General features: G+C 40.9%; 3 protein-coding genes across 5 annotated transcripts; 2 read left to right on the forward strand and 1 right to left on the reverse strand.

The window, feature by feature from the left end:
- Nucleotides 1–8,468: 8,468 nt before the first annotated feature.
- Nucleotides 8,469–53,467, forward strand: LOC135989821 (mucin-5AC-like). The gene is made up of 34 exons (XM_065636884.1): nt 8,469–8,541; nt 13,333–13,386; nt 13,796–14,057; nt 14,426–14,540; nt 15,169–15,259; nt 16,104–16,213; nt 16,446–16,662; nt 17,597–17,722; nt 18,202–18,319; nt 19,138–19,276; nt 20,321–20,431; nt 21,001–21,070; nt 21,871–22,008; nt 22,093–22,257; nt 22,748–22,842; nt 23,630–23,756; nt 24,498–24,753; nt 24,857–24,909; nt 25,298–25,398; nt 26,230–26,381; nt 26,816–26,954; nt 27,051–27,164; nt 27,697–27,876; nt 29,601–29,840; nt 30,566–30,722; nt 31,012–31,140; nt 31,509–31,635; nt 32,339–32,382; nt 32,470–32,674; nt 33,279–43,189; nt 43,277–48,238; nt 50,837–50,871; nt 51,717–51,813; nt 53,352–53,467. The coding sequence occupies exons 1-34, from the start codon at nt 8,469–8,471 to the stop codon at nt 53,465–53,467; spliced, it is 19,029 nt and encodes a 6,342-aa protein (XP_065492956.1).
- Nucleotides 53,468–64,521: 11,054 nt separating this feature from the next.
- TOLLIP (toll interacting protein) lies at nt 64,522–93,860 on the reverse strand. Of its 3 annotated transcripts, none has more exons than XM_065636973.1 (7): nt 93,731–93,860; nt 83,233–83,382; nt 80,386–80,568; nt 79,150–79,302; nt 77,679–77,769; nt 73,787–73,807; nt 64,522–67,966 (listed from the first exon to the last, which is right to left on the reverse strand). In XM_065636973.1, exons 1-7 carry the CDS (start codon nt 93,761–93,763, stop codon nt 67,752–67,754), a joined length of 846 nt encoding a protein of 281 aa, XP_065493045.1. In that variant the 5' UTR covers nt 93,764–93,860; the 3' UTR covers nt 64,522–67,751. The 3 variants fall into 3 exon arrangements, with proteins under 3 accessions (XP_065493045.1, XP_065493047.1, XP_065493046.1); XM_065636975.1 differs by having other exon boundaries at nt 93,689–93,761; XM_065636974.1 differs by lacking the exon at nt 73,787–73,807.
- A 50,201-nt stretch (nt 93,861–144,061) lies between these two features.
- BRSK2 (BR serine/threonine kinase 2) lies at nt 144,062–463,188 on the forward strand. Its single transcript, XM_065635714.1, has 19 exons — nt 144,062–144,155; nt 304,925–305,019; nt 356,928–357,013; nt 371,258–371,398; nt 382,032–382,148; nt 392,133–392,166; nt 393,038–393,106; nt 395,913–396,059; nt 403,751–403,782; nt 409,182–409,346; nt 410,068–410,165; nt 415,163–415,313; nt 428,846–428,906; nt 434,100–434,307; nt 435,414–435,462; nt 440,146–440,269; nt 442,012–442,192; nt 442,852–442,941; nt 463,013–463,188. The coding sequence occupies exons 1-19, from the start codon at nt 144,062–144,064 to the stop codon at nt 463,186–463,188; spliced, it is 2,118 nt and encodes a 705-aa protein (XP_065491786.1).
- The last annotated feature ends 13,562 nt before the right edge of the window (nt 463,189–476,750 follow it).

Below are 476,750 nucleotides of genomic sequence, written 5' to 3' on the forward strand. Positions count from 1 at the left end.
TAACAAGGAGGGTGTCAGCCTCTTCTCCCATGTAGCAAGTAATAGGACAATAGGAAATGGCCTCAAGTTGCACCAGGGAAGGTTCAGACTGGATATTAGGAAAAATTTCTTCCCTGAAAGGGCTGTCAAGCATTAGAACTACCCAGGCAAGTGGTTGAGTCACCATCCCTGGAGGTGTTTAAAAGATGCACAGATGAAGTACTTGGGGACATAGTTTAGACTAGGTTAACGCTTGGACTTGATTGTCTTAAAGGTCTTTTCCAACCTAAATGCTTCTATAAACAGAAATATCCAGTTTTTGTTTCCTAAGTACTTTGAATGAGTTGCACATGGTTTGAAACTCAGTTCAACTGCTTTATCTACTCCAGCAGTGGCAGGCAGCACTTTGCTGTTCCATAATTCTTGCTTGATCTTAAAATAAAGGATGCTGCTGCAGTCTGTGGACTAGGCTCCTGCCTAGCTTGTTTGTCTGATTAGACTGGGGCAAGAGATATAACAGCAAATTCGCATGTATTCTTTGCCTCTCAATCTGTTTTCTGGCTTCAGAAGATACTCAGCAGATGCTGTACTCACCACCAGGCTGGACTGTGTTTTGAATGTCTAGTCCTTCCTAGTGTTTTGACAGATAACTTACAGAAAGCATGGTAACAGTGTAGTATAGCCACAGCTACACAGCCTCTTTCCTCTATAGATACGGCAGCCCTTGTGATGTCTTATGTATAGGACAATGACTAGGGATTCAGAAAACCCTGCTTTTAGGAAGCATTTGATGAAATATGACTATACGTAGAAAAAGGAATTAAACTAGAACACTGATTCTCTGTCCCTGAGCAGACAAAAGTGCACTTAACAATCTCATGGTGATATTTGAACATAAAAGAGGAGATCTGAAATTGAAATAGGAATGAGTAAGGAAAAGAAAGACTGAAAAAGAATTAGTAGGAAGGGGAAAAGGCTTACAGGTGCTCCTGCAACGCCTAGGCGTGCTACGAGAAAGCAAGGAGGTCTTTTTCCCTCCAAAAATTTCAAGCCACAAATATATTATCTATAAAAGGTGTGTTTTCAGTTCATGTATCCAAGAATTTGGAGAAATAATAGATCATATGCCACAAAAAAAATGTTTGATTTCTAGAATTGTCAAAACTTTCAAAAGTAATTAAATTCATGATGGATAACCTTGCACAAAAAGGGCAAAGACATTTTGGAGCCAGGTCATTCACTGACCTAGCTCACTGTGGGATCATAAGAGTGCCAAGGCTGAAGCAAGGGAGGGACTGTGCATGTGTAGCCAGTGCATGGCAAAAGGAGATAGCAGCAGCTCTGCTTTACATGGATTTTAACTTCTTGGCAACCACATCTTAACTAATGGGGTAAAACGAGATATCTCAGAGGAGAGCAGCAGTAGGAACCATTGTGATTGTCTGCACAGACCACTAGCATCAGCCACCACAAAACGAATGGACTCTGCTGCATACTTGGTAGCCCACAACAAAACTATCTACGTTGAGCTTTTATTTGCAGATTGGGGTATTCCAGGAGTTAGTTTGAGTAAAACTTTTCTCAACTTGTAGGTTTGTCTCATATTCTCCATTGGTGATAGAGAGGGAAAGAGGGGGCAGAAGAGCCATGAACTGAAAACTGAATTGTTTCATTGTTGTCTTACTGCTCAGGATGGATGACAGGTATCTTCTGTTAAACTGAAGAATAGGGCAGATACGGAGATAAGGGAAGATAGGCTTGACTCCTTCAGCAGAAGTTCAGCTGAGCCTCTAAACTCAGCATCGCAGACAGCAGTTAAACTTAAAGCCTGGTCCTGACGTACAGTCTTCAGACTGAACTTAAAGTTACCTACCAATATGGGCATAAACTTAGCCTGTCAAGCGCTGAGAGAAAACTAAACAGTTTTCCATGGAACAGATGCAGAAATGACTCATCCAGTACCACTCAGAAACACTGAAAATACAAGGAAAAATACACCAAAATGCATTCAGCATCAGATTCTGAAGTAGGCAAAGAAATGCAAATGAAAACTTGAGTATAATTTGGGGGGGGGGGGGGGCGGCGAGTAAAAATAAATAATCTAAATGTGGGTCTACATGCAATTACTGGGGCAGGAGAAATAATTATGCTAAGCTTGTAGAGGAGAAAAACAGAGGAAAAAATGAACCATATCTACGTCTCCCACTAAGGATTCAAAAGACCATATTTGGCTCACGTATGTTATTAGTGTCCCACATAACAAGCTGTTTATGAAATGAAGAAAAGATCCACAGGCAAGGCAAAAGCACAATAACATATAGGACAGTGAATGCCAAAAATATAACAAAGCATCAGTGGCGACATCAGTCCAGAAAGGCATACTCAGCACTATGCAGAAGAGGAAAACAAAACTGAAAACCAGCCAAAGAAACCAAATGAGAGCTATAAACACCATCCTAACACTGTGAGGACCAAGCAAATACTGAAGGTGAAAAATCTACCACCTGAGTTTTCACACAGCATGTACAATGGAAAAGTTATGCTTTCATCTGAATTAAGTGCATGATGAACCTAAAGACATTAAATCTGGTAAAAGTAATTCACCACATACCTATATAGATTTTCCCAACTTAAAAAATATCACCCAACAATCAAAATACTGAGATAAGACAGCTTTCTGACAGCAAAGCTATTAAATTTTTATCCAGATATTTCTAAATTATGGCAGTTAGATTTAAAAAATTATCCAGCCACTACAGCTGAGTGCTCATAGAATGTCCTGAGTTGGAAGGGACCCACAAGGATCATCGAGTCCAACTCCTGTCCCTGCATATGACAACCCCACAGTTCACACCATGTGTCTGAGAGCGTTGTCCAGTCTCTTCTTGAACACTGTCAGGCTTGGGGCTGTGACACCTCCCTGGGGAGCCTGTTCCAGGGCTCCACCACCCTCTGGGTGAAGAACTTTTTCTTAATGTGCAACCTAAACCTCCCCTGGTACATCTTCCTACCATTCCCTTGGGTTCTGTCATTGGTCACCAGAGAGAAGATTTCGGCACCTACCCTTCTTCCTCCCCTTGTGAGGAAGCTGTAGCTGCCATGAGGTCTCCTCTTAGTTTCCTCTTCTCCAGGCTCACATAGTTAACCATGCTCATGTAATTAAACACAAAAGCAAGAACCACAATGAGAAAGAAGGTGTTGAGCTTACCTGGGTTATATACTGGCTATGTATTAATAGAAGTCAAGCCAGCTGTGCACTTAAGAAGATCTGTCACATTTGAAAACCACAACACGAATGACCACATATCATTAATTCAATTAGAGATGCAAAGAAGTCATTGTTGCTAAGATATTAGACTTGAGTTTAATCTACTTTTCTTACATCTTTCCTCCTCCTCAGTTAAGGTGAGCAGAGCAAGAGCTCTTGCCTAACGACCGCTCAATACCACTTACAGGCTCCTCTGCCAAATCCTTTAAAACAGAATCTAAAAAAGGGAAGCCAGCACAACTGTGCACTTCAGCTGTCACTCTGTAGTTAAGAAACTATGAGTAATGTATCTCACAAATGAGGCAAGTTACTTCATTTTTTCTAACCTTCTCTACTCTTAACTCTCACTTGTTTTCCATTTAGACTATGTCCACAGCCAGAGTTTTCTTCCACATTCCATCGTACCTTGCATAACCAGTTCTAAAGTTACTGTAACAAACAAAAAGGTGATAACAACCATATACAACACACAGGTCATCTACCATTCACTGTAAGGATTTAACACTCTCTCCACAGTCCTTTCACTGTGAGGCTGTGTGCAGCTTTGTTTTCCATGGAGAAACCTCTCTGAGATTTCTCAGGTGCTGTGACATGTTACACTAAACAGAAGACAGACTCCATCATCTATTCTAAGAACCAGGGAATGGAGCCTATGGCCAGAGTATGTCTACCATTTTCTTCCACAGTGGCAGTGCACATATTTATTAGGGAGAAGTTAACAGGCCACTGAAAAAAATGTGGAGAGCGAACATCAATCCATGGGTAGGGCTGGAAAGCAAAACCCTGGTGAGTCACCTGGAGACTGATGGAAGGAAAGAATGATTGAGGCTATCAGAGAAAGGTGAGAAAAGCAAGAGCAGGACAAGCCAAGGAGAGCAGCTAAACCTCTACAGATCTAGTTAGAAGGAGTGTACCAGATCCTCTGCTTAAGATAATGCCAACTTGGTTTACACTAATTGCACACTGTCATTACTTTATATTACTTTCCACACCACAATAAATATTCTGTTCTCTGACCAACCCAATTATTCATTCATTTTCCCAGTTCACATGGCAAGCAAGGACTTCACAGATCTGAGGCACAATGCAGCTTTAGCTGTGTGCCAACTAGCTCTGGTTTATCGGGATGTGAGGAGGTAGAAGTTCTCAACACTAGTGGAGTTGTAATCTGAATACAGAAGGCAGATGAATTCTTAATTAATTCTTAATACTACCACTTCCTAACCTCTGAATGGTTGCCTTTGCTACCCTCATATTATATGCTCTACTTTCAGGATTTAGTTATAGTATATATGATACCCGCATTTTACCTGGCATTTAAAGTTTTACATTAAGTTGGTACAATCAATGTCTCAAATTTTATCCCTATTTCTATGAGAACAAAAAAAAGGAAATAAAAGAAGAAATAGAGAAATCATATCCATTGTCAGAATCATGGCTCAAATAATACATATATTGGATTTACTCTTACAAGAGGTACTTTTAGTGACCAATCCATTGGTATAGATTTTTGATACAAGATCAAAATAAGAGTCAGAAGAATTTTTGCCAGCCAGATCTTTGGCTATTGCTATTAATTTCCAATTTATCTTTTATAAAGTGAGCTGGTGCATATCAACTCTACAGATCTATCTTAAATAAATTTCCATGTTATTTGACACTGAGATGTCAAGATAAGTTTCTGAGTTTCACAAAGCATTAAAACAGAGAAAAACAGACAAAAATGCAGGAAAGAAACAAAAATGCTTTCAACACCTCTGAACATTCCCTCCTGCAAACAAAAGTGCTTTGTTTTAGTGCCAGGCAATACCAAAACTGTTGTCCCTTAGTGAATTCCTGATGTACACTAACAATAAAGACAGCTGCTTAACTCTCTGGTTTTGAAATGTTTCAAAACTTGCTTCTGAGGTTTCTTTCCCCTCACACAACAGAAGAGGAGAGTTTGTTCCTCCCTACCTACGTAGGTAGACTCTTTTCACTGTACCATCTGGGAAAATCAAAAGTCCTCCAACAACTTCTTTTTAATCTACAAGAACCACTTAGAGTAACCACCCACATGACCAATGAATATGTTTACTTAAACCCTTCTGGTTTTTGTGATACTCTCATCTATAGATATAATGTCTCCAGCTACCAGTAAATTTCATGGCCTGATAACTTTTGAAATTTCATAAGACACCTAACACAGTGACCTGAATTTCTTCTGTACCTGTTTTGTTATTACCAATTTCACTCACTCCTTGTGATGGAGAGGGAGGAAGAGAAAAGGCCTGTATGGCTGGATAAGCTGAACACTGGAACATCATTTGAATGTCACTACTAACTGGAGATCAAAAATTTCAGACTGAGCAGTAGCAATCATAACAACTCCAGAATATGGAAAGTTTTGAGAAGAATATCTGAGCAATATCTTGGAATGAACACCTTCAAATACAGCTAGGACAACCTTCCCAACAGCTATGTAATACTGTGCACTGGTAAATGCTTAGTGAAGTAGCATATTCATTTGACATGCATTGCTCTAGTCACAAAGAGTCATAGAGTGAAAACTAAACACTGTCTTAAAAGAAAGAACAGTTTGATATTAGCACTCTGATTAGAAACAACTCCAGTAAAAGAGACAGGGCAAAGGGAAAAGTCTCGACACCTCTGGTACACCTGGTCCTCCTAGGTACAGACACTCTCCTCACCTTCACCAAACAAGTATCAAAAGTACTAATTGCCCCATCAGAAAACTCCTCCCTTTATCGGTAGTCCCTTGGTCTAGTATACCCAATGGGAAAGAAGAAACTCTCTCCAAATGTTTTAAGGTAACACGAGAAGATCCTGGTATTCTGTTATTCCCCACATGCAGCGATGGGTATAACCAAGAAGGGAAGCAAGCTCTGCTACTTCTGACCCTCACATTTAGCCCATTGCTAAAAGTCTATGCATGATAGTTACTGAAAGCCTAGATTGTTGGGTTGCTTGTTTAATTTCTTAAGTGTGTATTTATTTAATAGCTAAATGGTCACATAAACAAGATATCATTCACTTTTTCTGTCTACAGATGAATTTATATTCATTATGAGTACTGGTACTGGCACAGAATAAAACATTATTCTATGGGCAGGGAATTCAGTCTTTTCTTTTCTCCTGATCTGCTGAAGCATGAAGATATAGATCTAGGGTGTGGAAACAGGTTACTACTGATTATGAAAGTGTAACTTCACTAAACATCCTGGATATTTTGAGACAGAACACATTTTATGCTATAGCAGGCCAATATATTGACCTTAGTACTCCAACCTTGCTACAGCAAGCTACCACTTATTTCAGTCCAAAAATCAAATCCAGATAACATCTCATAAAGGAACTCTCTCACATTTATTTTATAATACTAAATGAGTGAGGATCTAATATATTTAGGGCTAAATGAAAGTGGAAATAGGGGATGAACTGAAATAAATTGAAAACAAATGACACAAATCAGTTCAGTAACACCTGAATGGAATATTGTATTATACCATTATATTCTTTTATGGAAATATTTTTAAATGTATAATTTTGATAAGAACCCAAGGGAATTAGGCATCCAGCTGTGACCACATTTTACAATTAGAACACCTTCTCAATTGTTTTCCTTCCCCTGCTTCAGCAGAAATGACAAACATCAGTAGAAACTGCTGAACTGAATCTTACCAGACATGCAGAAGAACATACTGTTCCATTTTACACAAAGAAAGTCCTTACTGCAACTCTACACATCCTAGCACACATCTTTTCTTTTTTTTGTTCCTTCTCCTGTGTCTCCCCTACTCCAATTACATCTCCCATATGCTTCTTGCTACATCCCCCACTGAGCAGCAGTTCTCGTTCCATTTCTTATGATGAAGATTTTTGGATCCATCAGCTACCTTCATTCTTGACAAGAGGCTGAAGAAGAAGATGAGAACTGAGGGCAAGTGTTATGTGTATACCAAGAGCTGGACTGTGCATCATTTTTGCCAAACCTAGCAGTTTAAAAAGAATGATTTCACTAACTTTGAACATTTTTGTCCATTTTTTACCATATTGAAGTAAGGTCTATTGACAGAGCAACTCATCTTACGTATCTCTAATGCCAAGCTAAATAAGAAGGATAAAGTGATACGAAGTAGCAACACTGTCTGTGTTTGTTGAAGTATACATTCATTCCTGCTTTTGAAATGGTGAACTAGCAGAAATGCAAAAAGCCAGTATTCAGGAAGAAAAAAAAAGTATATTAAACATTTACTGGCCAGCCTTAAAGGCCTGATTCATCACCTGTTTCTCTAATTTGTAGTACTTATAACTCCATGGACATGAATGAAATTGCACAGGAATGATACTGAAATGATCTGATCATGGTCGCAGGCCATAATCAATCTAACATTTTTCCTCCTACAAAACTAGTGTAAGGCTGCCTGACTGTCTGAAATTGCTCCTGACATTTTCTACGAGAAGGCAAAATCAGATTATGCAGACAATTCAGAAGTAGATTTCAAGGTTTAAGCCCATCTCTACAAATTGCAGGATACAGTCTAGCTGAAGCTGGCTTAATGTTCCTCAGATAGGTGCCTAATGCATGTCTGTGTCACTCAGAAGGGTTTCCATGGCATACACTCAGAGTGAGCATGTGATAGTGCAGAACCTTTCAAGGTTATTAGTCTGTTCTTTTGACAAGATTAGCTGCCCCAAAAGGCGTGGAGTGACTTCCTAATGCAGGGTCCCCACATAAGAAATACTCCACAACTCCTCAGACTTCAGAAATCGGGGTGTTGTGGGTTTTTTTGCCAAGGAGGTGCCTGACATCCGTCACAGTATTGAAAAACTTAAAATAGCTACTTGAATGTGATCTGCGTAACTGTAAAGAAATACCAAATTAAATTTGTTCCAGGACCTGTTATTTGTGGAGGAGGAGCTGTGTTTTATTTGAAATCGTATTTCTTTATTAGACTGAACCTTAACATAATATAAGTACGTAGATGTATATACTCCTCCCAAAATGCAAATAACATTGGCCAGTTTCTGAGGAAGAAAGAGCATCCTCTGTTTACCTGTTCATTTGCTAAAATCCCCCAAACCCCACCTTTCTAGACTCTCTGAATCAATCTGGGACTGATGCCAAAGTCACCTGTTATATAAGACCAACAGAGCACAGGTGAACTAGTCCTCCCGACCAACTTTAGACCCAACATCCTTGTGCCAGACTCCACTCAAGATGGGGTTTGGCAGGAGGATATGGGGACCAGAATGGGCTTTCCTGTTAGTAGTTTGCTATATCCATCAGATAGGTAAGAAGCTCTCTTTTTTTATTTGGAAAAGTAATAATACTCTGTTTGATCTAGTAATATATTTTAAACAACTATACTCATTTCATTGTTTCACTTAACAGATGATTGCATTTAAACAAGATTTCTCTATATATATTTTTTCAATTTTTATTAAACATTTAATGTCTGTCTATTAACTGGACTGATTTAATTTAATATTGCCTCAAATTACTGCATATAACTACATTTGGAAGGTAGCCCTGAAGAACAAATCAAAAAGAATGATTCTTCATGTCTTAAAACGTCAGTTTTTCAGTTTCACTTAGGCCTTACAAAAGCATTTTATTCCTGTTGCATTTTCCATTAAGATTGGTTATGAATGTTATTTTTTAATGAAATTTAAACCACTACGTTTTCCATTTGCTAGATCAGACCACTGGTCAATCTTTTCTAGTACCTTGTCACCTACCAAGAGTTAATACCAGATTTCTCAAGATTTCTTGAAACTTCTTTTGCAAAAGAGACTAGAAGGGAATATTCACATGACAATGACTTTCAGCTATTAATTGTGCATTGATAACACCCTATGCAAAATATTTATATAAATTACTGATACTGAGCACGAGCAGGACTGGGAGATATATCTGACACATGCAATCCATCATTTTGTATGTTTTTTTTTCTTCCTGTCAATATTATATCCATCAGGGCTTGTCTTGGCAGTTTTTATCAATATGAGTAGCCCTATTAAGTCAATGGGACCACTCAAATAGAAATTACTTGCATGAGTACAAGCTTGCTGAGGCAGTCCCGTTCATGTACAGTAACTACTGTCCTGTCAGCTAACATTCTTAAATCTTCAGATTGCCTATGTAAATTTATCTTGTATATAATTTTCAAAACATTGACAAGTGCAAATATAATATTAAGCTACTTCATAGTTTGTGAAATAAACACTAAAATACTGGCAAGTCGATTTAAGCACAAAATACAACAGTCAGAGTACAGGCTTACATTTAGAGTTACACAGTGTCAGTTAAAAGCATGTTCAGCCATTCATTGAACAAGGAAGTTATTTGTACTGTGCAGCGCTAATCTGATAAATTGCTTTGAAAAATGAGTAGTGGTTAGACAGTGCCCAGCAAACTCCTCTCTATTTGGATTGCACTCTGTGGTAAGTATTTTCAGATGTCCTGAGAGACTAAATATTGGCCCACTCCCATGCCATCTCCACATTCTGTGCCTGATTTTATGTTTTGGGTCAAATATTAACTTTTATAAATTGATTGTAACGATAATTGCATATGCAGAATGGCAGCTGGATATAGACTTAACAAGGTTCATCCAGAAATATTCTTAATAATTAGGTCTGTTCCCATATTAGCAAATAGTAAATTATCTTTACTATTCTTACAGCTGAAAGACTCTTATTTTTATAGTGGTCAACAACATGGCATTAAGCAACTGCTAAATAAACTAACACAGCAAGAATTTCCTTGGGAATTATGTATTTGCTAAGTAAACAAAAGCCCCTGTTGTTTCCTTGAGAAAAATTAACAGATCAAAATACATGTAAATACTATCTTGCTCTGTTACAAAGGTTATCATGCTAGAATAAACAAACTTTCTGTGATTCTTTGCCTGCTGAGATTCCTATGGATGTGTTGGGTGAGAGCAAATTCTGGCCTATTATTAAGACTTACAGAGGCATTGGTCTCACCCGATCGGTATCAATTAGAATGATATGAATGCATTTACCTCATGATATTGCCTATGATACTGAAAGATGAACAGGAAATGGAAGAAGGTTAAACTCTGTCCTAAGTTACTTCTTCATACATCACTAGTGGTCACACACGAAGTTAAATGAGAAAATAATTAAAAGCTTAGGTCTGAAAGAAACTGCAGACACTGCAGCAACTTCTAGATGTGCTGCACAGAATCGTCTCCTCCAAAGCCAGCAGTCTCTTGGAGACCTCTTTGGGAGTGGGGGCTTGAATCCCTTCAGACAGGCATCCTTCAGCTCTGGGATCAAGTACTCAATCTGCTTACACGGTGAGCACAGGCAGAAGTTACATTAGAAAAATAATTTTTAAAATAAGTTGCTCCTGATCCAGCTATTTTTAAGGCAAAGGTAGTTATCCAGCTTTCATGGAGATACCTGGGCTGAGGTTCTTAAGCGGAGGCAATGCTCAGCAAGGAATGTAAGCGCCAAAGGGGACTGGGGTTTATGGCACACCCCTGACTTCAACATTTCCCCCTCTTCCACCATTGTGGCTCCTTGTTCAGAGAGATGGGTGTTATAGATCCAGTTCTGAGTCAGCGAACTCTTTCCACCTTTGTATAAGGAAAAAGAGGGCTTAATTTAGGACTAAAATACATAGGCAGTTCCTCTTTGAGAGATTGTCTAGACCCTTAAGAGTGCTCATTCACACGATCCTGATCAGGATTCGGATACAAATCATTTCATCACCTAAATCGTTTCAGGATTTAGACTTGGCAGGTTGTAGGTACATGTAGGTCAACATGTTCCAAACACGGTTGTCACATGCTGACTGTATCCAGTCCTTCACAAAATAAAGTTGTAGCCATTTTTCTTTTACAGGAAATGCCTGTCATATTTACTTACTTAGAGCACCAACCTAGGTGCTCAAGGTCGGTCTTTTTCTAGGCATGAAAGTGTTCTGGTCAGTATTTGTCATCTCTCAAAAGTCTTTGACAATACCTCCTCTGGTATGGTATTGCTGGGCCTAAAAACTGGCATTGCTGGAACTAAAACCTGATGGAGTGATAATAAAGAGAAAGAGAACTCATCTGGAAGGCAGTTCATGTAGTTGATCCAGTAAGCATTTAACTGGAGGTACACAAACAACCCTTGAAGCAAGGCACAAAAACAGGACAGTTTTGATGTAGCTGAGTGCCCTAATCATGTGGTCACATGATGATGGCTTATTTTTCCCTCCTTTGCCACTGCTCCACTGTTTTTGGCACCGTGGCTCAGCTTCAGGTAGGGTAGCAAGAACCTCTGGTCAAATAGACTTAATATGACGCTTCAGGTTTGCTGCAGTGAAGATGCGAGTTTGAACCACCTCAGAGTGAGAAAAGGAGTAGCACAGGAAACGTGGTTCTTTTGGTTATTTCTCCTGAGTTATGGCTTAGGCTATGAGCCCTTGCATTATCACACAGAGGTACCTTCTTGCATCCAGCTATAACACAAATCTAGATCCCTGATTGAGGCTTTAGATCTGCTCCAGAAGAAAAGGCCCTATGCTTAGGCACTAAAGAAACAGTCATATAAATATCTGCAGCCATTACTGGATGAACGCCTAAGTCTCTTGTTTCTTTTAACCAGTTCTGTGCCTTTTCTTTTTATTACCTAGGTACTACACAGCAGTTTTAATAAATGACTCTCTTACGTCTAGTGAATTCTTCCTATGTTTCACATATTAGTGACATTTAGTGCAGCAGTGAAATAAGGGCTGTGATCCAGTCACTAGAATCCCTTGTAGTGAGTTTTAAGGGAAACAAAGAAAACAAATACACTTGAAATATTATTTGGATTTCAAAGTCTCTGTATTTGTAATTGAAAGTCTCTTTCTATAATTACATTTTACCTTTGGCAGAGGGGGGAGACTGTTTCATTTTTTCTGATGTGATAAAGGACTCTTCCCTTTTTCTTACAGAGATGTATCTTGGTCCTCTGATCCTACCCAAATGCTTTGCTTTAAAAGTTCCCTTACAGGAAACTGTACTTCATACGTTTTTTACAATTTCTTCACAGGAGCCCAGACTGAAGTCCAACAGGAAACAGAAAGCAAATTCACTGAGGTTGCTCAGCAGGAACAAAATAGTATGTTTGTTTATACTGTGTATTCGTATTCATATTAGTATTGGTATTTATTTGATACCTCTCTACTAAGTAATAAAAATACCTAAAAACCTCCTTAGCATATTGACAGTAATGTCAAATAAAGATAAATGTATATTAACAAGCCTCTTTCTATATAAGAATAATAATACCTTTATTAGATACCAATTACTAAACACACACAATATGGTTATATTTGTATAATACTAACTAAGAAAACAGATGTGTGTTTGTAGAGGATGTATGCATACGTGAATGAATATGTATATACAAAATCAAAGTGAAATATACATGCAGGATGTTTGATTCCTTATAAACAAGGAAATGAGACCACTTTGGCAAGTTGTAAAGTCAGCGGTTCATGTTGGGAAATCAAAATGGCAAGCAAACTTCATTGTTTTTTACTATGTAATGATTTGTGTTCATCCTATACAATGGATTTGTGGTCATTTCTAAAAGTTTCAGTCCCTTAACAGAAAAAGGCTAAACGGAGAGGAAAGGAGATAGTTAAAGTTTTTATTCCCTTCTTAGAAAGACGAGATGTAATGAGAAGACAACTATGCTTTTGTACCAGCAACAGGCTAATTTAATACAGCTTAACCCTTTGTATTGCTCAGTGTGTCTGAAGCACTCCAATATGGAAAGCTGTGAATTACTGCCCCTCCTAATACAATACAGAGTTTCACAAAAGGATTAAAATGTAAAGGTAGAAAATGTAGATCATCACAGTCAAAAGCAATTTCTTATGATTTAAGTATCCAGATTTTGAATTTTAATACACACTTTTAGCTGATCCGTGGCCTGTGTAAAACAAAACAGGCTTAACATTGTTTCATCAGATTTGGCATATGAACTTTCTAGTCCTTTCTAGGTCAATTTTAGGTGCAAATTTTGGTATTGTTTTACTAGTTTTTGTTTTCGTTCTTACTTTTTTTCTGTTACAGTTTCATCTAAGGTCAACATTATCCAGCCAATGTCGACAAATCCAATAATAACACGTAAGTAAAGGAAATGAAATATATTCAATAAGTTCTCATTTTTAGGGGATGTAGAGAGAGAAATCTAATACAAATAGGGAAAACCACTGGTAAGTGAATAGATTATTAAGAGGAAAAGGAGGGTGGTTATGAAACATGATATTGAACTGGTAGCTGAAATGTGGACAAGTAATAAAGCTCTAGCTGAAAAGAAGTATAGCCATTTATAGGGCTATATAAGATGAGTAACAGATCTGAGTGAAGAATGAATACACAGGTTTTTTAACGGATAGGTGGACAGAAAACAACAAATTAAGGTAGGGTAGGCAGGCAAAAACTATTCAATGACAAAATGAAGCCTTGGACAAGCTGACTTTCACCATGGCTGGGAATTGTAGGTAATTTTTTAATAGCTAGTTTTAATTCACAGCTTCCAATCCTGCTCACAATGGCCGCGTGTGCAGCACGTGGGGCAACTTCCACTTCAAGACCTTTGATGGAGACATATTCTCCTTCCCTGGGCTCTGTAATTATGTTTTTGCATCCCATTGCAACGCTCCCTATGAGGATTTCAACATCCAGCTTAGGCGCATAGTGGTCGAAAATGCTCCAACAATCAACCACATCACCATGAAAATTGAAGGAGTAGCTGCTGAACTAACGAAGGATGTTATAATGATCAACAGCAACAGGTAAGTTTATTTGTAACACTCGTTTTGTAACCACAGATCTCTTTTTTCAAACTTGCAAAGTACTTTGGTGTATTGAGGAGAACACCACAAATAGTGAAAAAGTTGCCATTAATTCCTTTCATAGTAAATCAATCCTTTCCTCAAAATTATCTCAAAAATAAAACTTGAATGAAAAATCCTGAGAAGTGGGATCCAAATTCAGATCCATTTTTGATGACATTGGACCACCTTATTTTTCAATCGCTTTTCTTTCCACACGACTGTATTATTTTAGAATCCCTACAGATGCTGGACACAAGCCATTTCTTTTTTTCTTTATCAAATATCTGCAGAAGAAAATACTTAGCGTTCTTTCTGCCTTTTCGCAGAGTTCAACTGCCATACAGCCAATCTGGAATAACTATAGAGAAAAGCAGCATTTATGTGAAAGTTGCCAGCAAAATCGGCATTGTGTTAATGTGGAATGAAGATGACAGTATCTTGGTAAGAACTGCTCCTGGACCTGTCTACGACTTCAGAGAGCAGAGTTAATCTTTGATTAGGCCAGTCCCTGTCTCCTTATGGGGTTATTATTGCCATCCCATCACATACTGTTGAGCAATTCTTTCTTAATAAAGATGGGTTTGCATCCAGCTAGTTCTAAAGACAATTACATGGATTTACTTCTAGTGGATAGCAGCCATCTGCTTAAAATAGGGTGAAAAATTGCTTTAATTATATCATTAAAATATTGGCATTGTTATAGGGCCTGCTTAGCCCTTCAAATATGATTTTCTAGCAGAATTTCACTCTCTTAAGACTCCATTTTTGCTGTGGATTTTATTTGCTTTCTGAAGAATTAATAGAGAGAGAGAGGCTGAGAGTGATATAGATATTGCAGTGAAAATTTAAGTCTGCATCAACAGCATCAATAGCTTGGAATCTGTATTGTAAATCAAATCCAAGCCAACTCTTCATGCTATCCCCGAAGTTCGAATTATATTGCTAAATAAAATTACAGAGATCTGATGAAAAATACTTAGAGGCAGCAGGTGCAGATGCTCTTAGTGGTCTTGAATATATTTTAGAATATTTATACTAACTTCTGTCAACTTACTGTCTATCATTTTAGCTGGAATTGAATGAGAAATATGCCAATCAGACCTGTGGACTTTGTGGGGACTTCAATGGCATTCCAATTTACAATGAGTTCTATTCAAACAGTAAGTTTTTAAAGAATAAAAATTGGTTTGTGGAGTCTGAACATGCTTTTTTATGTTCTTTTAACTCTAACATCATCAGTGTTCCTCTTTCCTATCCTGGTAAACGATTTACCCAGAAAATATGATTCAATCTCCGTTGAAAAATATGTATGTAGTACAGAAATCAGATAATGTGATTTAATACTTGAAGTATAAATATAGTACCTGTGCTAATGACTGATTGAATACTTCTTGTATGCCATGGCTTTATTTACCTAATCAGCTAACCCCATAAAAATGAGACAGATTTTCACTAATAACATAAATAAATATAGAAATCTATCCAATAAAACAAAATGCAATTGTATTGTCTAGTCAGTGCATTTATTGTGTCAGTTCTGTCTTAAAATTGGTGTACCCACATTTGCCTGCTGAGCTGCATAATCTTTACAAGATCTTATCTTCATGTTTCTATCTATTACCACCTTAGGCTTTTTCCTAAACCATGTCTCACAGCAGTCTCCATTGTCCAAATCCCTGTTTAGATTCTTTACTCTCTTCCGTGCATGGGCTCACTATAATCTGAAAACAATTTGTTATTTTTCTGGTAAAAATCTTAGTTTGAATCTAGATGTAATAGGCTGAGAATTGTTTTCAATGTTTACTTTTTTCAGGGTGCTGTGCAAGGTAAATTGAAACAGTGATTATAGTCCTTCCTTTGGAAAGGATGATGATCAAATTTAAAGACTTGAGGGAACTAGCTGCCTTGGCCAGCCTTGAGCAGAATTCTTGAGAGGAGAAAAAGATAACAGGCAGTGCATTCAACAAAAAACCCAACCGTCATTATCAAACTTCTTTTGTACAGATATTAAGATGACAGTCTTGCAGTTTGGGAATATGCAGAAAATGGATGGGCCAACAGAACACTGTGAAGACCCCACGTCTACCCTGCCAGAAAATTGCACTGATAATTCTGTAAGGCTCATTTCACTATTCTTTTATTTTTCTTTCGAATTTATCTGTACCCTTCTACAGCTTCAGATGGGTCAATAGGAAAAGCCCTTGGTGATAGCAACTTAAAGAGATCCCTCTTTCTAATAAGATAAGATTCTATCAAAGAACACTTATACAAAGTAACAATACCAAAAAATTGCTCCTTTCTATTTTCTGGAAGCTATTTACTTTTTTTTTTTTTTCTTCTCCCAAGGATGACATATGCCAGAAAACACTGACCAGCTCTGCATTTGCAGAGTGTAATGATCTAGTTGATGTTACAGAGTACATTATGGCTTGCCAACATGACTTGTGCCGCTCTGAAGAGTCTAAAAATGCCTCGTGTATCTGTGACACCTTTGCTGAATACTCCCGGCAGTGTGCTCATGCTGGTGGGCATCCTCTGAACTGGAGAACCTCAAAACTGTGCCGTAAGTATCACTGGAGATAACCTTACTTTATGCTCAGTAAGTAACAAACAACATGCTCTCGAATGATACTGAGGAAACACAAGAAAAAAAAAGATTGTGTTCTCCAGATAGTTCTGTTCTACAAGTTCCAGCATGAAGACTTCAGCAAAAGAGCTAAGGGTTTTAATGCAAACTGGATTAAACACTATGACACACATACATACATCGATACTCTAATTGAGAGTCAAAGTGGTATTTAATTAAATGGGACAGTAAAGGAAGCAAATAAAGAGAAAGAAGGAGAAAGAATGAGGCATGCATGCTTGCTTGCTTGCATTCCTGTTTCCTGTTCTCACGGCAGCTACAGCACTTTTTAATTCTCAGTTATTAACTAATTGGGTCTTCACAGGTATTTGGCTGGTTTATCTCTTCTTGGTAGCAAGGAGTTTGCATCATTGTAATCTTCACAATGATTTGCACTGAATTAAACACATACTAGATTATGAGGTGTGGCTGTTGATACTGTCATCAGCATTTGCTCCAAAACAAAACCCTATGAGGTACTATTTGTCCTTACAATAGTATCTGAAAAATGCAAATATACTAAAGCTTTAGAAACTTAAGCCTTACATTTCTCTAGCAACACAGGTGTTCATGATAAGCATACCTTCAGTAGAAACACAGGCCTTGCTGACTTTGTGGGGTCATTACCTTGCTGTCCCCAGAAATCCGGTCATTAAGCCAGTTCAGCACCAGACAGTCACAGAAAGCATACCTCAACTGTCAAATATAGATCTTAGTGACTAAATTTGCAAATTTTGAGAGCTGGCAGTGGATCTGCAGTTTAGTATGTTTTTACATCTAGCTGAAATACTTAAATGAGTATAAATATTTTCATATGCAATGAACTAGAAATACTTTTGACTGAAAAAATTTCTCTCCTTTAAAATTTCAGCCAAAGAGTGTTCTTACAACATGCAGTATCAGGAGTGCAGCTCCCCCTGTGCTGACACATGCACCAATCTGGAACGATCTCAGTTTTGTGAAGAACACTGTATGGATGGTTGTTTCTGCCCCCCAGGCAAGTTCTTACGTACTCACAACTCTGATCTCAAAGAACAACAACAGCTTACCTGTATGATTTTGGCAGGTTCCATGGGGCTTAAGCCTCCTGTATTTGGATTTTTCACACCTGCAAGCGACAAGCATTTGTCATGTTTCAGCTAGGAAAAGATATTTGAATCAATTGCTAATACATGTGCAATATTCAGAAAGCAGGAAAGCAGAATAGCAAACAGACCAAAAGCAATCTCTCAACAAGACATTTGTGCTGCAGTAAGTCCCTAAGTTGGTGGAATTTAAGAATATGAAGGTTGAATCCTTTACTGTACAAACTGGCATAGTCCTACTGTGCTCAGCATAGGCATGTCCATTCACGACAGCAGTAGATCTGTCTCTAAGATGATATTTTGGATTTACAACAAACAAAATAGTGTATAGGAAATGTCTCTTTAATTGATCAAGGTTTTGTGGTTTGTTTGTTTTTTTTTTTTAATCTAGGGACTGTATTTGATGACATCAACAACTCTGGCTGCATTCCCCATGAGCAGTGCTCCTGTATTTACAATGGCAACACCTACGCTACAGGAGCTTCTTTTTCAGACCAGTGCCATTCCTGGTAATATTTGTTACTTTTCTAACTTACTAACTAACTCCTCTCATATATTTAACGAGTTTAATGGTTTATTATAAGCAATTGCATCATTGTTAATTGATATGTGTATTTAGCCGATGGCTACAGTTCCAAAATATCCCTAAAGAACATTCTTTGTTTTATTTAGCAACAGCCTTAACTAGCTTTGCACTCCTACTCAAGATGATCAAAGGAAGGATTTACAATGTTTAGATTTCTCACCAGTCAATTAAAACGCTTCCTCTTTGTCTATGTTGTTCAAACATTTGGACTTCTTTAAGTGCAATGAAATTGCAGTCATTTACGTATTTGCAAATATTTATCTTCTCTGGAGAAAGCAAGGGATGACACAATACAACCTTGATTTCACAATTATAAATCCTGTACCTGTGCACTATCACATGGCCTTAGAAAACAGGTATGCTCTGTATCAGGAGTAGATGTGGGGTTACATTTCTGTTAGTTGCTGATACATTTGTATAAGAAAATGGAAAGTATTTTTTCATTGCGTTTTATGCTAGCTGCAGAAAACAAGTAATGACTCATCTAATACTTGTTGCTAGAGAGTTCATGTGTTCAAAGAAGGAAAAGAATTAAATAAGCAAAGTGAATGCATACCAGAGTCACTCCTTTTATACATTTTTGCAACAATTTGGAAAGTCTTAAAACTAGATTTACTGTGTGTCAAACTATAGCTCGAAGGGAAAAAAGGTAGCAAAATAGCTGAACCTCATGTCACCGTAATTCCTTTTACTCTGGACCACAGTTACTGATTTCAGCTAACTTTATTTCCTCTCTTCCAGTACGTGTAATGGAGGCCAGTGGAGTTGCCAAGACATGTCATGCCCAGGAACATGTTCAGTAGAGGGAGGTTCACACATTTCCACATATGACAAGAAACATTACGATCATCATGGCGACTGCACTTATGTCCTTTCTAAGGTGGGAATCAGATATTACTAGGTCATAAAGCCTTATACTTTTCTACAAAGAAAAAGTGAACTCAATCAACACTTCCGAAACTTACCTCTTTTGACATACAGATGCTAAATTGCCTCTCAGTCAGATGTTTACTAGAACATATGCTGCCATTCAAACGACAAGCGTCAGTTAACTGTTAGGATGTCATGCAGGAGTATTAATATATAGTGTTTCCTGGGAAATTTCCAATTCTGAGATGTAGTAACTGCTGAAGAGCATGGCGTTTACTTAGTCTTCATTCTTCAGTGTGATTAATCCAGCTTTCTTACTGAGTTGCATACTTTTTGTCATGTTACTCTATTATATGGTATTGGGCCAAATGGTACAAGTCTCAAAAATTGCACTAACAACTCTGAAAAAAAAAGTCGAATTTATAAGACTAATATTTTTATTTTATTTCTGGGAAGTTTAAATACAGAATATCAGTTTGAGTCAATTGATGTATTTCATTTCAGTTTTGAACATTTTAAACAGATTAAAAAATAAGTCAAAACCCAGAAAAATTTAAAGTTAACAGTAATAAAAATATTTAATTATAGCAATGTGCAATGAAAGGTTTTGATCTTTTTGAGACTTTCTGCTTGTTCTTTGCTTTCTTTTTTCCCTGTCTGCACAATTCAGTAAAATAAAATAAAATTTTTAAAAAGCTGTGTGTTACTGTTCTCCTGAAATATGTTTTATCTAAAATTATTGTCTAACATTGATACCAGCTACAAAAAGATGAGAGATACAGTAGAACTGAATCAAACATTAGAAGTTGGCAACAATAAAAACTCCAAATACGGATATAATCAATAAAGTGCTAAACCAGATTCTAATTCCCTCATTGTTTGTGATCATTACAAAAGGCAAAATGGAATCTTAGGCCAAACAAGGCCTGTGATTTGGGAGAGTCTGGATCTTCTCTAGAAACAGAAATATTTTTTCAGAGTGGAGAGAAAATTTTATAGGGAAAGCTTCTGTAATTAGCCTTTCATGAAATAACTGTTGGCATTTTTTTTTCAGCACTGTAAAGATGAAACATTCGCCATCCTGGTAGAACTACGCAAATGTGGCCTAACAGACACTGAGACATGCTTAAAGACAGTGACCCTCAACATGAATAAAAGACAAACTGTAAGAATGCCAAATAAGCATGGGAAACAACAATTTAAAATATTGGGAGCAAAGAGACTAGGCCCTAATCAGTCAGGGAACTGCATTTCTCCCTCTTGTGGTCAGCATATGTGATAAGTACATGCTATTTTTAATCAAGTGAAAACAAATATAGATTTTGTTATGAAAATCAGATCAGCCATAAATTTGGAAAAAAAATTTGGAAAAAATTGTACTCACAAAGCAGAAAAAAAGCTATTATCTCCACCAATTAGATGGAAAAAACATGAGATTTTTGATTAAAAACTACCACAGTAAGGTATGTAATTCATTACAAAGATATGTTCAAAGAAACCAAGATGACCTGATTCCCTAAGGGGTTGAGAATGTCTCTTTAAAAATCATTATTTTATGGCAGGGAAAATTACTAAAGTGTACTAAGTGGAAAGATGGAGGAGTGAAATCACAAAAAAACCTACCCTTTTTATGTAATATCTTTTTAATTAATATCACTGGAGTCATCATCATTATTACTCTTTGGACTATAGTTATCCTTCACACAGTTGCCTCTCGTTCCTTTTTCTCATCAGCTCATTGAGGTCAAACCTGATGGTGGTGTGTTTGTGAACTCAATCTACACCCAGCTGCCCATCTCAGCAGGTATTATTTTCTCTAACAGTCTGTAAGCAATAAAAATAGAACTCCACAACTGCTTATTTTCTTAAACTATGGAAAATAAAAGGATTGCGAGTTGTTCAGAACCTGCATAGTCACACCTCGGTTCTCTCTTGGATATTTCCTGAGTCATACAAGTGCTTTTGAACTAGAAGTGGGAAGTTTGGTGTCATAAAGAAATGGGAGACAGTACAATTATTGGCAATAGTTCAAACAGAAGCAAACAGCATTTACACTCTCCTGATTTGATCACTGTAAGCTTTACTTCCTTCTCACTGCCCAAAATTGAACACAGACATCTCCTTTTTTTTTTTTTACTTACCACATCTGTGCTCATACTTCCTCAGACAGATATTAGATTTTTGCTCTCTGTCTCAACAACTAATAATTCTATGTGATTTCTCTGACCTCCAGATCTGCTTAGTTTCCCTCTCCAGCAGGTTGAGAGCTCCTATGTATGCTGTACAAGCTTAGAAACAAAAATAGAAGTATTCTTTTTAAGGCTCAGTGCCATACGATTTTTCCTTCTCATTCTCTTAGAAAGAATAATCACTAAGTGCTTAATGTTGAGACAGCAAATAACTTTGTTAATAACTCGGTAGCTACAATCAAACTCTGAACTGTAAATTTTTATTTCTATTTCTGATTTATTTTCATAAATATTGGATTGATTTCACTTAAGAATTTGCAACAATTGCAATAGAAATGCAAGAATAGTATAATGACGCACTATTTCCAGCATTTGACCTTACTTAGAAAGTGATCATTCTGTTTTTCATCTGTAGCTAATGTCACTGTGTTCAGACCTTCATCATTCTTCATCATCATGCAGACAAACTTTGGTGTCCTCCTTGAAATCCAAATCATACCCATTATGCAAGTGTTCGTGCGACTGGACCCTATTTTCAAAGACCAGACCTGTGGTAAGTAAATGAAATATAAGAACATCTTGCTTAATGTCTTTTGTCTAGTATGAGCAGTATAAACTTTTCACTGCTTTTCAACAGGTCTCTGTGGAAATTTCAATAATATCCAAACTGATGACTTCAAGGCCATAAGTGGAATAATTGAAGGAACAGCAACAGCATTTGCAAATACATGGAGAACTCAGGCTTCATGCCATAATATCCAGAACAGTTTTGAGAACCCTTGTGCACTCAGCATTGATAATGGTATGTGCTACTTAGAAATTTTTTTAGGTTTTTTTTGCTCGTCCCTAAGGAAGATACATCCATTGGAAAGCAAAGATAAGCGAACAAAGACTTATATAACTGGTAAAAACATACATCTGAAATCAAAAACAAATATTCAAAATGCACTAGGGATAAGTAATGAAGTAAAGGAAGAGTCATAGAAACAGAACTGAAGGGAACTGTATTGGTCATTGAAAACAGAGAGCATGTCTAAGGTGACAACTTGGTGTCAGAGGAGTGAACTGCAGGAGTATCTTTGAAAATCTTTTATTCATCCCCTTCAATAAGTCCTCTTCTTTGGCTTTAGGAACCTTAGCCCACAAGCTGAGGGGAAAAAAAAAAAAAAAGGCAGGAGAAGGAGAGATTTTATGTCATTTCAGAACTGGCTTAATGGACCAGAGCAGTGTGGTTTTGTGATTAATGAAATACAAAGAGTAATGTGTATTTGTATTGTTTGTTCTGTTCACAGAAAAATATGCTCAGCATTGGTGTGGACTACTAACTGACAGCAAAGGACCTTTTGCTGATTGTCACCATGCAGTGAATCCCTCAGTTCACCACACGGTACTTTGTTAGACTGTTTTTCCCTTTAGAAACAATAGAAATAAGATCATTACAACTAGCTACCAGAAAAGGACTGTTGCAGACACGTCTTAACACAATACCTGTATTTTCATTTCTGTACTGCAGCACTTCCTTCTTTAAACACGTGTTTCTGTTTGTGTTGTAACATCTTATTTCACTTGTCAGTCTTGGCTTCAGGATCCTGACTTACTTGCAAATGAAAAGGCAGCTATTTACTCCTGAATGGTTATCCACATATAGTAGGAAGCGTATGTAAAGACATGTTAAATGCTTGTTTGAACATCAGTGAATGGTTGTCTCATCAGCCTCTTATCTCATTAAGAATTACTTAGCATAGAAAGAGCATTAGCTAATTATCACTGTTCTGCTATCACTGTGTTGCCAATCTTCTCACTATGAATCATGCAGGTATGGACACTGGTGAAACGATGTGTCTAAAGTGAATAGAGCTTTGTATGCTATTGTGCAGCATATTCATATAGAAGGTTCAAACAAACACGAAGCTGTTAAATGCATAACAGACTTTAAGACCACTATTTCCCAATAATAACTATAGAAATCGACTGAATTTGCATTACTTTCATTCTCCCCTGCCAGGAAAACTACACAAACATTGGAAAGTGATAAAGCTATGTTAGTGTTGTCTACAAGTGAGCATATCTGAAGAAGGATTAGTGCCTAAGACCAGAAAGATAACATTCTTTTTTTTTTTTTTACAATGACAATATTATCAGCACTGAGAATTTCTTTTGCTCTGCATTCTTAGAACTGCATGTTTGACACATGTAACTGTGAAAATAGTGAAGACTGCCTGTGTGCAGCCCTGTCTTCCTATGTGAGAGCTTGTGCTGCAAAAGGAATCCAGCTGAGTGGATGGAGGACTGATGTCTGCTGTGAGTACTCTTAACTATGTCCTTTCCTAAGAAAACACATCAATATAAACTGTTGATCAGAGATTATGTTATACTGATTTCTAGACAAATATAGTAAGTGTTGAGGAAGGGATTTTGTCAAGTACAATCCTGGAAGTAATTCTCTTCTGTTTCCTTAGAATCAATCCATTGCTAGCAAGAGTGAATACAAATAGATGGGAAACAGCTTGCTTAAGAAAGAGACTGCTGTTAGGGAGGTGCTGCTATCTGTTTCTTTGCAACTTTGAATTTCACTACAGCTTTATGTATCATGAGTTACTGTAGAGAAAATGTGACATATTAGAATAACAGTGCTAATAATACTAATGAGAACACTTACTAGTGAATGGTTTCTGAAGCTGCATGTGGGGTTCCACTGATCCAGTAGGTCTGTTTTTAGCATATCAAAAGATGTTCAGGGAGATGTCTTGCCTTGTACTTCAACTTACAAGTCTTGGCAATGAATGGCAGGGCCAAATGGAGGCTTCTATACAAAATTTACTTTGAAAAAATATTTTCTTCTTTCATACATCACTTCTCCACATGTAGAATAGCTTTTCAGGTCTATGGAAGTATTCAGAAAGACATTTACATGAAAGATGGAACATAAGCAAACACGTACAGTATTGTTTACATGTTATTTCTACTGCCTATGGTTACTTTTTTCCCCACCAGAAATTACCATCTGGAACTAACAAATGTATTCTTTTTTCCTCTCTCAAGCAAAATACACCACCTCATGTCCCAAATCCCTAAGCTACAGCTATACCATCTCTTCCTGCCAACCCACTTGTCGGTCTCTGAGTGAGCCTGATGTCACGTGCAACATTAAGTTTGTCCCAGTTGATGGCTGCACCTGCATAAATGGAACCTATATGGATGAAAGTGGCAAATGTGTGCCTGATAATGAATGCCCCTGCTACTTCAGAGGCTCTCCCATACCATTTGGAGAAGTTATCCATGAAAATGAGCTTGTATGGTAAGCAAATCTTTTGCAAAACACTCAAGCAATAGGATATGTACTTCCTCATTAAAATCTGCTCTATTTAGACTGGTCTCACTCATTTTTCCCTCCCTTTCAGCACTTGCACCCAGGGAAGACTGGATTGTATTGGAGCACCCAATCCAACTACAGGTAAAAAAAAATCTTCCACTTATCTTTTCCTCTGTGCCAGGTGTGAGACAGAAATAGCTGATAGAATTGATTTTTCATAATGGATTTTTAAATAATTGAAGTATTTCTCATTTAGTTATAGTGCAACAGTTATCATAAAAGGCAGGAATGAACCAAGATTCATTATAAGACCTCTTTTTCACGAATATTTTTTTCTGAAATACTGTGGGGTTTTTTCTGTGAATTCAGTGCTCTGAAGTGAATCTATTTAGCAGATTGAATAGGGACAGCAACCCACAATAACTGAAATACGTAATTTCAAAAAAAGTTCTAGATGGTTTAAATGGCTACAGATGTGGGATAAACCCTGTGCCATTTCTTACTGCTCTGACTTCTTTCCTTTGTCTAGTCTGCGAATATCCCATGGTCTACTTCGACTGTAAAAACATCACTGTAGGAACAACGGGAGCAGAATGTCAAAAAAGTTGCCAGACTCTGGATCTGCAGTGTGTAAGTATGACATGTTTGGATGGAATGGTGCTTCCAGGTTTTATCAGAGCTCTTCGTGCTAAAGCAATTATCGATTTGATCTACTCCAAATCTACAACACAGATACTTTATTCTTGTAGCAAAAGCCTAAAACCATGTTATAAAGCATTAACGATGGGACCCTTAGACCAAAATAAAATAAAGTAACATCCAATTTAATTCATAAGATTAGTGTCTACCTTTCTTCAGCTACTGCAGGCAACTAATTAGTAGTGAAAATATATAGGGCTCTGCCACAGTTTTTACTTCTTCAGGAGAAAATTACTGGTTATAAACTGGCTAGGAGAAATCATTCTTTCTCATATGCTGCATTTTTTAACTTCTTGCACATTTCATTTTATTGCTCCATCTAGGTACATAGTAGCCACACGCCAAATAAGTACCATATGAGAGATAGAGATTTCAATGTAATTCAACCAAACTGAAAAAATATTACTTATTTTGTTTTTAAAGCTCCATTCAATCACAAATCACCCACTACAACATGCAAGACATCTTCACCTAATACAGAGCAAGACTTAAGATTAATGTATTTCAAATTTCACAGACTCCAGCAGAGCAATCAGGATTGACATACGTAAAACATTCGCCTTTAACAGATTTATATTATATTAAATCAATGGCTAATAACTTCCTTTTTGTTCCATTGTCCTACAAGTACGTTGTAGTCCTCTCCCATTGAAGCTGGGTAGCAATAAGACTATATAAAGATATTGTATGAGAATTTAATCTTTCTTTTTTCCATTGTGATTATTTCTTTCTGAAATAATATCTTCCTCTTTACCTTTCCAGTATAGCACACAATGTATATCTGGCTGCGTGTGCCCAGCTGGGCTTGTGTTAGACAGGAACGGTGATTGTATTCCTGAAGAGGAATGTCCATGTATTCACAATGAAGCCATGTATCAGCCTGGGGAAAAGATCAGCGTTGATTGTAACACCTGGTAAATATTTCCTTGAAGTAGCAATCCTGGTTCCATCATTTGCCTTTCAAAAGATCTTAAACAGTACAGCAGTGAGGAAAACCTTGGATTGCATATTTCATCAACTGATGAATGTTTTAGTTTCAGATTAAACAGTGTGAGCAAGATCCCTTCTGATGTAGGCAGATGACCAAAACACCAAATGGGAGGAAATTTGGGGGGCTACAGTATTCATTAAGTATTATAATATTTTGTAGTTAATGCACTCAGAGTAACAGAACAGAACTTTGCTTTAATTCTTTACATGAAAAATGTAAAAGACTATTTTAACTCCAGAATCAATATAACATTTATCAGGGGCAGGCAAGTTGCCAAAAAAATATTGAGTTGTTGGGATATGTTCACACAAACCAGCGAGTTGTTTTATAATTAAAATATTTTATTCTCATTCCTAGTGTGTGCAAGAATAGGAAGTGGGAATGCACCGAAGACCAATGTTTGGGCACTTGTGCTGTTTATGGAGATGGTCATTATAACACCTTTGATGACAAAAGGTTCAGCTTCAATGGAAACTGTGAATACACACTAGTCCAGGTACTGATAATTAGCAATAGTAAATGAGACATAACCTTGATCATGTCTACAAAATAATAATATATAATATATTTTAAAATTATATTCTCTACCCAGGACCACTGTGGGAAGAGTGGCACAGCCAATGGGACCTTCAGGGTTATCACTGAAAATATTCCCTGTGGCAGCACCGGGACAACTTGCTCAAAATCTATCAAAGTTTTCTTAGAGGTAAGAAGGTTTTGCATATAAACTGGTTTTATTCTGTATCTGTTTAGGGTTTAGGAGAAGCCTAGATATCCGTTGCTTCAAGGAAGTTGGAAAAATATTTTAAAATGCAAAACAACTTGTAAGTTAAGCTTAAATCAGATTCGACTGAAATATTTGGTAGAGCTTCCCAGCTTTCTGTCTTTTCCATTTCCCACCCTATCTTATACCACTCTTGGGCAAACTACAGATCTACAAGAATATTGTCTTTAGTAGAAATTCAGATTATCATGTCAGAAGATTGTTTTATTCTGTGCAATGTAGCTCCTCCATGACTACAAAACCATTCTTTTTTGACTTACACCATTTAAAACACCTTTTTACCACAATTCAAGGAACCTGAGTTTTGAACTATATAGTTTTGATTTATCACATTTGGATTATTTGTTTTCATTATATAAACTATTTGTAGTGCGCTTAAATGCAGAAAAACATGTTCAAGAACACAGCTGCAGCTATTGAGTTTATTTTTAATGACCTTTTCCTCCTGTTTCAGGGCTATGAACTGATACTTAGTGAGGAGCATGTCAGTGTCATAAAGAGGGGACAAAATGACGAGGTGCCATACACAGTCCGCTATATGGGTATGTACTTGGTAACCGAGACCACAAGCGGACTGATCCTCATGTGGGACAAGAAAACCAGCATCTTCATCAAGCTCAGCCCTGATTTTAAGGTGCGGAACTAGCAATTAAATGGCAGTTTACAGTCCAGATTTGGACAGGGTGTGAATTTTATTGAAACCCTGCCAAGATCCCAAACAGGTGATGTCTCTATCATTCCTGCAGGACATCCTATGTGGTTTTTCATTCCTCTGGTGCCTCAGGAAGCCATGCCATCATCCTGATGCTGTTCTGAGCTCTGAAGGCAGCTTTCTGTGCCTATTTGGCCTGACAGAACTTGAGTTGGCAAACCACTTTTTTGGACTTTGTTAAAATTACCCACTGAACCTTGGTAAAAATTATCAGACCTTATTAAAATTACAGAACTACATGTATAGAAATTAATTGAGTCATCTTGATATGGAAAGTAAACCAATGTTGCTAGTTCTCATTGACACACAAATCAAATTATCATACTTCAAGAAAAAGGAAGTGAAATATTATGAGTGAAATTCTCTAGTAAAATGCTACCATGTATTTTTCAAGCATATATCTACACAGGTGATAAAGAAAACATATTCCTGTTGTCATATGCCTTCACTTAGCTTATAATATATAAGTACTAAATACTGTAGTAAATGAGGAATTTCCTATACCACAGTGACATTTCAATTAGTTATATAAATTAAGTGTAATTTAGAACTAGATATACAAATTTATTTCAGTATCATAGGTTCTTTTGCTACCTTACCCACTGGCACTTTATAAAAATAGTAGGAATGTGGAAAGTATGCACATTAGATTAATAGAGGAAGCATAGCATCTGTTGTATTATATATACATAAACTTCTTATCACAGTTTTAAAGAACCATAAATTCAGACTGACAGATATTTCTGGATGTGCAAGGAAAATGTCATTTCTCTTTAAACCTGTGAGGAGTCATAACAGTAAAGACTTAATGAATAGACTATGTGGCTGGACTGGTAGTATTTATGCAGCTTTGTAAGGCTGTTTTTCATATGTACCTCTATTGTATGAGACAAGGCTTAAATGAAAAGCTTAGTTGGTTAACTGTGAGTCCTCATTTCCTTGTTAAAGACATACCTCAAAGACAGAAGTTTACAAAGATGGTTTTATTGTTCAGATTTAAAAGAAGAAAAGTCAACAGCAGCTTCCTTCTAAGCTTAGTAGTCATGTTCTGTTGCTAAGGAAACAAAGGGTGAATATGTTCAGGAATGTTAGAATGGAATGGCACCATTCTAGGGCAACAAAGATGATTAAGGGAGTGGAGCATCTCCCTTACGAGAAAAGGCTGAGGGAGCTGGGTCTCTTTAGCTTGAAGAAGAGGAGACTGAGGGGTGACCTCATTAATGTTTATAAATATATAAAGGGTGGGTGTCACGAGGATGGAGCCAGGTTCTTCTCAGTGACAACCAACAGTAAGACAAGGGGTAATGTGTTCAAGCTGGAACACAAGAGATTCCACTCTAAATTTGAGAAGAAACTTCTTCTCAGTGAGGGTGATGGAACACTGGAACAGGCTGCCCAGGGAGGTTGTGGAGTGTTCTTCTCTGGAGACATTCAAAACCCACCTGGACGCCTTCCTGTGTAACCTCACCTAGGTGTTCCTGCTCTGGCAGGGGGATTGGACTAGACGATCTTCTGAGGTCCCTTCCAGTCCCTAACATTCTGTGATTCTGTGATTCTAAGAGCTGAATTTCAAGTATTCTTTCAGTCTCAGATGTTCTTTCAAATTTTCTCACCTCCTTTATTATTTTATTTACTTCTTTTTGCAGGGCCAGACCTGTGGCCTCTGTGGAAATTATGATGGCAATGGCATCAATGACTTTACTACAAGGAGTCAGTCTGTGGTGGAGAATGTCCTAGAGTTTGGAAACAGCTGGAAAGTATCCTCTACTTGTCCTGATGCTGACAGCATACAGGACCCATGTTCTACCAACCTTTATCGAAAGTCTTGGTCAGAGAAGCAGTGTAGCATCATCAACAGTGATGTCTTTGCTGCCTGTCACTCTCAGGTATTACTAGGGCAGAAGCTTGCTGTGTGAAGATTAGGTCTGTGTATTATTGAAGCTGGTAGCCTCATACATTTTAACATGCATGCCTAACTCATTAGCATGTTTCACTTTGAATTGTGCCACAAAAACTTCAATATGAATCCTGCTCAATGGAACCGATTTACAGTCCCTACCTGTAAGAAATAAAAGGACATTTAGTTCATATGAAATACTGACCTATTATGAAAGAATAATAATTATATAATTACTACGTATTCTCTTGTAGTGCGACAAATTAAAATTCTTATATTCCATGTACAGAATACAAGCTCAATGAAACAATAACATAGTAATGAAGTATCAGCATAGCCTTTATCTGACACTAAGTACATACCAAACAATGCAGGGTTAACTCTGTGCTCTTCCTATTACCTCAGTTCTTTCCACTGGCAGAGACCTTCATTTTCAAGTGCAGTTGCCTAATATTTCTTGAGAACATGAATCTTAGCTTCCAGTAGGACAGAAGTCTGGGTGTCTAAAAATCTGTCAGTATGTGATTTGGATATATCATCTGGCACCATCTCGGGTGTTAAACAGTGTATATCTGAAAAAAAAAAAAAAAAAAAAAAAAAAATTACTGATGTCTTTCTTCTGAGATATTACAATTTTAGGAAAAATACTCTAGCAAAGCTAAGAGAGAATTTAGAAGGCAGGATGTATAATATTACATTTCTCTTTAATAACAGGTTGAACCAGCAAAATATTACCAAGCATGTGTGACAGATGCTTGTGCATGTGACACTGGAGGAGACTGTGATTGCTTTTGTACAGCAGTAGCTGCCTATGCTCAAGCATGTAGTGAAGTTGGTGTCTGCATAGCCTGGAGGACTCCATCAATCTGTCGTGAGTTTTATGTCATAAACATTTATACTGAGAGTGTAGTTAAATATACAGTGTCTTGCTGATGTCCTTGAACACAGACTCTGGGTATCTTACATATGTGCATTATAATGTCGCAGTGTAGACTTTTCACACTGAGCTGTATTGATGGTCACACAATTTCATCTATTCATTCACGGTTTTCAAGACTGTTCAAGCAGCATTGCAGGGATATGATGAACAGACATGAGCCAAAAAAAAAAGCTCTTTTTTTTTTTTCCTGAACATATCTGAATTTATTTTTTCTGCTTAGCACTGTTCTGTGATTACTACAATCAACAAGGGAAATGTGAATGGCACTACAAGCCTTGTGGAGCCTCCTGTATGAAGACCTGTAGGAACCCCAGTGGAAAATGCCTCCACAATTTGCCAGGTTTAGAAGGTAAAAAGAGCTGAAAGTACCTTAAAGTGGGTACATTTTATTATATTTTTAATGGTCTCTAATTGAGAGTATTTCCCCCATCAGCTGCATTTGCACCATTAAGCTTTCTTCAACACCATTCCATCCACATGAATGGAGGCAGAGTATGAAAACTGGAGTCAAAACCAGCTCTAGGACTAAGTTTTTGTGGGTGGGCTCTGCTGATGCTAGTACTCTGCATTATTTCCTACAATTATTGGGAAAAAAAAAGTAGCAAAAATTATGGATATTAAAAACATGACCTGCAAACACATTCCACACAAATACAACTTTCATTGCCTGTATCTCATCCTCACTTTTCTTACCTTCTTACCTTTTCCTTCTTTCAGGCTGCTACCCTAATTGCCCACCAGAGATGCCGTATTTTCATGAGGATCAGATGAAGTGCGTTAGTCTCTGTGACTGTTATGATAATGAAGATGGAAAGATATATAGACGAGACGAATGTCACTTATGGTGAGACTTAATATATCAGCCTAATCGTGTTACAAGGAAAAACGATCAAAATGCCAGTGAGAAATTGCATGCTCCTAATACATGATAGGACTAGTTTATGCTGCCTCTCTAAAAATAATGCCTTATTATCTAATGCCATTTTTTTTCACTACAGTAGTAGTAGTAAGTTTTTATGTGATTTTATGTTCAGTTGAATTTGTTCCTGATCATATTGTAAATTCTCAGCATAAAGATACAAGAACAGTAAGTCCTTTATGATCAGGCTTTCTCTATTTCCCATTCCTATGGCAGGAAAAATACTGTTCCAGGTGCATAGATACCTAATAGGGGCCAATTCCAAGGATTTTATTACATTCTTATACTATTGGTAGTATTTAGACTCTTTCCCTTCTTAGGCTGCTTTTTAGTATATAAACATCCCAAGTGCAAGGAAAGTGATAAGAAGGAAAGAAGGAAAGTCTTCCTTAAGAATTCTACCTGTAGCTTCGCATAATATTTAGCTTCACTTCTATTTATAAGTTTGGATTAAATATAAGAAAATATTCTGGAAAACAATTGCAAAATAGAAGCCAATGTCAACTGGACACTCAAGGAATAAACACAAAGTGTCCTGTCTTTTGATGCTAGTGTCTGGCAGAAAGATGACTAATAAAATGAACTCATAATTAAAAATACGTGGGTTTTTTTTTGTTTTCTTTTTCAGTGAATGCACATCAGAAGGTTTACAGTGCAAGTTTGATGATAAAGGTAAGAAAACTAGAAAGAATTGTTAAGAAAATGAAATAATGGATATTATCTTTTCATGCCTGACAATAAACTTCTTCTAAATTACAGCATGCCATTGCATTTACGAAGGGAAGAGCTATAAATACGGTGAACTCATCTACAACACCACAGATGGAACTGGATGGTGTTTCAGTGCAACTTGTGACATCAATGGAACAATAAACAGAAATATCTTTCCATGTGGCATCACTCCATCAATCCCCTTTACATTTTCTACAAGTCAGCCCACAACTACTGCTTCAGGTACGCACGCATGAATACTCTTTAAAATTACTGAAAACTCTCTGGAAGGGACTGAAAATTGACTGAAAGGGAGTGAGGGCCTTTTCATCTGTTAATGGCATATAATTTTACTTGAAACTGTTGACTTCTCCTGGAGCTGCCAGTTCATCTGGGAGTTTCTGTTGCTAAAGATGACCACAATCAAGGATGTAGAAATGATTAAAGCATTTGTTACAAACTCAGTCTCCACCGTATCACCAGGGTTTTTCCAGGGGAAAAAAATAATAGAGCTGATTAATCACTGCATCCTGGAGAATAATATCAAGGAGAATAAAACCTCCTCTTATTTATAACATAGCAATTGTGAAATCATGGTATCCTATGTATTGACATTCTATACAAAAGATATCATATCAGCTATATTTAACTATATTTTCTAAATTTAAAAAAAACCAAGTTCATTAAAAGTCAAACAGTGCATTAACATATATAACATTACATGCAACATCAAAATGTATGGAAGATGAAAAATTTTTCCAGGCACTTCCATTAATACGAACAGATAAGACTTATATTTCCTTCTTTTAAATACAGACATATTTCCTTCTTTTAAATACAGAAATGACAACTACAACATCACTGACAACCGTATGTGTGACAAATATTTGTGCATGGTCAGAATGGTATGATAGCACACAACCTGAAAACAAAGACGACAGTGGAGATTATGAAACATTTGAAAACCTCAGAGCTAAAGGATACAGTGTGTGTAAAAACCCAAATGCTGTTCAATGCAGAGCCAAAGAGTATCCAGATAAAGAAATAATAAATCTTAACCAAACGATACAATGTAACCAAACCACAGGATTGATATGCAAGAACAAAGACCAACAATCTAAGCACTGCTACAATTATGAAATCAGAATATACTGCTGCAGCTACGTACCATGTTCAGAAGCACAAACTACATCACCAACAGAATTCACAACCATTCCTGTAACAGTAGAAACAAAGACAAAAACAACAACTCAAAAAACCGAACCACAAAAAAACGAAGTATCGACGACACCAAACAGCACGGAAAAAACTACTTCTCTGATTAAAACTACGGTTTCAGCAAAGACATCACAAGTCTTAACAACACACTACCAGACCACGTCACCTCCTCCAGAAGTCTCCACCATGCTGACCCAAACACCACAAGCACCCATTACTACCTCCACCCTCACCCAGTCAACAAGGACAAAAACCACTGCCAACATGGTTATGGAGAGCACCACTACACCTCCAACAGAAGAAACAACCGCCATCACACCCACACCAACAGTGTCCACCTCAACACCCACCGTCACTAACAGCACAACCAGCACCACAGACAACTGCCAGCTTCTCTGTGAATGGACTCAGTGGTTTGACTTGGATTCCCCTAGCCCTGGTAGACAAAATGGAGACGTCGAGACGTTTGCAAAAATCCGCGCCGCTGGTTACGCACTGTGCAATGAGCCACAAGACATCAACTGCCGTGCTAAAGATTACCCTCAATGGAGTCAGGAACAACTGGGACAGACATTTGAGTGCAGCCTTCAAAACGGACTTGTGTGCAGAAATGAGGATCAGATCGCAAAGTACCCCATGTGCTTCGACTATGAGATCCGGGTGCGGTGCTGTGAATATAAAATCTGCGAGACAACAACAACAAGCCCAGGCACCAGTACAGCCTCCTCCACCCAGGTCTCTTCTGCAAAAACTTCCACCACGGCAACCCAATCACCAACATCATCGACCGTTGCCTCCACCCTCACGCAGTCATCACTGACAACCACCACTGGCACCACAGTCGTGTCTAGTACCACTGGTCCTCCAACACAAAGCACAACCATCATCACAAGCACCACCAGGACCAGCACCACTAAGACCTCTCCCCCTCCAACACCAAGCACAGCCGTCATCACATCCACACCACGAGCACCCACTTCAGCCAGTAGCACTGCCAGCACCTCCAGGACCACCATAGGAAGCACCACAACATCCACAGAAACATCCACTCCAACAGAAACCTCCTCTGTGGCAACCCAGACCCCAACATCACCCACTACTGCCCCCACACTACCCCAGTCATCACTGACAACCACCACTGGCACCACAGTTGTCTCCAGTACCAGTGCCTCGACAACACAAGGCACAACCATCCTCACACCCACACCAAGAGTGTCCACCTCAGCCACTACCACTGTCAGCACCTCCAGGACCACCACAGGAAGCACCACATCATCCACAGCAACATCTGCTTCAACACAAACCTCCACTGTAGCAACCCAGACTCCAACATCATCCACTACTGCCTCCACCCTCTCCCAGTCACCACTGACAACCACCACCGCCACCACGGTTGTGTCCAGTACCACTGGTCCTCCAACACAAAGCACAACCATCATCACAAGCACCAGCAGCACCACCACCACCAAGACAACTCCCCCTCCAACACAAAGCACAACTGTCATCACATCCACACCACGAGCGTCCACTTCAGCCAGTAGCACTGCCAGCACCTCCAGGACCACCACAGGAAGCACCACATCATCCACAGCAACATCTGCTTCAACACAAACCTCCACTATACCAACCCAGACTTCAACATCACCCACTACTGCCTCCACCCTCTCCCAGACAACAGTGACAACCACCACTGGCACCAGATTTGTCTCCAGTACCAGTGTCCCAACAACACAAAGAACAACCATCATCACAACTACCAGCAGCACCACCACCACCAAGACCTCTCCCCCTCCAACAGAAAGCACAACCACCATCACACCCACACCAACAGTGTCCACCTCAACACCCACCGTCACTAACAGCACAACCAGCACCACAGACAACTGCCAGCTGCTCTGTGAATGGACTCAGTGGTTTGACTTGGATTCCCCTAGCCCTGGTAGGCAAAATGGAGACGTCGAGACGTTTGCAAAAATCCGCGCCGCTGGTTACGCACTGTGCGACGAGCCACAAGACATCAACTGCCGTGCTAAAGATTACCCTCAATGGAGTCAGGAACAACTGGGACAGACATTTGAGTGCAGCCTTCAAAACGGACTTGTGTGCAGAAATGAGGATCAGATCGCAAAGTACCCCATGTGCTTCGACTATGAGATCCGGGTGCGGTGCTGTGAATATAAAATCTGCGAGACAACAACAACAAGCCCAGGCACCACTACAGCCTCCTCCACCCAGGTCTCTTCTCCAAAAACTTCCACCACGGCAACCCAATCACCAACATCATCGACCGTTGCCTCCACCCTCACGCAGTCATCACTGACAACCACCACTGGCACCACAGTCGTGTCTAGTACCACTGGTCCTCCAACACAAAGCACAACCATCATCACAAGCACCAACAGGACCAGCACCACTAAGACCTCTCCCCCTCCAACACCAAGCACAGCCGTCATCACATCCACACCACGAGCACCCACTTCAGCCAGTAGCACTGCCAGCACCTCCAGGACCACCATAGGAAGCACCACAACATCCACAGAAACATCCACTCCAACAGAAACCTCCTCTGTGGCAACCCAGACCCCAACATCACCCACTACTGCCCCCACACTACCCCAGTCATCACTGACAACCACCACTGGCACCACAGTTGTCTCCAGTACCAGTGCCTCGACAACACAAGGCACAACCATCCTCACACCCACACCAAGAGTGTCCACCTCAGCCACTACCACTGTCAGCACCTCCAGGACCACCACAGGAAGCACCACATCATCCACAGCAACGTCTGCTTCAACACAAACCTCCACTGTAGCAACCCAGAATCCAACATCATCCACTACTGCCTCCACCCTCTCCCAGTCACCACTGACAACCACCACCGCCACCACGGTTGTGTCCAGTACCACTGGTCCTCCAACACAAAGCACAACCATCATCACAAGCACCAGCAGCACCACCACCACCAAGACCACTCCCCCTCCAACACAAAGCACAACCGTCATCACATCCACACCACGAGCGTCCACTTCAGCCAGTAGCACTGCCAGCACCTCCAAGACCACCACAGGAAGCACCACATCATCCACAGCAACATCTGCTTCAACACAAACCTCCACTGTACCAACCCAGACTCCAACATCACCCACTACTGCCTCCACCCTCTCCCAGACAACAGTGACAACCACCACTGGCACCAGATTTGTCTCCAGTACCAGTGTCCCAACAACACAAAGAACAACCATCATCACAACTACCAGCAGCACCACCACCACCAAGACCTCTCCCCCTCCAACAGAAAGCACAACCACCATCACACCCACACCAACAGTGTCCACCTCAACACCCACCGTCACTAACAGCATAACCAGCACCACAGACAACTGCCAGCTGCTCTGTGAATGGACTCAGTGGTTTGACTTGGATTCCCCTAGCCCTGGTAGACAAAATGGAGACGTCGAGACGTTTGCAAAAATCCGCGCCGCTGGTTACGCACTGTGCGACGAGCCACAAGACATCAACTGCCGTGCTAAAGATTACCCTCAATGGAGTCAGGAACAACTGGGACAGACATTTGAGTGCAGCCTTCAAAACGGACTTGTGTGCAGAAATGAGGATCAGATCGCAAAGTACCCCATGTGCTTCGACTATGAGATCCGGGTGCGGTGCTGTGAATATAAAATCTGCGAGACAACAACAACAAGCCCAGGCACCACTACAGCCTCCTCCACCCAGGTCTCTTCTCCAAAAATTTCCACCACGGCAACCCAGACTCCAACATCATCCACTACTGCCTCCACCCTCTCCCAGTCACCACTGACAACCACCACCGCCACCACAGTCGTGTCCAGTACCACTGGTCCTCCAACACAAAGCACAACCATCATCACAAGCACCACCAGGACCAGCACCACTAAGACCTCTCCCCCTCCAACACCAAGCACAGCCGTCATCACATCCACACCACGAGCACCCACTTCAGCCAGTAGCACTGCCAGCACCTCCAGGACCACCATAGGAAGCACCACAACATCCACAGAAACATCCACTCCAACAGAAACCTCCTCTGTGGCAACCCAGACCCCAACATCACCCACTACTGCCCCCACACTACCCCAGTCATCACTGACAACCACCACTGGCACCACAGTTGTCTCCAGTACCAGTGCCTCGACAACACAAGGCACAACCATCCTCACACCCACACCAAGAGTGTCCACCTCAGCCACTACCACTGCCAGCACCTCCAGGACCACCACAGGAAGCACCACATCATCCACAGCAACGTCTGCTTCAACACAAACCTCCACTGTACCAACCCAGACTCCAACATCACCCACTACTGCCTCCACCCTCTCCCAGACAACAGTGACAACCACCACTGGCACCAGATTTGTCTCCAGTACCAGTGTCCCAACAACACAAAGAACAACCATCATCACAACTACCAGCAGCACCACCACCACCAAGACCTCTCCCCCTCCAACAGAAAGCACAACCACCATCACACCCACATCAACATTGTCCACCTCAACACCCACCGTCACTAACAGCACAACCAGCACCACAGACAACTGCCAGCTGCTCTGTGAATGGACTCAGTGGTTTGACTTGGATTCCCCTAGCCCTGGTAGACAAAATGGAGACGTCGAGACGTTTGCAAAAATCCGCGCCGCTGGTTACGCACTGTGCGACGAGCCACAAGACATCAACTGCCGTGCTAAAGATTACCCTCAATGGAGTCAGGAACAACTGGGACAGACATTTGAGTGCAGCCTTCAAAACGGACTTGTGTGCAGAAATGAGGATCAGATCGCAAAGTACCCCATGTGCTTCGACTATGAGATCCGGGTGCGGTGCTGTGAATATAAAATCTGCGAGACAACAACAACAAGCCCAGGCACCAGTACAGCCTCCTCCACCCAGGTCTCTTCTGCAAAAACTTCCACCACGGCAACCCAATCACCAACATCATCGACCGTTGCCTCCACCCTCACGCAGTCATCACTGACAACCACCACTGGCACCACAGTCGTGTCTAGTACCACTGGTCCTCCAACACAAAGCACAACCATCATCACAAGCACCAACAGGACCAGCACCACTAAGACCTCTCCCCCTCCAACACCAAGCACAGCCGTCATCACATCCACACCACGAGCACCCACTTCAGCCAGTAGCACTGCCAGCACCTCCAGGACCACCATAGGAAGCACCACAACATCCACAGAAACATCCACTCCAACAGAAACCTCCTCTGTGGCAACCCAGACCCCAACATCACCCACTACTGCCCCCACACTACCCCAGTCATCACTGACAACCACCACTGGCACCACAGTTGTCTCCAGTACCAGTGCCTCGACAACACAAGGCACAACCATCCTCACACCCACACCAAGAGTGTCCACCTCAGCCACTACCACTGTCAGCACCTCCAGGACCACCACAGGAAGCACCACATCATCCACAGCAACATCTGCTTCAACACAAACCTCCACTGTAGCAACCCAGACTCCAACATCATCCACTACTGCCTCCACCCTCTCCCAGTCACCACTGACAACCACCACCGCCACCACGGTTGTGTCCAGTACCACTGGTCCTCCAACACAAAGCACAACCATCATCACAAGCACCAGCAGCACCACCACCACCAAGACAACTCCCCCTCCAACACAAAGCACAACTGTCATCACATCCACACCACGAGCGTCCACTTCAGCCAGTAGCACTGCCAGCACCTCCAGGACCACCACAGGAAGCACCACATCATCCACAGCAACATCTGCTTCAACACAAACCTCCACTATACCAACCCAGACTTCAACATCACCCACTACTGCCTCCACCCTCTCCCAGACAACAGTGACAACCACCACTGGCACCAGATTTGTCTCCAGTACCAGTGTCCCAACAACACAAAGAACAACCATCATCACAACTACCAGCAGCACCACCACCACCAAGACCTCTCCCCCTCCAACAGAAAGCACAACCACCATCACACCCACACCAACAGTGTCCACCTCAACACCCACTGTCACTAACAGCACAACCAGCACCACAGACAACTGCCAGCTGCTCTGTGCATGGACTCAGTGGTTTGACTTGGATTCCCCTAGCCCTGGTAGGCAAAATGGAGACGTCGAGACGTTTGCAAAAATCCGCGCCGCTGGTTACGCACTGTGCGACGAGCCACAAGACATCAACTGCCGTGCTAAAGATTACCCTCAATGGAGTCAGGAACAACTGGGACAGACATTTGAGTGCAGCCTTCAAAACGGACTTGTGTGCAGAAATGAGGATCAGATCGCAAAGTACCCCATGTGCTTCGACTATGAGATCCGGGTGCGGTGCTGTGAATATAAAATCTGCGAGACAACAACAACAAGCCCAGGCACCACTACAGCCTCCTCCACCCAGGTCTCTTCTCCAAAAACTTCCACCACGGCAACCCAATCACCAACATCATCGACCGTTGCCTCCACCCTCACGCAGTCATCACTGACAACCACCACTGGCACCACAGTCGTGTCTAGTACCACTGGTCCTCCAACACAAAGCACAACCATCATCACAAGCACCAACAGGACCAGCACCACTAAGACCTCTCCCCCTCCAACACCAAGCACAGCCGTCATCACATCCACACCACGAGCACCCACTTCAGCCAGTAGCACTGCCAGCACCTCCAGGACCACCATAGGAAGCACCACAACATCCACAGAAACATCCACTCCAACAGAAACCTCCTCTGTGGCAACCCAGACCCCAACATCACCCACTACTGCCCCCACACTACCCCAGTCATCACTGACAACCACCACTGGCACCACAGTTGTCTCCAGTACCAGTGCCTCGACAACACAAGGCACAACCATCCTCACACCCACACCAAGAGTGTCCACCTCAGCCACTACCACTGTCAGCACCTCCAGGACCACCACAGGAAGCACCACATCATCCACAGCAACGTCTGCTTCAACACAAACCTCCACTGTAGCAACCCAGAATCCAACATCATCCACTACTGCCTCCACCCTCTCCCAGTCACCACTGACAACCACCACCGCCACCACGGTTGTGTCCAGTACCACTGGTCCTCCAACACAAAGCACAACCATCATCACAAGCACCAGCAGCACCACCACCACCAAGACCACTCCCCCTCCAACACAAAGCACAACCGTCATCACATCCACACCACGAGCGTCCACTTCAGCCAGTAGCACTGCCAGCACCTCCAAGACCACCACAGGAAGCACCACATCATCCACAGCAACATCTGCTTCAACACAAACCTCCACTGTACCAACCCAGACTCCAACATCACCCACTACTGCCTCCACCCTCTCCCAGACAACAGTGACAACCACCACTGGCACCAGATTTGTCTCCAGTACCAGTGTCCCAACAACACAAAGAACAACCATCATCACAACTACCAGCAGCACCACCACCACCAAGACCTCTCCCCCTCCAACAGAAAGCACAACCACCATCACACCCACACCAACAGTGTCCACCTCAACACCCACCGTCACTAACAGCACAACCAGCACCACAGACAACTGCCAGCTGCTCTGTGAATGGACTCAGTGGTTTGACTTGGATTCCCCTAGCCCTGGTAGACAAAATGGAGACGTCGAGACGTTTGCAAAAATCCGCGCCGCTGGTTACGCACTGTGCGACGAGCCACAAGACATCAACTGCCGTGCTAAAGATTACCCTCAATGGAGTCAGGAACAACTGGGACAGACATTTGAGTGCAGCCTTCAAAACGGACTTGTGTGCAGAAATGAGGATCAGATCGCAAAGTACCCCATGTGCTTCGACTATGAGATCCGGGTGCGGTGCTGTGAATATAAAATCTGCGAGACAACAACAACAAGCCCAGGCACCACTACAGCCTCCTCCACCCAGGTCTCTTCTCCAAAAACTTCCACCACGGCAACCCAATCACCAACATCATCGACCGTTGCCTCCACCCTCACGCAGTCATCACTGACAACCACCACTGGCACCACAGTCGTGTCTAGTACCACTGGTCCTCCAACACAAAGCACAACCATCATCACAAGCACCACCAGGACCAGCACCACTAAGACCTCTCCCCCTCCAACACCAAGCACAGCCGTCATCACATCCACACCACGAGCACCCACTTCAGCCAGTAGCACTGCCAGCACCTCCAGGACCACCATAGGAAGCACCACAACATCCACAGAAACATCCACTCCAACAGAAACCTCCTCTGTGGCAACCCAGACCCCAACATCACCCACTACTGCCCCCACACTACCCCAGTCATCACTGACAACCACCACTGGCACCACAGTTGTCTCCAGTACCAGTGCCTCGACAACACAAGGCACAACCATCCTCACACCCACACCAAGAGTGTCCACCTCAGCCACTACCACTGTCAGCACCTCCAGGACCACCACAGGAAGCACCACATCATCCACAGCAACGTCTGCTTCAACACAAACCTCCACTGTAGCAACCCAGACTCCAACATCATCCACTACTGCCTCCACCCTCTCCCAGTCACCACTGACAACCACCACCGCCACCACGGTTGTGTCCAGTACCACTGGTCCTCCAACACAAAGCACAACCATCATCACAAGCACCAGCAGCACCACCACCACCAAGACCACTCCCCATCCAACACAAAGCACAACCGTCATCACATACACACCACGAGCGTCCACTTCAGCCAGTAGCACTGCCAGCACCTCCAAGACCACCACAGGAAGCACCACATCATCCACAGCAACGTCTGCTTCAACACAAACCTCCACTGTACCAACCCAGACTCCAACATCACCCACTACTGCCTCCACCCTCTCCCAGACAACAGTGACAACCACCACTGGCACCAGATTTGTCTCCAGTACCAGTGTCCCAACAACACAAAGAACCACCATCATCACAAGCACCAGCAGCACCACCACCACCAAGACCTCTCCCCCTCCAACAGAAAGCACAACCACCATCACACCCACACCAACAGTGTCCACCTCAACACCCACCATCACTAACAGCATAACCAGCACCACAGACAACTGCCAGCTGCTCTGTGAATGGACTCAGTGGTTTGACTTGGATTCCCCTAGCCCTGGTAGACAAAATGGAGACGTCGAGACGTTTGCAAAAATCCGCGCCGCTGGTTACGCACTGTGCGACGAGCCACAAGACATCAACTGCCGTGCTAAAGATTACCCTCAATGGAGTCAGGAACAACTGGGACAGACATTTGAGTGCAGCCTTCAAAACGGACTTGTGTGCAGAAATGAGGATCAGATCGCAAAGTACCCCATGTGCTTCGACTATGAGATCCGGGTGCGGTGCTGTGAATATAAAATCTGCGAGACAACAACAACAAGCCCAGGCACCACTACAGCCTCCTCCACCCAGGTCTCTTCTCCAAAAACTTCCACCACGGCAACCCAGACTCCAACATCATCCACTACTGCCTCCACCCTCTCCCAGTCACCACTGACAACCACCACCGCCACCACAGTCATGTCCAGTACCACTGGTCCTCCAACACAAAGCACAACCATCATCACAAGCACCACCAGGACCAGCACCACTAAGACCTCTCCCCCTCCAACACCAAGCACAGCCGTCATCACATCCACACCACGAGCACCCACTTCAGCCAGTAGCACTGCCAGCACCTCCAGGACCACCATAGGAAGCACCACAACATCCACAGAAACATCCACTCCAACAGAAACCTCCTCTGTGGCAACCCAGACCCCAACATCACCCACTACTGCCCCCACACTACCCCAGTCATCACTGACAACCACCACTGGCACCACAGTTGTCTCCAGTACCAGTGCCTCGACAACACAAGGCACAACCATCCTCACACCCACACCAAGAGTGTCCACCTCAGCCACTACCACTGCCAGCACCTCCAGGACCACCACAGGAAGCACCACATCATCCACAGCAACGTCTGCTTCAACACAAACCTCCACTGTACCAACCCAGACTCCAACATCACCCACTACTGCCTCCACCCTCTCCCAGACAACAGTGACAACCACCACTGGCACCAGATTTGTCCCCAGTACCAGTGTCCCAACAACACAAAGAACAACCATCATCACAAGCACCAGCAGCACCACCACCACCAAGACCTCTCCCCCTCCAACAGAAAGCACAACCACCATCACACCCACACCAACAGTGTCCACCTCAACACCCACCGTCACTAACAGCACAACCAGCACCACAGACAACTGCCAGCTGCTCTGTGAATGGACTCAGTGGTTTGACTTGGATTCCCCTAGCCCTGGTAGACAAAATGGAGACGTCGAGACGTTTGCAAAAATCCGCGCCGCTGGTTACGCACTGTGCGACGAGCCACAAGACATCAACTGCCGTGCTAAAGATTACCCTCAATGGAGTCAGGAACAACTGGGACAGACATTTGAGTGCAGCCTTCAAAACGGACTTGTGTGCAGAAATGAGGATCAGATCGCAAAGTACCCCATGTGCTTCGACTATGAGATCCGGGTGCGGTGCTGTGAATATAAAATCTGCGAGACAACAACAACAAGCCCAGGCACCAGTACAGCCTCCTCCACCCAGGTCTCTTCTCCAAAAACTTCCACCACGGCAACCCAATCACCAACATCATCGACCGTTGCCTCCACCCTCACGCAGTCATCACTGACAACCACCACTGGCACCACAGTCGTGTCTAGTACCACTGGTCCTCCAACACAAAGCACAACCATCATCACAAGCACCACCAGGACCAGCACCACTAAGACCTCTCCCCCTCCAACACCAAGCACAGCCGTCATCACATCCACACCACGAGCACCCACTTCAGCCAGTAGCACTGCCAGCACCTCCAGGACCACCATAGGAAGCACCACAACATCCACAGAAACATCCACTCCAACAGAAACCTCCTCTGTGGCAACCCAGACCCCAACATCACCCACTACTGCCCCCACACTACCCCAGTCATCACTGACAACCACCACTGGCACCACAGTTGTCTCCAGTACCAGTGCCTCGACAACACAAGGCACAACCATCCTCACACCCACACCAAGAGTGTCCACCTCAGCCACTACCACTGTCAGCACCTCCAGGACCACCACAGGAAGCACCACATCATCCACAGCAACGTCTGCTTCAACACAAACCTCCACTGTAGCAACCCAGAATCCAACATCATCCACTACTGCCTCCACCCTCTCCCAGTCACCACTGACAACCACCACCGCCACCACGGTTGTGTCCAGTACCACTGGTCCTCCAACACAAAGCACAACCATCATCACAAGCACCAGCAGCACCACCACCACCAAGACCACTCCCCCTCCAACACAAAGCACAACTGTCATCACATCCACACCACAAGCGTCCACTTCAGCCAGTAGCACTGCCAGCACCTCCAAGACCACCACAGGAAGCACCACATCATCCACAGCAACATCTGCTTCAACACAAACCTCCACTGTACCAACCCAGACTCCAACATCACCCACTACTGCCTCCACCCTCTCCCAGACAACAGTGACAACCACCACTGGCACCAGATTTGTCTCCAGTACCAGTGTCCCAACAACACAAAGAACAACCATCATCACAACTACCAGCAGCACCACCACCACCAAGACCTCTCCCCCTCCAACAGAAAGCACAACCACCATCACACCCACACCAACAGTGTCCACCTCAACACCCACCGTCACTAACAGCATAACCAGCACCACAGACAACTGCCAGCTGCTCTGTGAATGGACTCAGTGGTTTGACTTGGATTCCCCTAGCCCTGGTAGACAAAATGGAGACGTCGAGACGTTTGCAAAAATCCGCGCCACTGGTTACGCACTGTGCGACGAGCCACAAGACATCAACTGCCGTGCTAAAGATTACCCTCAATGGAGTCAGGAACAACTGGGACAGACATTTGAGTGCAGCCTTCAAAACGGACTTGTGTGCAGAAATGAGGATCAGATCGCAAAGTACCCCATGTGCTTCGACTATGAGATCCGGGTGCGGTGCTGTGAATATAAAATCTGCGAGACAACAACAACAAGCCCAGGCACCACTACAGCCTCCTCCACCCAGGTCTCTTCTCCAAAAACTTCCACCACGGCAACCCAGACTCCAACATCATCCACTACTGCCTCCACCCTCTCCCAGTCACCACTGACAACCACCACCGCCACCACAGTCGTGTCCAGTACCACTGGTCCTCCAACACAAAGCACAACCATCATCACAAGCACCACCAGGACCAGCACCACTAAGACCTCTCCCCCTCCAACACCAAGCACAGCCGTCATCACATCCACACCACGAGCACCCACTTCAGCCAGTAGCACTGCCAGCACCTCCAGGACCACCATAGGAAGCACCACAACATCCACAGAAACATCCACTCCAACAGAAACCTCCTCTGTGGCAACCCAGACCCCAACATCACCCACTACTGCCCCCACACTACCCCAGTCATCACTGACAACCACCACTGGCACCACAGTTGTCTCCAGTACCAGTGCCTCGACAACACAAGGCACAACCATCCTCACACCCACACCAAGAGTGTCCACCTCAGCCACTACCACTGCCAGCACCTCCAGGACCACCACAGGAAGCACCACATCATCCACAGCAACGTCTGCTTCAACACAAACCTCCACTGTAGCAACCCAGACTCCAACATCATCCACTACTGCCTCCACCCTCTCCCAGTCACCACTGACAACCACCACCGCCACCACGGTTGTGTCCAGTACCACTGGTCCTCCAACACAAAGCACAACCATCATCACAAGCACCAGCAGCACCACCACCACCAAGACCACTCCCCCTCCAACACAAAGCACAGCCGTCATCACATCCACACCACGAGCACCCACTTCAGCCAGTAGCACTGCCAGCACCTCCAGGACCACCATAGGAAGCACCACAACATCCACAGAAACATCCACTCCAACAGAAACCTCCTCTGTGGCAACCCAGACCCCAACATCACCCACTACTGCCCCCACACTACCCCAGTCATCACTGACAACCACCACTGGCACCACAGTTGTCTCCAGTACCAGTGCCTCGACAACACAAGGCACAACCATCCTCACACCCACACCAAGAGTGTCCACCTCAGCCACTACCACTGCCAGCACCTCCAGGACCACCACAGGAAGCACCACATCATCCACAGCAACGTCTGCTTCAACACAAACCTCCACTGTACCAACCCAGACTCCAACATCACCCACTACTGCCTCCACCCTCTCCCAGACAACAGTGACAACCACCACTGGCACCAGATTTGTCTCCAGTACCAGTGTCCCAACAACACAAAGAACAACCATCATCACAACTACCAGCGGCACCACCACCACCAAGACCTCTCCCCCTCCAACAGAAAGCACAACCACCATCACACCCACACCAACAGTGTCCACCTCAACACCCACCGTCACTAACAGCATAACCAGCACCACAGACAACTGCCAGCTGCTCTGTGAATGGACTCAGTGGTTTGACTTGGATTCCCCTAGCCCTGGTAGACAAAATGGAGACGTCGAGACGTTTGCAAAAATCCGCGCCGCTGGTTACGCACTGTGCGACGAGCCACAAGACATCAACTGCCGTGCTAAAGATTACCCTCAATGGAGTCAGGAACAACTGGGACAGACATTTGAGTGCAGCCTTCAAAACGGACTTGTGTGCAGAAATGAGGATCAGATCGCAAAGTACCCCATGTGCTTCGACTATGAGATCCGGGTGCGGTGCTGTGAATATAAAATCTGCGAGACAACAACAACAAGCCCAGGCACCAGTACAGCCTCCTCCACCCAGGTCTCTTCTCCAAAAACTTCCACCACGGCAACCCAATCACCAACATCATCGACCGTTGCCTCCACCCTCACGCAATCATCACTGACAACCACCACTGGCACCACAGTTGTCTCCAGTACCAGTGCCTCAACAACACAAGGCACAACCATCCTCACACCCACACCAGAAGTGTCCACCTCAGCCACTAGCACTGCCAGCACCTCCAGGACCACCACAGGAAGCACCACTTCCACAGCAATGTCTGCTTCAACAGAAACCTCCACTGTAGCAACCCAGACTCCAACATCACCCACTACTGCCTCCACCCTCTCCCAGACAACAGTGACAGCCACCACTAGCACCACAGTTGTGTCCAGTACCACTGGTCCTCCAACAAAAGGAACAACCACCATCACAACGACCACCAGGCTCAGCACCCCCAAGACCTCTCCCCCTCCAACACAAAGCACAACCATCATCGCATCCACACCAATAGTGCTTACCTCTGCCAGTAGCACTGCCAGCACCTCCAGGACCACAGCAGGAAGTACCACGACATCCAGAGACACATCTACTGCAGAAGAAATCTCCACTTTAACAACCCAGGTTCCTATACTACCCACTACCTCCAGCCTCCCTCTGTCAGGAACTACAAGCACCATGGCTGATACAGATATTATTCCAACATCTGTTTCTTCTACTGGACGAAGTACAGCCACCAGTTTTTTTCCCACAAATATCACTACCACTAGCAGGCCAGGTATGTCATTGTCTACCTCTGCAAAGGTTAGAAACAGATATTTTGGTAGAACAACATTGCTATCACTGTTTTCTGTGACTTCTTCCAGTATTATCCCTATTTCTTCCAACAGATAAACCACGTTTTCATCTATTTGTCCCTCTTCTACTAGTATCTCTGCTGGACAAGCAGTAGGTCAAACAGTTTAATGCAACAAATATGTTGGCTCAATTTGCTGGAATGTTGAACAGTCCTCTCTAGTAGCTTAAAATTACGAGATCAAATTCATGTGCTGTGAACTAACGCATGTTTTGTCTTTAACAGTATCTACAGCTGGTACATCACAATCAAGTCATGTTACAACAAGCACTTCTGTAATCACCAGTTCTTCCCCCAGCACGCCTGTCACAACAGAAGCAAGTACCTATGTTACATCAAGCAGAACAACTCTATGTTTTTGTCACGTGTCTGGTAATTATTTTTCTCCTGGTGAGTGTCTTATTTTATGGTTATAAACATTTTCATAAGCCATATGAACCCTTAATATTCTATTAAAGTAAAAATAACTACTCAAAATCATCTAAACATAGACATTTTTATACATGAACACAGTCAATATTTTTACAATATTTTCTTTTTTTCTTTTGTTTTCCCTAAGCATTTTGATTGGTCTTCTAATTTCTCCTCCAACTTTCCTCTACAGGAGAAGTGGTATACAACAAAACAGATGGGGCTGGCTGTATTTTTTACGCACTTTGCAGCAAGGAATGTGAAATTCACCCATTCCAGGGGCCATGTCCTTTGACAACTCCTTTCGCTTCAGTTACTACAACACAAGCTGTCTCATCCTCAACCACAACAATATCCCCCACAACTTCAGTAGAAAGAATGTGTTCTGATGTCAGTCCTCCACGAAAGGTGGTTTCTCTCATTATTTTCTAATATATCACCATTGCAAAAACCAGCCCAATTTCTGTCCTCTAGTAGCCAATTCAAATCAACTTGTAACAAAGTTGTTCGTGTTACAAATGACCTGATAGTGCACAATTCTTCACTCTGGCATTACCAGGCTTTTAAGTAATCTGGAGATGGAAAAGCTCACTAATACCAAGCCAGGGACTTTTTAAACAAAAGCCATTTAAATGCCATAGAAATAAGTAGACCAGCAACAAAAGTGTCAAAATCTCATTTTTTCTACACAGAAGAAAATTCTGAGGTTGTTCTCAACTTGCCTCCTCTTAAGACCTGAAATCATATGCTAAGAGAACTCTAATGTGAACTTCCTACCATTTTTGAGAGTCTATCTCATCTTGAAACAGAACAACTAGGGTGAGAGAGCACTTAAGAATAAACCATTTACATGTTTTTAGCCTGGAGAGAACTGGACAAGTGAATGCCAGCAGTGTTCCTGTGACCCCCTCACTGCTACTGTACGATGCCAGAAGCTCACATGCCAGAGACCAGTTTGTGACGTAGGATTTGTTTCTGTTGCTGTAGTACCACAAAAAGATCCATGTTGTCCTGAATATGAATGTGGTAAGTATTAAAAATACATATATAAATACCAGACTACAAATTTTGGCAAATTACATTTGCCCTTCTGTTAGTATCTAAGAGTGTATTACAACAACAGCAAAACCTCCTTTAAATTGTTCTGGCTCAGTTAACATGCATCAGTTTTTGGCTAAATATGCAGTAGAAGCTTATTTAAAAACAAAATGTTATTTTCAGTGAACTTTGCTGAGAGAATTGGAACAAGCAGGAGAGCACTATCTCTGTATCTGTAATCATAAAGATTATTAATGCATGTTATTCAATGTTGTTACTGTAACACTGGAGTACATTAACATTAGTCTAACTGCAGCTAAATTAAGATGCATAAACATAAGAACGAGCCAGCAGAAAGCTTAAGAGTTAACTACAAAAGCAAGTAACACAAAACGATAATACAAAGTGAATTGTAATCAGTATCTGAACTGTCAATGTATGAAAAATAATTATTATACTTAGACCTTTGTTGAATGCTCATGAAAATTAAAAAATCTAACAGCTATATATGTTTATTTGTATATATAATTTTTTATTTACATATATTTTTATACATATATTTATACAAAATAATAAAAAGGTAGCCTGAAACAGGAAGGTCAAAACAAAGGAACAGTGAAGTCTGAAGTGGCTCTGTGAAAGATCTGAATGGGATCTGTCGTCATGTCAAATTATTTATGTGACCACAGCACAAAAACCTTTTTTCCACTCAATCTTCCATCCATGTTCTGAGAGGTCATAAAGAATCAATAACAAAGGCATGTTTGAAGATTACTGGACTTCTGGGGTTCAAAGAGGAAACAATTCGTTTAATTTGAAGTGAACCTGATACTAAAAGGGCAAAAACCTGATTTTCCATGCATAGCTCAAGTTTGAAGTTCCTCCTTAAGTTTTCTAGCTGATTTCAAAGATAAAACTTTACATCAAGATACACAAAATATGAGATCTAAGCATGTAGGGGGGACTGAATTCACGTTTTCCAAAATCTCTGTGTTACTTATAGAACCTGATAACATCTTCTCAGGAAGTCTCATAATTTTACTCTGGCAATGTTTTGCTCTTGTTTTTCAGAACCTGTCTGTCTGGTTAATGGTACAATGTACAAGGTGAGAATGTTATAGTGGTATGTTGCTGGAAGAGAAACGCACACCCTTTCTACCAGAATAAGCCTTTGAAAAAGTTCTTTTCCCAGTACATGTTTTTTGATCTCTAGCCCTTAACTGGAAGGGTTTTTGTTTTGTTTTTTTTTCCTAATGTCAAAACCAAAATTGTCACGGAAGAGTTCCTCAAGATGTAGCATAAAACAGGATGGTTTTTAGTGAGGTACTTTCTTTTTAAGCAATCTCCCACTGTGGAATTAATGAATTTTTCAAATGAGCTGATGAATTGCCCGAACTCAACCACTCTTTGAAATAAGCCCAGAGAACCTACAAAACTAAATCTAGGATTTTTGCTTTAATTGATACCTAACTCTTTTGCTAAAATTGGTACTTAGGTCGTTTAGTCAAAATTTAAACATTAGCACTGAAGCCTTTTGGGGACTTAAATCCATGTCAAAATTTGTATCTCTGCTTATGTATCTGTGTATGTATCCACTTGATCACCTTTTGTAAATTAGAATTGGTTTACAACCACTGAACATGACTTAACAGGGAAAAAAATCTTACATGGAGCACTGAAAAGCTGGTAAAATAATGAGGCAGTACAAACCAGTCTTACCTGCATGTTATTAATCTACTTTTCTCTTTTTTATTCCTTTATTTAGTTTCCTCCTAATGTGTGCTTTCTTGCAAGGCATAAAGCCAAACAACTTTATGTTCAAAGAGAGTTGAACAACTCAGTCACACTTGCATTTTAGCCATCTTAATGGTTCTCAGCAACGCTTTCAACCCTCCCTATACATTTTCTAGAAACTGTTGCCATTTGATTTTTTTTTTTTTCTGTCTTCCAGGTTGGAACGTCAATAATCAATTCGTGTATGAACTGTACCTGCTCTTCTCAGAATGGTACAGAGACCCAGGCAGATATGCACTGTGAAAGAGTTGCATGTAACACATCTTGTCCACTGGTGAGTTCAGGTTCTCCAGGCTGCCCAGTCAGCCCTCAATTACAGGAAGACTAAAATTCTCCATCACCAACTCAACGTACTTTCTCTTTCATCTCCTTGCAAGTAGGGTTATGAATACAGGACTACGGATGGAGAGTGCTGTGGGAAGTGTAAAGAAATAGCTTGCACAATCAAACTAAGTAATGGCACTGTTCGTGTGCTCAATGTAAGTATTCATTTCATTTTCAGATCTATTAGCGATATAGGTTAGAACAGCTAAGAGTCAATTCATGTCCCTTACTAGTAAAAATTCAGTAATTAATACCGAAATTACACCAAAAACAGCACACCAGTTTTCTCAGTTGAACACTTGGAATAACATATTCTTTATATGTGTGGTTAAGTGGGCAATGGTTTTCAATTTGTGGTCTGAGTGTTCAGATCCAGGGTTTACACTTTCAAGCTAGCCACAGTTTGCAAAATTCCACTTTTGCCACTTGAAAGAAGTCAAGAAGCATCTGAGAATCTTCGAGGTGAGAGAATTGAATTATCTCAGAGATTTTTGAAGTAATCATACCATACCTGATCACAAAGAAAATAAAAATTGTTTGCTTTTCTTACAAAATCTTAGGTTGATGAGGTCCTGCCACTCGATCATTGCAGCCAATACAGATGTGAAAATATTGAAGATCAATTTGTTGCAGTCCAAACTAAAAAAATATGCCCCGAGTACAACCCAGGAGAGTGTGATCCTGTAAGTTTTAATCAATTCTTCATCTGTGGAATCCAGACTAAAAGAACAAGGGGGGGCAAGGAAGAATACAACAAATCACTTTCACCAAAGTTGCAGGAATGTCTGAAGAATCAAATTAATCTTGCTGTAACATCAGTAATAAGAAAAGCTTAGTACTTTTACATGAGGCTACAAGGATTCAAGACTTCTATGGTGGAGACTGTAAGTCATCCATCCTTCCATTCAGTGTTCAACACAGAGGAGCTTTCTGTCCAGTATCAGTAAACTCATATTCTTACTTATGATTGTCATCTGTGCATTAATACAAATCCTCCTTCTTTACTTTTGCAAAGGATGAAGCAGAGACTACTCCCGATGGGTGCTGCAAAATATGTAAATGTAAGTAATGCTGTGTTAATGTTTTCTGCTTGAAGAGCACTGTATTCAACTTCTATCTTCAAGTGAATGGAAGGATTCTTCACTCCCCCAGTCTTCACTTATTTATTAAGACTTTGTGCTTTCCTATGTATTCAAAAGGAAAAAAGGAATTTTGCTTTTCTGATACTGAATACCACAACCCAAACCACCAATGCTCAAGCCTCTGCATTATCTTCCAAAAACACTGTACAGCTCAGACAAAAGAATAACCTAAAAACTCCAGATACATTACATAGTACTCCCCATACACTGTCATACACTGCAGATTCTCAATAATCAGACATTACGCACTTTGAAATTGTTTTAGCATTCACTTAGTTCTGAACTAGAGATTTGAAGCGTACTTTTTTCCTCCTCTTTTTATGCAGCTACAAAATGCAAACCTTACAGCAAAAACATTGTGATCCGCCACGGTGACTGTGAATCCTCTGAATTTGTTGAGCTGGCATATTGTGAAGGAACTTGTCCTGGCTCCTCAGTGTAAGTTCCAAAAAACTTGATTTAGCATCTCTTTGGCTACATTTATACATCACATATTCTGGTCTCCCAAGTTTATCGGTAACCCAGGGGTACTGCGTATATATTCTCTTGAGCTGGAAGACAGGGAGCAGAATGAAGCCCCCATAATTGAAGGGGAAAAGGTTGCTGACTTGCTACACCACTTAGACACACACAAGGCTATGGGGCCAGATGGGATCCACTGAGGGGTACTGAGGGAGCTGGCGGAGGTGCTCACCAAACCACTTTCAATCATTTATCATCAGTCCTGGCTAAATGAGGAGGTCCCGGTTGACTGGAGGTTAGCAAATGTGATGCCCATCGACAAGGAGGGCTGAAATGAGGATCCAGGGAACTACAGACCTGTCAGTCTGTCCTCAGTGCTGAGGAAGGTTATGGAGCAGATCACCTTCAGCGTCAGTCATCACATGGCATGTACAGGACAACCAAGTGATCAGGCCCAGTCAGCATGGGTTTATGAAAGGCAGGTCCTGCTTGACCAACCTGATCTCTTTCTATGACAAGGTAACCGCTTAATGGATGAGGAAAAGGCTGTTTCCTCATGGTGTTTACCTGGACTTTAGTAAAGCCTTTGACACTGTATCCCACAGCATTCTCCTGGAGAAACTGGCTGCTCATGGCTTGGATGGGTGGACTCTTCACTGGGTAAAGAACTAGCTGGATGGCCAGGCCCAAAGAGTTGTGGTGAATAGAGTGAAATCCAGCTGGTGGTCAGTCACAAGTGATATTTCCCAGAGCTCAGTATTGGGGCTAGTTCTGTTTAATATCTTTGTTAATGATCTGGATGAGGGGATTGAGTACACCCTCAGTAAGTCTGCAGAACACATCAAGTTGGGTGCGAGTGTTGATCTGCTGGAGAGTAGGAAGGCTCTACAGAGGGGACAGGTTGGATCGATGGGCTGAGGCCAGTTGTATGAGGCTCAACAAGGCCAAGTACCAGGTTCTGCATTTGGGTCGCAACAACCCCAGGTAGCGCTACAGACTTGGGGAAGAGTGTCTGGAAAGCTGCCTGGTAGGAAAGGATCTGGGGGTGTTGACTGACAGCTGGCTGAATATGAACCAGCAGTGTGCCCAGATGGTCAAAAAGGCCAACAGCATCCTGGTTTGTATCAGAAATAGTGTGGCCAGCAGGACCGGGGCAGTGATCGTCCCCCTGCACTCAGCACTGATGAAGCTGTACCTCAAATAATGTGTTTAGTTTTGGGCGCCTCATTACAAGAAAGACATTGAGGTGCTGGAGTGTGTTCAAAGAAAAGCAATGAAGCTGATGAAGGGGCTAGAGAACAAGCCTTATGAGGAGCAGTGGAGGGCTATGGGGTGGTTTAGTTTGGAGAAAAGGAGGCTCAGGGGAGACCTTATTGCTCTCTTCGGCTATCTGAAAGGGGGATGTAGCAAGGTGGGTGTTGGTCTCTTCTCCTAAGTACCAAGTGATTGGACAAGAGGAAATGGCTTCAAGTTTTATCAGATGTTTAGATTGGATATTAGAACAAAATTCTTCAACAAAACAGTTGTCAGGCAGTGGAACCAGCTGCCCAGGGAAGTGGTTGAGTCACCATTCCTGGAGGTTTTTAAAAGATGTGTAGATTCTGATGCTTAGGGACATGGTTTAGAGGCAGACTTGGCATTGCTAGGTTTACAATTGGACTTCACTGTCTTAAGGGTCTTTTCCAAGCTACCTGATTCTATGATCACAGAATAGCAACACAGTTAATGTGTTTATAAGACTCCACTGAATGGAATCAGACTCATTGGAAGCAACAACAGTCTCACTGTTGAAGAGGCAGGTAATTAAAAATCACACTCCTAAGTGTGTGTGGGAGAGAGGAAGAGAGGATGTTAAAAAAAAAAATACTCCAAAATCTCCCAACAAACCCCAAAAGAAAAGCCACTGGGGGATTTCTCTGTGTCATTTTTTAATGAGAATATATATCTTATTTTCCTGGCGGATCACAGGTACTCTCTTGAAGCAAACCAGATGCAACGTGAGTGTAGTTGCTGCCAGGAATACAGTAGCCAAACAAGAGAAGTGACCTTGACTTGCCAAAATGGAACGAGCATAAATTATAATTATGTCTATGTGGAACAATGCCAGTGTATGAATGCATGCACATCAGAAACCTCTGCTGCACATGGCTCCCAAGTGGAAAACTCTGCAACGTATGGTTCCCAAAGCAAACTCATCAGAAGAAAGAGATGATAATTCAAAAAAGAAAAAGCAGAGACCCTAGTGAAGCTGGAATCACATCTTCCCCAGAAGAACTTGTGCTCCTTCTTCAACAAATCCTACTTCAGTTTCTCTTTTCATCTTTTCTCATTTCTTACTTATAAAAAAAAAAAAATAAAAGTCAAATAATTGAATCTTGGAGTTCGTCGTTGTTTGTTGGGATTTTTTTGCCTTTTTCTTTTGAAGTGAGACAATATTCAAGGGTAAAAATAGATGACTGTGTAAAATATCTTTGTGTAAATTATAGAAATATGCAAATATGTTTCCATTTGATCACAAAGCTGACATATTGGAAAGAAAGGTTTAAAGGGTCTCTGAGGGGTCTCTGAAAAAACAAAACCAGAAAACATTGTAGCTACATTGCACTTAAGTCTTGTGCCTAGATAAGGCTTTATTTCATATCATTTTTATGGATGTAGTAGTCCTACCAGTCATTCACAATAACAGGGATATGACTCTTCTCTTGTTCGTTTGGTTCTTATTTGATCAATAAAACTTTCAGCATTTTTCAGTTTTGGTGACTGTTTGATAGCCATCTTTGTTATCTAAATGACAGAGTCAAATCAGGGAGTTTTCTAACTCAGATTGGCACATTTTCTAGCAGCCTTTGGAAATGAAGACACTCACAAACCATTTTCCTGGAAGAGGTTGAATTCCCTCCCCAGGCTTAAAGAGCTCTGCTCACTGGTATAAAAGGTATAGAGATTAAAAAAAAAACCCCTCTCATTTGCTTACTGTATTCCAGTTGCCAAGATGATGAGATAACAGGCAAGCTGCAGTTTGTTTTCCTTGTAATTAGTGGAGAAGTCCAGAAGACAAGTATTAAAAAAAAAAAAAAAGAGGGAAAAACTTTATTCATTCCTACCATTTCATGTTGCAGGTCAAATGGTGTCTGACTGTAGAAATCAGTACTTGCTGCTTCTGTTGAAGGAAAAAAAACTATATATGAATGAAAGCCCTGTTTAGCTGAAGAATACTAAGGTGTCAATGAACTTACTATACTAAGCCAGAAAATTCTCTTGCCCATAACTTTAATACCACAAATAAGTTCAGGATATGTTGTTGAACTGTGCATTTGTTTCCTGTGCTGTCTGGAAGATTTTGAATAGATTTATACTACTAAGAAAATTGGCTGCCCTTTCCCAGAGTAGTTTGCCTGAACTGTTCGGAGCATTTATCTTATCAGTAGCTGTTACAGCACAAAGCCTGAAATCTGGCCTGAAGGCTTAGCTGAAAAATAAAGCAGGAACTGTTTGATCAAATAATGGCACATTTTATACATGCTTATTTAAAAGTGAAATTCAATCCCCGAATGAAATCAGAAGAGGCCTATTTATCAGCCTTACTGGCAGGACCTGGTGTCATATCAGAATTAACCAGTGGGGAGAAGTGGGCAGGTTTGTAAGCTTTGCATTTTACTGCTGAGCTCCACATCTTGGTTAGCCATGGTTTGCCTATCCCGCAGCAGGTATGCAGGCTCCAGGCAGGGTTTCTAGCTATGACAGTGGAGCAGACAGCTGTACCACTCCCTATAGCTTCTCTGACCCAGTAATAAGCCACTTTTCTTTGGAAACTTGGGCTGAAGCCAGACCATCTGTGCACCCCCAATTTATGATTTCATCACTGCACCCTCAGACCCTGAACACCAGGTATCGCTATGAGGAGACATTCAGATGGTCCTGAACAGAGTGACCAGTGGGTCAAGAAGTTTAGCATCTTCAACATAGCTTCCCAGGTTTCTGGCTTCCTGAGAGTTTAGCACTTTGCGCATAGCACCATGAGAACAGACCACACCTGACAGGAACTAGAACGGTACCACAGTGAAAAAAGAGGATGTAGAACCGCACCTCAGTGAAAAACCAGCACTGCTGGCTGTAGGAAGGGTTCCCACATGAGAGGTATTTAGGTATGCCAGCCTGGTGAGGCCTGGCATTATTATCTAGAGCTACCAGTATTAATGCAAGGTAGACAAAATGACGCCACAAAGCCAATAGGTCAGGTTGCAAAGTTCTAAAACCCAGTGCGACTTAGCTAACATATAACGAACATCTGTGAACACTTCTAAAGCTGGCTTTGAGTTCAGACAGAACCCAATGAAATCTGCATGCTTTTCCCTCTGTGCTGGTTTGACTGAAAATGAGTTAATTCTCTTCATGCAGTTAGAAACCTTTCTTTTTCATAGTTAGCACATAGTTAGCACTCATTATTTGGACTTAGCTTGAGAACAAGAGAGAACACCCCAGCACAGAGCTAATGTTTTTAATTGCACTGGTCTGAGAGCCGTGGACACTCTGAAAAAAATCTGCACCATAATGCAGCATTTAGAAGGGATAATATTGATTAGTGGGGTTTTTTTGAGTCTGGGATTTTGTTGTTGTCTGTGTTTTGGGGCGGGGGGGGAAGGGAGATGACAACTTTGTGGTTTGTTTTGTTTGTTATTTGTTTTCCTTTGGTTTTGTTTTGTTGGGGGGTGTGTTATGGTTTTGGCTTTTTGTTTGTCCTTCTTTCTTGAAAACCAGCCCACTTCAAAATGCTAGAAACCACTTAATTTTCTCTGTTCTCCTTAAAGTACAGCTTCCTTTTTTTTTTTTTTTTCCTTTTTTTCCTCTTTTTTTTTTTCTTTTTCTTTTTTTTTTTTTTTTCCCCCCCTCTCTTAAGGGAAATCTATTTCTGTACTTTTCTCTCAAGCCTGCACAGATGAAAACCCAGGGGATTTGTACTTAAAGTAAACAGGATTCAGGAGGAGACAAACATGTAGATTTCTCTTTGGAGCAAATGCTAAGCTAGCATTACAAGTCCAAAGAACCTCTAGTAATTACTTTAAAGCAGAGAAATTAGTTAAATAGGAAAACATAACTAGTAACTTATTGTATATCAAACAAATGTATGTTAAAATATATCTAGCTATTGTGTACTGTATCAAGCTTTTTAGAACTTGAAATTACAAAATGCGTGTATACCTTAATTTTATAGCAAAATTTCCAAATATGTTGAATGTACAATCACAGCAGTAAAGTAGTTCTAGTTATAGAACTACAGATTAAGAAATAATATTTAAAACAAGAAACAGTATAAAATATAAAATGAATCTTGTGCTCTCTCTCATCATTTCCATGGGGCACCAAATTAATCACAAAGTGCTGCCTTTTCATCCTATGATATTTACCATAATCCAATATGCTGCTTCACTAAAAATTACCACAGAAAAGCACTTATCTACATCAGGAAATAGAACACTCATTTTTTTATATCACTAACTAGTCTATTACAGGGACTACTGCATTAGGGAATGTTATGTAGTAGTATGCATATATAGGGAGAAATTACCCAGTTAGTGCACTTTATTTAGGTGTCAACATAATGCTTTGTAAACAAATCTGTCAACAATACTGAGAATCTCAAGCAGCTCATTGAACAAAATGTCCCATTGTAAATAAAACTGTGAGCTGACACAGGCAGGACACAGGAACAACCACAAAACCACATATGAACTACAAAGAGGAAATTTATTTTCATTACCTCATGAACCAGGGGATCTCCAAAGCAGCAGCCAGGCAGAGGCACACAAGCGGAGATGCAGGCACCATGGAACTCTGCCCGTGCTACAGAGTTTTTTTGAACCTGCTGTTTTTGCCTGTATATCAGGGATTCAAACAGGCGTAGTTTTCCACTGTGCTTTATCTTCCCTACAGCAGAACAGGAATCTCGAGCACGTTTGATAGGGTGCCTCTGACTATCATAGGCCTGTGTTATCTAAACACAGAGGTTCTACTTGTCAGGCATACAAGACTACACAACAATTAGTATGATGTGTTTTTCTACACCCCAGCTGCAAGTCACTTGAGTTTGTTTACTATCCTCCTCACCAATCTTCTGTTATATTCCCACAAATGCCATTTACAGGTTTTGTTGTCTGATGATCTAAAGTGATGATCTAAGTGGATCTAAGTGGAACTGTGATACTTAACCACAGGAAATACGTTTTTTAAGTTTTAAATTCACATCTGTAATACATAGCCAGAGTTCATCAGTTGGAGGACAGAATTTAATATCGCTGAACATACTAAATCAGGTAAGATATCCATAGAATATTCACATGCAGGGCCATTAACCTCCCAACCCAAATTAATGACCTACGCTTCCACTAGGCTTTCCAAAACAGAAAATACCAACAACATTTTATCAGGTGGAGGACTGAAAAATAGCCCAATAGTCTAAAAGTAATTTGAAAGATTAGACAAAACTAATTACCGTGTAAACTAGAAAATAACAGATCCAAATTATCTTGGTTAATAAAGAACAGTAGGTCCCTATTTCTCAATTTTTCCCTAAGTCTTAAGCTTATTTTGAAAAACATTTATAAAAACATTAAAGAGCACTGGCCCTAAAACTGAGCCCTGCGGAGCCCCACTGGTGACTGACATCCTGACGCAATCCCATTTACTGTAACTCTTTGGGCCCAACCTGTCAGCCAGTTGCTCACACAATGCATTATGCGCTTTTCTAGTTGTATGTTGGATGTTTTGTCCAGAAGGATACACAAAGTATCAAAAGCTTTACTAAAAGTCAAACCCACCACATCTACTAGCTTCACTTTGTCAACTAGATGTGCGACCTTGTCATAAGAGGAAATTAAGTTAATTAAGTAGGACTTTCCCCTCAGGAAGCCACGTTGGCTGTGATCAATGACTGGATTGTTTCTCAAGTGTTTTTCAATAACTCACAGAATAACTTTCTCCATAATTCTACCTGGCACTAAAGTGAGACTAACAGGCCTGTAATTACCAGGATCTTCCTCCTTTATCTTCTTGAAAACTGGGACAACATTTGCCAGCTTCAACTCAACTGGGACCTCTTCAGACTCCCAAGACCATTGAAACATAAAGGAGTGTGGTTCCGCGATAACATCAGACAGATCTTTCACTACCTTGGGATTAATCCCATCGGGCCCAGTAGATTTACATGCATCCAGCTGGAGCAGCAAGTCTTGAACAAGTTCAGTCGGTTGGGAGTTTATCATCTTTCCAGTCACAGTCTTACAGCACAGGGCTCATCATCGGTGTTAAAGACAGAGGCGAAGAAGGCATTAAACATCTCCACTTTGTCTACATCCCTATTCCTGATGTGTCCAACCTCATCAAGCAACAGACCAATGTTATCATCTCTGACCCTCCTCCTTTCGCTGTTAACATATTCTAAAAAGTCTTGCTGTCCTTCGCAGTGATGAACAGCTTGAACTCTTAACCGAGCTTTGACCACGTGAATTTTATCCTTACAGTGGCATCTCTCTAGTCCTCTCATGTTGCCTGTCCTTGCTTCCAATGTCAATACACTCTCCTTTTCTGCCTAAGTTATAGAAGATGATTCCTGCTCAGCCAAGCTGGCCTTCTGCTTCACTTGTTTGACTTCCAATACTTTAGAATTGCCTGCTCCCACGCTCTTAAGAGATGGCCCTTAAAAAGTGACCAGCATTTGTGGACCCCAGTATCTTCAAAAGCAGATTCCCAGGGGGATTTTACTAAGTATCACAGAACAGTTTGGCTTGGAAGGGACCTTTAAAGCTTATATAGTCCAACCCCCTGCAATGAACAGGGATATCTTCAACTAGATCAGGCTGCTCAAAGCCCCATTAAGTAGCTACTTCAGCAGCCAAAAGTCTGTTCTTCCCATATCCAGGGTCAAAGTTTTGCTCATAGTTTTTGTCCTATTGCAAATAACTTGAAACTCGACTACTTTGTGGTCACTGCAACCAAGGCAGCCACCAACCACCTTTTCACCCATGAGACCCTCTCTATTTACAAACAACAAATCTAGGAGGGCACCTTAACTTATTGACGCATGTACTAAGGAATCTTCAATGTGCTTCAGGAACTTCCTGGATCTGTTTGTGTCTGCTATATGATATTCTCAGTTGACATCCGGGAAGTTAAGATCACCCATAAGGACAGGGGCATTTGATCTAGAGATACCCTGCAAATCCTTGTAGAATAATTCATTGGTGTTGTCATCCTGGCTGGGTGGTCAATGGTAGACTCCCATAACAACATCTGCTTTATTTGCTTTCCCCTTCATCCTTACCCAGACGCTTTCAACCACATTGTCACTAACAGTGAGTGCAATACAAGCTAACTCCTCCCTCCAACACAGTGCCAACCCCCTGCCCCACCTGCCCTGCCTATCCCTCCCACGGAGCCTGTAGCCATCCATCACAGCACACGAGTCACAGGACACACCCCATAGGTTTTGCATAAGCCAATGATGTCACAGCTCTGGGACTGGGTCAAGCCTTCTAGCTCCTCTTGTTTATTCCTCATGCTGCACAGTTTAGTATAGGACATTTCAAATGTGCTCCAGTCTACTCACCACATCACGGAGCAGAACTTGCTGGCACACCTGCCCTCAAACATTAGCACGCTGCCCCCAGGTATGCCTGGTTTTATCACCTTCCCCCTTCAAATCTCCTTTGAAGCTCTTTCAGTGAGCCCTTCCAACTCCTGCACAAATACCCTTTTCCCCCTTTGAAACAGGTGTGCCTCATCTATTGCCAGCAGGCCTGGTGTCGCATAGATTGACCCACGATCAAAAAATCGGGGAGTTTGCCAGTGACACCAGAGACAGCTATCTGCTGGGTTCTCCTGTTTCTTCCGCCTTTCTCTGCAACTCAAAGGATAGAAGAGTACACTACTTGTGCTCCTGATTCTTCAGTCATCCCAAGGCCCTGAAGTCTCTTTTGATTGCCCCTGAACTTCTTACTGTAACTTCATTGCTGCTGACATAAAAAAGCAATAATGGATACTGCACCGGGGCCACATCAGGGTAGGAAGTTTCCAACTTAACCTTGGTGACACCTCCAATCTAGATAGCCCATCGTCATTGTTTGGTTCCATTTGCAGAGCCTTGTACCTATTATGCAAGGGCACCTGGGAAGGTGAGTTAGTCACAGAGGAGATGCACCTGCTGCACCAGACAGGAACCTTTCACCATTTCCTCCCACTATGTATACTTTTATAATTACTTAGCAATTCACTTTTAAAAGAGCATTATGCATTAAGCATTTCAAATCAACCTGAATGCTCCACATTAAGCTGATTACTATTACAGAAATTATGCATTTTAAAGCGGAAAAACTTTGTCCCGTGACACAGTGACAAGCTCCTGAATCTAATCCATAAAGAAACATGGGCATGGAAGATAAGTTCAACACACTTTTTCACTCACTGTAGTTATTTTACAATAGGAGATAACTTTAAAATAAATTTAATCATCCTTCATTCCCTTCCAATTATAAATACATTAAAATTATAAAGGTAGTCCATTTGTATCTAGTCTGCTTCGCATTCCAGATTAGCATACTTAATATTTTAAAAACACGTTGAATCCTTTGAATACTCCATAAAGCATCACTTTCATAGTTCTCCCACACATCGAAATACAGACATAGCTAAGATCGATTTCAATCGACTTGCTTTCCACATATTCACTTTTCCCATCTATATGCAATACCATAAGTGTAGTCTATTCGTTCTTACAAAATTAATTATGCTTTTTGGCAAGATAGTGAAGAAAATCCTTCTAAACTGCAGTATGAATATAGATCAACTTTGGTTTCTAAACAAGCTTCCTGAAGATCTAGAAGAGAAAGCTGAAGTCTTCAGTAGGCTACAACTTAAAACTGCAACAGAGAAAACTGTTAATATAGGTTTTCATTTTTCCTCCTTATTCTAAGAAAACACATATTTGCATTTCTTCCTAGAGGTCCTACCCTTATTGAGGTACTTAAACGTTTTAATAATTCAAAATACACTGATTTCTCTTTATATATCCACACATCATGACTGGTTGATTAGCATTGAAATGAAAAAGCTAATAAACATTTGTTTGAGTAAAGTAATTGTAACTTATCTCATCTCTCACAGTACACTGGAGAAACATGGAAGTAAACTGCAAGCTTTAGAACATAAATTAGGATAGAAATTGACACTGAAGGGCCCAAAGAAAGCACAATTTGAATATAAGTTTGTTTCACAATAGGTACTAAGCACATTAAGGAAACAAATAACGGAAAATTTGGTTCTGAAAGATTCCTCTCAACTATAATTTTTTCAAAAATTAATTCCTGATTAAAAAAACAACACACTATACACTGGACAGTAAACCCCAAAAATGTTAGCTTGATAATACACTAATACTACAGACTCGCAGTTGATTAATCATCACTGAGCTGAGCATAGCAATGCTGTTAAATGAGAAAAAGGGTGGCTTTGTAGGCAATGACTGAATTAAAGAGAGATCCTGTGTAAACCAAATCTTTAAAATTCATTAATTACATATTAGCAGATAAAGCCAGCTGTTATTTTAGCTAAAATTGCACATAACAAGGTCTATTTAATAACTCTTTACTTGGAGACCACTCTCACCTACAGAGTTCTCAATTCCCTCACACCGCAGAACATTTCCTACATCCCACACACTGTTCCTCTCTCCTCCTTTGCCCAACATCATCCTTTGAACAATGCAACTACTGCCTCATTCTGTCTTCTAGACCTGCAGTACTATAACATTTTCTTGAGAAAGTAGCACCTAGAAGAGTTAGAAAAGAAATCTAGAGATGAACGCTTAAAAAGCTTTTGAGTGTGTACTGTACTAGTCCCATCAGATAATCATATTAAGAACCAGTGTTACTTGTTAATTAACGTGCAACACTGAATAAAAGACAGTAACTGATACTTGAATTCTAGATCAGTCTACAAAGATTCAAATTGTGGTGCTCTCCAGAGACATAAAACACTTTCATTTAGATGATACATTTATTAAATTAGAATGAAAAAGTTAATGTACTTTAGAGTGCAAGAAACACATTTGGACACCGGAACTCAATACAGAGAAACAATGTCTTCAGAATTATTACAGCAAAAAACATCCTCTGTACAGTATTACACATCAACCAAACAAGCAATAACATTTTTAAGGGAAAAAACAAAACAAAACACATTCAGTACCATTAGCAGATGCAAAGAGCAGTAGAGAAGAAGGTAGCAAGGATCTAGCTAGACAAAAAATGTTCCTACCTTTAGCAAGTTTAGGTTACTAGCAGGACTCAAACTAGTACTAAGAACACTAACTTTTAGCAGATGCCAGTCTTATATAGCTGGTTTTGGCTCCAAGCTGCTTGAAGCTGTTGAGTAGAAGAGCAGCAAACACAGTATTATCCCATTATCATTTTGTCAAAAGCTACAATCATAATAAGTGAGAATTTCTTTGTTTTAAATCAAGAAACGACTTTCAGTTCCAATACCTAAATTTCACAGACCCTAGAATAACTACACACTCCCTGCCTTTTTTGATTTTTCTCCAATTCAAAACTGGCAATGAACAGTTTGATTGAGAGGATATGTATGCTGAAAAGTTGAGCAGGCTTACGATGAGTGTTTCGTTCTTTTTAACTAAAGTAGACTGTCTTGACATAAGAGTTTCAGCTATAATGCTCAATTAAATCAAGACCAAAAAAATCCCAAATCAATATTTAAGTATATTGCAACATGCTGAAATCCATCTACTGGCCATACTGCTCCTACATATCCCACCTTCAACTCATACATCTACCCTGTTTTGCATAACATTTGCCTAGAAAAAACAAATGAAAAAATTCTAAGAACAGGAGCCTCCCTCAGAGGCCCAGAGTTTAGTTTATGAATAAACCTGGCTAACCGTGTATTTGCACTTATCCCTCCTGGTGGTTAGGATTGAAAGGTGTTTATTTGGGGCTTGAAATTGAGCTGTGATAGGATGCAATACGATTTACCCGCCATTAAGTTGAACCATGACCACTTGCTTTTATAAAAAGCTGTACTATGGATCCCAATGTTTTAATATAAAAATGTAAATACGTACATTTTCCCTGAATTATTCCATCCCTAGCAATCCATGTTATCTTTGTAAAAGTTAGAGGAAGGGAATCTTCCTGGAAATATCTAAGCATTAAATCCTTACCAAGATTTATCATTTTGGGTAACGATGTCACAAATCACTGTGCTATAAATACCAAATGCCTCTACACCCACCCAGTCACAAAGTTTACCATGAATGTAGGGAAGGGGCAAGACTAGTCTCTTGAAGAACACCCGTTTTATTTTAGAAAACAAAAATGTGGTGACTCCACAACTAAAGCACATGGAAACTATAGCCTTGAATCTCATTATTGAAAAGCCAGCTGAAGGATATATAAAGACACTTATGCTTTCAACAGTAAATTTAAAGATGCTAAGAAATTCACAACAAAACTTAAAATCATGCATTATGAAAAGACAGCTTTAAAAGGTTAGAAACTGGGATGATTTCTGGTGCTGTATTTTAAAAGTTTCAGTCTGATTTTTAAAAAAATTCATGCTCTACTGCCAGTGCTACCTAAAGGCTTCTTGAATGTAGGTGGTGGGGAAGGGGAGGGAATAAAATCAGTTTTTCAGTAGATAGAGAAAATATTTTAAGCATGGGACATGAAACAAAGCATGGGGAAGAAGAGAATATGGGTCCCTTTTCCCTATTCAAAACCCGGCTTTAATGTTCTCATGAATCACTCAAGAGCCCAGATTTCAAGTGTACATTCATTCCAAGTCTTGAAAATATAAAGGTCTATGGCTATTGTAGAAAGTACTTGAAATCAAGCATTAGAAAGATAAAACAGCAACATTGCACATTCCTGGAAAAATAAATTGGTGCATACTATTTAAAGTGCATTACTTTACCATCTACAAAAACAGACACCGCAGAAATTTATCCAACAGGCATAACCGGTGCATACTGTAATATTCTGCAGCTCCAAAACGAACTGTTATCTGAAAAAAATAACACTAACAATAAACACAAGGAACCTGCAGCCTCCTCTGAGGATCAGACCAACTCAGATATGTTAAATTTTCTCACGGAAAGAATTTCTTTCCATCTGCATCAAATAATAATAAATTGACTACAGCAACCGTAGTCGAATGAGTCACTGAGCAACTCATAATGCCATTCGAAGATTCTGAAGCTACTTTTCATGCTTATTTCAGATTACAGGAAAAAATACAACAGTTTTTCCACTAATACAAAATGGTAATTTTGCTGAACTACAAGTTTAAAGACAGAAGCCTTATAACCAGATCACAGATTTCTGCTTCTTTTAATTCTTTACAGTTTTAGTAATTTCCCAGGAATAAATATCTTTCCTTCTGCTCTTATCTGAGTAGTAGTTAGCGTGCAATTAACTGTGGGAGTACATTAGAGCTCAGTCCTGTTCTCTGCTGCAGCAATACATACTGTACAAGTTAAAAGTTTTGTTAAGATTTTACAGATACATAACAATACTATATGGGAGGATAAAGCCCCCAAAACACACCAGATAACATATTGCTTTGGTGCCCGCTGAATAGATTCAATATAAGATGCTTGTTACAAATACCAACAGCACAGCTTAAGAAATTTAGCTTATTAAATCAAAAATCTTCAATCAGAAACAACTGAATATATCACAGCAGTAACTAAAAACCACTGGACAAGGTAAGAGTCTTTCTTTTAATTTCTGGCAGAAATAGGCTGCTTGATGAAACCTTAATACTTTAACAAATCAGTTATATTTAAAGAATAAACCCTCCATGGAATTTCTTTTTTTCAGTCTAATAAACAGTAGTAAATCCTGTACTGCATAGAGTTACTTTTTAAGAATAAGTTTATGAAAAGAGAGAAAGAAAAAAAAAGCAGCATTACTCCCCACTCCATTAGAATATAGCCACACAGGGCACAGCTGATAGTAAAGATGCTTCAATGCTATATTGTAGGACATAAGCTAAACTGAGTATGTACAGATTGAGAAAGAAAATGAAAAAGATCCAAATGTCCAAGAAAGGGGGGGGGCGGGGGGAAAGTATAATCTTTCACAGAGGATGTGCTAACAGAAAGCTGTTGGGAATTTCTTCCTCTAGCTAAATCCCTGGCTTGGCAAGTAAAAGTAAGTGGCATCGAGGACAGGGACTATGCAGGAAGTGGGGATCTATGATTCTTCAGTCATCTGAAGCAAGGAGTTGATAGCTGCATCCTTGTTCCCCCTCTGAGCTTCTAGCACTGAGCGGATTACTTCCCTGTCCATGTTAGGAAACATGTCCTGGATAGATTTCATGTCCTCTTCGTTACACAGGTGCTGAGGATTGACGGCAGGAGGTGGTATTGCCACTGGTACCACGCCTGGATTACAGACTGCAGGCATCCCTGCAGGCAAAAAAAACAGAAGAAAAAACAACAAACAAAGAAAACACAACCATACATGAGTGGAGAGGAAAAAAAAAAAAAGCCAATTATTTTGAAGAAAGTGGCTCATGACTCTCCCCAACTCAGCAACTTCAGCATTTTTTTAAATGTGCATTCCAGAAAAAAAAAGATTATACCTAGAGTGTTGCAATCAGAATATATTTTTCTGGAACAGGTTTTCCACCAAAGTTATGTTCAGAAGTGGTAAACTACAGCAACACGTACAGCTCAAAATTAGGTACAACTTGCATTAACCAAGTTTAGACATGAATCACTAGGTGCACCACAGAAAGGTGCGTGTTCTTTTTTTCTCCCTGCTCCTATCATGTTTTAGTTCATAGTGTATTTATAGTGTGATGAAAAAGATGGTTTTACATCAGCAATATACATAACAGATATTTAGAAATTCAAGAAATGCAACTTCCATTGCATTCAAAAGAAAGCAAAGTACTTAGGTCCACTCAGAGACTGGACCACACTCATAAGCAAATTTAAAGCAAACTTTTTTTCCCTGGTTTAATGTTCCATCCAGTTCAGCCTGCAAAGTCACAATTTGGCAAAAGACCAATTCCTCTTGTGCCTATAGGGGTACACACTGTTTTGCCCCACTCCTCTGCCAGAGGACAAAATTAATCTGACATTTTTCATTAATTCCTTGTATGTCTGTGTAAAATTAAAGCACTGACAGTTTATAAAGACAGTTTTAGAAAATGAGTTTTCTAATTCCTGTTAAAAGCAATTACTAGACAGAAGTCCCTTTTCATCACTTGACATTTTTAGCATTTAATTAAGCTTTTTTTTTCTCTGAGAAAACTATCATTTGTTTTTACAAAACTGAAACCAGCTATAGTACACATCTAAAATCTTTTATTATCACTTCTGAAAATGGTGCGTTTCGCTTCTTCTCCAAGTAGTTCCAGACCCCTGATTATCTTAGTCCCACACCTTTGTGTGTTACTTTTCCACTTTTGCTGTATTGTTTCCAAGGTAGGGCAAGGAAAGCTACCTGCATCTAGATGCAAACACGGCACTGCTTCATACAGCAGCATGATAAAGTTTTTTTATTTGTTCTCTATTTGCTTTCAAGCATTTTATGCACCGTTTCAAACATTATTCATCTGGTATTTTCACAGAATAGTCTATAGTAGTTCAAGGATCCTTATGTGTAGTAATGACTAACCCAAGAAATCATCACCAAATATGTATTCGTTAATATTTTTCTTTACACATAATACTTTAATGCCAGCCTTAATATGTGATTTTATTTCCCACTTCCCATGAGATCATTATGCAATCTGCTGCAGTCAGGGAGGCTTAGAAAACTGCTAAGATCTTTTGTTTGGACTACTTGTCTATTAGTCCCCTTCCCTCAATTAGTTTTTTTTAAAAAATTTGATGCACCCCACCAAATCTATCCATTAGAGGATAACTCATCGTTTATTTTTATCTGTTCATGAGCTTTCCAAAGTAGTTAAACCACAAGAGGACCTTTATCATATCAGAATATCATGTGACAGGAAGAGTCCTTAGCAAATAACATTTTCAAAATGCAGCTAACAAGGTGATATACACAGATCACATCATTCTTACCCACATACTCATATACCTATAACCTGTAAGGTATAAACTTTCCCTACATAACGTCACCTCCTCCAAAAGTTTACCTAGTTAGCTAGCTGTTTTAAATCATCTCGTTCTAATCTCTGCAAGTTTTAATCAGTTTATGCAACAGGAAAAACAGTTGCTTCAGAACTGTTCTTAAAAAAAAAAAATCAGTTTGCTATCCTCCAGTCCTCTGAAAGCAAATCTAATTAAGCAATAGGTTACATTCTGCATGTGGTAAAAAAAAAAAAAAATCCAAAATACAAGACTGGGAATAAATGTTATCTTACCTGCATTTTCTTACTGATCACCTTAACAATTGTTGTTAAAATTTAAAATTACAATCTTAGGCTCCTTCTCATTAAAAAAAGCACTCATTCCTAACAAAGACAAAAACAAACACCTTCTTCCTCCTGCCATTATGGTCTCCCGTTCCAACTGCATTATTTTGTACTCACTTCCATATTTGTATCTTTACACTCAATTACCTGAATGATTCTGGGTTATCTGCTGCTTTAAAATAAATAGTTCTCAATTCCTTACACGTTTGCTCTTCAAAAGCTTTGTTACGCAACCATATAACCAGTTTAGATTTAGATACAATTTAATTCTCTCACACCCCCTCATCTGGGCAGACCTACCAATTTTTGGCAGAAACCTACTTTATCATTTTACTGCAGAGATTTTTTTAGGATTCCCCGAGTGCTGCCTTTTTTGTTTGTTTGTTTTGTTTGTTTGTTTACTATGAGTAGGTAACAACTTTTTTTTACACAGGTTTTAGTTCCCGTTTAGCTTGCTTTCTTGTGACCTTAATTACTTCTCTTTACGTTAAACGAAGACTGAACTATTTGCATCATTACAAAATATGATACTTTTTAAACCAGATTTCATATATTACTCCAGAGTAAATAAAAAGCTGCTTCTCTTCTATTGAGGTCTGACTAACTGCTCAAAAAGCAAAATAACATAAAGCAGATCTACAACTGACATAATTTTCAAGTGCCTCCTTGCAGCTTCAACTCTGAGCATAACGACTAAAGTACTGAACTGATCAAACATATTGCAACTATATCATTCTACTACTATTCAGACTTAAGATCTCCTAAAAAAAAGGGCAAAGAGCAATTTCAATACTTACTTTGTCTCTTCTAGATTTTCTTTAGCCTGTCACTATTTCACCAGAAATGCCTATGCTTACTCTAACTTGTACAGATATTTTAGCATCTCAGTGATAACCTTTTTTTCTATCAGCTTTAAAAATGCTATATTAAAATTCACCTTGAAGGTTGTATCAGCTAAACCCACCTTAACTTACATCAACTGTGGCTGGCAAGGTCCTGTAATTGAATACAGTTTGACTGCGTGCATTATAAACATTTTTCCTAATGTACTCTTTGCTATTTCTTTCCTCACCTTGGACTTCTGCCCTATATGAAGGGATGCATTATTGAATTATAATTACCTCCACACTTATCAATGGCCTCCAATTTTGATTCTAAAATTCCCCTTGTAATCATCTTAAGTTTTATTAGAATCAAAAAAGGAAACTAGATGCTTTAAAAGTTCGTGCTGGCAGAAATGTCCCTCTCGCCATAAATTTATTACCTATACACTGGAACCATATCTCTGCCTAGTCATCTGCATCACACCACTACCAAGGATATATAAATTGCCTCTTCCATGACAACCTAACTTTAGCTCTAGAGCTTCTTATGCCATCTGGATCATGGTCCCTGGAATTCTGTCTGGCACTACGTGCTCAAACATATGGCAAATCGGACCATGAGTGCACCCTACAGGCAAACCACTGCGCAGTCCTCACCAACACTGCAAATACACTTTATCCACTAATCATATCCAACAGCATTTCAGACTGCCTCTTCTTTGGCTTCAACAAGCCTCAACTCATTCCTCCTGCTTCCTACAAGAGGTGAGCAAAGATGTATGGCCTCAAAAACTAAAAGTTGCAAGAACTGAGCAATAGAAGTTCTACTTCTAACACAAGCTTCCTAATATTCTTCAGTAAGTCATCAGCACCCTAAGATTGTCCAATTATCAGCCCAAATTGTGTACGAACTGTCCATAAGAGAGGTCTGTTTAAAATATTAATCCAAGTGAAACATGAGGCTCAGTTCTCATGTACCACAGTATCCTACAGTTCACCAATTAAGTTTCGATGTCTTGTCAGTGTCCAAAAAAAAAAAAAAAAAAATCAAGACCACCACACAGTTTTTCTTACTGCTTCATCACAAGCTAATTATGAAGCCAGACAGCCAGACATCTGCACAAGCAGTATTCAAGAAGTATTTTCAATCTAAATATTCAGTTTTAGAGACAAGAAATTTGATAGTGTTTTTCACTAATGATTTTCAAAATCAATTTTCTCAGCTCTTACAGTTCTAGAATTAGTTTATGCTGTCTACAGCTATACTGTATGCAAATGGAAGTTAGTATCACAGGCACTTTTAATAAACACCTCTATGATAAATGCTTACTTTTAACGAAACTCAACATTCAAGTTATACAAATACCAATGTAAAGAGTTCCTTGGTTTTTTGTTTTGTTCTGCACTCAGGCTGAAAGTATCCATATCTTCTGATGTACAAAGCAGTAAGCAAGACATAAGCAAAAACTTAGAGAACTACACACTACAATTTAGCAAATATACGTATATATATGCAGTCATTAGAGAAAGTTATAATAAACTTCAAAATTATCAAAGTTCCATAAAAAGCTGGTTTACATATTAAACACCTTATTTCACTAACAGGTAAAAACTGAAACTAAACCACAGCAGAATCCACTATCAATGGAACCGCACGCTCCTGTATTGCTCCCATATCTCAGGTAAGTGTTAGGAAAACGGAGCACTGTTTTCCAATTCAGTGAAATGGCAATGGTAAACACGCTGGCATAAGCAGTGACATTCCAATACACGAAACGAGTACGTACAATAGCAAGTCAATTGCTATAAGCAGCAATGGAAGCATCAAAGCAGAATTAACTTTTTCTAACTGCACACAAGGCATTACACACTTTTTATTGTGTTTTCTTGTTCAGTCAAGTGCTCTATATTTAATTTCTTAACTCATTATTATTCTGTCCCATACAGACCCTTTCAGGGTAAACTCAGGAAACTTCCCAGCATGAATTCTCTCATTTAAAGGTGGAAATCAGTATCACCTTTTAAAAAAATACACAAATAGGTCTTAATATTTGCTTCAGGAAAAAAAAGAGCTAAAATATGCATGCCATGATCTCATTTCTTTTAAATGTTGCTTCTTTGCAAACTACTACAAAAGTGAAGCTTAGGGACCCACAAAGAAATTCTACAATTCCACTGCTCTGAATAAACTAAATACGTTGCAACAACCATATCAGTTTTATTTACAGTATCTTTCTGAAATTCAGAGCATCAAGAATGACATTTTATCTCACAAGGAATAATTCTAGAATTTTCTGAACATCCTTGATTGAAGATCAGCGCTTTTATGAGAGTTAAGAATGTCACAACATCTTTGCACAATTCAAAAATCAAAGGTGTCATAGTAGTCTAATTGAAGGAAAAATTATTTCCTGTCACATAATTTGCCTTTAGAGTTCTAGTAGCATGTTTAACTTGACATGGATCTAAAACAGATGTGCATGAAAGATACAAACAGATGAAAAAAGGTGTTATCTTTTTTTCAAAAAGCCTTATTTGAAGACTAACAGAAGGCAATTGGCAGGCTGTCTTCTCGATGTCATTGCACAACTGAGTTCTTCACTTTGAAGTTTACAAAACTCATGACATTACCTGCTTCTCCCCAAGCCTTGCAGTAGCAGAACAACTGCAAGATTCAAGTTTCTTTTCTAGGAAACCAGTACTATCACCTAGAATAGCTCACTAACATACAACAGTTTCAGAAGAATATTAACATCATATCTTATCCATCAACACCATTACTACCAATTACTTTAAGCATCATAGCTTGAATCAAAGTAGATGCCTTTAAAGACTTTTCAAGTGGTTAGAGGGGCTTTGCAAATTTCCAGGAGGTGCATTAAATTATTCTACTGTGACATCCAAGTGGCAATACCTTGTGATACAGTCTTCTGTAATAAAGCTGTTCAGATGAATTCATGCAAAGGCTCTTGAGTCAATGAGCATGAGAGTGAGAAAAGAACTTGGAAACTTACCCAGAGCAAAGTACTCAAGCCCTAAAGACAGGTGAAAATGAAGGGGCAAGGGGAAAGGAATAAGACATGGGAAAGAAATATTAATCTATTTTTAAAAGGAAACGAATCATTTAGCTTCCAAAGGTGAAAGTTGGATAAAACTGATAAAATTGGGTAAAAACTAAACTGCCCAATATTAAAAACTAAATGCTGCTAGGATTCAGTCTCCCAACTAATTTGCTCCAGCACTCTGACCAAGATTCCTAAATGTGCTATTTTTACAGAAGTGACAATTAGAGGAGATGTTTTCAAAATAAGTAAGCCACTAGGTGTTTGCAGCAAGCATTATATTTTAAAGCCCACAAAGACAACATAAATCCATGGTTTTCTGAACAAATGCCAAAAAAATCACAAGTTAGTTCATGAAACTCAATACAGACACCTAAAGGAGTAACGTACATATACACAAAACTTTGCCTCAATGAAAAATAATGTTCTGGAGTCTGACAGGGCCCTGAAACACATAGGGTTTTGACCTACTCTTTACACAGGTGTTTATAAGTTATGTACAAATTGATTTCCTACTTATCCCATCAATACTTGCTGATAAGAAATATAGCTCACTTACTGAAGTAACTTTTTTAAGCTTACTGTCTTTGATACACTAGCAAGAAGATCAGCTTGGACTGTAAGCATCTACTATACCACAATATTCTACAAGTAATCTTTAGAAAATGAAACAGGAGGAGACGGTAGATAAACTCAACTTTTAGAACAGCAATAGGATTCACAAGTTCAAATTTTCCCAACCCCAATCCGTAAACATATCTATGGCAACTATAGTTTGTAGCAACTAGCACTATTGTCAGAAGTTTTTAGTTTTTAAAACTCTGGGAATTAATTAACATGGTGCAAGAATATTCTATGGCCATTTCAATGAAATATGGGGAAAACAGCGTTAGTTGTGTTGGCATTTCAAGCTTCATCTGCTTACCACAGTGACTAGCTGCTTGCTACTAGTATTTACCTCAGCGTGTATGATAAGATAAACATGAGAGAAATGAGTTGCTTTGACCTTAATTGGAAGGTTAGTTTTGCACAGAATTTTTTTATCACAGAAAACACAGCTTGGCCTTCGTGACACAACTACATTTGACTTAACACCATCTCTCTTTACAGCACAATTATTTTGGACAGTTAACAAGTAACTGTTAAACTGTCTGGATAAGCATTTTAGTCCACCCACTGTATTTCCATCATAGATAAGACTTAGATTCTAACAGTCTTGCCCAAGAGCAGAGCCTCCTCTATTTCAGATGTAATAAACTATTCAGTGCTGCTCTTCCACTCGTCCAAAGGACACAAATAGAACTTGCTTATAGACTACACTCGTTTAACTGGATAGTAAAAAAACCTGAACTAAGAAGATGGGAAGAGGGTAAATATATTCCTGTGGAGCATATTGATGTGCTACCATTGCCTTTCTTGAAGTAGTATCAAAAAGAGGAAAAAACCCTGGACAGCGTTCCAAAGAAAGTATACAAACAGAGTTTCCCCAGAAGATACAATCAATCTAGCTGGGCAGGGAAGGCCAGTAGTTTGCATGCACCTTTCTGAAAGAGTTCACAGAATCCAGGAGGAAGACCTAGTTCAGTGTACAGAAAACATTCTGACAAGTCTCCATGCCTTCCAAGACACATTATTGGTTCCTTTTATAATTTGAAATTATTTTTATTAAGCCATACAATCAAATGTATGTAACAGTAGGAGTATTCTGAAGTCAAGTCACTTTCAAAGTCCAAACTTAACCATACATCTAATTATTAAGAGTGGGTCATTGATTAGCAAATAGGCAAAAGCTCTAAAACTCACAATGCTTTGAGAAATTTTGATGGTGCCCACAGAAATTCTACAACAGCAGAGACAAATCATGGTAATGTTTTAAAAAAAAAAAAAAAATCAAAAATAGGTCAAAGATGGCTTGTAATATGTTTGGTATAAGGTCAAGAAAGTACATTCGAGCTTTCCCAGAACAAAGGAAAAGTTCAAATTGAGGGGTAGGACTTTGTGACACCTTAAAAATACAAGTAATAGAATCTGGAAGATTTTTTTACTACAGAAGATTACCATAGCAGTAATTAAAACAAACATGATGGACCTTTGCAGAAGGGCAATGCTCAACATACGGCTCAACAAAATAGTTACATAAAGTCAAATTATCATATGCTAAAATGGTAGGCATTACTATAATTTGTCCAAGTAGATCTAATAATTATTACTGAAAATATTCTCAAGATAAATACAGAATTTACAGAACACCAAGATATACCACTCTGTCTGTTTTTCAACTTCAAAGGTCTAGTATCACTTTCATCTGTTCAGTTCTATGTCTAGTTTCAATTATACCTGAAACTAGTCTCTTTTTCATTTCTACTGTTTGTATTCTGGCTGGCACAGTAATTTTACAACACAAATATTCTCATTTTGACCTGCTCAAGAAATTCTACAGCAACTTCTATGACATTGCCATATGTACCACGCTTGCTACTGTTTTGCTTTTAACCATACACAAGATAACTATGTTCGACGTTCACTAACTGCTTCAGTATATACGGATACGATGAAATTATAAGCAAAACACATATGGCATCTAATTCAAACACACAAAATCTACACAGAAGTCTGGATTACAACAATGGAATCACACTTCAGGATGCACACAAAGTCAAAACTAGTTCATTGAAAAAGGAAGCAAGACTTAAATCCTGAGAATTAAGCTATAGAGATAAAAGCACTTTAAATGAAACAGACTGCATGCTTTCATCATGGAATAAAGTATGTAACTAGACTTTTCCATGTTTTGCTATAACTGTACTCTATAAAAATGAAACAGGAGGTATCATTCTTCCAGTTACACCCTCAGTCTTCTCTTGAGGAGGTTTGATTTTATAGAGAATGAAATTTTATTCAATTGGGAATTGAATCTTTAAAAAAAATAATATATTGCTCTCTTGTGTCATCCCTTAACACTGCAATTGTGTCCCACACACTCTATCACTCTCACACCTGTATGCAAAGAAATTGAAAATATATAAATTTCTATCTTATTTTCCCTAAAAAAGTGCACATATTACTGAATAAATGTCCATACAACAAACTGGAGCTTTTTAGAGCTGTAAGTGAAACATGCGAACAACCCAATTGAACTTTTACTTATCAGTTATCTAAGTAGGGCAAATTCAAGCGTATTTACATAGTTTAAACTTTTCATCTTTGATACAAAAATTAGAAAACCTAAGTTTACAAAACTTTGCACAGTTCAAGAGAACTGACAAAACCTGCTTTAGCTCTTCTTGATATATTTACGTAACTATCTCAGAGCTCCCTAACGTTTTTCATTCACTGTGCTACACACTTCACATGCTGTGTAGCATGTTTCAAAAGCATCTTCAAAGACCACAGAAGAGTCAATCCCTTAGCAGGCTATGTAAGCTGCAGTTGTGACAACACAAGTCATTCAGTGCATTTTCTGAAATCTGAGGAGTTTCACTCATGGATTGCCATCCTTTAAATAAGCACACATTAGAGTACAACCCGCTATATATTTATTCAGTGACCTAAGTCTAAAATAAATATTCAAAAAGAGAAGTTTTCGAGCTACTTGTTTTAACTTGACAGTCATCTGAATCCATTTAATCAAACCCACACAGCTCCCTTAAACAGGGTACAAGACTGAAAACAGACTACACTTAGTTCAGTCACTCTTCCCAAAAACGTATCACAGGAAAAATGGTTAAGGACAAAATAATGTATAGCTTCTTTTACATTCTGAAAAACAGGAGAAATTTGGTAGTTATTTCTGCAAAACCCTTCACCTGAAAGTGTTAAGAGTCTTCAAGTAGAGAAAACATACCTGCTATAGGCACATATCCAACTCCTTGCTGATATACAGTGGGCATCAGGACCACTGGCTGGGGCTGCATCATCATGGCAGCTGGCAAAGACTTCGCACAAAACCAAAAGATTAGAACAGAGTAAACTACTCAAGAAATAGAAAAAAAAAAACCCTAAACCAGCAATTAAAACAGTATTTGCAAACAAACCGTCACATTGCAAATCCATGTTCAATATTACAATATGACTATATTAAGTGCTGATTTATATATTAAGCAAAATCTCAGGTAAATTAACTAAACTACCATCCTTTTAAATGGCAATTAACTTGCCCATAAATCAATACAAATACATCATGTCAAACTAGTCTTTTGCAACAATTTGATAAATTTTTGTCACTGAAATTTTGTTACTGAAGACAAACCCGTATTCTAAAATACAGGTTTGATCAGCTTCCACGCCTTATTCTTACTAAATATACAACATATTCACTGTTACTGAAATCTTAGTACAAACCTGAATTTTATTAGAAGCAGTATACTGCTCCTAGAAGCAAATTTTAGTTCAAATCTATTTTTTAGGTAAACCAGTACTTTAAACAAAATATCAGTTTAACTCCATTCCCTTTTACTACCAAAATTCTTGTTCAGTTTGATCCTGGAAAAAATTAAAAGGTCAGGTTCTATGTACACTACATTCATGGGTAGACAGTTTTAAAGATTAATTACAAACTCATTTATCCTAGGGCTAACAGAACAACTGTTCAGATGTGGGGCAGAATGTGAATTTCAAACAGCAGGGAATATCTGTTCCCAGTTGTGCACTCAACAGCAACTTGGAACTTTTGATGATGGACAAGCATAGGAGGAGGCATTCAGGGCTGCACATGCTATCCAACAGCTTTTTAAGGCAAAAGTGACAGATGAAAGAATAGTCCATGAGCTGCTACATGGACCAGTGTAAGTCAGCAGTTCATGACCAGGAACACCAAATGAACAAGAATGGAAGTAAAAAAAACAGACATCAGAAAGAGCATTCAAACTATCCAAGAAAGACCTAAGACAGAGAGGACTTTCCATTATTTTTGCTTTTAAGTTGAAAAGAATTTCTAAAGATTAGGGGGGAAAAATAAGTTATTGTTAAGGTTCCACTAAGCTTTTTTAAATTATTATTATTAATTTAGAAATTACAATGGACCATTTGACTGAGGATTTATTTTTTATATTTCTATTAGCACAGGAATAAGCTGAATTTTTGTAATTGCAAAACCAGATAAATAAATATCTATTTACCACCTCACCAAAAAATATTTACTGTCTTAACCAATATTTTTGACTGCTATTCCCAAAATTAAGTATCATTATTTTAAATGCAAACACGCAAAAACACCCGGTAAGGTACAATGAAACTACTTCTACTTCAATCTAGAATATCACCCTCCGTTACCCAAGAAGCTTCTGTCCCTTCCTCCCACCCCAAACTTGGCTTACCGTGTACGACATAACCAGATTAATCATTCCTTCTTTGTCATCACCCTGCCTTCCGCTCAGGCTATACCATTCATCCTCCACATTTCCTTGTTTCAGAGACTCAGGAATTGTAATGTGTGTCCAAGCAATGCGGTCATCCATTGAAAAGGCCCGCTGGAATATAATTTAAAAACAGTTTCAAGTTAAGTGCCCTGAAAAAAACCCAAAATCTTAAAATTATTTTTACCTAACACTTCCTTCAGTTTTATGCTATTTCATTTTGCCAATTTTAAGTTATTCCTTTTGAAGCTACTGAAGTGTCGGGAAATATTTTAGCCACCTCCTTTCCAACAAAGATGAACAATGCTTTAAGTGGCATTATAGACTGATTGCAGATATTTAATAATAACAAATCAAAAACCTGAAGCAGAACACTTCCAGAAATACATGTTAATATCAGCATAGTCTAAGTCTAGTGACACAATATTAGAGGCCATTAATTTAAATGTAAACAGCTTCTGTTTACACTACTAACCTAGGCTGTGAACTCCAGTAATTCAAGAGCAGACACAAGTACTGACCTGACACCCTGTTGCAGCAATGAAATGGACACTTCAACCAATCCACTAAACCCACAAAATAGCATACAAAAGCCCCACTTGTGTAATGACTACACAGCTGCTGCAGTGTCAAGTTTTACTACACACAGTAAGAGAGGCAGCAAAAAAATGCAAACTACAGACTTTAGCCTCAGTTGTAGCCTCTTAGTTTCTGTGAATAAATCCTAGGGACTACACAGAGTCTATATTTGACTATTTCAGTCTCAGCATTTCCAAGCATGGGAAAGCTTCCAAGCTCCTCCTGGGTTAGAACAACACTGAATAACTTCTGAGTAAAACAGTATTGTATAAACAGGCTATTTTTACTAGGGACAGAATATAAGGCTGCAGGGCATTTTGATTGCAAAGAAGAGCTCAAACACCACTCAGACACTTTTTCTTCTCTTCCTTTGCAGGGAGCCCTGCTAATGCCTCTTAATCAGCTACCAAAGGAAAAGTAATAGCTCTGACATTCTTGGGAGGAACGAAGCCTTATGCATTGCTGCTCTTGGGATTCTGAAAAAGCTTCGTCACCTCCCAGAGAGAGTACAGCTAAGAAACAGCTTTTGGTAACACAATCATTTTTTGCAAAACTTCACCCAAACCTCAGTCCAAATAGGAGACAGGGAGTCACGGGGAAATACATAGCAATTCTGACCTCATCAAATATCTCTAGATAAAAAGAGTCCACACCCGGGGGAACAGTGCACTGAATAACTTTGTTCCAGCGGGGGTTCTTGGCTCCATTATGTGCTGTTGGAGTTTCATACACAGCATAACCCAACCGTATTCGACAATATGGATCCATGCGGGTCATTCCATAGTTCTTTGCCAATTTTGCCTGGAAAGAAAAGAAAGCCTATAAGTGTATTATATTTACATTAACTTGAGAAATAAATTACTATTAGTTCACAAAGAGGATCAAATATTGAACGAAAGGCTAGATTTGATTATGAGGTAGACAGGAAGGAAAAAAGAGAAAAAAAAAAAAAAAGGCATTCAGATCAAAATATAAGCCAGCAATACCATTAAATGGCTGGGAGGCCTTGGAATGGGAACCTCGTTTTAACCCATCTGTTGCTGAAAATACACATCTTCACCATAGCTAAAATAAGTTACTTCATACCAAACCAAAAGATACATGATTACAAGGAAATAATAACAAGTTTAATTTTTGCCTAAGTATCTGCTTTCCAATATACAATCATGAACTTAATGTGACAGGAAGCCTGTCCTCTTTCACTGAAGTTCTTTTAAAGAATGAAAAACAAATCCAGTAGCTTCAAGAATATCACACAATACAAAACCACAAACTGCAAAAGCAGTTCAACTGAGGTAAAATCTAGTAAATCATACTTTTCAAAGTTATTAGAAAACTCAGTTCAGTGTGTGCATTCAGTATTACTTATTTCAGTGTGTAACTTAATTTCTACATTACAATATAAACAGATGCCGTACAGAATCAGAAGATATCCAACATACTTTTGCTGTAACATGAGAGGAATAGGACAAAACAAGTTGATGACAGTCCTGAAGACAACACTGAGTACAGTTGCATAGCTATGCCAAAGTAGAAATTGGACTTTTTGGACATGCTGTTCCTCTGACCTGTACTAAGCAGCCTATAGTTCTTTTCTTAGTAAGACAACTGACAAAACACAGCGCTTAGGATGCCTCCCACCTACAGGACATTTAAAGAACTGGAACAGTTGAGACTTGCATAAGATTTAGTCATAATGTCTGCAGATCTAGCCTTGGACGTCCTTTTCTCCTTCAAGGCACATGCTGTTTCAGTAACTCATACATTAGAGCTGGTGAGGTCTCAAACTGTTTCTTGTAAATGTAGGCTTAACAATTAAAGTAGAAAAGTTGGCACATAAATTATGTACTCTCTAGACTCTGAAGTCCTGATATTAAGCAGTTTATCATAAAATTTTGCTAAAGAGCATATAAATTGTCTGTCTAGTAATTTAAGATGACACAATTAACTGTGCCTAGACAAACTCATCACCACTCCTATATATCTCCAAGAAAAAGAGAGCAGTAAATTACCTTCCCAAAAACATTTTCTGATCTTCCACCGGTTTATTAATAACAGAACTAAGGCATGCTGCTCTATGTACTTTAGCAGCACGTATTTAAATACAAAAGACTTCAACTAGCTTTTCGTGTTTCACAGGTTAACTATGCCATGTTAAGTCTCCTATCCAGAATGCCACTTGTCTCAACATGCAGCCAGATTCCCACAGCATTCCTGCATAAACTCCCAGACAGGTATAGAAGACTATCTCTTGGGTCACCAGAGGGTTGTACTGCCATTCAGAGGAACCTTGACAGGCTGGAGAAGTGCGCAGACAGGAATCTCAAAGTTTAGCAAATGAAAATGCAACGTTCTGCCCTGAGAAGGAATAACCACATGTATCACTACAGGCTGTAGGCCAGTTGGCTGGAGGGCAGCTTTGCAGAGAAGGATGTGGGGGTCTTGGTGGACACCAAGTTGGAAATAAGCCAGCAATGCACCCTTGCAGCAACGAAGACAGACAGCATCCTGGGCTGCATAAGGGAAAGCACAGCTAGCAGGCCACGGAAAATGATCCCTTCTACTCAGCACTGGGGAGACCGTATCTGGACTACTGTTCTCTTTAGCTCTGGGTTGCCCAGTAGGAGACATGGTCATACTTGAACAAGTCCAGCAAAGGGCCACTAACACAATTAAGTGTTTCACAGAATGGCTGAGGTTGGATGGGACCTCTAGAGATTATCTAGTCCAAGCTCCCCACTCAAAGCAGGGTCAAATTCTCAGGCAAGTTCTGAGTATCTCCCTGGATAGAAGCTCCACAACCCTTTTTGGCAACCTGTTCTGATGTTTGACAACTCTCACGGTAAGAAAGTTTTTCACATACTTATATAGAGTTTGCTGTGTTTCAACTTGTGCTCCCTGCATCCCTTATCTTTCCTCTAGACAGCACTGGAAAGAGCCAAGCTGTCTTCTTCACAGATCATGATACCTGATGGCAGGGACTACTCATTGGTAAGATTTCCCCAAAGGCTGTTGCTCAGCTCTCTCAGTCTTTTCTTGTATGTAACATCCTCCTTAATCCTTGATTAAGGGACTGGCCTAGGGCGGGGATAAGGGGTGGGATGAGGTTTGGACTAAATAAACTCCAGAGGTCCCCTCTAACCTCAACTATCCTGCGATTCTATAAGAAGTGGTTACTTTCAGACATGGCATCAAGAACAGCCATTAGGTTTTATTCTTCAAGCAACATAAATATTTTTTCTTGTATGCACAAGCACCTAAAAATAAACAAGGACTGAACCTGATAAAGACCAGTGTCAGCTCCGTCAGCTCCAAAAACTTTAAAAATTATTCATTCCCTATATACAAGTAATTCAACAACTCAAATCCCAACACAAAATCTTCTTTGCAGCCATTGTTTCAATAAGATTAGTGGTATTAATTAATTACATTTCCTTAATTGTATAGAGATGGTACCATTTATACCTGTACTACAGTAATGCTGAGTCTGCCTACTGTACCCATTGGTCCTCCATACTGTAGCTGCTGCGCTGCCTGGGCATCCAGCTGGATTTGCTGTTGCTGCTGGGTTGGGGTAATGCGAAGAAAATCTTGAGGAAGCTCACCAACATATACCTTCAAAAAGAAAAGAAAAAAACCCTTCAAACTTCAGTCTTCCACTTGCATAATAAAAATGGAGAAGAATATAAATCAAAGAAAAGCTTAGCAAAAATTGGAATTTAGTCAGGTTCTGACAGCACAAAGAAAGAACTAATTAAACGACAAAACTGCCAGTCATGTAGAGAATGTTCTCATACTCATTTCCAAAACCACTAATTTCCAACATCTGCCTCTGAAAAAAGAAGGATGTACAGAGCCAAGGCTGCTCTGCAACTAAATATTTTAGTCCATACAGAAGTCAGAGCTACCAAGGTTTTATATACCATTCACATAAGACATCTGATGGCACCCAGCGCTTTCACGTATTCACCACTCATGTTGCATCCAACCATTCCTGTGACAAGATACAGCACACTGCTTTCATTTGAAATGGTCACTTTCATAGTCACATTCAAGACAGATCATAAAGACAATGTTTCCTATGAACCAAATCCTTCAACATAACTAAGAATCCTTCAACATAACAAAAATGTCCTAATGGTTTTCCAATGTTAAACACAGCCAGCCTGCAACTAACCTCGAGGACAATTAGGGGACAAAAATATCACCGTACTCAATAATGGAGGAATTCGAACACTGGCCTGGCATAAGAACGAACCATGACAAAAAAATTCAAAGTAGACCAATACTAGAGGAACTTTGTCACATGTGCCAATACGCATCAGCAGCCAACCACGTATTTTCTCTAAGTTTAATGGTAAAAGGGAAAGTTTCTACTTATTACTTGTCAGTTTTATTACTGTTAATTCAATAGCTCAGGTTGTTTCTAGGTTTTAAATGCTCAGTGAACATTATGAATAAGACATCTAGATAGATTAAAATAACATGAAAATAATCATCATACTATAGTAATAAACTTTAAAAGGCAAATAAAGTGGCATAGAAAATTTATAATTAAGCTGTACTCATTTATGTTGTCTATAGAGTTGCTTACATATTTAATACAGAACTTTCCACCACAACAAGACATAAAAATAGTGCAATTTCTTATGTTGCAATCCTGGGCAAGATTACTCAACTGTATATCCGGCAGATGCATGCCGACAGAACATAATTTAGGATAACAGGCCTCTAGGACATAGCTTTTGAAGATTAGACAGCACTTGCATGTAAAGATTGCATCTTGAAGACAGAAGTTGCAGCTCTTGCTAAATCACATTTTGTATTACTATTGGTATCTGAGAGCCTCTGACTCCTGTCAACAATAGGTGTTACATGGCAGAAAGGAAGTTGATCAAAAAAGCTAGGGAGGAAATACTGAATGCCTGCTGCTACGCTATTGGGAGGGAATCAGTTTTGCTTACAAGCATCTCAAAATTTTACAGTTAAGATCCTAAGTACCTTAAGTTTTAACAAGTGAGGGGGAAAATGGAGGCAGAGAAGGAGAAGACTAAAGTAAAAGATAGTGCTAATATTAAAAGAAAGCTCATTTAAGTTAGGCTGGAAATTAGACAGGGTCTTGTAACAACCTTCTCATTAGAATGCACGTTATAAAAAGGAGTTGGTTTTAAAATAAAACATAATCCATTCAGGAGAGATTTGAAGTGGCACCAGAATTAGCAAGGTGATGGCACTTACAACACAGCAAGTGCCCTTCAAGCCCTGACCTCCAGGAAGTTTCAAATCTGTTGTTATTAGCATCTCCTTAGAGATGTCTATTCTTAAATAGACACCATAAAGAATTCCCATAGCCAGAAGTGCTGCTGAAGAAACTTACTTTCTTTTTATGACCATGTTACCCACCCAGTTCACCAAAGTAAGTCTGTCAATGTGATCTTTTTGGATTTCAGTAAAGACTTTGCTACTGTCTCTCACAAGATGTCCAGCACACAGCTGGATAAACACACAATGCAGTGGGTGAGCAACTGGCTGACGGGCCAGGCTCAAAGGGTTCTAGTAAACGGGGTTATGTCGGGCTGGCGACCAGTCACTAGCGGGGTTCCGCAGGGATGCCTCCTTAGGGCCAGCACTCTTCAAGAAATGAGTTAGACACAGGGCTTAGGGGAATACTAAGTAAGTTCGCCAATGACACTAAATTGGGAGGAGCTCTGCAGAAAGGCCCTGCAGAGGAATCTAAACCAATTAGAGAACTGGGCAATCACCAACCGCATCAAGTTCAATAAGGGCAAGTGCTGGATTTTGCACCTGGGACAAGGCAACCCTGACTGTGCATACAGACTAGGGGACAAGATGCTGGAAAGCAGCTCTGCAGAGAGGGATCTGGGGGTTCTGGTTGACAGCAAGTTGGACATGAGCCAACAGTGTGCCCTGGCAGCCAAGAGGGCAACCGTGTCCTGGGGTGCATCAAGCACAGCATTGCCAGTCAGGTGAGGGAGGTGATTGTCCCGCTCTGCTCTGCACTGGTGCAGCCTCACCTGGAGCCCTGTGTGCAGTTCCGGGCACCACAGGATAAAAAGGATATAAAGCTACTGGAGGGTATCCAGAAGAGGGCTACAAAGCTGGTGAAGGGTTTGGAGGGGAAGCCGTATGAAGAGCGGCTAAAGTCACTTGGTTTGTTCAGCCTGGAGAAGAAGAGACTGAGACAAGACCTGATCGCAGTCTACAGTTTCCTCACAAGGGGAGGAGGAAAAGTAAGGTGCTGATCTCTTTTCTCTGGCAACCAATGACAGAGCCCAAGGGAATGGTAGGACGATGTTCCAGGGGAGGTTTAGGCTGGACATTAGGAAAAAGTTTTTCACCCAGAGGGTGGTGGAGCACTGGGACAGGCTCCCTAAGGAGCCTGTCAGTATTCAAGATGAGACAGGACAACGCTCTCAGACACATGGTGTGAACTGTGGGGTTGTCATATGCAGGGACAGGAGTTGGACTCGATGATCTTTGTGGGTCCCTTCCAACTCGGGACATTCTATGGTGGCTGCAGCCCTGAAATTACGTTCCCATATATGCAAGCTCCCTCTGTCAACTTCTTAGAAAACAGGACAGCATATTTTGTCTCCATCATCTTAAAAGGGACATTCAAAAGCTTAATTCATTCACAAGTGAGAAGTTTAAAATAAAATTTAAAAGGTGAAAGATATTAAGTCACCCAAATGCTGTTCCCAAATAAAATATACAATCTAGTCTCCGTAATGAAGTCCAACAAGGACAAACAAAATCTCTAAGGGAGACCAAAGGTTTCTTACAGCATCTAAGCCAATTTTAAGTCATTCAGTTATCTCACACAAGGCTACATTCTTATCCTGGAACTGCAGAGCAGACATACACAGAAACTGAAAACAGCTAGTGTCACTCAAAAGATCTGAGTGGTAAACCTCTCCAAAAGGAAGAGTGGGGAAGAGGAGATGCATACGCACCCATCTTAAATGTGCAGCTCTGAGATCTGGTACACAAGTCCTGGTGATATATTCAGTAAAATACCTACCTAGGAGAGATGCTCACTGAGGCAAATACACTACTCAGTTTTTATGCTAATTATCTGTTGATTCCATATTGATGGAGACAAATCAGTAGCATGCAATCTTTTTATCTATAAAGGAAACAGCCTAATTTATGTCCCCCTAAAAGTGTCTAAAAGCCAGCACATAACTGACACCTCCAACCCTGAATCAAAGACAAAAAGTTGACATAACCAGAATTCAACCACAGTTTTTGGTTTTAAAGCAAGGAGACCACAAGTGACAAGCTTGTATCAGTGATCCTACTCAACACCTGCTTTAAAACAAATGCAATTGCCTCTACTACAACAACATTTAAGGAAGAATGTGAAATGCAAACCTGCTCTGCCATTAACTGTAGAACAAAAAATTAATTCAACTTAACATTTGAATTTTACTAGAACTATCTTTTCAAGCAAGACAGCAACATGATAATGCTATGAGAGCTAAAATTCAGAAGACAAACGTAGAGCAGGCATTCATAAAAAAATAAGCGTGCCTTGTAATTACTTCCTAACAAATTTGATTGACAGCAATGCATATCAAAAATTGCCCTTCTTATCTGCTAAAAAACACCGAAGAACTAGTTTTGAGGATCTTCAAAGTGAAATGCTGTGGGTATAAAAATTTCATCTCAATTTCTTCAAACTGAAGGTAGTGTGATGTTCTACCACTATTTGAATGAATTTAGGACTGAGCTGTCTCAGTCCCACCTTCCTGTTCCTTTTCACACCCTTTTCTTATGCAACATTAAGTGGCACCAAGGCAATTGTAAAGTACACTAGTGCAGAGGGCTGATCAGAAGAAAATTAAACAAGGGTTGGGGCAAAGGGAAGAGGAGGAGAAGTCATCAGGGCCCTTGCCTCGCTAACTGATCATGTGAGTACTGGTACCTACATAAGGGAGGGAAAGGGAATGCAGAGCCAAGAACGACCACAAATGCCTTGACTTAAGAAACCATATGCCAAGACAAGACACATTCAGGGAACCTTAACTAAGGTTTCCACACTAGCAATTACCAAGAAACTCTGACATCACGTTTTAAAGAAGTTTCATGTTAAAGAGCTTTAAACACATAGCTACTCAAAACAGTTCTAACCACTCTCCTTTGAATGGTTTTACCGTTTTTAAAGAAGGAATAGATGAGTGAATGAGAGAGAATTCCAAACTGTTAGTCTGCACACTAATGAAAAAGTTGGGACCAGACAGGATGCATACAGAGGTCCTGAAAGAGCTAGCTGGTATTTTTTCAAGACTACTCTCTATCATCTTTGAAAGGTCATAGAGATCAAAGGAAGTCCTCTATAGCTGTCAAAAGACAAATCTCACAATCAGCTTTCAAAAGTGCAAGAAAGATGACATGAGGAATCACAGTCAGGTCAGCTTCACTTCGGTTGCTAAGAAATAGAGCAAGTCCTTCTGCAAGCCATTTCTAGACACACAAAGGAAAAACCAAAGACTAGGAATAGCCGGCCTTTACCAAGGCTTTAAAAGAAAGAAAGAAAACAAAACCAAAAAGAACCCACAACAGCACAAAAGCCCCTAATGAGCCCATCTGCCTTCTATAATAGAATAAAATTATTAAAATCTCCAAATAAGGAAAGAGCAGTAGGAATCAAAGCTGGGTCATTACAATCCAAATAGGTGAACCACTGGATGGACAAAACACTGGCTGGATCACTGAGTCCAGAGTCCAGACACTGGAGGTTTGTTAAAAGCAAAGTTTCTCAGAGTACTGAGACTAACTTATATGTGTCTAATATTTTTCCTTTTCACTAACTAGAGGTGAAGACAGAATGTACCCTGATCAGTTTTGAGGATGACACCACATCTGGAGTGGAATGACTGGTGTGGAATGACTGGTATACTTGAGGACCGGACCAACAACCAGAGAGATGCAAGAATTCACTGCCAGGAATCTTATGAAATTCATCAAGTGCAAAGTCCTGTACTTTGGACAGAAAAATCCCTGGCATCAGTACAGACTAGAGAACAACTGGCAAGGCTGCAGCTCTACAGAAAAAACACATGCAGGTCCTGGTGGAGAGCAAGCTAAACATGAATGAGCAGAGCACTCTCACAACAATGAAGCCTAACAGCATACTACACTGGATCAACAAAAGCCTAGCCAGTAGGCTGAAGAACACAATTGTTTTTCTTTACTTGGCACTCATTAGACCACATCTGGAATATCGCAACCCATTTGAGGCTCAGCAGTCCATGAAAAATTATAAACTTGAGTGAGCCCAGCAAAGATCCACCAAGATGGACCATGAAAAGGGCTGTGGCACAAGACTTGTGAGGATACACTGAAGATTTGTGTAGAGTAGAAGAAATTTAGAATGCACCTCGTAGCAACTTTCCAGTATCTATGAGGAGATCAGAAAACAGAGCCAAGTTGTCACTTGAGATGCAAGGCAAGAAGAAAGGAGACCTCAATTGTCAAACTGAAACAGGGGAGGTTTGACAGGAAATAAGGAGGGGGAAAAAAAAAAAAAATCACCACAGGGATGACCGCAGATAGGAAAAAATTGCCTAGGAAGACCGCAAAAACTCTCACCTTAGAGATGAGACAGAGTCCTGAGGAACCTGGTCTGAATTAAAAATCGACCATGTTTTTAGCAAGAGGCTGGCCCCCTGACATCCCTTCTAGCCTGAACTGTAGACACATCCCCAGCTAAACTCCTGTAGCATTGTAGTCAAAGGCTCTACTTCAGAACTTCAATTTAGAGATGGATAAAGGAAAGAATATAAGAGTAATTAAGTTTATTACATTTACAGATTTTTGCCCCTCCCCTCCTTTTTTTAATGTCACAAAAACAAAAAGCATTGTGGACCTCAAGGTACCAGATTTTCTTCTGCCATTGTCATTATTTTTTCCTGTTGCCAGAAATTTCCCCATCTACTTTGTCACTTCATCGCTTTTGTATGTCTACCTGTAAAGGCTTTATGATTCTATAGTCATCACCTTAATAGCACTTTTCCTTTCCCCCAAGTACACCACCTATATTTAGTCTTGATTAAGTATTTTCCCAGCACATCTACACTTCTCCAAGACATTGCCATTTAAATATTTGCAAAATACATTCCACAGTGCAAAAGCACAACTGTTAATAAAGAAAAAAAAAGTTTGGTTTTATTCCAGAAGAAAAAAAGATTCCCTTCTTCACTTCCTGCTAAGTATGGCAGGAACTATTGTATACACACATGAGTTAAAAATTAAAGATAGAATGAGTGTCCATAGTCATCTCAAATTCACGAAGCATTTAGAGCATATTTGAGCTACACAGATTTAGTCTGCATTCAATGTAACAGAGTAATAACATCAGAAAAAGCCACAGAAACAGCTCAAAATAAGGAAACCCACAAATTCATGTTGGGATTAGCATTAAGGAGAAGGATAACTCCCATCAATTCCAGGGACATCTGATTTTTTTTTTTTTACTCTATAACTAGACATAGCAATACAGATCTTTCTTTCCTCCAAGTCTTGTTTGAAAGAAAATGCCATTGGATGCCACAGAAAATAAGCCCCTTAGTGCCTAAAGGTACACCTCTTATCTGTTAAGAGAGCAAGAGCTTCAAAGCATTATCAGTGCTGCCCTCAACAGCTTCTGTCAAAGGAACATGCTCCAGAGAGCAGATCACACCACTTAAAAATTAATTCACATTTTGCTTAGAAACGCTCAATGACATCTCACTCCCTCAACTTTTTAAACTACTTCTGAAATCCAAATTAATTGCAACAATGTGTCTTTATGAAATTTCCACCTTCACAGATCAGGATTTTATACTACATATATCCACATGCTAATAAGAACGAAAAAAAAATCTAAAAATACTAAATTATATCCAGAATTATCAATACAATTATTTTGACCACGGAACTTTTTATGCTGTCACAGAGCAGTTTTGAATACAATGTATCAGTACTGGACAACATAAACAGGAATTGCTTCTTTGTCAACTTTGTTCAGAAAAAGATATCAAAGTTTTGAAGAGTCTCAAGACAAAACTTCAAATAAAATCAGAAACAAGACTCACATAGTTAAATGACAGTGTTAGGACAAGAAAATAGAAGTAATCATAAATATAGCCTGTCCGTTAGAAAATTTCTAGTCAGAGTAGTGATTATTAGAGAAATTAGAAGAAGAAATAGATATAATCGTAGCTTGGTACTTGATCTGATTTTGGAGGTGCTGACACATTTGCCAGCATGGTGAATAACCACAGAGATTAATTTTAGGTGTGCTTGCATCAATCTGCTTATTAATACCTCTCACTTGGAAAAGGTATCACTTAGCAGCCCTTACATATCCAGCTCTAGTTTAGCAGGTTTTTTTTCTCAAAAGATGACAAGGTGACAACACACTAACTCTATAACATCCTGAAAACAGCCAGAAAAATCTATATTCTAGCAAAATATTTACTAGTAACAGACAGGATGAATTCCAGTTCTTTTTCATATGAAAAACTAAACAGCAATCAGAAATTTTAATTACTCACCAAACAAGGATCGTCACAAACTAGAAAGCACAGGTATAAGAACAAGACTAGCAACAGTATAGTAGCATAGTTTATTTTCTTACCAACATGAAACAACCTTGAACATTTTCTTGCCTGTTCAAACACAAAGACAGAACTGTTCTCTGCAGCGCTAAAGAGAAAATGTTTCCCAATCCTTTAGCACCATTTAGTGGCTACTCATTTGTAATGCAGCTGTATATATGGAAAGAAGTAGAATTCTGTATTCTTCTCTAGAAAGAATTAAGAAACACTGGCATGTACCACATAAACATCCTCACCTGTGAATGGCAGCTTAATATTGCATAATTTATTCATTCATTTTGAAAACATTCAAATCTCTACAGCAGTTAAGACAAGGAAGAAAAGCATGCACAACAACATTAGGAACACATAAGAAAAAATATTTTTTAAAAGAAAAGACAAAACCCAAACAAACAGAAAGCCAAAATTGTACAAGATAAATCACCATACACCTTTCCATTTGCCAGGCTTCAATCAATTTTAAGCAACAAAAGATTGCCAAGAGACTACACAGGAGTACCTGGGTAATTCTAAAATAAGACATCTAGAAGAATAATATTCTAAGCATTGAGATGCAGTTCCTTTAAAACATTTTAAAAAGACTAGGCGGTTATAATATTCAAACATCTGCAAGATTATAGGCATGTCGAAGAACGCTCTCACTAAAATCTTATCTCAACCCAGAAAGGGGATTTCACCAAGCTAAAACAGGCAGATATTGGAAATACTCCACTCAATACCAACAAGGTGTTTAGCACCACAAGCAAATAAAACTTATCTCAAAAAGAAATGCCACTGCATTTCAGGGATAGAAATACTTGCACAATTTTATCTCTCCACAAATTAGGACTGAAATCAGGCCTACTGTTCAGCTTTAGTCAAATCACTTAGGTTGTTGCAAATTCCTTCTATACCTTTTCTCAAATAAACTCCCTCAACCTCCGCAACGTTCTCCAAACATAAACTAAAGGATAACTATAAGTGAAGTTACTTTTAAACAAAATCTGACAGTTTTTCAGGTATTTATATTACTTCTAACTTTTTTGAGTCAAACCTGTCACATACTGACAGAATTCTATTTGGTTGTATTCACACTATCAACTCTTCAAACACCAAGCCTTTGGGGACAGCAACTACCTAATTCACCACAGATTCAACCAGAACAGCAGCCATTGTCTTTTCATGACACCATAATGAGACAATAAAAAACCTCATTCACTTTTTCACCTTAGTTCTCCACTTAAAACTTTTATTCCAACAACAGAACCATCATCGCAATCCGTTGTAAAAGGAATATATTCTGGAAGACTAGACAAATAATCCATTTTAAGGAATTAAATTGATGATCATACAGTATTACTATCATGACATAACAACAGACAGCAATGCAGTTTTTCAAGATCAGCAGTTTAATAATTCACTCCTCTCGTCTTGCACAGACAGATTAAAAAGTAGCTGTTTCTAGGAAATAAAATACAGCAGTTTAAATTGATTGTTTACGAAAAATCTTACTTCACTTGCAGAGCAACACAGTATTGTCAATTACTATTACCGCCTTCTAGACAAGAGGGACAAGAACAGCACACCAATCGAGAGCTGATGCTATACCGCAGTTACACACCACACACTAGAACATCCCAGTGCAGGGCAAGATTATTCCACGGCAAAACTAGACAGTGACACATCCCCAATAAATTATCAACACTAATTCCGAGATGATTGTTACATTGGTTTTAAGACTGCTCAATTCCTTCCTCCTCCAACACACATGCCCAAATACCACCACTGGATGTGTCTTTCAGCACGTTTCGCGTTCCAGCTTTAAAGTAGCAATTCCAGAGACAGCCACCTGAATCTGCCCTGCCCAACCATGAAAACACAAAGCTCTACTCTGCTTTGAAGAGGAAGAGGTTTAGCGTCGGTTTAGTTTCAGCCGTTCGCTCCTTTGGGAGGCTCTTAGCCGAAGAACGGGCAGAACAGCCTCTTCAAGCCCTACAGGCAGATAGGAGGGACTTTTCCCTCCCCTCTCCCAAAGCCGCTTCGCAAGGCAGAGAACCGGGAGAAGGGGCAGACTTTCCTTCCCCCGCCCCCTTCCCCAGTATCACGGTAGTCTGAAGAAGAGAAGTCTCTCCTCTCCCCTCTGCCACGAGCCGCAAGCGGGGGAAGAAGAGCTAAGAAGGGTGAGTCACCCTCTCACCAAGGCCCACTGGCACTAGCCGGGCCGAGGGGGAGAGGGACAGAAGCCGAAGCTCAGAAGGGTCCAAGCTGGGCCTCACCAGCCCGACGCGCTGCAGTCGCAAGAACTAACAGAAGACAACCTCCAGAAGCTCCGCCGCTGACCTTCACCCGGCCGCACTCACCGGGCCCCGCTGAGTAGTGACGGTGGTCGCCATAGCGCCTCCCTCGGGCCGAGACCCCGCCGTCCGCCCCGCCAGGCCGCCGCCCTCGCTACCGTTACTGCTCCAACAGCCGCCGCTAACCGTCACTCAGCGCGAGCCTCCCAGTCACCTGACCCCGGCCCCGCCCCCAGCGCCCGCCGTGCCTGCAGCAACGTCTCCTTCCCCCGCCCCTTCTGGCGGTTTCCAAAGCCGCGCCGTGCGCATGCGCCAATGGAAGAGAGAAAAGGGGGGGGGGGCAGGACGGCGGCGACGCCTTCTTGCGCACGCGCCTGTCGACACACTTGTGGGGGAGCGAGAGGGAGGGGGCAGAGTGCCTCTTGCGCATGCGCCCTTCTGCTCTGCGGTGCCGCAACGGAGCGGAGCGCTGCGCGGGGGCGCCGCGGCCGCAAGGGGGCGCCGCGGCCGCGGGGAGGAGCAGGGGCGGGGCCTCGGGCACCTTCCCCGCCCGCGGGGAGAGCAAGGGGGCAGGGGTTTTGCGTCGGAGTCCGTGGAGTGGTTCCCCACAGGGTTTTCTGCCGGTGGGTGCGATGTGTGTAAGGAGGTGACTTTGTGCCTCGCCCAGCCTGGTCTCCGCAAAGCTGGACCCGTGTTAGTGGATTTCCAAAGCGGAGACCGACCTTCAGCTTGTTGAGCAAGTGCAGCCCTTTGCAGAAGAACAAAAGCGGCTTTAACATTCATCTGAGTGCTGCTTTGGGAGATGAAATCTGATCATTTCAAAGCCTATTTAAATAACATAACTGCTTCCTGTTGTTAGGATCTGCTGCACGGATTTAGCCCTTAATTAAAATTCTAGCACAGATTTCGGCAGCTGGAAATAGAACAGTGCAATTAGGAACGCTCCAAATATAGCAGCAGCTTTTTTTATCATGCTGCCCTAGCATCCACTTTGAGTGATAACAGCCTCATCTTTTTACTTGTGTCTTGATATTCAGAAAAATGAGTACTACAGAACATAATTGATTGGGAGCCATTGAATGCACATAGTTGATGCCAGCTGTAAGTCATCCAGCCAGCTGAAGAGAAAGGCTGTAATGTTCCCTCTTACCCTTATCAGCTGTTCCTCTGCTGGAAGCAGGATTGAGGTCAATCTACAAAACGAAGAAGTAAATCATCCTTCCCTTGTTCCTACCACTAAAAAAGAAGCCAAACTGGAAAATATGTGGATTTTTTTGCAGGAAAAAGGGATTAAGTTTCTTGGAAGAAGCTAAAGGAGCTAGGATTTTTTCATTGCCTTTTATATAGGCCTTTCAACAGAGATAGTTCAGTATATGAAGGGGCAATGCAATTTAAAATTAAACTGAGTGATTAAGAACATTCAGAATCTTACCGTGTCCGATATGTGCCTTGTCTGTACAAAGCTTGTGTACTGATGTATTAGTTTATAAACATGCTAGCCAGATGTAGGCTTTTTCAGGGAACTCCCCATTTCTTCATCCTATATATACATATAACCGAGTTTCAATGATTAAATGATAGAAGTTTCTTGAGCCAACATGGTTAAAACAGTAAGAAGGGGCAGAGATTTTGAGTGGGAGTCCATGGAGCAATTCCCCACAGGGTTTTCTGCTAGTGGGTGTGATGTGTGTAAGGAAGTGACTTTGTGCCTTACTCCATAGAGGTGAGGGAAGATGATCAGTGCTTTTCTCCATAATTACAATCTTGACATTATGAGGGCAGGTTGGGGGGGAAAGAGTGTTAACAAGCCTCATTGCTATTCTTACATCTGTAACCACATGAGCTAGGAAATTAGTTTTAGGTAAGTCATGGGCAGTTTACTTACCATGGATTTCATTCTAAGGCCTGGTCTAATCACAACAACTTCGGATAGATTAGACATGAGAAAACATTATCGTCTCTATAAAATGTATATCAATGGAAAAAGTAGTAATGTTAACTCAGAGATTCTTGAGATTTGTTTTCCTCATACAGAAATACACAGCGACTGGAGTGAACATGGTACATTTCTAACAGCATCGCCATTTTCTAACTGCATCTTTTATTCTCCTGTTTTATTTTTATTTCCAGGAAACCCACATAGAATCTAATAACTTCTTGCTAATTGCCATTTTTAATGTATGTAGTAAAGGATCTGTTGTTAAACAAAGCCCCACTCTCCCTAGGGTAAATTGATATCTGAAGGTGGCCTCGAAACTCTACAAAAATACTGGCTTTGCCATCTGGTGGTCATGCATAAGAACAGCAAGTAGCTTTCTACCTGGAGAGACAGGTGTTTTTGTTTCCCCAAGTGCGACATCACCACAAATAGGGAGCACTGGTGCAAAAACATTAGGCGAAGCATCTGATGTCAATGTGGTAATTAAAGTGGGAATGTAAGCCATGGGAAGGGTGAGAGAACAAAAGTCATAAACCCCTGTTATTTGCAACATATGGGCATCATTAAAAAAAAAAAGGTTGAAAGGTAATTAAAGAAGCTATAGTCGTAATAAATAACATTTATCTTGTGATAAAAATTTAGATGTCAGTTTCTCCTGTATCATTCTTTCATTCTGATTCCCAGTCTCTTCTCTCTTCTTCCCAGTTCTTCATCTCTCTCTCAGAATCTCTCCTAGCCAAATCTGCCCCTTTTTTCCCATCGCCCTCTCTGTTCTTTCCTAAATGCTTCTACCCCATTTGCTTCTCCTCTCCATTCTCTCTTTTGCTTTGACACTCTGATTCATGTCCTACATTTCTCTATTTAACTTTCCTTCCCACAGATTTGTCATAAGCCCCGTATTCCCTGAAATTTCACCTGGAGCTTTCTGTTCACATTTTTTATAACCTCATCTCTTTTCTCCCAGCTACCGCCTGGGTCAGAGGCAGTGCATGTTTCTGAGCTCTCTGAGCTGCTTCCTCAATACCAGGCCAAATGCCAAAGATGACTGTTACCTTTGATTAAATCTTTGTCTCATGGGGTCACTCATATGGTTTATCTTCTGTAGCCAATTGCCTATTTTTATGAAATTTCTAAGAGCTTATTATCTCTGAAGACATTAAGTAAGAATTGGTTGAAACTGGACAGCAGGTTGGAGATTGTGTAGAGACAAACAAATGTATGTCCACATAGTGTGGTTGCTTGAAATTTATCAAATAGGCATTGCTCCCTGGGCTGGCTCCAGAATCTGAGAGTGTGGATACCACCTATGCTTTTCTTCATAGAAACAGAAGCTGACTTGAAGTTAACAGCACTCAAGGATGACAGTGGAGAAGACCAAAGGGATCCACTGCCATATCCAGCCCATACCAGAGTGGAAGTGCAGAAAAAGGAAAAGGATGTTGCAGGCTTCCAGCTACAGAAAAGCCCTTGGAGTCCTAGTGTGCCAAGCACAACGGTTCAGCATATATGTGGCCTTGTATAGGTGCTGTACACAGCACCAAACACACAACAATAGAGTGCAATGCTAATCGTCTGTTTATGGTACCAGCTCAAGCTTGGTGATGTACAACAGAGCCGAAACAGGAACACCGAAGTCCCAGATGGCATTCAGACTGGCTGTAACAAGCAGTAATTTCGACTTCAATAGCATGCAAGGTACTCACAGTGCACTGCAAACTTTAATTAATCCTCACAGGCCAGTTGGGATGCAGAAAGATTACATCCTTCGTCACAAAGGAAAGATAGCTCCAGCGTGAAACACGGCAACTCTGTAGCAGCATGCAACATTACCCAGGAATTTCAGCCAGGATGCATACTGCACTGAAACTACAAGGGAATTAATTGATAGGCTGAAAGGAGAAAGAATTAAATACAAACTGTAGCTCAAAATCAGCACTGCATCCCTCCCAACACCAGGCCATGAAACAGAGATGTTAAACAGCAGGCAACTTACCACCATTGCAACCACTGCATAATTTCGTACCCCAGCATTATAGCTACTGATTGAGCTAGATGAATATTGGCAAAAGTGGTGTTCAAGCAATTGCGGGGGATTCTAGCAGAAAAGCCAAGAGCACTGCCGAGCAGCTAATAAGTGGCTGTTCTTCAGTCATGCTGCACTCAAAATAGCTTTCCAACAGAGGGAAAGCAAATTCTATTGGCTTCAACACCTGGTTGAGCAACCTAATAAGGACAAAATTGAAAGTTAGAGCTGAATCATTATTTATTTTATAACTACATCTTCATCATGCAGTTGATTCCAAAATGGGAGTTATTTCATTTCAAATCGAGCTCGTGTCAGGTTTTTCTGTAGGCTCATTCAGCACAGAGGTGAGGAGAAGGTTCTTTGAAAACAATTTCAGACAGCAGCTGCTTCAGAGGAGGAGAGCAATCTATAACCACAGGAAGATTTTTTTCCCTTTTCTCCAGTTCTGCCATGCTTTTCCCAAATTGTATTTCTTAAGTGTATTTTTAATACACCAGGAAAATTGTAGTGGTGCGAAGACTGTATTTAGTGTTATTTGGGTAACATGTTCATTTCCAGACAGCTCTTCGAAAGAGATGAGAAAACAGTTATGAGAGCAAGATGTCTCTGTCCTGTCCATAACAGACACAGAAAACAGCTTGTTCCTCTCATTGAAATTACCTTTTATATATTTGAAAACTGCTATTGTTTTACCTCTTCGTTTTCTCTGAAGTTTAGCTATTCAGATGAATGTCAGTCTAAACTTAACCCAATTCCTTCAGCCTTTCCTTACAAGTGTACTTTTATGAAGGCAGACAATTTTTATGTTCCTCTACTTTTTCCCAATAGGTCCATACTTTCCTTGAAGTATCCAAAATTGGACACAGCACCCCAGCTGGGGCACAGACAGATCCAAGGAGAGCTGAAGAGTTACTAAGTGTTTTGTAGGTGATAACACTGTCTATAAATTGCAATAAGGGTTTACCTTTTTTAGAGTAGCATAATATTGTTTACTTCTGTTCAGCCTATGATCTGTGTTAATATTCAAATCTTTTTCTGCCATGCTGTTACTTAGCTTGTCCTCTCTTGCCTCATGTTTTTGTGGTTCATTATTCTTGCCTAAGTGTGGTGACTTGTTTGTTTTTATTGAGTTGCATCCTCTCTAATCCTGAAATTGTTCTACAGTGTATACCTATTATGTTTGATTGGCAAAAATACCTACCCACAGTAATTGTGAATAAAACAATATGTTTATTTAAAAAGAATCTGCTCTCTTGTCTAGAGAATGAAATCTTCACATCCATTTTTATTGAATCAGATTATCCTTTTTTATCTACATTATTTTTCAAATAGGAGAATTTCCTGCTGCCTCCTTTTTAAAAAGACTGAATTCAGAAGTCATTGGTTGAAAATAAAGGCTAAGGCAACTTAGAGTTTGGCATTCTAGTCTCACAGAAGGAGGACATGCAGCATTCTCAGTTACAATATTTGTACCTAGTACCATGACAGTCTGTGAGTAGATATTGTAGGAATCCTGTTCATGTGTTGTACAATTTTCCATGTATTTGTTTCACTTTTTGTTTCATCTTTTCATTCTCCTTTCCTTTCCTTTCCTCTCCCTTCCCTTTCCTTTCCTTTTTTTTTCTCACAAAAGAAAATAAATATGCAGAAAAATGAAGGTATTCATTTTGTCTGCTCACCAAACTTCCCCTCACCAAATAAATTCAGACATGGAAGTAGAGAAATGATGAAAGATAAGAGTGAAATGACACAGGAAGAAGCAACAATTTCCTTCACGAAGTTAAGGATATTATTTTAAAGTGTAATGCTAACAAGCCCAGATTTCTTCCAAATACTTCATACTCAATTTGTTCATACATCTCCCACTTGATCTAATAGTTTGCATAGACACAAGTAGTGCAAATGTGAATCTCTGCTCAACATAACAAACATTTCCCCCTGGTTCAGGTAGAGTATAATTCCCTACACTCACAGTAATGGGTAGAAATTCTTTTTCTCCTGCTCGATCTCCAGGCAAGCAAACGTTGCTCTTCTACTTACCCAAGTTCATTATAGAAATCTTTGCCTAAATGCAGCAAGACAGTTTTTGTCCTTTGTAATTTAGCTAATTTGTTGCTCCACCTTGGTAACAAGATATACATGCAAATCAATATGCTATCTCTCCTCTCTCCAACTGCTGTTTTTTATAGAATAAGGACCAATTTTTTGTGTATGTAAAAGGATTGAAGGGAGAAGGAATTCTGCAAGTTAAATGTCCAATTTTATAGATATTAGTTTTTATAATTAACAGTGAATATTATGAGGACTCTACAATAATGGTGGCTTTCAATTGTGATATTTATCAGGTTCTTTCTCTGGTTGGCTCTCCCTCTATGTCTCCGTATTTGGTGCCTAAGTGCCTGCAAGGAAATAATTATTTTCTGTTAGATGCTTAATCACAAACCTTGCAAGGAAATTTGCTGTTTTCCAAACAGTGCAGAACTACATTACTACATTGGCATGCTAGATACACTTGTCAGCTCTAAAGTCCCATCTTCTTAAAAGTCTCTAGCCTATATTCCCTTTGGAAAAGATTAATTTCAAATAATACAATAGCCTGATTCACTATTTCCATCTTTCCTCCAGAGCCTTTCTTGCTGAATGTGACGGGTTATAGGGAAGAGCATAAGTTGCACAGAAATACGCTTGGTGCCTGCAGTGAAAGGATTCTTACACATACTGTCTCTGGTTTCTTTGTGGTCAGATCCTCAGCCTCCTTTGAAGTCAGCACCAATGTACAAAGAGGGTTTGGAGCTCTGTCCAGGGAGGGACAGTGGATTTGCTTCTCTACAGAGCTGCCTGTGATGGGTTGACCTTGGCTGGATGCCTGGTGCCCACCAAGCCACTCTATCACTCCCCTCCTCAGTAGGACTGGGGGAAAAAAGTAAGACAGAAAAAAACTTGTGGGTCAAGATAAAGAGAGTTTAATAAAGCAAAAGCAAAGGCTGCATGCACAAGCAAAGGAAAACAACAGATTTATTTTCTGCTTCCCACCGGCAGGTGATGTCCAGCCACTTCCCAGGAAGTAGGGCTTCAGTACACATAGCAGTTGCTCCCAAAGACACACATCTTATTAATGAATGCCCCCTTCTTCCTTTCTTTCTTTTAGCTTTTATTGCTGAGCAGACGTCATATGGTATGGAATATCCCTTTGGTCAGTTTGGGTCAGCTGTCCTGGCTATGTCCCCTCCCATGATCTTCCCCACCCCCAGCCTACAGGTGAGGGAGGAATGGTTGGAGAGACAGCCTTGATGCTGTCCAAGCACTGCTCAGCAGCAGCCAAAACACTGGTGTGTTATCAACACCTTTCTAGCTACCAATACAAAGCACAGCACTATGTGGGCTGCTATGGGGAAAATTAACTCCATCCCAGCTTGACCCCATACACCGCTTTACCTCAGCCTCAGGGAGCTGCAGGAGTGCAGGACCTCTGAAAAGACAGCACATTTGGCCCCTTTTTAGCAGGTTTCTTCCCACAACCTCAGAGTTGTTAGGGTACTAGAGACAGTGCTGAGGAAAAGCAATTAGATGCTGAGTCATCTGTAGCTTCACAGTTCTCAGGCATCTGGATGGATGAATCTATATCTGTAGTTAAATATTTCAAGAATTTCCTGAATCCTACTTCTGTTCACTGATCATTAGGTGTTACCATACAAGGTGTCACCTTAGTGTTCAGTCACACAAGTATCTGAGTGAAGAAGAAAAATAATTTTCCTCCTTACAAGGGAGACTTCTAATGAGGTATTGGTCTTGCATTTAAAGCTAATTGCTTTAAACACAATGGCAATATTCATCTTGTTAGACTTGCTGAAGATCTAAATTCAGTTTCCATAGGCTCTATGATCTCAATAAGTAAATTGATCTCACCACACTGCCTGTCCATTCCCAAACAAGGCAAAATCAACATACCTGTTGTGTGTTACAGTTCTGCATGCTGAAGGTCAGGATCTCTGTGTCAATAAACACGCACAGAAATGTTTAGCACCAAAGGTCATTTTGGTCAAGGCCTTCAGCACTTATTGCAATATGTAATACACATACTGTAATTTACAGGAAGATATTACAAACCCAATATTTAAAGACTGTACTTCATTCCTTTCTATCTTCTGGCAGACTGGAGAAGAACTTAGAAAAATGAAAGTGCGATTTAAGATACAGGACATGTGGGCGGTGTAATCACTGGTGCCACACAGGAGCTGCTAACAGGCTCCCTACTTACAATTAAGAGGCTGTGTTTCCCCTGTGGCTAAAGGATACATGCAGCACACCAGAGGACCAAAGACCAAGCTGGCTGTACAGCACACCACAAGCCTGCACCTTCTCAGGTTGGCTGTTCTGTAGATGACTAACTTCTTGACATACAATGGTCTTCTAGTTGGGATAATTGCAGAAGTAAGTGTGCATATAAACCCTCATGAGACTTCATGTACACCTCAAGTTGTCTGTAAGAACGCACTTGGAAAGAATGAGTGCCAGAAAAAGTAATGAATCAAATCAGAGTGAAAACGAAATAAGGCAGGTAAGAAGAGCTAGTTTTTATCATCTTTGTATGTAAAGTTTTCAGATTAAGAAATTTGCTGCTTACAAGGAGTGAATTGCTGCTGTAGGTGTGATTTTAACTGAAGTTCTAAAAAACGGTAAAGAAAGCAAAAGTTTGTACAACACACAGATATAACGTATCTGCGTAACACATATGCTCACATGCCTGTTTCAAGACACTTCTTGCTCAGCTTCCCTTCTGCTGCTTATAGCATTGTGTAGCACTTTCTGGCATAGGTGATATCTTCAGCCAAAAGGTGTTGTCACCTGACTGTAATTGTACAGATTTCCCGTGCGCGGATTCAGCCCTACAGCTACATTCAAAACATGACAAATGTGCAAATTAAAAATATGACTTTGCGCTTTTTTCATGATAACCAAGTACTTTTTTTTTTTCTAAAATAAAGATGGGAAAGACAGAAACATCATAGGATTATCTGAGCCTTCTATACATCATTTATAAAGACTGCAACTTGTAGAAAGGACAGTGCTACATATGGGATTTTTTGCCTCATTCTGGTTCTTTATCCTTGATTTAACAGAAAAGCCTTATTTTTATATGACCTGTAAATACTGGTAGTGAAAGAGTATATCAAAAAGAGAGAGATTTGTTTTCTCTCTGTGTAGAATTCACCACATATTTGTGTGTTATATGAAGTAGTAATTTTATCCTGTAAATCCATTTGCAAGCTGTAATGCTGCCATTGGCTCCTACAGAAGCCTCTAAAGTTTTATATGAGCCAGCCTAAGATTTCGTGTGTGTTATGCATACGGGACAGCAGCTGAAGCTGTTTAAGACCTCTTGAAAAATGAGGGCAACAAAGCTACCCACCCCATTGCAGAGCTATCTTGTGTGACTTGTCTCAGGAACCCCTGCCTTTGTGACCATGTTTCCTTTTTAACTTTGACCGCACTGGACATTTGTTTTTGTCATGGCTTTCCCTGTGGTATTGGGCAACAAGAATTAAGTAACATCAGTCTGGCTTTGCACAGCTGCAATTGTCAATGAATTGCCAGGTAATACAATTCAGACTACCTTGGCATAAATACCCCCTTACAGGCAGTTCACCTCTCATTATTAGTATCATCCAACAACAATAGTACTTAAAGGTCTCTATTTAGATTGGGTCCTAATTGTACCAGACATTATCTCTGATTAAACGATTTTTATGTGTACATAAATGGTTCTGACTGATGTTGTTGATCCAGGGTAAGAGATCCCTGCCCTCGGCCTTTGCCTCAACACCTTCTCTTTTGCCCCCTCCACTTTGCTCTTTCAACTATTTATCTTATCATTCCCTCCCTCAGTTCTGTTAAATTATTCTAGTTTAAAGCAAACAAACCAACAAATGCTCTCAAGTATGAAGAGAAACACAGTATTTAATATTACTGCCTCATTATTCTGTTGGGGAACTGAGATATGGAGAGATTAAGTGACTTGCCAGAGGAAAAGGAGGAAGGATGCAGGGAGAAAATTTAGTTCATCTGAGTCACAGCTCAGCATCTTAAATAGAAACCTTCTTTGTTCTGACTTCACCTTACCTCTGAGCATTGCCCGATCTCTTTATGCTCAAACCTTCCACTTCCAGACTGTATCTCTTCTGTTTTCAAAGGATGACTTGTCACACAGGACAGACATGAAGGAGATTAAGGGGTTGTTCTAGCCTTTTCATCTCTGCAATTTTTCTCCACTGCCACTGCTACAAGCTACAGTGAAAATGATGTCCCGGAATCACACCTTTCCCTTCACTGCCTAAGATTTTTTCCCTGTATCATGTTTGTTCAGTGTAATATTTGTTTGCTAGCTTCTTCCTGGCAAGCTTCATCTACCTGCTTTGTGCATAAATGTCGGGGATAATTCTGAAGGCTCAGCATGACTACCAGCTGGCCAGCTGCATGTTGGTCTTTAGGATTTAACTTTCCATCCACAGAATGGCATGTATTTACTTATTTGTATTTTAAAAGTTCCTGTGCCTATTGTTGCTAGATGCACAAACAAAAGCTTTTACCCAAATTTAAATATGCATGGTCTGGATTAATGTCTGTTAATGAAAGCCCTGCTTAACCAACCTCAATTAACATATTAAACTCTCCCACATCTTTACATTCACAGAATCGCAGAATCACAGAATGGATGGGGTTGGAAGGGACCTCTGGAGATCATCTAGTCCAACCCACCTGCTAAAGCAGGTTCACCAGAGCAGATTGCACAGGAATGGGTCCAGGTGGGTTTTGAATGTCTCCAGAGAAGAAGACTGCACAACCTTTCTGGGCAGCCTGTTCCAGGGCTCTGTCACCCTCAAAGTAAAGAAGTTTCTCCTCATATTAAGATGGAACCTCCTGTGCTTCAGGCTGTGCCCGTTGTCCCTCACCCTATCGTTGGGCACCACTGAAAAGAGTCTGGTCCCATCCTCTTAACACCCACCCTTGAGATAATTATAAGCATAAATAAGGTCCCCCCTCAGCCTTCTCTTCTCCAGGCTGAACAGACTCAGCTCTTTCAGTCTGTCCTCATAAGAAAGGTGCTCTAGGCCCCTAATTACCTTCGTAGCCCACTGCTGGACTCTCTCCAGTAATTTCTTGTCCTTCTTAAACTGGGGAGCCCAGAACTGGATGCAGTACTCCAGATGTGGCCTCACCAGGGCAGAGTAGGGGGAGGATAACTTCCCTTGACCTGCTGGTCACAGTCTTCCTAATGCACTCCAGGATACCACTGGCCTTCCTGGCCACAAGAGCACATTGCTGGCTCATGGCCAACCTGTTGTCCACCAGGACTCCCAAGTCCTCCGCAATGCTGCTTTCCAGCAGGTCTGCCCCTAACCTGTACTGGTGGCTGGTGTTATTCCTCCCCAAGTACAGGACCCTACAATTGCCCTTGTTGAATTTCATCAGGTTCTTCTCTGCCCAGTCCTCCAGCCTGTCCAGGTCTCGCTGAACGGCAGCACAGCCTTCTGGTACATCAACTCTTCCTCCCCAGTTTGGTATCATCAGCAAACTTGCTGAGGGTGCACTCAGTCTCTACATCAGGTCATTGATGAACAGGTTAAACAAGACTGGACCCAGTACTGACCCCTGGGGAACCCCACTAGCTACAGGCCTCCAACTGGACTCTGCACCATTGATCTCAACCCTCTGAGCTCTGCCATCCAACCAGTTCATGATCCATCTCACCTTGCACTCATCCAACCCACAGTTCCTAAACTTACCTATCAGTATGTTGTGGGACACAGTGTCAAAAGCCTTGCTAAAGTCAAGGTAGACAACATCCACTTCTCTGCCCTCGTCTACCCAGCCAGTCATGCCATCATAGAAGGCTACCAGGTTGGTCAAACATGATTTCCCCTTGGTGAATCCGTGCTGACTACTCCTGATAACCTTCTTTTTCTCCGTATGCATGGAGATAACGTCCAGAATAAGTTGTTCCATTACCAGAGATGGAGATGAGGCTGGCTGGCCTGTAGTTTTCTGGGTCATCCTTCTTGCTCTTTTTGAAGACTGGCATGACATTGGCTTTCTTTCAGTCCTCAGGCACCCATCCTGTTCTCTAGGACCTTTCAAAGATGATGGAGAGCGGCTTAGCAGTAACATCTGCCACCTCTCTCAGCACTCACAGGTGCATCCCATCAGGCCCCATGGAATTGTGCGTGTCCAGTTTGCCTAAATGATCTCTAACCTGATTCTCCTCAATGAAGGGAAAGTCTTTCTTTTGCCAGACTTTCTCTCCTACCTCCAGGGCCTGGGATTCCTGAAGGCCAGTCTTAGCAGTAAAGACAGAAGCGAAGGCGGCATTCAGTAACTCTGCCTTCTCTGTATCTTCCATCACCAGGGCATGCACCTCACTCAGCAGCAGACCCACATTTTCCCTAACCTTCCTTTTGCTGCTGATGTACTTGAAGAAGCCCTTCTTGTTGTCCTTGACATCCCTAGCCATACTTAATTCCAGTTGGAGCCTGGCCTTCCTCACTGCATCCCTGCATACTTTAACAGCCATGTTATATTCCTCCCAGGTGGTCTGTCCCTTTTTCCATGTTACATAAACATCCTTCTTTCACCTGAGTTTTGACAGGACCTTCTTACTCATCCATGCTGGGCTCCCTTACTTCATGTCTTGCTCATAGGAATCAGTCTTGAGCTTAGAGGAAGTGATATTTGAATATTAACCAGCTCTCTTGGACCCCTCTACCTTCTAGAGCCCTAACCCATGGGATTCTTCCAAGTAAGACCTTTGAAGGGGCCAAAGTTCACCCTGCTGAAGTCCATGGATGTAATCCTGCTTGTAGCCCTGCTTCCTCCATGCAGGATCCTGAACTCCACCAACTCAGGATCACTGCAGCCAAGGCTGCTCCCAACTGTCTCATCTCCAACCAGTCCTTCTTGGTTTCTTAGGGCAAGGTCCAGCAGCACACCTCTCCTTGTAGGCTCCTCCACCACCTGTGTCAAGAAGTTATCATCAATGATCTGTAGGAACCTCCTGGACTGTGTGTGCTAAATGTAACTGAAAAAAATTTGTGTTTTAAGCAAAGCAAGAGAGACGCCCAGAAGTTTGCATTCAGCAGACATGTACGGTAAGGAGGAGGATGCCCAAGATTTGTTTTCATTCACTACTGCCAAAAGTTCAGCTTCCTCAGCTAATTATTCTAGTTGTCCTTCCACCTTCACGGTGCAATTCCTCTGAACTTCTCTAAGTTTGTCAAGTTCTTCTAATATATTCTTTAACTGGCAGGCTCAGAGCTTTTCTTGCTCAGTTTTTCCTTCAATTCCAGTTTGATTTGCAAGCATTCCAAATGACCGTCATATTCAAACATATTCCTCACTTCTAATATATCTAGCTTTTGATACCCTTTATTATCCCAAAATGCAGAAATCTGGCAGGACATTTCCATGCTCTTTGCCTTCAGTTATTTATTGATTTCATCCAAATTTTTATTCTGCAGTTCTAATTGTTTGATTTTGTTTTCTTTGTCTTTCTGTGTGTCCCTGGCATCATCCACATCCCTGTGTAGGTCTCCTACTAATGTCCTCAAACAGCTTGCACTGGCCTTCAGTCACCTGTACCCATCCTTCAAATCTTCACTTTCAGTAAATTCTGATTTTCAATATCCAGCTCTGATACTGTTTCTCTGAGGTGCCGTCTTTGATTTTCTAAGTTTTCATTTATCAAAAATAGTTTGTTAATCTGAGAGGTTTTCATGTTGGAGGGAGAAAGCATGGCCAAGGTGGCAGGACACTACTGTGCTCTGAGAGCTTCCAGCCTGCCCAAGCGTGACATAGTGAGGATGCTGCAATCCCATGGCTCCCAACTGCCTGCTCCCACTGGGCAGACATGGCTTGGGAGATGTTGTGATAAAAATATCAGAAGATGTTACTAAGAAAATTAAGAGCTTTAGTGTCTTCATTAGAATTTAGTTAAGAGTTAAACAGTGAGCAAAAGTAGATAATTTTTCAAAACAGTTAAGTATTAACTGGAAGTGTGAAAGGCATCGTGCTAGGACTGCTGCTTTTGGTATATTTACTGAAGGAATGTTCAGAGAACTGTTATGAACAGTTTAGTGACCTCATTTTTAGATTACATAGCATTCTGTAGTATCATGAAAACTAAGATGTCTTTTAAATAAAAGACATCTAGACAGATGATGTAATGACAAGTGCATGTTAGAGCAATTCCAGCTGAACTGTACACCAGATTCTTAGATAACAGGGAGGCAAACATGGAAACCATGGTGGATAGATCAGTAAAACAACAGTCCCCATACCATTAGCTGCAGCAGGGAGAATTCATACTGGATAAAAAAAATGATAGGGGGAACAAAGACATAAGGGGGCATTGTTGCAGCAGAGCTCCTTTACCCCTTCCTCCTTGGCTCTCCCACACATCTCCTGCTCCTATCCAGGGCAATTCTTCTCCTTGGTTTTCTCTAGCCTGAGCCTGTGTTAGTATACCCTTTTCTCTTGGTTGGCATCATATTGTATCTATATCTGTACTGCAGCTGATTTAAAGTTAAGGAGCAGCCTAGAATAGCTGTATACAGCACTGTCATTGCTATTCTCACACTAGTCCCATTCTCACAAGCTCTAGTCTAGGACAAGTAAAGTGGGCTGTATAGGGCTGTCTATCCTATTCTTCAGTGGAGATCTGTGGCACCTTTGGAACATCCATGTGTTGGAATAATTAATGAGGTTTCCCAGTCCAACTCATCAACCTTCATATTTTCTTCAGTGTGTGTCAGCACTTCTTTTGCTTTGCTACTGAGTGTCCTTTGTGGGATAGAGCCCACAGCTTCCATTAACTCAGCACACTTTCACACCAAATCCTTAACGTGGTGTGTTGTGCCTCTCCCAGCACTCAACTGTACTGCTCCTGTTTGGCATGACTTGTAACAGGCTGTGCGCATCCCTATGCCAAATGTCTCATTCTCCATTCTCAATGGCTGAAATACACCAGTGACACCAAAGATACTGGTTTTGTCACAGTCTGTAATGCTATGGAAAAGAAACGGAGAAGGAAAAGCAAGCATTCATGAGATGAAGCCTGGGCAGGATTTTATTCAGCTGCAATATACCTTCTTGTCTGAGTGAATTTAGGTGAGCTGTATTAATACTAAGCTTTTTTCATCCCTCTTTTTTCTTCTGGTTTTTAGAAATGTTAGGAGGAAATATTTTAGAAAAATTAGGAGGTGTATGGCACTGCAGAACAAGGAACATGACTTTCCAAAGCATCTTCACTGTCTCTGCTGATTCTCCTTCACTACTGTTACATATTCCCTTCCTTCTGGATGAGTTATTCTTCCATTTTATGCTGTTCTAGCATGAAATTACAAAGCCCCATGCTACAAATTATATTTCTGTAGAGATACCAGGTGTATCAAGAAAGGCAATTCCAAATGGCCTCAAAAACTGCCCTTTTTAAATGTCTCTTGAATGGGAGCATCCACTAATCTTGTAGGGAAAAGAGCAGGAGGAGGAGCAAGAAATATTGTGGTATGTTTCGCATTGTGAAGTTTGAGCTTGTTAGCCTCATTTTCAGTGTGTGAAGTCTGTATTGTTTTTAATAAGTTTAAGACATGCAGCAGCTCTGCATATAGAGCAACTGACTTTTATTAAAATATCCTTGAACAATGTCCCTTTAAAACACACTTCACTAAGAAAAAAAAAAAGAGAAGAGAGGAGATTCAGAAATATGTAGTGAATTTCTATGGAAGGAAAACCTTGTCAGGAGAATATGAGGTTATGTCCCAACCTATTTTAACCCATACAGGATTCCTTCATCAGAGCTAACGTTCACTACAGCTGCACTCCACCAGCTGCAGGAAACCCAAGGGAGACTAAGGAGAGTGATAATCACTGAAAAACCCTGCTGATGACTTTTCCTGTGGCTTCAGGCTATGTCTTGAAGACTCCATGTGGCTGTTTCAGAAGAGCAGCCTCCCTGTCTGTGTGTGGTGGTCTAACCCCAGCTGGCAACTAAGCACCATGCAGCTGCTCATTCACTCCTCTCACAGTGGGATGGGGAAGAGAATTGGAAGAGTAAAAGTGAGAAAAATCGTGGGTTGAGATAAAGACAGTTTAATAAGTAGAGCAAAAGCTACATGTGCAAGCAAAGCAAAACAAGGAATCCATTCACTACTTCTCATCAGCAGGCAGGTGTTCAGTCATCTCCAGGGGCACACGGCTCCATCATGCGTGACAGTTGCTTCAGAAGACAAACACTGTAAATCTGAACATCTCCCTTTCTTTCTTCTTCCTGCAGCTTTACATGCTGAGCATGATGTCATATGGTCTGGAATATCCCTTTGGTTAGTTGAGATCAGCTGTCCCATCTGTGTCCCCTCCCCACCTTCTTGTGCAGTCCCCAGCCTACTTGCTGGTGGGGTGGTGTGAGAAGCAGAAAAGGCCTTGACTCTGTGAGCACTGCTGAGCAATAATAAAAACATCCCTGTATTATGAATACTGTTTTCAGCACAAGTCCAAAACATAGCCCCATACTAGCTACCGTAAAGAAAATTAACTACTCCAGCCAAAACCAGCGCACTGCGTTGTTTATTGATGCAGGAGAGAAAAATGAACTCCTGTAGACAACAGTGTGGGAATATTAAAATTTGAGGAGGATAAAAAGCTTGTGGCAGTTGCACTTCGCCCCCCACGCCCTGAGAACTGGTGTGGCAGTTGCACTGGAAATTGTCCATTCCCCCCCGCGCCCGCACTCAGAACTGGGGCCTTCAATGGGCAGCTAATGGCTCTTTTTGTGGAGACCCAGAGTCGGTGGGCATGGTCGTCAGCAGAGGAGGGGCCAAGAGCGCCGTCTAAGGTAACTTCCCTGGATTGGGAGCGCCTCACCTCCGTGCTTAGGTGAGTGATAAATTACTGAACATATGCTTTAATAAGTCCTCACCTGGGACAGACGAGTGCGAAGTTCCGGCCGCAATAGGCTAGTGTTCCTCTTTGTGGGCAAATGGGACAGAGAGGGCTCCGGGTTTGTTTGTTTGTTTGTTTTGTGAGTGCGTGTATGCACACTGTGGATCCTCATTATTCTTATTTTCGCTGCATCCCAAATAATCTCCTAACCTGATACCCGAACCTATATCTTATGTTACGGAGTGCTAGCTAGTTGTATAAACCCCGTTTCTAATCAGTTTATCGGCGGTGCTTTTCCGGCCAGAATAAAGTTTAATTTTGGACCTTGTAGTCCACCTAAGCTTATTTGGGGGTGCCTCCGTGACAAAGGTTCAGCCTTCAAAACCAAAAGAAGGTACTCCTTAGACCACCGTGGCTTCTCATAAAACTGGAAAAGAGATATCTACATTCGACATCAATTCATCTATTTGTCCAAAGTTATAACTTTCTGTTTGAAAGGAAGTTGGAAAGCCACAGAGTTACACCAGAGCTAAACTGGACCTACTGAATTTAAGGGAGTATTCAGAAGGTTTGGGGGAAAGGAGGAATAAAATGCACAAAAGAAAAAAGCCGCATTGAACAACACAGAAATACTCCACATTAGGTGAAATCATAAAGTCCTTATATATTTTAAACTCATTACTTATTCAACAAAATGACTGTTTATGTCAAAAGGAAGCTAGTGAAGGAAGGAAACAAAAATTTGGTGCAAAGTTAATTTCATGCTCCCCTTGCTTTGGACTCATAACCACCAAATTAACTTTGTGCTAATCAAGGGGTTAGAAAACATTATAGATACGGATGATTTCTGCTGATTATGGTAAAGAAAAAAGTATTTATGACAGTCAGACAATACAGCAATGCATTTCTCCTAAAATAATAAGCTTTACAACATTTCAAGCTTTTCATGCACAAAAGAAAGCCCTGAGAAACCTTTTCTTTCTCTTCACTCTCCAGACCCCTGTCTCCGCTACTGCCCCCTACTACAGTGCTTCACCACTTCCATTCAGAGAACAGCAGGAGGGAGAATCAAACAGAAAATCATGTTGTTCTGCTTTCCCTTTTATCATATTCGACACTTGACCCAAGCAATCAGAAAGCAATTAAAAGCTTCTGTTTCAACTCCCCATCCTGTTCAAATTCTTGCTCTCATTTTGTTTGTCTGAAACTTTGCTCCTTTAAAAGCTTGCCAGTGTGTGTAAATGTGTGTGTGTGTGTACTTACAGACATATGTATGCCCTTGTTCTTTCAGTCAAGTAATATTACTAAATGTCTTTTCATTTCTAACAGGGTTCAGTCATCTTTGTAATAAACACGTCTTTTGACAAAATTCTCAACCTTAATGCTTTTCAAAATGTCTCTAATGATTTCTAATTTACTGACATTTTCCCTGAGCCCCTTATCAATTTAACTATTCAAATTGCTAACACTGTTAATAATTCCTTTGTCTCCAGCAGCCCCACTGCAGACCTTGAAATCCCTCCGCTGCCTCTGCAGATAAGAACACATCTGGCTGTGCATCCACACCATGCTGGATCAGAGTATTTATTAGCCTGGCACCCGAGTCTCATCACCATGCAGTATGATGATTAATGGCTTCATTTTCACCATTGCTATCCAGAAGGGCCTCTCATGGGGCCATTTCCTCCCCTCACTTCTATCTTACAGTGGTGTGATTCCACTTATTTCAGCACATGGAGAATAGCACAACCACAAGGGTCTGTATTTCTAAGGGTTTGTGGGGAAGATTTTGAGAAATATTTGGAGCCACATGCCAAATTGCCTTCCATGCCTTTAAAATAGTCCAGATGTCTGTACTTCGGGGGAGATCTGAAGGAGAAGCAGATGCAGGCTGACCTGTCTTCAGACAAAAGCCCAAATTTTCAAAATGGCCTGATTCGTGCTCTGCTGGGACTTGAGGACTGAAGATACTGAAACAAGCTAGGCATGACCTTGCTGCACTGTGCTAGTTGCTCTTACCCTGTGGTATATAAAAAGCATTTGGATTTGGAAATGGATCATTTGTCAGAGGTTCTTCAGGCCTTGGAGTGTTTTGCACTCTGGCTTTCTAGGCAAACCTCCCATGCAGAGGCAGCTTGTTAGGTGGCTCACCTCAAAATTTCCTGGACAGACATGTTCATATCTATGGTGGTACACATGCAGCTAGAAAGTGATATGTGACAGTTTCCTAAACCAGATTCTCCTGCTTTTACATGCAGAACAAAGAGATGGAGTGCCTCTGCTGACAATTCCACAGCCCATGAAAATAACCAAACTCAGGTGTGGACCAAATGGTCTGCAGCAGATAGCCAGGAGAGCGGTTGTGAAGTAGCAGTGCTCGAGGGGAGAATCCGTTCAGAAGGGCAGCCTGGTAATTAGAGCATGAGGAACTTGGCAAAGATTTCTAGACTCTATGTCTTAACCACAAGCTTCCTGTTAATCAAGTTACTTAAACCTTCTGAGTCTTGGTTTCTTTGTTTGTGAATTTGCAGTTCAGATACCCATCCTGGGGCAATGTAATTAGCTTATGTTTACAAAATGCTTTGTAATACTGCAAGGGATGTTACTGGCTACAGGCAAGGAGTGTTTTTTGTATAGGACCGCATGCACCAGTTTCTCAGTCTGTCTTGGTAGCTACATGTTCTGTAAAACTGGGGTAATAAAAATTACTAAGCAGCTTGAATTAGTGGTCTTAATGTCTCTGGAGTTACAGATAACTGTGAAAAGTTGTCCACAGAAAACAGAAGCCTGCCTCTCTGAACAGTGTTTTCTCCTTGAAAAACAATTTTGCTTCCATGAAAAACAAGCTTAGAAACAAATCTAGGAAAATAATGGCAGAATTAAGTTTCACATCTCCACTCAAGTAGCTTTCTGAGGAAGACAAAAAACATTATTTTGTAGCCCTGATGACTTTCCGTGAGGACTCCAAAGTTCATAATGAGGCCCTAAACTAAAGTCCCTTCATGCAACTAAATTAATCCATTCCCATGTAACACTTTGAAACATATTATATAGGAATAATTGGAGCAGACACAAATTATGAACTCCAGGCCTATATCAAAATCTAATAAAGTCATTAAGGAAAAAAAAGTTAGTAGAGGCAGCCACACCTTCAACATCTGATAAGCAGGCTTCTGAGCTGTGAAGGAGTTGATAGTTGTGGGACAAAGAGTGCCACTGAGCAATTCTGATGTATTTAACTTCTTTGCAAAGCCAACGCTATCAATAAGCCTAGCCAGTGCAGCAGAACATTAGGGACAGCTAATTGTCCAGTAAAGATGTATGGGTGTTGCCACACAGGAGATTTGCTGCTTGGCCTGAGGCAACAGAGCCCTTAGAACTGCCAGCCCTGCCTCTCTGCATCTTTCAGGCTCAGGTGCTGCTGACACTTTGTTGCTGAGATGATCTGTTTCCCCAGATGTATTAATTTGTAATATTAAAAACAACTTCTGCATGCATAAAGGCTGAGTGAAGAGGGAGGCATTCTTCTCTGTTGTTCCATTGTCTCTGGAGATTCCTCATAGCCACAGTGCCTTTTCAAACAAGTTTAGAGCAACATGTTTGAACATTAGTTGGAATCTTATCCTCACGATATAAGGAATCAGTCAACCTAGAAGATGTAAATGTATTAGAAAACATAAGATCAGGGTTTAAAGCTCTTGATGTTGTCATTGCATTAGCACAAAATCTAGATTTGTATCCCTTACTCTGCCAATAGAAAGGAGAAAAGGCACATTCCCTACAACTCCATATTGGCCATACTCAGATTGTTTTTCTAAAGACATGAACAAATACAATCATAGAATCATTTAGGTTGGAAAAAGACTCTTAAGATCATTGAGTCCAACCTTAAACCTAGAACTGCCAAGTTCACCACTAAACCATGTCCTTAAGCACCACAGCTACATGGCTTTTAAATATCTTGGAGATCGTGAGCCAACCACTTCCCTGGGCAGCCTGTTCCAATGCCTGACAACCCTTTCAGTGAAAAAAAATTTCCTAATATCCAATATAAACCTCCCCTGGTGCAATTTGAAGTTGTTTCCCTCTGTCCTATCACTTGCTACTTGGGAAAAGAGACCAACACCCATCTCTCTACAACCTCCTTTCAGGTAGTTGTTAAGAGCAATACGGTCTCCTCCTTTTCTCCAGGCTAAACAACTGCAGTTCCCTCAGCTGCTCCTCATAAGACTTGTTCTCTAGACTGTTCACCAGCTTCATTGTCCTTCTCTGAACTCACTCCAGCACCTCAATGTCTTTCCTGTAGTGAGGGGCCCAAAACTGAAAACAGTATTCAAGGTGCAGCCTCACCAGCACTGAGTACAGGGGGACGATCATGCCCCTAGTCCTGCTGGCCACATTACTTCCAATACAAGCCAGGATGCTGTTGGCCTACTTGGTCACCTGGGCACACTGCTGGCTCATGTTCAGTCGGCTGTTGACCAAAACTCCCAGATCCTTTTCCACCAGGCAGCTTTCCAGCCACTCTTCCCTGAGCCTGTAGCGCTGCCTGGAGTTGTTGTGACCCAAGTGCAGGACCTGGCAGGACCTCATACAATTGGCCTTGGCCCATTGATCCAGCCTGTCCACATCACCCTGTAGACCCTTCCTACCCTCCAGCAGATCAACATTCCTGCCCAACTTGGTGTCATCTCCGAACTTATTGGGAGTCCACTCAATCCCCTTGTCCAGATCATTGATAAAGAGATTAAAGAGAACTGGCCCAAATACTGAGCGCTGAGGAACACCACTTGTGACCAGCCACCAACTGGATTTATTTCCATTCACCACTACTCTTTGGGCCTGGCCATCCAGCCAGTTCTTTACCTAGCCAAGAGTATGCCCATCCAAGCCATGAGCAGCCAGTTTCTCCCGGAGAATGCTGTGGAAAATGGTTCAAAGGCTTTACTGAAGTCCAGGTAAAAAACAGCCACAGCCTTTCCCTCATCCACTAAGTGGATATATCTTGTCATAGAAAGAGATCAGGCTGGTCGAGCAGGACCTGCCTTTCATAAACCCATGCTGACTGGGCCTGATCGCTTGGTTGTCCTGTACATGCCATGTGATGGCACTGAAGATGATCTGCTCCATAGCCTTCTCCAGCACAGAGGTCAGGCTGAGAGGCCTGTGGTTCTCTGCATCCTCCTTCCGGCCCTTCTTATAGATGGGTGTCACGTTCGTGAACTTCCAGACAACTGGGACCTCCCCGGTGAGCCAGGACTCTTGATAAATGATTGGAAGTGGCTTGGTGAACACCTCTGCCAGCTCCCTTGGTACCCTTGAGTGAATCCCTTCTGGCTCCGTAGACCTGTGTGTGTCGAAGTGGTGTAGCAGGTCACCAACCATTTCCCCCTGGATCATGGGGGCTTCATTCTGCTCCCTGTCCCTGTCTTCCAGCTCAGGGAGATGGGTGCCCCAAGAACAACTGGTCTTACTATTAAAGACTGAGGCAAAGAAGGTATTAAGTATCTCAGCCTTTTCCTCCTTCTTCCTAACTATGTTTCCTCCTGCATCCAATAAAGGATGGAGGATAAAGGATAAATGGATCATTAGCCCTCCTTTCATTGTTAATGCATTTATAGAAACTTTTTATTGTCTTTTAATGACAGTAGCCAGATTGTGTTCTAGTTGGGCTTTGGCCCTTCTCATTTTCTGCCTGCATAACCTCACAATATCCTTGTAGTCCTCCTGAGGTGTCTGTCTCTTCTTCCAAAGGTCATAAACTCTCTATTTTTTCCTGAGTTCTAGCTAAAGCGTTCTGTTCAGCCAGGCTAGTCTTCTTCTCTGCTGGCTAATCTTTTGGCACATAGGGACAGCATGCACCTGTGCACTCAAGGTTTTCTTCTTGAAGAATGTTGAGCCTTCCTGGACTCCTTTGCCCTTCAGGACTGCCTCCCCAGGGACTTTGTCAACCAGGCCCCTAAAAAGGTCAAAGTCCGCCCTCCAGAAGTCTAAGGTGGCTGACCCTGCTCCTTCTCTGAGAATCAACAACTCTATCATTTCGTGATCACTGTGCTCAAGACTGTCTCCAACCATCACATCACCCACAAGTCCCTCTCTGTTCGCAAATGACAGGTCCAACGAGGCACCTTCCCTAGTTGACTCATTCACCAGCTGTGTCAGGAAGTTGTCTTCCACAAACTCCAGGAACCTCCTAGACTGTTTCCTCTCTGCTCTACTGTATTTCCAGCAGACATCTGGTAAGCTGAAGTCCCTCACAAGAACAAGGGTTAGCAATCATGACACTTCTCCCAGCTGCTTATAGAGTATTTCCCCTGTCTCTTCATTCTGGTTGTGTGGTCTATAACAGACTCCCACCATGATATCTGCCTTGTTGACCTTTCCCCTGATTCTTACCCATAAACACTCAACCCTTTCATCACCATTGTCAAGCTCTAGACAGTCAAAAGTCTCCTTAACTCCAGTTGTGTGAGACATCCCACCACTTTTCTGTGATTGCAATTACAACGTAATTTTACATCTGCACAATGGCTTCCGTCTCCTCCTGTTTGTTGCCCATGCCATGTGCGTTGTGTAGATGCACTTCAGCTGGGCTATTGATTTTGTCAGCTCTTTTGGGAGAGAAGCCCTGATTCATATGTGATTGTTTCAGATGCTTCCGTGGTTTCTAACACATCAATAACTCCTATGTCTTTGCTGCTACATAGATCTCTATCCTCTGCCTCCACTGAGATGGCTAGGGTGCTGCACACATTAGTAGAGGCACATTTCATATGTGCTCCAGTGTACTCACCACATCACAGAGCAGACCGAAGGACTTTGCTAGCACACCTGCCCTCAAACATTGGCACGCTGCCCCCAGGCACACCTGGTTTTATCCATTTCCCCCTTCAAATCTCCTTTGAAGCTCTTTCAATGAGCCCTGCCAACTCCTGCACAAAGACCTTTTTCCCCCTTTGAGACAGGTGTGCCTCACCTATTGCCAGCAGGCCTGGTGTCATGTAGACAGACCCATGATCAAAAACCCAAAAGTTTGCCAGTGACACCAGTCTCGGAGCCAGTTATTGATCTGCGGGGTCCTCTCATTTCTTCCACCATTCCTCGCAGCTCAAAGGATAGAAGAGAACACTACTTGTGCTCCTGATCCCTTAACCAGTTATCTCAAGGCCCTGAAGTCTCTTTTGATTGCCTCTGGGCTTCTTGTTGCAACTTCATTGCTGCCTACATGGAAAAGCAGTAATGGATACCACACCAAGACCACATCAGGGTAGAAAGTTTCCTCATCACATCTTTAACCTGGGCCCCAGGGAGGGAGCAGACTTCCCTAACAAGTGTGCCTGGTCCACAGATTGGACCTTCTGTTCCCCTCAGAAGAGACTCTCCTATGCCAATAACTTGTCTTTTTTTTCTTTATGGAAGTGGTTTTGACACAGTGCACAGGCCAGCTTAACCTTTGTGACATCTCCAACCTAGACAGCCCATTGTCATAGTCATTGTTCGGTTCCATTTGCAGAGCCTCGTACCTGGAAAGGGCACCTGGGAAGGTAGGTTAGTCACAGAGGAGATGTAGCTGCTGCACCAGGCAGGAACTTGTTGCCATTGTCCACAGTCCCTTAAGTCACTGCATGAATACATAGGGAGTATATATTTCTACCTATTAAGATCAAAAAGGTAGGGAATTGAAGGATCAGGCCTCCAGTGGGTGTAAGCTACTCCACAAAAGGGAGAAAGCAGCTTACTTCTCTAAGAAATGGAGGGGAGATCGTAAGGTGTTCAGAAATCAGGCCATGATGCATAAATGCAGGTAGGTGATTGAGTTGAGTGGGTTGCCCAAATGCCCTTGTGGATCTTAGCATATTTATGCATAAAAGCTATTAGGAAAGGCTGAGGGAACTGGGTTTTTTTCAGTCTTAAGGAGAAAAGGCAAAGAGGAGATCTTCTGGCTATCTGCAACAACCTAATGGGAGAGTGTAAAAAAGAAATGCTCCCCATTCTTAAACTGGGGGGCAACCACCCTGTTGTGGGGTGGTAAAAGGAGATAGACATTAGGTTACTGACTCCCAGCCACTCGAGGTTTATCTGAAAGAAGGCTGCACCTCTGTCTTCCTTTTTCTGACAGCCATTCCTTGCAGACATTGGGAAAATACTTGTTAATCTTCCTCCATTTGATTTCTATACTTCTGGAGAATTGGAGAATTTTAAAACCACAAGAGGGGCCTTTTGATCAGTTCACTTTCCCTTACAGGGTATTTTCTCAATTCCTTTTTACCTTTGAGACCTCGCGCACTCAAGCTATTTGCAATGTCTGCTTTACACTACATTCAGCTCAACCGATTAGGTATTTCAGGCTTCACAGCTCTTTGCCCATATCCTGACTCAGGAGCCCAGATCTTAAAACACAGTCCTCAATATTATGACTGCAAGCAGGAATTACCTACAACTTTTTCTTATTCTGTCTGTGGTCTATCTCTTGTCTTCATTCTCTTCATACTACTTAAAATAACCTTGCTTTTTCCATCTGTAAAATAGGACTAATAAGAACAACTTTTAAAAGTGGATTCCATTTTGACATAAACAATCAGAAGGGTCCTTGTCATGATTAAGCATCCTGAGCTATAAACATGCTTCTGCCTGCACATGCCAGACAAATAACTAACATGCTTCTGCCTGCACATGCCAGACAAATAACTAACAAATACAGTATAAGATTCTGTAGGATCTGTTTCCCTTAGAGACCACTTTGATTATGTGAAACACCATTGTGTAAACTTCAATGAAAGGGGAGAGCACCACTTCCATTGCATGTGACAGAAGTGAAAATGTGGACTTGCAGTTTAACAAGGCCAGTCTACAGAGGAAACTGAAGTAATTCTAAATTAACATAACTAATTAGCATCCTTAGATAACATAATTGCTATGCAGAACTTCCCAGTTTTAGTTAGCATTCTGTATTAACTACTATGTAATTATTAAGGCACCATACTCAGCACCAGCACCTTAATTATCTTCAGTATTGCTCCAGCCTCAAGCTTGAGTGCTGATGATTAATAAACCACAATTATTTACATTGTAATTGTGGCATTTTAATTAAACTGAATATGCACTTGATTTGCTTTTTGCCACAGTGTTAATTTTTTAAATTAAGGTCAGATCTTTTCATCAAGCTTTTTTTTAATCCCTAATTGCAAGTTAGATAGACTGATCTCTTGTCATCTTAAGACAACATTGTGACTGTTGGGGACAAATTGGTCTTGGTGTAACAAAATAGCCTCATTGCTTTGGAGTTACGTAATCCCAGTGCTAATAGACAATACCTTGGTATGTTATTTCCATTATTTTTAAGTAACTTCACTGTAAGTAAGTCCTGTTTAATTTTCTTTTAGAATTAGTCTTCGCAAGGATCAGTTTGTTATTACTTACATTATGACAATACTTAGAAGGTCCTGTTGACAACAAAGAATTTACAGACCAACAAGACCTAAAGTGAAAGGGGAAATGTTGGCTTACAAAAGTAAAATGATCTGCTCGTTGTCACCTAATATGTCACTGTCAGAGCCAGGAATAGAGTTAAGGCCCCCCAGCTCTTATTTCTGTGCTTTGCCTGCTCAGTCACATTGCTTCTCATGTTAGCAAGTTTACAAATGCCAAATGCATGGAGGCAGAGGCTTAGTCCCTATTTTCACAACAGGGTTCCTGGCCTTAGTAATAATTAGATCTTTTTATGCATTTTTGTAACTCCTCTGACTTCAGAGGATTTCTTTCTGATTTACACTAGTATAAGACTGATCAGGTCCAGGATTACTAGCTTTCCTCAGAGTGCCTGAACACAGTGAGGTTTGCTTATATAGAGGAAGAATGATTTTCCTGCTATTACTCAGAGAAATTTATTATGAATTTGCAGCAAGTTCTGCCCCAGTTTTTGCCCTCTGAGAGACTCCCAGTGCTAGCCATTAGAAACTTTATAGGTGGGCTTCAGTTTCTTTTTATATACCCAGAACATAACTCAAAACATCAATGTGTTTGCCTTGGGGAAGAATAGGAAGGAGAATTACCTAGTCCATTTCAGGGATTAGTCTTACTTGTGCTTGCTTTATTACTATATCTTCCAAGTTACAGGACTGTAAGCCCACAGGTGAAATGGCTGAACAGTGGATGAAAAGCCAGGTTTTTGGGAGCACAGTGAGAGAGGATGTGTCAGAAGAACCGAGTGAAAGCCATGATACAGGAAATGAAGACTGGAAAACATCCAGAGGGGAAAAAAATACCCGTCACCTTAAGAAAGAAATAGGTTATGGAAAGCAGGATGCTTTGGGCTGGTCTACTTAAAACAGAAGCAAGGAATTAGCAGACCTCGGAACTAAAGAAGGCTGTGTAGGAAGCAAACCTGGAAGCTGAGAAGGAAGAAGAGAAGAAAATTGCAGATCCACTTAAATGTGATCTAATCTCTGACCTGGGCAAATCCAAGATCTCTGTCTGCCCAGCCCAGTACAACAGTGAAATGATTGACTGTCAAGAAAGGGAAAAGCAATTGCCTGTCTATAGAGATAGTGCAGATATTTCTGGAGTTGTATGTCAAATACTTGATGAAACTTTAACAGGTAAGGAAGATTTCAGTCTATAGGGACAGAAAGTCTATGTCCACTATGCAGATTCATAAATATGTATCCATCTTTTCTAGCTTTTACAGAGGTCTACTAAAAAGTTAACCCCCAAATTTTTCCCCATGTGAGACAAAAGTACATCACTAAAGTAAAAAAAAAAAAAAAAAAAAAGCAAAACCAGATCAACAGGTAACAAGAAAGATAAAAAGCCTTTTGTGAGAAAGGTCTCATTAGCCTTTCCATCCACTTTCAAATTCCCCTTCTACATTGGAAAATCCCCTTTTTTAAAAGATGTAATTAACAATAATTGTGGGGCTGGATGCTTTTGTCATTTGGTTCTTCTGCTGCTGTAACTTCTGTGAAGCAGCTATGGACTTACTTAAGCAAAAGAAGAGTCATAAAGCCCCCTACTCTAGGGATCACTTACCTATTGTTTTTGTTGCAGATCTCTTAATCTCTGGAGATTATTCTTCAGTTACTTAAGCATCCTGGTTGAATTTCAGGACAATGTAATAATGAGCGGGTGAGGACAGGGGATTTCTAGGCATTAAGAGAAGCACTTTCATTTTGTCCTGAAGCAGGCATATAAAGTTAAGGATGGCAGCTTGATTCCTGAAGCTATTGGAGGCTTTGAGAATGACAGTACTTGCCAATTTAGTGAGAAGATAACAGAGCTGATTTCCACGAGCTAAAGACTGAGCTAGATTCTCTAGTGCTGCATAGCCATCACAAAAATGTCCTATATGATGGCCTCATTAGCTTGGAAAGATGTGAGCTGAATTCTACTGCTTACATAAAACAGAAGGATACTAAAGCTTTTCTCAGTCAGATTTATTATCAATATTCTCATCTGTATCTAGTGAGAAGTGTGGTGTGACTTTTTCTTTCAGGGGTAATCCCTGCCAGAGTAATCCCTACTTCTATCACTTCAAGATTACTTAGTTGCATTACACTTTACCTTAACACCCCTGGGAAACTCAAGCGGAGGAACAATTCTATGACCAATTTTCAAAGAAGCATCATGACAAAATTATTATTACACCGATATTTTTGAATCTGTAGCAGCTGCCACTAGGTTTCTAAATGGAGTTTAAAATAGTAGGATCAACCTGTAAATCCCTAAATTTATGGGATATGGTTACCAAAGGGACAGCCTCTTGATTCCTTCGCAACTGTCCTGGCTGAGATTTCTAAGGGTAGTTCAGTGGGAATTCTCTGGCTATAAATCAAAGAGGTCACAGAGACAACGCTTTTCACAAGGATAGGGTAAGGACTGGAGATAATTGGATGAAATCTGTATTTTGTAAAAGAAAAAGGAATTGGTTAGTGCAATTTTACTACAAATTACATATATCTGTAGTTCATAGGGTAGGAATGAACAGCAGGGCATGAGTCTCCTCTGCACAGCGGCTTTCATGAACTTATATCCATTTAATTATTGCTATGTACTTAGTGCTTTTGAGGCAAGAGGCAGAGTAATGCTCTTCTGGGGCAAAGAACTGTCACCTGAAAAATTGCTGTTTAGTTTCAGTGGCTCTAGATCAGACCTATTAAAAGGAACAGCCATAGAAAAGCCCTTACAAGAAATCCAAGATAGTTAAATGTTGGCAACTGCTGTATAGAAAAATAATATTTTCATAAAGCAGTCAGAGTTACGGAAGTGTGATCTCCGTGCAATGAATTAGATAAATCTTTAATGCTTTGCATAATTGTTCAGTATTTTTCTATTACTTTAATTTAAAGAGCTTTTTATGATGACTGCTTACACCTCTACATGATGTCTTTCATATACTGTTTGGGATGTAATATACTTCTGATTTTTAAAAACGAAAAAAAAATTAATTAAAACCAAAAATAAATTATCCCATTACATGGTTGAGCATATTCTCCTTCTACTTCACAGAGTTTCTTCAGAAGGAGCACCGAAAAGGTCTCAAGATCCATATTTCATTAAATAAGTCAATACAAAGCTAGTCATACTAAAAATGCATGCAATAGTAAGCCACATTCACTTGAGTATGAACAATATTAGATTTTTATGCAAACCATGATCAATCGGAGAAGTACACACAGTCCCATTTATTTTATGCCCAATTGCTTTTGCTACAGTTTCCTTCTTCATCGATTCTTTTTTGGTGAATTCACAGGGAAAATAGGAAAGAAAATAAGCAGCCCCTGCCCCTCCACAGTACTTTACTTGTGGTTCTTTAATTCAGCTCAATTTATGTTTATTTTAGTTAGATCTTTCCTAGTTTTCACTGACTTACGGTTCCTATTGTCTCGGCAGCACAGCAACCCTGTTGCATCTTTCTTCCCCAGTTAGCCACAGAGAGCATCAATCCCAGCCACTGCCTCCCTGCCCATTCAGGAGCCCTCAGAGTGTGTGAGGAAAGTCAGGAGTTGAGTATTCCTGGGCCAGGTTCTCACTGTCAGCACAAACCTAAATGAGGCATAAATCAACACATCCATTTCAAAGGATGTTGTATACCAATTCTAGCAGAGATTTGGCCCCTTTTTGGCAATGCAGCTATTGGATAGCATATGAAGTAACTGGGGAATTAAGGAGTCTGTCTGGTTTTTTTAACTTTTATAAGTAATTCCTCTGGGCTCTTTACAACTTAATACCAATTCTTCCATGCTTTTTATATATGCCAGTTTGAATTTCATGGCTGTTTCTTGGTTCTAGGTGATATTCCCGCATTGCCAAGGCTGGAAGGTGAGTAGCAAACGAAGCTGGGGATGCTAAGAAGAGGACAGCATGGGCTCATGCTTAAGGTAATCATTGATACCCTGGGAAACTGTGTTCTTTCCCTGCCACTGTGAGAGTCCTCAGATAACATGCTGCAAGATAAGAAGTCACATATTTGACATGGGTTCATTAATTGCTTCCTGCTTTTAAGCATCTGATCAGATGTGCTAAGAATTTGCAGCTAAAATTAGCATCAATGAAAGCTATTTAATTTATAATGCCCAACACAAAAGTGCATAAACAATCTGCATCTAAATCACCCTGTCTCAATTTCCATCTGGAAAAATGTGAATAAAAATGACTAATGTAAGAAGAATGTTGTGCGGAAAGAATGATGAAGTACTGACATACTACAGTGATCACTGACATAGGAAAACCCACAAATAAATTAATAATTGTCTTTTTATAGGGATTTAATTAATATTGAGTAAATAAGTAAAATCTGACAACCAAACAGTTATTAATGATAATGTAATTAATTTTTGTTAAATGAAATTAAAAACTCTAGCACTAAAAGAGGTATGCTCACCAGAAAAAATAAAATCCTGGCGTGAAATAGTGTCGCACTACAATCAGCTTAAACTCGGGAACTTCCCAGATTTAAAGGTGTCCGTCTTTGCAATCTTAGTGATGAAGCTATTATTATTCATATAAAAAATGGCAAACCACTGCTGGATACAATTCCAAAACATTTTTAAAAAAAAAAAAAAAAAGGAATCAGCCTCTCTGCAGTATGTAAAAAGATTCCATGTATCATCCCCAAACTTACAGCATATAAATTCTGAGTGAATTTTCTGATAACTTACAAGTAAATCCATTAAGTATATTAAGTTAAATTAATTAAAACAGCATCCTAACAGAGATCTGCCGTCTGTGAACTGGACTTGAATGACCTTCCTGACAAATAACACAGACGCATCCAACTTTTCACATAGCAAAAAATCACCAAAATCCCCTCTTCGAAGACTTTAAATGGAGGTTAGCAATTGTTATGATTTTTTAGGTTAGTGACAAGCTTAAGTCAAGTTAGCATGAGTCAGCATTTGTAGAGATCAAGGAAAGGAAAATGAAGAAGGGGTCTGAATGTCTTAGTCTGATCTGGGAAAAGCAACTCTAAAACTGTTAGCTGGAGTGAAGACTCATAAGAATAATGAACTGGCAGTTTAAATTATGATTAGGCTGAATAGCGTCTGCCAGGAGGACACAGAAAGCTCTGTCACTAGGGAAGAAAAACAAAATTACAGCCTAAGAGACTGACAGCTCCTCATGCCAATATCCTCATATTCTCTTTTCTATATCCCCAGAAGACTTGGGAGCAATGAAGGCTTCCTCAAAGCATGCTGAAGGAGGAAAAACCTAGGTTAACCATTATTTCTGAATTGAATGCCCCAAGAGTACCATCTAAGTAGTGTCCTTGTCTGGAAATTGCTTTAAGCAAGCACTCCAACTGCTTAATTCTAAGCTTGCACTTAAATGCGTGACTGAATTAGTGCCTATGAATTGGTGGAACCTGAGCACTTTCTCATCCTCAAAATTTTTGTCTAACTTCACCCTTCTCAGGCTGTTGTTGCTTAAGATGCATTTAGGCAAAAGAACACCGAAGACAACTACAGAGGCTGTAGAAAAAGTCCATGTGCTGGCAGTCTCAAATAACACTTTCTTGTTATTTGGGGTTTTGGAGAAGGTTTTTTGCATAACATGTTTTTGCATATGGTTTCATGTTGACAGCTGCAGGGGAGAAGTAGGGCTGTTCTTCCTCTTCATCGCTGACTTGTTGGCCACAGCTCTGCCCACAAGTGATGGTGCAGTACGAGAACTTTACTGACAGGCACCTAGCAGCAGCTACATTGAAAAGAATGACAATATCCCCGTGTGTCTCTCAGTTTAACTCCCTACAAGCCAGTTTTGGTACCAGTTTACAGGCAGGAGCCACAAAAATGGAGGCCTCAGTGCTTGTCTCCTTTCTGCCATCAGAAATCAGTGGAAATACAGTGCTGTTAAGTTACTAATGAAGTGACACGGATGGTTTTACAGACAAGTTCTAAACCACAAGGTAAGTCAGAATTCCCTTTAAGTAGCAGCAGTGGCTGCATTAGTTTATAGAGATGTAAGGTTTAATTCCTCAGTTTGTATACAAACACTAAATCAATGGGATACCTGGGTATGCAAAACTCACTCAAGTCGATTATCTCTATTGGGTATTAGATTAGACTCTGCCTGCAAGACAAATTGCATATGTGCTGACTGAAACCAAAACTGAGGCTACTGTGAAAGGTACTTTGAAATCTAAGGCACCACAAAACTAAAGAATGAGTTTACATAAGAAAGGCAAAATGATGAAAAGAATTGTCATTAAGCACTGTGTTGATAAAGATAACCTCTCCCATTATTTGATTGGCATCTGTCTACTTGTGCTTGCGATGCTATTCTACCTCTGTTCCTAAATCATGTTGAAATATAAGACTTCCATATTTTTTAACTTTTCTAAAACATGTTGTGTGAGCAACTGGGGATGAAGAAAAGGTGACTATTGCCAGGCAACTGATTCATTAGCTACCCCAATTTGCCTCTAGTTATGTCCTTTTAAGTAGTCCATCCTCACTGAACTTAAACTCCCATAAAGCAACACCACCACCTACAGCTCAAACATCAGACTCGCCACCATATGCTAACCGACCTTTTTGTCCTGAGCTAAAACCATGTCAGACCTAAGAGTAACAGATCACTTCTTCTGAAAATATACAGTATCACTTTTATTTTCATTATCCAAAATTAAAGGTTGGTTTGGAAAAACAAAAAAAAGAAACACCTCAGTGCAACTCTTTTAAAAGAAAGAGTCTTCTCTATGTCTTCATCCTGCACTCTGACTTCTGCAGTACAGGACTCCCATGAAATGCCTTTATGAATTGTAAGTAAGAATGTTTTAGTTCCAGAGCAATCCAAGTTCCTCAGAAACTGACGTTTCTTTATTTCTATGGAAAAAAAATACCTTTATCAGCCATGGGAGCCCATGAGGTGAAAGTTATGGAGAAAGACTTCTTTTTCTACTACTGGAAATGGATACCACAACATAAAAATCATTTTACTGCAATCATTTTCCAGTGATTATTTCTTTGATTCTTTGTCCCATGTTGCCAACCACACTGTGGCTTTGGCAGGCTGAAAGGGATATTTCCCCCACAATTTCACAAAGGTGGGTACCAGGCTGCATTGCACAGTTGAGGGAACCATGGTCTCCACAGTGACAGTGATAAAGTTAAAATCTTGTTATTTGCAGACAACAGGAATTGAAGGGAAGTGAGAGAGACCACAGATGCTATTATGTCCCATGGCCTTTACCCATTCCTCCCCAAAGTAGTGAAGCCAATTTTTTAGCAGCTTTTGACTCCTTGTCTGACCTAGAAAGCTATGTTAGTGCTTTTCTGTACCAGTATAGTCTGGCTGTTAGAGGGAACCACAAAAGCTTCAATATAGAAAAGGCCAGTGATTACTTGAATTTACTGTCTGTAACCTTGGCTGTGCCTGTTTATGCACCATGTTTTCTATTGTCACCAGATGTACAGTTATGCAGAATAACGCATACAAATTGTTCTTAAGATGCAATCCTAAGCCACTCATGGAACTGTTTATAGCTTTCAGCACCAAGATATTGGTTTATAGCTTTGGCATTAGTCCAGTCAAGAAAGCTCTGTTCAAGTCTTTTGTAGTGTGTTTTCACATGATTAACCAATTCATGATCAAAGGAGGCTTAAATGTGCAGTTTAAGTATTCCAGAGAGCTGCAGGTAATAGCTATTAAAATTTTTAAAAATGAGGAAAACAAGTGTGTGTCAATTTACTGGCAGCTTTGCTTAAACAGAAAGCTAAAAGTTCACTAGACAGGGGAGTTTATTTTAGTGAAAAGGCACAGAAAGCTTAATAAAATTTCACTTCAAATAATATGATCCATAAGGTCAGTGGCGCTAATACTAATTTACACTAGCTGAAGATCTGAGCTTGTCTGTTCATACTTCCAGACCTCTACAGTATTCATGCCATACTATATATCACACTAATACTTAAAGGAGTTAGAACTGCTAATAGAAAATGATTACTGCCAATGCTGAAAAGTGATTGACAGTTAGTTATGATTAGATGCAGCCATGGACATCTGCTGTGCAAACACCTAAGCAATCAACAGACAAGACCCAGAAGAATTTTGAAGATGCCATTCACAGGGGCTTCATTCTCTGAGGAGCCACAGATGTAAGCAAAGAGAACTTTGTGGCCTGTTTTAGCATTAGAGTTATTACCTCTAATTCCAATTTACCCGTCCTACCCCTGTAGGCTAGGAGAACCCACATGTGTGTAATGGATCTGTTCACATGCATGCAGGCTTCAATTCTGCCAGACAAAAGGTATTTGTGGGGTGGATCCCAATAGTATCAGTTGCAAAACCCGTCTGCAATCTGAGATCACGACCCCCTACCCCAGCTGTGTTTAGTAGAAGCCCTTTTAACTTTGCCACGTTGACCACTAGAGGGTAGTAACATACATTTGCACTAGGTGCCTTAGGAATAGGTGAATGGAGTAAAATGTGAGAGAAGATAAAAAGGAAATCTGGTGTACAGAGAGGAGCGGCCAGACCTCACCAATTTAAGTGTGTTGTGCCCTCCATACATATGTCACTGTACAGACAACCATTCACTACTGTGAATCTGCAAGACCAAAAATTATTGGCCAGCCAGGAGAACTATCTATGAAATTCCATACTTGAAGTTAGTCATGTGTATATTTGTTTTCAAGACCTTGCCTTAGACAATACAGAACACAAAGGTAACATGCTACATTATTTTCCACAGTGGTATGAGTAGCTAGGAATAACTTAAATACATTGTACTGTTACTAATGCTGGCAGAGCCACCAGCATGATTTCTGCATGAGTGAGCAAGAAGTTTTTGACTTGTAATTATCCAAATCTTTACAGGTGAGATAGAAATTTTTAAGTGATCTTGGTAATCAAACATCTGACTTAGGTTCACATAGAACTGAGATGCTGTCAAAAAGCTATCCATGAGTCTGCCATATATAAACAGGTATGATTTGCAGAAGGATCTCTCAAACAGCAGGATTCGGTATAGTTTGTCCATAGACCTAAATCTTTTCTTGTCTTTATATATATATTATTCTCATCTGGCTTACTCTGCGGGTCTCTGTTCCTGTTTACGTCACCTAGAGCTCTACCCAGAATGCCTATGAGTAACAAATATCTGCAACTGTTGTTAATGATAGCACAATTTTTACTATAATGGCAACAAGAACAGTATCTTGACCCTTTTGGTTCTCGACTCTTCATGATTCTCTGTTTTAGAAGCAAAATTTTTTCTACTTGTCTCCTTAGAGGTAGTCAGCTTGAGTTCACATCATTAATAATCAGATGGACTTCATGACACATACTAAGTCACTAAGCTTTAGCAGAAAGTTTTTTTTGTTTGGGGGTTTTTTGTTTTGGTTTGGTTTTGCTTTTCAGTGTCCCAAGATTTCATGGCTTTTGGCAAGAAATAAGATTTTAAAAAGGTGCCTGGTGGCTGCTAGATTGGTACTCCAAAGTTGTTCTCAACCCTGTTTCAGTTGTAGACTTCTCAAATGATGCTGGGTAAAGTATTTTATCTTTCTGTACCAACAAGTCTATCTCTGTGAACTGGGGAGAGTCATCACTGGGAGATTGTCACATACTTACATCTGACCAATACTTCTTAAGATACAGATCTTATTCAGGTTTGGACTTCTACATCAAATTGTAGCATAAAATTTAATAATCTGTAAATGCTAATGTGAACAACATAGGTGCAGCAGGAATTCTCCTTTTTAAAAGTGTTCTTTTTTGTAAAAATGTCCACCAGAATGGAAACAGTGTTAAGGCCATGTCTTGACTTTACCACCACTGATGTTTGTTTACTTGATACATTTTTTTAAAGTCTAGTCTCAGGAACTGGTCTTCAGACTTTTAGGAGACATACAACATTATTCCCATCTAAGTTCATTAGAGGTATTTTGCTTACTTCTACAATTCCAGTTCAGGCTGTTTCACTAGTATTTCTTTCCACATAAGCTGTCTGTTCTTCATTTTAGGTATTTTTTTTTTTTTCTTAATAGAAGTGGACGAATGGAAAACCCAATGAAATACCTCTTCTATGGCCTCTCTCATCCTGTGCCTTGGAAGTTCTGGGACTTCTAATGTCAGTCTCTGTGATTTATCTGCTGAGGTGAAGTTGTTCTGACCTGCAATAACAAAGTACATCATTGTTGGCTTGCATGTTATAAAAATGATGCACAATACTCACATCTAAAAGTCAAAATAAACCTTTTACACAGCTCTTTGTCAGTTCTACAAATGGCTGCAGTTAATCGATGCTATAAAACTTTCCTTCAGGCACTGATATTCAGCCTTCACACTGGGAAATGCAGTTTGAATCTGACATTTTAAATACCAGTGGTATTATCTAATGAAATAACTTGGGGTTTGAAAATTCCCATCTGTAAAAAAGCACAAAACTGCTGTTGAGTTAGAATATTTAAAAACATCTTTTGGAGCACTGGGGAAAAAAATACATTGTACAGACACTATCAGTTTGTTCTCTTCTCCTGCAGACACTTCTAACTCAACCAGGGGTCTACTGTCCCATCACTTTATCCATGTAATTTTCATCAAATGAAATGGAGCTATGTGTATGAGCTGATGAGGGCATACATTGAATTCAAAGTTCTTTTTTTCTTTGTTAATAAGTGTCATGCAAGTCTTGCCACAAGGGAAGCCCTTGAGACTTTTTTCCTACCTTGCCACAACGAATATTGTAGATTTAGCAAACAGTTTTTGATTTCTCCAGAATATTTTTTTTTTCATTTTGTATTTTACAGATCAGCCATTCTGAAATCACCTAGCTCCATCTCAGAAGATGTGCAAAGAAAAGAGGCAAAGGAAAGGAAAGTCTCCCAGGTGATGACAAACTGTGGAAATTCCATAGGCTTTTATCTGATTGTTTAATAGTGAATCATTGCCTAGACATTTTCTTACTCAGATTTAGGTGTATAAAGAGTAAAGATGGCATTTGGAATTTTGCTCTTATGAAGCTCTCAAAAAACCCATCATATCTATTGAGGCCATTTTCTTAGCATTTCCTGAAATTCTGGACACACAGAAAAGGATAACATAGAGGAAGTATGTAAAAAGATAATGGTGGGAAAGGCAGAGAAAAAATCAAAGCCTTCTGGGACTTTCCTCCTATAGTACATGCTGTACTGTATCCGAGGCAAGCCCATGCCTAGAAGGCACAATCCATTCTTAAGTGTATGTGACCTGCTAATCACAGTGAAAAAAAAGCAGGTGATCTGATGTACTGCTTTTCTAAGAGAAAAACTTTTGACTTGGCAGGAGAAACTTGAAGAAGGCATCCATGCTAACGTGTGCGCTGCTACTCCGATGGGGTTCATGGACTATTCTTCAAAGCAGTTGTGTCCCAGCTTTTCAGCAAAACTATTGAAAAAGTCAGTGCAAACCGACCACATTAAAAAGAAATGATCCTTCAGTCCTGCTGTTGGAGTATTTGTTGTTCTCATTTCTAGGTAGGCAAAAAAACCTAAATAATATGCAAAGAATGCATTCCTGATATTAATACAACCTTTCAAGAATCTCAGATTTTTCAAGGATCCTTTCCAAGGATCTTCAAGTATACCATAAAGAGCAGGTGAGTTGGAAATATTTTCTGAAAAGAAATGAAACAAAAAGGAAGCTAAGAGCAGTAATGGGATTTGAGACATCTCAGTTTTGGGCTGCCTACTTTTAGCTAATTTTAATAGGACTGATGTTTAGGAGGGCAGAGGCTCTGCAACTTTTGGTAACAGCCTCTGCCAGCGGAGTGGCAAATATCTGTGACACATAAACTCACTAGTTAGTTTGGCAATTCTTGGTCAGAGCAACTTGCCCAAGCTCATGCAGTAAATCAAAAGCAAAACTCGTGTAACAGGACAGAGTCCTATTTTCCAAAGTTTGTTTATTCAACCAGTTCTTAACACTTTCTTCCTGTTCCAGCTGAATAATTTAATCACTACAATGCTATAGTTTGTTTCAGCTTTTTGTATTGCCAGCAGGTAGGGATTTAAAAAGCACTTCACTGTTCACCTTTCAGCCATCCTCCTAACTTTCATCTGCGTATTGTTTTATTTTGCTAGAGGCTTTCCCAACAGGCTGGCGTTTTCTCTGAAAAGCTGGATCACCTATGCAGCTAGGAACTCTGACCCTCTGGTGCTTGAATGGTTCTACAGAAACTTCAGAACTTCCTTTACCTTTGAAAAAAAAAAAAATAAAGCCATTAAACATAGATTTTACAGAGTCTGAAATCCCCTCCTACAATTCTTTGCTCTTTGTGGAGGCAGCAAACATGCTTCAGCCTTCAGTATTCTGGACTGCCCTGTTTGATACCTCCCAGATTTTGGAGCTGGATTTTTCAGTTTTTGATAAATACGAATTGTACTTTTATGTTAGCAGCATTAGCATAGCTCAGTTGTCTAAATATTGTTCTAGTATCTAGTAATACAAATAAAATCTCAGCACTGGTGAGGCTGCACCTTGAATACTGTTTTCAGTTTTGGGCCCCTCACTACAAGAAAGACATTGAGGTGCTGCAAGTGAGTTCAGAGAAGGGCAACAAAGCTGGTGAAGGGTCTGGAGAACAAGTCTTACGAGGAGTAGCTGAGGGAACTCGGGCTGTTTAATCTGGAGAAAAGGAGGCTGAGGGGAGACCTTATCACTGTCAGCATGGAGGGTGTTGGGCTCTTTTCCCAAGTAACAAGTGATAGGACAAGAGGAAATGGCCTCAAGTTGCACCTGGGGAGGTTTAGATTGGATATTAGGAAAAAAATCGTCACCGAAGGGTTTTCAGGCATCTGGAGGTATTTTAAAGGTGTGTAGATGAGGTTCTTAGGGACATGGTTTAAAGGTGAACTTGGCAGTGCTAGGTAATGTTTGGACCCTGTGATCTTAGGGTCTTTTCCAACCAAAACGATTCTATGATTCTACGATATTTTTCTAATATCTAATAAATATTCCATCTAGTATCTGGTGCTCCCATTCTGAACATGTTTGGGCCTCTTTGTTACTAAGCAGAAAGGCTCTGAAGAAAATTCAGTTACTGAGGAAGGTGTTAGTATTTCAGTGTATGTTGTTTGTTAGTACGTTGATCTTTTTTTTTTCTGATTGAATAAATGATTGTTGTAGTTAGGAAATACATTTTAAGGGAAATTATGTTGGGTTTTGTTTGTGATTTAAACCCAGTATTTTGGCAAGTATAAGCAACCGCCTGCACAAATTAATAGACCTTAGTATGAAAATCTTCAGAATTGCATCTCCTTTCTTGCCTGCGCAACTGGTAGTAGAAGAATTCTATAGCTGTTTTCCTTTTGCTGCGCAATATCCTGTTGACCCCTCAAATTGTTCATCAGTTCTTTACTTTCTTCCATCAGATGAAACTCTTCCTATTGCCTTATGCTTGATTTCGCTGTCAGGTGTGCTGGGTGTTGCCAACCTACACCTGCCTTGTTGTTTTCATCCCAACTACTGTCCTAAGTCAGGAACTACCTCATGTGACCTGTCTTCCTTAGAAGCTTATCTTTTGCACTTGCCACTGCTATGTGTGGTAATTTGATGAATAGATATAGATCTGCTCACTGGTGCGTAATGGTTCTTGGCTCCTTTGTTGTCTCTGCCTGTTGCTTAGCTTGGCACTCTTTTTTATCGTTTTTGAGTAATGTCTGTTGTTTCCTGTGAATAAAAAGGCTAAAGTCACCCTTCTTCACCTCATCAATCTCTTTGCTCATGTTTTACCCAATACCTGAGATAGTGCATTTTTATGTAGCATGGAACCCTTTATCATTTTGCAACTGCCATCAGTAGCTGGCATGTCTTCACCTCTAACTGTGCCTTCCAGTATTTTGTGGGAACCAAGGCTGGATGTCCTCTTCTCAAATTCCCAGTCAGTGCTACATCGCTACAAATCTGTGCACTTTTCTATTTCCCACTATGTGTCAAATGCCAGTATGCCTTGTCTTCCAAGAGATATGGCACACCTCCAGATCACAATTCCTGTCTGAGGGTCATTTCTATAATTCTCCCTGCAGCAGGAATGCCAGGCTAGTGTAACCAAGAAACCAAGTACTTCTTCTAGTTAAAAGACAAATTATCCAACAGCATAAGACAGCAAAGACATTGAGGTGTTGGAGAGAGTTCAGAGAAGGGCAACAAAGCTGATGAAGGGTCTGGAGCACAAGTCTTATGAGAAGCAGCTGAGGGAACTGGGCTTGTTTAGCCTGGAGAAAAGGAGGTTGAGGGGAGACCTTATTGCTGTCTACAACTACCTGAAAGGAGGTTGTAGTATGGAGGGTGTTGATCTCTTCTCCCAAGTAGCAAGAGATAGGACAACAGGAAATGACCTCAAATTGTGCCAGGAAAGGTTCAGATTGGATATTAGGAAACATTTCTTTAGGGAAAGGGTTGTGAAGCAGTGGAACAGGCTGCCCAGGGAAGTGGTGAAGTCATCATCCATGGAGCTGTTTAAAAGATGTATAGATGAGGCTCTTAGGGACATGGTTTTGGACTCCATGATCTTAAGGGTCTCTTCCAACCAAAATGATTCTAAGATTCCATAACATATACAATGTTGAGTTGTGTGATAAAAGCCCATGAAGGCACTTGGCGAGACGAAAACAGGATAAATAATACCCTGCTGGCCTACTCCCAGGCCCATCACAGGGGGCATTAGCACAGTCCCAGATGAGCACAGGACCACAGGGGATGGCAGGAACCCACATCAAGGACTCTCCGCTCAGCTTTCAGGATAAAGGGATGACTGCCTAGGAGGGGGAAGCATGAAAGGGAAAAGCACTTCCGGATTGCACAGGACTAATTATGGGATGTTTAGGGGAGGAATCTAAGGTGGAGAAAGGGAGAGGTTTAGGTGATTTGAGGAGGGACAGGAATGGTGAAATAGAAGGATAAGTGAGTAAAAAGGTCTGATAGTCAGAATGGCTGCCTGGCTATGCCCTGTGCCTTATCAGTGCAATCTGTCCTGTGTTCTTATTAAACTCTTTTCTAAATATTTCCTGGGTGAGGAGTCTTTATTCTATGTGCAGATGTGTAAGAGAGTGTGAGTCCAGCAGCTGGAGACAGCCCACAGGCTGGACGGCCTGCGTGTCTGTGATGTGGGGACTGATCGTGTGTGTGTATGTGTGTGTGTGTGATCACTAGCGAGGATCAAGCCAGACCAGTTGGTGAGTAGTTGAAGTGACCTGGGAGCAAGGGAGTGAGGGGGTCTCTAAGGGACAGTTCCGGGTGTGAGAGCACCTGTGCATCTCTAGGGCTGAGAGCACAGGGGAGTAGGCGGGAGGGGAGAGGAGAAGCAGGGCTGTGGCCGCGCTGTCTTGTATGTGCAGGTGCCAGTACCTGAGCAGACTGGGATCCAGGGGCCAGCTACTCGACAGACTGACTGTATGAGTCCAGTTGCTGGAGGCATCCCCCTTGTGCATATATACATATATTCTCAATAATGGACTTCCATCCTGCTCAGCCAGAGAGTGGATAAAGATAAGGGCACCAGTGCTGCCTATATTCACAAGTGCTCCAAGTGTCTGTCTAGAAATTGTGTGTCCAGACATGTAGACGTAGTAGATATGTAGTGTATATGGGTATACATAGCATCATAGAATCACAGAATCATTTTGGTTGGAAGAGACAGTCAAGACCACAGAGTCCAGCCCTTAACCTAACACTGGCACCAAAACATGTCCCTAAGAAACTCATCTACACATCTTTTAAACACCTCCAGGGATGGGGACTCAACCACTTCCCTGGGACGTCTGTTCCAAAGACTGAAAACCCCTTTCGGGAAGAAATTTTTTCTAATATCCAATCTAAACCTCTCCTAGTGCACTTGAGGCCATTTTCTCTTGTCCTATCACTTCCTACTTGGGAGAAGAGGCCAACATCCTCCATGCTACAAACTCCTTTCAGGTAGTTGTAGACAGTAATAAGGTCTCCTCTCAGCCTCCTTTTCTCCAGATTAAACAACCCCAGTTCCCTCAGCTACTCCTCATAAGACTTGTTCTCCAGACCCTTCACCAGCTTTGTTGCCCTTCTCTGAACTCACTTGCAGCACCTCAATGTCTTTCTTGTAGTGAGGGGCCCAAAACTGAAAACAGTATTCAAGGTGCAGCCTCACCAGTACCGAGTACAAGGGGAACACTCACTGTCCTAGTGCTGCTGGCCACATTACTTCCAATACAAGCCAGGATGCTGTTGGCCTACTTGGTCACCTGGGCACACTGCTGGCTCATGTTCAGTCGGCTGTTGACCAAAACTCCCAGATCCTTTTCCACCAGGCAGCTTTCCAGCCACTCTTCCCTGAGCCTGTAGCGCTGCCTGGAGTTGTTGTGACCCAAGTGCAGGACCTGGCACTTGGCCTTGTTCAACCTCATACAATTGGCCTTGGCCTATTGATCCAGATGGTCCAGATCCCTCTGTATGGCCTTCCTACCCTCCAGCAGATCAACACTCCTGCCCAACTTGGTGTCATCTCTGAACTTATTGGGAGTCCACTCAATCCCCTTGTCCAGATCATTGATAAAGAGATTAAAGAGAAGTGGCCTCAATACTGAACCCTGAGGAACATCACTAGTGACCAGACATGAACTGGATTTATTTCCATTCACCACCACTCTTTGGGCCTGACCATCCAGCCAGTTCTTTACCTTGCCAAGAGTACGCTCGTCCAAGCCATGAGCAGCTGGTTTCTCCAGGAGAATGCTGTGGGAAATGGTTCAAAGGCTTTACTGAAGTCCAGGTAAACAATATTTACAGCCCTTCCCTCACCCACTAAGTGGGTCGCCTTGTCATAGAAAGAGACCAGGTTGGTCGAACAGGACCTGCCTTTCATAAACGCATGCTGACTGGGCCTGATCGCTTGGTTGTTTTTTATGTGCCGTGTGATGACACTGAAGATGATCTGCTCCATAGCCTTCCCAAGCACCGAGGTCAGGCTGAGAGGCCTGTAGTTCCCTGGATCCTCCTTCCGGCCCTTCTTATAGATGGGCATCATATTTGCTGACTTCCAGTCAAGTGAGTCTTCTCTGGTTAGCCAGAATTGCTGATAAATAAATGAAAGTGGCTTCATGAGCCTCTGCCAGCACCCTCAGTACCCTTGAGTGGGTCCCAGCTGGCCGCAGGGACTTGTGTGTGTCTAAGTGGTGTAGCAGGTCACCAACCATTTCCCCCTGGATTATGGGGGCTTCATTCTGCTCCCTGTCTCTGTCTTCCCGCTCAGTGGGCTGCGTACCTGGAGCAGAACCATCTTACTGTTAAAGACTGAGGGAAAGAAGGCATTTACTTACCTCAGCTTTTTCCTCATCCTCTGTCACTATGTTTCCGCCTGCATCCACCACAGCTGTATATGTGCGCTGTGTGTGTATCTCTGCTGGCTATACATCTTCAGCCTTGCTAATGGTCAGACGTGGGCATATGGAGCAGCAACAGTCTCACCTCCCTCAGCCTGTTGGATCAAGGATGATGTATTTTCCTCTAACGTACACATATTGCATTGCTCCAGTTCATTTGTGCATTGCTGTCAGCCCAATAGATACATTCCCTGGTTTATCTCATGAGTATCCCTATGTGCACACATGAAACGTGCATCCATCCATGCATCCATACCTAGTTGTATAGTAAATCCTGATCCCTTTTTCATCAAAACCTTATGTTGCACATATAGCTAAAACTACTGTGTATGTTTAACTCAAACTGCATGTCTTACTCTCTTTGGTAAAAGATCCCCTGTGGTCTAGAGAATTAATATTTTTACTTGTTCATTTTGGTCAAAACCTTTTAGGCTACTTGAAATCTCTGCAGAGAAATGCAGGGATATTCTAGAAGGTTGACTAAATGTTGCACTGAATGATCTGTGATAAAATCTAGAAAATGTGCTTTATTTAGTGCAATTGACATCATACAACTTCACTGCATATTATTAGAGTGCCAATGAAACATTGATGATAGCTGCTAATACGTGCGCTATGGTCACTTCTTTATGATATAGTCCACCAGCTTGTGATCAGGCCACACACAGTATTTTGTGGCAGAAGCCGAATGGGTGGAATTGCCCTACAACAGAAAGGCACAGCCAAAAAGTGTGTTTCTGTTTTCACATATCTATTTTCAACATCTTAACCACCAAATGCTCTGGTCTCTCAGCTCTACTGTTTCTAGGCTTCCTGAGCAGTCACCTTCCAGTTGGAACTGCTTTATCCAGCTGCAGGATTTCAAGAATGGTGCCTCACTCATAATTTTCTTCATTTTTGAGGTTCTTGAGTATTGATCAATGGATGGTACTTCTCTCAAGGACTCACTGTCTTCTGGGAAGTATGCACATAATATGAAGAGAAAGCTGGCCATCTGTCATGGTGTCAAGTTTTTAAGGGAAGAGAAAAACAAGCTCACAGAGAAAGAAATCTGTTGAGGACTACAGCATACACAGAAATGACATCTGGCTCAGGAAGTCCCTGAGCTGAAAACAATTGGATCCTGAGAGAATACTGCAGGGAAGAATCATACACACTTGCCCTGGACTTATTCTTCCCTAAGTTTGTGTTTAGAGGCACCATTGGAGACACGTTATTAGGGTAGGTGAACATGTGATCTGACTAACCCAAGACAGACATGCTTTTGGTCTCTAGTACCTCAAAGACAGGTCAGTTACCACATATCTATCTTCATCCTGAAGCATCTAATTGCTTCCAAGTTTGGTTTCCATCAAGACCCAGTCAAAAGCTTCACACATTGTACCTATGAATGTATCTGCATAGAGCATTCATATTTTTATGGAATAAAAAGCTCAGTGTATGAAAAAAAACTTCACACAGGTTTTCACATTGCCTTATTAAGCTGGAAAGATCTTTTTATTTATTAATAGTTTAACAGTTCTGTGAGGCACCAGTAATAACAGAACAAGGCTTGAGAAAAGGACATTAATATTTCCAAAGGAATAAAGACAGTCTCCAGTCCAGAGGAAGTAATACCGTGGAAGCAGTTATCTGTTTTGTTATTAAACATTTTACAAGCCCTTATCTTAACCTGGCTCAAAAAAAAGATGATATGTAGATGATGAGCTAATAGTTCATTTTTCTGTGTGAAAACCTCCAAAGTGTCTGTCTAACTACTATCATGGTATGCCTCTGCTGAGCAATGTGGACCAGTTTAGGAGCTGCTAAAGTGGAAGTCTTTGTGGAATCACTGTCTTCCAGTAACCAATATTAACTAGTTCAAGTTCCTTAGCACTTGGTGGCTAGTAGAAAAAGTGTCTGAACGCTGAGGATGTTCCAAGAATTTGAAACACCATCCACCTACTGAAATCCCTTTATTTCTTTTCTTAGGGTCTACCTGGGCTTCTTAGGAAGATGGTAAATATGTAATGCAAAGGGGACAAATTCTCCATTTTAGACTGTTAGCATCTGTTTGGAGATGTTGCAGATTGATATCATTATTCTTAATACAGGTATTATCATTTTGCCTAAATGTCCCTCAAATATCTGGCTCAGTTTATTATGGAGTATTTATACAATGAGGTTAATTCCCAAAATACTGTATTCCCAACACCACTTATCAAAGGAGTGTCACGTATTCATAGGTATGTGGATGGAACATGTAATTCAGGATGTGATAATGGATCCTGACATTGTGAATGCTCAATATTTTTATCTTTAGTATGTCCTTATAATTGGTATTAGCTATTAGGTTATCCTAATTGGAGACAAATTCCTAGTTTATGTGAAATTCTTCTTACCCTGAGACCACTATTGATTCATTCTATGCTAAATACACAAGTTTATTGGTCTCTTTTCCTGGAAGCCTTACAGTTCCTTTTAAAAATTTTTATTATTAACTCCACAAATACATGCAACTGAATAAGTGGAAAATATTTAATAAAATGTCCTCATAGACCTGTTTTTTTCTCTAGCTTCTTGCATAATTTCATGATCCATCTTGACCCTTAAGATCCTCATGGGAATAAGAAGAAAGGTATTGGCAAGCATCTAAGAAAACAAATGAGCATAAGGACTTTCGTTTAGACATAAGCTAGTGTCAATGGGAGTGGGTGAAAAATGTAAAAAAATGCAAACAATTTTGCTCTGATTTCTTTCATAAGTATGATAAAACTGAGCAAAATTCTAGATCATTACTTTTTTATTCACTTCTTACTCAAGGAAAACTTTTGCTGGCATCTGTGTTGAGTCCTTGAGTGGTGTAATTTCAGAGATTTAGTCCTTTAATGAGAACAACAAAAGAAAAATAATTAATGGGGAAAGAAGTAAAAATACTGAAGATGGTGCCAATACCATAACTATACACTTAAGTTTATACTGCCTGTTCATTTTAGCACAAGATGATACAGAATAAGGTCAGGGGAAATCATCCCGTATGCATCCCCAAAGATATCTGATACATCCAATGACAGTAGAGCCCTGTTTATTCAAACTACTTTTGGAACATCAAAACATTTGGATAAACAGGGCTTCAGATAATTGAGGGAGTTATTGTATAAGTAATTCATACCAGGGGGACATAACCTAGATTCAAAGGAGTGAGTTTCAGATCAAAGGGGTACAGATAAATGGGATTTTGCTCTATATGAACAAGTAAAATAAGCAACATTTGATTATTCAGGAATCAATAAGTGTCCAAACACTTTTTTTTCAGACAGACTTTAGGACGAAAGGTCAAAATTGTTGCAACAGGCAATACAGAAGAATATTCCTATAGAATCAAAATATTATAACAAATAACTAAAAATGTAAAGGTGTGTTTGTTTGTTTTTAAACTCGTTGATCTTCCAGTCAGGATCATACGAACTTTACCAAGTTTTTTGATCTTATTACAGCTGTGACACTGACACATATTTTGTGGCAGAAGGTGGGGATTTCTAACATTTGTGGTCTGTAACTAATTTTCCTCAATGCCCAATGGAAGCAAACTGTAAAACACACAAGTAGGGGCTTGGATGGACAATACTGTCTGATTGCTCATCTTTCTATTAATATCATGACCCAGATACAGTTTATGTATATACAGACATCATAATCACCTATTAAATGTCCTTTAAAATACAAATCTTGGAATTTAAAAAGATGCTAAATGTAAAGATCTGTGCTGATATTCACCCCCTGCATTGTTAATATGTGGATAATTTACTAATTTAAACTTTTTTTTTTTCCGTTTTCTGAAAGTCATGCTCACATTCCTGAAATTCAGTATTGCCCCTTACTGTCTGTGTAGGGACGTCTTCGTAGTGGGGGTGGCAGGGGAGAAGACAGACACAACATTTAAAGCAGAGTGAAAAGTGTGAAAACACGACACATTTCGGTTCCCCCCACGCGTGATTTCTGCGGTGCGGAGAGCGGCCAGGGCAGCACCGCTCCCGCCGCGGAGCCGCACACACCCCAACGGACCCATCCCGTGTGGAAGGTGCCTTGTGCCTCAAGTTTCAGACATGTTTTCAACCGTGTCGCAAGGTCTACCAGGCCGTCCTGTTGAATCCGTCCTGACGTTTCTGGTCGTCGTGGTCGGGATTTTGAGCGCTGGGGTCAGCCAGCGCTGCCAGGTCCGCGCCCTGCGCCACACCTGGAGCAGGTCGGGCTGGTGCCACGGGCACGCTGCGCCTCCGCCGCCCGTTCAGCCGTCGGTCCTAACAGCCTTCACTGCGCATCGCCACAGCAGGACCCCACGCAGTCCTCCCTCCCCGCCAGCCTCAGCCCCAGACCGCCCCCCCCACACACACTTTTGCCCAGAAGACCGGTGCCGCGCCGACGCCATGTCACCGTGGCTGCCAGCAGGGCCCGCTGCCTCCTCTCGTCTCCCCGCTCCGGTCCCGCGGCTCCGCCGGGGTGTGCAGGGCGGAGGGGAGGGGTGCATGGCGTGGGGAAGTGCAGCCCCGGTTGCTGGCATCGGTGTCCCCACCTGCCTTTCCTCCCTCCTCGGTGAGGGACCGCGGGCTCAGGTGCGTGGGGCGGCGCACCGGGGCTCTGAGGGGGAGCGAGGATTAAAAAGCAGCTGTTGGGAGTGCGGTGAGGTGGGGGAAGAGCAATGCTTGATGAAAGATTTGGGGGAGGGAGCTTGGAGAAATGGCAGTTTGGAGTTGAGTTGAGTAGGAGTGGCAAGGAAACCTCTGTGGGGACAGAGGGTGCCGCTGCCAAAAGGTAGAGACAGCCCTCGGCACAGGAGGCTCAATGGGAGGTCACACAGGGTGAGCAAGGTCCGAAGTGAGTGAGGTCTGAAGGGAAGCGGAGGGATGGGGACAGTTTTGGGTATTTTGGAGTTTGCTGGCAGTTTGCTGTAGTGGCACTGTCTGGAAGTGAGTAAAGATGAACCATAAAGAGCAAAGCAGGCGAAGATCAAAGCAAGTGGTGTGGTTTTGTTTCCCAGGGAGATAGGCGGATACCTTCTAATTGCTTTAAGCTTTCAGTCCACTGGCCTGGTTTCCTCCCACCTCATCTTGTTACTCCTCTGCAACCTGTTGGGTAGAGTTGTGTTGCTGGTGATGTAGATAAAGAGCCAATTTCTAGTTTTATTCCAATTTACATCAGCAGTTGCTGTCTGTAGATATAGTTATTATAAAAGCTAAATTCCCCTCATGAAAACAAAGCAAAACCAAGACAAGAAACAAAACTGGAAATAGTCTTTTCTCTCAATGAGCAACAGATAATGATAAGGTTTGTCCAAGTTTTGCCCTCTACTTACTCTCCCTTACTTTTGCAGGCTTGTCAAGGCTTCCCTTTCTGGCTGAAGAATCATTGCTGTGTGTTGCATCACAGTTGCAATTTGATAAGAGTATCTCGACCAGTTTTCTGTCTGGAGTGGAGAAGGTAAAAATGGACCTTGTGTGTGATGATGGTTTCGGCTTGATAGTCCTGGAGTCTGGCTGGAACTGTTGTATGGTCCCGAATCCAGAAAATACGCAGGCTTGCACCTAACTTGAATCATATCTGCACAATCCACCTCCTTCAGCTCTGAAGGTTAAACATAGGCAGGTTCAGCTGGACAGCAGTTGGACAAAAACAGTGAAAGTTTTCTTATGCTGCTAGTATGGGACCTGTGGATCTGGGAATCAGTTCCTGTTGCCATCTAATCCCTGGATTTTCTGTTGTATTTCTAATTAAGATAGTGGCTATGCCATTTTTAATCTTCATCTAAGGACCTGAAGTCTATTTGCTCATATTAAACCCAAAAGCAGGTCTGTCAGTTCAGTGGTTACAGTATTAGCTCTTTTTTTCCCCCTCTTTTTTTTTTGCTTTGTCTCACTCCCACAAAGGCTCTCTCTAAAGGGTAAAACTCACAGAAGCTGTAGCTCCTCCAGAATCAAACAGAATCAGTGAATTTCTCAGGCTCATTTTCAGAGTAGTGGTTTTTGTTTTTTCTTTCCTGTTTCCTGCCACAATGTCAGCCTTTCTTTAACACTCTGTAAGTACAGCTGTGTAGTGGAGTATAATTCAGAGAAATAAAAAGTGCGTGTTTGGGTCTTAATATAAACATTAAAATACATTTAATTGTGCCTTATCAGTAAGCTGATAAACTTAGGTGTTTGCTGTTGCCATTGATGATGATGCTCTGTAGCAGGCAAAGGCAGCAACTGCTGCTGATGGAAAAGAAAAGGTAGTGGAAGGAGGAGGGGAGAAGGAGGTGGGAGACGGCGGGATTGGCTGCTTTCAATGTCAATCGCAGCAGCTCTTCCGCTGCTCTGGCTCTGGCTCTCCCTTGAACAGCTCCCAGAGAGAACAAGGCGTGCGGAGCTCAGATCACCAGCATCATGCTCCTTGGGCTTGGATCGTAGATTCCCCTCTTTGAACATTAAAATAACCCCGTCGTCCATCAGCGTGCCAGGCAGACCCAGCGAGAAAACACGCATGTGAGAGAGAGAGGAAAGAAAGAGGAGGAAGAGAAAAATCTGCAACCAAGTGGACTAAAGCAAAAAGAAAGATTGCTTTGCTTGCACAGCTGCAAAGTGGGAATTTAAAGAACTGCAGAGAGAGAAATTCCAGCTCATCAGCACATACACATTGCAGAATTACAGATCCAGGTAGAAATGACATCAACAGGGAAAGAAGGCAGCGGAGCTCAACATGCACAATATGTTGGACCCTATCGTTTGGAGAAAACCCTAGGAAAAGGACAGACAGGTTGGTTCTTTTGCAGCAGCACCGGCGCTAGGGGGAAGGTGCTGTAGCAGCCAGTGAGCTGTTGGGGCTGGTATATTTGAGGGTTCAGGTTTTCCTATTTGCTGTTTTAGTGGATATAATATTCATAGGGGATTTTTGCCTTTATTTTTTTTTTATTTTAGTTTTCATTTTAATTATTTACTTCCCTTTTATTTTTTTTAACAAACAAACAAAAAAGCTGGGATGCTTTATGTTCATTACTCCTGCTAATGGGTGTTGTTCTGATGACAGCAAGAGTGCCTGCAGAGGAAAAAAAAAATAGGTGATCTGCTGGTGGTGAATTTTCACATCAATTTCTTCACTGCCCTACTTAGGAGCATTTTCTTTTTAATCAAATTATACTGAAATGAAAGGTTCACAGCGTGTAGTACCAAGGAGGTGATGGTGGTGGTAGTGGGGGAGTCACCAGCAGTATTTCATGACATCATGATTGAAAAGGGTGTAGTCCTTAAGGTGCAGTTGGGGGGGTGGAAATATGTACAGTATGTCTGTGGCAGTGACTGCTGTGGGTATTTAGCAAATATGGATGGATGGGCTGATGGGTTTTGTGGGTAGAGTATGAAATAAAAGAAAAATAGAGCATCAGTAGCAGAATTCATTCTCGTTATACTGTGTTTTTGTAGGAGGGACTGGGGGGGGAGGGGAGGTTATTTAATTATTTTTCTTAAAGCTTGTTTATGAAACTCGCCCCCAGCAGATTTTCCAGAATGGAACAATGGTAAGAAATATTAAAAAGAGGAAACCGAGTGGAGGGAATTAGCAAAGAGCAGGTGCGTTTACCCTACATGACATAATTAGATCGCCTAAATGCGTCCAAGATCTGGACTTACTGTTGCTTGCTTGGATAGCATATTCACTTCAAGGGCAGGGAAGCATTAATTGGAAGAAAAACCCTTAAAAAGAAGCCCAAATGTCTTCCTTATTTAATTTTGTTTTCTTTTTTAGTAACAGCAATGGTTTCTGGTTAGGAGCCCCCCAAAAGTGGATCGAAAGTCAAGATTATAATTTAAGGAAGGAGGAAGATCAGCCATAGGGGGGCTTCTTTGGGCATGTGGGTGTTAAGTGTTGTTCATTATGGTGGGACAATAAAACATGATGCATTGTGGTGTATTTTTTTTTTTTTTTTTATAACCCAGCCGAGCTTTGCCCATCTGTTGTCTAAAGGATTTAATAGGCGTTTCCATCCCCAGCTGCTGCCTCTGCTCTGCCTGCTTCCTCACTGCCCTGCGTGGCAGCAGCTCTGCAGTCCGCAATTTTCTTAGGGACACAGTCAAAATCCAGATCTTTCTCTGTAAGAAGCAATGCTCTTCTGAGATGATTGATTATAAACCCCCCCCCCCCATCCTTCCCCTCCTCTTCACAACCCCATAGCAACCGTTCAGAGACATGGATGAAGATGACATTGTCTTCTAGTGAAAGTGACTTTTATTTATATTTAATTTTTTTTCCAAATCTCTTCAGTGTATCAGCTGATAAAGGTAGCTGGCTCTCTGTCACTGTTTTGGTTACCACCTTTATTCTTTGCATAGCTCAATAAGCCCTTACTTCTGCAGCTTAATTTTTACTAAAACCTGTTCTGATGATGATAATGAAAATGCCAAAAAAATTGCTGGGTATTGGCAATAAAACTACCCTATTTCTGCTGGTAATCCTTTCCTGGATAGTCCAGGTGATCAAAGAGACAGCTGTAGATGACAAATTCATTTTTGTCTTCATCACCATTTCCATTTTTCTCTCTCACCTTCTCGGCACCCCTCCCTCCCCTTTTAAATATAATTGTGTCTGGGGTTCTTGAAAATACAGCTGCATTAACCTTTTGCTCCATGTCTCATAGCCTGAAGTTGTGGCCCTAAAGGGTTATCTACAGCTTTGGTTATTTTTTTCTTCTGCTAATCTTCCTATCTTCCTCCTAAGTGATTAGAGACGTGGGGGTGGAGGGGGAAGAGGATGTATTTAGAGGCTTGCTGCTGTTGGCCTCTGCAGTTATTCAACCAGCTGGACAAGGGTGAAAGTTTCCTTTTGCAGTTTTACCATATAACTGATCCTTATAGATAAGTCTCTGCTGTTTGCACACATGAATGCACATCAAATGCACAATGCAGGGTGTCATAGAACCTGAAAGTGGGGGGGCGGGGGAGAAGAGGAAGAGAAATCTTAAAAGTAGTTGATGTCAGTCTATGTCTTCCTTCCTATATCTGCCCTTGATTAATGGAATAATGCACTAAGGTGAATTCTAACTTGATATTAAACATACATGGCTAAACATGGAAGATGCCTTCTGGTCTTCTCGCATTTTCTGTGCTAATCACATTTGGGAGCATGCAGAATGGCATGAACAGTGTGTGGTACGCAGCTAGTCCTTATCCTGCTTGTTTTGGAGGGTAAGCTGGCAACCTGCAGCATTTTAGGGAGAGGACAACAAGCGCAGTGTGAGGGCCTGATTCCCCATACTATGTTGTCGTCGTCTGTAACTTTGAATTTGGGTTGCAGTGGCATATGGCTGAAGAAAGTAGTGGTTATAATAATTCCTTTAGTGCTTGGCTTTAAAGCTTGGAAGATTACGAGGTAATGGCTTGGAATCTTTTTTTTTTTTCCAAGGGGATGGGGAGAAGCAAGAAATAAAATCTGGCACAATGTAATGATGAATGGAAAGAAAGCATAAGTTGTGTTGCAAAATCCTATCCATTTTGCAGTGATCTTCATATCCATAATTTTTTATTTTTGAATAAAAAGTTATTCACTCTATAAAGTTATTTCAGATAGTCAGGTCTAGCTTTGCTTCCAGATACATTTGTATAATATTAATGTATTAATCATTCTTACCTGCTTTTACTGAGGTTAAAAGAAGGGGGTTTTGGGAAGGAGCGTGGGTTCATAGTTCAGGGCAGACTTAGAAAGGGTGTCATGGAGGGACAACTTAATGATAAGTAGAACTCTCACTTGCCACCTTAATAGCTGAAAAAAAAGCATTTACCAACAGCAGCTTACTGGTCCCTGCAAATTGGTCCAGTTGCCCCGTCTGTGACATGAGTGGAACTTGGTGATATCTGCTTGTGGATGGGCAAAACTGACAGGAAAAAGCCTTCAGTTCAAATTGGTGGGTAACAACCGTTGTTGAAAGCATTGATAAGAATTTAAATTCGGGTATGCGAAATGTGTCCTGGACGGCCTTCTGTGCTGGTGTGTCAAGCTTGCTGAGGGTGACGGATGCCACAAAGAGAGGATTAGGGCCTCTTAGTTGGAGAAGTTGGAAAAGGGCTACAGGAGACAGTGCTGGAAAATGTCTGTGCTTAGCTCTTTGCTGGTAATGACAATGATAGAGGAACTAAGGGAAAATATTTTTAGTAATGTAGCATATAAATTTACCATATAACTTGAATACTGTAGTAAGAGGTTTTGTAAGAGATTGAATTCAGAACATCTTTCGTTTACTGCAGCTGGAGAAATTGCTCATGGAATGTATTTTTGAATGATTTTGCAAGAAACAGCATAATCTTAATTATTGTACTCAAAAATTATTTTACAGAACTGTCAGCGTAAAAGATCCTTACTACATATATGCAGGTGTATGAGGAAAGGTTGGTTTACATAAGTTTCATTGATACATTCTTCTACAGTTAATTATAGGAGGTTTTCATTGTAATTAACTGTAATGAGCAAAGGATGTGTGTAATATTACAATAACACATGTGGAAACAGTGTGCCTTGAGAAACCTCAGTCATACCTGATTGTGAAGCACTGTTTTAGTTTTAGATCAAAGAGAAGCTTTTCTCCCTTTGCCATTAATTCTGTGTGAAATCAGCTTCATGTGTATTCTTTGCTTTATTTTTTGTTTTAAATTCCACAAGTATCTTTGTTCATATGTTTCTTTTGGCCTCATTAACCCCTATTTCACCCTTGAAACTCTGAAGAGTAATTCAGATTGACTGTAGTGAATATTTATTAATGAGTGTACAGATGAGGAACTGAAGTATTTCTTTTGAAGGGCTTCAGTGTTTCAGGAGGTTTTCTTGTGTTTTCATTTGACAGTCACTGTATAGGCTTCAGCATAATTGTTTGCTATGGCACGAATTCAGTGTCCAGTTGAAATTTCCAAAACACTGCTTTGTCTACAAGCAATAAGACATTGACTCTTAAGTGGGAGTTACCTTACTCAATTTGAGATAAACTTGATGAAAAATTTAATGTTGCTGATCCATTTTGTTTTGTTCCTTTCATTCTGTTTTAAGCCTAGTTTTGCAGACATTCAATACAAAGAATCCTGCTTGAAAATAACTCTACTTCAATGTTCGCAAAAGGTGTAGGAGGTCCCTTTTCTGCATTGTATACCGTATAACTTACAGCTATTTTGGTGTATAACATGTTAATTATAGATGAGCCATCAATGAGGTGTTCAGCAGTATGCTATTGGGTTATGAGAGAACAGAAGTAATTAAATTTGAGTCCTAGCAAATTTAATGGCCTTTTATTCAGTGAGGGCTTAAACAGGATGTTTCTTTACAGCCTTCACCACCTGTTTCCATGACACCAGCAGAAACTGAAATGTGTTAATTTTTTTATTTGTTTCTGTCAAATTTGGTTGAAATTGAAAGCTTCAGATCTATTCAAGGAGTGTTTGGTAGACCATGTGATCTCAGAAGTCTGATTTCCTTAGGTGAGTAGGCTAAACAAAGTGTATCCTTTTAATTCATACTTCTATAATTTATTTTTCTACTCAGTGTACTGGATGTAGAGAGAATGTAAAGAGTACAGCTTTATTCCATTTAGCTGTCTAGATTAATATGTTGTTATAGAGGTGTAAATCATTGTAGTACCCCCAAGGCCTTTTTAAACAAACAAACAACAAACTAGTATATATTCTATTAATGTTTTCATATATATGTTTTACTTTCCTTAAAAAGGTTCCTTTCAAAACAGTGAACTGTACCCTTTGTCATGGTAGTCCGTGAAGACTTAAATGGTTAATTAGTAATCGTAGAAATAAAATATTGGAAGCAGTAGAGGTCATAAGAATGAAATTTTGCCAAGAAAGGCTATGTCATAGTGACTTAGACTTAAAGGATTTTCAAGTAATAATTTGGTCTTTCTTACCTTTATATACCTTTGACCTGATTGTTCAAAAGTACTGTTTGCCTGCATTACTGACTGAAATAAACTGGTATTACCTTGCTGCATGTCTGAACTGCAAAGTCCAGATATCCCTTTTATGACTTTCACTCTCTTTTGTTTGTTTTTTTTTTTTAAAAGCAAATTCCTGTTTGCTCACTACAGAGAAAATGATTTGTAGCTTCCATTCTTCTGCAAACTTTGTAGAGGCATACCATTAGTCTTTTACCCGATATTGCTAGCAAAATTATTATGAACTTGTTGAAACAGGAGCAGGCTCTGAATGTTTTTCTTCATAAAGCACAGTAAGCTTTCTCACCCAAGCGTAGTTAAAATGCAGATACTGTCAAATTAGTAGGACAACATTACTACTTATATGCCTATGTTTCCATAGCGGGAGCTATGGAAGCAGTGATTTCACGGAGTTCTTGCACTGCTCAAATGCTTTTCTTTCGGTCACCGCTCTGATGTCATTTTGTGCCGCTACAGTGGGAAGGATGGCATTAGCATCATGGGAGAGGTTGAAGAAATTAATAAAGCTTCTCAATAGAATTTACCTCTTGAGAGGAATTCTTTCTGATCTCAAGAAAACCTATGACTCATGAGAAGAGCAAATGTAGCTTTTTAAGTGTGTTCTTACAATTTCTTTTGCAAATTAAATGGCGGAGCCAGTGTATGTTTTGTATTCTCCAACATTGCAATATTTTTCAGTGTACCATAAAATTACTCCATAAATTATATTTTGGGAAGTCTTTAACATTGTATATTTTAAAGAGTTAAACAGTAATAGCAATGGCGATAATACATGCTGATATCCACCTCAAAATTAGTAGGTAGGTAGTATAGAACAAATGTAGGTGGTGAAAGAATTCCAGCTTTCAGATGAAATTTGAAAGAAATGAGAAATTTGGAAGTAATGCCCTCTGAAGTAAGAGACATTGCATGAGAAATATATTATGCACGTAGGAGAACAGTCAGAATAAGATGAGGTGAAAGCCTAGGTATAGATTTCCATGAAGGCAGAGTGAAGATGGAGACGAATGCTCAAAGAGTGTTCCACTTGGTGTGATGAAATACCGTAAATTGCCCTTGTGAAGTCAGTCAGTGTTTCAAGTTGAACTGACTTCAGCAAGAAGATCATCAAGCTCATGATAAATAGGTAAGAGTGGATTTTTTGTTTGTTTGTAGTGGAATGTTCTATTAGGAAGTATCCCAAAGAAATGTTCTGGTTTTGTTTTAAACAGACTCAAGATGTTTAACAATTCTAGTCAATAATGCTTGTTTGTTCTACTTATGGAAAATGAGGAGATTAGTCCATTTTAGGTTCATTCATAAACAGTACTGGTTTTCTACGAAACATATATACTGATCTATACAGCAACATGAATAATTTGTTGTAAATAGTGTTCTTAATGAATTTGAACTATCTTCATCTGAAGTGTCTGTAAGTGCAGAGTGATGTCCCTTAAGTTCTTGTTTGTTGCAGATTTTCCAGGAAACAACTATTTTTATCTCCTTTCCTCAGCTGTCTTTACCTCACTTATGGATTGGTTGCACTTAATCAATATTCAAAGATTTGAATTGTACTCCTGAATGTAGTCTGGATATGTTACATAAGAGTATTATACTCTACTCGGTTCTGCGAGCACTTCCAACATGAATGCTTGCAATTGAAACCTGAAAATTTGGTTTTCCTGGACAGTTTGGACATGATTGCCATGAGCACCCCTGCCTGGAAGATATGAAGTTTTCCGGAAAGTTTTTTTTAAAAGGCACACAAATGTGAACAAATCAAACTTAATTAATTTCGAACGCCTACTTTTAGAACATATTAATAGTGTTCATCCAGTTCCATTTGACTTATTCTAGATTTAATTTTGAATAGGTATATAATAATTTTATTAATTCCTTTAATTCTGTTTACAGACCAGAAAAATTACTGATAAAATTATGGTAAAAAATCCACCCAGAAGACTTTTATTGCTTCATAGCTTTTTAAAATTGGGTTTAAATGGAACGGAGGAAATTGTATTGGTTCCTTTCATAAAAGGGTATTACTTGCTATTGATGTAGCTGCAAGCATTTTTTTCTTGAATGCGTCATTTGTGGCAGAGATGCCTATGAGATCGCCATTGCCCTGTGGACTATATAAACAGGAATGTACTGTTTCTTTTGCACTGACCTTGGGATACAGTTTTTAAAGGATAATAAATGGAAGTGTGTCATGAGACTGAGGATAAAGAGCAATATGGATAAAGAAGGTAAATGATGGTGTTTATATTTGAACAAATCCAGGTACATTCTCTTGCAAATGGTACTGTTGCCTTCATAGCAGTGCAGAATAACCCTCAGGCTGATGCAGGTAGCTGATGGATAGTTACTCAGTGCTGGAGTGGATAGAATAAATGTTTTTAATTTGGGGTGGTGGAAGGAGCGAGGTTAGACTGGAAGGGACCATTCCTTGTATAGTTTACCACTGATAACAGGCTGCTCTTCAGTTTCTTATCCAGCATTCACCCATTGATAATTAGTGATTTAATAATTAAGGAGTTTGGAAAAAAGGTAGATAATTTACCAGTAACTGACAAAAAGTGATTATTGTGGATAAAAGCTTTGCACCAAGTTTTGCAACATCATCTGTCAGTAAATGAGTTAATGCAGAGTGCAGGGGAGAATTGAGGAGAGAAACCAGCATCAAGTGGCTTAGGGTATGCAAGTACCAAGTACTATCTTTTTTTTCTCTTTTTTGTCTTAGTGTTTCAACCCTATGTGGGAATTACAGGCATGATAATATTTCCAGTGAAGTGCTTAACTTTAAAAAATTAAAAAAAAAAAAAGGAATACTGTTTTCAGGCATCCATTTAGTAAGTGCTCTTCTGGCTGCCTGCTTCTACTTACAAAACAGCACACTCTCTCTATATCCTAAGGCTCTTGCAATTTTGATTTGCTGTCTTTTGCAGTATATGCCTAATGTAGGAGAAAAAAAAAATCAGTGTGACAATGTATTTTTTTAATAATGTCTGCCTTACATACATATTAACGAGCTCTCCTTTTGCAGTGTCATTCCTCTGTGTGTTCAGTGTTACATGCCGTAAGCTGACTGCAATTGTCATTTAGCTATTAAAAACACTATTGACTGGAACAGAAATAATGGAGGAGCTGGTTTCTGGGAGAGGCAAACTGGTCTGGACCAAAGATGTGCTAATTTTCTACTGTCTGTCTAAAGCCTACTCTTAGAATTGTAAGTTTCAGTCTCCCAAAGGTTGAACAGCCGTCCTGCAGCTGCAGATGAGAATGTACCAGGTCTTCATACTGACCCAGCAAAGAACATTGATGGAATTGCTTGGCTTTTTATCTTCTTTCACTCTTTTTCTTAATTATTTTATGTGTGGCTAGTAATACAGATTTCTACACAGATGCTCTTCTTGGAAAAGTAATTGTTTTTATTGCTTTGGTCCAGGATAAGTTACACCATAGCCTAGGTTCATAATGTTGGCTCATCCACCCTATGGTAGTATAATCTACAAAGAAGAGAGACCAGAAATAACATATTTGCAGCTAACCATGAGCTGATGGTGTATGGTTCACTTTTTTTTTTTAAAACTCTTTTTTTAAGTGTCCTGTTCTGATAAAGTTAGAGCTAAGTGAGCATAAGGCTTTGCTAAGACTACTGTTTTATTGTATTTGAATGAAAACACATATTTTATTAGGAAAAGAAGATTTCATATTCCAAACCCTTGTGGTATGAAATGAACTGTGTGGGGTGTTTATAAACATTTCTCACATCTTTTGCTCACTGTTTGCCAGCTGAGGGTTGCGTTACTCATCACGCCAGCCATTTGCCCTGGGTTAAGTTTCATTCAGTGACTGTGAATTCCTTTCAATAACTGTGACCTGTCCCTAAGATCAAGGAATGGATTTGACTGTCAGATTTTTTTACCTTACTAGTATCTCTTCACTTCTCTGAGTATTCTGTTCTAAAGTGCTCATCTTATTTTCGGGTTGTAAATGATGGGATAGCTTGGCTGTCTGGTCTACCGTTTTACTTTTCAACTTCTGGTCAACTGGTTTTTGGTTCGGTATTTTTGTTAGGTTGTTGTTGGTTTTTGTTTTGTTTTAATTTTTAAACTTTGAGGTTACTTTGCCTCTTCAAGCTGGAAACTGGTTCAAAGATTGGCATCCTAATCTAGAGGATGCTAGACAGTATTTGGTTCGTTCTACAGCTGCAATCTCCTACAGCAAATTAATGAGGACCTTAGGAGGGTATCTTCAGAAGGCTTTTGAGGATGTTACAGTTGCAAGACTGAGACCCTTAATCATTTCAGCCCTATTTAAATAGGTTGATGATTACTGCCAGAAAAGCTGGTAGAAATACTCTAAGCAAGAAAATAGCCTATATCTAAATAAGCATATATGATTGTTAGAGATTTTCTTTTTAACTGTATGGTCACAGTAGACTGAAAAATAAAGTACTTCTAGGGTTTTCTCCCACTTCTTGTACAGATGCATTGTCTTTGGGAAGTTAACAGTTTTCTCTTACCTATGTTTTGTCATCCACATTTCATGTGCGTTGCCTAGGTTGTGAACTGAGAGGAAAGATAATGTGTTACATTGTCTGTATATAATCTCTGAGGCACTACTCTTAGTTGAGCCTTTGTGTTTGTATAGGAAGTTGCATTTAAATATAAGAAGAAGCTTTTCCACTTTGAGGGTGGGCTGAACCTGGCACAGGTAGCTTAGAGATGTTGGGAAGTCTCCATTCTTGCGTATTTTCAAAAACAGACTAGACACAGCCTTGGGCAGCCCGCTGTAGTTGACTCTGCTTTGACCAAGGGTAGTGGACTGGATGTTCTCCAGAGATCAGTTCCAACCTCAACTCTTCTGCTATTCTGTGTTATCCTGTGCAATTGAACCATAACTTTTTCAGTGAACAGTGAAACTAAGGAACTCTGTTTCCTCGACTTTTGTACCCTATATCGCCCTCTTCCTTCTGCTCGCTCTCGGTGTCTGTTGTCTCTTTGGCTGGGTGATGACAGTCTTTGTGTGTGGCTCATTTGGAACCATCTCTGCTGCCTGTCCATGTTTTTCTTTCTCTTGGAATACCTTAAGGATTAAATCACAATTATTCTTTCCATTGTGGGAGCAATAGTTTGAATATCTTTTTTTTTTTTTTTCCCCAGACACTGAGCACTTTCCATGAAATGTGTGGAATGTTAGAGGCTTCCCTTAATCTTTCAAACTTGCTAATTATTCTGTGGTGTTATGGGAGTATTGCAGACAGACAGCCTTCATGTTTAAATTTTGTTAAATGTCCTTAAGAAATCACGCTAAAGCAAAGCTGTTCTACACAGCACAGCTTCTCTAATCTGCATTTGGTTTTGAAGGCCATGAGATGCTACTATGGCAGACTGGCATTGCTGGAATACAGCTACTCTTCAGATGTTGCCCTCACCTTGGTTAAGACTCTTATACCAAAGTTAAGAGGAGAAAGTGGTGCTAAACCACATTGTGATTCCCCAGTGCTGGAGGAATCCCCAGCCAGCTTGGTAAGCTGGATTCCTGCCTACTTTGTGCTGCTGGAGCAGTGCAAATCAGGGAGGATGGAGTCTAGAATTTGGTCGTTTTCTGTTGGCAAGCTGAGCTCAGTGATTGGGGAGTATGCGAGGGAGGAAGGGAGCTCTCTCTGTATCCTCCATGTATCCATTTTGGTACAGTGGCAGTATTTGAAGTAGCCCTTTCCTGCAGAAGGCTGAGAGGAAGACTAAGAGCTGCTTGTCTGTTTGCAATGCCCGTCTGTACAAAAAATCGTGACCAAAGACAAAGCCAAGTATTATATTAGAACTTGGCAATGGCACAAGCGCTAAAGCCCTATTAAACACGGGCATTTGTTTTGTTGAAAAGACATGGCTATGAGTGGCACTGCTTTTAAGATTCCTTATACTTTTTGAGCACCAGGCTTAAACAGTTTTTCTTTAACTTTTGAAACTGGTTAAATCTATGCTTTTTTCCAAACTTCCCATTCCTATAAATCAGTAAAGCTTGATTAAAATCAGTAATCATTGATGACGAAGAAAGATTTGTGCTAGTGTTTCTGGGTTTTGTCCTGTGCTGCTTTTCTTCTGGGTCTGTGGTTTATTTCATTGGTCATATTTGTGAAATTGCATCTGTTTTTCTTCTGGTTGTTTCCTGATTGTGCTGAAGACATTACTTAGTCAAATTCCCCACTCATTTACATCTGTGCAGTCCCAGTGACTTCAAGGCCTTGCTCAAGTTCATCTGAGAGGGGAGTTTGACCTACGAGTAAGCTTCTCATTGATGGCAGCAAAGGCAGACCTCTGGCAGTGTTCTAGTTCAGAGCAGCCAAGGAATACATCTCCTCTGCATTGAATATTCAAGCAAATTAGAGCACATAGTTGAATGATACTGTAAGCAAATTGAATTCAAACTGAAAATACAGGCCCAGCATTTTACAAATTACTTCCACTCTTAAAGCAGAAGTCTGTCTGCTCAACTGACAGACAATTTAAGGCAAGCAAATGTTTTAATACTTTTAGCAGTAATTCTTTTTTAGTATTCCGCACACGCATATACTGAAATCACCTGGCCAGTTTGCATTAAGCTTCAGGATGTATGAAATGTCTTTATCATTACTGCATCTTTGCTGGGGAAGGCAACAGCCAGACTACTAGCATGCTTGGGACAATTGCCATGCTTTTACCAGGTGGCTCTTCCTGCTCAGAGGAAATGCTGCAAAAATAGGCATGGTTTCTGGATCTGTGTCATAATGCTGTCATCACCATTATTGCCACCATTGAATCAGGTTAGTTACAGCCCAGAGCCTCTTTTGCTCCCCCTATGCTTAATTATTCTCAGTGTTTTGGCAACTTTTGCTCTGCAAAACCAGATCATCTCTGGACTGCTTCTCAAGAATTCATTAAAAGATTGATTAGAATAGCAAACTTAACATCATACTTACTGTTCACGTGTATACTTCTCTACTGCAAGTTTCTGAAGAGTCTGCCAGAGGAGAGAAACCCATGTGTCTTAGGCGTTTTCCTCCTCATTGAAATGGTGGGAATGGAAAACATGGCACGGCAAAGGATCTTGATCAAAGCGTATGTCTACCTTGCAGTCAGAGGTGGATCTCTAGCACTGGCAGGTAACACTATTATCTCCTGGCACAAGCAGCAGTGAAAACAGGGCAGTGCAGGCTGTGTGAGAGTTGAAGTATACCAGAGCACCTAACAACCTTACCCTGTGTAGAAGTCCAGTCTTCTTATCTTTACCCGATTATTTACTTGTACCAGCTGTGCCTTTGTTTTGCTCTCTTGATAAACCCTGCATCAGCTACAATTCAATGTGGTATGTCAGATGTGGATGAGCATGGATATACATAATGCACTGTACACTTTGTGTATGTACAACTTCATTTCAGGGTTGGATTTTTTGTGTACACAAAACACCAACCTGGTACTTCATCCTGTAGAGTTCTAATTCTTCTGTAATCTCAAAATCTGTTGGATTAAAAGGTGCTCAGCTTCTCAAAGGACTGGGTCCCTGTTTGTATTCTTACGGTCTCTGAAATGCTACGGAGTCCTAGCTGGGTCATTTCTTGGGGGAAGAGTAATAGAGACGTGTACAAAACAGGCTCAATTCATGCCATTGTGCAGTCATGAGGCAGATTATTCAGAAACAGTAACTGCATAGTCTTCACTGACCCTAAGAGGCTCAGCCATTGATTTGGGGTGGAGCCTTTGGCAAGTTAATTTATCTTTTTTTTTTTTTTTTTTTTTTTTTTTTTCATGATGCCATGCTGTAAAACTGAGATAATGCTTGACTTCCCTTTTGGGACTGACTGGATTAGCTAGCTAGTATTGATAACTTCTTCAGAAATAAAAAGCATCATGGAAAGGCCTGGGATAACCCTACTGTTTAGGCCTAGTGACTTTTTTTTTTTTAAATTTGCTGGTGTTCATTTTTGCTAACTTCATTTTGTTTAATGTACTTCTGTGGATTTTCATCTCCTGAGGACAGACTGGTCCATACAGCCTGGTCTGTCCAGGTGATGATACCTTTTTATGCTGCATTTGTCTTCCATAGATTCTCCTTCAGATTATTGTAATATAAATGCTGAAATCTCTGTGGCTACAACTGAAAACTAAAGTTGTTTTATCTATCTAATAAAACAGAAAAATTGCTTTGACGTTCCCATTTTGACGATTTATGGCTGTGCTGACTTTTGTTGCTTCTTTCCTTAGGGACATTTGTCCCTGGTCTCTCAAACAAAATGTCACTGAGTAAAACTATGTTTGTGTGATGCTGTGTGTTCTACTTACAGAAGATTTAGAACTTGGTCACTTTTATTTATGCTCCTGTGGAGCTGGTAGGATTATACTGCAGTGTTAAAATGCAGCAGTTTCATTTTCCTGCAGGCAGCAGCCCTCTGGTGGTGTGGCGTTTTTTTTTTCTTCGTTTTTTTTAAGTTATCTCTGGAAATTCTGACAGACTGACATAGAAGCCTTTAAAAATGCCACCCATTAAGCTGCCACATAGTCCCATATCTCCTCTCTCTTTCCAATCCTTGGTGCATCACCACCCCCACCTAAATTTGGAAGTGGAATGTGAAAGGCAAAGCAAGGTTAATACATGCACACAGCTGATAATACCAATGGTCTTATTTGGCAAAATGATATTTACCAAATGCTATTTGAGTAAGTTTCAGCTTCGAGAACTATTGCCTGGAAAGGGCATAGGTCAGAGTAAAGTGGGTGGTGAGGCTAATGGGTTATTCTGAAGACTGGATGAATTGTTAAGAATGTAGGCATTTCTGAGGAGGCTGCTGATGAACTTCAAAATTGAAATATCAAAGAATTTTTTAAAGGGATGACCTTAGTAATCTGCTATATGGATGTTAATGATAGTTATAGATAGTTGCAAGTTGCTGCCTCGGAAAAATATTTTGACTAATAGGGAAGGAGAATCTTCTCATCAGTTCCCTAGGAGTGAATTTTACCATTTTGTTAGTATGAGATTTAGCTATCACTTGAGTCCTACTTAACACCTACATTGAAGTATTAAGCTGTATACTGGGAGGTAAAAATGGAAGTTCAGAAAGTAGATAAAATATTACTCCTTATTGTTTGTGAGATGGTAAGCCAGAGTTACGTGCAAATGTTTTTTTAAATTATTAAGGCTGTGCCAGGGATGCATTTGGCTTGTTCCTTTTCCAAGACTACAGTAAATGTCAAAATCATGCTGTATCTGCAAGTGCGTTACTGGATAAATACTCTGTAGGAAGACATACAATTTTGTTATGATTGAAGCCTGAAGTTGTACTAAAAAAAAATAGAAAATAAGAGGGCAGAAAAACAAACAAACAAGCTTTTTGATAGCTGAAGCTGCACAGAAGTAATAATTTCTGCAGTTTCAGGTTTTAAGGCAAGTAATTCTAGTTAAAATTAGTTGGGTTTAAATGCACTGATTTTTTTGACTGATGTTTGAAACCCATAGTGTGTCTGTAAAGAGAAATGAAAGCTACTGAGTAGGTTTGTGTGTTTGTTTTATTTGTTTGTTTTAAATAAGGCTAATGGGATTGGTAAATAGAAAGCATTAAGATACAGAATAAATGTAGTGTATGAACACTTCTCAGTATTTGGTTGAATTTCATACTGTGGACAGCAGATAATAATAAATTTGTGACCTTACTGGATAATGCATTAGGTCACTTGTGATATAACTGCTAACAATTATCAAAAGACATTTATGCCAGCTGAGACACATGATGCAAAAGAATTGTTTCAGCCATCCTACTTTTGGGGGCTGTCAATCTTGACTATTTTTGCCAGGTTTGCCTCCATTATGAAGGCTGTCCAGCCTAATGCATGTGTCACTTGCGCAGTTTGGGCTCATGCAAAGTTTAGAGTCCATGCAAAGAACTCTCCATGCACGTAGTTTATATATTAAAGGGATAATGTCAACTTGTGACTTAATTCTTGCAGTTAACATAGGGTGAAAAGGAAGTAGAATGAAAGCGGAAAGCTAGAAAGAAGAAAATTCCATCCCCTTGCTGCAGTTACCTTGTTGCTGATCTAGAAGGTGTAAGCTTACTTGAGATATTCCCACTTTTAATTGTAAAAAAATAAATTTGGGACTCAATCCACTGAACTGAGTAGAGATATGTTGGCATAAAAATAAGATGAACAAAGGGGAGATCTGACATCTTTAAATGTTAAAAAATTAGAGCTTTTGTAACCTTAGAGCTATCTTCTGAAACGTTAAAAAATGGAGAATCATAGTAAAGGTCAAGGCATCACTAGTTCTTGAATAATCCACAGTCTCCAAAACATTATTTTATTTTTGTTTATTCAGATTCTTGTTTGTGATTTAAAACACACAACATCGTAACACACGCTGTAGTAGGTTGCTGGCCATTTTTGGAGGCAGAATAAAAATGGGTTATCACCTGCTCAGGCATGGCTTAGAAAAAAAAAATTTAAAAAGGGCAGGCAGACCTCGGGCCCTTTGTATCCTTTTTCCTAAATGTGCTTGTCAAATTGGAGCTGAGAGGCCTAAGCAAAACAACTTTCTCCCATTCAGTGGAGAGGGTTACAAACTTCTAAACTAAATCCATAAAAACTTTAACAATGCAAAAGCCAGCGTAAGAGAATTCACTTCTTAAAAAAAATGAATTTGCCCTGTCTCTACATAGAAACAGTGATGAGTCAATGCTGTATGAACAAAGTGGCATATAGTTTTGTGGAGATTACTACTGTCTTCCAGTAAGATGACATCACCAGTTTTAAATGAGAATTTTCAGTTTGTTCTTTGCATATTCTTTTATGCTGATATAATACATCATGAGTGAAACACATCCTGATGTAGAAGGCAAATGCTATGCCACTTCAAACCAATTTCAACTGCCTACCTTTTTTTTTTTTTCTTTCTTTTTTTTTTTTTTTAATGGAAAATGTAGTTACTGGAGTGGGGATGCAGTGAGTCATCTTTCAACTAGAGACGCAAAATGCGCCCCCCCCGCCCCCGTTGATTATTCTAAATACTTTTTCTAGTGAAATTCTCACATTATGTTTATTTTCAGCCTAAAAATAAATTCAGGTGGTTTATGTCCACTGCTGGAGGTAAGGTGTTGAACTTGGTGAGGCTTTTGGTTTGATCCCAGTGTAGCTGTACATGTATACTAGAAGGAATTAAATCCCCAAGACTTTATTCCCTTATTGTAACAGAGAAGCAGTTTCTATTATAGTGTCGATAACTTGTCACAAATGCACATTTTCTGTTATCTCCTAACCTGCAGCATACTGAGACTTGAAAGGAAAGATTTTAAATTCATTTTCCTGCTTACTGGCTCTATTTTTGTTCTTGGGTGCATTTGGTGATGTGGCCTTTGCGATTTTTGCCATCCTAGTGTTTGTCCTGCTGTGAAGGTGAAATAGCACATCTATGCAACATGTTTTGGCAGTTGTGTAATGTAAGCCAGTTCATATGCAAAATAGTATATAAATATCAGATTTATATTGTCACATTGGTGTCCTGGAGTTCCTTGGTTTACTGTGGTTATAACAGGCTGTTTTACATGAGAGTCTAAACTTCTCCCTGGTCATCAGATTTGTACCATTTGTCTTTTGTTAAGAGATTGTTTTACATGAAAATTTTCATATAACGATGGGTCACATTTTTGTTCTTGCTACACGTGTTTGTTTGTTTCTCTTTTCCTGTTGCAACTCCAGTGCTTCAGTGACATTTACTTGGATTTACAGCAGTTTGACACAGCAGTATAATGTCCTACTGTGGACCTTATTGTCTTCTATGCGTTCATGTAAGAGTCACCATACCAAAGTCAGCAAATGTGTGCTGCCAGAAAGCTGTTCAATGAAAATATTTTGTAGTTGCTGCTCCTGGACTAAACAACTGCAGCAAAGACTGGACCATAAGCTTTAAAGTGTATAGATAGAAATAGTAGTCGAGTACAATTTGATTATAAGCTGTACCAAAAAAACCCCTGATGGATTCAGTTATTGTCAACATTATTTGAAAGGACATATACTGCTGAAGAAGCATTTAGTAATTGAAATGTAAGTGGATGACTAAGAAGCAATACATATGCAGCAGCGGGTTTTGTTGGTTTTGTTGTTGGTATGTTTTGGTTTGGTTTGGTTTTTTTTCCCCCAGTTTTGTGTTTCCAAAAAAACCCCCATCTCTGACTCTCACAGTAACAACTATTGACAGTATTGGAAGTAACTTTTTGGTTTTCTTATTCCTCTAATACTTTATTAAATCTTTATTCTCTGGTATTCAGCAGGTCAGTAGTATAGGATCATCTTACTGCTCACCCTTTGATTTTTTCACTCCTTCCCTGTGGCAGCTTTCCCTGCTGGATGCATCTGGATTTAGCTTAATTCTCAACCTCGCCAGCAGCACTGTAAAATCGAACTGTAGCATTTGAAAAAAAAAAAAACCCTGATCTATTGAAAAACAAGCTGGAGCAATCCAGACTTGGATTTCAAAGGGAATAGAAAGATCTTGATCCATGCTGCTGTTGCAAGCTCAGCACCATGGCGTGTGGTTGACTTGTAAGCTCACTCGCCATTATAAAAAAAAAAATGAAGGGTATTCAGTGTAATTACAGGCTGTAAAAGTGAGGTATGTGAGATCCACAGGCAAATTGGTGCTTTCCTTATGCTGCTGTAAAAATGGCATGATGGTTCTGAGGCTATCGAATCTTTCTTTAGGTTACACTGCTGCACAAACCCCCACAATTTAGCCATGCATCCCTCCAGAGACAATCTAAATTTGTATCCCATCACCTTAATGTGAGTTGATTTCTTTTATCCAGTGTAACTGAAAGGTCAGGTTCTGTGAGTATGGGCTAGATCCTCAACTGGTGCTATTTACTTAAGAGCCTTGGACTTGATGCTGCTGGACTATCTTACCCTGGTTATGGATTTGACCTTCTATACTAAAGGCAGAGGCTATAAACTTGGGAAAGAGTCTACATGTTGGATTCTCTCTTTTCAAACATTGCTACTTGAGGGAAATACAAAACCACACTCATTGTGAAAGGTTTTGGTATCTACAGTTTTAGATATCACATGCTTTCTGCAAAGAGGTGTGTATTTGTTTCTGTCTCTGAAAAAGCCTTTCAACTGTCTTTACCTTTTTCTTTACTTTCTTTTTGTAAGTAAATGATCTCTGAATTTATAGCAACTGTATTTCTATGTTGATATAATAGCCGCAGCTTGGATATTGCCTCTTCTAAACTATCCACAGGTACTTAAAATTCTCTTAGAAAATTGACCTTTGGGCTTAAAATTCTTATGTGACTTCTAGTCCAGAAATTACTTTTTTCTCTCTCAAGAGATCTTGATAAAAATCTATATGACTAGGTTTATTTTATCTGACTGTTGGCAGCAGGAGGTTGTAAGGAAGGGGAGGTCACTAGTTCAATTCCTTACTGGCATTAAATCCTTGAGAAAATAGGGATAATTCATCATTTGAGGTTTACTATGTTGTTTCCCAGTACTTGAATTGCTCCACATCGGATGTCATAATTTTTGTACTTCCTTTTATTTTCATTAGAAGGCCTAGAAATTGTTAATTTTGCATTAATACCTGTTGATAAATAGTCATGTAGGTGAAACATTCACAGTTAAATACAGATACTGTTAGTTATAGATCAAATTGAAAATCTGACTTCTAAACATTTTTTAATTTCAGGAGAATGCTGTAAGAAAAGTGTTTTTTATTCCAGAACTGAGCACAACTGCATACTTTTCATCCGAGTAAGATGCAAAACTGTAAGAGAGCTTATGGTCCAGTCTTTGCTGCAGTTGCTTAGTTTCAGATCAGTTTTGGATGTTGTCCAAAATCTCCTGCCATTTGGCACTGTCAAGCCCAAACGTCAGCCTAGTTCAACTTTGTATATGGCTACACTGCACTTAACTAGCTAGGCAAGAAGGAGGGCTCCAAACTGCTGTGATGGATGAGTCAGGCTGATACCTTAATCATTTGTTGATTTGAAAATATCTTGGTTATCTCTACACTATCTGTTTTAGACAGATTAGTTCTTGATGGGCACAACAAGAATGTTATGATAGAACAGCGGTTTTTGAATCAGACCAGTGTCCAGTGTTCTCTCTTGGTACGGTATGGTGTGGGAGATATTTGTTCAGTGGACAGTTTTAGAAATGTTGCAGCATCACACTTCAGAATTACTAACAGTAGGGTTATTTTTTTGTCCCCAGTATCTCTTGGTTAGTAATTGCCTTCTAGTCAAATATGTTCAAAGCTTATCTTTTGGTTGTTTTTTGTTCTAATATAGGCATATGAATCTATTCCCAACATCCATTTGTATTTCAGATACATGTGACTCTGTACTGTACAAACCCTCAAATGAATGAAAAGGAGCATCAAAATCCTTTTCTCATTTTATTTCCTTCTGTTTAAAACTTTTTTCCCTTTTACTTTCTCAACACACATCCTGTTATTAAGAAAAGGGCCTTCTTGATAAATCATCTTTATACCTTTCATCATCCCGCGTTTAGCATTATTTAGTACATCTCTTTTTCACTCAGGTCTTCAAAACTGGCAATCTGTATACTTTCATTCTACCCTGATATGATCCTCACGCACTCATCATTTTTGCTGTTTGTCTCTTAATGTTACCTATTTCTGCTATGCATTTTTATGTCATTATTCAAACTGAGGATGTATCATTGATTTATACATTGGCATTATATCATTCTCAAGTATAATTTTTGATCTCATTGTTCAATGTTTTGTTGTCAGTTTTGATTACCTCTGCACATCGAATTGATATTTTTATTATGCTGTCTGAAGTAGTGGTCTTTTCTTGAATGACTTAACTTGAGAGTCAGAGATGTATATTACTAGTTCACATTATTCTTTCTATTGTGCATTTGTTGACACTGAATTTCATCTACAGTCATGCTGTCCACCCACCAAACTTTGATATTTCATTGTTTTAAGTGCTTAAATGGGACTTAAGTAATACATTGGTCTTGTGCTAGCCTACTCTGCAAGGGTAAATATTCACCCCTTATGAACTGATGCATCCTGTCACATTAATCAAGGATGTAGTGTGTATTTCCTAGGGCAATATAAAGCATCAGATTTCCGTATTAACCCCTTCAGAACTGAATTGAGTGTTGATGACATATCTAGAATGTGCACCACAAACTTGTTGTGTTATGATCTATAGTTCTGGTGATCTATCCTAGTGCGACCATAGGGGAAATACAGAAGTAGCAATCTGCTGGATACTTGAGACATCCTGATATTGAAAAGGTCACAACTAGGGTATCCAGGTGTTGAAAGATTTGTGGGGTTATTCTGTCACTCCTATTTGTAAGAAAGCTCTTTTTTTTTTTTTTTTTTTTTTTTTTTTTTCAAAGTAAGCCTGTAAGGATTCCCTTGAAGCCTAAAATATTAAGTGGAATTTTGAAGAAGTGACTGATTTATGATGATCTACCTGTTTTATTAAAATGAAAATCCATTTCTTCTTTGCTGTTTCATGAAAAATTTTCTAGGTAGGTGAGCAAATGTCTGGACTCAAGCTTAGGAGGTTTGATTTCTTTAGTTATCTTGTTTCTTCAAACTTCTGTTTTGTCACTTATAATGTTCATAATGTTCCTTACACAAACTACTTAGAGTTGCAGACTTGGTATTCTATAAAAGCTAGACAATTTTTTTGAGGTGTAACCTATCATAAAATATAACAGGGTTTGCTGATGTCTGATTTGCCTTTCTATAGGTCATCAAAAATATCAACTAATTGACAGACTGGATAAAACATCTCTCCTACAGATCCTCCAAATGAGAGGGGAAATTATAAAGCTATGAAGATGATTCTTAGTCCTACTTCCCCAAAATACCCTAACAAAATAAAACTGCAGTATAAGGGGTGTAAAAATGTGAACAGATGAAAGCGTTGTTTTTTGGTTTTGTTTTTTTGTGTGTGTGGTTTTTTTGTTTGTTTTGTTTTGTTTTCCATCCCTGCAAGCTTATTATTACTTTGGTGCTTCTGGTTTGGGAAGAGAACTTGATGGGTTCAGTGATCACTGATTGCTCTAAAATTGGCAAACTGTGCCCAGCTGTTCAGTGGATGCTTGTCTGATCATGGAAATCCTGCTTATGAAGTAGAGTAGGGAGACAAAGAGAGGAACATGCTGGTATCTTAGTGGATTTAGTTTTACACAGTAGCATCTGCTAAACACACAGTGACTTTTACTTAGCAATTTAGACTAAACCCCATAATTATTTAATGAGCAACCTCCCTCTTTCTCTCCCATTTATTTTGTTCCCCACCCACTAAAAGTGCTGGCTTGAGGATCTGTGTAAGGCATGGCTTAGTCTGTTTACCCACTGCCCACCTTGGGTATTGCGTACATTGTTTTGATTTATTTATAAGTCTTTATTTTTTAATCTTTGTGAAATTGCAGTGGGGGGAGGAGGAGAAAGAGGACCTTTAAATGACACACCACAGCTCCTATCAACTAATGAGAGATGCCTTTTGACATGACATTTTAGGGACTTCAAGGCTCTTGATAATAATATTTGTGGTTTGGGAATGACCTTGCATATCAGAAGGTCTTCGCCTATCCTGCATGTCACCGTGAGTTAAACATTCTGGTGAAACAGCACAAAACCAGTAAGTGCTATGTCTCAGGCTTCCACAGCCTCTTTATCCCCTTGTCATGTTTAGTAAGAAAATAAAAATGGATGTATCTTTCTAGAGAATAGGGAAAAATTGTTGCTGAAAGGAAAGAGCTGTTTGTGTATAGTCTGCAGGCTATGCTGTTACTTGACTCAGTCATGGGCAGTATATGGAAAAAGAACTGCAAAAAGTCTGGTATGAAGCCAGTTCAGAACTTTGCAAACAAACTTCTAGGCTCATTACATTACTCATGTCTTAAACTATTCTGGTTAAACTAAGTTTGTCTTACTTACAGGTACCTTTTTATATTAACTTTTATTTATGATGTTAGATGGGGAGCCTAGTGGAAGTTGCATTTCAGTTTCCAAAATCAACATTTCTCCAGCTTACTAAACAGCTCATGCTCATTTACACCAACATCACAGTGAGTTACTGAGAGGGAATGAATGTGTCATCAGAACTGAGAATTATGATTTAGATTTAGCAGTGGAGAACAGCAACATCTGTACTACATGCAAATGCTCAGGAATACTATTTTGTATCTAGAAATTTAGGTTGGAAAAACAAGATCTAAAGGGGTTGGTGTTTCAAACGATACATTCACTTATAATGAGGTTGTGATATAACTTATTGTAGTTATTATCCAGTGTTGCACTGTGAAGCTTTGTCCTGATCATGCTTCAGCTTTGGGGTGAGTTCCCACTGATGTGAACTCCTTATCAGAGGCTTGAAGCCAATCTGTTGTCACCACACTGACTGAAATACTGTTCTTCATTACATATCAGAGTTGGACCTCCAGAATTTCCAAGGATTGAAAAAGCTGTAACTTCTAGAGAATGCCTCCCAGCTTCACTTGGGTGCCATACAGGAACCTGGCTGGTGAAGTGGAAACAGGCCGCTGTAAAGCCTGTATTCAGAAAATGAGCTCAGGAGAAGAAATATTAAAGTAGCACCCAAACCTGATTTTATTTTTTTATTTTTATGCGAGGTTTGCATCTTAGCTGAAGTGTAGCCATTACTAATGAAACCTTTCCTGCATGTCATGTTGGACCTACTGGTTCTACCCCTAAGACTTACAGAAGCCGTGAATCAGAAAGACTTCCAGGGTTTCACCGCTCCTTTTTCTTCTTTAGTGAGAATAGGGAGAGGGTCTAAAGCATTATCAGAACACTTCATGTGCTGCTGGATTTCATGTGAAGTAGTCTGATTTCAATTCTCTTTAGACAACAGGAAATTCCCCATGGTAGTGAGAAGTCTCTGCGTCCAGTAGTGGTGTCCGAATACTGGAGGTGGCTACTGTACAGGCCTTGCTATTCACTTTGGCCCAATATTATACATTGTAGAATGAAAAAGTATGCTCAAGCAGAGCTCTACCATGCCAGTCATTCACTAATACAAGGTCCCCCAGAGATTCAGTGATGTATGTGAGAACAACTCCTGCTCTCACGTTATCAAAGTTTGATTATCACAGGAAGGGAGCTGTAGTTGACTTCTCTGTGTGGCTTTTCCTCTCTAAGTAGAAGTAAGCTGCAACAGAGAAGTGTCCTTCAAGACAGACACTTGTGTAGTTTAAATGATGATGATCTGTTTTTCCAAGAAAAGTTGTGCTGTCTCCTTTTGTGGTAGGGAAGGTTGACTGAATCAGCCATTTTGTTTAAGAATAACCCTTCTCTTGCAAACAGCTTGTTTATGATGATACAAAATAGGATTTTTTTTTTTTTTTTCCTAGAAGTTTCCCCTCCATTCTTTTCTGTACGTTGTCATGTGTTGGGAAATTATTTTGCATCTTTCCTGTGCGCCCCCCCCCCCCACTTCTCACTGAAGTCAGGTGAGTGAGGATTTAGTCACACAATAAAGTAATAAAGTAATAAACTAGTAGAGAAGCCATAAACCATGTATTTATCTGATGTAAGTTTAGTGTAGCTCTATTGAATCCAGTGTTGATTTAAACTTTCTGGTGATCTGATCAGCTATAGCACAAGTTCTTACTTATCATTCTGCTATGCACATCTCTATTGTTTAGCGTTATGATCTGAAGAAGGAAGTGGCTATGACAACTAATATTTTACAATGGTGAAAAATACATGGAGTCTAGTTGAGAATGCTAGGTATTGCCATCTCAATGTGAGAAATTCTGTCAGATTGAGAAATGATGGATTTGGCATCTCTGTCTTTGTAGATCTTATCTATGAGTGTATTGTCTGCGAACTATAGCAGAAGCCATACTGACAGTTACAGTAGAATATGTCCTGCTGCTTGGCTTCTTTAGGTTTGGGATTTGATGACAACATGAGAGAAAGCATAAGTTTCAAAATACCTCACCAGCTGCCATTTACAAATGCTGATAGGTGAGACTCTGCTGACCAGTTTACTGTTTTAAACTAATGTGGTTTGGTGTACAGTATGTGCTTACAGTGCTGGAGTGGATGCTCCTTCCACAGAGGAGAGTTCATATAGAAAGAACTTTCTGGGAAGGATAGTTCTGCTCTTCATTTTCCTTACACTAGTTTTTAAAGGCTTATAGCTGATAAATAACTTTGTTGGAGTCTTTGGTTACATCTAAATATTTTTTTCTTTATGTTTCGTACTACTATAGTTTATTTATACTTTATTTACTCTTTCTAGTTAATTATCTTTTTGTTGCATAAATAATACTCAGATTCCTGCATAGTCCATCTTCCATCTTACTTCATGGTGTTGTGAGTCTGGTGGAGCCATTGGAATGTCTCTTCCAATCTGACAGTTAACCCTCTATGAGGGTTTATTGGTATGCCTTCTTTCTTTAGAAATACTGTAGGACAAAACACAGGCTTGTTGCTCATGTTGGCTCTGAAGTCTGAAGCAACTGCAAAACTTATAATTACATCTAGTTCTTGAATTGAGACCATTATTGCTTCCTACAGTGGTAGCATTTATTTATTATCATGGCAGGGGCTGGTGGAAGGCAGGTTGACTTTTTTTTTTTCACTTAAGTTTAAATGATGAAGGAAGTCTTATGAAGATTCCTAAAAATCAAGCCACTCTCCCATCCAGTTTGGATAGCCAGGGGACAGATTCTGCCTTCCTCTATATATGTCACAGTTCAGGAGCAATAGCTATTTTGAAAACAAAGCAAATATGTGACAAAAATTACGTGAGACTGAGAAGTCATGATTCCAGTGGTACATGTGGACTTGCTTATATTTTTGCCATTCTGGGCAACTTTATTTTTGCGCCTCTCTAGATAGGAGCAAGCAATGTTGAAATTATAATATTAAAGTGTATTACGGCCCTGGGGCCAATTGTCCCCTTTGCTGTATGTATATAGCCCTTTCTGAAGTAGGAGATATTTGGAATTCTGGGAATATCAGAAACTGAACAATGGGACACCTGTTTTTAACATGGCTAGAGAACAGCTCTGTTATGTGATTATAGTAAAATTCCTATCACCTTTATGCAATGTATAGAAAGGTCATAGCAAATCACATTGTAACATGGACACGTGATTGTCATTGTAAAGGATGATCTCTGGCACAGGCTGATGGTGTAAGTCATTACTTCTTCATTTCCCACATCATTCTTGAACACTTATCGTTTTCTCAGCTGTTCAAACAGCAGAGATCTAGAACCAATTCATTAAGCAGAGATAATCATCAGATGTTTATTGTTACTGTTTTCATATTCTGTGAATACTTTGGGAGCCACCCTCTTTTGGGGAGCTTCATCCTGGCTGAGCAGTTGCTACCCTGACAAACCCACATTCTGAATATTAAACTTCATGGATATTAAGTACTGCTGGAGGCCAAAAAAAGTAATTTAAAAATATATGTATTTTTTATACTTGCAAAACATATATATATATACCAACACCTTACATATTGATGCCCTCCTCTACTAAATATTTCCATAATACAAATAACTGAGAATTTTAAACTAACTTTCTTCACCGACTCCTTTCATATATTTTGAAACAAGAGTGTCTGTACTCTGAAAAATGCATTAGAAAATTGCATGTGTATGGAAAATCATTTTTTGTGTCTTCGTCATACTGCAGGTATTATCATAAAACTTCTATTGTAAAACATTATTCAGTAATAATTGTTTCTGAATTGCAACAGCTATTCTGAGTGCCCAGCAGAACACAAATTTTTTTTCACCATTTTTTACAATGTACCCTTTAGTCAGACTTTTTGTTTCTGTTTTTCAGTCCGTGTTGAATACATTTAGAACATTCATACCAATTGTATACTCATACTTGTGTTACCCTGTATATTTAGGTCAGTTTTAAACCATACAATTTATGGATTCTTAGCACAGTGACAGATTGCACTGCATTTGTTCAGCTCCCAGTTCTCCAGTGATATTCTTGATCCTGAGGAATTAAGCCGCCTGTATAATTTTTTCCACAGGAGCCCCATGTGAGAGCAGGAAATCCTTGTTGCTGCAAACAAAAGGAGCTGTCCAGCATTTCCCAAGCTGAATATATTGAAACAATGAGAAACTTGAAGTGGCTCTTAATGTTGTCTTTCAATCCTTTAAAAGCTTCTCATCTATGAAATATTTTTCTATATATTAGGGCTTGTGTGTTTATATATTCGTATATTTCTATATGTTGAGAGAAACTGCCGATAGTCACAAAGACAAATACTGTTTGTAGCCCAATTCTAGCAGTTGCAGTGTGAAAGCAATCCAAGCTTTAAACTTCTGAATATCCTTATGAAACCTCCTAAAACTTCTGAGTTTGTGAAAGGGTACAAAATGAAGAAAATTGGTTTTAACAGCAGTGATAAACTTTAATGCATCTAGGTATTCAGACTAAATAATAAAGAATTGTGTCTAAATTATGGCACAACTGAGGATATCAGTAAGGGTGGAAGGAAAGGAGAAGAGGGGCGTACTACTCAAATTATTGATTTACTTGGTATCAAAAAACATCTTAAAAATTTCAAAATTAATGAGACATAAAATCATCTCCCTCCTTTGCAGTTGATTCTTATCAGCCAGTTATAAAAGAGCTATCACAGGAGAAGAGAGCGTATCATTAGCTGTTAGTTCAGAATGACTCTGCAAAACAGTCCGTAAAGGTCTACTGACATCTTTCTGACAATCTCCTAAAGGTCTCAAAGCTGCTGGTTGCTGCAGTATATCAGGCTGTCATCAGACCTGGATCTGAGTTGTATGGCAGAAATGTCCTCACTCTGCAATTTGCTTTAACCCACAGTCTCTGGATAGTGTCACTCAGGAAGATATGCTTCTGCAGGGGTCATCTGAGCTCCGTGTTAACCTGTGCAGCAGTAGGGGTGATAAGTTTATCACTAATACAGTCATATTTTCTGCCAACAGCCTTTACGATTGGATCTCTACACTTAACATAATTTTGTTTGGTTGGTTTTTTTAAAAAAAGGATACTCACATCCTCACTGCAGAATAGCACTTGCTGGCAAGTCTACTTTGTGACTTTTGGTATGCAGGCTGTAATGTAGTATATTGTTCCTGGAATACTTTTTTTTACTCGAAAATATATTTCAACAGTATTTAACCTTGAGTGTCCCAAACTGCCCAGCCAACTGTCTTCCATTATGCAGATACTAATCATTGTGATATCTAAATTTTCATTACTGTCATTTTTTTTAATAACTGCTGTAGAGACTGAGGGATTGAAGAAAAGGGATTTAAAAGAATGAAAGCTGTATTGAAGCCAGGTGTTGTAGGACTATTGTGTGTTACCTACTGTCCTGGTTTCGGCTGGGGTAGAGTTACTTTTCTTTCTAGTAGCTGCTATAGTGCTGTGTTTTGGATTTTGTGTGAGAAAAATGTTGATAATACAGGAATGTTTTGGTTGTTGCTGGGTAGTCTAGGACTTTTTGGCTTCCTGTGCTCTACCAGGTGCACAAGAACTTGGGAGGGAGCAAAGCCAGGACAGCTGACCCAAGCTGGCCACGGGAGTGTTCCTTACCCTGTGGCGTCATGCTCAGTATAAAAACTGGAGTTGGCAGGGGGAAAATACTGCTGCTTGGGCACGAACAGGCTGTCGGTGTTGTGGGCAGTGAGTGATTGCATTTTGCCTTGCTTGTTTTGTATATTCTATTATTATTATTATATTCTCTTCTTTTGCTGTCCTATAAAACTATTCTTATCTCAGTCCATGAGGCTTTTTTCTCTCTCCCATTCTCTCCCCTGTCCCACTTGGGAGGGGACTAAACAAGCGGTTGTGTGGTCCTAGTGGCTGGCTGGGGTTAAACCACAACACATGCAAATTATGTTCACTTGCAGGAAGTTGCAGCTGGGTGAGAAAGTCTTCTGACTGCTCAAAACCATGTGATAAGTTCTCATCCTGAATGGTGAAAGGCAGTTTTGGAAAGTGGAATCCTCTCCCGCTTAGCTCATCTGAGCCAGGTGTCATGCAGCCAGCTGGAAAAGCAACGTTTCCATTAGTGCTTTGCCAAATGCGCCACATTCTCTGAGGCAGGATGAGCCCATTTTTGCTTCGCTTATTTTTAGGACTGACAACTAGCTTGGTTTACACATTTTGATCCTTGGTGTATTTTGAGAATAGCCTTCCAGTCATTCTGAATTGCATGTGTTGCTTTGATAATAAATTTTCATATTATGAGTTCCATTGGAAAGAAATGTGTTTTCTACCCCCTGCAGTAACATGTTGGTTTATACCAAAGTGGTCTGAGAGGCAAATTGGCTGCTTATTTAAGGATGTCTTAATGAGAGTTGTGAACCTAAATGTCTTGATTAGTATGAGTAGATTATATGAAGATAGCTAGCTATACTGCGTTACTATTGCCACCCACAAATTATCGCAGGAACCAGAATAACTGAGGGTTCTTCCTTGTGCATTGTTATCTGGTGCTGGTGAGAAAGTGAGGAGCCATTAAAAGCAGAGGACAGTGCTACCTACATGTATAATTTTGAGTCACAACAGTGTTTGATAGTTCTCAGAGAATGTTTCCCTAGTAAATGACGAGGGGCAGGGGGAGGGAGAGAGGAAAAAAGTCACTGGAATGATGGTGACATTTGAAAGGGGGAGAGCCTTGTCAGAGGCTTGACTTTGTACAGATAAGAAATATATTTTCTGATTGTGCAGAAGGTTGGGAGAGGCTGCTGCACTGGGCAGATAAGAAGTGGGGTTACATGCTGGTTTATCTGTAAGGAGATGGAGTGTTCCTCTCAGACTTGTGGTGTATTTAATTTAGATCAAAAAATCCTAAGGGATTTACAGCTAATCATAAACTAGCATAGATTAAGAAAAACCCTCTGAAACATATTATAGTGAGATACATTGTATATGAATGGATGTAAGTATATATAAAATATAGTTTAGCTGAATTAAAGGTCATTCCACTGTATTAGTGAAGGACATTGTAAGTGTTTCTTGTGGGGAATTAAATGTAGGTGTGTTAGGGAATCTTGCTGAACATAGCACAGGGCATGCCCTTTGGCTGTAAAACTGGCCCCTGCATGGGCAGCATGCGTGATGATGTGACTTCTTCTAGTACCAGGCTGATCTCTGGTAGGAACTCACTGCTGTAAATTACACCAGATCTCAGGCAGCACCGGGCAGTATTTGGTATTCAGAATATACCTGGTTTTGCTCTACATGTTGTTTGTTGCACTTAATGAGGGAGATGACAATAATTGATATGGTTTTTAAGTTTTCATGTTTTAACTCATACTGGTTGTGACGGTTGTTCAGTAAAATAATTCATCTGAGTTCTAAAACAGGTACCATATGGGCAGTGGTAGTATATATATATTGGGGTTTTTTGTCTGCTGCCCTGCTAATATATTGAAGCAATCTGAAAATAAACAAACAAAAACCACACACAAAACCACACAAACAACAACAAAACAACCCCACCTCCAAACACACAAATGACCAAACCAAGAAACTCACAACCAAATAAACTTTATTTTTAAGCTTCTCTAGCTATAGTCTCCATGGCCTTTTCATTCCTGCAAATTTTAGCACTTTTTCTGCAACATACAGCACATCTACCATGTTGTAGTAGCTATGACTGTAATCTGTAGGCATCCTTAAACTATCTTTCATCTTACTAGGTCAACAACCTACAGAGTGAAGCAACAGCATTACAGACCTGGGCTGGATAAACTTGCCCAGACCTTAAGTATTTGGATCAAAAAACACCCAGCCAATGCTGGGGCCTTGCTGCTGTTGTAATTGTGCTCAGGTAGGCAGATACCTGCCACAACACAGATGCAAGATGCAAATCTTATGATGTTACTTGTTAAAAGTTGAACTCTGACCATATTTTGAGTCTGAAAAGCTGACAAAGAGCTACTTGTGGTGATATCTTTGGTTGTGTGAGAGACAAAGGGCTCAAATGGTACTGCATCTTTGGAGGGAGACCTGTTGGACCATCTAGCTGCTGTTCTGGCAAAGCTTAATGAGATCTTTGTCTGTATGCTACATGAGAGAAAATGGAGTGTTTTATATGAATATAATTTTAAAGTATATTTTTGCCTTCTTTCTCTATTTGTATATGTTTTGTGATATACAACCTTTAAACATATTCACAAAGACTTAAGTATATAGCAGTTCCCAGACTAATGAACCTGCACGTATTGAATTGTTGGAGCACAAGACACACTCCTGCTTAAATAAAACATCGCAAGGTGAATAATTTTAGTGATACAGTGGGAGAACAGCAACTTTGTTTACATAAAACCTGAATTTTTAAAAGTACATGATTCAGCAACAGATCTTAGGAAGCTTTCACAGAGCTGTCCCAAATATGGTATGGAAAAACAAAACACACTTTCAAAATTACTACTATGACACTGATATGAGTTTTTAAATGCATTTTTCTAAGTCAAGCCTTCTTTCAAGTCCCGGCATAAAGACTCATTTTGTGTTTCCTCGTTGTAGTCCTCAGATGCTGAGTTCTGAACCCACCGAAGAATTGCCATGGAAGGATTCAGATGCCTGTTGGGAGTTTCACTGACTCCATTTTGGCAAGAGAGAGTGTACAATCTGGTCATTTTGCTGAGACCTTGGTACAGTCCTGTTCCTTAATACTTCCAAAGGGTTCAGAGCCGGCTACTTACACTATGTTTCAAGCATACAGGGTGATGAACCAACTTCTGTTCTTTTTACTTAAAAATTAATTGCATTTTAATTTTGTCGTCAACATACATCATAATCTTCTAAGACTGTTCTAGCCTAGAAGTAATATTAAGCATTTCCATTTTGTGGACATTTCTGTATTTCATAAGCTAAATTGCCACTTTTATTTTTTTAATCCACTCCCCACTCGTTCTACCAATGAGTACCAGCTTTGAGTTATCTTTCAAAATATTCTATCTTTGGAAGATATATAAAACCTTAATCCATAAGAATTATTTACCTTTGCCTTTTGTGGAGGCTTGATTTTTATTTTTAAATAGGTAAATTGTTGAGGAGTAAGCAGGTCACATGCTGGTGATGAAGGCAGCAAAGTGTGTCCTGAAGTTAAGTCAATATGTAAATTTATTAACATGCCAAGTTACAGAATAGCATGGTGTGGCTGGCAGAATCCTCATCACATAGGCAAAGGTAGAAGGGATGTGCCTTCTATTGCACCTCACAAATACTCTTTCACTTTCTAATTATGTGGGTTGCTTTTTGGTTTAAGGAAGAGAGAAAAGGGCGTCCCGATTCCGTGCAATCTGCACTGTTGCTTGTTCCTTGGGACCCCACTAGTCAAAACAACGGGATTCATATGTTGACAACAGCTGAGAGACCAAAGTATGACCAGATGGCAAGGGGGAGCTGAGCTGTCTGTTTCTGCAAGCGATAGGCACATTATGGTTATTCTCTTTTGGGGACGAGGGGGTGGAAAGGAGGGGGAGGGGGAGAGAGAAAGAGAAAGAGGGAGATATTAGATAAACAGACTGTAGCCTGAATACATATGACATGTGGGAGGAAAGCTTTGTTAAGCAAGAACTGAAAGCCTCTCGCAGAGCACTAAGCAGCACTGCCTGTGCATTGGACTGAGCCAAAGCAGAGGAAACACAAGCACGAACCGGTAAAATGGTTGCAAGGCCAGCAAGGTTCACCAGGCTTCTGCAGAGGTGCCTGAAATGGTGAAGTACTGGAGCATTTTACTGTTTCCTTAGATCAGCTTTCCTTTTTTGGTAGGAAGGGTCATTTAGAAACAGAGATGCCAAAGGTGTGTTTTCCTTATCTTTGTGATGTGTAAGCTATGTTTTATGAGTCAGAGTTGATTCATAGCTTCATTCGGCTAGACTTTTTCATTAGCTTCATGCATAGGAGATGGCTTTATGGGCTTCTGGGTCTCTGCTGTTTGCACTGAAGTCGCTGGAAGTTCAGTCTAGCCAGTGATTTGCAGGTGGTGCTCAGCATGCTCTGTGAATAGGGAATGCATCCTTGATCTACATCACTCTGAGCCTCATTTGGAGCCAGCTGAAATCTCTAAAAAATTTTCCCACTTCACTGTCTTAGGGTCTGGATTATGTCTTCTGAATGAAACTGAAGTACACATTTATCAGTTATTGATAGTAAAGCTATCAAATCTTTCGTTACTTTCCTCTCTGGCTCAGCAGCATAAGTTGCAATGTTTGTACCATTTTCTTCTCATTTTTTTTTTTGACTGTTCTTGTGGGACTTGAGTGAATGAGTAACTAGAGCAATTGATACTTGCATTACATGAAAAAGGAAGAGGAAATTTTCATTATTTTGCTGATGTGAGGACAGTGTCTGTCTAAAACCTGTTAAAAGACCACAGAGAACATTTGTTTGAGAAGGATTTGGTGTTCTTTCCCATCTACACATCATATGCTGGTAATTTTACTTCCTTTTTTCCCCCTTTCTCTTTTGTTTTGACTTTTGCTTGTCTGATTTGCTGACCTTTGAGTAGTTCTTTCTGAAGTAAGGCGATATGAAAGCACCCTTGTACTGTTGTTTTCCTGACGAACCGCCCTGAAGTGCTCTGGTTTACATAGGGGGAAACGTAACAGATGTGTTGGTCTGTGACACCTAACACCACTGCTGAATAACCTATTGGAGTGTTGGAACACGGTCACCAGCTTGGCATCCCTGCTGCTCCCCAGATAGCTGCTGTGACATTGATCCGTGCGGGGCGGGGGCAGAAAGCTGATTTATAGATGTCGTCTATTGCCTGGAGGAGTGGGTTAGCCAAGATTACATTCTGCCTGGTTTTGGACATCATAATACAAAGACTTTAGGTGGCCTTTGCTACACAAAAAGTACAGCTGGAAAACTGAACATTTTGATACTCGTACATACATAATGAAAACTTTAAAAACAAAGAAACAAAAAACCAAAAATGAACAACAAAACACCAACCTTCTGCTTAAAAAAAACCCCCAAAAAACAAAAAACAGCAACCAAAAAAAAAGAAAAATAAAACACTAAAAGCATTTAAACTCTTTTTGGAAGGATGCTGGGTCTTGTATGCCAGTTTTCTATTCACTTCTTGGAAAACCTTTTGCAGTTCCATATGGGACACCATCTTTTAGAACACTGTTATTTTAATTAGTGAACCAAAAAAAGCATTCTGCTAATTACTGTTGCTTATCTAGCTGTGCAGAAGTCCCTTCCACTGTTTAATAGTAGTACAACACATATAGCCACAATGTATTAGAGATTAACTCTTTAATTTTTTTTTACTAATTATAATAGCTGAACCAGAGATGCCAGTAAGTTTTTGTTGTCAGCCTCACTGATCAGATAATTTGTGATACAGTCTTTCTACAAAACTTCTACCCCATTGTCAGGACTCATAAAAAGTTAAGTAAAACTTCATTTTGTCTGGATGTAGCTTTTCAACACATGACCTTAAAAGTTACTTCCAAGTAAAGGGAAAGAATAAAATATTAAATTGTTCCAAGTTTGCTTTACTTTTAAAATGTCTGCAGTTGCATTGGGAAAAATTTCTCTGTATTGTAAATATGAAAGCCTGTTAAAAACTAATATTTCATTTTAAAATACTGCAGGAAGCATCAGTTATTTTATAACAGATAAATAAGATATGCAGTTCAGCAGTAGCTATGTAATAAATGCCATTAGTATTGAGATGTACCATGTTTACATAATATAAAGGGACACAGGTACCAGGGAGAAGGCTGGAGTTCTCCTCATTTATGTTATAATAGTAGCTAGCTCTTCCACTGTGTGTAGAATCTTGGGCTCTTAAATCCGTATTTAACGTGAAAATGCACCTATTTTTCAAAAAATTCTGTCAGCATGAACCTGTCACTTCTGTGGGATTTGGCATTGTCAGGTCATTTTGCAAATGTGATGGTTTTGGTATTTTCAAAATGTTTATGGGACTTAGTGGTATACAAAATAATTTGGTTTTAAGCCAGAAAAGCTTAGCCAAAAATATCTAAACCAGTATGGTGAACATGAATTGTGTAATTATTTGGTCATTTGCTGTTCTTCTGGAATTGTCATCTTTTGTCATTGGCTGTGTTAGGGGCAGGACTGTGTCCATTCCAACTCTTCTGTTTTGGATGATCTATTACTAGTTTGTTGTTGATAGTTTTTTCATTGTGATCTGCTATTATCTGAACTAGTAGAGAGGAATCTTAATACAAAGCTGTATTTAACTGTTTAAGTTTGCTGTCTGTTTGGCCATTGCAGTGTTCATGGTCTAATTGGGACCTCAGCCTCCAAGCCAAAGAAGCAAAGAAGATAACAACTGGAATAAGGATCTACAAAATTAAATTCACATTTTATTTTTCTCTCTGTTGTTAAGCTACTTGGACATTTTAAAAACCTTCGGGCACAGGAGTTTGTATCATATCCCATTAATGTTCAATCTGATTGTTTTGAGCACTTGTACCTAGAATTAAATAACTGAAAATAATGGACCTTGAAAATTGTTCTAGATGTTTCTGAGCTTCAGTTTTCCGTATGTATAAATTGTACTCATCTACCTCATGCATATATTGGACTGCTAATGTGAGAATTGAAAAATGCTCTGCAATTATCAGAACAGAGTTACCCAGTACTTATCTTATAAAAGTGACAGAATACACTTTGTATCTTGTCTCTGTGTTTTTTCTCTTTGCTCTTTGAGTTTGCTGCCAAATACACTTGAATGTCACCATATCCACGCTGTTATAATCTGAGACTTTTCGTCCTGTGAATAAACTGGCAGCTATTAGTGGCAATGGAGATGTTTTTTGATTTCAACTCTTCGGTACGGCACTAGAAGTTCTAAGCATTAATGACTGCATTATTGGATTGGTCCATATACTGAAATGAAAGAGGAACCATGTTTTACAGTGATCAGTTTTCTGTATAGAAATGTCAACCATAACTGGGACTTAAGACAGCTCTTAGTGATGGCTGCTTTGATAAAAAGTGATAGGATGAGATCAGTAGGAGGTGGCTGGCAGGTTTTTTTCTGAGCAGGTTACTAGAGTTTTCATGTTCTGAATATAACATGACTACAGTATTTTACAGCGTTTGGTTTTCTGCTATAGGCTCACACTTTAATGTATCACCAGTGGATCATGTATTTCTTACGTGAATACAAACGTATATGAGATTAATTTATTTCTACTCTGTTACCGAGTTCAGATAAGGATTTCCTGTTCTGTACATAAATACTTACTCATTACATTTTCAGTTTCTTAATCACAATTAATAATACACTAGGTATGTTTCTATAGCAACTTCTACGCAGGGATCTCAAAGCGCTTTAGAAATGCTAGTCTTAGTTTCATAATAGCACTCAGATAAAGCGCATATAATTATTCATATTTTGCAAGTGGGGAAACTGAATTGGAGAGATTGAGTTGCTGAGAGATGTACAGAAATTGGTGACGGAATTAGGAACATTATCTGGAGGTTTGATCTGAAGCCTATTGGAAGTGCTTAGATTTTGTCACAGCTTTCTAATTCCTTTGGAGCGTTATATCCACAAAACCGAATATCCTTCTGTGATGACGCAGCCTTGAATAAAAATCCTGTTTTCCCATAAGGTTTCTCTTTTGCCCTACCTTTAGACTACCTTACAAGTTTTCTGAAACAATCACTATTCACGGTTGCAGATTTTTATATTTCAAAAACCACTAGATGTTGGAGAATATCCACATGGGAAGCGGAAGAGGACAGGTTATCATCTGAACATTTTGACCATTTGTTCCAGCTGTACAGACAAAACCAAGACCATTCTCAGTTTCTCTGAAGGCAGATAGATTGCTTAAAGCTCATGTCCTTTGTGCAATATCATTGATTGATATCTCAGTAATGGCTATACAGGAAGTGGGAGGAAATGGAGGCATCTTGTTGCTTTTTTTTTTTTCTTTTCCTAATGCACTTATCTCTATCATTTTATTTGAACTCTATTTGCGATTAAAGCTATCTTGAACATTGCACTGAAGAAAAGTATAGTTCTGTCTGACATGCAGTTGCTCAGCTTTGCCGAAGCAGAGACAGATTGGGATAGAAAAAAAAGTCTTCATTTTCAATCCCCATTCAAGAAGAACTGAATTATCCATTTACTCAACTGAAATGGATTTAATTCTGTTCTCCTCCTTACTTGTTCCCTCCACCTCCCAATAGCTGCCCAGCAAAGTGAAACCAACCATACAAAATGAAGAACTCTTTTTACTTGAGAGTAATATCTATGGTGACCAAAGAAATACTTTGTTTCTAGTGCACAAGTGGTATCGTGGACTGACAAAAATATTTCTTGCTTTTTCAAAATTCTTTGTACTTCCTGCAGCAAAATGAGGTAGGAAATGCAGCCTTTCTTTTGATTCTCTCAGGAGACCTACATTCAGGTTTCTGTCTCTTCTACAAGCTCTGTTTGCTTGTCCATCACTCTGCATGTCTTAGCTTCCAGTCTGTAAAATGGCTTTCATGAAGCTTCCTTTTCTTTGCTTGTCTGTCTTCTCAGTGACTAGAGGAAAGAAAACTTGATCTTAACTGAAACTTTTATAGTGTCATAACACAAATAATAATGAAATAGATGGAGGAAAATGAATCTGAGAAAGAAGGGAATGAATCCTTTCTAGCTCTTGTTCTGCACCTTGCACTAGTCATGATGCTGGAGACTTACACATCACACCTTTGACTGAGCAGTGCACTGCTGCTTTTGTCTGCAGGAAGCAGGCAGGTTTACTTCGATTTTGGATCCTTCAGGAGAGTAGTCTGTTTGTAAAAAGCTTCTTTCGTCCCTCTTCCCTCTCCTTACTTCTTTTGTCCAGTTCCTTCACTTCATATTGAAAATGAAAAGTTACTGACAGCCAGAGAAATGGAGGGTAGAATTGTGAAATTCATCTTTATTTTTATGGCATTTAGTGTAGATGTTTGTCCAAAGTTCACAGGATGGCTTTGAGATTCAGAGCACAGTGATAGAAGTTTTTATTTCAGTTCCTGGCAGAGTGTATGGAGATCCAGTAAAAAAAGAAAAAAAACCTCGTCCCCCTCCCCCCCAACAACCAACAAACCAATTACAAAAAGACCCAAACCAAACAAAAACCAAATCCCCTATATTTTGCAGTCTGTAGGTATCTGGAGCAACAGGAGCAGGGTGAAACTTGAATATTTGGCAAGGCTGTGGGGAAGCTGAGTTTGGCTATTGTCAACGGCCAGCCAGTACCTGCTAGCCAGTGAGTGTTTGAATGGGTCCATCCTATCTTTTACAAGCCACTGCTTTCCTAGGTATTTAAAAAATCAGGACTGTTAGCCAGCTTCATGTTTTTGTAGAGCAGGAGGATTATTTTGCAGTGTCATCATTAACAAATGGTATAAATCAGTGTTGGTAAGGAACAGTTCAGGAATACTTTGAGTGTTGGTGCACTTGGCGCTGCCTAATTACACACTCTATTTAGCACAACTGTTGACAGCAGAGCATTCAGTTTATGTTGTTTAACTCTAGGCACTGGTATTTAAAAGGCTCCATTAGTCAGTGTAACATTTTGGGATGTCAGTGCTGAAGGTTTACATCTTAATGTAAGGGTGTGGATGGTACTTGCCGTTGACCTGTTGTTTGCTAACAGAGGAGGACTTGTGGGTAATGTGATAGCTGGAGACAGTCTTGGGCACAGCGATCATGAAATGGTAGAGTTTTCAATTCTCAGAGAAGTAAGGAGGGGAGTCGGCAGAACTGCCACCTTGTACTTCTGGAGGGCAGACTTTGGCCTGTTTAGGGCCCTGGTTGACAGAGTCCCTTGGGAGGCAGTCCTGAAGGACAAAGGAGTCCAGAAAGGCTGGATACTCTTCAAGAAGGAAATCTGAAAGGCATGGGTGCAAGCCATTTCTGTGTGCCAAAAGAACATGGCAGGGAAGAAGACCGGCCTGGCTGAAAAGAGAGCTTTGGCTGGAACTCAGGAAAAAAAAGGAGAGTTTATGATCTTTGGAAGAAGGAGCAGGCAACTCAGGAGAACTACAAGGAAATCATGACATTATGCAGGGAGAAAATTAGAAGGGCCAAAGCCCAACTAGAACAGAATCTGGCTACAGCCATAAAAGACAATAGAAATATTTCTATAAAAGCATTATCAACATAACACCCATCTACAACAAGGGCTGGAAGGAGGAGCAGGGAAACTACATTCCTGTCAGTCTGATCTCAGTGCTGGGGAAGTTTATGGAGCAGATCATCTTCGGTGCCATCAAATGGCATGTGTAGGACAACCAGATGATCAGGCTCAGTCAGCATGGCTTTATGAAAAGCAGGTCCTGCTTGACCAACCTGATCTCTTTCTATAACAAGGGATGAGGGAAGGGCTGTGAGTGTTGTCTACCTGGGCTTCTGTAAAGCCTTTGACACTGTTTCCCACAGCATTCTCCAGGAGAAACTGTCTGCTCGTGGCTTGAACGGGCATATTCTTGGCTGGCTAAAGAACTGGCTGGATGGCCGAACACAGAGTCGTGATGAATGGAGTTAAATGCAGTTGGTGGCCGGTCACAAGTGGTGTTCCCCAGGGCTCAGTATTGGGGACAGTTCTGTTTAATATCTTTATCAATTATCTGGACAAGGGGATTGACTGCACCCTCAGCAAGTTTGCAGATGACACCAAGTTGGGCAGGAGTGTTGATCTGCTGGAGGGTAGGAAGGCCATACAGAGGGATCTGGACCATCTGGATCAGTGGGCCAAGGCCAATTGTATGAGGTTGAACAAGGCCAAGTGCTGGGTCCTGCACTTGGGTCACGACAACCCCAGGCAGTGCTACAGGCTTGAGGAAGAGTGGCTGGAAAGCTGCCTGGTGGAAAAGGACCTGAGGGTGTTTATTGACAGCTGGCTGAACATGAGCCAGCAGTGTGCCCAGGTGGCCAAAAAGGCCAACAGCATCCTGGCTTGTATCAGGACTAGGGCAGTGATTATCCCCCTGTACTCATCACTGGTGAAGCCGCACCTGTGTTCAGTTTTGAGCCCCTCATCATAAGAAGGACATTGAGGTGCTGGAGTGAGTGCAGAGAAGACCAGTGAAGCTGGTGAAAGGTCTGGAGAACAAGTCTTGTGAGGAGCAGCTGTGGGAACTGTGGTTGTTTAGCCTTGAGAAAAGGAGGCTGGCGGGAGACTTTGTCACTCTTTACAACTACCTGAAAGGAGGTCGTAGCCAGGTGGGTGACGGTCTCTTTTCCCGAGTAACAAGTGATAGGATGAGAGGAAATGGCCTCCAGTTTGCTAGGGGAGGTTTAGATTGAACGTTAGGAAAAAATTGTTCATAGAAAGGTTTGTCAGGTATTGGAACACGCTGCCCAGGGAAGTGGTGGAGTCACCATCCCTGGAGGTGTTTAAAAGACTTGTAGATGTGGTGCTTAGGGACATGGTTTAGTGGTGGAATTGACAGTGTTAGGTTAATGGTTGGACTTGATGATCGTAAAGGTCTTTTTCAACCTACTTGATTCTGTGACTTTGTGACTAGAGTAGCTGCATATTGTTGCTGTCACCTTAACATGAACTGTGTTACAGTGTTGGATCAAATCTTCTGTGCTACTGAAACAAGGTGATTGTGCTTGTGATAAATATTTCTTATCTGTAGTGGTGTGTAAGCAAAGACCTGTAATGATAGCGATGTCTGGGAAATGCCTATTGCTACCCTAGTGTAAATAGCACTTCTATTGCTTTTTCCTGGGATATTTTTGTGTGTTTCAAAATTTCCTTTCCTGTTATCTTGTTCTGGTTGTTTGCAATCTGTTTGTCAGTTAGTGTGGTTGTCGTATTTGGTCCAGGATCAATACTTGATCCAGGACTTCTGTGGCATCTCTGAAATACTTTTCTGTGGTTTCGTATAAGAAATACAGCTTTCTGTGTGCCTCTAAGTTATAAACATGTTGGCTAGTTGCACAGAGAGGACAGAGATGTTGTACTGTCACAAATAATGAATTTCTAAAAGTTTGTTTAAAGAAGACTCTTAGAGGAAAGAAACCAGGTTAGTGCTCCATTTAAAGGAAGTGAAATCTCAGCTTTTTCTACGTACCAGAGAATCTGTGTATGAGAGATGCTTCATATGGCTTGACTACAGAAAAGTCCGATGTGAGCTCACCCAGTTAGAAACCAAAGTATCTGATATGAACTGAATACATGCAGGAGAGCAGGCTTCTTTAGTTGTGCTGCTCACATAACTACTTTTTACCCAACGGCAGGTAGACGCTAGCAGTTTGATGTGATCCATTATAGTACCTGACCCATCTCTGCAAACATTCAGGCACAGCTTTCCAAGGTAGTAACTGCGTAATCTATCTGATTGTATCATGTTGGATTCATAAGAAAGATGTTAGGATTAGTTAGGATTGCCAGCTATCTGTAACACAGTAAGAAATGCCATACAATCTTCATTCTACTTGCTGAAGGTTGGAAGTTTTGCCTATTGGATAGCATCCAAATGTAACTTATGATTTTTGATGAGGGAAGATCAGCAGCTGCTCTTGGCTGTGACACTTTATTGTATTCAGTCATATAGTTACTCATTGGATACTCCCAAGGAACTATGTGGGTAACTTTCATATTTGGAGACAAGCCGGGAGAGTTTGCAAAAATAATCTCTTCCCACTTACATATTTCTAACTTATTCTATGAGGGTTGGTGGTTGCAGTATCTGTTACTGGCTGGTACAGAAAAAAAAAAAAGATTAAAAAAAACCCTCACTACAGTTCCCTACAATAATTAGGAAAATCTCCATGAAGATCTTCCAAATGTCAGTGTTGCTATTTTAACTTTGGCCCTTCAGGAGTTTCCCACTGAAGCAGGGTTTCAGTGTGCAGGTCTGCCAGTGTCTCCAAGAACTGCCACAAGGAGCCTTGCTTCCTGTTGAGTTTTCACATGGGAAGTAGCAATCAAACTTTGAAGGACCAAAGCAAAAAAAGATCTTTGCAGCTCCAAGTCAGCTGTAGATGATGGCATAGTATGCAAGTATACTTTGGCAGGAAATATATGAAATCTATTTCTTGGCGTCTTCACTGTCAGTGCTCCCAGTGGTGGCTGGGCTTGTTCATCTTCAAAAAATACCCAAAACAAAACAAAATGCCAAATAAAATTAAAAATACCCTACCAAAACAATTGCCTTTAAATCAGTACCACCTCCCTTAGTACAGAATACTGAGACCATAAAACAATATGGCTAAGTTATGTTCTTTATCTCAAGGATGGAAGTTCGCACTGGAATCAGGCAACGCAGTTGACTTCTGTGACATTTGGGATGGCGTGGTGGGGAATTGCCTTCTAGCTTAAAGCTTGCTTTTGGTCTAAGAAACTCCGTCATTTGTTAGAGCCTTCTTGTCTTTCAGTTTCAGCAATATGTGCTGCTGTGATTGAGGAAAGTGAATGTGTACTTAAGTTCTTGCGGATGCAAAGAAATGTTGTCTCGCCCCACTGTATAGGCTATGTGGATGTGTTCCAGTGATTCACTGGGTTTATGAGATCTTCCTTGCTGTGCCCCAGTCATTAACAGGACAGATCCCTGTTACTCTGTTATAGGGTAAGGTTTACAGAGCAGCCTATGTCTATTCTTCTCTGAAAAACTGTAGTTGATGAAATCTAGAATAAAATACTAAAGAGATTTTTTAGTCTATGTATGTAGCTGTGGACGGATGCCTGTGTGGACAGACTTGTAGAGGAGACTATACAAATCCAGTGTAAATATTCTTAAGAAGTGTTGCAAAACCTTTCTAATTTGCTAAAGCTTTTTTACCTCCATAGTGTTCACAGTGTCATTTAGCCCTCTATCCTAGAGCTCCAGGGAGTCCTTATTGTGGCCTTTCAGTACCTTAAAAGGGCATGTAAGAAAGATGGAGACAGACTTTTTAGCAGGGCCTGTTGTGATGGGACAAGGGGTAATGATTTTAAACTAAAGGAGGAGAGATTCAGGCTGGACATGAGGAAGAAATTTTTTACAATGAGCGTGGTGAAACACTGGGACAGGTTTCCCAGAGAGGTGGTAGATGCCCCATCCCTGCAGACATTCAAGGCCAGGCTGGACGGGGCTCTGAGCAACATGATCTAGTTGAAGATGTCCCTGCTCATTGCAGAGGGGTTTGGACTAGATGACCGTTGAAGGTCCCTTTCAACCCAAACCATTCGATGATTCTATGATCCTCTTCAATGAAAACCAGATATACCACTTCATTGCATCTTTGAAGTCTCCAAGAGATTTACATTGCCATCATATACAGAAGAGATGGAATGTATTCGGATGCTGAAATAATGGGTGACAGAACAAAGCTAAATACAGGGGTATCAAGAAGAATACATGTTTCTTGCTCTTTGTTATGATCGATAGACTGGCTGTTGTCTGTCTGGACCACCGGTCTTATTTAGTATGGCAATTCCTATGTCCCCAAAGAAGTCACCTAGTTGATATGTGCTTTCTGCCTCCACAAGGTTATTTTATTTTGTGCTCCCTTCCGCTGCACCTTAGAATATCTGCAGAAAAAATCAGTGCTACGTGTATGACTAGATTTAAAAAATAAAATAGCCCACCAAACCTCTCTCCCTTTGCTCCTCATTTTCAGAAAAAAACTGTGAAATTTCTCTCATTTCACCATGACTGGTCTGTGAAATTGGGCATCACTCTCTTTAGTTTACTGAAGGCCCCAGTTGTAAGATCCATCTCAGGACCCATAAGCTTTGCCTGGCATGGAAATTTTGTTTGTGTTTATGTGTGTGTGCAGGATGCAGAAGCTTTTTTATATTGGAGGTTTTCTCTGAAGCAGAAAGCCAACTGACCTTTCAATGTAATTCTTGTACATAAATGGTCTAAACACATACATACTAATTTTTCTTAAGGGTGTGTGTGTTTAAAAAGTCATGATCTTATCTACAAATGTCCACATTTGTTCCTGCCTAACACTTAACTACTATTAGAGGACAGAATAATATTAAATGTAATCATACATGTGTGACCACAGGACTGATGAGTGCATTTCCTTCAGTAATCTTAAAATATTCAGGCACAAAGGAGGTATTACTTAGGACCATTTTGCATCTGTTAATGGGATCTTAGAGAGTCTGAACCAATGGCTTATCCCACAAACGGTGTGTTGGTGACAGTTATTTTAGGGTACTGACTGACCTATAGTGAAGTAAAACTTCTTCAGTTGAGTGTTCTAATATTCCTGTTGCACCAGTTTACTTGCAAAAGTAAGTCTAGTCTAACCTGACCCACATCAGACGGAGTAACTGTAGGAGATGGGAGAAACAGCCTCCACCGCCTGAACCCGTCTCCTGTTCTGATCTGTGTGTCTCCTGTTCTGATCTCTGCTTCTCCTTCAGTGAAATGTGAATGCTGGAGCCCTGGCTGCGTCTTCCTATTCATATGCTAAGTAACATTTCTGTGTCAGTCACACATTCAGACTTTAGTGACTAAATTGAAAACTGATGCATTTATCCAGTACAACTGGTTTCATGTGAGTTTCTGGTAATTGCATTTCACACAAATAATGCTAAGTTTTCTGTGACCAAGTACTGCTCTGAAGGATTTGGCTGTGTTTTGCTATTTGTCCAGATTTTTATTCTTCTTTAGTCAAGCCTTGCCATCAAGACCAAATCTGCTGGAGTTAGATATTCTCTGTAGCATATATTTATTACTAAAATAATTCACTGGGGAGCGGGGTTGGGAAGTGTAATATAATCTGCACCATTATTTTTAGGAGATTGCAGAGGGATTATTTTGCCTTTCTATTTGTATGTAGATATATAATTTAAAAAATAATATGAAAATGAAGGGAAAACTTTGATTTGCTGTAGAGAAGGATTTGGGAGTGTCGGCTCTAGGTTTAAAGGCTTGCTTACAGCAGTTATAGGTGACTGGAAAGCCTTTGAGACCCTGAGGTCTGTAATGTATGCTGTAGCGATGGTGCTTTTTGATATCATACCAGCAGAAATGAGATTTAGTGGTATTTTTACAATGAATAGTCAATACTGAGTTATCTAAAAGTGATCCCTGAAACAGTGCTTGTCAATCCCCACAGAAACTGTGTTTCACTAGCTCTAAAATATGCCTATTTTTAAACTCTAATTGCTCAAAACAAGTGCAGACTATTAAAAACTGTTGTTTTAAAATGTGTCCCTAGAGCTGTTTATCTAAATAGCAGGAGAGTATTTATGGTATTTAGGCAAGAATAATCTACTATATTGCTTTGGATAACCCTCGCCGAATATTATTTTGGGGATATTTTAATCCTCCTAAAAATTCTTTATCCCTTTGTGATATATGTCACCACCATAACTGTAGTCTATTAAAGCTAACATTAAGTTATCTGTTAGATATCTATTAGTATCTAACAGATACATTAGGTATCTATTTCAGAAGTTTTTCCTTTCTCTTTAAGGAAGGAATAGTACTGCAGTGTTACTGGCAAGCAGATCAGCTCTTATAACATGCTGCTTTTCTTTAAAATGACTTAAGGTAGGATATCAGATTTGAAATTTTCAAATACTCAAAGGAGTTGAGTAAGAACATACCAGCTCTCTCAGAAGGAGAGAGGGCACAAGGCATGACCTGTGAGTGGACTACAGATTTGTGCAAACTACAGAAGTAAATGATAAGGGTAACTACAAATTAGTAATTATTCAGGAAATGCTTTTAAAATGAGAAGGCTGTCTCAATCCAAAATGGTTTTGACTTATATTTGTGGGTTTATGGTGGCTGATGTGGGATCTGTAGGAAGTAAATATCACATAATGAGGAAATATATGAGGTTCTATCCCTCAGCTGGCTGAAGGTATTTTGAACTGAGGGTAGTAGGGGGTGGTGTGAGAAGGGATACACTACAAATGTTGCAGCCTTTTGGGATTGTTCTTTTTGCTTTATTTGCTTTTTGCAGCCTTTTGGGATTGTTTTTTTGCTGCATTCCTGTTTTTTGTGAATAACATCCTGGAGTAGTTGGGTTTTTTATGCATCTGCCCCAGTCCCTCAAGAATCACAGGCAACTTCTATTTTTACTTCACCCATATTGTAGTAGCTGTATGTTTCTCTCGCTCTCTTTTTTTTTTTTTTTAGTATGAAAGGTAGCAAGTAATAAGTAAGTTGAGATGCCTCAAACAAAATATGTCATATCTAATCCTTTAGTGCCTGGTGATGAAAAAACAAAGAAATTATGTGTGTCAGATATCTCAGAATGTGTAAAGACACAAAGGCTTGGCAATCTGATATTGTCTTGTTTTCTTGCTATGCTAGTGAATAAATTTTAAATCGTCACGCATTTCAGAGATGGCTTAACACCCTGTATTACTCAGTCTTTGAAAGGCCTGGTAAATAGTTTATTTTACAAAGTATGGAGCGGTTTTAACAAGAGTTTTGGAATTATTAATGCCACATTAATAGGGTGTTTTGATTTTCTTTTTACTATATCTAGGAGAGAACTAGAAACTGAGAGAGAAAATATTTGAGAAAAGGCAAAATGAAAGTGAACAGAACTTAAAACAAGAAGTTAGTACAGACATTGGAGGGTAAGCGATCAGTTATGGGCCAGCTGTTGCAGCAGCAGAAATTTTGGTCCTGGAGTTGCTCTTTTTGGTAGCCTCTGAGACCATGTCAGATAAGAGTGATCTTTCTTCAGAAATGAGATCATTCTTGCTAGTGCTGTGCTGCAACACTGCATGAAGGCTGTTTGACAAGGGAGCAGTTTCCTGAGAGATGCAAATCTGTACGACACAATTTCTTTTTGTTGTGATAGAAGTTGGCCTGTTCACAGTTCTCGCATCAGAAATGCTCAGTGTGTTTGTAGTAAATTTTTTCCCTGTTTCACTGATCAGGTCTTTAGGTCTTTTTTCTCTTTGCTTACTTATCAGGGTAGTCCTGTGAATGGTGTGATTTCACACACCAGACTGTGTGTGGTTTCCCTTTACCTTGTAGCGGAGACAAGGGATTGAGTGTAGGGGTAAATCTTTGTGTGCAGGTAATCTCCACTATGTTCCTACAGACCCAGTCCATGCTATGGATGGTAGTATGTGTGTTCAATTTGCAGAATGTTTCTGAGGAGCCAGACATGGTAATTCGTGCTGGAGCTATTGAAAAAAATAGGAGATCTTGTCATTAGTCATCTTCCTGCTGAGTGGCATTCCCCTTGCCTCTTTTGGGAAGCCTTCTGTTTGTAAGTTTTGTATTAACAGGACATTCAGATTGATTCAGTCTCGGGTTTCACAAACTGTGCAGCCTTGTTCAGTGAATTTCAGTCAGGGCAAATGAACAATTCATTTGCCCCAAATCTGTCATCCTTAGATAAGAGATAAAAAGATCCATGTGTCCATCGGGTTGCTCAACACAGTCTCTTTATCTTATGCAGTCCTGATTGTTTCTGAAATGTTGGAGCAATAGTGTGATGAAAAATATACTTGATGTTGGTTGGATTTTAGGTGGTGTCAGAGGAGGTGCCCAATCTGCATATTTTTGCTTGTGATGTTTTTATTTAGTAAGTTTCTTTTTATGTTGCAACATAAAGATCTAAGGCCATTTATGCCGTTCTTCTGACATAAACTGAGTTGCATTTTCGCTTTCAGGTTCTACTGTTGGCTTCTCAGCTCCATGTTGTAACTGTTGCTTCATCTCCAACTCATCGCGCGGGTCAGAATGACGTTGCCTCTCAGCTCGGAAAGGCAGAGTCATGTAGGAAGACGTGAAAGGCCTCTGGTCATGCCAATTGATCTTCCTTGTCTCTGCCAGTCCCATGTTTTGATCACCTTTCTCTGAGAGGAATACAAGTAGCTTTGTACTGTGTTAGGCAAAAAAAAGCAGAATTGTCTTCAGTTTGTAAATTAATGAAGTAAGTATATGCAAGACTGTGACCTTCCTCTAGGCTTAATATTTACAGGCACTTATCTCTGAGTACACTGACTATTTAAAATAAAGCTCCGGTGCTGCTTTGCGGTGCGCACAAATCTTGGAGTTTGCACCTTTGTGGATCAGTGACAAAACCATTTTAAAACCAGAATCTTCTGAAAGGTGATGTTTTTGGAAGGAGCCACTGTGTAGAGGGCTGAAACGCTTTTGAAGATCGTGTCCTTGAGTGAGCAGGTAAGTTTGGACCCAAATTGCAGAGATAAAGATGACAGTTAAGGAAAGTAAATATCTGCACCTATTTTTGAAAATCTTGTCTACCATTGCTTGTTAACTGTAATCGCACCTATATTTAAGATTTGCATTTTTTTTAAAAAGCCTAAATGACAAATTAGAATGAAAGCAAATAATCCTTTGGGGTTTAGTTAACCTACTTCTAATTGTTGGTTTGTTGCCACCACAAGGTATGTGGCTTTCCAAGAAGAGAAGTCTTGCATGGATGCTAGAAAATGTAAAAAGGTCTTATCAACTGCAGTCTGTCTCTTGTTTAACTACCTCTTTTCAGGGTTTCAGACTCTGAAACTGTGGTATAAGGACACTCAAAATCATGGAGCACGCAATTTTAAGGCAATTTCTTTGCTTTTAAAAGGCTTATTTTCATGAAATATAACATCTATTTATTCCAAAAGGAATATGTACCAGTGTATGGTATTATCACTGTATTTTTCAAGGTTTTTCATTTGTTCTATGTATCTTTGTTTAACTTTTGCTTATATATGTATGTGGGTTTTGCACCTATGCATCCTTCTTTCCCTGTGTTTGTGTCAATATTTATAAATGGAGATACACATAGCTTGAAGCTGGAATAATCTTTTAAGAGTTTTTGTTGATTCTGAGTGTTACTCATGGTTGTTACTATGTATGTGAATTCAGTCTAGCCACCTGACAGTTCTCAATGCCACTGCAACCCACACCAACAATCAAGAAAACAATGGAAGGGTTCAATTTTTTGTTATTTTTTTTCAGTGAAGGAGCCATTTGTTCTAGAGATCATTTCCTCCACTATATGCTATAACCTTTGTCCTTTTGAATTCTTCACTTGATTTTTAAAATGGCAAAGGGATTTGGAGGGTTCAGTAGTTAGTAATAGATGTCCGTTCTATTGTTGACAAAGTCTTTTTAATTAATTTTTATTTTATTATTGGTGTGTGCTGTGTTAATGAATTGCAATTGAAAATCTGAGCACGGAGAAGAGGGGAGGCACTCTTGACATAAGTAATTTTCTTAAACTTGTCTGTACTTAACAACATTTATGAAAAGAACTGTGGAGGGCAACTACTGACTAAAGAGGCTTTTGAACTAATCCTGTTGATATCAGTAGCAAAACTCCTCAGTGAATGCAAAACCAAGTTCTACGTAGAAGATATGCCCGTGTTTTGGACATTGGATGGCATAATAAGGTAATGTTCTGTTTGGCATGTGTGTCAGATTGACTGTGATTGTCTTAAACTAAGTATTAAAAACCGATACGCTGGCAGTCAGTGTTTAAGAAATGCTCTTTTCTGTAAGTTGTGAAGCCGTGTTCAGAGATGGCACTAAATCTGGTTACCAAGCAATCTGCTGTGTTTTGCCATTGCCTTGAAAGTTTCTTTATGGAGTTTTGTGACCAGGGCATTACTGAGAGAAGTGTAGTGAAAAGTGGGAACATCTGTGTGTCCTGCTGTCTGTTGAAGTTGTTCCGATCAGGTAAAACAGGCAAGAGGCTTAGGGTTCTGTTCTTCACTTGTGAATTCCCTTCCTCACCACAAATTGTTTCAATACTGAAGACCTCTTTGAAATTTACAGACTGAAGAATTGGGAATTATAATAGAAATTAATATCCGATGGAAGAGAGACCCAGTCCAGAATCGTAATTTGCCAGGAAAGCATCCCTTGAATAACTCACACACAAAGACAGGTTTAGTCTTTAAATTTTAGTGACTCCTGTCATAGCTAAACCTGTGAGATTAGGTTAAATTCCAGAAGCCTGATCCAGATCTTATTAAATTCAGTAGAGAGACTGGAGATCCAAAATGGTTTGATTTGTATTAAACCTCTCCCACGATGAGATGAGCTGAATAGTATGTATTGCTCCAGAGAGGAGGTTTCCTCTTTTATTACTCTGCAGGAGAACTTTGATTTGGAGTTGTGGACAGCTGACAGTAAAGAAAACAGAGTTGTGGATTTTGTAATGGTAAAATGTCTTTTTCTCCGTGTAAATGTATCCTTTCAAAACTTCACATTGCCATTCCCAGTTCTGTCCTGCACCTTTACATTATTATGTAGTAATGGCATTAACCACAACAGAGTCTCAGTGAAGTTAAGTCCAAAGGTATGGGCGTGAGGAATGTGAGTAATAGTTCATCACGCAGGTTTACTAAAGCAAATGAATAACCTTGTTCTTCTGTGAATCTCCCCTTCTCCCCCCTTTCTCCAGATAACTTAAACTTTACATAAATAGCTGGAATACTGTGCAGGGCCCGATAAGCGGATTTCTGCATCCATGCTGAGCCTCCCTTATATCATATATCCGTTCCATTATCTTGTGTGAAATGCTTATTGCAATTTCCTCCATTTAGTCTCCTATATACATTATCTATAATGCATAATGGAGTGTGTGTATGAATGAAGGACAATATCCCATAAAGCAAGAAAATTACTTGTAAGTTGTAAGCAGTGGAGCCTTAATGATATGATCTCATTATGTTAGGAAAAAAATTCCTTTTATACCATACAGCTTGATTTAATTGCCTCTTCCTTTTTTAATCTTCAACATATTTAATCAAGCTATGCTGTAAAAGAAATAGATAATGATGTTGAAGTAAGTTACAGGGTCTATACCATGAATTCTTTTTGTAAATCTGCCTATTTAAAGGAATGTTATAAGCGTCCAGTGTTTGTTACATACAAAGCATCAAATTAGGAACTTTGAAGTAATATTATAATATTAGATGTAAAAGTGCCGTTTTTCCTCTTCAAGAGTTGTGTTCTAAACTTTGAAATACGGAGTGCATGTGTATTTTCATTTTTGAGTGCTCCAGTTTATGTAGATATTTTGAAGTTCTGAGGTTATTCAGCAGCATTATTTGTAAGAGGAAAGAGGGATTAACCTAAGGTCTTAGCAGTTATCGGTGTTCAGTTGCATTTGTGTAGTCTGCAATGCCCTTATTTTCAATCAAATTGTAATCAGCAAATAGGTGTTAGAGAAGCTGCCTTAGGTTATCCAGACAACACTCTGTCATTGGAAGATTGTTATGTGCTGTACACTGAGAAACTTCTTTTGGTTATTTAAACATTTTTGCCTACACTTGTTTTTAAGATTTTTGAATATTGGAACTTTGTTGTTTTCGTCTGGAGACTGTTTTGCAGTTTCAGTTTCTTTGCTGGGTGATACAGTTGTCTGCATTGCTACATTCTTCTTTTTTTTTTTTCTTAACTGTCATTCATACTGCAGTAAACAATTCCTTTCCATCATAGGGGCATATGTTTTCCTGTATTTCTATTTTTTTAATAATTTCTTTCTTTATTCACTGTTAGGCAATCTCTGAATATCCAGTCTTTTGTTTATTTAGTTTTAAGTATCCAAAGATAGTCCTTCCAAGCAGATATTATTTTTCCATAATCGATGCCCTTCAAGTTGTGCCAGTATCTCTTTTGGGAATGGAGTGACTGGAACCAGATGAAAGACTCCAGATAGTCCAACACAGGCTCAACTGGACTGTGTCACCACAGTCTCTTTGGGGGACTTGCAACCCCAGGACATGGCTGTGTTGGTATCACTGGGGCCATGGCTGTGCCTCCTCCCGTCACAACCTGGCTCTGTGGCCTGGGGGAGCGGCCAGCCAGGGACAGCAGCTGGTGCCAACAGCTGCAGAAGCGGCTCAGCAAGGGCTGGAGGCCACGCAGAGAGTGCCCTGTGCTTCTGGCCCGGGCAGCTGCTGGCCTGTGCTCACTGGTGATGTGCTGAAAACTTACATCTCAGTTGTTCGATCCTGTCTGGTTTTACCCTCCCTGCGTTATATCCCCTTATTCCAGGCTCCTCCCTTCCCTTTGTGGTAGGTGTTCACAGTAAACACCCTACACACACACCCTCACCTTCCTTAAACTGCCCAGAGGGTTACAAGCCTTTGCTGCACTTGTTCTACTTGTGTTTATCTTCAGCCTTTCCTCTGTCCTGCTTACTGTCTTCTGTTAGACTTTGGGAGATATCCCAGCTATGTTTCTAAACTTGCAGAGTGCCTAGCACTGTAAGCAGCCACTGTAACCATTTTTTGGTTAACCTTTAGGAATTGCAAGAATAAATACAGTTGTTACTACTGCTAGTAGTACCATTGGAGACCTGTGTCTGATTTGTGGTTGGCTGTCTCCCATAAGTTTAGCAATGTGGCACATAAATGTCTCCCTTAGCTCAGTATCTGAGTTTCAGATAATCTCTTCAATAGCTATCTGCTTTTCCTTCCTCCTTTCCTCCTTCTAAATTATTTCTCATTTGACAGTTCTTGGTGCATTGCTTCACCTTGAAAGCCCATTGTTTATGGGTGTCAACAAACAAAAGCCTTTAGTGGATTTTTGCCTGAAACCCTTAGTTATGGGTTTGTAATTGTAGACCAAATTTCTGTCAAATCTGTCCTTAAAAGTAAACAAACTAACAAAAATAATTGTTGTATAATGTCATATGTTATTAAACAGCTGTCAGGTACTGCTTCATATACAGTAACATTTCTGTTGTGGGTGACAATCAAAATGCCTATTGCATATGCAGCACTGAATTTTTAAAGACCTTTTAGGCACTTGATGAAGCACTATTTTTTATTTTTACCGGAATGTAAGTGCCTTCAGCTATGTGAAGAAGCACTGAAGTGTATTATATTTTGAATCATTGCAAGGTTGCGTTCTACAGTCTTTCTTTCTAAGGCTTCTTTACTTCTTAAAATAGCTATAGTAAATTTAATGTTTCTAAGAAGTATTATCACCTTATTGAATGTGGAACATAAGCTCCTAGAGACCGGGGAATTATCAACTTTTTTGTAAAACACTAAGCACATTTATGGCACTGTAGGTCTAATGCACTTGTATACATGAAAGTTAAGTTTTGTAGTATGTATTTTCAGTCATCTTCCCCATGCCCCCTACTTTGATACATGTAACTTCTCCTAAAATTAGCCCTGAATTATGTGCTCTTCATTGGTTGTGGGAGGATCTTGTTACATCTAGAGCCCCATTCAGGCTGCTGGATTTCCGTGTGCTTCTAAGACGACAGCAAGAAATGCACAGTGGGGCTGGCCTTCAGTGAAATTCTTTTATGTCCACAGTTCTTTGAATGATATGTTTGCTCACTAAAATGTGCAGATATAATTCTGTAGCACTGCAGTAACTGTTGATTTGGATTGCATATTTTCACCTCTCTGTATACTTCTTTTGCATACAAAGAGGTGTCTGTCCACGCTGTGGTTGCTTATTTTAAAACATCTGAGATGGTAATTGCTACCTTTGCATGTCTTCCTGGGCCTGATTCTGGCATCCTCGGGGTCTGTGATGCTTAAGCATGAATTCTTCAGGATTTTGTGCATAATGAATATTGAACATGGATAAAAGTTGCAGGACTTCATTCTAGGAGGTGTTTTGGGAACTCTGTGTTTCGTTTTTTTTTTTTGGAGAGTACTGTAAGATTTTCCAGCTTTGACTCTCCTGATTTTCTAAATTAATATAACTGTAACACTGTGTACATTGACACTCTTTCACATCATAGTGCCTGCAGAAATGTTTGAGTGACTGCATGAGTTAAAATCCTAGTGTATTTTTAAGTATTGAAACAGAGAGATTCAAGGAAGTGGATGTGGCATAGTTTGGAAGAAGATTAGGAGTTTTGAGGTTAAGCCTGCCAGCATCTATGAAATGGAATTAGTGCTGCATGCCTGGAGTGAGAAATATGACTCTCCTTGCTCAGGTCACCTTCTTAGCCCCTGTTTTGTGTCCTGCTGTTTTGTGTCCCCTTGCATTTGTGATATCGTGACACAGACCAAAGATTGGTGGTGAATGGAATCAAGTGCAGTTGGAGGCCGGTCACAAGTGGTGTTCCCCAGGGCTCAGTATTGGGGACAGTTCTGTTTAATATCTTTATCAATTATCTGGACAAGGGGATTGACTGCACCCTCAGCAAGTTTGCAGATGACACCAAGTTGGGCAGGAGTGTTGATCTGCTGGAGGGTAGGAAGGCCATACAGAGGGATCTGGACCATCTGGATCAGTGGGCCAAGGCCAATTGTATGAGGTTGAACAAGGCCAAGTGCCGGGTCCTGCACTTGGGTCACAACAACCCCAGGCAGCGCTACAGGCTCGGGGAAGAGTGGCTGGAAAGCTGCCTGGTGGAAAAGGACCTGAGGGTGTTGATTGACAGCTGGCTGAACATGAGCCAGCAGTGTGCCCAGGTGGCCAAAAAGGCCAACAGCATCCTGGCTTGTATCAGGAATAGTGTGGCCAGCAGGACTAGGCAAGTAATCCTTTCCCTGTACTTAGCACTGGTGAGGCTGCACCTTAAATACTGTTTTCAGTTTGGGCCCCTCACTACAGGAAAGACATTGAGGTGCTGGAGTGAGTTCAGAGAAGTCCAGCGAACCTGCCGAAGGGTCTGGAGCACAAGTCTTATGAGAAGCAGCTGAGGGAACCGGGGCTGTTCAGCCTGGAGAAAAGGAGGCTGAGGGGAGATGTTATCACTCTTCACAACTCCCCAAAATGAGGTTGTAGCAAGGTGGGTGGCTCTTCTCCCAAGTAGCAAGTGATAGGACAAGAGGAAATGACCTCAAATTGTGCCAGAGGAGGTTTAGATTGGATATTAGAAAAAATTGTTCATGGAAAGGTTTGTCAGGCATTGGAACAGGCTGCCCAGGGAAGTTTTTGAGTTCCTGTCCCTGAAGGTGTTTAAAAGATGCGTAGATGAGGTTCTTAGGAACATGGTTATGAACTTGACAGTGTTAGGTTAATGGTTGGACTTTTCTGAACATATTCCTTTATGCGTCATCCCTTCTTTTTTCATGTACAAATAGAAGGATCATGGCAGTGGCAGGGGAGCTGAAACTGTTCCTGGAAGTAAAATCTTTCATGTTGACTAGAGTTTGCCATAAGATTTGTTCAAAGAATTATGTTGCTAACAGTGATAAAAAAAATTGTGATGTGGCTGCCTGCTTTTCTGAATAGTTGCTTGGTAAGTGAAAAGGGGGAAGAAATGGATGTTTTTGTTCTTCACTGTGTCTGTGTCACTTCTGGCCAGGAGTGTCCTCTTAATTTCTTTCCCTGCCTACATGGGCTGTCAGACTCTCTCAGCTCCAATATATTACCCTCCATTATGTGTACTTTTACTGCACATATCTGCACTTTCACTGCAGTTATCCTCCCACCTGGTTGGGGTTTGGAGTTTACCAACACAGAGAAAGAAGTGCCCTAGGCAGTGACTGGTGTCATTCTAAGCCGCCTTAAGAGGCAGAAGGTATCCTTTTACTCTGCAGTGACTGATCGCCTCCCTACTGTAACTTGGAAAACAACCTTAGGGTGTTAGGGAGGTGTTTGTCAAATCAGTGTAACTACTCTCCTGTATAGAGAGAATCACAAGTTCTCCTGTGCATACAACCCTAGTTCGAGGGACTTCATCTACTGAGAGCTGCATGAAGTGCGAAGTTTATTAGGAAGTAATAATGTTACTTTTGTGTAAAAAGAATAAAAATAAACATCATTACTAAAACTGAGGTCAGCTAAATTATAAAATGTAGCCTGTTTGGCAGCTTACAAACTGTGAGAAGTTTCTGATGTGGGAAGTAGAGACTGTCTAGTGATATGTCTTTTCATGGAAACATGAAGGCTAGAAGGTAGTGATTGTTGTGCTCAGTTGGTGGACATGTAATGATGCACCCTTAGATGTATCCTTATATTTGACTAGAGGTGGGCTTTTATGCTTTGCTGGTTTTGAGGTAGAGCAATATGGTCTCTCTTAACATTAAAGTGGGGCATTAGTTGAAAATGGATTAAAAAATGTGTTTTAAGACGCATCTCATACAGCACTGTGAGTTTTATCTGCAGAGCTTGTCCAAGTCTCTGGGTTCTCACTCTGTTTCAATATTGTGCTGTGATGGGATTAAAAACCTCCATGATGTGACTCCAGTTGAGCTATTTAACAAGAAGAACCAGAGAAGGCTCCTCTTATTTTTATTCCAAACCAGAAACCTTTGGTCAGACTGACCTGCTATTAACAGCACCTTTTAAAAAAGAAGGGGAAAACTCCCCCAAAGGTAACTGGGGATTTTGACATCACCTTCAACAAGAAGCAAAAGCTTTTTTGGATTGGGGAGTGGGGAGAAAATGGTTCCCTTCTGGTCACAGTTCTTTTCTGGGTCTGCTCTGTTACGTGGGCATCGACTTTACAGGGACATTTTTTTGGAAGCTCAGTTTCATTGCATTTGAGCCTCTCTTTTGTGTAGATAAGTGCAAAAGTATGTGTAAGTATTTAAATGCACACACATACACAAAATGCAGGTATATAGCTAAACACATTCACCCAACATAAAAAGCTGAAAGAAAACTTAAGATTTGGGAACCGGGGAACTGTTTGATTATTTGTTAGTGCGGAAAGAGAGTTTGGAGCTCTTGAAAAGGAAGAACTACTTGTACTTGCATTGAACTGAACTGCAAACAATAGGAATAGGTAACTGCAACACCTTGTTGTTTTTCTACTTTACCAAAGTCTTTTTCTGTTCTAAGTGTTTTTAGTGAAATACTGTTTTGAGGCATGTGACTTAGGAACAGTATCCAATATTTAAGCACAAACCAGGAGTAATTTGATATATTTACAGACCCTCAGCTTATTTTGTAAATAACATGACAGTAATAAAAAGGTGCTGGTTTGTCCACATAAAATCTAGTGAGCAGCACGATTAAGAAGATTAAATCTGTGTACAGTAGAGAGAGATTTCAAAGCTGCTGAGTAATTAAAGTTTCTGTTTGTGAGTTTGGAGCACCTTCTTAATTGGAAATAGAAATGACACTTTTGGGGTGGTAATACAAGGAGAAGGACTGTTCTGTCTTACAATTGAGTACTCTAAGAAAGAGGCAAATGATACATTTTCTTATTCGTTGAGAGTGTTATAGTAACTAGGGCAAAAATATGACTTCTGTTGAGAAAAGTAGAGAATTAATAATAGCGTGTTCAGGAGCAAGCATCTTCAGAGTAGACACTCCTAAAGTGGTGGGTTTTGAGAGGAAACAAAATCATCATTTGTTGTTCTTATTGGGGAGATGAGAATTGTGAGAGTGGGGCTAATAGCCTCTGCAAGCTTACTCCTTGGAGAGCAGAGATCCTGAATGAGATGTGAACGTGCCCAGTATGGATCCTAGGAGATCCTCACAGACACACAGCACTTTGTGAGTTTCTCTAGACTTCTTTGGTTAATAAATTATATGTCATTCCTACTTTTAGGTAATAGAAACAAGGTTGTCTTCCTGGGTACACTAGGAATCCTCTGGACTTTGGAATCTTGCCCTAAATCGAAGAAACCAGTGGGTTTTCTTCTTTAAATACCATTATCAAAGGTTCAGGTCCTAGTTCTGTCATGTGAAACTAATTCATAGGCTTGTATTTTGTAAGGAGTTATGCTCAAATGTCAGGATCTTGCTGAGAAAGCGGGACTATCCCATTGTTGTTTTCACAATGGAAGGGAACTGTGGTGTCAAGTGTGTGCTCTAATACCTGTAATGCAAGTTCATACCCTACTCTCTGTTTTTACAAGCATGTGTTATATCTACTGTCAGCACTAGGTTTAAAGCCTGACACTGAATTACAGAAGAAATTTAATGCAGTGTATTAGACACTCGTATGACCGGCTCTAGTCTCAAAAAAAGGTTGTTCCCTTGACATGGTGAGCTTCAGAAATTGATTCAGGTGCACTGAGAATTGATTCGAGAAGTCTCTTTGGCGTTATGGGACAACACTGAAAAGAAAGCTCAATAAAAGGATGTTGTAAAAGCAATCTGGAATAATAAGCAGTAGCCAAGATCAAGGAAATTGGAATAGGTGAACATTGAAGGGGCACTATCACTTTGGATTTGCATTTTAACTGATTAAGAAAACTACGTGATAGTAAAGGTCAGTTTAACAGTAGAACTTTTTTTTTTAAGTATTAGATTTTTTTCTCTTTTATGCCAGGTCTTTTAGAAAAATGTAAGCTGCGATACCAAGGTAATTCTCAGGCCTATTCTTTCTTCTTTGGTCTTCTTCCTGAAGTCTTTCTTGTTGAAATGTCTTCTGTCTCAGTTATTTTTTTATTAAATGATATATACTACCAAAGAAAAAAAAAGGCGTTAGTTTGCTACACAGAAAAAAATGGCTAAATATGCCAAACAAATGAACTCAAGAATGAAAGAGAAGACAATAAAACAGATTTTAAAATCACGAACAACATATATCTTGTCTACTCTCTCCTGGTCAATAATCTTAGTAATTACGGGAACAGGTTTTTAACTTTCTTGGGGTAATGTGATTTTCAAATAGATGCAGTTATTTTTAAATATCTTGGCCTGCTTACTTGGAGGTCAGTAGAAGCTAAATCTGGAGAATATTATAGATAAGCACTTGAGACAGATCCTGGGCTAGAATACTAAACTTTAACTTGGAAAAACACTGTCAGAAATCTACCTCCAAATGACAGAGAAAACCCTTATTCAGGTAAATCGAAATTCGTGTTGTACAGGGCAATGATCAAATTACTGCTACTGTGGCAAATCAGAATAACTGAAAACTACTGTGGCAAACTCTAGGTTTTATTCCATGTATTTCCTTAACCTGTATTGTGTAAGAGAACCTGACTTGTTTGCATGTCTTATGACATGGAATGATTGGAGACAGCAGGATTTTAAAACTAGGTAGAGGTTTTATTAAAAATTTCCAACACCAGGGAGTTGCACTTCCCAAGGCACTTGTTGAAGCAGGAACTGTGATGCAGTGATGCTGTGCACTCCCTCTCCTTACAGAGGAGACCAGCGAGACTCAAACAGGTAGTCATTTCTGTGTAACATGGGTCGTGATTCTGTGTTTCTGTAGGAATCACATAAATTAGAGGGACATAAATAGATGCTGGTCACTTTAATCTACTGATTCCAGCATGGACAAAAATGCATATGACTCTTTGGAAGCGTGTAGTTAACTAAGACTTAGAATAATGAATAAAAGCATTGGCCTGTCAAGTCCAGTATATTGATTAAGAGTTCTTAGTGTTATATCTTTATCCTCTGGATACATCGTTCAGTTTTGTCCCTTCCCTAGACACCTTTTTTGTTTTTTAGTTGTCTCATGGGATTGTTTTATGAAGTGATTTTCTCCACTGAGCATGCAAGCACACTTGTTAGGGTTTGATATATGTAAGCCATGTATTTTATTATGGTGGATGTGTTCGCATAGGATTCTTATTGATTTTCTTGTGTTCTAGTCAATGATGAAGTGAAGCGATAATGAAGCATGTACGTGCCGGGTTTGTTTTCTTTACCTCTGCTGTGACTTGGACATGCCATTGTAATTTTTTTAGGTATGCCAAGTGCAGTGGAGAAGTAATCTTTCTCTCAAGTAAAGCAATGTAGGATTACAGGAATAACTGCTGTTAGCTACTGTATTTGTCTTTTGTAGCTAACTCCTGTGTGCTGAGAATCCTCTTCAGTTTTTCCTTTTAGGCAAAGGTGGCTTTAGATCTTTGTTCACAAAGGGCTTATTCCTGTTTCCAGTGAAGCCAGTGCTAAAATTCATATTGGTCTAAGGGAAGGTTAGAGACAACCGTGTGAAAGAAATGCCATGAGATTATGAAACAATGTCAGAACATGTTAGTTTTTACATGGGGGACAAAGTATTGCTTATCTACCTGCTGATATTTCTGAAGGATTCTTGTCATTATGGCATTAAGATGATAGCATCCAGAGAATACGTTGCTTGGCATTAGAAACTTGTACTACCCAACCTGTTGATGAAAAGTGTCTTTTATCGACGCTGCAAAAATTAGAATACCTGCAACTTAATTGTATAGATGTACTGTCCTATAGCATTTTATACAGGTACACTGTGTATGCCCAGTAAGGCAGAATTGCCTGTACAAGGCAATTGCTGGCTGCTGCTTGTCAAATAATGTCATGAAAGGTAGTGAGAGTTTTCAGTCTAGTGATTTACTCTTCTTCACCTGTTCTCTGAGGATGATTAACTTCAGATTTGTGTAGTATTTGTGTATGAAACAAATGCTCATATTGTGGCACACATTTTCAGCCTCCTAGATGCAAAAAAGAGAAAGTGTTAACATGTTGTGTTCAAATGACAGGGTTAAATTCCCTTCAGCATTTGCTTAAAACTGTGTGGCCATTAATCATTCATTTCCTGCTTTTCTGACATTGTGGAGATTCCAAATAAATTTCCTGTTTTGATGGAAAGCATCACTTTAAAGCCTCATTTAAAAATAGAAAATAAAGTTGGAAACTTTCATGTCGCATCAGTTGAAAGTACAGTCTCACAGAGGAAGGTGAAATCCCACCGTGTAAATGTGGATATAAAGCAGGCTGGAGGTGTAACACCCGCTGTCACCAAAGGGAGATTCATGTGATGAACTTGTATTTATTTGAATTCTCTAAGAGGATGCCTTGCCTAGTATATTAGTGAGCACATTTCCATTAAAGTAATAATGACACACCTAAAAATATTTTCAGACTCTAAAGAAAAAATTGTCTAAATCTGGAAAAAGAAAAAAATATTTTGACCAATGGAAACTCATAAATTGTCTGGAAAAAACAAAACCCACTAGGACAATGCAAGAAGAGTGGTTGTATGTTATTGCCTTCTTGAGGATTCTGTCATTATCCTGAAATGCTGGCAATGCAGTTCCAGTCCAGGTGAATCAGTACTAGGTTCATCAAGCAGCAGAACCTAAGAAATGTTCTCTTCAACTTGGTCATTGAAGGCTGGGCTTTACACTTTCTGCCTTTCTTGAACTTCTCTTTCTCTCCTTTTTTTTTTTTTCTTCCGCTTTTACTTCTTTGTTCTGTATCTGAAACTTAAAACCAAAAATAATAAAAATTAACAAGTCTTTTATTTCCTGGTGAATAGAGATTGCATCTTTCCTCCCAGGGCTTGCTCAGGGTCAGTAACAATTCTGCGAGAATGATTTATTGACTTATCTACTCTGACCAGAATTAAAACTGTCACCAAAGGGCCTGTAGTCCCTAGACACCAGCTTGGCCTTCTCAGTCAATCTGCCAGAGAGATGGCTTTAGTTACATAGCAATTAAAAGATGTATTTCGTGGTGAGTAACTAAAGGGAAGTGGAGGGCAAAGAGAGAAAGGTTAACAGACTCATGCAGAAGTAGTATAGACCACTAATTCTGTGCTCATATAGAAGTCTCTCCTCTCTCTGCTGCTCATTTTCCAGTTTTACTTTGTATATGCCTCTTGGTTTATAGTACCATCTTTGGGAACCTTGGAGGCTTTATGAAAAGTGTTAAGATTACTGGGCTAACAATGTGACAGATTTACTTCATAGCATCTTAAACCTACTTTCATGAGGGATCAAGGCCTATGTGATCATGAGAAATTTTGCCATCCTTGGTTGTCTTCCATCTTTTTCCCCTTCCAGCTGTGGACCTGTTGGTCAGTTTAAGCCAAATTTAACAAGAAAGGTAATGGCCTCCACTGTGCAGAGAGGGGAGGCCCTTAGTGCTCTGCTGAGAAAACACCTTCACAGGTACAACCTTAATTAGGCATTAGAGACTGCAAGTGAAAAAAGCTCTGTTGTGAAAATTTTAACTTAATGGTAAGTTGAGCTTTGTACCTCATTGGAAAACAACTGGCACACAAACCTGTAGGAGACCTCATGACTTCATTTTCTTCTGGTCCTACTGGTTTTGTGATCAGCCAGCTGCTTAATATCTCTGGAAAAGAACTGTCCCTGTGGAAATTAGTGCAATGTCTATGTGAATATCAAGGGCATTTCATTAATACAGTTGTTGGAACCAAGCTCATGCAGAATCAAAGCATTAGGCTTCTCTTTGTTTTGCCTTTGTGGTGTTCCGGAGAATTAATGTCTTCCCATGCTGTAGTCTTGTGCACTGTGATATGCCGGGGAGGGAACAATACTTTTTGGATGGCTGGTTGAAATGACATGGTTTTTTCTCTGCTTATTGCTTTGTTGTCCTGTTGCTTGATGACTGTTGTATCGCATGACAGACTCCAGGCCTTCAGGTCTTACAGAACTGCCGTTCTAGCAGCACTTAGTGAATTACACTAGGTAAGTGGTGCTGGCATTATGAATTTTACTTTGTTTGGCTGCAGGGGTGGATTGTATCAGGGAATATCTTATTCAGCAGACCTGAGTATATCCCTTTCTTATTGATAGTGCAGCCAGTTTTTAACAAGTTTCGAAGAAGGACACTTGCAGATGTATTTTTTTAGCTACCGCTTCCTTTCCCAACTGACTTCCTGTGGTGAAAAACTGGTGTCAGAACTCTGTACTACAGTGGTACTGTGGGAAATGAAATGTGATTCAAGCCCTATTTTGCTAGATTCAATAAGTGTATAAATGTTTTTATTCCAAACAGATATGATAAAGAAAATAATTATAAACATCATTGGATATGTTGATCACAAAGGGATTAAATGACAGCTTAGACTTTCCGAGGAAGTCTGTGACATAGCTGTGAGCTGAACTCCAGATTTCTGCATCTCTGCGTAGTGTTTTAATGACCAGATCCTACAATTATTTTACTAGGGAAGTGTCAATCACTGGAGCGTCTGTGTGCCAGACTGGCTTTAGTATCATATGTAGACTAGAAAGCAGGTCTTTTTCATACTAAATCCTCTCTATCAAATAAAATTTTGGCAGAACTTAATGCCCAAGTATATTTGAGATTTATAGCAAATAATGAAGTCAGTATGAGTTTCTCCTGCCTTAGTTTGCCAATGCATCTTAGTTTGTTCATTGCTGGAGCAAACGGGTCCCATGTCAGAGTTGAAGGCTGTTCCGCCTGTCTGAGAAAATTTCATGTGAGGCAGGCAAAGATCCTGGGGGCCAGTTTAAGAGAACCAATTTAATTTAATGTGCATACTAATCTGAATTTGAAATAACTCTCATAAGCTTTGTGGGTTTTTTTCCACAGAGTTCTTAGTGGTACGTCCATTTATTTCACATTGATCAGATCACAGTAAGCAAAGTATAAAAAAAGTTCATGTCAAAGAGGAAAGTTAGTGGCATTGTAAATTAGAAGCCTTGGATAAAAATGTTAACCATTTTAACTTACAGTATTGTCATTGAACCCAAATTGAATTTTTAGTCAACTTACAGTATTGCCATTAAACCCAATTTGAATGTTTAGTCACAACAAATAGTAAAAAAAAAAAAAAGCTTTTGCTGAAGAGGTTGGCAGCCAGTCTTGCAGATTTGGGGAACCTTCCTGGTAAGAGATGAGGGCTGCATCCTGTCATGAGAACATCCTGTAATTTGCCATGTGTAGCAAGGAGACTATGTTGTCAGACCTGAAATAAGGTCTGGAGTAACATCATATTCAGGATGTTTCCAATTTTCTTGAAGCTGTTTAATACACATTAAAGTCCCTTGGGAACTGGAAATCTCCAAAGCTCTTTTTTTTCCTCCTGGATCCAGTGGAAATGCACCTCCCTGCTCTGGATGTATATATTGCTCTAAACCCCCCATATGTGTATGATGCAGGAGTTCCAGAGATAGCAAGATGTTCAGTCTTGGGAATCCTGATCCAGTGACTGCACCAAATGCTGTGTGGCTGTAAACATGAACGTTCATGTTGGCTTCACCATGCCCTTCTATGCCATGCAGAGTCTGTCAACATATATTTAACTCTGTGTAACTATAAAGAAAGAATCAAGATTCTGGTCTCTGCTTCTATTCTGGTCCTTTCAAAGACTGTGTCCACATGCTGAAACATTGACGCTCCCCAAATTGGCACCAAGTTCAGTTAAATGTTTTGTTTTTCATTTGAGGAGAGTCTGTCAGAGTTGTATGTTGGAGCAGCTCTGTAAACTGAGGTTTTTTGGAAGGGAAATGAAGACTAAAGAGCACTGTGGGGGCGATTCGACCTGAAATGAAAAACAAATTGTTTAAAAAACACCAAAACTACAAAAATCTTCTCAGACCAAAAAAAACCCCCAAACCCCCACAAAACCCAAAACAAAACAAAAAACGAAGCAAAACAAACAAACAAAAACCAATGAACTCCCACCAAACTAATTATTTTATGACAATAGAATAAGTCAGAACGTTCTTCAGAATTTTTGTTAAAAAAGCTTCCAGCAGATACAACCAAGAACTGCTCAAAATATGCTTTAAAACTCCCAAAGTAGCACATAACCTAAGAGTCAAACTTTCAGGGTAGTTTATTAGTGATGTCTTGTAATTAATTAGTGGATCATTGTTCAGCTGAGGTGTGTGATGTAGGTGATGCTGCCAGAGATGCCCTCACCTTTTCCAACTACTCTGGGTCAACATCTGAGTGCTGCTTTATTTTCTGGTCTAACAGCTAGGCATCTGTGTCTGCATTTCAGGTATGTTAATGTGTATTATACATGCTCCTAAAAAATCAGCAATTTTTCATTTTCAGGCTTGGACTAAAAAAGTTGGTAGCTAACCCTGCTGGAGATGACATAGAATTGGTGTTATCAAAAAAGCCTGTGGGTTGATGCAGATGGTGGTTCTTGTTCCAATTCACATATAGCTTGATTTGCTGTGGAGAGAAAGATAGTAATTGGCCCAAAATTAAGCAGGTTTTGTGGCTTGTTAATGCTTGTTTATTCATTTTCTCTAAAGGAATGCATGGGCCCTCAATATGGACATTATTTAGGTCTTCATTTACACTCAGCCAAAAAAAGGCAGGGCTAGGGGTAGAATTAAGGGGGAATTAAAATATCAATTCTGATCAAACCAGACTGACTTAAAATCAAAACCAGAAAAGCTCAGCTTTGGACCTATGAAAAGTACTGTTTCTCTTGTTAGCGCTTTTCTAACTTCTATAAACACAAACGTACCCATCTTGTAGTTTTTCTGTAGCTTCTGTCACTGCAGCTTCACCCTCAGGTAAGATGCAAGGCAAAATTTCTCAAAGGGACCATCCAACTTACTAATAAAACTGTAAAGTTTATTTAAAAAAAAAAGATCTTTCAGGTTAATCCTGGAAGTGGGTGATGATCATCTTAAGTGGTCTCTTAATGAAATATGCTTCCTATTATTATGTTAAGGTTTCATCCGGACTCATCAGATTTTGATTCATTGCAAATATAGTTTTGACTTCTTTGGACAGTGGATGTGACCTTTAGTGAATTCTGTGCTTTTATGAAACTCGTGCTTCTCTGAATTAGTAGATGGCAGAAGAGAGCAAGGTCTTTAATTTGTTATAAATTTTACTTTGAAATAATGTGTGTCAATTATAATCTTAAAATGTAAAGGAGTGTTGGCAGCAAACGATAAGAAGTGTCGAGGAAAGGGCAGAAGTGGGGAAGGGATTTTAACATACTGGTATCTTGCTCTGTCCTCTTTTTGATAAGCTGTAATGACAGTGGCTGTCAAAGTTGTCAGGGTACGGAAGGGCCCTTCTTGAGACATATCTCTCTCTTATCGACAGGCAAGGAGAAGTGTCTGCATGTGCCTGCACACGCGTATGTGGAGGGATAGAGTTTGATCCCTTTTATTCTGGATCAGAAGAAAGGATTAAATGTTAAGTAATATTCTGATTCTCATTGGTAACTATTGTATTTCCTTAAAGTCTTTTCTGTGGGCACGGTCATTTCTCTTGCACCTGTGGTATAATATTAGGGAGCTCATGTAATTATAGATAAGTTAATGAATATCTGTTTTGTTTATATTGTGTAAATGTATGTCTATGATAATCCATACCTGTGATATATGTATTAGTCCAGAGGGATTTTAGTTAACTGTAGGGCTTTCTAAGAAAGGGATGAATAGAACCTTTGCTTTCAATGTCTTCCCGGAACTGCTGCAGTAGAATGTTCCAAATTCAGATACTGTCAGCTTTCTAACTTCATCTAAGTGGGCAAGTTTTAGCATGGAAGCATGCTCAGTACCCTGTCTATATGTTATCTCCCAGCTTCATCAAACACTTGTTAATTAATTGAGACACTGAAATAAAAGTAAGTGCTCATAATGTAATTGTATTTGGGATGAGGCCTTTGGGCAAATTTGAGATAAATGAGAGATGGAATTGTTGACAAAATCTTGAAGTTTTAATTGGGTGTATTTGCCGCTTCCCTACTACATCCAAGCCCTGCCTTTTAGTGGGGAAGCGTCCTTTGCTCCCTCGTTTTGAGGATAATACTAAAATGTTCTCTGCTGACGTAACTCCGTGGAACTGAGAGAATTTGCAGGAACAGTTAGATCTTTTATTTTTCAGTAATGTCAGTGAACTCATCTTGCTAATCTTGAGTTTAAGCTTGTAGTCACTATGTGAGTTTAACTTCGGTTGTGCCAATGTGAATCTTGCTAGAGTAGACAAAATGAATCTCAGAAGCACATAATCAGCATATGAATAGAGATTTGTAGAACATGAGATGAAAGTAGCAGGCCTGTGGGGAGAAATATGACTTTAATTTTTAAAATAAATACAAAGAAAGAAGCAAATGGAACAGAGAGCTATTTTATTTTCCCATTCTGGTGACTCCAGTAGTGTACAATTTTTCTTTTAAAATGTTTATTCAGAAATATATCTGATATGATAGGTTATCCATTCTTCTTACAGATTGAGAACCACATACAGATGTAAAAGAACAGTATACCTGCAGTTTGGCAGCATTTGGATTCAGGTTCACTGGTACAAACCCCTCTGAAGCATTCTGCTTGATGGTTGATTAGTCATGTAATTTCCAGCACCTTGTATGAATAGGTTCAGGTTTTTTCAGTGACTGCTGTGGCCTTTCCATTGTATCTTGGAGCTCTAGGCATAAAACTACTGTGAAGAAAACATAGAAGCTAAAGTATAACAGCGATACTGCTGATCTGGGTTCCAAAAGTAGCAACTTTAGCTCTTGAACTACCAAATCATTCTTAAGAAACCTGGGAATTTTGACTCTAATCCTTTGGAAATATCTCCCTTAATTCAACTCTCTATTAATTCTCCTGTTTGATAGGTGCCGAAATGGCTGGATGGCAAGACTATAGACTAGAACGCATGAGAGATTATGCTGTAGCTAAAACTTGTGTGATCGAAGATACTTGTGTTTACGACAGTGGTTTGCCAGGTCCTTTGGGAAGTACAATTCCTGTTTTTGCACCAATGAATGACTTCAGCTCTGTAGGCCGGAGGAAATACAAATGCAGAGAATCACAGTGAGGCCCATAATGCAGGAGAGTGACTCAACAGTTATTTAAGGAATTAGAAACAGGATTTTACTCTGCGATGATTTCCCTGCACATTTCTTTGTTTCTCTGGAATGTCTTTTGGGCAGCTGCCCTCCGGAGTAGAATCACTCAGGCTGTGAAGTCCTGAGTGCAATCTTCACATTGCTGTAACCTGGAGGGCACAGGAAATGGAGAGAATGTCCTCCTCATCCCCTTTTCTGTAAGGTAGCACTGGACTGGCAAAGCAAGGATTCCTGCTGCTTATTCTGTAGCCTAGCCAGCCATCTTCTGCCTGCTGAAACACAAACAGCTGCTGTACATCCAGGGTGTTCATACTCCTGCTGCTGCTGAACAGTACAGCATGCTATGTGAAAGCTTGAGGAAGTGGTTAGGTCCCCTTCACTTAGCCCTCCTTCCTGCCTTTACATGACCTGCATATGTAGAGGTGAAGATCCCTACATTGAGCATGCAAAGGGTTTGGGGCCTTGCTAACCATTAGGAGTGGGACATGTGTCTAAGGATATGGCTGATGCTCTGTTGCCTATGCCTAGTTCAGAATGTTGTTACATCCCAAATCTGGAGTCCAAAGGCTTGGCAAGTGCATTTTACTTTTCATTTTCTGCAGCTATAGGTATCTGATGAATCCAAATACTACACGTTTCTTGGCACTGCAGAGACTGGTGGAACCGAAGGCTTTTGTCTCTGAATTCTGGCTTTGCTACTGCTGTTGATGTAGGTGCTGTAAAAAAGCAATAGGTGCTTCTAGTCCTGCAAGCACAGTGATTTAGAGTTTATACAAACAAAGCTCTAAAACAACGCTGATATAAGTAGATCATTTTAGAGGGAGTAACTAGAAGTTACTGAAAGTATCAGATTACACAGGCGTTTAATGAACCAAGGATGTGTACTGGAGATTATGAGTCAAAAGGCATCGCCTGTCACTTGGAGTGCAGCTTCTGAATCCTAGAGATGGCATGATTCTTATTGATATGAAACTTAACATTGAATCCTCTCTCTTTTAAGGGTTTATTCCAAGATCTTTGGTTTGGTTCTAAAATTTTGGTTTCTGTTTGAGGGGACAATGGATGCCTTATTGCTTACAAATTTATTGGCAGGCACTAACACATGACATGGCTCTTGAGAGGTGATCTCGAAAGTGGAAGCTTTAGAAGGCCGAGTGAGCAGCTTTTAAACATTAACTTTGGTGTCCCTTGTTGCCAGAAACCTTCAGTTGGTCTTTCTTCTGTGGATGTAGCAACTGTGCTGACACCTAAAGGTTTGATCCGTAGACCTGTGAAGTCAGTGGCTCAGCTCTCAGGGGCAGTGGTGTAGGATCAGGGCCTGAAATGGCAATTCCCTGCCTTACTGGAGGTGTCACCATGTCACCCTCTGCTACAGGACAAAACATGGGCATCCTCAACCTGCTTCTTAGTCGCTGAATAAAAGAAACAGGACCCTCTTTCTGTTTTGCATTTGGTTTGTGTTTACTAAAATCAGTACTGTACACATGTAATTTGGAAATTAACACTTTGGTTCCTTTTAATAATGGAAAGCATCTATCTGAGTCCATAATTTCAATTTTATTTAGCAAACATTTCCTTTTCCCTCTGCCCTATTTCTGTTTCATTGTCACAGATGATACCAGGCTGAGGATGAAGAAGAAATGGTAAGTTAGTGAGTAGTTAGCCTGGGGCAGGTTAGTGAATTAAAATGTGTGTGGTGAAAAAAAAAATAGTTACACCAATACTTTCCACATTTATTAAAACAACAGGTTTTATTGGGCTGAATATGTCCACACTGGTGTTTGTACAAATAGCTATGCTGGAGAGAGATGAGTGGCTGCTTCTGTGTTCCCATATTCTATTCATTAACTCATTACAGCTTAACATGGCTTTTGTTACAGTGCTGGTTGTGATATTTTGATATGGCATAGGGGTGGAAAATGAGCAAGTACAAACACTCCAAGAAAGTGTCCTCAACACTCAGCTAATGCAGCCATGGCAGGATGAGAAGGGAGAGTGTTTGCAGCCTCTTCTGCAGTTTATGACATAATTTGTTAGAGAAAAAAGATTTTCTTGCTCCCTGTTTGAGAGATAGGGAAATAAATGAGAGAGATAATAGCTCATTGTTTCCTGCTCTTTGAATAACATTTCTCTATTGTCTTAAAGCCTCAGTGGAGTGAACAGAACACAGTGGGCTTTGTTGAAAGGAAAGCACTTGTGCCCCACGTCACCAAGAGAGCTACAGTGGAAATGCTAATTTGGTGGCACTGAAAGTGTGTGAGGTAGAGCCAATGGGCTAAATATGAGATCCTCAGCATCAGCTATTTACAACCTTTGGTTTTCTGTCCTAGGTGAACAGCCTGTTTTACAGAAACATCAATTTTTGTGCCTTGTCATTTCACCAATTGCATCATGCAGGCAGATTTCAAATGCCTCAAGTGTAACCATAGTAACTGCAGGTCATTTAAATAAGCTGAAAGAAAAGGAATTCCCTCCCTTGGAAAACCCTTCAGTCAAACAGGCTCCAAAGGTACAGAAAGATTCGGATTCTCCTCTGCTGCAAACTGGCACTGCACCACTGGGTTTTAGTAAGGTTCTGTGGATTTGCACGGGTTGATCTGGTTCTAAAAGCATCTACAGAGCAAATCAGCGTAAGTGGGTGTAGCTTCCACAGGACGGCAGAGCTGTGGGTGCTGGCACAAGGACAGATTTGTGTCTTTGTGTGTGCCTGCCTGTCTGCTCAGGCAAGCACGGATGTGCCCGCTCATTCCCTTCTCCGCTCCTGAAAAATGTCATGTTTGTTATCTGACACAGAACGACTATTGCTGTTGTGCTCTTATTAGCGGGGCGATGTCAAAGCCTCTGGTTTTACTTTGACAGGGTTTCTGTAGTCAATTTTGGATGGGTTATAAATCTAATCTTAAATGTTCTGAATCAGAATTGTAATGAAACTGTGTAGACCCAATTCCAAGTGCAACGTGATACACTTGGTATCATTTAATATCATGTCATCCATGCAGGAACACAAGGAATAAGTCAGGTTTGAACTGTCTTTTTGTTGTGACAATGAGAAAAATCTAAATTTCCCTGTCATTCCTAACCTAAACTTACCCTTACCTACAGTTCTTACATTTTGCCTGTTCCCTTTGTTTACTGAACTGAAAGTCAGGGTGCTGTATTGTTATGGAGGCCTGAATATTTTATTAAGAAGACTTCTCCATCCGCTCACTTATTGATTCATTGAATAATTCTCCCAGATTCATGCTTACATTGATTTCAGTGAAACATGGTGCTGGTGATGCTAAATGTCAGTGATTCTTATATTTTCTTCTGTAGGCATCTCTTCTTCTTTACTCTGAGTTTATAATGCAAGAGTATCAATGCATTTAATTTAGATTAATCATTTAATTGTTAACTTTTCTAAAAAAGAGAAGGACTAAGCTAGGTAAGTAGGCAATTGTTCCTAACTCCTAAGCTGAATGCACTAATGAATTGGCTATGTAGTGACTGGAGATACTGGCGTCTGTGCTGCTTGTTAAGAAAACTGTTTTATCTGCAAGAATACTTTAATTTTCTTGTTTGGCGTAAGTGAGAATTAAAAACTAGGCTAAATTTTGTGTCTAATTATAGATTTAATAGCAAAGAATATCTTAAACCATCTTTCATTCAAGGCTAGTATTTTAAATCTTTGTGACTTTAAGTCATTAGACTTCCAAAAACCAATTTGTTAATAGGGAGTGATTAAGAAACAGATTTAAGTACTGGCTATTAGAAGCTTATCGTTTGGCCTTATAGTGTTAGCATTTTCAGTTCTTTGGAGACATTCAGGCACTTTTTGAGGGGCTAATGCTTAATGCTTGTTACCTACCCACACTGAAATACAGGCATTCTCATCCTTCATTGGGCTAATCCGGATACAAGTTGGATGTTGACTGAATTGTTTATTAGTCTCTTTCTTTTGAATTTGGTCACAGGGAATACAGTATGCATTTTTTTGTGCATGATTCTTTCCCAAAATTCTTCTAATGAATGACTCCCTAAACCCCTTCTATAATCACACTTTCAGACATTTTTCCTGCCTGTGTTCTTCTAGTTGAGTGGTCTTAACCAACTATGTCTTTTGAGGGCTCTCGTCAGCCCATAGTACATTCTTGCAACAGTGGGATTTCTGCTGGCTCTTTGACTTTTGTACAACTGCAGAGATCAATAGTCTCTGTGTGGCAGTGTGCTGAACAGGCATGTTTTGGAGTCGTCCCGGGAAGAAGGAGGTAAAGCTCCCTGACCTTGTGCAGACAGAGAAGGAAGTGGAGGTGACATTTATACCTCTTGGCAAGGAAGTGAGAATGAAAAAGAAAGGTAATATATCTTTGGGACATCTTTATCAACAGTTACAGGAACCTTGAATTTGGGTCTCATTTTTCCTGTGTTAAATAATATGTTCATCTTTCTAGCTGTGTAGAGGTAGTGTTTTCTCTCCCCTTGCCACTTCAAAAGTTTGCTCAGTTTGTGATCAAGTTATCTTTTTGGGTTCTTTGTTCCACGTATTAGAATTTCTCATCATATTAACTCTTTTTCCATAACCTACTTGGAAAAAAGTATTTGTATAGTTTCAAATTTTCAACTGTGAAACGTTACCAGCAGCACCTACTAAAATAAATCCTTTTGCATTCTATCCTCTGTTTTATAAGAAGTTCGAGATAGAATAATTCGTATTTCGGTAGCGTACTTAAGTATAATTGTTCAGTGCTGGGTCCCCTCCCTTCGCTCTCAGATTCAATGGTCTGAATTAATCTAGGGAAAACTGAAGTAAAGTGCCAGATCTGAGCTTGGCTACAGCTTCTCTGGAATCTAGAAATCCTAATCCACAGCCATTGGTCTCAATTGATAGTGTTTCATTGATTTCAGTGGTCTTTGGAGCAGGCAAATACAAGCTAGCAAGGTGCTGTTTGGCAGTGGTGGGAGTCTGGAGTTAGTTATAGCCTGAACTGTTGTATAAACACTGAAGATTTTTGGGATTAGGAAGAGATTTCATAGTTTTGAGAAATAGAGAGCAAGTAGCATTTCCTCTACTATATTTATGAGGAGGGTGCCTCATAGAATCGGGATAGTTTGAGAGCTGAGGTGATCTTGAACTATTTCAGTTGACATTTAGAGAATTTGAATCCATCTCCAGTCTCCTCCTTCTGAAGGGTGGCTTTATATTTCTGACTAATAGCTGCGACCAAGTGCTGCTTCTCTGGACTGCTGGAGCCTGGCCAGTTGTGGAACCAAAACATTACATGAAGAACTTCTTGAAGAAGTATCTATACAATGGGTAGCAATATAGATATACCGTGCACATTTTGACAGAAATAAATCCACACGTTTACACTTCTAGTCTCTGATTTTTTTATGGCAGTGATTTACAACCCTGTTCACACTTGGCAGTCCAAGGTCTGGAGAATAATATCAAGCCATCTGCTTGTGCCTCTGTAGGGCTGCTTGTAGCCGTGATCCTGTGTTGCAAATACATCAGTGGAACTCGCATGCTGGATATCTTGTTGCGTATCTTGGATCTGTTGTTTGATTATTTTTTTTTTTCTTTTGCCTGCAGGATGGTAGCAGATGTGCGGGATACACGTGTGTTTTGTATGACTGGCTATGCTGTAAATAGTTGAAATTACAATCTGTGATATTTTTGGCTTTTCTTGGTATATAGCCTGAGAAAATGGGGAAGGGGCCTTCGAGGAAAGGCTGGCATGCACTAGAAGCAAGATAAAACCTTTTGCTAGAGGAAAAAAAATGCTGTTTCCCATAAATCGTTTTTGACCTAATTGTCTTGCTAATTCTTCTCTTGAAAACACATTCCTCTCTTACTGGTATCATACTTGGATACTATGGAAACTAATTGGGGGCTTAACTGACTTTAGATTGAATTCTTTACTATGGATACTATGCATACCACTCCACAGCAAATATAAGTTCAGATGTGCCCTACCGCGGAAAGCCTGGTTTTTTTCTTTTTTTTCTCCTCTCTTCTCTGGCAACTCTGTGAGGGCTGATGCTGTTCTTTGATGAGTATCTTCAGAAGAGAAGATAAAGACAGACTGCACTGAAAGTTGTTTACATGCAGGGTTGCAAATCAAGTTTAGTTCTTACCACGCTTCCACAAACTGGTGAGATGTGTTATCTTTGGGATTAAATTTTCCCGTGCAAGGTCTGTGCCAAGGAGCATGCTGTTGTGAGAAACCGGAGAAATACCCCTTTCAGACCCTGTGTAGTTGTTGGCAAAGGTGCAGTTACAAAATGGTAATGCTGAGGTTCTTAACTGGAGAACACTGCTGGCATTGCTGCTAACTTCAGTTTTAAGCTATGTGTCATTACTCCTTTTGGCTCCAAGCTGTAGAGAGTAGGTTAAATGGGAATAACAGTCAGGAGGTGACAGGTCAGCAATGCGATAGTTAATAAAAGAGAGAAATGGGCAGATGATATAAACCCCTGATTTCTGGTTGTCAATGTGGTTATACCATGTAATCTGGCTGCTTTTAATTATTCATAATGTTGGAAAGATTTACAGTAATAGACAAAAAGACAGCATCTTGAAGCATAGATTGTGAAGCCATTCTGAACTGTGGTGTGTGCAGGAATTTACTCTTCATTTTAGCTGCTTGTGTTTCTCCACTTAATGAAGATTTGGTCTGTAGTGTCCCAAATGTATCTTGTGTTACTCATTCATAACAAACGGTATAAATGAACACCTGGCAAGGAGAATATTCCTTGAAGGACTGTAGACAAGAGCAGGAAATTTATTTTGGGATTATTATTGTTACGCCTTCTGTATGTCTAAAATAACTTGGAAGAAATAATCTGTTGGAAGTGGAGAGAGAATTGCAGTGGCAATAACCGGATCTATTCAAGGTTGAACAGTGTATGATTTTTGAAAGTGCATTTTATTTTTAGGGGTAGTTTCCAGTGCATATATGTCGCACTATTTATATTTCTAAAACTAGAATGCACTTTTCCTGTTTGACAATTGTACATGCAATCTGAGATCCCATAGTGAAACTTGTTGTATTTGTATGTGTTTTTACGTGGCAGGAAGGTTTGAATGAAAGTGGCTTCTGTTTCATATGTAGATACTGTGCTCATGTCAAAGAGACAATGCATTTGGAAGGGTTATGCTGACCGAGTTTCACTTAGCATTTGTGTGATGCAGAAATTCTGGATGTTGCTGAAGTTTACCCTGGTTTTATGCAAAATCTTCAGGCTAGATCTGCAAGGCTAAACTGTTCAGTTTTGGATACTGAGCTTAGTGGGTCTTGTTCTCTGTCAGAAAACAATTCTGTTCTGTTCCCTCTTGATGTCTTGTTCTATAAAGGTGACGGTCTGTTTAATAAATATAGAAGGACCTGCTTTTAGGGAATCCGTTTCCAGGTATGCAGATATTGGATAGGAAAGTAAGGATCATGATGAAGAGAGGCCAAGCAGAGACTTGGAACAGATCCTCAGGATCTTGCAATAGGGACAGCCAGCCCAGCTTCCCAAACTTGCTTCTGGAAAGAGATTGGATGGAGAAATCAGGCAGGATTTCAGCTGCCTGTCTGGGATCGGTGCTGGTGGGATGGCTGGTCCTGTGGGTAACCACCATCTCCCTGCAGAGCTGCTCCACAGCCCTACGTGGTGTGTTATTCCAGTGAGGAGCTTGATTAGAAGTAAGCATTTAGAAGCAGCTCAAAATCATTCCCCACATCTGTGTGCGTGCTTTGGCACACACAGCAACATGCTGACCATAATCCTGTATTAGTGATATTGCCAACGATTCCCCACAGCAACAGACACTGATGTCACAACTAGAAGATTATGACCTCTTAAGAGATCTGGCAGCAGAGAAGAGGCCAGATTAATAGGGCACGTAGATGAGGAGAGAGAAAATTCTTTATTAAAGCCTAAATCTTTATCTAAATTTTATTGTCTCTTTCACAGAAGAGTTGACAACGAACTCAGACGAGAAGCTCATATAAATTTTTTTTTATTTATTTTTGAAAGTCTTGTCATGGAATCTATGCATATGTCTATTGATCTCACTACTCTCTCCTCTCCAAACAGGTTCATTGCTCTTGGCTTTCTTCCGTATTAGAAAAAGTTTTCTTCTGTGGATTCATGGGGCTCCTTGCTTTGTTCATTTGGTGTATAAAGAAATGCACTATTTGAGGGCCAGGTGGTGAGGAATATGTAGTCCACACTTGGGTGGGTAGAGCGATCCACAAGTTTTCTTTCATGTAAACTGTATGTTTCAAGTTAACATCAGAACAGCTACCTTGGGGTGCAGTGCTAGTTGCTGGGGAAATCCCATCCATTTATATAATATTGTATTATAACTGTCAAGATGATACTTTTTTTTGGTAGCTTTATATTATATGTGTATGTATGCATATATCTCCCTTCAAGATCCTCTCTTATTTCCAGTCCAGTAGTTTAATCTGATCAATGCTTCCTCAAATGTTGCAGGTCAGGAAAGGTGTATTGTACATGTTGCTCTCCGGAAATTAAATCTGAACTTGCTGCACCTGTGACATATCTGCGAAACCCTTCTGAGTAACTCTGCTGCTTTACCAGTGTAATTGAGAGAAGGATTTGACTACCTATGGGATTTTTTAAAGCTCCTGAAGGAGTAAGATACAAATTCTTATTGAAAGGCAGTGGCCACAGGGTGCTTAATTTTCTTAAACTGATTTTAAAAAAATCTTAACCCTGTGTGAATATTAACATTTGAGTAGGAAATAGGGGTGAATTTGTAATCCTCAGTAAAAGAGATTTGATTTAAAACTTACCACAGGGAGAAAAAAAAAAGTGGAATAACATACTTTGATACAAACTGGTAAAGTTTTGTGGACTTAGTGGAGCTGCAGTGGTTTATACCGTTTGGCTTAGTAAGTTTAGTTTTAAAATTAAAGTATGTCCCTCGCTGAGGCTCTTTAGAAATTATGAGGGCATCAAGCAGGCGGGAAGTACAAAGAGAGGAGGAGAAGGAGAAAAAGAAGAAAATATGTACTGGTATTTTTCAGACATTATAATTGCCTCCCATGCTCTTGGCTGGAAAAAAGTTAAAAAGGAAAAAACAATAAAGCTCTGAAAACTTTTTCAGTATAGGATGTGAGGTCCCAAAGGCTGGTGTCCAGGTTTTCTGGGATTTTAGAAATACAGTGGTCTGATCTTGTAGCTAAAATGCAGAAGTACAACTAGTTTACTGCACACCCATTTCCCACCTCCGGTTTGGTTTTCTTTTTGGCTTTCTGCATGTCACTCAGTGTGGTGGTGTACTGCTGGTTTTTCTACTAAAAGGATTTGTACTGCCAGGGTTTGCATCATGATTTGGTTTCTGTTACTAATTTATTTATTTAATTATTTTACTGCATTGGCACAGTGCTGCTTTGGGATTTCCATCCTCAATTGTGTAAATTGTTCTGCTAGACCGTTTGACTGTCATTGTGCTTTCAGACAGGTCAAAACCTGCTCCTTAGACTCTCACAGTTACCAGTCAACCCTATGCTAACTCTGCTTCCAGATTAATTGAATGGAAGTAGCCAACCAGTGATGGCTATGTACAGTGATCATTGGGATACATACACTACTTATTTATAAAAGTATTAACTTATATGGCTAAATCAACAACGCATTAATCAGTTTAACCATGTGATTTTATTACCTATATTTCTTCTTTTTTTTTAATTTCCCCCCTGATGTTTGTTTTAGTTTCTTGCTGACTGGTTTCAAATTACCGATGTTTTTATGAATGTTTATTAGAATTTGTTCTTGCCTTTTAACTTTTTTTTTTTTTTTTTTAATATGCTTTACAAGCACAAATTAGGCTATTAAGTTGTACTGGAATCAGTGCTTGTAGACAAAGATGAGACAAATTAATGTTCAGGACCAGCTTTTAGCTGAAATATGTTCACAAAATGTATTCCCTTGCACATCAGAAGAAAAAAATGATTCCTTGTGTCTGATTCAGTCGTGCCTAACAAAGCAAAATAGATTGCATCCTAGGTTTGGAATGTCAAATCACAGGAAACAAAAATAATGAGAAAAAGTATTGAATGGGCAATAAGCTTGTAAAAATTACAGGATGCAGACGAGAAGGGTGAACTTCGTGAAATGTCTTAGCTGTTCTGAGTTGTTCACTCAGGTCTGTTTGCAAGAGGCTGGTGTTGCGTGCCTGGTGGATTAGGGGGCTTAAGAGGCTTCGGTCTCTCTGGAGGTCTGTTATCTCATGCAGGCAGCTCTCTGCTTTGTGTACCTGCATGAAACTCAGCTGCTGTCACGGCGTGATCACATTAAAAAGGGTGCCAGTAGAGCAGGAGAAACACTAACTTCACAGCTGCAAGGAGCCAAATGGAAAACAAACCAGAAAATGGGAATGGAGGACCATGCAGTGTAGAGGGTAGAGGTCTGCCCTTCTGTTCGCAGTCTGCCTGCGTAGCCCTTGAAGCCCTTGATGCTCTACATTGCTTTGCGTATTCCCTTGTTACATCTGCAGGACTCTAGGGGCAGCAGTGGGAAACCCTGCATTGCTCATGTCCTGTGAGTAAACAGTGAGTTAGAACTGCTAGCATTTTTGACCTATTTTTTGATATTTATTTCCTTGAAACGACTAAACAACTCTGAAATAAAACTACTTTGACTTCTCCAAGCTGTGAGCACTGAACTGGTTAAAAAGGGAAACAAGCTAAAAGCTCTGTTTCCTTTGCCTGAAAATCCACTGATGCAGGATGAAATTAAAGGCTATAAATAGCTCCTGTCCCTTTAGCTTCATCATAGCAGCTTCGGCTGTGCGCAAGGATTAGAAGAAGACAGAATGGATTTCTGTGTGGCGTCAACAAGAGTCAAGGATTATGCCCACTGTGCACATTGTATTGTTCATTTCTCACAGGCCCTTGCAGGGAAATTAAATCCCTTCTGATGCTCAAGGTGCAGGGAGCAGAGTCGGCTTTGAGCAGGACACGTGCATTGCAAAGTAATTTTACGCAGTAGCACTTAGCTTCCTGTGGGTCTGCAGCATCGAGCCCTGGCTTCCTTTTCATACAGGCAGACGATCCAGCACAGATCACAGCAGCAGGGGCTGGGCCTTTCCAGGCTTTGAGCTGGAGCTAGCATCAGTAAAGTTCGTTGCTACAGAACACATCTTGAAAATGAGTTGCTTGTTCCTCATTTCATCATTCCTTCGCTCTGTTCCCTTCTCTCATGCAAATCCTCTGTTGTGTGAGTGACTAGTGTTGGGTGACAGAAGGATTTCACAGAGTTAACTGCAAATAGACCCTTGTGATATGCGTAAGGCTCTTGAAGAAAGGATGTAATTTCTTTCCTTAGATGAGCATTCAAGGTTGCCACGACCTTTGTGGTGTGAAAAGTTATTGCATCTTTTCTTTCTTCTGCACTTGCCTTTCCCCCATGCATCATGTGTGTAATTAGAAGACATTTGTTTCAAAAAGAAGGGTAAATTTCTCTTTATTATTTATTAAAAGTAGAAGTATTGTGTAACAGTATTTGTCCAAAAGGTGGACATAAAAATAAACAGCTCCTTTTTGGAGCAGTTTACAAAACTTACTTTTTCAGATTCCTGTCCTGTGAGATGCAAAAGCGCATTTGCTTGCAGCAGTAGGTTTAGATGAGGTCTGATAGTGCAAAGCATCTTTCAGAATTGAATCCTCAGCTGCATATATATTTAGAGCTGTATAATTACAAGTACTATTAATGTCTCTGCATCATGTATGATAATTTCAGTGGAAAGAAAGGCAAGAGACTAGTTACTTTGGACTGCCACTTATTACTTTATGAATAATAGCAGGTGTCTTTGCTTTGGACATTTAAATAAGAAAATAGTGGTAGTAATTGTTACTAGCTGGTAGCAAGATTTTATCTACATGTTATCTTTTCCATATCATAAATATACCTTGGGACTGCTAAAAGTATAACGTGGTTGTGGCAACACTAATTCTTCCACTAAGATGTCTGCAAGTCAGCATTATGGCAGCATGAGAACTTGTCCCAGTACTTAAACCTCCTCCAAAAGCCTCCCGAAGAAGAAAAGTGATTGAGGATGTGGAATTTGCAGTAGTCACAGAAAGTAGGCAAAAAAAAGAGACTGAATAAAACAATTTTATTATTAAGTCTTGTAGATACATCTGGTATTACAGTGTGCATGTTTTAACCAGCTGTTTCAAACAGCTAACAGTAAGAAAGATTTATCCTTTTTCTGATTTTGTAGTCCTGTTGACCCCATCAGCTGATCTGATGGACACCATATGTCCATCTCCTACTGTAGCACTAAGGAGAAGAGCATCAATCCTCTGGGAATTCAGTAGGTAGAAGGAAAAATCCTATCCCTTCCTATGCTTTGAAGCCTAAACAGATGTATGCTATCCATTGGACTGTGAACCTATCACTTTTGCAGAAATGTGATTTTTATTTTTTTCTTGTTGAAATCATTAGACACCGTGGTGTTGGGACTTCCTTCAGTGAGACAGTAGATGCGAGTCTGATTAAGAGAGGACTCATTGACTGGTAGATCTCAAGGTCACTCAGTCGATTCCCTGACACTTTTTTTTTTTTTTAGGGACATCATTGTAGCTGTCCAGTTATAAGTGTGTATCAGTAATTGCTTTTAAAACGTGACAATAAATAACAAATAGGAAAACAAGGAATGCAGAATTAAGGTTATATGTTAGAAGAGCCAGAAAAGCTACTCGTCTCTGCCTTGAACTAGCAATGAGAAAAGTTAGAGTCTTTGGCTACTTTGTTCATTTGTTCACATTTAATGTCACTGAAGACAACTGAAACGCCTTGATTTGGACTCTCTAGTTACTATGAAGAAGTTGGAAAGGCTGCTGGATGCAGCTATTCCTTACAGTCAGACTGTGTTCCCTCTCCTGTTGCCCTTGAAAATGGAAGCTTAGTAGAGTCCTGCTGACCTGCTCTCCATGATACAGCTTCTCATTGCAGTGCAGAGTCATCAAAATAGCAACCTGGCCAACAGCTCCAGCACTTTGAGCAACGATCTGCTTGCATTGAGGCACTGCTCAGAGAGACTCCAGTGATGCGTATTTGACTCTCATTCGGTTCTGTCAAGCATGGCCACTATTAAACAGCTCTTTTGCCAGCGATGTAAAAAGCCTTTATGGGTCCAAACCTCCTGCAGTTTGTACTTTAGAAGTTCTAGTGATTAGATGTTTGTGAATATTTTTGTTGTAATATATTTACTGATTACTTTTCCTCATGTGCGAGCTAAACAACGTTTTATCTCCCTGCTCCATGGCCAAGGAAAGTTTATTTCTTCTCTCCAAAAGTTACTGCAAATGTCCTAAGGGTGAGATGTGATGCACTGACTGCAACAGAAAAACAAGGTGTATGTTGTCACATGTAGACAGGAGGAAAGGTAGGGGGGCAGGAATTATTTATTCCATTAGTTCTGAATTCTGCCTGTTTCACGTTTCTATATACGGTAATACTGTAAACCAGGAGTCCTAATGGAGTAAAGTAGCAGGCACTTTAGCTGGAGGCATGTAAGAATATAAATTAAACATACACTTGAAACATCCATTGGGAAAATAAGATTTAGTAGCCATCATTGCAGAATGTTAACCTTCTTTCCCCTTCTTTGCCTCCACCTCTTTTCTGGGCTTCTCTTCCAAGCCTCCAGTTGCTCACTCCATGAACTATATTAGAATGGCAGTTCTCCAAAAAGACCCTGCAAGGACTTGCTGTTTGGGGCCCAATTCTGCATCAATCTATAAATTAGCTAGCCCATACTTCAGTTGACTTCAGTGAACAGGCACAGACTCAAATCCTTTAAATTGTTTTACTACCAGAAGATAAAGCAGCAACATATGCGTGACCACTCCCCATGGGGTGAATGCCCAGCGGTGAGGACTCTGTGGAGCCCAGAACACATTGCCTATCATACCATTCTGTGTATCGCTGATGTAAGGATGTGTTCCTGAACAGACAGATGGTATTGCCCAACAGGGGATTATCAGGTCTTCCCCTGTGGAAGTAAAAATCTACATTCAGCACTTTCTGAGAAGAGTGAGGGAATAGTACAGCCATACTCCTGAAGAGACCAGCCAGATGCTGCCTTGCCTTTTTTGACCCCATCCTTGACGTAGGTCTTTGTGAAACAAGTTGTGCAAAATGGCATCATTTCCCTCCAGTGAAACCTTAAAATACGTAGGCTGTGGTCAAAGGAGTCAGAACCATTACTATTCCTAGACATCCATCCAGTCAGACGAGCAGATGGAAAAGCACAAACTGTTCTCAGAGAGAGTAGGAAATATGGACCAATGCCTGTAGCTCAATTTCTATGCCAAAAAACCAGTGGGAAATCATCAAGAGTAGGGATTCTAGTACGCAAAGCCACCAAATAATGCTCGGTATAGTATCTAATAGAGAAAAGACCTAAAATACCTTGACCTACAATACAATTATATAAAGTTTGTCATCTGAAAAATCTTCTTTGCTTTTTGATGCAGATTGGTTCTGTCAAGCATGGCCGCTATTAAACAGCTCTTTTGCCAGCGATGTAAAAAGCCTTTACTTGTCCAAACCTCCTGCAGGTTGTACTTTGAAAGTTCTAGTGATTAGACCTTTGTGAATATTTTTCTTGTAATATATGTATTGATTACTTTCACTGTGTGTGAGCTAAACAACATTTTATCTCCATGTTCCATGGCAAAGGAAAGTTTGTTTCTCCTCTCCAACCAGCTAGGCTGGTTACATTTTGAGGTGTTTATTAAGAAAACAGAGAAGGAGGAAGAACCCAGTGTGTGATAACTAGTTGTACTGTTTACAAGCTGTGAAACATAAGATGGAATGAAAGAAAGGAAGAGTGAGGAGAGGAGATGACAGATGCAGAATAGGCAGAAGCTTGACAGGAAGGCATGGATTAACTATTGCCAGACATTAGGTATTTGCGGAACAGTAGTTATTGCATGGCTTGAACGAAATATTGTGAGAAAGCACATGTCAGTCTAAATGACTGAAGGTACAGCTGGAGGGAAGAAAGAAGGAAAAAAAAAGAAGAAAACCACTCTTGCGGAAGGCAAGTATGATCAAAACTCAAGCCACTGCTTCCTTACAGCGCTGATGACTGTCTTTACAAGGTTCTCCAGTGATTCTGAAGTGCACTGAAGAGTTTGAAGTTCTCCTTCCAGATGAATCATGCAGATAGTAAAAGTAGTAATCAAGAATTTCAGTGTGTCATCCATATTATGCTGCGTGAGAATTGCCTGAGGTCAGTCAATTAACAGAGCAAGGAGAACATACAATGTGTGAAGCAAATCGAAAGAACTCACTGGAGGTGTAAAACAGCTTTTGCCATGTGTAGTGTAATCCAAAACACTATCCACTTGCTCATACTGGATCGGAACATCTGAATCTGTAGCTGACAGGTCTTTCCACATGATGCAACCAAGACAGCAAGGTGATGTTAGAAAGGGATCATGTTAGATCATGTAATGTGGCTCTTAGTGAGACCATTGTTAGAACTGTGGAATTATTTCCACTAAAGTAGGGTAAAAAAAGCCGTCAGCCATGCTTCTGAAAAGTTAAAACTAACTAAAAAAAAAATTAATAACAACCTGGGCAGATGATGTTAAAGGTGTTCTGCTTTGCCTATGTAGAGCTGACATGCTGATAATTCTCCATAACTAGAGCTTGAGTGTAGGGTGGAAAATTTTTTTCAGTAGATTTATCAGCGAGCTAGTAAGGAAAGCAGTCAGGATATTTACATGTCAATTCAACATAAACTGCTCAGACCATGACATGACTTGATCATAACCTCTAAGTGCCTGAAATGAGCATCGCCAAGACTACATTGGAAGTTTTAGACTGTGGAAAGGCTGGGATGTTTCCTTAAAGCAATGGGATATGCTAGCCAGCACTGACCATAGTAGCCTAGAAAACTGACCTCTAGGTGAGTAGTTTTCATCTTTCAACTCAGTCTTTTTTTTAGACATCATTTAAAAGTAGCTGGCAAGAGTTAAAGCTTAATCATTCCTCTTGCATTCTATCAGATCAAAGCCTTTTTCAGGCTGTTTTAAAAAGGTATTAATATGTTTGCTCAATATTTATGGTTGTTTTACAAGCTTTGAAGTGGGGAACAGTGGAAATGTTAATAGATAGTGAGGAAGGTTATGTAGTGATTTTTGTTGTAGAGGATGTCCTCTGTGAGACTCTGTAAATCAGTCATTCATAATGTATACCTGTGCTTCCGAGAGCAGCAGTGCCCCACTGTGAGACTGTTTTCCCTCTCTGTGATAGAGGGAAGGTGTTAGGCAGGAAAACAGAGTCTTGTAGTTGCCATTAGAGCTGTACTTTATTTTTTAGGCTGATGTTTCAGGGAGTTGCACCTTTTCATCTCAAAACAGAAGCTGGTCAGCACCCACAAAGAGGGCAAGACCAAAGTATTTTTTCTAAATCAAGACAAGTCCCATGCACAACTTCTTTACTCATATAGAAGATCTAGGATTCTATATAGATTCTTTCACAGAATTACCATTAGGGTTAAGGTCTTCCTAGAAACATAGAAAATGTCTCACTTGGTTCTCTTCCGTGGTGAATAATGTACACCTTCCTCTTCCTCCCTTTGTATACCGTGTCATGTGAGGTAAAGCCACCCTGAGACTAGATGTCATAGGATTTCATCTGTTATGACTTGTGCTTCTGAAAAAGATTGCCCACAACACAGGATTCCAGAGTGGTCGTTTAACAAGCTTTTAATTTCCTTGGTGGTCATTTTGCTACTTGGATCTATGGTTGTGGAGAAGGAGATAGCATACCTACTTCACACTGTCTGATGGGAAGCAGGTGAGAGTTGCACCAGTGGGCGCGATGGGCACCCCCTGGTCTCCAGCTGATCCATTTTGTGATTCCCTGCCCCTCCTCCCCCATTTTATTCACAAAGTCTCAGACCTTGAAAGACATTTAAGTATCTGTCACCCATGGAAAACAGTGAGGTTTGGCTGCCTATATCACCTTTTTCCTCATCTGTGAAAGAGTGGGTAAATACTATTTCATGTTTATTATGAGCATATTTATACTAAAGATTGTAAGGCAGGCCATTACCCTGGCAATGGCAGGGAGGAGTCCATATTTATTAGAAGAAGAGTATAAGATCAATATCATACCCTATTACACCGTTTCAGCCAAAAGGTAGTGGAACAGTATACTGTCACAAGAGTGTTAATGGATTGTTGACCTGTTATATGGTGACCTTCTACATTATTAAAAACATAATGTTTCCTATATTTTGTGGGCTTTGCTGTTTGGGTGCAGAACGCAGGTGACCTTTTGGGAAAAGAGCTTTTCTGTATGTGTCTAGAAGACATTTTTAGAAACAATGTAATATATTCTTATGCTGTCTTTTGCTTCTTCAGACAGTGCATGTCTACTTTATGTACAGTGTTGTGTTATTTTTGTTTCATTTTGTTGGTTTTTTTTTTTCATATAACACATTTATCACTGAGTTTTTGTGTATCTGGAGATGAGATTTCACCCACTTGGAGTTATTAAGGAGACCATCGACTCGTTTAATGAAAGACATTTTAGACCCAGTTTTCTGGGCAAAATTCCAGCTTGGGAAATCATGTTTTTCTCTCTGTTAATTTCTTCTCCCCATCTACTTAAATACCATGCCTTTCACTCTGTGTCTTAAGCAGTTTTGTACTATTACCTCATTTTAGTAAAAAGCTAACACATTTCACCATAAAAGACACTGTATTTCAATGACAGAAAAAAAAATAGTCTAATATTCACATTTTGAAAAATGCTTTGGGATTTGCTCAGATAGATCCCTTATAAATACATATTTTGTCTCTGTAGTGGTTTGCTTAACCACTTCTCCTTCAAACCAGAAAACATATCCTGTTTCCAGGAAGACGTGCCAGGTATGACTTCAGGCTTACACATCGTACTGGATTTGAGATCTTTACTCACTGACTAAGAACATATTTATGTAGGTTTTAAATATTGCCATGTCTGTGCTTTGGGATTATAGATATTTCTGTTAATTAGTTGCCAGTGGGCAGTCAAACAATATTGAGTATGAATTTGCTTGTTGTGTTTGCATGTTAAGAGTCATTGCTTTGTCTGTGGATTGTGAGCGATTTGATGTAAGTATTCAGTATTCAAAATCTGATCTGGTTATGTAATTTTACTTGGATACTTAAATAATTTTATTCATTCTAGAGTGGGATTTATCTCGCCTAACTAAACATTTTAATGGAAGCCTAGTTTAAGGTACTTGTGTAGACTACCACAAATAAAGAGAAACATGGGAAGAAAACATACGACTAGGATAACTTATAGGACACTCTGACAGTGAAGGGAAAATAAGTCAGGAAAAAAAGAGAATATTTTCTTTCAAGCTCACCTTTGTCCTGTGTCTTTTGGTTATTCGATGCTGGGATATTACTTCAAGCAATACTGTGTAAGATATTTTTAAATAACTATGAGATTTTTTTAAATGTGATTGTGTTCCTTTAAAAGTGTTTATGTCCCTTCACTGTCTTCCTTTAGATTTCTGCAAATAAAATCATTACTATGCTCTTTTTAGAGGTGGAACATGAAAGAGTGAGGAATATAGAAGAGCAGAAATCAATTTCTTTTGTCTGTGTGAATGTAAAGGCCATAGCTCAGTTTGGGTGTACAGCTGAAGACGTGTTTCCTTTGCAAATAAACTGTGCAACTTGAGGTGTTGTTTTCCCGCTTTGCCTGTAATTGCTTTGAATTAAAGGGTGGATGCAGCCTTGAAGAGCTGGAGAACGAAGCCTGCAGATAGGGTTGTCCAGAGGATGAGTCTGGGTTGTTTCACCTACACAAGCGGATGAGTGGAGAACAGCACACTGTCTGTTTCTGTGCTGCATGTCCACAGATGTCTGAAATGTCTAAAACTTAATAGTTCAAGGCTTTCCTTTCTGCTTCCTGTCTCCGTAATCCATTCTGATCTTTTTTATCTGAGGCAGAGACAGCGATGCTCCTGTTTAAATGCATTTTGGAAGGAGCGTTTAGCAGTTGCTGTCCTCTCAAAACTCATTAATTCAGGTGAATAGCAAGCAGAGGGAGAAGGTGGCTCTGCCTGTGTTGCCATACTGCAGTGTTTCTGTGCTGCGAAGCCTGGATGAGGGAACAAGGGACAGAGGCAGCTGTGTTAGCCTGTTGTCACTGCCATCGCTAACAGAACACGATGATTTCCATCTTTTCCCATCTGCCTATGGGGGGAGAGGCGCTGATAAGGCCTTGGGATTGGTTACAATCTTCTGAAATCACAAAGCAGATGGATATTGAGCAGATAAGCGTTAATCTGTCCTGGGAGAGGATTAATCGGGTGAAAGATGGCAATCTACGTGTGCGTGCGGGTGTGTGGAAGGGGGCGGGAGTGGGAATGGTGGGCAGCTGGTGCTGCTGTCATCTCTTTTGGTCCTGCTTTTGTCTTGTTTCTGTGCCATGATGGCAAATAAGGTCTGTTTCCTACAGAAGTCTTATTCCTCTAATTTTCACTGAACTTTGGCTTCAAAAGCTGGGGAGGTTGTCTTACATTATTTTAAACAAGCTGTCTTCTTTTTCAACTCTGTAGCTTTATAGCTCAGCTTTTCTTTCTCCTCATTGCTGAAACAAATTCTCTAGCATTCGATTGTCTACTTTTCCTCTTTTAGCCGACATACTGTTTGCAAGCACAATCTTTCCCCAACACACATTCAGTGATTACGTGACATTTGATTTAAATTATTGTTCTGACATCTACAGCATTTTATCTGAGAATCAATAAACGTTTTACAGGCATTAGTTAATTAATCCTCACAACATCCCAGAGAGGTTAGGTAAGCATTAGAGACCTGGGTTTGGTTGTGTTTTCGTTGTTGTTTTTTGGTTGGTTGGCTGGTTGGGTTTTTTTGTTTGTGTGTTGATGGTTGGTTTGTTTGTTTGTTTTTCCCCTCAGAGCATTTGAATACCTGTAGCACCTGTTGTCTGAATTTGGAGTTACAGTGCTAAGCACTTCTGAAATTGAGACCCTATATTGGTGCGTATACTGTGACACAGGGTAGTGGGATAAAAGCTGGGCAAAATTCTGTCAGTGACAAAGATGGGAATAAACCAATGAATCCAGTCTTTTCCTCCTAAATCTCCTTTTTTCACCACAAGATACAGTGTTTTTCTGATGCTGTGCATTGAAGACTAGTCTCTTGTTTCTCTCTGAAATACAGCTGTGTCTTTTCTGCCTCCCAGTTGTGGTTCACATGGTTCCTTTTTCTTCATATCCATGTCTACCTCTCTGCTAATTTGCTTTTTACTGTAGAAGAATATGCAGTGCTGCCAGTGTCCTCTCACAGCTATCCTGACATGCCTGTTTTCTTCACTGGTTTGGTTGCCAGCATCTATGAAATACCTGGCAGCCTTGTATGAAGCCAGAAGATTATAAACTGCTGGGGTTATGTGAAGTGCATAAAGCCAAATTATGTCCTGCTGTTGTGCCTTGGGGTTGGCTCTCAGTGTCTGCACTGACTTTACCGGTGAGTGGTTGAACAGCATGATGTAGTTTGTGTAGGAGACGTATGATTACATACCACGGCCAGATTTTCAGAGGGGCTGTAACTCAGTGTCTTATTTTTATGTGCTCTGAACATTTATTTCCATATGTAAATGAGCTCAATCACAAAGGACATATAAAAAGAGCCTTTTGTAGATTTAAAACTCAACCAATCTGTCTATTTCTATAGCAGTAGTATGATAAATGAACACGATATTTGGTAAATTGTGTAGGCTTTTAGGGGGTTATTTCATTCACCAGGTCTACCAAAGGCATGAGAAAAGAGTCAGTCATGAACTAGGAATAAGATGCAGTTTTTATTTTTGTTTCTTTTTACAGTTATGATATTTTATCAGTGGTACAAATTGATAAGGAGGAGTTTCCCCTCTCATAAATGAAGACTGGATATCTCTTAAATTGTGTAGCCCGTAGTCCTGACCATGGTTTGCAGACCTGTTATGCAGGAAGTAGGATGAGATAATTAGGATATTTCTTTCTGGCTTCTAATCTCTTACCTGAACAGCAAGAGGTCAGGGGTTTCCAGACTGGAGATGCTGTTTTGTGTCACCTGACAGTGTTTTTCCTGCACATTGGGGCAGGGAATGCATTCTTCTGTCTTTACTCTTCCTGTAATTTGTAATCCTTGACTGAGTTTCTAAAAGTTATTTTCTCCACCTTATTTTGTGCTTCTGAATGTCCTGATGTTGTTTTACAAGTTTCCTGTGGTCAGTTTGACAGAGTTTGCTGTGACATATGGGGTAGAAAAAGAAAACCTTTTGAGACATCAAGTTATTAAAGCCAAGGGGACACACTGGGAAAATAAATTACCAGCAGCATGAACTGAAGTATAAATATTTGTTAACTTGCTGTCAGATGCAGATTTTTTTCTTTCCTAATAAAAATTACAGACTCTCTAATTTTTCTTTCATCCCTGTCATTTTAATGATGATTTTCTTTACTCTCCCTACCATTTTGATCTGCATCCTTTCCATCACCTTTAGGAGGAACTTTCTGTCTCACTGTTATAATTTCCTTTGTTTGGAGTGCTTAAATAGTTATTTCGTAAAAGCCTACATTTCTGACAGGTAAGAGGACACAGAAAAATTGGATTCTAGCAACAAAGATTGAATATATAGTGCTCATGAAAGATCCATCTCATAAAGGGCTGGATCCAGGGCTGCACTGGTCAAACAAAGAGAATTCCGTTGATTGCTGTGGCTTAGGATGAAATGCAAAACGGTGTTCTAGTAATCTTCCTTTTAGATAATTCCCACCTTCTTTTTCAGACCCAAAGTGAGGGCTCTCTTCTTTTATCAGGGCAAGGCTTGGCAGAGTCTTTCACATAATAGAGTAAAATAATAAAAAAAAAAGTCTGCAATGGCTATTCCCTTTGAAATTTCTTCAACAAGTTTGACAGAAACCAAATTTCTGTTCTAGTTGAGAATGTGTGAGTATACCCGGTGGTTAAGAGATGGTATTAAATCAGATTAAAACTTTCTTCATATAGTTTTAATGACACTCATGACAGGGTCAAGGCAAGCAAAAATAGAATAAAAACTGGAAATGTGCATTTGTTTTCCCCACCCTCTTTCCAGTGAAATTCAACTCTGAATGCTTCAGTTAATCACTTCAGTCTGCTGAAGTGCAGGTGACTGGTGGTGATCAAGGTACCAACCATATCATCTCTTGCACTGTTGTAATTTTCTTCCCACAATGGAAGTTGCTCTTAAATATCAGGCAGGTAAAAATTAACCCTATGGAGGAAAGTCTTATATTTGGTTCTCTTGTACAGATGTAGTCTGGACTGTTGGATTCTATGATCTGCAATGTCTTAAACAAGACGAAGAGGGCTGCTTAATTAGATATTTCCATGACTTTATAGAAGTAGACAGAATTAAGTCAGTGCTTCCCATTTTATTTTGAGGTGGTTTATGTAGTATACAAATGTATCTAGGCATCATGGGTATGGCATTAGAACTCTCGGCGTACAAATAAATGTTCCAATTCATCTCATTTGAGAAAATTGGAGCCCTTTCCGCTGTGCTGGGATCAGTCAAAAAACTGAAATATAGATTCTGTCCCTATTTGTGTGAAATGTTTTAATTACTTAACTTAGAGACATGATCACACTGGGAAATACTTAATATGATGTGCCAAATCCTTAGCTAATATAAATTGACATAGCTCCATTGAATTCTCCAGCCAAGGATTAGAGCTGATTGAAAAACAGGAAATAGCAATGAAAAAAAAAATCACTCAGCTGAAAATATATACTTCGGTTTAGTTCCATTTGTTTCCAAAGTTTTTATTTTGTTTTTACTTTTACTATTTTCTCTTATGCTCTGTGGCAGATTTGTCACTTTTTTTTCTTCTTTAGGTTTGCTTTTCTATTTTTGCTAGTATAAAAGAATATGAAGAAACAGAGAAAAACTGTGACCAAAAAGATAAGAAGAACTCAACTTGCAATTTTCCATTCCATGAAAGTAGAAGATGCCTTTTTTTGTTTTGTTTTGTTTTCAGTATGAATGCATTTTATCCTATAAACTTGCAAGGAAATCTATAGAGTGAGAACAATGCCAGAGTATCTTTAACAAGTACCTTTATCATTTTAACTTCTTTACACTCATTTTTCTGGCCCTTCAGGTGGTGATACATTGCTTGGTTCACACTTCAGTCCTGACTTGTATTATCAGGATGGTCTCATTAAATAAGTGGAATAGGGAGCTTAACACGTGGCCTAGGAGTTGTTTTTTTCCCTGAGAAGAGTGCCACATCCTAACTCAATGAGATTTTACTCGAAGCAAGATACTTCCAGCATGCTTTTCCCCTTCCCCCTTCATTTCTTAGTGTAATTGTTTCTGGTTTTTTGCCTTCTCACTGTTAGAAATGTCATGTTGTTCAGTTAGCAGCATACTCATTTGGAGAAGTTTATTAAAGGCGACATAGAGTTTCTGACATACTAGTGGCAGAAAAGTAAAATGAATTTCATGGCTCGTTTGGTAAAATGCTCCTTTTTGAACTGGTGGATTTAATGTGACTATTATCTGCTTAAGAAAATTGTTCCCCAAAATAGACAGTGTGTTTCATGTGAAAGTAGTAATTAATGAATATGGAGTGGGAAAGATGCTTCAACTGAATAACGTTGTGTGAGATGATTTAAAGCAAGTGGAATTTTTCTTGCGTTACTGGAACTACACTGCACATTGTTGATTTGTATTTTTGCGTAGTTGAACAGCATTCAGGTGCGTGGTTCATCTTTAGTTTCACTGTCATACTTAAGTAGCTGGCCATGACAGGCCTGCCGTGCGTATGTGACTTCTGCCTTGTCCCTGTACTGCGTTTCGCATGTGCAGCTGCAGTGGGAGGTCCAGGTACATACTGTAATGCATTATTTAAGGGTGCTCACTGTCCGTGCTTCCTAGGATGTTCATCTCAGTCAAGCAGGAAATCTAAGTTGACTGTAGTTGGCTTTTATTTCACACCAGTTCAGAAGTTAGTCCAAATCATTTATTGCTTTGCGCAAGTGAAAATTGAGGCTAAGAGCCTAAATTTATTTGCTTGAGAGCATCTACTCAAAAATGTTGCTGTGAGTGGGATATGGGGGGAGGACTAAATGCAAAATGGAATTAAAAAAAGGGAAGAATGGAGAAATCTTTTTCAAAATATGCTTTCTTGTTCGCAGCCAGCCTGTTTTCCAGTATTTTACCTTAAATCTTGTTGTAGTGAGTGAAGTTCACGCCTTTAGTTGCAGGAAAAGTGTTTGGTGTTGCTTGGTACAATTCCTCAGAACTCTTCCGTGTTTCTCAAGCAGAAGTTGCTAATCTCTGTCAGAAACCACTTTATGAAGTAAAGCAGTTCCCATTAACTCTACCCAGGATTTTAGGAGAAAAGGGGAACCAGGGTAAATAGTAGGAGAGACATTGTAAACAAAGATAGCTTGCATTTCCCATGCTAACATTAGGCCACGATGCTTGAGAGAAACACAAATAAACAAAACCCAGTCAGGATTCCAGTTTTATTTTTCATGAAAGTACAGTTCTGTAATCTGAATAGTGATGTCTGTTGTATAGAATGCCTCTGCCCTGGATTTTAGGTCCCCCGCTGAAGTACTATCTGAGTATTTATTGTGTGTTCTGAAGAGGGAGTCAGTTTTGGTGGAGGTGCAGGAAAAAAAATCTCATTGTTTAAGTCAGACCCTGCCTTAAGGCCATGATTAGAGAGGTGGCAAGGAGGTAGAGGAGAAGAATTCTGCTGTTGTGGAGCTTGAGAGAACAGCCCTGTTGAGATTCCACTGGGGTGCAAAGCAGCACGGCTGGAGAGGAGTGCTCTGCAGGCCTGTGCGTGCTTGTGCGCACGTCCCAGCTCTTCCGTCAGGACTCATTCCCCTCAAGATGCAGCACAGTGACGGTGGGGACCAGAACTTGGGAGCGGCTCAGCTGCCTGGAGCTGCTGGGGCCAACTCAGGAGCTGCTGCTGTGGGCTGTCCCGTTCCCAGCTGCACCACGAGCAGGGGAGTCATACTTAGTTCAGGGACAATTTAGAATGTGTTTTCATGTTTTGGGGCATAAATGTCAACAAAATAATAAACCACTTTGATATTTTTCTGACACTATTTTATAGTTCTGTGCCAATTTTTCTTTTCATCTTTTTTTCTTAGAATTAATGCATTCCCACATGTATTATGCATTCCCACATGTATTGAATCACGGGCCCCTGTTGTCAGGATTGGAAGAATAGTCCATGGTGATTTGAGAGGTGCCTTTCAGTCCATGAAATGACAGTTTGAAACCTCGTATTTTTGCACTGGCAGATGTTCGGGATTTGTAAAAGTACAAATAATAACAAGCGAGAGAAAGAGCAGGTCGGAAAAAAATTACAATGAATATTTTAGAAATATGTTTCTTTTAAATAAATAGTAAAATAGAAATGAAAGCAAATGCTTTGCTTCAATATTTTGTGTTTTGAATATGGTTGCTATTTTTGGTGTCCAGAAAGTGATAAATAATAATGTTTTTCTGTAGCTAATGGGCACTGTTTTAGAGTTTTCTTTTAGGTTGAGATGAAGGTAGAAATCACGATAGATCAGACACAAAAAAGTTGCAAGTTTCTGATCTCCATTGGTTTGGATGAGGAATGGTGAGAACATTATGTTTTATCTACAGAATGTGAATCAGAACTTAACACCCATTCTACTGTACCCAAAACATAAAAGCTGTCATGAGGAAAGTGCTTGGAGCACTAGAACGCCAACATGTTTTCTGGCAAAAGCAGTAGGCTATGCAGCTATGTGCTGCACTGGCAAAAGCTATAAAATCAAATAAATAAATCCGTACATGTGCTTGTGTGAAAGAGACCTGGGCAGAACAGCTGTGCAGGTTGGTGCTGAGCTGCCTTTTCACTGCTTTTAAATGTGTAGTCCCAGCCTGCCTATTGCTAGTTTTGATCTCTGCATTATGTGTTGGCAGCTGAAAAAATGAAAAGCAAAAGAAAATGTATTAAAATACGTTGAGCTGCAGTAACAGCAGCAGTGATGCTTCCAGGACCTTCTCCATCTTGGGAGACTGTAGATGTTTCCAGGAACGACCATGGGGCCTGATCTAAAGCATATCTATTTACATGTTTCTGAGGTGCGATGGAGGCTTTGTGTCCAAGATCTGTCATTGCTCTGTCCGAGCAGTGGTACATGAATGCAGGCATTTGCATGGGCTGTCTTCTGCATTTATAATTGAGTGCTTAGCTTGAAAAGTTACTGTTTATCTTTAAAAATATTATTTCCAGTGTCCATAGTTCAAGGGAATATATGTTGCGCATATATACTGCTTTATCAGCTCTTTCTTCTCTCAGGTCACACAAACTTTTTGTTTTACTGCAACTGTTTACTGTTTTCTGAAGCGAGCGGGCCAGCAAAGTGAATATCCTTGGAGGAGGAGTCAGCTCAGGTAGAACCAAGCTGAAGGGGAGTGCTCAGATGTGTTACAGGCAGCTCATGTGACAGATGTAGAAAAAGCTCAATGTCAGTGTTTATTGTGGGGTTCAAATAGTTGTGCTTTGTGTATTCCTGTCTGCAAAACAAAGTACTTTAAATATTATTATGCTTTTGGGGTGGTAAAGGTGGGAGATGATCTGAGGAGAGTGCAGGTGTGAGAGATTGGTGACTTGCCTGAAGTCTCCTAGAGCCTAATGGCAGAATCACAAGAGGCATGCAGAACCCATGAGACCCAGTCTGTGCTTAATATAATTCAATTTCATTGCTCGGAGTATACTCTAACTTAAATAGCAACTGGAGGAGGAAATCCACTCTCTCATTTAGTCTCAGTTTGTAGTCTGACACATAGACCACCACATCTAGCAGTGGCTGCCATTATTTAATGTTTGATCCTTTTTTGGTACATATGAGCCTTTTCATAATGGTTCAGGATGGAAATAGGTTGGGACTTGGTCCTCATTTCATTCGGTACAAGTCTGAAGAATTTCAGCCTGCATCTTGTCCTTCCCAAAATACACTTCCTCGGGTTTGGAGACATGTTTGCAGAAGAAATAGCGAGGAATGCAAAGCATGTTGGTAGAAGCTGTGGCAGACATTGCATACCCAGGGCAGTGTTTCTTGAAGAGTCGTTCAGCAATACCAAGCCTCTTTAACATAACAAAATTGTCAATAATTAATAGTGTCCATGGCATCTGATTGCCTCGGAATCATTGAATTATTAGGTTTTACACTCACCACCCAGTGAGACGGAAAGCCATTATCTGCATTACACAAAGAAGAAACTAAAAGATGTAATAAATTAAGCAACTTGTTCAAAGTCACACAGAGAATCATTAACTGAAGAGGGCTTGAACCCAGGTGTCCTGAATCCTAACCTCATGTCTTATTCACTAAGCCATCCTTCATAGCAGCTCATTGTCTCCTGTCATACAGGGCTTTGCCTTGAGGGCTTATGAGCTCTAGCCTTTTTGTAACAAAGCTATTCCAGCAAAAAGATTATTTTTCTTGGGCGAATCTACTCTTTCAGTAATTAGCTTTTTCTTTTGGACATATTAAATATTTTTGAATTAGATATATACATATATGCAGGAGGAGTATGAGACAAATGCACGGACACATGTAAACATCAACCCATGAGAAAAAGTAGGTGCTCCACACCTTGCTGAGAGTAATTTAAAATAACATTGGCCTCACTATAATTCATCTTATTGTTCCAGTGATGCAGACTAGCGTGGGGTTATATTAATAATTTAAACAGTCTTGCCCCTCAGCCTTCCTCCTTTTCAATAGAAGGACTAGCACTTAGCAGAACACCATTGTTTTAGTTTTTGAAGACTTTAATTGGTGTTTCAGAGAGTATGACCTCATTCACAGCATTTTTCATTCCTTTTCTGTCCTCTTCATAAGTTGCCTAGAGTTCAGGTTTGCTTATTTTTCAGGATTCTGCCCTAAGTAGTTTGGTGTATAAAGGAATTAGAAAATTACTATGCTGTCATCTCCCCCATTATCCATCCATGTCCAAAGCCAGTCAAAATAGCTTAGAGCACTCCTGTAGTTTTGTGCAGAATTGAATTTCTTGACACCTACAGAAGTCCTTTGGAGTCCTTTCTGGCACGCATTTCACACCTGCTTGTCAGCTTTCTGTAGCTTCATTGCAATATCTGAATGGGACCTGTGTCATTACCCCATTCCAGCCATCTCTGAGCAGAAAAAAAAAAAAAAAGTGAGGATCATTCTGTACAATGTTATGATAAGAATAAAATCTTTGAAAATCGTTTCCTGTAATGGACAAAACAAAGCTTGAACAAAGATCTGCAGGTTTGAAAACACAGAACCAAATTCAATTACACGAACTGATATCTTTTCATTTATTTCAGGCATGCCATCAGTGGACCTATGTCAGTTTTAACTATCTAGCACTTTAACGTTGAATTAATTTTGTAGAGTAGAACATCCTTATTGCGCGCTGGAATTGAACACCATATGAAAATTCAGTGATGCTCATGGATGTCTTTTTTCTGATGTTTACAAAGTAAAGCAACAGTTTAGACACTCTGACCACTACTGTCCTACTCCCCAACTCTAACCCTAGTCTTGAATTTATAGGAAAAATATTTCAATGCCTAAAAACTAGGATAAAATATGTAAATGATTTTATATTAGTCCTCAGATTACTGTAAAACTTAATAACAAAAACATATGCGGGTCTTAGGGAAAATTTCAGGCCTTTCCATCCTGATAGCATAGCCTATTCCTAGCTTTACCTGTCCTTATAAACTAGGTACCAACTAGTGCTCCAACACTGAAAAATATGATATACAGATTACATCTTTGTACCTTTCAAAATGAAACAATATTTCCAGTTTTTGTACCCTGCCATACCGAACCTTAATAGTAGGTGTGAGTACGAGGTAGATAACAGCCTGATAATCCAAAATTAATGGTCAGGTGTAAAAAAATCTGACACCTATCCTTATCTTTTTTTTCTGAGAACTTAGGAAAATTTAGTAATAATTCACACTCTGTGGTACCCAGTTCCAAACCTTAATTGTAAATTTTTGAGCTTAAATTCAAATTGCTATACCTGACCCAAATTTGTTACTTGTCTGCTAACGTCAGCTTTCCACTTACTATTTTGTATCGCGCAAAGGGAAAGAATCACTTGAGCTTTTAGTTCTTACTTTCCACAACCCCAGTGCTATTCCTAAGGTTTAGTATGACATTAGTAGTTTTGCCACCTGAAAATTTTTAACAAGGCATTCAGAGTCAAAATACCCACTTTTAATTTCTCTCTGCTTCTCCTTGGAAAGTTGAGCAATAATACCGGGTGAGCAGGCCCTGTAACCTGGAATACTAACCCCTAAAATCTACTGAAATCTACCTATGTTGGTACTTGTGTTACTGTCACAACCGTGGAACAATGTGTCAGTTGAGTCCTGGTGTTTTCCCTACCATCCCAAGCACTTAGAGTTTCAGTTCTGTTGGTTTTCAGGTGACAAAACTGATTGATTTGTACCATAGCTTGCTGGGTTAGGAAGTTCCTCTAGTGTATACGAAGCTGTATAACTGATCCATGAGTGGGTTGGTTTTTTTTAATAGAATATTTCTGCAAGGTACTGGATCAGTAACCAGAGGTAATTGTAACCCAGTAAATACTATTTTTTATTTTGATCTAAAAGTAATAATTTAAATGGCAAAACCCTCATTAGTGTATATATCTTGCTTACACAGGCAAGGTTAGGAATGAACTCCTGGGAAGCAGCCTTGGATTTCTTTCCAATAGTTGGATATTAAATGTGAGGAAGCCTGGAGTAATAATGTTCTGTTCTTCCTCTGCTTACCAGCTCTGTTCTTGCATGTTCTCTCTCCCTTACTCTTTGGTGTCTCATTGTTCCAAGATTTCTTTCTTTCCCCTCCCCAATTTGCTATTTTTTTCCTTTACTTTCATCAGATACCACTGTCATCTCTGTTTCACTCGCTTCATTCTGTTCTTGCTTGACTGCTCTTACTTTTTCTTTGCTTAACCCACCCCACCAAACGTACCTCCAAAGAGCTGGATCCCAGAGGGCAGGAAGGAAGTGATTCTGTGAGTTCTTCCAATAGATGCTGCCACTGGCAGGGATTTGAACTTACAAAGAAGGGAATGCCTTTTCTTGGGGCTTGGGGAGGGAGCTACTAGGAGCAAGGACACTGGAGTGGAAAAGAGCTCTCTGACTGGTCTGGAGAGGCTGGAGAGGTATAACTTTAGGACAGAGATGAGTTGAAATCAAGCTGCCAGTTGCTGCTGTGCACCAAGCAGGCTCATGGTAGTGCTGATAATATATAGGAAATGGGATCTTGCTTTCACAGTCAGCCACGCTTTACTTGTGTGGGGCTTAACCAAAATCCTTTTGAACAGTATAGGAGTCCTCCTTTTGTTAGCAGTGGTCCTTGGATAAGATCTGTGGCAGGATGGCTTTGGATTCTGGTGGAATTTTAGTGTTTAAAATTTTGCAGTCCTTTTTAAGACAGCAGGCAGCCTCAGATTTTAAAATTTGTATATTAAGTGAGGTTGGCTGAGGTCAGCAGTGGCTTAGAGTATCTATCATCAAAGAAAACTCTGCTTTGGGAGTGAGGTCACTGAATCAGAAGGCAGCACTTTTCACACAGATTCAGTGTGACAATGTGATGCGGGAGCCATGGTACTTTAAATGACAAGTCTTGCTGAGGCACTGTCTATTCGTGGGCATCAAAAGGTGGTGTAACTTTGCTGGTGAGTTACCAACTTCAGTGTCCAAAAGGAATCTGCTCTGCCTGGTCAGACTCCTTCCCTCAGAGTTTCTTGCATGTAGTAGCTTTTGATCCCAATTCTTAAATGACCGTGTTGCATTGCAGCACAGTTAAATAATTACCGTGTTTCATCCCAGTGATGGGAATACTTTGTTGTCTAGGGAATTGTGTGTGTAGTGGCTGATAAACCAGTATGTTAATCCTGTTAATGCTTGTGTGAATCCACGAATTTTGACAGTGTTGCATTGTCACAAGGTAACAGGGTTGTATGGGTGACCCAAGTCTGTAGTTTGGAGTGAACTTTGTCGTATTTTTAAATAGTAGTTGTTATGGTTAGTTAAGGATCTATTTTTCCTTCTAAGAAATTGTAATATAATTGTGGTTCTCCTTAGGTTGCAGATACTGTGTTGCATCACATTGTCTGCAAAAATAGCTACAGACTAAAGCCCAAGCGCAAAGTCTTAACTGGAGTTAAGAACAGGATCAGTTTTGCGAGCAGCTCAGCAGGGGAGCTTGCAGCATCCCCGATAATAGCAACAATAATAATTCTTTATGCTTGCATTAGCATTTTATCTGCATTTTTTGAGGAGTTTTATAAAGGTAATACATTCTCCAGATTACAAACGGAAGAGCAGAAAGTTTAAATCCTGAAAGTCAGAGTGATTAAACTAGAGAGATCCTGGGGGGAAAAGGTATTACCCAACATACTCATTTCTGTCACTTTGTGTTTTCCCCTACCCCATAAAACATGCTCTTAGTCTATTCCAGTCTAACTATACATTCTCTCCCCACTTAGCTATGTGTCACAGCTGGTCTAGGCTGCTGTAATTTCTCTGAAGTTGTTGGCTTTGCCTCTACCATTTATCTCTTGCCTATATTTTCCAGTTAACATTCCTCAAGGTAATTTCCATTCCATTTGTGTGTTTATTTTGGCACCATTTTTTTGCTTTCCTTCTGCTAGTGCTGTTTGAACAGCTTGGAAGGATGGATTTTGTTTAGATTCAAGAATTGCCCCAAAGTTTGTTTTACAGGGAGGGAACCTGTAGGCACAGTGCCTTGGAGTCGCTCTTTGCAACCATCTCACAGGGCAGACATGCCCCTGTCTCCCCCACTCCTTCCCTCCACAGGCTCCAGCAAAACTGACCCCATTTGTGTTTACCCCTCTCATGCCTGTGTGTTTTATTCCTAGTGCAGATGCAGGTGGTTATTTAGTGCTGACAGGCTTTGCAGAGACATTTTTGCATTTCACGCGGCTTTGAATGCTAATGAAAGGTCTGTTGTTTCATTTCTGAGTCTTCAAGAAGAGACTGGACAACACCCTCAGACACGTGGTGTGAACTGTGAGGTTGTCATATGCAGGGGCAGGAGTTGGACTCGACGATCCCTGTGGGTTCCTTCCAACTCAGGACATTCTATGATTCTAAGTAAGCAGTTTCACTGTAGATGCATTCAGAGGATGAAGTTGCTAGCTCTGTTTTCTGCCTCCCCTCTCCCCTTTGGTACCAGTTTCTACCTCCTGGTTAGGTGCTGTTGATGTAGTAACCAACTGTCTTGCTTGAGGCTGTATTCATACACATTTGTGTTCAGGTGGTGGAAATGTATAAAAAGAAACTCTGTGAAATGTCAGGAGCTGGAAATATATCCAAAAGCACTGTTGGTAAGGTGTTTGGATGAAAACACTGCAGAGGTCCGTAGTATGTAGAAACTTTATTCCTTGCATGTGGTAACACAGAAGGAAGTCTCTTGGATGGCCTTTATCTGGGATTTCTTAGAATGGACTGACACAAATTCCCTAAGTGCCTACGTTGCCCTAAACATTCCTGCAGTGTCAAAGCATTGTAGGAGCATAGGAACAGGAAAGAGAATTTTCTCTCTCTAGTGGAAATGGAATATTGTCACAGAAGTGTTCTCTTTTTGTACCAGGCCTCACTAGTTGTTGCAGTTTTAAATAATTACTTTAGCATAATGCAAATTTTGGAGTATTATAGTAACAATCTTGGCTATTCTTACTATAATCTTTTCATCAAGCTATGACAACCAATAATGAAGAATGAAATAGGAGCCTGTACCCTCTGTGTCTGCATGTGATCTTTGATCTGGAAAGAGGTTGCACAACAAAACCTTAATTCTTTAATTTCCAGTTCCCAGAAAGATGGAGTTTGGGGAATTTAATTTGCCTCCTATTGTCTCTATGCCACCTTATCTTCACACGTCTTGTAGGAAGTTGTTAGGCTGCCCAGATTTTCATACTGGCACGATGCCAGTCACATGAATAGCCTTTGTATCTTTGCAGCCAAGAGGGTTCAGAGAAAAGAAGGTAAATATTCCAAGACTGTTTGATGTATGGACAAGTTATGCAGCACTGTGGCAGTAGAAACATGTACTGAGCTACTTCCAGTAGCTCATTAAAGCTGTTCCAGTGAGACAAGAGGTCTTCTAATATCCTGCTGACATTAGAAATGTGCTTCAGTGCTTCATATAGAGAGTACCAAAATATACTCAGAACAATGACTTTAATAATAATGCTTTTATGTAGCAGCTGTAAAAGGTAGTTCTCAAAGCATTCAATATAGAAAGCAAATAGAGAAAGCAAAAAAAAAATCCATTCTGCAGACAGGGGAACTGAATTATGAAGTGGAAGTGAAGTGAATTACAAAGATGATGCAGCAAGCCACTGACACGAGCATGAATAAAGCTTAGGTCTCAAGTCCTGTACCTAGTGACAGTACCACATTGCTGTGGTATTTTACTCTATCTTGGATATATATGTTCTTAGCCACTGTTGCAAACAGCTCAGCCAGTTGTATAGTCTTTTCTGATACATTCAGTTTGGTATTGGGATGGGTAAGTATCTCTCAGCATTGCTCTTGCAGCTGTTGTGTACCCAGACTCTGTCCCAGATTCCAGGATGCAGGCACATGACTCCACAGAGATCAACAGACCGTGTACGTCAGCTTAAAAAAAATCTCTGAATTTGGCCCATCCCCTTGAGTAGCTGAGCAGCACTGCTGCTTGCTCTGTCAGCCAAAAGTATCTGTGCGAGGTATGAAGAATGGCAGCCTTCCAGTTCTTCAAAAAGTTTCGACAATGTGCTGTTAAACTGAGTATATCAAATAGTAGGAAGAACACAGTCCTTACAGGGCAGAGTGCAGAGACATTATGAAGTGATCTGTTTGTATCAGAGAGCTACACCTGTAACAATACAGTATTCTGGAAGCTATCAGTCATGCCTGCTCTCCTATTAAAAATATGTGACAGAGATGGATTCTGCAGTAATCACTTCTTCTAATCACTTAATAAAAATTCTGTCCCATATGCCTTTCCTTTTTTACTTTTTAAAGCATTGTGGTGGAATTTTGTCATCTGAGGGTTAATTCCAAGTGAAAAATATTTACTGTAGGCCTTTGCAAGGTCAGGTATATAGTACTGTGGGCAGCTATTGTGCAAGTTCCTCTGCATGCCGTTCTGTCAAATGTGTGCTGCCCCCTGGGCCTGTCAAATCCCTCCTGGTTATCTGGTCTGTGCCTTTTTGCGCTGTAGCAATAATGAGTACTCACACTGAAGTATATAATGCTTCTGTGGGAAAGATGTATATCTATATGATAGATAGGTCTCTTTGAGGGGGCATTGGACTAGATGACCTTTAAAGGTCCCATCCAACCCAAACCATTCTATGATATGTACAGAGCTTCCAGGCTGCAGTTCAGTGCCTTTTTGATGCATTTGAATGGTTTCCTATGGCAAATTTGAATCCAAGGTTTCTATAACAAAAGATGGAAAGGGAAACATTCAGTTTTCAGATGTTTCAGAGTTTCTGCTTTTGTCACCGAGTTGTATTGATGTAGACTATGAATAGTATGTTTGCAGTGCTAGTATGTCCGTGTCAACCTCAACATACCTGCTGGGCCTAGAGGGGTAATGTGCATGTTGTTGGGTGGACTGTGCTACAGTCACAGTTTCATTATTTTATGTAAATGTAGCAATACTAGATCTAGACAGAACAGTGAGATATTGCAGCCCACAAAATCCATAAGTTACGGCTTGTATCCATTTGCTTATTCATCATCATCCTTTTCTGTACTTCTGTGAAGTATAGCTTGATATTTGATGACCTGTTCTGTTTTCTCCTTTAAGCAGTTACAGCCTTATATGAATGTGCATATTATGACAAAATAAGAAGAGAATCAGATGAAAAGCATTGTTCATGGCAAAGGAGAAGAGAAGGCATTAGTTCTTTCAGAAGATTACACAAGACTGTTTAATCAAGGACAGCAGAGCAGAGTTAGCCTGTACAGCTTTTGTCACTGGTATATCCTGTCATGCAGTGATATTTTTATAATGATGTTGCTTGCAATAAAAAAAGTTTGATAGTGTTGGTATAAGCCTCTCTGCTTGACCAGTCCTCAAAGAATATTGCTTGCTTCTTATAGTTGATAGGAAGGACAAAATTAAGTGATCATCAAAATACAAGCTCAGCCTGACACCAGTGTTTTAAATTAAAATACGCACAGTTTAGTTGGTATCATTTGACCTCTTACTTTGCTTTTGTGCATAAGATGCTGCATGCTCAGCAAAAGGTGGCAGTTTCTGAAAAAGAGACCAGTTAGGTTGCTGGTGCCCAGGTGGCTACCCAGGGAGAAGTATGGAGCCCTGGAAGAGCCAAAGCAAGAGGTTTCTCTTAGAATATTTCAGTCTCTGTCACAACACAGGTACTGGCTGTGGTGACCTGGAGAGGAACCTAGCTACAGGCTTTTTATGCAGTAGGTCTGTTTAGTCCTATGGAGTCTTGTAGGGAAGTTTATATGAGGAAAGTATTTGTGTTGTACATGGGTGGTGAAATAACAACTCTATCTCTTGGAGAAAGTGCAGAATCAGGTGTCATGATCACTCCCGAGATTTTGTAACAACAACAAGAGTCTTTGTAAGTGCGTGTCTGGTCTAAGCAGATCAGGGCTTGATCTATGGATGATGCTTTTTGTATCAAAGAAACACCTATGGAATGAGCTCAGTGTATTCTGTTCATGTATTAACTTTCTATCTAGTGTAAATTAATGGTTGTCATTAAAATGCTGCTTGGAAGCAGATTTCCCAAAAATAATATATGAAGAATGAAGGTTTGCTGCTTCTTCCTCTGGAGGATTTCAAGTTCTACTTTCTTCCCCTCATTTCCCCTTCAGATCTTTCCAGAAAATTACAGCTTTATTAAAAAAAGGACAAGAAAGACTTGAAACAAAACAAAAGCCACCCCCCTTCTGACTCATTTCAGCAAAATATTGAAAAGATGTGCCATGTTTCTGTATATGTTAGTAAGCACTTGCAGAAGAACTGCTGTACATTATGTCATGATAGGGGAAAAATGAGTTTATAAAATTCCCTTCAGGAAGCAGGAATAGGTTGGCACTAGAAAGCTCTTCTGGTGAATTTATGAGAGGTTGGAACAGGCTGGGAGAGAGGCAAGTGGCTTGGAATGAGAAATGCAAAACAGATTTAAAAACAAAATTGAAAAAGAAGGAATAAAAACAAGGCAAAGTCCATTGGGGGATTCTGTGCTGCATTTTCTGTATGTGCTGGAGTATTAAACATCTTCAGGCCGCGCTAATGATGTTGATAACAAGCCTGATCTTTTGATGTTTCTGAAAACATCAAAGTAAAGGTCCTGGAAGGCCCCAGTTCATCAAAATCCAAATCCCAGACAAAAAAAGAACTTTTTTTTTGTTTGGTTTGGTTTAATAGGCACGGATATTTTGTTACACTTAATTTTATGTTTCCAGGGGCTTTGGGAAAAGGAAGGAGGAGATGGAAGAAAAATAAGCAAGAGTTTTGAAGTATGCGTGAACGGAGCTGAAATGCAATTCAGAATAACAGTTTAGAGAACAGTTAAAATCCTTTAAACTACTTTTTGCCTCTTCTGATTTGTGTGGGGAGGAGGCAGAAACCATCTTCTGTGGCTTTTTGTTTTGGTGAGGAGAGTTTTGTTGATTAGGAACATCAATAGGTCCATGCGGCCTGTAAGAAAGGAATTACTTTTGCAGTTGCTTCCTGACGTCTGCCACCTTTTTCCATTACTGAGACCAAGGAAGAGCCTTTCTCTTCAGTGTTCGTGCTCTGACTCCCACAGTCCTTCTGCAGGAGCACTTCCAAAGCACACGCAGGTGTCCAGTAACTCAGGTTACTGACACTGTAACCTGCTCCCATGTCAGGGCTGTAAAGAAGTTAGGTAGATTACCAAAAATGTATAAAGGTACTGGAATGAGGTAGAATGGATTTTGTAGTTGGGAAATCTCTTAGTATTTCGCTTAATTTTGGTAGCCAGTACTTCTAATGATAGGAAACACTGGCAAGATATCAGTAGTACTTGTATTTCGCACACCGTTAGAATACCAGGAAATTATATTAAACTGGAAATTAGAAGGCCTCTGCTTGACGTGGAACTGCTGGCATGTATAAACATAACGATGAGCTTTTCAGAGAACTTCAAGTAGAATAGACTCACTCTTGGGTGCATGAGAGGCAGGAGCAGAGAGATGGTTTTGACTCTTGTCAGAATGTCAAACCCAGGTCATGTCCCTTTTGAAACTGATGGTTCTTGTGTAACGTCCCTCAACTTTGAGTCAGATGCATATCTGTTTGATCACAAGTACTTACTGGGCTGTAGTTTGCTGTCAATAGGTACAAAACAAAAATTAAAATATTTATGTAACTAGAGTCTGCTGTGTAGCAAAAAGCTGCTGAATAACCTCTTCAGATGTCATTGCTGCTGTGCTCCCTACAAATGGCATTTGGTTTCTTGAATTTGGGAGTTCTAGTGAAAATCACGTATTGATTCAGGGAAACTAGAGATTAAATACATTTAGATTAATTCATCTAGTCAAAGTCCTCCTCACAGAAGACTGTGTACTGCAGTATATTTTGGGGGCTGCTGAAGCGACTCAGGGTGAAGTGCTGACATTCTGTCTGATGCTGGGCTGGTTTGGATGCCTTCCCATTGGGTTCAGTCTTTTCGTGATGGCTACATTGCCATGAGAACCCACAGACTCATGTTAAAGGCCATATGGTGGAGGAACAAATGATAACCACTGTTGGCACTATGGTGCAACTGGCAGTTCAGTGAAATGTTTCTAGATGCTTTTCTGCTTGTATTTTGAAGCTGAGGGGCACTTTTTACTTTTAGTGGTATAATAATATATGGTATTTTTTATCATTGTTTAATTCCTCAGATTTAGATGGACTCATGATGGACTGCCCAGCTCCAACAGCCTTTTCTGAAAAGTGATTCCTTCGAGTGCTTTGGAATCTTTACATAGTAGACTGGCCATACAGGGTGCAAGTCACTGAGGGGACATCACGGACAATGTCTGTTGCACCCTTTCATGAATCATGAGGGCAGTGAGTTCAGGGGCACACTCTTGAAAAGTGCAATATACATCTATATAACCCTTGTGTGGACAGGATGAGACCCAGTTTTGTCCTACTTTTGGCCATGACAGGAGGGAACTGTGGTTCTGATTCATGCTCAGTCTTGAGTGATAATCTGTGTCTGTGAAGCTCACAGCAGTACACCCCCCCCCCCACCCCCCGATTCTAGTTGTTAATCTTTAGGGTAGGAACTGGCAGCAGATGGAAGCCTAGGAATGTTGTGTATGAGATAGCAAGTTACAGAATAGAAATTTTTCATTCACTGAAATTTTACTATTGACTCTTCTTTCTGCCCTTTTTATTGCAAACCTTCTACCCTTTTATATTTATGGTTGGCAGCAGTAAGCACTACTACATGGAGATGTAAATAATCACATTACAAAATGACTTTTTTTTTTTTTAAGCATGAAAGACAGAGGCTAGTCTTCTCAATCATAGTGAATAACTTTCTTTTTTCCCCCCATACTAACAGCTGCTACATTGTTTCAGGTTTGCTCTTGACTTTGCTGTTGCCACAGCTTATCTATTCTATTCTGTTAAACTATACATTACAACCACGTTTCTTCAGTCATATCCTCTAGCCTGTTTCCTTCTCCCCCTGCCCAGTCTTTTCAAAATGCATCAATTCACTGAATTTTTTCATACACCTCTCTGACTTTGTTCTACCCAAATCAACCACAGGCCTCCAATATTCTTTCTTCTACAAGTAGTCTGTGCTTCTTACATTTACTTCTAAAGCTGTATGCAGCTGCCCTGTGATTCCAGCTCTTCTGGTTTTTGTGTTCTCCTGCTCTGCTAGTCCTCAGTCCTTACATTTCTTCTTCCTGCCTTTGAGACTTGCACACACTGAAATCTGCAGTAAGTTCAGGCAGGCCTAACCAAGCTGGCTTTAATCCATCTAGTTCGACTATTGGAAGCAGTGAAGTCACACTGAGCACAATTTTTCTGCTGTAGTTGTGTTCACCTATCTGATAGCATGGTGGACTGGGCTGAGTCTGCTCATCACACCCAGTGTGCTTTGAGCAGGCTGCTCCTTCCCACAGAAGAAGGAACTGCACTTCTTTTCTCCATCGGATACTGCCTAAAACTCCAGACTGTGGAAAACCTCCTGTTGTGGCTCTCCAGGCTGAGGCTGATAATTTGATGTTGAGTTCTTAATTTTCTTTACTGTAAAAGAGATTGTAGACTTTGTTTTCCTGTGAATGTGCTTGTGTATACTTAGGTGAGAACAGTGATAATAAAAAGGTCTCATGATGGAACTAGAATCATTACTGGCTGATGACTGTCCAGTATCTTGCATTTGCTTTCCTTCTTGAGAAAACCAAGAGAAATCCATTCACAGGCTTGTTGCCTGGGATTGTATGGGCGAGCTGGCTGCTTCATTGTTGGAATCTCTCTCTGCTCATGTGCACTGATATTTTTTTGATATTTTGTTTAAATGCCATCCCATCAGCAGTGTTAAAGGAGGCTGAACAAGCACTCAGTGCAGAAGATCCATGGTCATGGTTGGATACATAGATGATTGTGAGCATGACATTCAGAGATGAGTTTCAGAAAGAAGAAAAAGAGAGTTTTAAAAATAAATAAATAAGAGATGCCATCCAGCAGTCCTAGACACATACCTAGACAAGACACTTAAAATCACTGAGCTGTTAACAGTAAGTTTGCCTCACTTCATCAAATGCATCAAGCACAATGCTTCTGAGAGATAAAAGATCAAAACTTCCATTGGTCACCCTCTTTTGGATTTCTTTTGCCTTTCTGGGTGTTTTGTTGCTTTGCTTTTTTGGGTTGGGATGTTGCGGGGAGAAGTGGTGTTTCTGCTGAACACAGTTTTAACTCAGTGATTGACAAACTCTTCCAGGTGAGAATAGTTTAGCTGAGTTAAGAAGTTGGCAGGCAGTGGTTTGCATTCCAGAAACCTTAGCACCATGGAAGTTATCCTAGTGGGCATAACCCAGTGGCTCAAACAGCTATTCTACACCTGTTGAAATAGTGTTTTTTCCACAGGAATTTTACAGCATCTGGTAAGGGCTTGTAGTTTGTTTTAACACACAAAGTCCGAAACTCAAGGTTCTACTGCACCCACAGTAAATTATATATAGTACAGTAAATAGTTTTAAAATGAAGAAGCAATAAAAATGCCATCAAAACAGGAGATGCAATCAGGAACAGACAGACCTCGCTGGACTCCCTCTTGTGATAATTTCTCTTGAGAGATTATTCCAGGTAACTTTTCACTCTTATGTTTGTCTTACGTGTTCATGGCACCTGCCTGGTTTTGCAAAATTCAACATTACAGTTCTTGTGATTTCTGTGCACTTACTGGGTTGGGTACTGATGGAACTGTTTTCTTGGCAAGTTTGTATTACGGGAGAGAAACCAATGTTTGTTGCTGCTGCTGTTACTAACATTCTATCACTTAAAAAGAAGGAGGCATTTAATGTAGTTGAAAGATCCCAGGATTGAATAAAAAGCATTTAGTTTCCCCTATCATCTTTAAGTAAAACTTTTTGAAACAGTTCTTCACATGTAAGTTTGATTGAGTTTTTCAGATTTTTAGACAAAGAAAGTACGCAAGGAGAATGCCCCTGAAACTGGTAACTCTCTACTAGCTCTTGTGATCTGCCTACCACCAATTTTAGCTTGCAAGTTTTGGCTTTCTTAAGGTGATGAGGAGATTCTGACAAAGGGAACTTCTTTAAAATGCCCACTGTTTCTCATTGGAGAACATAATCAAGCAAATCCGGGTAGCTAAATGCTGAGGAATACCTTCTCAGCTGCAAGCTTAACTCTGACTATCTTGTGCATTGTTAAAATCATAGCTCTGTTTTCTTCCACCCCAGCCTTGTTAATCTCAGAAACCATTTCCTCACTGGTATCTCTAAACACCTCTGTCATCCCCACTTTGGCCCATGTGTGCTAAAATAGTCTTCCTTGCTTGTAACTCTGATCATGTCAGACTCTTCGGTTCTTCCAGTTACTCTGCTTTTTTACCACATCAAATTCAAGCTTCTGCTTTCCACCTCCAGAGCCCATTAGCTTTCCTCCTTCCATGTTTATTTTTTTTTTTCTGTCACTGTGTTTATCTGTGTCTTTGCTGCCTGTGGCACGATGTCCTTAATGCACAATTGCCCACCTGACATCATCTGCCCTCCTTTTAGACATCCTTAAGACTGACTCCTGTTTAGTGCCTGGAAGCAATCAGCTTGCTAATGATGTCTAGGTTTAGCAGCAGACTAGGGATTGCTAATGGTATTTATTTATTTATGCTCCTTGTGGAAGATAAAACATCCAGTTGATTGTGATTAGCTGATCTAGATAACCTTATCTTTATTTTCATCTTCCCTCCCAGTCACTACTGAAGTCTTTTACTTTATTTGTTTTGTGATTCAGTTCCAAACTTTTAAGTGGCCTGTCCTTTTCAGCCTTTATACTGCAGTTTGCATAGCGAGGTCCTCATCCCAATTAGGAGCTTGAACTTAATGACATAAATGATAGCTATTGCTACTACTGTAGAGTTTTAGCCTGGGATTTTCAAACATGCTCTGGAATGTAGGTGTGCATGTGGTCTTCTAGAATCATGAATAAACTGTAGCCATATTTTTAAATATAATGGGATTTTTCTTTGAAATTTTTCCATTTTGTCAAGGAGATACTTGGGGGTGTGAAAAGTGTCATTTGGGGTGCTTGGTGGAGAATGAAGTCAGTCCTTGCAGTGGAGGTGAGGCTGCAGGAGAGCACTAGCAGTGCAGGCTGTGCTCCAAGAAATAACATGGTTCAGCACAGAAGAACAAGGCTTGATTCCCTCAAATGTGTGTGCTATGGTTGTTGTTCATCAGGTAGTTTGGATTTGGTTAGTTACAATTTTTCTATTCTATTGGAATCAGAATGAAATCAGTGCAATTTCAAATGTCTTCAACTTTAGTGGTTGTGAAAGAGGGCCTGAAAAAGTGCAACTTAAGGGTATTGTATTTGATCACTGCTCAGAACTTCCAACCCATACCATTTCCCTGCTTTCCATCATAGACCTTGCACAGGTCAGCTGTTGGAGGTTTCACAGAAGGTCTGAGAGGGACCTCGAGAGATACATGTTGCATCTGTTATCCACACCGTCTCTGGCAGACTTTACCTAGCTTGTTCTGAAAGAACTCCCAAACATGGAGATTCTGTGACTTTTCCAGTGTTTAACTGATCTCACCATTCGAAAAATTTTCTTGGACTGCAGCTTTCCTGCTACAATTTGAAACCTTTTAAACATCTTTTATGATTCTTCTATATTCCTTCAAATTTACTCTAGTTGACCCACAACCTTCTTGAAGTATGATACATGATGCTGCAGTACAAAATACATAGGCAAGACTGTTGCTTAAAGAGCGTGTCTTGCAGATGGTACTTCATCCATGCCATCTACTGTGATCTAGCGGCTGGTGACTCTGCTGTGCTGTACATAGCTGAGTCCTGGGCTGCCACGTGTGTTTCTGGAACGTAATTTAAGCTTTTCTGGAAGAGAGTGAAAGTTGCCCCATGTCAAATAGTTTTATAATATGGCTAAAAACATTACTTGCCAGTCTGGACCCTCTAAAGGTATATATGCCATGAAAGTGATGTGAGCTTGTTTTCCATGTTGGCCTTGCCGAAATCGCATTGGCATTCAGCAGACGACTCCCAGCTGTGAGTCATAGATGCTGTATGAGCAAAACTGGCATCATAAATGAGTACCAGTCCAGCCCTCAGCTGAAATAGTTTCTGAAGGTTGAAGTAGTTAGGCATTTTATTTTTCCCTCTGTCCGTATCTGTTTTAAACTCTACTGGTAATCAGGCTCAGGTTGCCTACTCTTCTGTAGGCTCATTGTGAAAAGTGTGTTGAGCGGCAACGGACACTTTGCATTACTCACCTGCTGATGTATCATTTTGCTTATGGATAGGTGTGCATGAGCTGTAGTTAATGGCAGAAGCAAAAAACCTTTTTCCCAGTATGCATTTTATTATGAACCCTCTCTTTATCCTTCAGTTGTGTGTAGTGTTTGTAGTAGTATCAGTGGCAGAGCAGAACAGATTGCCAGAGACCCACAGCTACTGAGTTTATCAGTTCCAGCCAGGGGAGAAAATAGAGTGAGAACCAGTCAAAGATGTAGCCTTAAGGCATGAAATACAACTTCTTGAAACATTTTTTAAAAACCCAAAGAAACTGAAAAGCACTGAATGAGACTTCATTTTATCTTTATCAAGTCATCAAAAAACGCCTTATGCTGAATTTTTCAGCAGGAGGCTAATGGACTAGTTCATTCCTTAAGAGTGTAGCTTCTGGAATGAAATAGAACAAGCTTTTCATTTTTCATGAGTGCTGGAAGATTTAAACTGTAGGTACATAAATTGCTTAAGCACATCTCTTAATATTTTGATTTGTTTATAAAGCCCTGTATGTCTAGGACAGGACAGAAAGGAAAAAAGTTGTTTAAGACTGGTACACTTACTGGTTTTTAATCTTCAAATGTTAATAATATTTAATTTTGTACTTATTTCAGTTGACCCTCTCTGGTTTTACTGTGCTTGAGTTATGTATTCCAAATGAAAATTGTTTTCTTGTTTTCTAAAGACTTTCAGCTTTTCTATGTACTTATTTGTACCAGAAATGGAAACATCTAAATGCTTGTGTTTGCATACTGAAGTCTTTCTGTGTTTTACTCTGTCATTTATGAAGTAAATTATACAAAATTCAACACCTGTAAAGGAAGATGATTTGTGCTATGTAGCAAAAGGATCTTTGTGATGGCAGGACTTAAGGTGTGGTATCTGCTCAGCAAGCTGAGATGTTGCCTTTATTCTTTCTTTAGTTTGGTATCATTTCTGCATTTATTGCACAATGGTCACGGACAACTGACATGTCACAGAAATACCTCAAAAGCTGAATTGTCAAGAGAAAATCCTGAGGTGAGGTCACTAAATTCCTCAAGACACTCTTACAGGCAAGCTATTTATTGTCCATGAGTGCAAACATCCATGAACTTGTGCAGTATGTGAAGACAGGCATCCTTGCCTCAAGTGCTCACGGTTGAACTCTGGCAAATAATGCAACAATGAGAAGAGTAGTGCTTGGCCTGGGTGGAAATACGACTGTGGAGAAGATCTGCGTAGAATGTTTTCTGTATGAATGCTCAGGCCCTCAGATTGACAAGAATCAACAAAATATTTTTTAAAAAGTAAAAATAATGAGAAAATGCCTTTGTCTCCAAGGGAAGCCAAGTAAGAGAGATGTACATGTCCTAGAACAAAGTCCCTGTGCTGTTTAAATATGGTTGGTTGTATCTGGACGGGGCATCTCACCCTGCATTACTGACCTTTTTGCAATGTCATTTGCATACATGGTCCAGGAGGGCACCAACCTTACAGACTGGAGTAAGTATTGCAGGATCAGGGCCTTTGTACTGGGAGAAAGAGAGTGTGCAGGGAGGGGAGATGGTAGACCAGGGCAGGTGTTGACAATTAATTCACAAATTAGAAGGGGAAACTCACAAGGTCATCATGTCCCCCACTGTGTTGTTCATATGCTTATAGAAAATCTTCCCCATTTCCCCCTGCTGATGCGAGGCGAAGGGAGGTGCAGAGCTGACAGGATGAATGATGAAGGCTTCCCCCAACCCATTGCCTCACTGTGATGGAGTGACATATTTAACTTCCCCTGATGCTGCTGCTGCAGGTGAAATGAATTATGCGGCCCTCTGAATCCCTTATCGGTGCTAGGCCGTCTCAGGGGCTGGATGCAGCTGCTATAATTTTGGAGTTCTTTCCCTGCTTTAATGCCAAGTACAAATCATGCACATTTCTGTGCCTGAAGACCCCAGGCTGCTTTGAATATGGAACTGATCTCCCTAGGGAATGTGAAGGGGGAGGGGAGAACATGGATAGAATATAGGAAACCTGCACAGAATTGCTAATCAGGCTCTGCCCTGTGTCTTCCTAGGCTGCAGATGACTTCTTGCTGTGTTGTGAACCTTGCAAAGCCAAACACCTTCATTGTCAGACTCGCAGAAAGTGCTTTAAGTATCTGCTGCAAAGGGTAGGTGGAGAATGGATAGCCCCATTTTTAAGGCTGATGGAGGAGCCTAATTAAGCTAGTGGTTTTCTTGTTTAGGACATGGTCACTGATAGCCTTGAAGGTAAGGAAATATGTTGGTCTGAACCACTTTTCATCTCTCTGGAGTAATGAATTTTGCTTGTCAGATGGCCATTTTCTGTTTTTACTCTAGAGGGTCAGAACTGTGAGTCTGTCTTGGCTTGATTCCCCTTTCTGTATTAGCATTGTTTGCTCATGTGTCTTATTGCCTTTTCCAAAGAACTGTGAGCTCTCCTCTTTCCTTCATATATGGCTAGATAGAAAGATTCCTCTTTTTAAAAACAACAAAACCCCCCTAACAACACAAAAAGAACTTCACCACACTGAAGAAAAAAGGACTCTAGCACTGCAGGACAGAGTAGCATTTTATGCTCTGAAGCACTGAGAACAAATATCTCAAAATACAAGTTCCCTGATGTTGGATGGTTAAAGAACCCATGGGTGGGAATGCAGAGAAGGCGCTAATAGCACACCCAGCATTTAATTATTAATACAGCCTATAAATTGCAATGGTCTATTTATACTAATTATATTCCTCCTTTTGCTTCTCTTCCTGTTGAGATCAAGCACTTGAGATGCTCGAGATCTTTCCTGTACAGTGCTGTGGGCTCGATTTCCTCTGCTACACATACTCCATGGGCTGGAATTTAGTAGAAATTCTAGAATAAAAACAAACAAAAAATAGTAGTGAGATGGAGAGCAGGGAAGTGCTCACAGCTGCTTCTGTGCACAAGCAACAATTTATGTGTGTGTATAAGACCTCTTGTCAGTATTTTCTGCTATTGCTTAGGAGCCCAAGATTTGCTAGCTCTGGACCACTGCGAAAAGTGGTCACTAGGCTGTCATTTCAGTTTATTTGTGAGCTGTGTGTTGCATGACATGCTTCCTGTAGTTTTTTTTCTTGGTTAGTTATGAGAATTATGTGAGATCCTGTAGTGATTGCTCAATCGTTTTCACTCTGTTCTGATAATATGCAGTGCAAAGTCTATATTCTGAATAAATTCAAGCATCGTTTTTATCGGAAATAAATTCAATATTTTATTATTAAAGACAGTTCAGGAAAAGAGAAAAAACATAAATGCTCTAGTTGATTTAAGAACCTGCGTAGACTAGACCTTTATTAATTTTTTTTCAGGCTATTTGTATACATTTTAGTAAGGTTGCCGATTGTCATGCTGCCTGAACACTTCTGCAAGCCCTAACGTAGGCTGATTTTTACTGTTTTCAGTAGTGGAAATTGACTTCATTGGAGAAACAGTCAGCAATAAACAAATAACAACCACAGAACCCTTAAGAAAAGGAAATAATGTGGGAATTAGTTTCCTGAAGTTTTGTTGATGAGCACAACTTCTTTTTTCTGAAATGTAGAATTGCTCTTTGCTCAACAACATCAGGAAATGTCACTAGAGATCCTGTGACACTTCTGAAGTGTGTTAACCTTGTTTATTTGCATTGTGCAGAAGGGTGGGGGTTTTTGTTCCTGTTAGCCTTTCTGCAAACTATTTTATCCAGTTTAATGTCCGATGAATTTCCACTGAATACATTTTTTTAAACTTTTTTTAGCATATTTTAGTTGGGGTTTTTTGTTTTAGTTTGTGATGGAAGTTTATTTTAGCATCGTAGTTTTGTTATGTGTGTACATTGTTGTTACTTCACTCAACTGCTTGGCATAGAAGAAGAGTTTTAAGTGTTGTGAAATGTTTACTTGATTTTCATGGAAAATAGAAGGGAGGAAACACTACATCCTCTTGCAAGGAGAACTGTAGATCGTCTTCCCTTACTTTTCTGGTGTTTTATCTTATTTCATGACATTCTTTGTGGGCTGCATGTTGAATCTTGCTGCTCATGCTAAAGGACAGTTGGAGAGAAGACACGAAGGTGTCTGTTCTGGTTTCTCTTCCCAGAGAAGCCAGATCCTCTTTTTTTCTGTTAAATGGGAATAAAGTACTTCGTAGGATTGCTTCTAAACATTATATTTCTGTGTTTTAGATTTCATGCTTTTCATCACAAGAGGCATTGTGCAAGTGTAGAGTACTCAATGGGTGAGAATAAATAGGTGCTACTTTCAGTTTTGTGAGTCCTTGTCTCTCTCCTGTGAACTGTATAGGGAGGGCATTTTTCTCCTGTCAGGTTTAGGGAATTTAGACAAGTCAGCATTTCCTTATCTTTCTAGGTGACTGCTGAAGTTATTAGATTAAGACTTTAAGGCGTATTTACTCATACAGTCTAGCTCCTTTGTGTTGGCTGAGTGAAACAAGTGGGTCTGAGTATATCATCTCTGCTTCTCTTTCATGTTTGCTTCTAGCTTTCACTGATCATAGTTTTGAGACTACTGTTAAGAGCAGCCCTTATTCCAAGGCTGGCGGGAGCGTGAGCAAGCAAAAGTGAGAGGGACAGCAGCAATTTTGAAGGCATTGATACAGAAACTTCTCAAGGAGGTGCTGTCAGTATCAAGCACTGGAGCCTGAATTTTAGTTTCCAAATATATCGGCACTTGCAAACTGCTGTTCTGTCTTGTAAGCGCTACATTCATTGCTTTGTGTGCAAAGCAGACTGGCAAACCTGGGCTGAGGCTTTGCTTGGAAGGTGGTGCTGTTTAGCAGGAGAGAGTAAAAGAAGATGAATGACTTAACACAAAGTGTTCGGGATCAGTGGCTCCTCGTCAGTCACCAGATGTCTATCTGTGTTCTAATAACAGCAGAGCTGGTACCTGGCAGGCGGTGCTGCTGAGCTCTGACTCCCTGTGCTCTGCACTGGCAGCAGGTGGACGGGTGAAGCTGGGCAGTTGCTGTGGTGTCAGAGCTGGGCAGCGGTGACTTCTTCCCTGTTGCTGAAGCCTTCTCGTGTGCTGCTGCAGTCTGGCATGTTTTGTGATGCTGGTGCTGCTAACGTGGGACACTCCTTAACTGCTGGATGCACCAGCAGCAGGGTTGGGAGGTGCCAGAGCTGAGTCTGTGATGAACATTTTCATATTTCTTTTGCTATGCCCTTCCCTCATGGCTTTTCTAAAGCCTCATAACAGATCAGGAACTCTTCATTCACTCTGTCTCCTAATGTGCTGCATGTCCTGAAAAGTACATGTTGGATTCTGCGAAGATTCACCTGCCAAGTAATTACAGGAACAGTAGTGAATCAGAATGTAGTATAGCAGCATCCTTTCCCCATCTACAAATAGCAAGTGAAATTAATGCCTGGGTTTGTTTATTCATATTTACATTTCCTTTAGATCTCTTTCCTCCTCACTTTTAATGCCACATTTGAAGTTGCACTGTGATCCAGGCCCTATACAGCTTTTTATATTATTTTTGTTACCAGTTTTTAATTATCTTCCTGTTTTTTCTTCTCTCACAGTGTTAGAAAAAAGAGAATGTTTGAGTAGAGTATATTGCACTTTCACTGTGCAGAGTGGAGGAGATGTTGTGGCATTATGTATCATAAATGATGGACCAGAAGCAACTTTCAGCATTCTGGGCCACAGGTCAAATAAATTATCCAAATCCTTTTGAATATGTATAGATGGCCTCTAGCTTCCTAGGAAAAACTCCTTTTGTGTAGTGTTAACACTTCTTCTGTATCATTAAGTGTTGATTCCATGTCTGTGCTGCCACACTGAGCATTGTGGCTTTTTCTCGCAACCAGATGGATTTGTCATTCTTCAGCAGTCACCAGTGTGTTTTAGGATTTATCCCTGTACTAAATCTGTGGAAACTCTCTTGTTTGTGTCTCTGGACACTGTAGGATCAGATCCTTACTGACACATGCTTCATGTAACTGTCTTGACATATGTGGTTTTGAACAGACTGTAAATCAAAGGAACTTTGTGTATGTTCAGTAACATTTTCAAGTTTTAAGCTGTGCAAAAACAGATGTGCACTTCTGAGAGATTAGCAATTAATTCCCAGTATTGCAGACTTGGGCTGGAGAACTGCTGACTTTGGTTGTGTTGAATCAAACCTGCCATAGGAATAGGTGGTACAAGTCAAACAACTATGGGGTGCCATAGCATCTCAGTACTTTATATTGTTAAAGAACAAGGTAACAGGATATACCAGATTAATAAGGTAAATAGGGGAGAAAAATATCAGAGAGAGAAACTTCTGTTAAAGAGCAACTAATGTCCTTGTTTCCCTTAGAGTTGCTCTCTGTACAAGAATGGCGCAGCAGGATTCCATGATATATGAAAAGCTTGTACTGGGGTCAAGAGTTGTGATCATCTGTATCACCCGGTCATAGTCTAACTGATGGAATGAACTATGGCCACAACTACTTTATTTATACCTCTGTTGCCCCTTGAGCCTAGTATCATGATTAAATCTGCCAAACATTGCCTTTGCAATATTAGTCAAGATGTCAACTACTGCAGCCACTACCAGGCAATGCGTCTAGATTTTGTGCCTATTCAAATATCTTACCAAGTTTATTTATTAAACTATAAGGGAAACAAGCTGATTTTCTGTCCATGTGCTGTTGAGGTTGGAGACAGAGGTTGTGTTGCACTGGTGTTTAGAAGCCTCAGGGCTTCTTACAAAAATTAAAAAAAAAAAAGAAACTAACTTTAGAACGAGAGTTCATTGGAAAGATAATAAGTATAAAGTAGCTACATCAGGAACCTCACCAACTATGAAAAGCAGGAGATGTTGTGTTTTCTGCCTTAATTTTATACTCTCCCATTCCACACACTTCAATGAGCACAGTTTGGTTTCATTTTCTTCTAATGGAAAACAAAGAAGTAATGGTCTGTACCTTTCCAGGAACAGACTTCCTTGGGTTTAAGGCAGTAGAGAATTACAGGTTTATAAAGCAATGCTGGTAAGTCTGGGAAAAGAAAGAAAAGAAAGTCTTTGAGAGAGGAAATAATGTATGTGACTATAAGAACAACTTATTGCAGACAAAAATTATTTTTACATCGTAAGTTGAGCTTGGTCATTACAGTAAAGGTTGCTCATACCAATGTGCCTTATAGTGGGGTATAAAGGTAGGAATTTGGACCTAAGTTCTTTGTGATACTTTTTGTATCTTCATTTAAGGTGGGAAGTTCACTCATATTTGCGATTGCCATGTGATTCCTTAAGATTTGGCAAGCAACAGGATAAGACATTCGTTTCCATCATTAATTTTCTGTTTGATTTTTTTTCCTTCTGTTTGAAGGATATAATGGTTGTATTCTGCTGAAAACCATATAAAATCTGCCATTCAAGACTTCATTTTTTCAGTTACTAGAAATCCCTTTGCTAATATTTGTGTTACACAAATGATAACAAGACTTAACCAACCAACCAGCCCCCACAGTCACACAGTTGATGAGTTATTTGGGTCCAGGAGATAAAATTGATTGCGTGAAGTGGATATTGATATTCCAAGCAGGTTATTTGGATGCCTTATTATTCAAGGGTCAGCTGTTGATAGTAGCATTTAGTATAATCTTGCGCTCTATTTATCCACACAGGAGGCTTAATTCATCTGTGGAGTAAAGGCACTGAAATAGTGGAATAACAGCAACATACAGTTTGCTACAGTCCATCTAGTTCATTACAACCAAGGAATGGGTCCTGTCCTTCTCATTCTTTTACAAGAACTTTACTTGTGATTCCAGCAGAGCATCTTTGAGAGTAATGTTTTTTTCAGGTTGCCTGAATGGATAAATGAGGGATGGAGGGCCAGGATCAAGGCCTGAGCTAATGTATCCTGCTTCTTGATGTCCCATGTTGCATGAAACATTTCAGGTTTTGACCTTATTTCTTCCAGCACAGAATGGTCCTCATTTCCTATTACTTCCTATCTACGTGCAGAAGAATGATTAGCAATAGTTTTAATAGTTCTCAGAGCACCGTGTCTTAAAACCAGCTCAGCTGGATTTTTTCACACCACCTCTTCCTTGCATCTCCAGGAAACTGTTAGTGGTGACTTGAGTTTTCATCTTTTATCTTGGTCAGTTATTGTGAATTTATGAAGTTCAAAAATAAAGTTCCAGTTTTGACCTTTCACTCCCTAATTTTGGGAGCTGGATTTTACAATAACGAGTCAAGAGGAGTGCTAGACTAGGAATTTTCTTTCTCTGTAGCTTTCAGGTCCATTTCTTTTCCAGAGGAAAACACAAGAAAAAAAGAATGAGTTTTCTAAAATCAAGCAAATACATCTAAATATAACCACCCTTGCTGTCTCAGCCCATGTTGCCTATGGAAAAGAGATTTGTGTGTCAAGCAATTTAATAAAATATTCATGAAGTAATAGTGAATCCCAGTTCCTGTGTGGCCCAGTGACTTGGATTTTAGGGTGTGTTAATGATCTTGGCATCAAACCATTGCATTTGCAAATGCATTTATAACCAGCAGCCTTTATTATGTAGGTTTCTCTTCACACTGGTTTGAAGCATGGGAGTAACTGGCAAATTCACCCCTGGGCCGGCACTGTGCCCTCACCGGTGCTGAGCATTGTCTTCTCTCTGTGCGCGAAGCTGACAGGATCAGAAATTCTCTTACCCTTTTCAGTTGGGTTTTCTTGGTGTCTGTCTCTCTTCAAATCTTTATGCTGATACTAATTATGGATGCTCTTGATTTTTCTTGACAAAGCCATGTTTTTCTGCCTAGTGTAGGGCTTTGTCCTTCACCTTAAAGAAGGCAGACCCGGCCTGTTTTAAGTAGCTGAACAAGTAGGTGAATAATATACAAAGATGTCTCTATTGAAGACTTTCAGCAGAAATCCAGAAAATGCACATCTAGGGAGAATCTCAATAACTGGAGAGAATTAAACCTGAGTTCTAGTTATCACAAAAATTTCTCTAGAATTTTTGTAGTGCAGCCATTGAGGAGCAAGGAGAGTTTTCAACTTTACTGTTTTTACAGGACCTCATAGTCATTACAGAATCATAGCTTAAAACAAGGCATTGGAAGGGATCTTCTAGGAACTGAAGTTATTCCTCTGCTTTTTGAAACAACAATGCCAACTAATCTTTTTCAAAAAATTTATTAAGCTTGAGCTCAAAAGTCATTTGCTTACTTGGTTGTTTGTCCACACCAGTGCTATTGGAAAACTATTCTAAAATCTTGACACCAAGCTGGGAGGGGTGGCTGACACGCCAGAAGGCTGTGCTGCCATCCAGCAAGACCTTGACAGGCTGGAGAGTTGAGCGGGGAAAAATTTAATGAAATATAACGAGGGAAAGTGCAGAGTCTTGCATCTGGGTAGGAACAACCCCAGGTTCCAGTATAGGCTGGGGAATGACCTACTAGAGAGCAGTGTAGGGGAAAGGGACCTGGGGGTCCCGGTGGACAGCAGGATGACCATGAGCCAGCACTGTGCCCTTGCGGCCAAGAAGGCCAATGGCATCCTGGGGTGGATTAGAAGAGGGGTGGTTAGTAGGTCGAGAGAGGTTCTCCTTCCCCTCTACTCTGCCCTGGTGAGACCTCATCTGGAATATTGTGTCCAGTTCTGGGCCCCTCAGTTCAAGAAGGACAGGGAACTGCTGGAGAGAGTCCAGCGCAGGGCAACGAAGATGATTAAGGGAGTGGAGCATCTCCCTTATGAGGAAAGGCTGAGGGAGCTGGTTCTCTTTAGCTTGGAGAAGAGGAGACTGAGGGGTGACCTCAGTAATGTTTATAAATATATAAAGGGTGGGTGTCACGAGGATGGAGCCAGGCTCTTCTCGGTGACAACCACCAGTAAGACAAGGGGTATTGGGTTCAAGCTGGAACACAAGAGGTTCCACTTAAATTTGAGAAGAAACTTCTTCTCAGTGAGGGTGCCAGAACACTGGAACAGGCTGCCCGGGGAGATTGTGGAGTCTCCTTCTCTGGAGATACTCAAAACCCGCCTGGACGCCTTCCTATATAACCTCATCTAGGTGTTCCTGCTCTGGTGGGGGGATTGGACTAGATGATCTTCTGAGGTCCCTTCCAATCCCTAACATTCTGTGATTCTGTGATCTTTCCTTGCATGATCTTGAACATTATCTGTACTATTCATTCTTATTTCTTTACTATCCATTGTTAATTTATAATACTAACCTATCAAATTTATGAAAATTTGAAGATATGCTAAATCATTTTGTGGGAAACTTGTGCCTTAAGTATCCTAAAAATAGAGAGATCAAGGTGTCCTTAATGAAATACTTTAAAGTATCTTCTGGGGCAATTTTTTTTCTGCTGCTTTGCTTGAACTAAAATGTCTTGTTTGCTGCTTTTCATTACTGATGCAATCTAAAAGCTGTACATTTGTTTCAGATCCTTTTCCTCTGATGGAATGACTAGGGGGGCACTGAAATGGTACCTGTAGTGAAGGGACTCTTTATCCAAATTTTTAAAGCATCTTGGTTTAGTCGTGGAAACCCACTGGGAAAAGCCTTTGAAAAAATGAGTAGAGGAATACACAAAAGAAGAAAAACATGTTTTTCGGCTCCAGAGAAAGGCAAGAAAGATACCATGAGTCTTCTCACCAAGAGGTGGAAAGAAAACGAGCATTGGGACACCACTGCTGTGCAGCTTTGCAAGAGCACTGAGTACAGCTGTGTCACTGGACACCCACATGAAAAGATCAGCAAATGCATGTGTTCTTTAACCTCCCCTTACCTAAGCTCTCTGAGTCCTCTGAACTGGTGGCATGATAGCAAGCATTCTTGATACAGTCTTATGTGACTATGAAATCAACACTTTTTGTGAAGCCTTTGTGCAGTTCAATGTGAAGCAGTTTAAAGTTCCTCAGAGTCAGGAGAAAAAACGTTTGTGAGTTAAATGGAGCGCTACTGGTAGCTGCTGCTGTGGACGGGAGTCCTTGCTTTGCTTAAGTGGCACAGTCTCTTGTCTCCTGTGCAATTATCTGCTCTTCTCCCACCACCTAAGAATAGGCTGACCCACTGTAGTCCATTTGACTTTTCTGTGCTCCCCATGGTGCACAAGCACAGTAATGTTTCAATTGGATTTTTTTGTAAATAATCGACGGTGTTTATACAGCAAAAGGCCTGTAGCGAGGAGAGTTCTTGAGGGTCCAGTTGCAATGCATGTCAGGATTCATGGCTTCAGGAGGGCAGATCGGAGGGGTGTGTTTGCTAATATTGAATTGCAGGAGAGTTCTGACACTGCACACTCTCTTCTTTCAATTGCAAAACTGTACAGATGTTGTAAAGAAGTATGTTTTGGGTCTTTTTTCAAGTGAGGAAAGTCTTCCTAATGCTCTCTGGAAGTGTCATCTTTGACTACAGAGGCCTATAGCAATCACCACTTCCCTATTATGTTGGTTTTTATTTCCATTAAGTTCTCTTTGCTACTTTCCAGCCTCAACTGTTAGTCTTACTGGAAAAAACAAACAAACAAAACAAAGCCAAACACAAACAAACAAAAACCTGCACAAAAACAAACAAACGAAACCAACCAAACACACAAAACCAACCAAACAAAAAACCCCACAAAACAAACAAACAAAAGTACTATAGTGTTATAACGCATGTATATCCAAAGCGCTGGGAATGGAAATTCTTAAATATGAAGAAGAAAAATTAGACAAAAGCTTGAAAGTATGTCACACAGCTGTATGGTGAGCAAAGGCAGCTTTACATTGGAGAAAGCAAAAATTCTTTATTAGTGTATGTAGCATGTCTAATAGTGCTAATGACCGTGTCTATATCCTGCTGAGTTTTACCATTTTGATGTTGGCATTCTAACAGATCTGGGGGTCCAAAATGGTGAGTCTTGTTAACGTGCTACATCCAGCCTGTAAGTAAACAGTAAATCTCTATGTTTCCTGCTCTCACAAATATGCCATATGAGTTCTTAATCCGATTATTTTTAAATATAATCTGAAGGTTGCATTAAATACTCGTAGTATTGACATTTGTCTTTTGAAATTTAATATATAGGGACAAAACTCTTTCATGTGTATAAATAATGTTTTTGGTCTTTTTTCAAATCTTTGAATAACAAAGAAATGACTTTTCATGTATGTCATTTCTACCCGACTCAATCCTCTGTCTCTCCTCAGCCAGCAGCCACTTTATCATTTCATTATAATGTTGCTGTAGCAATGCTATATTTAAGGTTGAGATGGCATTTTCACTGCAACCTTATATTCTCTGTCATTTACAACTTTCCCAGAACAGTACCTTTCAAGCTGAAATCTCCATATTTACTCTCTGCCAAGAAGTAGGGGTCTGCATAGGTGAGAAATGTGTTTTTCTTTAAAATAGCAATAGTAATTTCTTTGAGTGATTTTTGTGGGGGTTTTGTTTGTTTGTTTGTTTTTTTCCCCTCTTTTTCTCCCCTATGAAAGGGTTTGACTAACTCAGGAAATGTCAGAATTGTAATTCTCAGGGAAGATGAACACCTTTCTTTTAATATGTTTGAAAATCTCTCAGAGTCAGATCTTACCTGGTGCTGTGCAACCCTACACATGTACAGAAATGAGTAAGAAGTTCCTCTGCGCTGCTTCGGGTACAACTTTTTGTATCGCGGCTTGCACATTTGTGGAAGTTGCTTCAACTGCTGAGCTACAAGAGGCTGGGAGTAGAAGTGCATAGGGAGCCCTGTCCCCAAATGTGCTTGCCACCTTCATCTTTGAGGTGGAGCCTGCCTCTCTCAAATTGTCGAATATATGTGAAAGATCTGATCTAGTTTTCTATAGGTTACTTTCTGTAACCTTTGAGGTCTTGATTTAACAGGAGAGCTAAGTATAGGCTTGGTATATGGACTGTACCTAAGTGCTTTGCTGAATGAGGTCTTAGTACCTACCAAAGCCTGGCAAAATTTTTCCTTTTACGGATAAGTTTGTCATTGAAGAAACAGAGTCAAGGAGCAGGTGGGGAAGGGTAAAATAGTTTGACCTAACAGAATTTCAGATCAAAGAACTTCATGCAGCCAGATTACATACTTATAGATCTGCCTTGTCTTAATACTTAGTGCTGTGGCTGCTCTTTGGAGGCCAGGCTCTGCCACTCCTGTTGTCTACTGGGCGGTCAATGTGTGAGAGGAGTCTGTACATATATGTAGCTTTTGTTCCTGTTCTCTCATTTACAGGTCTCAGATCTCTTGCAAGGAAAAAAAATGCACATTTATCTTAGTTCAATAGGTTCCTTCACTGCTTTTGGATTCATGGGTCGTGGTTCAATTTCTCGCTGGAATAAATTCTTTACAAACAAGAATAATTCTTAATTCGATTTTATTTTCTTGGTTACCTTTCAGAATGTTTATCTACATCAACTTTTGCCATTTTTATCCTTTATGGATTGAATGCATCTAATTATTATAGGTTTTCATTATGGTTGCACTTGAGTTGGCATCGTAATTCTGAATCTGTAGTTTCTGTGGCTTCAACCAGTCCAGAAGAAAGGCTTTGATGTCCTGGAATTTTATTATTCTCCTCAGCAAAATGGTGAATTTGTGTTTTCTATTTTTATTTATTTTTGAAACTTTGGAAGAGTGTTTTCAGTGAAAGCAAAATTCCTAATTTTAGCTTGTAAATGCTGATAGAGCATAGGATAGGTATTTTGTTCTGTAGTGACAATGATTTAAACAAATCACCAATATGGCTGATGTCACAAGTACAGTTTTATTCTCCCTCAATTTTGAGGTATCAGCTTTCAAGCTTGGAAGGTACAGAACAAGAAAGAAAGAAAAAAAAAAAAAAAGCCCCAGAAAAAGTCTTGTATGTTGCTTTAAATCTTGAGATTTGCAGTATTATTTTGGCATGGAAAGTGGGACAATGACAGCACCAAGACACAGAGTCTGGTAACATGTGAGAGAAGGGCAAGTCATGCTTAAATAACTTCTAAGCTGATAACTGTTTGCTTAGGATTTTATGAGAGTTTATTTTTAATGGGCTTTACGGAATTAAAGTTTTAGAATAGATTTTATGAATAATTGTTTATGTAAGAATTTTTGGAGCACTGTTAGGCTTATCTAAGAAAAGATGTTTATACCTGTTGAGACATTTACAATACACAGATCCTGAAGACACCCAGTTAGGACCATTTAATGTAAAATGAGAGGTGGCCTTTGTTGCAAACATATTGTATGAGAAGAAACTTCTTCACAGTGAGGGTGCCAGAACACTGGAACAGGCTGCCCAGGGAGGTTGTGGAGTCTCCTTCTCTGGAGACATTCAAAACCCGCCTGGACGCCTTCCTGTGTAACCTCATCTAGGTGTTCCTGCTCTGGCAGGGGGATTGGACTAGATGATCTTTTGAGCTCCCTTCCAATCCCTAACATTCTCTGATTCTGTGAGAACAGGCAGGGGAGGTGAGAAGAGAACATGGCTCTCCTATTTAAATGGTACCGTATGTAAATGGTACCATATTTTGCAAAGTACTGCAAAACTACCTACTTGGCCATAGTATCGAAGAAAGTAAAGACCGCTTCAGAACGAGATCTTCAAAGCCGTTTCTCTTTCTTAGCCACAAGACTCCATTGTATAATCGAATGCAAGATTGGATTGACCTTTAGTAGTAAGAATTTAAATAAGTCTGCAGTGACCTTGGATGTATTTTGTCACACATGTGGAAATAGGTGGTGGTTACACAGAACTGGAAGACTTTGGAAGATTTTAGTCTAAGTATTTATCTGCAAAACTGGGAATACAACATAATGCTTAACATTTAATAGGATATAAACATGAACGTGGCTGCCTACTTACATTGTCTAAATTGAGGGGAAAAATGATAAATAATCAACTAGCAGCAAGTAAATTATAAAGCATAATTTAATCTTAATAGTTTTTCCATTTTGATAATGTAATGTGATGGTTGTAGCAGAAAGCAATTTTAAAAATACAGGTTTCTTATCGTGACAGTTTTATAGTTAAGTTGTTTTGTGGTTTCAAAATGTGTAATAAAAATATTGCATTACAAATAAAACCCTAATGTCGTTAGTGAGCTTCAGTCCACCAGGCACCATAGCAGTGAAAGAGTTTGGTATCTTGTCCTCATCTGCAGTGCACCAAGAGAGCAGGGATCCAACTACCAGCAGAGGCTCGCAGCACAAAAACAGCTTAGCTACCAATCAAAGAAGTCCTTTTGGAAACATATAGTTATTTAGAGTTTATGCCAGTGATTAAAAGAAAATGATGACATTTTGGCCAAATGACTGTTGATTAGAAAAAAGAGGAAAGAACGTCACTAGTTAAAGCTGCTGTTTCAAAGGAGGACATTAAACCAGTACAAAATGTTGATGTTATGCTTTGTTTTGTTTTTTTTCTTAATTATGCAATACCCAGAAACTGGAATGCCTATCACTGCTAAAAATTTACCATGTACAGGTCCTGAAAGCAGGGTGTGATTAGTACTTAATGTGAAGATAATAATTTCCAGTGCAGTGTACCAACTCTCTTACCTTGTGACTGAGAGATCTCCAACTTCACACCCCTACTCAAATTTTCCTTTGTGCCAGCATGAAAAAAAAAAAGGTGGTTTAAATGCTGATTTATAAATAAGGTTTTTGAAGTATTTTTCTGTTGTGAGCCCTGTTACTTCATCTCTCTTTCCTCATGCAACACTTATCCGTGAGTTTTGCCTGTTGGTGATGTCAAATTTTTGTTTAGGGTGTCATACCAGTTGATTACAGGGTGAGGGACAGTGGCTGCTCAACTTACATTGCTTTTAAGTTGGGAATGGGGTTTCTAGTAGACGGTGTGTTGTGGATGCCAACTGCCAAGTGAACTATTGTACAATTAACTGTGAGAACTGAGAGAGACCAAATAGGGTAAGCTATGACTTGAAGGCATGCCTTGGCATTTCAGGAGCCACTCACCACTGCATTGTCACCTACAGCTTTGTGAAATGCTTGTGATGGTGTGAGGTTTAAAACAGCAGAGAAGCAGCAGTTTCTTGCCTTTCCCCAAGCTGAAAAGGTGATTTTGAGGACTGAGGGGATGTGTTTGAAGAGAGATCTGAGAGGATGGTTCAGTCCCGCAGTGCCAGCTGTGCATCATGTAACCTGAGTACACACACTTCTGAGAAAGTGATGTATGGCTGTCCCTGTGGGCATTTCCAGAAGCTGGCTGCTGGCCTGCCTTTCTTCCTTCATCAGCAGATAGGAAAACGCACCTCTAGCCACATCTTAATGCTATTTCTGAGCCATCGTTACAGCATGGAGTTACTTAAGGTTGGTTACTGTGAGTGCTGAGTGAAGCTGTAGCTAGTTCCCTAAACCAGCTCGTGCCGTAGGATATATATTGCAACGTTAAAACATCAAACAGTTTGGTGTTCTGTGAGCTATTTGCTGGAGTAAAAGGCTTAAAAAAAGTGGGGGGGAATAAAAAAATGTTGAGTTTTAATATTGCGTAGCAATTTTCTTGCTTCGTACTTCAGTACCCAGAGGGTGGGAAGTGGTGTCTGGGGCACTCTGCAGGAGTGAGCAGAGACTTCCCTGAGTCTGTTTGTGTCAGAGTTTTCTCTGCTTACCCTACAAGACGAATAAAGTGAAGCTCTAGGAGTGCAAGTCTGCTAGATCAAGGGTTTGTTGTACATACAGTGCTTTGTGATACAATGATGCGTCATGCAAGACTTGGTAGCCCATGTTTCATTTCCCCTCAAACTGAAGAAAGTAGCCATGTGGAATGACAGGCTTACATAAAGCACTTGGAAACAGATCTTAAATTACCTCTTACCTGTCCCTACTTCTTCAGTTACAAAGCAGTTCAATAACTACAAGGCATGGCTATTAACAAGAGAAAATAATCCAGTGTTTTACAGTGGTGAGAAAACTTCAGCGTACGTTGGTGTGTTCTGCTGGTGGCCTGTTGGAGTTGTTTTTTGGCTGTGGCATGTCCTTTCTCCCCTTTCTGGTGGTGTTACCTCAAGAATCGAGACCATTTTTTCACAACTTTATTAGATATCAATTTGATTTAATTCTTGTAGATATTGATGGCTTTTTGGTGAAAAGTACAGTTAGACGATCTCCAAGAAAATCTTGTAGATTACTGGACCAGCCCACTTAAGATAGAAAAAGAGATCGAGAGGAAAGAGAGATAGATATTTCATAGGAAAGGAGGAACCATGAAGGTAAGAGATGGGACTACAGGGGTCCAGATTCTGTTCTTGCCTCAGGCATTGACTCTCCTGGGCAACTTGATTTGGCCAAGTCAGCATATACCTCCGTGTCTTCATTTCTCAGCTTCTGTAATGGTCAAAGTCGCAGATCCCTTCTGACAGGAAAAATACAAGGATTTATTGATTGTGAGTACTGTAAAGAACTGAAATACAATGCTCCTGAGTGTAATAAAAATGTAGATAGAAACAAATCAGCTATGCATCTAACCACACGTGAATCTTTGTTGCTAGCTTTAGAGTATAGGCATGGGCAAGGCATCTAATCTTTCTGAGCCTGAGTCTTCTCACCTATGAAACGAAGGTGAAAATTCATATGGCTGTTGTGGCATTAGTTAAAATCTGGTGATGAATTTAAATAAATAGTTTTGCACTCACAGTACAATATTATTCTGCTCTGAGAGACTACTACAATGTATTCTTCATTTTAGATGCTTTTACTTATTTAATGAAATTCCATTGAGTTTGAAAACAGAATGGTTTTAGTAGACACCCTACTTCAATGAATCAGAAAACAGAACATGGCATCTACAGCAAATAAATGCTGTATCATTTGATAACAAATGAATAATAAATGCATATAATTTAATAATAAATATATATTACGTATGTATAGTAAGTTGTTCATTCTCTAAGCTTCTTATACAGAAGAGGCCAAATTCAGGAGAACACAATAAGAAGTTTGTCTCTATTTGGCATAGAAGTTAGAAACAAGCTTGAGATGGATATGTGAGTAAACATCTGCAATTTCAGTAAATTTGGATCAGATCCTTAAATCCATTCATGGCCTGGGCAGTTTCCCAGGTGAGGGCCTAAAAAACCAGGAACAGAGCAAAATAAAAATACAGGAGCTTTTTAGGGTGCCATGAGTGTTGGTTCACCAGTGGTTCAGCTGTGACAGTCAGGCTTTCCAGTTGGTTGAGGTGGGATATAATGTATTTGTGAAAGGGTTTTCTTCTTTCAGATTTTGGATTGCCTTAAGAGGATAGACATGGAAGTTGTTTTAGGTCACCTACCTTTGACAGGTGGTTGCTTATGTTACATGTTCCACTGCCATAATCTGCCCTGTTTCAAAAGCAAGTGAAAAGGATGCCACCTTTTCTGTGGGGAGTTTGGTTTTTAGTATGATTGATCTTGCTGTTAGGAAATGGTTCCTGGTACTTAACCTACATTTTTCTTGTGCTGAATTCTATCACATTGAACTGAGTTATTACTCCAGACCATACTAAATAATTATTTTTCTCTGCCCCCACTTTGTGCTGTTATACTTGAATTTGATTTACGGATTATTTTGAATACAAATAGCTGTGAAATGATAAAGTTATTAAACAATTAGGCATCCAGTAGGAGAAGATAATGAAAGCAGAAACATTTCTAAAGCCTTCTGTGTTATTAGGTGCAATGACACAGGGAGAATGTAATGGGAAACCACGCTGGAGTTTTCTGATATACCTCAACAGTTTAAAATAAAGATCCTTGAAGCAGAAGGGGGTTAATGTAACTGGAAATTGTTGGTCTTCATCCCTCTCCTTTCTTTCCTTGAATAGTACCTATCATACACCTTTGTTCCCATTTGAAACTCTTCTACTTTTTACACCTGTTGAAAAGGTAAGCTGTTGGACTAGGAAGAATTTGCCACTGACTAAAATATTTTCTTGTCTGCCCTAATATTTTATGCACTTGTGATTAGGTCCTCTCATCTCTATAGTACGAATAATACAACTACTGCTGCTAGTGATGTTTTCTGGGTTGTATTTTTTCAATGTAAACAGGATATTGGACAGAGAGTATCAGTCTGTCTGTACAAACAGATACTGGGCAGTGAGTCAAGGCAGGCTGTCAGTGTGCCCACTGCCGTTGTCTCCTTATGTCCCGGTAAGAGAACTCTAGATGGAAACCTCTGATGGTATGAAGACTTTTCCTTTTTGTGTGTTTAGTAAAGGCTATATTTTAAACCTCTTTTCACTATGCTTTGCATGTTTATAGTAAGCTCAGAATGGAAAGGCACTACCAATTTAAACTTCATTACAGTTAGTTCTTCTCCTGCAAGCATTTCAGTTTCCTGTTAGTAAAAACTAGAAAGTAAATAAAACATAAATCAAATAATGAATTATGCTGTTTCCTTTGGAAACTTTCTTTTGTGGCTCTGGCTTCCTTATATTTTGATCTCACAACTGAGAATGTTGACATCATTGCTGTAAGCAGCATGTTACCATTTCAAGTGTGAAGCCATAGGATCGGGTTGTTTCCCATTTTGAATGAAATGGAGTTAAATGCTCATCAGTAGTAGACACGGGGAGGGAGCCTGCCTGATTTCTGGCTGTGACAGATTATCTGCCCTCTGTCACAGGGTGAAATGGTGACAGTGGCTTTCAGCTTTGCCTCTGAAGGGCAGAGAATTCAATGCATCCTGCTGAGTCTCTGTGCTGGCCTTGCAAAAGTAGCACATGCCTCTGGTGCTTGAAACATGATGCATGAAGTGAGTAAGACCGTGAGAAGCATAGCTGTTATTTCCATGTAGTGGCCAGGACTTGGAGAAGTGCAGAAAACTCAGGGTGTGAATCTTTTACGACTTCTTTCCCCCAAAGTGACCTTAGGTGGAAACAGGTGAGGCTGTGATGTGGCCTTTGCTCTCTGTACATGATTTTGAATCACTGTAACCCCTTGTCTCTCTTTGGTTGTGGTTTGTCTTTTTGGTTTGTTTTTGTTTTGTCCATAATGATGTTCTGTCCTATGAGGAAATGTCACCCAAATGATCTGTTTCATTCTTCATCTAACGGCTATATGATTTCAGCATTAGCTGGAAAAACACTGAGAGGTGAGGTCCTCTGGCAAATGTTAATTAATCAGGACTTTATTAAAGTGTGCGTGGATAATTATAGCATGAAAACTGATATAGTTGACGCAGGATTCTTATTCCCGTTCCTAGCTGACTGCTATAATAGTTTTTTTATAGTATGATGATGTCTAAACATTCACAGGGAGAAAGCAGGGCTATGTTATGTTAGGTGCTGTATCTCTCTAATACCCCTGATCATATTTAGTCATAGCATTGAGCTTCTGCAGCACTTTACCTGAGCTTTGTGCTGGCCAGGGTAGGATGCACATACAGAAAGGTAGTTAAAGCTGTGCTGGACTGATGAGGACTCCAGAGGGCTTAGTGTGAGTGAACAGACAGCTTTGGGATTCATACTTTGGTGGCTATTTGGATTTGCTTGTAGATGTTTTGCCTCTCTAAACTGTTAGTACTTATGTTGCTAAAGTGTTAGGAGTTTCTGTTAATTCTGTTTGGTTTAAAGTATGATTCAAATTAGTTTAGTTTAACTCTGGGTATGAAAGTTGTCACAATTCATGAGTCTCTGTGACAGTGACACAGGACAGCAGCACAGAGATACTTGCTCAACGACTGGCACATAATATTTGCATGGCTAACTTGTCAAAACTAGTTTCTGCTACCCTCAGCCCTGAAGCACCAACCTGGCTCATGAGAACTGGGCTTCTATCTTCCTGCTTCATACTTCATTGCCAAATAGCCCAAGGACAAGCAAAAAATAATTTGGGACTGCAGATCATAATTGCTGATCAGGATACAGGAATCCAAGATTTCAAATGTCCCTTTGGGAGAGCTACTGTTGTGTCCTACAGGAGCTGCAAAAACTGCACAGGCAGCTTGATAAGATAATCTATTCCTTCCTCTTAACACATGTTTATTTCTGCTCCTGTTTTCTGAAGTGTCCTTATAGCTAATGTGGGAGAATTTAAGTTAGGGTACTGGCCTGGGTATGGGAAGGTCTCCTGCGTTCAGAGCCAGAGCAATGCAGATGTGGTTGATCCAGCAATGCTTTTTAGAATATTGCTTGCACAAAAGCAGTGCTCACCTCTTTAGGTAATAAGAGGCATAGCAGAAAGAGCAGCTGGTCTGCTAGCAGTAGAATTTTGTTTTCACTGTAGGGGGGTTTTGCATGGTGTAGAAAAAATGTAATAAAAATAATGTAGGCTAAGCTGCTACTTTTTTTTTTTTTTTTTTAAATGGTCATCAAGAAGGACAATAAACACATAAACTCCATTCAGCCCTAATGCTGCTTTGGAGTTCTTCTTGTCTAGGCCATGGGAAAGGGTCTCCTGGATTTGTAGGTGGAAATGGAGAATGAGAAACAATGAGAGAGGCTGAAGCTTTCTTACCATCCTGATGTGTATATCGCACATGCTTATGTTAGATTCACATTGCTATGTTCTCCAGGTTGTTTAAGCACATGACCTCAGACCTCCGCCTGTGGAGGAACTTGATTTTAGTTCACTCCTCAAAGGATATGTGACAGTCCAAGGCGCAGACTTTGTGGAAGACTCAAACCCAGTTATATCAGAAAAAATAGATAGTAACAGGTAGATGAAATAGGAAAAATACTCTCACACACATAACCCTTCTGAAACAAGTTAGGAAATCAAGCCCTTTTACCTCTCTTAGATTTATCTGTGCATCCTTTTTCTGTGTGAATACTTTTGAGTTTTTAAAAGTGACCACTAATGACAAGTTTTCTTGTTTGGAAGAAGGTTCTTTCGTTTAAACTGAAGCCATCACTCTATCTGGAGTACACATACAAATGTCATTCATTGTCTCTCTGGCACAAGTAATGCAAGACAGTTCCTAAATCAGAAGTAGTATCTTTTACTGATTGCCCCAAATCATCACAGTTAATGTGTTGTTGTATTGTACTGACTTCAGAAGCATGGAGGGATCAAAGGCAGTTGCTCACTTGAATTGTTTCATGGACTTGCAGATGCTCCTGGGTAAACACGCACCTAGATGTTTGGCTGGATCAGGGCCTGAATGCTTTCTGGCTTTGCTGGAGCCGGAATCTCAGATCTTCAAGCGCGTGTCACTCATGAACTTCAAAATTTGCATTTCACATGCTTAGCATTGTTTCCAGAAATTATGTCCCACCTCTGTTCTTCCCCATGCCTGTGTTTGTATACCTGAATAATTTATTTGGGCTCCTTTGCCACTCAGTTTCAGCAACTTACATAAAGTGCAATCCAGGTCTGCCTCTGAACTAGATTATTTACAATGAAAGTTAAATTGAAAACTTTTGCAAAATTATTCATCCCCTCACCACCTTTTTGCTGCCAGCTTAGTTTATGTGTATGTATATTGTGTCAAGAAAAGGCCTGTGATGTGTCACAGTCAAATTACATGAGGGACTGAACTCTGATTTCAGCTACCTGTGATACAGGGAGGCTGCGGTGGTGCTCAGAATTACGGAGGTCCCCTGGAGAGCTTAATTTCTCTCATCTCTTACTCCAGTGGATCTAAGGTGCTGGGCTGTGAGTTCCTCTACATCTGACTGATGCAAGATTCATGCTGCTGAGGGCTAGAGGGGGAAAACTGCATCTCGGTCAGATCATGTTAGAAGAGTTATGCATAAGGAGTGGGCAGAAGTCCCTACCGCATACTTCAAAGAGTTTCTCCTCTGATTTGTGAATATCTTTTTGATGGGGGAAAAAGAACAACACTGCTACCACAAACATAAATTCCCACAGTGATAATAAAGGTCCTTAGACCCCCAGTGTATTAATTACTGTAAAGAAAAAGCAAAATATGCATTTAGTTTGTTTTTAATTACATTTAGAAAAGCATACACAAATTGCATTTTGAAGTGTTCCTTTGAATGCTATGGACTATCCTATGTTCATTACTTTATCTTATATTTTTAAAACCTTTTTTGGGTTAAACCCAGCAAGGCTGAATCTGTCTTGTGATATGACAGCAAGACAAATAGAGCAATTACATACACATATATGTATATTTTATATATATATGCAGATTGTTCATGTGTAAGAAAGCAAGAAACTGAGATGTGAAACTCGGGCTGTGAGCTACTTTTCAATAGAAATGATATTTTAAACTTTGCACCTAGCAGATTGGCATTCTTTTAAATGTCGGCAGGTCTTATGCACTGTCCCTACATAGAACAAGAATATGGTCCGTGCCCCACCCAGGAGCTTAGGGAGATGAGGTGACTGTACTTGGTGTGAATTTCTAGGTTTTCTTGTCACAGCAGGGGGAATTGGGAAAACAGGAGTTATTTTCTTAATCAAGTCCGATTCACTGGCCTGTTCCCAAAGTGCTACAACCAGCGCTGTCCTTTACCCAAAGGGGTCTCGACATTACAAGCCAGTCTCAAAGTTACTGGAGCCTGCAGGGACCCGTGGTCCCCAGTGTTATCCCTCTGAGGTGCATTCTTGGGAGGAGTGTTTATGACCAGGACTGCGAATGGTGCAACATGAGTTGTCTTCCCATCGAGTAACTGGGGCGCTTCAGATCCATCCTTGTGCCCCTTCTGCTCTGTACTGTTTGTGGACAGAAAACGCTGGCCAGGTTGGGTTTGACATTCGTACTGCTCCTAATGGAACTGATGGGGCAAAAGAACTGGGGAATTTATTATCCTTGCTGGTTGAAGCAAAATTCAAAAGCAGATGGGAATGCGTCCTGTGATATCTCAGACTTAATGCAACAACGGATGAACGCCTAATGTTGGCAATGTAGGATTCCCTGTGCTCCTTGAGCATATGGCACAGAAATGGAGTTTGTTTTGGATAACAAAATATAAGTTGGATGGAATAAATGTCAGTGCTTGCACGTTTCAGCAATTTTCTACAGGAAATACGAGAAAATACTGTATATACTAAGGAAATACATCTATTTCTCTTCAATTAAATGATTTATTGGCCTTCAAACTAGTATAGACATATTTATGAGCTTTGGTTTTCACTTTTTCTTTCTTTTTTTCTTCTCATGAATGAAATATGTGTAGGACTGCAGAATATTTACTTAGCATGCTTATTGTGTTTGTTCAGAATTATTTACTGAGTGATATGCTTCCTGCGGGACAGGGAGTAGTGAGATGATCGACTTTTCCAAAACCTGGCACAGGTAATGGATTGTGCTAGACAGCAGAGCATGAGCACGAGCATTGTCTGTGCCTGATTAATTACTTTGTGTCTCTGATTGTAGTGACGACAGAAAATTACAAACCAGTAAATTCAGTAACCCACATAGGACGTTTAAACATGGCAGAGTTTTGCATGATGCAGTGGTTGAATCGAGGCTCCCTGGGAGCCCTGCCATAGAGGCAATTTAATGGACACGTCGATATAAAAATAGCTTTGCAGCTGCAACTACCTGGGTATGCAAAGTGATTTTTGGTTGAAAGTTGCAAAGTGATTTTATGGTTGGAAACATCTTCTTATAGCTTGGTGTTTTTTACAGTTCATGTCTTGGGCAAGGCACAGGTGGCTAAGAGAAAAAAAGATTGAAAGTACTTTTAAATCCCTAGCACAGCATTGTTTTCTACTTCTTCACAGAAGTTGTAGCTTTCTGTTGGAGAGTCAAAGGCCCAGACAATTCCTGTAAGCCCTTCTCCTAACTTTGAAAGCTGTGCTCAGCTGATTGGGGGAAGCAAGTTATTCTATCAGTTGATGGTGTCTAACTCTTAAGATAATCACAACTAACCAGTATCTGTGTTTTATGTATTGTGTATCCAGTACTCACTGCAAGTTATTTTTAATTTCTGTGGAGTGATTAAAAATCTCTCAGAAATAATCCAGAGTTGACACTGATGTCTCCAGTACTGCTTGCTTACCATCGTACTTCAAGGGATGTCCCCAGGAATCTACTGGGACTCTGCATGGGGTGAAGCACTAATTCAGTGTAAGAAAGACTGGCAGCTTGTTTTTTTAGGGATAACTTTAAGTAATAAATAAATTGGAGGGAACCACAATCTCCTCTGAAATGAGAATCAGTTATGTAGGTGAACGACTCTAACCCAGTGACTAGATGGCAATACCTCTGGTTTCTGGTTGAAGTAGTCAAATATATGCAGAGTGAGCAGGGAGAGTCTGTCAGCCTGTGGTTTTTTTTCTTGTGTGCGTATATGTTTGTTTACAATCTGTCTCTAATGAATTTATATCCTTGGAAGAACTGCATCCAAATTGGATGAGACAGGATTATGTGACCTAGATGTTTTCCACTACTATATTGTGAGGTGGTCAAGAGTTGGAGGGCTTGTCTTAGAGTCAAATTAGAGTCAGATGGCCCCGTGACCTAGAAGAAAAGTGCATCTCTCTAGAGAGGATGTTAATCCTATTGCATGTTGTAGGGTGAAAAAAGAAGCCCTCTATCTGAGCTGGTTTTATTTTACCAGACACTGTACTAGCAACGTAGATTATTTTTTTCCCTGCACATCTGCTACTCTTTAGGCTTGTCGAGCAGAGAAGAAAGGAAAAATAATAGAAAAGTAGTAAAATTAGAAACTTTAAAACAATCTTGCAGAAAGTCAGTGTCACTGATGAGCATGTTCTGGGCAAAAAGAAATGTAAAAATAGATTTCAGAAAGAACATGTTTTTCAATTTAGTGTTTTAAATAATGTTCTGAACTGCTTGGCAGAAATACAGAAATTTGAAAATATCTTATTGTTACCAAATCTGCACATTGGATTGTGAAAAATAATCTTGACTGAAATGCATTGTCCATCACTAGCTATAGATCTCCTTCTTTGTTCCAATTTTAGAAAAGCAAATCTATTCATTTAGAAGACTGCTTATCTCAAAGTACCCTTGATTGAAATTTGGCTAAGTATGTTGCTGAATTAAGGTCACATTTATTCTTCGATGGATAGGAGTCTCCGAGCCATTTTTGTTAACATCAGGTCAGAATGGAAGAAGACCGAGAATGCTGATCTACAATTATCCATCATCTCTACTCCATGTTAGGGTTTCTAGGCACCAAGTCCAGAAAGATAATTTTTAATCCAGTGTTTAATTTAAGTAAATGATGTGGTGATTTGACCCGCTTGTTCCTCAGTCTTGCATCTCCACCTGCAAAACTCATGTCCCTGTAGGCACTTTCTGATACTGCAGTGCCCATTCTTTGTCAGCATATTTGGGAGGAGCCTGGGAGGCAATAGAAAAAGAACATCCTCTTTTTAGACAAAAATAACTTCTATTCATAAGAGATTTTAAGATATCTCTTTGAACAGCTACTGCTGAGCTGGTTTTTTTTTTTTTTTCCCTCCCCTCTTCTTTCCTCCAGCCCTTGGAACTGTTCTTTTCGTTTGGAAAGTAAAATCCTGAAAAATGGCTCAGTTGGCCATTCATGTCCCTGGAAAACTGACCTAGACTGTTTCTTTCTGCTTCACACTCCGCTTATTAGTTGGGTTTCATGTAGTATATGTGCGGTGAGATTTGTAGATAGGTGGATTAGCCCTGTTACATGGCGGGCAGCAGAACGGATGCCCTGCCTCTCTGCTAGAGGCAAAACCTTATTTCTCTTTTGCCTTAAAGAAATCTGAGTTTGAGGCGATGTATTCTGCTTCTCTTTTCATCCGGGTCTGCAGCACCACTTTATTGGTATGATTTAGAATCTTATGTTATTATTTCACTTTTCTTTCAAGGAGGCTTTTAAGCTACTCTGAAAGTATCCAAAGTATAACTGGGGCAAAAGCACTTGTGTCAAAGTGTAGTGGGAAAGACTGAAACTGTTGGAGGTTTGTATTTGTAGGGGTTGGAAGCAAGATGATAAGGGAGGGGAGACAGAAAAATCCAGTCTCTCCAAAGGAAGCACAGATGTGCAGCCTGCAGTTAAGAACAAGGAAAAGGGGAATTTGTGACTCCTGTACCACTTTTCATGCTCTTCAATATGGAAACTTTTTACAGCTGCCTCTGCTGCCTGTTCACTGGCTTTTATTATTTAGGCACTTTTGTACAGAAAACGTGGAGCTTGGTAGATTGGCCAAAAGATGCTAAATGCTACTGAAGTCTTGTAGCTGTGTTTGCCTGAAGGGGAGGTTTCCTGCCAGTGTGATTTCCTTGAACTGGACATAGAGAGATTTAGCAATGCTTGTGTGATATGATATGCAGATCAAATGGAGCTCACCTAAGTTACTTTAATTTCTGGCAGTCGTTCCTGGTGCTTGACAAGTAGGAGGACATTGCCAGAGACTTAGGATTTTTTTTGGGGGGTGTGTGTGTGTGTAAACGTTTTGTTAAAGTGGGCTGAAATCAGATAATTAGTGGAGAATTAGATGGTATCCAGAATAGAGAAATTATTTAGGCATAACATTGGTTTTGAGGGTAACCGCCATCAGCAATCCTGGTTAGAAGTGGAAAGTTCAACTATTTTTTTTTAAGGTGCTCTCATATAATGCTTGCTTTCAAATTGTGTTCAACTTCTGGGTTAGTTTATTTCCTCAACAAAATCAGATGGACGTGGGCTGAATTCTGCTTTCTGAAATCTGAACAGACCCTGTTCCTCAGACCTCAGTGAGAAAATGCGAAGTCTCTTCTGTGGCAATTTAGATTCTTAATGCCCAGCAATTTGCTAAGTAATGTATCTTACATCATGGGCCTTGGGTTCATCTAGTGTGCACTCAAGGTGTTGTGTCTGCTGGATCCTGGTAAAATTCTCAGGATTCCTGTCTGATTTTGACGTGTTTGAGACAGGACTCTTGAGCTGAGACAATTCACTGCAGGGACCTCATTCCTTCCATGAGATGCTGTTGAAATCAGTGGGTAAGATTCTTCCTAATTCTTAAAGGACTTTGAATATGACAGCCTACACTAAAGAAATGGGCTTAACAAAGGGTAATGCTGCATGAAAAAACTTTTGGCCCCAAAATTAAGAGCTCAGTAATATGCTTTGGGGCTCATTAAGAAGCCAGTTTATGAACAACTACAGCTGCTTTCGTTAGGACCATGTCATTAAAACTTCATGGTACCTCAGACTGGAGACAGTTGGCATAAACAGGTAAGATCTTTTCCCCACCAGTCTGTCTACTTCAAAGAGACCTCAAATTGGAGGGACAGATCAATTGGATACTCAGAAGCCAGAGAACCTTCCCCTAAACTTTCCTCAAAATGAAGACCATTGATAATGATACAAGGATGTCACATGCAAAATATTCTTAGTATTATAAATTGAATTAATTTGATATGAAAATCATGGGGAGGAAATAAGAAACCCATGATACTGTACATAGTCTTTGAATAGGTTCAGTGCTCTTCTGCAAACTTGCATAAACCTGACTGGAGTGATTTGAATTATTTTTGCTTTCCACTGGTGTAATTCATAGCATATTGTGGCCCTTACTGCCTCATGTTTGATGGCAGCTCTGGTGAAAATGATGCCAGCCCACTTAGAGGTTAACAGGCTTTAGGGCCATGTTTGCAAGTTGTTTGAGATGCGATGTGTGAGTAGCCATAGGACCTCCTTCAACAGCTCAAAAAAAAATCGTGTTTTTTAATTTGGTGAGAGTTGGGGTTGGTTTGATGTATGGCTGTCATAAAGACTAACATGAGCCTGTGTGTAGCAGAGTAATTGTTTGTATAATCTGATGGTTTTATGTTTGCATAATCTGTTTGTGTGTGTGCCTGTACTCTCACAGAAAGCTTAGAGCTTGACTGTCTGCAGTAAAGGGTTCACAGTTATTAACTGGTGATGCCTTTCTGGTCTATAGACTGAAATGCATTTCTTTGGGATTTTTTTAAAATTCAAAATAAGCTTAAAGTTAATCTGTAGACAGAGCATACGTCTAAAAGCTGCTTTCCCATTCTGTAAGTGAATGAACTATATGCACCTTTTAGCCCTTTGGCTTTCTCAGTTGGATAAAATCTTTGGCATAGTTTCCTTCCACTCAGGAGAAGAGTTACCAGCTTGTCAAGCAGTTGATGGTACTGTTAGTGTTCTTCATTGCTTACAAAGGGTGATTGTAGTCCTCCCTTGTTTGTACTCATCTAACTCCTAAGTAGTTCAGTAATCTCACTTAGCCTTCTCCCTGTTCACATGCTTTTAACCAAGATCACATCATGTATTTTTTCTGTTGCATCTGTTTTGACTTGAACTCTTTTGTTCTACTGCTGTCAGTGTCACCAACGTAAATATGTAGTTTACAAAGGCTGATACATCCTTCAATACATAGCTAGAAATTCCGGTGTAATATTTGGAAAGGAATTGTTTGCTGATTTCCTAATGTGGTGGGGATGGACTTCAAATACAGAGGAGTGCACAGTAAAGGACGAACAATGAGAACATTTGCTGTCCAAGTAAGGTGCACAATGTGCTTATGTTGTATATAACTAGGGAGCTCAGAGCTGTGTCTGAAACATAAAGGAAGGAGACATGTTACTGTCTCACAGTGGTACGTGCTCATACATGCTAGCTGACACAGACTAACAGCCTTTTTATGAAATACATATTTATTTTTAAGCAGCAACTTGGAAAGGAAATCACTAAAGCAAACAATCCATCAATTTAAGCAATTACAAATGGCATGTGTGTGATTAGACCTGACTTAGCCGTGTTTAATCCAGCTGTGTTTAATCACCTCTGTGATTTTGAAAGGGAAGAAGAGTAACTTGCTTAAGTGAAGGTATAAATTTTGCAAGAAGAAATCTTTATGCTTACTCAATTAGATGACCCATTCTAGTGTTAAGGGGCACAGTACGTTCTGGAGGGTGTGATGTGTTATGTACAGACTGAAATATGAATTTGGGATGGACATGTTACAAGTGCAGACTGGTCAGTGAGCATTGATAGGTTCTGTAAATATGTCACTGTAGAATATTTAGAAATAGTAGGTTCAGCAAATTGTCTTTCCTGCTCAGTTCTAAGGAGGAAGAAAAGGAGCCTTTACAAAAACACCTTAGAAGTATTCTTTGACATTTTACCAACCTGAGTACATTAATCCTTCTATTTCCATCTGGCAAGTTAATATTACCAATGGAAAAAACAAAGGCATAGGAAGATTGAGGCCCAGATTCAAAAAAACCTTGAGGTAGTTGGGCCCATGTTGACTGCTGCACTTAAATGACTGGTTCCACAGCACAGTTTCCATGAGGCTGGCAATATAGGTCTTTTGAGTTCCCATCCTGTATCTTACCAGGATAATCCTCTTCCCCTATGTGTCAGCCGTAGTCCAGAAAAAGTGCTCTTATTTGACACCAGAACAAAATGTGCAAGAAACAACTCACCTCAGCTCTATTTCAAAAGAAGTAGTATCACATTAATGAAGTTACTATAGCCTTCAGTTATGAAGAGGCATAGCTGTCAGCTCTCCTTCTTTTACTATTCTATCTTAATTGTAATACAACAGTGCCTACACTTTTTGGTCAGAATTGGAGATGCGTTGGTGCTGTACAAATTTTACCAGCCTGTTGTCCTGGTGCTAAAACCCCTGTGCTCCGAATAGATGGAAAGAACAGAGGAAATAACATTGCCCCACATTACCGATGGGGAATCAAGGCTCGGGAAAAAAAAGTGGTTGATCAGGGATGTGAAGAAAGTTTGTAACAGAGAAAGGAATTGAATTTGGATGTTCTGGAGCTATACTTGTAGCATTGTGTTTGTACATATCAGTGTGGCTAAGCTGGCATTGCTGTTCGGGAAAGTGACCTCTCTTCTCCTGCAGGTTGTGTGGTTCTTCTGTGTGCTGGGTTACAGGTGCAGACCTTAGTTAAACCCTTTTTTATCTTCCTGGATTGGCTTTCACCTGCATCAGTTCTCTGAGCTGGGTTACAAGGACAAGAAAACACTTGCAGGTGACATGAGAAGGTTGAACTGCTGCTTGTAGCATTAGTGTTAGCTTCTGGGAGTTTAAAGTGTATGTGAAATTACAATACAGAACCTTGACCAAAGTTTGGGGTTGCTGAACAGTTTAATACATATTTTATGTACCAAAGAACCCATCCTCCATGGAAACAGGCAACTTATGTCAGTAAGATTCACTGACATTTTCACTGCTGCTGAGGATCACTGAGCTAATCCTGTTGGCAGAGAGCAGGGATGCACTGAGAAATTTTAGTTTTCTGCCTGTATGGTATCCCTCACCATCTTGCTTGTTCTGAAGGTATATGCTACCACCTTTCATTCCCTATGTGATAATTTACAGAAAACTCTGTGATGGAAAAATCTCTTTACATTTGAAGCAGTAACAATTTTGAAATGATTCCCTGAAGCTTAGTAGCTTCACTTCACAAACAAACAAATAAGCCTCTTACAAATACCTACAGGAAAAACAACCAAACCCCTTAATTACAAAAGATGCCTCTACGCATTCAAAATCTTTGCCTTGTTTTCCTGTCAGGCCTCATTTCCACCAAAGGATCTCATTGCTAAGGCCAGCAGAACTGCTGTGATGTAGGAATAGATAAATAAATATGACAAAGGATGTGAAGGGGCAGAGCCCTGCCTTGACATTGAAACAGATAATTGAGTTATTGGGGAGTCAGTGTAAAAGCTGACTGTTTCTTGGGAGAGATGTCATATGGCATTCTGGTTGTGGGAACAATAAGTATCCTCTGGCAACATTTATACTTTCCATTTTTCTCCTCAGTTAATGTTCTTAATTCCTTTTGGCACTATTTTCAGCAACTCCAGAACAGAAGTTTAAGAAAAAAAATTCTAGATACGGTGCGGTATATGTCATCTGGTCACCTTGGTAGAGATCATTGGCAGGTGGGGTCTTTCAAGACATTGCTATTTACAACAAAACCATTTCATGGTCACATATGCTTGTGTAGGGTTGCCAGAACTTCACCTTGTCTCTCAGTTCTGTTAAAAGTACTGAGAGACTTTGGCCAGCAGTTGAAATGGAAATCTGGTATTCCTATATAAAAACAAAACAAAACACCACAACAGATTTTTTTTTTTTTTTTTTTTGCTATGAAATGTGTATGCTTTTTTTCTAATTTGCACAGAAGTACAGATGTAAATGTTTGATGTTCTGAGTAGTGCCATTCGTTAAGGTATGGTATTGTATACTAGTAATTACAGATGTTAATTATGGAGAAGACCTGGATTATGACTTTGGGTGCTCTCATTAGGACGGGACAGTGTATAAGTGGTCCTGGGAGGCTTTGCTAATTGGAGAAAACTTGTAGCATCTTCCTCACCTTTTTCACCAGGAGGTAGTAACTTATACAAACACTGAATGAGATGCCGCTACTGTAGGTCAGCGCGGCTCCTCGGTGAGAGGAGAAGTGAATGTGACTCAGCTTCATTGGTTTGTTTCCAGCCTTTCCCCACCTTTTGCCCTCTTTGGCCCCGCTTCACTTCTGCTTTCCTGGATTTGGTTCGGGTAGTCTGTGTGGATGTGTGCGCACGCCTTTGTGTGGGTGCACACCCTCTGATGCTTCATCAAAGACTCCCTTGCAAGACCTAAATTCACCCAGGGCTTCTTCTGAAGTATCGAGTGTATCATATGGCAGTTATTGACCACTTTCCATGTTTCTTTAGGAACTCAACAATATACACATGCACAGGCATCTGTAATCCTGGACAGATACATTAGATGCAGTCATCTTGCAACCCGGAGGCCTTTGCACTTCAGGAAACTCAAATAACTCTTCTGTATCTTTAAAAAGGAAAGTAACCACAGGACCTCTGGAACTCTCTTAAGTTGCCTGTGCATGCAGCTAATTATTTTGAGATTGAAACAGCACCTTTGAAGCATGTCCATGAAACACATAATTAAAGTATCTTGTGTTCGATCATACCGTTAGACAGCTAATTGAAAATCACATTATGTCTACATAATGAGACAAATAATATATGCATTTGTGCACTGATGAAGTGACTCATCCTATAGTCTTTTCCCCTTTAATTGCTACGATGGCAACTGGCAGAAGAGGGCCACGTGCTGGGCTGTCCTTGATCAGCAAATCTAACAGACGCAGAGTTACTGTTAGGGACTCCCGTGAGTTCAAATAAAAGAGGCTCTGAAGGATGCGACTCCTGCTTCGACCAATTTCTGTACAGATGTGTAAGTTGGGCAGAACATGTTGGGTTTCCTGCTGTCTAGGAAGTCAGTGGCTAGCACAGCATCTGCCTAGGCTTCATAAAGGAACAAAGCGTTATGTGTTTCTGATGAGGAATGACTTGTATCGTTTTCACCTGTGTCTGCCCGCAGGATCGTGCCATTCAGGACTCCCTGTGATGCCTTGTTGGCTCTGCTGCAGCAGAGAGTCCCTGCAGAGCAACTGATACTTCAGCAAGTGAAAGTCTGAGGCTTGCCAAGCTCCAAATAGCACCTTGCAAGTCTTGCAAGCAGTGAGGTGTCCTCAGTCAGTCTCTTGGGGATCCAGTGGCTCAAGAAATATTAATGGCAAAGAGTACATCCCTCTTAGCCACATCCCTTGTGTGTTTTTTGTTCTTCAGTATCTGTCTTGCTCCCTGTGGTAGGGGAAGTGCTGTGCTATGTTTTATCATCATGCCATGAACCTTTTCCTGGGAACATAAGTACACAGGAAGGATTCCTTTGCCCTCCTCTCCACCATATGTTGTACATTTGTGGAAGACAGGCATACCTGGATCAGTAAAATAATTGGTTTTCTTATCTTTCTTGCTGCAGTTTATAGATTTGGGGAGAGACAAGATTTATTGTGTTATGCTGTACAGTTATTTGCAGGAAGTAAGGTTGGTAGAGGAGAAAATTAATTTGAGGATAAACACATATGAGGACAATTCCAGGCTGGTCGTTCCCTCTGAAGTGCACTGATGGCAATAGCTATAGAGAGAAGGACTTACAGATGTTGCCTCTTCCTCAGGAGATTCAGAGCTGCATCAGGGCTTAACCACAGTGGATCTTACAGTCTTATTTTTACAATGATGACTTGCACGATCTCCCTCTCATCACAGCAAGAACAGCTTTCCAGCTTACTAAGGTCATTCATTTGGCTGTAGAATAGCCTTGAAAGAGCTAGTTATTTCAGGTTAACATTTAAACATATGTATGTTCGTGTATATGTTCTTTATGTGAAATAAAGTCATTTTTTCTCAGCCTACAGTCATATAACCAATTATAGCTTTCCTCTGTAGCTTTTGTACTTTCTGACATCTAAAAAAATGTCATAGTGCATTAGTGCTAGGAAGACAAAGACAAGTAATGAAGTCTGCTGATGCTGCTTTTTACATTTAAGATCATGCAACATATCCAGGGGTGTAGGATGCATTTTCTCAGGGGGTTACTATGACCTGAGTTCCCTGCTGTTTAGCTTTTGCAGTCACAGTCTTCTAATTACGATGCCACTGTTTTGGGAAAGGTTATAGTCGCTTCAACTGGCTTCAAACCTTGTGTTGCAAAATTATATTCTGCTGCTGCTAGTGCCTGACAAAGATGTGGCTTCCAAACAAAGGCAAAGAGAAAAGAATGAAGCAGCAGACCCTGCAAGAGATAGAATATTGTCTGTGTGATTAAAGCTCTTTTATTAGGCTGTGGTCTGTGATGGGAAAGAAAAAGCATGATCTCCACTGATCTGCATTTTAAACAATGTTGAGGATTAGCAGAGAGGCAGCAGATGCACCTATTGAGCTGTAAAGGAAGGGATTCAAAGCTATATCGTGCAGATGGGAGATTATTGTACTGTACCTCCCCGTATGTGCCAGTCAGTACTCCTGCTGCTCTGCAGACCGGCACTTATCATCTCCGGCAGCCCTCCCTGTCCCAGGGCACACACAGCACAATGAATGTGCCCCAGCCCTGCCACTGAGCTGAGCGCACACTCAGCCAATCTAAACAAGGAGAAACGGAGCTGTGGCAGCCATTCTGCTGCTGCCGCTAGGATCATGGTATGGGCACTGGATGATTATCACATCCCTCCCTAGCACAGACTTTCAACCAGCTTAAACCTTTCCATTTGAACAGCTTGGTCTAACGATGCCACCTATCATTTTGCTACAGAACCATCCTTTTCCTAGAGCGGAATGAGTAAAATGATAGGCAAGAGGAGAGAGATTTTCCTTCATGGGTTGTTTTTTTTTTTTTTCTGTTTTTCTGTCATTGCTTCTACCAGCCAGCATCCCTTCTCCTATCTAAAACACAGCGTTGCAATTTTGTTGTTTTTATTTGCATTAAACGGATCATACATTTGAAAGCTCTCTCACCGAATTTATACATTTGTGTATAACATAGAAAGCCCCCCACTTTTACTCACAGATTTTCTGCTGTAAGTCAGGAACAGATGTAGTGGCAGAAAAGGAATTATTCTTCTTTTACACTGCTGTAGCAGGGGTGGGTGTGAGGTTTATCTGGAATTTAATAAAAATTATGGTCTGCTGGCAAATTATTTCTACTCTAGCATATAGTTTATAGTTGAAAATACATTAAGAATGTTTTTCTAGCTTTTACCTACTCTCACCAACTTAAAATGTGATTGTGGCATGTGCTTGGTTTCCAGCTCTGCCACAGGGTTTCCATGCGAACTTCACCAAGTTACCCAATTTCTTCATGCCTGAATTCTTTATCTTCAACCAGAGAAACAGTATATAATTAGATATACTCTTTGACTGCTTTATCTGTTTGTATCATAACCATCTATCCCTAGGCAGGGCCTAACACCTATTATGTGCATGTGTGATGTTTATCATAGTAGAGTCCTAGCCTTGGATTGAATCTTCCAATATAAACAGCAATAATAATACCATAGGGCTCTCATTCACATAATTAATTCTGTGTTCTGTATTTCCTCTTTAAAAACAGTTTTCTTTATAGTACTGAAATATGTTCATGAGGCTTGAAAATGACTGGAGAAAACAATTATTTTCTGCAGCATCCTATTCTTATTGTGTTAAATGTGTCATAAAGTTAGGCTTTCCCAATAGCAGCCTGAATATTACCTCATGCTTTGTCTGGTCATATGTGGGCAGGAGAGAGAGTGCATATTCTTATATATATGTAAATATTAATATCTCTTTGCTTCTTGGTTAGTGTTGATTCTGCCTGGTTCACATCAGTAGCTCCATCCCGTTGTAGACAGTTATCTGACTCCATCCTAAAGATTAAGCTCTGCTTGGAGCTGGAACCCACCTCAGATACTGAGGTGCTTCCTATAGCACCCCTATTTCTCCATGTTGAACAGCTGAGTTCCCACATTCAACAGCAGATTAGGAAATGCGAACCCCGAACCACAGAGCAAGGCTCTAGATGCCAGTAAGTTAAGTGCAAAAGTGGCAAGGATGCTGCTGGGGAGGTGGGCTTTGGCTGCAGCGACACGCTCCTGTTTGCACTTCTGTTAGGTTCTGACGTGGGGCTGATCTCCTAGCCATAAAGAGAATTATTATCTGAAAAGCAGGGTTGATTAATTTCTATAACTTATATTTAAATCAATGCAATTTAAATTGTGGCTTTTTATTATGATTTAAATCAACAAGGGCAAAACCTTGATTTCATTTATTGATTCCATGCTTATTTGTCATTTGTACATTTAACTGTTTTCCTAAGGAAAGGTTAATTTTAAAGTTGGTGGCCATCCAGGCATGTTGGTTTACAAAAAAAATATAGTATTTCTTTTCTGTGCTTAGGATGACATTCTTTACTGCTGCCCATTAATCGAAGTCATAATGTAGTTAATGTGCATTTACTTGCACATTAAATCTCTTTAAATTTTTCTTTATATTTTTTTGCTACATTATGTATTTATGACTGGCATTTTCTACTCACTGTTGATGGACATATATTCTTTATAGGTCATTTCCATCAATTTCTGTGTGGTTTGGAAATTAAGTTGATAAGAAAATTTAAAATAATTATTTATTATCCAGGTGTGTTGGTTCCATTTAAAAATAAATATAAAGTAAATAAGATTTTCAAACAGTTTGTTTTGAAGAGGTATGATGGCATGTGAGGCATGACACTATATACTAGGCAGACACTACATACAGAGCTTTCTCTGCTGACTTTCCAGTGCACCTCAGGGCTCACCTGACATTTGTGGGCTCTGGAAAAGAGTGTTGCACTGGGATCTGCAGCAAGTGGTTCAATCCCCACTTGGAATTAGAATGAGACCAACCAGACCTTAAAGCCAGGTCTCTGGAGGAGAAGTCAGAGCTTCAGTTACATGTATTGTTACTCTTCCTTTTAGCAATTCCAAAAAAATGGATAGATTGGAAGGGTTTGAGGTAGGGGTAATGTTGTCAGATAAACTTCACTGAGACAGGGAAAGTGTAAGCCCTCATATTGTCAGCACTTAATACCTGGTCCAGCAGTGGCTCTTTCCTGCCGTGTGGGAAGAAGTAAAGAGCAACTTGTATGGCCGGATGTCTTGTGAGGGCATGGAAGCTGAAAGAATCAGGACGAAGGTTGGGGTGAGGAAGGATAAGTCTTGCTTCACAAGTCCAGCTAATAGGAGCATGACACTGCTTGTGGTCAGGGCAGAAGCATGGAAAGTTATCTTTAAGCCAGGAGGGTCTCTGCTTATAGGAGGAGAAACAAACAGCTCATTCACATTTTTCTCACTCCCTTTTTGATGTACAACTTCTGCTTTAGTTTTCTTTGGGTTGCCTTGTACTAGTTAGTAAACTTTAGGGGAAAGTTTTTCTTTTAGGATAAAACATGTAGAAAATATGAAGAATTATTTAGAGTAATTTAAATAATGTCCTTTAAAACTCCTGCAAAGAAGCAAAGTTGTTCCATTGAACATCCTTAAAATACTCTGAAATTTTTCTTTGCTTTTTAATACCTATAGAGACTGAATGGAAGGAAACCACTGGATGAACCAAATTCAATAAATTGTAATTTTGAGACTAAAACTAGGAGGAATGTGCTATACATCAGCTGGTTGTGCTGCTATCCAGAGGTATTTGGACACACTGGAGAGTGGGGCAGGCAGGAATGTCACAGCGCTCAGCAAGGGGAAGTGCAGAGTCCTGCACCTGGGGAGGAGTAACCACCAGTACATGCAGGGGACCAGCCAGCTGGAAGGCAGATCTGCAGAGAAGGACCTTGGGGTCCTGGTGGACAACAAGCTGACCATAAGCCAGCCGTGCACCCTTGTAGCGAAGGCGGCCAACAGTATCTGGGACTGCGGGATCAACCTGATCAAGGGAAGTGATCCTTCATCTCTGCTCAGCACTGATGGGGCCACAAATGGATGACTGCATCCAGTTCTGACGTCCCCAGTACAAGAAACATACGGACTTACAGGAGTGATTCCAGGATAGGGCCACAAAGATTGAGAGACTGAAGCACCTCTTGTAAGAGGGGAGCTGAGACTGTTCACCCTGGTGAAAAAGCGTGAGGGTTTCTCATCAGTGTGTATAAATACCTGATGGGAGGGAAAGAAGAGGGAGCTGACTCTTCTCAGTGGTGTCCATAAGACAAGAGGCACAAATTAAAACACAATTAAGTCTGAACACAAGAAAACACTTTTTTTACTGTGAGAGTATTCAGACAATGGAAGGTATGTGAAGGTATTCAAAACTCAGCTGGACATGGTCTTTGGCAGCCTGCTGTAGCTGGCCATCCTTGAACAAGGGCTTGGACTAGATGATCTGGCGAGGTCCCTCCCAGCCTGCGTGATTCTGTAACCAGCAGCAGATTCTAGGTTCTTTTTTCTTTTATCCTCAGTAGTGGATTCTGGACCGCTAGCACAAATCAGGTAGCATGTATAGAGAAGACTTGTTTTGTTTCTTTAACCCTGTTACTAAATAACTGGCCATCTGCTGCCCTGATTTTCTTTATGCTGTTTCCAGTGCACTGCCACCAGGTGCGGTCTGGACATTCCTGCTCCAGTGTTCTCTCACTTGGTTGCCTCTGTGCTTTCAGAAGGCACCTTCTCTTCCCAGTACAGCATTAGCTACAGTACACAGCAACATTCACATACAGCCACAGAGGTACATTTTGAGTCAGGTATGCTGCAGAGAAGAAAGACAAAGGTTTTCAAAAGAACCTTGATTTTTGGCTTCGTCACATAGTTGTTTGTGGGATTTACAGTTGATGCTGTGGGCAGAGGGGTTCTGCTTCATACTTGACAACTTGTAATCACACAAGGCCACAGATTCGCCTTAATTCCCTTTAATCTGACCAGAGGGGTGCACCTTTGCTCTTTCTCAGTTCTGGTCTTCTCAACTGCAACTATGAATATAAGCCTCTATTTAGACAAACCTTATCTGAAAAGTAAGCTTCTCTTTCTATGTTTCTCTGTCTCCTGGAGCTTGCTGAGATTTCTATCCCAGTGAAAGGAAAAGGAAGAGATCAAATGTTAAGGACTTTTAAAGTCTTGTATCTGCAAGTCAAAATGGTCCCTCAGGAAGCTTAGAGCAGGTCCTTCTGCAGCCGAAACCTGTGGTGCTGCGTCTGCTACTCACTCTACTGTTGGCAAGGTTCACAGCACACGTGTGCTTCCAGGCACTCTGTTTCTAATGCACGTAGCCAGTCTGCTTGCACAGGAGGCCTCACTGACCTGGGCTGCATCTCAGGAAGCAGATCCTGTGCTTATGGCAGCTCCGTCGCACCACTTTGTGACATTACATATCGTCACTCCAGTTCTTGGTGTTTTCTGTACTGGTTTTTGTTTGTCCAACTGACTGAACCATGTTAATTGGCTTGCAGATTGAGTTTCCAGAATTGGACTTTCTGTCTCTGAAGGCTGAGTCTTTTCTATATTTGTCCTTTGCTAGAGTTCCTGAATCTCTTTGAAAAGTCTTTTTCCATCCTTGCTGAGATTTTTAAAAAATTATTCCCCTAATAAGATTTGGACTGCAACCTCTAGCCTTCAGTGCCTTAAGCACAGAGGGTCACAGACAAATAATGTTTCTGTGGGATACCTGTCCTGCCAGACAAATGCTATTCAGCTGCTGATGGTTCTTGTGCTCACGAGAGACTCTTACATACTCTACTCTATGCAATTTGGCCATAGCCTTAATGTGTGAGTGGCCTGACCCCGCAGTACAAGTAAAGAATATTACAGCAGTTTCTAGTCACTTAGGAGCCCATAATACAAAGCCAAAGAACTTAAGCGTGTGTAATGTTCATAAGAACAAGACAGTATTTTCTTGTGCTCTTTATAGGCAGTATCCCTTAAGGCCAGTGGCTTTGCAGAAAGTGATACATGGTTTGTCTAATGCCATTATTGCTGGGTAGTACTGTATTATCTTAGCACGTTTATCCCTTGTGCATGTTGAGACACTGAACGGGGACAGCAATCTCAAATTATTTCTGAGCTGCCTCCTCGTCTGAGCATGAGCGGCTCCGAGTCAACACTGAGCTCCTCTGTGGCTGTTGTTTATAGACTGCACTGTGTTGTGTCACCTCCTTGGAGAGGCTGGGAGGGCTGCAGCTCTTCTCAGTCAGTGGAAATTGGGAATCATTGCAAGGAAGCCAATGTGATCACACTAGTGTACGTGCAGGGAAAACCAGATCCTCATGTGGCAGTGTCCTTCTTGAAGGATGGTATTTTAAACTTCTGCCCAGACTTTGTAGCTTGTAGGGAGAAGATGCCTATTGGTCTTTTGCTTATTTCTATGTACTTGTCCAGACTTAAAACTTGTCCTTCTCCTTAAGGTGATTTTTTTTTTTTGATTGAACCTTCCTGAGTCTTCTGACACCTCATGCTGTGTGGGGCCAAGAAATACAATTATTAATAGAATAGAAAGCAATCAGAGGGAAAACCCTGGGGATGAGATTCCCTTTTGACATCTAGAAAACTCATCCACTCTTTACTCTTCTTTATTATGTTTCTGACCTTGAACTAGTCTCTGTGAGGGGCCTAATTTAGGGGGTTTATGATGATACTAAGGAATTACCAGTGTGAGTAAAGGCAGAACCCTTTCCTGTCTGGGGGACGTGCAGTAGACAGTGCTGTAGATTCAAGAATAACAACGCCTGCAGATTTGTTTTGCCTTACTGATAGTTAACACATACAGGGAGTTGCATACTTTGGTAACTGTTGAGAACAGCTGGTTTTGGCATAGCTATAAGGTCTACTACAGCCAAATCTTTCAGCACTTCCATCTCATTCTCTACAGTAATACCCATCAGAGGAAACAGGGTTTGGATAGCCGTAAGCTGCTGATGAATAACCTGGTCTGCAGGTTCCTGAAACAGATGAGCCTTACATTGACTTCAGTGAGCTTTAGGTCAGACCCATGGGGTTGTTCATCATCGTCCCCAGTGAATTCTTGCAGAAGAGAAAAATTCACTGTGGGATCTTCTAGCAACCAAGGCAGGGATTGTTGCACAGAAAGCCTGGAACAGAAGTGTGACACAAAGATGTGTTTTGACAGCACAGTTTTCATGCTACTATTCTTTTATAATCACTGGTTCCTGCCTGAATTTGAAATTGAACTCTGTTTCAGGACATACTTAGCCTCAGCCACTCTAGTATGAATTTCCAAGTGATGAAGCTCGGTATCAGAAGGTGGGTTACGGTGTTCATGTTTCTATTTATCCAACCACCTTTCTTTTGAAAGGAAATTTAATTCACTTTTTTTTTTTTTTTTTTTGGCAGAGGCACAGCTGACCATGCTCTCTAGGTACTACATTGCTTCTCATAAGCCCTACCTTAAATTAATGAGGTGCTTGGGCCTTTTTTATAAACATGTATTGAATATGACCCCCTGCTTACCTCTCTCTGTAAGGAACGCGGTGAAACAGCTGTAGTGAAGTTTGTACTACATGAGCAGGCAGCTCCTGTTCTCAATGTAAAAGTCGATAAATGCTTTCAGCTCCATGCTGTGACCTGAGCCATTATTCTCACATTAAAGGAAATACTTTTGAAAAATTTTTATATGCATGTTTCTGTTCATTAAAATGAGAATAGTCTAATTTTTGTGACCTTTAATTCTTTTACTGTGACTTTCATTTTTTAAAACCAGAAATCAGTTTTCAAATGGTCTTTCTTCCCGTTGTCCTAAGCCAGAGGCAGGGCATTTCTCATATTTAGTATTATTAAGAAAATGTGCTATTTCCTAAACTTTTTACAGAAGAACATGTTGCAAAAAGTGAAAAGCAGTCTGTTATGTCATGAGATCTCTGCCCTCACAGTTTTATACTGCATACAATCCCCCGTGGAGGACTGGAAGCACTTAAAGCATTTGTTCAAATTGAGACTACGTAAGCCCACATGTAGGGCTGTAGGAGTCACATGAAAGTATCAGAATCTTATTAAAATTACTATTTCCATTATATTTATTTCATCCTATGGAGCTGTATTCTGCAGGCCCATAAGTCTGCTGTTACCCGTTCCCAGACCTTCCCCTAACATCTCGCCCCTCCGGTAGCCCCAGAGCCGTCCCATCTCCATCCCCCTTCCTGGTCCCTTGTCTAGCCTGCAGCCAAGGCATTATAGTTGGGCTCTGCTCTGGAGTTCATTCTCAAGCTGACTGACCCGCAAAGCCTTTTCTCTTAGCCTGACTGAATGACTGAAGGCTAATCTGTATCTTTTCCCACACTAGAGTGACTTACAAGATCTCTCCATAGCCAGCTGCTGAATTTTGTGGAACCTGTTACTGATGACTCATTGTTGAATTTAGCTGGTGTTGGCCAGTGGGATCCAGAGTTGTTTGAGGTGGAGGGTGTGTGGACAGCTAGACATGCATTCCTTGTTTCACTAGGAAGCAACATTAATAGTTTTTTACAAATAAATAATCCCAGTATCATGCTTCCAAACAGGAACTTAAGAAGTCTGAAACTATAGTAAGAGGAACTGCATTAACAATTAGGAGAGGTTTGAACTTGGGCATTGACTCAACAGAATTTAAATTGCAAAGCCCACTGCCCCCTTGGGATGTCTCAGAATCTTTTGAAAAGGGCTAGCGCCATACCATGGGAGCCATATACAGGACAGGGAAGATGAAGTGTCCTTACTGTGCTCCTGCCCAAACACCAGCCGGTATGTGATAACATGATAATGTATGGTAGGAGTATCTCCATGTAAATAAATGGAATTACATTAACATACAGGCCTCACAGTCACAAAAATCTTTCAAAGATAATGAAGTTCTTTCAAGCTTTGTTGGATGCTGTTGACTGAGTATGGGAGAAAGAACCAAATCTGAGAGGGAAATACAAGGACAACTCAGATAGTAGATATTCTATGTGGTAGATGCTGGTTGATCAACAAGACGAGGTACTCAGAGGTCAGGACTAGCCATAGCATCTGTTGTCTTCTACATAGGAGAAAGGAGAGAGTAAGCTATATGGAAGGAAACTATGCAAGTGATAAATGTACTGCAGGACAAATGGGTGAGACTGTGGAGACTAACTGCAGGAGACCACACAGGAGACATAAGAAACTGGAGACAATGGGGGAGGAAACTGTAGGTGTTATGATGTGGAGGGGAAAGTAGTATGTCCATAGATGTGGTGACGACCTGTTAGGGTGGGACTGGAGATCTCATTAGGGAACATGAGGAATATCCAAGGTTTTTGAGTTAAATGAAATTTATGGTGTGGATCTGCAAGAGATCAGCCCCTATTAGTTCTACTGGGTACAGAACAATTCGTTCTTGGAAAAAAAATCTGTAACTGTAGAACAGTGTATGCGGTGGATATCCAGCGTGTTTCTCCCCTGGCTGTGTATGGGCCATATCCCACTGTCATCAACAAGGCCTTCTGCAATTCATGAGAACTGAGATGTGCTGTGTGTCCTTGTGACTTGCTGGTTTGCACCTTGTTCCTAGCATGGGTGTAAGCATGGTTAATCCAAATCAGTTCTTGAGCCTGAAGTGCAGCATATTGGCAGTCAGTGAAAATCCTGTTAGGATTCTGTCAGTGGGTGATTAAGAGATGTCAGAGGGCAGAGTAAGCTGTATCAGCACTGAGCTGGGTAGATGAAGTGCTCTGTGGTGAACCTAATCTTGTGAAGAGCATGACCTTTGTCTTTTGTATAAAGGTTTTCCATGGTAACCCCCTTTTTTAATTGAGTTCTTAATATACACATAATCTAGCTGAAACAATCTTGGCTGATGGTGGGATCAAAAGGGTGTGAGGACTTCCTGATAGAAGGAGAACGGAAAGGTATGGTGAAGAAGGGGAGATGTAAGAAATGAGCATAGAAAATGGGATTAACATCAGCTAAAAGCACACATGAAGAGCAGTCTATCTGCCGTTTCGCCGCCTCCTTCCTCACCTCCTCCTTCCTCACCTCCTCTTTCTCTGCTGTGCAGTGTTCACTCCTTGTTAGCGTATCAGCCCTTCACTATAGATCACTGGACCAAGCGGGGACATTGTGGCTCATTACCCAGATGTTACCAAATTATAGTGACATGTTTTCTAAAGTATATCTTAGGCAGGATAGACAGAGCTCTGTTGGCTTCCTGCTGTATCTGAAAATGTCCATTTTTTATCATCTTTTGAGAAACGATTAAAGAAGTCTGAAGGGGGACATGGATCTCATCATTCCTTAAAAAGAGTTTTTCAAGGAGATGTACAGGGTGTTACAAAAAGATGGAACCAAAGTGCCTTGTGTTGCGGGGTTGCCATCTTGCAAATGTCTGGGACTGGGGGCTGTTTGGACATTGGGAGAGGCATCTTGTGTAGTCATTTGAAACTCTGTGCCCCCTTTCAAGTGGTAAGAGTTTCATTCATGGGCAGTTCGTGGTGGCAGAGATATAGTGATTTCAAATTGGGTCGATCTTTTTGAAACACCCTGTACAGCTCTTGGAAAGTGGAAAGAAAAGCTTTAGACTAGGAGAGTTGTGGGCAAAACCAGAGTTTTCCCAATACCCATCCAGAGATGTAAAAAAGGGTTTTTTTTTTTCTTCTGGTGCATCAATGGGAAGATGTTAGATTATAATTTATGTTTTTCATTTGAAAACAATGAAACCACTCTTCTCTCTCCCTGTCTGCAGGGGTTGGGAGTGCTGCCCAAATGCTTTCCGGCATACATGTTGGAGGCTGAAGCCTGCACTTCTCCTGTGGCAGCAAAGCTTAGTCTCCCAAGTGTTTTTATGTGGGAACAAAGACTTGATCTGAAATAGGAGCTCAGCCCACTGGACATCACAAGCTGCTTATAGATCCCAGAGGACTTCAAGAGTTTGTTAGAGTTTGACTGATGAAATAATGGCATTTTACAAAAGCAGCATCCAGTGTGCCCATCAAGGTTTCTGTCCTGGTTCCCTGGGGACTCCTCTTTAGACACGAGTGTATGGTAAGATGGGAAAGAGAGCATGTCAAAAGAACTCAACAGTCATGTTCTTTGCTATATTCAGGGGGCACAAAGGGTTTCTGAGAAGTATTGATTTATGAAATATTGTAAGAAAGAAACCAAGATAAAAATCAATAGAGGTGATGTTGGTTCTGTGTGTTTTGATCCTGCTGAGCTTGGAGGATGATCTTACCATAATCTCTGAGGTGTACAGTGTAAAACCTGCTCCTGGTGAGCTGCTCTGTGTATATATATGTGTGTCTGTGTCTCTTGTTCTCTAATATCAGGCGTGTGGATCCGGTCACATCTGAGCTGATGCATTGTTCTCACCAATCTCTGAGCTTAGGAGTGTGTCCCTTCGGCTGGCCAAGGCGGTGTGTGTGTGACAGTGCTCATAGCTCAGGAGAATAAATCTGGGCAATAGCAATTCAGCATGCAGCTTCCCTGTGCTCTGAGGTGAGGTACATGAATCCCAGCACTGATGAACATCATCTTCTATGCTCCCGCTGAGCATTTGAACTCTGGCTTTAGTCCTACTGTAATTACAGTTTATTCAATTTAGAAACAGTTACTGCATGAACCTTCAGAACAGCCTTTTAGCACTAGAATCTTTCTGTAGAAGGGCCCATGGTCAAATTATTTCATTACCATCTAGGCAACCCTATACCTCCTTTCCCCGTATGCAATTATAAATTGATACAGTATAATTTGCCTGTCACTTGATACAAGGCTCTGTTTATTTTAAAGGCAATAATTAGAGATAACAATTGCTATAGAAAAACAAACATCCGTTCAATGAGAGGACTGAGTAATTAAGGGCAATTATTGGTTTTCATAAGTAGAATGCTTGGTAACAAAGTTCTTTCCAGTGTAGCTAAGAAGAGCATAAGATGCATATTGGAGACCAGAAATCTATGTGCTAGAAGAATTGGGAAATGAAATTGAAGCTATTAATAAGAAATTATCTAGACCTTTCTTTCCAGATTATATTTAAGATATAGTTTTCCTGGTTGTAATATGTAAAACTTGCTTAGAGTTTAGATCTCTTTCCAACATTCTTTGCGAGGATTAATCAGTTAATCCTTCTACAGCCCTTGCAAGGTAAGCAAGTGTTATTATCCTTATTTTATAGCTATGGAAATCGTGTTGCTGTGGGCCAAATTTTAATCCATTTTCCACTGTTGTAGATCTAAAGCAACTTCACTGCGGTCAGCAGAGTTAGGCACTGTAACTGAACTGATTTAACCCTAATTGAAACTACAGTGTTTGCAAAGATATCTGTAGAGAATAAAGAGCAATAATATTACAAGCATTGTCCTATGCTCCACTTCATTTTCATTAATGCTTTTGTTTGCTTTAAGAGCTGATTTTCTAAATTGGCATCCTTGAAGGTTTGCAGATCTTGTAAATGCTAGTGCATGTAGTTTTCGGGAAGGACTACCCATAAATATGTTTAAGATTTACAATAGCAACCTCCACTATGTGGGGCTAAATTATGTTATTTGTATATAAAGATTGTATATACAAAGCTGATGTGCAGCAAAGGTGTACATACACGATGCTTTTTAAAAAACTGTGTGCTTGGGTTTGTTCAGCCCAAGATTTTTTTTCCTTCTTTAATCCAGATAGTTTGGTACCAGTACTAGTGTGAGCCCTGAAGTAAGCCACAAATGTTTTTGTCCTGCAGTGCCTAAATTAACATTTGCAGAGTATTCATTGACTTGAATTAATTGGCAATTAGCTAACTCAAGTTAAAAGAGGAATGATATTTCTCTGTAGACATTCTTTTAATTGCTTATCCAGCCAAAATAGATACTACTGGCCAGACCAGGGCTTTCTGCTCAGATTTTTTAAGTTTTTTGGCAATGCGCTCTGAAGTGAAATGAAGAACAAGCAATGTGAGACGTGCAGGTGATCTTCTGAGATCAGTGGCTAGTTTCCCTACAGAAATGTATCCATACTTAAAGAGAGGGCATTGGCTTGGCTTCATTTCAGAAGAAAATGAAAGACCTCCATTTACCATTGCAAAAATTATATGTATTAAACATAGCAAGTGTACCTAATTTTTCATTCCACTTCTTGAAGTAGTTATTTGTCTTATGGTTAAAAATCAGGATAATGAGTTACTTGTGTTTAGCATATCTGAAAGACTGTGGGAACATTATTTATTAACAATGAGTATACCATAAGTGCTGTATTTAAACAACGTTGTTTCATTGTTTATTAGTCTCCCTCTCTCAAAATGATAATTTGTTTCAGATCTGTGGCAGGATTGAAAACCAGTTCTCTCTCATTTCCAGATAGTTTCTTTCTGTAATGAAGACTTGTAATACCAGGATTATTAGTAAGGTGTTACTATCCACAGTTGTGTTACCTCATGCTGCTATTCACACGACTGTAAAGTGGATATGGAATAGCACCAGCTCTGAACTCTTAGAGTTTTATTCAGTCTGTGTTGGGGAAAATTACCACACAAAATGCAAGGCAAAAGTAAATCAGCCTTTTCTATAATCCTGTCCTTGGCTGAACAGTCATGGAGGTGATTACCAGTCACAGTACAGGCCACGGAGATGACTTCTGTGATCATGGGTTTACAGTGAATATATTGTCTTAGCTGGAGGGAAGCTTTTTTTTTCTTCACCCCCACAGTACATTCTTATTGGGCAAAATAAAGGATTTGTCTGTGTACTGCTTCAGGGTGGGCTGTTCACCTGTCCAGCTGGTCTAAATCTGTCGCTTGTTCATCACACAAGCTCCTGTCCTTTTCGGAAAAGATCTGTGTATTTTTAAGAATCCACAGAGCAGGAGTTTCCCAGCAGCAAAGAGCGCAGGCGTGGTTGTTAGCAGGTCAGTGCAGCATGAGGCTGTGTCAGGTCAGGTGCCTTCAATGGCACCTTCCACTTGTGTCACCTGGGGTTATTTATGCTCATTGGTTTTCAGCTCATGGCTTTTAATCATAAATGAAAAGACAATGTTAGCTTACACATCCCCTTGCTTTTCAGCATGCTCATGTTTTCTTCTGTACTTCCAAGCTGAAATCATAGGGCTGATTCTGGTGCAGTTCAGTGGCTAAGATCAAAAGCAGTCCGATGTTTGCAGCTCACAGGATGTAACAGCCTATTTGAAAGCCTGAGAGCCCCCAGGAACCACTTGTGGATGAAAATCTGAACTGTGCCCAGAGGATTGGGGAGGCAAGGCAGAGTGATATGTTTTAATTTTATCCTAAAATTACATTCAGTGAATTTAGTACAGTGAAAAGTTCTGTCTTGGGCTGTTAGAGGATTGTCTTAAAGTTCTGTCTCCACAGAACAGATAGCAGTGACAGGGCTTTTTTTTTAATTTTTAAAATGTGAATCATAAGAAGAGGGAAAATACAGTAAATCTCACGTGTGATCTCACGTGTGTTTTTTCATTCTGTTTCCTGGTAACATGGTATAAATCAAGAATGACTTCTTGAGGTCAATTAAATTAATTTGATACAAAATCAGTGTGATTCAGTATCAATGTGATTTTTGCAAGGTGTTCAGTGTCTTCTAACAGTTGATTAACATTTTTATTGGCATGAACAGAATAGTTTAATCTTAATTTTTGAGTTTCTGTGGTAGTTTAGTAGACAGAAGGACAGAGGACGCTGTGAGGATTGCCTATACAGCATGGTGGTGTCCCAGAAGTTAATGGTTAAAACCTTTCTATGACTCAATCACAGGGTGCTTCAGGGAGGACAAAGGAAAAATAGTTTACAGATTGGCCAGGTTCAGTGGGACAGATGTTTTGATTTGGGAGCAACAACATTTGAAATGAAACCCTGAAGGGTGAGATAAACCTTTATATTTTCTTCAGGGTGAAGGACCAGTTACAGAGAGCAGTTGTTTGTCACCTTTATTGACCTCTTAAAATAACTGGTCTGCTGCATGTGACAGTACAGCACTGTGCCACAGACCCTGGGAGCCTACATATAAAGGACTGAGATAGAAGTTCTGCTGAGATTTGAAAGTATAGCTAAGAGCAATGTAAATAGTGATGTGGTCACGCTGTAAGAGTGATGTGGAGCTGTGATTTGTGCTGGAAGCAGGAAGGAAGCAATCAGCACAAATTGAAACTGTGTGCACTTTCAACAAAGCGGTGCCAAGTAGCCACTATCCAAACACATAACAAAGCCAAAGAGAAGAAGCATAAGTAAGGCTGCAGCTGCTACGAGTGGTGAACACAGAGCCCGCAGTGCTATGGGTAATATTATAAATTTATTGAATAGACAAAATTCAGACATAAGAGTGAGGATTGGATGGACATCACAGCATCTTCCCGCAGCTGTGCTTCTTGGCTGTGTCAGGCAAGGGACAGGCTATTACTTTACACAGTTTCAAATGGATTTGTCAGTGCACAGCATTCTTCATTTTTGTGACTTGTTAATGTCATGGCTGAAAGTAAGGATGTCAGCATTTAACCAGATGAGACTGAGAAATTATGTGACCAGAAATATCCAGAACACTTGAGCATGCCATAAAAGAGATCTGACTGGAAGTGAGTTTGGAGTTTATTTCTCAGCATAATAACCAGTGATTAATGGTTCAAAAATTTTAATTAACTCAGTAGCAAAAAGATGGACAAGTATCTGCAGGAGGTTGCTGGAGTCCCCGATGAAACTCCAGTTCACTTCACTGGGGATAGTTTGTGGTAAGGCTATAGTCTATATATTCATCCCTCGGTAAGACGTGTGAAGTCCTGTGTTCATTGTTTTGCTGGACTGCAGATCCGTTGTATTCAATTTGCAGATAAAGCAATGTGTTTGGTTTTGCGGTTTGCATCAGGGGATGGGGTCAGGATCTTAACTCCAACCCAACCTAGGACCTGCAAACTGAGCTAGACTTTTTCTTACTGTGCAACGTCATTGCTCACAAGTGCTCTGTGAAGCTGCAGCAGCTCTCAGTAACACCAAGGAGGTGCCATTCTTACTTCAGTTATAACTGAATTAAACTAAATGGCAATTTAGCATATTGTGTGTGGAGTGGGATGAGATCCAGCCTATCAGGTGTTGTGCTGCATTTGCATGTTTGACAAGAATAAAAGCTGAAGCAAACGAAATCACACGTGAAAAGACCTACAAAGTACAATTTTTCTGGGTACAAATTTTCTTAATGATGTTAGAGTTGAGAGCTCAGGGGACTATCTTAAACTGACTTGTGGGAGATATCTCAATGTATTTTCATGAAAGTCAGCGGATTTAGGTCAACGTTTAGTAGAAGATAATGCTTAATGTATATTACTTACCTCTTTCTTTTAATTCTTGAAGGTTTGTTCTGTATTTCGGTGATAGCTCAGACATCCTGATCCTGTCAGGGATATCCATATGCTTTTGTCAATATAATCATTTAACAGCACTCTAAGTTATTTGAGGACAAGTATATAGTAAATAATACCAAATAAGAACAACTTAGAATTGTATCAGCATATGTTGATGTTCTTCCATGCCACAATGGCAACCATCACAGTGTTAACTTTATACAGCAGGCTAAATTAAAACAGTATGGGAAATCATAATTAAGTACCTTTTTATTATGATCATGAGAGCTTTGGAAGGAGCTAGAAAAATGTAGAGACCATGTATACACTGCAGACATTTGACTATCTAGTTTTTTTGATTTCTGAGCTTTCCTTGATGTCAGGTGTCAGCAAAAGCCCTTAGCCTAGTGTGGTAAAATTGGCAGAAGTTTACTTCTTACTGATATATCACACTTTGAGTGGTGCAAGCTGGAATATAGTTCTTCAACAGAAATACAGCTTTAATGGCAGAAACTGCAGCAGCATTAAGGATGTTGGTGGCTTCACTGCCAAATGGTCATGATGTGGGCTGCAGGATCTTCATTACTCATGAGACCTTATGTGGCTGTAGGAGGGACTAGTGTTAATTTCTTTGCATTTAGCTTGCCAAATGCTGGGTGGCGTACTAATAGCAAAAATCTCAGCAGTGGCTATCTAACCAGTTCTTCCTTTCTATTTTTCTGTTTCTCCTGCAGGGCTTGTGAAGTTGGGGGTTCACTGTGTCACGTGTCAGAAGGTCGCGATAAAAATTGTCAACAGAGAGAAGCTCAGCGAGTCGGTGTTAATGAAGGTAATTTTCTAATGGGAGATTTAAAAAAAAAAATGAGATTCTTGGCTCTCTGTCTTGTATTCCATGCAAAATTAATATCTTTAATTACGTATAACAAACATCCCTGTCAGTACTAGGATTATGTGGAGCATAATAACAATAATTTAGTTATGGGGGAAGCCAAGGCAGCTGAAATTAAATGGGAGTATGCCTGTGCTTTGTGAACAAAGCAAACGGTCAGCTGCAGAGTTGTTGCTTCTCTGCTGGGCAGATGTGTGTTGGGCATCTGACTTCCACTGCTGCAGCAGTGCATAATAGTTGTAGTACATTGCAGACTGAGGTGTACAAATGCCAGTAGGAAGAGATTTAAGAGAGGCTGGTGAATCTGTTGTTTGAATACTCCTACTGCTTGCTCTGCCGCGTGGGTTCTTTATGATCTGACATGCCAAAGTCCTTGACTGTTTAAAGCTGTTGTAATTCTGTTAACAATCCACAGAGCTGTGCCATTGGAAACCATTAAAGTGTCTGTCCAAATGGTCCCAATGACAGTAGTGTTCGGAAGAGTTTAATTCGTTTTTTACTTAGCCTTGTAATATCCGTCTCCTTACATAAGTGTCATTGATTGATCTTGGAAACCTAAAAATAAAATAAATATATGCATAAAAATTTATTCATGTGATTTGGTGACTACAAAGGCTTAATTCAGCTTGATGGGAGAGAACACACTGCACTGCAATCAACACAATTCCATCAAGCTGGCACATGCAAATGACGTTAACAGGTCTTCATGCAGCCTAGAGCACTTTATTGAGATAACTTCCCTATAAGCACATGGAACATATATCTTTACACTGCCGTTTCTTATATCTACTTCTGTGTCAGCTGTTTTCCATCGTGAGTGAGTATAGCAACCTTACTAGGAGGAGAAAGAAAATTGACATTAAAGGTCAATGCATACAATGTAAGTTTATTTTTTTCAGAGAAGGATTCTTAAAGTTTATATTCAATTGTAATGCGTTTGGACTTACCTTTTTGGAATTTCATTGAAGTATTCCTTCTCCTGCAGTACTGTGGATTCAAACAGTCTTCTAATGTAGACCAAAAGTTAGAAAGTTAAATAGGTAAGCAAACTGCAACTTTAAATGGAGATTCAGCAGATGAAGGGAATACAGTAAAAGCAAAGAAAGTCTGTAAATGGTAATATCTGAATGAGACTCTAAACACTTCGAGTATTTTCCAGAGTAACATAATAGGAATATTTTTAAATAACATGAGCATTTTGTTTGCTTAGATACACTGCCTGGTATCTGTATAAAACATGTTATTTACTTCATTGATTTTCAGAGCAGGAAGCAAATCACTTAGCATAGCACAGTGATCTCTCTGCTTTAGTTGTGTTGCATTACCTTGCTTGTTGTCTGAAATCTGAGTAGTGAAATGGTGTGTTAGGCCCTTGTTTACACAGACTCATGCCGAAGCATGCCATATTTTCTGTAAGATTGTACAGCACCCTTCTCAGGAGGAAACCACGCATCATATCATGAGTCTCATTTTCAGACCATTCTTGGTGAGATTTTCTCTTAAGGATCCTGTTCTCTGTGCTCAGGAGGTTGGAATAACAGATGGTATTTGAAGTGGTTTGCCCAGTTCTTGCATAAACTCAGTAACCAGATGTCTTTTCAGGAATGCCCTGTGTCTGATGGTCGCAGACAGTGCCTGTGACTTCTAAGTGAATTTGGAATTAATTGTACTGTTAGCCAGCTTAATCCAGCTTGGCCAAAGGGGAAAAATGCTTGCAGTTTTCAGCAATCCCACTGTGACCATTGCCAAGCATCCAGCTAACAGCTTGCTGTGTGGAGTCAGCAGCCACAGGGAAACAGCCAACAGCGAAGCCGAGTCATGGTGGTGTGGTGGCATTCCCACTTAGCAAATCTTCCCACTAGCCTATCAGTTCCAGTGACTCTCTTTGCCAGTGGGCCATGCAGAAACAGTCCCTGGAGCCAAATGATTCAAGACCACAGCTACTCTCCCAAGCCAGGCCCAGACTGATGGATTTAGCTTTAATCCATCCTTGGACAGAAAAACTGGATCTGACAAATATGCACACCTGCTGCATGAAGCTGTAACACTGCAGTGCTGTGGCCATTTATCCTAGAGCATAAGGCAGAAGTCTGCTTGCGGGCCTTTCAACATCTAAAATGACAGGCACAAGCATATACAGCAGGCTGCTTTCCCGGCCATCATTATTCTGTTTTGACTTGCTTCTTACAGCCTTCATTTCTCCCGCATTTTTGCAGCATTTTATTCTGTACATTCAGGGAACTGTCCCTTCTTTCTGCAGCTACTCTTCATCTGAGCTGTGCAGAATTGAGAGGAATTTGGTAAAGTGCTTTCTAATCACGACGTCATAGTATCGATATTTCTGGAGAGAAGAGTTTGGAATTGAAGCAGCTGGGCTCAATTAGCAGAACTGCTGCTATGGAGATGTTATACAGGCAGGCACGATGCAGCACAAGCTGCAGTAAATGTATCATCCAAGCTCTTGCTGCCATACCAAAGGACAGGGCTGCTCCCTGCACACGCGAGCCTTCTGCTTTGTCATGCCTGTATTCGCTCAACACAGGCTGGGGAGTAGTGTTCCTTTCACAGCTCCAGCTCGGGGCTGTTTGGGAGCCTGGTTTTGGGGCAAAGTTACAAATGTAATTTCACAGATGTGAACAGAAGGGCTGCTTCTGTTCTGGCTCCTGCTCTCACACAACTGGTAAAAGCTTCAGCTAGGTTTCTTCAGCTGCACTGTGGTAACCCCCACTGACGTGGAGACCTGCCTCCCATGGTATCTTTAGCTTGCTCTATCACAAATCAGCAGAAAGATTTCAGAACGTAGTGTGCTATAGAGAGCATTTTGAGATGGAAATAGGGTTTGCTAATCTCCCTGAATTACTTCTGGATCTCTGAGAGGGAAATTAGGCCCAGAATACTAGAGCTGAATGAGTCTGTGAAGGAGTAAGCTTTCCTGAACAGGCAGGTTTACTATTGATGGTTGCATTTTCAGTACCAGCACAAGCGTTTGGAGTTTATAACTTTGGAATATAAAGGTTAAAGAAAATCTTTCATCTGATGTGGCAAAAGCTTGTTTGAAAACATTGAGGCATCTCATGAGACTTACTCACAAGAGTCCTTTCTTCTTTACCACCTCACCGGTTCTCTTCCACTCCCTCCTTCCAAAGAATAAACAAGAGCAAAAAAGCTACTCATTTGTTGATCCATCAGATGAAATACTCTTTGGACAGATAGTGGTAGTAAAAGCAGTGGGAACATAAAAGGGTGAAGAGCGAGAAGGGGACAGCTGGCCTTGGACTAATTACTTGAACACACAGGCATCCTGAGAAAGCCACAGATGTCCCAGGCTTCATGGCTGGAGCCCGGGCCTCCATATGTGTGCTTGGTGTGTGTGGGCCTTTTGTTTATTCTGAGTCCTCCAGTGCCGGCCTTGAAGCAGGGCAGGTATTTCCAGGGTGGAGGATGGGAAGAGACACAGTCCCTTCCTCATTGCTCTTGTGGAGCTCAATTGAAACATGGGTGGTGGGTTTGGGCGGGGTTAGTCTGTTGTTCTTGTGCCTTGTGGTGCTAATGAGCTCTGCTTCCAAAAAGCTCTGCAAAGGTGTAGTCTGTGTTCCTAAGCAGGGAGGATCATGCTACGATTGCCTGAATTAATTGAGTGGAGGGATAGGTAGCAGGATTGAGTGTCAGCCTCTTGGAACTGCCAAGATAAGTTATGCAAGCTTACTTTGCATGGTCTTTTTGTTATCTCTTGCTTCTTCCTGAGCTTCTATTTCAGTAGCTACATATTTCTTTACTACCTTGTCCTACTTTGAGTCTTCCCTTCCTTGTGCATTTTCTTTCAGTTGTTATTTTGCCTCTTTTTAACCCCTCTCATTCTTCTTTCTTCTCTACTCTGTGATTTCTTACTTTTTTTCTCTGTCTTTCCCCCTTTTCCTAGAGAAAGACATGTAATAACTGACATTGTTTTGTTGCAAAACTGCTGAAACGCAGCATGTCTGGTTGAGATGCTCATCATTTAGGGCAAAAGTTTAGAAGTTGGGCACAATTCAGAAAATATCTGAGAGACTAAGTAGCAACCAGACCTCATGTTTTAGGAGAGACTCAAGGGACTCAATCTGCCTGGTTTATTAAATAGAAGGTTAAGACATAACTTAATCATGGTCTATAAATACTGACAAGGAGGGTAGGCATTTGATAATAGAGGATATTACACTCTTAGGGGCAAAAAACTTACAGGTGTAAGCTGTAGGCAGACAGATTAAGTGTCGAAATACTAGTCCTATTTGACCACTGGACGAAGTTACTAATTCGAACAAGCTGCCTGAAGCTCTGGTGAGTTTTTCCCCTGGAAGTCTATTAAACTTCATCTGCGTGTTTCTCTAAAACTTCATCTGTGTGTTTTTCTAAAACCTAGTTCAGCTTCAGCGGTGGATTTGCAGCAGGAAGTAGTTGAAGATGGTTTCCTGATCCCTGCTACGCATTAGCTCTGACTAGATTAACGCAGCAGCTTCTCTGGCCTTAAAATCCATGGAGCTGTGAATTTCTAATCACACACTTGAAATCTGTAAAAAGTCTTTTATCAGTGTCTGGAGCATAAAGAAAGGCACTTGTGCAAGGTATCCGCAGAAGCAGAAATTTAGGCTTTCCCAAGTGAAGCTAAAGAAGGGAATACTTGAGAGCAGGATCTTTGCTTTGGAATACCTCATTTTCAGGCTTTTGAAACAAAAGACTGTGATACTGGCTGACCTAGCTGTCCTCAGCTGCTGAGTGGATGCCTGGTCTACAGAAATCATTACCAGAGTATCAGAACAGTGTCATGGAGAAGCTAAATCTGAGGCAGAGTCAGAAATGGACTGAATAGTGCAACTTAGTTGAAATTCAGCTTTGATCATAACAAGGGCAGTTTCCTGACATAAGTGAAGCCAAACTCACCAATGCCAAAACTGATTTTCACTAAATCAAAATTTTTTCTTAATGTGTTCAACACTAAACCAATAATTGTCCAGCCTCAGTATTAAGGAGTTCTACTATTGATTATAGTGGAAATAGTGTTAAGGTGCTGCTGAATCACAGTGAATTCCTCTATTATTGGGTACAAATGAACAAACAAATAAGACCATATGATCTCACCAGAGAAATGTGTTTAGATTAATCTAGGATGCTGGCACACAAGATTTTGGAGACGGTCATATTAAAAATAGCAAATAGGAGGGAAACTATTTCCCTTTATTAATCAGAAGTCCTAAAGAAAAGGTTTTAAAGCATTCAGCAAACTTTCCAGGACTTCCTGATTAAGAAACACTGTCCTGATTTGCTGGTATTCATCTATTATTCTTCTGATTGATTGGCATATTGCTGCAAGAGGAGAATGACCCAGAGAACCTTGTATTCATGGCCGAAAAAAAAAAAAGGATGAAAGGATGAGGGAAGGTAAATCTTCCCAAAACATGTGTGTACACCCTGATACTCCTATTTTTACTTGCTGTTGAACAGGTTGCAATGTACAAATGAGCATGTTCACACTTACATGGATTGCCCCTTGCACATTTGCTGCATATGCTTGATAAAAACACTCACACCCTCATTGAGGGCTATCTTTAACCTGGAGAATTACCACATGCTTGTCTGCTTTTAGCACTGGAACACAGCAGATGATAAGTGTGTGTGTGTCTGTGTGTATGTTTGACGGTGCGTAGGTGGTGAACAAACCGCAGGAATGATTGGCACTCATCAAAGAGCACGAGTGCACAAATAGACACTCACCCCCTGCCTCTGTGACCCTAGTTCCTATTCCAGTAGCAACCCAGTTAGCACAGCACAGCTTCACGTGTGCAAGTCTCTCTTCTGAGTTCAAAGAGATAAAAAAGCACCTTGTAATATGAAAAACATGGAGAAAATAAAAGCAGCTTTTTTTTCCACCCCTGGTTCCCTTCTGCTATGGGGAGTTTGGGAGTAGGGATCTGTTGCTGAATGTATAATGCAGTGTGTTTTGTTTTATACTGGTGCTGGTGGGGAGCACTGAAAGCCTGTTCACTTGTCATCTGTTTGAGCAGTTAAAGAAGTTGGATGATTGTATTTTCCTTCAGAGAAGAATCACTCTCCTCCTCCACTTTCCACCACACTCGTGGGGAACACAGTTTGAGGATTTCTTAAAGAAGGAAATTAAACAGGAATCACGAGCACATGATGTACCTGTCAGAGGAACAAACCTGTCAAGTGTGCGCCGTGCCTTTTGCTTTCTAAAGTTAGTATGATCAATTGAGGCATTTGGGCAAGCTGTAAAAATAATTGGCCCTATTTTTTCCACCCTACTTTTAATTCCACAGACTTGTATTATATCAGTCTGGCTCAAATCTCTGTTGTACCAGACACGTTCTACCCACAGCCCTATGTGTGCAAACACATAGACACAGACAGTCTACCATCCTCGTGTGCTGCCTTGGTCGTACAGTGATAAATGTCCCTGATGAGCCCCGGCTAGAGCTAGTTGAAGTCAAGGAATGCTTTTTCCATTAATTTCACTTGATCATAACCATAATGCCTGGATAGGGAAATAACTGCTCCCCGAGACAAGATGTCTAAATGTGCTCTGCTATCTAGTCCTCATCTACCTGTGAAGCTTCTGTCAACAATTAGCTGGTAAAAACCCTTTCTGTTCAGCTTTCTCTTTTAACTGTTTCCACTGTAATTGCTCCATGCTTGCATTTGGGGTGAGGCAGACCATAGTTTGACTTTATGTTGCTTTCTCTACCCAAGCTTCTGGGAATTCTCTTCCTTTGCCAAAGCTTAGTTTTATCAAAAGATGCTGATTCACTAAAATGTTTTCTCTTGACATAACTTTGGCTCAGTGAACTCCCAATATATCAAAGACTAGGTTTCTTTTGAACTCTGTCTGGATTCACAGCAGGCTCTTAGGCAGCTCTGCTTGCCATCTCCAAAGCAGAGACCCTGAAAGCCCTGCTTCTGCAGGGACTCTCACCACCTCTGAGCACTGGGTTATCAAGACAAGGTGGAAGAAGTCTTGAGACAGGCTCCACGAATCCACAGCTGTGGGGCAGACACAGCATCCCCAGCTAGAGAGATGTGACCCTAGGAAACATTGCTATGTGGGGGAGTGGCAGAAAGCACAGGGATCCTTGGCTGTTGTCAGGCTTGATGCTCAGTGTCCTGGGAAGGACAACCAGTAGGAGTTACCCTGAAAGGCAAGGGGAACCCCAGGTGAAGGTTAGGTTCCAGGCTCAGCCTTACAGAGTTGGGGTGTGGAGTCTGAAAATCTTGAGACTGGCATGCAGAGCTTGTAACCCCTGGACAGATCCCACAGTATTTCCAGAATTTGTGGCTGGCTGGACACCCAGTAGGTCTGTGAATCTGAAGCTTCAGACTCCCCCAGCTTGGGTGGTGTCTCTAGCAGAGCGGGACCTGTAGTTGCTGTTAACTGCAGATGTGAACCATGGGTCTGGCAAGATTGTGGTGGGTTTTTGTTTCGGTTTGGTTTGGGTTTTGTTTGTTTGTTGTTTTGGTTTTTTGTGGGTTTTGTTTTGGTGGTTTGTGGGTTTTTTTGGTTTTTTGGTTTTTGGTTTTGTTTTTTTTTCAATCTGGAGCTGCAGGCTCTTTGGTGCAGTTAAAACTTCTTTCTTTTTTCCTGACTCACTGAAGGTTGATGAAAAAAGCTAAAAAGCTAAAACTGAAGTTAAAGCTAAAAGCTAAAATTGACTTTTTCTACCAGCACTTCGGCCAGCTCTGTTCTGTGGTTAATTAACTAGTCTGAAGAGATGCAGGATGAAACCTATCCCCATCTGCAGAGAGCAGAGGATGCCACAGGAGAGTGGGTTCTGGTTGAGCCATAGGTAGAATTGGCCACATTACTGATAGGAAAAGCATTTTAGATTATGCATGAAGTCACTTCCCAAATCTTTTAAGCAAAAAAAGGAGTTGGGGGACATGTTTTATGACGCGAACTACAGACAGATTTTTAAGTTACACAACTCCTTATAAAAAATATTTTTCATTGCTCACACATTTTATTCCTGGACTAAGAGCAAAACTCAGAGCAAAACTCAGGTGCAGTCAGTAGCGTGAATGCAAATTGTCCGAACCATTTGAAACCTGTATCTATAAGCACCAGAGCAACGGTATAGGGGTTTTGTAAATCATTCCTCACCCTACTTCCATGCTGGGTTTTTTTAGAGACTATTATATCCCATTTTTGTGATTCTACTATGCCAATGTTTGTTCAGTGTCATTGCAAAAGCATGTAAACAGTTTAGGAGGAGAAAGCTGCTGGCATCTCAGCGCTGCAACACAGCACGTGCTTTGCAGGCTGATTTCATTAAGGATCAAGGTAACTTGGTAAGTGTGGTTTAGGTGGTTGGATATTTTCTTTTCTGTCTTAAACTCTTTTTTTTTTTTTTTTCCCCCTCTGGGTTGCAGAGGAAAAGACTTCTGACTTTTTTTTGCATTGGTTTGTATTTCACAAAGACAACCAGCATTACATGCCCAGGGAGGTTGTGGATTCTCCTTCTCTGGAGACATTTAAAACCCGCCTGGACACCTTCCTGTGTAACCTCATCTAGGTGTTCCTGCTCTAGCAGGGGGATTGGACTAGATGATCTTTTGAGGTCCCTTCTAATCCCTAACATTCTGTGATTCTGTGTGTAATACATCAGAAGAGCTCTAGCAGTAATGGGATGGCAATCCTTAAGTAGATTGACTGAGACCAGAACTGGCTTAGGTTATTTGACTCTGCATCTATCATGTAGAATAAGCACCATAAACATCAATATACTGATCCATCCCAATTAAGGGATGTAGTCCATCCCTGTATATATCAGGGAAGCCATTTGAGCAAAGACGTTGCTCAAATATTATCTTAAGTTTTTGCTCCAACAGCTGGATGGTGCCTTGTACACCAGCCATTACCTTTCTGTTAAGGAGCATTTCATAGCCCCATATAGTTTATGAGTTTCACAGCTCAGACAAAATCTGTCACCTAATAGATACTTAGCTAGTACAGCTGAGAGCCAAGAGCTGGCATTGCGCTGTCAGCTAGGGGATGCAGGCTCTTTTTGTTTGTTTTACGTTCTTCTATCCAGCGTGAACATTTTGCGGGTCATTTGTTGAGTGTAAACCAGGCCTCACTCAGTCTATCCCTGCAGTTCATGCTGTTAAGTAGTTGGCACAAATTTAGGAAAAATCTGGGAAGGCTCAATCCCAGTGCAATTAACTGTTAGTTCCAGAGCTGTCAGGTGGAGCTGGGTACAAAATGCCATGGGTTTGCTTTGCTGCTCTTAGAGAATATTGATCTCTCTGGTGGTAAGTTTTTAGGTATTTGGGCATTTCCTCTTCTACCAGGTGCTGTCTTTGAATTCACTGCCTTGCCTCCTGGCAGCCCGAGATGCCGAATCCACGGTTAGCGTGTATTTAAATGCTGGTCTGTTCATGAAGAGTACTCCCATAGCCATAAACCATTGTTTGCATTCCACTGCTGTCCTCCTACAGATGCACACACCACACCTAGAGAAGGCTCCAGAGTTTTATTTTGAAGTGGTGTTTCTTGTCCACCTCCAGGAGAATCTTCCAAGTGTGCTAATACTAAGAGAGCTCAAGGCCATGCTTTAGTGGTCCAGCTACCATGCAGTGACAAAACTGCAGTCGTGGCATGGTCGATTTTTCTCCGATGTGGGAGAAGCAATCACTGCTTTGTCAGAACACCTGGTATTCTTGAATCTTGCAGTGTAATATAATATGGTATGCTCTGCAGCTGCATGAGAAGGCAGCAGCAATGACTTTGTGCTGTGAGGGATAATGGAGAAGTTACCTTAATTCTCTACAAACCATTGGGAAGGCGAGATTGAGTTTAATCTTGAACTTCTGCATCTGTTTCAGTCGCTCAGCATGTGACAATTTCACAGTAACATCTCTGTTAAGTTATCACACGTTGCCCCTGGTAGAAACAGGGACTTTTTAAAGTGGCAAGAAATTCTGGCTGGCTTTTTAAAGAATACTTTGTGAAAAGTCAGGCAACCAAAATCATTGACCTATCTGGAAATTTGGGACGACTGCTCCAGATTATGCTAAAATTAACACATTCAATGTCTTGTTTTAGAACATTTTGGTAAGGCAGGAATGAACAGCTGTCAACACTCAAGAAGGATCTGGCCTAAGAAACATCATCACTTGTCCCTGTTCCTGACGCATACCACAGGCAGAAACATTCTTACATTGCTTGCAGCACTCACAACAAGCACCTCCTCTTCTGTACATTCAGTAGAAAAGTGGTGAGGAAATGTCACTGGTACAAGGTGTAATGCAAGAGAGTGTGGCTCTGTGATTTTTTTTTTCTACTTCTAGGTTTCCTATTGCTCCAGGAGACAGAAACATGCTTTATCATCTATATCTCTCAGATGCAGGCCTAACTACAGAAAGTAAATAATAGCTATGTATATAAATAAGACAGCAATACCTAGTTTCATCTCAAGTCTGTTTGTAAGGAATGCTCCTGTTTTTTACTGGGGTACGTATTTTAGCTTATTTCTGGAGTTCCTAATAGCTTGTTGTACCCTTCAGTACAGTTCTATATCTAAGTAACCAAGCTTAGAAATATAAAATTGAAGTGCCACCAGAGTATGCAAAAACTGTCATAACAAACATACCAGGAGATGGAGAATATGTTACTAGTTTTAACCATTGTACCTGAAGCAGATTTTCAACAGAGTCATGATACACATGTATAGTTGTCCTATAAGAATTGCTAATAGATTACATTTCACAGTGTTCTGGAAGTCCGATCACACTGTGTGTCAGGAACCTATTCCCATGGATCCTTGTAATAGACTGGAATTCACTATTGCTCTGTGGGCAGGAAGCTGGTGTGCATGTCTAGATTCATGTCTGTAAAGACAGTCCAGCAGAAAGAACTTGCTGTCAATAGAGGCCGAATAATTTCCCCCAGCTGTGAAATACTTTAGCATAAAGTTACTTTTTAGAGTTTTCTTCTTATGTTTCCTTCCTAATACCCTGAAATAAATCCCCTCAGTCTAATGTTCTTATCTCTTTTCTTTGATGAATTTCTTCTCTTCACTCCTGCTCCCTTAGCTGTCCCTGAGTTTCCTTCCTAAATCCTTTCTGTCCTTTGCTAACCTCCTGTTGTCCCTCAGTGTCCACCACAGCACTTTCAAAGCAGAAAGTCGCACATAGAGAGTGAATATTATCCTCTAGGTATTATGGATTCATTTTATCCTCATTTCCACCTCTTAAATCAATCCCTGATTTATCAAATCCAGAAAATAATGACGTTTACTTAAGAACAAATGGGTAAGATCATTTGACACAGGACAGAGTGGCACACAGCTGTTCTTACAGTCATCTGGGATTGTGTTTTCACTTGTTTTTCATATAGGGGTGTAAGTTGTGAGTTTAGCAGCTACAGAGGAACTTGGATTAGGGAGTAGTGTCGCGGGGATACCTAAGAGTGCCAAACCCCTTCTGGGCCCCAGTGCAGTGCAAATCGTAGATTTGATTCCTCTATAGTACCAGAATATCCTCAGCATAAGACATAATGCATCTGGGTGGTGCCCAGTAGCTTAGCAGAATAAAAAGATGTTTTTCACAGGGACTGATATGGAAGTCCAGCAACAGGTAGAAACATATCTGAATACTGCCTTAACAGTAAAAACAAACCAACCAAAACCAAACAAACCTCAGACATCTGTTAACCTTACAGTGTTCATTTTTGAGAAAAAAGGTGCCCTTGCCCTCCTACATGGCTGAGCAAAGTCGATAGTGATGAGAACACTTTTAGATAAAAACACTGCTGAAAACTGCTTTACTCATTACTGAGGAGAGAGAGTGGTACCAGTTACTAGCAACTGAGGACATAGTATCTGCTCAGTGCTGGAGAACAACCACTTGCTGCTTGTGTACCAAGAGGGCATATAGTTTATTGAGCTACCATGCCACCTGGCAACTGGTCACCCATTTTTTGGCAGACATCAATGATTCACTGTCTCTCTGCATCTGTTTGGCTGCGGATGCATCACAATACAAATTGAACCAGCGTTCAGACTCTCAAAAGCCAAGACTGGACCTGACATACTGCTTGAGGAAGAAAGGAGATATGAAGGATAAAGAAATCTAAAATAGCCAGACCATTACAAGGTACAGGAGTGAAATTTTGGACAAATGTGTAGAATCTTAGAAATAAGGGTTGGAAGGGACCTCCAAGGGTTTACATAGTTCATCCTTCCACTCAAACAAGGCCTGCTGTCAGCATGGGTCAACCACAGCTTTGTCTAGCTTGGTGTTGAAAACCTTAAGGGACTGAGATTCATCAGCCACTCTGGACAGCCTGTTCCAGTGCTACGTTACACTCCTTGTGATTTGATTAATCCTTAGTGTCTAACCTGAACCTGAGTGCAGATACGAGGAGAGAGATTAGCCAGATATCATGGCTATTGCGTTCAGTAATGAATAAACTTGTGTCAGTTATTAAATAAAGACTTAGAACAATTTAAAAAATCCATAGGAGTTGGAAGAAAAACATAATGCCTTGGAGAGTTGTAGAGACAGTACTGAATGCTGCAGCCTCATGGTAGGAATAACCAATCAGTGAAAGAAAGAGGAAAGTAAGTCAGGAAAATTTAGTATGAAAAGGGCCAGCAGAAACAAAATTTCTGAGTAAAACTGAGAATCAACAGACTACAGTACAAAGAATGGGAGTCTCAGCAGGTGAAAATAAACACTACAGCAGTAGCATGAAGAGGGTTTAGTTCAAAGGCTGCTTTACTAAGGGGACTCTGAGGCTTAAGCAGCCTAAAGGAACTCATGGTAATGATTACATCTCGTTTGTGGTTTGAATACCAACAAGAGAGCAACCACATCAGCAGGCAAAGGAGGAACACTTTCTTAGAGCCTCCCTGGAGTCTTGAGAGGAGATCTCGGCGATATGTAGGAGGGAACACTGGATGTGGGATCATAAATGCACTGGGGTGCAATAAAGGACACAATTACTGAATTTCTGTGGTTTAAGTGTTAGATATATATCACATTTTAAAAATAGATCGAGTTCTGTAACTATAATTTGAGGAACAACTAGCAGACAATAGATGAAAAAATGAACATACTGACATGCCTTCACTGCACTTCTAAAGAGGTCTTAGCCATTTCTGACTCTTTCATTTCTCACTCTCTCAAATTGCTGGTTCTCACAGAGGCTTGACCTCCATCCTCTGATATCATGTCTCCAGCTGTCCCTTTCATTACAGTTTCTATTTCTCTTCCACTTGTTTTCCAGGTGCGGATCCAGTTAGAAATGCTTGGTTTCTGTCCCATTACTTTTATGCATCTTTTGAACAGTAATACCATTCATATCATCCTGAATTTCTACCTCCTCATTGCTATAACTGTCTGCTACTACTGCATATATATCTTTCTTCTCTGGTTTTCATTCTGGATCCTCTATGTTCCGCTCTTCAGACCACCCCACAGCTGTCCTTCTTTACAGTTGCTGAAGTTACAACCCCTTTGGCAGTTCTGTATCCTCAGACCTCAGTTCAACATTGAGCTGTGGTTACTAGTACCCACATGCTTTAAGAGCTGTTCATTTACCTTTTTTTCAAAAGCTTATAGAACTTAAACAAAACTAAGGTCTATTTTGTGTGCATTCTTAACCTGAAATAAGATGCCACAAATCCTCCTGTCATGTCTAATAGTCTAATACCAGCTCTGTGACCTTAGGTATGACTGAATACAGAATTTAACACAGCCCAATTTAAAGAAAATTCTGTCCACAGCCAATCAGAACAATCAGCTCCTCTATTTACATATGCAGATATGAATTTTTAAAGTTACAATTTTTCAACCAGTGTATATCAACAGTTTGAGCATTATTCTTATGATCAGGACTATGAATACATAGACCTGCAGCCCACAATGTAAGGGGAGAAGTGAGAGATCTGAGCAGATTTGAAGAATTCAGAGCCTGGCAAAAAGGTTACGTCAATAGATTTTAATGCATATATAGATGTTTATATATCGTAAGCTTGAAGTGTATACTTAACCCTATAGAAATTAAGAATATGTTTCAGGGCTTTAGGGGCCAGGCATATTCCTGAGGATATTTTTTAATTAATTAGTTTTTGTTGTGAGATTCAGGAAGCTAACAATGTAGTAGTTGAAAGATCAAGGTTGCTACAAAATGTAACAGAATGTATCGATGCTGGATGGGAATTTTTTAGTTGATGTAGTAGACAATATAAACCAGTTATTTTTTGCTTGGTGAGTAAGTGGTATATGAAGTAATTCTGCTAACCATCATGGAAATAACTTTCATTCATTTTCAAACAAGACTTCTGTGGCTCAAAATGGGTATAAAACATACTGGCCTAAGGTCAGAGGTACCATAAGAGGATTCTACTCCTGTTGGATTCAGCGGAACTGCAGCTATTTTCTACAGGTCTGAATTTGGCCCTGGAGTTTTATTTACACTGTGTCATCTCTGAGATGAAGTTCACAGCCTCCCTGATCCTCTTGCTCTGAGAAATAAATTTTACTCACCCGTGGGCATTTTTGCTCCACCCATTATATACATTTTCCAAGTCATAGCCTCCTTGTTCTCAAACAGATGATTTGATTTTTGTTTATTTTCTTTTTAAGTGTTTTCCTGGGGATGGGGGGAATTTCTGTGCATGCAGAACAATCGTTAAACTGAATCCTCATTATAGTAACATCAAGTGGCTGGTTTGAACTGCTGACCACCCATCTGAGTCATTATGTTAAATGTTCTTTGCTTCTGGGCACCTCCCTCTCTGTGTGTGCCACAGTGATGTGAGAAGAAACACAGAGGGTTCTGTGGGATCTTGACATCTCACCGAAAGCACCAAAGGGCATGGACTGTACGGGTTTGCAAGTTAGTCTCTTCCCATAGACTTGAATTCACCCGATGGGTCTGCTAGTACAGTGCAGTCACAAAAATGTATAGATCAGAAAACCAAAGTAGAACTGGAATAAGTTTTAAATGGTTGTTTGTAAACGTGTACAAATACTTTTGGAATTGTGCCTTTGAAAAAGCAGTACGCAGGTAACCTGGACAGTACTTTGACTCCCAAAATACACTGCGGTATAAAACATACCCAGCATAATATATCTAGGGAGGACGTGTGGCTGCCTCGTGAAGAGCAAACTTTGGAGGCAGCAAAGATCTCATTTTATCAAAGGGGATGTTTTCCTTCAGGTGTCCCCAGCTGCAAAACCAAAGGTGGCAGGTTTTTCCCCTCTTCATATAGGAACCTGGTTTTAATTCCTCTTCACTGTTACACACATCCCAATAATCTAGCACTTGCTTGGGATGGCTACTGGCTATCTGCTATGAGGGATGAACATAGAATGCTTTTGTCACTGCTGTGTTATTTTGGTTTTTATTAGGTACAGAATGTGAAAGGACACTACACAGGTAGAGACCTATCAACTCCTGAACGTATTAGGCAATAGTATTCCCGGCACTTCCAGGGAATTAGCTCCACAGAATAGGTTAGTTGAAAAGTATATTCATCTTCAAATGATAACTGGAAACCCTAAGGGAAAACAGACTTTGTGGCAGCTGTTTTTCTCCCCTTGACTGCTCTGTTTTCACTTTGTACTCTAACTCTTTTGCCCTCAATTAACCAGTTCTTGATACCTGCCTGGCTTTGCAGAATCAACCACTTAATCATAGACAAAGGCTAAACCTTCTTCTTCCTGAAACAGTTTAACCTCTGAACCTTATGCTCTGTGTGTCTTTCTCTTCCCATGCTTTTACATTTCCCCAGTCCTGCAATCAAACTCATCTTAAGCATCTGCAAGTGCACTGCATTTCTTTTCTTTATGGTGATGAATTAGCATGAGTGGAAATGGGGCTGGTTTTCTATTTGCATGTTAGAACTCCTAGGCTGCAGCATTATGAACTATTTGTTACTTCAGAAAACTTGGTGCTGCTAGAGGGAAGACTATACGTGTTTCAGGTTTGAAGCAGGTTGAGACTGCTTTTTGCCTTGATTTTGGAGAGTAAGATGCCAGGCAAGTTGAAATGGCTTTGTTACAGTATTCGTATCTCCATAAGAAGCAGCCCAAATCTGCTCCGTGTCTCGCCCTGGGCTTTGGTTATAGTCTGATAGCACATCCACAGCTAATTTCCATGATTTTCCTTTTCATTCTTCCATTACAAGTTGAACAAATGATAATTGACAGACTGTTTCATCCGTTTCTGCTACCCATACCTTTTTTTTTTTTTTTTTTTAAGCAAATAACAGATCAGACTTTCCAAGTAGTTCTTCATATCATAACAATGTCAGAAATACTGTGAGTGACTAATTGGGTTACCAGAACCCTTTTTTCCTTCTTGGGCTTCATGCAGTAGTCCCATCTCAGTAAGACTCCTAATGTGGAAAACCATGCTCTTCCAAAATTCCATGCCCATTCATTCACCTGTAGTGAATTTTCTTTAATTTCTTGCTTTCCCTCCTCATTTACTAGTCTCAGACCAGTCCCTTTGACCATTCTGTTGTATCCCAGGGCTGTTTCTGCAGGGTGTTAAGTAGCTTGGTAAGTCTTTTCTGTAGATGTTTCTAGCTGAAGCTAGTGGACAGCTGAGTAACTGCAGGTTGCATAACTTGCAGTCTGACCCAATGTATCTTTTCATAGGAAAACTAAACAAAGCAGGTGCCAAAACCAGGTGGTTGGCTTTTTATCTGCAGAGCTGCACTGTCTACGGCTACATGTTATTGTAGGAGACAACTTTCTGGTTTCGCTGGAGTCCTGAGCTTGAGCTCGAGGTACCCTACACCACTGTGAGACATCAGCCTAGCACTTAGGAGACCTCAAAGCTCTTACCTCTGAGATACTTACTGCTTTTTTACCAATCCTGAAACATGCTGAGGTGGGACTTCAGGAGTTTCAGCCAGAATCATGTGAGTACGTGGGCAGTGTCTCCCGTGTTAAGGACTGTTCTCCTTATGCTCTTCTAGCATTTGTGTAAAGCTCTTGGAATAAGGAGCCAGCAAAGAGTTAGCTTCATGGAAGTAAACTGTCACCAGTTCTGCCTTTTCCTCCTTTTCTACACTGGTATGGGCTTGTGTGCTTGCCTATCCCTCAGTTGCTTTGGGGTCTTGAAAACTAGAGCAAGTGTATTTTGCTGAAATGAGAAGAGTGGGCTTGGTGCTGACATACAGCAATTCATTGAAGCACGACAATGACCAGCTTTCCTATTCCAGTTCTCCTGTTGTGTATGAATTTCAGACACAGGGCTCAGAAAAGCTTTTATTTATGTACATTGTTTGTAGAGCTTGCTATTTGATTTAGGGATCTCTCAGTCATCTCATCTGCAATACAGGCTCTACTTTGCAGAGTTTACTGCTATAGCTAGAAGGCAACTTATCGCCAAAAAGAGTTTGCCTTTGACCTTGACTGTTCTTGCAGTTGTTAAATGCTTCTGCAGGTTTCCTGAGGAGCTGGAAGAGACAGTTTTGCAGTATTATTCTGCTTCTTAATGTATCTGTAAAAAACAGTGGTATTTTAGGTTTTACTGTTTGTTTTTTCTCTCCATAGATGTAGATCAAATAGGTCCAAGCTTGCTAGTGAGAAAAAGGATTTTCTAATTGCTAGTTTCAGAAACTCACATACTTGGTAAAGGCATCTGAAGGTAAAGCTTCTACACCTGAAGGTTAGTTGATTAGCTTTATTGATACAGGAACCAAAGTAGATATTAGTCCTCCTGTTATGGCTGTGCTTACTCTGTAAGGATGATAGAAGTGTTAAAACCTTGTTTGTGTCATTTGGCTATGCAGAATTGTCTACAAATACACAATTGGGAACAAGAGGATGGTTTTTTGAAAACTGTGCCAGCTGCACTGTCAAAATACTTATGCAATACCAGCACAGCACTGCTGTTGGGAATACAGACTTACTAGTTACCCTCACCCTACGCAAGGCAAACGAAACCAGTGAAAATTGTGTTTTCATGCTGTCACTGCATTGACAGTAGGGGTTTCTGTGGTCATGGCTTTTAGTCACCTGTTGTCTTGACACTGTCTGATATAGTCATGTTGGCAGCACCTTGAAGTGCAAACACTTTTCTGAGTGTACATTACAGAAAAGCACTACCAGCCCTCTCAGAGCAGGAGACAGATCTGTCCCGATTGTCGTGAGAGTACCAGAATCACTAAATTTGGGGAAAAGACAATCAAAATAAGATACTGCATGATAATCAGAAAATTTGGTCCTGCAATGCAGCATTACGGAAGGAAAAAAAAAAGGCAAGAGTGAGAGAGAAAACGGAGCATTTTTCTCCCTGTTCCATATAGGGGAATTCAGAGCAAGAGAACTGTGTATTTGGGTCAGCTGAGTCCTAAAGGAGAATTTTCATGCAGTCTTTTCAACCCATTTTCATACATGATTGTTGAAGATGCCCAACCTCAAAGGGGAAAATATTAATAAGAAATAATCCTATAATTGTAAACTGCCTTTTCTGTTGCTGCTGCTATCATTTCAAAAGGAAAGTGATAAAGCAGCTAGGGTACGTCTACGTGATGCAATACAGAGTCATGCAGAGACACGTAAGTCAGCTCTGAACATGCCCATACGGGGACAGGAACATTAGAGCTGTATCAGGGCAGCACTCAGCTTGGGCTCATTAGGCAGCTTGTTTGAAGCTAGCTGAGACATCTCTGCCCAGCATGGAAATTTCTTAGTTCTCCTCTAAATGAGCTTAGGCTTTATCTAGGCCTGATCCACAGCACACTAAATTCTGAGAAAGTTTTTCTACTGATTTCGGTGGACCTTGGAACAGACCTGGACATCATTTTCAGAAAGGTGTCCCTCAGGGTTGTACTCATGTCTGTGGTGCAGGGCAGCTCTTCTGCGTGGTGTTCTGCAGGGTCAGATGAAAATAAAAACTGCTCACTGGGGATAGTGGGAATGGTCAAATACCAAGGAGTATCACATTGAAAAAAACCTCACATGAGTAAGAAAGATGCTTAGCATGAGGTGATCTTCTGGCACATTCGCTCTGTCAAATGAGACTGAAGTCAAATGCTCATCCCCTCAAACGTCTTCATGCAACTCTTGTTATTCCTGCTTCAGTTCAGTAACTTCTGCTTTGCTGCTTTTGCTCCTCTTTGTCCCAAGCATTTCACACTTCTCAGGATGCCCTCCACCCTACTAGTGCCAGGGTCAGTTCAGCTTGGATTATTCTGTTCTCTTCCAGATCTAGCTTCAGGTTTTTTGTCTAAACTAAGAGATCCAGAGAGAGCAAAGGCTTCCCCACATCCCTTCTTTGTAATGACCACTTTTTACAGCAAACCTGAACTAGACCAACCAGCCCCTCCCTCCCCACCGTCAAGAATATGAGCATTTAAAAGAAATGAATTTTTTTATGGGAGGGGTAATCAAAGCTTTATTTTACTATGTGAGGGTATTGAAGAATAAATTGATAGTTGCACAACACTGAATTTTCTAAAACTTGTGTGGTGTTGTGAATCAGTTGAGAGTCTAGCCTGTGTGTTTGTGTGTGTTTAAAGAAAGGCAGCTTGGGTTTTTTCCTGCTTTTAAGACTAATGGATAGGAAAGGATGTCTGAGAAAATCTCTCTGATGTCCAGATCATGAGGTCCTAAACCAGGCAATTTTTGAAGTGTCTTAAAAGGTGCTATAGTGTTTTAATGTGCCAGCTACAAATTGGCCCAGATAAATTTTATTTGTTTACAGAAAGTACATGATAGTGTTGCAGCAAGAGCACTTGTGCTTTTTGTACTCAGAAACTGCTCTAGTCAGTGAGAGCTTTTGGTACAGACTATAGTTGTACCTCTTCCTGGGGGTTTCCCATAGTTGCCACTGTAGGAATATTGAATCACCAGGTTTAAAACAGGCTGTGCCTTGTCCTTTGCCTGGTGTTTTATTCCTTGCCTTTATTACCACCGTGTCTGAGGAGCCGCACCATGTTTTGCCTCCTTTGCCGAGTAGCCTAACGCAAAGTGAATATGAAGCAGCTGTGAATTAGTCCTGGAGGTTGTAACAGTGGAGTTAGGGGTAATGCATGTATGTGAACTGCTTGTGATTAATATCGAGTGTGTCTTTTTTTTAGCAAGAAGCTGTCATCTTCAAAGTTCCCCACCACTTCATCTTTCTCATTAATTTTAATTTTTTTCCCAGTCTTCCTGTTAAAAATGAATTCTTAATGAGTGCTTCTGCTATTTAAAATGCCTCAAATTCCCTCCATAATTATGCCTCTCCGTCAAACTGAAAACACATTCTTTGTAAACAAAAAACAAGACCTTGTGGCGTACAATTTGCATACCTTCTGTGGCATCTTTTAATTTATAGTATTGAAATTTACTTCTAATTTCTTTCTATCTATTTCGTTTTGGCTACGCTGAATGAACACATGATGTCGATGGTTAGTTGTCATTTATTTTTTTACTTGGCCTCTGTTGAAAAAATGTTCCTATAAAAGCAGCATTTCTAGTTCTATCTCTGAAGTTCGAATAAAGTTTGACTTGTTAGTAGCGAATGATTCTTCTTAGCACCTGTGTTTCACTATCATTTGGAGCTTTGGAAGTGTATTCCACTAATTGTTTTCAGCCTTTTAAAAATCCTTTTCTGCCCTTGGACAGAAGTTTTAATCCTGTTGACATGGACAGGAATAAAATAATTAGGCTGTAAGTTCAGCTCTGATTGGTATCAGAAGTTTGCAGTACTCATCTTTTTCTATCAGTACATATAAAGAAAAATTAGCCTCTTTGTAGTAAATTCCTGATGTCTTTTGATTAGCCATGATAGCTATGAACTGCAGCGCAGCAGCAGAAGGCAAGGCCTGCGATGAGGATCCAGCAGCGTTCTGCCACCTTTCCATGCAATGGACTTCACAGTCAGTGCAGAGGCACGCTAACAGTCCCTCAGCTGTATATGTGTTAAGGCACAGGCTCTTACCATGGTGCCTGGCTCTTCGCCACAGTAGCTGACGCTAAAAAGAAATATATTGAAAGTAGGAAGTCTCTCTACAGAGCGCTGTGCTCCCTTTCTATGTACATGTCATCTTCAGCCACAAGAGAACAAAATATGGCTGACTACCTTCTATGCTGCAGTAGCCTTGAGATCGAAGGGGAGCAACCTCAGATGGAAGTATACTTTCCTCTATTGAGTTCACCCATGATAGCCTGACATCTCTTACATTTTGGTCACCCAGTCTGAAAATTACCTTCTTCAATGAGGCATCAGATTGGGGCTTCAAATACAGTACTAGCTTTTTAAAATGCTCTGCTCCAATGCAGAATCACAGTGTTGCCTCCTTAAATAGGCCATTTGTCCTCAGATGTTCAAGGCTAACTAATCTTGGAAGATACCAACGTATCTTATAGCTGAGTACTTAAATAGGTGGCATTAACAATTACCAATCCTTTTTATTACAAATTACAAATCCAATTACCAAGCTTCTAACTTATGTTCTTCGCAGCCTTTGCCTCACTGCTTGCAGATTGTCCACCGAAATTTCTCCTGTATTAAAGTCAAGGTACCTGAGGAACTAAAATCTACTCCTCTGAAAATACTGCGCTTTGAGTCTTGAGCTAGAAACCTTGTTATTAGACACTTTGCATGGGAAGGAGCTAATTTCCAAAGCATTTTGGTTCTACTTGAGCCATGTCTACTATATTTTATCATTTTTAACTGTCTTTTCTTGACATTATAACGAGCAGGAAGGAGATATTTTGCCTCTTGACACCAAGGGTAAACCAAGACCATAAAGGGAGAGAGGAACTGTCCATGTTGTTAAAATAGAATTGTTTATACATCAACAAAACTGTGATAGAAATGGAGAGGGTTCCTAGTGGAAGCCAAACAATTATTCATGCAGCAGAGGAGGATGTAATTTCCAATCAGAAGCACTTTAGGGGCCTTCATCTGCCTTCTGCTGTGTACTGGCTGGCATCTAATTTCCAGGAGTTATTCTGCACAGCTGTAACCTGCATGCACTGCTGTGCTAGCCTGTAAGTCACTGCAGCCGCTTACATGCTCCACGTTCTTATGTGCAGTCTGAACGCACTACAGAGGACCCTTCCTGCCAGCATTTCTGCTTTTCCTCGGTGAGACTTTCTTCATTTCGGAGATCTGCTCCCTGGTATTAGAGGGCTCTGTACAACAGAATCTCCTCCTTGCTTGGTAGTTGGTGAGATACAAACAATACATTGCTTTTGTTATGATACACCCTCCTAAGTATTTAGGTAGGGTAGATATACCAGTGGCTTTAATTTGTGCTGGTGATAGAACTGTGAAATGGGAAACGCCTTTTTAGTATCTCGTCTTTCCCACTGACCTAAATGCAAAATTCCCTGAAGTACGTTCCATAGCAAATTTGGTTATGATATTAATTTCAAATGAATTTGACAGTAAATTTAGGTCTGTTTTCTGCTTCCGAGTTCATGATCAGCGTGCTAGTTTGTGAACTTACTGAAGCTTCTACGAATCCATTTGTCAGTATTTCAGGGACTCATTTGGGATGAGGCAATTGTTCGGAAATACGTTATTAGCAAAACCATTCATATTAGTTGCTGGTTTATATTAATTATTTCTAGTTTGTGTCTCATGTTATCTTGGTTATGCAGGTTACCCTCTCATTAGCTGACTGTAATTTTTTAAAGCAGGCAAGAGAAGAGGTTGTAATGGTAAATAATGAGCAGTATATGCCCCTCTTCTCACATAAGTAGTGGGGATGCACAGAAAACAATGCAGTCCTTGGGCCAGTGAGAAAACATCTTTGACTCGGGGTCTTTAGAAGGACCGGATGGAAAGGGGCACAGACTTAGTGAGCAAAGTGGCCAGTAGGTTCTCCACAGGTATTGTTTGATTACTTTATTCCTACACAATGATAACAGTGTGTGTCACTCAGTCAAAAGTATCTCATTACAAAAACAAACACAAAACCAAAATCAACCAGACAAATAAAAAGCAGGAGCTAGAAGTATGCACAAGCTTGGTGAATATGGAGAGGTTACTGTAAGCACAAGATTACGGTGGCAGTGTTGCAGTCCTGTCTGTGTCGTTGAGAATCCACTCTCAGGATGATTTGCTCTAACAGAGGTGGTACCTGTGTTATGACAATGGAGCAAGGCATATATAAATGGGTAGTCAGAGGTGCTGTAACACATTCGGGTAGAGGTTTTTGCCAGAGCACCAATGCCCCATCTTACTGATCTAAACCTGTAAGTCATAGCCCTGGTCTTGTTTCTTTTTGTTTCTTTTATTTTAACTGTTTGGCAGCCAACACTGAGTGAAATAATGACTGAAGATGCACAGTCCTTGTAGTGCAAGGAATGAGGGTAGTGATCAGGAGGAAGGACTGGAAGTTTTAGAGGAACTAAGATCTCTTCTCTGGCAGTCACATGCTTTCTGGTGGCATTTGGCTTTGGTGTGATGTCTTAAGCTTCTGCTTCTCAGCCCTTCTCTTTCTCTCATGGATCCATAATGTGCTAAATTGATGTATGTTTTTTAAGGATATTCTGCTCAACGCAGGGAGGCTTGAGTGTGGGAGAAAAGAAACGATCTCCAGATTTTTTACTGATAATTCAATTTACCAGACAGCAGTTGGAGCCTGCTCTTCACTGGCCCCACCAAGTGGGAGTAGGCGCCATGGCCTCCTGCATCATTAAGTAAACAGCTGCAGTGGTTTAGAATATCGACATAGTCTTACTGCTCATTACTGTTCCCATTGCAGAGCTGGCTGAAGAGAAGGACCATCAGGCACATTAGCTTACCATTATCTGGGGTTTAAATTGACATGCTGGACAGTGAATGAGTGACTGAGGTGCAGGTGAAGGGTTCACTCCTTCTGAAGGACTAAAAGGAGTGAAGTGGGTACATGGACACAAGTACACTTGACAGACCAGTGAGGTAAGAGGAGTGTGCCGGCAACCCAACCTTGTAATGGCCCTCAATGGTGGCTTGTGTTGGGAAGGCTGAGACTTTTTTTTGACCTTTCTGAAGGTTAAAGAAGAAACCTGTCTATAGAGTCTTGGCTCTCAGGTCTCTATTTCAATCACTGGTGTGGCACAGTGGCAGGCAAGAATAGTATTTCTCCTGTGGCTTGTTTGAAATTTTGTGAGGTTACCTATAGGACTTGTGTAGATAAGGAAACTAGCCGGAATAGCTGTTGAAACATGACCTTCTTGCAGCAACTCAGAACTAGCTCCATGTGAGAACATCCCATTCTAGACCAATAATTTGTTTTTGTCATAGAATTTAATACCCTTTCAAACTTCTGCTGAATGGAAAAAGAAAGCTTTTCATTTACTCCCTATGCAAAGCAATTTGAGAATACTTCTTTTAAAATTCACTTTCTTGTGTAGAGACGGAGCTAGACATGTAGAAGTGAGGGGAATGTGATTTGCTCTGTAAATTCTAGAGGAGAAAGAAACCTGCTTTGCAAAACTAAATCCAGCCCCCATAAGAAATCAAAGGCAAATTCAAAGGCACAGGAGCATAAACACTATCAATTGCAAATGAGTGGCCTTCTCTGCTAAGTTTCAGAGCCTGATCTTGTCACGTTCCCAATTCCTAATAACTGCAACTGTGTGATTGCAACTACGTCATGTGCCTGGGAGCACAGAAGGCACACCGGGAGGTGCTAATCAGATGAAGGTAAGGGTTAGGACTGTGGTTACAATTACAACCCTAGTAAATCTGCTCCTGGTTTTGGGCCACAGGGTTATTCATGCTAAGGAGAGAATAGGCTGTTTCCTGTAATCTGTTGTGGGGAGAGTGAATAAGGTGTGGGGGGGAACGCTGCTTGGACCAGTGCAGGTTTGGTTTTAATTTGTGCCTCCCTCCTTCCTCCTATTTATTTGACATATTTTGCTCTGTATATTTTAAATAAATGGAGGGATGTATTTAGCTGGGCTTCTACTGAAAGGCAGGAGATATCTCTGAGCACAATCTGTGAAGTTTTCTCTTCCCGTAAAAAGGGTAGCTAATAAAACCCATAGCTGCAGCATGATGGAGTTTCTACCTCTGTCTCTTCTCTGTGGGAGCTGCTTTTCCTGTGAACCGGGGTCAGCCATTTGAAGAGTCCCCAGCACAGTCTAAACCAAATTTCCCATTGATGCTCACTGGTTTTGGAGGCTGTGAAAGGCACATCTTCAGCAAGCTATGTGACTCTGCCTGTCCAAGGCTCTGATGCATACTTAAGTGTCATTCTTATTAAAGCTAATCAGTTATAGGCTCTGTCACCAAGAGCAGCTGTTTGTCTCCTAAATGAGAATTCCCACACCTGCGCCTGCCCTCATTACCACTACAGCCCCACCACACTACCTCCTGCTCGCTTCCTTCCCTTCTTGCGCCTCTTCTAGCTGGAAGTCAAAGATTCTCTGGCCTGTAGATGTTGTATGCACCATATGACAATTTAGAGGCAAGCCTCACAGTCCAGTGGCTGGAGCAAATGTCCGCAGGACTGGTGGTGCCTGGGATGCAATGCTGGCGAAGCCCCTGACTGCGTGGCCTTGGGCGAGTCACTTGACCTCGGCATGCTTCAGTTAACCCAGCTGGAAAATTGGGTAAAAAGCAGAAACCTTAATGCTGTGTCTGAGTTCTCCTGGGGAAAGATATAAATGGCAGGAAGGTGGGTGTTCACTGCTTTAGGCTTATGAATTATGTGAAGTATTTGGATGACTGGTAATGCCAACTGGTGTAAATAGCTGGTGCCCAGGTGCATGTAGAAAATGGTGACGGAAATTGATGGCAGCACTCCCTAGGGAAAAGCACACTCAGATTTTGTCTCAGGCCAGGCACATGCCATGTTTGCATGGGAGGTAGTGGCCAGCTGTAACTGCTGTGACTGCTGTGCTCACACTGAAATGCTTTTTCTTGGTGTATTCCTTAAAGATCTGATCTTCCCTGTTTGGGTCATCCCTGATTTTGCTGGGATATTGGTAGACTGTGAGATGAATTAGAAATATATTGGGCAGAACTCAATAGGCTCAATTCTATGTGATTTACCCATAACTGTGAAGTAAAACCAGGAAGAAGGCAGAGGAGGGAGTAAATACTACAACGGTAGGTGCATGAAAGCAAATCTCAGGAAGAAAAGCAAGGAAAAAGAAGTTTCAGACCCAGTGGCTGCTATTTCCTTTGAAATATTTTGTGAGATTCGGTTGGCTTGTGATTTAGCTAGAGCTAGGCACACTGGAAGTTCAGGGTTGCACAAATTGCCTTCGAACAGCTTTTTTGTGGCCTTGTAGCTGGTTCTGGGTCAGGAATCTCTCCATGACTTCAGTTCTTTAGCTCCAGGCTGCCGTTTGCCAGCCTACCACTGTCCTTCCCACTTCCCACATTGAAATCCTGAACCTCCCAACACCTAGCACCATGCAAATTAAGTAAATTAAGATGTGGGCTCTTTGTATCTTGCTTGATAGATGCATCTTAGCCTGTCAGGAAGGATAATAACAGGTAAGTAAAGACCTTGCACGTTTGAATGGTTCCTCTCTCCACCCCTCGTTTTCCTCCACTTTCTTCAGGCAGCACGACCGAGTCAGATATGCCATTTGTTTTTGTAATAGGGAGGTGTGGTATCTGGTCCAGAGAAAGTAAGTTGCACAGTGTGAAATTCAAGCGTAAACTTCAGCCAGAAACAAAATTATTTAAATAGCAGTAAAGACTCATTCCTCTCCTCACAGATCACCCCATGCAGCCTGAGTGGCATGTTTCCCAGTCCCAGTCCAGAGGGATTCATATTAAAAGCAGACCTGTGTGCTCTAAAGTAACATTAATCATTGGCCAAGGTCAGCAGGACAGAGCTTGCAATAGTGAAGTGTGTTTAGCATGTATTGTCCGTGTCGTCTTTTTTCATCTGTCCAATTTGTTTCACCTGCATGTGTTCACCAGCTTATGCCATCCCCACTCTCCTTGCCTCCACCCTTTTTTAACTTTGTGACAATCGACATTGCCGCACTCAGAGGCAGGCACTTTATCTTGGTGGCTGGCTGCCAGTTTATCTAATCCATGGCTGACGCCTTTGACTTAAGGCTGTGCTGTCACTTGCCCCTGAGCTGTGCACCTGTCTGAGGTGTTCTGTCCATCTCATTTGGACTAGCATCCCTCCTTTGCCAAGGCTTCTTGCAGGTTGTCTGCTGCGGATAAAGGAAAGGTGGGCCAGTGTTAGAGCACAGAAGGAAAAGAAGGAAGAAGAGCAAGGAACAGTAATAAATTACTAACAGTCATCACTGTGAGCCATCTGCAGAAATCCCCATGATAATGCAGACACTGGGGATATTACTTGTAAGCAGTGCTGTTAACACCTTCTGCAAGGGAAAAGCTTTGTGAATACCCACTGATCCCAGAAAAGGCACCCACTGGAAGCCAAGTTTGCAGCAGGCATTAATAATCCCATAGAACAATATGTGCCAGTTAGAAATAGCTGAGCTATTTATCTCCAGAGCTCTCCTTGGGCAACTGCGGAGGGGCTGGCCTTCTGTGTTTCTGATTGACACTTACTAATCCAGTATATTTTCTATCTAAAACACATTAGCAGAATGATACAGGGCAGATGATACTCTTCAAAATTGTGTTATTTCGCATAGACTTGGCTGAAGCACGAACGTGGTGTTGTACAGATAGGTAGGAATAGGCAATCCTTACTCCAAAACTTAACCATCTCAATAGTCAATTAAAGGATAGATCCAGTGAAGTGATGTACCTGGCATCACATGGAAGGTAAATGGCAGAGAGGGAGAAGACACCAGCTCTTCTTGCTGCTGGTGTAGTGCCTTTCCCTTGCATCATGTTATGTGAACACTGCTTTTCACTGAAGAGTTTCACAGTGCTTTGCAAAAAAACATGAATTAATCTCCATCCAGATCCCATGAAGAATTCATGAACGAAACTATCACAGTCCTGCAAATTAAATGTTATTGTTTCTGGTTTGTAGGGAGGCATAAGTTGCTAACTCAAAGGTAAACAGTGAACACATCTCAAGGTTTTCACTTTAGAACTTTTTCAGGTATTACTTAAAATATTATTAGGTGATGCCAAACCAACCATTTCTCTTTTCATGTGGAAAGAATCAGTCAGCAGTAGGCTGCCATTTTTCACATTTAATATGTTCTTCCTTATGTGGAAAATTACCTTGTTGCTAGAGAGTACAAGGAGCCCAGTGACTAGAAGGTGGAGGTCTGGTGTGGCCCATGTAAGTCAAATGAAGTTTAATCCAGCCACTGAAACCTTTCCTAAGAGTGAGATTGATTTTTCTCTTGCTCACCCTCACACTTCTTTTTTCTGCCTCAGAAACACCAAACTCTTGTGGCTTTATGCTGCACAAGGACCCAAAAGACTTTGGGGTATTTTGACTAGTGAAATGTCATAGAGCCCTAAATTTGAGGTAGGCAGCTCAGCTTGACCTCTGGACCTGCTCATAATGGATGAAGGCAAACCACTGGTTGTCACTGAAGGAACACACAGTGATGACTGCTGCTTGGAGACAAAATAAGATTCCTCATAAATAAATAAATTTGCGGCCAGGCCTTCCCAAATACTGCAACTAGCAGGTGCAAGTGAGCAGGTTTGCTTTCTCCATTTATATCAGTGAATGTTTGTCCAAATGGACTGACTTTCCAGGGAAAATGCATGCTATATAAAACACCTGACATCTGCTGAGTTCCAGGTGCCTGCCAAATTCTGCTGTGTCCCAGGTGTGCTTATTCCCTATGAAGTTTGTTCCTGCCAGCACAGTGACAGCATACCACAAGTCAAAGGGAAGACAGTGATGATGAGTCCCTCTGATAGCCGTTTTGGCTGAGTCAAATTCTGTTGTCATGCACTCAGTCCCCTGCTTATCACAGGATGCAGCTGTGTGCTGCTGGAACCAGCTCTTATTGTGCTTGTGGCTGCCTCCTGGAGGATTTTAATAAGCCCTGCAGAGTATGTAGGAGACAGTGTCTCTTTAAGCAATTTGTAAACTCCTGGGAGCATTCTTGATTTTTCTGGCAGAAGTTACCAGAACCAATCCACGTAGCAGTTCGTGCAGGTAGTATGGCTTCACTTGTTTGTATCCGGCAAAGACTGTAATTTTGAATGAACAGTGGCCATGTGACTTCTTCATATTCCTGACACTGTATAGAGAGCAAATACACCATGCCCTGGTGAGAAACCTAGTCTGAAGAGGTCTGCCTGTACAGCAAAGATGTACAATTCCTCGAATATACTGTTACTCTTCAGCTGGTGGTCTTCCTTGATGCCATCACCGACAGCAACTCTCACTGCGGCCCTCTAGGGGCACAGCATAGAACTGACCTTTTTCAAATGGAGCACTCCTTTAAAAACTCTTCTCATATATTTTAATCAAAGTAAAAGAGCAAATTTTTAGATAAACTTTAGGCCAACTTTATTTCTAAAAGCAAATACAAGCAGCAGGTAGTAAAAAGAACTAGATCTTTATTACAGAGCATTCTAGGTAATAAATATTTATCAACTTAATTCACTGGTATAAATAAGAGCTCATCTGTGACTTTTCTCCACCAGTCCTCTTCCTCCATCTCAACTAGGCACAGCATTTACCTGTTATCCATCAGTTCACTCCATTGTGATCTGCTACTGATTACAGAATCTTCTTTCCAATGATTACTTCTCTAGAAAAGCATCAGTTAAGAAAGCTAAGACATTATTATTTAGAACTTCCCATTAATGAGTGGAAAAGGATTTATTTGTCCTTACAGAGAAAAAAAGAAAGACAAAGGTATGCAATCATTTATTGCGTAGTTTCATATAACAGAGCAGAAAACACTGCTGCTTTTAGTGAGTGGTATTCTTGAAGTGAGTGAACTCCTGGGAGAAAGATGAAAAATGGGTACTGGGAGGTAGCTTTCATCTCCTTTCCCAAATACTCTGCAACATCTGAGTCCTTGTCCTGGTTACTGTTGGCCATGGGCCTATTATGAGAACATTGGTTTTGAGAAGTGATTAGGGGATCACCTGCTGGGGAAATCAAGTGATTGTGGTAGGGGGGTTAAAATTAATGAAAACCACATTGTGAAACTGCAAACTAATGGGAGCCTAAAGCATGTATAGGTTCAAGAGTTAAAGAGAGCTGGTTGGATAAATGTTCCGGGTCAAGTGGTCCTTGCTGGTTGCTAGAACCTGAAAGGAGTAGATAAACTAGGGAAGACTCACTCCTTAGTTGCTCTGCTTGTTAGTGTCTTTCTAGAAGCAGTGGTTGCTGTCATCTGTTGGGAAACCTCTGGGCTAGCCAGACCCCTAGTCTAAGGTTCACCTCTAACTGCTTTGCCAGTCTCTGTAAGACTAGTACTGTATCATTTCGTACTTAGAGGTATCAAAACAAAGGCATGAAATTAAATACAACCTTAGCAAAATATGAATAATAAAATGATAAAGTATAAATATGTAAAAAAAAATTTTATCAGCACAAAGAATTAAATTATAAGACCAGACTCAGCTGAGTTAATTATTCCTACTTTTTGTATGGCATTAGTAAATTTGGGACTGACTTTTCAAATCCAGGTTCAATGTACTGCTCCTCTTTTTGGCTGTATCTTTAGACCCCATGTGCCTGTTCAGAGATGCACTGGGATATCATATCAAGTGGACAACTTGAGCAAGCAAAGCAGCTCCAGCTGTGAGGGTAGGAGAAGGTACTGTGCGTCAGTGAAATGAACATAGCTTTTGCATGGTTTCTCTGTTTTGGTAGGATGATGCAGCTCCTTGTTCACTTGTGGTGGAACAAGCATTGAGTGCGCATGCTCTTTGCCATTAGGAAAATGCCCTTTGGAGCAGGTGATCGTTTAAGGGGCTCCTTTGTTTGATAAAATGAGTTTGGGGTCTGGTTGAGCGGAAAATGTATTCATTGTGGATTAGCTTTCAGTCATAGCTGGTTTTTTAAGCTGTCGATATATGGGAGCTGGGCTTTGTGTATAAGCCCCATTCTCTGTGAGAGCTCATTGAAAAAATTAGATGTGTGATTTCCCGTATGTGTTGTCTGAATGCACTGAATACTGAAAATCCTGGAGCAGAGGTTAAGTTCCTGTCGGGCATTATGGAAGTTTGGAGATTGTATCCCAGGCAGATGAACATCATCTTCCTCCCTTGCAGCTCTGCCTGGGCATATTGGCTTTGCCATGATCTCACATCCTGGGATACCCATAGGGAACCACAGATTTACTTCATGTCATCCCTCTCACCACATCTCCTGATCTTTTCCCTTTTCCTCTTGCACCATCTGAGAACCTCATTACTGCTTGGGCTGTTATATCTCTGGTGATGTGACTGAAGCTCCTGCGTACCTGGACACAAAGTCACCCAGTTAATTTTGCTTCAGGCTGGGGCTGCACTGAAACCTGTAACTGCAGCAGGCAGAATGTGAACTTGTGAGGCTGGTACATCAGTCTTTTCTCCTGCTTTCCATATTTTCCAGGCTTCTTCCTGTCATCTGCATTGAGCAAAAACCAGTAAAAAAACCCTTGGTAATCAGTTATAGAGAGAAATATACACATTTGAAGAGCAGAGAGGAAAGAAATAGCTGTTTGTGCAACCTTTGTTTTGTTCTTGCAACCTTTGTTTTGTTCCTTTTTGTGAAGGGAATGGGAAGGCCCTTTACAGGGGCTGCGGGCACTACTCGGTGCTTTCGCATCCTCCTGGTGCTCAGATGATGGATTGCTGAGCTGCACATGCGCTCTCTTTCTCTCTCCAATGCATCGTTACATTATTAACCCTGTTCTGGAGAGCAGCAGTATTTAGGATTGGGCAAAGATGCCTTTAGGATGCATGTTTATTTGCTCATAAAACAGGAGGGATAGAGGGACTGAAAAGTGTGAGAATGAGAATTGGGTCAGACAGAAGCTTCCAAAAAGCTTAGCTTATTTGGAGAAGAGAAGCAGCAGCCAGAATAACAAACCATAGGACAGTGAAATTGATTCCCCGTTCCCTCTTCATCATACCCTCCTCCGGGTAAACCTGTTTCGGCTGATAGTGAATATTTCATGCAGTGCTGAGCGTTTTCCGAACTGTGGTGTCCTAGTTTTTCCACCTCCAGCCCCAAAGGAATGTTTTTACATCACGGAGCTTTATTTTTGGGAAGGGGAGGAGGGAGCGGAGGCTGCAGGCTTGGAAAGAGACGGCAACAAAGAGTGGTTCAGAGAACAGCTTGGCTCTGATGTCTCGGCTGAGGATCTCACCTCCACTCCTTTGCTTCCTGCAGAAAGCTCAGTGAAAAGGGTCAGCTCCCAAGGGGCCAGAGCACGGTTCCACTCAGAATAAAATAACCCTAAAAACGGCCCCCTGCCTCTGCCTAGGTCTGCTCTCTGCACTGTCATTGTCGCAGCTGCTTCGTTAGCTGACAGCGACAAGCTGTTGTTACTGTCAGCACTGCAGGTCTGTACAGCTACTGGAGGGAAGAGCCGTGTCTGCTGTGCCTCATGCACCAGCACCCAGAGAACTGCCTGGCTCCTCTCTGCATATCAACTATCCCTTCAGGAAAGGCACCGAACCTTGTCCCTCTTTACTACCTCCTCACCTTCCCTCCACATAGAAAGACCAGTTAAGGGTTTCCAGGTGTGGCAGTATGAGTCCAAAAGCCTCGTAGCTCCTGATCCAGGGTCCTCCAGTGTCAGTCTTTTGAGTTTATTACAGTAGGCTTTAGATTGGGCACTTAGTCCTTTAAAGGAAACCCTCACATCCTCCTGAGTACTTAAGAAGCAGGACAGGGAGCCATGTCATTCTGTCCCGGTGTTTTATTCCCCGTTTTGAAATCAGTCTTTTAAAAGTTTCCACATATGCTTTTACAAAGCTGGTAAAGAGTGCTTGCTTGAACCTGAGGCCATCCACACCACAGTGCCTACAGCTGCCTCTGAGGCACCACAGCAAAATAAACTGCCCCACTAATCTGCCAAACAGCTCAGAGTCTTGTGTTATCCCCCACCCCAGCAAACTCTAAAGGAGGTTGTTATCCCAGACCCTGCTGTGGATTTACATTTCACAAGTGCTTCTTCCCTTTAGGATAGGCAGAACAGCTATGAAGCCTGGAAAAGTCCCAGAGCCTCAATATGCTTGCTCGTAATAGTCTCCTAAAAGCACACTTTACCTGACCGGCTGAATTAGCATCTACTGTAACCAAGATTGCAGCACAGCAATTCAGAGGCTGACTCACCCCTATTATGGACTGCAAAGCCCAGCACTCGTGTTGCATGATTCCCTAGATAGCCTGTTTTCTCCTACCTAGTCACGCTTGCCCTCTATGCTCACTGCCCATTATTAAGGGGCACAAACTGGCAGAGCTTTTTCCTCAGACCACTGAGCTGCGGCTTTAGATCCTCTGCTCCCCTGACGTTAGTCCACAATGTGAATTGTTTGCTGTGTGGCTTGTTAGTCTGCAGCAAACTATGTTCATGCACCCTGAAGGACGTAGGGCAAGAGCGAAGCACAGAACTGCTTACTTAATGCTTTAGATTTGCAGGATTTTGATTGGTGCAAAAAGGCCTGAAGAAGGTGATGGTACATCTTTCTTCCTTGGTGGTTCTTGTCCCCTTACAGGATAGGAAGGGTGAAGGGAAGGGAGAGGAAAAATGATTCTTTCGTGATGTGGTGGAGGCAAGAGGAGAGCTGTGGAAGATCCCCAAAGCATGCTCCACCTCCACAGCGTTATAAAACAGCAGTTCAGCGGGGGACACAGAAGCACTTAAGGAAACTGCAGCTGAAACTAAGTGAACCTTTCAGTCTACTTATCACAGCATTTGCAGTCCCTGCTTCAAGGAGAAACAATAATAAATAAAAAAAATCTTGCACAAGGAGCTAGTATCCATCTAGAGCATTGGATGAAATAAAAAGTGACAAACAAACAAAATCACCAGCTCCTGCTTTAGAGGCTGTTGTTAAAAATAAACCATCATTCACTGCTGCAGTCCTGCCAGTTCTTCCCCGCTGAGAGCAGGAGACCCAGAATACTGCCTATCTTTACATTCCCTGCGCATGTTGTATAGTTTTACAGCTCTCTCTGTTGTCATTACAAAGATTCCTTGCTTTTCAGCATGAAGCTTGCTCTATTATTTCTAGTCTACCTGCAATGCCGCCTGCCCTCCCTCCGGGCTTACGAGGCACTGTATTTTCCTGTGCTCAGAGGATGTGTGGTGCCTCTGCTCGCTTCTGACTTAGATGAGGACAGTTGCTGCCTCCCGATTCCCTGCATGGAGCCAGGTCGATAGAAGAGCACCAGCACCAATCACAATCAGGTGCTCAGCCGTGACAGCATGCTTTGGACTTATACTTTGCTCCATATGACATATTGCAGACTTCACTCCCCACTGCTTCATTCTCTACAGGCTGTAAGTTGAGCTAGTGGGGGCATTTGAAACGTCATTCTTTGCGTTTTTCAGAGGGTGTGTCTTAGTGTGTGTCCTGGCACAGTAGGTACTGTAGCTGTGTTTAAAAACAAAGCAAGGGACCATCTCTGATCTGAAGCTTTTACAGTCTAACAGGCAACGCACGTAAAAGGACAGGAAAATATGCGAAAAGTCATATATCTTACTGTCTTCATTCTGTAAATACTGTACTAAGGCACAGGTAGATTAAGTAACCCATCCTGGGCAAAAGAAGCTATCAAGAAAATCAGAAAGTAAAACTAGGATTCGAAAGTCTAGTGCTTTAGCCTCACACCCCACTTTCCCTCTTCTGGGAAAGCCAACCCTGTCAGAGCAAACCAGTATTGATGCCATATTTCCCAGAGAGGTTTGCCAGAGTCTTTCCAGACCCAGTGAATCCAGACTAAGTTATGAGATCCTTAGACAGCTTTATGGCTTCCTTTGGATATCATTTCAGATAATCATTCCAACTTTAACCCCACTCCATGAAACCTCCAGATTTGAGCTGATTATCAGTTTGTGTAGAGATATGCTAAAGGTGGGTTTGGATACAAACCTCATTCAGATTCCAGTTTGGAACTATGTGTGTACATGCAATAAAAGGTGTTGCACCTGTTATTTCATTATCATTTTCTCTCTGTTTTATATGTGTATTTATGCCAAACAGTATAGATGTGTCCAATATTTAGGGTGCTTTTCTTGAGGAATATGTAGAAGACATTTGCTGTAATGGGGCTGACTGCACCCACCTCTGGTGGAACCTTGCAGCAGCCCCTTAGCACCTGTAAAATTTAGGGCTTGGACTTTTCAGAGGCTCTCAACTTCCATTGTTAAGCCAGATTTTCATTAGACCCTATCAACTACAGTATCTCAGCAACTTGAAAATCCAGTTTTTATATCGTCCCTAACTGGAAAGGGGATTCTTCTTAAAATCTTCGCTGCAGGTAGTTCAGCAGCTGAAAGTCTCTCTGCAGAGTGCTTAAGTGCAGGGGACCCAAAATTACTGAACCTTTTGAAAATGTGGGCATTACCTACTGCTGCCACCCATAGGAGAGCAGCCAGAGGGGAAACATCCTTCCTTAAGGAGATTCCTAATGGGGGGAGTTGTCAGCATTTGATGAAGCTCCCACTAGCAGTACCTGAATTCCCAGAGGGAAACAAGTACTCACTGTAAGCAGTATTACAGAAAGCTTTTTGGTGTTTCTCAGTTGTGATTTTTAACAAATTATAATGATCGCACTTTTGGAAAAAAAAAACCCTCAACTCATTTAAGAAGCAACTGAAAGCTCCTGAATCCTAATGTAAGAAAATCCCCTGTGCTCCAGTTTGAAGAATACTTTTCTTGGGAATGAGAAGTGTGCTAGCACGTATCAAAGGCCTGACCCAAGTTATGTTAGTACCAGGACACTGCTTTGCAGTGACTGACAGCAGTCCCCAGTGAGGAAGATGTGCCAGTGCGGTGTTCAGTGGTGATGCTTTCTAATGCAGCCTGCCCGCTCACATGTGCCCACAGGTCCTGGAGCCGCCATCCATGTGATAGTGACACTGCTCTGAAGTGACTGCTTGTTCCAGGGTCTCGAAGAAAAATTGCTTGGAAAGGATAAAGGAATAAAATATGAAAAGGATCATGATCATTCTCGAAAAGACCACCTTGGATCTGGCCACTGCCAGAGCTGATCTGGGTGGGGTGGAGGGCTGTCACTGAAGGGAAAGAAGGGTATGCAGGTAGAAGTTACCACCAAAGAAATATTAAATCCTCTCTCATTGGGTTTTAGTGGAGCCGTTGTATAGGTAAAATCTTATGTGAAGGTAAAAGCACCTTGAGTACATCAGAGCTGCCCTAGGAGTCTGCAGAAGGCAGTTAGTTTTCTTAATTTCTTTCTGGATTCCTGTTTCTGCCTATTTGTCCTGCTGGACAAAATACCCACATTGTAAAGGTGATCTGTGACAGTGAAGGGGTTGTTGTTTGTGCTCAGCCGGTGCTGCAGAGGGAATAGGAGCTCACTGCATCTACTTTGTACCAGCACGTAGGGTCATGGGCAGCTCCCTCCTTTTTCTGTTCAGAAGTTGAAAAATGGAAATGCACCTTACATTTTGGAAATGCTTGGCAGTCGTGTTCTGGCTGCTGACTGATCTTTGGTTTGGAAAGGTTATTACTGAAAGAGGACTTCTCTTTTGGTATTACATACTGCATTTTGCCAATCAGTTATGTTTGTTGATGGCTTGAAGGTCACAGCCTGCTTTCTTGTCTCTCTACTGCATTAGAGGGAGTAGAGATAAAGATGCCTGTCTCCAAGGGTAAGTTAGAGTAGCCTCACAAGTGCTCTGCCTTCTGTTTTGATTCCCCTAGTTTTGTACTCCAGGAGAATAGCACCTGTGCTTCACCCAACAGCTGGTACTTTTGTGTGGCCCTGACATATCTGAGTGGTAAACCGGCACAGAATCTTTAGTCCAACTCTGCAACAATTGCAGTGGCCTTTTGCATGGGAAGTTGCTTCCACACATGCATTTTAATGCCCTGACTCTGCCGGAATGTCAGAGTAACAGAGAGCCAGCCACAGCCACCATGAGGACTGAAGTACAACTCTTTTTCCTGCTTTGGAAGTCAGAACTTATATTCCTCTGTTGTGTCGCAGCACCAAAAAAAAGAAAAAAAAAAATAAAGGATGTTTCACTTAAAAAGCAGTTGGGGAAGGGAGAAAAGCCTTGCGTAGCAAGGAGGAGACAACATTCTCAGTCTTGTGGTGTCTGCAGCGGTGGTAGCAGCAGTCACATCCCGAGTGATTAATGAGCAGGCAGGCTGGATGTGTGGAGCTGAGCTCAAGCCCCGTTGCGGAGCTGGCTGTGGGAATCCCCTCGGGAGAGGCGGGCTGCTCCGATACGGCAGGGGACTGGGGGCGGCTTATGGAGAGCTGACTGCACAGAACGCAGCAGCTCTTAATGGTGCTGATGTCTTAATCATTGGTGGCTTCGGCAAAGACTTATCTCGCGCCCCCATACTGCTCCAGTGAACAAAGGACTTGAGAAACATGGCTTGACCCCTTGGCATTAGGTGGGTTTGGGGCTGGAAAAAAGCAACTCTATTTAAAGAGGTGTCATAAAGGGAAGGGAAAAAGGAAAGAAGGGAATTCTCCAGCCTGGGTTAAAAATAAAATACAAATCCTATTTTGACCCCATGCCAGATTTGTTCTGCTGGTTTAGGGTCACTCCTATAAAATGCAGGTGGTGTTTTGAGCAAAATTAGGATGTTTCTAGAAAGACGCCCTGGTTTTCTGTAGCAGAACAATAGTATATATAAGTATATATATATATATATGTCCTCCTAAGCTGCACAATAAACTGTTTGGCAGTGCTGGAGGCATAAAGTGATTGTTGAACTATGTAGTCTATGCACCTACTGGATCCCTGGTGCGTTACGAAAAGGGAAGTTTGCACAGGACTTGGAGACAGCCAGGAGGCCAAGAAAAGCAGCTTGCAGCAGGGGCAATGGAACCAAAATGCTTATCATAAAAGTCATTCTGCCAAATAGGTCTTCTGGTAAAATGCACACTCACCCATGAAGGCGATTCCCTCCGGTTGTCTGAAAATCGTTTTGGTTGAATAAACAGAATGAGGGAGAAAAAATTGGGCTGGGTGGGCTGCTTCTGGCCTAAATTTGAAAATCAAACTCATTCATTCATGTAAACCCTCTGTAGATTCTTGCAGTCCTGTTTTACTTCTGAGGTCCTGTGTTCCCTTGTAACATCAGGCACTTCTCCCAGAAGAAGGAAACGTGCTGCAAACTAGGTGGTTAAGCGAATCCTCAGGCCTAAAGGAGATCATCAGCAGAGTGATCCCACTGAAGAGCTGAACAGAGGTGCTGACTCCCATCCCGAGACTTGGAGAGCACGCACATGTGTCATGGAAAATGACGAGGAAGAGCCATTACAGTTTGTACTGAGGAAAGGAAACGGCTATGTCCTGCACATTTCCATCTGCAAGGAATGTTTTCTTTGAAAACATTCAGACCACTTTTAAGGGAGGGCTGTTTGCTTTGGTTTTTTTCCTCTTTGCTTATTTCCTGTTTCAGATTTAAAGAACTGCTTCATATTTCCTTAATGAGACTGTATCAGAGCTTTACACTTGTATATATTTTCCCTAAGGGAAGCTTCTACTCATTTGTTTGAAGACAGAACTGACAAACTCGGGCCTTCAGTAGGTAGGCAGCAACCTCCTCTCCTGTGGGCTTTACGCGACTGATCATTTGCAGATCATGGGCAAGATAAGGGATCAGAGAGACACAACACTGCTTCAGGGATCTTGATATGCTTGGAGAGTGCTAAATTATACCCTGTGGAGACATCTCAGGTTTCTCAAACAGGTCACTGTTCCCACAGAAGGAAGAGGAATGACAATGCCTAGCTCCCTGGGTAAATGAAGACGTGTCCAAAGGAATCTCATCAAAAAAGTAACTGCAAAATGCGTGTTTAATGGGTCAGAAGTAAGGACTATCCCCACTTCCTGATTGACCACCAAAAACATTCACATTGACCGCCAAGAGCTTTCAGAATAAATTTGTTACTCTCCTATAGGTTTGCTAGAAGTTACAAGGTAATTTTTTCCTCACCTTCTTTCATCACTTTGCTTTTTATTGCTTGCAGGTAGACCCTAGGCTATGTAGCAGTGGTGCAGAATAAATTGTGCACTTCAGGCTCCTAGTCTGGGTATGTAACATTACCCTCCTCTAAATACAGGAACACGTGGGCAGCAGAATGATACCAAAGGACATGACAAAACTCTAGATAACCCTCAAGTCATCCACTTGGGATGGAGTAAGACGGTTACCGAGGGAGGGAAAATTGCCTCAACTCTGTTAATGGTTACTTAGGTCTCGCAGAGAAGAGGGCTGGCCTCCTAAAATCACCATGATTCCTTATCAGCTGCTCTCCCAGCCTTTCTCACTGAATAACACCCAGCAATAATTTTAGGACTCTCAGAAACAAAAGAGACGTGTCAATGTTACTGTGTTCCTCTGGCAAACAAAATGTGAGACGAGCTTGGGGCAAACTTCACAGAGCTTTCCTGAGTACCCTGCAAGGAAGCTTTGCAGAAGTCTTTACTTCACCTTGGCTCCTTGGACCTGGGAAAACATGCCCAGCAGAGAGCAGCTAAAAGAAAATGCTGCCTTGCTGTCCCATGGTGTCTGGCAACAAAGCACAGAAGGCAAATCCTTTACCTAGAGTGCACGTTTCCTACTCAGAGGAGAGACCGAATAGGGATTATTGCTGTTTCAGTCCAGGAATGAGCTTAAGGGTAGGAGGTAGTACACAAATGAAATTTCTGACCTACACACAAATTGATATTATACAGCTTCAGGATGCACTCTAATCCCTGCCATCATATATATGTTAATTTAATGATCAGCTGCCTCTATCTGGAGGTTTTACATCCAAACTCACTTGAGTTCTATGTGATGCAAAGAGAGCATCTCTGCAGTACTTTCCTCCCCAATACACTTGTGTAAGTTAGGATTCAAGATGTGAGCCTCGCAGCACAGGCGCTCTTTCCTCCTGAGTTTACTGCTGGGTTTCCTCAGTATGGCATCTACCTCAGCTACATTTTGGTGGGGTTTTTGTCTGTCCTGTGTTTGTGTGGGAGGCATTATAAGCTTTTCATGGAGGGAAAGGCTTTCTCCATTGGAAAAGGAGCTAATTATGTTTCCTATAAAGAGATGTAATTCACTTCCTTTACTGTAAGGAGAGGATGACATGAACAGCGTCCCTTCCCTTTTCATTCCAAAACTCTGCTGTGACCATATTGCTGAGTCTTGGAAAACTCCCCAATTCACAGGTTGTTTTTTTTGCATGTTCCAAACATCTGGGAACAAGGTTCAGCTGACTGATGAATGTGATCTCTGGCAGAAAATGCTGAAAAGTTGAGGAGGGAGGGGGCTAGATCTAGCCCAGCTGTCCATTTCGAGTATTGCTAGTTTCAAATTTAGCCTGACACCTTCTTAGCAAATTGTTTGCAAGCAATTTTCCATCTGCACATGTAAGTATTATCATAAGTACTCGGCAAGTGCAAGGGTTTTTGAATTAAAATGAGAAAAGCGGATGTATGTATACATGTCAAAGAATCCCAAGGTGTATGGACCTAAGATGGTTTAATTTAAGTCAACCCAAATTTTCTTCTATTTTTGGAATGCTTGGTCTGCTGCTTTCAGGAATAGCTAGAGTAAGCATGTCCAACCAAGTCCATTTTTTTCAGATAATTAGGCTAATTTGCCTAGTGTTAGAACTTTCCTGTTGCTTCCTCTATGTAATTTTTGAGTCATTAGCACTTTCTTTAGTGATGTGTTATTGCCTGAACATAACAAAGTGTTGGATCCTGTCTTTGCTCTTCATCAGAAGCCAAATAGCTTTGAACTCCGCATTAGATGTGTTGTGTAGGGCAGATACAAATGAATGGGAAGAGACAGTAAGCAATGACACTTAAAGACGACTATTCTCAAGATGCACAACCCACAACAACATCTTTAGAAATAATAAAAACACCACCTTCCTCAAGTTTCAAATGCCTTCATTTCTTTGCTCTTCCTGGTCTCCACACAATAATGCTGTGTTGGTGGGTGTATCTGGACTGCAGTGTATACTGCTTGCCATAAACACATAGGTTGCTTTGGAGTGACACAGGTAATTCAAGGGAGAAGTTTTCTATACTGCAGAAATGATTGTCACTGTGTGGAAAAGATGATCAGTTTTAGGACAGGGAATACTTTTGGCTATGGTTTAGTATGGTGAAGCTCAAGGACTTAGGCTGAGAAGTACTGCAGGATCTGGGAAGTAATGCTCGAGGTGCAGATTCATAAATAGCGAGGCAGGCCTCATATTACAAGACCCATCTCCAAGGACTTAGAACTAAAAGAGAGAATTTGCCATTCATTCCTGGCTGACTCTGATCCCATTTAGTAGTAAAAGTCCCATTAACTTTGAGATAAAGAGATAGGCCAATGCTAAGTACTTCTGAAAGTCCGAAGAGACTGAATAATGTATTGCCAAATATAATGACGATGTGGAAAACAATTGTATTCAGCTCCAGAGAATATGCTGTAAGGACATGGCCAGAGATGTCTGAGCCCTCCTTTCTCAAGGAGGTTTGGACAATGCGGAGAAGGAATGGATTGGCTTATCCTCATTGCCTGTTCCGAGATGATCGAGAGCCTATCTTTACAATGTTGTTTGTAAACCTCCCTTCCCAAGAGGTTTCTTGATCCTGATATTGATGTTGATAGGCTGCAAGATGTCATCAGCGCCTCCAGCAATAAGGGACGGGTGTACGATGGGAAGGATATGCAAAGAACAGAGATAAAATAACTGAGAAACAAAATGTTCCTTCATTGCTGTCTTTGATCTCTTAACTCCCAGCTGTGAGAGATCCTGGATGCTGATGGCAGCAATTGACTAATTTTCTGCTGCTTCTGTTGCTTGTACAAAACAGAGGAAGACGTCGTCTTCGCTGAGGGGAGTACAAGTCTTGCTGCAATGTCTTCTGTTGCAGGCTGAACCTAAGGAGAGGCAGGGAACAAACACAGCCAGCCTCAAGACCAAGGCAAAATATGCAATTTTATTTCTTCCTCTCTTCTCTCTTTCTGGCTCTTGCTTTGTATTACAATTCCTGCCTTATTAGCCATCCTTTTGCAGATTAAGACCCAAAGGAAAGCTCCCAGCTGGTGTTGCTGTCTTTGCTGTACCTCTGATGCCGAAGGAGGAATTGGCAGCGCCATGGACAAAACTGCTGTGTCAAGGCTGGCATCATCTTGCAGCTTGTGTCATTTCTCAGCACTGAGGTGTGGTAGTTGAAGGGAGGAGTCAGTTTTACAATAGCCATTTAACTGTCCACCGATAGTTTACTCCTGATCTGAGACTGAAGCTGAGTCCGTAAAGCTAATTTTGCTGTATGAGCAACTGAACAGCTGTGACTAACAGGCTTTGAGCCCATCTGCTGTTGGCTAGATCCAAACAGGTAGCCTGGAGATGAAGGTATTGAGCGGTCACTCCTGTTCAGGTCTGTCTTGCAAGATATGAAAAGACATGGTCGTGGTTGAGGTGGGTCTGCATTAAAACATGATAATCCCACATACAGATGAATGGGCAGGAATGTTTGGAACTGAAGTGCTGGTTCATGTCATTATAGAGGGCACACCAGTTATAGTCATTTCATTATAGAGAGACACTGAACAAGTGTGTTCCTCAGACACGGTCTGGGCTCAGAACACTTATTTTATGGGAGAAGCAGACTAACTTCAAAATCGTGAATAAGAATAAATAGTTATTTGGATCAGTGTCCCTGAGATGGGATGGACATAGATGTGCTTATGTACAGCTGGTGCATATCAGGCAGGAGCTGCTGTTCATGCTGCAGTGCGATAGAAACTGCTGCTGACCTGCTGTGGAAGAAGAGCTGGGCTGAAGGGTTGCTCGGCCTCTCTGGGTACACAGCTGCTGGCTCCACAGTTTGGCAGAAAGTCAGCTGTGGATTCCTCTGTCTGCAGCTGCCAGGCTTCCCCTCAAGGCTCCCTCTTTATTGCAAAGTGAAGTGCAAACATGAACTTTGTGAGTCTGTGTTGCCCTTGGCCTTTTCACAGTTCCTGGATGAGGTCCGTGCTACTGTTTGTCTGCAACCATGTTCCTCTGGGAGGTGCCATTGTGCTTCAATGGCATATTTAGAAGATGGAAACAAAGGGCAGAGCTGTGGGTTGCTTCAGCTTCTGCTTCTGTCACTTCCAGCTCTGAGGGGCTGCTGGGATTGAGAATCCCTTCTAGATGCAATACCAACCATTTGTATCTCGCTGAGTTTATTAGCTCAGCTGAAATGAGATCCTAATATACAACTACATACAAATATCCATCAAAAGAGTCAAGGGGCATCCAAAAGTGAAGGATAGGTGAATATAGTAGAATGACAAAAATCGTATTATCTGTTTTCTGCTCTTTGAAATGATTGATGTCGGTAGGCTTGTTGTGGAGCAGGTCAAGGCAGGGATGGAATCTGGCATTCTGCTTCCAATCTCTGCAAAGCTCTGCCTGTTCTGCCCTCTCCTGGAGCAATTGTTACCTGCCTTATTTCCTAGGGAATCAGAGATGGCCATTAAGGCAAGATGTAGAGAAGAAAACAGCATCAATCCTATTGATTGCTTCTGGAAGAGTATTAGGGAGAAAGTGTAATGGACATTTGTGTAAGACAATGCCAAGGAGCTAAACAAGGCCAGTGTGACTAATGGAGAAAAAGATAGGGGGAAAGAGGCTAGCAGAGACACATAGGAGATGGTGGAGGGTTTATCCTTTGAAGCTTTTCCAAAACTGTGCTTTTAAATTTCTCTTCCTACTGGTGGTGGACTCCCTAAGGATCCAGTCCATGGTACTGTCAGCATTGCTTCACTGTCTCAGTCCCTTTCCTGGATGCTCCTGGGAAAGCCTCTGCCTTATCGTATCCTCCACCAATGCTCTCCGAAGCTCTCCACTACATTTTTGGCAGAACGTTATGCTTTGCCATGCTGTACCACCTCCTTTGAGCTTCCCCATATTCCCTTAATGGATTCAGCATCCTCCACCCACTCTTTGGCTCAGATGTTCCGACATTGTGTTTCATACTGCCCATATTAAATCTATAATGTGTCAAATAATACAAGGAGCTCTGTACTTGTATTATTTGGAGTTGAACTCTCTATACCCCTCAATTTTGCAGCTTGTTTCTCCTCTGTGGGTAGTGACTGCTTTTCCCTAGCTGTGCCTAGCAGCCCACAAAGCATTAAATGTTCTTGAATATACATTCTACCTTCAGTAGAAGTAACTTCTACTGGAGGAAGGTGAGTTATGAATAGTACTCCTTTCCTGCGCTCCTGCACAGGGCTTGTTGGCTTCCTGCTCTTGCATTCTTTAACACACACACACACACACACACACATCCCTGGAACAAGCTAGGCATAAACTTGTTGGTCCTTTGAGGGGAAAGGCTGCAGGTGAGTACTGTCTACAGCACTGCTTGTCAGGGCTAGACTTAAATTTCTAAGTTTGGGGTGGGTGCGTCACGTCTGGCATGGCAGGGAGGGCTGCTCATGTGAGAGGGACTGAGCGTGCTGCTTTGGAGCAGCAGATATTGATGTTCACAGAGGCTTGGCTGTGGCTGCTGATGGGGGATGGCAGGTTTCTCATAAGCACTGGGCTGGCTCCATGTCAATTAGGTTTTTTTCTCCAGAAAAAACAAAACAAAACAAAACACCAACAAAACAAACACAACAAAAACAACCAGCTGTGCAAACATTTTGCTTTGGGTTAAAGAAAGAACAGTGCACATTAACATTTAAAAAAACAGGATAAGGAGGAGGAAAGAGTAGTAAGTCAAAGATCAGGTTATTTCTCTAGCAGAGTGGCTGTTGGTTTGTGTCCTGTGTCCTGCACTACTCAGCGATGGCAGCCAGGATGCGGCACTCACCGAAGGTGACAGGAGGCACAGGGAGGCTATTTGCCTTCTGGTGTAAGGGGCCAATTCTGCTGACTGCTGGCAGAGACTTGCACGTCAGTCACTCGTTAGCTGTGTACCACCAGGCAGCGGATAATCTCAAGTGCTGAATGAATAAATCCACTCCTTGTCAGCTCCCATCAGTGTCTCTTGCATGAAGCCCTGATGCTTCTTAAAGAAGCATAGGCTGCAGATAAGTCTAAGTGCCATATTCACTTGGTAGTCTATGGCAGAATGCTGAGGAACACTGCAGGTGTTAACTACTGAATCAAACTGTTAAGTTCCTGGGAAGGCTTTTCCATGGTTAGATAACCTGTAGGATCACTTCAGGAACTCGGAATCAACATGCCAGGCCAAACCAGGAGTGCTCTCCTGTTGTGGAGGTGCGTTGGCACTAGCAGGAGGGATTTCCAAGAAAATTCTCAAAATATCCATTCAGCTGACTTCATACCCTCAGACTTTATGCCAAATTTTGAAGTTCAGTGGGGCTTTAGAGTTGCAGTTTTGAAGGGACTATGAAAAAATACTTGTTTCAATAAAGACAAGTAGAAATTGACATTCTGTTACAATAGTAGTTTGTGGAAATTGTGGTATAGAAGCTTGCACATGCAAATTTTAACATCAAATATGCATCTCACTTGCTTCTCACACACACCTATTTTCATTTTCATTTATGAGGAAATAGCTTTGAGGAGCACACATGCAAACAAAAATTGTGGTGGAATGAGCCCATAATAGAGCTTTCAATAAACTGAGGAATTGCTCAGCTTTCCAGTAATTTTATCTGTTTGTTGTAAGTATTTTGTACAGCATTGTCTAGCTCCCTGATTCTATCTAGTTTCCTCCTCCTCATTTATTCACTTTTTATGGAATCTTCTTGTAATTACTAGTACTTAGCTGAAAACCTGAATTTATGTTAAAGCATTTAATTAGTCAAAATTATGTAATAGAAGATTTCTTCCAGATACCACTTAATGATCATTAGAAGATCTGATTCAAAACCCATTTAAGTCAATTCATATCTTTTGTTGACTTCAATACATTTTGGATATGGCTCAGTATATTCAGAAATCTGAAGCTAATGGCTACAATAGCAGCAGGAAATATTCACTGTAGATGGACAGCTTCTGTGGTTCTCTGCTTCCATAATGCCCTGCTGAAGAAGTTTTGGACAAAGGTAATGAAAGGCCACTTTAAGTGAAAAATCAACTAAATGCAGAGCTGCAGAGGAAGATACTCTAATGTTTAGTCATTTAAAATCTGGGTTTTTTCCACTTCTGCTCTGTTTATGCTCCCATTGAAATTAAGGATGCGACTGATACAATGTGGTATTGGTTAGATTTGGCAATGGCCAATTGTTGGGAAGAATGATATCCTCACAGCAGTGAGGACCCTACAGGACATACTGGGCCTACAGTTACTTGTCACATAAAGCCCTTTCTGCTTTAATGCTTTTCTCTTCTGATTTCAAGAGTAGCCTAGTTATTCTGTGATTATGGGAAAGAGTGAACAGGTGACCTAGATGGTCTTTACCGAAGCCAGTCATGTTTAACTTTCAGTCTCACATAACATGGAAGCAATAATACCAAATCAATAAAATGCCAGAGTCTGTTCCTGCAATATTTCTGTTACGACAGAAACACAGACTTTCCAGAGAACTTGAGATTAGTTTCTTCATATCCAGTACCTTTGGTTTTGCCGCTTCAACTCAGTGAAGTATCACAGTGATTTACTTTCTACTTTCTGTGCTCTCATCATGGAAATCCAAATTACTACAGAGCAGGCCAGACATTGGAGAAAGTAGGTACTTTAGTACAAAGTTTCCAGCCTGAATTCTAACCTGAGGAGTTGCATGAGCATCCAAATCTCTGCATCCTTTGAAGTTCATCCTAAGTTTAAATAATTCTGAACTCAGGGGAAATTCATGTCCAGGTTTCGGGTAACTGAGGGACAGCCCAGCCAAGAGTTCTGAAAATTACTCCATTAATTACTTCAAAGCAAAGCAGAGTCAACATCAGAAAGCTTGATTTTCACATGAAAACCTACCACACCCACACCATCCACACACTCTCCTCCCGTTTTGCTGTGAGCAGCAAAACCAGCACAACCCATTTGCAGCTTGCAGGGCTTTATTGGCCCTAGCCACTTCTGCAGCTCCAGACTTCCTTCTCAGGGCAGTGTTTTGAGCAATATAGGAGCCACTGATGTCAATGGAGATTTGTGGTGTGCTGCTGGCAGACTTCAAAGCATCTGAGGAGAAATGTCATCTGCTCTTTCCCAGCTTTTTGGGAATAAGTGTTCTTTGAGAAACACTGCAATTGATGACCGTTGTGTAGTGCTTGCACAGATTTGGTAGATAAAATAAGAGACAGCCGTCCTCCTCATTTTTCAAGTTCTCAAAGCACCACCTGGGTGGTGAGTGACCCAATTGTTATTGAGAAAATAAATTCAAGAGAAAAAGAAACTTTCTTCATCATTGAGACAAGCCTTCAGGCTCCCTCAACCTGCCCTCCTTGCCTTCTAGGTGAATTAGCACCTCGTGTGCCTGTGAGAGCAGAGCACTTGTCGCCAGAGATGTGATTTCCTCTGGGGAAGAAGGAGGGTGAAGTAGAGATGGAGGGTGAGGGAACTGGAGTTTTGCATTATTCCTCTAAGGGTCACGTTGTCCCGGTGTTGCACTTAGCTGAGTCACTGGAGCATCCTGTCAAATCAGCCTCCTGCGTAGATTTTTAAAACCTCTAATTGGCATCTGCAAGGTTACAAGTTAGCAACGTGTCTCCATTTGCCCTGCATAGCCCTTCACAGCGCTCTCCCCCAGCCCCAAGGCGCTGGGTGCTGCATACTCAGTAACCTATGTTGCCATGAGGCAGCCCAGGCTGTAGTTGGGACCCTGTGACATGACCCAGTGTTCGTGTGACAGAGAAAAATCCATTTTTTTTTCCTTTCTCTTTCAACTACTATGCAAATGTTTCTCCATGTTTCCTGTTTATCACAGACTCTGAGCCTCCCCAGACAGGCTATTCTGAGCTTGGCCTGCTTTCTGATAATTGCATCTGCATTAAAGCAAACACCCCTGCAGGGTTTCTCTGTTCCCCTGTCCTTGCCAGCTCCGAGCTGGACAGCACTCCGTGGCTTGCAAGCACAGGGATGCTCAAAAAAGGCATGCCAAGGGCTGGCAAAGCTCTAGGGAAGAAGGCAAAGCAGCATGCTATTTCAGGCCTCTTTTATTTTGCTAGTAAGTTCAGGTACCTCTCCTTTGCTAATGACACAGTGGCTGCTAGGTCCTCCTGAGCCATGCGTTAGTAAAATTGCTGTTGAGATCTACAGTCTGTGTCCAGCCTGTATTAATTACTGGCTTCTCTGTGGGAATGTGAAAAATGAATAGGATCTGGTAGAGTCACCCATCAGCAATGACTGCAGTAGTAATTTTGAGAAGGTGGTCCATCGCACGTTTTTGTGAACTATTGTCTTGCTTTGGAAAGGAAAAGAGGCAGGACAGTGTTTTAAGATTTTTGAGGATGATCTTTATCAGATTGCTGTTTAGAGAGCTGTGAATCTCCAGTTCTTGAAGTAATACAGCCATTAGTGTCTTGCTTCTCTAAACGGGGCCAAGGCCTGGACTATGAGAGGTACAGTAATGACACTTTTCCTTCATAAAGCCCCTTTTCACTGAAGGATTATACAAAGTTTTACTGAGATGTGTAGATTAGTTTTGTACATGGTATACAGCTAGAAGAGAGAGCAGACTGTGGAAAGCTGACTGCTGCCTGCGCTGAAGTGGTGCGACACACCACTGCACTGAATACGTTGTAGTGAAATGCTGCCAGGCACATCACGCCTGATGCTTTCTGCATAGCCGGGGCTGAAATCAAGACCTCCAAAACTGTAGTTCCTCTAAGGATTTAGTTCCCAGGCAGTTTGAGATACGCACAGAACCTTCCACACTCACACATGTAAAATGATGAAAGTAACTCAGGTTATTTCTTTTTAATTGCTTCCTAGAGTAAATCTGTAGGTAGTAAGTAGATATTTACTTTCTGGTCTAATTTTTTGTTGTTGAACATAGACTATGCAGTGCCATAATTGAATCCCCTCCTCCAAGCAGTAGTCATAAATCACTGCCTCTTCTCATGCTTTAGGACAGTAACCAAGAAGGACCCTGACTGGATGCCGCCATCCATCACTCACTTGGTGTGAACATACATTGCCACTGCACCCACCAAGAGGTTTTTCGGAAGTGAATCTGTAGTGCAGTTAGACAGCCCATCTGCAGGGAATTTCATCCTTGGTGGTTAGCAGGTCGAGAGAGGTTCTCCTGCCCCTCTACTCTGCCCTGGTGAGACCACATCTGGAATATTGTGTCCAGTTCTGGGCCCCTCAGTTCAAGAAGGACAGGGAACTGCTGGAGAGAGTCCAGCACAGGGCAACGAAGATGATTAAGGGAGTGGAGCATCTCCCTTATGAGGAAAGGCTGAGGGAGCTGGGTCTCTTTAGCTTGGAGAAGAGGAGACTTGAGGGATGACCTCATCAATGTTTATAAATATATAAAGGGTGGGTGTCACGAGGATGGAGCCAGGCTCTTCTCGGTGACAGCCAACAGTAAGACAAGGGGTAATGGGTTCAAGCTGGAACACAAGAGGTTCTACTTAAATTTGAGAAGAAACTTCTTCTCAGTGAGGGTGATGGAACACTGGAACAAGCTGCCCAGGGAGATTGCGGAGTCTCCTTCTCTGGAGACATTCAAAACCCGCCTGGACGCCTTCCTGTGTAACCTAATCTGGGTGTTCCTGCTCTGGTGGGGGGATTGGACTAGATGGTCTTTTGAGGTCCTGTCCAATCCCTAACATTCTGTGATTCTGTGTGATTCTGTAACAGGGTTGGATGATCACTGCCATAGCTAGTACAGTGGTCACATTCTCCATGAAACACCTGGTCTGCCCCATCCAAAGGGAATTTTGTTGGAGTTCCAGTTCCTGAGCAGCTGCGGTACACGGCGCTGATGGTGAACCTCAGTGCTATTGCAGGAGTTTTATGGGAGTGGGTGCTTCTTCTATTTTGTTTTTCATCATTCTTGAAGCATATCCAACTTTATCAGTTACAGGGCTGAACAAGCCCTCTGCAAACGTCAGTGTATATCTTATAAGAGAAAGGAGTAACAGATCTTTTTGAAGAGGAGAGAAAAATTTAATGAAGTAGCTCTCCCCCTGGTTTTTTGGTGGGATAGTTGTACAGTTGAAATCTACACAACCTTGATTTCCTATTCGTATAAGCAGCTTTCATCTAAGTGCTGGTCATGAGTAAGTTACACCTACAGACCTGTTACCATCATGTACTGTGTATTGCTGAATTCATAGCAGTTCTGAACTGCATACATACATGTTTACATGCATTCCCCGCTTCTCTGCAGGAGCTATTTCCAGACATCCCAAGTGCGGAAGTGGGTCTCTCAGATGACTTTTGACCCTGCAGAGAGGAATAAATGTCTCTGAAAGACTAAGATTGACACACATACAAACACTCTTTCTTTTTCTATCCTTATATCCAAGAAAGGCCAAGGGTGATACAGTACGAGAGTTGCCTTTGTTTTCTTTTTTGTGTGGTGGTGTAGAGGAAGAGAGATGTGGGGTGATAACCAACATGCCGGGAAATCCTCCTCCTCTGCACAGTGCTGGAAAACTGCTGCTTTCTAATTTCCTGCAGAGTATCTTACTGGCATTCAGGGAAAGTTGTTTGTGTTCAGGCTTAGCGGAGGATGATATCTCAGGAAATTAAAAGACATCAAGAACTAAAGGTATACTGTGGCAAGTTCCAAATTACTTGTCTGATCCCTGCAGGGGAGATGTTAAGGGATGGTTTTGTAGTTTATGTGTTGTTTGTTAGCGTAGCAGCTCCAGGACAATCAGTTATTTGAAGGACTGGAAGAAAACCTACCTATTTGTCCTTGTTTGCATCTTTAGGTCTTCTTTCTGCCTTTGTGGATTCCTGGAAATCTGTCGTGCATGATCATGCGATGCTTAGACTGCCTCTTGCTGCAGAGTTTATTTCCATTATCTACAGTTTCCACAGTGCTACATTAACTCCCTTCAAGTTAGCCTAGGTCAAATCAGAGCGGTTACAGTGTGGCTTCGAGCAGCACAGAGCAATTTTGGTAGCATCTGAGGAATTACACTGGCTCCACCTCTAATGAATACCCTTAGTAAATTCAAGTTAAAAGCACCACAGCAATCATGATAGGAATTTTGGGTGAGAACAGGCCTTGTGCTAATTACAGGGGTTTAGTCACGACTTGTTAACTCCGCGTTGAAGACATGCTCTTAGAAGTAGCCATGCTAGGACAGACTGGGAATTGAGAGAAAACAGAGTCTTACGCTTAAGGCTCTGAACAGTGCGTCTCCAGTAATCGGGATTAATTTCTTTTGTGCCTTGTACTTCTTTTGTCACTTCTTATATTTCTTTCCCTTTCTGTGTCTCAGTTCTGCAGCTATAAAATCGTGCTGCTGTCCGTCTTCCACTCTCTTTTTTTCCCCTACATACACTGCAAATTCTTCAGGATGGGGATTTTCTAATATCAATTGAGTATGCAAACATAGTACAGCATGGCTACACCTGTGCTTGTTGGAGGTCAGGAGAGCCCTAAATAACATCTTACAATTTCTGTACTTTGAGAATATGTCATTGGCTTTGGGTTGTGGGGCAGGAACAGCCTTGAATGCTCATATAACTCCTACAGCTAACTCCCTTTAGTAAATTCGGGAATTTTCTTTCAACCTTGAAATGTTGCTGGTTTTCTCTCCAGCAGGTCAGAGAGTGCTGAGGCTGACTAAATTTAATTTTTCTTTAATTATATGAGTGCTAAACATGATACATTGTTGTAAGTTGCCATATCCTCTGCATATAAAGAGAAGCAGAAAATGGATAAATAGGAAGAAAATGTGTGATGATATCTAAAGTATTCCAAGACCAAGCTTCTAATCTTCTCTATTTCTTTTTGTTTCTTCCAGGTGGAGCGGGAAATAGCCATCCTGAAGTTGATAGAACATCCTCATGTTTTAAAGCTGCATGATGTTTACGAAAATAAAAAATATTTGTAGGTATTACTGGCTTTTGCCAGAGAATGGGGAAGGGAAGGAGGAAGGAAGGGAGGGAGAGGAGGGGGTTGGAACTTGATAACATTTCTGAAAGAATGGAGCAGGGTGTGTTTTCATCCCCAGCTGGTGTCCGTGTGATATCTGGTACTTGGATGAGTAAGGAACAGTCCTTATTTCCTTGGCTTTTCTCTTTTTCTTCTCTGTACTTATATGCTGTTTCTTTTCCTACTTAAATGTAGGGTAGAGGACAAACCAATGTTTTCTCTTAAACAGCAAGAGGGGAGGAAGGTTTGTACCTGTAAGATCTGGAACCATTTTGAATAAAAACTGTAACAGTCTGTTACAGTGAATAATTTGGGTAACCTCCCTTGCCTAATAGTTTTCATCGAAACCCTTGACTCTCACTAACAATGTTTTAAATTTGCCCCATCAATAACAATTTTTGGTTTTAAGAGCTGCTGAAATCTCCTGATGGTTCTGCAGTAACAGTTAAGTAGCAAAGCCTTTTTTTTTTCAGTTCATTGCCAGTGCCAGACAGGGATGTTGTCCACAGACAGAGTCATGTTACCTTGACAGGGCACTAGATATGTTGAATCTGTTGTCAAACAAACAGGCCACATTAATCTTGGCACAACAGGAAAAAAAAAATGTTCTCCAAATGGAAAAAGGCAACCCAGTAGAGAACTCAGTGTTATTTTCAGCTTTTTAACAGGTTATTGCAAGTAGAAGAGAGTGATAAAAAAAAACAAAAAAACAAAAAAACACCAAACACCCCCGCCCCCAACAAAACAAACAAACCCCACCCTACAGGTTGTTTCAGAAAGATGGACCTATTTTCAAAGCAGTATATTTCACAATGGCAACATGTTACAATTACACAAAAATTTACAAATAGTTTAATGACAGGCATCTAGCAGTAATCATTTGAAACTCTGTGCCCTGCCCTTTCAAGTGTAAGAGTTTCATTCATGGGCAGTTCGTGGTTGCAGAGATATAGTGATTTCAAATTGGGTCCATCTTTTTGAAACACCCTGTGTTTTTAAAAACCACCGTCCATTGGTGACCTCTTCTTAATGTCACAACACAAGAAGGGAATGACTCTTTACCCAGAGAAAGTGAGTTGAATGGAGGCAACAATCCCTCATGGACTACTCAGCCAGTCTTGTTACTGGAGCAATGAATTCTTATTCCAAGAAGTGAGGCCTCTGTGCCTGAGGGTTAGCTTAGCAGAGCAGGCAGTAATTTCTTCTGGATTCCCCTACCTCATTTGGGGCAGAATCTGCCATCCGCTGTGAAATGTGGTTTCCAGCATGAGCTCGTGCAGGCACCGGGCAGAGCCTGGCTCAGGTGTTCCCTGAGCTACTGCTGAGTGCTCTGTCCTCAGTGGCACAAACAATAAGTTCTCCTTTAATCCTAAAAAGAGAGGCACTATTTGTAAGAATACATTTCATTGTATTCTGGTTTAAAGGGGGATAGGATGAGGCCCTATGCTTTCTTTTGGTTAAGAAAGAGGGAATATTCTTCTTTGTCATCCTTGTTTATTTGTACGTTGTGTAATCTTATGTATACACACATATAACACATGCACACTTGCATAAACACAGCATGCAGCTGATGTGTTCCAAGTAGGTGTAGTATACTTGGGTGGTGGAGGCAGTGTATGAATATATGAAGAAAAAAAAGCTGTGATCACCACTTGGGGTGAGGGCATAGGTTATAGAGGTGCTGGAGCTTTCTTCTTACTGTGAATACCTTTGAAGCCAACAGCTGAGCTGAGCTCTCCTTCTTTACCCCCAAAGACTTGGGAGCTATTTTGCTCCATGTGAAGAATGTCTAGTGCTAAGAGCAGTGGGGATGGTCTTACACCAAGATTTCAAAAAAATTACTACATTCCTTGGCAGGAAAGTATCTCCCTGCTGAAAATCACTTTGAAAAGGGAAGCATCGCACATCTTTAAGCCCTATCTGGATATCCTGGCTTCTAAAAATGTGGGGCTCCAAAGCAGGTTTTGCCAGTGAACATTTAGCCTTTAACAATCACTAAGTCTTCTTTCTGCTGTAGCTCCTCTGCCTGTAGGATTGAGCTGTCTGCATCTCCCCACAAAGGCACTGAATCCCTCTGCTGAAAGGCACTGACTCTGTGAAAGAGCCAACGACTGTTAATTACGTTTCATTTTTTATTAGTCACCATTTTAAAGAAAGGGCACAATGCAGAGCTTCTGCCAAGCCTTTGTGTTTAAAATTAGAAACACCCATGGCCTTGGATGAATCTGTAAGGTGGAAGAGAGTGCCTGTGGAGGGGTGAAGTGTGACAAGCATGTGGGGGTTGATAAGTGCATACGCATGTACTTTCCCAAATAATAAGATACAGTGACCTCTAGTTCTCACCAGCATCAAAAAAGGGATTGCTCTCTGGTTCTGGCAACGCCTTTCCATCATGCGTGCCAGCTCAGCAGTAACGGTAGTTGTGTGGTTTCAGAGGAGCTTGTGAATTATGGGTGATATTTCAGATGCCAGAGAATAATCACGATGCAGCGCTGGGGAGTGTTTCCTTCATAAATGTTAATTTCACAAATCATGTTTGACTTTTCATTTATGATTTAATTTGTGACAAGGGGCTTCAGTTGAGCAGATTCCTAATGCAACCATGAATCAAATCCTTTTTCCACAGTTTATTTAACACTGAAAATGAGTTTTAAAAAATAATAATAATTTAAAAAATCTCTTAGCTTATGTATGTTAGCCTAGCAGTCTTTTCTGTTTGTTTGGGGTTTTTTTTTACCAAGATGGTTGGGGAGATGGAGATAGCTATGAACTCTAAGACTTTCAGCTCTTTATCCAGCGTTTTGAGTCGTCTTATATAGTAGGACTGTGAACTTCAGTTCTAGGTGCATAGGGGAAAACACAGCTGCACTGTTGCTCTCTGTATGTATGCTGATACACCACCTCAGGTATACATTATGTTGGCTAAACTAGCAATATTACTCACAGTTGAATTATTTTGTATTTGTTATATGATCACACTTAAGGCCTTCAAGCATGATTGGGAGTCCGCAGTAAAAGGTAATTTAGAAATAGCTATAGACAATCTATGCCTCCCTCTCTCCCATCATATAATGTTAATAGACAAAACAGCCAAGAAGTGGGGAGCATCCTTGTATTTTAAAGATCGAGTTAAAGTAGCCTGGTATGGGCTAAGCCCAGAGTTGTTTAAGAATTTATATTGCGGGTTTATAATGGGGAATGATCAATGAGCTACCAGAATTTATGTGTGCACCAGTCATTTTTACTAACCAAGTTCAGACAGTCAGGAATTTTAGGGAAATATAAGTAAAATAAAGGGATGAGCAAGGCAATAACAAAGCTGATAGCAAAGTTTTGGTGTGTTCTGTAATTCATATTGGAGGGGAAACACTCCTTTGGTCATATGTTTTCTGCATTATAAATGAACTGGGTGATGGTCCTCTTTCCTCTGTGCTATGTATAGAAAAGGTCTTTCCAGAATTGGCCCTTGATAGTGTTTGTGTCGTAACCAGGGAGGAAGACAGAGTTCATACGCTGTTAGCAGTGCTACTGCTGTGAATGAGCAGGAGGTTCTCATTGGCAGCCTTGTTGAGGATTAAATAAGAGGAAACATGCAAAGGCTAGTCCTTCAGGAGTGAAGTGGTTGGCTCGGAGGTCTTCTAGGAAGCGATCTTATGCTTTGTTCTTAAATCTCTGATTTGTACATTTACTGCATTTTATGCAGTCAATTCAGCTTTCCTTTTGATCTTAGAACAGCTCTGTTGGAGGAGCTTGTTAGCATGGCAACCTGAGTGCCATTGCATAGTCCACAGGAGGTGGACCTTCTCTTTCCAAAAGGGATAAAGCTGACTGATAGAGTTTTGCTGCAGAACTCCTGACAGAGGTAGCATTATCCTTTTGATCTTATTTGATTAGCTATTTAGTTTAAATTATCGGGGGGTTGGCGGAGGGTGGAAACAAGATAAAAACGTCCTAGGACTACTCCATGCCCTTTTCTTTCAGATGGTTATACAAGTATTTCTTGATGCCCTTTCCATCAAGGTCTGTGTGTATATATCAATAAATTTCTCTTTATAGGTGCATACAGATATTCGTATATATATGCATAGATTTTTATCAATTAATTTTCAAATCTTCACACTTAAGATTTCAAATTTTGTGGGAACATTTATTTTAAATCTCTGTGTTGTCCAACTTGATAAGCATTTTAAACAAGAATCTGTTTTGAGAGAGGGAGTGGACATCAGAATATTCTTCTCTGAAATGTGCCATGCATTCTTCAGCTCTTTTTCCAAGCGCAAGTCCCTTTCTCATCATTCAGCAGTATAGTGCTAACACTGGGCAAGTGCCCAAGCCTCATTGCAATGTACACAACACACCACCTTCTGATTTCAGAGGTGAAGGTGCTTCCCAATGAGCCAGATAACGAAATTAAAATGTCCTCCTACCTGTGCACAGCTCACATTTCTGGCTTATACAGGATCAACTGACAGCAGGAGTCGAAGACTAACAAGTCTGGTGGTGTCTGCAGAGGCGTTCATGCTGCCAGCCCTCTCCTGCAGGGTTTTCCTGTAATTCTGTTTATTCTTTTGCAAACTAATGGTGAGGTGCCAGAGGATGCAAGAAAGAGAAAAAACGTTTCTGCATGTTCCTCTGTTAATGGTAGCCCAGGACTTTCATATTCAATCCATCTGCAGGGAAACCTGTCTAAAGGCAGGAGGGTTCAGAAAGCTGGAGCAGCTCCAAGGGCTCAGTGCTGAAAATTATTTCATGGTAGCTATGCTTCTTGTTAGTCTAGTGGTGAGGTGTCAGATGCTGTGGATACAGGAAAAGAAAATAGAACAGGATTGAAAGATAAAATTATGTTCTACCTGAGCCTTGATTGGAATTAAGAGAAATATTCTTAGTCAGCTGCTTTGACCCCTTTTCTTCTGCTATTCACTTGTTTTAGTACTGTCATGAATTGCAAGCACATGTAGCCAAAGGAAAGCTGGTGAGCTGTAGGAGTGGCGCCAGCGCACGTGAGGTTTGGAGCCAGGGGTGGGCCTGGAGACCAGCAGCTGGCTAGAGGCCAGGGGAGGCGATGCTGCGGCCAGGACAGGTGTCCCTGCTTGCAGGAGGGGTGCCAGCCTGGCACAAAGCAGGGCTTGCACAGAGCTGGTGAGGATGATTAATACTACACCCCTTGCAACACAGTCCAAATAAGCTCCACCCAAAAAGCCTGACTCTATCTTCTCCTCACTGCCTGACTTGTGCACTTGCATACCATCCAGATCATTATTCTGGGCTTGAGAGAAAACAGGCCCATAGTGAAGCCATGCTGCGACGTGAACAAAAGCCAAGGGGAAAAGTATCTCCAGAGCCACAGTATATTTAGGTGTCTAATTTCTCTTTCAGGCTTTGGTAGGAAACATTGTGTGTGTCTGGGCCCTAGTTGTTAAAGGAGAGGCCACTTAGCTCTGAAGAGTAAAACCCTGATGTCTATGGGTGCCAGCAGAATTGCAGCAGTGAGCTGATGGGTGTTGTCTTAGTTCTGCCTGTCCTGTGCTGAGGATCCCTCTAGCTGGATCCATTCCATATCATGTGCCCAAGTAGGATGGCTGCTGCAGTGCCTTGGCATGCATGACTACACACCGTGAAGGCACTGCTCAAAACACCTTTCATCCCCAATAAATCAAAGGTACAGAGTGCAGCAGCAGCATCTCCTACTACCTCTCTTTTCCCCAAAAGCACCAACCTGTTCATGTCCAAACATAATGAGTAATCAAATACATTCTCCATTCAAACAAGTAGACTAGAGTTAGAATTTTCTTTTGGGGGAAAAAAAAAGTCTACTGCATGCACATTTTCTTGCAGGGGACAAAAAAATTAAAAACAAACAAACAAACAGAAAAAATAGAGTTCCAGGCCTTTTGCCAAATTAGGGTTTAAAAATTCATGCCCACTACAAGAATTTATATAACTTCTGAATAATTTATAGGCTGCACCAATAACAAGGGGCTTAATATCTGATAGAGATTATTTAATCAATAGAAAATATTGCCGTGAAAAAGCCATCAAATAACTACAACATGTCAATCTGGGCTGAGCAACTCTTCCCTACTACACATATGTCTGTTCATATATAGGTATGGAAGGACATTTTGCAAGTAGGGTGGTAGCATGGAAGATGAATTGCCAGGACTTTTTTCTTCTGGAGGCTTTTCTTCAGCAGTCTGCTGTTACAAACCCTTGCTGATTCACCAGAGCTTTGAAATGGAATGATTTTTTACCTCTTAGCTGAATTTGTCAAAAGGAGTAGTTAGTTTCTAGTGAATAATCTGCTGGGGATTGTGGGTTACTTTGAGATGGTTCAAGGTTCATCAAGATCAGTGGCAGTGCCTCGCACATGCCATTTGTGGTGCAGCCATTTCCATTTGCATTTGATGCTGGGGCCAAACTTCAAGAGGCTTTTACAGATGTGGAGAGTAATAAACATAGGGACAGAAAAAGAACTAAAGACGTATCTGTCTATAAAGGAGATTCCTACCTGTCTTGTATCCCCGATCTCGGTAATTGTTTAGACATTGGCGTCAGCTCCAAAGTGTCTTGATCCATGCCATGTTCCCCAGTTTTAGGATTATGCTCGTGATTTTCATGCAGTAATTGACTATTAAGTGATAAAACAGAGTGGCTGAGCTTCTCAGCAGGTGTGGTCATTCCATGAAATGTCTTACCCATAGGTACCACAAAACGGTAAACTCCTGAGCATAGAGGAAGCAAGCAGGAACTCTCCTGATTTTTCTTGTCTTTGTGTATATCTCTTTCTATATAACTATATCTGTGCTTTGCATCTTGCTGAAGTGCACACCTGAAGTTGTGCATCCTAAAAGCCAGCCAGTGCCACAAGAATATCCAGTCTTACTTCTGGTTTAGTAAAAGTCCCAGAATATCACCCAGTGGTGTGCGATGATTCCCAGTGGTCCATTTCAGGCTTATGCAGAAGACCAGCCTACCTGGTTAGGTTTAAGTGAGGTCATGCGTCATATGTGTAAATATCATACCATTTAATTAAAAATGGGCTATTAACTTGTTCCCTAACAGAGAGCTAATCGCATGCCCTGATGAACAAAACTTGCATTGCCTGACCCAAACAAGAAGCCGTGTGGATTGGCTAGCATTCCTAGAGCACCACAGAGTATATCTCGTTACTCTTATTTTTTTGCATTTATAATGCTTACCTGAAATACTTTGTGTTTCAGTATGAGCTTTCATCTAAAGGTGTCTATCCATCTAATGCTTTTATAATAATAAATAAATTTGTATTGCCCCAGAGGACCTAATTTGTGTAGCTGTGAATGTCTCATAAATTGTCTTCATCTATAAGGCTGAGAAAGCGAGAGCTGCATACCCACCCTGGGATGTATAGTTGTGGGCTGCTGTGGGCAATCCCATCTGGCAAGAATTTTAGTATTTCACACCATTCTTGCTAATCACTTCAAGACAGCTTTTCATTCTTTACAAATCATAACTGTTGTTTTTGTTTCGGGGTTTTTTTTGTTATCTGGCCATAAATATCTGGTAATATATGGTCCTGGTGTTCTCTGTGCCAGTTAGTCTTTCTATAACAGCATTTTTCCAGGCGTTGCTCAGAGCCAGCCTGTTTGTTTTATTACAGTCCTGCCTTGGGGGTAGCACGTAGCTCCCTTGCCTCAGTGAGAGCTCTGTGAGTTATTCCTCAAAGCTCTCTAGGGCTTGGGCAAAGGCACCCTTTAATAAGTTGTGGCATAGTCCACCAGATGGGAAGGAGAAATCATCACCAAAAGTGCCATTGATACTGTTTTAAGGGATGTCTTCATAGTATTGTAGCACAAAGGCAATCTAGTCATGGAGAAGATCTTGCTGTGCTGGCACTGGACAAGAATGGGACAAAAGCAGAGCCCATGCCCTCGTCAGCTTACAAGCCAAAGCACCGAGCAACATTGGAAGCTGTGATGGAAAAGTCCAAGCAGTTGTCAAGCATCACAGCAAAGTACAGTCTTCAGGAAGCAGCTGAAGAAAAATGATAATGTATTAATAGCTGTCACATTAACAATTATGCTCTTCCATGTGTAGGGGTGTGTTGTGAGAGCAGAGAATCCTTTGCTTGGATATTTAGCAAGGGAATGGTAGAACCTGGCTTTGGAGGCTGGTCAGAGATAGAAGTCAACCTCAAAGGCCAAGGAAGAGATCCTAGATTGGTTACAGGAGAGGCTACAAGGTATCTAGAAGTGAAGGCAGCTAATTTGTGTTAGATACAGTATTTAAAAAAAAAAAAAAAAAAAAAAGGAGACAATGGAGGCATGGAAGGAGTGGTCAAAATGGAAAGCTAAGAAAATGTTATTGTAGTGATGATATGATATCTATTTTGAATCACCGGCAGTGAGACAAGAATGTATTTATCAAAGTGAAAAAGGTGATGTTGAATTAGTTTAGATACAAGATACCTAGCTAAAATTAGACATGAAATTTTAGCCATGTGGGTGGATAGGAAAACCATTATCATAGAGATATAATAAAGAAAACATGTAAAAGATACCAGTTACAACCAAGTTATAGGGACCTGAAGAAAGCCGGGGTCAAAGGTAATACCTGCACTACAAGCCTGAATTGTAGTCAAACGAGCGGTGTTGTCGATAGGGGCAGAGAAAGGAAGAAGTGGAATGGGGTGGTAAGACTAAGAGTTCTGTTTTAGCCTTGTTGTATTTAAGCTGATGATAGGACAACCAAAGATGTTAGAAATGAAAACCAACATCTTAGTTTATTTAGGAGCAAGGGAAGAAAATGGTACTGATTTCTATCTGTCTATATTTTGCAAATTTTTTTGTGTTTGGGGGCAAAAGTCTCAGCTGTTTTTTTTTAAACTTATGGTAGTAGTATCATAAATTCTCATAGCCTTGTCAGGTAGTTAGCCTAGTTGGATGTAATAAAAAATATTATGATTATAGACAAAATTGATTTTGATCATTGAATATTTATTGATCATTCCCAGAGGAAAGTGGACCATCATCTCTGTTTATAGTAGTCCTACTGACATGCAGGATTTGGAAAAAACTAAAGTGACTTGAAGGATGCAGGAATGATGTGAAACTGATGGGCTGTCATATCTTGTGATCCCCAGAATACAGGCAAGTTGGGGTAATGAGGAGGACAGGCACAGTGCTTTTTTTGTTAAATTTCCAGTCTAAATAGAACAAGCCACAGTCAACCATGGGGACGCTGCTATGAATTAGAGAGCTCTGGAGTCTGTCCTGGTTCCTGGGGTAAGCAGAATCTGAGGGGCACAAAGGTAGTTTAAGACCGCATTTTTCCACATTCATCTTGACTACTCCATCTCTTTCATGTGCAGAAGTCATCCCTCCTTTGCTATATTGTTTAGTTTTCATTATTACTTCTTTGCTGTTTTGGTTACTGAAAGAGTAAATTAAATGAACCAAAAAGAAGGAAAGAAAAGAGTCTAGGATTATTCCAAGCTTACTTTTATAAGCTGTATGCATGTCTCTGATATGACACGTAGTGGTTCATTTGAGGTTAGGAACTTATTAGCTTTATTAGGGAGGTGGTGATGGTGGGATACAGATAGAAAAATGGCAAAAGGAATAGATAAAATGCTGCTGCAAGCAATCTCTGATTCTCTCCAGTAGACTAATTTATTCTTGTATTAAGCATTAAGCTTCTTTGTCTTTAAAGGCCAAAGTCTTCTCTCCTTCAAGCTCTAAAGCTTAACCAGAGATTTTTTGTTTCATGTCTTGATTTGTAGCAGACATATGAGATATCATGCAAGACGTGGACATTGATGTCTTTATGAAAGCAAGCTGTGGCCTGTGAAAACTTTTGCAGCCTCTTAAAGAGTATATCTAGTGAGGAAAACAAGTAATTAAGAGTTTATTTGTAACACCACATGCACTTGTCTTCATATTGAATGTCAGAAGCTGAATGTTTTCTTGCTTTTCCAGTGCCCTAGCAAGCAGAGAGGAAATTGGTGGTGAGGACAGCATGGACTGGAAGGGACCACAGGTGCTAATCCCAGGTCTGATACTGGGTGATTGTCACCCTGGGCAAGTCACTTTGCTTTGCAGTTCCCTATCAGTAAAGAACAGGAGGTTAACACTGGTAATGCTCCTCTCATGTGACATGCAAGGATTAGAAGAGCTAGTGCGTGTCCAGAGCATCCAAGATATGAGAGTTAAGTGTTAAGAGTCTTTTGTCTTAATATAGCTCCTCTCTGTATTACTGCAGCAGGCTGGTTCTTCCCTTGCTTTGAACCTCCTTGCACTGGCTATTACAGAGCAGGGTTTCCTACATTTTTACAGTGGGAAGACTGATGCTCTCAATCTTACATAGACAGGATTTTTTAAAAAAACCTTAATTCACCAGTAAGTTACTTTTCATCTCCAAATGTAATATAGTTCTGGTTACTGTTCTGGGATTTCTAGAATTCGCTCACTTGCTTAGAACAAATGGGAAAAGTAGTACTATAGTGAGACGAGAACCTGTCATATCTGAGAAAGATAAAAGGGAAAGGGAAAGTCAGGAAAATACTTCTTAGTGTTTTTCTCCCCTACAGGCTATGTGTTATTTACCTTCTCCTAGATCCTTCAAGAGCTGGCACTGGCATACTTCCAAACCTATAGCACTTTGATAAAGTAAAGGATTTTAGACACTGATGTGGACTCAGGAGATCTGGATTCTCTTCTGTGCCAGATTCAGGAGAGATGTAGGGCCTGTATGCCTTATTTTCCAGCCTCTGGAATAATGCTCTTTCTTTCCTTTGCTTTTTCTTTTTGGCTTTTCAGAGTACATATTCTCTTCTTTCATGGAGCCACTCAGACACACTCACACATACACGGATGGATACAGATACACAGCATTAAGTGAGGATTGTGTAAGCCATACAGTGGTAGAACCAGTGCAACACTTGGAAATGTTTAAACCCCTCTCGTTGGCCTTTTCGGAAATAACATGTGTACTACTCCCGCGGCATGTAATGCACCAGCAAAACACTGGCTTGCACAGAGATGGAGGCAGGTTCTGAATTATGCCCTTGTTTAATCAAAAATCTCCTAGTTGGGGGCTATCCTAAAAAAAACACATCGTACTGGAGGGAATAGGGTTGGCGGGTGATAAGCTGCAAATCTGAACTCAGAAATCCTAGCTGAAACATAACCACACAGTACTTGTGGCATGATCCCTGCAGCATTTATTTCTTGCACTTGACCACTGGGGAATGTGTTTGTCGTCCTTCTCACTCTGGTCACGTTTGGGGCTTGTCAGATCAGAGTGCATTGTCACTGTGTTTCTCTGTGTCCCTTGACTTGTCATAGGCACAAATCTTTTTCAAATGTTCTCCCCTGTTCATTTCCATTATTATATCTGGTGCTTCTAGATGGCAAGCAAAAATGAATAACCTTGTAAATGCTCCCTGTCTTTCAATTTGTTTTATTTTTCATAAAATGTGTCAGTGCATTTTTGTTGAGTGTTTTTAATAAGATGAAGTTGATGAAAATAAATTGCTTTGCAGTTCCTGCTGTGGGTGACAGAAATGCTGGGTCTGTAATTTTCCAAAACCGTGCATTTGAAACCAGTGTGGAGGGTGTTCTGTATGCCTGTAACTGCAATCATCTTAATAGAATGCCTCCCAGGAAAAAAAAGCAGTTATCAGTTTGAATTTTGGGGGCAAGATCCAGCTTCTGCTGGGCACAGTGAGAGAAGGAACTGTCAAGGAGAATTTTAGGATTGATTCTGTGCCAGGCATGGGTCTGCCATAATGGATAGTTAGGCAAATCTATCTCTGGTATGAGAGGGAGAATGAATTACATAGCAAACCCTCTTACCAGAGTGTCTGTTAGTCAAGGCTTGGACAGTGAGGATTGGGATTTGAAAATGTGGACACCTCAGTGCACATGGGTACGGCATATCAGCTTTCTTCTGAATGGTTTGATATCTTGCTCAAAAAATGTAATGTGGATAAGCAGTAATCTCTGTATTACGAAGGTGAAGTCAGTAGACAGCCGGGTAACTACTCATCTCTTCTTGGACAGAAGGTAACCCACATATTGCAAATGTGATTTTCAAGTTAAGATTTTTCTCTTTTTTACTCATTTTAGTGAAAAAGAAAAGGTCAGTATTACCCTATTTCTTGTACCTGTTTCTATTTTTATAAGGATTGCAGAAAATACCACTTTAATTTCCTAAAGCAGGGCTGTCAAACTCATTTTCACCGGGGCCACATCAGCCTCGCAGTTGCCTTCAAAGGGCCAAATGTAATTTTAGGGCTGTATAAATGTAGGAGTAGTTACATAGAATTTCATTTTTGTTGTCCACTTTTTTGTGCTTTTGTACTACTTAGCTGGCAAGACAATATTAACATCTGTCTCTTGCTGCGTTCTCTGCTGCCTTTCCGTAAGAAGGGAAAGGCTTTCTCCTTATGCTGGCTGGGAGCAGACATGTGGAAGTCACACAGGAGCTGATGATGGACCAGGAGCTCAGGTCCCACTTTTGCAACTACAAGGCTAATGCCATTATTATTAAGCCAGTCTTACTTTCCTCAGAACAGCTTTTACTTCTACTTTTCCACCTTTTTGGAAACATTGAAAGCAGGAGTAATTAAGCCCCCAGATTTGTAATAGTCTTCTTTCCATTTTAAATTTAGAAATTTCTTCCGAGATTATGCTGCTTGAGGTACAGAACAGACAGTATCCTGGATTAATTATTTTAATTGTCCACTCAAATTTGAAGAGTTGGATTAGTACTGTTAATAAAACTAGCTTGCTGTAAAGCAAAACATTAAGAGATAGGGATCATGGCACATACTGTTCAGCCTGGTCTGCTGGGCTGTTGGGAGGAGAGGACAGGGAAGTACACTCAAAATTTGGAAAAATATCAGATTCTTGTTTGCAAGTTTTCTGGTGATGTCTCTCAAACAAACTGCCAAAGGTTTGAATGCCCTGTTCACCTTTGCATTGTTGCTTTACAGAAACCACCTTTCAGAGCACATGCCTTGCTGTGTAAACCTGAAACTCACTTCAGAGGCGGGAGGCAGTAAGGGAGGAGTACAGGTTTTTGCCTCTCTTCCAAGGTTTAAACCAGCTAATAGAACCAAAGAACAAAAGTGTTTTTTCAGTAAAAAGTAATAGTAATTTGTTGTTTATACTTGCCATTTCAGATTCTGAATAAGTAACTTGACTGCATAATTTTTTCATTCTATATTAAAATAATATATGTTGGGCAAACAAGCAAGGAGACAGTAGAACACAAAATCTCAACAGAGATGGAAAAAGTCCATGGAGGTTTCAGGCAATCCTCTTGCCAATAGAGGTCTATTGCTTAGTCCATTTTATATCTGGTTTATTTTAAAATGGTTCAGTTCACAGTGTTCCTGCCACTTCCCTGGGGAAGCTATTTCATTCCCACTATTAGGCAACATTTCCAGAGATTTATACTAAGTTTTCCTCTGCTTGACTGCCTTTCATTAGTCCTACCTACAAGAACAAGACAGTCCATCCATGGCAAGTCCTGTCCTTCCAGAAGATTTCAGTCTCCTCTCTGTGACTGCCAGGAGCGCTATGTGAGGTCTGGGGTTTCCTCTCTCACTCCAAGGTCCCTGTTGTGCTGCCTTCATTCACTCAGTCTCACATTTTTCATGTGTGAGTTGTAAGGAGGGGCAGCTACTCCAGCAAATCACTGCTGTTCAGCAGAAAAAGCTGAAGCCCTTATGTAAGCTGCACATGTGTAGTTCTTTTTATCTTTTTTCATAATTTAAACTTCTTTTTCTAAATTCCATCTAGTTTGTTGACATCTGTCTGGTTTTCAGGTGTCTAAGGCAGAACAATATGTGAGTGCAGCTTTGCCACAGCTGTTTTAAGGGACCTGAGGCTTCCTAGTACACAGTCTTACTCCACAGAATTTATACCTGATTATTCTCTTCTTCCTCTCCTGGTCTTTTGAGTAACTTTTAGCTTCCAGATTATCTCTCACTATTACATTGAACACTGAATCCAACAGTGGTATGTCTGAAGTTTGCAGAATCCTTGTTAAAAATATTAATCACTCCTGATTTTAAAATTCTGATTCTCTTCCCCTGTTCTTTCCAGAAGTGTTCTCCTTGACCACATGTAAATAGAGGTGTTTGTATATAACTGAGTGTGTGAGGGAGTTGTTACAATAATGTGCTTACAAAATCCTGGCTTTGTTATTTTCTAGGTATTTGGTGCTAGAACATGTGTCAGGTGGGGAGCTCTTCGACTATCTTGTAAAAAAGGGAAGATTGACACCAAAAGAAGCCAGGAAGTTCTTCCGACAAATCATCTCTGCTTTAGACTTCTGCCATAGTCATTCAATATGGTGAGTACAGCCATTTCCAACAGGAATTACTTGTTACATAAAAGCACAGAATAAAGGGATCTTATTTCCTGATACTTTTACTTACTATTAAGTAACTGGTGGTGTAAAGCTCTAAAAGCATTGTGTAAAGTGCTGATGTAATTTTTAATTCCTGGCTGTCTGTGAGACAGTGCACCATTCACAGATTGACTCATCATGGAGAAGAGTGTCCATCATTTCTCACTGGAGGAAAGTTCATTCACAGGGAATGCTTTAACCAGGAAAAACAAAACCATCAAGGAAAAGCAGTTTAATTTCCATTGTTCTTGGGGCATTTGCTAATAACTGAGAATACAGTATATCAAAATAAGATCAGAAACTCAACATGACCCAGCAATGTGCGCTTGCAGCCTAGAAGGCCAACTGTATCCTGGGCTGCATTAAAAGAAGCATGGACGGCAGGTTGAGAGAGGTGCTTCTCCCCTTCTACTTCACTTTCGTGAGACCCGACCTGGAGTACTGTGTCCAACTCTGGAGCCTCCAGCATAAGAGGGACAGGGACCTGTTGGAGCAAGTCCAGAGGGCTGGAAGACCTCTCCTATGTAAGCGGGCTGAAAGAGTTGGGGTTGTTCAGCCTGGAGAAGAGAAGGCTCCAGGGAGACCTTATAGCAGCTGCCAGTACCTCAGGGGAACCTACAAGAAAGCTGGAGAGGGACTTTTTACAAGGACATGTAGTGATGGGGCAAGGAAGAGGGTAAATTGAGATTAGATATAAGGAAGAAATTCTTCACCATGAGAGTGGTGAGACTCTGGAACAGGCTGCCCAGAGAAATTGTGGATGCCACATCCCTGGAATTGTTCAAGACCAGGTGGGATGGGGTTTTGAGCAACCTGGTCTAGTGGAAGGTGTCCCTGTGGGTGTCAGGGGGGTTGGAACTAGGTCATCTTTAAGGTCCCTTCCAACTCAAACCGTTCTATGATTCTGTGATTTTATGAAAATGAGTCCCTGAAGAAGCTTAGGACAATTATGAATACGGCAAAGTCATTTTATGGATTCCTTCAGTTTTTGGAAACCTGCTGGCTTTTGGCAACCTTCACTGAGTCCCTTCTAGGCATTTGAATCATTGTTGCTTTTAATTTCTTTTCCAGTAGGGAAGAATTTCCTTGATCTGACTGCTGTTGATACTCACTAAGTCCATCATATGATTTAACCATCAAGTGTGGTTTAACTTGTGCTTTCAGGTAGTGTTTTAAATTAGACCTATTTCTGCTTCATCTTCAGCAAGTTTAGGTAATTTCAATTATACTGAAATCAAGTTGTTATAATCAATCTGACTACAGAGTTTCTGTATAGCTGCTGACCCATAACTGCCTGCCTATTTCTCAGCAATGCAGCTCCTCACAGTTAGGTCGACTGGGGGAGACCATTTACATTATGTCTGCATGGCTGCTTCTCTGTAGCCACAGACAGCTGTAGACGCCCCTATCCAGGAGGCAGAGGGCCACTGATAGATACTGCAGTAGTTGGATTTGCGTAATCACTGTGTGGTTACTTCTGAGTAACCATACAGTGATTTTCTGTACCGTTTTGTGCTGGGAATTCACAAATCAGACATCCACAGCATAAACAGCCACAGCAAAAATGGATGCCTAAATATTTAGTTTGCTCTTAGACCCCTGCCCTCTACATCTCTGACTCGTTTCAACAGGAAATACTAATTTGAAAGAGAGCCTATTTCTAATAAATAGAAAGGGAAATAAGAGCCTTTCTTGAGGGTATATTAAGGTGAGTATACTGTCAGCAGAAGAGGCAGTTCAAAGGTGGTGGATCTGGGTAAGAAGGTCCTCTGAGGACAATGCCTACCTGGCACAGTCAGGGTTACAAGAGTCAGAGAAATTCCCAGGGGAACTGAGAGCAGCTCGTGTGCCCTAACTAGAGGATCTTAAGTTTTGTCTGTTGGCAGAGACCTCTGACAAGTTCTATTCTGCAAATTCCACAATTTTCCTCCCTGCTAATTCACTGGGTTGAGTGATCATGACTTCCTTATAACCAGCATAATCCTTGGTAAGGTTGTACAGCTATTAATTTTTTATGTACACTGGGCAGCGTAATCACCGGTGGATTGCATACATACACATTTCTGTTCCCTACTTGGCTTAACACTTAGAGACCCAATCCAGGAAGACTCAAAAATGTTTAAATACAACTGAAGAGAAATTGTTTACTCTTCCAAATGAATATTCCAGAGAATTATGAATCTCCATGGGGATAGCAGTTTCTATGAAAGCATGCATATATACACATACATACTGGTCCTCTTGATATGACTGACTTTAATAAACTGAGTGAGGATCGTGGTGAGCCTGTCAGACAGACAAGAACCTGTGCAGTTTTAACAATGTGTGGAAATTCCAAGGCAGAACGCATGTCTCTTTTGAGGAATCCATTTTCCTCTGTTAAACAGATTGGACTGTGGGCAGTAGTCTTGTTTAGAAGTAAATCCCCTGTCTCTTTGCCAACTCCTACTCAAGTAGCATCTAGTGCTGAATAAGTTAGCAGTAAATTATAAGCTCCCCTTCCCTCCAGGTCTGAGGTTGTATGATCTGTGTTATATTAGATTGTGTTGTATTCTGCACAGGTATTATTAAAACCTTTTTGAAAATCAGAGCATACATAAATATATATGTGTGTGTATGTGTGCGTGAGTATAAAAGTTAATGTGCTTTCCTAAGCAGTGAAGCCTGACCTTGTCCTGTCATGGGGCAGTGAAATGACAAATCATCTCATCAGCCAGGTTATCCAGTTATGACCATGTTGAAAAATGAAGGCTTCTACTTTGGTTAATGACTAAATGTGGGTGCCTCTAACCAACTGGCAGAATAGATTGATAGCCTGGTGTCTCCAGCCCCATATCATTGTCCCATCTTCTTCCTGAACCTCCCAAAACACTGTGAAATATCCGTGGCTTACTTTCACAGCAGTATGTAACCACATTCAGCTTTCATTGCTCAAAATGTATTGATGCACCAGGATTCCCAGATCAAAGAATCTGCAAGGAGGATTCCCCAATCCTCCCGTCAGTAAAAGGCTTCTGGTGCTACTTTGTGGAGAGATTACCTGTGTCCGAGAGTTGTTTTCGAACAAGCAGCTGAGACAGGGAATCAGAATAGGCTTGGAGCTTGAGTCTATATGTTGTTTTAAGAAAGCACGAGCTTTCTGTTTTTATTTTTATTTAATGGAAACAGTGGGGGAAGATTTGATGTAACTCACTCGGAGGTGCAGTCATTTATGGGGTTTTGTGGTACAGGTTGGCCACAGGGGAAATCTTATAGGTAACCCGCTGTGGGGCTGTCTAAGGACTTTTCTGTATACATAGCGGAGTGCTGTGTGAGGGACCCACAGGCAACCATGGGTGTGAACAGACAGCACTGTGCAGAGGTACTGCGTGGGAACCTGCAAACAGTGTATCCGTGTTACCTTGCGGCTCGGCCTGAGCTGGCAAGCAGGGCGGTTAGCTCCGTGATGCAGCGTTATTGCCTCTGCATCCAGCTCTTCCTCTGTGCCAGCTCCCAGGGCTTTGCACCGTGCTGCAGTGCCCGGAGCAGACTCGCTCAGCAGTGGTGCAAGAAATGGCAGAGGAACCTGAGGTTCCTTGGACATCGGTGTAAGACCATCCTAACCTAGAAAGTTTTCTTCGGACATAAACTGGTTATTTTCTTTCCTAAACTGCCATTCACCAAATGCTGGGTGTCTGCTCTCCTAAATTCAGGGCCTTTAAGATGTCGCAGCTGGGTGCCCCAAATCAATAGCCCGTTTCGAATATCCTGCCTCCATACTGTAGGAGAGCTCTCAGCCATTTCAGTGCCGGCTTTATTTTCTGTCGGAACCAATGTAGGAGCACGTATGGGGGTAGGTTGCAAAGGAAGAGCCTCTTTTCTCTGGAGCGAGGGGATGCTGCAGTGCACTGGGGGGTGGGAGCGGGCAGGGAGCTGGCGGGCGCCTCATTGGCTGGGCGTGACATCACCGGCAAGGGCCGGGATTGGCGGCGTGCGTATTTTGTCTATGTTGGGGTTTTGCTTTGGTCAAGCTCGGATTTGGCGTTTGTATCTCACAAGCTGACAAATAAAAATATGATTACAGAAAATGCCCCGTGGCAAACCTTATTATGGCTTCAGAGATAACAGATAATGCCAATTACTGCACAGGGCAGTGGTGACATTGAGAGGAAATCCCCTGCGGTAATGAGCAGCAAGATGATTATTTCATTTTATTTTTATTTTGGTTGGATTTCATTTTGTGGGTTTTTTTCCCAAGCATGCACAAGAGGGGGTTAAGGCAGGTTCCTTATGAATATTGATAAATGACAATTATGAGGGCCCTTTCTCCTTTCATTGCCTGGGGCTGTGCCTGCTTGAGTATGCGCAAGGCTCTTGCTGAAGTGTGTCTGTGTGTGCATGCGTAGGCATGGGGGTGTGTGACTTAGAGGGCTGAGGCAATGAATAAGAGCTTTGTTTGACTTTGCCTTGTGTTCTTCCCGTCAGTGCAGGGGGAGGAAGGCTCCTTATAAAATAGTGCTTCGAGATTTCACAGCAGTCGTGCCAAAATCTCTGGTATATTCCTGCAGGCAGGAGCTGCAGAGCACTGTCAGTAAAGGAAGCAAGCTTTTAGGGGAAAATCTGGGGTGTCTTCAAGAAACAGAGAAAGCCAACGAATGCCAGGTGCCATGTTCTGTCAGATAGTGCCACCCTCCTAGTGACTCCTGCTCTGCCTTGCTTCATTTATAAGGAGCATGCTATAGTCCTCTGCAGGGGTGGTCTGCTGAACACTTAAGATTGCAGCAACTGGAGTTATGAAATCATAACTCAAGACCTCCAAATGTGAAACTGGTGTAGAAATTGTGGAATTTCATAAGATTGGTTTCTGGTTTTATTTTTTCTGGTCCTTGAGTCTCTAGGTTACCAAGTTTTCTTTCAGACCATCAGAAGTGAGGAACGTACCTTTTTGCCTTGTTGAGAGCTGAGTTTCACCAATCATTGCCTGAATCCAAGAGATTCAGATCTGTGACTGAGACTCACTCCAAAACAGTGAGGAATTTTCAAATTTCCATTGTACAGGGAACCGGAGAAAACCCATCAAGTACAGCGGCTGCAATGCCAAAGGCAAACTTAACAGCTCAGCTAAAGTCAGACGACATGTATTTTTGTAAGTTTACTTCTTTATATAAGCCACTGGAAACTCAAAAATGGCAAAGTCGTATTGTAGGCATAACCAGGCAACATTTTCTGGCAAGTACAGCAGTGGTGATCAAACCTGACTGTCTGTTTTGCCTTTGAAATACATGACTATGTTTTGAGGCAAGGTTGGTAAGGGAGAGCAATATATTTTAATAAATCAGTGGAAATAATTGTTAAAAAGCAAGCAAGGTTTTATGCATACAAACCCTTTTCCAGGTCTCCTGATATGTTTATAGTTGTTTTCCTTTTTCCTTGCTATAACTATATTTACTTGTTCTGCACAATTCTGTGAAAATTTGCTAAATTTGAGCATAGCAATGATGACTTTAAACAAAGATTCTTCTGTAGGTAGACTCAAGTTACACATTCAGATCTGATTTGCAGAAGCAAGAGAAAATAAGAAAAGCTTTTTCTGCTCAAGAAAATTAAAAATATTCCTTCTCATACTATCGGTTATTACTGATAAATTATTTGCATTGCATCAGGCACTTTTAAGAGGCATACTGAAGAACAATTATTCTGTGGTCTGGCCTTTCTGGGAGTTTGGGGTCGGTAGGAAAAGCGTTTGCAAAGTAGCCAACAATTTGATTAGTACAAATGACCTGCAACTACTGCAATTAGGAGGTTTCTTGGGTTAGAAATCTGTGACCTACAATGAGTTGTCATAGAAACTGATATGAACGTTTCAGCTCAAAAATCACTTTAAAATAATGCGATAGTTCATCATCTCGTGCCAGCTGACATAGCTCCTTTAAATCCAAGATCTGGAGTCTGTCACTACACCAAAAATCTTCTGCTAACCTTGGGTGACAGGGAGAGAATGTTTTACTTCTTTTTTTATGTATGCTGCAGTTGCCTGCAGTACAGATACAGTGATGTTCCCAGAGCAGGAGAACAGACTAGAAAGGCAACGGAGGGAGCTAGAGGAGCTGTCTGAATAGCAGCACTGTGAGCGAGCAGAAAGCAAGTGTGGCCCATGTGTAAGTGGGAAACTGGAACATGTAAATCTATATGTGTGCCTTTCATTTTCTATGCACCACCTCCAACATCTGTGCCCATTTCCATGGGACTTCTCCCTGGACCCATTTTGTGCTGCAGGGGAATTGTAAAGCCTTTGTTGTAATCTGTAAAAGAGGGATGTTGTGGAGAGTCTGACGGTGTGTGCTTCCCCTGTCATGGCTTGTTTAATGGGTCTCTTTCACTCACACACTCTCCCTTCAAAAGCCTGCCAGTGCAGGCTCCTGGAACTAACTTCTTGTTCCGTTCTCTTAGCTGAGGAGCTCTGGGCAGTCTGTGGCCACCCTGAGTGAGGCTTGCACTGACTACTTCTGCAGTGCTGCATTTCATATTCTTTCTTAGCACATTGAGGGCTCAATAGGAGAGTTTGCTGTGTTCGTCACTAAAGAAGCTGCTTGCTTCTCTTCTGATTTTCCAGCCACGTGATAAAGCCCCTACAGCTTTAAAGCCTTTAGAACAACAAAAGGGTAACGAGTCCTCTGTTCACCTGCAGAGAGAGGAGTTGATGCGGTCATATAAGACATGGAGAGTTAGAGAGATCAGCTGGAATGAGACCAAATTAAATGCATTTACTCTGCAATGTTCCATTAATGCCAAGTAATTACCACATACAGTGGGATTTTCGTTTTGTTTTGTTTTGTTTCATTTTGGCACAAGAGAATTCTTTCCAAATATGAATGCATGAGGCTGTCCAGGCTGCTGGGCTCTTAGGTAAATTATAACAAGCCTTCCCTATTCCCATATGTTCCTCTCCCTTCCCTCTGGCATTTGAAAAGCTGGCAATACAGAGATGGGAAATGCAAATGCAGAGAGGAAGGCTCATTCCCAGTGGCCGTGATGCTGGTTCTGCCACTCTGGTGCAGACTCCTGGCCTGACTTCTGTACCCAGGATGCTGCTTCAGCAAATTCAAAGTGGTCCAAAGACGGATAGCAGAGAAACCTTCCAGCTAGACTAAAATTTTCATGGGGGCATAAAATTCTCTTGTGGTTGAATGTGCAAGCACTGCCCGATCCCACTGGCACCTGATACAATACAAAGAAAATACCCAGGCTCTGCCATGAAATTCCTGTGCTAACCATCCATACCGGGCACTAAGGCCATGTTTAAAGAGGGATGGAGAAGGGTCAGAGAGATGCAGAACTTCTGTATGACAGTTCTTGTATTTTAGGGCCCAGTCAGCAATAAATTTAACAATTCTCAACAGAGTCCACACTCTCCTCTCTCCTCAGTTGGCTATAGCGAAGAGCTGATAATTTTTCTTGGTTTATTTTAGTGAGCGTCTGGAGGGGAAAAAAGAAAGAAAATCTTCAAGGTCTGTTGCCACTCCAGATTTCCTTTCACGCATACTGTCTCAGTCCTGTGAATCCCCAGGTCCCAACTTAAGGCTTTCAAAATGCTCTCTGGGAGGTGGGTCAGGACCTCTGCCTAAAGACCTCCATCAGCCCATGTAGGCTGATCATTCATGGAAAAGCATTGCACAGCACAGTGAGGAGAAGCTTACTCCACATTTAGAACGTGGATGATGGCACCCGCTTTTTCCTCTCTCTCTTGCAGTGGCTGTCCACAAAAAACCTGATTGTATTTCCCGCTTTATGGGAACCTCATTTTCCCACCTGATCCTCCTAAAATCCCAGGTCTAAAACTGTCTGTGTTGTGGATCCCACCTGATGGAAAGGCAGGATGAAATGGGTAGAAGGAGACTTCTTTCCACCAGTAAATACTGTACTTATTTTCATTCTCCAGCATCCAGGCTGGAGAAACCCTTGTGGACATCCTGTGCTTAGGTCATGCTGTGCCTTGAGCATTCCTTCAAGTTTTCTTCTCTCTCAAAAAAGTACACAGTTTTAGGATGAGCAAAGAATTTCAGGTTTTAGGTACAAAAGCCACATGTCAGCAGCATGCCTGGTATAGACTGAACATGTATGAATGATACCAGCCAGTGCACAAACAGCAGAGCAGGCATGGACGGCACCACCCTCAGCTTCTACACCATGTATCTGTTCAACAGTCAGCTAGGAGCAGTCGCCAAGACTGAAAAACAACCATAACCACTGAAAAACCACACGCAGTAGAAGGACACGCGCTCAGCTGTAGCTGTGGGGAGGTTTCTGGTTTCACAGCATCAAACGAGCACTGCTCACTTCACAGGCAGCTGTTACTTGCCACTGAGCCCTAGTCCTCAGACAGGAGAACTTCAGCGCATCTCCTCAGGCGGATGAGGTCTTCCCAGCACCCCGTTAATGAAACCAGTTGCAAGATGAGAACTGTCCATGATGTCTGCTGGAGGAAAGATTAAATCACACACTACTGTCTCATTAGTGTCTAGCTACCCTAGCTTGCCTTGGGACTGTGGGCTTTTTTCTCTGTTTTACTGCTGGGGCTGGAGCATGTTCGGATTTGGCACATGTTGACAATCTTGCCTTTGTCGAGGACTGCTGTCCTTGGCAATGGCATCCAGGGGCTCTTTTCATGGCCATTAACAGGTCATTCACTGCCTCTAGGATGTTTCCTTGTCACTCATCTCCTGCTTTTCTGTCAAGTAGGTATTACTATCTTCATCGTTATTATATGGCTAATAAGTCTTCTGTCTCCAGTTACCTCAAAATTTTGATTTCTATGAGAAAGACAGATTCGATAAAGCACCTTTGGCTTTGTCAGATGACAATATGTACAAATCTGAATCATACTGCTCCTTTATCTACTGGATTGTTTGCCCATGGTTAACAAGGCCAATTTAACACACAGAGTTCATCAGCTTTATGCAATATCGGAGACCAAATTTTATGCTTTTTAAAAAGTGAGGGGAAAGGGATCATGGGACTCAGTGATAAGGAAAATCACCAGTACCTGCTTTGAATGTGTGCTATTTTGCTGGAAGTCTGCTTTGGAAGTATCTGTTACACTTTCCAGGTGTCCTATTACATTGTGCTCTGGTTTTACATAGAATTTATCCGCATTATTTACAAATTGTCTCTAACTGATCATTCCAGACTTCTCTTCAGATCAGAGGAGATAATTTCCAAGACATTATCATGCCTCTCATGTTTCTGTGAGAGGGTAGAGACTGACCTCCTCTAGAGTGGTATAGAGGTAGAATTACACTTGCATAAAGAGTGGTAGAGAAATGTTTTAAGAAGTGAAGAGGGAATGGCATGGAGATAAGGCTGCCTTCCATTATGGGTGTCACTGGGCTAGGCTATCCTGACACTGGTTCTTTTGCAGAGTTCGGTTTCGGGTCAGGGTAACTGGTTTCAGTGAACCATTGTTGTGAAAGGCTGTTGTTTGCCTGACACTCACACATGTTGTCGGCTTGCCATTTCCAATGGGTTTGTGCTCTGAGTGGCCACTGAAGCTGGTCGTTTTGCCTGCAAGGTTCGAGTACTTGTATCTGGACCTTTTGTTAGCAAGACATCAAAGACTCATTTTGCCTACTCATAAGCAAAAACAATAAAAGAGCTGCTTCTTTAGTCTGCCTAAAGTGCTTCTCTCATCTCTGTGACTCTTCAAGAGTTGCAAATAAGAAGAAAATAAAGCAAAGTCGTCACAAATTTTTTGCAAGATTTTTGTCTTTGGATATAAAATCAAGTAAATGTAATAGTTGTACAAAACGACTTGAGTACTAAGAAGCAGACACAGGTGCACAGTGGTGTTGGCTGAGGGTAACGGAGATCAGCGAATTAGTCAATGTATTAGACATTTGATTTAAAGTGGGAGTTTCCATCCTGAAGATCATGGCTGCCTGACTCTTCCCATGTTGCCAAATAATAAGAGAATTGAGTTTTGATGGAAAGGAGAGAATTCTCTATCTTCCTTCCTACTGCTGGCACCCTCAGTTATAAGCAGTGCTGGGCTGAAGGGATTTCTCCATCAGAGCTAATTACCCCAAATTATTTCAAAGCTGTATGACTATGTAAACAACTCCTAATAGGGGCTTTTTGCAGTAGCATTTACATCGAGGGTGGTTTTTTTCTTTAGATACCACTCATTTTGTTTCCTGTTGTTGACAGAATATATTGATGGTGTTGCCTCCTACCTTAAGGAGCTGGCATATGATGGAGTATGTCAGCTGTAAATCCAAGCTGAAATTCTCCCCTGACTTATTTCCCTCAGTCATTCCCTCAGATTGTGTTGGTATCACTGGAAGTTGAAGATGTTCATTTCCTGTCAGGGCACTACAGGCTCCAGCCTTGCATTCATCAGGAGTGAGCATTTGGGATACAGTCAGGAGTATTGCAAAGACTGGGTCTGGGATATGTGTGTTCTCCTGGCTGGGACACACAAAAAACCCCTAAAATCAATTAAAATATAATAGGTTGCGTGATATGCTGGATAAAGAACAAGTTTTGGAGTGGAAAAGCTATCGTGGATAATTTAACTCATGTTTTGATCTTCTCTTTACAGCCACAGGGACTTAAAACCAGAAAACCTACTGCTGGATGAAAAGAACAATATTCGGATAGCAGACTTCGGGATGGCATCGCTGCAGGTTGGGGACAGCTTGTTAGAAACCAGTTGCGGGTGAGTGTCTCAGAACATATTGCAAAAATCAATTATAGATTCCAGACATAAAAGTTGTCAATAGTAAGAGTTTCAATAAAGACCTGCTGACTTACACCGTGCATTGTTATTTCCCAGCAAGACAATAAATTGATACGATGCAAGTAGTGTATAAGATGGCTAGACTAAGTTTTTTTAAGTGCTTCACAGTGAAAGGCAGGCCTCTGTACGTGTCGCATACGAATATAAAAATCAAGACTTTCAGGCTTGGATGCATCTGCATATGCTGGCATGCGTTTGCTTTCACTGGCCATGTAGTTTTTGAGAACTGAAAGCAGTGGCGTTGGCTGTTTTATGAATAGGCTATAAAAATATTAGGGGGTGAAAAAAACCCCAAATCTAGGGGTTCTGAAACGGATTTTGCATGTCCTGATTAGGCTGCCCGCTTGCAGCTTTTCCTGTTCATGCTCCACAATGCTTTGTTTCGGCTTACATGCAGAATTGACAGGGAGGCAGAAGGGTCCTTTGCAAGTAGAAGCAGGGCATGAACGCAGATACAAAGAGACTGCTTGGAGGAGTATCGGAGGGGCAATCTAAAACCAGTTCCGTGACAATCCAGTTACCAGCAAGAACTTCCTAGAAATTTCCAAGGGAGCCAAAAATAAGCCCAACAGCTGAGCAAAGCCCAGGTACCTGGCCAGGCACAGGACGTGCTCTCCGGGGGCAATGTCCTCTCATCACCATCACCTCTAGGGCCACCCCTGTACTGTGCCTCCCTGCTCCCCACCCCCCCCCCATAGCTATGGCTTGGTGCAGTGTTGACTGTGCAGGGGCTGCCGCAGCGAGCTGTGGCAAGGGCAGCAGCTGCACAGAGCTGCTGCAGCCTGGCACCGCTATGCCAGCTTTTAGCTGTGTCTGAATCTGTTATTATAGCAAGCTCAGCAACTGCAGTTGCAGACAGTACCAGCAGATTTCCAGCTCCTCACATACAGACCTGCTCTTCCTGGCCTTTGGTTGTGTGAATATGATGACTCCAGCCCAGCCCCATGCTCAGCTGGTTACAGTCCATGTTTATTCAGTCTGTGCTCTGAGCCAAGGCAATTCAGGGTAGATGTGGAACCATCATGGTTCCCCGTACAGCCCAGCTACTGTGTGTCAGTTCTGAGCTGTACAGCTCTGCTTTCCAAGCCAGGAATAATGGATAGCAAAATTATTTGAAGTTCAGGGTGTGATTGAATGCTGGTTGATGAGTTCACTGAGAACTACCTGTTCCTTCCTGTCCATGTCAAGTCAAGATTTGACCTCTTAACAGCCCAGATGAAAAGCAAGGAGCCGAGTCTACACATCTGTTGCTTGCAGCTGCTGGCAAACCTCCCCTCTAGGTTAGGAAATGAAGTCCTCCCTGCAGTTACCATAAAGCCTCTAGACTCTTTAAGATAAAATTTACCTCCTTCCGTCCATGAAAAAAACAAGAGGAAGTATAAAAAACAACCCAGTCTCACATTGCCCTGTAGGATTTTTCAAATTCCTCGGGAACCTCTCAATAGGGTTCCTGTTCTTGTTAGCTCTGGGCTCTATCATCTAGGTCTAGAGTCTCAAAGGCAGACTTGCTTTCCGTGAGTTGTGCTGGAATTCAAACCTCCATGCTTCAAGCAGAGCCAGCCCCCATATCGCGGCCTTAAAATGCACTAATAAAGAAATCAATGGAACGGAAGAGACATGCCTGTAATAAACAGAACACAGCAGCAACGCTATGATCTCCTGCCTTGCAGATGCATTTTAAGTGTGGTGCCAATCACTAGGCCTCCATGTGAGCTATTACACCACTTCATTAATTCTCCTGGCATGGAGCCCAGCATGGCTGGTGCTGGTGTCTTGTGATCTCTCTGGTTTGGAGGGTGAAGGGAGGAAGGAAGGAATATATAACATTATGCCACACTGTTCACAGAGAAAGGCAATCCAGTTATGACTCCCTTTCCCTCAGAGCACACAGCATAACCAACCTCAGAGCTTTTCAAGTCAACAGTTTTACCTACCCTTGTAGTTGGTACTTTCAGCCAGCATAAAAAGGAAAAAACCAGAATGAATCATGGCTGAGATACTGAGCTTTAATGAGATGCTCCTCCACGCACCAAGAAAGTTAATTTCCAGAATGGTTTTATCTGTGCTGTGAACACTGATAATGAGATGAAACTGTAACATTTCCACTGACAGTCAGGCAAGGAGTCTCCAGGTATTTCTGTCAATCAGAGTGGGAGGATCAGATGGGGTTGAGCCGTGTGATGCAGCTAACTTTGTCAGTACAGCAGAGCAGTTAGAGTGCAGTCAAAAGTTCTTTGCTCTCACAAGTGAACTGCTAAGTTTAGTCCAAAGTTTGGGTAAGCTTTAGGTCACCACAGAGCCTTGACTGGCCTCATGAACATAAGTACGTAGCCTGACATATGCTGTATTGCATACCTCAGAGTCTGTGCTTTCTGGGAGCTACCACTTAGATGCGCATGCTTTTCTGTAGTACTGGTGGCTACCTGGACAAAAAAATAGTAGTTCAATCTAGTTGTGTTTGTGTAAGAGAAAGAGGTAAGGATGGACCTGCTGTTTCATGGACATAATTTGTCACTGACAGACTGCACATTAGGCCTTGATTGTAATGAATTCCCGTTACTGGAAACGTATATTGCGCAAACGTATATTGCACAGGGGAATAAGCCATAGTTTTAAACTATGAGGGGAAGCGGAACTGTTTATAAGGTCTGCAGGAATAATTCTGCTTATTGCAGAAATTGCACAGCAAGGCAGTCTCATGGAGAGATGGTCCTCAAAATGCCAAAGTAACAGAGTGAGTCTCTCCATTCCTCCGGGAGCAGGGGAGGTTTGTGAGCAAACAGCAGACGGGGAAGGAAGAAGAAGATGTGGTAGGATGCTGCTTCTGTTATTTCAGATCTCTTCGGCTCTTCCTTCTCTTTACCCAGCCAGGCAATGGCATGCAGAGACTTCCCCTGTCTCTTTTCACAGCGATTCTTCCCAGCAGGCTGCCTCGCAGTGTTTCAGAGTGGTAGATACTATCCGATCCATCCTGAACTGTCACTAGGCAAGAAGAGTGAGTGCCTCATGGTTAAACCTCAGGACTGAGACCCAGCTGATCTGAGCTTGATTTCTGTCTCTGCTGAAGGCATTCAGGGTGGTCTTGGACAAGATGCATTACATTTCTCTGCTTCATTTGTCCATCTTGGCAAGTCATTGCAGTGCCCAAGTTGCTCTGAACATAAATTGCAGTCATTTCTGTCAGAGTCTTGGAAAAGTAGGAAGGGTTGTGGCATTCCCTGGACCTTGTTCCCTTTTCTTGAATTAAGAAGGCTTATGGCTAAAATGAAGGATGGTCAGAGAATACTATCGAGTTACAATTCTTGGAAGTTTGTAAAGATCTTTCCTAATTCCCCATTGCTCCTTACAGAAACCTGGCAAAGTAAAATTTTTGCCATTTCTTCACTTTGTTTCACTCATCACAGCTTCGAAACACCAAGTCCTGCTCGATGGAGACTGCTGCAAGCTGCCATGTGACCAAGAACCCACAGCAATGCTAGTCCCTGTGCTGCCTGCCCCCAAATCTCTCCATCCCGACCAAGAGCTAGGACAGAGCTGACATGTAAAAGTAGCTTGCTCCAGCACCAGACCCAGTCTCTTGGAGGCAATGGGTATGGAGACTGACACCACTGCTGACAGCCCCACAATTCAATGACTGTGCAACAGTTCCCCCATGTTGGTGTCTCCATTGGGAACCCCTGGCCTGATCCAGAAAGCTGTGTGCATGTGAGAAGCGTGATGCTGATTAAATTATTGGGAGTGAGAAGAAAGCTTTGCGCCTGTTGATGGCATAATGGAGGAAAACAGCAACTTCCAGCCCCAATGCAGTCAATTCCTCTGCTCTCAGCTCTCCCTAGCAATTCTTAGCAACACTTCGCAGACCCACAGATTTCCTGAATCTATTAAAAAAACCCAAAACCAAACAAAAACAAAAGCCAGAAACAAACAAAACAAAACAAAAGCGTATATTCTCATTAGGACTGATTACTGTCTCTTTTTGAGCTCAGGGTATTTATAACAACCAATGTGCTGTGTCTTTGTTAGAAATGCTAGCAGAGATCATCTAGCTCCTGATTCCCTTACATCTGTATTTGATGTATCATCACACCTGTGATGAGCAGGCAATTCAGAAGAGTGATATTCAGTTGCCACACACCTCAGTGTCGCTAGCACCATTTCTGATTTTAGTGACAAGACATGATGTTGCACATATTCTTTCTCCTTTATAATAAATGTGTGCATGTTGTCTAAAACATATGCAAGTATCCTATATCCAGTTATTGTTAGGGTTGCAAATTTAGGCTCTTAAAATTGGAAATGCCAGAATCAGTACTTTTTACCACATCTCATCAAGTGCTTCCATTCCCAGCACTCCATTCCCATCTCCTTCCCTAATCTGCACTCTAGTCTTGCCGACTTCTCCACGTCATTTCTGCTCCGTATTTGGCCCCAAATCTCAGATCCTCTTCTCTTTTCGACTAGGTTCCAGCTCTAGTTTCCCCTACCTGTTTCTCTCAGTCGCTGTCAGTCCTGGGTCCATTTCCTGTTGGGTTTGCACTCACTTTGTTTTATTGGTACCTTGTGATAACCCCAGCCATAGCAGCTCATAGTTTCTGGTTCAGGTAGAAAAATTGTTCTGTGAAGTGTTACCAGTGCAGGTAGAATTTTGATTCTGATGCTCTGCAGCAGGGATGTCAAACTCATTTTCACCAGGGGCCACATCAGACTTTCAGTTGCCGAATGTAACTTTAGGACTGTACAAATGTAACAACTCCTACTTTGTACAGTCCTAAAGTTACATTCAGCCCTTTGAAGGCAATTGCAAGTCTGATGTGGCCCCTGGTGAAAATGAGTTTTACACCGCTGCTCTAGAGAGTTGCTGCTAGTAAATGCAAAATGCAGTTTTCTAGTGGCAGTTTGAGTAAATTTATCTAGAGAATGCAAACAAATATTCAAGTTTTTCTTTTGTAGTTGAGGGTATTAAACATTTTCCTTTTTTATGGGAAAAAACCATTTAATTTAGATTAGACTTAGTGGAAATGTTTCGGCCCATACACAACATGCATGCACACACAAAGATGAAACCAGTGTGACACAGATGAAATGCATGGAAAATCGTTGTTAGATTAACAATAAGTCATAGGGAGCTTAAAGTGAGGATTGTAAAGGGAAATATCAGACAACTTAATAACCATTAATTCTACCCTCACCTATAGTACATCCTAAGTTATGTTGAAAAAGCTTTAAGTCTGCAAAATCAAGCACTGAGAATTCAAGATGTGCTGTTCTTCAGATTGTAAGTATAATATTAACTTAGCCCATGCACATGAGGATGTGGCCATTAATTATGAGCATGTACATGTTTTTTTGAGCAAATCTTTTCCTCATTTGGTGTTTGGATGGTGTTGATTTTTAATCATCATTCATTTTATGGATCCATTCATAATTTCTGCTCACTGCATTCAAGCTTTGCTATGAATGCTAGGTAGGAGTTTCATCATAGTATATTAGGTTTGCAAATATTAATTATACTGTTTTCGTATTACATTTGTAACATTGATCTGGTTATCTCCATTTATATGGGGACGCATGATTCTGCAAAATGAAACTCAAAATTGTCAGCCAGTTTTGAGTGTGCAGGTGGGTACTCCGGGGCCTAATATCTCAGAATACTCGGTGCTTGATTACAGCCCTTTACTTGGACAGCAGAGTGCCTACTGGCTTCAGCTGCTACTCCACGTGCTTATAGATACTGTAAATCAAACTTTGGATGTGTCGCACTGTGATTTTGAAAACTGGTGAACCTGCAACTCGTAATTACCTGTGAACGTCTCAGTTTAAGGCACCTGTTCATTTTCTTGCACAGAAGGATTCTGTGGCAAGGGCAGAGAGAGAGTTTGATTCTCAAGTGTGTCAATCAGCTGCCTCTAGCACAAGATTTTCCTTCACGACACTAAACTTCCCTCACGTTGCTACAGACTTTCCAACTTTGGCCACAAGTAAAACAGGTGTTGAGACAGCAACAAATCCACTGCCTCACCATGACTTTCCTGTAGAGTACTGTATGGCCTCTTCAAGCTTTATTTTAGCAATTCTTAATGTTTTAGTACTTAACTTTGCAATCTTTATGCCCTTTTATGTTCTGTTTATTTTTTAAATTAAGAACTCTTAAAGGTTCGAAGTCTTAATAATTTGAACTGATATATTAATTAATGAACTGATTTGCAGAGTCCCCAAAAAATGTAATTGTGCTGAGGAGTAAACAGCTGTAAGATAGTTGAGGGCTAGATGCTGAGTTTTCTCATATAAAGTTAAATGACTGAGTTAAAGCTTTAATGGCAAAATAGTGCTCAGCCTTAACTACAGCTACTACCTTAATTACAGCCTTACCTACAGCTACTGCCTTCACTGCAGCCTTAACTGCTGCTGCTGGAACCGTTTCTTCAGTCTCTCCTGGTCTTACTTTTCTGTGTGATCTGTGGCTGTCACTTTCTCCACTCAGGATGCTCTAACATATGTCCTTCTCCTGAAGAATTCCCTTTATCTATTTTGCTACTCCTCTGACATTCCCCTTCATCTCAGCCCTTTGCTACCCAGCATGGGGGAAAAGCATAGGCAACCTTTTGCGCTGGTGCGTAGCTTCTGTCTCTGAAATCCAGCTTGGAGACGGTGATTAACAGGAGAGGAAGAAGGGACTCTAGCCCCCGAGCAACAGCAAGACCAGCTAGACAGGGGAAGACTTCAGTGCACCTGTACCACCTCCTGGATCAGAGCAACTTCATGCATAAGAAAAACAGAGGGAAGGGGACTTCTTCTTCCTCCCTTCCTGCAGAAACTCTGCCTCCAGCTGTGAGGCCCAAAGAATGGCACCCGAATAAGCTTTTCTTCTTCCTCAAATAGTACCATCTTAAGGCACGGGACCAAAGGATCCAGGCATGGATGCTCATCTTTGATGAGACCTGGGAACACATCAGGCAGTGTAACACATGATTTGTCACACTGTGGAGTAGGATCACACAGCTTTTCCTCTGCTTCTTGATCAACCAACTGCTTCTCTAGAAAATCAGTCACTGTATATTCCCAGACAAACCATACACAGGCAGTTGATTTGTGTGTGCACAGTGCAGGTCTCTCTTACATAATAAGACCTGTAGGTCACGGGCACATCACATCTGCACTGAAGATATGGCCCTGGTTGTCTCAGATCTACTGTAGCTGCGCTATATCTTGATGTGCACAATTCCAGAACTACTTTCTAGTTTCTCAGATGAAATTCAGGATAGACACATCAAGGATATATACATTTCTGAATGCCAGACTTACCTGTTCAGGGCTGTCCTAGATTTCACCAGTGGACTCCGGCTTATTTCCTCTAGTTGAAATCACACATAGATGCTTTGCTAAGGTCCCCCAAGATCCTTAAGATTACTGAGTCCTGGAGTCATGGCTGTGAATGACCATTTAGAGAGCCCTTCCTGCCTCAGGCAGACTAGCCTGGGAAAATCCACACCACCCTTGAAATAAACACTGTCAACATGGGTGCTTTTTTGCAGCAGTACCCGCAGGCAACAACTGCTTCTTGATCTTGCTGAGTGCTATACTTATTTGTTATCATGGACAGATTGTGGCTTTTGCTGCACAGAGATGTAGGTGAACAATGAGGAGATGGCCTTGGGGAAGAGGCAGGGAATGTTGTTCTTGACACACGTGTATCGAATAATTAGTGATAAAAGCCAAAGAAATATTCATGACTCTGTAGAAAGATAAATAGATTTTTGATGAAATTTGAGTTTTCTCTTTAAAGTAATTAAAGTTGCTCTGTGAATGGCAGCATGGAAGTGAGTTTTCTATGGATTCTGGCTGGCCAGAGGACCTGTTTTAGAGCTGTTAGCCAAGATAATGCTGCAGATATCTAGCTAGTGTGTGCTGGCAAGAATTCAGAATGGCTATGCCAGAAAACTGTGCTCTCTGAGCAGTTGCAGTGCAGCTGTCGAATGATCAAATCAATCCACCGTGTTCAAAAGATTTATTATACCGTTTTCTCCACCCATTCTCCTAGTTTTTAGCACAATTTCGGTGGTGCCTTGTAAGACATCTAGCAGACTCCACTGCACTCCAGCTGACCTCAGGAATGTAAATTCTTTAAGTGTATTTGCTAGTAGGACACATAAACTAGGTGGTATGTACCTATGCTGCAAGTCCCCCAAATCAGCCCCCGCTTAGTCAAGAAGCAACAATTTTATTAACATTACTGACTGTTTTAGCTTTATTTCATCATAGTTGCTATCAGGCTCTTCGTTTCTGTAGAAGTTTTTGCCTTAAAAGGTTAAATCTTCATTCAACTCCCAGTGAATTCAGTCATACAAACTTTTGTGAGGTATGAAAGCTGTAGTGGCATTGCTCTTGTTTTAATCAGAAGAGTAGACTCATGGTGAGGTTCTGGTCACCTTTTTCCAACTGGCCAGCTGCAGCTTTTAAAAATGTTAAGTAACCTTGTCCATGTCCTTATGGCTGCCAGTGACAGGACCGCCAAGAGAGCCCACATAGTCTGTCCTAGCCACTAGGCACAAGTCTAGTCTTTTTGGTCTCCCAAGGGCCAACTCTAGCCAGCTCTCTGAGGGAAGGCTCTGATTTTCATTATCTGTTTTGACTCTCAAACGAGGTTTTTAAAATCCAGTCTAAATTAAGACACTTGGGATCACTACTGAACAGATAGACCTGGCTAGAGTACCTGTGATAACCTCTTAAATGGAGGAATGGGGAGTATTAAATATAGTACTAAACTTCTGAATTCCACATTTCCTAAAATTTGTGAGGAATCAACTGCATTTTTCTCCCCTCGCTTAAGTTTTGCTGCCAAGGTAGCTGCAGTCCAAGTGTACTGAGTTCATTACCATGGTCTGCCAAAAGCTGTGATACCAAATCAGAGCGTTCCACACCCACAGGATGATATTTTGCCGTAAGTGTAGTGTGTATGGAAATTCGGTTAATGGACTGTCTCACTGGGCATTAATGTAGCATTCTAGCATAAAGCTAACCTCACCTCACTGTGTCACTGTTTTGCTCATTACTTTGTGAGACAGGTATTGCCCAGCCATGATTGCGTTTGTCACAAGAAACAAATGCACAAATGAAGACAGGCTCAGGGGCTGCTGGGAGGCGTCAGTGTAAACAATGGCATGATTTGCACACTGGTCTCACACAGTTTGCATCCCTTTTACTTGTCAAGTTACTTTAATGAAGGCTATAAAATAAATAGCTGGGGCTATAATCTTTAGGAATTAAAATGATTACCTGGCAAGTTGAAGTAATTAACTATTCTCAGCCAGGAATCAAACGGGAGATATATGGGTAGAAGAATGTGAAAAGAATATATTAACTCAGTGGGTAATAGTACTATTGTCCATCCTTTTTAGTTTTTTAAAAGAGAAAAAATTGCATGTTGAAATCATGTACGGTCAGCTTTTATGACTGCTAGAGCAATTGAGAGCAATCTTAGCAGAAAAAATGAAAGATGTGGTTTAAGGCTGCATGTTTGGTCTGAAAATACTCTCCTGTCTTTTTTCTTGTAAAAGGTTATCAAGTGTGAGCCATCCTTCTAATTAGATACAAGGCCAAACTAAAAGGTGGGATTAGAGGGCTGGAATTCTACATAGTCACAGAATCTGCCTGGTCTTCTCTTCCTTCCTCACTTTTGAGAAATTCATAGTAGGGCCACAGAATTTTGAACTATGCTAGTTCTTTACCGTTTTCTTAGTTTCCTGGAAATGTGTTCTCACTGAAGTAAGGAAAAAAGTGCTGGTTTTGGACACTTGCATTCGGTGGAAGTGAGCCAATCATGATTCTGTGAAACAAAATGGAAATGCACATAATCCATAAATACTAGGCTGTTACGTGCTCATTTGACTGTATTGTGTGTTTCAGATCACCACATTATGCTTGCCCTGAAGTCATCCGGGTAAGTTGGTTGACATTAGAGTGTATAAATATATTTTTTAAAGTGTCACTTGTTGCAAATATGCTGACAGATCCTCTGTACAGGAAATCTGTCCAAGGCATTGGAAAAGACACAAAGAACGTAACTACAGTTTTCTTTGGCTCAGCCCTGAGTCAAGCCACATCAACTCTATGATGATTGTGTGTTATTGCCACAGTACCCTTTGTGCCACGTGATCAGACAGAAATACAGTAGCCTCGTTTAACTTGATCTTCCCACCCAGGGGATGCAGTCCCATACACTTTCCTGTCTCTGATGTAGCTGTCATTTGAGCAGAAGAACCAGGGTTGGCTGTTAGTGATGCTGGTTTCCGTTAAATGATACAAACCACCCTTTCCCTGTACTCTCCCTTTGTCCTCTGAAAATAAGTACTCAAGATTTCAGTGGCCAAGATTCCCCTCTTTTAAAGCATAGCTTTAATGTAAAGACAAGCAGGAAGTGTACAGAAGAGACTGTCCAGACAATACTCTGAGTTTGCAAATAATGTGCCTGGTGACGAGCTACCTGAAGAACCAGGAAGAAAAAAACACCTGCTTGATATCCTTATTGCAGCTCTGACACTGTGTAAATGCCAGATCTAATCATTTGTGAGTTGTCAGCCATTCCTGCCCTGCTCCCTACTTCTGGGCCCATTCTCACAGATCCCAGAGAAGACTCTAAACTGGTGTTCATAAAAATTCAATTAATGGGCAGTGTCATGGCCTCCTAGTTGGGAAGCAGGTGGCTGAACTGAAATACGGGATTTCCCATTTTTCCCTCTCTTGTTCTTCAGGGATAATTAATACATTTACTAGTGAGCAGTCTTTTAAACTTCTATGTCATTGCTGCACAGGGAGAAAAATACGATGGAAGGAAAGCAGACGTCTGGAGCTGTGGAGTCATTTTATTTGCGTTGCTAGTGGTGAGTCATCTTTCTTGTGCTATCCTTTAAAAAGAAAAGAAAAATCCGAAAATGCTGCTGTATGTAATGGTGATTCTATTGACATAATGTACAGATGGGGTTTTTTTAGTTCCCCTATTTTTGTATCTCTCAGTTGCATCCTTTCCTCTTATTTCTACATCAGTCCCAAAGGAAAAGCATGAGGAATATTTCACTGCTGCTTTGAAATTCTGCTGCCCTTCACAGGAGAGCATAGACAAGCATCAAAAACTTGTCTGCATAAATGCTCTTTGCTGTGTTGCGATATTGCAGCACATTTTTTTGTCTGGAAAGGATGTGCAGGGTTACAACTCCAGGATACATAGAGTGTCAAATACATTGTCCTTCACAGAATAAAAAACATGGCTGAGTTTGGGAAGAGTTTGGTTTTTCCACTGTATGTATATATGTTTTTCAGTAGGTATATGCATACATTAGCTGCAGTGTTTTATCAAGAGAAGATTTGAGTGCAACAATTTTGTTTCATGCAAGTATTGAGCTACATTCTAATTTGGTACTCTTAGGAATATAAAGCTGAACCAGTAGTACAAAGTTTAAATTGGTTTCCATCTGGCTCAGTAATACTTTCTTTAGTATTCAAGATGTGATATCTTGTAACTTATACTTCCTTAGATCAAAGTTTCAGTTCTCTGTGGAGTTTATTCTGATTCGCAGTGGTAATGTAATGCTCCTAAACATACAACAATTGGATATCCAACTGAAGGCAGATAGGCTTGGCATTTGTTATCAATTTCCATATTATAGTATAGGAGAATGAGGTTTATGATAGTATAAGCATATATGATGTGCAGATTGAATCATGTATATGAGAATAGATTTCATGTGCATGTTAAGTTTTTTACATCTAGAATAGTTCAGATAATGTGTTTTATTTTTGACAAAAGCACTTGTACACTGTACAATCAGAGATAGATTCTGCATATTATTTTTGTTTAAAATACTTGAAAATTTGAAAATATTTTTGTTTCAAAAAAATTTTTAATGGCCCAAATCAATATACCTGGAACTGATCTCAGTATAATGCTTTAATTCACGTTAAGCGATCTTACTCTTTTTTTCTTTTTAGTCATTACAATTCACTGACATTTTTTAAGTTTTTCAGTTTGTATCTTGATGTTGCAAGGGAAAAATTTTAATGTTCTCACTAGATAGCACCTGGTCATCTATTGCTCCTGAGCAGCTATTTTCATGGCTGATAAAACATAACTTCTTGAATTTTTAAGAATAGATGAGAGAATGTGTCAAAATGGTTAGGATTTGTAGGAATGGACTTCTCATTTTCAGGGGAATTCTCTGCCAAGGTTTGGTGTCTCTCCGTTGCTGCATCCTCATCTGTTCCTACATAAATACAAGAGGCTGCAGAATGATTGAAATGAGTCTATTATTGACGGATGGTGCAGAGCTCTCCAGTTAATTATGTCAGGACAAACCCTACAAAAACTCTCAAGCTATAATAGCAGGTGGTAGTGATAAAAGAGCTGTAGTTGTTACCTTCAGGAAATGCCACAAAGCAGCCTTGCTGACTTCATTGGGGCTTAAATTGCGTTAACCAAAGTACTGAACTATCAGAATTGATTTTCCTTGAAGTCTGGAAGGGTTAGGAAAGAAGTAGGTAACTCGGGAGATTGGTTGCAGAAGACAGGGAGGCTCTCTCTTCAAGGCCACTTGAATGAACCAACAGTAAATAGCGCCCGGTAGCGCTTGCTGTCCAGCTTTCTGAGGCTGCTGTAAATGGAGATGTTGGTCACTGCAAACCATGGACACAGAATTGCTTGTACAGATGCACTACTCACTGTAGTAAGAGCAGTGCCAAAACTGACAACTTAAAGATTCATTATCACAGCAGCTGACAGCTTGGAGCTTCCCACCAACCGTCTTGGAAATCAAGGCAGCTCAGCACCTACTAGAATTAGGCAGTGAAAGAAGGAAGTGAGAATATCTAGGAAGGTGCAGACTTGCTATAAAAGCTTCAGTCGGTGGAGTTACATCCTAAAGATTTCAACTTTTTTTCCTTTTTGTCCTTGCAGCAAGGTTAGGTCTTTCGCAGCTTTTTGTAGCAAGCTGATGATCTATTCAAAATGTAATTTCAGCTAAAAAAATCTCAAGCCATTCATGTAAGTGAGTTACAGTAGGGAAGCAATAGGAACTGATGACCTGACCACAGCATGGGAACTGGATAGAGTATATTAAACAGGTAGAACGTCTGCTGCTTCCGAAGGCCGATGTTAGAGTTTCTTTCAGCTGTGCCATTTCACTGCTCCATCAGAAAGAGGATGTTCTTTACTGAAAGACTCTGAAATGCTGTTCACCTCCTTTTCAATGTCTGCAGTAAATGTGTCTCAGGAAGATTAAAAATAAGGAGATGATAAACATTGCTGCTGTGAAAGCATGCCCAGAAGGAATACCAGCAGATCAAACACTTGAGCTGAACTTAAGTGAATCCATGCATCTTTGGTGAATTTGCCTGGAAAGGCAATTTCATATTTTGTATTATGTTTTATACTGGTAGGCATTTTCTAATTAAAGGTCTAATAAAAAAATCCGTGTCCTCAGTTTTGTTTCCTATGTTGGAGAAAATACAGCAGCACTAAGAAATTATTTATTTTCAATGTATAAAAAGGTTTTTTTAGTTATTACAATAATTCGTGATGAACTGATTTCCTCTCTTCCATTCTCTCACCATGTTTATCCTGTCTTTTCTCCTTTTGCCCTCTCCAATTCCCTTTTGCTCATCTTTCCCATCCACCACTCTGTCACATCCCTGCAGGGTGCCCTGCCTTTCGATGACGACAACTTGCGGCAACTGTTGGAGAAGGTGAAACGTGGAGTGTTCCACATGCCTCATTTTATCCCCCCGGACTGTCAGAACCTTTTGCGGGGGATGATTGAAGTGGATGCCTCGAAACGTCTCACGGTAAGAAGGCGTTTGCTGCAAGTCGTGTGAGCAAGGCTTCATTTGTCACCTTGTTGCAGTTATGGTTGAATAAGTAAGGTAACTCGCTGACTTACTGTCACTCCCATGTGTTTCCTCCTGAGCAAAGAATGAGTGGAGTTGGTGGCGTCTTTGGGAAGATGTTAGTTACCTTCTCTTTTGAACCATGAGGGCAGATTACCTTTGTGTCTCTTCTCTAGCCTCGTAATTCTCCTTCATATGCAACAGTGGGCATTTTGAAGAAATCCCTTATAACGTCATCACGGTGCTACTGACCAATTAGCACATTTCGGAGTCCACCTGAGTTGTCTGGCTCTTCTGGCTGGCACAGCAGTTTGTCAGGGATATGATATAACTGTTTGAAGGTCAAATCTGTTAGGAGTATTATTTGATGCTTTGCTATTAAACAGAGTATGCTTTTCCTACATTTCTGACAAAAGCAATGGCTTCTCACTTCACATCACACAACCTGTGTTATATTCTATCCTGTGTATGCTCTGCATTATCCTCTAGCAGCCTTCAGAGCAAGTGTCTTCTAGTCTGCTCTTCCATCTTGGGCCCTGTGGTCCTGGGCACGAACAGGCTCACAGTGTTGAGCTCCTGGCATTCAGCACTGAGTCTTTGCATCAAGGATACATCCCGTCATAAGGCTGAGCACTGTGTAGTGATTGTATCCTTCATTAACACTGTGACAATGTTTGGGGGAATTAAAAAAATTAGCGATTAAAATAATTTTTAAAAGTAAAATTGCCTGCTTGTCAGTGGAGGCTTCTGCCTTCATGGGTACATTGCCCTTGTAAATCCTATTGTCAGGCTCTGGTGATGATTTTATACAGATTTACTAAGCTCACAGATTCTGAGTAGGAGTATATATAAAGAAATGTAAATTTAAAACTCCTCCTGGTTCTTCAGTCTGCTAAAATATTTATAAATAAACTCTCAGATCAGTACTTGGCCCCTCTGCTGAGATTGCTAACAACAGCATCAGTCTGTGCCAGCTGTGATGGTGCTTTTGGGATGCAGACACCTGTCTACTAAGAGGTGAACTGAAACTCCCTTCACAACTCTCCTTACAATATTACCTGGCAGCTGCAGCTGTTTTTTTCTTAATTCAGTACAAAACCAGGTCATGCTGTATTTAGTGACATAGGTGAAAAGTTCTTCATGCTATTACTAGTATCCCTCCTTCTACAAACCCGGTAGCCATCATGTTGGCAGGACAGAAGTACCACCGATTGGAAAAAAAATAACAAAAAAAAAGCACTTCGAAAGGCCTTTTTAAAACAGACTTTCAAAGAAATAAAAAATATTTGTCCAATTTCATTAATGGAAAGAACACTGCAGAGGTTAGGGCTGTACCCTGAGACGTGAGACAACTGTTCTTCATGACCAAGAAAGTCAGCAAGTCCCTCTCTAGCTTAGTTTCTTTTCCATGATGTAAACATAACAGATTTTCTGGGTTTTTTGTGGATTGGGTTCGGTTTGGTTTGGGATTTTTGTTTGTTTGTTTGTTTGGGGGGAAGGGTTGTTTGTTTGTGAGTTTTTTTGTTTGGTTTGATTTTGTTTCATTTTGTCTCAAAGATCTTAGTGTTGGTAGTTTGAGTATGTCAGGGAGCAGAACATCAGATAGTAGATCTTCTTCAAATTGTTCTGAGTTTTGACATAGAGCATAGTCCCTAAATGTTTTTAATTGTGCAATACTGCAGAGAATGTACATGCGTAAGAGAGAAAACAGTTAAGGTAAATCAAAGTCCCAGAGTGACACACATGCACCCCACCTCCTTTTCTTGATCAAAATGAAGCTCTTATTTCCTTAGGGAGGAAGAAAAACAGATTGGATAGTTATTGACAAACACTAAAAAGTGAATTGTGGATAAGAATTTCAAATAAAATTTATTCAAGAGCTGAGAGCTGGGAGGAAAAAATTATAGCTCTTTGTTATTAGCTGCAATCTTATTTTCATTATTTTAGGATATCTTGGTTTGCTGTCTGTGCTGCTGTCACATTTCCCTTTCTATGCTGTTAGCGTGCCGGTGGCTTGCATTGCCAGGCAGAAGGGAGCTCTTTGTTTGCTGCACATGAGCTGGGAATATATAGTCCATTTTGAGGAGAAATGTGAATTCTATTTTAGCCATGTCCTGTGAAAAAGGATACAAATATGGGTTTATTTGGAAGCCTCTATTCCTCGAAAATATCTCACTTGAATCAATTTGATGTTTATACAAAGATCTGAGTGAAATTGTGGCTTGGGTACAGTAAGTACAGATGTAGCTGTTAACATTACTGATCATTTGCTCAGTGTCTCACTGGTGAATTCAGCAGAAAAACATAGTGAAATGTAAGGTCACTAGAATTATTTTCTTTCATTTTTCCCTTCCCCTCTCTGTTTTGTTCCTTTTTTTGATTTGTATCTCTTTTCATCCAACTGCATTTCCCTCCCTGCAGTAGTTGCCATTTCACAGCACACCCACACCTTCCCCAGTCCATCTGTTAAAATGATCAACAAAACCAGAACTAGCGTTCACGTTTAACTGTCATCATTCAACTTCAGTGTTAGAGCTTGAGAGGACTAATGGAGAGGAGAGTACTCAGAATTATTTTTGCTGGCCCTTTCCTGCCTTAAGAGATAGGCATTACCTTTCTTTGTATACAATTCATTTATGGGAAAAAGGGTTTATTATGTCTTAGTGGAATATAAACGAGGCTCTTAGGGACATGGTTTAGTGCTAGAGTTAGGTTATGGTTGGACTCGATGAACACCTCATCTTAGGTGTTCCTACTCTGGCAGGGGGATTGGACTAGATGATCTTTTGAGGTCCCTTCCAATCCCTAACATTCTGTGATTCTGTGATTCTGTGATTCTTCCAACCGCAATGATTCTATGTTTCTGCAATATTGTTCATGCTTACCGTATATTATGTAGCCTCAAGTATGGTTAGTGGGACGTCCTTGACCCCTGTCCTTTACTGGGCCTTTACTAAACATGCTTTAAAATAAAAGAATCTATGTTTTTCTTCCAGTAGGCTGCAACAGTTGATCCTAGCTGCTGGTCATTATATTTCTGACCACCCATGTTCAGGAAAGATGAAATTAAAGAAGGAGCACTAAGGTGGTCAGCATTTGAGAGTCTGAATAGCACAGCCTGAAAGACCTCCATTTAGTCTACACAGATGGTGTCTAAGAAAGGTTGTATTGGTTGTCTGCATATTCATTAGAGGTAATTACCAGAGAGAAAAGGATTATTTAAAGTAAAGGAAGATGCTAGCACAAAAACAATTGTCTGTCAAATGGCCTTACATGAAAATAGGCTAGAAATTAGAAGCATTTTAGCCATATTAGTAGGGTTCTGGGATAGCTTTCTAGTAGGAGTAGTGTCAGGAGGGAAAAGTGAACTAGTTTAAGCTTGAGGTTTATGGAAGAGAATGAGCACTCTTGGTGCCTGCAGTACTGCAGCATGAGGTTTCTTTTAGTTATATGCTCTTCAGTAAGTGGAGGTTTTTTTCCTTGGAGGTTTCAAATGATTCAGCATCTATACAGTGAGAATTGCAGCTCCTGTAGTGGAATCCATTTGCATTCTCAGCTGATACTTTCTTCTAGAGAAACACAAAGGCAAAAGGGGCAAACTAAGGGTCTTTTGATCCACCTTCCTTTTAAAGTTAGATGAGCATTATTGAAACTTTGTCTGTAGAGCAAAGTGGATCAGAGCAGATATTGCAGAATAAGCTATTCTGCTTAAGCTGTTATTGTTCCAGTGTTGACATTTTATTCCAGAGTAGAATGACTTGTCTTCTGTGTTGGGTGTCCACATGGTCTGAAATACCTGTCTCTGAATATTTTCCAACTTCAGTTACACACATTCTCAGAATCTCCTCTCTGCTGTCTGTTTGATTTTGTTTTTTCTTGAGACTAACGTATGCTGATGATGTACCACAGCATCTAAAGAATGTTAAAAAAATAAAAAAGGGAAAACACACCCTGATTCCTTCTTTATTTTCCCAGAACTTCTTATGGTGAGGTGCCTTACACATCATTTAAATTATCTTACTTCACCACCTGTAGAATGGAGGAAATTGTCCAGCTAACGTATTTAGGCTGTAAGCTTTTGGCTGCCAAGGGCCTATTTGTGCACGGTGCATGTAGCACAGTGATACCTTGCCCTTGTCAAGATCCCTGGAGGCTGCTATAGTATGGCTGCTACTACTGACACAGATAATGGTTTTACCAGTGCCTTTTGCACTGCCAGCTTGAATATTTTGGTCAGGAAAAGCCTCTGTCTTGACATTATACAGTAGGCTTAAAGCTCAGACTAGAGGATCTTCTGAGCGAAGAAGATTCTCCTGAGATCTGGGTCAATTTAGTGCACAGATGGGTTTGAGACTGTTCCCTTTCTGGACATGGAAGTTTGAAATTCGACATGAGTTCAAGCCCAGAAGCCTTCATCCATATCCGCAGACTCTAAGGAAGTTTTTCTTCAGGTCAAAACTTTTTAGCTTGGCAACCACTCTGCTGAGATCAATGCTGAGGATGTAGACAGCGCTGTCTTGTTTTCCATCTGCCTGTCTGTCTCCATCTGTTGTTCCCTGCTTCAGAATTCAGACGTAAGCTCCTTGGGGGAGGAGACCTCTTTTTTCTGTTGAGCTTGTACAGCTTTGTGTCACAATGTGTCTCTCATCTGTGAGTTTAATATATATTGAGAGTATTTTTACCTAAAGCCACGATAAAGGAATTCTCTCTCTCCTTCCATTAGAGCATTTTACCTTGCAGAAGTCTCTCCTTTGACTGTGCATGTGCAATGGTTCTGAGCATGTTTTGTTGTTTCAGAGATGACGTCATGAGATGATTGCCTGCGGTGGCTAGGAGATATTAGAAAGCAGCATTTTTACATCTTCCATAAAATGGCATTAAATTTGGCAAGCTTATGTGCAAACAGCAAGAAGAACCCTCTGGGAAGGGTTGTTAAATGCCTTCGTCACTTAAATGCATTTAAACATTGTGTTTAAATGAAGGCAGGAGGAGTGAGATTAGCTCCCACTGTGTATCGCCCTCCCCTGCATTGCACAGTAAAAAGCATACAGACTTCTCCTTGTCAAAACCAATCGCCCTCCCATAACCCTCCTGTCACTTCAATGCAGATGAAAAGCAACAAAGCATTAATTAATTACCTTTAAAAAAGCACCGAAGACGTTGGCAGCAGCAAGCACGCTTGTAATAATATTTCAGTGCAATTACATTTGAATCAGAATATAAATTGGTTTCTTAGAATATTTTTCATGTCTGGGATATCCCAGCGTGCTTCACAGCAATGGTTTTGATGTGGATTGATGTGGATTGAATGGCAGATGTGTAGATAAACAGCAACCATGAGAGCTTTCATATACCTTCGAATGTATATCAGGGTGCTACAGAGTTTCTCTTTCAGAAAAATGCTATGGATTCATTAGCTTGAAGGAGTTCGATCAGCAGGGATGGGCAGAAGGGATTTCTCTCTGACATCTTCTCTGAAGGAACCCAGAGGTTCTGTGACTAAGACATGAACCAGTGATCTTCCTTTTTTCCCCCTCTCTGACTCAAAAAATGAAGTGGTGTTGTCTGCTTTGCCATGGCATTTCTGCATATCTCAGCCACAAAAGAACAATGTGACCCATGGAGACAGAAAATGCAGCAGGAGAAGCAAGCATGAAAGAGGCTTGGACATCACTTAGCTGTATCATCTGCATCTTGTCTGAAATCATTAATGTCCTAACCCTCCATGTGGTGTATCTGAAATAACGGGTAGATATGCATCTCATAGAGTGGTTTCACCAAGCAAAGAAGGTACAGTACACTCCTTAGCAGATCCTTGCAGTACTGTGGACCTGATAAGTAGCCATCCTAAAACCCCGTCCTTTGGAAACTGTACAAAATAGGCTCTTCTTATGTTCCGCATTTGTACCTCAGTTTGCAAAGAAACAGGGGAGAGGGGGCTGTGTGTCCAGGCTGCTAGGGAAACACCCATAATGTATGTCTTATTTCTTTTAGTTAAGCTGGTCAGGGGAGATGGCAGCATGTCAGGAACACTCCACCTGTCTCTTAATAATGCAGGGATGAAAGGGCTACCTAATGCAAGGGGAATTGTGACAAAGGGGAATTATTGTCACAGAGCTGAGGCCACAGCTGGAAGCTGTACAAGTCTGCCCAGGCCCGTGGGTATGTGTACTGGGGGGCACTGGTGCTTCCAGCACCTGGGCTGGTTAGAAGACAGCTAAATATGCAGGTACCAACTGCACCTCTGACTGCAGTGTTGATGCAGTCTTGGTTTTAAAGGAGGCTGTTTGTCTCTCATACTGATCCCCCCAGCCTCCTGTCATGCTTTCCTAAGCTGCATTCCCTTGTTTCTTTGTTTTCAGGAAAAGCCCTGTCTCACTTAAAAAATGATCTCATGTAGAGCCGACCTCAGATCTTCCTGGTTTCCCAAGCACGGAGCTGTTGTTCCATAGCACAGAGGCCTCCAATTCCTTGCTTTCTGTGGCAAACACCTACTTTCTATCTTTGGGATTTTGTTGTTTGTCCATTCTTCTTTTTTTTTTTCCTTTTTTTCCTCTCTGATTCTCATTATTCCAGAATTGAAGTGGAAAGTGATAGGAGCAGGACAGCTGTCTCTGTTCTTCCTGACCAGTTTAATGGGTCTGGGATATCATCTTATAGCTGTGCGCACAAATGCAAGTCTGTGTGCAGGAAGTGTGCATATTGTTCTGCATGTACAAAGGTGCTCCATAACGAGGAGTGTGAGAAATATTGTCCACATAATAACTAATCCCTGGAAATCTATGAAGAATTCTTTTCTACTGATGATGCTTATAAAAAAACATTTTAGGTATGTCCTTCTGTCATATGAAGAGTTTGTTCTCTCTACTGTTATGAGTTTCTCTTGGTAAAAGGGTGTTACTTTCTCCCATGCTTGTGGAAAACATGGTCATCATGAAACATTTGGCGGGATCTGCCTTCTGTAGGTGGACAAGGCCACCATTCAGCTTTGATCAGTCCTTCCTTACGTAGTAAAATGCTCTTGTGTAACAGCAAGGAATGAAGTAAAAGAAATTTGCAGTCTAGTGTTCAGGTGCTGGAACAATAAATGGTATTATTTTGACATAAAACCATATTCTACTTGATCTTTTAATGTTACATGTGAAGCCAATCAAGAATGGGTCTTGGCAGAAGAGCGTATGACACATGCACAATTTATTTTTTCACATTATCTGTTTGACCCTGTATATTTTCCTTCTCTTTTTTTTTTTTTTTTCCAAAACAAAACTAGAAATGAATTTTAGGTGTAAAGAATCAGCTATTATGCACATACAGAAAGGAATAGTTTGTTAGCTTCAGTTCAGTTATAGAGGGGAAGGGCTTAGAAGGGCAAAATTTAAATTGTCAAAACACTTGTCTGTGAAACCTTGAACTTATGAATTTTCCTGGGATTTGCTCCTGACTGATTCCTTGTGTCTGGAATTGTAGTCTCATTTCCAGTGCGGTGTGTGAGGATGAGCATACTCTTTATGCAGCATAAAGTTCCTGTTATTTGCATAGATCCAACTCTGGAATGTTGACTTAACTTGAGGAAGCCTTGATAAGGATGTCTTGTGGAGTTACCTTTTCTGTTTTACAGCACTAAATACTTGTTTTCTTTTCCTTTACAGCTAGAACATATTCAGAAACACATATGGTATATGTAAGTAACACTTTTTAAATTCACTTTTTGCTATTGGTTCTGTTACGGGATCTGATATTCTAATGATCTCTGAGGAAAGAGACGAGAATTTGAATGCAGCCTTCACACAGATGGAGAAAGGGGCAGAGGATAGAAAGGCATCTAATGCTTTTTATATATATATACAGTGGCTAACAATTGTTTGAAATAAGACACTCAGTCCAGCAACTTGCTGTGTTAGAAAGATACCTGCAAGTGATCAGCAAAAAAACCCCCAACTAACAGCAATATTTAGTTTGCTATCCAAGTGCTACAGACAATCCCTTGTAATACCTTCTTGACAAGAAAGTTTTCATTTGTTCCTTCTTGGCATCTTCGCTTTTCTCTGAAGTAAAACCAAAAATGATTATATTGATGAGTAAGCACCTGTGAATAAGAGCTTTTCTGTCTCATAATCCTTGCTCCTTCTTTGCAGCAAGCTAAGAGGCTGCTTCTGACCTTGTAACCTGTTGATGTGAGAGTAGTTCTGTGACTTGATTAAAAGCAGCAGTCTTGACACTGAAACAGGAGGTCTGTGAGAAAAGTATGTGCCTGTCTAGTGCTTTGGGTATAAGGAAGATTGATGGCTTTTAAAAGTGACCTTGCACTTTGTGTAGTATTTCAAGAAACCTAAGTAAATAACTTTTTTTTTTTTTTAATACTGATGATAACCTAATCAAACTAATTAAACAAAGAAATGATGCTTTGATACATGCTTCAGGGAGTCAGCATACATATAGGTTCCCCAGGCGGGTGATAAGGAAAGTCCTGCCTTCATAATCCTATCATTGCTCTTGGGAAATACTTGACGATTAAGTGAACTGATATTTAAGCCTGTCACCAGGAAACAAACAAACAAACAACAAACAAACAAACCAACCACACAAAACACTTTGTTTTGTTTTCTCTAATTCTATCTTATGGGCGGTGTTCACCTCTGGATTTATCTGATTTCAGTAGGACCTGAGAGTGTTCAGCAGTTTGTTTTTCTCTTAGTTCACCTGAAATGGTGGCAGCACTCTGCCCATGGCTTTTTCATGCTCTCTACAGTTATCAGTTGACATGGCACCTTTTTAAAGCGAAGAAGGACCAGAGTGGTTTTTTCTGCAGGTATTATTTTTTGAAACTCTCGTGGATAAATGTAGGAGGAATGGAGGGGGGAAGTCTCTTACTGTAATCTCTAAAATACCCCTCCTATAATGTCTGACTAGCAATTCCAGAAGTAAATGCAGTTTACAGCAGACTGGATAGTTGATCCCCTCTGTTTCTTCATGGAGTGAAATCAGCTGACTTTCTCTGTGCTTTGATCGTAACTAGAATAGGAATTAAAATGAAATGTCATTGATCGCTTATTATTATAACTCTCCTCAAGATTTTTTCCTGGAAGTTTTCACCTGTTGGAGGACCGTTGTCCCAGGGTCACGTGCACAATTAGGCAGGTGTTATTTAATGACTTTATTCTAGATTTAGAATTTGAAGATTTTTTGCTTTGCAGACATGAGCGTTTGAACATTTTCATGTACTTTCAATGAAGGTCAGACCCTCTCATCGTTGACACAGTAAACCTGTCTTCACCCCACTGGAAATGGTATCTGAGGCTGTTTTCAGATGTAGAAACTGAGTTTTGCAAAAGCAGGTCTGCCTTAGACTCCCGGTGTAGTCAATGCAGAGAGAGAAAGGCTCTTCCAGAAGTCTGTTCAGATTGCCTAAAATGAAGTTTCTGCTCAAAATAGCTTTTTTAATGAGTCTCTGTCTCTCATTCTCTCTATACTGGCCATGGATTGACCTAAGGAGGTTAACCTCCTTTGGCTAAATTTAGTCTGTGAATAACCCTGCCACCTCCAAAACTCAACTGCTTTCATCTGGTAATGTTTCACAGCCTCTTTGCATTTGTTTTGCCTGGAATTATTGATGCTGACAGAGAAGGAAGGGTTGTAAGTGTTTTACTCTATTGGTGTTTTGCTCATATCTTTCATTTCTTGTTTATTTCATGTAACACTGCTATTCTATGTAAAATCTTCATTCTTTGTTATATATAGGTTACTGACTTGTCAGTTGTACTCAGAACATATAAGTGGTTTCACTTAATTCTTCAAATAAATATTAAGGCTACTGTAGAACTGAGGGAAAGATTTAATTGCATAGTAGGCAAACAGGGAAAGGTCTTGAAAGTTGAAATCATGATTCACAAGCCTAAAAAAAGGAAAGAAGAAACCAAAGAGAAACCTTTCATCACCAACCTCCAGTTCTTCTTGCTCTCCCACACAAATTAATTTAGTGAAGTTTCTTAAGCCTTTTTTATTGAAATAATTTATTTTTAACTCCAGTGCAGGTTATCATAAATCGGCAAATAAACAGCAGTTATTTTCACATTTTTAATAAAGCAAGAGGGCAAATAAAATTACCTGTTATGGTAAAAACATAACTCCTGTTACACTGAGTATTCGCCCTAATTGCGAAGATACAAAATTTACTATTCTCAGAAAAAGAGTAACTGTACCAGTACGGCTTTGCTTTGCACAGATGCAGATGTGCATCTTGGTGAGATTCACCATAGAATTTCATGGAAAGAATGAAAAAGTCTGCCTTGGTCTGGAATCACAGCCGTTGTACACACCAATCCTCACAAAGAGGATGGGGTTTAAAGCAGCAATTACATTCATGCGAGCCTTTAAAAAATATATGTGATTTGCAGTATTCATGGTGTGACATTGTTTGATGTCTGTGTGGGCTGAAATGCAACAAATTTGCCACTCTCCGCTAGACTGAGAATGGAACAGGCAATACAGTCATGCCAATCACAGCCCAGACCCGGTGATTTTCATTTCCTGAAGCGCTGAATTGCGTCGCCAAATGACAAGGAGCCTCTTTGCAGATTTTGCTTGTACCTGGTGAGGAGGTATGAAAATTCCTGTGTCTGAGTCTGACCAGGTGCAGGACATAAGGAAAAGCCACTTTTCGGTGCACAGAAGATGGCAAGCTGTGCTCTGTAGAAATGGTTCCCACGCTGAATGACATAAAAGAAGCTTGCAGGTGATACCCTGCTGAAGACTAGGGTGACTAGTAGGAAACTGAGATTTTGTGGAAATTTTCAACACCAATAATTCTTTTTAATCTCTTTAAATTACCTTAAGAACAGCTTCTTGTAACATAATTAATGACTAATTAAGTCAATACATTCAAAAAGTGAACTCCAGATCATTAAAAAACAAAAAAAACTCAGCTGCTGTTCAAAGGTCCATCCTGCAAGAATTTATCTTAATGACAGGGTCATCACTGGCTTTAATTGTGCAAGGTTATGATTTAATCATTGCCTATTACTTACCGAGAGCTAGATCCTGATCTTAAGAGGCAGAAGTAGCTACCTCTTAAAGACAGAACATGCAAGGAATAAGATATTTCTGTACTTGAACAAGGATTTTTGAATCTAGCCCTTTGATTCAGGACCGTGGTGTCATTGCAGAAGACACAGACACTACTGCAAGACTCCAAGGACATGTCAGAACCTGTGTTCTAGTGGTTTGACACATAAGAACAAATCCCAAGGAGCAGATTCTGTCTCTGTCCTGTATATCCTGCTTCCAGTCCCCTAAACTGAATGAAACTGGGCAGGGTGTATGTGAGTACTCAGTGTAAGCGAAGTGGCACCTGACCCTTGTTGTTATGACCCATGTAACACACACCAGAGTCTGGCTCCATTACATGTATCCAGGAGGGGTGGAGCACATTTCACTGCTTCAAAAGAAAATAAAATGAAAATTTACGAGTCTTTCTGCAAGCGATGTCACACAAATATGGTAAACAGAGCAGATGTCTCACAACTACATTTCAACCTGCTTAAAGGTAAATTGCAAGTAGCACCCAGCAATCTCCTGTGGTTAAGGTGTAGCATGTAACCATCCTGCCCCAGCATCACAGCCCTGGCTGTGATGACTTAGTGTTGCCTTCTTAGGTTGCAGGAGATAATCTGCATTGGCTCTCTTATTAGTACACTGCCTGAGACCTTGAGCTCATGTGTATGATCCTACCAGATTTGCTCTCTAACCTACCTGAGAAAAAACTAAGCGCATTTGAATTGGAGCTCCTTTTCTGTGTAGATACTTGGATAGCTCACATCTGAGCCCACAGCATTTTAAGCTGTGTGAGTATGTTCACAAGCTGTGTTCTCCTTATTTCTGCCAGCATCCGAAAGTAGAATCTCTTGCCCAAACACAGCCCCATAAACACTGATATCTGATGCAGTTTAAATATTCCCAGATCCCGTTGCCTACCCTGAGAGCCTGGACCAACAGTTATGCATTTACATCACATAAAGAAAAGGGAGGACCTCACCTACAGAGTAGGAAAACCTCAACATCACACAAAGCATCCATTGAGAAATAGCTAGAATTCAGAATAGACAGGTTCTCCAGCCAAAATACCACCCCCATCAAACCCACCTCTTTGGCTGGACAGAGTTTACATAAGTTGCTCACTGCCTGCCTAAACAAACTCAAAGGATATTCAGGGTACCTGCAAAAGATATCATTCAGTCAGTTATAGATACCCTGACACCTTGACCTGTTCCTTACAGTCAGGGCCTTTAACTGCAATGAATAATCAATGCTTCCTGAGTCTAATGAATGGGATGAAATAATTATGCACAAGCCTGTGTTAACTACTTTTAAAAGAGTAATACGCTCTACCACTTGCTAGTGGTGTGTTCCCAGGTCTGCCACTGACCTTGGGCATCACACTTGGGCCACAGTTTTCAAATTTGCATGCCTGAGGAGAAGCAGAGGTTGTCATATTTGGTGTAAATAAACAGCCTGGTTTCCCCAAAAACCCTTTAAAGTGTGTCAAGTGTGGACCTGAACACTGAGGCCTCTGAATCACATTGGAGGCTTTGCTGCTGCAATGCCATTTGTAATCAGAATTGATGAAAAACAGTGACAATTTGTTTACAGCTCCTTCTATGAAAAAGAATCATTCAGCTTGCACTTTTAAGCCTGATAGCCTGAGGTCTGACCTGCTGATGAGACAGCATCTCTAAAACTGCCTAGTGTTTTATAAATGTTTGGCATTAGGACACTGAACAGCTGCTTAAATTATGAGGGCACTGGTAAGTGAAGTTCCTACTGCCTTTCTGACTGAATGTAGACATTTCTCATTAAAGACCCAAATCCACAAGGTGCTGCTCACTCTTAGCCTTCATGATGGTTTCTTCTGAAAAGAATATCTGTCTAGTTGCGAGGTCTGGTCTCTCAGCGGGAATTTAACAAGCTATTTCCATCTGTTGCTGCGGGCTGTGTTTCAGAGTATGGGTTCGTTTGTGACTCATGTTTCTTTTCTCTCCTTCTTTCCCTGCCCCCTTTCTCTTTCTCATCTTCTTTCCTCTGCAGAGGGGGTAAGAATGAGCCAGAACCAGAGCAACCCATCCCTCGAAAGGTGCAGATTCGTTCTCTCCCTTCCTTGGAGGATATTGATCCAGATGTGTTAGATAGCATGCACTCGTTAGGCTGCTTCCGTGACCGAAACAAACTCTTACAGGACTTGTTGTCAGAAGAGTAAGCACTTGCTCAGTCTTAATATCAGTTGGGTGTCCATGGGCTGGGATGCGTACAAACCTGGGGAGAGGTAGAGATCACTTTAACATGTATCTCTCTGTGAAGGACCAGTAGCAACTTCTCACCCTCTGGCTGCTCATTTGCTGGTGAGATATTGGGAGCAAGCACTGAGCCTTGCTTGCACCGTGTGTCAGAAGCTCACAGAGTGACCAGCAACGGAGGCATGGTGATGTCTCTTCCCTTGCTGCCAGGCAAGGTCACTTCATGAAAAGATGGGCCATGCAGTACGAATGGGGAGGTATCGTTACTCTTTATTTGTGTTGGATATGCCTTTGTTGGCAAAATTTTATTTATTTCAAGCTTATGCCTGAGAGCTGGTGTATTTCATGAGGTATTAGGAGAGGCACATAGTGGTAAGAGTACTTAGAGGCTCAGGAGACCTGTTGTGCTGCCACTCTTGGTTTGAACTTCCTGTGGACACATTATCTCATCTGTCCTGTGCCTCTGTTCTATGTGTGTAACATGGGAATCTTATTTCCTTTTCTCACTAGCTACTTGTTGGAGACAGCAAGATTCTCAAAAGCTTTGTGGGTTGTGTATCTAGCTGGCAGGTACATGACCATTTCCAGCTTATTTAGAATAACTGTAACTGTTTGTTTGATAACAAGTTATGTTGATTTTTTTTCTCATAAAAGTTAAAGATTTTTCTTCTTTTTTTCAGAGAAAACCAAGAGAAAATGATTTATTTTCTTCTGCTTGACCGGAAGGAGAGGTATCCTAGTCACGAAGATGAGGATCTTCCCCCTAGAAATGAAATAGGTACTACAGATATGACCTCTGTCACCATGAACCCATCTCAACTAGTTCCTCTTCAACTTTTTTTTTTTTAATGTGTAACCAAACCCTAGCATCACTGTTACCTTCCCACTGAAATGGTGTACAGCATTGGTGAGAATCCTCAGCCTGAGGCAGGCAGGTTCATGGTTCAACTCGAAGGCTTCATTTTTTAGGACATGTCTGTCTCACAGTGCAGAAACATCCAAGTTGGTCTTGAGCCAGGTATTAAAAAATATGATGTGGACCCACAAGCTGGATCTATGCAAGCAGATGAGGTTTAGCAGCAGTGCAGTCTAGTGGCAGAATTTTCTAATTATTAATCTAGGTGCAGTGTTGCCAAAATGCCACTTCTGGACTTGAGCCAATAAGACTGTGTAGCATTGCATCCATGTGGAGTTATATATGTACAGATTCTCTTTTTTATAGGTAAATATATACACCGTTGAAGTATGAGTGATATAATATTGCATACCTGTTTATAGTACATACATCAAACTCCCATGCTTTTAGACTATCTTAGAAAGATTTTTAAAGCTTAATATACAGTGAGATTATATAGCTTATAAATCTCTGGTGATATCACTTTGTTCCTGAAGAATTGTTCATTAGTATTTTAGGGTACTGCTGATCGCCAAGGACTTCACTAATCTAGACAACAGGAAAAATGCTTCTCTGAGGAGCTAACTATGTAGATGACCCTTGCTGTGCAGAGTGACAAAAGTTTAACGAATAAACTATTAATCACTTCTATTTATGACATGAAATTGCATTTTTACATTGTAGTGTTGCGATTTTTAGGTATTGCATTTCAGCACTTTACAAGGCTAGAAGCAAAGGGCTCTTTATTTTCACTGAAAAGCCTGGAATCTCCCAAGCCTACAGAGCAGTGGTATAGTGAACTATATTTGTTAGTACTCCATTGAATTATTACCCTATCTAAGTTGCTGGGACCAGAACCTATAATTTTGCAGGGAAATCTCTTCTGCGGGAGAAGAGATGGAAATTCTTCGCCAACACAGTAATTTTTAAATTCCTACCTGGATGGTACAGAGATCATATTAGCAGGGATCCTGATGAAGACAGGTAGGTGTGCCAAGTGCAAGTCCTGTGGTCAGAAGTCCCTTTCTCAGTGCAGTTTGTCATCTAGCACTTTAGCAAATGGCTTTTGACTCAAATAGATTATCCAGCAATGTAAGGACACCATCACCTTGTTTTAGAAATGCTTTTATCATAAGAAGCAAATCAAGGTAACTCTAGAATCTTCATATTCAGCATGTGAGTGAATATGTAGCTATGCCATAAATACATCATATATCTCTTTTCCACACGCCAAAATATTTCCATGGCTTGGAATGAAATATCATGCTCTACTATTGTATTTTTTGTACAAGGAGGGAAAATGTTCCCCAACGGGAAAACACTACTCTGAATGTATCATTGTGCCTCACTGGCACATTTTAGACTCTTTGAGCATTATTCTTTGAGTGTTTGTATGTTGTATTTCCTCTTCCACGGGGGGTTTCTACCTCCTCTGTTCCCAGCAGTATCTCTGAGAACATGAGGCAAGGTTTAATTAAGAGCAGTCATGCTTCTGATTAATATCTCATCATTAGCCATTAGCAATGGCTTTGCACGAACAAAGAAGAGCAGAGAAAAAGTAACAGATTTAATAATAGCAGCTTGAAGAAACCACATTCATGAGAGTTGTGCATTGCCTGAGCTCTTCCAAAAAAAAAAAAAAAGCACATCTCAGAGTATTTTGCTTTTTCCTCCTTCTTTGCATATTAGGTCTCAGAACAGATGGATGTTGGTAAAAACATGGCCAGCTCAGACTAGCGCTCTCTTCTGGCATCCCTTCTCTATGTCCCACTATAGAAAGCTCTCTCAAAGGGGCAGGGAAGGGCTGCCTTCGCCATCTTTTGAGTCCAGCTCCATTTTATTTACCTGACAACATTTCTCAGTGAAATGAATTAATGTCGCCTAATGTCTCCTTGAGGAAATGGCTTTTGTTTCTTAATAAACCAGAAAACAAGAGATTGGACCAGAAGCTGAACCTTTATTTCCCACCTTCCAGATCAATGCCTTTATAATTGGATCATTACCTGTAAGATTCTCTCTTCCTCTGTAAAAATCCTTAGGAATGGCTTCACTTTTCTGTTGTGAAATAAAAGGAAAATGCATCCCCCAAACTATCACAGATCCAGACTAGGATTTGATTTTTTTTTTTTCCCCATGTGATGTACTTCCAGAGAGTCAAGAAGAGAAGGACAAACACTGGATATTTTCCTGGTTTTAATTGCTGTTCTTCTGCAAAATCTTCTGCTGCTTTTATATGACATCACTTTAGACTTTATGGCAGGATGGCTGTCTATTTAATAATTTCTTTAGAATCTTTAGACTTGACAGTAATGGCAGACTCAGTGCCCTGACGTTTCTTACTCAGACTCTTTTAAAAAATATGTACAATACTTGTTACCATCAGCCATGTATAGTGTGGGAATGTAGCCAGTCTTAAAGAGGAATCAAATACTTTTGTTAGAACCTCAACCACGTTCATGCAGGCTTCTGGATGTATTTTTCATCAAACCTTTGTGAACTGCAGGTGTGTTTCACGGTCTGCTCTTTTTGCTTAGTCTCTCTCTTTGACAGTTTAAAATATAGATTGGAAATCAATACCTTCCAGCATCTTGAGCAGCAAGGTCTGATATAAAAGAACCATTTAGCTTGTTAGTGATATACTTCTCCTCCTTAACTGTTCTGTTGATTCCCTCATGGCCCCTCTGGCTACTGTCTTTCTCTCAAGCTTTCTCTTTCTGATGGCTGTACAAAACACTGTTATTCAAGTCTTTAGTTAATAACTCCTCAAATTTCTTCTTCCCTCTTTTTAAATGTCCACCTTGTATTTGGCATGTCACTTTTGTAAGTGTCAGTCAGCTGAATTTCCATTTGCTAAAGTCTTCTGTTTTGAATATGCTTGGATCAAATTGCCTTTTAAAATATCTGTTCATGAAATGTTTTTCTTGCCTTTTTCCATCTTTCTTACTTAAACTCTATTATTAACTAACATTGATGCAGTCTGAGCTTACTCATCTCTGTTCTTTTAACATTAACTGCTTTCTTCATCTTCCTTCTTCTTCCTTTTTCTCCCCTTTTTTTTAAACGGCACTCTTCCACTTTCCTGATGTCTGATATCCCTCTGCAAAACCTGCATCAACTCTCTGTTGTTGATAGCAAAAGTAATTACATTGTCATTATGCGTGTTCCGTGTCTCTGGTCACACTTCTGATACTGTCAGTTGTCCTGTGGGATGAATCCTTTCTCATTCTTTGAACTTGTTTGGAGAAACAGGAGTTTGAAATGTCTAAATGTTGTCCCAGCTTACTTTTGAACCACTTAAACGTGTGCAGATGAAGTCACCTGATATAGCTGCTTTATTAGGTTTATCTCCCTTTGTTTTTCCTTTAACTTCATGCATTATATCTATATCTATATATACAAAGAATATTTGGGTTATACAGTAATGGAGTCAGTTACTATCACTAGCCCATTTGCATTTGAGCCATCTTTGCTCATGCTCATTGCTTCAAGAATAAGCCCTGCCTTAAAGCTATCATGTTCTAAAAAACATGATATAAGAGAGAGAAGAAACAAGCAAGTAGATGGGGGTGTGAAAAGGGCAGGATAATAAAAATAATATTATCAGACCAGGCAGTAGAGGTAGAATTGTCAAATGCAATATTACTGGTCTTGCAAAGGAAGACTTAAGGGCTGGGCACTATGAGGTTCTTTCTAACTGCAGAGGTGAAAGATGCCTTTTTTTACAGGCGGTCACACCTTGTCTATAAATAGAGCCAGGGAACTGAAATAGCCCAAGCAAAGAAAATAAAATCCTCTGTGTGCTTTTTCCTTCCTTCCTTCCTTCCTTCCTGCCTTCCTGCCTTTCTTCCTTCCTTCCTTCCTTCCCTCCTTCCTTCCCTCCTTCCTTCCTTCCTTCCTTCTTCCTTCCTTCCTTCCTTCCTTCCTCTGTTTGGACGCCATGAGAAATATTAGTAATAAAACTTCTCAGCAGCTCTGCAGTTGGTTCACTGCTTCACCATGGAGGTGTGTATGGTTTGACAGATCATCTAGGAGCACTTTCTTCGATGTGGTTTGGTATCTAAAGACTCTTTTCAGAGCAATTCAGATGCTCCTCAGAACCTCAGTAAATGTTTGTCAGTGCCTTTAGGAATGAATTGCCTTTAAATATCTCATTCTTGTACCTCAGTTTTCACTCTGCAAAGTGAAGGTAGCACTTCAATACCTCATAGGAATGCTACACAATAAAAAGTGTAAAGCACTTCAGTTACTATATCTGTAAAAACTGTACAATGACCTCTGAGATAAATTTTAGTAGCTCTCATTGGAAACTCAGGTAGACTAGTATGTTTAATTTGTAATGCCGAAGGAGGAAAAATAAAAAGCAACAGGGAAAACCTGAAATCTAATCTGAAAGATGCAAAAAAAAGGGTGTGTTTTTAGAGGAGAATGCAATTCTGAGTTCAGAGTGTACTCATGTCTGTGTGACACATTTAATCTAGCTACTCAGGACATCAAATGCAAGCTCTACCAGCCTGGGTACATACACAGGATCCCTAGGTGGCTTGTGCTCTGGCTAACAACTTGTGCTATAGCCCGTGCTGTCATCTCGTTATTACTGTTATCAGCTTTGTAAGGTAATTTCTGCAAGCTGTGTTATAGTTGTACGTTTATTTTACAGTGCTGTAGTAGCAGCGCTCCTTCTCTCTGTAGAGGGATTGCAACTTATGTCTTAATTTTTGCAAATTCAGAGGAAGGAAAAGACTGCAAATGATCATCTCCATCACAAAGATAACCTGTCTCTGTAGGGGAGGTGTGATTGAGGTTGTTGAGAAAGGATTTAACCAACCTGTGTGAGGTAAGTCACAGCCAGATTCAGCTGACAGCATTTTCTTTTCATAAAGATCCCCCCAGGAAGCGTGTGGACTCCCCAATGCTGAACAGGCATGGGAAGCGGCGGCCAGAAAGGAAGTCGATGGAGGTTCTCAGTGTGACAGATGGCGGCTCCCCAGTCCCTGCTCGCAGAGCTATTGAAATGGCACAACATGGACAGAGGTGGGTCTCTCCTTTACCCAGGAGTCCTGCCTGTCTGGGTTTGCTATCCCCTTTTATGTTATACACACAGAGCTTTTTTATTCACACCAGTACTTCCTACAACTTCCAAGCACATTTGCAACATAATCTGGCAGCCAGCAGTGCTTATGCACACAGAAGTCCTGCCAGAGGCTTAAGGGTTCTGTTTGCTTGCAGCAAGAAACCACCACATCCTCTGGGCAAGATTCATCTCAACTCTTTTAAATTGTCAAGAACACAGGCATTCAGTCTAAGATTGTGATACAGGCAGTCACTCTAGGCAATGGGGACAGACGAGGGCTTTGGAAGGTCTCAGATGCATATGTCCTCTGTTCCAACAATTGTACATGGGGTAAAGTACCCTCTGGTTGTTCCTCTCTGTCTCCATAGCATACCACAGGAATCTAGGTGACTGTCTTGGATTAGGTGCCTAGCTTTTGGTCACCCGAAGTTAAATGAGATGAATCATACCCTCCATGTCATCAGAACAGCTCGAATTTGGAAAGCCCTGTTCAGGCATCTGTAGATGCCTCTAAAATGTACTGTCAGATCCAGCATGCATCTGACCCACATAAATTACCACGTGCTTGTAAAGTGATGGAATATGTATAATTTTGGCTTTTTTCTATCAAAGAAAGCATCAGTCTTGTGAAGAAACAGCAGAGGAAAATGATGTCTCCTCAAGGCAGGTTCTTGGAGAGTAAATTGTGGAAGTTCACTTACGTGAACCATGGCAGTTGCTTCCTCAGTCCCTATGACTAGCCTATGGGAAGCATGTGCATTTGGATTCATACTTGCGTAAATCAATCAGTATAAAAGAACACTTCACATATATGTATGCTGATGATGCTGTAACTTCTGTTTCAGCTTTATGACAAGACTTTTTTTGTTTTGATCTGCTCAAAAGGAGTCTGCTGTGCCCAGAAACTCCCTTTGCTGACTGAGAGCTGGGTGAAGACTGTGAAATTATTTCATGTCCAGAGGCCTCTAGAATTGCTGGGAAGTTTTGCTGGCAACTGTTGTAGTTCTATCTACAGTGAGGAAAAAGTGGTGATTTCCAGAACCTGCTAGGACTTGTTTCAGACTGGATATGTGCCCTTGAGATACACTGCCATAAAAATTTTTCCTTATAGCATAGGTTGGAAACCTGTCTTGAATATGTGGTTTGCTTTGATGTGAGGTCTGGATGAAGGAACTATTCAAGACAGGGTGAGCTCAGTGTTTCTCATAGACCTCAAAGTGATAAGGATGAATACAACACTGACAAACAGTTGCTCACTCGTTATTCAGCTTGCAGTGTTTAATTTGGTACCTGGTAAATGCGTGGACCATGAAACTCCCAGAGCCAGACAGAGGTGAATCACCTTCCTCCACCCCAAGGCTGCCTGTGAGTCGCAGTACTCTGCAGCTGTTTGCAGTAAGTGTCCAACTGGGTGGAACAAACGGGAGGTGTTAGGTTGATTCTGAAGTTTTCTGAGAGCTGAAACATTGTTTTCCAGCTCTCAGCTTTGACTTTGGAGTCAAAAATCTGAAGAAGCAAAGCTGTGTCTTGCTACCCAAAGTATTTCTTTTGCTTTTAAATGTCTCACTCAATCCTGCACATAAGAAAACAATTGAAGTCAAAAGGTCTGAGATGATTTCAGAGCAGAGGCATATCAGTAAAGCAGGCTACATATCAGTAAAGAAGGGCTTTCACAGAATGGTTGGGGGTTGGAAGGGACCTCTGGAGATCATCTAGTCCAACCCACCTGCTAAAGCAGGTTCACCAGAGCAGATCGCACAGGAATGTGTCCAGGTGGGTTTTGAATGTCTCCAGAGAAGGAGACTCCACAACCTATCTGGACAGCCTGTTCCAGTGCTCTGGCACCGTCAAAGTAAAGAAGTTTCTCCTCATGTTCAGATGGAACCTCCTATGTTTCAGTTTGTGCCTGTTGCCTCTCATCCTGTTGATGGGCACCACTGAGAAGAGTCTGGTCCCATCCTCTTGGCAACCACCCTTGAGATATTTATAAACAGTGATGAGATCCGCTCTCAGCCTTCCCTTCTCCAGGCTGAGCAGCCCAGCTCTCTCAGTCTTTCTTCATAAGAAAGATGCTCCAGAGCCCTCATAATCTTTGTAGCTCTCCACTGGACTCCCTCCAGTAATTCCTTGTCCGTCTTAAACTGGGGAGCCCAGAACTGGACACAGTACTCCAGATGCGGCCTCACCAGGCTTTGGCTTAAGGAGGAAGTGAAACCTGCCAGGCACAAAAGAGATACAGGGCAATGCATACCACAACTGAGGGCTGGACATAAAGGTATGACTAATGGTGGAGATGTAATAACACCATGCTTGATGATGATGGGCTTGGCAGTGCTTGTTTTGGAAGGGGTTAAAGGGAAGATGTTATTTTACTCCGTGTGTGAGCTTCCATAATTCATGCCATCCACATTCACAGATGACAACGGCACATTTTTTGTTGCTGGCAGCTTGGTCGTTTATAACATGAACTGGTTTCATTAACGAATGCCACTGCATGGGGATTGTCTGGGGACAATGCATTGCTGATGGGGAACCATCTGTCAGAACAGTCATAACAAAATGATGAGTGCCTTCCACCAGGAGTGGGGGATTTTTAATGGCTAGTTGCATATTCCATGAAATGACCACTGACAGTGGATTTTACAGGAGCACAGCTTAGATCTCAGAGGTGGATAATTTTCTAAAAATATTTTTTGGTCTCAACAGGTGACTATTCAGTGCTTTTGTCGTACAGTGCTAGGAAGATAGGGAGGGGGATCAAGGAAACAGGTCTCCTGTTTAGACACAGATGACTTGTGTAAACATCCAGAAACACAAGAGATACTGCTTCTTTCTTGTACTGGCAGAGATACTCTTCTAACCAGCAGACAGAACACACCCATGTGTCTTGTGATTTAGTCCTATTGTCCTCTTTCCCAGTAGTAAGAAGATGTTTGCTTGCATAAAAGGGATTTATGTTATAGCCTCTGGTTTATGCGTCTGTGTGATGAACTGTGCTTTTGGTAACCATGTGAGGACCCTACGAGTATTTGGTCTTGGCTTACTTAAGGACATATCTTTCCATTGAGATTTTAAACTTGAAAGCCTTCAACCCTACAGGCTGAGAGATTACTAAGTGAAAAACACAGTCCTTCAGTGGTCCTTTAATGGTGGAGGGGAACTCAACACAAAGGCTGCTTGTTGAGCTTACAGACTTCTTGAAATGCTTGTGCTGACCTCTCCAAGCGTTCTCCATTGGGTCTTTGTTTATGGCGAAGTTGGTATGCATGAACACCAGCCACGTTAAAACTGGTGACTAAGTTGTGTTAATTGTGGTTATCCTTGGTAGTTGTCAACTCAGCTGGTTTATAATTATACCTTAATTGCTTCTGCTGTTGTGTTATCCACACCTCTCAGACTATCTGGTATTTCATTGAAATGTCAAAAGAAAAGAGGTAGGTTCTGAGCTTAGTTTAATGCTAGCTAATTTGTCCCTTGTGCCAAAATCACACAGACTAGGAAGAATTCCATGGGAGCTAGAATCCCTCAGGGATATGCCAGAAATTTTCAGCAGCTCTGCTGTAAGAGTCCAAGAACTGTTCTAAAATGGGCTTCATTAACTATTCATTTTCTTCTGGTTATTGAAGTGGATAGCTTGCATGAAAGATCAGCTAACATTAGGAAGCAGTGTACTGTGAAACAGTGGAGCATATTACCAGTGAAATATATTACAGAGAGCTGCCCCTTTTTAGCAAAGCATAGGGAATTTTACTTCTAAGCTTCAGGGATTCAGACCCAAGATGATAAAGGAGGGCATTTCTCTCTACACTGAGTATAGGAGAGAGAGTTGGAAGTAAGTGGTAATGGTCCCTACAAATTAGAATACAAAATGGATTACTGTTCCTCTAAGAGGCTCTGTGGTCTGATTTTAACCTTTTCCCAAATTATGCTTGGTGTTGAGGTCTTCTGGAAAAGTCTGAGTAATGAGCACTTTGCAATTCGTGCCTTCAGGCATGTTCTATTTTCCCTGGACAATGTGACAAAGTAGATGGTAACTGGGTTTTCAATTGGATAAAGGAGAGCAGGGTTTGCACGTGTGTATGGGGGAAGTAATCTTTGACCGCACAAGTCGGAAAGACTGAACTTCAGCACTGTGTAGGTGTGAGCCATAGATGGAAAGTAAAAAAAAAAAAAAAGGTTTTTCAGAGCATTGCTTAAAAAGGGGAGGATGGGTTGGGGGGCTGGGTGTCCAGCATTGCTTCAGGTAACTCTCTTTTATAAATGTCCACACTAGTAACTCTGTTTTCTCGCTTTGTTCCTGCCATAGTAAAACAATGTTCAGTAAAAGCCTGGATATCTCTGAAGCCAATCCCAAATTCAACAAAGAAGAAAGGTATAAACACTGACAATATGTTCCTCTCCTCTACCTCACTGCTGAGACCTTAAAGATGCAGTACTTACCTTCTCCATGTGGGGACATAGCTGTTCTCTCTTAAGAGAGAAACGAAGAGGGTGGGATATTTACAGGCCCACACCACATATATTTTCGTACAGTACCATTAATCTGAGGCTATCCCAAATGCAGCCTGTGACTGTACCAACGTTTTCCCCACTAAAATCGCATCCTACTGCTACTTCTGGTTCAGTTCTGCCATGAGTGAGGATGCCCAAGGTGGATGTGTTTGCCAAGAGTGCTTTAGGAAGGATTGGAATATAAAACACTAGGAAAGCCCAGAGTGCTCCACTCCCAGCACTAGAAACAGCTGTACAGAGTCAGTGGCACCAGTGGTAGGAAACTTTGGAAATCCTGTCTGATGTAGCAAAATATGAAGTGCCTGTAGATAAGAGACCAGTACCTTAAGACAATCGTGACTGCACCAGAGAACACAAGAGGAAAAGATGACCCAAGACAGAGTTTTTGGAGGATGATTCCAATCTAGCACTTCAAATGACAAATGGTGTAGAATAACAAAAAAAGTAACTCCCAACTGTGGATAGAGGCACAATGAAAGACATGCAGGACCACCAGCTTTAGGGAGTTTAAGTGGACTCATGTGGGTCCATGAACAAAGAAAAAGTTTAGACATTTGGGAAGGTTTTTGGTGAACATATTGTTACAAACTTTTGGTCATCAAGGAAGAAAAATTTTCTCTAATGTTAAAAGCTGGCATCCCAATTGATAATTCTTCATCAAAAGGTAATCCTTATACATGTTGGACAAACACTTAACTTACCCAAACGTTAGGAGTGTTCTATATGATTCAAAAAGGGGGAAGCAGTGGATTCCTTAAAGGAACCTATGGATTTGGCAAAGCATTCTTTCAATTTCCCTTTTTAATAGAAACGTTTCTATTTAAAGATAGATGTGGCCTTTAAGCCTCAGGAGACTTGTAGGATGTGTGAGGGACCATTTTGGCCTTTTGCAGACCGAGGCAGTCCTTTGTGGGCAGCGTTTCAGGTCTTAAGCCTGACACAATGAAGAACATTGTGCATCTGCAGGAGAGATTGTGCCTCATGTGGTGTGTAAAGCACCATCTTTGAGATGCCAAGATAGGAACAATTAAATTTTTGGTCGGTGTTTAATTGTCCAACTTTATGATGTCTTTTTTAAAGGAATACTGCATCTTTAAGGGTCCCTTCCCTCTAGATGCACATGGTTGTCTTAGTAGCTGAGGCCACTGTCCCTTTCTTTTTCTTTCTTTCTGACTTTCACCCCCTCTTTCAGTGCTTCTCTTCTTCTGTATCTGGGTTGCTGCAGCTCCGTAGTTCACTTGCTTCAGTATTGTAGGGAATGCACATGTCTGCGCTTCTGGGTCTATTGTGTCCTGGGATTGTTCATTTTTTTTAAACCTCATTTCCCTCTTCCTTTTCCCTATTGTCAATTTGCTTTCCATTCTCTTTGTTAACCTCTTCAGTGCCTTCCCTGTTGGGAAAATGACTTGAAAGAAAAATTAATCTACCTTCTTGCACCCATTCTATTTACATTTTAATATTCTGCATGTATGAATATGGGTGTATTTTCTGTATAAATATACACACACGTTCCAATATACAATGGGTGTCAATTTGCTCTTCTCAGTTACATCACTATAGATAGATTTGTACGGGTACAATTGAGGACAGCGTTTGTCCTGCAATATATACATATATATGTATTTGTGTATATATGAATTAGATCTTACCCAAATTTGCACTCCAGACGGAAATACAAATGGAGTGTCACTCAAACACATGAAAAAGAACTTACTGTAATGCTTCTTTCCACTTCTCTATCGATGCATAGCACAACAGGTTTTTCTTTCTATTTTAACTATGTTTTAATTTTAACTTTTTTTCAAAACTGCCTTGCATTACCCAGCCCAGCATTTGCAATGTTGATGTAACCGGAAGCATGGCTAGTTGCACTGAGCAGTAAACTGTGAAATCTACTGGGCATATATTAAATTTGGCATTTCTGTTGGTGACTGTCTTGTGGAGAATGGATTTTCCTCACCCAGCCAGAGTTAGCTCTGGCAGCTTGGGAGCCTGTTATTGAAAATGGAGAGAATGAGAGAGAGAGACAGAGAGGAAAATAAGTGCTGCATCCTACTTGAAAATAATTTGGCTTAATAACACACCAGATTTTTTAAAATTTCTAATCTAATCTTTGTTAATGTGAAAAGGTGATGACACTTGCCTGAGTTTACTTACCTTCACCCCCAAAACTAAATAACCTGACTTCTTTCCAATTTTGAAGGCTTTGGTTAGTAGTGAAAAATTAAGAATACTGAAGTTTTTGATTGTTGCTAGGCTTCAAAGTATATGTGCTAGAGATTCATTCTGCTTTTAGAGCTGCTATTTCAGACTCTTTCCAGCACAGCATTGATTTATTCTCCATTCACATTTGAAAGATTTTCTTTGCAACCTTTAAGACCCAGAGACTGAATTTATTTTAAATGAAAAATGAGATCCTGGAGCACAAGATGGCATCCACAGAGATAAGTGCCAGGTTGCTGAGCTAATATGTTCTAGCTGATCTGAATTCCTGACTGTAAGACCATCATGACTAATAAGCCAGTATCAAAGCAGATTCACAGCTTGAGCTACAATCTTGTACCTTGGGCTCCCAAGCTGGCTCAGAAATGCATGCTTTAATAACCAATACGTTTCACAGTTCATTCGTGCCAAAAAAAAAAAGTACTTCTTACCAGGCCAGCTTGGGGGACAGAGGGACACTGCACTGAGCAAAATGGGGACAAAAAGAACAATTTCCTTGATAACAGTGTGATATAACTGTGTCTTATGTAAGAGGCAGAGAAAAAATGCAGCATGAAGTATGAACCCCTTTGCTCTGCTGACTGCTTTAATTGGGATTTGGCTGAGAAAATTTTTTTACAGCCTTAGTATGTCCCTCTCCTTATTCCCCAGTGCCAAAGTTGGATGTGTCTGCAATATTGTGTGCAGGACAAAAGTATTTTCTGGTAAATGAAACTGTCCCCCTAGTGTTCCTGGTCTCTGAAGACATAGGCACCGGTGGCAATAATTACGACCGTTCAGTTCTCCAAACAGTATTTCACTCTGCTTTCCCTACTCTTCTCTCCACCTGCCTCCACATCCCTCTCTCTTTCTTCCTCTCTCTCCCTCTCTCTTCATCTTCCCTTTCCGAGGATGGCGAGTGCTGATCCATTGGGGTAAGCTCTAGTTTTGGATTACACCTGTTGCGGGACGTGTTGTATCTTGTAGAGAAACTTTTCATTTGCACTTTACAAAGACAATACAGGCTGATACACTTCAGTGAATGAGGCTTTAGAGGAGGGAGAGAGAGAAAGAGCTGTGGGAAGAAGCATTTTTGGTGCTTTTATGTGTGTTCGTGTGCTTTTATTTTGGAGTCACACTCCATATAATTTACTTTTTAGTTCTTTTTTGTTCTCCTGTTTGTCTCTCTGTTTCAATGTCTGCGGGCACAGAGAACTATCCTCAGACACCATGGTACCAGGACACCTTCTGAGAATGAAACCCCCTTCTCCGTTTAGCACTTTTTGTATCTGTTTGGTACCCTCCAGTTAATTTTGATCCTAATTTATCCTTTTTTCTTATTTATCTTTTTTTCCTTTTTTAAGATGAAGCTGAACCTCATTTAAAAAAATGCTGGGTATTCCCTCTCTTTTCTGGATATGTTTTCCTAAAAGGTGAACAGATGGCCCTAGAGATAGATATATTTTCAAAACTCTTTATTTTCAGTAAAGAGGATATAGGTACAACTAGGAATGCAGTTACACACCAAATTAAAGTTCCATTTGTAAATACTTAACAGAAGGAGGATATTTTATTAATAAATGATTTAATGAAAACATTGTAATAGATCACTACAGAGTACAGCAAAAGGTTATTGAGAGGGTACATACAGAGGAAGCTAATTAGCACCGGTAACATTTACTTTTTATGTTTGTAGCATGCTTTACTATTTATTAATTCTTTCTAAACCATTTATAAATGGAACTTTAGTATAATTGGCCAATTAAGGAAGGTGGTGCTGTTTTAACATCACCCTCTGCGTGCACTGAAAGGAAGAGGGGGTGTGTTACCAACACCTGCAGTCCTTTCTCTGTCCTCTTTGTCGGGGTTCATCTTACAAGCAGCTATTACCATAAGCAGACCTTCTGACTTAAGCATAAGTATTTCTAGTAAGAGGTGTTATAGTTAGTATTATTTGCATGGTGGACCATCAAAGGTATTCTATTCATATTTGCTAGATCAGAGAGCAAGGAAGCACAGTTTGTATCTTTTGGACACCCAAGGGTAATAGTGATGAAATGTTGTAACACACAATGCCTGACTGCTCACCTATTGCATATTAATTCAGGTCATTTTCAGGGGTTTCATGCCCTGAAATGCAGTTCGAATTTTTCGATTTTATTTGAGTGAGCAAGCAAAGAGGAGTATCAAATTCCACCCAGTTTATGCTTGAAGCAAATAAGAAGTTGGCTGGATATTTTGGGAATGACTTTCAAAACTACACATGGAATCAAACCAATTCAAAATTTCTAAGGCATTTCACCCAGGGACACAAGTCTGATGCATCACTGCACGCTGCATGCATGCTGCAGGCTCCCCTCTTGGAAGCATGGCTCCAGCTTGCCCAGCAAAGAGGCTTTATTCAGCATCCTGGTAAAACTGTGCTATGAAAGCAAGTTCTGCTGGGACTGCAACTATGTACCAAACTCCCCTTTGATTGTAACAAAAGTTTCTGTGAGATGATTATTCAAAGAAGAAACAAATGCCAAATCTGACCCGTTGCTGGCTGTGAAGCCTTTGTTACGCTACTGGTGTGTGCTAGCAGATGCGCTGTTTAAAGCATTTGAAAATTAATCTGAGTGAAGGGCTACATAGAGGTGCTCTATACATGTGCTATATGTGTAGTACGGTTACCAGGTCAGCTGTGCTTTTCCTTCTTGTATTTCTCTCTGCCTGTGCCTCAGCAGTGTGAGGCTTCAGCCCTTCACCTCTTACAGCTTTCAAGAAATTCTGCAGTTCTCTGATACCAGCTGGAAACTGGATTCCAGCTCCTCAGTTTCACCAGAAAGAGACCACTGATCTAACATGAATTTGGCCTCACATGGCTTCCCATTTGGCAGCAGCTGGCTAAAATGAATAGAAAATTATGTTAAAACAAAGGAACTTTAACTTCGATACTTTGAAGTATCAAATAGATTGAATAAGGTATAAAATCACCACATCTATAAACTACAGCCCTGTCATGCACATTTTGTTTCAGTCCTTGGCTCTTTCATAGCTCAGATCCTTCTAGATTATTGTCCATCTATGAGATGGGAGGAATAGCTTACAATGGTCTCAATGCCCACCTTAAGTTTAGAATGCCCTCTATATCTTCCCTCTCCTAAACCTTGGATTTAGCTCCCTTATGGTGTTTTATTTGGTGGGGTTTTGTGGTTTTTTGTTTGTTTTTTGTTGTGTTGTTGTTGTTTGGGGTTTTTTTTAAATTCCTCCCTTCAGGCTTGGCAGAATGACTATGTCACTTTAGAAGGGACTGAAGAGTCTCTTCTTGGGTCTCTAAACCTGGCAATCGTATTTGAGGGAATGCTCTTTATCTGAGCAACTGCATTAACTTTTCTGCTTGTATTTTCAACAACTTTTTGATGGCTTCCATTGAGGTAGTGCCCAAACATACATCAATGCAAAACACAGAGCAAAATGAGTCACACACAATGTTTGTAGTTTCCTAGATTGTTGCATTTTGTATTAAGTTATTGGAATAATTATAGATTTGATACTTCCAATGACATTTAATGCCTGTAGAGACTCTTAGGAGGTTACTCACTAATAGATATTTCTCACTAAATAAATTTAGTTCATAGCCATAGAGATAAGATGATGTCATATTTTTCTCCTCTTTCCACACGTAAGATCATCCAGGTTATGCCATACTAATGTGCTGCCTGTAGGGCCTCATAGTTTCGTTTTCTGGAGAGAGGGATAAAAATTTAAATTCTCTCTGTTCTTTCATTACAGCATTTCAGCATAATGCAGCATTTTCATTACCTTCTTTTGGCCCTGTCCCAGTTCTGTACACCTGACTCTGAGACACAGGAGCAGTGAATGTGTTGTTTTTTTAAAAAAACTGAATTCTAGCATTTCCAGCTAAGACGATCTCGATGGGAGGGACAAATCTGTCATTTTTGCTTGTTAGCATTTCTGTACTGGAGTACGGAAACTACCATTGTACTCGGTTTTTATAGCTAGGTTGGGAACGATGTCCCATTTGTAAAGGTGAATTATGGGAGTTTTATTAAATTGAAGAAGATGCAAGGAAGAGCTCTTCAGTCTGGGTTTCATATCCCATACCAGCACTCTCTTGTAAAGGGGAAAAGTTCTGAAAATGTACAGCTCTTTTTTCACTCCAACACTAAAAATTAACCCAGGATTCTTTAAATTCTTTCCACTGCTCCTATATACAATTTCTAGTGTGGACAAACTAAAACTTGCTATAGGGCCTACTTTACTTCTTGCATATTTTGCATATATATCAGCAGCAAAAATAAAGCTTGTTTGATAGCAATCGTGGATACTGAATGCATTTCCAGGAGGATTTCACACTAACTCTCTCTTCTGTCCCCTACCTCAGGCTCCTAGGCTGGATGAAAACACAGTACACAGCAACTCTTTTTCAAATATTGCTTCCAATAAGGAACTGGGAGTTGGGAGGTGTTTTGCCCTCTGTGCATGGGATCGTTTCTGTAAAAAGATAGGAGGCAGTGGGCCTGGGAGGGGAGAATTCAGGACTGTTGGAAACACCCGATAGCAAAGAGGGGATAGCAAATTGGAACTTTTAATCAAGTATCCTGGAATTCAGGTGAGTGTCAGGGAAGACTTTCCCACCACAATTAAAAGTTGGTGGGAACAGATCCTAGTGGGAGTTTTAACTCCTAAGTAGGTGTTTAACTGCATCTCTGGGCACTTAAATGCCTTCCACATTTGCCCAAGATAATCTACAGGCTCCTCTTGTAATTTTTAGTTTGGAAGAAGCTTTTACTTGGTGACTCATACAAAGAAGATTTTAACTAAATGGTCTTCCCATATGCACGACACATCTATGTTGCACTCAGCTACTTCAGTTGTAGGAGACGCACATAAAATAGTGGAGCAGACAGTTCTCCCCTTAAAATTACTCTGCATAAACCTTTATGAGTGCCCCAGATCTTGATGGTACAAATTTAGGTTTAATCTAATGCAAAAGACTGCCAAGATTTATCTTCTAGTTTTTGACTGCTGTACTGTGACGGGCAGACTGCAGCAGGGTACAAGGAAAAATGTAAGTGGGGAGTTTCTACATAGAATGAGTGCCCCAGATTTTCATGGTACAAATTTAGATTTAATCTGGAAAAAAAGCATACTGAGACTGGACTTCTGGATTTCACCTACTTACTGTGATGGACAAACTGCAATGAGATACAAAGAAAACCATCAGTGAGTAGTTTCTGCAGAGGATACAAATAGAGGCAGGACCTGCCATTGTGTTCAGTTGTAGCTTACTCTTTCCTTGGAAATATTTCCTCTTTTGCAGTGCACATATTGTTTTTAATAATTCTACTACTCAAATTTATTTAGTAGTACATGTCTGAGACACCCTTTCAGAAACTGTTTTTTTTTGTTTTATTCTCCTTTAGGAATAGAAGAGAGTAAACTTGAGACAGTTTATGGTCTAAATTTGTTTTATATTCTCTTGTGTATATGCTGACGTTAACTATCTGACCTGTATTGATTTTAAATATATAGATGTGTACACACACACATAGACACATATGTATACACCTACACACATGCACTGTGTTTTTGAAGCATCTACAGTATTTCACCTTTTCATGTTTGTTACCTGAAGGCAAGTAATTGCTTTCGTTGATCTTACTATAGGTGAAACATTGGTAGATTTGCTATATTGACATGTTGCATGATGGTTCTTGAACAACTAGGTTCTTAGCCAAGTCCTCTCCTATAAAATTTTTCAGTCTTCAAGGCAACTTTATTTTTATTTAAAATGGAGAGAAAGCAGCTGTCTCTGGGGCTTACTCATTTACAGTCACATGGAGGGGGGTTTTTTCCAGTTGGGCAGCCCTCCCCCTGGAAACTTCTGCTGCTGAAGTGTTTGTGCTTTTGGCCTGTCTGCCATTTCAGCATGTTTAGCATGGCACATTTGTACATTTTATTGTCTACAGCTGACATTTTTCATAGGCAGGTTTTGCTGGAGAGCATAAGAGCATTACAGTGTAGGTGACCTTGTCAGCAAATAGGACAGTTTATTCTCTCTTGACTGGCCTCTTTTTGAGGACACCTGAGCTGTTATCTTGATATTAGTAAAGTCATCAACTACAGCAGAACTTGTTATCCATAGAGAAGACCTGGCTTGTTTAATATAACAGCAGGAAACCTTACTGGAGAGCAGAGATGTGAATTCTATCAGTGAGAAGCTGGAAAGGGTTGAGCCAATGTGAGCTTTGATTTCAGTGGGAAGTCATCACATAGGAAACAATTGTGTGCTTGGGTCATGGAGACTTGGGTTTTTTCTTAATACCTGGAAGAATCCCCTACCTTTGTGCTTTGTACACACAGTGCTTTTCCGTGTTGCTCGTGACAGAGGACATCTCATTCCGTGTCCCCCAGCACTGTGCAGAAGAGAATTCTTAGCACCAACAGGAATGTCTTGACAGTCCTCTTTGAATTCAGCAGTTCAGCTTGCAGAGGGCAGATGTAGTAGCTTCCATGTGCTTGATGACCAAAAAAGGGCAGCAACTCTCTTAATGAAAAGGGACTATAGTATTCCTCGTGAGCAATGGCATTCATTTGTTTTGAGGGTGGGACAACTGAAAAATGTGACAGTGAAAGGAAAGAGTCATACGCTTTTCCAGTAACAGCCTCCCTCCTCCTCCTCACATCATGCCTGTGCCTGCAGTGGCTGGTGTTCAGGGTTATTACTTGTCCAAGTTTTCTGAGGGCTGTTTTCCTTATTGTGTCCATTCAGGTCTCGGTCGATCAGCGGAGCATCGTCTGGGCTCTCCACCAGTCCTCTCAGCAGTCCAAGGGTAAGTGGTGCTGCTTCAAGATCTGTTGGTCCAATTCACTCACACATGCTTGATGCTTTTTGACATCTGTTGCTGCAGAGCTGTGGCTCTTAGTTGGGATGTTTTGTTTTTCCTTGGCAGCTTGTAAATTTTCGTGGGTGCTGAGGGAAATGTTATTTACAAATGCAAACAGAGAATTTCTCATACATGTTCCCTGCACTGTTAGCAGGGATCTCACCGTGCCCCTGCCCTTTTTCAGTCTCATAAGCACATAGAACAACATTGCTATGACTAAACACTGCCATGTCCACCTGAGGTCTGCATACAGCATGGTTTCAGACCAGATACCAGGAACCATTTCACAGCTACCTTCAATCAGGGCACAGCAGAGCACCAAACCGTGCCGGTTATGCTTCGGAACTGTATTAGAAAGTCAGAGAAAATAAATTATATGAATTTGAGGACTAGTAAATTTAAAAGGAAAATAAGAAATTGACTAAATAAGATGATAAAAGAGCACTCAAATCCCTATAAATAAGGTACATTCACATGGCCTTATTCAATATACAGTCAACTAAATACTGATAACTAATACTGACACTCAGTGCAAAACATGCTTGATAGAACATCTGTTGCAATGTTATTACAGTTTCTAAGTGCAATGACAGAGGCCTCCCTCTCCTTGGTAACTTCTTTAGGGATAAGAGTATTCCTAGTGTCTGAAAAGGTCAGCTTAGTCACTTCAAGACTACAGTCTTTACAAAAGTCTAGACCTCATCAAGAAGACTGTAGGGCCATGACAATCCATGTAACCTAACTGGCCCAGAGACTTTGGAGGGTTTCAACACATTTTTTATGACTTCATGAGAAGATGCTGTCCCCCTTCAGAAATGGGATATAGTCTATGTGTTACCATATGGATACACCTATGGGTCTGCTCTTAGGTATATGAAGATAACATCAGTATTCGAAGTATTTAAAATTGTAATTCCCCGGTAACATTGTAATTCTTATGCATAAAGACACACTGTCAGGTGTATGTTTCTAGGCTAGTAAAGCTCCAACTCCTTACTTGACTGAACCATTTTCTGAAACATATTCTGGGTTCCTACCAGTTGTTACCTCTTTTGCAACTGGCATAAATATGTTTATGGTCTCCTCTGTGTCTTTAATGTGCCAGAAGCCAGTGAAGATCCATTTCCTTGTTTCTGCGCTGGGACTCGTGGATGACCGTGGAATGAAGCAGAGTTCTGCGAACTCTTATGCCACTGCGAAATGTAGTGAAAAAGAGCATGGAAACAGTTTTGTGCACAAAATAAGTTTCCATTGCGGCAAACCTAAGTCTTGATCTCATTAATTGATCTCTTGGGATCAACTTCTGACATCTCAGTAGGACTACATCAAAGAATAAGGATGACAAGATCTGTTCCATAGTTGCTGTATCTTACCATTATTACTTAATAGGCAGTTGGTTAAATAGTCTTCAAAGGGATTTAGCAACCAGATGGCATTTTCAGTAGATCATAACGATATTAAGGCAGGTCAAGTTTGAGGCTTAAAAGGAAATGTTGGAATAAAAGTAATATTTTTTTAACATCCTTACCTATGTTTCTAATAGCACCTTAGATTATTGCAAGAGAAGATACTTGAAAAAGTAAATACACATTTCACTATATAGAGTCGTAGAACAGTGTTTGTTGGAAACAACCTTCAAAGGTTCACCTAGTCCAACCCGCCTGCAAGGAGCAGGGACATCTTCAAGTAGATCACATTGCTCTGAGCCCCATCCAGCCTGGCTTGGAATGTCTCCAGGGATGGAAACCTCTCTGGGCAGCCTGTTGCAGTATTTTACCACCCTCATTGTAAAAAAATTTCTTCCTCATGTCCAGCCTGAATCTCCCCTCCTTTAGTTTAAAACCATTACCCTTTGTGCTATCGCAACAGGCCCTGCTAAAAAGTCTGTCTCCATCTTTCCTATAAGCCCCTTTTAAGTACCGAAAGGCTGCAATAAGGTCTCCCCAGATCCTTCTCCATGCTGAACAACCCCAACTCTCTCAGCCTGTCCTCACAGGAGAGGTGTTCCAGCCCTCTGATCATTTTCATGTCCCTCCTCTGGACCCTTTCCAACAGGTCCATGTCTTTCCTGTCCTGAGGGCTCCAGAGCTGGATGCTGTACTCCAGGTGGGATCTTATCAAAGTGGAGTAGAGGGGCAGAATCACCTTCCTCGACCTGCTGGCCACACTTCTTTTTATGCAGCCCAAGACACAATTGGCCTTCTGGGCTGCAAGTGCACATTGCCAGGTCATGTCCAGTCTCATCCACCAGTACCCCCAAGTCCTTCTCCACAGGGCTGCTCTCAGTCCCTTTATCCCCTAGTCTGTATTGATACTGGGAGTTGCCCCAACCCAGGTGCAGGACCTTGCACATGACCTTGTTGAACCTCATGAGGTTCGTATGGACCCACTTCTTGAGCTTGTCCAGGTCCCTCTCGATGGCATCCTGTCCCTCAGGTCTGTCAGCTACACCACTCAGTTTGGTGTCATCTGGAAACTGGCTGAGTGTACATCCTATTGTACATGTCAGTACTGGTCCCAATACACAACCCTGAAGGACACCACTTGTCACCGGTGTCCATCCAGACATTGAACCATTGACCACTACCCCCTGGATGTGACCATCCAGCAAGTTCCTCATCCACCGAACACTAATGGCATTCCCCATTGCCCCAGCTGAAATATAAACCTACCTTGTTCTTTATTACATTATTTAAAATGCAGTAATTAAGGGTGCCCCTTCAGATTCTTAATGGCTTAAGCGGGAGTTGTATTTGACTTTATTTCTTTCAGATTTGATTCTCAAACCATCATATGCATAAGACACAAAAATTGCAAGGAAATATTTGCAATCAACAGTCTTTGGTTAGTAGTCTGATAGTAACTTCCACAAATTAATGCCTTTCCTCATCTTTTCCCTTTCTTTTTGGTGATCAGAACGTATCAACATAGCAGACTTTAACTTTACAATCCTAATAATAATACAAATGTTTTGATGTAGTGATTTTCTTTTAATTTTGGTGGCCTAACCCTAAGTTCTTTAAAGCAATTACAAAACTTTGATGCAAACAATTTTATTAGTTAAGGGTTAAATACATTTCTGCATTTTTAAAATATGGCAACATTATGCTAAGCCATCAAACCCAGGAAGGAAATTCATTAGTGAGTGTGCTAACCTGGGGCTGAGATTTGAGGCATGGTTACGTGTATAGAGTATGTCTGGACAGTGCTTGATTACAGCTTTAAGGTGTTCAGAATGGATAATGATAATAATAATAATAATGGTGACTAATAATTTATAGAAATAGGAATCTTGAGTGCAGACCAAATCTAAAGATCTGGAGTAGTACTTTCTATTTTTACAATTCTGCCAGTATTTGTAATCTAAGGTCTTAACAGCAGTGTTTTGTAAGGACGTTCATTTTGTTTTAAATGTGATTTTTAGCTTGCTAATATCCCTTTAAAAGGCTTCTGTCCTCCCAAGTTGGTATGTTGGTGTTTGCTGTCTACATATGAAGGCTTTCCCAAAAGACCTCTTAAAGTGTAAATGTTCTTGTTTGGGAAAAAAAAAAAATTCATAATCCTATTTTTGATAATGCAGTGATGGATTATGAACTTTGGTTGTCTTTTTCTTTTTAAACTGTCTTATGAAACAATGGCCCACCCCATCCCCTCCATAGAATTGGGACTTAATGGCAAATATTGCTGTGACTTTATGACAGAAATTCCGATTATCAAACTGTCCTTCAATGCAATGAGGGATGTTGCAGGAGAAGCATAAAGTCTGATGGGAAGTGTCATCTCTTCCCAGATAAATTTGCCAGGCCTCTCTGAAGTTTTTGCCGTAGCTGTTTACAAATCAAGCACCAACCTGAGTTCATATTTTTCTCATGGTGTGTGCTCTGAAGCCTCCAAGTGAATGCTAAACAGCTTAACCTTCCAGGCCAGAGGAGGAGAGTGGATGCCCGGGTGGCACCACTGTCCCTTTTCCCCTCTTTCTGCAATGGGAGGCATCAGCCGGGGTGTGCGTTAGCCAGAGTCGGGGGTCAAGAGGAAGGGAAGAGGTTCTGACTGGTGTGTGCAGTAACCTGTGTGTATCGCCTACCACGCCGTATGTATCACACACCTGTTTTGAGTTTCATCTCTCTGCTGGGTTCACACGTGGGCACTTGGAGCTGAAAGAGGTGGTCCCATTCTTGGCACATTTCAATTTGTCTGTGGCTTGAGTGGTTCTTCTTCCCGTTCCTCACCTCCCTACAGCATCGTGCTTCTCTCACTGCAGGGCAATCAGAACAATCCCAGAGAGATGGCATTTCTCTCTTCTTTATTCTTGGTTACTTACTTTCATTTTATTCATTTTGGTTTTTGATTTTTGTTGTTTTTCTTTTTTTTTACTTTTCCTTTGTTTTACTTTTCTTTCTGTTGTTTTCCTTTGCTGACACGTGGTTGGTTAATATGATGAAGCCTGTTATGACACTGTTGTTCTTGCTGCTGCCGCTGCTGCTGTTGTTGATTATGCTGTGTTCCCAGCTAACTGCATGTCTTTTTTTTTGTTTTTTGTTTGTTTGTTCGTTTTTGTTTCTTTGCAAAATCCCTCCCCTCTCACTACCCCTTCACCTCCATCTCTTGTGTCTCCTTGTGACATGGTGCATCTTTGTGACTCGGGTGGATTTTATTCTGACTTTCTCTGCTCGCCCGCTCTATGCGTATTTCACTGTTTTTGATGTGCATGGACACTCTGCGTCTGTCTTGTAGCCTGTCAGAAAGTTCTTCATCCCCCCTCAGACCTCCGACCTCCCTTTCTCTCCCCGACCCCAAGTCTCCTTGGACCCTGATGCTTGTAGGAACGCCTCCAGGCCTGGACATGTACTCCAACCAAAGCCAGCACTTCAGCCCAACCCAAAGACGCAGACTTTGCCATCCAAGAGCAAATTGGCCGAAAAACCACTCCAGTCTACTAAATCCAACCCACTCCCTACCAGCAATACCAGCGCCCCCTCTTCCCAGAACAGCCCCGTGCAGAATGCTCAGGGCCGCTTGCCTGCTGCCAGCTTTAACCCACAGCTGGCTGTTCCTAAAGTCCAGACCAACCCTATGTCTCCTGTTAGATTGCTCCCTTCTAGTACTGACCCAAGCACCAAATCTATCCCCATCATACAGGTCACCCCTCACCCCTCTCCAAGGGGAAGTCCCCTCCCTACCCCCAAGGGGACACCTGTCCATACGCCAAAGGAGAGCCCAGCAGGCACACCCAACCCAACACCACCATCCAGCCCCAGCATTGGAGGAATGCCATGGAGGACACGACTCAACTCAATCAAGAATAGTTTCCTGGGATCTCCTCGCTTCCATCGCCGGAAATTGCAAGGTGAGTGCTCACCCAAACATACAGGGTGGTTCTGATTTGGGCAGACATTCAGCAGCAAGTTGATACCTCTCTGTGGCTCTGCAAAGTTCATGTGCTGAGGACTGAACTGAAAATGAGAGTGATAGTGTCAGCCAGCCCTAATCCACGGCACATGTGAGCAGGCTCTGTCATGCCACTACACCTGCTCCAACAACGTCTCCTGAGCCCTCTTCACACTCTAGCCATACAGCTCTGACTAAGCCTGCTATGGCTCTTAGAACACAAGAAAATTTTATCTTCACCTTCTCCACTCATTTTATCAGCAAACCTAGAGCTCTGCTATTTCCCCTATGGCTGTGCTCCGCTACCTCTCCATAGCCACAGGCTGGGTCTTCTGCTGAAAAAAGATAGTGGCAGTAGGCTGCAACTGTCCTTCTGACGCACAGCTTCTTTGATCTTGGCTAATGCTTTTTACCTCCTTTGAGAATTGGTGTAAAAATCTGCTTAATACAATCAGAGTTTTCAGAGTCTCTAGAGTGTTAAGATCTGCAAAATTTTCTTCTTCAAGCTCCAGGTGGGGTTTTTTTGCATTCAGGCAAAGGGCACCCAAAGTCACATGCATTATCCGCAGATGTTGTCAGCAGCTGTCCCAGTACCCTGTGGTTTTACAGGCTACTGGGATGCAATCCAAAAGGAAAGGAGGATTACAGCCATGGAAGAGTTACATTTTGAATGGTGATGGTCAGGGATGTTGTCTCCGAGACGGTCAGAGAACTGCAGAGAATTGCAGCAGTGACTGAGCTGCGTCCATTGAAGGAACTGTAAAACAATCAAGTTGGCACGGTGTTTGAGTCTGAACCAGAAACCATTGAGGCTAGTGCAAGATTACATAATGATTTAAGGAAGGCTAGGGTGAGCCTTGAAATGCAACACTTTATTACATACAGTTCTCTTGAGACATATGACCAATGTTCGAATGTCAAAACTAGTCTGCAGAGGCAGTGGGCAAATACAACAGGGTACAATGCCAGAATTGTCTCATTGGTATACAAGGAGAAAATGGAAGGTGTACTGAATCATCAATTTCTTTTCTCCCTCCCTCTCTTTGGCTGTGCGTGCCTGGGCAGTACCTACACCAGAGGAGATGTCTAATTTAACCCCAGAATCATCCCCAGAGTAAGTAACTTGCCAGTATGGTCATTTCCTTGCCTCAATGTCATAGGGTGACATATTCCTGTTCTGGATCAGTATCTGACTGTAACCTATTATCCTGTGAGTGGGACAGAGATGTGAAATGGTGGTTCTGCTAAGGACCCTGGATAAAATCTATACCTCAGTAATGGCATTGGAGTCAGCAGGTGATGAAACATTCTCCCAGTAACCACCTCATTTTCTCATGGCTTGCTGAATTTACTAGGTTTGTAACATGTTCCTTCTCTCTTCTTTCATTTGTTTGTCAAGCAGATCATTCTTGGGGAGTGAAGAGGATAATCAATGGCTTATACTGGCACTAACTATGCACTAAAAAGTCTTCCTCTTAGTACAGGAGAATGTGCATCTTCAGGATAACATGCAGAAGCCTCTGCTAAGATAATTCAGGGGAATCTTTGGCTGTGATAGTAAACACAGTGTTAATTCTGGGCAGCAGCATTGGGACATGCAGAAGCTGTTTCATATTCACCAGACTCATTCCTAAAAGTCAGCGTACATTTCAACTATTTCACGGCACAAATGTGCGTCACTGCATGGCAGGTTTGGAAGTCCCTGCCAGAGAGTGCTGCTCCGAGCACTTCCTAATATATGCAACAGATGCCAGATTATTCCTTTTTATTTTCACAGCTTGTGTTTGTGCACCCAGTGCCCATAGACTTACTCTGCCAGCCAAGGCAATTTGGCCTTTTGTCAAGATACTTGTACGAAATGTTCATGAGTTGTAGATGGAAATTTTGGGCCCAAAGTTTTGTAATTGGTGACACTGGTATTGCCTTAACGAGTTTCCCCAGACCCAGCATTTATCTGCTATAAGATGGGCACAGAGTGGAGAGGGATAAAGATTTCAGGAGAGGGAGAAGTAGGGAATAGTAGAGGTTAATAAAAGAAATCCAGGAAGAAAAATGGAATAAATTATGTTTTCAACACTTTGGATCATTTACTAATAGAGAAGCATGAGAGAATTTCATAAAATGAATGTGTCCTTTTCAAAGAAGTCTGTGATACTCTCATCTCAAATGTTTTTAAGGCCATTAAAGCAGAAAACCTTCAGAATTAAACCTCTTCTCTTCATGCATGTATGTTGGTGGAAGTTTTTCTGTTAATTTATTGCCTTCTCTGCTTCCCACTCACTCCTTAGAAGCTGGTGTAGAGAAGTAGTGCCTGTCATTTAGGGCAGTTTGGATGCAAGTCAAAGCCTAAGGCCCTTTTTTCTTTTTTCTGCATGATTCCCAAATTAATGAGTTCAATTGGTCTGCACCCTGCAGTAAACATAATAAAAGTCGTAAAAAATAATGAACTGGATTATATTTTAACGATAGATGTCTTGTTGCTCAGTGCCCACTTCCACATCTTATTTTTTTCTAGTATTTTCTTCCTTTCTGTAAAAAATAAGATATCTTTATCAAGAGCTGTATTGACCTCATGGGTTGAACAATAAAAATACATGTCCTTGCTCTCATACAGCATTCTTTAATGACTGACACTCATTTAACAGACCTGATGATTAGGTAATACACTTTGACGTGTCTGGGTAATGCTGTTCTTTCGCATACGAAAAAGTCCTAGAAAATGCGTTAGGGATGACATTTAGAGAGACATAGCTCCAGCTGCTTTAAAACTGCAAAGCTCCATTTGCTTGAGTAGAAATGCTGTTATTTATGCCAAGCAAGTAAACCTCTGGAGGTTACAGATCCACGTGCTCAGGGACAGATAGGGGAGACAGTGGGGCTCTCCAGAAAGCGATGCAGTCAGACACTCCAAAAGTAAGAAAAGGAAAAACAGTATAGCAGTGAGAAATTCAGTGCGAAGTAGTAGAGCACCAGCCTCCATTTTCATGCTAATCTATTTGCTTTTTCATCAACTGGACACCTGATTAGATTCCCCAGAGTAATCTGCATACCCAGCCTCCCACATGTATCTCCTATCTCTCTCCCCCTTGGGAGGTTTGCCATGACAAGAGAAGACTGTTGATTTTAAATACTTTTTCTACTGCTTACAGCCTGATCTTGTGAAAAGCTAGAGCATCTCATTCAGGGTGCTGAGGATCCTTGATTCATACCCCTTTTAACACAAGTTAGTAGCGCTAAACATCCTCTAAGAGGAGAGAAACCTGCATTGTGTCATTTTACACCACGGCTGCCCCCTCTTTTTCAGTGGGCCTATTCCCTGGTTGTATAAGCACAGCTAGTTCTGCCAGTTTCAAGAAAAGCCAGTGCATGTGTGCTATGTCTTGATTCTGTGCATTCCAGAAACAGGAGAAGCCACTGGCGTCTCTTCCATCTTATGCTACATCAGCAAAATTATTTAGTGAATTCCAGCGATTTACAATCTGGAGCGTAGCCCAGGCTATCTGTGAATCTTCCAGAGTTAGTATTACTGGTGATAACCATGCTGAAGAAAAGAGCCCAGCTGGACTCTGGAGACTCCAGACCAGGTTTCCAAGTTGAACAGGAGAAAACCTCCCTGCGTTCTGGGTCCCTTTTAACCTGCGCTTGTTAAGAGACCTATAAATGAAGGGCCAACAAAACCATTAAAGAAAATACGAAAATGAAAAGCCATATTTTAATGTGTCAGACCTGCAATTAAATATGCACACTATGCAAGGCCCAGCTTCCATGTGTGACACACGCTGGGCCCCTGGAGTCCAGATAGCCAACCCCAGTTCAGATTATGATGCATACAAGCCTAAGACAAACAGCCGTTTTAGATGGATAACCAGGTGCTAATTTACTAATGAGCATAGACCCTTTACATGCAGGGAGCTATTGCCCCAGCTCTCCAGGGGCTTGCAGAGTTGTTATGGTGTGTGCGAGACACATGAGCTAATTAGTATGTAATTTCCTTTCACACTCTAACCCTGGCTCCTTAACGATCCATTTAAATGAGAGGCCCTTTTTCTTTACTGCTCCCTATGCTAATCTCTGGCTCATTGGCTTAGTTACAGCTGCCTATGAATATTTTAGGGAGTGATGGTTTTCCAGCCCACTTTTATTGAGTGGGGGGCACTGATTTACCAAATTGCAAGTGAATCTTTCTGTACTCTTATTTTTCGTTGCCTGCAGTAAGTAGAAGCAAATGATTATTTGCACAGCTAAGCTGTCTTCCAGTTGTGGTCTTTCCACTATGTGCAGTGAGATGACAGTCATGTGATTCATGGGGCACTCTGGAATGGGGAATGAGTGCAAATTGCTGGATGCTTCTGAGGTCAAGCTTTGTTCTTTATCCCAAAGGTCTAGACTTCAAATTAGTTTGCTAGTTTGCTCCTCTCTCTGCTAGTCCCTGCCCTTCCTCATTCTGTCTCAGTCTGAGTCTTTGCTGTGGAAAGTAAATCTACTAATAACTGTCTCCAGCTGTTTATTGCCTTGCTGGACAGCTGATGTATAGTAATCCCTTTTGTAGATGGCTCTCCTTGTCTGGAGAAGGTGTCTTCTTCCACTGAGTGGTGAATGTCTACCGAAACATGTGAAAGCCTATTGCTTGCCATACTGCAAACTGGAGTTGTCATGGCATTATAAAATGTCCTGTAGAGGAAAAAAACTGCAGTCTCTTGGTGGCAGGTCTTTTCATTTCTGAAATTTTCGTGCTAAATTCTTCCCTACTATAATATGGCTGATTTAAGTCAAATTTTCCCTGAATTTAGGTTGGCCCAGCAATTGTTTGGCTGGATCTCATGGCTGACAGCATCTTCTGTCTCCTGAAAACCTCACCTGTCAGAGGTGCTACCTTCAAGTGCTGGGTGGTATCTCTCAGTAATATTCATGTCCCTGCATTTTTCCTTTAGCCTGTTTAACTTAAAAGGAAATGTCAAAAAAGTGCATTGAGATGTTGAAACAATAAGCAACATCAAACATTTGCTGATATGATCAGCAATTTTGTTTTATTATTAAACCACTGTCTGATGCTGAAAAGAACTGTGAATTTAGACTGCTGTCGGTAGAAAGCCTGAACTGTGTTTTGCGTGGTGTTGATATCTTCTCTCTTAGTACTGAAAATTCTTTCCTCTGTAGGATGGCAGGAGTTCACTCATTATATAGACACCCTAAATGGGACGAATGAATGGGACAGTCTTTGTCCTGACCCTCTGAGTAGGAATGAGTATCACTCACTGACTGATTAGAGGTTCAGTGAAACCCACAGCTTGCTTTAAAAAGCAAGATCCTGTGATTGTACTGTCCAACAAGACACCTTCAGAAAAGGAACTTTCGAAGTCCTAGAACAACAAAGGGGTTGAAATCAAGGGGGAAGGAACTTAAATCCCTGTGTTACCAGCATCTGCATAGTGTCACAAGAAATGGAGAGGACCCCGGAGGCAAACCAGAAGTGTGTCCCCTGGCTTATATGTACTTTATATATGCAGTATTAAGTATATTGCCTCAGTGAAAATAATTACCATTGGTCCTAATTTTTCTTTGTTGGTCACGCATGCTGCCAGACTAAAACTGCGTGGTCCATCATTTTAATGGTTTTCACTAAGTGAAGTGTTGTTTTGGATGTTCTCTGACGGTTTTCCACTTAATAATACTATCACATCTGAAGTGTTACCAAAACTTCCTTGTGTGTTTTTTTGTATTTTTTTTCTAGCTGAGGGTATGTAAGAAATAGTGCTTAATATTCTAAAGTGTCTCTTTTTTTTTTTCATCACATCAGGCTTGCCAAAAAATCCTGGTTTGGTAACTTCATCAACCTGGAGAAAGAAGAACAGATTTTTGTGGTCATTAAGGACAAGCCACTAAGCTCCATTAAGGCTGATATTGTCCACGCTTTCCTCTCGGTAAGTCACGTCAGCTGCTTCCTGGAGGCATTGCTCACTGGCAGTTCCAGGACTCCTTGTGCCACATGTTACTGGGCAGGGTCTCTCCTCCTTCAAACACATCCTCTGTGGATTTAATGTATATGGCATGTTGGTTCAGGCTCTCACTGGATTCTGTATTTCTAACTGTAGGTAATACTCTCAAAGGTGAGAAAAGATTTCAGCCTTCTTGGCAGGGTCTCCAGGTTGCCAACTGCAGATAGAGCACACTGCTGGTGTGGTATCAAGACAATGATTTGCTGCTTTGTCAAACTAACCTTACAGTCACCATCTGGGCATCAGATTGGATCTCCCACTGCTGGGTATGCCCTCCAGCACTTTAGTCAGACAAAAATCCTGTCTCACATCTGCATTTGTTACTTTAAATCTCCTCTTCAATGCTGTGTGGCAGAAAGAAGGGTAATTTCCTCTGGTGACCAAAGAATCAGTTGTTGCAGACGTGGTTTATTTACAATCTAGGAAAGCAGAGGTAAATTGTAATTTTTTACCTGTAGAAAGTTGTTATTCTCTCTGTCTAGAAGTACCAATGACGAAAAAGTCAGCACAGTAAAGTTAATTTGAGAGATTTTTCAATTCAAGGTGGTTGACAACATAATTAGACTTTTTTGTCAATAGAACTAAGAGAAGGAGACTTTATTTCTTATATGCTCATAGAATTGATACTGTTCTCCACAAAATACTGCACTCTTTAGTCTCTATGATGCTGCGATGAATTTCTTCAAAAATAGCCAGCCATAATCCTTTTAATTGTACAGGCATACAAGCAACAAGTACAGTATAGTAGCATGCATCAGACACTGGTATCCATATCAAACTGCTTTGAAACAGTCATGTTACTATACTCATCTTCATTTTTCCTCCTAAATTAGAGGCCAGATTTCCAGGTGACTTTTTGTGGGGTTTTTGTTGGTTTTTTTTGTTTTTAACCTGGTCCTTTATGGAGTAATAAATAGTATGTGACTATGGTAATTTTTGGCAGGAACTGTGAATGGTAACGTTGAAAATTAGGCAGTTATTAAATTCTGCCACAGGTTTGAAGATACAGGTATTGGATGATACCAGAAAGCTTCTCAAAGTTCTTTTATGTATTGATAGGAGTTGTGGTTTGGGTAAGTTATTTGCAGACACGCTTTCCCTGTGCATCTTCCAAGCACTTGTCTAAGTCTCTGCTCTGTGTCCTGATTGTCAGTTTGATATCATAGAATCACTAAACAGTTGAGGCTGGAAAGGACTTCAGGGGGTCTCCTGCTCAAAACAGGACCAGCTATGAGACCAGACCATGCTACTCAGGTGGTTTTTTATATCCAGTCGTAAATCCGACTGATTTTTCTGCCTCCTTCCTTAGTATCAGTTTTCACTCAGCAAAAGGCATTTCTCAAAACTGGTAGATGAGTAAGAAAAGAAAGACTGAGTGTATGAAGTTGTGTAATGTATAAATTTATAAGCATGCTGAGTATTCCACCAATATTAAACCTTTTCAATTGAGATCAGTTCTGTAAGGAGCAGTGCATTCTTCTGCAACACCAAGCAACCTGCATTCTTACTGATTTCACAAGAACACTCTGTACATTACAAATTCAAGTCCAGAAGTAAATCCAGCAAATCTTATCCACTCTGGAAATGTGTATTGTTCTAAAGCAAATTCTGCAATTTCATCCCCTTTGTGCTCCGGTTCTATTATCTCCTCTACTGACATGTTTCAGATCCCAAGCCTCAGTCACAGTGTCATCTCACAGACAAGTTTCCGTGCAGAGTATAAGTCCACAGGAGGTCCTGCTGTCTTCCAGAAGCCAGTGAAGTTTCAGGTGGACATAACATACACAGAAGGGGGAGAGGCACAGAAGGAGAACGGGATCTATTCTGTCACTTTCACACTCTTATCAGGTAACCATGGCAAAGCTGTACAGTGGGTGCAAGCTGGCTTTGTCTTTGCTGATATAGAGGCCTGCAAAGAGCTCTGCCAGGGGAAAGAATATAACTGTCTTGACCTCGGGGGAAAATTCAAACATGAGCGAGGAGGACACTGTGAACAAAAATGGTGTTGGTAGTGATTGAAATGCTGGGAGGGAAAGAGATTCCCAAAGAGGTGAAGTTGCCACCACCATGGTTAGTGCTAAAATGGCTGCTCTGTTCATCAGATTTGAAGTATCTCCCTGTACTCCTCTTGTTTCACCCGGAGGTCTCGTTGTCTCAGCTGGGCACTGTGAGGCCACTGGTTTATTCCTTCTGGCAGAAGCAAGCAATCTCCCTTTTCTTCTGGGTAGCCACATGCCCCCCACAGGGGTTAAAGCAGACAAACAAGGAGCCCAGAAGCCATCCTTCCTCTTGTTAAGTCCAGCAGACCACAGTCCCTATTAACGTGGGGACTACATAACAGTTCCTCAAAGCCATGCCTTCAGCTGAGGGACAGATACATTGTTGGTACACTCTTGGGGTCAAGACTGAAGGGAAGATGCTTGTGATCCTTCCCCTCCAGCCTGGGCTGTATGAGACTTTGGCTTCTGCTCCTCTCACTGCCATTTGTGCCTCTTCTCTCCTCACAGGTCCAAGCCGTCGTTTTAAGAGGGTAGTAGAAACCATTCAGGCACAGTTGTTAAGCACACATGACCAGCCTTCAGTGCAGCAGTTATCAGGTAAGTAGTTTCTACTGTTGAGCACCTTGCTTCAGCAGGGACAGGAAGGTGAATGCCTCTCACTACCAGGAGGCTGAGGGAGGCCATCCCTCTGATTACAGCAAGAAAGTTCCATTCAGACAGAGCAGTAACTCCCCGCACCCACCCCAGTCCTCCCTCTCTCATTTCCACTGCAGTGCTCCCAGTGCATTCCCCAGTTAAACAGCTTCTGCCCTCCTCCCACCCAAAGAGCCATTTGCCCACTTCTCCATCAACAGCTGCATCATCTATAGATCTTCCAGATTTTCTCTGGCTCCAAAATCTCCCAGAACAGGGAGATGCGCTAGAAGATACCTGATTTTCAAACCCCTCAGGCATGCTTTAGAAACATCCAGTTTCAGAGGGTCCCAGAACAAAGTTGAGGCTACTTTTAGCTTAGCCATGAACAGCAGCATTTTCAGATATCAGATGGCTAATAGTTTCTGGTAGTGTGGTCAAATTCTTGGCCCAGTAGTGTGGTAGAACAGATCATATACTAAGGTTCTGAAAAAGCTATATTTTATCTATTTTTGAAGTAAATTTCAGTTCCTCAAGGTGGTAAAGAAGGCCCTATGTCTGTGACCCTGTGCAATGACATCAATCTGCATTTACAGGCAGCCTGAATTGATAATACAGAAACTGGCCTCATCCCACTACTACATAGCAAATGTTGACTCTGAACACTGGTGGTGACATACACACACACAAAAATACCAGTCTTAACTCTTCTGTCATTTAAAAGGACAGAGCAAAGGAAGAAGGTGAAAAATTAAAACTTTTGGTAGCTTAGCTATTGGGAGTGCTTCAAAGAAGGAATAATGGGGAGAAGCAGGAAGAATGTAGAGGTACAGGGAAGAAATAGGAGCAAGTCAGAGAGCAGAGGCTGCAGGAAGAAAACAAAGAGACAGGAGGAGTGGGAAGAATTTTCCCATTATATGATGTTGAAAAGGTAGTAAATAAATATCATACATAAGAGCCAAATTCTGTGCTTAACCTTTGTGTGAACCAGCCAAGACAAAAGTGGAGGAATGAAGTCGGCATTGCCTCCTACAGTTAAATCCCAGATGTCCTTGGCTCATCGCACATATGGGTTAAATCCTTCTGGTCTAACAATCAAAGATAAAATAACTCCATCTAGAAGAGCGGATGCTCACTACATGACAGAGAAGTATGCTCAGTTCAGGAAATACTATTTTCCACTTTGCTTTTGCCCTCCAGCACTGCCTGACCTTCTGCTGGATTGCAAGAATGCCCAGCACATGCGTTATTCTATTAGGAAACAGGAAAGGTGAGAATACTAGAATTAGGGTTGATTCAGGTTTTTGCTGTCTGGACATTTGAAATTAAATAGAACTCCAGGAAGCAGACAGAATTTCCTCTTGGGAAATGCTGGTGCCAAGTGAGAGTGAGGGGAATTAGATAGAAAAGCATCCTTTGAGTCTAGTTCATATTACCCCTGCTGCATGAACAAAGTTCAAGCATTCCTTGTTTCTTAGGCAAAGAAGTGTACCCTTACTTTCTGGTGAGGAAAAAACTGCTAAAAAGCAAATAACATGGTGATCTCTCTTAACTTCTTCAACCTAGTATGTGCTAGCTACTGAGGCTCTCTAGAAAGCCTTGGGTCCTGTTCCACACTTGCGTGTGAAGCAGGATATCTCCCTAAGAAAATCATATTATAGCAGGAATAAAAACCATTCATCTGACTAGGGCTCAGGGAGATGTTTGGGGCAAACTGTGCTGTGAGAAATGTATCTGACTTATGGTTTTGCTCTGGTTCTGGAATGGAGAGATCGTATTACAGACACAGTATCTCTTTCTACTGCTTAAAGCTGCATGAGAGCATGTTGTTCTAGCAGGGAAAATCCAGCCTGATCTTGAACACTAGAGTAGAATGGATAAATCCACATGGTGCAAAATCAAAATTAATGGTCTCTTGAAACTTAAAAATGATAATTCGTTTGGCCTGGGAGTTATCCAGGCAAGTCAGCTCACACGAGACAGAGTATCAAACTGTCCTGTGCCATATCACCTGACCTGATCAGGAATATGCAAGTCTCTTGAAAAAGAGAGAAGTTTTTTCAACCTGAAAAAAATAGGTTGAAGCAGACTACAAGGATAAGAGAAAAGGAAGGGTAAAAAGTGATTGTCACTAAAATGAGACAACCTGTGCATCAAAGTAGGGATGCCCTGTGTTTCACATCCCCAACCAGTGAGAGAGTAAATAAGGGGAGATAAAGGAGCAACAGAGGTTCACATTCAGCACCTTGCTTAGCTGGGTGTCCGTGGTTGGGAAGATGAGTGCAAGAACTTCCTAGAAATTGCTGTGGAATTACTCAGCATTTCTTAATGGAAACAAGGCAAATTCTTCTCTGTTTCTCTTCTTCTCCCATGTTCCCAGCCCTGAACACCTCATAGGAATTGTGGTGATTGGACTTCTGTTCAGGTTCATGGTTTGAGGGTACTCTGTAGGCAGTCCGCTGCTGCAACAGAGCAACTTCACAGTTCACTTTGACTTTCCTCCTCTGTGGCTCTGAGGATGCTGCTGGCTCTGACCAGCAATACTGGCCCAGCACTGCAGATTTTCCTAGCTCATTGTGTGCAGACATATCCTCTGTGCTGTTTTCTCCCCTGCCTTTTAGTTTAGATTTCAATACAGGTGGGATGATGAAAACCATCTGTGAAAGGTGCACGCATGTGAAGTGAGACCTATGTAAGGGGAAGATTCAATGAACACAGTATAAAGCAGAACAGCAAGACCTAATAAGCATATGGCACTGATAGTCATTCTCTCTCCTGCCCCTCTTTGATCTGTTATGCAGCACGCCAGCCCGCTAAGCCGGCTTGCCTGGGTTCAGAACACGCTTTCCTCTTTCTCATTTCCTTCAGCTCACAACAGTGTTTGTAGATGTCATGTTGCCCATGCATCTGTGTGTGTGTATGTGAGCCTGATATGTATCTGATTTAGGCAGATGTGTTTCCGTGTCACACCTGAGCACCTTATAATCTCCCTTCCCCCTGGGTATCTCTCCATTCACTTCTGCTTTTCCTTCCTTAAACTGGTTGTGCTTATTTCTTCTGACATACTCTGAAGCAGGAAAATAGCTTCCGTCCCTTACCTGAATAAGTATATGAATAAATAAAATCTATCCCAAAAGCTAATGTAATACTGTAAAACTGCTGTCCAGTTGGCCACATTTAGTGAAACATATCAGCCTTCTACCTTAAAGTTTCAAAACATTAAATCCTCAGTGGTATAACTGCTAAGACGATACCAGGTCTACGGACTCATGACTGGCATAGAACGAGTAGCCAGGGATTGATTGTTCATTTTTTCTTCCCAATGAAAGAACTAGAGGCTGTCAGATGAAACTAGTGGAAGCCATGTACCAAAAAATATTGAAATGTATGTCTTCATGTAAAGTAAGACCTGTGGAGCTCCTCGCTGAAGGCAGTTCTGAATGTGAGGAGCTTGCAGATGCTCATCTTCCCCTGAGTACTTCTTACTCACAAGGAGGCTGGACAACTCCCTGGAAGAAAATCTTCATGAGAATGGCTAAACAGAGAAACCGCAGCAGGCTCAGGAAATCTCTAATCTGAAAGTGGTGAGAGAGTGAGGTAATGTTAGGAGGATGTGTTCTGGATGCTTGGCCTGCTGTTACACTCCTGCATATCTATGTGTGGCTGCTGATGGAGACAGAGCACTGAATAGTTTTGGTCTTTGATCTGAACCAGAATAGCTGCCCATGTGTTCCTGTTACTGGTATCACAAAACGCATTAAGCCCAGTGAGGCTATGGGAGGTTGGTCCCTTTTGGATCAAGAGTGAGTATCACTGTCTGTTAGAGCAGCTGGCCTTGTCTTTCATCCATGTATGGCTCCATCCAGGAGGCTTATCCTCACCATCTCTACTTAGGTAGTCCCTGGGCAGGACTGCCCTTTGGTGGGACAAAAGGATCTCTCTCCATAGAAGAAAATATCTCAGATTCGTGCCTTTGTTTCAGCCCAATACTCTTTCAATTAAATCATAATCTGTTTTCCTCCAGTGCCTTTGCACAAAAGAGTAATAGAAACAGCTGGTGAATAGTGACATGCAAAAGCCATCTGCGATCATCCACAGGGTATCAGTTTTTATTTCCCTAATATTTTCTTGCCTCTTTGGGCTTCGATTTTAAGTATGGGGTGCTGCATACTCTTATTTTTTCCCATTTTCCCAGGTTCTGGGCAATCCACAATGCTGAAATGGCCTATAGAACTTCTTTGTAATAGGTTTTCTGTTTCTTTATTATACTTACTGGCTCCATGTCAGATTTTAACCATTGGCATCTCAAAGTTCAGAGCATCTCAGTGTTACTGCTGAAAATGCCTTTCATCAGCATAAATACATATTCAGAGACCATGTCCAGCTTCAAAATAGGGCAATGCAAAGTCTTGCTTATTGTGCGTGTCTTCTGTATAAGCACCCGAGCTCTCTTATTGTGCTGGTGTACTTCTCAAAAAGCAAAACATTTTCATGTGACTCAAAAAACTTTGCTGGAGTATTGATCTGTGCATTCTGGGTGTTCATCTTTGTGGCTAACAAGAGCTGTAGGTAGACTAATTTGCTACAAAAAATTAGTAAGAAACTTACAGTTTCCAAATGTGTGAAGGATTTTATCATCAGGCTAGAGAAGGGAGTAAGGAGCAAATGAAGTGCTTTGCAAGGTAAACTTTCGGCTGCAGACTCTAAACAGGGCTATGCAAATGCCAGTTTAGAATTGGACTGCAAGACAATTTTATTTGGGGCTCATCCAGGTCCCAGGTTTATCTTGTTTCCTGCATTCTTGTGCAATCCTTTATGTCTTACTGCTCTTGTAGTGTCTGGGGCAGTCACTTCATCTTGTTGTCACCGTTCCCACCTACAAAAGGTAATGCCTGGTTGGATTGGCAGAGCACTTTTTTTTGCTAAATAGCTTTAGTATTGTTGCTGAACAGAATTCATTAAAATTAACTCAGTAGTCCTGAAATAAAGCATGTAGAAAAAAGTCCAAGCTCTCCAGAGTTTTTATAGGAGAACAGTGCATTTCAAAAAAGCACTCAGACAAAGGGGAATTCCAACCTAAATGGTATCTGCCATAGACCAGAGGAGCTGGTGGCTCCCTTGACATCATCTCCCTTAATGGAAATGTTTGTTGGGGACTATGAGCATCTGCAGGAGATACTCGGTGCTTTCTAGCGCTGGATTTGGAGATCTCAAAGGAGCAGATGTTTGGGTGAGATTTCCTGGGCTGGGACAAGTCTCAGTCTCAGAAATATTAGAAGCATCACAAACTAGGCAGCTTGATTGAGAAATTTATGTAGGAAGGAAAAAGGAAAATTAAGAAAGAAAATTTGGCAGAACACTAGCATTTTTTAATGGATTCAGAGGTTTTTGGCCTTTTGAAGGGAGGTCTTATTTTAACCAGAGCATTTGCAATCTGTTAATGATCTGAACTGGGTGTCATTTGTGAAAGTGTCTCGGTCAAATCCAAGGTGTGAGTGGCTTGCCAGCAATCTCTATGATATAAGGAATCGCCTCATCATCAGAAGGATTGAGATCTGACACTGCCACTATGCTTTAATTAAAAAATTAAGTAACAGACATTAAAAATGCAGTTACATGACCCATCGGTGCTCCTCAGACAGCTAAAGGCCTTTAGACCCTGACCTCACATAACACCTGGATCCCACAGTCACTGGATTATGGATTATTATCCATGAGCAGAAGCTGACTGCCAAGAATCTGCGGCTTTCTAATTAGAATGAAAATTCTACTTTAAAATGATGAAATGTTTTATCATGTAGAGTATTTACTAAAGCAGATGTTACAATATGATGGAAATGAGAGAAGTATTAAAGTAATTATTACAACAGAGGAACTGAAGGCATATTAACTCTGTTAGTCTTTCAAGAGGTATGATCTATTGTTTCTGGTGTGCTCATGTTTGCTATGCCTTAGGAATGGGGGAAATGCAACCTGATCATGATTGTTTCCATGGTCTTGTATTTCAAAAACAGGTTTGTGGTTTTCCCTATCCATCAAAACCAATTCTATAACCTGCAAATTTACTCTCACTATCAAAATGGGGTACAGAATCCAAGATGTTATGCTGTCAAAAAGCCTGTGTTACAATCCCATTTTCCTGTTGTAGAGCTATCAGTTTGTATTCTAATCACAAAATTAATGTATGTAGACCTGTTACACAAGTAACTTTAAATTAAATACTAAAAAGAGCTATGCTGACTGCAGGTGACTTCGAAAAAAACACAGTATTCTGAAGTATCAAGTTAAGGAGACCTTATTTTTAATTTGTTAAAATAACAAGAAAACAGAAATACCGATTTCAGGACAATCTTAGTAAACCAGCCACAGTGTTTACCTACTCTGACACTATCCAGATACTACCTTTGTTGTTTCCAGACTGCTAGTTACTGTGTGGCCAGTCAGTCTGGATACACTTGAGGGGAAATTTCCAAGTGTTGGAAGTGAGAGTCAGAAGCAATTTTGCAGCTGTATTTGAGACTTTCCTTGCTCTTATATGTTTCTTCAAAGCGTAAGTTCTGCTAATGGTTGGGTGAATGCTCTGAGCTCTACCACTATAGATCTCTATTTCACTGCATTACAACAAGATGCGGTTGACGCAGAGGGGGCTGGACTGGAACTAGAATGCATGAGACCATGAACATCTCCAAGTTATTAACGAAAAAAGTGATACAAACTCGTGACTGTGGCTTCTGGTCATTGGCTCAGTCAGCAGCTGTAGGCAGTTCTTAAACCTGTTAGGCATCTTCAGGGAGAAATGTATTTTGGGAGCTTAATCTGCCTTCACTCAGTCAGACTAGCCAAAGAATTTCAACGGCAGGTAAATTCCTGGCCTCTCTGACACCTCTGGTACCTTGTTCCAGTTCTTGAATCCTCTCTTCTTGTTCAGCTCCTTCCTTTTTCCCCTTTGTCTTTCTCTCAGTCTTGTGCCTTTCTGAGAGACCTTCCATGGGTATTATCTCTCATTCACCAATGCCAGCCTGTCTCTAACCTTGGGGTTGGAGAGCATAGAACTGCTGCTGAGATGCTTTAAGCAGTGTCACTGGACCAAGCACCTGCCCCCTCTACTCCACACTTTCTCAGATGATCTATGCAGCACAGGCCTGGCTGCATCAGAAGACGTACATATCCATGCTCTTCCAGCATGGGTTCATCTTACCCAAGCATATCCAGGACCCCTTCCCTCTTTCTTTAATTTTATTTTCTCAGTATTTAAGGGGAGGAATGCTGAGAAATTATCCTTCCCTCTCTCCTGCAGACTCTTCAGCAGATAGGGAGTAGTTAGAGCTTCCTAGCAGTTAGGGATTTTCAGCGTATGTGTGCGTGCTTCCAAGAACCCTACTTCTTGAATACCCAAGCATTCATCGAGAGGCCAGGCAAGAGGAGAAATGAGACTGAGCTGCGTGCTTTCACTGTTATCCCCTTGCTCAGCAGCCAGTGCTCCACGTTGCTCAGCACTCATGGATACAATGATTTCAATCCCAAATGCAAGGAAATCCTGGCTGACAGCAGCAGATCTGGCTTGCCAGCAGGTTCCACATGGAAGTGTCCATCAGGGCTTGTCCTTTCTGCTTTAAAGCTGACATGTAGAGCTCCTTCTGCTTATTGCACCTGAGTAAGAAGCACTCAGAGGCTGTGGCAATGGGAGCTATACACAAAGTGGACAGTTATGTCTTAGAGCCAGATTCTGCCACCCTTTCCAGAAGTATTGCCTGTGAATAGTGATGTTGAAAGCAAGACAAGTGAGAGACTACACGTGAATGAGAGAGGCAGAGTTATGGTGAGGACATGGACATTATCCTTTGGGATCTAAAAGATGGTTTTTTCTGTAAGTAGCCTTCCCATTTCATGTCCAACAGCGTACCACTGCATTTCCTCCCTCTCTCTGAGTTTTTGATGTGCATAGATTGGCTGGCTGGGTATCTTGTAGCTGTTGCAGGCTAACTTGCAAAGCTGGCCAGGTGAAACAATGTATTCAAGGCTTTTAGTTTGCTAATGTGGTAGCAGAATATTTCCCACATCTCATAAATACGTATGGCTATGATAAAGAGGTGAGTGGAAGCAGCAGGACTGACGCAGCATCCACTCTCAGTCACAGAGCCAGGTTTGCACTGGCATACAGTGGGTGGCAGAATTTGGTCTGGGTTGTATAAAGACCAAGATGTTTATATGTTTCCTGCTTCAGGTAATAATGTGCTAAGTTACTACTTTATGCACAGAGGTATGGAAACCTTTTTTTTATGTTTTTCCCTCCCTCCTTCCTCTTTCCGTTCTATGATCCAGACACCACTAACTGTATGGAGTTGATGACTGGCAGACTTTCCAAATGTGGTAAGAACTTCCTTCCCTTCTGCCTTTTCTCCTTCCCCAGCCCCTGCTGAGCAACATAATAATGCGCCGTCCTGTCCTTTCCACCTGTTCCCCTTCCCTATCCCTGCTCTCCCACACTCTTTTCAAGACTACCCACCGCGTAACAGCTCACTGTGTCTTTCACTTACCTGGTGGACACACGCATATACCCCTTATTCTGTTCCTCCCCATCCATGCACAGATGCACAGGCTTTACCACGGCTTTCCCCTCATAGCACAAGTGTGTGGTGATGCACTTGAGATTCCCTCCCTCACTGTAACCCAGGCCAGTGATTTTCTTTTTCTTTCCTGTTTTGTTTTCTTTTTTTCCTCTTTTGTTTACTTGCTGCCTTTGATTCATGATTCTTCAGTCCCTTTTCTGCAGTGAAGCTGAATGCTGCCCTGCTAGCTGCTGTCTCCCTTGGTTTCCTGCTATTTATTGAGACAAGATTGCTATGTTATTTAATTCCCTTTTTCATCCACTCCCTTCTTCCCCAGGTATCCTTGGGGTAAGACCCATTTAAATCTTCTGTAAGACACACTGCATATTATCTGTGAGACACTTATCTAGTGTAAATTGTCATAGTTCCAGTCTGGTCTTGGAGAAGGATGTTGTGTCTCTAGCTGGAGGAGTAGTGAACATATTGAAGATCCAGATTTTTGCTAGGAATGACAAAATTAAAAAGAGTTTCTGCAAAACTTGCAGCTCAGCTTGCTTATGGTTCCATGAATTTTGTCTAACTTTTCCCTTTCCTTCCCTCCCCTCTATGCACACATGGACTGTATTTTTTCTTTTATTACCTGTGCCCATACTGACTTCTCCAAATACAGTAGTGGAAGTATCCAGATACCATGAAAGAGGTTTTTGTCTTATTACTTATATCTTGTACAGTAAGGTGCTGTACAAGAGAACTCTGTTCTCTTTAGATTTCCATTCTGGTATCTAGGTTGACTTCAGATATCTCTGTTAAAGGGATATGAGGAAGTGATCACTGAGCTAGTACCACCATCCAGCTGGACCTGTGACTCCCGTGTCATCTCTTTATAAACTGAAGAAAGTTGTTCTGGAGTTGTTATAGAGTCTGTAACAACAAAGGAAGATTGTGACAGCGGAGATAATATTAGGTTTATGCGTGTGTGAATGAGGCAAAATTTGGCCTGCTTCCTGTATTTCAGATGAAATCTTTCCCTTAAGTTGCAGCTTTGCTGTTGGGAGATTTTCCTTTGCTCTGAAAGGCATTCATTTGATTCCTTACTTGAGTTTTCTGGGTTATACCATTTCTGCTGTCCTCAAGAAGACTCATTTAAGTTGTAGGCAGAGCTCCAGCTTCTTCTTGAAGGCATCAGACTTCAAATCCCTCTTCTCCCTCAAGCTTTTGTTTCTTGCCTGGATCTAGCATTCACATCATATGAAAATATTGAAATGCTGATTGTACCAATCACTTGCAAGTTAATTGAGCTATACAGATAACAAGCCAATACTCTGCGTTCTCTAGATAGAGCATTACTGGTCACCCCCAGTTCAGGCAGATCGTCCAGCTGTCATATGTCAGCATCAATCCAACAAGAGACAAAGAGGACAAGGCGAAGGCCAGCAGGGAGACTATTTTGTGGCAGCTACAGCACAGACAGAGCACATACCTGTCTCCAGAGAAGAGAGAGGATGGGTTATGGGGGTTTAATGCAGCTGCTTCCTTTAAATCATATTCTTGTTGGTGTGCTCACACACAACATAAGCAGTGGTGGCTGCACCACGCTGAATTCCACCCTCCAATATGAGTGGAGAGCTAGTTCATGTGCAAGAGAGCTCACCCACAATTTAGACAGGGGAGTAAAAGGGAATGATGCCACCATTTAGCCTATTACTGGCAAACTGTCCTCTATGACTTTGAGGACAGGGAACCCTCTATAAAGCTAACACAATATTTATCTAGTAACAACAAATAGTGTAAGTAAAGCTACACTCTGTTTTTTTGACCTCACCATTGTTCCATGTTCTGAGAGTGAGCACAGGGGGTCATTTTTGCCAAAGCGTTAACACTGGAGCAGAAAGAGCTAATCAGATGCTTTATGCCTGGCTCAGTCATGTGAAAGCTCTGGTGGGAATGAGGAATATCTTTACACCTACTAGAAACTATCGAATGTTGTAACTAACAGCAAGGCAAATTTATCTAGTCCTTTGAATTTATGTCGTTTTCTGCTAGCAGTGATCATCAGCCTGAGAAGTGATTTTGCATTTATCTGTTGGCATTGAAAAATAATTTAACCTCGAAAAGCAGAGGTGTGTCATAGGAACTGCCAGTATCCAGATGACATAACAACTGCCGTATCAACCCTACCTGTACACACTAGAAAAATGCTGCCAACTCCTAATATTTCACAATAGAAAAAAATAATTTAGCTCATAATAAAGTTGAAATGCACGTTGGGGTGCCATATTTTGTTTTATGTTTCCACCCATTTCAGCAGGGGAATGGGCATTTCTGTTGTCAGAAAGACTAAACTGATTTCCATGAAGTCTTTCATATCTGTTTATAAGATTAAATTTACCTTGTAAAAATGAAAACCTTTACATTTGAAATGCAGCTGTAACCTGAAAACTGCCTGTAGGAGTGATACCTTCCAACTTAGCTGGTCTATTCTTTCTGTATATATAGAGCCAAATCAGTTTAGTGACAAATAAGCTTTACCACTTTATGTGCTGCCATTAAGCCTTACAAAATCAACACAGCTCTACAAGAGCAAGCTGGATTCTGCTTCTTTTGAGGCAGGACTGAGAGAACTGTTTACTACGATCTAATCTGGTATTTATGTCTATCTCACTGAAAAATAGGTTGTATAATTGACAGTGGTATTTTAATAGGTTCTTCAGCGCCTGTATATTAAAAAAAAAAAAAAAAAAGATAATACACAAACTGGAAAGCCTTCCAGCTTCCATCACAAAGCTGGGAAATAGAGAGCAAGTATTCTGAGCACATTGGATCTGGAGCCATTGATATACACCACACAGAAGCCCACAGTGCCATTTCAGTAGTCCTAGTTCAGAAAAGAGTCTGTCTTTACAAACTTTAGTGACTTCAAGTCCTCTAAATAGTGAGCTGAGAATTTCTTTGGGTGCTTGACTCAGTAGTACAGCTGCTGTATAGCCTTTGATGGCTCCCCTTCCCAGCCATCCTCAGTTTTTTTGAGTCCTCAGTAAGTACATTTCACCAAGATTCTGGCTGCTGGCAGAAAGCTCTGGAAAGCCGGCCTTATTCCTGACTCTGTCTTCTGAGAACCACTTACCAGAGAGCCTGTAAACCTTCCAGTCTCCACACTGTAGCTGTCTGGGGCTGAATTTTATTTCCAAGTAGAGCAATCTTTGCTTGTTGCTTTCCATCCTTCATGACTCTCAGGGAAGTCTTCAGTTACATGAGTGGCACTTCATGGAATGGGGTGATGATAAGAGGAGGAAAAGATTAGTATGTACAACTAGTGCAGCTCCAGATAAATGATGTGATCATGTTAGGCACTGCACAAACATAAGGTCCTATAAAGTCTTAGACCATAACCCTGTGACAAAAGGCTGGCCAAAAGACCTCGTGTTTATTCTTGAATATCCTGTGTTGCTGCTTACAATTCAAAACATTGATTCCTGGCACCAGAGTTAAACAAAAACCCCTACTGATCCCTGTGTGTACCAGTGGCTATCACCAAAATGATCTGATCAAAGCAGAAGCACAGCAAATCCACTTGCTTTTCATATCTTTCCAATGTATCTCACTCAAATCTCTTGCTTCCAGTGTTTAGCACTTGACATAGCTCCATGTTCAGAACTGTCTGACCTTGTCTGCCACAGCCAATCCTCCTCTGTGCACACAGAGCAACTGCACTGCAGTAAAGGCTTCTCTCCATAGCTCCTTGCAGTCACAGCTTGATTCATGCAGACGCGAGCCCCTGCCAACAGCATCCCAAGCTACTTGAGAAATTAGGAGACTTTTTGTTGTTTAAAAGTGGTTACATCACATTTGGGTTGCAGTTGCAGCATGTAGCTTTGTAAGTACTAATTTAGAGACTGTTGGTGTTACTAGCAGCAGCAAATATCTGGATTTGCTGTTCTTGGAAATTATCCTGATCCGTATTGGCATTAATTAGAGTAATCCTTCTTCTCATGGAGTAGCTATTTGATGGAAGAGGAGGTTGGTGATTTGCATTCATAAAGTCATAACTGATGGTAGAAACACTGATGCTGAAACATGCAGAAAAAAAATATATGCTGCCCTCCCAGCTGAAAGGCTCTTCTAACCACTGTCACACTGTGAGGTAGTCAGTATAATAATTTTTTTATTACCATTTCTGAAAAATGTGCTGGCTACTGGTCTTTCTGAGCATTGGCTGATTCTTCTGTCTAAATTGCAACCCAAATGAGAGAGAAAAGGAAGAACACCCACCTGAAAGATCACATATTCATTCATAACGAGTGGATCACAGTAAGTAAGATAAGTCAGATTTTCCAAGGAGTTCAAGGCAGGTCTCCCAGTTATCCTTTCCCGTTCTCCTAGTATCCTTTGCTGTCCAAATGAATGGCTGATTCCCTGCACATTGCAGTCATCTCCATTCCAGTGGTGTGCTGGGGAGACATTTCTTTTCCCATTTATGACTCATGTTTTTGCACTATGGAACAAAGTAGCAACAAAATTGGCAACTTGGCACTAAAGATTAGTCCACATGTAATGAACTATTTGGTGTATGTTAGATCCTGTTTTGACACCTATGGCTACATTTTTACTGTCCAGTAAAAGATCTTTCCTCTTTCTCTGTACTAATATCTAATGAAGAAAACACAGATATCTCTCTCTTAATTAAGATCACACTACTTTATTTATGGCAGGGAGTTCTTCAGGGTACTCCATGTGAGTATTTGCTTCTGTACTAAGCTAAATTTGGGTGGCCTCCCCAGAAGATTAAATCATATTTGGAAGGTATTGATTCAGAGGAAATGAGGAGGCAACATTTCACCAGCATACATAGGTCATTTCTCCTCTTAGGAACAGATCAGAGAACTTAAAACCCATAAGATCATACTTGTACATCCATCTGGCAGGAAAGGACAAAATTGTATTATTAAGTGCCAATACATTTCTGACAAAAATTGTAACGAAGCAGCAGAAGTCTCTAAGAGAATGAGTAGCAGCAGTACTGTCATCTGCTGTGGCTTTATGAGTGTAGGTCGTCAGCTTCCCTTCTCAGCACACGCTTGTGCAGGCACATCTTTGTAAAAGGACAGGAAGATACAAAAAATTATTGGGCTGAGTCCTTTACTAGCCAATTTGCCAGAACAGCATGATTCCACAACAGAATCCGGCATCTCTTCATCCCACCACTATCCTTGCCTGCTCTTTCAGTGCCACCAGCTGTCCAAACGAATGTACGATTCCTTCCTCTCTATCATCACGTCTCCTTTTTTTGAATGTTTTTTGGTGGTACTGGATTGGCCAGAGCTATTAATCAGTAATGGACACGTTTGTTTTCTAATTAATTAGTCATGCCTTAGCTCTGCAGAAGCTAGCAGCAAGGGAATATGCCTCATCTATTTGGGTCTTTGCTGCGTGTGTTCACCATTCTCTAACTCAGTAGCCAAGAGCTACCTGTCTCAGTTACATTGTCTGTGACAGGAGAGCCTGAACTACATCTCAGCTTCTGTGTGTGTGTGTGTAGGAGAAAGAGAGAGAAAATGTGCAAAATAGGGGCAGAATGGCCATCTGGATGCATCTGGCTAGTCACAAATACTGGGCCACTCCCCTGCAGAGGAGATGGGATGTTTTAGGGGATTAAGAACAAGGATGGGTTATAGAGCATTTAAATGCCACGTTGGCTGTTCAGATCTGCCCAGGTGCGTAGGGATTAAAAATTCCCACCTTCTGCTGGTTGCACAGACACCTGTGATAACAGTGTGGATAATCTGAGTAGTTCCTACCAGCAGTCTGTTTCTGCAAACACTGTTTTCAGCTGGAATTTTTACTGGCAGAGTCTAAGGACTCTGGAAAATAAGCTCTGTTCTTACCTTTGGAAGTCACCGTTCCCAGTTGCAATTCAGGTGACCTGCTAAGAAACTGGAGTTGTTCTGTGGACTGTCTCCATTTTCTAGTCCTAAACTGAACTGAAATAAAAACAACTGTCCCATTAGGTAACTAACTGAGGGGGGTGGGGACAATGGGAAAACTTGTTCTGGTCAGTCTGTTGTGGCAATTCATATATCCATTAAAAAACACATCCATGTCTCTTGAAATGCTTTCCTGACTTCCTATACTTTTAGACAAGCCTTGGGATTTCTGCAGTTTCTTCATCTCACTTCAGGTGGCCTGGGATGGGTTCACAGACTAGGAGGAAGTTCTGTGCGATGGCCTCCAGCAAGATATTGCAATGGCCTTTCTGTCACCCTTCTCCAATCTAGAGGGAAGCCTCATACATTCAACCATTAAATGAGAAAAAAGTTCTTTCTGTAGCCTTCTTCAGTAGTTGGTGAGCTTGTTGAGGCATCTCTCTGGTTTATATTTGCACAGTGCCTAGGCCAGGGGCTCTTCAGTCTGGAGCAAGACCTCTATATGATATTGCAACTAAGCAAAGAGGAATAGGCTACTCTTATTGTTCTGTCATCCCTTTCACTGCATACAATCTTGGAGGGGGTTCTGTAATTCAAGTGTTCTGTTTTCCAAGGCAGAAGGTGCTCTGCCAACAGAAACCAAGCAAACAGGCAAAAAATGCCTACTCTTAACAGAGAGGGCTTGAACTCTGTCAAAGTAGTAAAATGGGTTTGAAAGGGAATGGATTATCACCCATCAAGGGAGTTTTTAAATGTTTTATGTGAAACAAGTTGGAGTTTTGTTACATGATTCACTGAAACCACAGCTGCTATTGAAATACAGAGCAAGCTAGGGATGAAAAAGACAAGAGGTTAAAGAGAAAGGAATAAGTATAGGAAGAAAACCTTAGTAGCAGAGGCAGGTGGAAGACAGTCAGAAAGGATGTGAAAGCACTAAGGGAAGGAATATGGGAAGTCAGGTTGACAAAGGCTGTCTGTTTCCAGTGGAGACCTGTCCTTTCACATTCAGTTTCTCCCAAAGCCTAAGCTAAAAATGAAGAAGCCCACAATTTCTCAGGCTATACAGAAAGGAAAGGCAGAGGATAATCCCACAGATGGCATATTTGTTTCGCGCAACTATGTGTTCAGCACCACAAGGATTAGTGCATTAAAAATACATAGACTCAAGAGAGATGGTTTCACAGGAGAAGGAAGTGCCTCAGGGTTTGATTCCATTAAGTCAATAGGAATGTTGCTATTTGCTTCAATGAAAACAGGACCAAGTCCCTATCTGTCTTAAAATGTTACAAAACAGCAGGCTCTAATCAGTGACTGAAGCCTCCAGGCTTGTCCTGAAGCTGCTTGTTCACCACCTCCTGTTATTTTCTGTGGAGGACTTTGCAAGGTCAGAGCAGGGTCTTCGCAAGATGCATCCTTTCCTGGTGTCACTTCTTGTGCCTGGAGTGAATCAACTCATTTTCTCTTTCCTCTATTACCTGGGTGCTCCACTTCCACTTTGCTTCTCAAGCCTGTGACACCACTGTGGCCAGGTCAATGTCAGACAGATTTCTGAAGAACAGCAGAAGAAATACTGAGGACTGTGAGGATTGATACAAGCCACCCGCCCAGCTTCCTTTTACATTTTTCTGTCCGTCTCCAGCCCTGTTTCTTCCTTTCAGTGCCTGTTGTATTCAAATGCATTCAGTTTTTACTTCTTCTGTGATATTTGGCTGTGACAGTGCTGCACACAAGCGCAACAAACCAGTGCCTTCTCCATAAATCTGTTTCTCTAGCATCCCTTCAATACATGACCCTTTCATAAGCTTCAGTGCTTGTTTTCAAACCCATTCCCCTTCCCCATACAGCTCCTTAGTCTAACTCAAAAATGCACACATTCATCTCCTCCTAACTGATGTAAACCTAATGCTCTGAACCTCCCCTCCTGCCTCTGATCCTTTTGACAGCTTCTCACCCTTGCTACCCTTCACGCCTTCTTTGCTCTGTGTTGATGAACATTTGCTCTCAAGGGGAAAGAAGACCTTAGTTACAGATGCATGAAATACCAGGGAAGTTTTGAAGAATCAGTGAGCCAAACCTTCATCCCTGTTCAGAGGAAATGGGTTGTGATCTCACTTTCTGGAATAAGAGAAGGGAGCCTTTTTGAGGCTTCCAGATGGACTTACAGGTGTAAGAGCCTATCACACGTTTTGCACTGAATGATAGGAGTGGAAGATTGCTGAAAAAGCTATTCTAATCCATCATCACTTGCATTTTCAAGTCTTGTTTTACTGGATGTATAAGCCCAAAGGGAACAGAGAACTAAGAGGAGCAACATCACACACCATTTTCATACTTCCAGCATAGCTGACCCGTGTTTACATATCTCCAGAGAAGAAAGTGAGGATGCTTTATCTATCCAAAGACCAGCCCAAGAGTGGGCTAACAAGCTGTCATGTAGACAACAGTGCAGTGATTGACTGCATTGCTTGGTGTAGGATCAGTTCTTTCTTGACTGCAAGATAGGAGAGCATTATTACCTAATACTAATTACAAGTCCAGATACTACAAAAGGCAAAGGAAGGAAAGGGTTAGTGAAATGGCCTATTTTATTTTTCAGTAGCTCTCTTTAAACATCCCTAAGGACTTCTTACCTTCCATTAAAATTTTACCTGAAAATGCTGATTGTAAGGAATCCGCTAGTTATACAGGCAAAGAAAAGCAGACTGTTAAATACTTTTGCGGCAATAAATCTCCAGGCACTTGAAAGCCGGTAGGGCATGGGGAGGAAAAAGGGTGGACAAAACAGGGGCTGCATATCTTAATAGGATGATTAAAAATCCTGTATCAGGACTCGGCAAATACAAGATATATAATTTTAAAAATGCTTTATTGCTCCGTTCTTGCAAGTTGTACTTTTGTCTACTGTTCCTGTCTGTGTGAAAACAAAAAACTTCCCTAATTCCTGCAGAGCCCTGCTTACTCTGCCGTCGTCTTTCCCTCTAAGCTTGTTAAATAAACTGCTCAGCTGAATTACTAGAGATATTCCCCTCCCCTTTTCTCCCAACCTAGCAGTCTTTCCCACTCCAGTGTTTTTTTCAGTGCTCTTTTTCATTCTCTCTGCTGACTCCATTTGCTTACAAAGATGAGGGGTCCAAAGCCACATAAGAACCAGATCTGCCCACATTCCTGCATTCAAGGCTGAGTGTTTACCTTCCTTTTTTTTCTTTCTTTTCATTGAAAAAGAATATCCACGTAAAAGAAGTAGAAAGTAGTCTGAGCAGATAGAAATGAGTCTGAGCAGAGCATGTACTCACAAACCTAGAACCTTTCCTCAGGGAAATCTCTGAAATAGAAGTCGTTTGCATGCCTGTGGAAGGAAGCAGGTGGAGCTCACAGAGATCTAACCCCGAAACAACTGAGAGTTTGGTAGCCCTTCTCTTCTTAGCCAGAAATCAAGATATGTGCTTTGCCTGGCTGTTTGTTTAGGCCCATTTCTAGGGCATCAGTCAGTCAGGTGAACAATACCCTTCCAGAAACTAACAGCCATTTGCTTGTGACATTGGTGTAACTGAATGCACAGACAGAACCAGGGCCAGCAGCACAAAGCAGCACCACAAAGCAGCAAGTAGAGGAAGACAAGGAATTAATTAGATTAATACGATTGAGATACTTCACTGTATATGCCAGCCATTTGATTTTTCTCAGTGCCTGTTAATATGCAGAGGAAAGCAGCAACTACCTGGTTAGCATGGGGCAGGAAAAAAACTAGTAACACATTCAGTTTTGCAGGGCACAAACACTATATACTTCCTCTTTCTTTGTATAAGAGCAGCTGATATCTGTGTAGCATTTTCCATTAGAGAATAAGAAAGCACTCAAGCTCTTCAGACAAGTTACCATGCACTGAAAGATGTACCTGCTGTAGTAACTGATTTGCTTATGTTTGTAATAAAAATGAAGGGAAATGTAAATTACTAAGCCACCAGTATCCACCAACTGTGGATAAATGGCAATCTCTGCTATGAAGAAACCCCTTTGCTCCCAACTGAGTGTTGCCATCTCGAGGATGAATGGTTCCACTCTTCACAGCATACCACAGCATTGGAAGGCAGATACAAGGAACCTGTTTCCTTCTGGGAACTGGAGAACGAACTTACTTAGGTGGGATATAAATTATTTGAATTTGTTAGAACAAGGAGCCAACAGTCCAAATATTGAGAAAAACATCATGGGGTTTTAATGATCATGAACAGGCACCAGCTCCATGGCATATGTTAGATAAACACCTTCAATATCCGTGTTCAAAGAGCTCAGTGTGACCCCTCCAATGTCTGATCAGGATTAATGCCCCAGTCAAAGAATATTAAAAGGGACTAGAAATGCTCCCAAAAGGCTACCTTTCCAGTAGTAGCTGGTCCCTTTCTCTTGGTAGCAGCCCGGAGCCTTTCCTCTGACACAGGACTAGACTAACAGCATACAGCCCTGCTGCCTGGAGGCCAAAATGGCATGAATGATTGCATTCCCCGTGGACAGTGCCCAACCCATGCTAATACTGCAACCTATTCTAGCGGCTGGCTTAATGAGATACTCCTCTACTAGTACACAACCCTATCCCCCTCTTTGGCTCCTAACTCCACTGGAGTGAATGTCAGTGTCATGGAGGGTGTATTGTAGAGAGAACATAAATTCAGGGCAATGAGGAAGTAGTTCTTGACACTGGTAGGTCCCAGAAATAGTTAGATGCATAACAGCCTGCTTCCACAATGCATTCAGCATCTTCATTTTCAGGTGCTGCTGTAAAAAGGATCTGAAGGTGCTTAGAAGCTTGCAAGTACAGGCCACAGACCACACATGCAGATGGCAATACTCATGTCAGCCATAGCTCATTTTCTTCAAATGCTGTTTCCCTTGGAGCCCTCAGGTCTTCAGGCTTAGTGACTGAAAGGTGAGCAATGAGATAGTCAGAAAGAAATGAAATGCAAGCAAGGAAAGCCTGATGCCCCATGTATTCAGAGAGCTTAGGCAAGGCTGCAAAAACATCAATTGACTACCACATACATATACCTCATGTTTGTAACATTGCCAGTAAGATGAGATTTGCTCGTATCCAGCATTACAGTCACCGATGTTTCAGTGTGGAGTGGCCACCTGACTCCAGGTGATAGACCGAACTATTTCAGCTACATGGCAGAGTGTCCTCCTGCTAGGGGAGACACCTCCCTACTCAGGAGAAAACTAGGTCCTTCGCCCAGGTGCTTTATGCTCCCTGCCTCTTTATTTCTGTAGGTGTCCCATCCTAAACACTCTTCCTGCTCATTGTCTTCATCCCCCACACACCCCCACGCACGTGGCTCTGGATCTCCTCATCATGTTCTTCTCGTTAAAAACCCCATTGTTCATTTGTTTGTTTGTTCTCTCTCTTTCTCTCCTCTTTTTCTCTCTCTTTCCCTCTTCTTCTTTTTTTTTTTTTTTTACTTTATTTCTCTCTTTCTTTCTTCCTTTCTTTCTTTTTTTGTCTCCTCTGTTTTGTGTACCCAGGCAGCCCATTGAGTAACTTCTTTGACGTAATTAAACAACTTTTTTCAGACGAGAAGAACGGGCAGGTGAGCCACCCCCCCGGCACGCCAACCAAGCATAGCGCAAACAGCAAGCGGAGCGATTCCGGTTCTAATGACTATGGGTCTAGAGGAGACAATAAGTACCCTGCTGGCAAAGACAAGGCAAAGATGGTCTCATCAGTCGGCCTACAAGACCAACCTTAAATAAACACATAAAAAATTAAATAACTTAGAAAAAACAAAAACAAAAGAGCAAGAAAGAATGAAAGAATATTCCTTAGCAAGCTAGCCTCTAAACTAGAAGGATGTATATACCTTGCCACAACAGTACAAAACTGTCTATAGACAAATTTTGTATGAAGGAATGACTGTATATATATACATATATATATTTATATATGATATATAATATATATCTCAGAAACAAACACAAAAACAAATGAATGAACGAATGAAAAGAAAAGAAAGAAAAGGTAGCACAGATGACAAACCCAGTTCACCAGATCTTGGGTTGTGGTTTTTCAATTGGTTTTTTTTCCTCCCTTTTTTTGAATGTTTTGCTTTTTTTCTGCTTCCTGATTTTTTGGGTTTTTTTGTTTGTTTGTTTGTTTTCTTTTGTTTTGTTTCTTGTTCCGTTCATGCTCTCTCTGTGTTTCTGACGACACCACTTGTTTCCGCTCTGCTACCAGGAATTATCCCGAAAAGTTAACATGTCAGCCACGGCTTCACCTTCTGTGCTCTGCGGACACTTGCTGACGGAAGGCAACCGATGTAGACTGTCCAAGGACCAGTCCTGTTTGAGGTTCCCAGCCTCCCCTCTCCCTTCGGGAAGTGGGTTTCTCCCCCACTTCTCCCCAAACACCTCCCCAATGCACGCCATTTTCTTTTTCCTCTTTTTCTTTTTTTGGTGCTCCACAAGAGAGATCTGCTCAGTTATGGGATTGCAAAGTCTGGGCTGAAAGGAGGTTGCAAATTGTTGAAGTGAAACCTTTACCCTTGGCAACTTCTGTCCATGCAGGTGAACTCAGCCTGGATGGGGAGGGTGTGGGGAAGGAGATGGGAGTAGCAGAAGCGCAGTGTTTCATGAATCCAGAGCGCATTCTCATCAGAAACCAGGCAGGAGCAACTCAAAATTAAGCGTTAACCAAGACAACTTTGGGGAGCTTCATCATGGGATTTTCTTAACTTTCTTTTTCTCCCCACCACCTTTTCCTTTTATTTTGCCCCCTTTTTATATATATACATGTATATATGTGTGTATATTTATATATAAACATGCATACATACATATATATACAAAATAATTTTTTTTTTATATGGTATCATTTTGCTTTTTGACCTGCTGGAAGGGGAAAGGAGTAAACTTAGGAGGGAGAGGGGGTTCAATGAATAAACACATAGAAACAAAACATTAAAACTTAGGGAAAAGGCAACTTCTGGTAGCAAAGAAGAGGGACAAAACTCTGCCAAGGACTGTCTCTCCCGCCACCAGGCACAGTTGCCGCTGCTGCTACTGCTGCTCCTCCTCCGACACCTTCCTCCCCACCCGTCAGCTCCCTGCCACTGTGCCACCGCGCTGGGACCTTCTTCGACCAGCTGGATCCTCCACCACACCCTGCATTTAGAGGCAATTGTTGTGTTTTGCTAGTGCTGCATTGATATCAGTATTATTATTTCTTTAAGTTATCAGTTTCATTTGTTGGCTTGGGTGATTCGTTTCTTAAAAAAAAAAAGAAAAAAGAAAAAAAAAGAAGATGAAGAAGAGGAAGAAAAGAGACTTATCTTGTGTTTTATCTCCTGTGTGTGTGTGTGTGCAAATCACTGGCACTTAGTTCATCGGAGCAAGACAAGGTGGAGTCAGGGCAATGGGAGACTTAATCACGAAGCTACTGTAAACTTTAAAAATTACTGCAAGATATTTTTATAAAGTTTTTGTTTTGTTGGTTTTTTTGTTTGGTTTTTTGGCTTTTTGGTTTTTGTTTTTTGAAGGGGAGGGGGGTGGGATTGGGTGGATGGGGACCATTTTTTTTGTGTTTCAGTTATTAGGTCTTGGTTATTTATATATACATATATATATTTAAAAATAAGCTGTTAGATATATCTTCTGTTTAATAACTGTGTAGAGGCAACATTGATTCTTATTTATTTTGGGGAGGAGGGGGGAAGAAGACACAGAAACCCCGTAAGTGTTCATCTTGTGACTTTGAGAAAGAAGAATCGCCAGCTTTTTTCCTCCTCCTCAAGAGTTGTGTGACCAAGTGTAACTTATTCTGGCCCAAGCTCAAAGGTTAAACAAACAAAAACCACCATGGTTTTACGTGTGGAAGACAAAACACAGTAAGAAGTACTTCTTGACTGAAATTTTAAGAATGTAGGCTTAGCATTAGTGTTCAGCTCTTTTATGACCTTCGATTGCTGCTCGTTGGGTTCCTATGGGTGTATGTTGTATCGCAGGATTATTTTTTTTTTAATGATAATGTTGGATGAGTTCTTTTTTTGTTGTTGTTGTCGTTGTTGGTTTGGTTTTTTTTTAATCATTTTCCCCCTTCTTGGACCAGTTTTACTTGTACATAGGTTTGAAGATTAAAAAGAATTTTTAAAGACACAACTGGGGCAAAGACCTTTGACTTTTGCCCTGTTTCCCCATTCCCCCAAAATGGGATGGATTTATTTTATGGTTTTGTTTTATTTATTTATTTATTTTCCCTATTCTTAAACTTTTCTCTCTCGTATTGCTGTGTGCATGTCAGACACCAGGGAGTGATGGCTGGGGAGGGGGGAGGCAAGGGTGCAGGAGAGGGGGGCAGTTTTAATTGCATGACATTGCTGTAAATTAGTCTCTTTTGCTTTTGTTGTCTTTCCTGCCTCCGCCCTCTCTCTACTTCTCCTCCGAGCTCCCCTCCCATCACCCCCGTCCTTCTTTTCCCTCTTTTCTCTTCCCTTGTGTATAGATTTCGATGCTTCTGTTACACTGTACCTCTACAAAAGGCTGGGATTTCAATACAAAATAATAATAATAATTTAAAAATACCTATATCAGCAAAACCATGTGGTACAAGCAGGAAGGGGATTACTTACACAAGATATAAGAATAAATGAAAGCAATACCTCTTGTTATCCTTCCTATTTTGTACTTTGAAGACACACGCACGCACACACACATATACAGACACAAACTGACATTATTTAATGGTTTAAAATGGACAAAAAAATCTGATGTATCCCTTGTTAAATAACTGTGAGCAACTTTAGTTCAAAAACCAATAAATTCATTCAGTAAAGATACTAGCTGTTGAGTGTCCTGTTTATGTCCATGAAAACTAACTTCTCACCAATGCCAGACCCAGTAAGTACAATATCTCCCCAGTTTTCTACGCCGAAGGAGCTGAAGATGGCCAGCACATACGGCCGCGTCCTCCTGGCCGAGGAGTTAACGTCGTCACCTCACAGTGCTGGGGTCCGTAGTGCTGTCCCCAGCGTGCTGCCCCCTCGCAGCACATCCTCGCCACGCGTGGGCAGAGAGCAAGGACAGCTCAAACCTGCAGGCCTGGTTTTCCACAGCAAAGTGTTTAAAAAGATTAATCCGAATTACAGAGCAATAACACAGCCCCTAGACCTGGTCTGGGTGGAAACCATGGTACCAAAAAGTGTTGCTGCTTGTGATCATTCTTATCTCTAACATGAGCTTCTCACATTGCTTCCAGATTTAGCGTAGGAAGGATTTCTCCACCCTCCCTGCCTGAAACAGTCACATAGATTTGAAAAAGCTTATCAGGTATGTCCCTGGTTTGCGTTGGGTTTGGGGATTTTTTTACTGGTTGCTCGGTTGGTTTGAGTGGCTGCTGGTTTGTCACACATCTCTCAGCTTTTGGGTGTTCATCTTTACGCTGCCTTTTTAACTTCTTCCAGGTTACCACGAGAGCCTGGCGGTTCACCTCGTGGGCACAGAGGTTTGGCTGGTGCGGGCCCAAGATAACCAAGGCCTGTGTGGGTGCTTCCCCGCACGGCTGGGGTGAACGTGGCAGGTGCCCACGGCACATCCATGGCACCATCCTTGCGGGTGTCCCGGCCTCTGGCCCTGCACCCGCCATGTCCCAGCTGCCTCCTGCAGGGTCACCTCTCAGCCCCCGACAGAGCCACCCTGAAACGGATGGGTCTCCTGCCGTGGGGGCAGCAAGAGGCACTGCCTGGGGAGGAAGGAGGGGGGACTCTGCTCCGTAAGGAGCCCCGCTCTGGCCTGTGGGGCAGCCATTGGCGAGTCACCAGTGGCAGAGAGTGGTGGGCAGCAAGCGCTGCTCGCGGGGCCTGGCCTGCTGGAGGGCAGTGGAGTGCAGCAGGCGTGGCCCGTGGCAGAGCCGGGCAGCTGGCTGAGCCGGGCCGGACCAGGCCAGCGCTGTCCCTGGGTGAGCAGGGAAGGGCATCGCGGCCAGGTGGCGTCTGGAAGGTTCTGCGGAGCTGCCGTGGCTGCAGGGGAGCTCCTGCGAGGCAAAGGCGGGGGGGCCGTGCCTGGGGGCTGGTCTGGCTGACCTGTGAAGTCTCCCAGCGCGACAGGCCCCCTGCAGCCACCATTCCACCAGGGCAATGTGTGGCGTCCTTTTGCAGAGTAAGCAAGTCGCCACCCCGTACTTCCCGGTCGTTGTGGCCACCATTTGAGGCTGCAGCCCATCTCCGCAGGGTGCAGCTGAAGTTTCTCCCAAACGGTTTGTTTCCCAGGCCTGCAGGTGGCAAACTCTTGTGCTGGGCGGTCTTGTTAATAGCAGTGGGCAGTGAGAGTGTGCTGACCGGTAGGAGAGGGTTCCTTGGAGATGCCAGAAGCATCAAAGCAACTGTCATCTTTCAAGGGTGTCATGGGGATTGTTGTGGCCTGTGGCATCTTCTACAGATGTGTACATCAGCCTCTGGATCTCTGTGTTGGAGTAGTGCAGATGTTGATAAAGCCATGGAGCTTCCCAGTTAGGGGTGACAGAGGAGGTGCCTTGCGAGGATCCTCCTGCTGCAGGAAGGTCTCAGCAGGGTGCCGGATTTACAGTGGTAGCAGAGTGCTTCCTGGGAGGCTGTGGTTCTGGCAGGCAGTGTCTCTGGGGGTTGGTGTTCATGTAAGCACCTGCTGCAGTGGCAGGGTGTGAAGGCTGGAGATGCCACTGGCAGCCCCTGTAGATGCCGGAGGGACACAGGTGCGCTGCAGGTCCTAAAGGTGTTTGTGCTGGCAGAGGCAAAGGGGGCCAGGAGTCCAATCGCTTCAATGTCATACGTGTTATTCATACAAAATACACTTTTAGCTAGGAAAAAGAGTGTTTTTAAGGTCTTGGGGAGATCTGTTGGTCTGCTAAAACCCAAGGGGAGGGAGGAGCAGAAGCATGAGGGGAGTAGAGAAGCTGACAAAGATCAAAAGATCAAAAGATGAGGAGAGTCACAAGTGCTGCAGGATTTGGTCTCTGTGACACTGGAAACCCAGAACTGTGCACTAGCTGTGTGTCATTTGTAGCTCTGGAAATGGAAGGTTGTGCTGGGCTGGAGTGTAATACAGAGGAAGGGGATTTAACAGCAATGTGGCAGTAGATGCTTCTTCTATAGCTGTTTTCCTATGTTTTCAGAAATATTCATAAGTTTATATGATCTTTTAATGCCTCCAGTAGTATTCACAATTAGGGTCCTCAGTATTGCTAATTATGGTCTCCAAAAGCTATAAGAAGAAAATAGTGAGTTTTCAAAGTGAAGGGCCTCATGCTTAGGGCCTACCCACATTTATTCTGCCTTCTTGTTTGGCCATGTTACAGCACAGTCTTTAGCTACATGGTATTATGTTATCATCTGTAGTGTATAGGAGAGACTGTGCTTCTGAGTGAGTTTAGTTCATATTTAAACTGTTCTCTGCAAAACACCCTTCCTATTTTGAAGCTTAAATCCAAAGGCAAATAGTAAATGCAGCAGAGGATTTTGGTACACCTCTGTGGTTGAGGTAGTTGGATTATCTCTGCTGTCAGGTGGTGGCTATTGTCCTCATCCAAACCCCCTGCCATGTGACGGCTGCTGAGATGCCGTGAGCTGTGACAGCCATACTTCATTTACCGTGGTTCTGTCCTCTGCAGCTCTCTGGTTCTCTTGCAGAGCCCATCCCCTTGGAGTCAGCACCTAAAAAACTTGCTATGTTTAATGTTCATCTGTCTGATTTCCTCTGGGTAAAAAGAGCACAGCGTTTGACCTTCCAAGTGTAAATTGAAGACAAGGCAAGCATGTAAGACTCTGGTTGGCATTTTCTGTTTGTCTGCATGCATGTGGATATTACCTTTGTTTAGATACATGCATACATGAAAAATGTATTAGCACTCAAGGTGAACTGTTATTAATTGAGGCAGTGCCTGACGTGCTATATAAGCAATAAATTGTGTATATGCATCAAATGAGCAGCTGAGCCCATAGTCATGAAGGTAATTCCCATTGCCACATGTCAGTGTACAGTCTGTTTGGGGGCTGAGAAAGGAGTCAGTTGTATTTGAGAGCACTAATGCAAATTGTCTGAGCCTTGCAAGTGATGCATGAAAATTTCCTCAGTAGTTATGTTGGCTATAATGAAAGTGATCTGATACAAATGACTGGGCTTTAATGGTTTGCACTAGGCTCAGGCAAAGACCAGTTTTTGTAAGGACAGCGAAACTTGTGTGAGGCCTCTAGGTAGTGCTGATTCTGGTGCCTACTGTTACAAGGTAGGCCTTTTTTCCTGCTGATTCGGACACTGCGTTTAATCCAACAGGCTTGGATATTTTCTTAAACACTGCAGCAGAATGCTCACAGGGATTGTCTTCTGTATGGAAGTCTGCAGGACTGGTCCACCTCCTTTGCTTGATTTCAGCTTTATACAACCAATTGTATGTGAGCTCATGATGGAAGGGCAGAGCGGTTTGGTAAGGAAGCAGATTTAGCTCTGAGTTTCTCGTTATAGAAAAGGGAGGGGAGAGAGACACTTGTTTAAAACCTGGAAAGTATCTTAGCTCTTTGTTGTACCCTTTAATCTTCTTATTTTATTTAAAACCACTTCAACAGCTGCAGCTCCTGTTTAATTTAGAGAACAAAACCCTAGCAGTTCAACTGTCTGGGGACACTTGAGGCCGTAAGTGGAAGGGAAACCCACACTGAGGGCAAGTCCTTTCTTCTTCTAAATGCACAACTTATTGTGTGGGTTATTTTTAGTGCTGTAATCTCACTGAGTGCTGCTGAGAGAAACTGTGCCAGGCAGGCTGGCAGGCTTTGAAGGGCTTGAGAAATGGGATTTCCTGTTCCACTGGCTCAGAGCTGAGTCTTGCCATTGTCAGGAGCTATTATCGCCTTCTTGCAGCCAAAGTAGATAACACAGCTTCAAGGTCAGGGAAGACACAAGCTTTCATCAACAGCATTAGTACAATGAAGGGTTTTCTTGCAGTCAGGGTAAATGTTTCTGCAGCTGCTGTAGTCAGGGACTCTGCCTGGGCAGAGGGTTCTACATGTGGATCACAGAACCACATGACAGCTGAAGTTAGAAGGGACATCTGGAGACCTGCTCAGAACAGGATGCTCATTGCTCTGTCCAGTTGGGCTCTGAGCATCTCCAAGGTGGTGCAGCCCTGGTAGTGTGGCACATTTCTCTCCATGCTGTCCAGAATAGAAGGCAAACAGGTTGCTCTAGGCAAGTAGCAAGCCTTGGTGTAGGAAGCACTTCCAGCTAGAACTGTCAGAAAAAACAACTGTGTTTACAGCAAAGTCTCATAGGCTCTTGAAAAGTATTCAGATTGAGACAGTGGCTTCAAATTGCATGTCTGCATGCTGGAGTTACCTGGAATTAGATTCCAATATTATGCTGTTCATGACAATTGGCTTGGTCAAGTCTTGTTATTTCTATAAATAGTACAGTGCAATAGTTTTTCTAATTCCTCTCCTGTCTGAAACAAATTATTTCCATGGTTCTGATACAGTTTATTGAATCATACTGCTCACAATTAGGTGCAAGAGTGCATCAGCGGATTTATTGGAGCTACATATACTAGGGATGCTTTGAGGATATTTGAAAAAAGACATTTTTAGGACTGTGTCACAGATGAAGTCCCAACTGAGACCTCTCTTCACTTATGGGCACGCTCATGAGGGCTCATATAGGGTGTCTGATCTACACTCTAGTGCATAAATGCAGTGTAGGAGGTTGTGTCTCTCTACCAAAGAGCCTTCAGTTCTAGCACTGAGTTGCACAATGAGAACAGAAATGGGCCTGAATGAGGTAGTGCTTGTATTTACAGAACAGCTTAAAAATATTTTTTTTAAAAAAAAGAAAATAAAAGAAAAAAGCCTTGAGTCTCAAGTCTAGTCCCAAAATCTGGACCCTGTCTACTGAGCTGCAGGCTAGTGTTTTGATAGGCTGTGATACCTTTCTGCAGCAGGGCCTCTGGGCAGACTGGTTAAGAGAGGGTTGAGCTGGGACTACAATGTGTCCTGGCTTTGGCTTTTGCCTGCTGTGTGGCAGTGGGCAACTCCCCTTTCTTGCCATTGCAGAGATAAAGAAGCTGAGGAAGGCAGCAGCACCTCCTTTGCAAAGAGCTTTGAGGATCACTGTTAAAAGCTGGTATAAGAAGTAGGTAATTTTGTCAGACAGTTCCTGTTTTACTGCAGTTGAGGAGCAGAAACTGGGCATTGAACAGGAAACGATGTTATGTCTGAAACACAGCAAGTTCGCTGTGAGTCCCTGAAGTTGCTGGCTCCTGATGGAGACATCTCAATGTGAGCTATTTAGATGCTGTTATACTTATGTGAGACTCGGGCACATTCTTTTGCTTGCACCAAGATAGCTCAGAAATATCTCTAGATTGGCCTTGTGGAGAGGAGATCTAGACCCAGCGCAGGCATCTGTGGCACATGGTGTGGCTTGGTAGTGTCCTGATCTTAAACTTCTGAAGTTTATTCTCCTGCTGGGAATCCAAATGTAGATTCAAATAACAATTAAACTTAACCTTAACCATTCAGTGTGAAGGTATTTATTTGCCAGGTACTTGGATAGCACAGTGATGTTGGCTTTGTCAGCATTTTACAGAGGGGATGACTGAAATCTTAATTGGGCTAGATAGAAGGGTGGCTCTTGCATTGGTTGTAAGCGAGAGCAGGAATCTGAGAGAGAGAGACAGCACACCTCTTTTCCCTTCTCTGCCCCTTGCCTTGTGTTGAATGTATAGCCTGGTAAGTGCGTGTGTGTAGGGAGGCAAAATAGCTTGTAACTCACAGCTGTAAAACGGGCTCTGTGCAGTCTGCAGTTGGCCTGACATCAGAGCTGGTGGGTGTCCTGATGTGAGCAGCACTACTCTTGGGTGTAGCAGAGCCACGGGAGGGTCCCAGCAGCCACATCTGGCAGAGGCCTGTATTGGCTGAAATGAGAACTGCATTCTAAGAAGGAGGTGAAGGTCCATGCTGCTATTTCCTTGTTTTGACATTCATAGTTTAGTTTGCTAGGCCTTGGTGCTGCAAATGATGATGCTCCGAATCAACGGTGGAGGAATCAGTGCTCAATTGGAGACTGAAATATTGCCTCAGCCACACTGCGATGGTGATGAGACTTGGCCCAAATGGGATCTGTTTGCTGCTCCTTTAGGTTCCCTGTGTATCTTTTCATTCTGCAGCTGTGCTTTTCACCCATGAAGTGGCAGATCCTTTCTTGTCCCCTGCTCTGGGCAGGGTGACCTGTGGAGGCTGCCATCCCAGTGCTGGGCTGCTGTGGGGCAGGTTTCCTGTGCTCACATGCAGTGTACTGACCCTGACCCCTTTGGGAAGCCAGGTTTTCCAGTTCCATTTACACCAGTGCCCTGCTTTGCATGTGTTCTGCTTACCAGGGTAACCCTGCTCCATGCATTGATGTTAACAAGGCATATCACACAGGCGGCTTTCCAGCACAAAATTATATGCTATTCACCCCCCAGCTTTCTCATCAGTTATTATACTGCATTTTATCTGCTTTCCCTGGTTCTCTGCTTTCCCTGATTCTCTGCTTTTCCTGATTATCATTCATTTACAAATAACAACTCTGCAGTTGCTGACTGGGTGAATGCTGTCCTCCACATCTTGACCAGGCATACATTAGTGAGATGTCGTCTGGTTTGACTGCAAGAGAGAAGGACATAGGAAAGGCCCTTGAGGCTTCATCCTGTCATGTAGCAGTGTGAGTGGTCAGGTTCTGGGAGCTTTGAGAGCAGCACAGCAGTCCCTCTGCCAGCCCCAGAAACATGCCTGCAGGAGTGGTTCCTCTTGGACAGCAGGTCCTGCTGTGGGGATGGAGATGGAGATGGACGGCTGGCTCCATGAGTTACTACCTCTCAGAGAGAGGGGGATTGTGCTCGTTATATTTCTGGTAAAAGAATGCTAGTAAATTTGTACGTCTTTTAAAGACAGTGTTTGCAATGCACGTATTCTGTGATACTTGACCATGTAGAGAGTGTAGCTGAAGGAGGAGGCCTTTGGGAGAGCTGAGACCTGGGCTTTTTTAGCCAAAACAAAGCTTGGTGACTTTGGCCAGGCTGCTTTATCCTTTTTGTTTCTATTGTCTTTCTCTATATGTTGTCTCCTTCAACTTGTGAACTAGAAGGCTTTCAACAGAAGGATTATAACTTACTCTGGGAATTATATTTGGCATTGGCCTTGATGCAGCCTTTAAATGTTGCTGTTATCCAAATAATAAATATTGTAAAATATCTCTTATTTCTTGTCACTGCACTAGGTAATGAAGAGCAAGCCTGAGCTTCTGATAGTAAATCTGGTAACTCCTTGTCTTGCAGCAGAACAGCAGCTTGCTGCTTTCCACATAGGTGCGAAAAGCAGAGAATGCAGATGTGTCCACTGAAAGGCTGGAAACAACACTCTGCTTAAAGATGCCTGAGCTTGCTGTAAATGACCTGGTTTGGGTGCAGGAGGTGGTTGAGGTACGTGAGCTGGCACAGCTCCAGGCTAATGCAGCTCAACTGGATCCCATACCCAAGGGAGTTTATCTGAAGGTGCTTCAAGTAACACCATGTGGTGCAGCACTGATTCACTCACTACTGCTTCAGAGTTCCCAGGAGCTGAAGTTTCTGTGTATTGTCTGAGACAGCACAGACACACTCCCTGTCTTGGAGGTGTTTTCCTCCTTGTTTGGGTCTATTTTAATCAGTCTTTCACTTTACCCTAAGACAATTTAAAATAAGAAACCTAGACCAAATAGGAGCATGGATCTGAGCAGCCGGTGGTCTTGTGCTTATTGTTCCCTATAAAATCCTGGAATACATAAAGTTTGTATCCTGGCAGCAAACAGGGAGGCACACAGGTAAAGTGAGAACTAGAAAGTTTTCTGTCTGATACCATTAGGATTGAAGGTGGCATGGCCACAAGCTGCCCTGTTGCACAGTGCTCCATGAAATTACCATGCGATATCCCCACTTAAGAGTTGAGTCACTGAGGGTGGTGATGGTACGCCAGTTCTTGTTTAGGTATCAGGTGGTGTGGGAGAACTATTTGGATTTCCAACAACTTTGAACCTGCAGCACCTTGCCTTGCATACAGAAAGTGGTTCTAATGGTTAGGTCAGGTACTGTGGCTGAGATTTTTAAGTGCTGACAATCTTTTCCTGCTGTTCTGTGGGAGCATAATTAAGCAATCCTCAAACTCTCTGAAAATCCCATGTTACTGTAGTGCTTGTAGTAGTTGAATTAAGCCCTGAACTCAGGTATGCCTGATCCATGTGTTGGTGAGGGAGAAGAGGATGATTACAAGGTGAGACTTTGACTTGAGTATAGATCTTGCTGTCCCTGCACAATCCCCAGCCAAACTGTGCTGTGCTCTGCCTCGGCTCTGATGCTGCTCTGAAGCAAGAACGTGGCACCTGTCTCTGCAGCCGCTTCCTATCGGTGTGCAGACACGTTCCCCTGACTCGGTGTTCTCTGCAGGCTGCATGTCCACACCGCATGCTGCGCCTCTCTTGCACTGGGTGTATCAGCTGGGGTAAGGGTTTAAAGGAGGCAGTGAAAAACGCAATCTTAGGCCAGGGTTAGGTCATCCTTTTAAGGAACACATGGAGACTGTGTGTGTATTTCTAGCCCTGTCCTAGGAAGTAGCAGTACAGACTTTCCCATCACCGCTGCCCTGACAGGGAGCTATGGGTGTCAATTCAAGCAATTGAGACACAAATCAACATAGAGGGAAGGAGAAATCACATTTGTACTGTTTGGTATTTAAAAGAGGACCAATAGTGTCTGTGATTTATGCATTAGAAAAGACTGGGTAGATTTAGTTGGTCAGATCAACATGGCAATGGCATAAGGCATAGAAATGGAATTTAGTAAGAAATATTTCAAGAAAGACTGATAGTTTTTGCTTCAGCTGATAGAAATCTGTACAAGGCCATTGGCCTTGTTGAGTTAAACTAGCTGTAGATCTGACCCTGAATTAGCAATAATTCTGACTCTAGGTTCCACTTCTGCCTTGCTATTCTTTCCTTTTGCTGTGTTGTGTGCTCAGCTCAGTTCAGAGTACTGAAGCTGACACAGCTGCTGGATTATCAAATAGTTCCAGCGAAAATGTTTGAGTTTTGGCTTAACTGTCACCTTCAAGTGGAGAATGAAATCGTGTTGCTCAGGGAGAATTCCCTCAGCAATGTTGGAAAATGCAGGATTCTTTGGGACTGTTGTTGTGGCTTGTGATACCTGGGAACTGAGAGTGGCATTCCCTTCTGACCCTGAAATGAAGAGTCTACAAAATGAAAGCGGGCTTGTTTTAAACACTAAACTTTGGCTCAGTTTATATGATGGTCTACCCTGGGCATTTTAGACTGAAGAAAAATGAAAACCTCTGGAAAAGTTCTTAGTTTAAGTGCAGTTTTAATTAAGTTTGATGCACTAGCTCTAGTTTTTAATTATGTTGCTAGCATATGGGGGCTTGGATCCAACATGGCCATAAATGGCTACAGCCATTTATTTTTAAAAAATAGTTCCAAAAGTAGTTCTGCCAGCTATGTTTGGAAGTATGTGGGCTGCAGGATCATACAGAGCTCTGAAAGCAGATACAACCCTGATCTCCAGTTTCAGTGGAGTTGCACTGCAAATTTGCTTTAGAAAGAGGAAAGTAAGCGAGGAGCCTGACAGCATTTGTAAGCCAGTATGAAGAGGCTTTCTGCCAAACAATCTCATTTGGGAAAGGGAGACAGAGATCTTTTGTCTCCTGAACTTACACTGGCCTGTAATGCAAAAGGCTGACTATCTGTTGAGCCACGTGTATAGTTTGTGCTTGGTCGCAGTTTAGTTCACCCCAGCCTGTGTTCACGTGCAGTTTCTGCTTGCACTTGCCTGTTCCATCTCCTGGGGAGATGGGCTGCAATAGCATGGAGACAGCCAAAACCTACCGATCAGCACTGGCCACGTCCAGTGTGAAAGTTTATTGCAAACCCTGAGGTGTGAGTGGGTAGAACCAAGTGTCATGATGTCACTTGCAAGTACAGGTTGTGTTTTGCACATTACTTATGTGTTTTGCACAAATATAACCTTCCCAGTCTGCCTGTTGCTTCCACAGCTGCTGCTGCTCCACTCTGCACAAGACAGGGGTGGAGAAACGAAATGACCTTTGTGGCATGCAAAAATCCTGTAGAGAGGCAGCATATGGTGTCACCCGTTAGATGTTATGTGAAGCAGCTGGGGAGTAGTTATGCTGCAGTGCTTTGTGCTGGGCCTTGTATGATGGATGCCCTGCTGATTAGCTAGTATGGAGAACAATGTCTAGAACACAGGACCTTCCTC

Source organism: Caloenas nicobarica, chromosome 5, assembly GCF_036013445.1.
Source record: "Caloenas nicobarica isolate bCalNic1 chromosome 5, bCalNic1.hap1, whole genome shotgun sequence".
NCBI classification, from domain to species: Eukaryota; Metazoa; Chordata; class Aves; order Columbiformes; family Columbidae; genus Caloenas; species Caloenas nicobarica.

What these genes read in the sequence shown, in the direction of transcription:
- TOLLIP (XM_065636973.1), bottom strand. Translation starts at nt 93,763, where the DNA reads ATGGCGACCACCGTCACTACTCAGCGGGGCCCG. An exon ending in ATCTAGAGATATTTGATGAG is followed by an intron (nt 79,303 to 80,385) that starts GTCAGAATTGCT and finishes ATTATATTCCAG; the next exon opens with CGGGCCTTTTCAATGGATGA. An exon ending in TGGATATGTGCCTATAGCAG is followed by an intron (nt 73,808 to 77,678) that starts GTATGTTTTCTC and finishes ACCTGTCTTTAG; the next exon opens with GGCTTGAGTACTTTGCTCTG.
- LOC135989821 (XM_065636884.1), top strand. Translation starts at nt 8,469, where the DNA reads ATGGGGTTTGGCAGGAGGATATGGGGACCAGAATGGGCTTTCCTGTTA. An exon ending in TTGCTGCCTGTCACTCTCAG is followed by an intron (nt 29,841 to 30,565) that starts GTATTACTAGGG and finishes CTTTAATAACAG; the next exon opens with GTTGAACCAGCAAAATATTA. An exon ending in GAGGACTCCATCAATCTGTC is followed by an intron (nt 30,723 to 31,011) that starts GTGAGTTTTATG and finishes TTTTCTGCTTAG; the next exon opens with CACTGTTCTGTGATTACTAC.
- BRSK2 (XM_065635714.1), top strand. Translation starts at nt 144,062, where the DNA reads ATGACATCAACAGGGAAAGAAGGCAGCGGAGCTCAACATGCACAATAT. An exon ending in CCTAGGAAAAGGACAGACAG is followed by an intron (nt 144,156 to 304,924) that starts GTTGGTTCTTTT and finishes TTTCTCCTGCAG; the next exon opens with GGCTTGTGAAGTTGGGGGTT. An exon ending in CACTTTCACACTCTTATCAG is followed by an intron (nt 442,193 to 442,851) that starts GTAACCATGGCA and finishes CTCTCCTCACAG; the next exon opens with GTCCAAGCCGTCGTTTTAAG.